Raw genomic sequence first — 576,716 nt, 5'->3', positions numbered from 1 at the left:
CAAATCCAAAATATTTTATATGAAGTATTTAGAGGCCTGATACCACATTACCTTCTTGCATTCTGTAACATCAGACTGTGCCTCACATGGTGGGAAAGTCCTGAGGTACCGGGCATTTTTCAGGAGAATAAATGGTGAACCACAGCAACCTTAGGCAGAGGCAGAATACAGCTTAGCTGACAGGAGAAAATTAAAATCAACTGACCTGTAAATCGCAGCACTGACAGATGTGGACTCAAGGGAGAAGGAGGCAAAGTCAGTAATAGAGACCAAAGTGGTTTTACTGCCCTAGTGGCTTCTGCCTTTGCCCTCTCCTGGTATTGCCCTGATGTCTCATGTTCCACCCTCATGCTGATGGCTCACACTCTTGTTGCACACCATTGCAGCCCCTTCCTGGCTCCTCTGGCTCTGAAGGCAAGTTGAACCCAATGCAACAACTGCAAAACAGAGTTTGTGCCAAGGTGTGCTTGTGCATGCATATGTATGTCTGACATACCTTCCCACCTGGCACACCTCTAACACAAGGCCAATGCCTGTTGCAGAACTCAAGGCAAAGGGCATGTCCCTGCACAGGGGAGCGAGCAAGGCTAAGCCATCCTGGTCCCTTACAACATGAGCAGGGCAGAGTATCTCCACCAAAAATGTTTCCATATTCAAGCATACACTTAGAGAAAACACCATTTTCTATGGGAAGCACACACTCATTGAAAATAATAAAGGGCTACTTTAGCAAAAATCTTTTTTTCCGTAACATGGCAGATTTTCACTCAGACCTACTCAGATCTTACGGACAAATCTCAGAGCAGGCTTTCACTAATTCCTTCAGGTTGCATCTGTTTACCTGTGGAGTCAGAGTGTCACTGCACCCTCACATCAAACAGACTGTCCTTCTCTGGACCTGGCCCAGCTGTGTGCTCTGGCTAATGTAGGGATTCTCAGCAGCTTCCAGAGTTCCCAGGGGAACTTTGATGGGGAAATAAATGTTCTTCAGCTTAGTGGTGACATCCAAAGATATGAAGGGGGGGAAAAGGAGGAAAAGGAGGCACCAAAACCTTCAGCATGTTGGGTTGGCCCAAGGCAAACAGGAGCCTCCCTTTTGATGCAGTCTCTCACCATTCCCTTCCAGACAAAATGTCCAGTACACAGGTGGACAAACACATCATGCAATCATTGAGCAACTGGCTCACCAGTCTGGCACAAAGGGTTGTGAATGGGGTGACATCAGAATGGTGACTTATCACCAGTGAGGCTCCACTCAGCCCTGTGCTCTTCAGCATCTTCACAAACAACTTGAAAACAGGACTGGAACACAGGACGGAGTAAGTTCTCAGATGGTACAAAACTGGGAGGAGCTGTAGACTCCCTCAAGGGCAAGGAGGCCCTGCAGAGAGACCTCAACAAATTGAGGGCTGGGCAGTCACCAACCATATGAAGTTCAACAAGGGAAAGTGCATCTAGGTAGGATAACCCTGGATGTACAGACAGACTGGGAATGAGGGGCTGGAGAGCAGCACTGCAGAAAGGGATCTGAGGGTCCTGGTTGATGGCAAGCTGAACATGAGTCAGCAGTGCCCGGGCAGCCAGGAGGGCCAACCCTGTCATGGGGGCCATCAGGAACAGCATGGCCAGCCAGGCAAGGGAGGGGATTGTCCTGCTCTGCTCTGCACTAGGGCAGGCTCACCTCCAGTGCTGGGGGTAGTTGAGTGCCACAATATAAATAAGAGGGGTATAAAGCTGTTAGAGAACATCCAAAGGAGGGCCAAGAACATGGTGAAGGGCCTTGAAGAGAAGTCATATGAGGAGTGGCTGAGGTCACTTGGTCTGTTCAGCCTGGAGGAGACTGCAGGGAGAAAAGTGGCTTCACAGGAGAGGGGAGGCTTCACTGCAGTCTACAACTTCCTCACAAGGGGAAGAGGAGGGGTGGGCACTGATGTCTCATGAACAGTGACAGGACCCAAGGGAATGTCCTTAAGCTGTATCAGGGGAGGTTTAGGTTGAATATTCGAAAAAGATTCTTCAGCCATGGAGTGGTTGGGCACTGGACCTGTGATCACTTCCCTGGGCATTCCCCAGGGAAATGTTCACAACACCAGTCTTGGTGGAGTTCAAGAAATGTCTGGACAATGCTCTCAGGAGCATGGTGTGACACTTGGGGATGGTCCTGTGCAGGGTCAGGAGCTGGACTGTATGTTCCTTGTGGGTCCTTTGTAATTCAGCATATCTTCTGATTCCTTCAGGAATTACCTCCACAAAAAGTGGCAGCAGATCCCATTTTGTGCAGCATCCATTATCACCATGGGGCAGTCACGTACTCCCTCCTTCTTCTCCTCTACATCCACTCGAGTACTGGGCATTACTTTTTTCTCACTCACCATGGCAATTTGCAGATATTAAATTATACTCAGATGGTTCTATAAAATATGAGCAAAGCCAAATAAGAAACATAACTCAGAAATTTATCTTTAAAAAAGGAAAGGAAACAAACAAACTACTATAAAGGCTATGGAATTAAAACAATGCTTTTTCCCAGGTTCATGCTGAGCTCTAGGTGCATGCAACATTTCATGCAAATCAGATGTAATTTACTGTGTGATTTGTTTCTTCAATAAAAAAGTGAGAATATGGAGAACAATAATTTTCCCACATTTTAGCTACACATTTCTCCATAAATAGAGTAACTATTATAATGACTTCTCACGTGAGCTGTAGAGTGATTGCCCCTGTGTGAAACACAGGCAGATAATTTCTTTATTGTGCTCAGGATGCCTTGGAGTTCAGCCATAAGGGTATGTGTGTATGTGCACAAATACACAAGCACATATAAACTAGAGATAGCACTACAAACAAGTATCTGTACAGCATGTGGAGTATACTGTATGATCTCTATCCATGTTTGCGTGCACGTGTGTGTCAACCATTTTGTTCCCATTGCTCCTCTTGTCCAAAACCAACATATTCCCTCATATAATGTGGCACTGAACCAGCTCCAGGTGACAAACGTAGGGCTACACTACCACAGACTTCCCAAAAGTAAAGACTTTTTCCCTTCAAATGAGAGAGATTCCATGAGTTGCTATGTGGGTACGTAGGAGTAGTCAGATACAAAATTCATCTGTAATTTGAAATATGTGGCAAGTAAATATAATGGTGTCAACATAACATGCAGGGCTGTTGCTAACTTAAGTCACTGCAAGGCATAATTCATTTCCCATTCCTCCTAATATAACACAACATGAGAGGCAACAAAATGGCCATCATGATGAGTCCTTCAGTTAAAAAAGGCCTGATTATCAGTCACTACTTGAGGTATAAAAGAGGTATTGCAGACATGGCACTGTCATAATGTTGCTTCCAAGATGATAAACAAAGCATTAAATTTCTTCTCAAAAGCATTTTATTCAAATTAATGATTTTTATTTAAAAAAAATAATTGGGAAAATTTAAACTGGGCTTGAGATAAGGCAATTTTTGGAGAGAAACACTTGAGTGAATATTTCCAAGAAGAAACCTTACCCACAATGTTGGAAAAAAAGGTACAAAACAGAACAAGATGCAAGGTTCTGAAATGCAGAAGTTGCTTATTCCATTTCTAAAATGGACCTGTAAGTTTACAGAGACATATATACACAAGGTGTATGAGTGACAATGAATTTTTGTAATAAGCCTGCATGGAATATAGAAGTGAGAAAAATAGGTGGATAAATTACAGTGAGCTTTTGATATTATTATATATTAAAGTATTTTATTACAAATACTTCTGTGGCACTTACTTAGAAAACCCAGGTTGGGTGTAAGGTTTGAAAGGGGAAAGTTATTTTGGTAAAGTAGAGCAGCTATTTTCCCAGCTGAATAGTAATGGGAGAATAATAAATTCTTGATTGCATTTTCTTGCTTTTTTGACATTGTGTTTTAGATTTGTCATTTGTATATATTAATACATAATCAGCTTTGCAATAAATTCTGTTTGTGAAACCATTTCCTGATGGTCTTGATAGATTTGTACATAGAAACAGAAAGGCAGGCATCAATAAGACAGGCTTATTCAAGATGTAAAAATGAAAAACTTAATTAAAAATACTGGATTTACTTGTAAGTTTAGCAAAAAAAAATCAGGAAAATTTCAAGTTAAACAAGGGACATGAAACACAAGGCTCCCAACTAACATTTGCTCTGAACCCAGTATTTCAGTTTAATAAAAAAAGAGAACTTGCTCAGACAATAAAGAATGCTAATGATATTTTCCATCTGGGAGAAGGAGGATAATGTCAAAGAGTCACTGTTGTGCCAGGTCTGCTAAAACCTGATGTATCCTACTCAGAGGTATGAGGTACAAGAAGCAGTGCTTGTGTCCTTTCAATGATAAGCATGACTTTTCCATCCCTTCACTCATCATAGTTCCAGCAAGTAATGCAAGTTTGCCCCCTTGCCCAAGAATATCCACTCTAGCTAAAATATTAATGATTTCAGACTTGCAGACATCTGGTCTTCTCCACATCCCCTCAAAATTGTATTTCTTTATTGGAATTGTGAGAAAACCCATCCAGATAAAGTTAAGGCTTCAAGCCAAGGCTTAAAAAAGTGATGTCCGCAAGAAGCCTAAATAAGTAGCTTCAATTAGACATGTAGCTTTTAATTGACTGAAGTAAAAGTGAAACTCATCCTAAATTCTCAGTCCCTCACCAGGAACAATCATGCAGCCCCTGGAGACGTATTAATGTGCTTTGAGGTCCTCGAAGCCTGGCACCTTGGCATCTCCCCCAGGAGCTCATGGCTCTGCAGTTTTCAAGGATGAGAAACCTGTCTGACACTGCCCCGCACCAAGCAGGTCAGCACTCCTCCCCTGCTTTCTTATTCTCCCAAAATGTTTTGAGCTCAAAAGCAGGGGAGAGGATACCCCTCTGGTTTGAGTCTGGGGCCAGTGCACATTTTCCCCTTTGCAGCATTTCTCTGCCAACCTACTTGGCGTGATACCTCTCTGAGCAGGGCAAGCCTTTCAGTGCCAGGAGCTGAGTCAGCTTTTCTATCATTCACGCATTTTGCAAACAGATTAAGATTTTCTTCACTGTCTTTTCCATTTGAAGCTTTTCACAAAATTGTTTTATATATGCAGAGCCTGTGAAAAGATTTTGTTGCATGTGTTAAAAATTTGGAATTCCAGCTCTTGCAATGACATATCCTGCACACTGCATTTGCCTAGCTTGATTGGAGTAGTATGACTGTGAATTGTATTATCCTTGACAAGGGCCAAGTCAGAATCTGTTTCCTGCCAATAACTGACAATGTGAACTGGAAAGTCACTACTTTGTTGGAACATTAATGCCAGCAAATTGGTTTTCAGGTGTATTGCTGGTTTTTAAACCCTCCAGTAATGAGAAACATATTAAACATCTAGACTGATTTATAGGAAACAAACACAGAACAGGTGCTTCTACCTCAGCCCAGGCTTATTTGCTAAGAGAATATGAATAGAAATGTTTTATACCAACTTGAACGTCATATATGACAGGATACCTCAGTCCATCTCTCTCTACACAAATGGTTTTTCTTATGAAGTAATTTCTAGGTTTCAGGCTGAACTCTTTGTTTTCCAGAAAAAAAAAAAATCAATTTGGGGGTTCCAATAGCTAGTAGATATTTTTATGATAGCTACAATGCAAGTATGTATTCAGAGAGATTTTTCAACACTACTGGAGTAGCAGTAAACAACTTCTTTACTGCCTGATAATGCAGAGATGTTTACTTTCATAAAAATAAATCTTGAACAGGTTTCAGTACTCCTCTGAAATGAAGGGTTCAGGGACTGGGACAGGAAGACCTTGGAAGGGAATGATACTTTATTGATTTACTTAGGTAACTGTTTTCTTGGCAGTACTTAGCATGGGTGCAAAACACCTATTATGTGCTTACTGTAATTTCTTATAGCCTTCATTTAAAATGATGAAGTGGTTATTCCATGCTTGGTAGGACTTTGTATGTTTTGCAAGACACAAGCCTGCTTTCCAAAGTCTACACAAGCCCTATGAGCATTCAGCCACAGATTTTCTGCTGTCTTTCAGAATGTCTTGTGTTTGAGGTTTTATCTCTACACACCTCAAAAAGCACCTACCCCATTTGTTTGTCCACATGAAAAGATGCTTCCATTCCACTCACTACATTTACAATTAGGAGTAATCATATATCCTCTGTATTATAGTCGGTACAAAACATATTCCTCCATTTTCCTTTGCACAGTTATACAGGCTCCACTTATTCTCTTTACAGATCACAATAAATCACAAAGAAGGGATTTGAGAAGTGGCCTATTTGGAGCAGACATCCAAAACTCCTCTTCACCTTCTTTTTTTCAAAAAAAAAAAAAAAAACTAGTATATGTACAAGGAGTAAAAAAGTCTTCGAAATCAGTAGTTTTAATTTTGCAGAAGGTCTGTCAAAATTGCTTTAAATAATTAGTTCTTCTGCCCCAAAAACCAGCGTCACTATACCACGTAGACACCTTTCAGACAAGTATCCCTCTCTGTGCTGCTTCCCTGACTCCCTAAGGTTGGAAAGGAACAGGGTCACCAAGGGAGCAAACTGTTAACCTACTGTAAAGTTACCATCCTGACTGATCTACATGACAAGCTGAATCACCCCCTGCAAGTCCTTTGCATTGGTACAAAAGGAGCATCTCTTGTGCAAAAGGAGAACCATGAGTTGTCAGCTCTTGGAGGTGAGAGCAGTCTCAGATTGTGCCACAGGAGCGAGAGGAAACCAGGATGTATTTTTCATTTCCCAGGATTTTGAAATTTTCCCCTGCCTGTATCAGAGGCATGCTGTTGTACAAGTGAAGCAAACAAATCCAAGGGATGTAAAGATCCCTCCTTTGTAAACAAAAGACCCATCACCCCACCTCTGGGGTCTGTCTGAATTCCAGGTTCAACATGCAAAGTTTAAAAGCATTCCTTATTGTCACCAGCTAAAGGAGTAAGACAGGTGTTCATCAGCACAAGGACATCATCTTTGCCCCCTCATCACTGTTGAGAAAGCTACCTAGAATGTACTGGCTGTTTCAGGTAAGGGCTCTTTGTCTGGACCTGACCAAACTTCAGCTAAGGTCAGTCAGGACTGGGATAATTTTGCACTGTTTCTCTGTCTTTGATCACAAATTCTACTGAAGCTGAGAAACCTTTGAAGAAACTTCCTGCATCTCCACTAAAGATTTTGAAGAGGTCATGGTCTATGAGTGAATAATTTTTTTGTTTGCTTTCCTGAAAATAGAAAAACGGGAACAAATGAAGATATCAACATATAGGTTAAACATTTGGCTGGAAAATAGCATCAGGATTAAATTTTTCTGTCTGGTTTGCTGTATAGCTAACTGAAGTCCACTTACAGTGACATCAGGGAAAATACATGACATCTAATAGCAGGTCACATGAGATGTTACTCAGTAAGCATTGTACATTGCAAGTCTTACACAGAAGGATGAAATACTTGATTAACTGATTCTGGCAACCTGGCACACTGCGAAAGAAAAATTAATATATATTCTACAAACCCCAGAAATAACAGTGTACTTAAACCAGACTTTTTTTTAAATTATAACTGTAAAAACTAATTTGAGAGTATAATAATTATGAACAAGATGACAGAATTATTAGCAAGCCAGCAAAAAGAGAATTAGTTGGTAGATACCATCATTACACACTCAGATGCTAGTAGTAGCTTCTTGAAATTACAGCTGACAGTACAAGGTTGAAGCTGGTACTCTAGATAAATGTAAGTACTAATGCACAGAGAAGTTTTCCTACAGACTCACTTCATACTTCTGTTAAAACATGGCAGCCTGCCTAGGAAAAGTGTCCTGCTTTGGGCCACGGGGAACTGCCCGTGAGTCTGCCCAAAATCAGCCAGATGTCCAGCCTCGCTCCCTCAGAACAGGACAGCCTGCATGGATGTATTTTGTGGCACTGCAGAGGTAACAGACAGATTTGTTTTTTTCATCCAAAGCACAGATTTGGGGCTTTCATGTCCTCTGAACCCACCCAGCTATGTAAAGCATCCAAAACCTTTCTCTCCTGCTCATCTGTGAGAGGTGACAGAGAGCCAAAACCCTGCCATTCCCTGGGGTGATGGGACTCAGCATGACACCTCCAGACCTGGAAGTCATCTATTCCTCCTGCAGGGATTATCTGCCCTCATGTAGTTAATGAGTTAATACTAACCATATGGTTGATTACAGCAATTATTGCAAACACAATGTCTAATGAAGGCAAAAGTATGGTAAAATAATTAGACTTAATTATGACATTCACATTCAAAATTATGTGTCACCTACCCTGCATGAAAGATGAAAAATTCCTCCTGAAATGGAGTAAATTTAAGCTTCCTCTGCATTACTCAAAGGCAGAATTCCTGCAGCGCCAGAGGAAACAGAGAGATGTGCTTATGAAGTCCCAAAAGCTGATACTGCATAAGGTACCCAGGTTTTTTTTTTTGCCCATCCACAGCATTTTGGTTTTGTGGGTAACTTTCACTCCTCACCCAGTGCCCTCACAACTGGGCGGGAAGCTTCAGAGGGGTCAGAAAGGCAATAAGGATCCTGGACAAATTCACAAAATCCTCCAGTCTCCATGTTATTTCACACATTTGAACATTCTTCCTCACACCAGCATCGCTCAGGAGGTTTTCCTTGGTCTTCTTTCTAATGGAAAGCATGACCAAGAGTTTTCCAAGGGCAGTCCCATCTTCTACTATTTGAAGATTCTCTTCCTTCTCCTTTGCTTCCCTAAGCAGTGTCCTGTGGCCTGAGTCAATTTTAATTTACAAATAGCAGTCTCATTTTGGAAGTTTGTAACACGTACTTGCACATAAAATATTGGCTGCAGTGGGAGAGGGGAATTTTGGGTTGGTGCATTTGTCACTGTGCTCAAAATTCCAGCTGTATCGATTTGCTCAATTCATTTTACAGTGCTATTTTCATTAGCTAATCCTGGGGAGTTCACTGCCCTGTATCTATTAAGTACACACTCTCACACACACACATTCAGGGTCGGGTAGGACAGATTTCATTAAAAAGCACCACAGACAGGAAGGTATCCAAGTCACTTCCAATACATTATATTAGCTCAACTGGAGGTTTTCCTTAGAGTTCACAGAGTTCATGGTTAAAGCTTTTCTTTTGATGGCCTGAGTCATGCACTCCAGAATGCGCTTCATGATCACTGCCTGCTAGCTGGAAAATATTTATGCTATGTGGCTTAAACTTCAGCATGAAAATTATTTTGACAAAATACACAGTAAGAGCACTTGGTCTGCTTTTCTTCATGTCAATATGAAAGTGCTTTTCATGCAGCCTCTTAGTTTATTCACTGTAACAGCTCAATGGGAACCTGCAAGGTTAATCAAGAACCTGTGTATGAATGGATGCTCTTCACATAATCTGAAGCCATTTTTTCTGCTTATAGTCACCAATTGTAATTTACGAATGGCTGCTGTAGTGTTTTGTCATCCCTGGGAATGCAGGCACACGGCACATTTTAGGAATGAAAATAATCTAATTTGAAACCAAAACTGCTTGGTGCATACCTAGCAGGCTCTGGAGCCCATTTCTGCGGTGCTTACCCACCAATCTCCCCTATCACAAGCAACATGGACAGCCTGCAAAGCACCAGCAGCAGAACTGAGTGGTGGGCAACCACATCCAGGCCCCAGTTTGCTCCCCCCATGCCCTGCCCGTGCTCTGGTTCCCTCCCTGCCTGAGCCCAGCCAGTGAAGCACAGCCACGGCACCTTCCCAGGGCTGCTGGTGCGTCTCGTGCCTGGAAACTCCCATCGGGGAGGAAAAGCAGGCAGGATTGGAAACTCCAGCAACACATATACACCAATAGGAGCCATCCTCCACAGCAAAGTAAATTCCAGGCAGCAGTCAGTGCTGCCAGTGAATCATGTAATGGCAGTGTCCAAAGGAAAATTTGCCGGTGTTCCACGTAACAAATCACACCCCTTAGAAACTCCTTGCATCCCAAAAGGTGAAACAGCTTTTCTCTTTCTAGGTGACCTCAGCTGAAAAAAATCATTAATTCAAGGAAGGCACAAAGACAAACCATGGGATTTTCAAATGCTGCTCAGGCACTTAAAGTACAGGAAGCATCTGCTTATAGGATCTGTGTTACTATGGATGGGGTCAGTGCACATAATTGTCATTGTAAAGGAGCAATAGTTTCCAGCAACTCACAGGTAGGAGTTTCTGGTGCTCTGGGTTGGTTTGGTTTTGTTCTTGTTTATTTGGGTTTTTTTTTTGTTTTTTCTGCTTTTTTTTTGGCTTTTTGTGTTTGGGTTTGGGGTTTGTTTTTGTTTGTTGGTTTGGTTTGGTTTTGTGGGATTTTGGGGGGTTTTTTTGTTTGGTTTGGTTTGGTTTTTGGTTTTTGTGCTCTTTTATGTTTACTACGTATATAGAAAAATAAGGTACAGTCAACTCACAGTACTCACTGGGAAATGCAGACTTTTTTATTCATTCACAGTATTTGGTAAGATTCTTTATTCTTACAAAACCCACATTCACCTAGAGTAGTTTTTAGACCATTCACAGTTATCTGAGGTTGGAGTCTCAGAAAACTGCTACAGGGCAGGGAAGGAATGAAGATGCATAGGCTCCCTAACAGCCAAGATTCTGAATTACATCACTGTTCCATAAATATATTCATTTTTTTTCATGTTCATTCCTGAAAGAATTTACTGCACTGAGGATGTCATCTTGACTATGTATCTTAGAATTGATCATTTCCCCAATTAAGCTGTTCAGGCCTCAGACTTAAAGAGCTGTCACAGCTGCTGGAAGATGATTTATCTCCTGATGACGGGCAGAGCTCCTGACCAAAAATTATTAATGACAGAGCTTCTTTTTTTGAAATAACCTTAACCCAAGCATATATCTTCTTAGTCACATTAATATCTGAACACATACCCCCAGTACTTAGCCAGGTATTAAATGGATGTAAAATCCTAAACCTTAGTCTTTTAACACAGAGCCTTTCAAATGAAGAATAAGAGATTAATCCAGCCCTATTCTGTGCTGGGCTGTACAGCAACTGCTGCTGTTTCATGGGAGGTGCAGGCTCTGACCAGTGCTTTGTTTCACATCACTCTGCTAATTTCCACAGCGGAACTTCCCCCGGCTGGTCTGGCAAAGGATTCCCGTCAACAGAAAAAGGCACAAAGAAGAAATATCACATGTATTTGTTCACCAGTTCAGGTCAATCATTTTTTTGTGTGAGCCTCCTCTAGGCTTAACACCACTCCCACTGAAGTTACTGGAGAGTTCTGCCATTGGCATTCACGCGGCAAGAAACATGCCCTTCATCAGCATGTGCTTGTGATCACTGCTACAGCAGTAGGGGCCTATTGCTGCCCTGGACAAGATGAGTTTATTAATTTAATAGCTTAGCAAATTTTAGCATAGAATAAATTGAAGGGATATTGTTTGTGGGGATTGTTGTATACACTGTATGGCTAAGGTCTGTGCAAAGACTTGAACAGCGGCGTCCTGATATGGTTGAGTTCTCCTGTACTATGAATGCATAAAAGGATACAGGCACTAACTCAACCCAAATTTTCCCTAATTTTAATGGCCATAAAATATTTTGCATCTCAAAAACCACCCTCACAAATGTCAGTGAGCATGAGATAATTCACACCCTCAGCTGAGCAGTTCTTTCATATTCCATATATATGCAAAAACTTCCATTTAAACTTTTGTTTTAATTAGCTCAAGAATTCATTCAAATGTTTAAAAGTTTTAAACAGCTATGTGTCTTTCTTATTATTCAGTTCCATTATTATTCATTTTCAAAGGGCCCTCTGACACCTATCAAATCTGATAGACGGAGCAGTGATTTCTCTCAGGCGAGTGTAAATCTTACACCATTTCCCACATGATATTACTTTCCACATGTCTGATGGCTCTGGAAACAAGTAATCAAATTAATAGGACTATTTAACTTTCATTCATATCTTAGCTGCCACCATAAATTTTCAACCATCAGAAGACAGTAAAATGTTAGTTTTGCTTTATTTGGAGGAGATACTCATTTTCACAACTTCTGCCTTATTAAACCCAGCAGCTTATTTCTTGGGTAAGACAGTATGATTCACACTGACAGCAGTTTCAATAACCACTCCAAACTTTTGCTATTTACATTTAGTTTTTTGAACAGGTCATATTCCCAGCATTAAAAGTTTATGATGATTTAATAGGGAGACTGTAAATATAATCTACCTTGGTCTGAAAACTTCAGTAGTTAAAATACTGCGGGAACAAATTTCCGCTACGGAATTCCTCAGCTGACCCACTGAGCTCCTCTTCAGCAATATTCATTCCTGGGAACGTATCAGAACTGTCCTCAGCTCACTGTGCTGGTTTGTCACTGCCTATTGCAGCAGCTTCAACAGGTCATTACTCTTCTGCAAAATGCCCAGCAGTCTCAGCCCAGGATACGTAACAGATCATGTCACTTTTTGGGAACAGGTTTTGCTCGGCTGTGGCTCAATGGAAATAGCATAGAGACCTGCTGATCCAGGGCCAAGGAACTGAGGGCGTGATGAGGACAATGCAAAAGTCATCAACTATATAAATGTATGAGTTTTCACTACTCAGACAAAGTGTAGTAGCCTGCCTGTGTGCTCTGAGCACATCTCAGTTGCAGGCTGAAATTTCTTAATTTAAATCACCATGAATAATATCACTTTCTCCCCACTGACCATTCCTTGGAAAGGGTAGATTTTCAACCCACCCATTGCCAGTATCAGGTCTTTGCACATTTCAGTAAGAAAATATTATTTTCCCCTTCAGCCTCCACCCACATATGCAAACCTTTCACTTAAGAGGAAGTGCAGAAGAAAGTGTGTGAGAATTGCTATCAGCATTGCTTATCACACCTGAGTGGACAGCAACTGAAGACCACAGTGGTTCTGTGCAGCACACACAGCAGCTTGAACAAAACAGCACCTCACCAGTTTTAAGTAAATATATTGAAAAATGTAAAGCAGGAATTAGTTTTAGTGAGGACACTGCGCAGTGACTAAATAGATCAAAGCTCACCACTCAGAGTTGAAAACTTCTTGAGCTGTTCTGCATTCTGTTGTAATAAACTGCAAAAATATTTTCAGTCTTGTGACACGATAGTTTGGCATTTGTGACTTGAAACTACATTTGGACATTTTGCAGCTTAAAAATTCAAGTTTTGTTGGCTTACCACTATCATCTTACTTATTTCAGAGCTACTGCTTCCCAGGCTTCTTCTTCCTCTAAGAGATACAAGTTTCTGATTATTTTCCCTCAGATTTACTGTCCTGAAGTTTTCCAGGATGAATCTTAGTTTCTATAAAAATGCCTGCCTACCTTTATAATCTCTTCAGGTTTCCTTTTATTATCTCATTTTATCTCTAGTCCTCCTAATTCAATATCCTCCAAATTTTGTAATCATATTCTTCTCACTTTTTTCTTGTAGATCATTAATGATGGTATTTAATACAACCTCTCTTACACCACTCCTAAAGTACTGCATGATGATTCTAATGCTTAGCTTTTAAAAAGCAAAATCTATTCATAACTCAAAAAGCATTTCATATGTCAGGAAATTGCTGTTAACCCATATTACATCTAGAGATGCAAATGATGCAGGTACTCGTAAAAGCTGGTTTCCTTTCTCAATGTTTCATCTACAGGCAAAGGACAAAGTGATACAAAGTCCACTGGAGCCTGTTTTGGAGTGCCTAAATTAACTTTCTTCTTTGAACACCCCTTCAGAGGACCCCAAACCTCTACACATAAAATGAAACAAATAGTAAAATAATATTGCCAATAGCGTTCTTTGAAAAAAAAAAAAAAAGAAAGAAAAAGTTGAGAGATCCAAAAATGCAACAGTCACTGTTACTTGCTGCTGCAGTTTGGCCATAGCCTTTGGATTATCGCTGTTCAATGGTTGGATTATTGACTGTCCAGTGTTAGGGGCAGTCTGATGAGCAGCCATGATCTATTACAGATATTTTTTAAAGGTGGAAGGAGTTTTGTCTCACTTTCTTTGGCCAAATTTCTCTCTGAGTAATTAGATTCTGAATGTCTAAAGTGTCAAAGGTTTTATTTGGGTAGGATATTATCTTCTTGCAATAAAATTACAATGTAATTTGTTTCACCATTAAACAGCTGCCATTATCTATGTGAAAGCTCTATGGTGCTGATTGATGAAATAAATTATTACCTCATATTCCTATCACCATATTTATAAAGATGGAGTCCATGCTACTGACACCAAGACCATAGGATAATTTTGTCGTTTACTTCATTAAACATGACCCATGCCTATAGTCTCCTTGTCAGGAAGTTACTTTGCCACCCCAAGCCTACAAGGAGTTGCAAACATGCAGGAATTCCTGCGCGTTTAGCAGAACACCCTGTGCAAACACATTAAGATTAGATGAAGGAGTTTTCATTCCCTGCTACATTTTAATTAGGTAAAAATCTGCAGGGAACAAAGTTGATCAGAAGCCTCTCATGGCAGAGCTGTGGCTAGACCACAGGCTCCATACACCTCTTTCATTCTGTAAAAATCTAGACAACCAGTTCCCACTTGCAAGAGTACAACATGGGACCAGGGGATTATCGTCACAATTCAAATGCAATTCTCTGATAATGGCAACAGTATTCCACTGTTAGAAGTGATAGACTTACATAATTAGCTGCAAGTGCTATTTCTGTGTGTGTAAAATCTTTTAATTATTTCCTATTTAATTATTTTAAATTACCTAATAACTCTTTGGCAGAGAGGGATGTATGGGAGGGAGGTAGTGCAAGGCCTGCCGTCATTATGAAAGCTTTTCAAGAGCTCCATTATGTGCTGCGAGCATCTGACTCTTTGTAGCATGAGTCACCCACAAAGTCTTGAGCCATCAAGTAATTAAGGTTCTTTAATACAGAGTGGGAGGGGAGGAAGTAATACCATTTGTCGTTATGATCAGTCACATTCCTACAAGTATATATCATAACTGTTTTATAAATGGATTATTAGCAAATCAGATTACAGCACTAATTATTTCTCCCAGCATTTCCTTTGCCCATGTGCTGTGGACTCATCCACTCCCCAGTTATTACTACTCTTCCATCTGCTTTTTTGCCCCCTTTGCTATCTCACACACATACACAATCACTTATGTAAAGTCACCCAGGACAGAAGGAACCTGACAATAGCTGTTATTAGCACTTCAAAGGAAAAAATATTGCTGGTTCTCACTGGAAATCTTTCTGAATGGATACCTGCATGGCAACCTCGGTTGTGCTCAGTTTGGAGCAGAACTGTGAAAGAGGAATTCACAACACAAAGCCATCTCCACGCTGGCAAGCAATCTCAGAAGAAAAGACAAGAATTGGCAGTCCTGAAAAGAAAACCACCTTTCTCACCTTTACTGGAAAAAACAGGGCTGTTAGGTAAGACATGTTAGATAACTTTTTTTTCCTTTTTAATGAAGACTAAGCCCAAGAGAGCTAGATTGTTCCGGGAAAAACTCAAGGACAGGACAAAGTTAAAAAAGAGCTGATGAAAGGAGCAAAGGGGAGGGCTAGGAATTAAACTAAAGGAAAACATAGGTGGAATCATAGGTCATATTTGCTACACACACTCAATGAAATCTACTATAATTTTAAAGAACTCCCACAGGATTTAGCAGACCCAAGGAAGTTTAATCATTGTGCCAGCTGTAAGTTTATACAAAAAGAACAGAGATTCAGATGTTTCTGTTTTGCTGTTTTTCCTACCCTACAAAATTCATTACAATCATCAAGTCAAAGCTTGAAATGTTACACAATATGAAAAGTTAAGGCAAAGCTGCTCCACTATCCAGCAGGGTAAAATACAACTCCTGCCACAGATTTACTAGTCTAAAGGAAAGATTTCAGGGTAAAAAATAATGGCCTGTGAGACCACAAATCTTGTGTCAATTATCCAATCTTGCTTTTTCCATTTCCAGAAGAAAAAACAGTCTTGTGCGCAGTCTTTGCACAAATTACTTCTCCGGTTCATAAGATGGGATTAACATTACTCAAAATATTTGTTAGGAATGGATAAATAGTGTTAAATATGCAGGGTTTAGGTTCAGTGCTAATGATGAATTTGCAATGGATTTTTGCTTAGTATCTGCTTAATCTCTCATGTAATCATGCACAACCAAACCCTTTGTTGAGGCTGTCCCCTGACCAACACAAGTCCTCTCCCCACTGCTACCAAAACATTGCTAGTGTTGGATTTGCTCTCCTACACCTCATACTCAGCTCAGCTATATTATATCTACATCACGACAAAATGCAGCTTTCCACTCTGTGCTGGTTTGGGTTAGGGTAGAGTTAATTTTCATCACAGTACCTAGTGTGGGGCTGTGTTTTGCATTTGTGCTGAGCACAGAGTTGATAACACAGAGATGTTTTTGTTGCTGCTTAGCAGGGCTTGCACAGAGCCAAGGCCTTTTCTGCTTTTCATACAGACATGTTGGCAGAAGGGCTGGAGGTGTGTGGGAAGTTGGGAGAAGACACAACCTGGACAGCTGACACCAAGCAGCCAAAGGGATATTCCATATCACATGACATAATGCTCACTATGTAAAGCAAGGGGAAAAAGGAGAAAGAGTGGGGGGGGATGTTTGGACTTACGACGCTTATCTTCCAAATAACCATTGCACATACTGGAGCCCTGCTTTCCTGGAGTTGACTGAACCTTGTTTTGCTTTGCTTACACGCACAGCTTTTGCTTTACCTGTTAAACTGTCTTTATCACAACCTACAAGATTTCTGGCCTTTAGTCTTTTGATCCTCATCCCAGTTCCACTGGTCAGGGAGTGAGCAAGTGTCTGTGTCAGCCTGGTGTTAGTTCACTGGTTGGGGTTAAACCATGACACACCATCAACTAGAGCTAGCACCTACATTTCAAGGCATGGTGATACAGCATCAACAAACAGAGAGGCACCAAAGGGGGAACATACCCGTATATCCAGAAGAACTATTTGTATGCCTGCATCTCCAGGATGGACAAAGTTATCCCATGTTCAGCTCCACCACCTGCATGGCAGATGAGAGGAATGAAAGCCTGGAATGAAAGTGTGATGCACCAACCCCAGCCACAAAGAAAGACACATAGATTCCACCAAAATTCCTCAACACATATCCCAGCAGCTTTCAGGGCTCTCTGTGAGGCACACACTGCAGGAGGGTGCTTTCATTTGCTTTCATAGATGTTTGGCTTAATTTCTTGATACGAGGGTCTTTGGGCCTCATAGATCCACAAGTATCAGCATCCCACCTTCACCCCCCACCCCCCAGGGGGAATGTGACTCAGAAGTTGTAATTACCTTTCCTTGCCTCCAATCCCAGTTAACCTGAACATGATGGCTGAATTTCTGCTGACTGGGAAGCATGGGTTCATCCAGAAATACTTCCCACAACACTGGCTCTATCCCTCAGTAGGGCTTGATTCTCTTTAAATATTGCTATGGCACCATTTTAATCAGTAATTACAGACAAAGCAGAGTCATAAACTCCCTCTAAAGTGAGTCCCCCTCACAAGTACTGAAACAATAGCATATGCCTATGGTTGGGCAAATGTCTCAACTCTACTCTCTCTAAGGTGCTACTTCACAACATTAAACCTATAAAACTCAATCATACTCTAGCCTGGGAGAAAAATTCAGTGAAAACTCTAGAGGAGTCAATTTATTTGGAAGTTAACCAGACATATTTCAATCTCGATTGGACATCTAGAGACACAACATAAATTTTTATATAGGTTATTTGATTCTCACACCTCATAAATTAAGTAGAATGATCTCTGATATATCTAATGCCTGGTGGTAAAACTGTGGAAGGATGGATTTCTGGTACATTTGTTTCCAGTGCCCTGCAGTAAGGTCCTTCTGGGCATCAGTTAAGGCTAATGTGAAATGAGGGGCAGTGACAGGAGACAGTTTTAAGTCCTGACCAATTTGCAAAGGAAAGTCAGCTTGCTGGGGCCAGCTTAACAGACACTCTGCACAGGACAAAGCTAACAGTGAGTTAGGTATTGCTGCCAGGCTCTGCTCAAAATTGCTGCACAACCATAGAAAGCTGGGACACCAGCTTGGAAAGGTGAAGACAAACACTCCAGAAAAAAATTGTTTTCATGACACAGATGGATGACTAATTTATTAGGTTCATTTATCCCATCCAAAGTCACTCACAACTTTCCCTGTATTTGCCATTTGAGTGAGCCAATAATGAAGTTTGATTTAAGCTGCAATTGGTATGAAAATCCAATTAAATTGCATCTTCCACATGTCTCAATTGAATATAGAGTGGGGTAGACATCTAAATCCCATGGTGGGTTCTTGTGTCTTTGACTAACAAAGCAGAGATGAAGTAACAAATCATGTTACAATTCAGAACTTGACCCACATTAACAAGCGGAGTGATTCATCCAGTTGGGAAGAGAAATAATGCCTCTTGTGGACTTGTGGTCCACAACTAGACACAGCCTGCACGTGTAGCACTAACTGTGCAAATACACTCTTTGTGTCTCCAGTTGTACGGGTAAAGGTTGCTTTCAGTAAAACTCAAAATAAAATGCTACTTTTTTGCAACTCCTCAGGTAAAACTCATGCTCCCAGGAAACAAACACCACCAAATGAATATTTGTTACCTGTTACACAACAGCAGTGACATTACAAGTTACACTATAATCAGAACTGGCATGTGTCTCACATGCAATAACAAGACTCAGAGCTGTCAGCAGGTATTCAAGTTGTACTTATTACCATCAGCAGGGAAATATGCCTCTGAAGTATTTTGGTCACTTGTTCCCGGTTTTGTTTGTTTGTTTGTTTGTTTGTTTGTTTTTTTGGTTGGTTTTTTTTGGGGGGGGTTGGTTTTTTTTTTTTGGTACCCTCTAACTTTCTCCAACTGTTTCACTATCCTTTTATATTTTTTCTTCCCCTTCCCTTTCCCTTGCTTGTTTCTTTCTTCCAGCCCTAACACTTTTTCTTCTGAATTTCCTTCCCATGTCTTCCTTCAGCATTTTCATTTTTTTCTCAAACTAGTCTTGACTGTTCATATTATAGTAACGTTATTACCAGTGACAGTATGTAACTGCATTTGTTGATTTAAAAAGTCTCTTCCAGCCTTATATTTCTTTCTTGTTTCCTAGTTCATTTGACAAAACCTGGCCATTTTGACAGAGATTTGTGTGCAGAGATTAGTATCATTACTAGGCTTCACAGTGAACATCCCACTGTAGTGCAGTGCAAAGGAGGAAAAAAGGTGGAAGGAATTCATTTTTCCCAGAGGTCTCATTTCACATAAGGAAGAGAACTCTTTATCTGTTATGCTTATCTTGCTTTTAAAGGTTAGCTTTGTAGCCAGGTGGGTGAGCAGCATTTTATTACAAAAGTAAGCATGTTTCCAGGCTTCATGTGCCATATGGCCCACAGAGAAATGAAACTCCAGCCTATGGGCAGGGTGTTCAAGACCTCTGCTCTAGGCAGCTGCATGCAGCTCTGAATTCTTCGTATGTTTTCTGGAAATTTTATGCATTCTAATTTGATTAAGTTTCTTCTCTTGGCAACTGGTCATTGTCAAACCCTTTTCTGATCAGCAGGGGACTAATACAACCTGGGAGCTCCAGCCCTGGCAATGGAAACATTATAGGAGCAATGGACAATATATTTGCAAAGAGTATCTCCTGCACCTGGACTCCATTTATTAAGTTTGCAGAAAGGACAGCTCCTGCCAAGAAGCCAGACACTCTGACCTTGTTTGAACCTGCCTGCTGCTAGTGGAGCAGGATCTGTCGCAAGCAGGAGCAAAGGAGGGGCACGGGGCACACTGCTGCTCCTCAGGGACTCGCTCCAATATAGGGGGGTTTATGTTCCAAAGTGTTTTACTTTTAAAGCTGTATTCTTTCATCTCATCACAGGATATAACGTTGCTATTGAGCTATATTGCTGTGTCTAGTCGGGGCATGTGTTTGTGTGCTGGTGTCAGTCATTCCTTTCTGTACCCTTCATCAGCTGCAGCTCACAGAGTTGCAGGTGGTTCTTGCTCTCCAATCTCCTGATGCTGCTTGGGTTTATTATATCATTTTTCCCCCTCCTCAAGCTTTATAGCCTACCAAGATCTAAAGTCTCTAATAAACAGTAAGTTAAAGGGGGAAAAAAAAATCCCAGCATACAAAGTTAATACAGCTTGTATTCAATACTCAGCTCATCTTCAGCAAGGCTCTAGTTTTCCTGCTATGACATGAAATTGAACTTATCCCATAATGCGGCTCTCATTTAGGATTTAAACATGTTAGCATTTCCCTTAATGATCATGCTTGGCTCTCAGACACTGCAGGGATAAGTGTCCTGCAAATAGCTAAGCTGGATAGACACAGATAGATACTGTTTTCCTTAATAAAAGCAAGATCCTTCAAAACAACAGATTACCTAACCAGAGTATTATCTTTCCAAACAAATAAGATATTTACTTACCCCTTTTGCAAGACAGGGAGATAAAAAAAAAACACAAGAACAAACAAAAATCTCTTTCCCTGGATAATTGAGTTGTCTACTTCTTGAAACTGCTCCTCCCAGCCTGAAAGCAGCACAGTACTAAAGAGCAAGCTCCATTTCATGTCTGCTGGGCAACTCTATTGAAAACCCTTGGGCATCGTGCTGACTGGGGACTGCATTCAGTGCATTCACCATCTCATTGTGGTACATTTTGGCCCTCTGCAAAATAATTTCTGGGGTTGAAGCCCACATAGGAAAAGCTTCTCATAAGCTGGGACTCAGGCATGATGGTACAGGGGAGCAATCAGACTGGAGAAGAGAAGGGGAGGTCCCCTTATGGCTGAGGGTGCCAGAGGGGATGGTCAGGGTGTTTGCATCAACACTGTCCATTAGGGGGAATAGGGACAGCCCACTTATTTTACACTCCATCACACTGGCAGGTCACCATCCCAGGCTCTTTGTTACTAATGGTTTAGGCTGCATTTGAGCAGGAATGGAAGTGCTGGATACTACAATTAGTCCAAAGAGGTTCCCACCTCCAAATTTTGTCTACTTTAGCCATATAGTACGATCTCATAAAATTGGTGCACATTTTTCCTTTGTCTGGAAAAGAAAAGGCAAACCTGATGCATGATTCAGACATAAATAGTAAAAGACAATTAATTATGTTTATTTATATTTGACTTGTGGTCAAGGTCATTAAAAGCATTAGTTGAACATTCACACTGTTTATGATCTTGACCTGGAGGTCTGCTGGGGGAAAAGCCTTTGGACTAGAGGAGAGGCTGGCAGAGTTTGAGGAACCCCTGCACTTGTTCACTGGGATGCAGGAGAATTTGGCAAACTGGGAAGAACAGGGCATCCCACAACAAGGTAATGTGAGTTTTGCCACATTTCTATTTTGCTGTGGTGGTTTAGTTATTATGACCAACCCCCCAAAAAATACACTGTTATCTCAACAAGATAAACAATAACAAGATATACCCTCATGTTGTGTTGAAGCCAACTACTGGGTACACATGCATCAACTCAGGGCAAGGAGTTTGTTTCTGGTGGGGTGGTTGTAATTCCACTCCCTACAGTTCCTGTAAGGCAAGAGGTAGAAAGGAAAGATTTTATTGCTAGCCTAGCTTCCCACTGGGCTTGCAAGGGAGACAAGATTGAGCCAGTCTAAACATATTTTTATGCCCCTGAACGCTATTTGGTAAAACTTTAAAAAACCCATCCCAGTCATGTTTACAAAATGCAAATCATGTTTTGGATCATTACTTCAGCAGCCAACAGATAAAGAAGTATGCAAACATACTGCATAGACAAGGTGGAAGGATTATCAGTTAAAACATTCCAGCAGGGCTATTTGCACCTGTTAACTGATCTGCTAATTTCAAAGCATTCATTAACAAAAGGAAGTCGATTTGATTTTATTGGACTTCCTAGATCACTTTAAAAGATTAAAATTTTGCTCTGCTGGTGCACAAATATTGCTTTATTAAATATTAGAACTGAGTTCCACTTATTGGTGGAAGTAAGAAAAGGGTATAATTTGTTCATGATAAGTTAAGGAAGGAACTAAAAAATTAGGGAAATTTGCTTTCCTAAGCAAAGGGGAGAAATTTTGGTAAAATGGAATATTATCAATGCTTGTTTTCTAAGAACAAACAAATAAAGAAGGATCATTTCTTGATGAAAATATATTTTCTGAGAAAAAAAAATTAGCAAAATAATAAGGTTTACTATGTTTTATCTTGGAATAATTAATTCAGTTCTTCCTAATACTCTGTGACTGCCAGCCTCTGGCCAAAGACAACAAAGACCTGCTAGCCCTTTGCAGATGTTTTAAAACAGTAAAGGTCTCCACCCATAAATACTACTTCATACTACTTCTTCCAAGAGCTATAGGGAATACCCAACCCTGCCTTTATTGTCTCTGCTTCTGTGATGACCACTATCTTCTCATAAGTGGGAGGCTTTTGCAAAAAAAACAGAGAATGGAAAAGAAACTTTTTAAAATCCAGTCCAAGTCCAGCATCTTGACTCACTGGTGGCCTCACAGTCTGGCACAATACCGAGAGCTGTGGGATCAATAATGGAAAAAATCTCACAACTATTGGTTAGAACAAGCATCTAGAAGATTATTAGCACTGTAACTGATTAGTTTGTTCCCAAGTAGTAACAGGTATTTCTGAATGCTCTAAAGAGGGCAGAGATCACTCCACATAAACTGCAGGCTGTCCAGTTATGGAGCAGAGACAGTATCCCTGGAGTTCAGAGAGTATTGCTATGCCATAAATACATTGCATTACCTTATCACACCAGTTAATTGTTTCATTAAGAGTTTATTTATACCCATGAAATATTAACAAATCTGAAGAAATCTCAAAGCCATTTGTGGATAAGCTGAAAGCAGAGAAAAGTCAAACAAAACCAGTCTTGGCACATAATTCAGGCACCTCTGCTCAGGGGTCAGATTTATTGAGAACAATGCTGTAGCACACATACCCATCCCAGGTCAGAGGCAGCCTGTATCTGGGAATACCCCAGGCCTGCTCAGGTTTAAATATGTCCTAGCATACTGTTCCCTAAGTGTCATTGGGTCAGCAGCCACCCTACTCCTCTATCAAGTCTTCATTACAGCAGGAATTGGGGATTTTGTCAGACTTCATCATCATGACCAATTACAGCTTTCAGAACTGAGTGAGGTTTGTATACTACTATATCATTTTTGTTAACATTTGTTTTGCTCCATTTATACATATTAGACTGGTATTTGTTTAATTCTGGGTAACTTAAAATTCTGGGTAATTTAAATTCTGTTCAAAAAATCTTAGTGTCAATACTCTAGACAGAGTAGATGATTTTAGAAGAAATAATCTGAGTCCATGTGCATTTTTGTACAGTTTCAGTCTGGCAGCACAGAATCAGTAAAAAAGATTTCCAACCTGACAGGTCAAACAGTTATTAGTCAAAGTCTTTCTCAAAATACGTCTCTGTGTGGTTTTAGAAAGTAAAAACAGCACTGAAAAAAAGGCAGCAGACAGTAGACAGAAAAAAATAGCACCCTTAAATCTAGTAGACAGGTTAAGTTGGTGTATGCTATATTAGAAAATGAGTGTGCTATTGACTAATAATAGACTTCAGTGAAGTCTGGCTAATGTGAATACTAACAAATTATCTGTGCTGATAAAAGCAGAGAGAGTGATACCTGATTTTGAAGGGCAATGTGATATCTATAGACATTTGTTCTAAGTAGTTTTTGTGGCAGAGAATGCTGCTGAATCATATAAATTTGCCTTTCTAGTGTAAAAGAAGAAAGTTTCAAGTAGCAGGTACAGGTAATTAAGCACGCAGCTCATTAATATTGGTCCAAATGCTCTCCTCTGCAAAGATGAAGGAGAACACCACCATAGGTTCAGGCCAATGAGAACAGACAGAAATAATCAGGACCCTAGCAGAGCAGCTTTGCTTCTGCGTGGAAGAAGGGAAGATTTACAATCTCAGAAGCAACAGGATCCTCCCTGCTGCCCCACCATGCAGACCAGGCACAGACGGAGCACATTCCTAAGGCTGGGATGGCTGAAGAAGCTCAGCGTGCATAGGCAAACCACAGTGCAGGCATGTCAAGAAGATTCAGCTCTAAATTTAAAAAAAAGAAACAAAACAAAAACAACAACAACAACAACAACAACAACAACAAAAAGAAAAACCAAACAAAAAAAATCCAAAAACTATATTTAAGAATTTAAGTGTGTATGGGTACATCAGACAAAATCAAATTGCCTAAACATATGTGTCTGGCTACACAAGCTGTCCTAGCATACTTGAGACATGTGTACAGGGCTGCCAGAAATCAAACAGGACTGGCAGAGAGGTCTTGCACATTTCTCAGGCAGAATATCCCACAAAACCTAAAATTACCTGTGACAATCTCTGCAGCAACGGGATCTCATCAGCACTGCCTTGGTTCCCATCACTGCTGATGGTGCAAGCCAGTCAGGGCGTGCAAGGGGACACCAGACCCCGGCACATGGGCCCTGCACAAGATGCCTCAAGCAGCAGGTCAGTCTCCTGCACCCTGTCCCCATGGGTGACACTCAGCTTCTCACACTCCACCTTCATCTTATCACTTGCAACACTGGCGCGCAACTGGCCACTCCTGCAGCAAGCCTTGCTTTCTCCATGCCTGGAGAAAGCCAACCACTTTCCATGGATAAAATACACTAAAACTAATTAAGTGAGTTTGAGACGTATTTCAAAACCTATTAAGCAGAAAGCTGTGCTACTAAAAAATTTAAAGGGCTGACTTAATTCTCCTAAGGCAACACTTTCAGCTTTGAAAGAATATAACTTTTTAGTCAATAGGTTCTGAAATACAGCTCAAAGTTGCTTAATTAGTCAGTTATAGCTGAATTTAGCTTAAAAAGGGGCTATGGGGGCAGTCATTGAACAACTATGATAGGTGTGACTATGCAAAAATGATGCTATAATGTGGATATGGGAGGACCTCTGGCTAGCTTGTGTGTTAATCCTCTGAGCTTGCTGATAAAGAGATATTTTCAAACATCTAAGAAGAGCTCAGGTTATATTTGCACCTGAGAATTTAAATAAAAGCCTTATATTGTGTCTCCTGAAAATCTAAATTCCAAAAACTTGTCAAATGTTCCGTGCCAGATTCTCATGGGGTGTAATCTAAAGCAGCTCCTTAGCTTGCCAACAGCTTTCCCAATTTACATCACCAAAAAGACCTGGCCAAATGCCAAGATGTTTAGAAAAGCAGTTCCTTTTCTTCTTCAGTTTCATTTTCATATACCTCTGCACTTCACACTTCACGCAGCTACAGAGTAGAAACAGAAGCAACAAAGTGCTCAGAATTAAAATGTGCATTTGCCCTATTTTCCCTAGCAAAGGAGCAGAAATTTTGTGAGCTAGCCAGTCCTCTGAGACTTCCAGCCCTGTTTGGCAAATTCTTGAGGTTTGGATAATAAAATTATGAGACAATTCCCACAGGTATATTTTTCACCTTTTTAATATCTTTTATATGATGTATTACTTTTGTGTGATGTTTCCCACAGCTCTGCTCTGATAAAATATAGAAAATTCATTGAGCAACAGTGTCCTTAAAAAAGCCAGTGCTGGCAGTGTACATCTGCTGAGGATGAATCTGAGATCATGTTTCATCTAGTAAAGCAAAGTACAGAAACACAAGGTGTCGTTTTTGGATCCTGTGACCTAAGACTTTGAAAGTCTGCACCTTGCCTGCTGGAAACTACTCTGCTGTGGTCTGTCTTGCAAACAAGCCTTGAAAATTTCCAGACCCCATTCACAAGTATTTACATCAGCATACACCAGGAATGTCTCGGTTGCATTTCCTGACTCTAACACATGTGGGCTCAGCTGAAGGCCACATCTGAAAAGCCTGATGTTTCCAAAAGAGCAGAGATCTGATGACTGATACAAATTTTTCTGCCTCTGTCAGAGGCATGTGATAGACTCTCAGAAAGAAAGTAGACACAAACTTATTTCTGAAACACCCAGGCAGCCTTGCAGCCCACACTCTGCAAGATGCCCCATGCTGGAAGCAGACTCCTGGGTTGACACTGGTGTACTTGCCACATGGGCAACATGGGCAACATAGACAAGAAAGGGAAACACCTCAGCTTGTGTTGTTGCAAAACTAGACAGAATGTGAGAAAAAATGCGGCTGGCTACCTGAAAAGAGAAAAAACATAGCTCTTTCTATCCCTAGCCCTTTAGTGCACTTCAGACAGTTTTCTAGCCAAGTCACCTTCTGGAAAAAAGAGAGTGGCACAAAAAGCTTACTATTACCCTCTATGGAGAGCTTGGAAATCCCAATCCTCCCCTTATCTTCTCCTCTTCCTCCACAAGCAAACCTGGGTGCATCACCCTCCATGTTTGTCAGAGGAGGAACAGAACAGGCAAGACAAGAAAGGTCATTTTGTACATCTTGCAGTGGGGTTACCTAACTGAGAGGCACAACAGAAGCAAGAATAGTCTTGGAGAGTTGCCATGGTTTAACCCCAGCCAGTCACCAAACCCCTCACAGCCACTCGCTCACTAAACCACCAGTGGGATTAGGGAGAGAATCTGAAGGATAAAAGCTGGAAAACCCATGGGTTGAGACAAAGATAGATTAATGGACAAAGCAAAAGTCATGAGCACAAAGCAAAGCAAAACAAGGAATTATTTCACCTCTTCCCATGGGCAGGCAGGTGTCAAACCGTCCTCAGGACAGCAGGGCTCCATCACACATACTAGTTACTTGGGAAAGTTAATGCCATCATTCCAAATGTCCCCTTTTGTTGCTGCATGGTGCTTGGTTGATGGCTGGGGCTAAGCCGTGACTGGGTTACCTAAGGAGGGGATATGTTCATGAGGAGTGGAGGAGCGAAGCATGTCGATGCCTTTGTGCCACAAAGAAAACCAGCGGACTGATAAACAAGCCAAAAGCAAAGGAACTTCAGTCCAGGTTCTCTGGATTTCCTGCATCTGCCTCTAAATAGCATGTCCACATATGTGTAATGTCATATCACAATTCAAGTGACCAATTTATATTCTTCACTTTTTCCCAAACAATTTCATTTCCTTCTTCCTTCTCAAGGTGACCTTAAACAGTTAAGCAAAATGAAGAACATTTTCCAACCTCCCATGAATAAGTAACTTTATGTATTAAATCATACTGCCATCAGTTATTAGATGAAGATTTTCATTAAATATTACAATGAAGAATATTATTAGCATTGCATCTGACACAGATGAAAAAACTACATATATGGGTGGATGTAATCTGTTCTTTGGTTTATGAACTCAGAGTTCCCTAGATTGTGTCACTGATGACACAATATCCCTAAATGGTGGATTTTGTGTGCAATACATCTGAATGATGTGCAAAAACAGATGTAGCCAGACAGCTCCCCTTGGTTACATACATAAGGAAGCTTCACAGAGCAAGTTATTTTAGCTAAGGCTGGCAATAATTTATTCTGAATAAATTGCCTCTATATCTGTTTCAGGCAACAGTGACATAGGAAGAATGTGAACTTTTTTGTTATATCAACTCATTTTGAGCCAAATTATGCTTCTTTTTGAGTATTTGCCATTGCAAACATAGAAGACATGTGGATCTAGATATTAGCACCTTCTAAAAGTTGGCTCAATAAAAGCTGTTTAGCACTTAAACATGGAAGCTGTTGTCAGCTTCACAGATGAGTAACTCATTCCAAATTTTGGAAATGGAAATTGTGATCTGATGTATATTTCAGGCTTATTAAGCAACTGTATTTTCTAGGCCACAATTCAGTTAAAATTAACTCCAGCTCTCACACTGTGACAATCCATACATGATTATGGAAGTCATGAAAAATGAACTTGATGTGGGTTCTTCTACTGTAAGTGAAGGAAAATGCACCCTGGAGCCCAGACTCTTCATTCCAGAGAGCCACAGGACAAAGAAAATACCTAATCACACTGCCTTAGCTTCAAAATATTCTTAAAACAAAGAATGTGATAGACTTTATCCTAAGAAACATGTTTACTTTTCTTTTTCCTGTAATTCCATCAAACACTGAAAGTGAGACCAATAAAAAGATGCCTTTGTATGTTTCTTGATTCCGAATTTTCCTCTGTCCTCTAGACTTCAAAAGGGAAATTGTAAGAAGGAAAAAAATAAACACCCCAGTGGACAAAACTTAAATCAGATTTGAGATGTTTATTTCTGGGATATTAAGCTTAAGAGTCCTTTCAATATATCTGCTTTTTAAATTCTATCTTGCCTCCTGAACATAAGATCTGCTGAAGATCTCATTGTTATGAAAATGTGAGAATGATTTGTGCTCCTCCTCCCTCCACATCTTCTATTGGTCCAAACCTCACTTTTCTGTAACTTCACAGCTGAGGTGTCAGATAAGAGATTTCTTGTCCTCAGCAAGTCCCAGTCTCAAGGTACCAGTCTTTAGACAGGCTACGTGTTTATCACAGCTACAAAAAGATGAGGTGATGACATTTATTTTAGAATACACCTGAGCATCTGTCTGGAAACCCAAGGTGTTTTAGTGACTAAGTGTTAAAAAAAATGTTTTTCATGCTATCAATAATCAATTGAGAGTGTGGGGCTGCCAGTTCCACACCTACTCTGCTAATTTACTCCAGATTTTTGCACATATTGGTGGACCAGGGCCAGGACAGAAAACAAAAAAAGAACAAAACAAATCCCATCCCTCTTGAACCCTCTGTCCTTTCCACTCTAAACATGACCATTCTCCTCTCTTTGCTGGGAACTGATGTTCACAGTGTGACTAAGAAAATTATTCAGTCCTGAAAGCCAGTATGTGATTTAGCAAAACAAGGGGCTGACCTCCCCAGCAGCATCAGCAGCATCAGCAGCAGAGGCACCAGCCGCTCTTGAAATATCTAAAAAGCAAATGCATTAGTATGTTCAGCCATCACGCTAGCTAATGACTAGACATTTTTGAACATATGGGATCATTATTCCAGCATATCATCAGTGAACTTTCCAGAAAAGCTAATTAAGGGGTTCTTTAAATGCTTACCACAAAGTTGGGTTTTACCAGAACTCCTCATTTGCATTTGAAGACTTTGCCATTTTCATCTCCCTCCTCTCACCACTTTTCCATTTCCAGTGATTGCTAAAGATGAGTAAAGCTAATTAAACATTTTAATTTTTTAAATCATAACTTACCTTTACTTTTATTTCCCATGCAGAAAAATTTCATTTCCCGCTGACACAGAAAGTATTTAGAATTGTACTAATGTACAATGTGGCCAATGTTTACTGATAGTTCATCTTCTGAGCTACCTTCCTTCATATCCATCTCTCCTGTTAACTGCTTCTCTACTTTTATGGTTATTGCAAATGACTTTAAAAGGTAATTTATAGATTGCAGGAATGAAAGGTCATTTTCCTGGTCAATAGCTCCTAACAAGGGGTAAATTCTATGGGCAACTCTTCCTGCTGATCAGAATAATTTGCGAGGAAATGTGTAGATGACTAAAACCTCCTGAAGTCTGAATGTAGAAACAAGACTTTTCACTTCCTTGCACGGCAATTTTCCTTTTAGGGTTGTATCCTCTCAAGATAAAAACAACCTGCAAACCTGAGGCAGGTGAAAAGATTATTATCTGCTTTGTGAATCCAAATTTGGGGCATCTTTTAGGAGATAAGCCTCTCAGGATTTTGAAGTGTGAATGCAGCATTGCCAGTGTTGTGACCTCTAGAAAATGCTAATAAAGGAAGTGTGAGCTATTTAAATGAATAAACACATCAGTGATAACTTGAGTCTTCATTGTTAGGTAAACCATTGCTGGTAACTTCAGGAGAAGCACACAGGGGGTTATTAAGCTTGTTGGATGCACTGCAAGGCACTGTGTGGGGATGGCAAATGTGCCTTTAACAGGATGGTCTCAGGGGAAAGGGCTGTCAGGATGACTGATAGAAAAAGACATTTTCCCATCTCTCATTAAATTATTAAAATTCTTCTTTAGAAGTTTCAAACAAAAGCAATATCACAGAATCATAGAATATGCTGAAGGGGCCCATCAGGATCATTGAGTCCAGCTCCTGGACTTAAGCAGGACACCCCAAGAGTCACACCATGTGCCTTAGAGCATTGTCCAAATACTTCTTGAATTCAGGCTTGGTGCTGTGACCACTTCCCTGGGGAGTCTCTTCCAGTGCTCAACAACACTCTGGATGAAGAATATTTTTTTAATATCCAACCTGCATCTCCTCTGACTCAGCTTCAGGAAATTCTGTTGTGTCCTGTCACTGAGGATGAGAGTGAAGGGCTCGACAACTGTCCCTCAGTTTCCCCTCGTGAGGAAGTTGTAGGCAGAGATGAGGTCTCCCCTCAAGTCTCCTCCAGGCCGAACAAGGCAAGTGACCTCAGCCACTCCTCAGGCAGCTTCCCCCAGAGCCCTTCACCATTTTTACATCCCCCCTTTAGATGCTCTCTAATAGCTTAGTATCTTTTTTTATATTGTGGCAACCAAAACTGCCCCCAGTGTTTGAGGTGAGGCTGCTTCAGCTCAAAGCAGAGCAGGACAATCCCATCCTTTGCCTGGCTGGCCATGCTGAGCCCGATGCCCCCAGAACAGGGTTGGCCCTCCTGGCTGCCAGGGCACTGCTGATTTATGTTCAACTTGTCACTTGCCAGGACCCCCAGGTCCCTTTCTGCAGTGCTGCTCTCCAGCCCCTCGTTCCCTGGTCTGTCTGTACATCCAGGGTTGCCCTATCCCAGGGGCAGATTCCAGCACCTGCTCTTGTTAAACTTCATATGATTGGTGATTGCCCAACCCTCTGATTGGTCAAGGTCTTAATTTTGACCAGGCTGCTCACACTACAAAAGTGCCCCTGATGCTGATGGTCAGGGCAAGGTGCAATCAGCCCCATGCCCTGCTGTGGTACAGCACTGGCTGGGCTGCACGTGGAGGGAAAGGGATGTCAGCAGAGCAACACACAGCTCCAAGGATGCTGCCACATAAACCCAAACCATGGCTGCCATCGCCTCTGGAACCGTCCTAATGAGTGAGCAAAGGACCTTCTCCAGCAACAGAAAATGAAATTAACAACAGGAACTCTGTCTCTCAAAACAGCAAGTGTATGTAAAGCTTGTTCTCATTCTCCACCTATTTAGCACAGAAAGAGTTTAAATACTTTGCAGCTGGGTTTCGTTCACATCACATTTTTAAGTGGCAATAACTTTTAATAGATATCTTGGAATAATAAATAGCCATTAAAATATGTAAATCTAAATAATTGAACAAAAAATCACACAGTAATTTATATTAAAAAATCACTAGATTTAATTTTTTTATAAAATAATAGCTTGAGAAATATTGATCCTCCAAACAAATATCTATTTAGAGTCAGAAAAACATCATTTGCTTTTGTAGTAGTGTAATTTATATGAGTAGAAACATGCACACACTGAAGTACTTATGGGACTGGGAACTAAGTCCCAGATAAAAAAGAAGTTAAAAATAATCTGAAATGATTGCAATCGGGCACCAGAAGAGTTCATATGTATTGCATCCTGGGGAATAAACATCCCTATGTCAATCTGCATTGTAGAAAGCTGTGCTGGGCAGATGGCAAGAGGACTGGAACATAATTCCTCCCACCATGACCAACACACATTGCCTGGTAAAACAACAGCGCCAGTCTCCTGGCTGCTTCCACTTCAGATGGATGTGATCGCCCAGTAGAAATGTCAGCAACTTTGCCCCTTAAAAGAACCAGCTACATATGAGTAGATATTTTGACAGGAAGTCAAAATAGGTTTAGTTCCAGTTAGAAAGTAAACACTAGGAAACAAAATCCTCTCTTGTGTTGCTGCTCTGCTGTTCCTGGCTTATTTCTCTTCTGTTCTCAGTACTATCTGCTTTGGCTTGGTCTGTCTCTTCTCAGGGCAGGAGGAATCCAGGAAGTTTTCTCCTCTGGAGCAGGGGAGATTGCTCTGATGTGGCTGCTCATCCAGTGCCCTTCACATTGCCATAACGTCAGGCACTTCTGCATGTTTGTCACTAAACATGTATGAAGGGTCAAAATGTTTTGCAGCTTATGTAAAAAGTCTGAAAATATTACCTATTTGTGACAGGTCATCTAAAAAAAAAATGAGCCAGAGCAACTCTATGCAACATCAATGTCGATTACACAACAAAAATAGTAAAAATATAAAATTTGTCAAATTTGTACCTGAATATAGATAAACAGAATAAACTCTCAGACTCAGCAGCCAGAAGAGACATAATCAAGGGAAATTATTTTCCTTGTGTATTGTCACACATTTCTCTGACCTGTCAAATACCAAATACCTGCTGCTTTCTGATAAGTAGTGAATACACATCCTGATAGGAAGGGATCTTAAAATCTCTATTATTTTGCAACGATTTGTTTATAATGTGACTTTGTCTCTCAGACCAGATTTGCTCCCTTGTCAAAATGGATACATGGTGATTCACAACTACCCAGCCCAATTTGGACATAGATCTTATATGGTTATCTCAGGATTTTGGTAGTATTGAGAGCAGACTTGTATGAACAAGTTAGTAAAATGCAAACTACAGTTAACTTCTCTTCCCAATAACAAGATTCTAAAGTGCAAATAAACATAAATATTAATATAAATAAGTGAATACTGCCAAATAACCTGATAACTTAGCTCACAGGTCAGGCTGGTCCCAGTGTGCCATCCCAGTCTCTGCCTTCATGGAGCTAGCCCTAAGTACCACCCATTGAAAGCTTCCCACATCTGTTTGAGTATTCAGCAGCCAATTAAATATTCATTTGCAAATTAAATGATGGCTTAAAATATTAGAGCTAATCTAATTCACACCACCTGAGTACTGTGCTCACAAACTGCCTGGAAAACCAGGGAGGAATGAAAATGACACAAAACCCAGGTCAGAGACATGAATGTGAGCAGGGGCAGGGGGAGAGACTGGGGTGTCTGCAACCACGCAGAAACCTGAATGTCTTTCCTTTATTTCTTTTTATCTGAGACCTCAAGATTTAGTCTATAGTCCAGTGTTTATATGAATGGTGCTACAGGCATGCTGTGGGCTCAACTGAGTTAACCAGGGATAGGTACTTGGTGCCATCTGGGATGACATGCAGTATGAAGACTACAGCAGGGAGTCCAGGACAGAGATCTCTTACAGGTGAGGCTGTGGCTACCCTCCATGGAGGGATCAAGTACCCACAGCATCTCAGGCCACTTTGAGCTCCAGACTGTAAGAAGAGTAGTTACCTCTCAGCTTGAATCCTCCATACACCTGCCTGCCTGTGTGCCATAAGACCAGGAGCACTTTACTCCTGCCTGCACTTCCATTGGTGACAGGAATACCAAACCATTCACCATAGAACTAATGAATAATGAAAGTCCTATTGCTTTAAGTTGTATGTGTTGGTAAAAAAATATAATTCAGTTAGGAGAACCAGTAAGCTGAGTGTTCTCCTTCCCACTTGGGATTGCATTTGAGGAAGAAATAGACAAGGTGGAATAAAGTTTGAGGTCTTCTACCTTTTGGGAGGTAGGGGTTTGTAACCAGGATACCATTTCTTAAAATATATCTATTTAACTGGGAGAATATGAATAGATGAACTTGCAGGGAAAAAACCTAGTTTAAATCATGTCCTACTTATTTTAAGGATATTAAGGACATGATCTTCTGTCTCTAGTAACCAGATATAATCAATAATTTCTTTTGCTTAGAGATTTCTACATTGTTGAGGACAGTAGAGAGATATAGACCCTCACCAGGATTTCTGTGCTGCTCAAAGCCTGGATATCCAAGACATCCACACAGACCTGGCGGATATGACAGAGTATAAAAGATATGAAAAATGAAGCCAACATTGTTGGTTAAATCCTGGTTGTACTGTTTTCAGTGGCAATTCTCACTGACAGCTGGTTAGAGTTTCACCAAAAAAGCTTTAAATGAACACAATTAGAATGGTTAAGGAGGTCTCTCATTTACTTGACTAGTAGTAATTTCTGTCATCCTTTTCCTTTTAAGAACAAAATTAAAGATCATTCGCCTGATTTTTCCCGAGTCCTTCAGTAAGGATTCCAATCATCTACAGACAGAAATCACAGTTAAAGGATCAAATATTCCCACCACTACCCACTGATTCCCTGGAAATTCTGCAGAGGAGAGAAGGTAACATTATACACAGTCCAGCAAGCATTTTGAGCAGGATGTTTTGCTAAGCAGGGATTCCAACATGCTATAAGCCTGCACTATAAGAAAGAATGGACAATCAGTAAGGAAGAGTTTCTATCAAACACTTTTCTTTATCTAATAACCTCTCTGGATAAATAAAACTCCATTTCTGGATGGGGAAGTGAGAGAGGCAGGAAACTATGTGCTAGAAGCAGATACTGCATAGAGGCTCTCATCAGGTGGCAGGAACAAAGCTACACCATGAGTCACCTGGTGGGGGCTTTTGTTCAGTTTTCATTAGGATTTCTAAGGAGTTTATTCAAAGGGGAAAATGAGGAACAATGATGCTCAGAGTTAAGGACACAAAGAACATAAATGTGTTTTCAAAAGCATAGATAAAGCAATGAATGCGAGCATGTAGAAGGGGTTGTGCCGCTTCAGTGGACCACAGTATCCTAACTCAGTTGTTCCTCACTTCCACAAGGATTTCAGGAGGAAATTATGCTCATAAACAGATCCCAAACAACACAATCTTCTTCTGTCCATCTGCTTCTAGGCTATATTCCCAGTTTCCTACAAGGCTATTTCCCATTTAGCCAACAATTCCCAAGTAGCCAACAATAAAGTCAGATGGAGATGAAACTTACTGTTAATGATGTGGAGGCCAAATTATTATTTTACTTTTAAATATGAACAATACTTGGTTCCAAATCTCATTTAATCTTCATGGATATCAATTATATTTTGTCATTTCTAGACCTGTGAAAATTTCATTTCTCCAAATGAGCTCAGTAACTAACCCTCAGCCACTTTATAAAAATGTTCTGTTCTCAGATTTTTTAAATATGGATTATGAAAACATTAGTTCAATTGAATTTATATGGCCTATTTGACATTCTTTTCCCTTTAGTTGGATTTGAGATGATATTCAAAGCTGAGGCTCTTTCCAACTGCAAAAATATTTGTTATCTGTCTAAATGACCATATGTGTGAAAAGATCAGACATGGGTACTTCTTTTATATAGCAACAGTTCATTTACAATGTAAATGAACATTCTTGCATTATATGATTTTTTTTTTCACAGTGTGCATTTCATTGCTGTGGATGAGACTGCAATATTTCAATGCAAAGATACCCCTAGGAAAAGAACGCAAAGATTTATAAATTTTGTACATTCACCACCAAACACTCAGGAATGGGAACAGTGGACAACAGTTAGCAATGTCTTAGAGAGGGAGCTTACCTCTTGGAGGAGGTGCTCCATAGAAAACTCCTTATCAGCCAGGCTCTATTTTCAAGGTGCATGGAGGAAAAGGCTGCTTTGGGTGACTTTATTCCTGCTTAAAAACTGGCACAAAACCTGATGATGGTCATAGACAAGAAGACCTGCATCATGAGGATTACACTCTACCCTGGTTCAGCCTCTAGCCCCAACAAAAGCACCAGAAGACCTGCAACCCTGACAAACGCAGGGCAGGTCTCAGCTCCCACCACTCCTCCCTGCCTTGCTTTGAGCAGCAAATGAAATTGCCATCAAACGCCGTAGAATAGCACCAGTCTCTGCAGTATCAGTCCTCGCTGGTTCCTGGCCCTGCGTTTGTCTCCTGACATTTGACTGGGATCTGCTTCCCACTGCAACAGTAGAGCTGAATTCCCAGCCTGGAGTCCTGACACACACAGCCTGTTTGTAGGACTTTTCAGTGGCCCCAGCTGGTGCAGAGAAGCGATGACTGGTTTTTTCCATCCATGGTCTGGATGAGCAGCTCTGAGTGAATAGCCTGTGCAGCAGCTGTGCAGCCTGGGCCATCTCACGGGATGGGTTTTAATTTCCCCAGTTCCTCTTCTTTCCACCCTCTTGGGTTTTGTGTGGGCAGAGTTTTAGTTCAACCTAAATGTCTAAATCCGTTGCCTGAGAAAGAGGTGCAATCTGAGCCCCTTCCTGTATTACGTGTTCAAACTGCTGACTGCAAACACAATAGGTTTCATGGTGCTAAGGGCCACCTGTTGAAACTGTTCAAAGACACCCCCACCCATCTGCATTCCCCACGGCCTGTTTTCCTGCCGTGACTCAAGCGCCTCTCTGCGAGCCACTCGCCCAGTGTGTCGGGCTGCAGTCATTGCAGCGCTGAGCCGATTCAACATCTTGAAAAGCTAATTAACTTCATAAAAAATTCATATAGGCATGCAAATACTGTGGCCCAGATAAATAATTAACTGAACTCTTCCACACCAGCGCCAGCATGCTCCAAGGCTGCCCTCTCTTGCCAGGCCTGCTCAACAGTTATTCAAGACATGCGTTTGATTATTTTTTCTTCAAGGTGTAAACCCTGCACGGCAGCTTAATAAACAACATACATTGCACAGTCAACATTGATTTACACATCTTCTGAAGAGATGATGCATGAAATGATCAGAAAAGTCAATAATGCAAGCAAAATGTATGGGCTTGAGATAAGTAACAGAAAACAAAATTAATGCCTTCCAGCTATTATCATCATGAAGTCGAGTTCATAATAGATAACATTAAGTTTGAACAAGTTGCATCATTCTAATACCTGCAATCAGCTGTCACTTCTGACAATAATTGCCAGAACGGTATTCATATACGTATATGCTGGTTCTACCTCTGGTGCTAAATGCATTTAGCTGAACAATCAGGGCAAACAATCTGATGAGCCAGATATTTTATTATTCTGACATTAAAAAAAAAATCACACTGCAGAGCCCATTAATCATGACCTGTGCTGCCACGTACATGCAAATATTCCACTGAAGAAAGCCAAAAGCTTGCTACAGGCCTTTGGAAAAATAACTGGAGGAAGATGCTGTGATGGATGGGATCACCCTATCACTATATCTGAGGGGTAAAATTCAGCAGAAAGAGGCAGCTGACATTATCAGAGCACCTGAGCAACAACTCAATCACACAGCACAGGCAACTATGCACCTCATCTTTTTATCCAGGGCTTTACATTGGACCTATCATATGGTTTTATATCAAGGATTTCTGATAGCCTCAGGTGCAATCAATATGAAAGCAACAAAAGAGAAAGGTCTGACCACTGAGGGTTTGTCAACACAGGAAGATATTGTGACACGTGGGAAGGTGTGAACTCAGAGTGCAATGGTTCTGGTCATTTTGGAAGCTCATAGTCTGGCATGCAGTAAAGTAAACTCACACAAAACTGTCTGGGGTGGAAGACATTTCTACATGGAGAGCTGGAGTTAAACATCTTTGCACAACAGCCCTCAAGCCTCCCTTTGAAAACATTTCTCACAGTATTTCAGTGCATATCACCTGTGCCACTAAGTAAAACCAGGAAGAGTTTCCATCAGCATGCAAGAGAGGGTGCCAAACATGTTTTAGGTTATTTGTGGAAACAATCACCCTGTCTGCTGCACAGAGGGCTGGTAATGACAAACAGCCTCTTCCCTCCAGCCAGGAGCAGGAATTTGACTTCATGCATTCACGATACAGCTTCGACCAATTGATAATTATTCCATGGTAATAAAAAAATACATTGGCAGTCTCAATCCAGCTCCTCACAGAGCCATAAAATGCTCACAAAGCCACAACAAACAGTGATTGTGCCCTTTTGAGAGCAATAGAGACATAGAGGGATACGAGTTCCTCCTCCTTCCTACAAAGCAGGAACAAATGTAGAGCCTCACCAGGAGGTGGTGGTGTGGGGAGTCTGTATCAATGTAACCATGACTATATTTCTGTCTCTAACACTGCGGGGAAAAAAGGAGAATAAGGATGATGGGCTGATGATACAGGAGCTTTGGAGAAACGGTGACCTGAGTTGCAGTGTCACAGCTGAATGACTATCCCAACAAATTAATTTTACAATGTTTTTTATTTGACCCACAGATGAGAAGACTGTTTCAGCTGAGTTCTGTTTTTAGAGCCCCATTCATCTCCTGCAACTAAAAGCCAAGCTCATAAAGCACAAACCCACACAAGCTAAAACCAATCAGTAGCTTCCCCAAATCCCTGCAAAGCCAAACCATTCAGTGCCACACTGCTCTGCCAATAATAGTAACAAGTAACACTACACTTGGGCTATAATTTTTCATATCCACTGTGCTGTTGTCATATGATTTACTGTGCTAGCACTGAGAGCTATTGCCCAAGCCCTGTCTCTGCACTCCTCCTGATTTACTTAAATCTTTTTACTTTTATCAGCCACAGGGAATGGGGACACTTACATGTAACAACTGACAATTTGAACAGAAAATACAGAGAAAAGCTGTGTAAAGCAAGTGGCTGAGATTATAGCTGTTGACTTCTAATATTATTTGACAGATGAGACTGCTGCAATTATCCTCTGCTCATGGGTTCCATTACGAGAACAAGAAGCACACAAAATAAGGGCAATTTCCCAAACAATATATAGGTCCACTTAACTTTGTCAAGAGCCATTTCTGCAAGTGAAGTCCTCCCTGGTTAAAGATATAAGGATAATGTGTTGGCAACTTCACATGAGCATTTAGTGCATTCCACATTAACTGCATTTTCAGTTGTTCTTTTCCTGCTCTGTTTGAACCAAATAGGATTTATTTCTAAAGGTATTTGTTTAAAGAATAACATCGTGCTTACTGCTGTTCCCTGTCTCAAGAGCTCTTTTTTTTTTTTTTTTTTTTTTTTTTTTTTTTTTTTTTTAGTAGGTGTTTCAGAAAGTTTGAAGCTCACAAGATCACTCTGGATTTTTGCAGAGTCTTACATCCTTCCACACCATCCCATTTCTGTGCCCCCTCTATCTCCCTGCACTGGAAGGGAAGGCACCAAGCCCACACAAAGGTTCCTACTTCTTCTTCTTTGAATGCTACGCTCCAGAGAGTCATCCCAAGTCACACACACCACCCTGCAGACCCCACCATCCCTCTGGCCTGCCCCAGACCACTGCCACATTCCCTCTCTGCTCCACCTGGACACACTCCCAGCTGGCATAGCCAGTGAAGAGGAATGCTGGGGGTGGGGGGGAAGCAAACAACATGGCCAAGTGGTTCCTCAAGAGCAAAAATCTGTCATTATGGATGGGGAGTCTCTCATACAGACCACTCTGCATGTCCAAAAGTGAGCTCACAGTACCCAACACAGACACACCAGTGCACAAGCAGATCCCAAAGGAAGGGTGAGATCTCAGGTTCCAGATTTCCCTAAAGTAAATACACAGCACAGGCAGTTATCCTCTGAAGCCTTCCTGTGCCGAGTCCCACCACTGTATCTACAGAGTGGAGTGTGAAAAAAGGAACTTTAGGCCTGCTTTAAGTTCAAACCTTAATACAGCCTTAGCAACAGAGTCACTACTGGTGTATCCATAATATATTTTTAAGGTTGCCCCATTGCTTTGACTTGTGGAGCTATTCATAGATCAAAGGGAGTTTCTTTCTCTATAGGAAAAAAAAAAGCAATGAATTTTCTGAAAGCAAAGGTGAAAAAAAATGAGAATGAAAATAAAGGGAATAATCTGCGGCCTAGGCAGTAGTTATTAACTCTTCCCTGCAGTGCAACCAGTGCTGAACTATAGTAGAGTGAATATTTTTCAGCAGCCTTCCCCAGCCTCTCACATGTACTTCAATATCTTCTCCTAGATGTGCCTAGGACCTAGTGCTGCAGACTTTGGTGGGAGAAACACCACTGGAAATCACTGCAAAAACACTCAGGGCAAACCTCAATTCCTGATTCTCTTCCTTGGAGGCTGAAGGTGTTCATCAGTTTGGGGGAGATTTTTTTTTTGCCCATCCAATTTCATTCAGAAATCTCTTATCCAGGAAATAGGACTTGCTTTTGTTTAAATCTTTCTCGTGCCTTGGCTTCCATGCTAGCTTGTGGCAGTGAGTTTCATGGCTCAGTCAAGAGCAGAGTCACAGATGATGTGAGGAAAAGCTGACCTTGACCACAGACAGTAAGATACAGTTTCTCTCCATGTCCAACAGCATGATCATCCAAGGAGGAGACCTGGTAAAGGGGAAAATGTCATCACCTTCCAAGCCTACTCTGAAGGAAGGCTCTGATCCACCTGCCCTCACTCAAGCAAATACCCTGACCTAAACTAGGACATCCCACTGGGAAGCATCCTTCAGGCTGCGCAAGTGAAATGTCCTTAGGTGTCTGGGAATATGGATAGAGTAAATTTCTACACATTTCTGTAAGGTAAATAAGGTTTATGTCAATATTACAGAAGAGAAAATAATCTCAGGAATCAATAGGAAAGAGAAGACAAGCTGAGAGCATGCAAATGTCAAACTCACAGGATGCCAGCATCCTCCAGATAATACCCTTTTCCTGTTGTTAGAATTACTAACTAATGACATCCAGAAAGCAAGGAACAAAATACATGTTATTTATATTTTTTTTGCCTTTTACTTTCCTCCCTTCACCACACCACCAGGCTTTTCCAAGAGGCGAGCCGGCTCTTTCCTGGAAAATGACCTTTGCTGGAGGGCAGGCAGATGGCAGCAGCCACAGACAAGCCCAGTTCTCCTCCTTGACCATGTGTCACTCAAAAGCCTTGAAGATCTCTGTGCTGGAGACCCCAGGTCTCCTCCTGAATCTGGGTCACTGGCAGCACAAAGCCCTGCTGAAGGCACTCACGTGTGACTTAGACCCATCAAGGACCATTCCTCATCTCAGTGATGGCCAAATCTGCACTGTGCATTTGCAATGATTTGAGCTTCAGGGATTGTTTTTCCTTAATTTTTTAAATTATTATTTCTTGTTCAGCACTTGCAGTCTTGGTCTCTTTAGCACAGATCTTCTCACAAAGGCAATCCTTGTACCAGAAAGCCTCAGATTTGCCCTCAGCTCTTCCATAGGCATTGATTAGGAGTCTTTTTTCTTTTTCCCTTAAAAAAAAAAATCAAAAAAGAAAAGGGACATGATTTTACACTAAAATAGAATGAAGTGCACTGTACAAAGGATTATTTCAAGTAATTCTCCTTGAAACTGTAACAAAGGAATGTTTCCTGGGGATTAAATGGACTGTCAGGTAATCAGAAAAGTTGTTTTAGGTTTGCCTCAAGAAGAAAAGAAGCATTTTGGATGGATTTTGTTTCTGGTGCTTTGTGACACTTTACAGCTTATTCCCTCATGTCACACCAGTTTATTTCATTATTCATAAACATGCTGAATGCCAAAATTATCACAGAAGCTATGGGACTCTTACACACTCAGCCACTAAGCCCTTTTCTCCCATCCCATTGCAAATGCAAGGACCCAACCCTCTCAATATCCTTCCACAGGGATTTTCTTCTAACCACTACTCATCCTACTACCTTTCTTGTTATGTGGGTGGGATTCCTGGTATTTTACACACTGTGCAGGACTCTCAGATGACCTTGAAGGAGAAATCACATGCAAGAGAGAATGAATTTGTCCCTGGGGTTGAAGTCCAGAGAGCCAGCACCCAAGGAACCTTGCATACAGTCTGGGCACAGTCCTTACTCCTCCGTGGAGCACTTGGGGCAGTAACACCAAAGCCTATTCACACCATCAGCCCCAGGACACCTCCCAGACCTGGTCTGGGCTCTGTCACCACACTTCTACCTTGCTTGGCACTGCAAGGGACAGGCTGCCCCTTCTGAGAGCCGGGACACAATTTCAGCATGGAGTCTTTCTTCCATCCCCAACAGCTGCATCTGGCATCTAATGCATAGGGATGCCTTAAAATGGCCCAGGTCTTTCCTCCAGGACCAGCATCAAAAGCCCCTACAAGCTGCTCCAGCCCACATCTATCTACACCTCTTCTGTGTGCTCAGCCCTCTTCTCTCACCCTTCCCAAAGCCTTCAAGGGATCAGCTAAGACAACCAGGAGCACAGACATCCATCACACCACATCCAGCTCCACACGCTTTATATACTAAATGGAAGGAGTTGCCCTCCCTCTGCTTGGCCAGGAGCAGCCAGCAGCAAAGGCAAGCGCAGCAGAGCCCCAGAGGGAGGCAGCCTGGGTGGAGGGGAGGGGGAGTCAGAGATGCTCTCTGCCTCTGCGGGGAGGGAGCCCCTCCAGCTGGCCCCTGTGGCTAGGCTGGCTCGCAGCATCGACGTCCTTTTGGACTGCTAGATGTTACTGGGTGCCCAAGCAGCAAAAGCCACCCACATCCATCTGTGCCTAGGCAGCCAGCTTCTGCTATAGTAGTCAGTCTTTGCTCTCAAAAAGGGTATGGGAAATGGGGGTTTAAACACCACTATAATCGTGTTTGGAATGGTGGCTAGTCCTGCATTGGCTTTTCACGTGGCAGCACCGCCACGAGTGACAAAGCACAGCCTTGTTCTGTGGTGCTGACCCAGGAATCAAGCACTGGACTCTATGCCACAAACAGCCTCCATTTCTCATAGGCTCACAGGGCCTGGCTCCCCTCATCACATGCTGTGCTGAGCCTGCTCCAATCTGGAACAATTGCTCCTTCATGTGTGTGACTTAATTTTATCATCTCTAACTAAGAGAAAGGAAGATTTGAAACTGCTAATTGCCCTGGAAAATGAAGATCTTTTTCTTATTTTATTTTTACTTTTTTAATCCAAGGACTGGGTTTTCTTTTCCGTGAGCTGCTTCTTTCTAAAAGAATTTTTATTCCAATTATTCAGACACCTGCTGGTGTCCCAGCAGCCCCCTGGCAGCAGGGAACCCTCTCGGGCTGAGCAGCCGAAGGAAACAAAGCCCAGAACAATGTTGTACAGGGAAACAGTACACACACCAGCAAGCCAGAGAGCACAGCAGCAAATGTGTTATTAGTCTGACATCACAAGGGCCTGCTTGTTTGTTTGCTTTACGCTTTTAAATCCCGACGCTCTCTCTTGCCGTGCCACATGTTGAATTTTTCTTGATTAAGTTGAGACTTTTATTATGCAGTGTCCCCAGAAGAATTACAGAGGGGAAGGAGAAAACCCAACTGCATATGGCAAAGGCAGTGAAATAGATACTGAATTCCTCCAGCTTGAAATGACAGGCAGTACAAATAAAGCTCCTTTGTAGCTGCTTTAAGATGTAGCATGTACCAGCCCATCTCAACAAATATATCTTGGGAAAAGCCAAAAGCAGGATCAGAAATGCACAGCGAGGGAAATTTTAAAGCTGCCAGTGCAAGTTTCTCCAGAAACAATATGTTTGTACAGTACTGAGCACTGTCAATTTTGATTGTGCAGCAGCAGTAAGAGTAGTAATAATAATAATACAAATTATAAATTTCTTAATTGTTAGTTATTATTGTTATTATTTTAGGCCTCTCCAAGTCTTGAACTGTAAAAACAACATTGACCACTAAAATCATCTAACTCCTCTCAGCTCAGTATGCAATAAATGGGATTGGCCCTCCTGGACAGACAATTTGGGCTACATCTTTCTGCCCCATTTCCCCCCTTACAGTGAGGGTTGTATTTTGCAAGAGATACACCAACATCAAAGCCAGTATGGCAGGACTTCCTCACGTGGAAATAGGCTTCAAGCAGACCTACAAACTCTGTTGAAGTTTGCATTATGGTGCCAGAGCAGCACAAAATAGCTCTAGCATCTGGCCTCAGGGGTTCCATCAGTTCTGTATGAATACTCATATGATGCGGTTATCATCAGCAAAGCCCATAGCTAAGCGCCTTGCTACCAAGACTCATGGCTTTGATTTAGGGAGCTCCCAGTAATCTGGGACACTACAATTAACATATTTAATAGAGCGACTAATGGGAAAGATAAAGGGGGGAAACCTGCAAACCACAGCTTACACTGATGACAGGGTGGAAAAGGAACAAAACCCAGAAGTTTCAAACTACAAAAAAGGCACCCAGAGACTAGTTTGTTTCTCCCTTTTATTCTGTACAGTACAAGGAAAAAAAGAATCACAGAAATTAATTAATAGTAATCTCAGATTGGTTTATCTTTTCTAAGGTAACGTACAAGATTTAAACATTTATTTTGGGACATATTGACAAGCCTGCTCCTCAAAAGGCAGATGATCTGCACTTTATGAACACCAAATCCTTCCAAAATGTCTCACATAGTGGCACACAAAGTATTTTTAAAACATACTTCTGTTCACTACCTGCAGGAGATCACAAACTATGCAGATGGGTTATTAAAAGTGTTAGGCAACAACTAAGAGTTCAATAAAGTCATCTGTAGTTGTTCCAGGTAAGAAAATGGCAATGGAATTAATCTAGTTTATAAACAGGATATTAAAAAAAAAAAGTAGAATCCCTTAGTTAGGAGCAGACAATTATTATATAACAATGTTATTATAATTATGATAAATAAAATATAGCTGGGCACTTAGTGCACTGATCTAGCCTGGGACGCAAGACCAGCTTCATCTGGCTTGGAGAAGGAGCCAGAAGCAGCAGTTCATCTGATCGATGGCCAGGTTATAATAATGTATTACATACCATATTGCTGAGTTATAGTCATGCAGTGCTGTAACAGTTGCCAGACCAAAACTCTAGCAAAATAGCTGGGTGCCTAAATACATATTTATATTTTACACTGTCTTTTACAGGGTTATTTAATTATCTCCAAACCAAGTATTCTAAACTAAAGAAATAGTTCCTAATTATATTCAAATGGGTACCTAAATAACCTTAGTTCTGCCTTGGGTTTACTGTATGCAGTATACCATGTAGCACATTCATTTCATATGGTTATTATAGACAGTAAACATAAAATGATTACAGAGTCACTGTAGCAGCTATGGCACCATATTAGATAAAATGACTCTTTGAGCAAGATCTTCCAGCTTTCCAGCATCATGTCTTCATTGTATCCCTTACTGGAGAGTGAAGGTCAGCTGTCCTTAGAGAAGAGGTTAAGTCACGTTCAAATGACAAAGAAAAGCAGAGGTCTTTATTTTGCTTAAAGCACTCTGGAGTTTTATTCCTTCTAGAAACAATAGAGAAGGGAAGCAATGTTGAGAGATGGCAAGTGTTTAAGGAATTTCCTCCAGCAGAACATGATTTTTAGTGCTTGCAAGAAATTATATTTGGCAAATAATGACACTAAGTGGAAGATGATCACATTTCTTTAACAATGTAACCTACATGCAAGAGGTTTTTCCATCATTAAAATAGGTCTAATCTTAGGTGCTTACAGAATCTGTTTATAATCAAGCTAGTTAATGGATTTACTTGTAAACTTGGACAATATATGAACTATTCACAGAGTATAGGTAGCACTCATCTGAGCTCATTTGAGTGCTCTAAGACTCAGGTATTTGGGTCAGCTGGGCAACTGGACTCTCTCATCAAGGACAGAAAAAGCAGCTCAGCAGTAGGGAGTTGATTTATTAGACCGGTTAGAGCTCTTGCTCTCCAGACATGATCAGTGTCCATATGCACACCTGTTTTTTTAGAAACATTAGATTAATCCCATTCCTATCCTTTGGGAGTAGTGTTGGCTAAAAAATTTTCAGCCCCACCCCCATCACTCCTACTCATCTCTGTCCCCTCCAATCCCCAAAAAGGGTTGGTTATCTCTCTTCTTTGCACCAATTCAGCTGACAAAGAGATAGAAAATTATTTGGTTCTAAGAAGAACTTTTTTTCCTATTATCCACCTGTTTTTGTATTTTTTTCCTGTCATAATCTTTTTTTTTTCCTTAGTCATCTTATTTTCACCAGTCCTGGACACACCAGCAGTAGAACAGCACACAGCAGATATCTCACACAGCAGTGGAGACAGCAGATCCTTGTGTGGGGGCAAAGGATGGCAGAGGGTATATTGGATCCACTGATGAAAGATCCATAACATGGAGCTGTGCCCTAATTTTCAAGAGAACCCTCTGTTTTCATGTTCATTCAGACAACTCAGAGGCTATCTGCAATACTCAACACTGCCTAGGTTAGAGACCAACAGCGTCATCTTCCCAGCAAGAGTAATCTGTTCATCCTCCTTCTTCAGTGTTCCCTTATCCCTCATCTTCAACTATTTTATGCCTGAAAGGCAGAGCACAAAGGCTCCTTGTCCAACTGGCCATCAATGGGATGAGATGTCACAGCACTCTGACATCCCCTGCACCACTCCTCCTTCATTCCTGCTCTTTGACAGGCTCTGTCACAAAGCACACCTTCCCTGGGCCCCTCCTACAATCCTTCATCAAATTGTCTCTAAAAATCTAGGGACCAGGATATCCGCCTTCTTTAGCATTTCTGCATCGCTGCCTTGCTCTATCACATGTTTGGATTTGTGCTGTCCCCCAAGGCCAGAGAAGCAGATCTTCCTCCACCCCCACATCAGTCCCCTGCCTGGATCAGACAGCTCGCCTGCAGTTGTGTGGCCTTGTCCCAGAAGCTTTTATCCTAAAAATGTAGAAGAGCAAAATACCTCCTTGATACCCCACTGTTAACATCAATAGAGTGACTCCAGGAATGAACTGAGTGCACTGGAAGAGGAAAAATTTGAGCAAAGTAGAAAATAAATAAATAATTTCTCTAGAGATATTTAGACACACACATACGCATACGTTGAGATTTTACAACTTAATTTACTTGTGAATGGCACCGAACTGATTCACTGGGGTTGCTACAGTAGATGTGTCCCCTAAACAGTAACTCTGTGCACAGAGAATTACGTTCATTCATGCATCAACATTTTTGAGTTAAGATACTTCTTTATTCCAAAGACTGTTGATTAGCCCCTTTTCAAACTCAGTATCCGCTGTCTGCGCCTTACGTGAATCATGTTCGGCACAGGACATCGCTGATGCTTTGTCACAAACAACCTAGGAATAAAAAGATCGGCATTTCAGTTTATTTTTCCTGCATCTTGTTAAAAAACGTACTAGGAATGTTGAAGAAACCTAATGCATAAATACATATTTTGTCTGATTCAATAGCATATACAATTCAAATGACACTGCATTAGAAAATCAAGGGGCTGCTGTTATTCACCAACACATTAAATACAAGCGATTTCTTTCTTTACCTTGACATTTGCCAGAGGGCCAAATCAGAAAATGATGCAACACCACTTAACTGCCTGCTCCACCTTCCCCCCAACAAACAACCAGAAAGCTACTGACTGCTCTAACACTAAAATGCTATTTCTTTAATCTTATCAACCATCACCTCTTCCGAGCAGTGAGGACAGTAACAGATTGGTATTAGCAATCTCAGCCCTTCTCAGACAGTTGGAGTCTTGCATATCTTAACTGATGTGCCTAATTAGATACAGCAGTGATTCAGCCTTCAGCTGGTTCCGTGGTGCTGCTTCCAGGGTGCATCAGCGTGTTCTGCATCACCCGGTGACTGAGGTGTTTACTCCTCATCACAATCGCTGTTATCTGTCAGAAGCAATACCACACTGCTTTCCAAAGAACACCACTCCTTCCCTTATTTATATGGAAGTACTTTCACAAGAAGGAGCAAGTTATCTTTGACTGAATGTTATTTCAGTGGAAGATAATAGCCTGGAAATCTTGGTGTCTTCCAGCCCTGGACAGAAAAGTCTGCTGAGCTTTCCGGGGGTTACACAGAGGAGCACTTTGGCACATTATTCAGACTCCAGGCCTGCTCACTCTGCTTAGTGACGTGGAAAGCTCTATCTCATGGGTTGCAGGCTTATGAATTCTTACTTGTCATTAAGTGGATGACATATTTTTTCTCTTTTTTCTTTTCTTTTTTTTTTTAAATTTAATTTAATTTTATCTTATTTTAGGTGGAATGACTTTCAGTGTCTAGCAATGTGAACTAGAGATGAACTGCTGCTCTGGAGGGGAAAGGTCTGCATGTCATTAACCTCATCAACCTCTGTTGATTTAACAGAAAATGTAACCAAAGAAACATATCCTAAAGAATGGGGAAAAAAAATCAGTGTTTTTTCAGGCTTTATCCTTAGTAGATTAGAACATCAAGAATATACTTCAACAAACTTCAAAAGTGTGAAAGCCGTGGTGAAAAACACATTGTATTTGCAGATTTAAAATTACAACACTCCATAGCTAAAAATCTAGGTGCCTCAGTCTGGGGAAATTTTTTACCAATCTGGGGCAAAAAGCAGACTTCTGCTAAAATAAGAAGATGGCACCTACTTATGTATGCCAAGGATATTGCTCCTTAATATCAAAGCCTATTATCACTTCTACTTACTTGCCAATTGTTACGTTTAGTGCTCTGTTTTCCATTGCAATAGTAGACCCTTAAGGGAAGCTAGAAAAATCCAGCTCTTTATCAGTGATGTTTTCAACTCTAATAGGAGAAGTACAAGGCCCTGAACTCAGCTCTTTGTGAATAAAAAGGCTTTTAATTCATCTTTAAGGAAACAATTAGAGATCATCCAGAGCATATAAATTAATCTGATTTTTCTTTTCCTCTATCAAGGCTTTTATATATCTCTTTTCTTTTTCTTCCAGGTTGGCTTCTATTTTCTCTCAGGTGCAACTGAAGTTTCCTAAGGCAAGGAATGGAAAAAGAATCACCAACATCTGGAATTATCTACGCTTCTGCCAAATAAAACTAACACGTCTGAAGAGGGCTGTTTCTCAGAATAAAAAGGGAAGTGATGACTAATAAGGAAATGCAATTTACCAAAAATATCTCATTTTGCTTTTTCTTAAATATATCAGTCTTGTAAGTCTCCTTGACCACCTAAATGTCCTACTTGGATCATGCAAGAGTAAGACTTGTTCAGAAAGAACAAATATTTGGCAGTTTTGTTTGGAGGTGAATGCAAGACTAGAGATCATTTTATAGTGACTTATAAACCATAGATTTGACATCTGAGTAAGCATCCCTCAACTCCATTTTCATCAATGGAAACAGGCAAAGTAGGATTCATCACACTTTTAAGCAGACATCTAAAATAGTCAGCTGAACTGCGCTTTAAAAGCAGCAGTTGCTCTCCTTTGACTAAAAAGGGAACTCAGGACAACTAGCTCATCCATGATATCTATACTGTAGATCACTAATGTTGGAAAATATGAGGGTCACCCCCCAAAACTGTCTTGCAGAACCATCCCCCCTTGCATTCCTCCTTATCTTAGCTTCTCCTTGCTGTAACTGGCACCCTCCTGAAAAGAATAGGACCATCATCCAAGACAAGACCATCATTCAAAGGCTTTTGTCTTCTTTCTTAAGAACTTTTCTTAGAGGTCCTTAATGAAGAGGTGATAAGAGCATAAGCATTTATCTGTTACTTAGGTATATTCAGCTTAACTTTCTTGTCCCTGCTTCTAAGCCCTTACTCACAATCCTCCTTCCCATCCTGTTTCTTTTTGCCCCAACTTAAATATTATTCTCTAGGAGCCCTCCTTATTCAAGTCTCTCAAAAAAATCATCCCTACCCACTTGGCTCTATTAATCCTGACCTAATGTGCTAACAGCTCTGCCAAACAATTGCTGGAACCAACCTAGTCTGCACCTTCCTTAAACAGCAGTTATGGGATCTTGTCATGTACAAATTGTTCTGTCCAGAATTTCACTTACAAGCTAACCATGAGTACCCAGATGAGACACCTATGGTAGGTGTGTAGTCAAGGAAACAACAGTCCCCTCCAGAGGAGCACTCAGATCTTGTGCAGTTTTAAATCCTCATGAAGATATTAATTTCTTTCCAGTAGTTAAATGGAAGGAGGCCAGAGTGGAAATATTCCTTATTTTACGTTTTCCATGAAGAGCCAAAAGATCGGTAGGGTCACCCTGAGCTTGTATATTTTCTTTTTATAGAAATACATCTTAACATTTCTTTCAATACTTGGAAATAATAAATACAAACAACTACAGAGGCACTGAACTTTTAGTTGCCTCAGGGCATTCTATCTGCTCTGAAGCCTATTCTCACCTTAAGTTTAGTATTCTTCAGCTGCTACTGAGGTTAAGAGGAATGCTGCATCTGGCAAAATAAGGCCTGTTGACATTACTGATAGACCTCACTGATCAACAATGCGAAGAAAGAAAAAAAAAATGCAGCCATGGAAGGAAAAGGGAAATAAAAACAGGCTTTATACCTTTACTAAAAGCCTCTAATATCCTCTCTCTATTACTACAAAAGCCAAGGGATGTTGCAAATTTGGATACACTGGAGAGCAATCTTCTTCTCTTTGACGTCGCTGATGAAACAACAGGTCTCTCCTCTCTTCATGTTCAATAAAAACAGGAAAGGGACTCAACCCAGCATGAAACTGGGAGCAGTGCCTGAGCAGCCCCTCTCCTGCTAACAGCAGGGGGATGGGTGCTAAAAGCAGGGAAGGACATCCCCAAAGGCACAAGGGGTTCAAAGTGAGGTGGAAGGTCTTGGGGAGCAAGCCAAGGTCACCTTTTGGCAGCGCAGCCCCAGTGAGGGACTGGGAGAGCACATGCCAGGATCTGCCCCATCCCATATCAAGTATTCTAGTCAGAAGAAAGACAAACCTGACAATCTTCCCCTTCAATTTTTTTATAATTTGAGGAATGCATGAGGAAATCACATGAGCCATTCAGCCTAACTCGCATAAACTTAGAGAAACATGTGGCTTGAATTTTACAGCCTTTTCTTATCATTAGTATTTTTCCTTTAAATCTCAGATTTTGTTGGGCTCATAGAACAACAGCAAGGGCTGTCCTGCAGCTAATTTCAGGCCTGACGATTCCCTGTGACTGCAAACAATCTGCAGTTTACTGGATAAAGTGTCTTCTTTGTATTTTGAAAATAGTCAGCACAAATCCAATTAAAAATGTTTCTTTTCTTTCAAATGTTATATTGTTCTGAGTGTTTCTTTGTAAGCAGGGAACCCTGGATTACATTCCTCTCCAGGGGATCCTAAATGTTTATACAAATCACAGTAGGCAGCATTACAACACTTCCAACTTTTGCCACATGCACTTTGTCTAAACTCAAACTCGGTCAGAAATCCGTCACATTGCAAACTGTAAAAAAGAGAAATTAAAGGAAACTGTCTTATTTTTGTTCCTTTTGAGGATGTAATTCTATTAACAGTCTGTATGTCTTTTCCCCATCAATTTGATTATGGATTAATTAATTCTTAGCAGTTTTCTAAAGCCCAGCAAAATATCATCTGACCCAAAACATTTCACAGCAGGGAAAAAAGACAAATTAGATAAAGAGAAAATCCATCCTTTGGGGAAAAAATGGTGTTTAGAAGAACAGGCAAGGGTAGAAAAAAACCAGCTCCCCCTTTTCCTCAGGAAACCCATGCTCATTACATTTCACTCCTTTCCATTTCTGCACATCATGGCCCAGATTAAGTTTAACTACAAATTGGTGATGCAGTATTCAAGGGCTTCTTATTTTATGCCTTTTCTTGAGGATATCAGCATCAAAGTGGTTGAGATACAGTCAGGGCCATGATTTTGCCATTGGTGTTGTTCCACATTCATGGATCTCTTTTCAAACAGGCACACAAAGCCTGAACGTGCTTGGAGGTGCAGCCCAATGATTTAGTTTTTGTCTCATGCTGAGGCAATATGGTAAGAAATAATGGGGTCTACATTACAAATGCCCAGACCCTGACAAAGGTTACATTTATTGTTGTCCTGGTTAATTTCGGGAAGGGCTGGATTTCACACCCTTTTCTGTGAGCTTGTGTGTTGCTCCTTCAAGGCAGGTTGTGACTGCCATCTGCTTACATTTATGTTTTTATAGGGCCTTTTATCACAGGGCTCCCAAAGCACTTTACACACTTACACCTTGATTCTCTGTTGTAACAGGAGGTGAGTTTAAATTAAAATAATGTGCAGGTCGTAATCTTGGAATTGGGCTTTAGAGCCTTCTTTTTCACCGCTCAAGTGGGGCTATTACAAAGCAGGTACAAATAGCCAGAGCCAGGCATTTCAAGCCACAGTAAGAAAATCAGGATATTTCTGCAAATGGAGAAAACAGAAAGACAGAAAAAAGGAAGCTATGCTTCACATTGATCACTGATAAATCTCACAATGTAAAAGAGAAGCGCATCTATGCCTTTGATAACTGTGCAGATGGATAAGATTCCACTTGCCACAAAGAAAAGGAAGCACAACTCAAAAAAGCACTTATCTCCTTGCCCTTATATACAATTATTGGTGGATGACTACTGCATGTCAGGAAAGCCCAAAGAAAGGAGAAGTCTTCTTTCAGCAAAAGAGTTGCCCCACTTCAGGGCGGGGGAGCTAATGTTCTCAGCTGTTGCAGAAGGTCATGGTGGCAGGCCAGGAAAGGCACAAGATGTGACATGTCCCTCCTGTACACACAGTGACATTGCTGTGCTGACCACCTGGGGAAGGGGACAGAAGCCGAAGCAGTGTAGGAAGCTGAATGCAGAAAGCGCGGGAGCAGAGAACAGGAGTTCATTTTTGGAAGTGCTTCCACAGGGTTAGCAAGTTAATTAGTTGCACAGCATGGCCCCAACCACCATGCCATGAAGCTTTCTTTATTAAATTTGCTTATTTTTGGACCCTCTGTTGCTAATTCAACTGCCATTGGCCAGGCCAGTCAAAGAGAGAATGCTGCTCCTCCAGGCACAGGTAGACACCCACAGCCAACACTTGCATCTGAGCCAGCCACCTCAGGCTTCTTCACTGATAATGCAGAGAGGTTTCCCTTGGGGAAACACTTCCTCTCTTCCTGGAACTCATGGAGAAAATAGGACCAATTATTTGTACCCAACAAGTGTTTGTTTCATTCCCCCCTGAAGTCAGGAGAAAGGACATTTCTCAGGCCCTCCACCCTGTGGAATAGGTCAGTGAATCTGCTCTTGCAGAGCACTTTAAAATTGAAAAAAAAATCAACACAAACACAAAAAAAAAAAAAAAATGAAAATAACAACTGTGAAAACTAAAGGTGGTTACCTCAACTCCATCTTCAAGACATACAACCCTACATACCCTAGCTCACCACTAGGAAGGATAAGTTACTAGTTTACACAGTGGCATACTAACTTGACTTCTCAGATCAAAGCACCTGATCCAGAGGGAAATACTGAGAAGGTAAAAAAAGACATGAGAATAGGAGGTGAGCAGGCATGGAGTAAAGAACCAGGAGAGGTAGGGAGAGCAGTAGAAAAAAGTATCAGAGACTGAAAGAAATAAGCAGAAGCTGCAGCATTATAGACCTGCTTCATCCCTTCTCTTTCCTCTCCAGGTCTTTTCCCCATCCACCCTGACCCTCACTTCTCTTCTATGGCTCACCCTGTATATCTATTGCAGCTGAACTCATTCCTTCACCTGCACAGAGTCATTGCCACCCACAAAAATTCGTCCAAACATCAGCCTGCGGTGCATTCTGGAGTAAAGGGGGACCTGAAATAGTTCCTGCTGACACCCTGCTCTTGCAAATAAATAACTCAGCACTCACTGGAGCTGGGACTGCAGTCCAAGTCCTCTGGCAGTTTTATGAAACTCTAGCTGTTTCTCGCCTCTGCTTTTCAAAAAGCACATGAAATGAAATGGCTTGTTCCGGGGCAAATGACACAATGGTGCTAAACGGCATGATTTGTTTGTTTGTTTCATCCCAGGAGGGGAGGAGGAGGGAAGGAATGTATATTTGATCTAATCCAAACCAATTTTTTTGTTGCTGTTGTTTCTGCTAAACTCAAAAAAAAAAAAAAAAAAAAAAAAAAAATCAGTGGTTTGAACTGCCCTGCACAAAAGAAGTTTGTGGGAAAAGGAAATACTAGACTCCATTTTTTCTCCCAAGACTCATTTGACCCTCTGACACCTCAGCCTGGGAGGAACTCACTTACGAAACCCAGTGTTCAGAAATAAATTTTAAAAACAGCCCAAGCTGCCCCACATTCAGGAGAAAAGCTGTTTATTTACTCTGCATTCTCTTGCACTGCCTGTATGCTTGTGTCAGAGCATGCTCTGAATTGCCCACTGACCTACATTCCCTGGGACACGAAGCTGTGCCTCCCTGCTCCAGGGCTCGGCAGCGCCCCTTGCCCTGGCCCTGCACTCCCTCTCCAGCATTGCACCAGCTCTTCCAGCAACTCTGCATAAGTGGATAATGTCTCAGGCCACCGAAGCATGCTTTTAAATGGATAGGCAGCCAAGTGTATATTAATTAAACTTAAAAGTTCTATTTATTGCCAAACACAGGGGGATTACATAGACAACAAGTGGTGGAAAGTACTCCAAAATGTTCTCACCCCTTTAATTACTATGCTATAGTTAGCCCAGTGAGCTGATGTATAATCAGCGCTGCAGTACGCACTGTTTACAGCAAACACTCTGGAGAAACACACACTTACTTCATGGCCTCTCTGAGCAGCTGCCACGTTTGGAGGGGCAGGAGGGACACAGAAGGCACCAAAGGGCCCTTTTCTTTATCTCTTCCCCTCAGGGCTGCTCTTTTCCAGAACCCTGCTGTGCTCCCTCATCCTGGGGGGGTTTTGCCACCAGCCTGTGACCCAGTCCATCACACCAAATCTCCCACAGTGCCCGATGTGTGCCTCTCCCAGAGCTGCCATCATGGAATTTAATTACCATTGCACTTTGCTACTGGCCGGTTTTAGATCTTTGCTGCTGGCCAATTCTTATGCCCTCATGTTTTGTGTGCTTACAACTCATGCCTTTCACAGGTGAGCTGAGCAGCCAAGTGAGGAAACCGGGTAGATTTGGACCCCCAAGAGGCCGATTCTGTTCCCCTAAGTCTGTCACGGGGACCAGCCACTTGAATTCAGAGAGATCAGTGCTAGATCCAGCAATGAGATGCTACTCAGTTCCTCTAAGGGCAGCTTGCAATCCCTCACCAAAAAGGTATCCTCTTTATAAAACTGAAGATGAAAAAAATCAGCAAAATACAGTAAAAAATGAATAGGCCAGTTTGAAAAAGTCTTAATCTCACTCACATGTACCACCACACAGAGTTAATAGCAATGACCTCTGTGCTCCTCTGTTCCCCCATCTCCCAGCAGTGCCTCACAAGCTGTACCATATTGCTGTCTGCTACTCAACTTGGCTGCCTTCAGCACTGGAAGCTCATTTTCCTTCCCTGAATCCTCAAATCTTCAGCTCATTTCCAGGTGTTTTCATTGAAATAGAATTAAAAAGAATACACATGCACCCATTAGCAAGCCAGCAAAAACCTTTCATCCTCTTGCATTTTCACAACTGATTGCAATTGCAACAGCAACATGCATTTTTCACATGACCCTGGGTCTGTGCTTCAAAAGTCATATCTTCTCCCAAATGTACACATTTCCCCATCCAGACAACATGAACAACATGAGGAATAGGTAAATAAAGTCATGGTAAGCATGGGAAACATCTGAGTAAATCACATTATGGCATCACGTCTGCCACTACTACCACCCTTCTTACAAGCAGTCTGAGGCACCTTATACATTTAGCACCTCCACACTCATATAGTTAGCAGCTCTTTGGACAGCAGTCATGTTTAACCTTCACCAAAACAGTCTGACTTCATTTTCCAGGACCTCAGAATCTCCCTCATAAGGTCCAGAAAGCTGCTCTTTCACAAGGCAGAATGAGGCAAAGGTATAAACCCTCCCCAGCTTCAAACCTTGGGCTTCTCTGTAAGATAAGGTCTCTCTGACTGGCTGAATCCTCACCTGGGGAATCACCTGCAAGCCTAGAGCTACCAGGGCAAAGAGCACTTTGGCCATAGTTTCTCATCAGCCATACCACCTGTCATGCTCTACCCCCAAAAGCTCTGATGCTCAGACTGAGACCAGGATGTCTAAGGATTTCAGGATTAATCCAGAAAGGAGGGACTCTGCAGCTTTCCCATTCCACAAACAGAATAACATCAAAGCCTTTTGAAGAGAAGCTGGTCAGAAATTTTCTGATCAGAAAATAGAAATTCATTCCTTCCCAGACTGTTGCTGCTTTCCCAAACACAACAGACATTTCAACTCTCTGGGAACCTCACTAAAGGCTTGGGAGATGAGGCTTGGGATTTGGGACACCTGTTCAGCATTCAGGGTCCCCTTCCCTGCAGAACTGTCCAGGAGCCAGGAGCCTTGGGAACTGCCAGCAAGGGTTTACTGTCAAGGCTGCATTCCACTGTCCTCTTTGTTCCACTGAACAAGTATAGACTCTGCAGAGCTGTTGGAAATTTCTTCAGTCTTTCTTTCTTTTGCTTGCTTTCATATACATCACATTTCAAAACATTTCATTCAAACTGACATCCAAATTTTTAGGCAACTCTCAGTTAGTGCCTATACTAACAATCTCTGGACCAAAATTTGGAAATTTATACATTTCCAAATTACTTTGAGACATATTAAAAATGTCCTAAGATGAATAGCTGGCAAACTGATCAGCAAAATGAGCAACCCCAAATTACATTGAAGTTCACGTGTACGCATGCATGTTCATGTACTGCCCCACAAACCAACAGAAAATGTTCCCTGTCATAAAACAAGCATTGCCTAAGTGGGATTAAGGTGATGAACTATTTTGTGTCTGTATCTGGCACAGCTTTTGCTGGACAGATGACTCACATTCATTCTGCTCTTAATTGCTTTGTCTTTTGAAGACTTATTCTTATGCTGTTCGGTCTTTCTGTAATGGGTAAAAAAATTAATTTCCTGGTATATGGCAGTGTGTTTCCATATATCCCACTGCCAGGTGTTGCTGTGAACCAGTCCATCCTCCTCTGAATCTTGACTGTGTTTCACATGCTTGTTAGGACTGTGTTACGGAGGCATTTTCAAATGCAGGAAGAAAGGCAGCTTGCCCTTTCTTTAGAGAGCAGAAAACACAAGTGCTGCCCAAAGAATTGCTGTACCTGTGAATGGTGATGTATTTGCTTGTCTCAGGGTTATCTGCAATGAGAGTGGTGGTCATGGTGGATGTTATCAGCCTCAGCGTGGGAAGACACAGATTGCTCCAGAATTTCAGATATTTAGAAAGAGGTTTTGCTCCCTGGGAAGTTTGCCTGGCCACAGTATCAAAGACACCAGAGAAGTTCTTTATACCATGTGAAAGCCTTCTCCCAGGCACAGTCCTGCGACCCGCAGACCCCCAGAGCTGAGCTCAGCCCTTCAGTCCATCACTGTGGACTTACTCAGGCACATGGCCTCTAGGTCTGAAACCCTCCTGTTTCCTCAGAAATCACTGCTCCTGGTGGCATCTGGTTCCAACAAAACCCATTCCCTGACCTTTGTGTCACTTTCCACATTACTGCATCAGCAATGGCACTGCAGCCAGGTCCTTGCAGAGCCAGCCCCAGACCCTGGATGTTCCTTCTGTTCCTCAGGCCATTATAGAAGTGTCACCAGATGGACACTGAGTAGGGCAACTCACGAGTCACACGGCACCCAGTGGTGCTCCCAAAGTTCCTGTGTGAGTGATGGGCACTCTGCAATGCAAATAAATAAAATTTCTTGTGTAAATATAACACACAGTGATGCTGCCACTGATTTGCACATAAAATAGCAAACACACAGCTCGGCTTGTTTTGTAAGATTGAGGGGTGGCTTGAGATACAAGTTAAGTAAGGTTTTATTTCTGGCTTCACCCCTAGGACCAATGTTCACTGATATTGATATTTAAAGTGCTTTCTTCAGCATGGCTACAATCCAGGGTGTGGGGACTGGTGGCCTTTTTTTCCTATGCTGGCTTCAAACAAGCTGTGGGTGTCTAGGTGGGTGGGTTGAGTGACATATTAGTGAGGAAGCTTCCTCCCTTTTCAGAGCTACATCGAGAAGTCAGAAAGGCATCGTTTTAGAAAGTGACAGGCAGATCAGGTTGGACTATTGCTGATGAAAAAGGGTTTAAATCCATCAAGAATCTTGAATTTGGAACTGCACTGCTACAGAGAGCAGGGTGAAGTGAACTTCACTAACCTCTATAAATATTATCTGTCGTTTAATTTCAGATTTGCTCCTCGAAAAGCCTTTCAAAATGCACGCTGCCTCCTTTCAGCTCCTGGCATCCAATCAAACTAGCTATCTAACAACAAGGAGAAGAGGAAGTCTGTCCTTTGCCTCCATTTAGAAGTGAAAGATTCTCCCTTCCCTCCTGCCCACCCCCTTCCCCCCCTCCCCTGCTGACTCTGAAGGTCTTCCAATTATCTCCTTTACCTGCCGCATTAAAAAGTAAAACATATGAGTTGCCAGAGATACAGAGTCTGAGGACAAGCCACTGTGGCAAAGCCATGACATTAGAACAGATGGAAAACTTCTCGGGAACAAAATGTGCACAAAAAAATGGGTTCTGGCTTTGAAGTGTATATTCACGTTGGGTGCTTTCATGTCTTTTGAAAAGCCCTAGCTCAAATATGACCTACTTAGGCAACATTCTTATTTATGTCTCCAACTAAGGAGCAGTATATTTAGCAAATGAGAGGAAATCATCCCCCTGTCATGTTTATAGATTGGAGCAAACTTTGCTGTTTAATTCTTCAACAGATTTGTCTCCATAAAAGTGGATGTAATTTAAACACTGTTAAAAAAATCAATAAATTCCACAAACTTGGGATAAATGGAATCATAATTTCAAATATATATATATTATATATGTACAGACATACATACAGAGAAATAAAGAGAGAACATTTATTCAGTAGACTGCGGTTAAACCATATTTATTTAACTGGTTTAAGAATAATGGACAAGGCTGAGCAATGGTGGACAGCAAATCATAAGACTTTGCCATTTGAATTGATGCTAAATGCTAACTATTCTGTAAGATAATAAGGAAAATTCTTAACTCTTCATAGACTAGGTAGGCTTACCTGAACCAAAATGAGAGGAGATTAAAATGTAGTTTACAAGATTCTTAAATTCAAGAAATTGAAGTTGAAAGGCGTTTCAGAAGGACATTTAGTTCATCTCCCAAAGGCAAGATAAATAAGATCTACATTGTTCTGGACTGTAATCTGTCTAACCCCCAAGGATGGACATTTGGTAAGCTTCCAAGCAAGCTATTTCCTCTTTTTGCAATTATCACTAGTAGAAGGATCTTGCTGGCATCTAAGCCATGTCTCTCACTGAGGTTACAGCCCATTACTCCTTGTCCCAGAAGACAAAGAGTACAGATTATTTTTTTCTGCTTTTTAGTAACCTTTCAAGATTTATCATGTTCCTTCTTTCTTCTTTTGATTTGATAATCCCAGTTTGTTCAGTCTTCTCTCACGGATCATGTTCCTCGTCAATCAAAAGTCTGTCACCCTATTGACTCACATCTCACCTATTACCTTCTCTAAGATGATCCACTCCAACCCCCAGCACCTGCTATTAAAGAAGTCACCTACTCTCATTGTATTAATGCTATTCAGTGTTCCTACCTCAACAGAGGAGGGTCTTACAACTGTCCATTTTGTACAGGCCACCCATCCAACTTCTCCAGGTCACTTTACATTCTGAACCCATTCTCCATCTGTCCCACAGCCCAACCCAGACTGCAAAGTAAACAAGAACCTCTGCTTTCCACCATCGCTCTGCATCATCCTCTGTCCCAGCAGAGTGTGCAGAAATGTAAGCAGATCATCAAACCCCTGCAAAACCCAGCACACATTTGCAGTGAGAGCTCCAAACCTTTCTTCTGCAACCCAACAGTTTGGTCTACCTTAAACTCTGCTTAATTCTCACACCTCGCCCTCCCAAGTCATAACATCATATTTATACTTGTCTCTTTAATACTTGTTTAGAGAACACTTAAAAATCCACTGATGAAATTTAAAAACCCAAAAGACATGCTCTCCCTTAAAATGGATTAAAACAGTGTCAGCTCCCTTGAAGATAATGAATGAATACTATTCCTTAGAGCTGTTTTTATTCCTTCTGATATCCTAAATGATGTTGAATCAGAAAGGGTGAAGTAACTGAAATCCAGATATGTTCGTTTCTGCTCCATTAGGAAAAGGAAAAATCAATTTGGCAAAACATAAAAGAAGAAAATCAATAGCAAAAGAAATTTTATTTTCAGTTGAAAACTAAGAATACATTACAAACAATGGTGAGTGAAAATTATTCATTGATTTGTATAACACCTTTTACAAGCCCAAAAAGTGCTCCAAAGAATTATAGATTATTTAAACCTAAGGATCACTTACCACCAAAATGCATCTATCTCTGGAGTGGAATGCAGCTGCTACAAAATTGCAATAGCAAACAAAACACCACAGCTTTAGGGCATAAATGCTTTATCTGGAGATGCATCAAGGGAAGTTGAAAATGCAGAATGGAATTATCCAGGCTGCAATATGACCACACTGCAAGGATATAGATTTCAGTTTAAGCTTAAACTCACAGAAGATAGGCCCATCAGCCCATTAAACAAACTTTGGCTCACAAAGTCCCTAAAATGCTCTGGGGTGATGTGCCAGAGGATGGGTTTGGCCTATTCCTCCTGCTGTTTCCCTGGCCACTGCCAGCAAGTCCATGGCAGTAGGCTGCTGGCCCTTAGGTGTGAACAGTGGCAGGGCAGCCACCTCTGGTGGCCGGGCAGGTGGTGCAGGAGGCAGTCTTGTGTGTTCTCCGGCATGAATCACCACGCTCATCTGGAGGCACTCTAAATCCTCCACTTTAAGCACACATTAAGTTGTTTCAGGATGTGGGCCACATTTATATCACTGTCATTAGTAGAAAGGGCTCACACTGCATAAAATTGCACAAAGTACCTTTTGTACCTCAAGATGTACTTAGCAAGCAAGCTCCTAGGGGCAGAGAATGTTCAGTCTTCTGTTTCTCTAAAGCACCTTAATCAATTATGGCAATATAAAAATGATTTGTAGCAATCTATTAAAAATACAACTCAAATGACTTATCACTCCTGGGGTCCCGGGAATATACTGTAGGATTTGCCACTTAATTGTAAATCAAATCTAGCGGTCAGTACCTTGTGCTTTAGAGAAAGATGAAAACTATTGATACACCTCACCAATTGCAAGTGCAGCATGTCTTGGATAATACAATCTTGGGTCATCACCCAGTATGTGACTGGGGGCAAGCAGAAATGTAGAATAAAGCAGCAGACATTTCTGCTCCCTACAGTCTGTAACCAAATCAGTTCATCCACTGATCAGGAAGCTTCCATGAGCCCAAGGGTTGCTGCAGGGCAGGTGGGCAGGCACACTTAAAACACTTGCCATCAGTGCCATGGCAGTTTCTTTCTCCCTCAGTTTTCTCTGGAAAAGCTTCTTGGGAAGAAGAAAGTCCAAAATAGCAGCAAGACAGAATAAACAGCTTGCCTAAAAGGCCACAAGCTGGGCTGGAAAGAGATTCACAAAGCACCTTGCACCCACATTCCTAGGCAAACTGCATTGCACAGGATGACCCAGAGCCCTGGGGACAGCTGAAGCTATTTGTGAGGTAGAAACATAGGACCTGTTTCATGTCACCCAGTTCAACAATCCAAGTCTACCTGTTCCTGTGCTAAAACCAAGAACATGTAATAAGAAAATTTCAGATGAGAAATCTGACCCCTCTCTTCTCATTTTCAGAATAGCCAAGAGCTAATACAGAAGCCTGCAGCAGTATCAGAATCAAAATAGACATTGGGTGCATCCGAGGCATGCATCATATCTGATAAAATACTCCTAATTCTGACCATCAGCAGACAGGGATGGAAACTATTTGCACCCTGGAACTGCCTGTTTTTGATAAGGCGTGTTGATAAAACTGTTTTCATAGGAACACCCAGGCCAGGAACTGAGCTATTTGGCCAATAAACTCCTTCCTCTGCTCTTATGGACAATGATATCTGGCAGCTTTTTCATAAACTAGTAAAGCTGTACCTTGAAGACAATGTCAGAGCAGATGAGGGAAGTTAACCCATGTGTGAGTGATCCCACAGCACAAGCTAGAAATCCACAACACACAGCTAATCAGAAGTGCCCTGACTAGCCAAGAATACCTTACTTAAGAAAAACATCTTTAATTTTAATGTCATATTGAATAGATAGATAAATCTGCATATGATAAATGGCAGAAGCTGTAGGAATGCTAATTTCTTCTTTGCTTTCACACTTTCTACCAATCCTCAGCTTCATCTCTTCCACTGCTCTGTCCCCCAGTTAATAAGCTTTGTTCCTGTGGTTGAGAGAACTCTTAATGTATTCCATTCTTAAGGAATATTCAAATATAAAGGCCACTACTAGTATAGAATATGTTTTTTGCATCATAAAATCATGGATGCATTGATTCCTATGGGTCTCCCTGCCCAATTCCCTAGGGATTAGCACAACACCAGTGACAGGTGATGCTTTATCTCTACTTCAGTTTCCACAAACGATTCCTTTGTAGATACTCTAGCACCTAATATGGCTTACCCTGTAACTTGTTCACAGTAAGGTCATTCTCTCTTCTAAATAGCTGCTTTTTTTCAGAGAGCTTTGTCTCTTGAGAAAATTTTCTTTGGTTATATTTGACTAAAGCTGGCCAACCAGCTCAAAAGTCACTGAGAAGACAGCTACACACCTCACCTCACCCACAGTGCAACACAAAAGCCTCATTTTCTAAGGAAATGAGGCTAAAAAACAAACAGTGAACTCAGAATCTTCTGGTCTCTCACTGCCTGTGAATCTAATGTTCATCTTAGTTATAACTTCTTCTGACAGGAATTGCCTTTATCTGTATTTTGTAAAGCTTTGAGCATATTGCCAGCACTTTAATAGTAAAATATCATAGAGAACCATATATCTGAATATTATTATGCAGAAAATATGTGCATGTTCACACAGACAGCAGATATATAAAAATACTGAATATGTAATTTAAGGCCGTATTTGTGTTTGAATATGTAGGTCAAACACAGGGCAAAGTTTTTCCTATTACACAGAGAACCTACATGTACACTGGACCAAAAGAAAGCACAAAAAAACTCCTTTAATTCTGGATGCTAAAAGGTGCAAGTTCTAACTGGCGTTTGGAAGGGTGATTTCCCCAGGGAACCCCAGGTGTTCTGGGCAAGCGCCAAGCCATTATTGCTGAGCACTGGGGTTGAGGTTCACCTCACCTAACCTCGGCCATCTGTCTCCCTGTAGAGACTTGGGTACCTCCAGAGGCTGATACCTGGGAGGATGGAATGAATCAACCTGCCTGACTCTCACCACGGACTACAGGGGCGGCCCAGACTGCTCACTCAGATAAACTGTGTAATTTTTGAATAACTATGGTGAGGTGAGATGAATGCCAAACCTGGTGAATATTACCTGCAAAAACCAAGTGAGTGGGAAGATTCCACATCACAGCTGGATGAGAATAAGAAACCATAAACCCTGAATTCTCAGGGTCTACACGGAAGCAAGAAGTGGTTTATAATACCCAGAAACTTCTGCAACTGCATGAAGAGGTCTTTCATAAGAAACAAACAAATATTGCTAAGGTAACTAACATTAGCATTTTGAATATATTAATTGACAATGAAACTTTGACGTATTCCCCCTACAGGTACTGAAAAATGGTGACCATTGCTAGCAAATGGCAGAGAGAGAATTTCTACTTTGGTTCTGATTTGGATAATTTCCCTTTTGTCATCACAAAAATCATAATGAAGATGTAGAGTGAAAAAAACCAAACAAATCCATACTACCTGAGCTGGACTCGGCAGCACCAGGCTCTAATTGCTCTACCTTCCCCACACTTCAGGCGGAAAGGGTAGCACACATGACCCACTGGGCAGTGGGTTTAAAAATGGCTAGTCGCCCACTCATTTCTGCAGCTCAATTTGCTGGCTTGAGAGTAATTCTATTGGTTTAGAAGTTCTACGTCCCATTAGTGCTATCGACCATGAGATATTGTTAGAGGGGGATTTTGTGCTTTTTTTTCCTGCCTTCACTGGCTGGAACATAGCTTATCCCCATGTCCATTAAATATACATTTGAACAGCATTTCCACCTGCACTTTGTCACCTCAGCTTCTCAAGGGGTGTACCTCCACTTGGCTCCGAGCTCAAGGGTGCCCTTGATATCAGTCTGAGAGTGCCAACAGGCATGCTAATGCCCATTTGAAATAGCTTTTCCTTTGCCTCAGATGTTTTCATGCACTCAACAAATAAAAAGTCTCTGCTTCACTCTGTCTGCAGAGCTGTAGAACAACCTCACCTCATTCTGTCAGTGAGCTACAGTTGCTTTCAGGCACCTTCTAGACTTCGCTTTCCTTCCTGCAGTGCATTGTGTGTCCCCCCTGCTTTAGGATACAAGTTAGGAAAGGGCTCTGAGTGTATTGATCTAAGCTTACCTTCTTGGAGATGCTCACCCCACTGCTGTTAATACTGTATTTCTATGTAAAATGTCCACATTCCCTGGAAAAGTAGAAACACCCTGTAATTACGAGCTGCTTCTAAATGTGTAAGAGCAAAAATTGCAAACAGGGAACAAAAACTGAATTTTCTGCAAATAAAACTTTGGCAGTAAAGATAATTTGTTCCTCTGCTGTCAGGAAGAGGTGTCTATATGGGTCACTGAAGAGGCTCTTTACTGGGAATAAGTTAAATTCAGCATCTACCATCTTGTCCTGTGGGTGAAGCATGCTATCTCAAATACGCAATACAGCCCAAACTAGGTGTCATCTTTTTTAAACTTTCTTTTTTTGTGAATCACTTCCAAGTCTTGGGGGTAGGACATCACGACAGCCAGTTCCTCAACAAAGAACTGACATGAGAACAAAAGCTATTCCTGAAGAGCTCTCAAAATAAAAGTGAGACAGATGAGTGAGGAAAAGTTGCATGGGTGTTTCATCAAGCAAGAACATGGTCAGGAAAGAAATATCAGAAAGTATAAATTCATTAAAGATGAACTGGCTCACAGAAGTGTCAGTTCTGCAGAAATATGTTTTAGGAAAAAAAACAGGAAGGCTCCAACAATGTGAATACATCGGGTTTGGACACCCCCAGAGATAACTGTGTCAGTGTTTCATCTGAGAATTATTTTCCATTTTTAATATATTTGTATATTTTATGTTGTAGTATTGTATTGAATAGCAAAACCAGCACAGTTGATTCAGAGTGAATCCTTCCTAGAACCCTCCTCTGTGAGAAGGAATTTCAGACTTTAATTATAAACTGAACCTAACATAAATTTCAAAATCTTGAAATCCTTTAGAAAATGGAATTTTCATTCATTACCCAACACTGTTTTAACCTCAACCATTTGTCAACAGCTAAGTCAAGCTTTGGGAGAAAATGCTACTGTCCTTTTCAAAAACGGCTCCCTTTCCAATGGCATCTGGTGAGAGCTGCTTTGCCATAAATCTAGACCAAAAGCTGCTAAGCAGTTGCCCTAAAAAAACTACAAATAGTTAAGTACCTAGCTGTATTCTGGACCCTGGGCAATATTTTTCCATACAATTATTTCTGCCGTTGTCATTAGCTCCAGCACTCTCACTATTTATTACCATAGGTATTTCGAGACATAAAAATGTGCTCTTACTCAAGGCTTAAGCAACACATGAAATAAATCAGCAGCACTGAACACTGGCTGACACTGGATGAAACCTGGCTGGGAACAGCTGGATTGCTCTCTTGACTAAATATTTACAAAAGCCATGATTATATCACTGAGTGACACTGTGTGAATATAACAATTTATCAATCATCATGTTTAACTGAAATCCCTGCAGGAGGGGATGGCATTCTCACTTAACAATAAAAGTATCTACTGTATGCTAATTAAGCCACTTATTTTGCAGTTAAGCTTACTTCAGGGATATTTGGGCATTTTAGCTACCCATTTCCTAAGCACTGCTTACTTCAGAGGCAGAGAAAACACAGAGTTCAGCAGGGCTGTCACCTACATCAGCACCCATCCAGTAACACCGCTGGAATTGCATGGGGCACACACTGCAGCAGCGGGGAGGACAGACCAATGCACAGAATTTATTTTGCTTTCCACACTCCTGCCATGGCTCCCCTGCCCGCTGCAAGATGCCCAAGGGCAGCAAGTACCACAGCAGTTTCCCTGCCACCACCCTGCCTGCCACAGGACCTGCTTCCACCAGCACCAACTGCTTCAATCTGCTGCCTTTGCACATTCTCTCCCAAGCAGGCGGGAAGTTTCCCTGCCATACCACTGGTATTGCTCACAGCACTGACTACCAGCTTTGCGTCCAAGCTGAAATGACTGTGTCAAATCTTCTCACCCCACATTTACCAGGTTAGGCAAAACTGAGAGTTTGTTCACCCTAAAACTGCCTGAAGTTTCACCTCTCTAACATCAAACCCTGACAGCACCAACACAAGTCTGTCCAAACAGAGCATGCAGGACAACCTGCCTCCCTGCCAGCAGGGACCTGGTGGCTCTGTTTCCATCAAAGCTGGTTAGCACTGACTGGATAACCTCCTGAGAAGGCCTCTGATTATAAAGCTACCTGCTGCAAGGAGAGAAGGGCTGGGGCATGAAGAGCTGTGCCAAAAGTGTGACATTGCCAGGGAACATAAGTCGCAGGTTCATAGAGATGGGAGAAGCTAGTGGACCTGCTCAAAGAGGAGAAGATTCCCATGAAGATAAAGCCAGCATGTCACACTGATATGAAACGTTGTCTTTGGGCACTAGAAACCACTACCACATGGCATGATCTTTTTATGAAATCTTCCACCTTCTGCGTCATGCCAGATGAATTCTCTTGTACCAACAATGGCATGAGCAGTTCAGCTACCTTCCTGTCTCCTTCAGATTACAGGTTTTACTCCAATGCAAGAGAACACACAAACTTCCTATTTACCAGTCCCACTGCACAGACTCTTTAGAAAATTTTTCTTCAGAATGTCACACAAGTACATGAATAGCACAGCCTGTTTGTGTGGACCTCAGGCTAACATTCAAAAGGAACAGGTGGCATCCATGGTTCACCTCTGCAAACTGCTTTTAAACCTTGTCTTTCTTTCCAGGAATCACTGTTCAAAAAGAAGAAAAAAGTTTGGGGTGATGAAGTCTGCTCCCTTGAGAGCCTGAGAAGAAAGTTTCCCTTATATGGATCTTAGACACAGATTTTTATTCCCATTTTCTACATGTTGAGGGTCTGCATAATAATTGTATTTTAGTCTTTAGAGCCCATCAGCCACTAAAGGTAAAATTTCACCTTCTTCTTTCCACCTACAGAGAGGTTTATAAATCAGTAAGCACACAGACATGGGAGCACAGGACTTCGTTGCCCTTCCAGGAGCCCTTAATGGCTCAGACAATCACAGCAAGTGTTCTTTTCAGAAACACAGGGAGGGAGGAGAGAAGTTACGATAAATTTAGTTTTCTTTTGAAGTTAATAATCTCCTACAAAGGCTTTTGGTAAAACACAGACACCTTAACATTTTTTTCCTTTCAAACAATTTCTTCCTCTATTTTTCCCTCAGATGGTAAAATCTGAGGAAACCTATCTCTTCAGAAGTAACTGCTTTGTGTGAATGACATCAGCAGACCACGAGGTTACCACTGGTAAGTTGGCACCCTGAGGGGAATGAAATGAAATCTCTTATCAGCCTACTTGCTCCTCTTCTTTTCTACATTTGATGCCTTTTGTAATATGCAAAGCAAAGGAAATGTTTTGCTCCCCTTGATTTTTTTTTCCCTCAGGAGAAGGAACAATACATTTGACTAGTTTCTCCAAGGTCTCAGCTGTAGCTTCAGGTTTGTTTGGTACCTCAGTCAGAAGTGAATGATTTATACTCCCTCCTCTTTCTGCCTCACATCAGCCTTTCTCTCACCTACCACTGGGTTCTCTTGAGACTTGTTTCAGGCAGTTTGAAAATCCATGATCTTCCCAGGGAAAGAAGACTTCATAAATGTGGATAATGTTAACTTTTACAAACCCCTCCACCACAGCAATGGTTTTGCTGTCTTGACTTCAAAACCATGGCAGATATAACCTATTATCAGTTTCCCAGTGTGGCTATCCTGCTGTAACCTTCCTTCTTCTGTCTTCTCTTAGGTTGGAATGTTTCAGAGGCAGAAAGTGTTGGTGTGGAAGGGAGATGATAAGGGGGAGAAAATGGGTGATTGTATGGGAAAGTGGCTACAGCATGAGAAGATTCCCTTCCCCATAAATAAGATTTTCAACAGGTGGAGCCAGTATGGCAACTACCCACAAAATAGGGAACAAACCTGAAAGGTGAAAGCTCCAAGGGAACTAAAAGTTGAAAGTTCCAAGAGGGAGTGACTAGGGCTTGCTGCAGGAGAATATCTGAAATAATGAACCTATCACAGGGCACAACCATTAGCCCCAGGAGAGGAGATGGGAGCTGGGGTCTTTCTGCATATGTTTTTAATACTCTCATGGATCCAGTAAGCACACATTATGCAAAGAACAGTTTAATCTTTCCTAAACTAAGCTTAGAAACAAGGATGTTAAATCACTGCAGGATCCCAAGTCTGGAATACAGCAGGGGAGCCTGGATGTCATCAGAAGGATTGCTCATATACTGCTACATGCGGCTTCCCAGCAGGTGAGGGAATATGTGGAAGAAGGGAGAGAATGCTAGCCCAGGGTGTGGTGGAGAAGAACTTTGAAAAACCTGCAAAGGGAGATTAAAGGTTAAGGAGCTGAACTGTACACACAGATCTTTACTGTTTTTACAAACAACATGCTTTAACAAATTGTGTCTAAAAAAAAAGTGTATTCTCCTTTTTAAATAAAATAAGAAGAGAAATTATATTTTCTTTTTGGAGAAGCTATTTCTGAGTCACTACACCCACCTGACACGACTTGACACTTGCAGAGCAAGATGCTTGTACCCCCATGCATACTCAGAATATCCAGAGGTTCATACTAGGGAGAGGCACAGAAAGCCAGGTTTAGGAACCATCAGTCAGTGAAGGACAAGAAAAGGTGTCAGCCGCCTTGTAAGTGTGACAAGGGGAGGAAAGTGGGCTGACAGCCGAATGGGTAACCTCAACATATGACAGAGACATGATAGAAAGGCACGAGGGATGAGATAGTGAAGATAGTGTTTTTTGAAGGGTGACACAATTTAAAACAAAGTAAGTTTGGTCAAATGTTTATCATAGTCTCTCCAGGAACCTCCACCATTCCTGTTTATTAATTCTAACAATATGGTATCTGCAGTTCCTAGTCAGAACCAAGGCTCCTCTGACACATGCATCACAAAAGGATGGGGCCCTGCCACATACAGCACACAGAGAAGGAAGATAAATAGTGCACTAAGAGTAGGCCAGCAGGATAAAACTATTCATATGACTTTTGAAGCCTTAGAGAGTCCTTTTTTTTTTTTCTTCTTGCGGGAAATTATTCTGTGCCAAAAATATTGCCTTCATTCCAAACAAAGCTAAATACCACATCTGAAATTTCCCAAGCAGAAAAAACCCCAACAACCACTATAGTGTTGGTTACAAATATAACATCAAACCAAGCACATCTCAAATGGCTTTCTGAAGAGTATAAATTTCAATTAATCCATGCATCCTAGCTTACCTGAGCAGTTCTATGTACACACATAGACACATCTGCAGTTTTTAAAAACATTAATAGGCATCTGCACCTGTCTTTCCGTTTTGTTGCAGCTCTGTCCTCTTTATGTTTCCCCAATAAATCATGTTTTTACACACAAAAAAATACTCCTCTCCCAGCAGCCCACTTTGAGGGTAGGCTGTAAAGAAAGCAATGGATACTACAGGAATGAAGCCAGAAGTGTTCCAGAGAAATGTGAGACAGGGACATTGGACATACTCCTAAAACTTGGAGTGTGCATTGCTCACAAGCACAGGCTGTCAGCTTGCCCTGGCAGGTTTTACCATTTCTGATGGCAACATGAAGGAGAACATACAGGTGTGGGACTGATCTCCCCTGCTTGTAAATCCCTGGAAGTCCAGGCAGCTAGAAGAGAGTGCTAGTCATCCAGGCTCCCTTTGTACTCAGCGGAGAGAGAGAGCCCTTCAGAGAGGGATTCATCCCTTCCTACATGGATGCCTGAGGCAGATAAGATGACTCACCCCTAAAGGGGCTCTCGGGCTCTCTCTCTCTCTCTGCAGAGTCCTCCTGCCACAGCAGAGCGGTCTCAGACCACCACCATCAACTTGCTGCCTGTTACAAGCCAGATGAGAAGAGTCCCTCCTGAAACACTTTCAAAGCAGTGTCAATGTCACCTCAGGATGACCCAGCTCAAACCTCTATTTCACCATGTGTCTTTCTGCCTTGTTAGTTTATATCATCCAGTAAAGAACATAATTAACATCACTGGGAAGTGCAGTGTCCCTAGTGAAAAGCTGTGCCTGTGCCAAAACTCCCCTCCATTTTTAATTTTTGAGATTTTTATTCTGATTACTGTATCACCAAGAAGTCATATTCTACCCCAAAACACACCTCCAATGTTTAAACCTACAAGACAACTTCCTTGTTTTAATGCCAAAGTTGCTCCCAACCTGTGGAGCTTTGAGTGTAGTTTCACCACTTATTACTACATATCAAGTACAAGAAAATGTTCCTGGTAAGAGGAAAAATCATTCCCATTTTTCTCCTATCCTTCACCATAAGTCAGTCACACATAAGGAAATGCTGGCAAGGGAACCTGGATTACTGTATTTCTTCACAGAGATACAAGCTTCTAGGAATACATTGAATAACCCAACTTAATTTTACAAGTGCTGGCTGTATTTTTTTGGTATTTTCCACTTCAGGGACCATCAAGTTTCTCCAAGTCCAGTAAAGTAAATTTTTTAAATCTTTGTGAATGCCAAAGGATTAAAGGATGAATTCAGAGATTTAGAGGCAGGTAACTGTTGTGGGTATGGCACCAGAAAGCCTGTCTTCCACAGTGAGCCCTGCCAGTGAGCTGCTCTGTGGCCTTGAACAAATTACTTCACCTCTCTTGTACTTCTGCTTTCTTGTCAATATTTTTGTCTGCTTAAGTGTGTGGTTTCTGGGGCAGCTCCTATGTGTTTGTAGAGTGCCTGCCAGTATAGGAACTCAGCATCAAACAGAATGACACTGTAGTACAAAAATAAGGACAGCAATTCAGGAAGTAAAGGGATTTGAAAGGAAATGTCTACAATGTTTTCTTAAAATCTCTGATGCTATTGGGGTCTCCAGATCTCCAGGCTTTGAAGGCATAGCAATTTTTTAAAGGACTAAGTGCCTGTCATAGATCATAACCAAGAAAAATGTAGTCATCTATGTTTCTATGACTGGCCTCTATTCTGCTTGGCTTGGTTATGTTTAATACCTGTGGAGCAGGTAATTTTAATAAATAAAAAGAGAGAGAAAAAGAAAAAGTGTCAGCATGAGACTGGGTATGAAGTTATTGAGAACAGGAGTGAAAATGTGTCAAGGAAATCCCCAGTGATCCAAAAGGGAATGCAAGCAGCTTTGCAAGCAGCAGAAGCAAGCTGGAAAAATTGTACAGGGGTCTTAGCTTTGCAGAAAGATTTTCATTTTTCAAACTGTAAATCAAACCAAATTAAATCAAAACTACTTTAAAAACCAAATTAAATCAAAACTACATTTCTATAGCACCTTTCATACTGGGCTCCCAAGGCACTTCACACCAAAGGCCAAGGCACTGAAGTGTTTATGAAGGCAGCAGGTCAGAAGAGCCCTGAGCCAAGTGTAGGGGCTGAGACACAGCAGCACCAGGAGATGGCACTGGCTGAGAGGTCCCTGAACCACAGGGCCAGGAAAGCCAGGAAACATCACAGTGCACAGGCCCATAGGTGAGGTGTGGGGCACTGGTAAGCCATATGAGAGCTCTCAGGGCCTTGTGAAAGGCAGAGACAACACAAGAATTGCCCAACTGCTCCGCAAGCACCAACAGAGAAAGGAAAGGCAATTCGTGCCTCCTCTGTTCTTTATCCAGAGTCCAGCATTAGTGCAAGAAAAGGATTCCCTAAAATTCCACCAGTGTATGCAGCTCAGTGACTGCAGCCAGAGCTCCTGGGTGGCAGCCAGGTTTTGGGGCACAGTCTCCCCAGGCTGCCCATCTCTATAGCTCACTTAGGAGCAGGAGCAAATGACCCAGCCCTACCCTGGCATTGCTGCAGACAGCAGGCTGACCTGTCCTTTCAGCCACGCTCGGACATCTGGCCACCCCCTGGACCAGGCAAGATGGAAATACAGCAGCACCCAGGCAGCAAAACCTTCAGTTGCCACAAAACAGCTTTCTTTGTGCCAAGGTAAGGAACAAAAAAGCTCCTGGGTGCAAAAGCTGCAAAAGCACTGAAATCCTTTCACCAGTAACTCTAGGCAGGCTCACCTTTCTAAGGTAAATTTCATCTCTGCTAATCCTATCAGTTAATATTGAAATCAAATACAATATGGTATTTGATATAACAGTCTCCTTCTTATGAAGTCAGCTGCAGCATTTTTTATTTGCATATGATTTAATTATATTTTCATTCCATTCTGTGCATGGTGGGTAAAAGCACATGAATTCTGTATGACTGTGATGGTAAGAGAGATTATGAAACTCAGAATAATGCTGCAATGTTAGGAAATATGGAAGAGAAGTATTGCTGTTTTAGGAATGAGGCTTCAGGAGGATGGATGAAGTGAATAACCAATACAGTCCCAGACAGATTTCTGGGATTTTCTGACAGATACAGAGCAACACTTCAGCAGTCAGGCTACATAATTTTTAAGACAGGGCATTTTTTTGTAAAATACACTACCTAGTTTACAGGTTTTAGCTAAACCAATACTTGAGGAGAAAAAGCTCAAAAAGTGAAGAACAACAGGTTACCTCAGCTCCAGGCAAAATGCAGCTATGGCATTGCCAGGCTTACTCTCCCTTGTATCCAAGGGGTGGGTGGTGGGTTTGGGGGTACCCCTGCCCTGGGTTCTCCAGCGTCTGTTTGCTCTGTAATGCTTCTGCTCCCAGATGAACAAGGAGCATTGGAAATCACAAACATCTTCCACATAGCCAGCATGGAAAATAAAAATTCACAATAAAAGGAAACAGACAAGCAAATTGTTGGATGCTGTGCATCCATGACCATTATTTATGGTCACTGGTAGTGAAAACCAGTAAGACCACTCAGAACCAAATTATTTCTTATTAGCTAAAGGCACATGCACAACATTCAAGTGCAAATATCCCCAGTCACCTGTAAAACAGTAGCACACAATGCAGAATTACTCCACTCTCTGTCACACCAATTGTAGCCATCAAGTGTGAGCTTGAAGGAGCAGTTGCAAAAAAGTGGTGATAAGGAGAAGCCCCCAGTTGTTTTGCACATATGAGGAAGGATTTGTGCAGACTGGGGATACAAAATAGATTCCCAGTCCTCAAATCCTGACATGAAGAGTTAGTGGTATAATACATTTTTATGTTAAAAAAAAAAAGAAAAAACAATCTGAACTTGTTTTATGACACACATGTTACTCATTTGTCTGTCTACCACATCAGAAAATGTTAAGGGAAGGAAAATGCCACATTCTTATATATCCAGTTGATACAGTGGAAAGGGCAATGGGAAACACTCCTGTCTTTTAAGTGCTGAAGATTTTTTTTTTGTTCCTTGAATTTGTTCCTAGCCAACTTCACCATTTCACACTATTTTCTGCCTTACTTTACCCATCAGTAGGCTGGGTATAGTGATAGTGCTGCTTCTTAATTCAGAATTCACTTTTTCACTGTGAGCTCAGACAAACAGAAAGTACTTTATGTCTGCAAAATATTGATTTTTTTTCTCCCAGTTTGCACAAGGTTTAGAACTTTATACTTTCTAGAATTTTAACATGTTCCTTGGACACAGCAGAAACTTCCTTTTCTGTAGCAAGAGGACATTCAGAAGGAGACTTGGAGACAAAACCAATTCAAACAGGGCTCTTGCCCATGAAGAGCAGTGATAAAAAGCCAATTTGGTTATTTTAGCATTAAAGTGTTTCAGTCATAATAATCCTTGATTTACTGGTTATTGAGCCGTACCTGATAAATGGTATGGCACAACTAAGTTTTCTGTCTTCCCATTAGGTTAAAATCACAAGGAATATTTGCCTCTAATATCTTAGTTGACATGTAAGTAAACTCATGAACACCCAAGTATTTATACTTGAAAACAACTTTTGTTCAGACCAAAGTGTAAAATTATTTGAAGTCAGCACTCCACTGTGCAAAGTTTCCAGTGTTATGTTTTGCTAGTTCTTGGTGCATTTCTTCTAATGCTGAAATTGTGAATACATGGACACAGAAAAGCAGACAATGGTTTTCTCTAGATTAGCCATTTCTGTAATGCATGTGAAGCTCTAAAAAGTTCAGGATCAAATATGGAAAGCTGGAAAAATCTGCTGCTTCTGCAGAGGAGAAGGAAAAAACCGACTAAAAAAGAATTTCAATTAATGATGTAGATAAAATATGTGAATAGAAGATTTGTAAGTGGTAAGTAGTTTTCTTCTTTGGAACAAAACTCACAGACTTGTATTTTTTCAACATCAGATCTGGGGTTTTTTTGTCATTTTGAACACTTCACATTCCTTTCCTGGAGTTATAATTTTAGTCTTCTGTAGAGACAACATCAAGAAACTCCTCTTTTCATGAACACAGGCATTTCAACTGAGATATATTTACCAAGCAGATCTGTGCTAAACATAGGCAAGGCAGCGCAATCTTCTAATGCAAACACACACACACAGGGAGAATTGTTTCAATACAAAGGTGGAAGAAATACTGATTTTACACAGTAAGTTTATAGGCTGAACAGTGCGTGTTCATTAATACTGGCAAGCTGGTTTTGGACCATAACAGGAGGTAGGATGATCATAAAGGGAGAAGTAACTACTTTAAGTATTAGGAGAAGTGACTTTCCAGCAGCACAAGAGGGTCATACAAGTCCACCATCGCCCTTACATGCAGATTTGCATGGTTGAAGCCCATGCTCCAGGAGGCTTCACAGCTCTTGCTACCCAAACCAGCCAGAGAAACCGTACAAATGTTTCAGATAAAAGCAGATAAAGTGTTACATATGTGGACAACAAGATCAGCAAGCTACATACTTAGGCTTCATGAATAAACCACTGCAAATAAAAAAGTGACCACCACTGTGTAATTATCTCAACCACTTTTTCGTGCAAAGGTTTTGCCAGATGAAAGCAAATCAGAGGAAATAGATTTTCCCATAGATACTTTAGTCTTATAGGAAGGAATGATTGGTCCCCTTCCGTGCTTCTCACACCCCAGGACAGCTCTGGTTTTTACTGTACTGTTGTAGAGGGATACAAGTACTTCTTGTAATGCAATCATCAAGCTTTAAGACTGCTTCCCAAGGCTAGAAGGAAGCCAAATCTCAAAGCTGCATGCATCTTATGGCCTACTGGGATCTAAATACAACTAATTTATGCTGGCTGAACTGTAATAATGAAGATTTTGAGTGCTCAGTGATAAAATTGGGGAGGCCGTATTTAAGGCAATGGAAGTTATACCATGTGCAAAATTCTATTCCCCAGACCAAGATGAAAATGCTGTTGTTGAATGTTGCACAGATAAGACAGAAAAAGAGTATAATTTATGCATTATAATTGAAATCAAGGAAGCATTTCCTGCTAATGCTGTCATGCCTGCTTTGCAAGGCTAACCCTAATGACCAACAATTGTACTTTTTAATACAATTTCCGAAGCAAGTGGTGGCTAGGGAATAGTCCCATTGGAACACACACCACACATGCCTCCCCTACATTTCTTCATGTACAATTCACAGATGATTGCTTTGCAAGACTGTGAATACATGACTTACTCATTCTGGAGGAGTGAAGAGTCCCATAAAAGCATTTACTAATAGACTCTCTGGCAGGAAAATCCACCTCTGTGCTGTTCCAAGCCACTCTAAACTTTTCTTAATCACCTAATGAACAGTGATTCCCTTTCACTGTTGGGAATGGACAGGCAGATTCAGAAAAAAAAAAGGGCCAGTCCAAACCACTGTCCACAAATGTGGCTGGATTGTTTTTCAGGACAAAGTAAAAAGCCTGTGTCCTTCTAGTTTAAACAAGAAGCAGAGAAAAACCAACTATTCATTTGTTTTTCTGGCACAGCAAAAAGACATATTAAGAAATGGCCTAAGAAATCCATTACATCAAGATTTTCAGTTAGCTTTACAGGTGCTTTAGCTCAAGGTTGAAGATATTCAGGTGGCATATTTCTTTGGGGATAATCCCAAGAAGCACTAAACCCATCAGTGTTTGCTGAAGGGATAAGAATTGTCACTTCTTACAAGTACTAGGCAGAGTAGCTTTAATGGAACAAAAAATAATGGAGAACAGATTTCCCACTCAGTTCCTATCAGTTTCAGGATCGTTCCAATGAGATCTTTTACCTGCTGCCTGATGTTGGCTGCATTCGCCTGTACGCAAATAAGCTTTCATCTCTGGTATTAGAGTCAATCTAAGGAGGCATATTTAGGCATGAGGACCACCACTGGTAAGAGCCACACCCTCAAATTTCTTTCATGCTTATCATTTCATCTTAGCTCTTCCTTGTTTCTCCAGCATAATTACTTAAATCAAGAGTATTAGCAAATGATGTAGCAAATCAGTGATAAAAGCCACTGGTCATTAAAACGAGAAGGCATCCTGGGTTTAAGAACTAATAAGATGGCATTAACACTATAATTACTGCCACATTAGGCCACATTATTGCCACATCCGTATGTGTGCCAGCAAACTCTTGGAAAACAAAATCTTTTTTGTTAATTGTTTTTCATTATGCCTTTGTCTCCCATGGTTCTCCTGACTGCAAGTCTGGCTAGTCAAGCTCTCCACTTGCTCTCAGATCTTACACAGAGAAGTGTGTTGGCTCCTAGGCTCCCAGCTAAGAGAATGCACTAAACACACATACACATACACATACACATACACATACACACACACGCACATGCACACACATGAACACTCACACACACGTGAAAAAAAAATCCAAAAAACTAGATTTTATTTAGTTCTTATTTGCCTGAAAAACACACGAAAGATTCATGGATGAATCCATGATAGTGTTCCGTACTAGTGTTGACATATCATAGAAAGCAATAAGACAGCTATGAGAAATTAGCTTTTATGTAGCTGCGTCTGCCAAGACTAAAATCTTTTGCACCTTCAGTCACTAAGGGTCTTCCTAGAGTAAAATCCCTCTTGGATCCTAAACTAAACTGCTTTTGATTTTATTCAGTTAAGATCCTCCTTGCTCCTAAATGTAAAGATACAAGATCAATAACTTCATCACAGCAATAATTTCTACTCTGTGTTAGATTGGAATGGTTGACAGATGATGCTCCATCTGTCACAGTATTTTACAGTAACAAGCCAAAATACAGCAAAAAAAAAAAAAAAAAAAATTGTAAACTGCACTGTTAGGAACTGTCGCAACAGAGTATCTTGGCTTTTTGGAAATACAAGTTGTTATAATAAAAAGCTCTAATTCAAAGCCTGAATCCTGGGACAGAGATAGCTATTTAGCACGTTTGCACAATGGGGTTTAAATCTAATACTGCCTGGCAGTGCAGTATTTAAAGAAGATTTACATGGGCAGACAACCACACACCTGCTCTCCTCACACTTGAATCTGGACAGTGCAAGCTAGATCCCATCCAGAAGCTGTGCTAGCATGCTTGCACAACATCAATCCCTAGGTACTACCACCCAAGTTACATATTCATATTCCCCTGATTCAGTGTTCAAACCAAGCAGTCACATAATGGTCTGTGTCTATTCATTCCATCATGCACAGGGCCATGTATGGGGGGTAGGGGTGGCAGATAGTGTGGAAACAGAGTAAACTTGGGGAGAGCCAGGGATGTGTGATCCTTGGGGCTTCCACTAGCACCCACTGGTGAGAAGATCCTATGGCTCTCAACTTACGCCTTTCTCCTTCTTTTCCCATTAGCGTGGTGATAACCAGAACAGATTCAGCATCTGATGCCTCTGCAAGGGCAAACTCTAAAATCTATACTTCTGTCTAACCTCTAAGTGTGTCATTCAATTTTCTAACCCCCATGTGCTTCCCTTTCCTTCCCAGATCGTCAGAAGGGTGAAGGCAGAAAAGACAGATGATTTTGCCCTTGAACTGGCACTCATTTTCCAAGTCAGTTTTCTATCACAGACTCCCTGCTAAAGCTGTTTCCCCATAAAACACGTAGACGTGGACAGAAACAAAACAGAATGCCTGATTCAGTAGAACATACTGGAACATAATGCACAAATCAATGATCACTTCAAATTTAAAACTTCATGCAAGTCACACAAACCAGAACCACTCGGCTTTGCAGTCTCCACACAAAAAAGAAACAGAGCAAGACAGAAAAGAAAAAAAAAAAAACTGCATAAGAAAATTACATCAAACTTGATTTATTTCCTGTCTTTGCCAGTATATTCTGGGCTTAATTCTTCTTGTATCACAGCTGTTTCTCTCCTTTCCACCAAGCCCAGTCCAATGGCACAGCTTCCTCAATGTTTGCTCTGTCTTCGCTGGGTGAGCAAAGCCTTTTCATTTCACACATCATTTACAGCTCGCTGCTGTGATTTCAGAAAGTCAGTGGGCTTTTACCAAGCTAACAAGTGAGATAAACATTTTGTGTGTCTGCTAATTCTAAAACTTGTGCAGATTTTCCGACAGTAGGTACCCTAAGCAGTTAGAGAAATTCAGTGGTTTCAATTCAATTTGCACCACATGGCAAACAAGTTTGCCTGGGAGTCAGTAAATAAATCAGGAAGAAAGAGAGGGAAATAAAGAACAGACTCTTCAAAGTCACATCCTATACCTATAATGAAAACCTAAATTCTCTCAACTTTCAATGTATTTTAAGTGCTTACTAAATTGATTCACTCATTCCTGGTTTGAACCAAGAGAAGAAAGGTAAGGATTTCTTTCTTTCTTTTTTGTCATTGAGATAGATTTAGACACTTTCTCCTGGAGTAAGAGAATGACTGCTCACTCAGGGACAAATACTGGATAATGCATCCAGCTGCTGAAAGTGTCCAAATTGAGTCTGCATTTTCAAGATCACTGGACACAAAGGACACAAGAATCTGGATGTCTAATCTGTACATACAGGATTTTATCTGATGCTCCTCAAACTTAATGGCACAGATCCTGCTTATTTTAAAGGTATAGAACCAGAGCTCTATTTGTGCATATTTGAACAACTATATGTTCAAATAACAATATGATTGACAAAGGTAAATTACAAATGCAAGGCAGGTGTGGTTCTGTTTAAACAAAGAGAAACAGGAAAAACAAAACTAAACAGAAAAAGTGTGAATTTCTCTAGAGAGATTCTTTCAGGCGAGAACACCTGAGTCCGTTCTTCTGTGTAGTCAGGGATACGATCACTTACAGTCAACATACCACCAACAGTAAAAAAAAGCTTCAAAAAAAGGCATAAAAATTTTACTGCCTGGTTTGTTGTGGTATTCTTATTTTCACATCACTAGTAGCACTCTACTATGCACAGTGAGCTTTGGCACCACAAAATGACTAACTCATTCAGGATTCTTAGAATGTCAACACCATCAAACCTCAAGATCAGAAATTAATTAAATGAAAGAATTGCACATCTTATTTATTAACAACAATACAAGAAAGGGGATGGTGAACCATTTCAACCTGCAAGCCAGCAACTGGCAAGCAAAGGGCCTGATTCTCCTACTTCTATTTAACTTCATTTAATAGAATAGTAAGGCATGATCATAGCTAACAGAATTGGCAACAAAATGGCTATTCAAATTTAATCAGTATGGGAGAGTAAGGACTATAAAAAGGATGAGGGGAAAAAAATGGATGGGTGCCTTCTATCTGGCACCACTCCTGAGACTGGAAAGTGATGATTGTCGCATGTTCCTTATTTCACACAGCAATATGTTGTAAAGAGGATGGAACCAGTCACATATGTTCTGGGCCTGGCTGGGATGCATCTGTTTTTTACGAGCTTGAAAAGAATGTTTCTCCACATTAATCAGGACTTAAGGAAATACATAGCTACATCTTCCAAATCAAACAAGAGAAAGCCAGAGTGAAGAGGATTCAACCCTCAGAAGTAAAGTTATGCTTAAGGTAAAACCTCAAGAAACCTCAAGAACCTGGAAGTGAGAGGCTCTCCCCCTAAACTTTAGACTTGAATTCCCTTTGCCCTGATAGTGCTCAGAGAAATACCTTTGTTGCTGAGGGATATCTCTTGTATACACATGCCCAGGAAAACAGAGATCTAATTTAGGAAAATATTAAAAATCTCAGACCTTACATATATGCCCAAATTTAAGCATGTGCTTAAATGTATTCCTGAAAGAGACTCCAGTTGTGTAACTGGTTTATTTCCTATCATCAATCCTGAAAAGCTAAAAATTGAATCATCAGCATTTTAGTTATATCACATCAAAGCTAATTTTTAAGTTTGTCTTTTGAAAGATGCTGAGTGCCATATCTAAAACATCCAAGGTCTTTTTCTTTTGGAGAGAGGAAATGTAGCAGATCAGGAAGAAATGCACAAGGGTCTCTGAATGCTTTTGCTGTAGATTGCTGTGCAAAACCAATTATTTCATAAATTTAAAAAATGCAAAGCAGGATATTTCAAACAGGAAACAACATAAGAAGCACTGGTTTTGAGAGAAATAATCATGTTATTATGGAATACTAATCCAAGCAAGCTTCTTTATATTCCAAAATATTGTTTTATATGTGGCATTTCGTATTCTTTTTGGTGTGTTTTTTAAAAAGGATATAATATTTAGGAATTGAACTACTAGACCTCAGTGAGGCTGTTATCTCAGGAAGAGAAGGACTCATTGCAAGTGCTTGAAAAAAACAACAAAACAGTGAAGGGAAAAATGCCTCCAGTGCTGAAGATATTTTTAAGATATCATTGAACAATGTTAGCAAAATTAACACTTGTAGGAAAGTAGAAAAAGAGCAAGAAGCAGAGCTCAGGCAAATGCTAATTGGGGAGTTCTTCAAATTCCTGTTCAGAGGAGCAAAACAGACTCCTGGGTAGGGATCCTCTGGGATTCAGGAATCAGGAGCTCTCTCCCCAGCCATCACTTCCTGAATTCTGAAGTGACTCTCTGCATTTAAACCTAAGGTGTTGCTTGATCTAAAGAGCAAGAGCCATGAACTTTGTGTAGCACTTTTGAGATCTGACATTGCAAAACTCTGGGTTAGGAAAACAAATTCCAAAATCTACAATTAGTTGTACACAAGGGTAAATGTATAACGCAGATCAGAAGATTCTACCGCCAGACTTTCTTTTGAAATCTGTTTAAAATTGAAGTCCACAATGGTAACATGCCTAAGTCTTCTCTCCATTAAGTACTGAACCAACAGAAAGCCATAGCAGTGAATTCCTGCTCTAATTTTTCATTTTAGTTTATACCAAATTCACTATATTACAGTTGTTCTGAAGGCCAATATAATAACATTTTTAAAATTGCATTTACACTAAACTTTTTCTCTCCCAATACTAACCCAGGTATACACAAGTTATACTTCATTACATCTTTGAGAAGAAAATAACGGCAATGTCCTTTAAAGAGAGCTACACAAACGCAAGGGAAGTAGCTTGCCCATGTTTCCCAAAATGGTGGCCAAGGTCAAAATTGCTTCCAAATTTCAAGTGAAAGTATTTGCACAGTAGTGCATTAAAAAGCTCTGTGTCTTAGGGGGAAAAACTAATTGTGAATAAATTTGGGGTTGCAGCTGTTATTAGGAGGAAAGAAATAAATTCCTCAGGCCTTTATTTGCACCGTGCAGCTGCAGCTCCTATACCTTGAGGACAGACTGTTGCAAAACACACCTTCAAAAGCAGGGGAGCTGTTACAGGGCTTCTGGCATCCCAGCTGGGCACTTGTGAAAATGTTACCCAAACCAGCATTTTTGCTGATGTAATCCCTTCTTGTCTTTTTTTGGTTGTTTAGGTGGGTGGGTTTTTTGGTTTGGTTTGGGTTTTGGGTTTTGGTGGTTTTTTGTAATGTGGGCACTTCAAACTTTGAGCAAAATACACAGGTTACTTTTCCTTCTTCTTAGTGGGGTATTAGTGGAGTAATTTCTGGAAATTCATAGAAGGACAAAGCAAGAGAAGTGGTAACTTTAAATTGCAGAAATAATTCAATGTTTTATTTCTTAATGTAAATGTGGCCTGAATATTGAATCTTAGCTTTAGTGGGAAAGGTATTTTAACCCTTGACCACAAGAATACTCTATCTTCCCTCCCTATGGTAGTCTCTTTGTCCCTCATATCTTTCCAGCTGTATAGAAGTTATGTGTATTAGAACAAAGGTACCACCTACTTCTGGATTGAAAAATTAATGTGGTCCTGCTCTCAGACATTAATTGCCAGGAGAGAGTTCAGAAAGAAATACAGAGGTGAAGTTTAGACATAAAAGCACCAACAATAAATATTCCTCAGCATTTTTGGGACTCAGGCATAAGATTAAATGTCCCTATAACTCTTGGCCTAATATCTCAGCCAAACCTGTAGCACTGTCATAGGTTTACAAGCTTATTTTTCAGTTTCTCTTCTTTATCATCACTCATTAGAGTTTGGGATTGTAAAATGCCCTTTGTTCCTGCCAGAAACATTTTCCCATCATCCAGATTATGGATTCATGCTCTTCCTTTACTGTAATGTAACTTTTTATACCCAGTATAACCTTCTTACAATCATGCATGCTTGATGTAAAGGAGAAGAGATACTTTCCAATGTTTCTGTTCAATTATTAGTGTCATCTGTAATGAACTATTCTGGCTTAATTTCAGAATTTGTCTCTGTTGTACTATGGACAAAATAAAACACAATCAAAGATTAATTTAAATAGGAAAACTAATGTTCACAGCAATTATTGCAAAGCTGAGGGTGCTTTTTCAATTTGCTCCATCTGATGAGGTGATTCTTTTGAGAAGACCACTAGATTCATAAACCTGATGCACAGAGAGCTTAATGCTGGAACACACATGAACACTTGCATGTTCATAAGTGAATAACTCACTTCTGAACTACAACACAGCCAGTAACTCCACATCACAGGACAATCTGTGAGGGAGGGTATTGTATGTTCACCCATGGCTGGATCAATGTTTATATCAAGTGTTTTAACAAAATCAGAAGTGTCTGTCTTGGTGATGCCCTATTTACATTTAGGACAGCAGTGAGAAGAGGCTAAAACTGCTGTATTCTCTTTGACTGCGGTGTACTCATCCCTCACACTGAAGCGATAAGGGTATCATTTATGCTACAATTTTTTTCACCTCAAATGCAGTTGCCACACTTGGGGACTAAATTTATTGTGACTTCAGCCTATTTTTTCTCAGCACTGATCAATTCAAGTCTTCCATGCCTTCAACAGCAGAGTTGAGTAGCTAATTTTAGCTTTTACAGAAAAAGAGGGTTTGGTACACAATACCAATGGCAAACCCCATACTACCCCATGTTGCTGTTGATAGCCTAGACAATATTCTATTTTCACACATACTTATTTTCCAGTCTTATCCAGATAACAAACCATTAATATTAAAGAACATACTAAGCAGAGCACAGAGAAAAGCTTTTGAAAACATTACCTTAACTCTTCAGAGAACCTTCTGTTTCTGAAATGGCCATAACCCTTGCATCATAGTATCTAATTTTACCTAATGCCTCCCTCTACAACATTCTGTAAGACCCATGGATGATGGGTCTAAAACTATATTGTTACCAATTTTTCCGATTAATGGAGCCCCATTTCTCCTGTTTCCCATCAGGAACTTTGCTGAATGATGTCATGTGTAATGCACTTCTATAGCATGTAGCTGCACAGCTCTCTTCCGCTGGCTCAGTCTCACTTTGGAAGGAAAAACTTGCCAGAAACCATTACGACCCTCCATACAAACAACCAGAAATTAAGACTCTGTAGGGGAGCATGCCACTGCCTCACAGCAAGCAAATAAGAAGCAGTGCTATGGCAGCCCACAAACAGATCTTCTTTTATCACAGTTTAGTCAATTAGAATCACAGCAGCTTTTCTGTGTTTTCTATTCTTTAATTTCCAACCAGTAAAAGGGCTCCCATGGCTGAGGTACAAGGTCCTTGACACACACACCCTGTTAACACTGTAACACAAACCAGAAGCACCGCTGAACATCTTGTTCTTCCACCACCACCAAAGCAGTAATGGTGTCATTCTCACATGCATCACCAGCTAAGGTTAAGTGTTATCTCTTTTTAATGGCTCATGCACTTTTTATCCAGGACTCTCCTCTGGTGTCAGGGGATGAACTAACAACTCACTTGTGTCTCCAATGTGTGTAAATTAGCATTTACATGATATAACTCCCCATCTACACACACATTAAAGAGATATGTATTTTAAAGTTGCTCTTCCAGGACATATATTGATTCACCACACGAAGTCATCACCTGTCAGGGCAAAGGATTTGATTTACACATGACCCCATGGCACACAGGGAGAGGTCAAGCCACCATGAGCTATGATGCTGCCTGAAACTTCTGTGGATCTGGAGGAATGGCACTAACCATTTCCTACAAGCCCTGCGCCCATAGCTGGTTGTCAGGGAGCGGTGCACTCAAGGTCACAGCAACACATCCCTTTCAGGGCAATCCTTGACATTGCCTTGAGGGAAATGTCCCTTTGCTCCTCCATCTAAGCAGTCTACCCCTTTTTGAAAGACAAGAAATGTCTTGCACTTTGCCTTTCCAACATTGCAACAAAAGTTTCTGTATAGGTGAGTTCACACGTTCCCCTCCAAGCAGGGGGGTTTAATAGTCCTCTCCTGACATCTTTAATAAGCAGCCTGACAGCTTTTGTAGCTTCCAGTCACTTTTTTGCTACAAGCTGGGTAAAAGTTAGTGGAAGATGATGGGCGTAACAGTTCATCCTTTCATTCAGAATAAATTCAGAGAAGCCATTGAGGCTCTTTATGAAGCCAAATGTTTGAAACAATAATGATCTCCACCCCAAATATAACTACGTGCTATCTCCCAAAACAAAGACACATGTAGACAGCGAGGTTTCGCAGGAAATTATATTGCAAGGGTTTGTGCGTGACAGAAACAGCAAGACCAGAAAAGCTGAGGAAGAAGACAAAAAAAAGAGAGCTTGTCACTATTGTGACAAAACAGGGAAGAATAAGTATCTGGGTGAGCAGGGGCTGGGGCAGAGAGACCTGACCCTGTGTGTAAAGAGATTATCTTCTGTCAGATTCCCCATGGGTTCAAGGGAGCAGTTCCTCATGCATTCTTTGTCATAATACAACATTTCACTCAGACCACCTGATTGCCTCATCCATCTCTTCTAGCAAAAGACCAGCAGTACCCTGAAATTTGGTTAACTTCTCAGGTCAGATATGCAAAACACCTAAACTACAGGACTTTCAGAGTCTGTGCTCACACACATAATCTAATGAGTGAATTTAACTCAGATTGTATTTTGAGCATGGGGGTATATTTTAATGACTAAACAAGCTGTGTGAACTTCCACTGTCTACCCAGCCCTACACACATAGCTTAGTGGAAAAATTACCTGACCCTGGAGGACACTGATGCCCAATATGGAAACCTGTTAAGTGTTTAGTAATACCACTTAATTTGCAGTCACAGTAACGTTTTGCATTTGCTGCTACAAGAACAGTACACACCAAATGGCTCCTCAGGTGGAATGGCCATATTCCCCAGCCAGTAATAAGCCAAGAGTTACCCTTTATTTAACAGGTATCCATAATGATTGCATACATGATTTTTAAGAGGAAAATGTGAAGGAAAGGGAAGAAAGAGGAACTGACCTTTTGTAACCATAAACTGCATACTCTTCATCAATTCGTTGCTATAATTTGCAGTACAGGTTTTTTTTGGCCATTGGATAGATGCATAGCAACTTAAAAGTCTTCATATGACTGGTTTTATTCTTTCTATTCTTACAGCTCAAATGAGTGCATTCTTAAGAAAGCAGAGCTTTGGGTGACTTGTACTGATAAACAAAATGAAGAGTACAATTGAGCTTTTGAATGAGCCATGCACATAAACTGCTGACAACTCTTCCCTCTGTCTCACTGTAGTAGAGCAGCCAGCTTGCAAAACAGCTCATCTTTAGCAGCCTCAAAGCATCATGTCTTTCCCAGCTCCTCTCCTGTTACCAGTGCTTCCTCCCCATGCTGTTTCTCTCTGCATCCCCTTCACTTTCTCCACACAACACCTAAGAAGAGACAGAAGACTGCTCTCCTCCATTGGTCATACAGCAGTGTTCTCAATCTGTGACTCGAACCAGGAATAAACTTATAACCACTTGCTGTTTCCTCAACCCTTAACTAAAGCCTCCTCTTCCCAAACACTGTTTCCTCCTGCACCCTGCAGTTGTCTCTGTGCACCTGCTCATTCCACTCACTGGCTCCCTTCCCCAGCTTCCCCAGATGCAGCAGGTTAAAAAGGAAGTAAAAGGTGTTGCCTGCAATTGATTTTAATTCTCTTCCTTGTGCTGCCCCTGCAGGCACGAGTTGGCCAGCCCAGCAGTGGCACTGAGTGCAGCCAGTTCTCCCTCACACACAGCCTTCCCTCAGCAAGCTGTGACAGATCACAGATGGACAAATGCACACATACATTCATATTTATTTTTTTGCATTCTCTGCAGTTTCCTTACAGTATGAGGTCTAGCAGAAGAAAACATCTGCTTTGTTTGTATTTTAAGGAAATGGCTTCCTCTGCAGACCTGGAAACACAAATATTACAGGAATGGACTTTTGTGGGAGAAACAGAGAGGGGCTCCAAACTGAGAGTTAAATGGCTAAGAGCAGCAGAAGTGTTCAATCACAATGAAAATACAGAATTCTTCAGGAAAAAAAAAAAAATAAAACAGTGAGGGAACTAATGGATTTTAATATTCTTTTTTATTATTATTTTTAATAAGGCCCTAATGTGTTGTTTTAAGGAAGTGAAGGCGAGGAAGATAGATTTAACTAGTAGAACATCTAGCATGATCTGCAAAATTAGTCTGTCACTATGTTTACCATTGGAGCCCCTTCTTTTGTGACAACTTCCTTTGTCATGCCAAATGTTCTTGAAGAACATTTCTTTCACTCTCCAAATGTTCTTGAAGAACCCTTCCTTCACTCTCCATTAGCTGCCTGCAAGGCCCAGCATGAGCGGACAGACTACAGGTTATACATACATCTCAAAGGGGTGAGATATAGTGAACATGACAAAAATGTGCCACTCACTAGATTAGGTTGCTCAAAGCCCCATTCAGCCTGGCCTTGAACACTTCAGTTGTGGATGTGGAGCATCCACAACTTTCCTGAACAACCTGTTCCAGTGCCTCACCAACTCCACAATAAAGTATTTCTTCCTAACATCTAATCTAAACCTTCCCTCTTTCAGTTTAAAGCCATTTCCCCCTTGTCATATCACTACATGCCCTTGTAAAAAAAAAATCTTACCAGCTCTCTTGTTGATCCCCTTTTAGGTACTGAAGGATGAACTTCTGCTGTCCCAGAGTGTAAATGAAGAGCCCTAGAGGACCTATCTATCTGGGACTAATCCATGAAAAAGCAAGAATGAGGAAAGGTGGTCAGGAAAGGTCCTGCAATCCTCTGTGGTGCCAGGAATAAGAGGAATGAACAGCAGGACAAGCCTGCACAACAAAAGCATGTGAGAGCAGCCAAAGAATGTCATCAAAAAGCTGTCGATGGATGAATGGATATCCAGAACACCCTACATATTCTAAAACCTGATGAATGGAGCTAAAGGAAATCAAGTGCCTGATGACTCTGAAGAGATGAGGCCTGAAAAATGGGTGGAATAACATAGAATTGCTTTTCAAAACACTAATTGATAATGGGTAGTGTTGCACCTGCTATGTGAAGACTGTGATATCTCTAACTGTATGGGGCAGTTCTGTAATGAAAGTCTGTACTCTGTAGGAACTGACGTTGCTACCATAAAATGTTAGCATGACAATCCCTCATGTCCCAGAACAGTCCAAGACTGGGTTCTCTGGAAGCAAATCAACTTAAGGATTAATATTGGCTCTTATATTGATATAATACCTAGCTTTACAAGTTCCTAATTGTTCTTATTTATTCCTGAAATAAGGCAAGATCATAGGAATTTGTGATGCTCAATGTGTGGCACAATGGGATTACACATCCTATCAGTTCAAACAGTGACATCTCCAAGTAATAATGAACAAGTAAATTATTTCATGTAGAGATGTCATCTTAAAAAGGAGATCTCATGGAGGGATCCTGGTGGACACACACAGGTCACCATCACGAACGTGATGTACTTTATTCAGCAATTTGCCCAAAGACTCTGAAGAACCTTAAGAGCTTATAAAAGGAAACAGATTTTAAGCCTCGTTATATACCAACTGTAGTCATCTTGGTTTACTCCTTAGATCCTACTATTTTAGAGAAAAAAAATTAGAGACACTTTTGGGGGAGGGACAGCAGAAATAACAATTTGCAAATCTTCTTGTTGAAATGTATTTAAATCACAAATGCTGACATTTTACTGAAATTACACTTTTCCAGTAGAGGGAATGTAGAAGCAAGGAGGGCTGACCCTTCCTGTCTTGAATGATAAATATTAAATCTACTTGAACTCTAATAATTTACATAAGTTGAAGCAACAAACAGAAAAGGGCTGGTTGAACCTAAAAGAACTGGAACATTTCTCAGTGCTCTGGGGGCCCTTTCTCATTTCATTGCGGCTCAGTGTCCCTGGCTATATTTCCTAGCTTTCTGAAGATGAAATACTGCAGCTATTCAGCATTTTGCTACAGTTGCAGAAGAACATGGGAAAGAGGCAAGTGAAATTACAGGAACAGAGACTGCCTTTTGTTATTACACTTAACTTCTACTGTCATACACTTCAATTTTAAAGAGTAGCATTTGTAGCTAAAAGAAAAACTCACTCCAGCACTTACAACCAATCAGAAATAAAGAGGAAAAAAAAAAAAACATCTGGGAGGAAATACACAATTTTTATCAGAAGTGGAATGGCCATCCTTAAATACAAACAAGGAAGACAGATAGCTGACCCCTTAAATAAATGGTCACAAACCTTTCATTTGTTGGGAACAGTAATGACTGCCTGAACATGAATTAACTCTATTGTATGAAACTGATTTTCACATTTACCATTGCCTGAAAATAAAAAGAGAACTTGTCCTTAGAGTGTTTATCTATGAAGAAACTTCTCTATGAATAACCACACAGCAAGATTCTAATTTTTAAGGCAAAAGACCCAGTGACATGTGGAGCCATTGTCATTCCCACAGCAGCAATTTACCACAGGACACGTAAGAGGGTCAGTATGTCCCTCAGGATTGGTCGCTGAATTAGGGCACATAACATCCTGACATCTTCTCCTGAGTGGTTCCCAGGAAACTGGAGCATGGGAATATATAAGTTTGCTGGGGAGGCAGCCAGTATGGGAGTATCAGTTTGGTGTCCTCAGCTATGGACTGGAGGGACTGGAATAGCAGTGGGTTGTTGGCAGGGTGAAGGTCTAAGTGGTTACTCTGTCACTATCCAAACTCTTCATTATCATTCTACATTCACAGCTCCTGCCTTCTATGAACACCAATCTTATTTATGACACATCATACAGCCCCTGCAGTAAGTGAGAAACTCCAGCCCTCAGTGTTTCAAGAAAAACTGCCTCACACTGCATTAGCATGCAAAATGAATGAGGTGGGAGACCAGCTCCAGCAGCTCCCCAAAATAATATGCGACAATCTAATTAAACTTTATTGTAACTATACAAGCAAAGAAACAGAATTAAGGCTGGGTAGGCAAGCTCAATTTTGTCATTTCCTTAGCCTTTGAGTGTTTGCAATTTGATAGTCTTGTCATGTAGAGTTTCTAATAGAATTTTGTGCATTTTTAGAAAATAAATTAAATTATTAACTTTTACATGGTTCAGCTTCTGCTAGGCCAGCAAACTAGACCAAGGCAAAAACTTACACAACCAACTGGGCAAATTCACTGCTTCCTTCTATGATGGCTTTTCAATTGTCACTATATAGCAGAGGAGCTCACCTTTCTTCATCCATGCTTTATTGGTCAAAGAGAGAGGGAGATAGTTCCTCTCTAAAGGAAGAAGCTAGAAATGAGAGCTTGGTAGCAGCATAGATTGGCACCTGGAGAGCAGAGTCCAAATTCACAAAAAAACTGGTGATTACCAGCCAGTAACACTCAAGGGCACAAGAAAAGGCAAAAGATACTGCATAACCAAACACCAATCCATCCCCATATCTATGAGAATTGTCCAAATTACACTGTTGGAAGTATTGTTTTTTAAGAGATCTTTGTTCTTGTACCTATCTCAGCTTACACTTTCCAATTAAAAAATTGCTTCTGGGCTTGATATCAAATGCTTAAAACTGCAGCCAAAAACATAAGCAACTCAAAATAACCCCCTTAGAATGGAAACTCTTGTACAACCTTCATACTGCTATGCCTGGAGTACACTGCCAATAAGATGCCTAAAAAGAGGGAGAGAAACTCAGGGTGGGAGTGAAGGGAAGAGGAATTAGACTGAAAAGGAATAAAGGGAATCCCACGAGGAACCAGCAGAAAAGCTCCAGACATTCTGGCAGTTCTAAGAGTTTGTTCCAGGTGGCAAAATAGACACTCACTCGAGGGGGACTTTTGATGAAAAAGGACTGGGGACTTCAGGGCACGGGTCTTAGGAGACCTGCAGTAACTCTGAGTCTCTGCTGTATTGTCTGCCATGGCATATGATTAGCTTCCTGTGCTGTAGCGCATTGTAAGGCACTTTATAAAGCAATGAATTACACAGCTGAAGTGGAGTAACCACATGCAAGCAAATACGACAACCATTATGCTCTCAGCAACATCCCACACACAGCCACGAACATTTGCATTAGTGCCAATTAATCTGAGGTGGTACAAACTCAGCCAGGCATAGGATTTGTTCTTTGGTGTGAAGGAGGAAGGGAGGGGAGAAAAATATCCTTTTGTCTTCAGAGAGGAAACATCTGTAGGAGTTTTCAAGGGCTCCGGTGACTTTGTTGAGCATGGAGCGGGGGAGCGTGCTATTGAGTGCTTTGATCTCACCAGCAGGTGACACTGCAGCAAGTGGGAGCAGCTATAAAAAGTTTGAAGCATTCTAGGGACAACTCACACAACCGGCGCACAAATGTGTTTAACGTGTGTGACTCACAGTTGCCGAGAAGTGGGAACATGCAGCACGGGCTGGCCTTTTGGTTTCAGCTTCTCGTTGTGTTATTAATGTCTTCCTTTTTCCCTCGCTGCCCCTCACCACTGCTCTCAGACACTGGGGTGAAGCAGAGTCAGGAAGGGCGATGAATCTTTTAACCCTGCCGCATATGGAAATGCATATGACTAAAGCACAGCCAGGGAAAACTGTTCCAACAGCCCTACCTCTCGCTGAAGTCAGCAGGAAAGCCATATCCTTTACTGTCACTGCTAGCAGAGGAGCCTACCAAGCACTAAAGGGGTATTATGCTTTTCCAGGTCCACATTTTAACCAGCCACCCTGGATAAGAAAATTATGACGGCATTTGGGAAACATGGCTTTTCCTATGATGCATTAACACAGAAGAAAGCAGATTAAATACTTGAGAATTAACGACATCTTTTACGTCTTGTACTTCTCTGTTCTGGCTGGAACTACCAGGAGGACTGACCCTACGTAACCCTTGGTTCTAAGACCTATGTAATTAGGTCAGGAAGATCAATCTACTTCTACATGATGCTCCAGTCCCATAAAGTAAAATCTTCCTGCAGCTAGACATCCTAGGCACAAAAATTCACAAGTGCTAACTTACTAAGCAAGGCTTGCACTGCAGATTCTGGTGAGGGCCATGGCAATTGTATCCCGCTAAGGGCAGAGTGAAGGTTGCTTGCTTTGTCACTCAGCAGTTTATCAGGTGCAAAGGGGATATAGGCAGAGCTGCCAAGTTTTGTTCAGCTCCCTGTGTAATGTATTAAATTTGTAAATGGGTTAGTGAACTGATTTACCACTTTCTAGACTATTTGCATGAAGCCGTCAATTGTGTTGCCCAGTGAAAACATCCTGCTCCAAAGAGCAGTAAGAAGTTCCCAAATCCTTGCTGCTGCACAAAGGGAAAGCCAAGAGTCCTTCTGAGAGAGTCTTTGGAGAATCTGCACACTATTTGCAAGGTATGATGTGAGGCTGCAGGGTACTGGCAGGCATAGGCGGGTACCCACGTAGGGTTTAATGCCAGAAGCATTTGTAACAGCTTGCACTGTCAGTCCTGCCAATGCATGGCTGCTCTGCTCCAGGTGTGTTCTGTACAGAGAGAGTGGATACCTGGTGCTGGCACCTGGCACAGTGCAGCTGAAGTGAGTATCTGTTGTCTGCTTGAAGTGCATGTGAATGTGCTAAAAACCAGCTGGAACGTGTCAGCAAGTGACAGAGGTGCCAACACCAGGGTCCTGGGCAAGATGCACAGTCACAGATGATTCCAAACAGCTCCACAAAAGGTTGACAGAAACACAAGAATTCAATGCTCAAAAAGTGTTTCTAAGTGCTTCTACTTCAGCAAACAAACCAAAGGATATTAATAGCCCTTCCATAATATTTTGCACACATGTTTGGGAATGTGGGGGGATTTTTTTTTTTTACTATTATCTGAACTAGAATGCTGTAGAGCATTATAATTGTTTTTGGAGATACAGAAGTAGTTTTAAACCTAATTGTTTAAACAGTATACATTTACAGCACTACACCCCCTCCAGTGTCCACTGCAAGTGCTTTACAATCACACCTTCCCATTGATGCAGTTACAGAGTCAAGGCAAAATGACAAGGATGAAAAACTCAGAGCTGACTTTGCAATGAAAGCAAACACCTAGCACAATCCACTCGAGAACCCACATTTATTTTGACTGGGGGCCCTTGGAGACATTATTTGGGATGACCATAGGTATAAAAAATACATCTGAAGTGTGATTCTTCTATGGTAGGTGTTGACTAGAAGATCACTGGTTAATTCAGACTCCTTAGCTTCCACTGTTCAGATGAACCTTGCAATTTCTAATGTGCACTGAAGTAGACAGATGAGGCTATATTTACATTCATGTACATTAAACTATCAGCATTACAAAACTGCAGTGGAGATTACCTACCTTTCAAGACCAAGAGAGAGGAAGAAAGGGGCAAACTGCAAAAGGGCCAAGCATTTTTTCTCTTCATCACTCCCACTTCCTACATGAAAGATTCACTGGCAAAATTTGCTCTGAAGTTGTGGTTTTTTGAAACAACACTCTCTAGTCACATAAGCAACACTTTATTTTCCAAGTGTAGTTATTTAGTTTCTTCACATTTAAATTTTCATGTCACTTCTCTTCCGCTCTGTAGTTTTTGCTTTTTTAAACAGTGTGAACACATTCTGTAATTATTGCTGACAGCCCAATGTTTAATGGTGTTGAGTGTCTTTTATGGCACAGTCAGACATTCGTTTAGGAGACAGCTGTCTCTGCTTAAAAAGTTGCTGCCCCTTAACTCTTTATCTCTGCCCCCACGACTCAGACACGGCAGCTGCCCGTACCTGCAAACACTTGAAGCAGAGCCTGTTTCCCTCCACCCTGCAGCAGCCTGAGAGCCCACGGATTCGGTTACTGCACCTCAGCAGAGGGGAGCAGGAACAAATAGCTGATCAAGCAGTAACTTGTTAAACCACCACAGCTGTTTCCCAAGCAAACATCCGACCGTACCCTCGGAGCCAGCGCGGCGCACACGGCGCTGGGAGGGAAGGGGTTTCCGAAGCCGGGAGATGCTGTGGGAACCATCCCACTCTCCAGCCCTGCCCCAGCTGAAAGCCAACCGCTGTGCTGTGACCGCGGCTGCTCTGCAGGCTCGCCCGCTCGTCTCCCAGCCTCCTCCCAGCCCTCACTCTTTCTTTCCTGCTAGTGCCAGAAGTACCATCGCGTACTGAAAGCGCGGCTGAACTTTCCTAGCCGCTTTCATCTGCCGTTCCCCGGGAACACGGCTGATATGGCATGATTCCCAGCTGTTTTCATAGAAGACTGGCCCGGGCAAGCACAGCTTTAGATAGCCTGGGTGTGACTGACTACCTGGTACACAAGTCAGGAGGTGATTTGCTTGGCGCCAGTCCCGAGCAATGTGAAGTAACACAAAACTCATCTATCACCATGCAGTACTTACTAGGTGAACCTTCACGAAGAGAACTTGCCTGACCTGATAATACAGTATTACCCCCAATAATTATGTAATTCAATACTAGTGCCGATTACCCACCGGGGAAGGGGAGGGGGGGAGGGCAATTGCAGCCATCTGTGTTTGTTTGCCTGAATGTTCCCATAAAAATGTTCTCAGTGTACATCGTGCTCACAAGCGGCAGCCTTGAAAGGGCGTTGGGACACCATTCTGTGGGGCAGTGCTGTGCCACTCTGTGTGATGTCAAACTACACTGCTGACACTGCCAAATTGCTGTATCTTGAGATTTTTGAACTATAGCAAAAGAAGAAGAATGTGTGAGAAACACAGTCCCCTCTGCTGAACAGAAAAGGCGTAATCCCTTGCTGCAGTCTTTTGTATTGCAACAAAAGCAACTAATACATTTTTGTGTTATCTGTACCCTCGCTCTGCACTGCGGTGAAGTTAGTTTAGAGCAATTAGTGACTTTCCTGTGCCGTCTGAAATAGCAGGCACTTTCTAGTGCTCTTTCAGCTTACTTACCAGCATTACTTATTTTAAATTAATTCCTCCATTGTATCAGCACAGTAGAAGATGGGCCTAGTACTTTCATCATTTCTAAGTCAGCATGATTTTACACAATTTACACAATACCTTAAGAAATGAAAGCATACCTGCTGACACTGTTCTATGCAAATGATTCACAGGATTTTACTGTACCATGAAGGCCAAAAGAGGACCACCTGACCGTCTTATCCAGTTTCACCTACCATACAGGTGTGGTTTGAGTAGAGCAAGTCTTGATCTAAACAACTAATGACACCACATCCACCTCCCTCAACGCTGAAAAGGCATTTCTTCCACCCAGCCTTTGGGAGTGGGAAGAGATCAGGAGACACATTTTCCACCCCAGAAATGCTTTATGCATGATCATGCTTCCTGTCTGTGATACAGCAGAGGAATACACCGTTGCAACAGATTCCCCATATCCTTTCACCTTTCTTTCCTCCAACCTTGATCTGGGAAGTGTTAAACGCAGAAGTATTCTAAATAGGTCTTTTTGACTCAATACTGGTAAAAATTTCACTTTTTTTTTTTATTTAAAAAAAAATTTAAAAATCAGTTTTTAAGAAATCACTCTAAACTACAGAGGTATGAAATTATGCTAGTCTATTCTCATCTGGTTTTGAATCATCCCAGAGGGTTGTGTGGTGGAGATTACATTTTCCTTTTAAATCTGCCAGATTTTTCCATTAAGTTCTATATAAGTTTTTCATCAATTTGCTACAGCTAGACCAAAACTGCACAGCTTTCTCCCTTCCAGAGGAGGAAACTAATACTTTCATTTAATCAAACTGCTGAGGGAGATGCTATGAAGTCCTCTTAAGTATGATAAAATACCCCAGTAACATATGCATTTACAACTGATATTCCATTGTGAGAATTAACGTTTGGAAATAAGATGATTTTAGAAATAAAATCCAGCAAGTAGAACTCTGCAACGAATCATCTTGAAAAACCTGACACCATGAAGTGCTCAGGGCAAGGACCCCATGCTTCCACCATAGCAATTTTGTAGGTAGCATGTGGTGAATATTAGTACTGCTCTCAGCTGTGCCTGAGCATTTAGGAGTATTATCACAATAAAAATCACCAGAACCATCACAGACCTTTCTAAAAGCCATGGGTTTCACAAAGGAGAAGCTAAAAAGCTCCATGGGTATTCAGTTTATTCAGCAGAATAGCTAATAACTGATCCTGCAGTCCTTATTCAGGAAAGAATCTTATTCCTAAGGGGAATTCAAGTGAGCTCCATTAGCTCAAATGCTCTTCACCAAATAACCAGTAGCCCCAGAAGACTGGAGACAGATAAAAATGTTCCTTCATAAACCCAGCTGCCAAGTGGAGTCAGCTGAAAATTTTCAAATGGAATTTCTACAAGGGCTTAAAATCAAAGGTATTTTTGTCTGAGTAGGAAAGCAAAATCAGATCTCTAACAAGGCAAAGAGGCATAGCAACTTTTAAACAGTATTCTCACTACATTTTTGTCTAAAAATCTCAGTATTGTTCAAACCATTGTGCTTTCTGCTGTATGGGATTGACAGAAACTCTTTTGCTGGTCTTGGTGTCTCGTCCACACCAGAAGCAAATAGGTTATAGATTATGTTATATATGCTTCTTACTGTGTTATATACAATATATTCCTGCAGTATATGGAAAGATGACAGCAACAGTGTTGCAGGGCATTTAGGTTCATTTGTGTGGTCAGCAAACAGGGAAAAGGCAGCTGGAGTTCAAACATGAATGAAGTTGGTGTGGTTAAAGCAGCACATTTCCTGCCTTGCTGCTGTACCCACTCCTTCCATTCCCAGTCATGCAAGCACACTGCTGATTTCATTGGCACTGACTGAAAAGGTAAAGCAGTCTTTCCCAGAAAGTTGCAGGGTTTAGCCATAAAGCTGTTTTTCAGAGACTAAATTAACTATATTTTTTTCCCAGTGCATCATCTTCGATGTGCAAATTAGCAGCAAACAGTTATGTAGGCCAGTCAAAGATGGAAAGAATTCTCTAGACCTTACAAGGATGTCAAGTGCAGTTCACAGAGAGCAAAATTAATGCCACTAGAGATGGCCAAAGTTCACCTATGAGCAATTCTCTGAGGGGTGATTACTTCTTCCATTTTGCTTTTACAAGGTATAAGGTGCATAGGTAAAATAAGATCACAGAGCGACTGAGATGTTTTTATAAGTGTGGACAAAAAAGGCAATTTAAAATATTTTCTGAGGCGTGTATAAATACAAGTGCATTTCAGATGTTGTTAATATGCTTAGGTGCTTAGGGAAAGCAATCTTATATGAAAGATAACCTTTTAATAGATTACTTTATTACAGCAGCACTCAGCTTCACCACTACACTCAGGTTGAGTTGGCCTCCTATGTTTTCTACAGGTTTATAACTTAGCTGTAAAAAATCACTTGAATTGAATATTCATGCCAGCTAAGAAAATCTCCATACTAATTTTCAAAAGTAAGAAACTGGTTAATCTTTTACAGATACAAATACCTACTGGCTAAGGAATTAAAGAAGGGGAGTTTTATGTTTGCTTGTTGGGGGTGTTTTGTTCCTTTTTACAGTCACCTAACTTCATAACCATTTCTCTGTAAGAAATATATTTGGCAAATGATTAGCATATATTGATTAGTTATTACACATGAGAATGTTATGGCAGAGAATTTTTTTTAACTTAATTAAAGCTTGCATTAGACAACAGATTGCAAAACCTCCAAAGGAACCATTAATAAAAGCCTTTTAAACAATTAAGTTAATTTAGTGCTTATTAAAACAAGAGATAGGTGAAGTTGGCCAGAGCCAGAGATGCACAGACTTCCTGTAAAGGTTTGCCAATACGTTATGACCCTGAACTAAGACTTTCTTACTATTTCAGCCATGAATTCTCCTTTTGTTCATCACAAACTTCATGGCACTCTCAGGACATAAGACAAAGACTTCCTAGAATTGCATTCCCATGCTGGGCACCAACATGGTGCACCTTAACTGTGCAGTAGTCCTGCATGATGCCAGTGACCAACTCACATGACCACAATTTGGCTCTTAGCTGTTAGCTATGACTTCAGCTAGAGCTCAAGGCCAACTTCCCAGGACAGTCTGGCAAGCATGCATGCACTACATCATGTGGATTCGCAGTGATACTTGATAATTCAGTTCTGCAGAAAATCCTGCTCACTTCCCTCTCCCAAGCAGTCTGTTTAAAATCAAATTGAGCTGCTGGCACAGGTAAAGTAAGCAAAATTTTGTTCTCAAGTTCTCTATTTTCTGATGACATGAATTGTCTTCTGTACTGTATGGAGGAAACAAAACCCTTAGGACTTTTACTGGCGCTTTTTAAAGTGCTTTAGGTTTTTACATTTTCTTTTCTATTTACTCTGTGCATCAAATATTTTTAAAAATTGGTCCCTGATGATGATCTCAATTTTTTGCACCTGTGTTTTGAATAGTTTTGTGAAGACCACCAAAATACTACCACTTAAACTGGCTCCTGAACATACACATGCTTTCACTGAGATAATATCTTAAGTTTCCATAAAGACAGCAGCATTGCTCACCTTAATTCAAGTAAATTGATGGTTTGCTTGATGACAATAGTGCAGGGACCCCTCTGTTGCATATCTATGTCCTGAGTGTTCCACATGGTCTGTCTCTCTGGATTTTCTCCACTTCCAAAGTAAGCATGAGAGTAATGTTTCTCTTCCTTCCAGAGCCATTGCCATCACTGGTGCTGCAGAATACTCTTGTGTGGTGCTCAGACACAACAGATACCTGGCATACATATAAGCACTTTACAAAGATGTTTTTACCCAGCAACATTTTGGCCAAGAAAACATATGGTAGGTTCATCCCTGCAGAGCTTGTCTTCTCAGCTCCTAGCAAGTGTCCAAAAGAATCATTGCTGAGTAACTTCTTGACTTCTTTACTGCAAGAAAAGTATGTGCCCATGTGTCAATATACAGACCTACCATACAGGAGGTCACATTAAGGTTTTTAACATGTATCATTGCTGACACTGTAGAGTTTTCATATGAGTAGTGTAATATGTTACATGGTACTCCAAAAAATCCATTACATTCCACCAGTAGAATTTCACTTTTTACACAAAGGTTTGGCATGATTAATGATCTGTTATGGTCTATTGATTAAATATTACCTGCAACAGAATTGCTTAAATACATATTTACAAGATAAACTAGAACAGCTCACAGTCATTACAGTCTTTGTGGTAATTAATAGGAATGTTATGTAAATACACATTTAAGTGATTTATATAATAGGGCTCCAAATAAGCTGTTATAATCTATCATGCTGTAATGAATTAGCTCCTTTACTGTAGGTAGGTATCTGACCTCTACTGGAGTATGAAAGACCTGCTTATATATCTCACTGCTCTTGCCTACTTTCAAAGAGAACCATGCCTGAAAAAGCTGCTACTGGAGAACAAAAAGAAGAAAAAAAATTGCATTAAATATGGAGGAAATAGTAAAATGAGTCCCAAAATGCTCTATAGTCAGGTTGGCTACAAAATGAATGAACACCCTTTGACTGCCTCACCTGCACCATCAGCAGGTGCAGGAAGGCTGCAGGAAAGACTAAACTGCCAGACAAAGGGTATGCTGCATATGGAGAGGCTGCCTCTCCCTTAGGTGCCTTCCCTCCCCTACACCAGACCATTCACATGGCAGCAGAGACACAAGAATGGACTTGACCTAAAACGTCTGAGAATACCAGGACTGGGCATGGGAACAGACCTAGACCAAAACCCAAGAGGGAAATTCTTAGTGTGTCATGATGCACAGCTGAGCTGCAGTCCTGATGCTCATAATGCTGAAGCAATGGGTAGTCTGCACCCTTCTTCCCTAGTGCCTAATCCATACACAGTTCTTCTCAGGATGGGCAAGAGAGAAACCGTCTTTGGACAGGCACTAAACACAGAGGTTTTCAGACCTGCCCACCAAATAAAGAAACCTGAGGAAATCATTACACATCACAGAATAGATGCTGGAATTAATTTTTAACTATGTGAATTGCCTTCAATTTGTAATTTTACAGCTAACTGTCATGGTCTAGATTTTGTCAGAAAAAAAGTTACTTCTGCTAGTTTTGGAGTGTTCTTTTCAGTTTGGGAACAGCTTAACATGCAATAATTTGATTAAAATGGGCTTTCAGTTACACTCATGGCTTCTTAACAAGCTATTTGGCTTTACTTTGTTCAGAAAAAATAATAAAATTATAGTCTATTCCAAGATTTCATATTGTTAGTTTTAATGCTTTCCCCTTCAAAGTGTTCCCCCCTCCAAGACAAATTTCAGATAAAGCAGTCAAGCTTCCTCTGACCTCACAGAGTGTAGAGAGAGAGAGACTTGATTCAGCTATTACTTACCTTGATGAAGCTATCTTTCATGTTATTCAACTTAACAGGCAGTGACTGGAACAAAATCATGAACATTATTTGCTAATGGAAATTGGGCTTGGAGAGCCCCCAGATGTTCTATGCAGCTACAGGTCTCACAGGCACAGGGGATGTAGCACAAGCATGTTTTGGCATAGGAGAGACACTCCATTCCCCACAAGACAGTGAACTGAGGCAGTTCACCTGCATGGCAGTCTGGAAAGAGACTTGAGAAGACCCATACGTCTTTGGGTGTGCGATGGAGCCCTGGAGACATTTCTGCCTAGTGAGAAGGACACAGGACTACATGCACCCACCAGCCATGGCCCACACTGTGCAGTGGATTTGGGGGCACAGAAGATGCCTGCTCTTGTTTCAGGTGTCCAGATGCAGCTCTGACAGGATGAGGGTGGTCATCCACACAGCCACGTCTGAACTCATCTAAGTTAACCCTGGTGGGGGCAGGTTTGAGCCCTCAGCTGGTAGGCAGCCACTAATGAAATCCATTAAACTGTCAACATTTAGGGAACACTGTTTTACAAAACCACTTAAACATACCATGCAACAGACAGCTGAATTAGGCCTGTCTGCCTGTGTGGAGTCAGAAAGAGCCATGTTGCTCTTCAGGGGATTGAAAACTACTTTGCAGAGTAGAGCCCTGATTTTTTCATTTTATTTTTAGCGATTATTCAAATATACGTAAAACGGAAAAGTGCATCTTTATTTCCTTCAGAGCAAAATAATTAAAATCCTGATATCAAAGACAACCACCACCATTCAAACAAGAACAACAACCCAAGCCACTGATACCAAATGGACTTTGAAGAGGTAATTTGAAAGCAGGGGAAAGACACCAGCAAACAGGGCAAATGTCTGTGTGCCACTGGTGCTCCACAGCAGGGTGTTTAAAGATGCTCAGAAAGAGGTCAGAGCCTATTGCAGGTAACAGACTGCAATGTAGCCAGCCGGTGTGCAGGAGAGCTGAGCTCAAAGAAAAGAGGATCCCAGATCCCTGAGGCCACTGGCAGCTGCTCTGTGTGTGTGTGTGTGTGTGTGTTGTGTGCCACAGACTGACAGAAATGACAAACCGAGTCGTCAGAGAGAGGCCAGAGCAGCTCGAGTCGCTCTGTAAGAAGCCCCGCGGGGCGAGCGGCGGTGCGCTATTACCAGCATGGGCTGCTAAAGGAGCATCCCAGCCACCTCCTGCTTGCTGGAGGTGAGGGATTGCAACTTGACCGCTAGGTCATATTCAGTAAGAGATTGGAGGTGTGGGAGACATAGTGAGCGTGAAGGGGGAAAAAAGTGAAAGAAGTACTCACTGTCTTTCCATTTTCTGCCCAGCAATATAACAGATATAAGAGATCCACTGTCTGAATATATTAGAGGAAGTTGGTTTCACAAGGGCTGCCTCTCTTGTGGTCCACCTACTACTGGAAAAGACATGGGGTGCTTTCAAAGAACTTCCAATAACTCCAGGAACATTTTGGAAAATATGCTGTACTTAGATCTTTTCTTCTTACACTATTCTGTTTCTGTCACTTCTCATTCATATAAACCTATATACACAAGAAAGATGTTTATGATTAATCTCATTACTGCTTATTCCTTGACATGGAGCCATGGTTTTCCTCCCTGCCCAAACTGAACTAGATGAGTTTCTTTTTCCTGGAAGGTTTTGGATTTTAATTAAGAGAGGCAGAGGTGACTATTTAGACAAAGAAAAGATATGATATAGAAAACAGAAGACAAACTCCAGCAGACTCCTCATCCCCAATTAAATCTGTGTCCTGACTAAGAATTACAAGGAAACATGGTCTCCTGTGATCAGGAATGCTTGGTTTTCTGCAGTGAAGTTGTCATGAATGGCCATTTGGTGACACATAGGCAAAAGCACTGGCCATGTCACGATGGTTTTGACTCCACAGGAGAATGACAGCCATCAACTAGCAACAAATGATGGCCCAAGACAAGAAAGGGTTTTATAGTCACTCTCAGTCTCAAGAAGCATTCTGTCCTACAAGCCATCACTTCTGTGACATCACTGTCAGTCCCTTGGCAATGAATTTCTCTAGTTACAACAAATCTAGGAAGGGGAAAGCAGAAAAATAAATTATACATCCACACAATTGGTTCTAAATAGAATATTTTTCAAAGCTCACCCAGAAATCACTGACTATTTAATGTCTGCTTGTCCACTAATTTGTATCCTGTCAATTTACAAGCTATTTCAAACACCAATTCTATTTAATAAAAATAGAAAGTACAATGGGGAATTTATGTAAACAGTGTTGGCAAAATATCTTTATAGAACATTTTGGAAGGAGTCATAAAATTAATAAATTAATAAATTTTACCAACTTTTTAATAGTTGGGTGTAACTGGGATACAGCCTAACAAAAACACTAGGCCTGACACTGTAATAACATATAAATACAGGTAGAAGCGAACTTTACCAGAGTAAAACAGTTTCAAGTCAACTCTCTGGTAGAAGCCTCCTAGACCATTAAAAAAAAAAATCTGTTACAACATTACTAGTAGTTATTATTAATATTATTATTCAACAGTAGTATCATAAACAAAATACTTTTCACTCAAAAATCATTAACATTTAACAAAAAGAATGCATCATTATTCCTAGGGCATGAGTGTAAGATTATGGTCAACTTTTTGAAAAGACTCTACTAATTGAAAATGTCTTATCAAAGTTAATGTTTAAAGCTAAAATGACCTAACTGGTCACAAGGCTTCTTGGAGTACAATAGAGAAAGAAGGAGAATTAGATTTTCCCTATGATGGATGAGTTTAGGAAAGCCCCAGGGGAATTACTGCCTGATGTTTTTCAAAAGATTTGCTTTTTGATTTCATGATGGTGGACAAAGGAAGGCTATTCACAGAACCTACTTCCACTCCCTGCCTGGTTAAGCTGCCCACAAAACTACAGTGCCCCATTCTTTGGGTTCTCAAGCAGAGCTTCTTGTGCTGTATTGAAGTCAGCCCCAGCTGACTTAAGCCAGCAGATATTTCAGCCAAAGAGTACCTTCCACAAATATATCATGACCACACATAATGTTCTAGATATACTAAATTGACAAAAAAACAATACTTTCAGGTTATGAAGGTCAAAGGTACATTAAAATACACAAATAGGCATATTATAAGTATTTTTAGGAGGTGTTAAAATAAACTCCAAACTTGTTGGACATTGTAACCAACTGATCATCACTTTTAGAAAGAATTACTAGTCATTTACCAGACCTTTAGCAACTTTGTATGTGTAGAGTCTTAATTTAAGCTGTAGTTTATGCAGCTTCAAATTTTAAAAAATGAACACCATAAATTATCTTCCCAGCTCCATATTTAATAAGTAATAGGTCTCGTTTTCCAGATTGCTGAGTCCTCTATAATTCTCTTCACTTCACTGGGAGCCATTGTAGATTCAGCATTTCCCAAAGAAGGCTAATTACTTAGTTGCCCAAACATGATACAAAAAAACTATCTCACAGGTCACTACTACAAAAGTAACTGTCTTGCACAAAAGTGGCCAAATCCTGGTTCTTCCCAGGAGAAGGGAAACAAGAATCCTAGATATCCGCAGGCAACGAATATGTTCTAGGGTATCATCAAGACACAGGAGCTGGGTTGCCAAATAAATCACCTGTTTTTACTGAGCTCTGAATTGTCACAACCAGACTACTCCTTGCAACCAAAGTAACAGTCTAAAAGCTACTTAGGGTGTCTCCATCCTGTCATTGCCTGCCAGCTCGGCACACTCAGGAGGAAGTGCAAGCACCCTGAAGGGCTGCTCTTCTCAAAGGGAACAGAAATGGGTCATGACTTCACTCCCTCCCACATCAGCTGGTGCTGCTCACCCCATCACATCTGTAAGATGCCTTTCTCCTTCAGAGACAAAATATTTTCATATATAACCTCTGTTATGCATTTGTATATGTCACTGATATTAAAGAGGAAAAATTTGTATCCTAAGCAGAAAAGAAGGCATTTCCAAGGGAGACTTTTCATAGCGAAATTCTTGAAAACCATGAAAGGACTGAAGAAGTCAAGTCTTAAGAGTCTTTCAGGTTTTACTCTAAAAGAGTACAAATCTCACACACCAAAATTATAGACAGGTTTCCAATAAAGCTCAGTAGGCTGAGCTGATTTTAAAAAATATTCACTTACTTCAGTACCTGAATCAGAGTCCAGCTTATTCTGAGAGATGATACCTATTGTCCAAAGAATTCAGCATGTTAACTGCTTTGCAAGATTTTCCAGGAATCTAGTTTCCCTCCTTTATACTACTATTACATCTGGCTGCTACCATTACTCCAGGTAATTTCTGGAGGAGGGAAATTCCTTAAAAGAACAGAAATACTTCTTTTCCCTCCAGGTCTAGTCCCACTAATAATAGTAGTCATGTCCCATATGGCCCAGCTGCCCAGACAGCGCTGAAAAAAAATACAAAACATGTTTAGTTGGTGAGGGATACCCACTCTGCATTTGCAGGTCGGGAGAGTTGAAACTGAATTAAATAAATGCTCACCTTATATTGTTTTGTCTTACACCTAAAGTGTCTGCTGCCTAAGGAAGTTCTGAAAATTCATATTAAAGCTAAAGAGTGAGTTTTTAAGCACCCTTTAAATTGACAGCCCTCATTAATAGTCTTAATTAAAACTAGGTACAGCAGAGTTCCAGATGCTTTTCACAGACACAGATATTTTGTTTCCTCATTTAGTGTCTATTTTAGCACTGGGAGGACTGATTAAAGAGAAACAGTACACTTCTAGCAACAACTTCCATGATATCCAGTTTCCTTTCAATATCTGAAACAGTGTGGATCGCTTAGTCTGCACTGTTACTCTCTCCCATGATATCTCAGAAGGCACAAAAGGAGTGCACAGAACAGAGCAGCTCAGATAACTGAGATTTTAGGTATCTGTCAAAGTGGAGTACGGCTGACTGAGACTGCTCAGGGTTATCGACAGCTGGCAAACTGCATGGCAGGCTTTTCACAGAGATGCCCAGAAGGTGGGGGAGCCAGCCCTGCACAAACCAAGTTCCACCTGCATTTACCTATTTGCCTGTAAACGTGTAAATTCTGCCTCTATGACCAGGTCTTGGTGCCATTCACAGTTATCCAAAACCAACTATCATGTATAACAAAGACAGATACTCCTCTATAAGCATTGGTTTTCACGTAAGCATTAATTTATTCTCCATTTTGTCAGGTTTTGTCTCTTATTTTTATTAAAGTTAACCATGGTAGCTTTACAACAGTTTAAATTAATGGTTAACCAGACAGATGAAATCTCACTAAATACTATTTTTGGACTGACTCACTGAGACGTGAACTTCAGTGAAAATACAGAGCCTTCAAGAACACAAAGAAATGCCTTTCAGCCTAACCTTCATGATGGGAAGCCTTCCTTCCATGCTTTTCTGCCACTAGACCCACATTTACTTTGTAAAGTTGGCAAGGGATGACTGAGTATTAATATAAAATGTCAGAAATTAGGTCATCTGTGTCCAAAGTAATGAAGTAAACGTTGCCCTTCATATTGAAAAAAACTAGCAGTATTCAGACCCAGACAACTGGATTAGCTAGATGCATTAAGCAGACAAATACAGTGTGATTATGCCTTCATTTGTCTTCCCGTTTTAACTACTTGAAGTTATCCTTTTTTTCTTTCTTTGTGAGAGGTAACTACTCCAAGGACATTTGAAACCTGATTTATTACAGCTGTCCTGGCTTCAGTGTAAATAAGGAGGAAGTCAGATTTTTGGATACTTGAGCATTTACAAAAATTTTGGCTATTTGGAGAAGGCGGCCCATGAATTACTAGAGTAGGACTGCCATAATAAAGCTTCCTCATGACTATAACTTCATATCAGCATAAGATCATTCTGCATTACCTGACCCAACCCATAAACTTTGGTAAGCACCCCTCTGGAATCTGATCCACAGTTAAAACTGTAGCTAACATTTGAAGATAAACTAGACCTAAATCCTAATGCATCAAACCAATATTTCATAAATGTGTCTGAGATCTTCATGAAGTTCTTGGATTGGTCAAGTAAGCACAAGAGAAAGGAAAAACAAGGAAGCCTTAAATGCAGACTAGTTCTCTAGCAATGAAAAAAGAGGGAATGGAGCTCAGCTCATCCTCAGTCACTAACCCATGGCTTGAATAAATGAAAAAAAAAAAAAAAGATGAGAAAGCAGAATATCAACTAACTCAGTTTTAGCTACTCTGCCTTAATTGTATGTTCTGATGTGGAAACTCTCTACCCACACACTTCATTTTGAGCTACATTGTAGCTCATGAGCATTTTAATACATGCTTAATAATCACCCAGAAATCTAACAGAATAGGCTGGACCTTGTAAATCTATACTTTAGCACATAGCAATCAGACTTCAGGAGAGGTGCACAGTATAACCTTGGATAGGTCACTTGGTTTGTAAAACTTAACTTTCCACCAATAAAACTGAGTATTATTTCCTTTATTTGATGAGTGGGTTTTTTTCACTGCAAGCACTTTGAGGCATAAACCATTGCTTTGCAACCTTCTAGCAAAATGTGGGATCAACCAGCTACTGACACACCAACATCCATAGGTACAAGTTCAAGAAAACTCATGTTTGTGATAACAGAATTGTCTAGATTACTTGAGACTAATGTCTTTTGTGTCCATAGCAATCAATTTGCAAAATCTCACCTGTTCAGAAACAAATTCATTATCTTGTTAACCCAAGTTCTTTTGTATCCTCACTGCTCTACAGGATTCTAAATAAATTTTGGATTTTTCACTTAATTTGCCCTTTAGTCTTCATGTTTTCTTTATTTTTTTTTTTTTTTTATTTGCATAGAATCATAGAATGATCGAGGTTGGAAGAGACCTTCAAGTTCTCCCAGTGCAGCCAAACACCCAGCATTTCCACTGCAACTTCTAAACCATATCATCCAGCACCAGATCCAAATGCATCTTGAACACTTCCAGGGATTGTGACTCCATCACCTCCCTGGGCAACCTATTCCAATCCCTGACCACCCTAATGGTGAATAAATTTGTCTAATATCTAATCTGAATCTGCCCCATCCCAATTTAAGGCCATTTCCTCCAGTCCTCTCACTGTAGGCATGGCAGGAGAGAACAGCCTCAGTCTGGCTACAACCTCCTTTCAGGGAGTCATAGAGAGTGATGAGGCATCCCCTGAGCCTCCTCCTCTTGAGACTGAACAAACCTGCCTCTCTAGGATGTTCCTCAAAAGATAAAAATTTTAATGTATTTCACCAGTTTTCCATCACAGTTGCTCCTTTGCTGCTGCTGCTACATAATCACTTGCAACAAATTTGGGTGCCAAGAGAGCTGTTGGGCTCTGCTTGTGTTCCAATCTCCCCTGGGCTCTGAGACAGCAAAGTGTACACTCTGCCTTTCAACTGATATCAAATTGGGACCTTGGCACAAAGGTTTTGAAGAGTTACCTGCCCTTGCTCAAGCCCCATTATCTTTCTAAGTACACAGCATTGTGACAATGAAGACTGTTGCTTTCTTCCCCTGGGAAATCACCCGTACAATCAGAAGGAATATCTGAACTGTTACCATCCAGAATGCTGACACCACCATACAGTACCAGAAGAAAAGAGAAAGAGACAAAGAAAGAGAGAAAGGGAAAGAGAGAGAGAGAGAAAGAGAAAAAGAGAGAAAGAAAAGAGAGAAAGAAAGAAAGAGAGAGAGAGAGAGAGAAAGAAAAAAGAAATTCCACTTTTCAGACAACACAAAAGCTTGATGACGGGATCTCAGTACCCAGAAACTGCTGAGCCATTAATTTCTCTGAAATGTCTCTGCCTTACAAAACCCCTCATACACATACATATGTATAAGCAAAATACTCCCTGTGAGTTTCCTAAAGGAAGGAATCTTTTTCACTCACCTCAACATGGCTGCTTTTGTTAAACCCACATACAACTTGAATTTAAAAAAATCTGTAAAAAAAACAGAGAGAGAAAGAATGGCTTTGTTAGTTCAAAATATACACAATTGTTAGCAAGAGAAAAAATGTTTGCATTCTTGACCTTTACAGAGGTAAGACAAAACTTCTTTTTCATACTAATAGGATTCTGTGCCTGTCCCTTGTATATTTTCTTTTAAACTTGCCATTTTGCTGTTGCAGCTGGGCTTGTCAGTTTTCAGCACTAATGGGTTGTGATATGGTGTCAGGGGAAGTCAACAATCAATGCTGGAAAAAAGGGCTATCACTGCTGACACAGCCAAGGATGGAAACACAATGGCCTTCACTTAGAAAGAAACAGAAGAAAAATCCTGAGTTATATCTTGCTTTGAAGATTAATGGAGATTTACCACTCAGTGACCAAGCTATTACTTTCACCCCTTCCTACCTCAAGCTATCCTCCCGTTGGACTCTAACATTATTCCACATCTCACCCAAAACACAGGTGTTTAGTTTAATGAAAAAAAAGAAAAAAATGCTTTACAACAAATATTTTAAAGGACTATAGTCCACATTTTTGTTTACAGCTTGTACAGTTACTAGCTTTTAAAAAGCTGAGGAGAAAAATTGTTGGACTGTAGCAGAAAAAGCATTTTGGATGCCTTTCCACTGCCTGGTTATGAATTAGATCAGTGCTCAGCCCCTCAGCTCCAGCTGAACTCAACACAAGCAGTGGACATTCAGCAGCTGTTAAATCAGATGCCACTGACAGAATTATGAAAGATAGACAGTGTTCAAAGGCATTCAACAAGAATAATGGCAGTATTATTTATTTCCACAGCTTCATGTCAGAAAATCTGCCTACCTCTAGGTCTTCCATAGTCCTGGAGAGAGACAGAGAGTATGGTTCTCTGTCCAGAAGGGGAAACTGTGACAAGTACATTCTTTAAGATAAGACCAGGATCTTATACATATAGACAAAACTAGAAATCAGCACATATCATATATATGTTACCAGACCGCATAGCTTCCTTCCCTCAAAACTGTAATTGTCCAGTGTCATTATGAATATTTTCATACCAATCAATAACAGATAAGTAACAGATATGCCTCTTCTATTAATGAAGGTGTCTGAGACCAATTTCAGAAAATTCAACATCTCCAAAGCAAACAGGAGTAACCGAATCTTGCCTCTTCCAAGACAAGAAATTATATTCTCCAAGGAATTTAAATATGCCTGACTCCACAGACAGTCCCAGAATAATTTTTCCAAGTATAATTCATTTTTCTATAAAGTTATGGCCTTAACTGTGGACTCATACTTACTCTTCTGTTAATTGAAAATATAATTTTTGAAATCAGAGGTTACCTTCACTAAAAGCCAGTTGGAGAAGGCTTTCTTCTGATATAAGGATACTTCAGGGTCATGGCAATAAAAGCAGAGAGATGAGAAGGAGTGGCTAAGGACAGAAAAGGAAGGAAAAGTAGTGCGAAAGCTGGAAAGATGGTAGAGGAATTTGGAGAAACTTCAGGAGATGCTGGGAATTTTGTGGTGCCTTGTCTCGGTGTGAGGCATTCTTTTCTGTGGCTAATTTCTCCATCACTCCTCAGACAAAAAGCAGATCGAGCGGAAGAAACAAGAGGGAAAACATTTTTCACAGGATTTCTCATTATTCCTGCCTCTTGCACTTCACTCCTGTCCACAATCCTTGCTGCTAAAACCTGTCTGACCATTAAATGTTGTTTACAGGCAATCAGTAAGTGATAAATTCACAATGGCATTACCAAACCATGCAGCTTTTAGAACATTACTACAGCAGCACAGTTTTGACACCAATCCTTAAATAACAGCAAAAAGCTGCTTCTCCAAATCACTTGTTGGTAACACACATCTGTTTTGGCCAGCTGCTCCAATGAAATACAGAGCAGCACCTGGGAACATGGCTGCCCGGGAGATCACACCAGATGCAGTACACATGGAAAACACCTCAGCAGTAGTCCTGTCAGCCCCCTCTCTATCTCAGTGTTGCATTGCACCAGGACAGTGCAGGGGGCTTAAGGAACTGACCCCAAGCTCACTGAAGTGAGTGACTCTATTCCCTCTCCAGTGGGCTTTCAGTCACACTGCTTGAAGGAGACGTGAGGAAAAAGTTACTTTAGAAGCAGTTTTAAGAACACTCTATACTGTGTGATCTTTCATTATAAAACTAATGAAAATAAAATTAACTGATTCATAGGGTTTATTTTATCTACATAATACACATCCAGTTTCTGATGTTCAAAGCTACATGAAGTCTGCAGAGAAAAGAGAAGCACATCATCAGAAAATTAAGTGCACAACAGATGACCAAAGTAAATAAGGCAAATATAAGTGGTTTTTAGCAAACATAAGTGTGAGAAAAGCAACAAAATATCACCCATCAGGATACAACAAAAGGAACATTATGACAACTTTGAAGTGCATAAATAAACAGTAAAATACAAAGACTAGAGACAATTTTGCATTCTAGTTTAATCTGTCAAAGGCAGCCATTCATGCCCACACCCACTCCCACCCTGCTCACCTCCATATCACTGTCTAATTCATTTTTTCATTATTGCTATCTATGGAAACACAGGGAAGGAGAATCAGTCCCACCTGTGCAATGAAGAAAAAGTAGAAAAGGTCATGGGACTAAATCCTATAAACACATTTTTAAAACTGAAATGAATCTCTTAGAATAATCTAATTGAAATTTACTTGAATCTGAGCCCTGTGACCTGGATGGAAAAGGTGGTTGAAGGAGTGTGAGCAGCAGGTAATGATGGGAGGTGAGGTATTGAGTCAGTTTGCTGCAGGGGTGTTTTTGGTATGTTCTTATTTAATATCTCAATTAATGATCTGGAAAAGGAGGTAAATAGCATATTAATGAAATTCACAAATGACAATAAACCAGGAGGCTTGCAAATGTCAGAGAGTATAGCAATAGTATAAATGGAAACTAACAAGGTTAGATATGTAGACAGGCAATAAAATGAGATTCAATGTGGAAAAATGTATATTAATATACTGAGGAAAGATAATCAGAAATATGAAGAGTTCATGAGAAAGCAGAAACTGGAAAGCATCTGCACGGCAAGATACCTATGTGTGACAGGAAACAACAAATTTAATATGAATTCTCACGGAGATATATCATTTTAAAATACTGATGCAATATTGGGCTGCATATTCAGTAGAATAATGTCAGAAGAGGAAACTTATTGTCTACACATCTAGAAGATTTCTGCAGAACACTGCATCCACTTCTAGACACCTCCATGACAGAAGGATGCTTGTATACAGAAAAGGTCTTCAGAGAAGAGCAACAAAACTGATTAGACAAGGAAGGGGCTTGATTTATTAATCTAGGAAACAAGTTATCCTGGTATTATTTGGGATAGAGTTAATTTTCTTACCAGTACCTGGAGTAGTCCTGTGTTTTGGATTTAGGACAATCATGTTGGTAACACACAGGTGTTTCAGGTGTTGCCAAACAGTGATCAAGGACCCTTTCTTCTCCTGTTGCCCTGCCAGCAAGTAAGTAGGGTGGGGTGCACAGGAAGTTGGGAAGGGTTGCAGACAGGACAGCTGACCCCAGCTGGACAAAGGGATATTCCAACCCATATGGTGTCATGCTCAGCACATAAACTAGGGGGAAAGATAGATGGGGGCCACTGCTCCAGAACTGGTTAGTGCACAGTGAACAACTGCATTGTGTGTCACCTGTATATTCTAATTCTATTATTAATATTAATATTATTTTCCCATCCTTTTCTGTCCTATTAAACTGTTTTTATTTAAACCCTAGAATTTGACTTTTTTTTTTTTTTTTTTTTTAATTCTCTCCCCCATCCTGCTGGGAGAGTGGAAGCGAGTGAATGGCTTTCTGGTGTGTACCTGCCTGTCAAGTTAAACCACGACATAGGGGCAAAAGAATCACTGTCTTGAAGTATATGAGTGATGAATAGAGACAATGGAAAGGAATTTCTTGGGAGCTAACATGCAGTGTTACAGCTAAATGTAAAGAAGAACAAAATTTGGACAAAGTATCAGAGAATTTCTCAGAAGCTATGTGATTCAGTCTAGCAGGTAATTTTCAAATGAAGAATGAATGATGAAGTCCCACCAAACAAAGCATTTGAAACTTGAGCAGGTAAAGCACTCAATGGCAAACAGTAGAGAACAATTGTGAACTCAGAGGAAGCTGAACTACCTGGCCTAAGAGTTTATTTCCTACATACAGCAGTATTTTTCAACGAAATGCATATCACATATACTTCTGTCCTAGTCCAAAGTCTAATTGTAGAGTAAAAGAAAAGTGACTGCATACATTGACTATTTAAAGTACTCAGAGACAAACAGATGCATGATCTGTTTTTACACAAAACCCACTTCTTTTTCAGCAGACGTAGTTTTTTTAGTGATGTGATCCTCAGTATATTTTGTACATTCAAAGGAAAATGTGATTGTTACTTATTTGCTTATTCATGTCTACTGCCTCTCTCTTTTCACATTTTCTGTACGCTAATATCTTTATTCATTCTCATGTAACATACTAGAACTTGCCTACTTGCAGTACAAATCTATTCACAGTGAAAAAGGAAGCTTTTAATGCTGAAAGGCATTGCAATGCTCTGAGACCCTGGTGTTAAAAGTAACAGGGGAAACAAAGACTGAAAGTGAGATGTAAGCTAAGAAATACATGGATATAATTTTACTTGAAGAGAAAAAAATGTTAATTTATCAGTTAAGTAATTTGCATATATTTACATGTACCTACTTTTCCAAGTTTCCACTTTATCACTTTTACGACACCCAGGCAAGTCCCCTTTTATGAATGTCTATCTTGGATTTTACAAAAACTCTTCCCACATTCTTCCAAGGAGAATGAAGATGTGAAAGGCTTTTCAAAGTTTCCCTGTCCTCTTCACTCCCCCTATGGATGGTTGGAGAGCTGAGGTAGGAGCAAAGCTTATTGAGTAGAAAACTCCTGTTTTTACTCTAATAAAAGGTGGCAATCTTATCATGTATAGATGCTCAAATGATGTATAGACAAAGGACGTTTGCAGTGAAGACTGCCATAGGCAAAACAGCAGATCTAATCAAAAGCTCTGCACGCATGGATGTAGCCAGCCGGTGGGAAAGGAAAGCATTCACAGCACAGAATCTGGAATTGCTCTTCTGTCTCTCCACGGCTTCCCCATCACAGCTCAGGAGAAACCAGGAGCCTTGACACTCCAGGCAGAGAGGCACTGAGCCAATGCACAAACTTTTTATGACTCTGTCACAGGATGCTATTAATGTAATAGCAGGTTTATTTTTTTCCTTTTTTTTTGCATGGAAGCACATGCTGCTATCATCTATCTCCTATCCACAGTCAGTAGAATGAGGTGGTGCTTGTATGGCAAGTGCTGTAAATATATTTTTGTTGTACAAAGTAAACTACAGATCAAACACATACATTAAAAAAATATTATTAGCATTAAGAACACCTGCATTTTCAAAACTGTCAGACTGATAAATGTCCTCAAAGACTGATACACGTCCTCAGATTCTCAAGATTACTGAAAGTCAGGACACAAACCACAAGAAATAAAAACACTTTCAGCTAAAGCTACTGCAGAGTTCCTCCTTCACCCTGCTGAGAGTAACTGTGCTAACCTAGGTGTCCCAGAATAGAGGTATTACACAATCTGTGTGCTCCATGATCTGAGAACAAAGACTGAGAACAATGAAGCACATAGAAATGTGTTAAGGTACTGTGGCAGACACACCTCGGCACTTTTTCTGTTAATTTTTGTTAATCTGCCTGGGGGAGGAGAGTGTTTTTATCTAGCAACATAGGTATTTTAAATTGTACCCTATTTTGGAACTGTCAAAAAATAGCCTGTAAGACAACATGTGGGAATTTTTTTTTCAGTAGTTGGTTGGGGTTTTTGCCTGTATGCCTCTGTCTCACCTTGTTGGCCTTGACAATTTAGACTGCAAATTCTTCGGGTGGTAGGACACAGTACCACAGTTTACACAGTGCCAAGCACAGTGGGATCCAGTTTTTACTGGGCCATGTGAACTGCCATGAAGCAACAAGTTAATAATAGAGAAAGGGAAGGGAAGGGAAGGGAAGGGAAGGGAAGGGAAGGGAAGGGAAGGGAAGGGAAGGGAAGGGAAGGGAAGGGAAGGGAAGGGAAGGGAAGGGAAGGGAAGGGAAGGGAAGGGAAGGGAAGGGAAGGGAAGGGAAGGGAAGGGAAGGGAAGGGAAGGGAAGGGAAGGGAAGGGAAGGGAAGGGAAGGGAAGGGAAGGGAAGGGGAGAAAGAAAAGAAAAGAAAAAGAAAAAAAAGAAAAGAAAAGAAAAGAAAAGAAAAGAAAAGAAAAGAAAAGAAAAGAAAAGAAAAGAAAAGAAAAGAAAAGAAAAGAAAAGAAAAGAAAAGAAAAGAAAAGAAAAAAGAAAGAAAAGAAAAGATAACTTACCACCAATCACTGCTGTAGAACCCTGCAGAAACCAAGGGCCAGAGACTCTAAGGGGACATGCTGGCAGGAGGAAACCTGCACTGTGCTCCTCTACATGACAGGTGATAGCATTTAACTGCAGACACCTCTCCTCCCAGTGTCCTCATTCTTACGGTGTAGAATGAAATGCATCCCTGGGCACAGAAATCACCAGTAACCCACCAGATATGTCTCAGCTCAACATGGCAGTAACCCCAACTACTCCAACTCCTCCCTTCCTTGCCAGCTCCTCCAGGTGTCAGTGTGAGTTGTGTGGGACAGTGCAAGACAGACAACAGGATGTTTAATGGCCTACTCTGCTGTCCGAGCCAGACACACAAGCTGAAACTCTCTCCACATGCAACTTGAATATCTGGCAAGTCTCAGTGAGACACATTTTCCTCTTGGCCTCCTTTCCTTATTTCTAGGCCCAGTGTTCATATTCAAAGGAGCAGAAGTAGGCGGGGGGGGGGGGGGGAAGGGGGGGGGCAGGGCGGAGAAGAGGGGGGCACACCAAACAGTTTTAGTCTGCAGAGAAACAAGAAAACTGGAGGGAAAATAGGATACATTATCAGAAAATAAAAAACCTGAGGAAATTTGCTTGTCAGCAGCATAAAAACAGATTTGGAAGGGATGTAGGGACTGACTAGCACTCAGTAGCGCATCATCAGAGGCAGGGAAAAGACATCAGGCAGGGGGTTGGGAAGCAGCAACCAGCTGCCCCATATGGTCAGCTCTTGGTAGGCAATTTGATTTTCATTTTCTCTGCTGATTGTGCTCATCCCTCTGGTATCTGGATGGAAAAACAATGGTGGAGATAATAGAACAGGATTGCCTAGGGCATTTTTAAGGGCTTGAAAGCCATTCATTCATAGATCAAATCTAGGCCAGAATGGATGCAGGTAATCTGCTGAATGTTGGCTTATATGAAATGTTCCAGTGGTATTTCACAACTATTCACATAAAAATTGAATAATTCACAACTTTCTTAGCATTCTCAGCAGATAGCTCAGCCTCCACAGCCTCTCAGGTCTCCATAGCCTCTTAGTACTAATGACTTAGCTCTACAAATAAATTTAAAAACACAAGTCTATGCAGGTTCCAGGTGTAATTGTGGTCTATTCCAAAAAATGGTTTGAGGCAGTGACGAGTAGGGTAAGGTGTGGGAAAGATCCCATTATTATACCAGTTTTGAAAATAAAAGAAGCCCTTCATTCTCCTAGGCTGTTAATTTGGTACCTTCCATGAGCACAAACCTAGAAGAGGTATATACCTAATTTAGGTAGTTGACCTTTCATTGTCTTCCGTGTGTTCGCAGGATAGTGAGTGACAATGGCACTTGTCATAGCCCATTTTCTATTGCATTTTGTCCTGCAGCAAATAGAGAAATTATTATCATTGTCATCATAATTTTAAAATAAATTAATTATATCTCATATGAGAAGAAATCCTCATACTATTATAAAATGTATATATGTGGTCATATGGTCATGTTATCTAACACTGCCTTTCTTTTCAAAGAATTGTGAAACAATTTTCTTCAAAGATCACTAAAATAAACATTGACTAGCATATATATATATAAATATATATATAAATTGAAGGCAAATTATGATGAGTATTTGCCAGAATATCCAAAAATGTGCCCCAAAATATTTTAGTTTAAACAAACATTAGGCAAAAATTATAAAGCTAAAACAAGTATTTTCTATTTCTTATTCAGAATGGAAATCATCACTGCAACTACAATTCAGCTGTTGATAAGGATATTCAAACACCACGTGGTGAAACAGCATGGCCTATGTTTACCTGGGAGGCAGGAAACCTCTTTGGCTTTACATCTGGGAGGTCCTTCTTCCTACTCTGTGTCCCCATTTGGAAAGCTGCCTGTTAATGAGTACTTCATAACTTCATGCTCTATATGGGACTTGGACACACCACTGCAATGCCATTAACAGCAACAGTTCTTAATTACGTGGAAATCTTTAGCAGCAGGTAGGGAGAACCAGAACACAAAACCAGAAGAAATGGCAACTCAACAAGAAACTTGAACTGATCAGAAGGTTTCCCATTTGGATAAAACATGACCACCGTGGTGCAGCAATGCCCTGTTTCTATGATGACAGCCAGCATATAATCATGCCAGGGATGTTCAGCCTTTCACCAGCAGCTTCTCCCAGTTCTTCAGTTGCAATCCTCATTCTTGCACGTGCATGTGTACAGGAACACATGAATGGAAGAGAATCTGGATTTTATTGCATTGTGCAGGGTGGGTGATTCAAGCCTTTGTGTAGGAAGTTGACTCACCTCCTCCTGAGTGAAAAAATGCTCAACACAATTGTAATTCCCTCTTTTTCACGTGAAGTCAGGCAACATATACAGAACCTTCCAGCTCAGTATTTCCTAAACAGTGGAAACGTGCCTAGAAAGTTTAGCTTTGAAACCTGGGACTGCAGCTAAACAGGTCTGCACCTTCATGTCGGGTATCTCGAATCCCTGTGGCTCACCAGCAGGCAGGAAACGGGGGGAGGTGAAATGAGAGGGAAAAAAACCAAGCTGGCTTGGGGGGAGAGGGACGAGTGTTTTGGGCTTATTTAATAATGCACTAGTAAACAGCTCAGGCACAGAAATGCAGTGCAGTGAAAACCGGAGCTATCCTTTGGAGCCTACTGCTTTAAATTTGCGCGCTGTAGCTTGAAGCATTGCACAAACTCCCTGTCTGCTGACTGCCTCCCTGGAACACAAACACACGGGTGATTGGGAAAGCTGTTTTCCAGCATGCCTTCCCTCGATTCTGCCGGGCTGCTTTTGGTGTTTATTCATTTTTAAACAAGTCGTGTACATGGAAAAAAGAAAAAAAAATGTAAAAAGAATAAAAACGCGAGCAAAACCCACACATCTTTAATCAACACCTATTTCCTTCCAGGACCCTGTGATCCTCTATTGATTCCCATTAAAATGCTTTTCTTTTTCTTTGCCCCCTCTGCTGATCGAATTTCAGATCAGCCAGGATGTGCAACTAACCTTCCGGCACAACTGAACCCAACTGACTCACCCAGATCAAAGGCTCGGCGCATTCATTAGAGCCCAGCACAGCCCAGGCAGGATCCGTAATGCAACATCTCCCTTTGCATTGCAATTAATGTGGGGGAGAGAAGTTCTTATTATTTTTATTTTTTGCAAATGTTCTGGCTTTTGATTTTTAAGCGGGGGGGGGAGAGGGGGGCTGGGGGGGGAGAAGTGGTGGGAGGGAACGAGAACAAAAGAGAGATCTTTTTACCCGAGGATGACGTCAGTTTGATGTTACTGACAACTATCGATGCACGTGGAGCAACTGCAGACAGATCCCCCTTCCCACCCCCCGCCTCCCGGCACTTCTCAGGGAAACAATACGCGGGAATAGCCCGCGGGACCCGGGAGCGGCCCGGGGTCGCTCCGCCAGGAGGCTGACCGCCCGCGCCCCGCAGCCGCCGCTGCGGAACAGCCCCGGGCCCAGCGCGGGGGCCGGCTCCGGCCCGGGAGTGCTGCTCGCTCCCGGGGGGCCGCGGGCGAGGACACCATCCCTGCTCCCCGGCTCCCGCCGGGCGCTCCCTGCCCCTCCCGCGCCCGGCCCGGCGCTCGCACCGCCGCGCCCCGGCCGCGCTCCGCTCCGCCGCGGGGAGCGCGGCCCCCCGCAAAACCCGGCCTGGAGCTCCGGAGCGGCGGGGGCGGGAGGGCTCGCCTCCGGCTGCCTCCGTGGCGCCAGGAGGAGGCGTAGGTTCAACCGGGACCCTCCGTGGGGCCAAGGGCGGCTCTTAGCGTCCCGTCTCTGGGTTCAGCTTCCGAAAGTCACGGCTGGGTCGGAGATGCGGCCTCTGCAGCCCAGCCCCTCACGGGCCTCCCGCACCCTCCCCGGCACGCCGTGTCCCCTCACTTCACCTGCCTTCAGCATCTCTGAAGTAAAATATTTATGTCGGTTTGGTACGAATGGCCAAGGCTGTGTAAAACAGGAACAGAGAAATCAAATTTTGTGCTGCATAAAGGATCACAGAATCACATAAAAGGTAAGGTTGGGAGGGAGCACAGTGGATCATCTGCTCCAGCCTCCCTGCCTAAGCTGGGTCGTTCTAGAGCACAGGATTGTGTCCCGATGATTCCTGAGTATCTCCAGTAAAAGAGACTCCACAACCTCTCTGGGCGATCTGTTCCAGTGGCCATCACCCACACAGTAATGAAGTTTCCTCACGTTCATTTGGAACTTCTGCGCGTCAGTTTCTGCCCATTGCTCCTCGTGTCCTAATGGTTGTCACCAACAAGAAGCGCCTAGCTCCAGTTTCTTGGACACCTCCCCCCCTCCACCTTTAGATATTTTTACACATGAATGAGGCCCCCTCTCAGTTTTATCCAGATGAACAGGTAGGCCTGGACAAAGGCTGTGCTGCCTCAGGAATGCTGGGTACCCCATGGCCCCCCACTTTAGATATCCCACAGACCCTCACTCGGGAGTGGGAGCTGAGGCAGTGCTCTTCTAGGCAGCCTTGAGCTCCTTTCCTAAAGTGCACACAAATGTTCCCCTAAATGCTACAAAACTCGCCTGAGCATGCTCAGGCTGGGATCCTGCACGAACCAGCCTGTAAGTTCAGCAGAGGTAAGACCTGGGTATGTTCTGCCAACATCATTTCACGTGAGCTAGCCAAAAGCTGTCCATTGATAGTCACCACTATCACTCGCCCTTACCTCTTTGGGGATTTCAGTTAAGTGGGAGATATTATTTTGTGTCTGGATATTACCCCTCCCTGAGTTATCCTCTCCCATGTGCAATATGTTTCTTCCCTTACAGATTAAATTTCATCCACTAATTGACAAGTACACATCTTACTTGGAGTTCTGCCCATTTTTGACACTGAGCATGTGGCTCTTTTTGAACAAGGTGTAGCTGTGATTTACACCAGTGCTCAATTTTTCCTTGTTTCCTAAATGTAGTTTTTGTAATACAGTGTTGTCAGCTGTCATGGTTGTTTGGTGAACTGATGTTCTGTGGTAGAAATTCTGTGAAGTTCCAGTTATGCAAGTCAAGTAAGAATTTTGGCTTTCATCTAAAAGGAAAACATTCATTTCTGGTCCTCTGATTTCAAGAGAAACTTATCTTGTGTGCTGTAGCAGCTCTGAACCAAAAGGAAAGAAACATAAATGTGTTATTATGACCATCATTGGTATTGTTTTATTTTAGCTCTCTTGATACTTGTGTCCCTGATTCTTTATAGTCTGGTAATACTTAACATAAGACACAGATAAAAAGACCTGTGCAGCTTACACAACCACCTGTTTCTCTGCTCTGATCTCTCCACTATATTTTAAGGTGAGACAAACAAGCATTATTACCTACTGCTTACACTATTTACACTTACAGAGTAATGGTGGTTCTCTCTGCAAAACCAAGGTCTGTATTTATTTTTATCCCCTCTTGCTTTGAGGGACTGTAGTTTTGGCAGCTGATTATATGTTTTTGTCTGGATGATTTCTGTAAAAATAAGTCACTTATGATTTTTACGGGCCAGTATCTCAGTAGAAGGCTGTGTTGTAGTACAAGAGAGATGACATTTTCTCTAGATGTGTAGAGCATGCCATAGCTTTTCACAGTTTGCCTTGGGAAAGTTTTTCAGTTTCTTTTTTTTCTCAGACATATTCATACAGAATCTACCAAGAGGAAGAGATGATTGTTTATAGAATGTTTAATTTGTCTTATCTTATATTCCATCATTGGCAAACACCGTCTTGTATCTTTCCATACCAATTAAGCAAATTTTCCCTTACTACATTTTGCCACGAGAACATTCATCTGTCGCTTAACAGTTTTGACTCCTGACTTTGTCATGGTCAGGCTAACACCACCTACACACACACACACACACACACTCATACAAGTACTCTTCACCTATCAGAAAATATTTGCCACACGGTTTGATATGAGAGGTCATCCTTTCTCAAGGGGTTGCATTGCCAGTATCATAGTTTGGGGCACCTGTCCATTGACTTCTGAATCTCTCTGTAGTTATAGTCCTGTTTCCCACACCCTTATGTCCCCTTATTTGGCTGGTTGCACAATTCACCTCTTCAAGGGCTCCAGGTTCTGTGGCAGAACCAGAGGAATAGGTTCTCTCCATTGCAACCATGGCAACACTTTTCAAAGATGCAGCCTACAGTCCTTGTGAGTCTTCCAGTTTTCCATAGCAGCCTCATTTCTCAGAGGCTACATCTACTCCAGGAATAAGTATGTTGTGGAACATGTAATTCAACATTCAATAAAATACATCCTTAGCATGTACAAAACCATCTGAGCTCTAAACAAGAGTGGAGGGCTACATATAGTGCTGTGAACTTAATATAGGGATCAAACAAAAGGGAGAGGGATAATTTTGACTTGTGTTTCAGAAAGGTCCTGTGCCATTAAATCAGCCAAATTTTTATAAATCTAAAATCTCAGTTGTGTTCTCACTTGTTAAAGCAGAACCACAAAAAGCACTTTGGTCTTTAGGTTGCCCATTTCCTGAAGATACGAGATTCCTAAGAGGCCTTACACTTGGATATACTAGGGAGTTTAGAAACTAGGGAGTTTAGAAACAAACATTTTTGTTCGTTGTCCTGCTGTACCAAGCCAAATCCTAAAATTTAGGGAGCTCATGAATTTTTGTAATGTTCAGGACTGAACACTGGAAATTTATCTCTGTATGTTTTGATAGGGCTTATGTTATACATTCACATGTGAAGTATCAAGAGTTTGAAATAATTCACTCAGAAGAGTGGGAGTAAAAACCTCATGAGCCAAAAATTATTTTGTGGGAGAGAGTGAGGTAGAAAGAAAAAAAATTATGGAACTTTATAGGGTATGGTATTAAAATCTATGGAAGAGCTTCCACTGCCTGCAGTGGCAGTGGATGTGGCACTATCTCTAGTCAGCCGGTAGAATGAAATAACACTAGGTTCAACAGTACTGTGTTTTTTACAATGCCTGCATAGAAACGCACTTCCCAAATGTTAGGTCTCCACCCATGTTTGTTTTCTGAGTTTCTTTTGAGTTGAGTATTGGACACTAGACAGCCTCTCTTTCCTCTAATATGCATCACGCCTGGCTTCTGTAGCAGCACCATGCCACAGGTTTGTTTCACAGGTACTACTGAAGTTTATCTGTCTATAATTAGTTTCCACTGGAATATTTCTTAATGGAAACACTTCTATCACAAGTTGGTAAGAAGTTATTTAACACAGAGCTTAAATTTTCAGTTAAACATAACAGGAACCCTTTACACATACTTTATATCACTCACTTGCAGCCCTTCAACAGGATAGATTTCTTTTTTCCTCACTCACAACTTGCAGATCACCAGTTTGTTCAAAAGCAGAAAATGTCTTTCCAACTTGAGAAGCCAATGCTACTGCTGCCAAATTAACTGGGAGGACAGTTGTTCCATGTGCTCATATTGATTGTATGTGGGACATCTCACTGTACTGAGGGCGTTTTTTGGTTGTTTTTTTTTTTTTTTTTTAAGTTATAAAGGAGCTTAATTCTTTTAGAGTGTCCAAAGTGAACTCATTTGTCAATGCATTTCATTATCCCCATCAGCTCATTTGCTTTTCCTGATGGAGAAAAAGGCTGAATCTTCTGAATCTTGTTTTACTTTATGGACATCAGGATTCTTTCTAATTAATGAAGTTTCTGTTTAGCCAGCACCATGAAGGGTGTTCTTCCCACTGTACATGTGTGTGCTGAAGAACACATCTGCTCCTCTGGTAAATTTTTTCAGCAGCACCTTTTTGTCTGAGATGAAAAGGATCTGCTTCTAAGTCCTGGACTGAGAGCTGTACTCCTGAAGGAGAAATTATTCTTTTAAGAGATCCCCAAGAGCTGTAGCCAACCACAGCATACTGTAGATGTTACACTTTTTGTACATTACATCTTTGCCAATATTTGAATACAAGCCACATTTCAGTGGGAGCATAAATAACTTCCATTCAGAGAGATGGATGCTGTGGTATCAGGCCAAATGGTAAGCCTTGTCAGTGCCTGCATTTTCACTTTATTGATCACACAGCATAATATGATGTTCCTTATTTAAATCCTTTATGCAGATGTTGTACTGGGTTAATTGACAAGCAACTGGATTTGATAATACGTATAATGCTGTAGCAGGCATTGATTCTTGGATAGTGTGGATGTGCATGTAGTGATCATGGGGTTATGATTCTCAGTGGTAGGAGATGAATAAGTCTGGGGTTGCAATGTAAATTTATGCTGCTGAGGGGTGAGCATTAACTTACATGCCAGTTTAGATTGATATAATAATTCTTTATAGGGACAGAGCATGATTGGCTGTAAAAGAGTTGTCCTTGTACCTGAATTGTTTCAGCAGCAGAGCTTTATGCTGAGCTAACAGCATGCTGTTAAGAATCAGTACCGATGTAAACATGGAGAATGATGGCTTTATGTTGGCCGTTATGTCATGCAGTATTTCACAGTTGTTGAAATCATTTCATTTTCAAGCAGGTTGCTTTGTCAGTCTTCTATCAGCAAAGACTAAGCAAAGTGCAGCACTGAAAAGGAAATTAAACTCCCAGCTCTCCAGATACATAAGTGATAGCACTTTTGTTGAGCTGTAAGAATATATACTAATTCTGTAAGAATGTATACTAATTCCAGTTAATATAATACAAAGTAATGTGCTGCTTCACTTTTTTGTCTGAGGTTCATCATAGTTATATTGTTATGTTTTGACATGAACTTATGCCACTTTAAGTCGGAGAGAACAAGGAGGTAAATAAGAAGGAGTAAGGAAAGGAGGTAAATAAGGAGAAGAGGACACAGAGAAGGTCTATGAGATGAGAATTAGGAAGGAGAAATAGGTGACATCAGAAGAGCAAAAGATGAAGGAAGAAAAGGAACAGCATATCACAGGAATTGAAAAAGCAAAGGAGATGTTAAAGTGAAAAATAAAATAGGGTAAATTAATAAAGGATATGGAGAAAAAGTAAGAAACATCTTTAATTTCATGCAGGAATATTTAAACTTGTTGGTAGCAATCCTACTTGCTGTAGTTCACCATGTTTGGTTCAAACCTTAGAAACACAGGTCTGTATGAGTCTCCCCATTTCTTTTTGGCACCTGGCTTGCTCATGTATAGGACTAGGCCTCCAGAGGTCAGAGGAGAATGGGTTTCTAATAAAGCTCCATACCACAGTTCAAAAGCTCTCCCACAATGTAATACACAATGAAAACTGACACCACCAAATGGCTTTAGTTTCCCTCTTTTTTTTCCTCTGGATGTTACACACTTTTTCTTGACATCTGCATGTCTGACTTTAGTTTTTCTGCTGAATATTTAGCATGTGTTATGAAGAAGTAAGCTATAACCAAATATATATGTTTATACATAAAAACTACAGTAACATAGGTTTTTGTAAGGTTTTTTTACTTTAATTCTGTGAGAATAAGCAAATGTGAGGCACTTCCTCTATTATGTACATTTATATGGGCTGTGTGGTCAGAGGTGCTTAGCAGTGAATTTGGCTCAGGGCAAGGGAACAACAGCAGTAATTTGAGGGGAGATTTACTCCTGTTAACACTTTTCAAGATTGGCAATAAAACGAGTTCAGTGGTCTTAAGATAGGGAGGGCTGGATTTTAAGCCTTCCTATCTTCCTTTTAATATGGAAGATATATTATCAACCTGAAAAGTGATCCACTGAAAGACTGTTTATTATTAATACCTAAAAAAATTCCATACATATTTCCAACAAATGAATTATAATGAGAGGACTGCTTCCTTTTCCTAGAAATGATTACATTTTCTTTGCCCTTCTGGTTTGGCTGCTTTTAGGTTATTGCTTATGTAAAACAGAACACCTCCTAAGCCGTCGTTTACTAAACAGTCTCTGGCTTCTGATCTCACACTATACAAGAAGGTAAATTGTATTCTGTGTGAGAAGCTTTAAACGTGAGCGTAATGGAAAGGGGATATTCAGTGAAACAAAGACACGCCTCCAGAAACAACAAAGACAGTAAGTTTGAGCTACTTAAATTTGAATTTTCATAGTTGAAAAGTAGGATTCAAACATGGAAAAAAGACATCAACTTTCATTAGCCCCACAGGTATTTATTTTACCAATTTGTATTTTAATTTTCTCTTCTTTTCGCAAACCTGTGTGGCAGAGTTTGTTGAACAGAGGAGGACAATTCTGCTCTGAAACAATGGAATGCTTTTCTGAGAGATCAGCTTCCAAAGGTGACAATCTGGGGTCACAGCAGGGATGCTGACTGCTCAGTCCAGAGTGCTCTTAAACAAGAGGGGATTCTATAGCAATGAGCTGTCAGCAATGAAGTCATGACCACATCCAGCTGTGCTATCAGTAAGGTAGGTTGCTCAGCTTCAGGCTGTACCTCTGATATGTGAGCACATAGGCATAGGCCTTAAGGGGTATTCAGACTTTCAGGCACACTGGTAAATTTGTGCTTCATGACAAGTGTGAGAATCTCATCTTCAGTCTGCAGACCAACTCCATGCAAAAAGCATCTGGTTTATTAGATGGTGGTGTCCATCCACTGATGTGTCATAAAGTAGGCAAATGTCGAAGTGTTTGTGTACTGTATATGGACGGAGAGTCTTCTGTGATAGCCATCAGCTGCGAGGGAGAAACCAGCTCAGTCCCAGGCTCCACAAAGGTGTAAGAGCTATTCTTGCTCCCATAGGCACCGGTAATTAATCTTGTCTGTCATGTTAGAGCTGTTGAGAATAGCTACAGGCAAAGTGTTGCAATACAGGAATCACTCCAAGGAGTTACTGCAATGGAGTTTGACCCACACAAAGCCAGTAGGGTTAGAAGTGTCAGGCCGAATGAGAGAAAATCTTTCGACAGTAGCATATGGGACTGGACATACTGTTGAACAGTTGAACTCTATTATTTGAATTATGGTAAATTATTCTCTGTCATTTACGTGTCCCTAAGAATAAGTGGAGGTAGAGCTAAAATGAAGGCATAAATGGGGCATTTCTCTTTAGATCCTGTGCTTTGGAGGAGCTGTCAGAGATCCCAGCTCGTTCCAGCCTAATACATACAGGATCATCACCAAAACCATGCACCAAGCTGATTCTGAGGCTGTCCACCTGGCATTTGCCTGGCAGCTCTATAGATTGTAGTACTGCGTGTCAAGGCAGAGAAATACCTATTCCAAGATGGAATGTCTTTTCTTATATTAGTCATCGGGATGTGCCAGAAACATGCTTAGCTTACTCAGAAGGACTGGGCAGAAGCAAAGGGAAAATCAGTAACTTTTCTCAGAAATTATGATGTAATTGCCTTTTCTCCCTGCAATCAGGCACAGAAGTCCCTGGCAGAGAGCAATACCTGAGAAAGCTTTACAGTGAAAAAGCATTCATATTCCTGAAAACAAAACAGCTGAAAAAAATAAAAGGATCAGCAAAAGATACTTCTTCTAAGGAACACTTTGTGCAAATTTGCTTCACAATTAGACAGTCAGAAGACCCCTAACATGCTTGCCTAGAACCTGTCTAAGAGAGCGACTGGGGGCAGCCTATTCTGTCTGTGGCAGAAGAGGGAATTTGAGCTCTCTCATGGGTAATTTACAAACATCCAAAAGAGATCCCTTCTTGTACTCTGGGGACTAAAGGCCCGGTTAGTTACGGAATAAACGCGATCTGTATTTTGCATGGTGCTGTGTCACACACAGTGTGTTCTTAGAGAGCCATGCCTGGCACCTGCATTCTTTTCCTCATTCATCATACACCGGGCGTGCATTAGTGACAGCACCATAGGAAATTGTATTCTTCATACTGAAATGCATATATCTACCTGTCAGAAGCCCACATGTTGTCCCAATAAGGGCCAAGGCTTAACTGCTTCTTAGTAGTCTGGTGCAGAAGCGCACATTACACAACTACCCTCTGTGTTCAAACGAGCCAGTACCTCAGACAGGGGCTGTTGCAAACCAGGATGGCAGCTGTCTGTGGATATAATCGCCACCGAAGACATACTGCCAGGGCTTCTGTGTCCTGGTTGCACAGCTAGGGGCAGAGCACTCAAATATTTCTAAAGCTAGATATGCAAATGCCTCTGGAATGAAGCCTTTTACAGTTCTGCTCTCATTAACCTGATTTGCATATGTAAATGACCTCTTGCCACATGATAATGAGGTCTGCTCATGCAGAGATGTTCAGCATATAAGCAGAGGGTTTTCAGTGACAATTGGAGCATTTTGGCTAAAGCAATTGGTACAGAGACAGGACCAAGAAAGAGGTAGACACAGAATCCAGGGATAACAGGCAAGGAAGCAGAAGGAAGCTAAAAAAATCAAATATTGTAGATGCTTCTTCCAAATGCCAAGGGCATCTGCAGTTCTAATGCATACTGAATTGGAGCAATTTCATAGAGGAGCCTGTGAAATGAGAGCAGTTGGAGAACACTGACAACTGGGAAGTGACCTGTGGCATGGAGCTACTCAGAAAACAGTGCATATCTGGCTCTCCTAGAACAGTGAGTGCATGGTCTAGCATTCACTGGCTAGTTTTAAGCAGCCTCTTCCATTTACTTCTGAGCACCATCAGAGAGAACAGAGAGCTGGACATGTGGTGGTGGGTCAATCCTTCTTCAAGGGCAGTCTCCACTAATAATTTCTCTGTGCATACCTCTTTGCCACTGTCACACTTCTCCTGAGGCAACATTTCTCACCACAATACGCTGCTTAGCTTCTTATCAGGGATACTTTATACTTATGCCTTGTTCAGTGTATGTGGAGGCATGACAAAATCCCTCCTAGGTTACCCTCCTTGGATACCATGCCACTTTTAGAGAAGAAATGACTGTTCATCTCCTGAGATATCTGTCTTCCTACCTACTGTGTTTAACTCTTGGCTCCTGGTCCTGCCACAGAACACTCAGCTGCTGAGGATTTGCTGACTCAGAGCTCTGCAAAACCTACCTTATCCATCTCAGAAAAAAAGGAGTGATTAGTTCCACTCAAGACTCACACAAGTTAGGAATACATTCCTCCTTTCAATGGAGGGAATGGCTCTGGAGGTTAGGTCTTCTCAAGGCCAACTGGGAGCCAGTGTGGCTGGCAGCCAGTATCTGCTATTGCCAATGACAAAAAAAAAAAAAAAATTAAAAAAATTAAGTGGGATAACTCAGAATTTGCTTGTGAAAAAGCTTTCCTTGGTCGAATCAGTTGACTCTATCGGTACAGTTTGTATTGGTACTTGGGAAGTCAGGTGTGGTTGGTCTCTTTTTGTCACTGGAAAAATATTAGTAGCCAGGACCAAACATCCATAACAAGTTATATTCATAGCTGGTAAGCAACCAAACTAAGGTTTAAGGAAATAGAATAGCAGTCTATTCTATTCTATTCTATTCTATTCTATTCTATTCTATTCTATTGTCAATTAAAAAGTAGTTGTGTACCTATCTTCTTGAACAAGCCAGAGTTAGCTAAATTAAGTTAAAGTAACAGTGAAAGCAAAGCATCTTGGACATTGGATTAATACAGGAAGTTGAATTCAAGCCTATTGAGGAAATTAGTTAATCTCATTACTACTTTTGCTTCACTCCCACTCACACCAAAGTGGAATAATGCATATGGGAGACAGAGAAAACCAGGACGCTTGTATTTCATTACCTGACCACTGTCGACAGAAATATATGCAGTATGACTACAAGCAATGGTTAACTTCAAAGCACTAAAAACTGTCAAACATGTCCCATCCTTTTTGCACATCAGTAGGCAGTTCCTGGAGCAGCCACTGGCCCAAGCCAAATTCATCTGTGCTCCACCCTTTACAATATGGTCATTACATGAAGAAACTATAGTGTACTCCCTCCCCACCATGTCCATCATGAAGAGATTAAATCAAGAGATTCAATCTTATTGTATTCACACAGTCAGTATTGTATTTCACAGCCAACAATATCATCCAGACTCATGACTGTCCCTTTTTTAAAAGCTTTAAGGTCTGGGCCCTAGTTTTTCTAAAGTTATGTTCCAGAGCCTTCTCAACACTCAATGCTCAGCTTTTAAGAAAAAAACCAGTATTGCATATCTGTCCTAATATTAATTTGTTTAGTGGTTGTAAGAAAAGAATAATGTGCAGAACCACCTACAAATGAGTAGTGTCTAAAGAGCTTAGTCTGGGCCTGGTGGCTTATTCATATAAATAAATCAGAAGGATCTGGCAGAGCATGCAGGGTCTTTTGAGTGTTTCTGTATAGCCTGTCTGAGCAGCAAGCCCTTAACCACACACTCAAACAGCCTCTGGGAGCACTCAGACTATTTGGGCAACTAACAACCTGTCCTAAAACTGAACCTTCAAGCATTTGCCATTTAAAAAAGGCTGTCAGCCCACTAAGCCAAAAGTTCATTGAATTCTCTCACTTATTTGGTGCCATCTTTAAAGCATCTTTTGTTTAAAAGATTTTATTTTTAGCTTTTTAGTAGGCAGGCATTTCTTTCCTTGTTTTTAGAGGCTTTAATCAGACAAGAGTTTTATGAGGCTATTCCAGGAGAAGATATTTAATTAATTCCAGACCTTTTTCTTCCCCCTCTTTTGTTCAACTTAGGTATACCATCTACATACCTGTCTGTAACAACTGAGGTAAAAATCCCATGAGACTTTTAAGAAGCTTGGCTCATCTTTCATTAGATCACAGCAGAACTGAACCATATCCTCTCATTGCTGCACAGTTTTTGAACTAGGCTTTTCCCAGTCTCACTGGGGTATATATGTAAGCTGGAAAGCTTCACAATGCATTAACATTTCATGAGGGCCTAATTCTGTTCTCTGTTGCACTGCCCTGAATCTTCAGTGCGCAGCACTTCTGCTTCAGTGCCACATTACTGGGAATACAGTAAGGCTCTGAGTAGCCAAGCTCCACTGAATGGACCGTCTGAAAACCAGTGTTCTAGCCATGCTATTTTTGTGATTTTTATCTTGAAAAAACAAAAGTTTAGTGTCATTATGTCATTCCTGTTAGATAAGTGTTTGGGACATGGGAACGATGTTTTGGCTTATAGAGAAAACTTTTCTTCCAAATGTGCTCTTTCCTTTGTTTTAGAGAAAAAAAATTTTAAAACCCACAAAAAACAAAACAAAACAAAAGAAAAAAAAAGGCACCAAAAAAAAACCACCACCAAAAAAAAAACAAACCCACCAAAACAAAGACATTTTGACAGAACTTATTTTGTTATGTTAAATGGTCAATGACCTTTCATTATTTTGTCATGGATTTCTCATCTGGTGCTTCTGTATGATGTCATATAAGAAGGCACAGAATTCTTCCTTTCTTGGTCTTCCCTGTGACAGGCTATAATTTCAGACTCTGCTTCTCTTTGAAGAAGTAGCATCTCAGAACAGGACTTGGGCATCTTGTAAACCTGGGACCAGCAAGGACTTTGACTCAACATACCACTATTAGAATCGAAGACAGGACAAAATAATTGTCACAGAAACAGTTCCCAGCTCCCACAAAGAGCTGTGGGCACCTCAGCTTCTCCTGTTCCTGTCTGTAGCATACAATTTAATCACATAAAAAAAAAGAAAGAAAAACTGCTGTGGTTTTAAGTAGTAGCTGATGAGAAACTGAGTAGATGGAGGAGTTCTTAATTAAGTAATTAGACAAATAAGAGGGGAAAGGATAATATGATACAAAGTGATGAATAGAATAAAAAAAGTAGGTCAGGAATTTCTGTTCTCCCTATATCATGATGCAAGAAAAAATGACATGCAATGAAGTTCAAAGGTGAGAAATTCAAAGTCAAGGAGGGAATGGTATCATGTAGCCAGTAATTATCTAGGGGAAGACTTTCACTTCTGGAAGTCCCTGATGCCAAGAATTTATCAGGTTTAGCATTGAGATTAAGTAATCCAGAAATACCATAGAGATAATAACAACTTTGCATAGTGAATTAAATCTTCCTTTTTGTTTTAATCCAGTCCTAAATAGAAAGTTCTTCAGCTTTGACACCTTTCTTTGAGCTATCTGGTAACGGCCACCATCTAAGATAGGTCAGTGGAGCAGCGAGATCTGAGTCGCCTGCTGATTCTTGTACTCTTATGTCCATATAAAAGTTACCTTTATAATTGGTTCAGAGTGCAGAACAAAGTCCCACTCCAGGGATATTTACAGCCTTCTCTTGCCTCTAAAAGATAAAGTCCCCTAAAAACGAATGTAGCAATGAACATAGAAATGCATCTCTACAGCCCTAGGAGATAACTAGTGTGAGGAGGATTTGCCCCCTGCAACAAATATCAGCATTCTCAATTAGATTTTCAGAGGCATCCATGTTACCTGTCTTGGAAAATGGGGCATCCTTCTCCTGATGTCTTAGTCCCCGGGGTGCTTCTGATGGCACCAGGATCTCAAATATCTGAGGCCTCATTATTGCCACTTTCCATCAGAACAGATTTGCTGCACCTTACATATTATTCTAGTCATTCAATACCAACTTTCTCAAGCTGACCCAAGTGTGTTACGGTGCATTTAAATCTGGTGTAAATAATGAATTTGCTGAGGACAAGCTGCTTTACATTTTCAATAAACTTTTGATTCATGTTTTTTAAGTGTACTTTAGAGTTTTACACACTTACATCAAAACCAGATTATTTGATTCTTTTCTGTGTTCATCTACACCACTTCTTTGCCTGCATGTTTACAGCAGCTATTAAAACAGATGAAAGTCATCATGTGCTTCAGACAGATTAGGGTAATCACATCCACCAGTGTAACACATTAATTTTCAGTCTATGCCAGCATAAGATGTAAAAAAGAAATCATCAAGAATGAAAACTATTGGATAGAGTTGTATTACCTGGACCAAAGTGATGCAGGTCTCTTGGAGCCTGGTGCCATTCTGTGTGACCAAGCTTATAACTTCTTGCCATATTTGAACAAGAGCTACCTGATGAAACTGACAGCATCAATATCAGTTCAACTGGCACTTAAGTCCAGAAAATATTTCTGTGTTTCTACATAAATATATTTTCTTTTGTCCTGGAGACAATATTCCAGACTGCAGCTTTGGAATTTACTGACATGCACCTTCCTGACATGGTATGCTGAAATTCAGTAATACAGTAAAGGAATTTGCATTCTGTATTAATTTGAAAACATATAGATCTACTTTAGTAAAAGATAATGCTAAAATCAATTTGAAGGAACACAACTCAAGACAAACCACCCAGCAAAATACTTAAGTGTTGTTAAAAGTTTAAGACAGACAGGGAAACAAACAGCAGCACAAGAACTGAAGGACTGCAGCAGTTTAAAGAGAGACTGCTGCAAGAACAGCAAGTGTTGGAGCTGTACAACCCGGTATCAGGCATATACACATGTTTGTCCAAAAATGTTCATGTAGCCTGAAAGGTGTCAGGCCCTGGTCCTACAGTGAAACAAATGTGTGCACTGATTGATTTTTTCAGACTTCAGCAGCCAATTATCTTCATGAAGTTTCTTCCTTCTGTGAAGCAAAAATGGTAACTTTGGTTACTGTCTTCTGCAATATCACAGATTTTCACAGGAAAGAGCTCCACCTTACAAAGAGTTGGAAAGGTATCCTGGCTAAGCACAACAATGTTAGTGTGAATTCCTCCTGGAAGAACCTAAATCCATGAGGCCATTTTTTATCATGGAACCATTATAGAGACAAGGTTTTAACCACTGCATATGCCAAATAGTTTTCATCCTCACAGGAATTTTTTACAAACTCTTTGACCATGCATTCAGGTTGTGTAAGATATTTTCCAGCAATTCATTTCATTTGCAAAGTAACATATCATTTGTGTAAAGTGACATCCTAAGCAAAATCCAGCCTGTTCTATTAATAAAAAAAAAAAAAAAATTAAAGGAAATCCGCTCTAGAACAATTATCTGGGCTTTCTGAGAGGTTATGGCAACAGACAATACAGTGGTAAATAGAGTGCCATGACCATCTTTTGTAAGTTTAAGGTGAATTTCTGCCTTTCTATATTCTCCTGAGTACTTATTTGGTGATAACAACTCTGTAAAGTATTTGTAATCTCTTTGCTTTGGGCATCGCTGATGTTATGCACATAGACAACCATCTGTACTTCTATTTCACAGAAGGCTGAAAAAATGATAGCTTCAATTTTGAGCTGTGTTATTGGTGAACAGAAGATTTCTCCAGTATTTCCATTTATGATTTCTAGGATTAATTCAAGCTTCCAGTACACCTTGGGATTATGTCTATCCCCAGAAATTACTTCAGATATTCAAAATATAGTTTTACAAAATAGCTGCTTATCTGTGATTTAGTCAAGGAATAGGAAGCAATCAGAATGGTAGAGTGATATGCAAAAGGCACTTTAACCTGCAAATTGTAAGACTTCAAAGATCTCTTTGAAAGAGAATACTTGGCAATGAGGAAAATGTATCTGCATCTCAAAAAACTTGTTAACAGTAAATTGAAAAAATTCACTAAAACATCCTTTTAGAGTAGCTTTCCTATGGCTGTACAAAAATACAGACACCCATGCACATACAGGGGAAGGGAGAAATCACACTGCAATTTGGGGAATTCAATTACTCATTCCAGCACACTGAATTCACAATTTTATCATAAAGTAATATGGTTTTGTAGAATTTCATTCCTCACCAGTGTTTCAATGTCTTCAAATGAGATTAATCTGTAGGAAGATATTTCTAGTTTCTCAGCATGTTTCAGGTAGATTTTTGGAGTGAAGTAAAAAGGTGAAAATATATTTTCCGTCGTACACATGTAAGTGCAAAATCAGCTTTTCTCTCTACAAATAATCATGAACAGCTCAAAATCTCATCAATGGGCATGGGTTGTCCATTTCAAGAAAAGCTGGAATGAAGGAGGAAGAAATGACTGAAATGAAGGGGGAGAAATGGTTTATGTTATTTTGGTATTTATTTTATTGCTAGAAACTGCTGTCTCTTTACATTTTCTTCTCCTGAAAAAGAGGTTGCGCTCAGTGACTAAATCTGTCCTCTCAAGGGAGCATGCATTACTACTGCAGCAGCAGAGGTGGAGGCAGCCTGAGCCCAGTTAGTCTCAGAGACTAATCAGCCCTTTTCTTAATATCAAGAACTCAATTCCAACTTCTTGTTTTATTGCTGCCTTATAACAAGGAAAAGGAAAAATAAATGAAGTTACAAGAACTGAATGATAAATTAAGCATATAAAGTCAAGACAGAGAGAATTAATTACTTATTTAAAGATTTGCTCAGCTCTAAGCAACAGTGTTTATGCTAACTTGTTATGCTGTTTTAACCTTCTTTGCTCTGATTCCAGGCCCGTTGGTTTGGAGTTTCTATAGTATTTTTGTTTTCATTAAGATGTGGTGACAACAGCCATTCTTTCCTAGCACAGAAACTTCCATTGGTCTTAGTCCTTTAGTTTTGATGTATTGTCTTTTTTTTTTTTTTTTGTTCACCTTTCCTGCCACTTTAGGAGCTTGGCAGGGATGTGGGTAGATGATTTATAGACAGCTTTGGATTCTTCTATACTTCCTTTATTAAATGGAGCAAGATATTTAATTAGTTCATCATAACTGGCTTGGATGCAGCCTTCATCATTAAAGTTTGTCAGCTGTCTATATCTGGAGGAGTACTGTAATGGTATTGCTTCCCAGGTCTGCCAGCCCATGTCCCATTATTCAGGGGTCTTATGTCTCTGTGCCATTTCCTCCCCTCTGTTCCATCAAAGCTAGAATGTGAACACATTCATGTTCTTACTTGAATTTCCCTCAAAGGGGTATTTCCCAGTTGAGAAGTAGCCAAGAAACATAATACAGCTAGAACTATATTATCTCCATGGAGCTGAAGTGCACAGAAGAAAAAGGAACTCTGAAAATTGCAGAGTCTGAGGCAGCACCCCAAAATAGAAAATAAAATGTTAAGGTGCATTACAGAGACAGACTCTCCTGGAAAGAGGCATGAAGCCAAATATAAGGGATTGGTAAGTGAACACAGCCCACTTCCCACTCCATAAGCGTTTCATTTAGCTACAAAAGCTGTGGCACCCAAGCAGAGCATGAGTTGATACAAATAAAAGCTAAGTCTTTGACCAGCAATAATCAGATATTTAGCTTAGTGTCATCTGTGCTCAGTGACACATAAGACACATGCATGAACCTAGATCAGAGATCTGAAAATCTAGTCAAGTCTCAGGCTTCTGGTTCAGGCATTTATGTGAATGACTTTGAGAAGTGTTTCAGGCATTTTTGTTTGGTTTGGTTTATTTGTTTTGTTTTGTTTGTCTGTTGCGTTTTTTGGTGGCACTGGAGGGATTATTAATACCTTCCAATTCACTGTTCTTCTTGTGGTTTAGTAGTCAAACTTCCATTATTAGGTAGAACATTTAATTGGAAGAGTTGCTAACGCAACAAAACAAAATCTGGATTTAAAAAAAGCCCTCTAAGGACAGTGGGTAGAATGGGTGGTCAGGCCTAACAAATACTGACATCAGACCTGTGTATGCTGTCTCTTTTACCATCTATATTCATCACTCTCATAAAGTGGGTCTAGATAGCTGTGATGATAGCTGGGCAGCCCATTTCACAAGTGTAGAAGTCACAGCTATTTAACAAGTGCATTTTCTAAGAGTCAGCATGGAGCTTGCATGGGTAAAGTGCAATCTATGTCACACATTCTTGCTAATGATCTAAAGGACTATGCTCTCACAGCAAAAGAAGGGAAAATTAATCTTCACTACAATTGTTCCATTTCTCAAACTTCTTTTTAGCAAAGATATAAATTGTGCCAAATATCTATCAGTTTTATGATGACAAGACCATCAAACTTGTTTCATTAAACACCCTCCCCCCCTCTTACAACTGTCTAAACAAGATTTTTCCATTTAGTGCCCTATCAATCCAGAGTTATGATTATTCAGTAACTGAGGGGATCTCTTGTATTTAAATATTAATGTTTGTGTAGTTATTAAAGTATTTGATGATTTGTCCAGGGGCACTGTAAAATTAAATATAGCATGTCATTTATGGTAATACAGAGGAGAATAATAAAAAATCGTTTTCATTCTAGTTTTGTGTCTGGCTCTACATGTTACTCTTACTAATTTGATAGTTTGGGGTATTGTGTGTTGTTAAACCCTTTTAAATGTAGGATTTCAAAGCATATTTTTAGGAACATGTAAAAGATTATCTCCCAAGTTATGACATGGTGTTTCTGTGTGTGAACTGTTGTCTGACACTTATACTGCTAAAGGGGAAGGCAGTTTTCCAATAAACACTTATCATGTATTGTGTGTAGCAGTACAATAAACCCGTAAATATTTTGGGAAGCTCACTTTTGTCCATGTGGTATTTGCTTTCAGAAATCACCTCAGCCTACTGGAGCAGAGATGTGTATATGTAATTAGTCTTCTCAAGTTATGTTTATTTAAAGAACATTGTTTAGCCACTCCACTCTTGACTTCCTCATGCTATATAGAACAAAAGAGAGAGAAAGCAGGAAGGAGAGAGGCAGAGCATCTTATTTGAGGCAAACGCTTGACTGGCATTTTTATGTGTAGATGTGTAGCTTCTTCGGGGATAGGTTTTTGAGGTGGGATAATGGGAAGAAAGTGCCTATGCTTGACCCATTCTGCCAGGAAACCATTCTGTCCATTTAAAAACAATAGTAGATAAAAATGACTTTCATAAGGTCACTCAGAGCCAGAGCCAGGAATAGAAAGCAGGTCATATGAATCTAAGTCACAGCACTTGCTATGAGACCAGACTGGTATTTCCTGCTGAAAAAAAAATTAAATGAGTTAAAATCTTGAATGACTGCTTTTACTGCACAAGAGAGGGGATATATGATTGAGGCCTGCTTCATTTTTTTCATATAGGTCATTGTAAAATGGTTCTGAGGCTAATGATGGACAGCTGCTACAGGATGTACCTCTTCTTGGTAAAAAGGTATAGCAATCTATTATATTTTTAAAATATGCCTGGCAAACTGAATGAGTATAGAAAGCAGAAACTGAAACAACAGAAGCAGTTGGTATATTTAAGTTTTATTAATTATGTTCATTCTAAGCCTGTTTTTAAAGCCTATCATAACTTTCTGAGAGTATCTATATATATACATATATATATGTATATGTATATATGTATGTGTGTATCTATCCATGTATGTATGTGTGTAATGTAACTAAATTACCATAAAGCAGCTTGTTTATAAATTTCAAAACATATAAGAGTCAGAGCATTCACTTGGTGTTCTCAGTGAACCAATAATTCACCTGTCTCAATACTCAATATAGAGAAGTGCTCTGCTTCATGTTGACTGTGATGGCAAGATACTGAGTGAATTTTTTTTTTCACTGGCTTACTAGAAATGCTTCACAGGAGGTTTGGGATCCTCATTATGTAACAGCAATTTAGAAATTCTTAATTAAGGACGTATATGCATGTAAGGCATCCGGATTATGGTTCCAATCCAAAACTCACTGCAGGCAATGCAAAGACTCAGATCAAGTACATTAATTGCTCTATCAAAACCCAAGTGCTTATACTGGAAATAAAACACAAATTAGGATTAGTGCCTTTTTCAAAGGATAGAATAATCTGCAGAGACCTCAGTGCTACCACAACAAGGCAGTTTCCTGTTTAAAATGAGTTTGTTTATGTTTACAGTACACCTTGGTATGCCGTGGGGATATGTGCAACTACCATGCCAGGCTGTCTGAAAGGGGAGGAATGGCAAAGGATCTGTAGCCTCTAGAGTGATATGTGAAGGAGGTTTTACCATGAGCAGTGAAGAATGGAGATCACAGAGATCAGAGACAGAGACAAATATGGTATGTAAATCTTCACTCCTCTGTGTCTCAACTGAGTCTTCAGGCACATATCAAACACAGGAAGTGTTTTAGCTGAACCCCAAGCAAGAGTGCAAGACACTCTAGCACAGACTGCAAAGCACAGAACCAGTGTCCATGTCATGGAGGCCACACAAAGTAAGGGGTCAGAAGACTTCTCACAGCCTCTTGTAGAACAGAAACACAGGACTTTCATTAAAGTTTGAAAAACAGATGCTCTTACAGTCATTGAACTGCAACAGTTTCTACCAAATAGCTCTATCAAAACACCCCCATCATCTTCTGTCTTGGCACTTCACTCCTGTCACCTCACTTCACTGCCACCACAGGTCTATACCTTGCATTTCACTTCAGACTCAAATTCACTTCAGTATTTATCTTGAGGGCTTATCCCTTTTCATCCTTCATGATTCCCTATAGTGAATCGGAATCCTTAGCTGTCACCTCATTTTTACAAAAGGTGAAACGCTTTCCATGACATTTTCTTATGAAGATATTTTCCCCATGTCTCTATATATGCATGTGAAGGAGACATTACAGAAGTCTGCCTAGTCATTTTGTCATCCTCCTTCAAATAATTCTCTTACTCTCACTGTTGTGATGACTAAAAAATTATCTGAGAATGGTTAAACCACTGGTGTGCTGTGACCACCACTTCTTATAGTAATTGTAATCCTCCCACTGTAACCTCAAAATGTCTCTGTCTCTGTTGTATTCATCTGTTGTCTTAACATATTCTTGGATTGCAAAATATCCAAGATAAGAACCAGCCTTTTTCACTAACCCATAAAAATCAGCATAGTGCCTTGTACCCCAGTACCCCCACAAACATCACTGCTGAGTTCCCTGTTACCTCAAGCACAACTAAATTATAATTTTTTTTGAGAAAATTAATTGGAAGATAATTACAGACACCTGAGTTATATATCTATTCTACTCTGCTTTCATGGAAGAAATCACTTATTTTAGATACATTTTTGTTACTGTGTGATATTCCAGAAATATAGGGACACACATTGTGTATCAGAATTCAGTCTGTTGTTAAAAAGTTAATGGAAATTGGTGTACTGCACATCAATATATATATCTAATATTTGGACAATAATTCTGAACCTCACAAGGATGTTGCAAGGATCACTTAACAAGCTAGTATTTATAAAGTACTTTGAACATTAAAAGAGATACCTAAATGTGCATTATTAATACTACTAGCAATAATAGAAAAACATATTTATTCAAACTTGTCAGAATCATTAAATATGCAAAAATCTCTGTTGGGTGTGTGTGTATGTGCATATTATTATTTTGTAATGTAGCAATCAAGTTCTATGCATGCCAAGAAAGACTGTGTCATGTTTGATTGGCAAAAAATGTTTCCCCGGCAGTATGTGCCCGCCTCCTGCTACTTACATATATCAGAAATTATTGGTAGGTACCTTTTAACTTTACATCTTTTTCCTTGTAGCCTCTAGAAATGTCACCACAACCAAAGGTTAGTTTTCTCTGTTTTCTCTGTAATTAGAGCTGTACTAATCCCAAATTGTGACTCAACAGGTACAGAAAAGATCTGTTGTTTCAAGAACTGTTAGGAACGGACAGGCAAAGACTCGTCAATTCTCACCCCGTGCAGAGCAATCCTGAGCAGCCTGGATCTACAAGGTAACCTCCGCAGTAATTTCAGCTTTAACTATGGCGTTATATCATGGGTAGGTGATATAAAGTTAATCACAATAAATCATTGCTACAGAAGATCAAAGCAAAACAATTAACAGCAAAGCATGTCTCACCTCCAAAAGGAATGGTCCCCGTTTTCAGCACATTCCCACTTCGGCCTCCTGCACCTTCTGCCGTGGCCCTGCAGCTCGACTCCCAGGAAGGTAATAGCAGAGCTGAAATGGATGTGTCCCCAAAGGGCAGTGACCCAAATAAGCTTCCCTTCTGACTTGTGCATTTGGAAGTTCAATGTACAGGCACAGCAAAGTTCTGGGTGAAGGACATTCTTCTGCTCATTAGCTGCATTTAAGCTCTAAACCTAGTACCCAGTTAGGAGTCCTTGGTAGTTCTGAAAAACTGCATTGCATTAGATCACAGAAAGCTACCATGTAGCCAAGTAGCAGTTGGCATAATCAAACCTAAACTCTGTCTAGACTCAAGCTCGGGGATGAAAGAAGCTAATGGATATAAATATATTGATTAAAATGTCACATTTTGCCCTACCACCATATTTTTGTGACAGGAGCATTGTAGTAATCTCCATTCACACGGAGGACACACACAGCCATGGAGGAGGTTACAACAAACATATTGGGTAGGAAGAAATGAGTTGATCAAATGTTGGAGTGAGGACAGATCAAATGATGCCACATGGAAAATTATGGTTTGGAATGAAGAAGTGGTCCATTTAACAGTACATAAAGTCTCTGTAATATGCATAAAATCAGCAGCTAGCAGATGTTTTCTAACACAATGCATCTGTATGAGGCTGAGGCATATTCAATTCCACTGTAGCAGCAATACACAGAGCAGATATAATGGCAGACCCTCCAGACAGATGAAGGCAGCCCTGCCCTTATTTAATAGTAACAGTAAATAATAACTTGCATTAATTAGCAATCAGAAATTTAATCATGGATTTGGATGCAGTTGTGGGAGGTATCATACAGAGGATGAAAGGAAAACCTATCATCCATTGATAACAGATAAGACAAGGAAAAAAATTCATTTCAGCCCTGTTTATGATAAGATCTTGCTGAAAACATCACCTTTGGTTTACAGCTCTCCATTCATACTTCGTGGCCAAAGGCAACTTCTTTTAAATCACAGAAGTGATTTAGAAAAGACCACTTATTTCACAAAAGTGTCTGAGTTTGAGAAAGTAGCTGATCTGAGCAGCATGGTTTATTTAAAGAACTGATACATCAAGGACATTTTCTTTCCTGAAGTTACTTGTTAGCTGGGAGCTAGTGGAAGAAAATATAGTATGGCTCTGTCTCAGGCTTCTCTGTATTCTAAATAGCCATTCATGCCTATCCATGGCAAAATATCGGCGACTCGCAGTAGGCAGTGCAGATGTTCACAATTTGTTCTTTGTTCTTCAGTGGTTTCAAAAAAAAAAATAATACTTAATGACTGAGAGACTTAAAATATCAGAATGAACACTTAATTGGTCATGATTACCATAACTGATAAAAATATGGAAGTTCTCAAACTAGAATTTATTTCAGGTCATCTGAACACTTAGGGCCAGCATGATGGAGGCTATCGAAGAGTCCACCAGCACTTGTGACAAATTAAGTTTTTTTCAAATCAACACACAAAGACTGAAGCAAATTGAACAGTACTGCACTTGACCAAACACAGCTGAAAAGCACCCAGTCTTGAGCACAATGATATCATGTCTTGGACACAGTACAGACATGTGTTTGCAGCTTCCAAGGATCATATTCATCAGAGAAAGAGAGTTTAAAAGCTTCAGTCATGCAAAATACAGTTCTTATACTATAGACTAGAGATCGTCTATCTTCTTAAGCCACTGTGTTTCATGATTTTTAAGATTCTCAGCTGTTTTCAGAGCCTTTTATGGGACAGTTCAGAGAGAGTTAGAAGTCTCTTCAGCCCATGCTAACATGACTTCTCAAAGCATCTCTCTGAAACAGCTGTCTGTGATGAGAATGAGAGATGCCAGTGCAGGAAGCAGAAAGTTGAATATGGAACTATCTCCCTTTTGATAACACCAGAACAATGACAGATCATCCTGCCACAAGATTAGTTTTTGTCCATGAGACACAAGAGCAATACAATACAATAAATAAATGCAGTGCTAACTGTAAGAGATAAAAGATAAAAAATATTTACCTCTATACATAATTGTTCAAGTATATTATCTTGGAGTGTATTACCATGGAGGTAAATTGGATATAGCTGCCTTAACAGATAGCAGGGATTAAGTTTTACCCAACAGTTCCAGAACCACAAAGGGAAGGAAGCTTTAAAATGGGACACAGTCACCCGGAAAAGGTTGTCAGACCTAGCAGTGAAAAATGAGCATATATAGAAAGCTCATCTAAACTGAGCTTCCTACTAACTTTTTCTGTTTTGGACAACAATCTCTCACTTCTCCATCAGTGTCTGTAGTATTGCCATTGTGGCACTGGCTGCCAGTAGCCAAGGGCTTTGTTAATAGAAAATGGAATTATTTTTACTCAGAACTCTTTATTCTTATTGAGTGTGATTTACTGTGTTGTTATTGAGAAAGTCTCATTGTCACCTGATCATATCTTGTCACAATCAATGACATTACTGTCAGGGAGAAAACTGCTCATTCCAAGAAACATTTGGTAATAAATTGATTACTAGTTGAAGCTGATACTTTACAGAAAGAGCAATCAATTACATATCTACCACTGCAGAAAGAGTCTTACATTAGAAAGGCACATAAAATAATCACTAAATAATTGCACATGGTAGCTTGGGCTGGACTGTGTGAAATCAACTTAGACACACACAGGAGTATAAAGTGTTTTTCACACACTTTGAAAGGCACAGTGTAAAAAGCAATGATTGTAGATGACCATGCATAATAACTGGGTTGTGAAGAAGCGTCTTGTTCAACCTCATTCTAAGCATGGCATACTCAATACTGTTTACACTCACAGAGTAATAGTTATTTTTAACAATCACTAATGAGCTGAAATATCCCAGCCCCCACTTCACACTTAATATACATTTTCAGATCTACTATTCCACTGCCTTCAAAAATTCAGGAGGCCCCTGGGAGATCTCTTCCTTGCCTTGTGACCGTGCCTGTGGGACATGCTGCTGTTCCTCCCCTGACACTAATTCCACTGATATCAGGGGACATACACACAGAAATGCACCAGGATACAAGCACCACATCAAGAGAAATAAAGACTATATTAATTATCTCTTTTCTTACCCCTGCCTTCCTGTTTAAGCCATGAAGAGCCTTCCTTCATCAGTGCGTTTCTTCCTGAATGTCAGAACAGGCTGTGGGACTGTCTGCCACCCCCTAGAGCAGGAGACTACAAGAAAGGTTCCCCAGTGAACATCTCAGGCATAGATCCAACTGCTGAATTAGGACAGAAGAGGAAAGACTTGTCTCTACCTGCTGCTGTGAGGATTCACTTGTTCATATTTTTCTTCCCTTCTGGAAAGAAAGACTGCTGAAAAATTCCTCCTCCCTTCTTTTCGGTCTTCCATTTATTCAGAAATTAGATTGAGAATTTGGGTCTGGCTGGTGCAAGATCAGGCTTTCAAGTCCTTTCCTTTGTTGCTCCACAAGCACCAATTACCCAGGAGCAACAAAAATCTCAGTCATCATCTGCTGCCAGAACAGGTGATTGCTGAATGATCCTCTTATATATACATATTCACTATTGCTACCATGGCCACAAAAGAAGTTCTATCCTGTATTCTTATTTCCAATTTATTACAGATAATTTTCTTCCTTTTTTGTTTCCCATGTTGAAAAATTAAGGCTCTTTACTTTTCTTTAAAGTGTCATTGCCCAACACTTGTGAGAAAAGAAGACCATAAAGCCCCTCCTGCCCAGAAATGGTAAAATCCATGTTGACTCTTGTTCATCACTGTTCTATGTTTAATTCCCTGATTTTAATGCAATGGTGTAATTACAATTTTTTTTTAACTATTTGAAAAGCTAACAGCAATTCAGTTGAACTCAGAGGGCTCACCAGTGAAATGAGTAATGCAGAATGCTTTGGAAGTGACACGCAGGAGAGGTGGGGGGGAAGGGGGAGCACCTGCAGATTATAATGGGCTGGAGGACAGGCAGGAAACAGAGAGGAAAGCTGAGAAGGTAGTTGCAGATTTAGGAGGAGAGGATGGATTCAAACTATGATAGAGTTGCGATGAGCACTCAAATACTAGGAAGGGTCCTAGTAAAGAATTTGAAGATAGAGAGTACATTCAATTTGTATACACAGCTGTTCCTAACATGCTTCTGGAAAGAGACAAGAGCAGGGTCAAGAGGTTGATGCGGTTTTTCATACAGTATAACCGTTTATTTTAGGCCCAGTTTCCAGAAGTGATTTAACACTCCATTTAAGTGCTAGTTTTTAAACAGTACATGGAAACACACCATTCTCTGGGAAAAAAAAAAAAAATCAACAAGAAAGGAACTCTAGCATAACCTCTGATTAGCAAAAAAAACAAAGCATGAAGACAGGGACAATAAGTCCAGTTAAAAATTACCTGTAAACACATTAATGGCAGAGCTATACATATTTACAATGAAGAAAAATGGAGAGATGAAGAATGAGGGCTAGCCCAAGAAGTATTCTTGGAGAAATCTAGAACAATCTTTAAGTGAGTGATGTATTATTGATTGCGATTGTGAAAGCACAGCTGCAACTGTAACAGTCAGTGTAGGTAGTAGCAGCGGTATAGTTCCTTTCTTCCAAGTTTTTTTCTTCCAAATGTCCATATTATGCATTAACCTGAAACACTAGGAGAAACAGGCCATAAAGAGGCCAAATGATTAGCCTGGTATCGTGTGCACCACTCAGGGACCCAGACTTTGATCCTTGTGCACAGGATTCCCAGTGACCTCTGTCTGTTTAGGTGTGCTGCCACAACATGTCAAGACTCTGTCCCACAGTCCATTCAAAATACATTGCTAAAAGTTGTACAAGTGAAATTCTGTGAGTTTTAGTTTCTTCTGTTTAGAAGAAGAGACAGCAAGATTCTACTTCTGCCAGTTAAAGATTTCTTAAAGCATCTGCCCTGGATCAAGGGAGTGCTGAAGCAGTATGTGGTATTTTTCTCAGAAGAGTTGCAAGTGCTGCATAACACTCAGTGGCTCCAGCACAGTGATACAAAAACCATGTGGCACTTCTAGCTACTTGATGACAGATATTCTCTTGTGTTTGGCCATACACTTACAATACATTTATTCTTAAGATTATGTCATTGAGCATGATCTGCTTTCAGGCATTAGATCATACACCTGGTCCTTCCTCAAATGATGTTTTAACCATTTGCTGAAAGCACCAGTTGAAAGAATGATTTGACTAAGTAACTAATTTGACTGAATGCCTGTAACACTTACAGACTATTTTTAAGCCATTTAAAGAGCTTCGTCTGATAGATTTGGGCAAAAGCTGCATAAATTGTGGGTCAGCACAAAGCAGCAATTCACAGATGGGCCTCTCCAAAAAAATATCACACTATTTTTGGAGGCATTTGCTCCTGTACCAATTCAGACTAGCACGATATCTTTTCTTTGCTCTCATGGATTAAATGGGCAACACCTTCACAAGTAAATACATACATAAATTAGATGAGAATGGGAGGTTTTCAAAGACATAAAGACACAGAAACAGGTATTAGGTGCCTAAGAGATGACTGAAGGGGCCTCATCAATGTCCATAAATATCTGAAGGAAGGGTGTCAGAGGATGGATCCAGGCTCTTCTTGGTGGTGCCAAGCAATAGAACAAGAGGCAACAGACAGAAACTTTGCACATGAAGTTCCACCTGAACGTGAGGAAGAATTTCTTTACCGTGCAGGTGGGCATGCACTGGTACAGGCTGCCCAAAGAGGTTGTGAAGTCTCCCTCACTGAAGATATGCAAGAACCATCTGGCACAATGCTGTGCCATGTGCTCTAGGATAACCCCAGCTTAAGCAGTGAGGTTGGACCAGGTGACCCACTGTGGTGCCTTCTAACCTGACCCATTCTCTAATTCTGTGAAGTGCCCTTTATCATTAATTCAACACTCGCATTCTCTGCTTTATAACTACTAATGTAAATTGTGGAACCATAGAATGGGCCTTAAAGACTATTAAGTTCCCTAAACTAACCCCCTGCTGTGAACAGAGAGACCTTTCACTAGACCAGGTTGTTCAGTTCCCATACAACCTGGCCTGGAACACTTCCAAGAATGAGGCATCCATATGTCTGGGCAACCTGTTCCAATGCTTTAGCACCTTAACAATAAAGACTTTTTTTCTTAATATTTTATCTAACCCTATCCTTTTTCAGTTTGAATCCATTTCCTATTGTCCTATCACTACATGCCCCTGTAAAAAGTCCCTCTCCAGCTCTTTTGTAGCCCCCTTTTAAGTACTGGAAGGTTGCGCTAAGGTCTCCCTACAGCCTTCTCTTCTCCAGGCTGAACAACCCAAATTCTCTCACTCTTGTTTTCCCAGAAGTGCTCCAGCCCACTTATCGTATTTGTGGCCCTCCTTGGGACTCCATCCAACAGGTCAATGTCATTGCTGTGCTGAGGACCCTGGATGCAGCACTCTGAGTGGGGTCCTACCAGATCAGAGGAGAGGGGCAGAATCACTCTCCTTGACTTGCTGGCCACACTGCATTGGATACAGTGGGCTTTTGGGGCTGTGAGAACATATATGCATAACATACTTAACATACATAATAACCTACACAGGCACCTGGAGTAAAAAAGTTTTAAATGGATCCAAAATTTCACCCCATTTTGAGGCAGGCATATTCTGCTCTGCAAGGGGATATAAAATGCTACTAGTTCAGCATCTGCACTGATTTACATAGATGTTACTATCCAATAGCCATTTTCTGTTGACTCTGGTTTACATAACTGCAGGAGATACAGCATAACAAAGAATCCGGCACCTGGTTTAAAAACAGACACTCCATTTCTGGCAGTGGGTAGGATAACAAGAAAGCCTTTAATTTGAGCCTTTGAGTGTATCCATGCAACATAAAGTACAAGCGTGAGAGGAACATGCTGATAGTTCTGCATTATCACTAACGATGCTGAGATGAAACAAGAAGGAAAATCTAAGTGTGCCTGCTTGTTTTCTCGGAGAACCTCCCCACTAGAGCCAAATGAGGGTGCCCTTATGGGCAACTTGGTCCAGTGTGCCCTCACTGGATGGCCAGTTTCCACAGCAAGTGAGAAACTTTGCTGCTTATATTGCGTATTATTTACACCGTGGTTGTGCACACAAGAATTCAGAAAGGCTCTACATGCTTGTATCTGTAACAATACCAAGTGACAGAAATGCAGAAATTCATTGCACAGAAATATCAGAGAATATTAAAAATATCTATATTTAAGGGCTAGATATGGAACGGGTTACAAGTGGATTTAGACAGTACAAATTGTCAAGAGATTGCAGAAAATTCCTATAAATTTCTTAGTATCATCCGCAGAAAAAATGTCCCTGCCCAAACTGTGCAGAACAAAATAAACAGATTTATTTAGCTGAAAGTAATATTTATTCTTTTCAATGAGTCCTATGTATTCAAAAGGTAGGGATGTATTTTATGCACCACAAAAACAGCTGTGGGGCAACTGCAGCTCTATGGTTTTGTTTAGTTGAATGCAAGCTATGGGGAGCCTTCATTTTTCTATTATTTATCATTTTCAGAAACAATCTAGATTGAAAACAGTAGATTTTGTTCTTTGTGCAAGGGAAACATGGTAAAATCCAGCACTACGCAGACAGCTTAAAGACCAGTGTTAGTTTCTGAAGTGACTGTTCTTCCCAAGCAAGTGACAGGAGAGAAAAAAATTAGGTCTTGACAGTACAGTAAGTAGATTTCTAAAAGGTTTTTCCTTCCAGCCCAAATATTTTATGGAACTCAACAAACATTAGGCTCCACTTGTAAGAATAGAAAAGGAGGATAATGGATAGAACAGGAAGAAAGATCACTTTGAAACAGTGTCAGAAGACTCAAAATATGGAGAAGCATCCCACTTTAACCTATCCACTATTTTCAAGATTCCACAAGCCCATGTATTAGGCAGCTTCCCAGTACCAACAGTAAATAGCAGTATTATTTTATCAGTTTAATTGATCACTCAAATCAATAATCAGTACAAACAGCCCTCAAAAATATGGACAAAGCACAGATATTGTCTGAATGTACAAATGACTGCTTGTTGTTTACCTGGTACCCTAGGTCCTTGTTGTATCAGCTGCCTCACAGAGTAAGTGGGCTTGGATTCTTGATGCAGTTGTACAAATCAGATTTTGTTTTGGTATTTTTTCCAGCTGAAAGCCTTTTCTTTATTCTAATGGTAGGAGACTTTCTTCCTATTAAATGCTTCAATGGTGGATTTAAATATTTAGAGGATCCACATTACAGGAGAACTGTCTGAGAGCATCACAAAGAAACCATTAGTTAAATCCATTAAGGATCTCCTTAAGTGGAATTCCCTGCTGTTATCTACATGATAGCCACATAAAAATGACACTGGAGAAAGAAAATGTTGGGGAAAATATTCCTCCTCACATACTTTATCTGTAAAAAATCCAGTTTTACTGAAGGATCCCTATTCAATTGTCTCAAAAATTTTACCTGAGAATTTATATCTTCTGAAATGAATTGGAGTAGGGGAAGCAACACATCTCAATTTCAGCTGAGCTTTTGCCTCTCTCAAGTAAACCTTTTGTTAGACAAGAAGGAACAGGATCTCTTTTTGTTTTGGACATGGCATAAACCATCAAAGTTGTATTCACACTGCAAGATACAAGAAGTATATACAGTCTTTGTGCTGTCTATTTTTAAATAAACATAAGTGGTAGCAGTACAGCTAAGATGTTCTTTCCTCCAACTCCTAGAGTAAGGCACTTGAGCCATCTGAATTTTAAAACTTACACCTTCTTTCTGGTTGCTCTTGCTTTTACAAAGGAGTTAAGACGTCAACTCTACAAAGTCACTCTTCCATTCTCTACAACCATGGCTTGACACATGTTCGAGAAGGCAGCTACATTCATCCAGAATCTTTCCATTCTTTATAATTTATTTTACATTTATGTAGTATTTTTGAATGCACAAGAATTTCTGATGTAAACTTATGGATAAAATGCAGGTACAAAGACAGTACAAACACAATACATAAATATCCATGTTGGTTGTAATATTGATATCACTAACTTTCTGTAAATCAGTGTATAGTGGCTCCAATCATTGATTTTTTTTTTCCACACCCAGAGAAACTACACTAGGACACAGTTCAGGTATGCTGTCAGGTAGTACTGCAAACCCAAGGAATTACAAAAACATATGTCAGACCCTTTCCCCAGTCAAATATTACCCTAATAATGGGACTGAAAAACAAACAATGCCTGTCTGGATCGTCTAGCATTCCATCCATTCAAGGGTATAATTCAGTAACTTGTCAATATATTTAAAGAAATTTACTTTAATTTTAAAAAAATCAACATAATTAAGTTCTCAAAAGAATGTAGAACACCGGCTTGCTATGACAACATTGCCTGTGAAGGCTGTGACACTTGACAACTTTGTATGACATTGGCAGCACACAATACTGCCCGGTGAAGCAGCGGGATGTTTCTTCCTTGCCTGCTCCCAAAACCTCCATCACAAAACAGACTTAATGCCCACCAAATGGGGAATGGAGCAAAGATACACCACAGCCCTGAGAACTTTTATTACAGATTAGTAAGGGTCTTGCTGTGTACCTATAGAATGAGAATTAAGAGTGTGATAAAACCAGTACTCCTGTTTAATCCCGCTATTGATTTTCCATTGGTATTTGTAACCCTTAAAGAATTTAACTTCTGTGCTCTTTGCACCCTGAATAGAAGTTTTTAGTATTTTCCAGCGTTTTTTCCATTTATGCCCCTTCAAGGTAACCATGATTTATAGTAACTCCTATTACCTGAAGTGTTTTCTCTACAGACAGCAGGTATGCCAAGTTCCAACACGGGGAACTTACATAGCAGTATCTTTTAGCAAAACACTTCTGAGTAGAACAAGAAAGGGATGCACGGGAATGGGGGAAAATGCTGCCCCCCCAAAAAACAACCCTGGCAGGCGGTGTCACCAGCTCAGCAAGCGGCACAGGGCACCGCAGCTCCAGTGGCAGCACTACGCGGATGACCTGGCACAACACAGCCAGAACACCAGAAGAAGGCAGGCGCCCAAAGTCGGATGCCACCCGATTCCAGAGGGGCAGGTCCGTGCGCTCCCGCCATGCCCGCAGCCCGCGGCGCGCGACATGGCGGCCGCTCCCGGCAGGCACCGGGCGCGCGGCGGGCGGGCGGCCGCGAGGTGGCGCCGGCCGGAGCGGGGCCCGGCCCGACCCGGCCCGCCCGCGGCGGCCGCTCCCGGCCCCGGTGCCCGCAGGCCGCTCCCGGATCGTCCTGAGCACCACCAGCGCCGGGCACTCCGCTGCACCGAGCCGGCCCGAATCCATTTAAAGATACACGCTTTATTTACCCACTCAACTTGGGGTCCCATATAAATACTTCTTCACGTATGGTTATTGCAACACACTGGGATCCGTGTTGCTCACACTCCCAAAATCTTAGTGCTGAAATAACATTTGTGGAGCAAATTTGCAAGACATGAGTGTAAGTGATACCTGAACTCACTGTTTCAGCCATTGTGGCTTTTTGTTTGTTTGCTTTCTTTATAAATCTCCCTCTGTGCCAGCAAAAGCAAACACAGCTCTCGCCGAGGAGCGCCTCCATCTCCAAAGGGGACCCTTGTGCATGTCCCCAAACCCCAGCGCTTCAGCAGGGCTGCACAGCGCCCGCGCTCCAAGCCGGAGGCCGCTTGCCCAAGGAGTCGCCCAGCACAGCCCTGCCAGGCCTCTCCCACAGCCGAGCCAAAGTTTTGGTCCTGCCCGAGGCCCGCGGGGCGTTTGATCCTCCCTGGCTCATCCCTGGCTCAGGGCAGCAGTCGGTGCACGCCGAGCTCACCCTGCTCCTGTCCGCAGCAGCAAACCAAGCCGAGCAGCGCGTCCCTTGGCTGGGCTGGGAGCACAGGGCAGCGGCCAGCACGCTGTGCACAGCGAGCTGCAGGGCCCCGCACCCCGTCACGGCTGGCTCCGCACCAGCCCCTCCACAGGAGCCAGCTTGGATCTGCGCTGCTCCCACCTCCACTGGCAGCTGAGCCCTTCTCCCTTGCCTGAGTGAGCCCGAATTCCTTGGAAAGGGCAAGCAAGAACGCGCAGTAACTGCAGAGAGCAGTTCACTAATCCACAGGCTCCAGCTGTGGATTAGTGTTCCCAGCTGCGTTCATCTCCTTGGGCTGCTTACACACCTCATGGAGAGGAATGGGCTACTTCAGTGTTCTCCAGACCTCCTGTGTGCCAGCGCTGTCCTTTCTGAGGCACAAAGCACAGCCTTGAAGAAGAGATTGCAATCTTTTCTCTAGTCCTTTGCTTGTCCTGTCCTCTAGCTGTGCCTGCCCTGAGATGTGCCTACACCTCTCCCAGAGCCCTCACCTTCCAGCCTCACTGCCAGTCCTTCAAGTTTTCCCTGAGAGGAGGAGTGAAACAAAGCACCGCACAGCCCTGCGTGGGATGTCTGCACACATGTGAGGCTGGCAGCTGCTGCAATGGGGGACAGACAACAGGGGTGATGGTGGCTCGAGTGAAGGAAGAGTCAGAACTTCATGCTGGAAATAAGGAGAAAATCCCTGTGGTGGGTGAGCAGTGTGAACAGCACCATGAGGCACAAATGGCACATTTGTGGGAGGGAGAGAGAAGAAGCAGTCAGAGCAGCCATGGAAATTTACTTTGCCAAAACCCTCACCCCTAGTTCACTTTACCTAAAAACACATTCCCACAATCACATTCAAATTGTTTCTGAATGCCCTGTGGTTCAGGCTTTGAGTCCTGTTCCTCAGCGAGGAGAAGGGCTCAGGTGTGAGTGGTGCAGATGCAGTGAAAGCATAACATACAACCAGTGAGTTGTATAAATCTCCTTTGAGCAGGAAAGTCATCACTATAGCTGAAGCTGCAGACCTAGTCACAGAGAAAAAACTGCATCAGAGTACTAAAGGCTTCAAGAAGTTTATACAGGATAAAAAGGGAAAAAAAAAAAAGAAATAAATAAATAAAGGGCGTGGAATGTTGCACAACTTTATGAAGGTGGAGTAAAGGTTGATTAGTGGTCATGCCCTTCCAAATTATAGAGCGCGTAGATTTGAACAGTGAAAAAGAATTGCACCTCTGAGCACCAGCTCAGTAGAGACTGAATATGCCAGACTGGTCCTTAAGCCATGCACACCTACCTCCTAGGAACTCCCTGGAAATGGAGGCTGTGAGCACAGCTAAATAAAGAGTAAAATAGAGTAACACCCACACCTTTCACGGGCAAGGCTTGAGAATTGCTCATAGTCTGATCAGGCTGGTGCATCTGGCCTACACTTACAGACCTAAGCAATGATGTTCCCTCCTCATTCCCTGCTCCTGAATGAAGTGCTAACTGTTATCACCCTTCATCCTTCCCCCTAGAGTCTCTTCTGAGAGCTAGTTTACACCACAAAGAATTTTCCAGTATAGTTGTAATTACAAAAACCACGGGGTCAGAGTAATTTATTCCAGTATCACTTTTGCCAGTATTGTTAAACCTTTGCTTCGAATGACAGAAACTATTTTTGAGAAAGAGCTTTTTTGTTAGTCATTGTTTATTCCGACTTTGATCAGCTTGATCTTTTCACACTCCTCCCTGACATAATTATTTGGCCAACAGATTTAGCCTGGACTTCTTCAGTACTCTCTCTGTACTCTCCCTTTATTAAATGCTGTCATGTATGGCACAAAGCTGATAGTTTCCAGGGCCAGTTGTATGTCCTTTCTTTGGCAGCACCAACAAAATTGATTGGTGTAGGAATCACTGAGGGGAGTATTTTGCTGTGAATACTAAAATCCAAAGTAGTTTAACATGGATACCCTCTGCTAGTAGAATAAAATCATCTCCCAGCACTGGCATAAAATATTATTGGTAAAAATACCATTTTACTGGTACAACTGTGTCTCTACCAGAGGCTTCTGTTGATACAGCTATGCCTGTCAGGGCTGGCAACTCTTTAGAGCTATGCTGGTAGAAATCAGTCCTGTAAATGTGATCTTGGTCATTCAGAACACACTTTCATCTCTTTTTGACACACAGTGACAACTCCATCACAAAACTGCATTCAGTAGTTACTTCTAAGACAGTAAATGCAAATGAAGATGCAAATGCATGTTGTAATTCAAATCAGTGAAACAACATCATATTCTGCCGTTCTTTCCTTACAGCTACTTTATGCAGATTTCATAAAATTTAAGGTCAGAAGATACCTTTAGGTAACATAACCTGAGGTATAGCACAGGTCAAGCAATTTTATGTAATTAAGCTTCATGATTCATAAATGAGCAAGCATCTTCTAGAAACCATTTTTAAGTCAAAGACACCAAGTGGAGAAGTCACCATTTTCTGTTTTAGCTTTCCTTTGTAGCCTCACATTTTTGAGTCCACAGCCCCAGAAGGTATTTTGACCTCTGTGATGCCATCATCTGTGCAGGTGCCTCTACTTGGAGTTTCTCTTCTCTGTGATCTATTCTTTGACTCCTTTTATTTCCATTCCTCCAGGCAGCATTCTAATCCCTTTTCCAACAGCAGACGTACCATCCATTTCCCAGGGCAGCATGAACCACCAGGTTGACACACTAAGACATCCTCTCCCTCTTCTGGTGTCCTCTGCAGGGAGAGGGAGAACACTCTTGTGACAGTGTGTGTTCAGTGGCTGCTATCAGCTCTGTGAGTGGGGCTGAAATCAGCTGGATGGTGCATATTTTTATTTTATATTTTCTGTCTGCCATGCCAAGTTTTACATTGCACTGATCTCCAAGCTCTGTGGAGTTAAAAAGCATGCCTGGGTACTAACAACTCCGCTTTTGTAAGGTCTGGGGATATTTCACATATACAAAACTTGGTAAATTTATTCTAAAATGCAGAAAGTAAGGGGTTTGACTGATATATATTTGTAGGTACAAAGGTATACTTCATATTAAATTCATGTTATTAAAGCCCTTACAAGAGAATCAGCCAAGCAGAAGATGACAAGCTTAAAAAGAGATACCATTGTGATTACAGAAAGACAAGAAAAACAAACAAAATTCTTACTTTCATTCTTTCTAGCCCATAAAGTGTTTATGAGAAGCTGGATTTAAGTATACCTGCCAGCACAAGAGTAATCAATAAAGGAACACCTTGTATAGAAATAATGAATTTTCTGCAGTTATAGCTAAACAGAACAGATTCTAACAAATTCCTAAGGATCCACTTTCATTATTGAAAAAGATTCTGAATTTTTAGCTCTGCAGATAACCAGCTGGATAGCCTGTAACTCAATTTTTATGAACATCCAGTTGTACGTCACATACCTCAAAGTCCAAGTGTCCCTATGTATAGTGTTTCTGAGTACTTGACATCAGACAGCCGGAAATTTTCTCAATATGATGTATAACAAGTGACTTTATTGGGGTAATTTAGGACAGACACTGTAGAACATGTAAAAGAGTTCTTGGCTGGGAGCTGTTTCTCTGAATCTATCTGAGAAATGACTTGCAATCTTACTCATCTTCACAGGTGCTTGATGCCATTGATTTACAATTTTATATTGCAATTCTAACAGGTTAGCTGAAATAGAGCATACACGTATGAAGGACATTATTGAGTCCAATATCTCCAGCTCAGGAGAATGAGATAGTTCCCTTTCCCATTTAATCATAAATGTTTCTTTAGTGGGCAATAAAGAAAAAGCAATGGCTTTATACAATCACCCCACAATGTTCTGAGATTCATTGCTAAGGAATAAGATTTGCTCAGATAAAAAGGGTTCTCTAATATAAGTAGATCTAACATCAGAGTGAATAAAGGAACTCCTGAACTGGAAGTAAAGAAGCAAAAAGGAAAGTCTAGCATGTTCCACCTTTGTTGTATTTCTAAGGGAAATGTGAATTAGTTTTTACTGACGAGTTGAGATAAATATTCCAAATAAATAAAATCGGTTGTTTCTGCAGTCTTCTGAGAAAATAGGAGCAAAATTCACAATATCATTAGAAAAAGAGGCAGATTACTTTTAAAGCTGGTATAGACTCCATCCCAGGACCAGAGAACTTGAGTTCAGGTCTGGTCATAAAACCTGCATTTTCCACACCTTCTGACTCATGATCCCTATGTTTTCAAAACCTGCCTAGAAAGTCAATTCCCCTTTGCTGAGTAATGAGCTGTATTTATACAACTGTAACAGAACCCACCATACTCAAGAGGCTTGCATAGTGATTTTTATGCCCAAGTAAAGTTAGCAACAAGTCTTTTGAACAGGATGGAGCACTGAATGGGGTGAAGTTCACAATAGTGAACTTTGAAACAGACATAAACTAGAGATCACCTAATTCATTCATACTGAACCAACCTAATTAATCAGCAGTGCTCTTCAAATACTTTACTCCATTGAGCTGTGCAAATAAGATCCCTGTATAAAAAAATTATGTATTAAAATTAAATCAGCAAAGTGTTTAGTACTGGCCTTACTTTGCTCTTGCTGAACTTTGATTGTTCTGTCACGAGGCACTTTGAAAATTCCTTCTCAGTAGTACCAGCCCTTCAATGAAGAGCAAAGAAGGCAAGGTGACTGTGATTTTTTATTATGTGGCCTTTCCCAGAATGAGTGCAGTCCCTGATTATCTAGTTGGTGCAAATCACCATGGATAGGGGTTCCCAAATTATGGTCCTTTCTTCTTGGACATATGCATAGTAAGTTTACACCCAGCACAGAACGGTGTGGCAATTTAAATTTAAATGTGGTCAAATGAAAACCACATTTGTCCAATCCTCTGGATGAGAAGAAACCACTTGTAATAAGGCAAAAAGATATAAACACATTTTATTTTGTTATGAACTCTGCTGAATAGATTAGAAAAATCATATTAGTATTTGCATATTACCATTTTAAGAAAGAGAGAAAACTCAGAATTTTTGTCTTTACTTAAAATTTTCCTAAAATCCACCAAGTGAGATAAAATATTAGGGATGGACTGTTTGGAATGAAAAACAAACAGGAAAAAAAAATTAGCATAAAAAGCAAGTCTATTGTCAGTCCCCAAGTCTTTCCTGCCTCTGACTATAGCATCTGCATTTGGTAATGCAGATGACTCACATTGTTAGGTCTTTGTTAAATAACTAGATGATATTTTGGATTAATAAAATGGTCTTTCTAATTTTAATAACATTACTTTTTATATTTAAGCAAGAAGAAACAGATGTTTTAAACAATCCAGTCCTCATCACATGGTAGATTCTCTAGTCTGTCACTACATTTCATGGCTTAACAGGAGCAAGGACTACATGAATTATTAAGCATTTCTAGGATCACACCCTAGACTAGTAGCATTTTTAGATCTTTTAGAACTGCATATCTTGAAGTAGTTTACATCCACGATATTAAAAAGACCCCTCCTCTTAGGTTAGTTGATCTCTTGGCTTATTTGAAGCAGGCAGCCAGCTGTGAGGGATGCTCGTCTAAAGAAATGCTTCACCCTCATAATGAGGATTTGATTGTGGCTTTGGCAATCAGACGTGGCAGAGAGGATGTGAAAGTGAGGTACCCGAGCGGCAGTTGGTGGTGACGTCCTGTTTGCTGAGGACAAGAGCAAGCTCAGCGTGTCCATGGGGACGGCGCGTGTAACCGAGAGCTACTGCGCCCCTCAGGAGAGCAGCCTTCTCCTCCACTGGCTCACAAAGCTCACAAAGCCACAGCTGCCCCATCTCCAGCTGGTGTGTGGAGCAACTTCATCCCAGCTAACCTCTCAGAGTGAATCTAGAGATCGCAGGTATTTCAGCTGCATCCTGTGCAACGAGCATTCCCTTGCAAGAATTGCAAGCTCACTTTCACAGTTTACAGGCTCTATTGAATCACTGTGTAAGCAAGGATGATGGACCAGCAGCTGTAATACAAACCTGGGACTCTGGAGATGTACATATAGTTCAGCATATGCTTCACAAGTGTACATCCTATTGATGCAGAAATAGGAAGAATATAGTAAGAAATTAATAAAGAAATAAAGATGGCAAACCCCACACCCTGAAGTTTTTACTACTCCAGGCCAGACATGTAAAGAATGGATAAATGATCCTTACTGACATATAACTGTCTCTGTATCACCATGACTAACCTTGAGGGCCTAAATGTATGGAGTCCCTCAGTACATCAAAAGTACATTGTATTTATTGAAGAGGTTACTACCACCTGCCAACTCTTTACTGTCCCTCAGCTAGAGTCCACTGTCTCCTCAGATCTGCTGGCTCACTTTATCTTAATCTTATTTAAGCAAATTAATCTCAATTAATACAAATAATTTAAACAGTAGGTCTGGTAATTTGGGTTGTTTAATCTAGAGAGGGTTGGGGAATATACATAGGAGCAACTGTACCAGCAGATGTGAGGATCATTAATACCTGACAGGGTGATGCTGACAAAAAATGGGGACAGTAACTTTTTTTCACTAGCTTAGCTGGATTTTGGAAAAGAGCACCTGTTTATAATCTTATGACATAATTTTCTTCCAGCAGTAGCATTGGCTAAACAGATCCTATTATCTCCCTCTGCCACCAAACCTCCTCTTTGGTCAAACAGAAAGAAGTGGGTAACGGCCTCGTGCGCTCTGCCCCTTCTCTTCCCCCTTCCTGTTATGCCAGCACTACTGTTTGGGCCGTTGGGTGAGTCAGTGCAAGGATCTGGATAAAAATAAGTTTTCTTTCTCCCCTTTTGGGTTGCTGGCACATCATGCATCTGCGCAGACCCTTGCATCAGCACCCTCAAGGTCCACACCAGGTGACTGTGGCAGTCACCTGGAGCTCCTGGAACTGATGCTGCAGACGAAAGAAGTGTTCATGCAGTCATGGCATTCCTCCCTTGTGTCTCTTTTCCTTGCTGGTGAAGTGGGAGCAACTGGAGTTCTCAGTACAGTAGTGCTTTAAGGGTAAATGTATCAAAGCATGGTTCTCAAAACAGGAAGTTGCCCCCTTGAGAAAGCACAAGATGTACAAAACTGGGATGGAGAAGGCTTAGGACAATTTCACTTGGCCTCTTCCACCTCTCATCTCCCTCATCCTCTTTGAGGTTTTGCAGCTCTTCCCTTTCCTCCCCAAGAGCATTCACTTTGTGTCCCTTGTGCAAAGGAGCTGAAGAAAATTGGCACTGAGGTGAACTTTGTTGGGACTTGGAGGGCAGAAGCAGAATTATAGTGTGAGTGATATATATGAGTGATACAGCATGACTATACTTTAGGAGGCTAAGGCAGCTGCAAGTTGGGCTGCAGGAATTTGGGATTATCCAGCAAGCAGATGTGTGTACATGTGTGAAAGGGTGGATAATGAAGATAATGTGAGGGAAAGAGGGAATTACAGACTATTACAGCAAAGGAAAAAGGTGAGTCTCCAGTTAAAAGACTCAGAGATGCTGTATTTGAGATTGTAAAAGGTAAAATACTCCAAAAATTGGTTAGAAATAGAGTGCATCAGGCAAAACCATAACTTGGCACACTTATAAAAATTGAGAATTACATATATTTCTGACACTATAGTCATAGAAAAAAAATCAGTTTGACAAGGAAGAATACTGTGCCATCTTATATTAAAATCCATGCATTTCTGTCTGTACATAAAAATACCCTACCGAAAAATATTTTACTTGGTTAAGCCATGGAGGCTACAGTAATCTGTCTCTAGAAACAGCAATTGATAAATACTGTGATGTACAAAATATAAGACTATAGAGTGAAAAGGGTTTAGGAAAGAAAACTTAAGGCTTTTTATTTTTTTTGGAACATCCAGTGCATTTACAGCTAAGGTACCAATCTCATTTATTTTATGAGAGTGAAAGCTGTGTACTGTCAGTTTGACTGTTCCTTCAACGTATCAGTCAACCTGGCATGCTACAAGTGGCAAAAGGAAGGACCTCCAAACCAGTGTGTAGTGAGCAACAAATATTTCTTTTGGTTTCCCATATATCTCTTGCACATCAGAAAAGATTTGTAAAAGGCAGGAGAATGGGAAAGAAACTTGGCAGAGAACTCTATGATTACTGTTATACTGATTCTTGTTTAACTTTTCTAATTTATAAAAAATGTGATCATAAATTATTAATTCAAAGGAAGGCCAGCCTTTTCCTAAATTTCTCCAAAATGCAATGATGTTCTCAAACATTGGCACAGGATCCAGAAATATTAGAGTAACTCAGTTTAAAGGCTTAGATTTCACTGGTAGGTGAACCCTGAAATCAACAATCCTTCTATTACTGCCAAATGCAAGATTTTGTTTTGGCTTAGACAATTGGTTGGACCCCTATCTCACCAAAACAGAGACACAAGAGCTGTTTTTTCACAGAGGCCTCAGTCCACAGAAGCACAGGACTTAAGCACAGAAGCACAGGGCTTAAGTTTAAGGAAGCAAGTGATCTTACTGACTTCAATGGATGATTCGCATTTGTAAAATTGAGGCATTTAAGCAGTCTATTCAAGTGATCTAACTCTAGCGGGTTGCATCTTCATAATAAAATAATGTATGACATTTTCGAGATGGTGATGGTGATGTTGTAAAGTCCTTTTGTTCACACATTGCCAGAAGAAATGGATTAAATTGCCCAGGATTAGTAGCTGCTAAAGATTGGATTTTAATTAATTGGTACAATGTGTCACTCTCTGCGTGTTTTAGGCCATGATCTGTTGGCATAAACCACATTTTTTTCAAAGTTCACTTTGTCCAGCTAAAATAAAATTTTTACACTTACCTTACAGGCTTTACACCTAACAGAATCTGGCTTATCAGCTGGACATCTATGGCACTAGTTTATTTTTTACATTTGTGACTGAAATGTAAATATTACATAATAAAGAAAACAACCCTGTGTTATATTTATATGTTGACCACATAAGGGATCTTTTAAAGCAAAATTCCATTACTATAGTTCTAAATGCCAGGCTAAAACAACCCTGAGCTGGCTGCCTACTTTTCTGTGATCTGATTTATGCCTTATTGAAATAAATTAAAAGATTTGCACTGACTTCAGAATGATTTTGATTGGATGTTTAACTAGTAATAGAAGTGATAATTTAATAAAAGTCCCCATACTTCTCTCTTTTTTTCTCATTAAATCAAATGCAAATGTAAAAGAAGGAAATTGAGAATTACAGTGAATTTGACAACAGTTTCATTAAATTGTGCAGTGTATTTAACCATAAAGCACAACAAGATCCCAATGAAAAGCTCCTTCTTTTGTACACAGAGATTTTTCAGATTCCTGTGCACACCAATGTCAAATCCAACAGGGTCTTGAAACTCAGATTGGATTTTTACCAAAAAAATTTAACATATTTTTCCCAATACCTCTAACATAACATCTCAGAGATATTACAATATTGGTTTGTTTTCCGTCTCTCTCTTCAGTGTTACTCTTTGTATGACTTGGAAGGCCAAACAGAAGGATGGCTGCTGTACTGAGGGGAAAAGCAGTAACTTTCATGGGCTTGAGATACAGACAGGTGGCCTAGGGTGTCTGTATAAATGCTGTAGCCAATGGTGTAAACAAATTACCAACAGCAAGTTTAGAAAATTATGTTGTTTATTTTGATGAGGGATCCTAGAGCACCACAGTTTATAATTTATCAAGAAAAATAAAGAGAAATAAATTACACTTGGACAACACTGGTTTATAGAAAATAATCAAATGGAAGGAACAATGAAAATAAAACTAAAGTTGAAACTGCGCACTTGCGATATCAAATATCAATGCAATCACTTTGCAGCAGATAATATGCACGGTAATTAAAGCTTTTTTACATTATATTATAATAAATTCATAATTCATGCATACAATGAGAGCTTTTGGAAAGAAGCATTTGAATTTAACAAACACTACCACTCATCATCTGAGCAAAGATGGCAAAAGGAATTTCAACATTATTTGCGCTCTAGAAAATTGAACCATCGTTGTTGCTTTGTGTTGTGCTTCCCTTGCACAGACTGCAGTGCCTTCTGTCTGCTTTAGGGTGTGGCATCTGCCATTGGGGAGGAAAAACTGGCATGTGTTGCCTTTTATAGCAGACTGATTTCATTGTGCTGAGGGCCTCAATTTTATAGCCTCTTAGTTCCAATCTTGTAGCCGAGTTGCTGAAACAAATGGGAGGAAAAGGAGTTAGTGGTACGAACTCTTCAGTTTAAAGCCTCGTGCTTTTTTTGTCCTTTTCCCAGAGAAAACATTTCAAAGTAAATCTGTGTTAAACTTTTGCGGGTTATTTTCCCGATTGGAAAGAGTTGCGGAGTGTGTCAGGAAGTACTGCGATCTGCAGCCCGGGCACTATCAGCACATCTTAGCAGATCATCGATACACGTATTTTTGCTCAAATAGAAATGTCTCAAAGTATAAGTGTTTAATTGATTTTATATTTTATGTTAGAGTACACATGTAAAGAAATACACACAAGGAGAAGTCTATATTTTTATTTGCATATGAAAGACTTTTAAAATCAACTTAGGTGGTTTAATGTGTATAATTAGCGTGCATTTGAATATAGAAAAGAAGAAAATCCAGGAGATAATGTCAAAAAGGCTCACTAACAAAGATGTAGTATTCTCTTGGCAAAAGCAGATGAATGATTTGGCATGAATTCATCTTACGGTTCTGTTATTCTCTCTCCTACAAAGATGATATATCCCTTTCTAGCAGTTTGCATAGAATTGCAATTTGTTGTTGTTACAGACTGTAATGACCCTTGGGTATGCACCTGATTCCCCCCGCTAGAATTACTCACCATTTTTTTTTTTCCCACTCTGTGTTTATATATGTGTAGCCATACAACATTTTTGCACTTGCAAAGGATACAAAAAAATCCAAAAAACCACAAAACCACCAACCAACAAAAAAAAACCAAACCCCACAACTGTAAAACAGAAGTATTAGCAAGATGTACTTCTCGAGCACTGAGACTTTTCAAAACTAACTCCCTAATGCAAATCATAATATTTTTGACTTTTCAGACAGAACTAAAATTAATAGACGCTGGAATCACACTGCTCATACATTTATCAATAATCTTTACATGTAACTCAACATTAGAGCATGAAGCTTCTGCTCCTTTAATATTTTCACAGTGAATTCAAAAAAGCCTACCTACTCATGACAGCATCTTTCTTGATATGCTTTTTTCTCTACCATTATGATTGTATCTCCTATTTATCCATTTTGAAATTTGAAAACGTGCTTAACTTTAACAGACCGTATAAATATATTAATTTAAAACATCGTGGTTTAGACCCTTGCTGTTTTGAAAACGTTCGCTAATATCCCAGTTTGCTGTATTCATAGCCAAGTATTTAATCTCCCAAATGCTTTCATTAGTTCAACGTAATGTGTGACTATTACCTTTTGTTATACTAAGGTATCCCTTGTATTAAGATAGTTATAAAAAAACCTTCAAACCATTCTAGTTCAAAAATGTAGGTCAGCAGCAGCTTTCCATTTGGAGCAAGTTACTCAGATTATATATTTTGGGTTTTGTGTTACTACGTTTACATGAGTGTCTTGTGCATACTGGAAATTATATTGTTTGGGGAATCAATTATGAGACTGAAAATGTCTCTGGCTCTTTGATCATCTCTTGTTGAACTGCAAATAAGTACACAGAACATATTGAAAACGGCCCTATATATAAAAGCATCATCAGTGCAAATGACCGTTAGAATTTGGAGACAGCTGGACAATGTGGACAACTGCAAAGATGCTACCACTGCAGAATTGTAGGTTAAATGTTATAACCGTCTATACATACAAATATAAATCTTCAAGGGGCGGGTGGCTTGTGGGGGGGGAATCCAAAACAAGTCTAATTTCTCCGTCACACGGACAAACGTGTCCCTGCCCTCGGAACAGGAGGCGGCTGCTGAGCACGGAACACGGGGCTGGGGGGCAGCGTGCGGCCCCCCAAAGTTTGACCGATCCATCTTCTCCGGCACAGCTGGAGCGCATGGCGGCTCCTCGCCTCCCTCCCGCCGAACCGGCCCGCGCGGGGCAGCGCCGCCGGCGGCACCCTCGGCCCCGCAGCACCGGGGACAGTCCCGCTCCCCGCCCCGCCCAGCGGCGCCCGTCGGGGCCCGCCTCGACCCCTCGCTCGGAGCAGCTCCCGCGGGTTCGGTGCTCCGCGCAGGCCGCGACCCCCGGCGCGCACACGGGCGGGACCCCGCTGGGAGCGGGGGGACCCGCGAGGGCCGCGCCCCCCATCCCGCCGCGCTGCCGGGAGAGCAGGGAGGGGAGCGGGCGCCCGATCGAGTCCAGCGTGGAGTCCAGTCCGCGTTTTGCGGGTGCGCGGGAGCGATCGGGGCGGAGGGGGCGATGGCTGCCGGCGCTGGCTCGCTCGCTCGCTCATGCCATGCTGGGCCAGCGCGGCTCCGGCAGACGTGTGTTTACCCATATCCGGGTTAGGGAGGAAAGGAGGAGAAAAAAAAAAGTTTCATTTAAACCTGAACAAAAAACTTTCAACGTGAAATCACACAGCGGGAACGGGCACGGACCGTAAGGCGTTCTTACCATTTCTAACCTCAACCACGGACTCGGGGAGGGAAATCGCTGTAACTCGGTGCGTGCGGAGCGGTCCGCAGGGGATACTCTGGGCTCAGTCAAGTCCCTGCCCCGGCCGCTTCCCCTTCTGCCCCTCTCCTCTCCTTCCCCCCACCCCTCTGCTCACCCCCCATTTTTCAGGGTGGGAGTAGATTTTTTTTTTGTTTGTTTAGTTTTTCAGTTTTGGGGTTTTTTAAATTTTTCTGTAGTTACTATTATCTGCACCAATTTCTCCGGACTCGCAATGTTGCGATGATCATGGCCGCGCAAGTCGCAGCGGCTCCGGCGAGTGCGAACAACAGCAAGGGCAAAGCCCCGAGCCTGCCGAGCGGCCTGGGCCCAGAGCGAGGCCCGGGGGGGGCCGGGGCTCCCGGGCCGGGCCCCGCACTGGGGGTCGGCGAGGGGAGTCCGGCCGGCAGCAACAGCGTGAATAATTTAGATCACCATCTCCACCACCACCACCGCGGCGAGCCGCCGAACATGGCCAATAACGCGGCTCCCGCCGCTGCCGCCGGTAACAACAACAACGCCAGCGGCGGCGGTGGCGGCTCCTCCTCGGAGCCGGCTCTGAAGGAAGGTGGAAGCTCCTCGGAGTTATCTTCTTCGTCTTCTTCCTCCTCCTCCTCCTCCTCCTCCAACCCGGGCTCGGCTATGGAGACGGGGCTGCTCCCCAACCACAAGCTGAAGAGCGTCGGAGGCGATCACCCCGCCGCGCCGCCCCACCACCACCATGCCCACCACCCGCATCACCATGCCCACCACCACCATGCCCACCACCCGCACCACCACCACCATGCACTACAGCAGCAGCTAAATCAATTCCCGCCGCCGCCGCCGCAGCAGCCGCCGCCTCAGCACCATCCCGTGCAGAATAACAACAGCAGCCTCGGCGGCGGCGGCGGCGGCAGCGGCAGCAACAACAACGGCGGTGGCGGTGGCGGCGCTGCTCAGCCCAGTGCAGACATGGAGCAGCAGCAACATGGAGGAAAAGACAGTGTTTTGGGCGCTCAGGCCGAGCCCACCCAGCAGCCGCAGCAAATGCTGAATAAAGGCGCCGACGAGGAGGAGATGCCCGGCAAGATGGGCGAGCCCATCGGCGGCCGCTACGACCACCCCGGCTTGGGACCCCTGGGCGGACAGCAGCAGCCCCAGCAGCCGCCCCCGAGCGCTGGGAGCGGCGGCGGCGGCCTCGGCGGCGGCGGCGGGAGCGGGGGAGGCGGCGGCGGCCCCTCCGCGGTGGGTGTCTCGGAGTTCAATAGCTATTATGGCAACCCTGCCCCTGCCCCTGCCAGCAGCGCTACGGCGAGCCGCGCCGGGCCTTGCTTTGATCAACATGGCGGACAACAAAGCCCTGGGATGGGGATAATGCACCCCACGGCGGCCCCCAACAGCATGGACCCCCTGCAGAACTCCCACGAAGGGTACCCCAACAGCCAGTACAACCACTACCCGGGCTACGGCCGCGGCCCCGGCGGCGGCGGCGCGGGCGGCGGCGGCGGCGCGGGAGCCGTGGCGGCGGCGGCGGCGGCCGCTGGGGCAGGCGGCGGCGGCTACGGGGGCTCCGCGGCGGGATACGGGGTGCTGAGCTCCCCGAGGCAGCCCGGCGGCGGCATGATGATGGGCCCCGGCGGCGGAGCCGGCCTCGGCAAGGCTGGTGCCGGCGCGGCGGCGGCGGCCGGCGGCTTTGCGCGGTTCTCCGGGCAGAACCAGCACCCGTCCGGGGCCACCCCTACCCTGAACCAGCTGCTCACGTCCCCCAGCCCCATGATGCGGAGCTACGGCAGCAGCTACCCCGACTACAGCAGCCCCAGCGCCCCGCCGCAACCCCAGCCCCAGGCAGCGGCGGCCGCCCCGGGAAGCCAGCAGGCAGCGGCGGGCATGGGCATGGGCAAGGACATGGGCGCCCAGTACGGAGCGGCGAACCCGGCCTGGGCAGCGGCTCAACAAAGGAACCACCCGGCGATGAGCCCCGGGAACACCGGGCAGGCCATCAGCAGGACCCAGGTAACTCCCCGCGCTCGGTTAATGACGGTTCGTGTCTGTGTCGCTCGTGTCGGGGTCTTAGTTTCTTTATAATTCACTTTCTTTCTCTCCCCCACCCCCTTTTTTTTGTATTTTATTTTTTTTTCTCTTTACCCCCCCCTTCCCCCCTCCCCCCCCCCCCCCCCCCGTTCTCTTCTGGGCCACTTTTGCCCCTCGCTGCCTCCGTAGCGAGGGTGAGCTGTGCACAATGCGTTGGGGCTGGAGGCACCGGAGTGTGGCTTTCGCTGCCGAAATTAGGTTGTTCTCAGACCCAATTAATATTTTCTCCCACCACTTTGAAACAGTGTCGGAGAGACGCAGGGCCCGGAGGACAAACAGCTCGGGACGGACGGGGGCGGGGGATTGGATTTTGTAACCGGAGTGCCGGACCGGGGGGCTCCCGGGGGATAACGTCCATTATCTTTCACGGGGCCTTTTTTTCCTTCTCTCTTTAACCCGTTGCCTTTTTTTTTTTTTTTTTTTTTTTTTTTTTTTTTTTTTCGATCTCCGAGCAGAACGAGTTGCGCCGTTGCGCGCTCTCAGCAAATTAGTTTGTCACTGATTGGAGTTACCGCAGTGAGATCCACGTAACGCGGCCGCGCTCCTTTCCCTGTGGGAAGAGCGCGCGCGCGCGTGTGTGCGCGCGTGTGCGCCCGGTCCGCGCGGGTCGTCCCGGCCCGGTGACCTGCAGGGGACTCGCCCGCCGGCAGGAGCGTGCCCGGTGCGCGGACGCGTAATTGCCTTTCACTTCTCCGCAAACACACGCGGAAATTAAAAAAAAAAAAAAAAAAAAAAAAGAAAAAAGGAGAAAGGGGAAAAAAAAAAAAAAAAGAGGGAAAAGTCCTTGGCGTAAGCGATGGGGCGCGGGCACCGGCGCAGGCCGCCGCCCCCGCTCCCTCCCGCACTCCTCTCCCCCAGCCCCGGTAACTCCGGCGATCGATGGATGGATGGATCCGATCGATAGGCAGGCGCGATGATCGCGGGGCGGCGGGCGCGGCGTAGCGCCTTTCCGGGGCGGCGCGGCGCGGCGCGGCGCGGCAGGAATGCCGGCTGCCGGGCGCGACCCTTGGAGGAGCGTCCGGGTCTCCTCCGCCCGCCAGGTTGGGAATTTGAATTGTGGAGGTAAACTGGCTGCAACCGTCTCCCGACAGCTGCCTCCGAGTTGACATCTAATCTGCCATCTGATTGGCTCCGCGCGCGCCATTGGGCACCTCGCGCCGCTGATGTAAATAGAGGCGCTGGAGCGGCGCAGGCACAGGAGCCCCCGCCGCCAGCGCCGCCGGCTCCGGGGGGCACCGGGGCACCGCCGGCTCCGGGGCACCGCCGGCTCCGGGGCACCGCCGGCTCCGGGGCACCGCCGGCTCCGGGGGGCACCGCCGCCAGCGCAGCGCGGGCACCTTCCCCCGCCCCCGGCCTGCCCGCGCCGCCTGCTTCTCCTGGGCACCGATTGATTTATCTACTTACCTATCTTTGCTTACTTATTTTAGATTTTTAATTCCGCGCTAATTAGAGGCGGTAGGGAAAGTGCCTCGTAATAACAGTGCTTTTGGACGAGAGTTCGGGTTTTCGGCTCGCGCTCGTGCCTTCTTAGGAAAAAAAAAAAAACAACCCAACCCTGACAAACCTAAATATATTGTAATGTTGCGGATTACGGATGTTGTGCAAGGGATTGGATTTTTATTAAAAAAAAGAAACCAAATACTAATTTTGTTGCGTTTCTGTTAGCTCGATGCCTAACGTGTGCATGCCTCTTAAAAAGATCGTGTTTGCATGTGAGCTGCTGTAGGTGGGAAAATGCCGTGTATTGTACAAAGAAGGGAAGAAGGAACCGCTCTGCCAGAGGTTGTGTTTGTTTCAGCTCTGCAACAAATCCAGATATTCGGGAGAAAACGTGCTTTTGGGTTTGGACTGTGGTTAGAATACTTCAAGAAGCATCGGGAGTTGTTGATCTCATTATTTTTCTACACAAGTGTGAGATTAGGCTTGAATTCTCAGTAGGAAAGTGAATTGTGTTAAATGGAGTACTGCATTAGAATTTTATGGGTTTCTTCTCCCTTCAACAAGATCTTTCTATTAAGAACTGTTAAATCTTTTAACAGCTTTTAACAGCAAGGTCTGACAAGAACAAATGCAGGTGTATGCTTTTGGGGTCCTCCAATGGCTGGATCTTTCCATAAAGTAATTAATAGAATCTGGAGAAATCACCGCTTAATATTGTAAATGGTGTGTTAATACTGGAAAAAAAAATAGCCCTTAGATGGGCTGTGTGTGTGTTTGTCTACTTCCAATAGACCATTCCTGTCATGTTTTTAATTTTTATTCCATTTTCCTTTCTTTTTCTTCCAAGGAAATAAGATTTTTGTGTGTGTGTTAATTTTTACCGTTTTTAAAATTTGTGATGGCAAAAGGGTCACTGGAAGCCATAATGTAATGTGACCTTGTATGCATAACGTTTCATAATTACTCTAAAATATTTGCATTGTCTCCTTTTAAACAGGTAGTTCAGAATTTGTAGCTTTAAAAGATAGGAAAACCATTGTCACACATGTACGTGCTAGTTCAGGGTGCTCTTTCTTCGTGGCAGAGATTGTTTAAAGTATTTTATTTTTATTGGAGGAGTGAGAGCAAATTCATTTATGTCCTCAGTATGACCCTTAGAAATACTTCCTTATATTTATGGGTTTACGTCCTCTCTTACAGATTTCTTTTTTCTTTTTTTTTGCACCGTACGGATTGTCATGCAGCTCAGAAAAATAGTCTGTCAAGAGCACAATTTCTTTGATTATTTTTAAAATTATTTTTTCCTCAAAATAATTGTCATAAAGGCAAGACATCATTGTTTTTTGTATTATGATTTTTCCATTTAACCAGTAAGAGATTGAGATAAATTTTTTTGGGGGGGTTTTAAATTAATATTTTTTGATTTATAAAATGGGTTCTGTCAAGAAGTAGTTACCATTAGCTTGCAGAACACAATTGGTCTTGTACACTGTTATTTATTTTTAATTCCCACATGTCAATCTCCCTGTAAGTAGAGAAATTGATTGCTCTTTGAAAGAGAAAATGTATATTTAGTCCATCATCTGAACAGAAGACTTCTCTTCAATTTTATTAATAATCATCTGTGTGTGTACTCTTGATATGTGTATACACACATTAGAATATGCTCACTTGTCATGTGTCTTTGTAAAGCAGATGTTGATTGGCCCCTAAGCCTATAAGGAACTATTGTCCTGTGAACAGAGAAAAAGGACTGACAGTAGGTTACAACATCTGAGATGCTTGTTCAGGAAATTTTTGCCTCGGCATGGGTAATTTTTGTAATATGAAGAACTGTGGCATCCTACTCCGAACTAAGTTTTGTATTTGTCCAGCCGATTAAATTATTTAAGAAAATTTTGTTTCCATTTAATTAAATCACCTTACCCAACTGAGAGATATGATGGAAGCATGCATCAGAGGCTTCCTGCTTCTGAAGAAAAGCACATTTTCGAAGCAGATGGATGTTGCTCACACAGATACATTGATTTCGTCGTGGGGGACTTGTATGATGCTAGTACAGTACCTTGTCATTCAGATCTTTTGATTATTGATTAATCCTTGACAGTGTACAGATATTTGGAGTCCTAAGGCTCCTTTTATTCTTCACTTCTGATTTGCACTGCAGTAGTTTAACACATTAGCTGGCCTGTCAGTGTGCACTTTATACACATCTTTCTCCTTTGTGCACGTGTGTATGATTTACATACACCTACACAGAAGGAGAGAACCTGGGTCTTTTCAGGATTACCTGTATAAGATACAGAGGAAATGTTAGAAGAAAATCTTTTGAGCTGCTGTGAGTTTGTGTATGTATTGTTTGTTTTGTTGCAGAGAAACTCTGAATATGCCTGATTCTGCAGCTCTTTTTATGCCAAATAGATTGCCCGTATTGACAGTTCTGGCTAAGCCAAGGCTACAGAATCATGTCCTGTGCCTGAAGGCCATTAAACAGCTGTTAGTGTGGTGAATAGATTCTTGATGTCTCAATGGGAGAATAAAATATATTTTTCCCTGTGCAGTTTCAAATAAACATTTTAGTATTCACATAGCTTCTATTTAGAAGTAGCAAATAGCAATATTCACAGTTAGTAGCATCTATATATATATTACGACCATATATTTGACACTTTGTGGTTTGGTGTTCAGTTATTGGTTTCTGTAGTAGCGCTTATGCCTACACATGGAACAGCAGAACCCTGTGTATGAGATACAATGAAGAAAGAGAGATGCAAACCTGCCTACTCTATTACTGCTTCCATAATGTAAGGATTCTTCTACTAAGCAGTTGATTACCATCTTTTTGGCATTCTGATCTGAATCTCGGGAGACAAAAACTAAGGAATGTAATCCATTGCTAAATTTTCTAGTTACATATGTAAAATAATGTTTTTGAAATTACTAAGCATGGTCTGCTAGGTGATGTTTATTCATTCTGAAATAGTATCTTAGTTAAAACTAGATTAAATTTGTGCAGTGAAAACAAGTTTGATTAGCTACTGATAGATCTTAGTTTTATTCCTCAGGTATTTTGTTATAGTTATTTTGACATTCTAATTGTTAATGTAAGAATGGCAGTAGTTTATTTACTCTTTGGTCCCTAGGATTGTACCTGTGCCCTACACCAGTTACTTCTTTTAGTACTTCTTCAAAATGTGCCATTTAGCAGGAAGCTTTGAAGATTCTCTGTGGATATGTAAAGCAGTGTTGCCACATTCACTGTGCATGCATGCTCAAGGCTGCAGAATTTCAGTAGCATGTGTTTGTGGTAGGCTAACTTGCTAGAATATATTTTAGAATTGTGATTATTAAGGTACTTGGGAAAAAAACTTTTTTCTTTCAATTTTGGGGCTATTTACATAGTGTTAAATATATGTTTTGGTACGATTGAATGAGGACTTTAATTAAACTTAAATTAAAAGTATACCTTAGTGGTTTTCAAATTTGTTTTGAAAACTAGTAAGAGAAAAGTGCTGCTTAGCAGTGTTGTTTTTGTATCGCTTGGTGCTTATAGACGCAAATAAATGTAATGCCAAAAATCTTGCGGAGCCAATCATATTAGAGTAAAATTTATTTTAAGGAAGTCTTACCTCTTAATAAATTTAAAAATATTTTTAGTAGACCTGAAGGGTTTCTGTATATTTACTGTATGTTTTTCCATTCAGATCATAGTATTACCCTTTTACATTTTCTGTTCCCCAATGGTACCTGTTCATGCTCAGTTTCACACACAAATGCTGATGTGCTGGCAGAGTGCTGCAGTGTTTGTGTTGCAGGTAGGCCAGACAATTTCCATTGTTATACTTCCAGTTCTGAGAGTGTGGCATCCAGTGATCCACCAGGAGCACATCAGCTCCAAAAAAGTCAAACACATCCTTGGTGATGTTCCACTGCTGTCAAGGAATCCTCAAGGATGAATGTATCTTAAAAAACCTGTGTGAATCTGTGAACAGTGGGGACAGTGGCTAATTTGTACAGAATTGATTTTAGCTACCTTTATCTTCTCAGTAACAATATTCCAAGTACATTTGATCTTTACACTATTTTTCTAGAGTGCCTTGGACTGGAGTAAAAAATTATTCTTTCTGTAGTACAGGGTGGGGAAACTGAGGCACATTACATCCACTTTTCTTCAGACAGGCACACACAAGGACAGGTGTTTTGGAAATAATCAGGGTCTTGGTGCCATAAGCTCTAGTTTTTTAATAAATCCAATCTTATTGTGTAAACATTCTGTTGTGGGAGAACGTAAGCTTTACTGGAATCTATTCAGCGAGTAAGAAGACAAATAACTGAGCGAAACAAGAGATTTTCTGCTCTATCAGTACAGTCACGTTAAACTAAAGGCACCGTAATTCAGAATTTCAGTATTCCTTGCACTATTTTATCATTACATACCCAATATCATCTATATAAAGATACTAAATTTCTCATAGAAATTAAACTCTGAGGAAACTTGAGTTGAACAAGTGCCCAGAAGCTTAACAAGTATCACAGAACTTGTCTTTTGATGAGTATTTTGCATAGAGCACCAGTGTGTGCTGGGGTGGGGTCAGCATGAGGGTGCAGGCACAGACTCCCTTACCACCAAGTCCAGTTGTTTTATCTGGCAGATACATTCTCTTCAGTTTTGAAGTGAACAGATTTGATGCAGAAATCATAGTTGTTGTGTCTTATTTAAAGATTGCTTTTCACATGGGAATTGTTCTTACTGCAAATATGAAGTACCTTTTATCAAACTTGGTGTTTACAATCTAGGATGCTTATGTTATCTGAAGGTGCCTGCAGTTGTTTTGGAAATTGGGAAACCTGAGATTATTGTCCTAAAGCTTTCATTTAAATAGTTTATCTATGTTTATTAAAACTAATGTGAAATCTGTGTAAAAGTTTTTGGCAGACATGATTTGAAAGGGTGTTGATACATTGTGCATTTATATTCCATGTACAGTGGAAATGTTAGTTTCCTTGTAAATTAACAAGTTTATGAAGTGGCTGAATTTCTGAATGTGTAGTAGCCAGTTTATGGATGTAAAACAGAGTTTGATGGTTCTGCAGCATGTATAAGGAATTGCTTTCAGTGCAGACCTATCAGTGTGTGATCTACGTTCATATTACTTTTTGTATTTGAGTCATTGTGTGTTAGTAATTACGTCAGGACTAACCATGTGTAGAAGTATGTAATCTATTTATTAGTTTTTCTCTAATTTTAAGATCTATTAATTTGTAAAATTTGTTTTGCAACTAAACATGCACAATTGCCAAATGATGTCCTGCCTTTAATAATTCACTGCTGTGCTCTATCTTTGCCCTATGTTGTAGGCTTCTCAGATTTGAAAAGATACTGAATTCAGGTTTGTGATGTAGTAATTGTTTATTAAGACATCCATCTGAGTGATAGGCCCTCTGACACTCCCATCTGTAAAGCTGTGCCACTGATCTCCCCTGCCACTCACATCAGTCTCTTTCTGACCATTGGAGAGTGGAGAAATAATATTCTTCTAATATTTTTTTACCTTTTTTTTTAATTAAGAAAGTAGATATATGTGGAATTTTAGTTTGTTCCTAAAAAAAGATTGAATATGAGAATGGGAAAAAACCTTGATGTATAAATTCCCTTTTTTTTTTTTTTTTTTTTTTTTTGGTTTTTTTTTTTTTTTTTTTTTTTTTTTTTTTTTTAAGGGATAGTGTTAGTTGTGTTACTATTAGAGTATTGCAAGCTTCCTCTTCAATTTTTTATACTCATGGGGTTTTGGGGGGGTGGTTTGGGGTTTTATGTCTCTTTCGGTTTTTTGTTTTGTTTTATTTGGTATTTGTTTTAGGTATCTTTTTACTCAAAAAAATAAATCTTATGTAGCAAGGCTTTCTCTCGGATGTGATTCTGCCAAGTTACTGCATCAATTTACTTGCCCTTTAAAGACCACATGGCCAGGTTCACTGTGAAGTTCTGTTATTGCAGCTACATAGTTAGATTCAGGGAATTAATTGCATCCTTGACTAATAGCTGTTGTGGCAAACCCCTTTGCATTTAATTTACCATTGGAGTGGTAGCATATCTTCACCGCCAAAATAACAGCCTTTATAAGAAGCCTCTCTTGAAGGGTTTGCAGGTATGGCTATTGAGGTATTTTGCTGAGTTTTTCAGAAGGTTGATAGTTCCACAACAGGTTTTAGTCACTTTTTAAAAGGGCAAAGAGGTCTGTGTTGTGTGGCAAAGAGAGGGCTGTCCTGGCTGTAGCACCACTCCCTGGTACAGCTGTCTTTCACAGGAGGACCTCAAGTTGGAGCATGGTTTTTATTTCTTTATTTGAGTAAAGAAAGAAAATCGGTTCAGAAAATCCCAAAAGGAGGGATCCTGTTTTAAAACATAATTGTAGTCGTGTGTGCTGTTCCCAGTGTGGACATGGCTTAATTCACAGATTGAAGTGGAATAGTGCTTTCTTTACACAAGCACTGAATTCAGCCATGGTAAGTAAATTATGTGACTTCAGGAAAATGATATTAGTAGAGGATTGGTGCAGGAATTCTTAAGATCTCTCAGCTGTCTGCATGAGCTAAGGGTTGCTGGTTTCACTGACTGATACCTCAGTTTCCCCATGTTAAAATAAATAATATTTTTTGCCTTATTTAATCGTTTGAGTTTGATGTGCAGTTTTAATTACCGAATAAGGTGGAATAAATAGGCAGCCTAAATATTTGTTACATGGGAAGGTATCCACTCTGCACTGTGCCTTCCTCTGTTTGGATGGGATCAGAGACTTGGTGTTCTCAGCATTGATGATGTTATTTGGTTAGCTTGTCAGACTTACTTGTTTGTAAGCAAGATACTGGAACATCAACTCTGAAAATTTCTTTTGAAAGCACAAGGACAGGATTTGTAGTTCCTAAATTTTATTCTTTTAAAGTTAAAAATAAAGATAAGGAGGTTTGTTTTGACAGCATCAAAGGAATATGCTGGTTTGTTTGCAGCCTTTGATTTGGATGGAATGTATGGAGTTCTGTATTTTATTTTTTTTTTTTGTGTAGCAATTTATGTTGTGAATATCTTGGATTTTCTGTTTATATGAAACGTTGGTATTGATGTCTTATTTTCAGGCATGATTTATGGAAAATAAATGTGCTTTTGTGATTTTTTTTTTTTTTTTAATTTGGTGTTTCTAATTTGGTTGAAATTCCCAAGCAAAGAAAAGTAATAAGCATGTTCTTCAGAGCTGTTGCTGTTTTAAGTTTATGGTTGGTCATAGATGCTATTTAAAGAAACATTTTTGGAAAAACAGAGGTAGTTACATTTGAGGCTGTTTTAGCTGCGTACCAGCAGTAGCAAAATAATTTTACTTGGCAGTTTTACTTGTATTTGAAAGTTCTCGCTTCCTGTAGGCAGAAAGGTCGACTCCTGTGAGGGAGGTGCGTTCGTGGTGCCCGTGGGACGCGCCGGGATGTGCGGATGCCGTTGGCTGTTTTGCCGAAGCGGCGCCCGGTTGAGGCATTTCCCTGACGGGACGCGGGGCCGGGAAGGGCGGGGGGCGGCGGGGCGCCGGGCCGGTGGCAGCGTCCGTGCAAGTTGCACACGAAGCGAACCACTTCTCTTGTGTGGCGTCACATGATCAAAATATTTTCCCCTTCGCCGCTGCCAGAAGCTATCTATTGCTTTTCGGCGAGCTCGCCGCTCGGGCAGCGGGCCAGGCGCTGCTCCCGGCCGCGGGATGCCGCGGCGCTCGCCGGTGGGAGCGGGAGCGCGGGCAGCGCGCGTGTGCGGCCGGGCCCTGGCGGCCGCGGGGACGCGGCGCGCTCTGCCCGCGCTCCGAGCGGCTCGAGCCTTAACTGACACTTACTTTACATCTTTGCTTGCAAAGAGACACTGCATTTGTTTGTCTTGTGTGTTACATTTTAGTTTACAATATATGTGTTTTTTCTTTTAAATCCCGAAGCTAACACACATCCCTTGTGATAGCCCCCCCCCCCCCCCCCCCCCCCCTTCCAACCTGGCACAGAGCCGGTTTTCCTACTAACAAACTGTAGGAGCTACTAATTCAGCAACATTTCTGAGATTTTTAACTTTCTGCAGAATGCTCTTTTTGTTGTTGAACATGTGGTATGCAAATACAAATGGAAATAGTGCTATGGCGTATTTTGTTGTGGGTTTTTCTAAGTATTAAAAACACATTTTGCTTTTCTAATAAACCCCATAACCAGACCTTCTAATGTTTTGATATAAATAGCAATTACACTAACTGAGATTCAACCACAACTGAAAAAAACCCATTTAAAATAATTCAGAAGAAAAGTTCCCAGTTTAATTGAGCTTTTCCTTTAAAGAGAAGGGACTGATTGGACCAGCAGCATATGAAACAAAGTGTCATTTTAGAGCAGTGTTCTTGCAGTGATCAAGGTGTTGGAGTGGAGGCCAATATTTAAAGATTTTTCCAAGAATTAGCTAGGAATCTAAAGGCTACTTCAGTTTAAGCTGTCGAGAGCTTTATGTGTGATTGCTGATGGCAATCAGAACATTTTCTGGATTAACTGAGAATGAACCTTGAAAAAGACCCTTGAAAAGTTTTAGATTTAGGTACGTGGACTGGTTGTTTCATATATTGGGACATTTAGGGATTTGGTTTTTCACAAGAAACGTGCTAAATGCAGCTGTTTGAACAAGCAGCGGAGGGGGATTCTCTGTCCCAGGAAGACTTTGCATAGCCACACATTCCTCCTTTTAGTTCTTCAGCTCATTTCAATAATAATAGCAACAGTAACAATGCACTTTCTCATTAAGAGGAAGGTTGAGGAGGGCCTGAGTGAGCTGATACTTTGCTGGAATGTGGTTGACAGAATAGTGGATGCAGTCTTCTACTTTTTCTGCAGATCCTAATGTTGTTATGTGTCAGCTCTGTTGTGTGATGTGGTTGCTTAACACTCTTCTTCTGTATTTTCCCCTTCAATGAGTGAAAGATTTATTTGTGGGTTATTTAAATCTCTTTCATTTTTTTCTTCCCAAAGTCATAGTACTTGTTGTATCCAAATGTCATCATCTTTTTCTGCTCCTTTGTTTTGTGATACTTCTTTTTCTTTCTTAAAATGTCTTTCTTACTTTCCAAGTCACTGGAGTGATGGAAACATCATCCTTACTGTCTTCTGCAATTTTAACAGTTGTGCAAGAGTGATTGGTGTAACTGTATAGTCACTGAGAAAATAGCTTTTGAGTGATCCAGGTACCCATCCTGATTTGTATTTGTTCCTCTGTCCTCCAAGTTGACAAAAGTTGTTGGGCAGAGAGTGGCAGCAGGGAAAGTCTTCACTATCCAGCTTCCTGTGCAGGCTCTCCTAGTGACTACAGGTCAAGTTGCATTTAGGAAAAAGGGGGAAAAAAGCCACTAAAAAACCAACCAAGCAAGTCCCCCAAATCTTGGCAAAACTTAGCAGTACAGTAGTAAAAATTGTACAAGTAGTTATCTGTGGGTGATGGTGCTGGTATTTTTGTTTCAAGTTGTTCTATTGCTGATCTTCTAAGCAATAGCAGACTTAAAGGAGGGAAACAAACAAAGGGGGCAAAATCAAGCTGAAATGTAAATGTTGGTGTGCATAGTTTTTTTACCTGGCATGGCAGGTTTGATTAAAAAATATATATATTTGCTAAAAAGATATTTGAAAAGATGTCTGCATGAAAATTCAAATGTGGTGCTGCTGTACATGTGGAAAGTGTAGAAAAGACTGGAACTGAGGAGAGGGAACACTTGGCATATGACTGTCTGTAGTAAGTAGTGATGTGGTGTACTAGATATGTTCTGTGCAATTTTATAGAACTTGATACTTCATTTTATAGATTTCTTTTCCTTTTAATTCTTCTCAGAAGATAGGGGGTATAGAGAGCTGCCAGCGATGGTTGTTTGGTTGTTTGTTGTTCCACAGTACCATATTTTATTTGAGGAAATCTATCTTATGAAGATGGTGAATGAAGCCTGTTTAAAAAGTGAGTTAAGATCCCATTGTTCTAAATACCTTAGTAATTCAAGAGAGAACTGAGGCCAGTTTCCTCCTGTTTGATAGTTTCCAAATTCTGTTGCTTTGCCTCTAAAAAAAACCTAGATGTTTATTTGCAACAGTCTGAAACCTGAAAAAACCCTCTGCAATGTCTGATTTACCCTCTTTGTTTCTTTTCTCTACTCCTACTTTTTAACATTCAGTTTAAATTCTTCATTTGCTTGTGGCTGATATCTTCCTTGATGAGATGGAGGGAAAGTAGGTGCTTTTTCTTAAAGGCTGCAGCGAGTCATGGCATCATAATGGAAGGTTCAAATATTTATGATTTCTGATGACTTTTTTACTTTCTTGAAATTCTTGATCTCACATATGGTTGTCTGTCTTACTTGAGCAAATTGTCTCAGCTAGTGTGCCAGAAGTAGAAAGAAATGCAGTTTACCTCTCCAGTAGTGGGTTTATATATATATCTATATCCAAAGAGACAATTAACGTGACGGGGTTTTTGTTTCCCTTTTTTTTTTCTCCAAATGTTTGATACTGAGCATTCAGTAACATGTTTTTTTTGTTGTTTTTACATTAATACTTGGGAATAAGCAGCGAATATTTTTTAAAATTTAGTTCAGTGCATGTACATCGATCAGAATGTCCATGTGGGTATTCCTCAGAAAGACAGCTTTTTGTCCTTCTTGGCTTTTGAGGATCACAGGCTGAAACAAAGAGCAAATTAGCAAGAGAAAGTTTGTAACACATAAATGCGCAGGAAAATATGTGTTGAACCAAATGGACATCTGCTTTTTGTGTAGATATGAAGCCAGAATTTCTCTTGGGGGAACTGAAGAAAACTTGAAAATCTAATTTGTTTATTTCTGCATTTTTCAGTAGCCTTTTGTTACACTCCTTGAGTACACTTTCATCCAGTTTTGTGTTGCTAAAAGGTCCTGGACCACTATGTGAGTCTGATGGTTGTCTGAAGCTGATCTAAGACTTCAGTTCTGCTGTTAAGACCAGTCCCCACCTTTTTATCAGCTCCCTGCTGCTTCCTTTGTGTCATAAGGTGAGTCGCATCAGCTCGGAAGATTTGTCTGAAAACTAATCCTGCCAAACAAGACCTGTGAATGTTTAGCTTTCAGCCGGATCATTGAGCAGATCTGACTTGCAGCATAATCTTTGCAGCACAGAGGTGGAGCAAAGGAGACAGCTTCTTTGGTGGTGGTACAGGTGGTGGTTCTGTCAGCCTAAACTTCTTCTACTTTGCCTCTTGAGTGTAAAATTAGTCTGTAAATAATGACAGGCAATTTCTTAACATTTCTCTGGAGCAGGAAGCCATTGTTATCCCTCTCTTAAAAGGAGAGAAGCTGAGGCAGAGAGTGATTTTTTTTTTTCCCCCAAGGGTGATAATTACACAGAATGCATTGATTGCAGTGGCCAAATAAGCTGTATCTTTGAAAAACAAGATATGAAGGGTGGAACTCATCTAACCATATGTGCTGTAGGCATTTGTACCTGATCTTTTTGTGTATCTTCAGTGCAAAAAAATAGTCAGATCTTCGTGTGAATCATCTCATCCTAAAGTAGATGTGTAATTCTTGTCTAATGAATCATGCGCGTAAAGTTTCATGCTTTTCCCCTTGCTCTAAAGAAAGTCTAAGCTGATAAACTCAGGTGTTGATGTCAAAGGCCAGGTGAAATTAATTCCTTCCACTATTTACAGTGTTTTCATACAGGCAAATGACTCCAGACTTGTGTTTGAGTTCTGGACTAACTTAGCTTCCTCTTCTTGTCTTGCTAACCTGTTGGAACTAATGGTTTGCATACCCATTTCTGCTTAAGCTCAATACATTTCTGTTTTGTTGTTGTTTGTATAATGCCTATTCAGAGATTTTTTTTGCTGCTGCTTTTCTATTGGTATGCCAAATGTTTGCATGTAAGAAATGTCAGTATAATTTATTTTTACCCAACATATTTGCAGACATACTGGCATACTGGCAAATTTGAAAATACCAGGATGAATTTCCAGATCAGTTGACCTTCATGCTTAGGTATGCAGTTTCCTCTGTACACAGATGCAAGCTTTTGATTTGGAAATCGGGCAGCAGTTTTGTTGTGTAGATGCTGCTTCACAGTCCACTGAAAATCTTTACCTATTGCTGGCACTTCAACTTGCAGAGAAGTGGGCACCTCTGGGAAGGAGCTTCCCTGCTGTGGTAATCCTCCTCACCCAGCACTGGTGCTCCCTGTGCCTCTGCGTTCCCCACCCTGGTTGCTCCAGGGGGTTTCTCTATGGGGCCTCGTGCAGAGTAGCAAACCCAGTGAGCACTTTGTGGGGCTGAGGGGCTGTGCTGGGCATGGGGAGTCAGGAAGGGGCTGCCCTGTCAGGAGATCTCTGCCACCGAGAGGGACAGTGGTTATGAAAGCAAACAAGATTTGTTCTGAATGCTACGGATGTATTCCAAGGTGGCAAAACTTGGTGTTATGCTGAGGGATGAAATTGTTTAGGACAAAAGGAAACGCAGGGATGCCTATCCTGCATAGAGCTCTTCTTGGCAGTATCGTGTTTTCAAAATGGTTAAAGAGGAAAAACCACAGTTTGCTAAAGAGATTTACCTGTGTATCCTGAAAAATGGGTACCATAATCCTTGGCCTTTCTTAGTGAAATATTTAAAATGCCCAAACTGAAGTATTTTTGTGATTAATAATTTCACTGGTATCTTTGTAGCAGCATGCCAGTGCTTTGCACTTTTTGGAGGCTGGCACAACCATATTTTTGTTTACATCCTTTTTAAGGGATCTTTCTCACAAAGGGCATCAGTTTATTTGTTTTAGGAATAGTTTTCAGAGTTAGGTATTCTCAGAAAAGTTGCTTGTTTTCAAAAAATTCTGAAGAGTATTTTGTAGTGTTGAAGATTGTATCTCTTTTTTAGTTCTCTCTTATAATTTGAGGTTGAACTAGAGGCATGATTTTCAGATGTACTGTTTTTCCTCCAGTGTGTACAGGGGGAGGAGGAGGAAGCATGGCTTCCTCAAGGTTGACTGAAATATTTTAACTTCTATAGCAAATGAGGTGAGAATGAAATTGTCAGAAGGATAGAGACTAAATTATTGAAGCACTTGACTGTTTAAAGTGGCTGGGGATGTACTATAACAGGTGCGAGTCTAACAGTCAAATGTGTAAACAGCACCTTATTCCTTCCTTGTACCTGATTTCTCACCACTTGCTTTGTATGAGAGCCTAAATCAGAGTGGGAAATATCGCCAAAGTGTTAGTTTACAATGCCACCACCAGAAGAACATTCTATTACCATACAGAATAGCAGTGAGAAAAACATTTTCAAGGAATACTAATTGAAGTAGTTCATCACTTTAAAATAAAGAAGGTGCATCAAACAAAAATAAAAGCTAAGTATTTTATGGGACTCTATTTGAAATTGATAACCATTTGTTTTGCTAGAAAATATATGTGGACTGGGCATCTAGTTCTTGTCTACACAGTACAACTATGTGCTATAATTATATGCTATAATTATACCAATATAACTCCCTATGGAGACACTCTTATACCAGAATAAGAGTTTTTATGGTTTATCTTACTCTGCTTCCAAACCATGTAAGCTTAATAGGGAAAGGGTACTCTTATGCTGGAGAAAGTTTCCACACTGAGATAGTTATATTGGTATAATTATGCATGTTTTTACTTCAGTGTAGACAAGTCCCTTGTGCCTTTTCAGCTTTGAACTTTAGTTAAGAATTTCTTGGTTGTGATAAGTGTCTAAGCATTTTTATAGTATATTTTTATAATGGGACTTGGGTATTTAAGCCAATTACTTAGTCCAATTAACAGCTTCCTGGGTTGTGGATAACAATGGGATATAAAGAGGGATCAGAATTCATGTTCCTAGCTGCTTGGATATATCTGCATTTTCGCCCTCCCTGTGATTTTACCAGTACTCAGTGTACAGCGCAACAGGTGGAATAGTGTGTGGCTGTCTAATGAGTTCTGTGTTGGACACTTTTTGTCTGCTGTTTCTCATTATTCCTTGAGTTTTGTTGTGCTGTGGCTCTAATTGCATGTATTTCCATGGATCACAGAAAGAAGCTTCCTTGATGAAGTTGAAAAAACTGCTTCCAAAAATGTTAATTGTTTGGAGAATTGCTGAAATTTATTGATCTTTATACAAGACAGGATCGTAATTGACTTGCTAGGCACAAATTGTGCAAGGAGCATCTCAAATTGGATTCAGAGGAAGGAGAAGGTACAGGAACCCTGTTGGTGAGCAGTGTAGTCAGGAGAAGGGTGGTGATGTGTAGAAAGTATATTTGGTAGGGGTGATGTCTCTTGCCTGCTTCAAAGGTGGGTACCTAGAGAGAGGTATTCACATGCATGGTACTTTGAAGTTGGCCATCTTCTTTGGTTCTCTTCTCCCCATGTCACCTTTGCTGTTTAGCACACAACTCATCCTTACATTCACATCTCTCCTAAAACAGGAGTATGTAAACATTTTTTACAGTATTTTCCCAATTTCTGCAAATATCAACATAAAAACATAGAAACAGTTTTTCTTAAGTATCTTTTTTTTTTTTACTCCTTATGAAAAGACTGGTTTGAAAAACATACCTCTTTTTATTCCATTAATTTTCTTTAATCAATGTATCTGATATGTTTGTAGTGTTGTAATGTTCATGTGGTCTAGTTTTGCTAGAAATTGAGGATTATGACTTGAAATGAAAAATTGCAGAAATTGGAGAAACCTTATAATAAAATAGAGGTGATGTAATAACCTCCAAATCATAGAAGAGCAGGGCTTGAAGTGACACTAAGAGGTTATTTAATCTATCTGTCAGCTCTTTGACAGTATAAGGCAGACCTAACATTCATGGCAGTTGTTCATCTGTCCTGTAGTAGTAACAGACCGAGCAAAAAACAATTATTTATACTTACTCTTTCCCCTTATCTTCCCAAAGCTTTGTGCAAGCTGAACTTTACATAGAATTGGTGTGAGAGGATATATGGATTACTTCAGGATTATTTTAAGTTTCTCAGTTACTTCTGTTGTTTGGAAACTGTGTTTTCTGTCAAAATAGTCTAATGATGTTTGTGTATTTTTGAGTGCAATATCCCATTTTAATTTTATTTGGCTGTCAGATGTTCAGGTGTATTTCTTCCTGAAATGATTATTTTTCTGTGTTGGCTTTGTAACCAGCCAAACAATATAAAGAAGAGGAGATATCGCCTCTTCTTTGGCATTGAGCAGTTTGGTTTAAAAATGTGTAGCATTTCATTTTCATACTTGACAGTATTTCTGGTGTGTAATGAGTTTCAGTTTTCCTTTTTTTATTCAATTTCTTTTTGCATGAAAGAGCTTAGCAGAAAAAAGTAAAACAACTGTGGGTAGGAGTGTAGAAGTGAGAAGGGGAAGAATGTGTTCAAGAAATGAGAGTACTCAGCAGAAGAGCTGGGTTTAGATGAAATGTCAGGTTAGATATGAAGTGAACAGTGTGGCCTTAAGTAAAGATTTATATTCTTTGAAGAATAAAGGGAACATATGTTTCAGAATTTTATGTGTGGTATCTGCAGCTCTTTAATCTAAATTGAAGGTTGAAAAATGCATGTCAGATGAATAGCATCTTTCTAAAGGGAGCAATACCTGAAACTGAAATTGCAGATAACTTGTTGCTAAAATGAGTCTTTGGGTTTGTTTGCTTTATTTTCCCTTTTGGTTATGTCAACTGAGAAACATCTGTCTTTGCTGCTAAATGACCTTTTCTGACTAGGCCAAGTGATTTTGACTGAGTGGACTGTCTTGAGCCCTCAACAGCTGCAGGAAGGTGCTGATGTAAGTTGCCGCCTTGGAGAAGGTTTAGCTGTAAATATACTCAAATAGCTGTTGCCCCCAGAAATAGCTTATTCAGACTCAGAGAAAAGATTCCCTGTAGCTGTACTGCTTCAGTGTTTATGAAGGTAGCGATTCCCTTCTCTTTCCTGCCAATCTAATCTGATTGTTAATTTTACTTCCGTTCTAGATTGAGTAATTTTAGGAAGATGGGAATACTCTGTTTTAGGTTGTGCCCAAAGGGGGCTCATTAATCCTGAAGATCCTCTCTGGCAAATAAAGAAGTTGCTTTGAAGTGCGTTTAGATAGCTGTGTTGGTGTTTTTGCATGATGGCTGATGTGGGCTCTCTTAAGGACTGGGAAATACGAGGTGGGCATAGAAGTGGAAAAAAGCCAAGAGTTTTCAGGCAGAGAGAATTTGAAAATATAATGGTTTCTGCTGTGGGAGAGGGAAGGCGGTTCTATGAATATGGTATTATCAGGTTTCCTGTTAAATAATTCTCTTTTTTGGATAGAAATACTGAAGAAGTGGATCATCTTTCCTGCTTTCATATTTCTCAGACCAGATATGTGTCACATGCTGATTTTTAATTTAATTTTAGGTGGTGTGATATTAAAAGAAAATTATGAGCATATATTGAAAACACATCTTCTTTGTATAGAAACTAAAAGTTCTCGATAGTAGTTGCACAAAAACTATGCATTTAATTCTGAACATACTACATGATTTGTTGCAGAGATGTTCATACTCATGGTTAATCCTACTTCTTTATTTCTGCGCTTACCTAGATGTATGTTATATATGTGTTTGAGCTGAGATACTCTGGGATATTTCATAGTCTGCCAGGATTTGTGGAAGAATTTATCCCCTTTGTTGTGATTGCAAGAACAGTAATGAAGACTTAGTGACTTCTGCCAGTTTTGAGAAATAGGTGAAGGCTCTAGGATAAACCAGAATTTGACCTGGTTGAAACCCAGGTCTGACTTTTTTGACCCTGAATGAGCTACATTGAATTTTGTATTAACTTTAGATACATTTTCTAGATGTCATTTCCATAGTGTTCTTCGAAAGTCATTCCCAAATTTCTGCAAAATTTTAAGTTTGTTTAAAACATGTAGGAATTAGAGCTGACAGTGTTTTAAAATCAACATAGCTTTTAAATTATAATAACAGAAAGTTATTTTGCTTTGGAAATGTTTGTATAAATACATATATGTTGATCCATTTTTTAAATTGTAGAAATTAAAATTCAAGGATTAACAGATCCCTTAATACTTGGAGTTTTTGACTTGCTATGTTTGTTTCAGTACAGCTGCTACATGTCAAGTGCACCAGTAGTTCTAGAATTCCTTGAAGGGTGTTAACACCACTACCTTCAAAGTGAAATTTACAACTCATGTAGTTTTTGTCCTTTTAATTCTAAAATCTAGATGAAATGTAATCCCAGGAGTGTCATTTTGCTGTTGCAATGTAGTCTTTTTCAGATGATACATGATTTAGTTGGAAACAAATTAGCAGTTATGAATGCCTAAAGAAAGCAATTTAATAAACAAGATTTTTGTAAGACCTAATCAGAATTGTAAAACGATACTTGGGAATCAGTTACATTATACAATAGAGCGGGTGTGAATTGTAGGCATGTGTGTGGATTCATGGTTTCTAGTCACATTGTTTTCTCAAGTGATACAAGGGCTTCAACCTTCAGTTTACTGTTTCTTCTAATTTGTAACTTACTATTAAATGTTTTCAATCAATAATGGAAATTCCCACTCATAACTGTAATTTGCTCTGGTGATTGATTTTAATTTTTACCTTATCTACTTACAACCTCCCTCCCCCCATTTTCTAGTGCTTTAAATCACCTGTTGCTGGTGACTTTTTGTTTGTTTTGCTCCTGCCCAGGAAGTTAGTTCCATGCTGCTGACAGTGTCTGTGTTGATGAGAAAGGTCATTATAAATAAAAAATAATCACAGGCAGGTACTTACCAAGATTCTATTACTCCAGCTCCACAATATGGGTGTATAGCTCCAGATTCATTATCTGTTTGTAGCGGACTTTTGGGCTGAGCTGACACTGCTGATGTCTCTCTAACTGGGACACTTTATTTTTGCGATGTTCAACCAATGTGATACAGAGATCATAATGGAATGATGGTTAAAAAAAGATGAACTGGTTTGTTTCCAGGTAACTTAATATTTTGCACTATTTGCAACCAAGTTTTTTCAGCCTCTACAGGAAGCAGTTTTAATACAGAAAATATGTTACAAGATAAGTTTCTTGGCAGTTGAAGAAGTGACAGGACTTCTGTTGTAGAGCTAAGTTTGCTTTCCAATTACCCTGATGCTAAATATATGCTTTTAGGAATTCTGCATATATTGGCTCTAGCTAGGGGGTTTCCCCTGTTTTCTTATTTTAATTAAGACCATTTCTTTAGCTATTAAAAAAGAAAAAAGTTGGGCTTGAAAAGAGGAGATGTTTGATTAATCAGTAAGCTACCTGCTATGAAGCTAGAAACCAATAAATACAGAAAATCGGTGCTTTGCACTGCTTTTTAGTGTCCCAGTCTGCTATCCTATGTTGTAAGTAGGGTGACTGATTCTCTCCTTTTTCTGAACTCTTACTGGTGTGGCAGAAGGATATAGTTTAAAACTCTGGCAACTATTTCTCAGTGTGGACAGAACTTTCTGAACCTCCCTTAGTTGAAATTTCACGTTATGGCTATGGAAAACAAAAACATCTAATTGCTTTTGTTTGCTTGGTGGAGTTTTCCATTCTTTTACTTTTTTGTGCTTCTATATTTCAGTAATCTATCAATTTTGTCAATGATACTTGTTTTGGTGTCTTCCTGTTGACGTCTCGCCTCCTCCCCAGTTTTATTCATCATGAACTGAGACACCTGCAAAAAGGGAAGAAAATTGCATAAAGCCACTCAAGTGGCAAAGCACTTTGCAGAGAACATTGGAAGATAATATTTGACAGTAGTTAGGGATGAGAGTAAGAAGTGGGAGGTAGGAAGAGAAAAGGGGCTGTGTTGTCTGGAGTATCTTCTAGGTTCTAGTGTTACCTGGACTCTGATGTACTGTGGAATTGCTCTGGTGAGGTCAATTACAAATACCAGAAGTAAGTATAATTCAGTTTTTGAAGAGTTGTCATTTGCTTTTTTTTTGGTAATAGTGTAATCTCAGAACATGGCCTAGAAATTTTACATTTGCTTCCTTCATGAACACTTGATAAAATCTAGTGTACAAGGCTGAATTTGAGCAGTTCAGCTTATTTTTGACCTTATATTAGAAATAGGTGATTTTTTTCAGAGGCATTAATACTGTTCCAAGTGATCTAGCAGCAGAAATTTAAGGTCATCTTTTTTCTTTCTTTTCACTCCTTTTTAAGATGCTTCTAGTGACCTTTTTTCTTTGGAATGTAGGTTTCTGAAAGTTTAGAGTACCTTGCTGCAGCCTGTGGATGTAATTTCTCCATTTCAACATCTTCTAGAGGTTTGGGGGATTTTCCTCCTTTAGCCTACCCTTCCAAATTCCTAGTCCTGTTTCTTGTTGCCCATTTACTGACATCAGTGTCCCCAAAGTCCTCCTGTGTATTTTCTTGTTAAAAGTGCATATAACACTTGTTGTTGTGAGAGTGAAAACCCAGTCACAGGAAGGTGAAGTGTTGTGCTCATGTTTGCATATCAGGTCAGCTGCTGAGCCAGGAATAGAAGTCCTGTCTCATGACTCAGTGCCCTAACCGCTGGCCTGCGCCGCCTCTCCAGAGCACCGGTCTTTTCCAAGAATATAGTAGCAGTGGATATAGGAGTAACTACAGCAAATACAGGAGCTTTGCTTCCTACTCTGGCAGGGCTCCAGGGCTTATACACAGCTTATAAGACAAGGGGAGAAAAAAAAGCTTTCTAAAAGAGCTCCTAGATAAGTTCTATAAAGTTACGGTTTGCTTTGCTTTGTTTAAAAAGAGCAGGGAAAAAAAAAAGCAGCTTTCCTCACGGTTTAGGATTTGGAAGAAAGTTCCATGTGTTTGAAAGTCAAACTTTGCTCTACAAATAACCTTAAGAGCGGCCTGTGATTAAATCTTTTGTATATTCAACAACAAACTCATTTTATGCAACCGCAACTATGATAAAATTGAATTAAATGAACCTGCCTCTAAGAAAAGATACTGAATAGCTGAGTAGTGCATTATTCAATGAATGGAAAACAGGGAGGCTGGCTGAAACTGCTGGGAAATGGTTTTAACATTCTATCGGGCTAAAGAGCAATTCTGTGAAATCACTGTATTTGTTTCCCCCCTACCTCCCCGCCCTCATTTTTTAAATAGCAGTGCTCTTCATACTGTCAGAATTCAGTGTTGTGACACCCCTACTCAAAAGTTATGACAGCAGTGTAATGACAGCTACTGCCTCTTGAGAATCAATCAGGCAATTAATTTTGTAAATGAAATGCTGATTATACAAAGCTTCACATGAGAGGCCCAGTGATTAAAATCAATTTAACAAATTGTTTCAGGTGGGACTTGATTAATAATTTGCCATAAATGCTGAGGATATATGACCAGCATACCTTTGTGTGTGTGCGTGTGTGTTACTATAGAACTATATATATCTCTGGGAGTGGAAAAAATCTGCAGCTAACTGTATATACTTTTGGCTTGTGACCTAGATGTGATTGGTTATACCTTTTTGTGGGTACTCTGTCATCTCCAGTGTCCACAATGTCACTTTCTCAGATAGTGTTCTCTCCAGCAATTAAATACATCTAACTTTTAATTTTATATCTATGAGTAAAGCCAAGTAATTGAAGAAGTGTATTCAGATCCACATGAATATTAAGTTTAGGAAGTTTTTTCTTTAAAATTTAAAGTGGATGTGGGATTTTTTTTCCATTTACATCCCTCACTCTCATCACTTATATTTAGGACATTGTGCATTTTCCCCCTCTTACTGCAATACTTCTCTGCAGGCAGCCTTCCCGCAGAGCTCCCCTCGTTCCACTCAGGGCAGTGCTCTATTCCTTGGCTGACAGACACTATTTTTAGTACATCCTTTTCTGTCCATCTAACGCCGTGTTTGTGTAAGAGCTGTACAAAGTAGGTAAGGGAATTTTTTCTCTGAGTTCCAGATGGCAGCCATGCACAGTGAGTGAAGGTGTTTACTTGTCTAGGAAGCTGAGAACCTCATTGCCAGACAAAATAGAAGTAACTGGTATTCTGGGTGGGGCTTTGCTTTTTTAAACTTGGTTTTCAGGGTTTATGAATGGATTTTCTCATCCTTATTGAGCCATTTGCCTTGGCTACCGAAGAGGCCTTAAAGCTTTGAGGCATCCAGCGGTAAATCTAGCCTGAGAACTATAGGTTACTATTTTCCCTTGCTATCTGCCTTGCTCTCCTACTGGGGGTTGCTATTTTGACAGTCAAAATGCCAGACTGAGAGCTTTGCCCGTGTCTGACTGTGCTCCAGTGCCAAAGCTGTTGTATGGGTGCAAAACCATCCAACACAGGCAGTTCTAGGTTCAGACTGGACTGTAGATTGGAGTAGCCAAAGCGTGGTCACGATGTGGCAGCACATAGGAGAAGCAGCTGGAATGAGTGACCTGTTGTATAGTTGAAGATAGGTTTGCTAGAAGAACCCCTGAACTCTGCTGCACTGGAAATTGCTGCAAACTTGTTGAGGAGGGGAGTAGAGCTTCTGCATGCTTGAAGAAAAGTAGTCTTTGTAGGGGCATCCAAGTTGGAGAAAACAAATCTAAAGACAGGACTATAATTCCTCAGTATTTCCTGGAAAAGGTTTGATATTAGGAAAGTGGGTTACAGGAGAAAACTGAATGTTCAGGTGTGATGAGGATAGATGACACACATTAAGGTGACTTCAGAGTAACCTATTAGCTGTCAGTAGCTGGCAAGGACAAAGGCAACTTAAGGGGCAGTGGTTCTGGGCTGTATATCCATGTGAATTTGTCAGAAACCTAGGGTTGTTTTGGCCATCAGCTGTATTAATGTGTATGATTGCTTCTTGATGTTGTCTTACCCTTTGCATGCACTTGTAGTGGCAACTGAAGAGGTTAGTTATGTACATGTAATTAAAAAAAGGTTTATTTGTTATGTTTGTTGTGATTTATTCTTTTGGTAGTTGTTTAGTTTTATTTATATGCAAAATTATAAATAGAGAATGGCTGATACACAGGCTTTACAGTTTATGGGTTGTGTGTGTTAAAAAAATACTCAGAAGAAGGCTGAAAAACAGTATATCCTTCTACCTCACCCTGCAGGAACAGTTGCTTGTATAAATTACTTGTAATTGTTCTAGGCAAGTAGTAGTTGATTCTTTGTGGGGCATAGCTTTGATTTTTTTTCTTTTGCCTTGTTAATTACTTATTCTCTGTTTTGAGTGGAAAAGAATCTTTCTGATATCTCCCTGAAGCTGAAATCAGACAGTATGCAGAACCTTTAAGACAAACAAAATGGCTATTTATGTTAAAACTCTGTTAGTGTGTGCTTCTTCATTTACTGGATTGTCTTTCACCATAGGCTTATGTCTTTGCTTATTGTTTGTTGTGTTTGTGCAACCTTTTTAAATTAAAATTTTAGTAAAACAGATAGTAGATTTCCTTTTACAAAAAATAGAAAGCATGTTTACTAGTCACCTCTCAGACTTTATTATTAATGTTAGAATTTAATGCTGTACATTCATACTTTTTAAATAGTTGCTTGCAACTTTCTTAAATGGATATTGAAACACACTAGACTTGTTTTGATACTCCCTCTTTTGTCATGTAAAAATGTTGGCTGAGGTGTCCTTGTACATGTTCATACAAATGATGACATTATCTAGGAGTGGATTATCTTTTCTGCAGTTCCATCCTCAAGCCAGCTGTGTCATTTATTATAGTGAATACTTGTGATTATCTTTAGTGATAAATTTGTGACTTGGTGCCTGACATAGAGTTGAGAGCTCCATGCCTGTCTTCCTTGGAATGTCGGTAACTGATTGTCAACTGTACTTATTATGAGGTTTCAAGGCTCTGGTTTTTATACAGAGGCTTTTTTTTTTTCCTTTTCTTTCTTTTTTTTTTTTTTTTGTTTAATATAGAGACAGAAGCTTTGGCTGCAGATCAATGAATAAACAAAGAGTTATTGTATTCATAGTTCTAGAAGTTTGAGGAGAAGCCTACTTGAAAGTGTTGAGTTCATGTTTTGTTACAGGCACAAATGATGGAGCATTACTTGGGATACTTTGTGGCTTATGGTTGCTTTAAATCGCTGCATTTGCTGTTGTCAGCCAAACTAATACCTCTTTCATTTTTTTTTTGTTTAAACAAAAAAGCACACTTTCACTTGAAAAGTGGTTACATGTCTCATGTAAATACTTGTCTTCTAGTGAATTGCTCTGTCTGCCTTGTAGAAGAGAGCACTAGCTGAATGGGATTCACATCTAAATCCCATTGTGACCTTATTAAAGTGTTTCCCACGCCTCCCTGTATTGAGATTTCAGTGGTGAGGGTCTTTGTGGCATCTTTAAATGGAAATGTTAGTTGTATTTTGGGACAGTGACTGGTGTTGTTCATATTCATAAATATAATTCAAATAAACATTTTGTTGTTAGAAGTGAAGCACTAGTTGATAACTTGATAGTGGACATATGTATGTAATGTGTGCATAACATCAGTAATGCCTTAAAAGTAGGAGCTGGTTTTGATCACGCTGCTTCTCAACTTATTCTCTTGTTCAAGCTGCCTCAGATATGAGTGTAGATGCTGTAACTGGAAAACACTGGCTAAATGACTAAAGAAAATGGTAGTGTATTTTTCTATCATTTAAGAAAAGGCAAAATTGAATCTCCAGGTACTTCAGGGTGAGGTGATTTGATTGTTTTGGATGGGAGGAGAGCAGGATGGTGGTGGTGACACTGAGTTTACAAGTGGGTGCAGAATATTAATTTTTTCACTTTTGCTTGTAGCAGGAATGTCGAGTTTATGTATTCTTTTACACAAAACATTGAAGGAAGGAACAGGTATGAGAAAAAGATTGTCAGTTACTATTTGTAAATAGTGTAGATTTTTCAGTGTCGTACCTTAATAGTTGTATGTCAGTCTAAAGACTGGGAATGAAACCTTGGCCCTGTTGAAATCATAAGCAAACCTTCCACTGGGTATTTTAAGCTGCTCATGAGGCACATGTTAGGCAGGAACTCTTATGAAATGCTCTGTTCTCACAAAGCCTGATAGTACATGTGCAAATGAATCTGATACTGACATGAGAAAGGCGCTATAATAAAGGGGTTATAAATTATGGTATTTCTGTGGACTGAAGCAAAGAACAAGACTGAGGTATTTTGAGGAACTGCAGTTCTACTCAATTTTAATGAAATGCAGCAAGTTGAAGAGGAGGTGTGGAATAAGAAGTAAAAGGCAGAATCCATCTAGGTTTGCCTAGAAGAACATGGCAGTAAAAATTAGCACGAGCAAACACTAGATAAACTGTCAAAATGGTAATGTGTGTATTAGGAGTAAAATGGCACTAGAGAAAAATTGGACTGTTCTGTAAAGGCAGGAAAAAAAACAAATGGATGTCGATTACTACAATGACACTAAAATGAAATTTAATAAGTGATTAAAACTTTGCACTACAGCGTATAATAGAAAGTAAAGGCGTGGCAGATGTGAAAACACACACATCATCCATTCACAGTCAAACATGCATGCTGGGTTTTAGAGGAATGTGATGCAGTTAGAGCAGTACTGTCATTTTTGGTAGGTGTTAGAGAGCATTTGTGGAGGGGTTGGGTTATGATCCCTACAGCATAAAGAGGTTGGTACATCTCATTATCATTCTGTCACTAAAAACTTGTCTCTGAAAACTGTTGGAACTGATGCTAAAGAAAATACCGGAACTTAATAAATGTTAAAGGAAACTTCAAATAAGATTATAAGATTTATGTCTCAATTAGCAACTTCTTCTAGTAAGTTTTCAAAATGTCATGGATGAGAGAAAGTCACTGTAAGAATGAAGTCAGAAAGTCTATAAGAATGATAAAGCTAAAAACTGTGCATTCATTAAAGCTGGAAAAAGTTACATTGAAATTTTTATCTTCACTGTAAGGTGGACAGTACCTGATGAGCAGCTCTATTATCTTTCTGTTAAGTGTATGGCTCCAGGTCTTCCTCGCTATATACTGTTCTTAAGACAAAATTTGTCTTTTTGTTAGAGAGTTTTCAGTGGTATTGATCGTGGACATACTAAACTCCGAAATCAGTTCTGTGTTGAAGAAATGATGGGGCTTTTTTGTTCATTTTTGGGGTTGGAAATTTTTTCCCTTTTTTTTCATTTTTACATAAGGGAAATGGAGGCATTGTTGTAGAAAGTTTGGCCTGGTTTTGATTGCTGTAGGTTAAATTTTTTGAAACACGCAGTTTCTGGAAACACTTTCAGAGAACATCTATCATCAAATTCAAAAATTGTTGCAGTTGTAGATATGCAGCATTTTCTGCAGTTTAAGGCCCAGGATTTCAAGTCAGGATGCATTAAATTGGTAAATTTTATGAAAAGCTGTGGCAGAGGTAGAGTCTGTTTCTGACTGAGCAGCACATAGCTACTTTAGATGGTAGGACAGCTGTCTCCTGCATTCAATGCCTGTATGGTAAGTGAAGCCCTGCTCCAGTAGCTCACACTGGCCCCTTCCCTGCCGTGTGCTGGTGGATACCTGGAGCAGGCACACACACTGCCTGTGAGGATTGAAGTGTGGCTGCAGGTTTAAAGACAGCCATATCCGTGAAGGAGACACTTAATGGTGCAAGGGCAAACTTAATTCCAGGAGCTCTCAACTTCTGCAGTAATAATCTTTCTTAAGCCTGGGGGAGAGCTGGCTCTTTCATTTTGTTTTGACTTGCAGAAATATGTTGACAGCCACTGAGTCACTGGTAGATGTCTTCACCTTTAGCTACACCACATAGAGGGTTGAGATCTAATCTGAAGGGAGTCAGGAACAGCAGTGGTGACTTGCCACCCCTCATAAGGACCGACCACTGCATAGGATGAGAAATGTTTCCTCACCAAGTCTGTTTTCTCCAACTTTAGAGATCATAGAACACTCTACTGCTTGTTCTTTCCCTGAGATCTTTGGAGAGAGGAGGGAACAGGCAGCACTGGTAGCTAGGGTAGGTCCCTGTGGATTGTCTCAGTAATTTATCCAGGCACAGTCACTGCTCTCTCTCGCTTTCTCATATTCAAGTATCTCCAGTCCTTGGTCCAGGTTTCTGACTTCCAGTTCACAATAAGTTCTAAGAATGTCCAAGTCCCCTGCCTCCCAGTGACCACGGCCCCCTCAATTCCAGTGTTGTGTGAGACACTGCAGCCCCTGTTGACTGGATTTATAGCAGTATCTGAGGCTCTTCATCCCTCCCCTCCTTTCTGAATTGGTGGGATATCACCCAAGGGAAAGGGGAATGGCTCACCTGAAGGAAAACCGGAGACGTGTAGTGATGGCAGGCTGGTGAGAAGGAGGGAAGGAAGGATGCACTGGCAGTGAGGCGCACTCTCCCAACACACACACAGAATCTCCTCTGCTTGGAGGTCACTAGTCCAAAGGACAGAGACTCTTTGGCCTGTATCCATGTCGCCTCCTGACCCTGTTTCCTCCTCTCCCCTTCAGCTCTTTCTGCCTCACTTCTGTGTCCATTGCTTTTTTAACTCATTGTCCCTCTTCCTTTGTCTGGCAAATTCAAGGCAGTTTCCATACACTTCATAACTCCTCTGAGAAGCCTTGCCCTGCCCCTCATGCGCTCTTGTTTATTCCTCCTGTCCTCCCAGCCTGGTGACATTCAGGTGATCTCTCTGACACGGGCACATACCTTGCCTTTCATGAATGTCCAGTGTCACCCTGGGAAATTAAAATTCTCTGCCTCAAAGCATGGTATTCAAGAGGTATTTTCAAGTGTTTTATGTGAGAACATAAACCATGTATTTTTCTGTGACCTCATTCTAAGACATAGCTGAACTATTTCTGCTGAATTTTCCAGAGAATTTCAGCCTCAGGCATACATATGCCCTGGAAAATTTCAGCCTAAATGCTTGAAGTTTGGCAAAGTTTATATGCACCTGAAAGTAGTCTTAATAATGGATAATGTTAAATTGTTTTAGCTGTGTAGCTATCTGCATTGTTTATACTTAAGAATTGGATTAAAAAGAAAATATTGCACTCAAAATTAATTAAACTTGAATTTAAGTAAATGTGGTTATTGGAGATGAGACCTAGAAATTATACCATGAAACACAAGATGGTAGCAATGAAAAGTGCTATTCGGCCTCATGGGAATCTATGGAGGAAGCTCAAGATGCTATTTGAATACGGATTTATGTTTGAGAAGAAGACAGGTGATGCACTGAACATTAAAACACAGACATAATCATAAATATAATGTTGTGGTCTATAGGAGGAAATGTAAGTTTTCCCCTGGGACACTGTAAGAAGGAATCTATAGTGCATCTGCTCGCCTTTGTGTTTTTAGTTGAAACTGTGGTGAGAGTGCATGGTGGCCTGAAAAAAAAAACCCAGAATTGAGAATGTTGTTGTGGATCAGGTGATCTGCAGTGGTTGAGGAACCGTTGATTTTGAAAAGTATGAAATATAAATAGTAAATTACCCAGGGACATTTAGTGGCAAAAAATAGAAACTTCTAATCTGGCTATAGAGCAGGCAAGCAATAAAGGGAAAATTGCTGAGTAATACTTACCCAAAATTAGCAGTGAATGTGGAATTTGCTATGGTAGCAAAAACAGGCAGTCCTCTTCTGAAGTGAATGGAGATGTCATCTGAGGAGGAGATTATAATTTCCATCTCCTCAGGTGTAGTGTGCCCATATTCAGAATACTTTATTAGTTTTGGGTGATATTCCTGGAAAATTGGTATTGGTAATGGTGGAGACAGCCAGGGGAAAAAAAAATTAGGTTTGATAGATTTTATTTGCAGTAAGGAAAGAATAATAGTTCATTAAGCAGTGACTGCTTTGGAAAGGGCATATTTTGGACAGGAACAAAAAAAGTAGCATGTTAGTAGTACAAACAGCAGTGATGGGAAGAAACGGGTGGGAGTGGGAAATGTTAGTTATTGTCATAATAACTGTTACATCAGAATATAATAGCCAGAAAGGACATGAAAAAGCCATATTACATAGGAGGTTTTAAATTAAACTGTTCAGCAGTGCGCTATAGGAAAACATGTGCAAAATGTGCTGCAGGAGGGAATCCTGCTCCTGGCTGGGGAGTGGGCTGGCTGGGTGAATTAATAGGTCTTTTAGGGGGGGAGGGGGGGGAGCAGGAGGGGAGTATGTGCCACTTGTGTGAAGATAAGATTGTGATAGGCTTTTGGAAAGGTTAGCCCACATTCTGCCATTAACCTAACCAGAACTCAAGAATTAAAAAATGGATGTCATATTAACAATACAGGGCTGCACTTCACGAAGTATGATATTTTTTCTGGTTCAGTTAGTTCTCAGTAATAAAACATGAGTGTAATACTGCACAATGGTTGACACCTGTCCTGAAACTGTTACAGGGCTTGGTAAGTGCTGCCAAAAAGTCTAAAAATAAAACTTCCCTCCCTTACCTCCCTTCCCCCTCCATCACTGGTTGCAGTTTGGATTTTCTGAGGTCTATTAAGGAAGCAAATAAACTTTCATGTAAAATGTGGGTTATGACTTGCTTTTTGATCTGGAAACTTATTAGTGTGCAGAAAAGCAATAGGAAAATGCTGAAATGCATTGAATGCAGTGTTCTGTATGCATTGCACTTCTTGGAAACTTTATTTTCTTTCCAGTTTCTGTTTTTTTTTTATGTAAGAGAGCAGACATTTTCTCAAGGTTAAGTGGCTTGTCCACTGTTTGTGTCTCTCTTGATATAATATTTATGTTTTTATTTTATTTTTGTTTTAACGTTAAGGTCAGTGATGCTAATCAGTGTGTAGCAGTATATTTAATTATTTCTTAAGCTGAAATTTTTTGGGCATATTTTCTGCTCTCTGTCTGTATAGGTAACAGACAGCCTCAAGTTTTAGTGTCAAATATTTTTTAAAGTTATTTAAAATGGAATGGAAGTCCCAAACTCACTATTCAAAACCTCATCTAATTAGTCAGAGAACCCAGGATATGGTACTTTGCCAGTTTGTACATCAAGTCAATATTTGATGTATAAAGCATTGAGAAAACACATGTATAATTCACCCGCAGCGAGCATGACGATTCTGACCTTTTTCTTTGCATGTCTTAAATATTCCTTTGCTTGTGTTTGCCAACAGGGCAGTCCGATGGATCCGATGGTGATGAAGAGGCCGCAGCTGTACGGCATGGGCAATAACCCTCACTCTCAGGCACAGCAGAGCAGCCCCTACCCCGGGCAGTCCTACGGCCCTCCCGGCCCCCAGCGCTATCCCGTGGGAATGCAGGGCCGAGCCCCGGCAGCCATGGGAGGAATGCAGTATCCACAGCAACAGGTTTGTGGAGGATTTTTCTGGGTTGCTTTGGTTTCCCTCCTCTCTTTCTCTTCCCTTCTGACATTCCAGTAATACAGAGGGTGCAAGAGAAAACCGTCAGAAATAATTATTTCTTGTGCAGAAGGAGGATGAAGGACTGTTTTAAAGAAATTACCTTTACAGTGTGAATGTTTTTTGAAATCCCTTACAGTTAGAACAGGATTTAGTTTGTTGCTGGTATCTTTCTGGAGAGAGAGAAGTATATCAAATGCCATGAGTTTTCTGTTTTTTTCCAGTTGACACCATTTAGTCTTGCATATTTTTTGGTTCTTTTCTTTGCTGCTGTTGCTGTTTTGTTCTTGGTTTGTTAGGGGTTTTTATGTTCTCTATCTCTCCGGCTTACATACACTTAAATGTAAGATGAAAACGTAGAGCTGACATCAGTGCATCAAGGCTAGCGTAGTCCAGTGCATACAAAACTGTTACATATTTATATCAGCTGTTTGTTGTTGTGGTGGTTGGTTTTCTTTTTTCTCCTCATTTTGATAGGAGTCTGTAGCTTATTTTTTTTCTTTTACCAACTCTTTAAAGTCAGGATTTTTTAAAATGTATCAGAGTACATAGAAAGGTAGGGATCTTTTTTTTAATCTGCTTGGATTTCACTGCTTGATAGAGACCTCTTGTGCTTTTTTCCTACCCTTTTTAAGAAGGTCAATCTCAATGTGCATACCATGTACTAAGGAAAATAGAGCAGTTTTCAAGAGGGAGAAATAAACCAAGGTTATCAAGAAGTTAATGTTTTGCTAATTTTTTTTTCTAAATTAGGGATGTGAGTGTAGGCAGTGAGAGCTCTACACTGCCTTGTGAGCACAACAGATTAGTAACTTTATCATTAATGGGAAAGAACATTTGTTTTGTGCAACTGTCTAGTTACAGATTCGCTTCTTTTTATGCTATTTATTGTTAAATATAGAAAATAAAATAAAATTTTGGACCCCTGGCAGATAGATGCCTGGCCAGTTCTTGTTATTACCCATCCAGCAGGACAAGATGTTAATCAGGCAGTTAATTAAATAACGGTTTGAAGTATATTATAGTATCATTATCACAGGTCTCAATTTTTATTCTTTTCTGTTGTTAAATAGATACTTACTGATAATGAAGAGATTATTTAGTTTATAAATGCCAAACTGTATATTTGGTTTGCTAGATTCAGGCAGCAAAGCATTTTGTCAGTTGCAAAAGGGAGTTGAAATTGAATAAAGGAGGCTTTATTTTTCTCTGTGTATCTGTAACCAAAGTGAAGTTATTAAAACAGATTTTTAATTTAAAAATGACTTATTCTGCGTTACGCAGAGATGAGTGTTGAATTTTCAGTGCATTTGCTAATTGCTTGGTAATTGTAAATTACCCGTCAGCAGGCAGTGACCTGGCAGCACCATTGGCTGCCGGCCCCATCCGTCTCCTCGCAGCGCTGCCGTAAGTGGCAGAGCGGCAGTGCCGGCCGAGCACCAGAGCTCTTCGGGGAAAAAGGGACAGGATAATTATGACATTGAATTTTTATTGAACGGACATCACCACCTAGGCATGATTTTGTTTTGGACAGCCTCCAAAGCTTCATGTGTTTGGTTTGTGAACCTCTAATGATCTGAATCCAGTTCTTTTCATATTGCTCATATATTACCACCTTTCTACAAAGGATTAAAATGCAGGAATGCAGGTTTGTAAATTGAATTGCCAACTTACCAGCTGAGTGGTAAGTTGTCTTTGGCACAGGATGCCACAGTTTGATTCCTGGCTGGATTTTTACTCCTGTGACATGAATATTAAATAAGGACAGCCTAGCCACACTTGTTAAAACTGTGTAGCACGTACCTACTTTAGATATCATATATATATATATATATATATATATATATATATATATATAAAATACATAATATTGCCAGAAGTTTCAGAAGATGAATCTCAGCACTTTCTGGAAATTGGACTGCTTTACAGTGTCACATTGAATTTATCAAAAGCGCAAGGCACTTCCAAAAACTTGATTGGTTAAAAAATACTGGGCCTTAAACACATACCGTGCTCAGATTTAAGTATTGTGCAGAGATAGCACTGAGTAGATGGATTATGAGGGTGGAAGTGCCACACTGTAGGAAGGGTGGGAAGCATCAATGGGAAAGATTGTTCTTATTTTAAGTTATATTTTTCTGTTGCTCAAAGACAGCTGAGGGTGTCAGCTCTGTTTCCTTGGATGAAACAAGAAGGCTTTTTTGTTAAACTGTGAAGATTTTTGAATTTTGAAGAAGACCTTGAAATGTTAAGTCTGGCTCTTTGTCAGCAAGTGTTGTGGCTTGAGGTTAGAACTATGGGACTTGACAGATTTTAACTTGCAGGCTCTTCTGCAGAATGCTGCAAATGAAGAAATAAAGATGAAAAACAACACCCTAAAGATTGAGCTAAAATTAATGAAAGTGGTAGAATTGAAGATAATTGCCTAGATGTAGTTAGCTGGTCTATGTCATATTGCAGCAGAGAATAGTGTATTCCAGCCTGCAGCCCAGAGGTGGAAGAACTCTCTCTCAGGAAGGGAGGCCTCTGGCATAAGCAGTAAAAGATTAAAGAGGATAAAAAAGATGAAATGGTATCAGGTGCAGTCAGCCTACGTATCTGCAGCATGGGTGTCAAGCACAGCCTGCTAGCCAGTTTTAAAAGGGGTATCTATGAAATGCTGCAGTCATTCTCTTACAACTGTTGTTTGGTCTAGGCATACTTGGCACCAAACATGAAGGTGCAAATAAGCCCCCAGATTCTCCTAAAATTCCATGTGGAAACTGCAGGATGTCAAAGTGACTATGGAAAGTATGGGGTATGTTCTGCAAAGGACTGAAGAGAGAAAGCAGATCCCCTAAGTGAGTTTTGAACTCATCTCTGATGAGTTATCAATGATGAGCTCCAGCACAACACATTGAGCCTTAAATAAGGGGCACAATTTGAAATCCAGTCAATCTCTTTACACTAATGCAGCTAAAGATAAAGGGGTCTAGATATATAAATGGCCAGATAGGAAAGGCAGGTTGATTGTAAATAAAGCAATGGTAAGCTTTCTTTTCTGACAGTTAACAACAGAGATACAGATTTTCATGTGAAGATGATTGATAGCCTCCAGGGACAAAGTGCTAAGCAGTTTGAAGAATGCTGCAGTATTTTGTAAGATTTTGAGGGCATGTCCAGTGTGAGTCAAATAAATACATAAAGCATTTGGACTGATTTGGCCACCTATATAAAAGGGAAGGTATGAGAAGGGAAGGTGATACAAAGAGTTATATACTTAATTTATAGGATTGTAGACTTGATATATTTCTTGTCAGGATGTATTAATATGGAAAATTAATTACTTAGAAAGAGATTTTTATACTGTTAGGAAACTTGGGATTTTGTTTCTTTCCCATTCACCTTCAGTGGGAGAGGGGGGAAGAAGGCAAGTAGAAGCTGGGAGCAGGATGACCTGTGCCAATGTTGTCCGTCTTCATGAATGGAACACAAGTTGCAACAAGGTTTTAAAATGCTGTTCTTGCCTATAAGTCTTAATACTGCTGTCTCATAATGTCATGAACTTTCTCTCCTGGTTTGTATGGGGTGATTGTAATTTTTTGGTTATTAGCACTCCTTACCCAGGGAATGTATTTAAAACCAGAAAGCAGAAAAATATTCTTTTGGATTTAACTTTCAATTTCTAGTATCTTAGCTACCACTTAGAATTATAAAGAGATTATGTCAAAACTGAAAATCCTAATATGCAGGGATAGCTAACACCTGAAAACTTCAGTCTTGATTTTGCAATACATCTCCCTATGAGTGAAATACTATCTAAGTAATAAGATCTGATTATAAAGACAATAATTTGCTTTTCATGTAACTTCTTTTTTGCCTCACACCCTTTTTGGACCTCAGTCAAGCAAGTGATGATGCCATGATCGGTTCCTTCTGGCTTTAGTTCGATTACCCACTCAAAGTGCCTTAGTGCTGTGTGCTGTAGGAAAACCTGCTGCTTTGTAAATACATGTTCTGGTAAAAATAAAAAGACCTCAGAATACTGATCAAAATAAGGGGCTTTTTTCTCACCAGTAGTGTTGCTTTTTTGTGATAATAGCATGCAGTATTTTATTTTGTGAGGAATTTCATTAAGCTTAAAAATCATATACTTAAAGTATTCACTTACAGGTTTTGAAAGTTTTCATCAAAGTTTGAAGGCTTGGATTTATGAATATGTTTGAAAGAATTGAATGGTGTGATATGCCTGTTTAATCATATGATCATTGCCTAATTGATTTTTCTTAGCATGCATTAAAATTCCTTGTGTACTTGATGGACTGGAACAACAACTTATTGTGTAAATAGGATCGTGTTGCTATAATGCATAGTAAATTCTTTATGGAAGATATTTGCATGGATGCATACAACAGCCATTTCTAATTGCTATTTAAAATGGAACATTTCAGTACCGATCATGCAGTTGCCTTAGTACCTTGAGCCTGCTTGCAGCAAGACAAGTTATGAGGTCTGAGCCTCGATCTATTCTTTCTCCTGTTTTTTTGCTATAGAAATACTATGAGGTGAAAGGGTGCTAATCACTTGACCCTTTAACTTTTTTTTTATATTCTTGATTTGCCAAATCCAAAACCAAATGTTATTAGTGTCCTCACTGTTTTAAGAATGGAACTGTAGATATACAGAGAAGTACTAATTCCATTTCCCTCCTTTTTTGATATACAGATTATATTGAGGTGTAAGGAAAATATGCCTGTTGTCTTTTATGGCAAGTTTCAAGTGGAGTAACTTTCATTTTTTTTAAGGGGAGAAAATGTTGTAAAACCTCTAGGAATATACAGAAAGGATTTATTGTAATGGAAACTGCAAGTAAACCAGAACTATAGGAGCAGCAGCGTGATTACATCATTTAGAAAAGGGTTTCCAGTGCCCATATTGGGTAACGTCCCAGCTTGGAAATGTCGAGTTTGTGCCAAGGAAATCAGTTGGCTGTTGCCTTGGCAGATAGAGTTTTAAAGCTAGCAAACACACATGTTTACTACTGGTTGGCTTGTTGTGTGAGTTACTTTCTGAGGTCATTTTAATTCTAAAAGATTGAAGTATGCCAAGAAAGTGAGGCTTACTGTCATATTTGGCTCTAACCATTAACTTAAACTGCTGTGTATACATACAGCAAGTATTGGTCAAGTGATTACCTTTTTGGTCCTCTGTGTGTATAATTGCCCTCAGCACCTAGATGATACTAAATGCATTGCAGTTTTTTGCTCCTAAGCAGGTGTTAGCACAATTGATGTTAGTCTTGTTAAAGAGAGCAGATATAGAAAATAAGCACCATTTTCAGTTCTCAGTCTATTTATTTTGCAAGAACAGAGCATGAATCAATGTGGTTGAATCTCAAAAATAACCAGCAGAGGACAAAACAGTGAGATGTGTTGCTTTTTCTTAAAGATTGATAGATACATTTGATGCACACACATGAGAAGGGAGTGTAAAGCTTTGATCAGCATGTGCTTCAGAAGTACGTTTTTCCAGAGTTTTGTTTGATTTACCTTTGGGGTTTTGGGGGCATTTGTTTTTCTTTTTGGTTTTGGTATGGCTTTTGTGGTGTGTGTGTTCTGTTTGGGTTTTTGTTTGCTTGTTTCATTTATTTTGGCTTGCTTTTTTCACTGGGCATTTATTTGGAGCTATCAGTAGCAGATTATGAATCTATTTTGTTATTATTTTTTCCAACTTCCTGTTCTAAAAAAAATTACAAATACTTCTAATTAAAATAATTCCTTAGTAACATTTTATTTGAATGATAGATGTGCTATCCTGTTGAACTTCTATAAAACTCTAGGAAAAAAAAATCAGTAAAATAAGTAGAACTGCTGCTTCGTGAATAACGTAAAGTTTGAACCAGAAAAAGGGACAAGAAGTTATAGCTAGTTGCCTTTCATGTAAGGTCATCTTTAAGAATGGGTCTTTTGATAGTCAAGTGTTAATAATTGCAAAGAAAAGTTGTTGCTCTTTGTCATGTAAAGAAATGGGATTTTTAAATTTCAGATTTGGGAAAATGCTAAGTACTGTGCTTGTGCAGACTGTAGGAAAATGTTTAGCGTGGTTCTTTCTTTTGGGTATACTAAGCCTCATTGACTAAATTGAAAAAAAAAGGCTGCTACTTTAGTTCATGGCAGGATAAGGCTTTATGTTGTATTGTCTCCTTTAGAATTATCCCTTCTATTGAGTGTAATTCACTCTATAGAGGGAGGTGAGCACAGATTACGGATAATCACAGAATCAAATTTGAAATAAGTTTGTGGTCCTTATGATAGTTTAGCTCTTCATCTTAATGCTGGTCATCTGAGATTGTTTACTGAAGAAAATCCCTTAAGTAACGGAATTGCATTATTATGGTAAATAGAAACATTTCAGTAGCTTCCATCATTCTTTGAAACAGTGCTGAAAAAAAATGTAGGTTGAAAAGGGAAAAGAACTGATCTTTCAGCTGGTGAGAGATGGTTTGGAAATGAGGCTGGGTCAACATTTTTATCTGTTGAATTACCATGTAATGATGTTCAGTAAATGGTAATTTTTACATCCAAACGGGAGTAAGAGGCAGACAATATTTGTACAGGAAATGTGTAAGAATGATCAATGTATTATGACAAATGAAATGTATTTTTGTTACTGCTAAACGATTGTCATTTAGCTGGAATATTTAATAGCTGTAATCACATTTGTTGTTCTGCTAGGAAGTGGGGACATTAGAGAGGAAAACATGCAAGCCCACTGTGTTGGTGTTCTGAAAAAGGTTGTTGTTTAAAGAAGCAGCAGTTATTTTGTTATTGGGAGCTCGATTTGCTAGCAGAATTAGCTGTCACTCTGCACTGGAGTTAGGCAGGAAATAGATTTGGTGATCAGGAGTGGAGAACAGAGAGTTGTTTGCTGCTTCACTAGGAAGGTACAAAATCACTTACGTATGAACAGCTCATTTTACATGGCAGCAGGAGACATGAGTTTATTTACATTTGAAGCAAAATAAGCATCTTGCTTTAAGGAAAGACTGCTGCATTACACTGTTCAACAGCTGTCATATAGTGATTGTGCCAGGAGGGTTTTAAAGTGTAGGTAAGGACTGTTACTCTTAATATTATAGTCACAGTATTTTTTTGTTAACAATATTAATCAAAGAATAATTGACACTCAAATGGCTGAAATGATGTCCCGACCCATCATGCACATATACAAGATGTATTTTTAAACCATATTGTAACTGTATTTCTCAATATTCCTGAGGGAGCTCAGATATTTGTTTTCTAATTCTTTTAAATCATGGTATGATTTCTCAGAAGATGCTATCATTTGTCTGTAAATTTGGACTTGCTCAAAGGAAGCAAGGGAGGCAATAGAGCATGCTTTTTTAAAAATAGGGAGTGTGTTTCCCACAACTGAAAATAGGGCTGAAGATAAGGAGAAATCAGTAAGAAATTTGCTGTGACTTCACTGGAGCTACAATTTCCCTTTGGGGCCACGTTGCTGGGATTGGGTGACTTGGCTTTAGTTGATATCAGAGTGGGCAGAATTAATCCACTAGGTCAGTTGAAGAGCCTTTCAGAATGAGACCAGTCAGTGCCCTTCACTTTGGTCACCCTGGGACAGAGTCAGGTAGTTTTCTTCTTGAAACAATAGGCTTTTCAAAAAATACCTGATGTTATAGTAGTTCAAGCTTGGACTCGTATTGCTAGCAGCAACTTTTATTTTTTATAGGCTAAGATTCATATTAGATTTAGCTTCAGTGGAACTTGAACAAAAATTACAGTGGGAGAGTTAGTACTGCAAAAAACCAAAAGTATTTTCTATACCTTTTTTATCTAGTCAGTATTAAATGACATGGGTTCCATGCAGTGCAATTCAAGCTTGTTCAGTAACCTGTTGTAGTTTTGCATGTTTTATCATCTAGAACATTATGACGTTTTGTGGGAGTAGATGAATTAAAAAATCTTGAAAAAAGAAAATCTTAATATGTTTGAGGCTATTTTAATTCTCTATAGATAATTTTTTCTAATACTTGTGTTTGTTTATATTTTGCATTGTTCCTTATAATTATTCTAACTGGGCCCATCTAAAAATCCTAATGTAAATACTTTAAGCCTTTGGTGTTTGGTTGTTTTTCAAGACAGATGAAAGAAAGATTTAAGAATTTAAGGAGTAACTCAAATCTACAGCTCATGCAATCTCTGTAGGCTTTTATTCTTCTGCTACCTTGGGTGACCCCGTTTTTGGGTACTTCTGGTACTTGTTCATTGCTTTGCCTGAAATAGAAAAAATGTGTTAAATGCTTGCATCCTTGCTGATAACGTATTTCATCTCTGAATCTTATAAAGTATTTTGGGGGTGTGGAAGAGTACCAAGAAGAAAATCAGTGTCTGTTTTATTTCTTTGTGCACTCCATTTTTTTCCCTCTTCTTCTGAATATTTTTTCTTAGTAATGCTTTTTGCATTTGAGTGTAAGAGCAAGACACATTCAGGTAATAAACAATTCAGTTACTGGACATTATTAGAAATCATATTTGAATCTTATTTCTAAATACACCTTTAGGAAAATAAGTGGATTTAGTTTTGGTATGTACATCAAAGAGACAAATTACACTTGCTTGTTCATTTCTTTCATAGAACAGTGATGAAGAAGTTTCTGCATATTTCTTGGCAAACTGAAATATAACTTGTCTTTTGAGACAAGAGTCCAATCAAAATAAACAAGGTTTATATAGCCACTTAAGGAAGATGTTTTAATTATTTAATTATTTAAGAAGTAACATTAGTTATCTGGAGTCTATATAGCTGTGTGTTTTACAGGCCATATTGGCAAGAATATGCTTTACAGGACAGGTTAGTGGAACCACCTTGTTCTTCTCACAGGATTGTCTCTCTGTTTTGTGCTCAGCAAGTGGTGCTTAATAGAAACAAACACCTAAGAGTCCGTGCAGAGAACAGACTGAGCCTGTGCATGGACAGAGCAAGCAGGGATGCTCAGCAAGGACCTCTGCCTGAAGCTGCTCCTGCCCTTCCTCAGAAACTCTACTGCTTGCCTCTGCTGTCTCTCCTAACTTTCTGAGCTGGCGGCACTGAAAATTGGCATGTGTTTTGACTCTTCTACTATACTGGAGAATGTTTTAAAGGACAGATGCAAATTGACTGGTTTGTGTTTTTCATTGGTTTCATTTTAGTGCTGGTTGGCAAAACTGAGGAAAATCAGAGGCCAAGATATCTCCCTGCAGGTTTGGGAAGTGTGTACTTAATAGATTTATAGCCCTTTTATTCTAGGGAGGAAACTATTATTTCTAAAATGAACCTTAAGTCCTGCAGAAAATTATACTTTAGACCTCATGTTCACAAAAAGTCCTACCTGATGTTGGAGAGCAGGCAGGTGGGTTTTTAGTCTCTGAGGTGATGATGTGAGAAATTCCATGTATCCTTCTCAAACTGAAGGTTGTTTTATGACCTGAGTAAATTTGCAGTCTTGCAGCAAGTTGCGAAGAGTAGATTCAGTAAATGCCAAGATTGTGTGGGGTATTTGGCCTTTTCTATTTTGATTTTATACATCACAAGGAAAATAATGGTTTTTAATATTCCTTTAGGCTTATAATACCAGGGTTACAAGAGGAGCATAACCACAAAAAGCAACTGAAGAATATCCAGGAAAAGATCAGATATACTTTGGGTGTATTAGGTGTAGGCTTTTCTTTCTTCTTTCTCTCTTGTGTTCTGTCATCCCATTTTTGTCTTTCACGTGTAGAACTGACTAAAAATACACTCCTATTCTTGGCATGCATTAAAATCTTGTAAAGCAGAATAGAAACTTGACAAAATACCAGAACCCTGTGTACATGTGAGTTGCTGTGTCTTTAACTGGAGTTGCTTTACACCTGCTTGCAGGAACTTGGAAACTTCAGCTTTCTGCAAATCTGGTTAAAAAAAAAAAAAAGGAAAAAAAAAAGAAAAAGAAAAAAGGAAAAAAAGAGAGTTAAAGAGTTAACCTGGTTGTAAGACTGCTTTTTGCAGGAATGTGGAAAGATCTATATTACATGTAGTGTTGCTTAGTGGAGAAAACATGTTTTTACTTGAGAAGTATTTTTTACACATGGAGCTGATGGTATGTATTGCACTTCAGACACAGGCAGGAATGGCTGTGTCTTGAATTCTTTCAGGTAATAAACTTAAGTGATACTAGTATTTTAATAAATATTTGCTGAAAGAAAGGAGAGCTCACTTTGGCATTTGGTGTAGTTCTTGTAATGAAATGCTGCAAATCATAGGGTTTCTTATTGCGTTGTGGTTTTGTTGGTTTTTTTTTACTGTCTTAGAGATGCAACATTTCTATTTGCAGTACCAAATGGTAATTTCTCTGAAATAGGTGGATGCAAATTCTTAAGTGAGAGTTTGGTGAAGGCATGGAAGGGAGCCTGGGACTGGTAGAAGAGCGGTATTGTCAGCGCTAGCGCTGATTGTACAAGGAATGATCATCTGCTTCCTCCATGTCAATAAAAATGCAGGAGAGCACCTTTCTTGACACAGAGGTTGCTGAAACATCAGTGCTGTCTTTTTTTGTAATACTCCTGTGGATGTTTTTGCACAAAGTGGTATCTGTCAGAGCTTGAAATATTCTTGCACAGTTTCCTTTGAACAGGTAGCACAGGACAAGTTCTAGCACATAGCTGCTTGACATGGGGCCGCCTACCACAGGGAAGGAATGCCTTGCTTACATACGTCTGAGCTGATGTGCTGAGAACTTTGCCAGTCATATTCTGGGCTGTAAATAATTACTGAACTTCCATTTTGAATCGCAGAATTTTTTCCCCCCTTTTTTACCTCCCCCTTTAAAGTAAAACTGTAGCAATGGAAAATACTGGGAATGCCTTAGCCCTTTGTGATTACTCTGGATGTTTTTACAATGGATGTAACATAAATCTGCGCATCTTTATTGCTATGCCATCTTCACTTTTGAAATGCAGTATTTGTTGTCCTTTTGTTGCTTTCACTAGTACTGTTCATCTAATAACCACTTCGTGTGGGGTGTGTGAAATTACAATGGGAAACAAATTTTGTGAATGGTTCACCTAAAAGATGCAATAAAACTACGAAGACTTAATATTTTCCTGAAAAAGAGATGCCTTTTCTTCATTATTTTTATATACTTGACAAGAGATTGCAGGTGAAATTTGAACAGTGGTTGAAAACAGCATAGTCTGGTTTTTGCACCCCTGCTGGAGTTCTTAATTTATGCTGTTAATATCTTGGTTTGCAAATTGAGATCTTCAGATAACAGGTTTTGATATGTTGTGAAAATCCCAGTTGTGTTCAAAAAAGGTAGAATGAATTGGGCAGTAGAACTCCTCGAAAGGATGTGAATTAATTCTTGTCCCATAATTTTTCCTACGGTTGAAGTCAGTGTAAGTGCTTATTGGAGCAAGCAGCATACAGCAGTGTATTTGTGTGCAGCTGCCTTGAGGGATTTTTCTTGTCTTTTTTTTTTTTTTTGTCCTTAAGATTCCCTGTTGTCTTGCGGCAACTTTCTCTCTTTAGCTGAAGGTGAAATGAACCTTGCAAACTTATTCGTCTGCTGAGGCAGAGGTGTACATGTTTGTACATATTGCTACATTAATACTGTTCGTTACACTATATTTACTCGTGGAAAATTAAGGGAGTAATGAAAGCCTGAAACCTCATTCTGGACAGAACTGTTATGGATGCTTGGTCAGTCTTCTGCTTGCTCTCCCTACTGGGTGAGGAAACTGTATTGCTGGGGGGTCTTCCTGTTTGTGTTCAGGAAGGCCACCACTGGTCATTAGCTCTCCCACTGGCTTACATGATTTTTAGTGAAATTTGTGCTATTTGTGCTAAGGTTGCGCTATTCGTGCCAGTTTTGCACTTACCACTGCACTTTCCAACTGGAGGCACAGAAGGCTTCCCATTTGGGTGGGGGAGTGAGGTTACCAGTCCTTCCTGTAGCAGCTTGTCCCTTCACGGAGTTATTTAGCAGGAAACTGCAGTGGCTATGAGCTGATCTGTCTCAAAGGCCTCCCCTTCTGCTTGTGAGACAGTCAAGGTAAATGTAGTGGCAGTAGGGCTCTGGAAAAATCTGGACCTGCATTAACAAATGCATCTTAAAACAGCAGTTATTTGGATGGAAGGATGTTTTGATAACTATTAAGAAAAAAACTTGACATTTGAAAATAAGTGTATGGATGCAAATCTTAAAAAAAAGTTGATAATCTTTCTCGTGAACAAAGCTGATGATAATATGTGGCTGGCTACTGTCTTTAAGTATCTTTGCCTGGTCTTGCCATACTTTTGGACACTCTGCAGTACCACTGATTTAGAACTGAAATCATACTGCATATCAAAGCAGTAGTTTTTTTGGGTTGTTTTGTTTGGTTTTGGTGTGGGGTTTTTTGTGTATATTTTTTGTTTTGTTTTGTTTTGGGTTTTTTGGGGTTTTTTTGGGGGGGGTTTTTTTGGGGTTTTTTTTTTTGAGAACAAAATTACTATGTCATAAATTTCAAGACAGCAGAAATAAGCATGCTACTGTGGGATTGGAGAACTCTGAAGCTGTGAAGCATGAATTGTTTCACTGACCAGAAAATATACCTAGACAGGCCTTTTCTGACATACAGTAGAAAAAAATGGCTCACATACTTGATGCTGTGGAGTCTCTCAGAAGATGATTACCAAGTGATGTTCTGAAGTCTCAGAACATCCCATGAAGTAGGAGAAAACCTACTTTTTCCATTCAGTGCAAGAAACCTAGCACCTCTCCTTTTCCCATTCCCTTTCCCCAGCTGCATTTGGCTATCCTGTCTGTCAGCTGTGGTGGAAGAATTCACATTAGTAAGGTAGGGTTTTGATGCTAGATGCCAGGAGGCAGAAGCTGTTTAAAATCCCCTTTATCCAGTTGGTCTCAAATGGCCTTCCTGATAAGGAGTACAGAAACAATGATCCTGCAAGTGTCCCACTGGTAAGGTGAGTAATTTGGTGTAGTTGTTGGTGTTTTCAAGAAGCTGGTTATTGTCTGCAAAGGGAAGGGAGCCTGTTCCTAGGCTGAGCTCCCCCCCGGTAGGCAGAGAAGATATTTCTTGGGGTCACTTTGGCTTGGGTGAGTAGAAGAGCTCAGAGCTGGGGCAGTGGGGGTGGAGGGTAACATTACAGGAACATGTAAGCACATATTGAGATTGAAATGGGGTTTTTTTTGGATAGTTGTGATCAAGGAACTAAAGATGACAGGAGGGGCATGCGCTCCCCCCTCTCCCCCCCCCCCCCATTTAATTGCCTACATTCGAATGCTGGAAGCCAGGATAATAAACAAGAGAAGCTGAAATTTCTCATTTACAATTACAAATTTTGTCTGCTTGGTATTACTTGAAATCTAGTGTAAATGTTCACAGGATTGGAATTTTAAAATAAATGGTTATAACCTATTTAGAGAGATTTTAATGGATAGAAGGGGAAGGAAAGTGGTACTCTGTATCAAGAATGATATTATGTATTTCTGAGTAAATGAGTACTCAAAAAGCAAATGATATTAAATGCTTATGAGTTATTTTCCTGGCAGAGAAGGCAGAAGATGAGGTACTAACCAGCACCTGCTAGGTACCACTGAAATTAAGTAAAAGCAAGATGACTTGTCCCTCAAGAATGTTACTTGCACTGGGGAGAGAAGGGGGGTACAGAGACTGAACACCACCTGCTGCAAGGATTGATACCCTTAGGAATTTCTGTTAAAAACTGTGCATATTTGTCTGGAAAAACACTGTGGAATTCAAAAGCAGATGAAGAAGAGCTAGTCACAGAAGTAAGTCAGTGGTGTTTTAATTGAAAGGACCATAGCTTGATTTAATTAAGTTGTATGCAGTAAGAATTGAGCTCAAATAAGCAACAGTATCAAATCCACGAGCGTGAATGCATGTATCAATTGATAGATATATTGTGTACATACACACACAATGTTGCTTCCAGAGGGACAGCAGCGCAAAAGACAGGAATGGTCATGAGCTGAATCAGTTGGAGGGATTTTTTTTTTTCTCTGTAGATGATATTTGGAATGGCTTAGAGGTTTTTTTACTGAACAAATAATTGAAGAAAAAGTTAATGCTGTCCTGCTGTTCTGGTTTCCAGCATCCGTTGGAATTTTATAACTAGAAACTTCACTTCTCAAAGCAATTTCTTGTTTTGTTTATAAAGAATATTTTGAATGTGGATCAAGTTTATTTTCAAGTAGTTTCTTTAAGTAATGAAGACTTGTTTTAAAAGGGGAAAATTCCTTCAACTATAAATGAGCACTAATTATGAATTTTAAAAAATGATCTGGTGAGAAAGAAATGTTCTGTTTGCTATTTTTATAATGTAATAAGCATGTTAAACTTAAGCGCTGAATAAATATTTGTTTAAGCACCTAATTGCTTAAATAAGTGTATGAGGACATTAAATACATTTTTCTAGTTAGCAAAAAGACTTGCCAAGCATAGTGTGAAAGCTAGAGCTACTAATAAACTGAAACAGAATAGTTACCAATCATTGAGACGAAACTTTTCTTTAAAATAATAATAAAAAAGCAACACAAGTTGAAAATACATTACTCACACCACATTTTCCTGTTGACAATTTAAATGAAGATAAGACCAGACATATAGAGAATACTTTGATTTTAATAAATACATTGTGGTCTGTGAACTAAAATGCAGTTCTCACTTGTGGGATATCACTTTCTTCTGGAAACATAGCAACAGAGAAAGCTTTGAAGGTCATGGTAGATAATCAGTTTGAGTGCAAGTTCCTTGTGCAGACCTGCAGTTTAAAAGCATTAATATGATATTTGGCTAGGTAAAAGAAAGTGATACTGGCAGACTGAATCTGGGTTTTGGTCCCTGAAAATGGCTAATAGAGATGGTGCTCAGATACAGAGTTAGGATGGCAGCAGTGAACTGGAGAGTGTGGTTGATAGTAAAAATTCCAAAGAACTGAATAACCTTCTAGGTTTAAAGGAAGTGATTCAGGTTTCTTGGCCTGAACTTGTGTATAACTGAATACATGGAACAGAAGCTTTAAAGAATTTTTCACTTCAGCACAGAGGTATAAACGGGCTATACTTTCACAGACAGGGTAGGCCCATTGGCTGGAGAACTGCGGCCATGTGCAAATGTGTAATGCTTGCCCTTCAGGTAACTCAAAATATCAAAATAACCCCAAGAGGTCTGAAAATTAGCATGGTGTTTAAAGTATTGAGTGACACGAATGTGAAATCATTTCTGCCATATTGCAATCAGAGCATTTGTTTTTCTTTCAATAGTGAATCATATGTTCCAACAGTGTGGTCAGTTGTTAAAACTGCACCACATTGTTATGCCTTCAGAAACCAGAAACTTTAATTGCTAAAAAAACTATGTGCTCTGGTTCCTAATTTTGTAAAAGTGAGTGCTTTTTGTGGAGGTGGGTTCTCTGGGTCCAAGATGTTTGCCATCAGGCAAGTAACTTAAAATGCTTGTAGGTGTGAAAACACCTTCTGGAGATGGAAGGTACTCTTACTTCTTCTGAAATACCACATGTAAACTGTAAGAGTTCAGAAGACACAGAAATGGTACTTTTTGTCCTTGAAATCACCTGCATCCTGCAGAAAAGAAACCTTATTTTGAGAGGGCAGCAAGCTGGTAGGCCAGCCTGTGGGCTGCCATGGTCTCCACTGCAGGGGCAAGTTTGGCTGTGAGATGCGCTGACCCACCATAGCTGATGGGGAGGGCTTCTGAGCAGGACACACTAAAGTTTATCTCCCAAATTTGACTTCGTCCAACTCTGTAAAGCCCATTTAAACAGTGGAGTCTTTTTCCTTTTAGCTGTTTTTATACCACTGAAGCTTACGGAGAGTTTCTCCAAGGAAGGGAGGTCAGGCGTGGACTTTCCATGAGACGTTTCTGGAGAATGATAGAATGATTTTTGCATTTTTTTAATGTTGGTTAGCCATCATCTTGATTCTCGGGCTTGTGAAATCAAAAACATACAAATAAAGCAAAGATTACCATACTAGTTTCCTTGTGAAAATGTATATAAGAGTACCCATACTAAGCACTGCTGTGTATCTGTTCTTGTCTGCCTTGGTATGCTTTGGGAGTATGGGTCTTAATATGGATTCATTAACACTTTTCTTTCCAAAATTGATGGCAAGGAAGCAAATTTAACAAATTCATAAAACTATACAGTAGATTAAACTGAGGCTTAATCATATCAGTTTAGTCTGGTTCTATGAATAGCTAATAAATGGCTTTATATTTTTTTAATACCTGTTAAATTACAATACACTCAAGTTACTTTTCAACCTCTCATTCTTCTAGACAATGAACCATTACTAATTTTTATGTAAAATACAAATCTTTAGACATTTTGGGGGTATTTTGGAGAATAAATTAAACTTAAGACACTATTTATTAGAATTTTGCATGTAAGTTTTGCATTTAATAGTCCCGTTTTCTTTCAGATTTTGGTAAACCTAATAAAAACGTAACTGTACTATATATTTATGATCATTTCAGTTGTATGTGCTTTTAGGAATGCATGTATATTACATACTAATGAGCAAACGAGATAACACTTTAGAATAGGAATATAGAGAAAATCAGAGTAATTAGGATGCTTCAGTGCAAATTTTGACTCTGCTGCTGAACTGCTATGCTAATTTATTATAAAATGCATGATATGTGCAAATAAATTATGAAATACCTACCCAGTACTGCATGTTAGTAGTGCTCTATCAAAAATAATGTTTATTGAGCAGAAATGATGTTCTTGAAAAACATGGGAGTGAAATCTGAGTTTTTCAGTGTGCTGGAGTTCTAGCTTGTTTTGAACAAATCTGCTCTTGAATATCAGGTGGAAACACTTCTGCTCTAGATGCAGCAATTAATTGCTTTTATCTCAACACTTAATTTGATTTTGCTTTCCCCCCCTTAATACAGTCTTGTCTTGAAAACTTTTCTATCTCAGTTGATGTCAAATATGCCATATTTCTGTGTGGAAAGACTGCTGCCCTCTGGCACTGAAGCTCTAGATCTGTTCTCAAGAGTAGTGGGGTTTGCTGTGTTGTTTGCCAGTTCAAGCTTAATTGGGTTACATCATATGAGAGGCTCTGGAGATGGGGAAGACCTTTCCAAGTGAGCATGAGTAGGGAAAACAGGTACCAACAGAGATGCACTCAAGCACAACATGGCCAATGCAAAGAGTCAAGTAGGCATCTGCAGGAGTGTTGGACTGGGGTACAAAGCTGGTGGTGATTGCACCAAGTGGAATGTCGCAGTGACTGACCTCAACTGGTGAGAGCGCACATAGGATATGTAGCTGTGCAAGCAGGGGAAACTCTAAATTTTAGGTGCTGTTGCTCTTCATGAAGCATCAGGGCCTTGGAATAATTAACATCAGGATTATTGAGGTAAGAGTGCTCAATAGTTTATTCAGGCACAATTAGTTTTATGTTTTCTTCCATGGTTTACTGATGTTACTGGATCCCTGAAAAAGTAGCATACTGCAATGGGCTGTGTATACGTGTAGTTTGTTAAAATAGTATGTGTAAGAGCAGTTTCAGAAGTTTTATTTAAGTGGGACAACTGGTGTGGTTTTTTCCTTAAAACAACTTAAACATAAAATTTGTAACAGTTTCCATTTAGTTGTCAAGTGCTGGTTGTCACCTCTTACAATAGAACAAAAGAGAAAAGATGTCCACCAGAAAAACATCTTGGCCTAGTGTATCACTGAGGAGAACTGGGAAAGATGTGTGTGGACATACCCTGCCACCAGCCATGCTGGTGAATAGTAGATGCTTGAAAACAATTCACTGTGTGTTTCTGTCCTTTCTCTTTCATCTGGTCCCAGTGGTGTTAAATTTTGTCTTTGAAGTACTATACACATCCATATATATACATAAACATATTCTACATACACATCCATGTATGAGATGGTATGTAGCTCTCCACATGCAGAAACATCCTGATGGCATGGATTCCTGGGCAGTAGTAGACACCACTCTTGGTCACGGCACTGGCTGTTCTTGGCCCTGTCAGCTGTAGTGATGCTTTAAATCTGGGATTTACTATGACAATTAAATACAGAGCATGTATAGCTTACAAATCCCCGTCTGCCATGACCCCAGATATTGATTTATTTGATTGGACAGTTGGAAGACTATTCAGAATTATCTGTGGAGCAAGCAGCATTTTGAAACCAGTCTTTATTAACATTAAAATGATTTATTTCTCCTTATGTTTAAAATAACTTGGAGTTTGAGTCTGACATTGCATAAATCTCTAGGTAGTGGTGGGTGTTTGAACAAATTTTATGCAGTCTGCTTATTCACTTAAAATTTTCACAAGTATTCAAAAGCTGCTTCATTTGAAAGGACAGAGTTTTCACAGCTTACTGGGCTGCAGATTTAATACCAGTGAACTTTGAAAGCTTTTGCCAGGACAAGTGCATGCATCTTTGTATTGCTCCACAAGTTGATGGTTTAGCTTATTTTAAAAAAATAAATCATAAATGTCAGATCTGAAGAAGGGCTTGTGTGACTGTAAATTTGTGTGTGCAGTGGTGGGTTTTTTCCCTCCAGCTACATTGGTTAACCTGGTGAGATGCTGTCTCCCCCTCCACAGGCTTCACTTTATTTATTCCATGTATAGTGCTATTTGTTTATTTATGTATTTATTTTTAAGTATCGTTTGCATTCCGGTCTAAATGTGCCTGAAAATTACCATCTGCTCTCCTGCTATTTAGATAGGGCATGCTACAACTGAGGTGAAGAGCTGTCACATCAAATATTTTCATTCTAGCTTTCGCACCTTTGATATCAAGTTACATAATTGCAGTGCAGGACCATTTCCAGGGATTCCTTATTTTCTTTTTAACCCTACCATTCCTCTTCATAATCTTTACTGGATTTTGCTGTTTTTTGGGAGTGTTTCCAGTGCAGATGCACATTTGTGAGTGCTAGGAGAGGAGGGTTCAGACCCTCAAGAAGGGCTTCTGATAAAATGTTAAAATTAGTGGAATAGGCTGGAATATAAAAGCAGAATTTGCTTATTTGTGGTGAAAAATGTTTATGTGCAGATAAAACACGAAGGAGGAGGGTGATTCTGGGCTTTGTTGTTTTTTTTCCCTTTTGTTTGGTTGTTTCTGTTTTCCACATTTCTTGTCTTTTCTCAAACAAAGTAAAATACAAATGGGCCAGTGACATACATAGAATGTATTTCTCATAATATTGAGATTTAATCTACCTGTGCTTTGGTGGATTTTTTTTTTATTCTATTTTTCCTTAGTTTTTGTTTTTATTTTTATTTGGTTGAGTTTGCTTGGCCTTTTTAAGTTCAAGGAGTAAGGGAGGTGGAAACTGCTCTCAAAATTAGACCATTATAAAAATGAACAGATCATCCGTATTCATGCTGACAGTCACTTTGGTTTGAATGGGAATAAACTGACAGAAGATGGTGTTTGGAAATGAAACATGACGGGAAAGCAGTTAGCACAAACTGCCCAATAATTTCTCATAGTCAGGAAAAGAGCGCCATTATAGAGCAGGGGTTGTGCCAGTAAAATAGCTGTAAGATAAATTAATGGTTTTGCAGTACCAGGCAGTAAATTTGGTGTATGTCATCTGCCTCCTCCCCAGTGGTTAATACGGTAATGGGCTGGGTACTGGAACAGGCACCAAATTCCAAGTGTCTGAATCTTCTGTGAGGTAGAGTTTACTACCCAGCATGTTTTCACACACTGGGGCCCTGGTTGGACAAACTGCTGTTGGCCACCTCCTAGGTGAGACTCCTTGTCCTCTCTGTGGGGTGGCAGTTAGTTCCCCTGCATGCTTCCCTATCCATCTTCTTCACTTTTCTGGAGACTAACAGTGGTCTTCTGTAGAAGGTTTTTTGTTGGTGTTTTTTTGTTTTGTTTTGTGGTTTTTTTAGGTTAGTTTTTGGTTTTTTTTTTTTTTTCCTTCTCCTGCTGCTGAAGCAGTGGATGCAATAAATGTGATTAGTTACTTTTACATGGTGGTTTGTGCATTCCTGTGACATACATTGGAGGGATCTTTGCTTTCACTGACATCTGGGTGGATCTTTTCTAGCACCAGTGGACACTGTGGAGACTTTGGTGGGAATTTGATACTGCCAGAGCCTCTTGTGCTTACGTGGTGTGGGCAACTCTGCTCCATCATTAATGCAATACCTGAGTTACTGGAGCTTGAATAGTGGGATGGTGGAGCCAGGTAGTGGGACATGGCTGAGGTCATGAAGCTCAGCCAAACTATAGGGATATCATGGGGATAAAACATTTCCCCCTAACTACCCCGCTTTTATTTTTCTCATTTAATCTGTAAAACCACATAGGAGAGATGTTTCAGCTGAAGTTGGGCTGTTAGTCATAACCAGAGTGTGTGGGATCAACCCCTGCTCTGGTAGCTGTGACTCCAGGCCTGGAAAGGATGCACCTGTCTTGGATGGCATCATCCTTACTGCAGGCATGTGTTTGCCACGTGCAAGCTTTTTCTTACAGCAGTAGATAGAACTTTCTCCCTTTCCGTAGGAAACTTCTCCAGAGTGCAGGATCACAGGTGCAGTTGTAAACTCAGAGAGGAGAAACAAACAATTGTCCTGGATTGATCCTGTTGTCTGAGCTACACCAGAGGGTTTTGTTCCTGTTTGCCAGTGCCACTTAATTATTTCAGCTTGTGTTTCATTTCTTCTGTTGGTCAACTGAAGCATTTTGAGGACAGTAGAAACCTAGTAACATACTCTTTTGCTCTGAGGTTATTTGATACCATACGGAGTTGTGTAGAGGGCATTGCCAAAATTCATCCCAGAAGCAGTTATGTATTTTCAGTATCACCTTGAGTTTGTTCTTCCACAGGAAACCAGAAATACTCAGCTTCACTCAATTGATTAATTCTTTACCTCTTTTTCTGCAAAAAGAGTAGAGCACTGGAAGAAATACATGTCCAGGCACTAAAAGCTGGAAACTGCACGGCAGAGCTAGGTTTTATGTTTTCTTAAAACTTGCCTGCCTCCTCGTAGCAAGGATTCATTTACTTCAGGTAAGTGAATAGGCTGCAGGGTACATTGGGAATTGTAGTTCTGCACTGATTTATGCTCTGAAGATTAATAATCTTAAAACCCTCAGAGGGTGAAAAAGAGAAGATGTTCTCAGACAAATTGCTATCTTGTATTTCAGAAATGTGCTTTCAGCGCTGAGCATATCTTCAATTCATCCCTTCAGTTTTTACCTTAGTACCCTTAGTAATGGCAATATTTTAAGCATCTAGGCTTGTCTCTCTCACTTCATCCCTCCTTAGTTTTCTGCAAGTTTTTTGGCTTGTTCTAGAGATGTTTCATTTATAAGGCAGTTGTGTTTTTCAGAAAACTGTTTTTGAAATACAAAACTTGAGGAAAAAATATTAAGATGTCATTGGTTTCGTAACCATGCACTGTGCAGATTGAACAAATAAGATACTAGCCTTTTATGTTTGAAGAGTCTTGGCAATACCCTAATAACAGTGTTTTAAAAATAATTATGTAGTCTTTAAATTTCAGATAATTTCAGGCATTTCTCTGCAAGTAGTTCCAGTAGCTTTTGTTATAAATTTGTTGAGTTTCTTACATATTAGTTTTGGTTTAGCCACTGAAGTAAGTTGTTACTCAAGAGCTTAAGTAGGCTGAACACCCTTCTTACTAGTAAGTAGGTGACCATCTTCCTTCTTCTCCCATTACTTCTCTGCATGTACACCAGGGAGCTACAGAGTTTTCATGGCTCACTGAAGAACTACAAATTATTGTTTCTATGCTTTTAACACATACTTAAAAATGGCTAAGAATACGTAGAACTACTTAGAAAAATGTAACTTCAGGCTGGTTGGCTGAACCAAAAACTCTTCCTGCCTTATTTATTTTTCCTAACACCTTTCACATCCCTCAAGGCATGTTATGACTTTGAAAAGAGAATTATATATGTGCATTGACTACCCAAGTGCTTAAAAAACTACAGTATGCTAGACACGTTGCAACATATTTGGAAGAAAGGAATTGGGAAAAAATACTTAGCAAACTAAATTGGTAGGAAATGATAAATATACAAAATGTAATTCCATATAGGGAGAGGTTTTTTCCAAAGAGTTGAGAGTAGGTGGTGGGCTTCATTGCTCTGCCATAGATTTGAACGAAAGGTTTAATATGCAGTCTCTACTGAGGTAATAATATCTGTCAGCTTCACTGATACATTTTAGGCATCACTGTGAATTACTTAAGCATTTTCAGATGAAGGGCTAATTACTAACAAAATTCAGTGAGGATGTCTGTGTTAAGTATGTATGTGTATGTATGTATTTAATGTCTTCAATGTTGGCATGATTTTTTTACGCTTCTGAGATTCTCTTACTCTTTTTCTGCTTTGCATGATGTAAAATACAGTGTGCATCAATCACATTGCTGTTATATGGCACTTAGCTGGTGTTACAAATCTGAGTCAGACTTGGGCAACTGTGGGAAACAGTTTTCTTAGTTCTGGATGGCTTTCTGTTCCTTGCAGCACATTGATTCCAGTTGGCTCTCCTGCTTTCCCTTGGGTCAGTACGTTCCTAATTTTCATGAAACTTAGCAGTGTTTTGCTGAATGAGTGGAAGACTTTTGGGGGTTTTTTTGTTGGGAAGGAAGGGAGAAGCCTTAGTTTTCTGTAGGCTCAGTGTGCTAAAATGGCTCAGCTCATGGCTAGGCTGGTGCTGAAGCCATGAAAAAGAAATTTAGGAGTATGTGCCAGGAGGGTAGAGACGAGGTGAATCTTTGGCAGTTAGATCAGCTTGTTTTGTTCCATTGCCACAGTCAGAATAACTTAAAAATAAGACATAATTGGGTAATTAAAGCTCATGTCATTGAGCAAGGCACCTTGATGGCTGCAACTGGGTCTGCCAAAACTGTGGCATTGCTTTGTGCTCTTCTGCCCAACAATCCCATTGTGGACCTAATAAATGTTTAAAAGGAATTGATAAGTTTACATTATTTTTCCTAGTTTTATAGAACAGAGTTTTGTCAAGAAGCTTTGTCTGACTTCTCAAACTTCTTATTTATTCAGAAGGATGATAAAAAGTGTTCTGGTTGTCACTTCTAATGGGCTAGTAAATTTTTTGTTGTTTTTTGAAAGAAAATGTGCTGTCAATGCAGTCTTACTTTATGAACTTGTTCTCTGTGCCAGAGAGCCACTCACCAAAATGCTGTCTGCTCCATCCAGCTGTTTGAAATAGTTTTTGTTCTCCTTAGTTCTGGTAGAGAAGAACCTGTACAACACTGGTAGCAAAGGTGAATAACAAGATTAAAAGACTGTGATAGTTGGCCCTCTTGCTGCTGTCCTTGTAGATTTGTAGTTGCTTTTGTACATGGAAAAGAAAAATTGCAGAAGTCACTCTAATGACATGGATCTGCTACCAACATGATTGCTCCTCTGTGTATAACAGCAATAGGCAAACACAGAATCTTTTAATTAAATTCATGTATCTATTAATTTTCTTCTAATACGTTACATACGTTGGAATCTAAGTTCCTTAAGACTGTTTGGAAAGCTTACTTTTTTCTTCACATTTCCTAAATAATCTTAACAATCTAAACATCAGGCAGACTGTTATTTGACATGAATTTGTTGTCATATTCCAGATCTGCCTTGGATTTTGGCAGAATTTATTTCATAAAATCTCTTTCTTCTTATTTCTCTTACTTTTTAAATGGCACCACATCAAATGTTGTCCAAAATCTGACTCACTGCTGAAATAAGTCTTTAAAAAAGACAGATGGAGAAAGCAAATGTTGTTAAAAATTTTGTCTGAAGTATTGTAGCTCTGCTAATAGTCACTTTTAAATCATAATTGCTGTACAGAGTTCAATTGGTTTTACATTTATTTTTTGTTCTTTGTGGTTTCTTACTTGTACAAAGCTATTGTTTTGGCTATACTAAAACCATTTTGCTCTCATGCAGTTTTACAATTGAGAAATATAAAGGGAGGTTCTGTCTTGCGGGAGAATAGACTAACTTTCTTCTTCAAATATATTCTCTACTAGAATTGTTCCTTTTTTAATTCACTTTTTTCAAACTGTAAGACTATATAATTGTTTACTGAAATTCATGGATATCTAAAAAGAGATACAAAAATTCTTAAATACAGCATCTTATAGATGTACACAGCATAGTTTCTATTAAATTCACAATACTGTGGGGAAAAATGCGATTGAGTTTTTATGTGTGTGTGTATGAAACTGGTAAGGCTTTTGTTCTTGCAAATTGTTTATTAGTTTCTCCAAATTTGTACATAGCTGTCTTCTTCTATTGATTTTTAAAGGGAAGACAGTAGAATTTTTCTTCTAACTGCTCAGATAGTGTTTTCAATCAGGGATATTTCTCAACTGTGATGTCCTTTTCAATTATAAAATAGTATTTGCCTTTTATAGCTGAGTATTAAATAAATTTTAAAATAGGATCAGCATGACTGAAATAAGATCTTTTTGTCAAGATTAATGTGTGTGCATACAGAAATACTACATTTCTGAGTATGGCAAATAATACGTCAAATCTGAGCCACAAAATAGGAATGTAGATGGATCCTTGCAGTGCATGTATTTTATTGCTACTTTACCAGTGATTTTTCTTTCATGCAGATTGACATAAAGACAAATATGTACTTTCCTTTAGATATTAAACCCACTATCTCACCTGTGAGGGATTGTAAAATTATATCCCTTTAAAAGAGAATACATCAATCTACAAAAAATTGCATCTTCAAGACAAGGTCTTTCTTATTTCTCTATTCCTGTGTGCATTCAGAAAGAAAGAGGAAGCTACAGATTTAAGTAAATCTGAAGATTGCATCAAATACTGTGAGTCCTCTAATTCTGCTTTAAAGTTATGTGGTATATTGACATTTTTTCACACTCTTTCAGCATAGACTAAAGAGGCATTTGTTTTGTGAGTATCTGTTCAACAAGGATTTTAAAGGACCTACATCAAAGGATCTTACCACAAATTTAAAAGGATGTAGAGGTTTCTATGGCACCATAAACAATATAACAAATAATTCATTGTAGAATCAGTTTCTGAAATTGGGTCTTTGGGGTGGGGAGAAATGCTTAATCTGCGGATATACCTGGTAGTTCTTAATGGTAATTAGTAGCTATTGAAGTAAGAGTTTAGGTAGAACATTAATTAAAGTAATCCCATCCAAGCCTTGCAATAATAGGCACTGACTGCCATCTATCCATGTGGGGTTTTTAATAAGGTTTATCAAACCATCATTAGCTTTCTGCCTAGGCTGTATTTTCAGTGCAGTTTTACATCTTAATACCTGAAACCTTCCTCCATGTGGGTGATTGCCTAAGACTTACCTATCTTCCTGCGGGACTTTGGTGTTTTATCTCGCTGGCGCTGTAAGCAGAAATACAGAGTATTTTTCTAAGTGTACCCTGAATCTAGAAACAGCTTTATAGCTGTTTGGAAAAAAATACATTTGAAGGATGGGCAGCATTGCCTTGTTAATGTGATTCTCTCTGTCCATCCTCTGTCCCATCATTGTCTTTATGTTGCTCTATTGAGTACTACTTGGTCATCCATTGAGAAAGCAATGAAGAGGGAATGAATTTAGGCATTTTTTGTGTCTTCCTTCATTTAGGTGAAAGATGAGGACAGCTGTTCATTCTTACAGCTGCTCATAGTGGTGGTAGAGCTCTTACCATTTCCATCCATTACCCAACTTGGGTCGGGGGTAGAATGGGTGCAAACACTTGCATGCGGTCCTTGAAACTTAAAAAGAAAGTCTCCTCTTTCTCCTGTTTGAAGTTTGCACTGGCAAGTGTTTGATGAGCCATATTTATTTACTGTAGTCTTGTTTGGTTGGGAGTTCAGATGATATTTATGCAAGGGCTTTGCTGCACCTGGGTGGGAGAAGTAATAGCTTGTGAGGCTTCATTCCTCTTGGAGCTTGGGATTCAACTGAAATATCATCTTTGAAAAACCCCTGATCTGTTGCAGCCCAAACATTGACCATCAAGCCTATGTTACTTTCTGAGCTGAAAATATTTTCATCAGTGTTTTTCAAGTCTTTGGTGCTTTTGGTTTCAGAGCAATTTTAAAAGAGGATACCAGTAGATTAAGTATAGTAACTGTATTTTCATTAATTTTATGAGAATTATTTGTTCATTTTATTGATGTTAAGTTGCTTATGTTCTAGATAAATGGAGTTAGAAAAGACCTGTTAGTGTCCTGGAGCTCTGTAGATGGGTACAGCATTTTTCATGTTAAAATTACCTTAGCCTCCAATAAAGTCATGTTCCACTGTGACTCAGTTTGTGTCTGCCTGCAGGTTTGCATGAACACTACATTAGCAGACTATAACACAATGTATAAATTTTAACTCAGTATGCTTATCTTTGTTCTAGCTAAGGCAGATGTAAGTCCATATAAATTTCATCTAGATGAAGTGCTTATTAATTTCCATGTTACCAAAGAAGGATGGTGTATTGCAGTGCATTTGTTTGGTTACCTGTAAGCTGTTGGAAAATGTAGTGAGGGTAGTTTTCTACTGGGTGATTAATTTTTGTCGTAGTTAAAGTATCCTCAAAAGAAAAGATATACTTGAGGGGAATTTGAAAAGTTCTGTTTCTCCTCCCTCTCCACCCCAAATACTGTTTTTCTTTTAGGTGACTTTTTTTTTCCAGTTCTAAGTTATAACTTGTATGTTCTTGGCAGTTATAGTCAAATCTGAATATTCAGATTTTGTAACTTACTTTAGTTTTCTGGTTTTACAGACTTTTTTTCTTTTTCTGTGTGTTTATATAATAATGCTTTCATTATTACATTTAAAAAAAATTCTGAGTGGAAAACTTTGAATAGTTTCTGCCATGCTTTAGTGTCCATGCTTAGCTATATGCCATGTTTAGCTGTATATTATTCAAAACAAAACAAGAAAACAAAAACCAAAACAACTCCCTCAGGAGTTTTCACATATCCATATCAGACATTGAAATATTCATCCTTATAACTAAAAATTTCAACTTCTAAGGAAGAAATGGTTTTCACATTTCTTTTATTTTGAAATGTCGTAGACATCAGTTTTGAATTTCTCCTTCTGTCCTGCACTTTGCTGAGCTCTGAAGATCCTATTAATCTTCAGCCTCACTCTCCCCTTTCTTAAGCTTTTTTGAAAGCTCCTGCTTTTTTGAATTGGGAATTCTGTCTCAGTTTGCCAACTTCCCTCAGCATGGTAGGGTGGGGAGAGATAATGGTAAGGGGGGAGATGCTCTGCCTTCGGCTCAGAAGATTTCTCTCCCATTAGCTGTGCTGATTTCTTTTTTCTTGTCTAAGGTAGGGCAGGCTTTGATGGATCTTTTAATATGAGTATCATCTTCCAACACAGAGCATGGGAATGGATTAGCCTAGAGGGTATGAGAGTCGTTCTCTAAGATAGTATTTTAAGGAGGACATCAGTGACAATTCTGCTTCATATCTACTTTTCTTGTGTTTTGCCAGCACTATTTTGTGTATGTATGGGAAGCTTTGAAACAGTTTTCTAGTGTTAGATGTTAAGGAGTACATTTCCTAGTGTTTGATTCATTTTCTCTTCATCTTATGCATTCAAGTGGCATACAGTTTGCCTATATGGAGAACAATTAGGGAGATATTTAACTGAATTTGGGATTTTTCCTGAGTCAGACAGGCCTTCTTTCAATATTTTGTTGCCTATAGTACTGAAATAAGTTCTTAGTAATTAACTTCAGGAAAAAAAAAAAAAAAAGAGGATGTACTTAGTTGAAAGCTACACTAGAATGTGAAGTTCTCAGGCAAAGAAAATTCAGAAGTAAAAAGATAAACTGCTGGGATAAACTTTGGGGCAAAAATTTTTAACCTGTAAACAGTTTTCTGGGATCTACCATGTGAAGCATGTGGAGTTATTGTAGCAGATGGTGATGTGGTACTGGAATTCTTAAGGAAAGAGACAGCTTTGTTGTTGTTTTTCCTAACAATTCACTTGTGTCTAAAAATTTCCTAACTATTCACTAGTGTCTTATTTATTTTTGCCAGTAAAGTGCAAATTAAACCACTTAAAGCATAAAGAGTGTGTGGTTAAATAACTTTTAATAAAGATTATTATGGACTGCTGCTCTTGCAGCAATGGTCTTCCTCTTGGTCAGGAAGAGACTGTCAGTGACTTTTGAGCTGCAGTAATCAATCAGTACTCTTGATCTAAGCAGCTATTTTAAATGTATGCCTGAAGATAATCCTCCCTCCTGGTCCTTTTGGTTTATTGATGGAGAATGTTGCAGAACCTAGTAAAGTCTCCAAAGTCTTTTGCATAGATGATAGCATTTGCACTGAAAGGGTAAAAATGAATGAGAGCCAGAAAAACACAGTACAAACAGAAGAGAATCCTGGTATTATAAAATAACTCTAAAGAGACCACGTCTAGAGAGATCTGCAGAGTGAAAATAGAGCACAGAAAGACTGAGAAGAAAAACTCCCTTAAAGTCAGTGAAAGGCACCATCTCTGCCACTTCCTTGAGTTGTTTTGAGCTGCAGGGAGGCTGCAGCTGACTGGGTGCAGGGTGAGGGGCAGAGGTGAAGGTGCCTACCCCTCTGTACGTGAGAAGCTGCCTGTGTACAAGCTGGGTCTCTTAGAGAGCCTCAGTAAACCTTGTTCTTTGCCTTTGCTTTTGCAAATCCTGCTGTGCAAAGGTGGTATGCCATTGTGGGGAGCTTCTTGACTTGGACTGAAAATTGCTAATGCAATTCCTCCATCAGTTCCTCCTCCATTCAATTCCGTGGAGTCTGAACCTCTCCTGTGGACTGGTGATGTTGTGTGGTTCATGTGTTGCTCCATCACATTGTACAGAGAGGGGACACCTATGTCCTATGCAGTGTTTGGTAATTTATGTGATTTGAGTTTGGTTTTTTTCATAAAAGAAGATTTCAAAGCATGGTGAATTGCTAGTTGAAATCAGCCCCATGATCTCTTTTCGCATGCTCATCTGCAGTTCTTTTGGGGGTTTTATTTGGGTTTGTTGTTTTGTTTATGTCCAAGTTGTTCAATATAATCTCTTTCCCCTTTGACAAGCCCGTCTGAAAGCACTTTTTTTGTTAATATTACTGAAGTGTTTTACTACAGCAGTGGCAGTGATTACAAGACTACTACGTTTTGGCTAACAAATGCAATAAATGTGATGAAAATCCCCCTGTGTTTTACATTTCACTGCATAACATGTTTATATAACATGTTAAACACTTCTGTCTGAAGAACAGCTTTCCACAAAGGTAAAATGTATTTTCCATGGCACTTTTTTAGAAATACTGTGGGAAAGAATAATTCCTGCTCCTTTCTCACTCCCCACATGTCTTAAGTCTACATTTCCCAGTGTTTTAAAAATACACATTTTCTTATTTTCCCGCCACACTTAGAAGTATAATTTTTCAGCGTGTCTTTGAGTTTTATGAGGTGAAAGACTGGTAGGTGGAGGACACGGTTCTCCCGATGCCGGGGACCTGGCAGAGGTGCTGGATTGGAGCAGGCAGGTCCCTGCCTGAGCGCGCCATTGCACAAGCGCTAATTTGGCTTTTTGTATTCTTGTCCTGTCTGTTTGTGGTATTTAATGCTCCAACATCTCTCTGGTTGGGTGAACCCATATGTCATTCAAATGGGAACCTGTGCCTTGCCATTGGCCTGACAGCCGCTCAGCCGTGGAGCACAATGATAAAATTATGAAAACTGTGTCTCTGCTCATTGGACCCTTGGAATTTACAAGCATTTCTCTTCTGTGTGCCTAAATGCTGTGTTGCCATGCCTTGGCTAACACGGCAGATTTTTCTGGATTGTAAGCCTTGTCAATAGTGTGAAACCTCACTTGCGTTTTTTTTTCTTCTACCATGTTGGGGATTTTTTTTCTCTTCCTTTGTTTGTAGATACGTGCTCCTCACAGACAAAATCAAAAGTCAGCTGCTTGCTTTGATGGTTACAAAAAGAAATATTTTGTTTATATCTTTAAAATAAAAGCAGAGAGTTTTACCATAAGCAACATTTTGCTGCTGTTTGGTTCTGTCAATGTATTTTTAACAGTCAATATAAGAAATGTTATTTATATGCAGATAATGTTGACTTCAGCATTATTTATAAAGCAGTACTGTGTGATGGTAGTCATGTCTGTAAAGTCATGTTTTTCTTCATGTCTCCCTTTTTATGGTATGGTGCACATTACAGATACATAAATGTTATTTGACATAAGGGAATAAAACTATTTTCAGCTCATGAAATAACCCTGTTAGTATAAACTTGAAAAGCTCTTTCTGTAAATCACTGCTGCTGAACTGATAGCACATTTCTGCTGTAGTGTCACCTTTCTCTTTAGTGTGTGGTTGAAGTGTCATAGTAATAATCAATTCATCTTACAAAAGTCAGTGAAATACACTTGCTCGTACTTGGTCACGAAACCAAACCCTGCAATTCTAATGTATTAGTAAGATACAATTCTGCTAAAACAGCCTTGTCTTCTATTTCTGTGTGTCTTACTTGCTTTATGTACCTTGTTACTGATGATGTTAAGAAACCCAAGACAAACTTCCCAGTAATTAAAATTATCAAGGTTGTCCTGCACTCTTATGAGAGAATTTACTGCACTTTGTGCACATGAAGGACATATTTGCTATTGAAGAAAGAGTGTTGGATATCTAATGCAGTGTATATGTACTGAAATATCAGAGAAAGACACATTGCTAGGCTAATGATTGCTTGTTTCTCTGATGGTGAATTTGGTAGTACATCTGTGTGTGATTTTCTTCCCCTTTTTTACTTACTGAATAAGCTTAACAGCAGGAAAAATGTAATGGAGGTATAGTTAGTGTAGTTGAAACTGGTTTTGGTTTTGTGTTTGTTTTTTTTAATTAGTAGCATAGTCCTTTGCTTAAGAAAAAACTAAAAAAAGATAACATAGAATGGCAGCAGGAAACATTAGTTCCTGATTAGTTTTCTAGTTAATCACAACTTTATCACATCTTGTATGGAAGGAACCTTTCCTAACTACCATCATGAGACAGAAGATTGTGGAGATCCTTTTAATCTGACATCTTGCAGAGCTTTTTCTGGGCTCTCGGCTCTCCTCTTTGGGCTTGCTGGTAATAGGAAAATTTTAAAATTGAAATTTTTATTTCCTGCTTTTCAGCAAAATTATGTGCTGCTTTGTGAAATGTAGGACAAGCCATATTCCTTGCCCCAAGGATATTGCAGTATAAATCCCTCAGTTCAGTAGGCTGATGTGTGCACCACTGGTTACGTTAGTGGCATTGGCCCTGTTAAGCTCACTGGCACTACTCTTACAATTAAAATTTTAAATTGCATAGTAGTTTGTAACTTTGGAATGTGAATCACACATAATGGAAATGAATAGGATGTGGTTAGGAAAGATGTATAGAAGAGGCTCAAGATTTTGCTGAGTTTGTAGGGTTTCTCTGGAAATGTAAGCATTTCAGCTGGGACTGATTTCATGGTTTTATTTATAATATCAAATTTAATAAACTAGAAGACCCATAGAGCAAGTACTTTGGGTATTCCATGAATTGAGCCATAATGTGCTGTGTAGGGCTATGTAAAGACACACATTGTGTGTCTGCCCTGTTCATGTGCTGAATTTCTTTTCTACTCCTTTTACATTACTACACTTGAGAGAATTTTCACTTGCTCGTTGGAACAGAAGCTGAAAGGGATCTTTAGGAAAGCACAGTTGAGCAGACATAATAAATTTTGAAAGGCATAAAAACCTACCTCCCAATTGAGGGAGGTAAAGATTTACAGTACATCACAGGAATACTTTTTTTTCTGAGAGAGCAAAAATCTTCCTACTTGGCAAAGCTTTTCTTGCTGAAAGGCAATGGAAAAGCCACTTACAGTGTAACACGTTGTTTTCTTTTTGACTTGAAGATGAAATGATATTATTTTCAGATCAGTTGGAGGCAACAGAGGAGGCAGTGTTTTTAAAGAGAGGTGCTTGTCTAGGTTTTTGTTTCTGATGCACAGAATGGTTTCACTGGTTGCTAATTATTTGATTACATGCATTTTCTTCTGCAGAGATGTTGAGATTCACTGCACTGAAGCAGCTTATGTTTCCTCAAGGGAGCAGATCCTCAATGAAGTGCTGCCCAGAAAGAACAAACACTAGTGAAACAAACTAACATTTAGTTAAAGAGAGCATATATTAGGGTATGCCTTATGGTGTGATGGTGTAGCTGTTTTGTTAAGGGTTCTCAGTTGACAGTTTCCCTCAAAAGAAAAGAAAACAAGACTCCCCAAACCCCATCACTAACCCAAAATATGAAGAAATATTTTCTAAAATTCCCAAATATTAGGCTAAACAGGATATATATCTTCAAGTTTGAAGACAGATGATTGATAATTTAATGACATTCACCACATATTGAAGCTGTTGAGAGAATTGGATTATAAAGATTTGTAGTTTTTAACAACATAGGCTATTAATTTATTTTACCTTTCTAACATTGCTGTTACTTTGAAATGTTTCTTTTTAAAGAGCTCTTATATTTTATCATAAAGCATTCCTGCTTTCACTGCAAAAGGATATTTATTACTGCTTCTCTTCGAGGTGAAATGTGATGACATCATCTTTTCTCATCTATTTTAAATGTAGTAAAAGGGATGGGTCTGCAAGCACACTGCTCTATGTGAAGAGCAGAAGAAAACAGGTGGACATCAGAAATGTTTCGTAATGGGGTCCTACCCATAAGAGACTTCCCTGTCTGTAATTTAGTATAGAAATTTACTTGTCTGAGTGCAAATCACTGATTTCACCTTTTTAATCCCAAAGGAAGAGTTGATAATAAATATTTATAGACCTTTGAACGTATTTGTGGCTACTCTGTTTGTGTGGGTTTTTTGGCTGTCCTTACTGTTTTGAATGTTGATCTTAGTTTAGAATCACAAATGTTTTACAGCTTCATTAGCATACTGAATTTCTTCAAACATTCTGATCTCGGTGAGCAAATAGCAGTACTTGCCATAGTTTTTTATCTATTTCCTGTAAAATAAATTTTTTAAAGTTCTGATAATTTGAAGTAAGGAGATTTAGTTTAGTTTTCTCTCAACATGCAAGGAAAGCTGCATAGAAGCTGAAGGACTAGATCAAAAAAGCACCAATTATTTACTTTTTAATAAAATTTATTAATTGTTTGCTTTTAATTGTCAGTGCTCCCATTCTTCTCCCATTCCTATTCCCTGCTCAACTCCTACCCCTCAGTTTCTGTGCTGAACATTTAAACCAGAGGTCAGTGTGGGTCCATGTGTTGTTTAAAATATGCTGCAAGTGACCTGCTAAATGTAACAACAGAATCAGCATAAAATGCAGAGACCATATTAGGGCTGGGAGAAGGGAAGTGCACAGAGGTTATCAATAAATACTCAAATCAAAGTGAGCTTACTCTATAGATGTTTTTTTTCACAGTGAACTAACAGTGTTTTTTAGCTTCAGTCCTCTTCTCATCACAGAGTAATAATCCCAGTCAGTGCTGTTCCTGTTTTCTCCTTTTCTTTCTTCTAACTCCCATAGCACAGCTTTTTCAATCCAGCATTCACTGCACATGTTCCAGTCATGAGGTTACAAAGCTGACATTGCAGTCTCAGCAGAGGTTATCTCTTTAAAATTCCCTAAAATTCCCCTTTGGCACATCCAGTTTGGCAGCTGGGTTTCTGTAGGAAACTGATGGAGCCACCCCCTCCCCTTATGTCCTTTATAAAAATAGAAATCTATTAAACCTCTGGCCAGAAGGGCAGATGGGTAAGTACTCCCTCCAAAACAGACAGTGCTGCTTCCTAAGCTTTTCTCCCTAGTTTTATACTCTCAAATTTTTTTTTGTATATAATTCAGAACCAATTAACTAATGAAAATACCTGGTTTTAAAATTAAAAACGTGAACTCTGTGCTCTGGAAGATATATACAGCTTCTAAAAAATATTGATCTATTGTTTGAAATATTTTAAATAGTTATGCAACTACAAAATCAGAAGCCTAGTTTAATCATAGAAGCTCATACCTGAACAACGCTGTAGCCACTAAAGTACAACTGGAACACAGAGGAAGATTTGCCAAACCAAACAGGAGGCTAAAATACCTAACTACCAATGCAGATAAGTGATCATTGCCCTAACAATATTCAAGAACTAATCTAAATGAGCATTACCCATTATTTTCATGCTAAGAATGTCCCTGAAGTGCATTATATGTTCTTGCTTCTAGAAGGGAGAGAGAATTGTATGTATGTCCCCCTCCCTATATCACTGCTTTCCTTTGGATGTCACTCTAGGTGAGAGCAGAAATGAATTATTTTCTGCTTAAAGTGGATTAAATTTTATGACAGAATTTGAGTGTCTGGAGTTTGAGGACGTGTGAAAAGCTGGTATCCTCCCTGAAAGTCAAGTAGAGGCTTCTTTTGTAGATTCACTTGGTAGTGCATCAGCTTTCTCATGACACCTCTCCCTTAGAAGTGATCTGCATGGAGAGCTAGAAGTTGTTACTTTGCACATGGGATGCTTTTTTGGAAAGTGAGAATTGTGGATTTGGATTAATGAGATGAGGAGAGCCATGGAAAATCAAACACAAACAATCTGCAGTTCAACAGCAGCCAAAGCCAACCGAGCTGGTACCTGCAGTGCCACTTCCCTCTTGTCGCTGCTGGGTTCGTCTGAGCATGCTGAATTGTTTTGGTGTGCTAAGACAGCAGAAGGTTGCCCAGGTTGCCCATTGTCTTTCTGCCATTTAAGTGTGGCAGAACCCGTGGTAGGGAGTCAGGGAGAACTGACAGGTTGGGTGAAGTAGTGGAGCTCCTGTGGCAGCAGACAGATCAGCTTGCAGCTGTAAACCAGTTGTCTTGATGCTTTTGCTCTGGAGCATTATCCAAAACATGATCAACCTGCACTGTGTCTTTCATGGTGCCTGCTGTCAGGAGACCTCTTCTTTCCACAGCTCCTCAGCTCGCAGAGGTGAGCACTGGGCAGCTGTGAGACAGGAACCCACAGTGCATTGGATGAATGGCTTGGGAGCATTTCTGTGTGGCATGCATTTTCCAGAGCAGCTTTTAATGGCATCTTCCTGAAAATGTGTGGTTTTTCCATCACCCTTGGAAGAACTTGGCATTCTCTTAGCCCCACTAAAGAACTGCAACAGCAGCTGGAATTTTGTCTCACTCTGCTTGGTACCTGTGATCACTCTTTGAGCTCACAAATAGGCTTATCTTATCTCTTTGCTGATGGTCAACAAACAGCGACTGCATGCCCCTGACACCTGATGGTAAATCCCATATGAATTGCACAGAGCAGTGCATTTTCTCAGTGTAAGTTACTGTGTCTTGGTTTTACTGAGGAAAACCTTTGCTAACATGGCCTCACCACTTAGCCATCTTTGAGTCAGCCTGAAACCCTTTTCTTATGTTTTTAAATTTAATGAATTGTATGTTTTTTAAATGTAATGAATTGTCTACCTTCTTCTTACGCTGTTTTTACTGCTCATTATTTCCTTACCTATTATTTATTAAGAACTTGGTATGTGTTTGTCATGTGAAACAAGTTTGTCTTCTTTTCTTCTCTTGTGCTTGCTGGGACATCCCCCCACTTACCCCCTGCCACGAACACCACCAGTGGTTCTCATAAACTATAACATGAAGGATATGGCAAGTTTATCACCAGTCTGACTGAAAGACTGTAATGCATTGTATGAGCACCTGTAACCCATTTCAGTGCAAAGTCAGATGGGCTAACATAGATTTCCCTTCTTTACCACATGTGCAGAAAAATTTATTTATGTAACATCAAACTGTTGACAGTCACCTCCTGCACTCCCTTTTTGAACAAACTGCTTCTTGAAAGTATTTTGTAAGAAGAGTGAAGGCAGAGGATGAATGTTCACCAAGTGTGTGTGGGGAATTGCAGTTAATGTGGGGCTGAAGTGAGGAAGGTGTAGGGTCCTCACTTGTCTGTTGCAAACAATCACCTTTCCTTAATCACCTTTTCAAACAATCTGGAGGCTGGGCCAGGTGCTTACCTGGGACATATTACACAACAGAAAAAGAGACTGTTCAGTTTCCTGCTTGTCTCTTAAGTTGTGGCAAAATGCACTGCACCAGATAGGTCCCACCATTCTTTACAGCTGAAGTATCCTAGAGGAAAAAAACCCTGAAGCTGATTGCTTTCTTTGTTTGTAGCTGAAAGATTTCTGTATAATGCAGCTGTCTTGTCAAAAGACACTCCTCAAGACTTTACAGTTTGGAGGTATTGAATGTTCCTCGTGGATCCTTTAAAGTGTTTCAAAGTGCATAATTGGGGCACTTGAGCATAAAACTACAATTATACACTTGTGTGTTAATTTTGTGTACAGATAGATATTACTTCAGTCTGGACATAAACGAGAAGGAAGCATTTTCTTGTGAGTGTAAGAATCTGTTTTGTGAATGTTTAAACAAAATAGGTGTTCAGGATAATAGCTCAAAATAACCAGACTTGGGGAAGGGGGGCTTGAGCTTTCCAGAAAGGAAGGAGGCATGTGTGGATATACTGGAGATGCTTCGATGCTTTGAAAGAGTAGTAGGTATTATGAATATTAACAGATGGAACACAATATTTGAGTTAAATTTAGTTGAAATATTAATTTTTAAAAAATCTAGTAGTTTTGTAGAATGAATGTATGAATTTGATTGTTGATTCTTCATAGGTTTTTAAGTTGGCTATTTTCAATTAAGCAAAATATGTAATTTTTGATAAGTGATGGTAGGACTTCAAAGGTTCTCGTTTGTTTTTCTGTTCCATTTTGAGTGCAATGTTACATGAATTGGATTAACTGTATCCAGATACATATATTTAGCAGATGCTTCTAAAACTTACTTGTGGAAACTGATATGAGGAATAATTTACAATAATCATCTTATTTTGAGTATAATAAAACTGTAATTATTTTTAAAATTATAATGTGCTATATGGTTTCAGCTATGAATTTATAAGATAGATGTCTTTGATGTTTCTGTCAGGGTTCTTTTGATGTATTCCAGTGCTAAGTAATAGGTCAAATTAAATAATAGAAATGGAATAAATCAAATAATCTGAACTCTGCATCTACAAGGAATTATTTGAAAGTTTTCTTTTAAAAATACTTGCAGGAATATTTGAAATCACAGCTGTTATATAAGTACTCCTATTTAAGAGGCTGACTTGGTTTTTATTGGTTCCTGGTAAGAAAAAGGAAAGAAAAATCATCACAGAAAAGGTTTACATCTTCCCTTTTTTAAAGGTTGGTTGGTTGGTTTTGGTTTTATTGGTGGTGCACTTTGTTCAAATTCATCTAAAGAAGAAGGGTTTCTGATAGGAGTAGTTCTCTATTTCTTGTTTTTCTAACCCAGCAGAAATACCCTCAAAAGAATATTGCGGAACTGCCATAGGAATGGGATTCTGATCTTAGAAAGTTAATGCTATGCTGCAGGATAATAAATTATCCTGGATGGGTAGAGATGTAATGAAATTTTCTTACTGTTAGTTCAGCCAGTCATTCTCTTTGCCTCAAGATTCCTTGCTGTGGGGAATTTTTAGTGTCCAGATGAAAAGTATTATTTTGATCCTGCTATAATAGAAGAAACTAGAAGAATTTGTACTGTACAAATTACTAGATTTATCACAGATATTGCTGAACCTAAATGATAGATATTGGAGGTCATCCCTTTTTCTTTGTGTGTGGACCGACCTGTGCTGTGGACGCTACTTGGGGATTCAAATCCATAACGGGAACACAAAGAGCTGTAAATCTGTTCTGTCATTGCAAGTTTTTCTTGATTAAAAGGGTGATATCCCATAACACAGTGAAGGTCCAAAACAGAAGATGATGTGCTGGTCTGCTGTTTGTGGGGGTTTACTCAAAATTGGTGACCTTGTCAAAGGTATCTGGGCCAAAACCAGAGGGGTTCTCTGTTAAAGACCAGGGTACACCCCTTGGCAGAAGACTTTGTACTAAGACACTGCTAAACTGAAGTATAGAGCCATATGATGGTCTGGGTCAGAAGAGACTTTAAAGATCATCAAATTCCAACCACCCTTCTGTGGGCAGGGATGCCTTCCACCAGACCAGGTTCCTCAAAGCCCCATTCAACACTTCCAGGGATGGAGCATCCACAACTTCTCTGGGCAACCTGTTCCAGTGCTTCACCATCCTCACAGTAAAGAATTCCTTCCTCATACCTAATCTAAACCTGCCTTCTTTCAGTTTGAAGCCATGCCCTGTTGTCCTGTCACTACATGCTGTTGTACTAAAGCCCTGTGCTTTTAGAGTCCCTTTACGTACTGGCAGACTGCTATTGGGTCTCCCTGGAGCCTTCTCTTTTCCAAGCTGAACAGTCCCAGCTCTCTTTCCCTTCCTCATAGCACAGTTGCACAAGCCCCTTAATCATCTTTGTGGCCCTTTGTTGAAGTCTCTCCAAAATGTCCATGTCTCCCTTGTACTGGGGAACCCAGAGCTGGACAGAGTCCTACAGAGTAGAGCGGAAGCAGGTTGGTGCCTGGGGTTGTCCCTCCACAAGTGCAGGATAGCAATAAAGGAAGAAAAGCAGCTGTCAGGAAAAGAGGGTGTGCACTGTAAGGGTCTGTGAAGCCCTATGTGGAACCAGATGAGTTTAGATGGAAAGAAGATAATCTTCTTCTGATGTTTTAACAGATACGGTGAAGAGCTCTGAATGATCTCAAATGATTCTTAACGCCATTGAGTTTAGGAATGGTAAAGACAGTATTCATCAAGATTGATATATTTGGAGGAGAACATGAATTAATTAAATAGCACCCTTTTCTCTCAAAAGACTGGAAGAAAGAAAACTCAAGGGTGTGCAAGATGCCAGGGAAGCAGTGATAAACAGGGTGTGTGCACATTCTGCCTTTTCTCACTACTGAGATTAAAGAATGTTTGCAATTTTTCCTCCTACCAAGACTATGTACTGGAAGAAATGTAGAGTGAAAGCTATTTTACTGAGGGATTTTTCAGTCTCCAGTAGTTAAGTATTAGTGGTCTCTCTGTGTATAAAGGCATAAAATTGGAGGATTACTCATGCAGCGGGATTACCTGCTATTCAAACTCAACCCATACGTCTCATTTGTGTTCCCTGCTTTAGAAGACTTGAATGGCATTGCAGAATTTGTCTGAAGAAATAAGTTTCTCTGTATTTTTTCAACCATATTTTATTTTAATCACAATTTAAGAAATAGTGGTCAAAATTGTTACAAATTTCCTGGAAAATAAGCAGCAACTAGAGGATTTGGGGCTCAAATATCACTATTTATTCCATTCATGGATGCTCAAGAAGTGCCCTCTAATAAATTAATTATTATATGATTAAAAATCTGTTAAATATAGGCTTTTGCATTTTTCTGTAATGGCTGGCATTTCATAGGTGAATTTCATGCTACTCACACAGCAAAAGGTGAGGTTTCCTACAAGTTTTTTACTGAAGCCACAATCACTAGACTCACCAGAGATCAGGTTGTGACAGTTGTTATATGCTTTTCCTTATGTTGGTTTGTGAAGTGGAAACCTATTACTTAAGCAGATTACATGATCCCTTTTAATTCTTTTGATCACTTTTTTTAAAAAAAAGGAAGGAAGGCAGAGTATAAGAATAGATATTTTACCTGACTCATCACTTGAGAGTGTGTGTGTGTGGGCACTATGATTTCTCTCTATTTGTAATGCACTGTATCAAAATAGCACTTCTAAAAACAATTCTGTTGCAAATTTTTAGTCTTCTCTATAGTGTCAGTCTGAGAGCATAGATACAGCAGTGTGGAAATCTCTTACTGGAGATTATCATATTTTCATCCCTTAACTTGCAGAATGGACCAAATGTTGCATCAGTTCAAGCTGTAATACACTGTGCGAATCAACACTATTGTAGGAAAAATTTCTTCCTTTTATTTCTAGACTCAGCTGTTTACCTCTCCCTTGAAACTAATTTTAGCTCACCTGAAACATGCAAATTTTAAATTTTTGTTTGTTTGTTGTTTTTAGGGGAAGGTGGGAGTGGGAGTTGGTTGTGATATTGGCATAGATTTAGCATTTACAGCAGAGGTAGTTTTCATCAATTTCTGACAGGGGAATCAAAGTGTTCTTTTTTGGAAGGAGAGATATTGCTTTTCCGTATAAATGATTGACTATTTTGTGGCAGTAGTCTTTATTTATTTGGCTCTCATCATGAAGAATAGCAAACTTACTCAAAATCTCAGTACATCAAAAATATGTCAATACATAAAACATAAGTACTATTCCATACTACAATCTATGCAAAAAACTATGTTAATAAGATGTGAAGGTTGCACAGCTAAGAAGTCAGAAAACATAAATGATAAGATTCTAGCAGCCACAGTAACTAAGCTACATTTCACATCCTCTGTATTTTATGAAATGCCTTTGACAACATAAATCAGAAAGAGAAGGTGCTATATATGTATAACATGGCTCAGTTAATGTTGCATTTGGAGCTTTAACATCTGTATTTTCTGACTGGAGAGTTCCTTAATCATGTAATCTTAGAAGATTTTTTACACTTTTTTTTTTTGGTAGATTGGTTTGGGGCTTTTTTAGGATAGGAAAATTGCCTGTATTAATAATTGGTTAGCTCATGTTGTTTTGATTTAAGCTAGAGTAAAAGGCAGTATGTAGAGAGCACCTTATGACAGGTACGTATGTGATGCCATATACATTGCACGGACAAGTGGTGTAGTTGTGCTGCCATGTACTGCTTGGGGAAAAGGGGATTACAGGCATGTGTGTAAGTCCTGTCCTTTCTGTAGTTCTGGGTATGACTGCATTGCAGACTGCAGCGTCTTGTGAAGACAGTTAAACTACCTTTTTTAATGAACTGGCTTGTGTACAAGAAGCAGTCTGGCTACAAGAGGGTGGATCTCCCTTTGACCTAATTCACCCTTCTGTGGAGCACGGCAAATTAGCTGAGCACAGCTTTTGGTGTAGGTTCCTGCCAGTATCTGAGCTAGTTTGCAGATCTGTGTGCTGCACTGCAGTCTTCAACATAGGCATGCATTTAATGACTCTGCAAAATCCACTAACTTGCAAGTTCTGGAATGGGGATTATTGTTCTGCGACACAGAAACATGCTTTTTATGCTTTTGCTTCCATGCTCTGGGTCACAGGGTGGACCAGTATCAGGCCTAGTGTTAATATTTTAAAGGCTCTTAATAAGATGTTAAAGTTCATACTTCAGTGTAAAGGCAAGCAGTGTAGCAAAGACAGTAACACAGGTGAACATTGTGACCAATGTATTGTCAAAAGATTAAAGCTAAGTGATAAAAAGTAATAGAATTTATAGAATGTATGAATGAAATGCCGTAGCATCAGGATTTCAGATCTACCTCTGATTAATAGCCTTGACATTAACACCCAGATTTCTGCTTGGTTTCCTTTTAGGTTTTTATTTTCTTTTTTGTCATTCAGTGAGAAGGATTTTTAGCCTTCATTAAGATTGTGTGCACAAGCATGCTGGGGTTGAACATGTTGATTTGAGACAGGAGACTATGCTGCCCTAACTGTGACAGAATATTCTACTGAACATGTACCAGAGGATTTCCTTATGCTGTATAAGCGTATTATATTTTTCTTCTTCCTATAATTCAACTAAACGTACAGATGTAGACCTGGGATTATGTGAATTTGAAAGTTTTTGATATGAACCAGACCTTTTTGTTAAGTGTGTGAAAGTTAGGGAGTTAGTTTCCTATTACAGCTTTTTATTGGAAAGTATGGGGAAGTGCATGGTTTGAATGTTTGGAGGAAAATACTTAGGGTTTGGCAGAGGTCTGACTTTGGAAATCTAAAACTGAAGCACAAGTTGTTTCGGAAATCACAAGTGTTTTATTTGAATATTTGATAGGAACTAAGTGACATCTTTCTTTATAGTTACAACTGAATCAATCACTGTAAAATTGAAGTAATTAGAATTAAACACTGTAACCTTTCGTTAACTGAAGGAATGCACTGTTTTACTCCTTGTGTAAAGTACCCAGGGTTTTATTTTTCTGAGCATACCCCTCAGTATACATTTTAAAATTCTAATTTCTATGTAATTACAGTGTTACAGATGCTAAGAAAGTAGAATGTTACTGATGATTATATTACTCAGGATGGTACTTGTTTCAGAATATTCTACCTCACTGTTCCTCAGCAAAGTTGGCCACTGTAGTGCCACTGTAGAACCAGGTAGTGCCATCCTTTCTTCTGAGTGGCACCATTGCCCCTGAAGTTCAGCTTTTTTTCTCTCTGTAAGCCAGGCTTAATGCTGATCAAGCCAGACAGACCTGTTTTCCCTCAGATTTTTATATCACAACACTGTGGTCCACAGCTTCCAGGTTGTGCTCTTGACTTCCACCAGTATCATTCAGGGAAATGGATATCCAATATCATGCCTCACTTTTTGGGCACCCAGTAGATTTCAGGGTGAAGCAAGGATGTAGCCGGGACTCTTCCCCTGTAGTGGGCATGTCAGGGTATCTGATGTGTTCAGGTGGATCTCAGAGCGACTTTGCAGAGCTTTTTGTGATAGGGACTATGAAAAGCTTCCATTATTGACTGGATTTAGCCATCAGGATGGTGTAAAAGGATGGTAGCTGCATATTGCTAGTATTATTAGTGTACCTATGCTAACACACTAATTCTGTTACATTTTAATTTAAAAAATTATTATAATGACTCTAATGCTGTCTAATGATCCTTCTTCTTCGACATCAGTCATGGATTGCACATGCAAAAATTACTTAAAACTTCCATTTCTATCAAGGTATTAACTGGAAAAAGAATGCCTGCCACCAGATCTCTTATTCAAGCAAGAATTAAAGATAATGGGCTAAGTTATATGTTTAATTGGATTTTCCCCATCTCTTCATTTTGGCTGCCAATTTTGTTCCTTCTATTCTCATCCTTTCTTTCTTTGTGTTCAGAGTGGTGTAATCAGTTATGGTCAGTCATACTTTTCCCAAAATAATGCCATTTATGCAGTGCAAGTCAGATAGCAGTCCAAAGGAATTATTACAGTTCCTGTGCTTGCCTAGAAATAGATTCAAACTCAGGTCTGTTCTCTCTTCAGCTGTCCCCAGAACATCTGCACTACCACAGACATGATGAAGTTTGCTAAATTGTGTCCTGCATTGTGTGGCCACAAAAAATATGAGTGTAAGGGAGCAGGGGAGGGAGGGTTTTATTTTATGAAGAAAGAGGATGCTTGGGTCATTCACTCCTAGCATTGTAAGTAATTGGCTTTAGATTTGTTTTGTTCTGGGGAGATTTTCATGAACCTTTTTTTTTTTTTTTGTATGCTGCTTAATAAACATTTGTCCATAAGCAGTATCTTGTGATCCTCATTAGTAAAGCAGGATTAATTTTCATGTTGTTGTCTGTTGTTTATTTAAATAGCCACAGCCATTATATGGAGTGTTCTGCTAAGGCAGTGGTGATGAGTCTCTGCACTGAAGAGAACAGCATCCAAACATATATGTAGCATTATGATTGTTGCTGTATTTAAGTGGTGGTGTTTGGTTGTTTTTCTAAAACAGTTTGAATTGGGCAGATATGGAAGAAAATTCTAACGTACATAACTGGTATATAAGATCAGAAGAATAGCCTGATACCCTCTCTGAAAGCAGTGTCTGAAAGCAGATTGCTTGGGGAAATACTTAAGAAAATGGAGCAGTCTCAGAGCTTTGGAAGTCAAGGTGTTATTGCCTCTTCAGGTTGCTTACATTTGTTACTAAGTATATTGCAGACCAAAGTTTCATTGTCTTCTCCAGAGACTCGACAATCTTTTGAAAAGAGTTGAGAACGTAGTCATGGCTCTATCAGGGCAGATCGAGGGTTCATGCAGTCCTGTATATCCTGCCTCCAGTGGAGGCTTTAATTGGATGCCTGGAGGAGAGTCAGAACAAAGCAAGCACGTGGTGCTTCCCCCAGTACTCTTCAAGCCTCCAGCTATTTTCACTTCAGGGACTTCCTGAGACAGATGTGGCTCTATAAATTTGGTAACCCTCAGAGGATGTCTCTTTTGTGAACTTGTCCAGTCTTTGCTTGAGCCCACATAAACTTTCAGCTTTCAAAACATAATTTGGCAAGGACTTCTAAACATCTGCTACCTCTGTAACTAGAAAACCTGTTTCTCTCTTGTTTTGAAGTTTGCTTCTGCTATTGAATGCATCCTAATTGTTGTTGGACAAGATACTTTTGTAGCTTTCCACCGTGTTCCTACTTCCTGGTGTCTTTTCCATCCTCAAAGGGTTATAGGTGCTTTTTATGGAAACTGTTCTATACCTATGATGATTCTTGTTGTATTTTCCTGAACCTTTTTGTCTGACCCTTCCTAGTTAAGTCCAAGAAGTCAGTAGAGAGGGATTTTCTTTTGCTGTGTTGGTGTTTCCTAAATCTCATCTTCATTCTTCTCTGTCTTGATTTATCCAGAACAGTCATCAGTGTTACATAGTCTTAAATTATTCAAATCTCTGACTTTTCTTTTTAAGCCATACTGCAATTCTCACATACCAAGGTGGCTCCAATTCAGAAGCTGTATGTGGTCATTAGTAATTCAGCTTTTTGAATTTGATTAGACCTCTGGAGTGATACTTTATGGTCCCAAGCCCCTTCTGACTGTTCATTTGTCACTTTGTTCCATGAAAATTCCATCAGATTGAGAGACATTTATCAAGTCACTCATAAAGGACTCCAGCATGGGAACACTCCAAGATTTTTCCACAGTGCACACTAGAGCCAAAGATTTTGTTAAGCTTCTCTGTGATGGCGTTGTGCTCTCTGTATCTCCCCTTATACCTTTATCATCATTTGTCATTTCAGACTCTGGCAGACCTCCTACTTCTGATGTGTTTGAAGAAATGAATCATTACTCATTCGATTCCCTTTTCTAGCTGTTCCAACAGTTCTTTCTGGCCTGTCTTATTATATTTGAAGTGGCAGAGTTTACAGTCTTTTCTGTTTTCCCCATTTGGACCCGGCGCTGGTTTATTGAAGGGGATTGCCTTTTTACCTCTAGAAAGCTGCAGTGAGCCTTGCTGGTGTCCCTTTACTCTTATCAAATCTTTCTGAATGGGTGGTGAATATTGTTTCTGTGCTTTCCATGTGGTTATTGTTAAACAGCTTTGATGCTGCCAGTCAGATTTTATTTCTCATAGCTGTCTGAGATTACTTTTAACAAGCTTTCTCATATTTTTGTGAAGTTACACTTTTTGAAGTTAAGCATGACAGTAGTAGATTCCTTGGGTTTGATTGTTCCTGTAGGGATGCTCAATTTAACTCCTTTATGGTCACTGATGCACAGTGGTTCTGCAGCTGCAGGATGCAGTAGTAGATGATTCTTGCTGCTCTGGACTGAGCCAAAGGCAGTGGCTCCTCATGCAGGTTCCCTAACCAGCACTTCCATGGAGCAACCTTTGAGAGTTATCTGATACTGTGGTCTCTCAGCTTTGTAGTCTGCTTACTCAGGCTGTCTGGGAGGAGTTGAAATCTCCCCCTAATCAATCTTGTGGTGTGCCTTTTGCTGATCTTGCTAGTGTGCTGCTGTCAGTGTTGTAGTCTGGCCATGCATGGTGGTTCCAGCACTCAATCTTCTTTATCTGACCAAGCTCCAGACCTCTGCTGCTTGGTGAGGTGGAGTTTTATTTTGATTAGTTTTTAAATTATATGTAGCATATAATGTTACTTATTGCAGTCTTCTCCCTGAATTTGTAGCTCAGGATGATGCCTACTAGTCACCCCACGAATTTTTTTTCCTTTCTACCGTATTTCTTATATGACTACTATTAGTGCTTTTGTTTGCAATTTGATGTTCCAGTGATCCAGTCCACTCCTCTTCATGTAGAAGTCCATGTGTTGTTAAAATTTCTTATTTCCACTCTATTTACTCTGCAGTCACTGTGTGTCCATTTTTCATTCTTTGAGTCTTCTCAGCATCTTCATTTGACATAGCAATACCATGCTTTTTAACAATGTGTTCTTCTAATCCCTTCTTCATTTTCAAATTTCATTTTCTTGCGCTTAATGTGCCAGTGACCTGGCTCCTATGTTCAGGTGAACTCCAGATCTCCTGTACAAGTATCTTTATTCTAGAAATATTCTGGTTGCTCATGCATCTGATCTTTTGCTTTGTTACCATCTGGTCAATTGGGCATTCAAGTTCTCTCTTTTTTTTTTTTTTTTTTCCTAGCAGCCTATATTTTGCTGTCATGGTATCTTTCCTTTTCTTCCTGGTGTAACGGGAACCCAGATGGACCACAACATGGGTTTCTCCTCAGCCTTTCATAGGAACCAGTCCAGGCTCTGTGACCTTTGCAGATGATGGGCAAATCACCATGTGGTCTTCTGTCATATCCCAGACTCCAGCTGTCTGTTTGCCTGATGATATTCCAACCCACCCTTTTTAGTTTGCATTATAAAGGCCTCATTTATGCATCATCAGGGAGAGGGTATTTGTCAGAAATTGTTGCTTTGGTCACAGAAACATTCAACTGCCTGTGAAATGATGGGAAAGGAAATGGAAGCAAAGGCAAAGAGAGCAAGTGCAGGAGTGTACAGTGCTGACCTTAGGAGTAACCAAGAGGTAGGACTGCCAACTTCTGGCAGAAGTAATAGGAGCAGATCAAGTTGTGATAATAAAAACAGCCTAAGCAGGTGTTTAAATTTAACGTATTATTATTAATATTATTATTGCCTAGCAAATACTGTTGAATGAATGTAGTGAATTAACTTTAGGTAGAACAGGTGTTTGCTTGTTGAATAAACAGACTTATCGTTGTATGAGAAACTCAGTGGGAATAGTTGAGAGATCAAAGTATTTCAGATGTGCTCAGGTATTTGAGACACTTGTGTAGGGCAGGGATGTGCAGGACCAGTGGGAGGTCCATTCTAGAACAGAGAAGTCATGATGCATCTGAAATGATGCTGAATTCCAGAGTTTGGGGAAAAGCATAGGTACCTAAAATCAAGGAAATCTGGGCACGATATCAGGAGTCCATTGAAAGTGTGCTTTTTCAAATACCTCGAGAAAATGTCAGTGGCTATTGATACAAGGCTTACAGACTAAATCAATGCAGAAAATTTCTCTGACACTGTAATTGACTTGGTTTTGGTTCTAACAGATTCTCAATGTGTGCAGGTTCTCAGTACATGATACATGTTCCAACTGGTGTGTAACACATTATTTTGTGTTGTTGTTTTTTAAAAAAGTATATCTTAGTAGTGGGGAGAAAACTAAGAGAGATTGAACTTGACAAAACCAAAATTCAGTCAAACCCCAAGACTTTCGTGTAAGGCTTAAATACAAACAATAAAAACCTAAGGGTTGTGGGCAAAACATTAAGTAAAAATTAGCACCTGATTTCTCAAAAAAAAAAAAAAAAAACCAAAAAACAAAAGGCATTTATCTTTCAATGTCTATTTAAAAGTAGTTGTGCCTTTTTTCCACAATTCAGCTTTTGGGTCAGCGCATTAGAATGATTCCTCTGTTGATTTGCCTCACTAGTGTGCCCATGGAGAGTAAATTTTTCAAATAACCGCTTCTGTGTTTTAAAGGTGGGCATTACAGAATTGTGATGTTCAGAAGCGCAGCATTTTCCGTAGAAGCTCCTCTGGAAAGAGTAACTATGCAGAGCACTTGGCCTTACTCCTCCTGCTAAGGCAAGAGGCTCTAAGGGCTCCCATTAACCGCTGAGTGGAGGGGTCAGACCGCTGGGTCAAGCGTATAGCTGAGAATATCACTTCTGCTGAGGTTGCCATACGGGTGGGACACAGCTTGATTTCATGTCCTTCTGCTTCCACTCATGAATTTGCTTTGCTTGGCTCTTCCAACAGATCCCACCTCAGTATGGTCAGCAAGGTGTAAGTGGCTACTGCCAGCAGGGCCAGCAGCCGTACTACAACCAGCAGCCGCAGCCCCAGCACCTGCCGCCCCAGGCACAGTACCTGTCGCAGGCCCAGCAGAGGTACCAGGCTCAGCAGGTAAGCACTGTCCTCCTCTACTGACAGGCACCCTGGAAGTGTAAAAGGAACCCGTGGGCAATGAGCAAAACCCACCCCTCATCTTTTTGAGGGAACAGTGTTAATTAAGTAACAATAATTAAATAATAAATTGACCAAAATTAAATAAACGTGGAATCAGACCACATGTTTCTGAACAGTCTTCAGGATATATGCACTAATACATCTGCACACATTTTCAGGCTTTATGTTGTACCATGTTTTTAAGGTAAAGCCAATGCGATTCTCCCAGCATCTGTGCTTATAAAAACAGGTAACAATTTCTTGATGAGATGTCAATGGGTGCTGGAGCTCATCAAGAGCTCCAGCATCCTTGCTTTTGTTATGTAGTTTCACCACAAGACAGACATTGTTGAGAGTTCCTGCATCTAGTGTGGTCACTGCTGTTTTGGGATTTTTGTGGAGGAGTTCCAGGCATTTTGGAGTTGCTTTGTCAAGGGAGCTTCTTAAAAGATATTTTAAATTTATATTACAGCTATTAATTTGAATGTTATCAGTTTGCACATCGAGTTAGTGAAACCACACAATCCGTTATCCATTGCTGGTTTTGAATTGTGCTCTTTATGTTAAGCATTAAAATTAATTTCAAGTGATTCTGTTTTTAACCAAGATCAGAAGTGATAATGTATGGGAATTGTTTCCAGAGCTGGAGAAATACTTGGATTTTAGATGCTGAACAAAATGGATGTGCATAGCTGATGCAGCTGAATATGTAGACTTAGTTCTGTCTGCAGTCTCAGCTCTGTTATCATGGAGAGGTGATCTGAAAATGGAAGGATGAAACTAAAGCATATTCACCATCCTGGGAAATCTAACAAAAGTGAGTTGCTCAAGATTGGATATTAGTGGAAGCATCAGCACTTGCTGCAAGTCACTGGGGAATTCTGTCAGGCACGGTTGATTAACATTTTGTGATTATGCTGGTGCAAAGAAATCTTAGCTTGAAATAAAAATAGTGCGTAAAATAAACTAACAAAAGATGCTGGAAGTGGCAATGATACTGGAGACTCCCCTCCTTTGACTTTAAAATAAAGCTATGATAATTTCACTGTGTAATTACATGTTAATTTTTCTTCATCTACATTTTAAAATTCCATTGAGAATTAACTTTTTTCATTAAAATGCTGGATGGTTTATGAAATAGAATTCTTAATTGTATCTATGATATTCTTGTAAATGTCACACATTCTGTCTTTTGGATTATATGTAACTGCAACTTTAAAGATTGCAGTTGTGTTTTTAAATTGAATTTTCTTCCCTTTTTACTTAGCCATTAAATGCTTGATTTCTCTGTGACTTGAAAATACTGTTCATAAGCATCTTGGTGAAGTCTCAGCCAATAAAGACCTAGTAATAGGGCCTATAAGATAGAAGAAACACACCTGCTCTAATGTCTACATATCACAGTATATGAAATTGAAATGGGTTTTTTTCTGCCTTGGACACCTTGTCATGTTATAAATATACTGTCAGTTGAACAGATTTAATATTTTGGGTTAGAAAATATACAAAACATTCCAACTTTATAGGCCTTAAGAGGAACAAGATACTGATTTATCTGTTGATAGGTGTTCCAATTACATCATTTGCTATCATAGCTGGGAAAGAAGTTTGTGCAGTGAAGTGTGAGGGATCATAGAAGGATGAAAGTAAAATTAAAGCTTTCCATATATTTTGAATTTCTGAGAACTGGGATGAAGAGAAAGGCAGGGGCAGATTCACAGTAAAAGATACCAGGCTTGATGTAGCCAAATTCCCTTTTTGAGGATTTGAAATGACACTGAAGGACAGTCAAAATCCAGCTCCAAGGCTGATACAAGTGTCTTAGGAAGGTCAGTAGGCATTTTTTTGCCTCAGTCTGCAAGGTGAGATGATGCATTAGGTCCTCAGCAATACAGCCTTGCAGTTGGTAGTCCTTTCTGTGAGAATTTTATCTGAATTCTTGATGGTTTATGAATGGCTATTCTTCAGTAGTGTTCAGCCTCTTAAGTTTTGGACTCTGACCCAGGTTCTGAATTATATGATAATTTCACTGTGTAATTGGAGTTTTTGTGTGTAGATGGGACTATTTTGTATAAATAATAAGTAGTCCTAAAACACCTTGGGGCTTGCTTCTTTCATGATCTTGAGATCAGTTCTATGGCTTCTCTTCCCCCTTTCTCAAGAAGAATCAGCAGATGAACAGTTCTTCTGTCATGTTTCTCTGTAAAACCTCACCACTGTGCACTTTCCCATTCTTTGAGAACTGCTCATCTAGAAAACAATTCCTAACACAAGAAATTGAAGTCTATATTTCTGACATTTCAGCAGAAGTGTTTTTTCTCTGCTGGTAATGCATAGTAGAATTACCATCAAGTGGTAACCAATGTGAAATACAAAAATTAATACTAAACAAAAACCAAAAAAAAGTTTTGAGCATATGTCAAATTCTGCTGCTGACAGAAAAACATTACAAACTGTGCTTACTTAAGCATACATATCCCTGCTTATATAAGACTTGATTACCTTGAAAAAATGAAGAATTTGATTAAAGTTTTCACAAGAGAATTAGGAGTATGTACTTATTTAGTTTTAGGAGAGGTAGCAGTTTGGGGAATGTGGGTGAGAACAGAGCCAAACTCATCTCAGGGGCACAATGGAAGGACGAGAAGCCATAGGGACACGCTAAGAAAAGGGATGTTGCAACTCTCTAAAAGAAACAAACAAACTCAAAAATTATAAACCCCACAAAATTCCAGAGAGACTGCCATCTCCATCATTGGAGAAATTCAACTAGACAAAGCCCCAAAACACCCTGTTCTTGCTAAGCTTGCTTTGAACTGGAGGTTTGACTATATGACCTCTCTCTGAAGGTCTCTTCGATTATATATGAATGTCTTTACATTTTCTAAACACAATTTTAAAATAAACTGCAGAATCATATATTACCTGTTGCACCAGTTGGTGTATCTTTCTTATTTCTGCTCCTAAAAATATCAGTACATCCTGTTTATATAATCCTGTCAATTAGAAAGCTGAGGTAGTTTCAGTCATACAATCTGTCATCCTTTCTGTCTGTCATCCTTAGTTTTGTTCTTTCTTTTCAGCTTGCAAATTAATTTCCTTTATGTTTTCTATATTCTTCATTAACCTTTTTTTTTTTTTTTTGTCTTTCTATATTGATTTTGTGATGTGAATGTGATTGAATTGGTTTTGCTTCAGGAGGGAAAAGAGAAATGCCAGACTGGGGAAAGAAGGCTTCTCTAATTTGCCTTCTTTTCCTGTCTGTATTTCCTTTATTTCCCTTGTAGATTTATGTCAGGCTACTTGTTTTGGATATTATAAAGCTGAAAATAGTGTTTATTCTGTCTGGATGATGGACTTTTTCTTGCCACTAGTTTCCTTTTATGTAAAACCCCATAGTGTGGTGATCTGGGTATTCTGTTATAGGGAGAAAACTGATGTGAAATTTCTTGCAGATGATGTTTTATTTTTGCTCTTTTAGACATATTGTGAGCGAGCTCCTGAGGTCAGGTATAACTCTGTGTTGTGCCTTCGAATTGGTGCTCGTCTTCATTTCTCACATATTGTGGAAGTGTGAAACCATTGCTGTTTTTCCTTGACTCATTTGAATTCAATATGCAATCTTGTCTTATAAAAGTAAACAGATAAAACAATTTCTGGGACTGTTCCAGTGACTTGTGACTTTCATTCTTCTAATAAGCATAGATGGGAAGGAGGAGAATGAGATTTATTTGAATGTTTGAACTGTTAAGTTGTTTAGATCTTTGTTAAATTGATTGCATGGTAGGCAGAAAGGGAGTTTCATAAGAGGTGATTTGATAGTAATACTGGCACAGTTTACTATAGAACCATATTGTAAGCTAGCATCAGTCATCCCCTCTTCATATCAGGAGCCTGCTGTGTAAAAACCATTAAAGGAAGAGCTTTGTTTTAAGCAAATTTATTGCAGTAGCAGATTCATTGATCATTAGATATTGCCAGTAGATGTAGATACTGCCTTGATTTTTTTTTCTTTAACTTCTTTTTACCTTTACTGCTCTTTGAAAGAAAAAAGAGGAAGAAAGATGTGCTATACTACTATAGTTTGCCCTTGGCAGAGCTTTTCATCTTGAAATGGCATATAAATGAATAAATGCTTCGCTTGTTTTTGTAGTTTTAAATCTTTTGCCATAAGTAGAAGTGATATTTTGCTCAAGAATGTCATGTAATTGCAAACTTAAACTGTCATCATTAAACATTATTTTGTTAAGATAGTGTGATGTATATTTTTGGTTATTATGCTTTCCAACTGGCTTGTAAACAGCCATGTTTATATATTTCCTTGCTTTATGTAGCATGTGTTCATATGTATCAAGATAGAATCGTGCCTTTAAGCTTTATTGTGTTATTTTATGAATTGGGACCATATCAATTTTTGACAGATGAAATGGATCTGCAAAACAGTTATGGTCTCACTCTTAGTTAAACAAAAATAGTGATTTTATTCTACATCTACTGCTGTTACCCTGAATGAGGTCATCTTTTGTTTTACACCTTCCTGGAAGCTCTCTGCTTGCAAGTTTCCAGAATAAAATGCTGATCTTTTTTCTCACATACGGGCAAAAGATTAAATGGGAAAAAAGTCCTCTGTGCACAAAGAGTTTGTGTGTGTGTTTGTACATCATTTGTTGTGGTTACTATGGGTTTTTCTAAGTAGTTCAGGCTCACTCTTTAGTCTGCTTTTACTTAAAAGGAGAAAATGTTTTATAAACAAGCGAATGAACAACACTCTCTCGCTGTCTCACAGGTTTTATTTAGGTGTTCTAAAATCTGGCCAATATTTTGTTTGCCCCTCAGAATAATACACCTTACCTACTGATCTTGGCAAGATTGTTTTCCAATGCAAACTGTATAGGACAAATAAAGAGCAAGACTAACTGGTGGGTTTTTTTTTTCCCTGAGACTGGGCCAGGGGACAAATGCAGTTTAGGCCAGTAGGAATTTGTGAATTGTTTTAGTAGTCCCAGGTAGAAAGGCATCTGAAGCGGGAAGGCTGTATATATGAGAAGGTGGGATGCATCTCTGGTGACACCTTGGTCAGTCTGTCTAGGCAGAGGGTTGGAGACCCTTTGATGCTTCCATAAGGGACTTCTCTATGTTTCCTTGAATTGGGATCAGTGGTTTAATTAATCTTGGTTTTAAGCCTGAGATGTTGATGAGAAAGTTTTCTTGCAGACATCTGTTTCTAGTGTTGAGTCAGTGCAAGGTAGGACAGATAAAACATTTCCTGATTTAAAACAGTCTTTGAAAATGTGAACAAAATGTGAAACTAATTAATCTGTTTTCATGTCCAATCTGTATGGCTGTCATGAAAACAGAACAAATTGTATTGTGGCAAAATGCACCAAATTATTAAAGTGATTTTGGTACAATGAAGATGAAGTATTGTTTTTAAATTCAATGTGAAACTGCTAAAGTTCTTTAAACAGTATAATAAGCAACATGTTAATTAACATTGTCAAGCTGTTTTGGGGTGTAACACTGTACAAAAATAGTATTGTAATAATAGGAATAACTGTCGTACTTGCAAATAGCAAATTCACAAGAAAGTAATACAGACAGTCCTCAGTGAGTCCAAATTGGTGTACCTTGATGCAATCACTCTTTATAGTAAAATTTTCACTCTTAACCTACTCCAAATTGGCACAGAATTAGCAGTCAACTGTACTGTAGTTTAGTTTCAGATCCTTCAGACTTAAATTTAAATTTGTTTTAAGGACTACCATACATCTGCGCATGTCTTAGAAGTTGTAATAAAAATAATTTGTCCTTCTGTCCTTTTGAAACTTTTGTATCTGTAATCATTTTACCACTAGATGAGTGGTTGCATTTAATATTTGTTGGGTTATGAACCACATGAAGTCTGGGAAAGAACAAGCTTGTATGTTAATCTGACATTTGCTGCCAGGCATATAGGAAAGTATTCTTTGGAATATTCTGTGGAATATTCTGAAAGTATTCTGTGGAATTTGGCTATTACAGTTATATAGGAACTCATAATCAAATTTAATGTTTAGAAGAGATAGTTGCCTGCTGTCAGCAGCAGTGGCTGACACCACTGCTTGTTGTGTACCATAAATCCTTTATGGCTTTTGTCACCTCAGCAACAGAGATGCCTAGTGCTCAGTGTACACTCACTCTGTTCTGAAATGCTGGACTTGTTTTTAGCTCAGGAGCAATTATATTCTTTCCAGAGTGAAGACGTAATAGGGGGAAGTAATGTAAAACATTTAATCCCAGGCTTATGACATTAAGAACTCCATATACATATACATATACATATACATATACATATACATATACATATACATATACATATATATATACACACACACACACACACACACACACACACACTTTGCCAGCCATTTCAGCCTCACTTATGGGGGGAGCTGAAATGAGAGACAAGGAACACCAGTCGTATTTCTTTTTATGAAGGCATCAGTTTTGGTACACTGAACCTTCTGTTGCCAACGTGCTTCAGAGATACCAAAAGGCAGAGTGCAGTATTGGCTTCTTGAATCTGTAGCAAAACTTGACTGGCCTTGGGGAGGGCAGGGAAGGGAAGCAGGCTTTCAGCATGTGGTTTCCAAACTCACACACCACAACTTAAATCCTAGCTTCTATTCAAGCCACCAGTGACCAGCACCTGCTGAACACTGATTTAAGAGCTGTTGAAATACTTAGGAACCATATTGAACTTGTGCATAAAACTGATTTATCCTTTTTGAGCCTTTCTTAAGCACATGATACTTTCAGGAAGGACAAGAGGAGTTTGAACCCTTGTAGGTTCAATGAGTACTTAACTGATTGCAATCTTTGCCAGTTAGATCTCTGCTTTTATAAAGTCTTATTTCATAATCGTGATGCTGCTATGATAGCAAATAAGTGTTAAGCATAAGGCTATTTATCTGATGGAGGTTACTTAGCTCAGCTCGGGAGTTCAGTGAAACTGACTCCTGTGCTACATCTTCTCCCAGTAGTGGGAATGGCTGATTGTTGTCCATTGGGGACTGCTGTTTGCTCATCATTGTTTATATCATTCCAGGAAATGTGTCAAACCTCTCTCTTTTTTCCTCAGTGATTTCTCTGTATTTATAAGATCATAATAGGTGCTACCTTGTCAGACTTGGAGAATAATCTTCCAGAGCCAAGTAGCTAGAAGGAATAGAGTCAGGCAGAAGAAGAAAGTATAATTGTCTGTAAACTCACACCTGAGCACAAACACAAAATTGAGGGCATAGCACAGAGCAGCAGTCACAGCAGCGCAGGCTTGTTTTTGCTGAAGGCTTGTTGACCAAACCCAAAAATCTGCATTCAGATTTAGAGAAGATTTTCTTGGCCCTTTTATTTTAAAGAGAGTGTTTACAGAGATTGTGATCAATTTATGCAAATAAAAATCCAACTCCAGTCTGTTAGGCCTTAAGCTGTTAAAGTTAGCATGTGTAGCTACCCCTTGCACATAGCTGTCTTTGTAGTAACTTGGATTTGTTAAGTGGTACTACTGGGAAAAGAGAAGTACTTTATCTTGCAAAGTGGTACTACTGTTCAAGTATAAAATGTAGCAAGTTTGTTTATACTTCTGTTTTATAATCTTACAAAGGACTGTCAGTGAAAGAATTTGTTTACCTCTGAGTTGTCTCAACAACTGAACAGCACCTTCAGTTTCAAGTTCCCTCATTGTAATTAAACATTTTCTCAGTATATACGTTCTTTTGCTGTCTTCATCTCTTAATGGTTTTCTGCTGAAAGCAGGCTTTTCCATTTGAAGGAGAAATTCTGAAGGTCAGCTTTCTTTTGCTGAGAAACCAGCAAGTGCACCTCTTCAGGCATCTGCTGCTGATGGGGGTTTGATGATACCTGGCTGGATAGTCAGAGGAGATAGGTCAGCACACATTGCAAACCTATTTGGCAGGAATGTTTATGACTACCTGTATCCTGCTGGTTTTTAATTTTTATTCCTGTGTTTTTGTATCATTCTGAGCCTGGCAGATAAGATTGCAGCTTTTGTGCTTGAAAGATATGCAATGCTGAAAGGCCTGAGTCTTGATTTTTTTCATGTACTAAAATGAAGTTAGCATACAATATCATAAAGACACTCTGGCTATAAAAGCCTCCCTTCAGCTAAATTGGAAAGAGAGAAAACTTAATCTCCTAGGAACAGGGAAGTCGTGTTTTGCTGCTTTAATTTTAAGTGGTCAGTTACTTACGTGCAATCAGTTTGTAGATTTAGTGCCAGTGTCTTATGTCCATAACAAAAATCTTCACAAAGTATTCTAAGTGCAAAAAAGTAGGGGTGCTGAATCATTTGTTCAAACGAAAAACTTCAGTATTTATAAATCAATCATCTTAAAAGGAAACATTTTTCAGCTCAACTACAAAAACTATGTAAAATGTAGCATGGATTTAGTATTGTATGCTTAGAGAAAGGTCTTTTTAATGAGTTTGGAAACAGAGTAAGATACATGTGTCCAAATGTATTTCCTAAAGTTCTCAAATCGGTGTTTTGGCTTTGATCCACAAAGTGTTGTTGTGATGGTGATATTATTTAAAGTTTCTGAGTTCTGATTTCTCCCAGTATTTAAATCACAGAAGGTTAATTAAAGCAGTTCTTTATTTTGCAATTGCTTTGGAATATTAACCTCAGAAACCCTGCATTAAATCAGTGAAGTGACAGAATTTCATTTGCTTTATAAAATAATTCTATAAGAGCAAGGAAAAGCCATCTATAGTTCAGTGCCATTAATTGCTTGACATTTAGATATTAGCATAGCAGTAAATTAATTAACTTGATAGTAAAACTACTGGAATGCAGGCTAATAAAAACTATTTTGTTGTAGGTGATTAGTGATCATAACTATTGTTGCTACCCTTACCACTCTCCTTACTACTCAAGGAGGGGTTTTTTTATGTTATTCTGAGAGCTAAATTAATATCCCAGAAATACTTCTATCCATACCTTTGAAATATAAGTTAAACAGAATAGTGAATTTATCAGAAGATACCTGATCATGTAATTGTTATTTATTTTATGGCCCACTTATCTGATGTCTGTTAATTGACAAAAGTTATGTAGGCAAATATTTTAGAATATAAAGGTATAAATGCTGTTCTAAGAAAAATTCTAAAATGCAAATAGCATTCTGAATTAAGTGATCATGTTGTAAAGTCTAAAAACTACTAATAAATCTAAGTGATTTTTTTTGTTTCGTTTTGTGAGGTTTTTTTGGTTTTTTGGTTTTTTTTTTTTTTTACTGTTTGTTCTGTTTGGTTGGTTGGTTTGGTTTTTTAGTTCTGTATGAGCAGTATGTATTCCAAATTTCAGTGGTCTTGTAAATTGCACCTCATGGCCAGTTGCAGTATAGCAGTATTCTCTTAGCGTCTTTAAATTAACACAGATTATTTTCCTCAGAGGTAGGGAAAATAAGTTTGTTAATATTCATGACATAAAATCTAACACTGCATTTTTTGGCTGCATGCATTTTCTTTAATAATTGAAGCTGTTCAGTATACATATGTTTAGTTTTATTTTCTGTATTTTGCATTGGGATTTTGTTGTTGAGACAATGAATTATCTTAATATTGACCAGCATATATTTCATATGCATTCATTATCCTTTCCAGTACTGTAGCAGGATTTTGAATAGATTTTAGAGTATGCAGCTGAATTGTTACAGGGTGTTTTAGTTGTTGCAATCAGATATGTACCACAAAGAATGAAATAGCAAATCAAAATAAATAAGATACCAAATAAGATACCACTTAAAAAACAAGTTTACCTTTACATGTTGACAAAACTACCTGGTGTTTATGTTGCAGAAGATAGAGAACAACTGCTGGTCTTGGTGAGCTGTCCCTCAATAAATCAAGCTCTGGAAGAACACAGCCTCTCTCTCTGTGTCTTCCTCATGTTTATCCCTGACTGCCAAGAAGCTATCTTCCACACGCATGTTTGTAGGTAGAAAGCGAAATAACCAGCTGTAACCAGTCTGGGATTTGAGTCTCTGCTTATAGTATTCATGAAGATTGTTCTCCTTCACCCTCACAAAAAAGAGGATCATTGTTGTTTTATTACCTAGTAATCCTTTACCAACTTTTAATGAATGTCACTCTTTTTTCACTGCTGTATTAAAGAGTAGTCAGTGGTCTGGTCTCAGACTTTTAAGTTTTCACCACTTTCATTTGTCCATCACCCTCTTACCCCCTCCTTCTACCACTCCCAGCACCAGCCCTGCTGGGAGTATTTTCTTTTGACAAATTGTGGTTGTGATGATGGTGATGAAGACCTTTCTGTCTCAAAAGAATAAAGAAATAGTTTACTGCTGTTGGTTTAAACTGTTGTATTGTGCAGTCCATTGAATTGCTTCTACTGGTGGGTACTTCCTTTTGGAAATTACTGTTCTTTTCCCACTGCTTGGACTAAGATATTGTTCCATGTGGTGGGCTGGATTTAAAGATTTCTGCACAGATACTCTGTCTTCACAGACTGCTGAGAAAGGAGGATGGTAATGCAACTAATTTTCTGCTTCCAGTAGCCAGCCTCAAATGTAACACTAATGCTTTCACATACTGAAAACCAAAGTTTGAGAATACCTTCTTTACCAAGTTTATTACAGACTTTTTTGCATCTGCGCTTCAGTTCACTCTCCTATGATTGTACTGCTGATAAAATAGTAGGTAAATCTCCTTTTAGTTTTTATTTAAGGGCTCTCTGTGGTGGAGTATTAGAGGGTAAGTTAGCAGGTGTCACTGGACTGTGATATAAATTGTCTGTTATATGATATAGCTTTATATATGAGGGATAGGGGCTAGGAAGCAAACCTCTCTATTCTGTTTTTTTTTTAAATGTAACCTCAGTGATGTTTTGCAGCCCTTCCTCACCGATTTGCAGGTTTTCATGAGCCTTTAGATGAAGTCCTGGCTTCTACCTCAAAGCACAGACACAGACGTGCGCCTAAGAAAACACTGAAGTGATGTTTCCCAGTCTTGAGTGAGGAAGTCTCATCCTTGGGTACCTAGCTCGATTAGCCTAGAGGTAGCAGCTGCTCTCGGTGCAGCTTTTCTCTTTATTCTGTAAGCTGGCTTCAGGCTTTCAGCTCTGCTGTAAGCTGCGGGCAGTGCTCTGACCTCATTTCTGCCAGCGAGCCGTATGCTTGGGAGAGCTTCCTCGGCAGCAGCAGGCAGGCTGGGGCAGGCTGCTGCCCTCTGGGGCACAGAGCCCCCCAGCTCTCTGCTTCTGCAGCAGCTGAGTTGAAAGAGATGGCAGGTTTTAAATCCTGCCTCGCTCCCACCTTTTGCCGGGTTTAGCTGTTTCTTTGGGGTGCAGAGCTGTTCCTCAGCCCGGCTTCACATCGCGGGTCTGCTGAAGCGATGCATTCCTCCTGGAATTTTAGGAAGGACTAGTGTGGCAGGGCGGGATGCTGGATGGCACAAAATCTGTAAGTGATCACATTAACACAGTAGTCTGTCCCAAGTGACTATAAAGAATAGAACATGCAAAACCAGCCAGACCCCTTTTTTAAAAAACTTTTTTATTCTGTTTTGTTTTAAATATAGCTTTGGCAGTGAAAAAATGGCAGGGAGAGGAAGGAGGGGGTGTGGAAAATGAAAGCGTGGTTGGACTGTCAAGCCTTGTGGGTTTTTTAGGAAAAGTCCAAATAACATGGGAAAATGCATGGAAATAAAATGATCATTTTACCCCCTCATTTCCAAGTTATATTTCTCAGATTACTTCTTTGGACTCTCTCTCATCTCTTTGTTTACACTGGAACTTTAGATCTGTAGAACAAAATCCTACCTTTTTTGCCTATAAATGAAGAGCTGACAGCTGTTTATCAGGTTGTGCAGTGTGCAACAGTCACATTTTAATACAAACATCAAACTGGCCTATTTTTCTTGTGGCATCTTACAAGTATGAGAGGAAAACTAGAAGAAATGTCTTGTTTCTGATTAAATCCACTGTTGATATGCTCTGTGATCCATGGAATGCAATAGTGGCGAAAGAGAAAAGCAAGATAAGGCTTTCAGAGAATGATTTCATCTTGGAGCTCTTCCTGCATCACTTGTTTAATGTGGCTCCTGGAGGCCATATAGCAAGACACATGTGAAAATGGACTAGACCATTGAGGAAGAAGGACCCTTCTGGCTTGTTAGTTGGCTCAGGTTACCTAATAGGCGACTAGAAGCTGTGTTGTCCAAACAAAAAATCTTCCTGTAAGATGTGGGGAGTTTTTTTTGACCCTGTCTGTGCTTAAAATGTTTTCAGTGTATTCTACAGCAAAAATCTTTTGACAGTTAGGTAGTCTGACTTGCTAATAACTTGTGGAGAATTCTGATGAGCTGACCCTCAATAATATATTTGCTTACCTACATATCTTTTGCATCAGCTGTTGCATAGTGTATTTTTTTTCTTCCCTCCACAGTGTCTTACGACGTAGATGTCATTTCATGATAACTGGGATCATGAAGCGAGAAAATGATGTTATCATTGTAATTTTTTTAAAAATCAGCCTAACAAAGTACGTCTAGGAAATAGTAAGTTTTAGCAAGAAACTGCAGATCTCTTGGAAGGGATGGTATCAATAACATTTTAAGAGGTGTCTTATGGACAATGACTGGTCTGTACTTGAAGCATGCAATCTGGCAGGTTTTCCAAATGTCTCCATGTACATGGTAGGATTTTTCTCTTACAGATTACTTATGATTTCTGGGTTAATTTCTCCTCTTCAAAAAGGAAAGGGCTATTCTGCTTTGGAACTTTCTGAAGTTGTTGATTCCCTTTAATACCTGTAAAGATGTTCAAGACCAAAGTTAACTTGGTGAAGCAGAGTATCATCTTTGTTTCTGAGGTTATGTTCCAGCCCTGGTTTGACTATGGGCAAATGATAATGACTTGAAAGAGCTGCAGTTGCTGCTTGCTGGTCCCACTGATGTAGCAGGCAGCAAAATAGTGTCAGTGTGTTGCAGGAGGTGCCAACCTTCTGGTTGCCATTGTTCAGAACTGCTTTCCTTGTCTCCATTCAGCTTTCCATGGTGGTGGTAGAGAGTTGGCTTGAAATGATTTACGTAGTCTGGTTGTGAACAGGGTTTATTCAGTTCATCGCGTAAACACGGACTCGTGTGTTTAAGAGGATTACCAGACTGCATTGGTAATCCACCTCCGGTGGTTAGCACACTCTTCTTTTTTGTTGGTGTAATAGGTGCTAGGACTGACAAAACAATTTTTTTCCCCTGCAATCACCTGTTCCTCCTGTGCAGCAAGAGACTTGCTTGCTGGTTTGTGCTGGTTTCTCCAGCTATAGATACCGGTTTTCTTCAAGGCTTTGCAGGCTTCTGTTTCATTTTTTCCTTCCTCATTTCTGATTCATAAAATTCAAGATACATATATATGTATTTCTTCTTGACCCAAGAACTTCTGCAAGAATCTGTCTACTTCCTGTAGGACTTTTGCAGACCCTCTGGCCAGGATTCAAGCAAATGTCTCTGTTCTTTGTCCTTAGTGGATCATTCCCCACAGGGCTGCTTGCATGAGGCTCAGTGTTGCCTGTGCCCTTGGGCATAACATTTTTTTTGACTCCAGCCTTACCTACAATATTCCTCTAACCGGTTGGCTGGCCTTCTTTCTTAGTTTTGTGCTACCAGAGAATATACAACTTGGGAGGTTACATGTTAAGTATTAGGGTTGGACTAGAAGTTGGCTGTTTAGGGATATGTCACCAATCTGGTAAGTAATTTTTTCTTTATTGTAGTCCTAGTACAGAAAGTGGAAATAGGGGAGATGTGTTGATACATACTTCTCTACACAGAGTGAACAGATGCTTGGTTGACTGGTAATAAGGCATGTCCTTCTAGCATAGCCCATAAAATATCACTTGGCTTCTATTTGTTCAGTAGTATTGCTTTGGAGATGAGTAAAATACTCTTGTACTGTAGGACTGTCCACTTCTCTTGGCTGCTCTACTGGGTACTGATTTTCATTTTCAATTGGTCTGAGGCAAAAAAAAAAAGAATTAACATTTGTTTTCAGTTTTGCTGTTGTCACATTGCCATAGAATTTGCTGCTCTCACACTTGAAGTCTTCTTAAGATAAACCCACTGAATCAAGACATGGGCTAAAATAGTTTTTAATGAGTTTTTTTTCAGATTGATTTCTAGCATATTATTTTAAATAAATTATCTTCTTTCTGTTTAGCCATCATGGTACTTATCTTCCTGGGTGGTCATGTTATCGCTCTGAAACTCACTGCAGTAGAAGTGAATGAAGCCTGAATGACATTTCTCACCCAGAGTTCCTTTAAATGTGGTTTTCCCTCAAACATTAATGTTTTCACTATGCTTTCATTTTCCATTAAAAATAATTTAAACTATTCAATAATTAGATCTAGTCTTCTTCAGCAAAACTTATATGTGCATTGTATCTACATGGTTTCAGTAATTTTTGGCACCATATTCAGATTTGCAGAGAACACATCCATGTGGACAGGCTCACTTGTCTTAGGCTAGGTCCAGCTAGGGAATGAAAGCACAACACTACCATTGCACATGAAAAAGGGAAAAAGCTGTCTGGCCATTGCCTGCTCCAAAGTGGTTGTAGTATAATTGACTCCTGCAAGTGTGGAGCCAGGCTCATGGCTGGCTGCTGCCATAGAAGGGAACTTTCCTTCCTCTCTTGCTCACCCAACCCTTCCTAAGGCCAGCTCAACACAGTAAGCCATGATAAAGCTGAAGGGGAACAGGTTACTTACCTGGCAAGTTTTAAGTTGCACCATCTAACAAAGTGGTCTAATAAAGACCAGTAATACAAACTAAGGAATATGTGTCCAGCTGCAAGAATTGTGGGAGGCAGGAACAAGAAACCTTTGATTTTATTGCAGGCCAGTATGTAGGCTCACTCCATCACTTTAAACCTCTGTGGTAGTGAAATCCCACACCAGAATTAGAGACTTTGAAATTCTATAAGATGAATACAGTAACCGAGAACAAGAGGGATGAAAATATCCCATTTCCTCCCTTACTCCTTAGACTACACAAATCCTAAGCTCCATATACCTCAATGTGCAGAAAAAGCTGAAAGTGCACATAAATAGGAGATGAATAACTAATCCAGGCTCTGTGAATTATAAGCAATTGGTTGTTGTTATTATTGTTGCTTCCCAAATATAATAATTGTTTATGGATCAATTTCTGAGCCGCTTAACCAATATATAGGCTTTAGGCTCTGTCTAGTCCTTTATTTTTGTCTACCTACTTTAATCATAAATGTGTTTTTAAAACTCTAAAAAAGTCTAAACCTCAGCTATTTTGAATATATGTTTATGCCTTGTTGATTATTTGTCCTTGTGCTTTTCTAAAATCTGATGGGGGAAACCCTGACTTTAGTTATTTTACAACTTTGTTGACAGTTTGTGCTGTAACAGCTATGATATGATTGGGTTTGTGCCAAGTTGGGAAGTTCTGAGTGGAAACTTGTAGCCTTCTGTTTATAAAAGCCTGGATTTCTGTCTTACACACATGCTCATCTATGGGAGGAAGGATTTTCTGTGATTGATAAAAAGTCATAAGCTTTATTTTGAAAGCTGATGTCAGTGATGGATGGAATACTGGGAGTCAAACAAAAAAAAAGTCAGGAATCCCAGAAGACTGAGCCCCAGTATCAATGGGAATTCCTCAGCCATGACTGTAGCACAACACGTGGTAACATGTTTCTCTTCCCCTTATGTTTCCTCTCTTCAGTCCCCGATAAATCCATTCCTAGATGCTAGGAAGAAAAATGACCTTTCAAAGCTGTGAGAATTGCCAATTCCATGCATTTCCTCTGTGACAGACAATTTACTCTAATACTTCTGTCCTTATTTCTTATTTATCTCTCAAAATCTGTTGTAGCTATTCTGTAATATGCTGTATGTTAACAAAATTTCCAAATGCAGAACTGAAGAAAGGCAGTAGGGATTTTCTCTCTTCTGTTTTTCAGTGAAAATGATACTAAGCACTGCTTTGGTTATGAGGCCAACCTCTTAGTGAAATATGCTATTATTTAATCATTATGTTTAGGATATAAATGGACTGTTTTTATTGGACAATACATGTATATAAACAGATAAAATTATACACACAGTCCCATGCATATTTCATCTGGGAGATTCCCAAGCCTGCAACTTACTGAGAGCAAACTGATCCTTTATTTCTCAAGAGCCGCTTTCCAAGTTTCTAGTGATCCAAGTATCTACATAGCTTTACAGAGAATGTAAGAGTTTGTAATCTCAGTCCCATTTGGAGCGCACAGGTGCCTGCATCATTAACAAACACAAATGTCTCTGTGTTTGCAAACCTCACCTACAATTCAGCAAATGGATTTGATTTTTTACAGACAGAAAGGAAAGCTCTATGAAAACAGTGTATTTAAAAAGACAAAGGGTGTTGTGTTGGGGGTTTTCAATGTGCTCCTCAGTGTGTAGAAAGACATTTCATACACAGTCTTCAAATACACAGGTAAAAGTAAATTCCATTCAACCTGCAGTATTTCTCATGAGAAAGCATGCTGTCTCTTCTCTCCCCTGCTCTGATCTCCCTGGAAATTTCAGCAGGAAGCAAGGTTAAAACCTTGCAAACATGTGGGAAAACCCATGCTTGGTACTTTGTAAGAAAGTAATAGCTCTTGATTTTTCAGAATATAAAAAAACCATGTTTTGCTTCCCAGAAAAATCCTGTAGTGTCTGTTTGGAAAAGGGAACATTTGTGTTTCTACAATGACATCTCCTAAACTTAACATCCCATTTATCCTTTTTCACCACTCTTGGTATAACTGGTGGCTTTTGTTGTTGTTGTTTTGACAAGTGGTTTTTATTTGGTGTAATTTTTTTAAGAATTAGGAAGAACAGCGTTGAACGCTGAATTGGAACTTGAAATCTGGGGTTGCCAGGTTTGTTGGGAGTGCCTGTGTAGTGACAACCCCAGCATGCATGAGCGTGGTGAGTGTGTGTGCATCTGTGTGTGTGCGCGCGTGTGTGTGCGTGCGCATTTTTAAATAAAAAGGAAAGCAGAGGTTTGCTCATTTGTTTGCCTATTGTGAAGCTGTCCTGCACCTTTCTACTCCTTTGTACTGGGGTGAAGGCTGCTGAATGGAGGCCTTGTGCCATTTGTTGATTTTAAACCTCACTGTTAATCCACAGGAACCTGCTGGTGTGCGCAGCAGGAGAGCTGTGTGACAAGTGGAAATCTGGGCGGGAGGGAGTGCGGGGGGTCACAGGGGATAATAATCATTCAGCCATCAGCCTTTGTCACCCTTAAGCCTAATTGTTACCCTCTGCTGGTAACCACATTGAAGTGCTGGCCTTTTAAGTGTTTCTTGATTTTACTTGGCACAGGCTTAGGGATAGGGTCATTTATTGCTGGGTTTATATCGTATCAGGTTTGCTGGGGTTTGTTTAATTAGCCCCATTGAATTTTCTGCATCCCTTAAAATAATCTCTAAGAGTCCAAATGGGTGGAAGGGGCTGAATGGAAATGGTACAGTTGTTAACAAATTTCTCTCTGTCAGAAGCTGGGCTAAAACCAGAGACAGAAAGCTTTCCTGCTCTGCCAGTCAGCTGCCTTCTGGAGTCTGTGCATGAGCCACAGCTGTGGCTGTGGCACTGGGCTGCCTGAGCAGCCCTGCGCAGGCAGCAGAAAGGTGGGGTGGGGCAGAGGGCAGCTTGCCCTGTCCTTCTGTGCCTTGCAACTCCTGCCTGCTTCAGGTATAGCACCAAATCGAAGGCCTTAGGGTGGCTGAAGCAAACTGAACTGGTAGTAAACTAGGAAAGGGGAGAGGAGAGTTAAATAGTTTAAAAACAAAGAAAAAAGGTGAGATAGCTTTTCTAGCAGGAACTGGTTCTTCAACTTTCCCTGCCAGTTATACATTCTGAAGTCAGTATCGAGTTTTCTGTTGTTTTCCCTAAAGAAGCTGATGTAGAAGCTGCTATAGAAGCTAAAATGAAGCCTGAATTTAAGGCTTTGCAATGGGCAAGTATCTCTGCGTGTGAAGTGAGCTTGTGCTGGGGGGTGGCAGATGGGGTGCAGGACAGGAGGTTTTTTATTGATCCCCCCACCTGTGCATGGTGGGTATAGTGTTGGGCCATTAGCTACAACTGGTTGGGCCTGTGTAGGGAGGAAAATCCTGAGGATACTGGAGCTATGTTTGATCAAATACAAGTGCCCTCTAACCCTTCAAACAGAATATGCCTTCAGCAGATGCAGTGACTGTGCTGCGCTATGACCTGATGGCCAGGGTTTGAAATTTGCGCCAGTAGTACTGATGGTAAATCCGGGGTTGTTACAGGAGTCTGATTACACAGTGTGATTGTAATCCTATTTTCAATTCCAGTCTTCCACCTGGCTCAGTATTTTATCAAAACACTTGAGAAGACGTCTTAGAGTAGGATGAATGTTTATGCTTGCTGCTAACTCTTACAGTAAAATGGGGTCATTTAAGTGGTTTGGTTTTGTGTTTTCCCATGTTCCAGTGGTATGATTCCCTGCTGGTTTTCTTTACAAACAGCACATGTCATAGCAGTACCTGTGTGGACTTGGTACTTTTATCAGAAAGGTTTAACCAGTAAAAACTTCGAGTCAAAAAAACCCATCAGCACTCAGATGTTTTATTTTCACCCTTCCATGATGCAGATTTAATTATAATTACTGAGTCAGGTTAATAATTCTTTAACAACTGTTGTTGCAGGACATGTCTCAGGAAGGCTATGGAACCAGATCTCAACCCCCTATGGCCCCAGGAAAGCCTAACCATGAAGACTTGAATCTAATCCAGCAAGAAAGACCATCGAGTTTACCAGTAAGAAAATAATGTTTATTTCAGTATTTTAAAAGTGAAAGCACTTTACATATCAGTTCATTGTATCTGGGATGAGCAGATGAGAAGGAGTGAAAGAAGAAATACTAAATAAGGTTGATGAAAAATTGTTTTTAAAAATACGGAAACAGATAGCTTGTATGTGAGTGGACTTGGCTTAGGCTTGTTCTGGTTCAGAACAGCACATGCATGTTCTGTGCTTCTACACATTTGTACTTTCATAGAGGAAATTGATTGATTTTTTAACTTTAGGAATTCCATACTTGCACAAACCAATCTGGTGAGGAGGAGGCTTTTTTCTGTGTCCTTTTTCAAATGTTTTTGGTAGATACTGGTTTAGAATACTGTTACCAAGAGCTGTCTGTTCCAAACCCTGATTATCAGTAATGAGTTTGACATGTTAATTCTGCTACTGTCTATTACTACACAAGTGTAGAAGCAGGAATAACAGCAATACTTAGGCTAGGTTGATTTTTGATTAGGGAATTATTTTGGACTAATATTTATCAGCTTTTCTGAGCTCTATACATTCTGCTGTGAGGGAAACAGCACAAATGGATATATGTTGTGAAGACATTGCAGCTGCTTGCATTTCTGAAGGTCTTGTAATGGACAAAGTACTTAGCCTTGTCTCTGTGTGTTCCTTTTGGTTTGGGGATTTTCTTGTTTGTTGGTATAAACCAGCATGAATTTAAACCAACTAGAATATGTTCAGCTTAAATGATGAAAACTTTATAAACTATGTGGCCTCTGGCTGGGAATAATGTATCAGAAACATGTTAAGATATTTCCTGTGGTTCACTGGGTATGTATTCATTTGCAGTTGGCAGAGATCTCTCTGAAAAGTTTACTGTATCAAGATATCACATTTATTTGTGAAATCTGGTAGTATGTTGTATATATTACCTCTGGCACACAGCACAATTGTAAATCACTAAAAATAGGGCAATAAACATCTTCATAGCATTTTAAAGTTACATCTTTGGCACCTAGGAGAGTATAGGTGCTACAAATGCTTTACATGATATTTAAGACATGCAAGTCTCAGGAAAAGCTATGGAAACTGGCATGAGAAAAGATACCCATTTGCTTTGAACCTAGTATTAATTTGACAGTTTTCAGGAGCCCTTTTTTTGTCTGAACAGTTCTCAAAAATGGATGCTGGCAGTTACCTTAAAAATAGTAGCTCCTGTGGACATTAAACTGTTTTGGCAATAACTACCTAGTTTAAAAAGCAGGGATACTAAAAAGGACTTTTTATCTACCAGTTTTTTTATGAACAGTGTTTATTAGGGGAGAGAGAAGTAAAGTTATTTATCAGCTAATGTTCTGCTAATTTGCTGTGTTTTTTCTTAAACAATTGTCCTACTTTTAATCCATGCTCTGTCCTATCTCAAGGATCATGATATTTAAGCAGAGTATTGGGTATTATCTGTGTCCCAGAGTGTTTGGTATATTTAGTAGCTCATAATTATTCTAGGTATGAGTAAGCTGGTTGTATTAACAGTGAATGTTAACCATTTTGGCCACAGAGCTTAAACTGTAAGTTGGTCCCAAATGCTGTTACTGAGACGAAAAGCTTTGATGTTGAGAACACTTCATACACTCAAAAAACACTGCTGTTTTCATGTGGAGGGGAATGGAGGATGCTGTAATTCTGTAATTCTGTGTTGTCAGGTTTTTGTTTGTTTTGTTTTTCAAATTTAAAAACAACTTCAATTCTTTGTATGCAGCAACAAGGGTTTTTTTGATGATACATACATTAAAAGCTTTAATATAAGTCCATTTGGGATAATGGTTTGAACATGGTGGTTTTTCCCTGAAGCGGGAGAGTTCTGTATTCTGTTTTAGACTGCTTATGAAAACCCTTGATCACTGTTCCTTGTTCAGTATTCCTAGTTAGCTTCATTTTGGTAATACTCAATATGGCTTCTTAAGGTTATTTTTGGGTAATGTGATTCTTCAGGATAGTAGTCAGTAAGTTGTCTCTGTACAGTGAAGCTTGAAATTATAGCTGTGGTGTTAGGCTTTTAATAAAATTTAGTTATTTCTAGTTTCATGGTATTCTGGTATTTATACAATTTGCCCGTTATCTTTTTATTTCTTAAGGGCATTGTGTAAAATCACAGCAGCTATATAGCAAGCTTATACAAGTGTCAAAAAACAACAAAAGAGATGTAATACTAAATGGTGAATGGTTTTCTCTGATGTGGCTTTAAAAAAAGAATTTCCCTTTGATGGATTCGAAGAGGAGCTGGCCACTTTTTGCAGCACTGAATGCTGGCTTGTGTCACCCTTTGGGGGAGTTTTTTCAGCAGGTTTGTGTCACAGTAAGCACAGCTAAACAGCTCAATAGTTGTTCCGTTTCCTTCACACATTGTATATAAAAGTCCTGGCATGAATGTTCCCATAAAGTTCAAAGCAGACAAATTTGTAATGTGGGTTGGTAACAAATGGCTACAAACAAAATATGGCTTTATTAGCTACTTCTAATGGCCTGTCAGATTCTATACAATGCTTGCTTTCCTTTTCCTAACTGCTCTGATATCTGGAGGGTTTGACCTGTGGGTCTCTGACCATGTGGAGTCACTGAGAGCCCAAATGAAAAGTTGCACAGAATAGTGCTCCAAGCACTTTTGTTGGGGTCACAATTAGAAGGAAATCTCAAGCCTTTGAGAAAACATGGGAGTTAGGAACTCTGTGAAGGAAAGGAAGTCATAAACAGAAACTGTTCCCTATTAGAGTGGAGGAATAAAGGGGGAGAGGCCTGAATGAAATTGTCTGGAGAGCAACTACTACAGAACATATTTATCAAGACTTAAGGGATAATAGCAAAATACACATTTTTTCTATTGTGAGAAAGTTGGAGCAGACTTATAGGAAAAAGCTTCCAAAGGATGTATCTGCAGATTTGTTGTTGCAGTAGAGGAGCTTATGTCAGCAGTAGGCTGTGTGTGTATGAAGACTAATCCTTTATTTTGTCTTTAGTAAGTGCATTTATAAATGTTCACATTGGATTGCGTTGCTAGAATGAGGAACAGAAAACATTAATTAATATAATTTTTTTTAATTGGCATGAGTGTTAAAGTAATTTCAGATAGCTGCTACTGTTTTTGCTGTTACTTTGTTTTAATAAGGTCCTTTTTGCCCAGTGTCAGGTGTGCTTCTTTGAGCTATGAGGTCAAATGGCCCAAGGTTGCCAAGCTTTTGAAAGACAGGTTTCTGCTACGGCTTTTTTGTTGCTACTTACAGGTAAAAGCTCTGTGGCATCTTGAGGTGTTGGAAGCCAGGGCAGCTGCAGTCCTGCTGTGTGTCCCACCATACATTGTGCCTTCCCATCTCCTCCACTGTTGCTTCTGGGATTGGCCATGGATTTGACTTGGGGAACTGAACCAGATGAAAAATAATCTCTCTCTATTTCTGGGTTAGTTTTTGACTGAATCACTGAGTAACTGCATGGGCATCAGAGCCACCTCAGATGAGGAGATGGAAATCAGTAGCCGTGATGGGAAAGGGGACAGACAGTGGGGGCCACGGCAGCTTTGATTTTAGCCACATCCTAAATGACTCTATGATCTTGCTGGAAGGGTTTGAGATGCTGTCATCCTGTCAGCTGAGACATGGTGGCACAGCAGATTCCAGTGTTCACAGTCAGGCCCTATAGCAGTCACAGAGCCCCAGACAGACTGAAGACAGTTCACTTCTTTTTGTAAGGTGACGTTTCTGCCAGCTCCCATCCCTAAGCTGCTAAATGCAAGCCCGTGAGTGCAAGTGTGGAGGCAGAGCATGAGGCTGTGACACCACGGAGGCTGTGGACAAGGTGGGGTTGTGGTGGTCCTCACCTGCATCCATGTAAACTGTAAGGAAATTGTAGATTTAGTGTTTTAACTTAGGTTTATCTTGTGCTTTCTGGAGGTCATACAGTGTTGGAAGGGGAAGATTGTATCTGGAATTGAGGGAATCCACTGCTCTGCTAGATCGTTCAGAATTCAGAGTTTATGGATTCATTCATCATCAGTTATTCACTGGGTGTTTTCATTGAGGCAGAGTAATTCCTATGCAAAACAAAATAGTAGCCAGAAGTGGAGATAGAATGCCACTTGAATCTTGGAGTGCTGTGATCCGACGAAGCTGGTTGTGATTCTACACGTCTATAGTTGCATGAGCTTCAGAGCTCAAAATAATACATACTGTTGCTTGGACAGATAAACTTTTTTAGGATGTCAGTTGTCTTGTTTCATTATGCTTGGTACCATGGAAAAGAGCACATCAGCAATCCCTTCCTGATTTTATTAACTGCTTCACAGTTCTGTTCTACCTCATTTTAATGAGCCTTTGAAAGATGTTTAGAGAGCTGGACAGTTTTTCCTCCAGTTGACGCACCTTTTTTGTTGTAGAAGGCAGGTACTAAATTAGATTTCACAGGACCTCTGTTGGGAATTAATAGTGAATGAAATCCAAAACTAGATACACTTGGCTCATGGAACAGCATAATTTCAGATGGATCTCAGTTGGTTAGACTGTGAGGAAAATACATGGGAGGGTTTGGGAATCCAGATTCTCTGTCCCACTTCTAGAATATGAAGTAGCTTGGAAAGTCATCTCAAGCAACAGCACACCCTGAACAAATGCCTTTAATGGGTGAAGTCTTAATAGACCAGGAAAACACTTCCCAGCACTACTTGAGCAACTGTGATTGGGAGCAGGAGGTAACTCTTCTTTTCTCAGAGATTAAACTATTAGGACGAGGGACTCTGGTGACATTTATATACAGCTTAGCCCAGTAAGCCCTAATCATGATCAGGGCTGTGGGTACTACCATCATGTAAATATTAATTACCACTGTAGCCTTTCTTGTAAGTACAAACCAGTATTAAAGGAGAAGATAGTGCAGTGACCCTCTTTTTTTGTAATCTTTGTTGAATTCTTTGCAGGTAAGCAAATACAAAATTTGATCTAAATTTAAGTACTGTATTAAAAATACAGAGTATTGGTTGTGATTTGAGAAAGAAGAGAAAAAAATCCTATAAATTGATTATTTTTAATTCCTGGGAGGCAAATGCTGTTGCCAGCTGATAGATGTGTGTAGTACATGATAGCAAATCTGTCCTGAATTTGTTCACGTCTCTGCCTGAAAATATGTGTTTGGGAGTATGGTAAACCGTGAAAAAGAAATGTGAGTATGTAATACTTGTGAATTAAATTCTGCACTGTTTTTACATCAAGTAGGATAAAACTGGTGTGCCTCCTTCCCACTTTTCCTTTCTCTTTTTTGCAACATTGTAAAATAACTGAATGATCTTGTTTTCCTTTGTTTGGGTCAAGAAATTTTAGCTGAAAATTGTTACTCTGTGAAAGAAGATTATTGACTCAACAAGCCTTCAATTTTCAGTGAATAACACTCCCACCCTCTAGCTTCAGGAACATGTGGTGCATGCATTCTATTTTAAAGTACAGACTGTAATTTAAAACTGAGGCAGTTTGATGCCCCACTGAACTTTGTTTAAGCCTAGAATAAAAGGAAAAAAGCTTCAAGTTGCAAAGAAGTGACTAAGCTATCTCAAAGGTTTTTCTTAGCCATTACATGCAGAGTTGGAAGAAGTTGCTATTTTTTCCAAGTTATTTTAATTTTGGATCAAGTGCAGTTGCTAGGTTGGTTTTTTTTTCCCCTTAACACTCTTTGTAAACCTGTAGCTAGAACCATTTTCACTCAACACTTATGTATAGAGAGATCAAGTATATGTATTTCTGTGTGTTTCTGAGGTGCAAAACATGCTCTGTAGCTGCTGTATCCAGAGCCTCCCATTGTGGCCTCTCTTTTGTGTCAGTCAGAATAATGGCTCAAAACCAGTGCGAGCCACCGCAGCACCACTGACATTGGTGATTTTATCAGGGGAGGGAATTTTGTGTGCTCACATCCTAGCCCACATTTTACATCTGACTTCAGTTAAACCAGGACGTCATGTAGGGTGCTCAAAGTGATTCATTGTCCTAGAGTCAACTTGTACATTAACTTTTAGTCCCATTTTGGGAAAAAAGTGCGATTAAAGTAGTGCAGAACATCCCTGGGCATGTGTTGTCCATGTAGGATTAAGCTGAAACATTGAAACCAAAATTACAGATTCTTGAATTAGGTATTCTTAATATTTATAACATGAAGAGAAGGACCTGTTGTTATTAATTTGTCTTTAGTGCTTTACAGAAGTACTTGATTTTGCCTGAAAAATTGATCATATTTATTTATAAAAACTGTTTCAGGTTGTTATTGAAGTATAAAAAGTAATTTGACTAAGTATTATTAAAAATATACTTGACTGTTCATCACCTTTTCCAGATTCAAAATACTTTACATTTACAATGTTTACAACATCCATGTAATAACAAAATGGCTAATTTATGATCCAAGAAAATTTACAAATGCAAAAAGAAATACTTAGTTTGACCTCTACATGAAATTTATGTGGGAAACCTGCTAAGGGATTATAGATCCCAGTAGTGGTTAAGGTTGCAAAAACTTGTAGTTAATAGGCCAATGTTGTTCTAAGTGGGATAGTAAAGTATTAGTAGCATTTTTCCTGCAATGTTTTTTGAAGCCATGAGAAGTTGCATCATATACCTCCCAATACTACAATAGTATTGGTGTTGATTCAGAAATTAAGAAACTAGATTTAATTTGGGTGGTTGAAGCATTTTAATTTTTATTTCCTTACCACCCATGACTCATGTTGATCCGTTCCACAGAGGCTGCTGCCCTCCTAGCCAGGGTGACTGAACTGCACTTGTGGTAGCCCCTGAACCACCAAATCTAGCAGCCTGAAATGAGAGCTGGAAGCTCCCAAGGTTACTTGAATGTGCAAGGCTGTAAACTGTAGTAGCACTGGTGCCTCTGCATGCATGGCTCAGACGTACCTGCTGCAGGGACAGTAACTGCACTGGCTGTCTTTTAATCTGCCTCAAATTCAAAGTCAGTGCCTTTAGGTTCTGCATTTGAGAATTTGTCTCTAAAGTGGTAGGGATTTTTTTTTTTTTATTTGGGGATCAATTTTTACTGTTTGAACATTTTACATAATGTGTGTACATACATGTATAGTGTATAAAAGCACAGATATCTTATCTGCTTGGTTGTTTGTAAATTTTGAGTTGATAGCATACTATAAATTCCAAAGCTTAATGTATTCACTGGTGCATGTCTTTGTTCATGCCTGTGTGAACATGGGGATTACACCGCAGAAAGTAAGACAAAGGAGTATTACTCACTTGAATATCATTTCAGGAAGTACCTGAGACACTGTAAATGTTTTTTCTTTATTTTTGCCAAAAGTCTTCCTGTAAGATGGATTTTTTTTTCTTTTGAGTAACTCCTTTGCTTGTCCAACCGTTGTGAAGTATGACCTCAGCTTCATAACCTTGGCTAAACACAGTAACTCACTCTGACCAGCAATATCTGAAGCCTAGCAGTAGATTCCTTCTCTTTTTCTTCCTCCCTCCATTCCTGTTCGCTGGGAACATGTTGGTTTCTGGTGCTATTGTTGCAGCTTTCATGTTTAGAAAAAAAAGTTACCAGTCTTTGATGTGACACTGACTCCTGAGTGCTCCTGGTCAGCTGCTGTTTCTGTGTGAGCAGATGTTTGTGCAGTCACGGTCAATAGTGTTAAGATTAGGCCAGGTTTCACAGTGCTTTTTCTGATTGTTTATGGTGTGTCCATAATTGCTGGGGATTCTAGCTGCCATCACAGTGCAAATGGGAAGTGTTTGTAACATATTGTTTGTTTCATAATACTGTGTTCAAATAATGATAAATTCAGTCCTGTACTGTGAGGCCATTCACACATTTTAGTAGTGTTCTTTTGTTGGTGGCATTTTTTTGAGGTTTGAAATGGGTTTTTAAACGTTCTTTAAATGTGTTTTCTTTAAACCTAATGTCTTGTACTACTCAAACCTCCACAACCTTCCTTTCTTTGCTGAGCCATACATCTCAGATTCACTATTAATCTTCTCTTGAAGACAGTGATATATAGTGACTTTTTACACAAACTGTGCTGTATTGTGCTGTATGTGAGAAGTGCTTTTGAAGTGTGTTTCATGTAGATAAGTTTACATTATCAATTTACCTTTAAAAATACATATACACAGACACACACACAAGCAGAGGGGGTGTCGACATTTGTCTTTGGAAGGCATTTACATTTTAACCTGCTGCTAAGACCACACAGATTATTCTGTGCCAATTCCCACTCAATTTCAAACACAAAACTTTGTAAAGATGATCCTGTTTGAATTGGCAGTGTAATTTTGGAGATGAAGCATCATAGAATGTTGAAATTAAGATAGAAAAGCCGATAATGCCAGGAAAGGGCTACTTTCAGTTCCCAGTTTTTAGGCTTTTGATCTCTTTCCTTCCATGCATACAATTGCAGATGATCCTTTTAATCATCTTAACCTTATTGTGAGATTTACTGTGTTAAATAAGACTTAGGACCTGAATTTTGAGGCACGTTTGAATAATTGCATTAGGATAGGAAAATATACCATCCTGAATCATTTGTTTTACATTATAGCTAAATTGCATGAATTTGTATCAGTGTGTGGTGTTGAGTTTGGTGGTTTTGTTCTGGTTTTTTCCCTTCAAGGTGGAGATTCACATAATGGTTTGTCTTCCACCTTCTGATTGAAGTTATCATTTTGGGAAGTAACATAAAGATAAGCATACATGAGCATTTGTATTTATGTTTGCATGTAGTAATACGTTATGTATCAGTAAGCTTTAGTAAGGTTTGCTGAATATACACTAGTGGACTTAGTGTAGCAGACAAAGCTTGTTTCATGCCATAGAATAAGGTGTAGATTCACATGTATATTTACAGGATCATAGCTGATGAAATTTCCCAATGCATTTCGCACAAAAGGTAATGAAAGTGATCTAAAATGTTACTATTTTTGTTTCTTAAACTGCAAATTATTCAGTATCCAGTTGTTGCTTTTGAAAAGTATGGAAATAAAGGAATGGAAGTGATCTGAGATTTTTTAACTCAATTGTTACAATCAAAATAAGATGAAATAGGTAGATAAGGTGGTGTATGGATTAACTACAGACATTGACCCTAGTGAACTAATTCATTATGGTGTGGGATAAAACTTAATGCACACTGTTATCTTTTAGGTTTAGACTTGAAACTGAAAGCTGTAGCAGCTTTTCATATGATACTCCATTCGAGAGTGGAGATGGAAGAAAAATTCCAGATTATTTATTTCTTTTTTTTTAACTTGCAGTTCATGTCAAGATTTTAATAATATGGCTTAATGAAAGCTTCTTAGAAATGTATTTTTTTCCATCATGTTTGTTGCGTCATTATTATCATGCTTACATGAAAGTGGGGGAAAAAAAGTAAAACTTCAGTGCAATTTTCAGCACAGCTCTTCAGAATTTACTGAAACAAGCTGTAAAACCTTAAAATCTGTGGATTTTATTGCTGTTGTTTGGGAGGGCCTAGCCAAATTGTTTTTGGTTTTTTTTTTAGTAACATCTCATGGCGTCATTTGGATTCTCTCATAATCTATTTTCTCTCAGTCTTCTTTACTTTCCTTTTTTTTGCTTGTACGCTTAAATAAGATTTATGAAGACTGCATATACACATCAATGTTTCTAAATGACTGCTGATTCTTCTTGCAGGACATTTTACCCCACTGGAAATCACAGTAACAGCATTTTTGTTCCTATTCTGAGGTATGATGAAATACAGGGAATTTTTTAGCTCTGGAAGCTTTGGCCATTCCAGCACTGAGACCACAGGTCGGTGTGAGAGGGGCCATTTGGCTACATACAGAGTTGTCTTTCTCCTCTGCAAAGAACCAGAGGTTACATCAAATCCTTTGAATGATGAGAAATGCAACCATGCATGTACTTGCATATACTTACACTTCAGCTCTTTAATTTTTGCTGGTTAGAACTAGTGATTTCTAGTGCTTGTTTTTAATGCTATATTCACAGTAATATAGGTCAGACTCAAGTGTGTCCTTTAAATTCTTTACCTTATTTTTGCTAAAAAAACCCAAACTTTCCCTCCTGTGTGAATTCTGATCACTTGACCTCCATTTCCATGGAGATGTGGTCAGAGGGCAGTAGTCAGCTAGCCAGGCCAACTAAAGACTATCTTCCTTATAGCATGCAATGAAACTCCAGAGTTTAGAAGTAATTAAAGGACTTAGTCTGACACATTTTTTTCTCCACCACCCGCATCCATTAAAGATGAAACTTTGAAACAAAATATGTGATCAGCTATGGTGCAAAGGGTTTTTTAGGAAAGGGTTTTTTTATTTAAAAGAAGATGGAAACATAAAAACCCCTCCAACCTCCTCCTTTTATAAACTTCCTCTTTTTAAAATTATTATTTTTCCCTGCAATCTTAAACATTCTGTACACCTGTCTGAATTTCTTGCATATTCTCAATTTCTGTGTGCTCATTTTGAGTAACATGGGCTCAGGTTTGTCAAAAGCTGAGTTTTGTATTCCGCAGAACTCAAAGATTCATGATTAAACAAGTGCAGATCAGGCAGCTGATGCTTCTCCAAGTTCAGTCTGGGGTTATTGGTCCAGGGCCGTGCAGGATCCAGCTCAAGATTGTGAGCAGTACCTATCTCCAAGCCTTACAGAGTGACAAAACCCAGCAGCAAGTGCTGGCCCCTGCTGTGCCTTGGGCTGGGAGAATGTGGATCAGGGATGGACGGGGTGTGGGGGCTTGTGCTGCTGCTCACCCCGTGGGCTCTCGGGCTGGCATGTCATGCTGGGCTGAGCTGTGTGCACGGGCTGTGTTCGCTGGCTAACCAGGGCGCTCTGCGCTGCTGCCTTTGGGTTTAGTGTGAGAAGAGTCTCTGGACACTTCTGGGCTCCCTCAGGTGGGAAGTGCCTTTCCGGTAAGGGTACAAAACCTCACAGTCATTTTGTACTGAGAGAGAAGCAAAGTGTCCCTATTTCTGCACAACAGGGTTAGATTTCCTTCAGACTAGGCAATAACCAAGTTATGCTTGTAACACCAGTTTGATTATACACACATCTCTGTATGTGTTAACATTAAAAAATATACTTCCCAATTTTGGGTTGTTTAAGGACCTGGCTTTTCTCCACCTGTTCTGCCCCCTCTCCCAGGGGTTTGCAAGGTAACCCAGCGTTACTTTCATCTTGGTTTTGGGGAATGGCTGTGATGCAGTGGAACATGGCACCTCGGAGAAGAGCCGCATTCCCTTCTGGAGACGCGGCACAGCCGCTTTTATAAGTGCATCCATGGATCCGTGGCTTCCCCGGCAGCAGCTGAACTATTGCTAGGCTACAAGGCCAGCTTTACAGATTGATTTCCAAGTGGATATTTTTGTCACGTTTAATAAGAGCACATTGATGAGACAGCACTGTGTAAGCTGAGTTAATGTCTGTTATTTCTGCACTACCATTACTTTTTATTGCCATTATCCACACAGTGGCGAAACTTAAGTGAGCTTTTTCCTTCCTGCTGAGGGTTTTCTCCCCAGAACTGATAATCTCACAAGTATCCCCACTCTTTTCACATAGGATGAAAGAACGAAAACGACTTTTGTTGGTGGTGGCTGGAATGACACCGCAAACCCGAAGGGTGTCGGTGCAGCGAGCTCGGCTCGTGTGTCCTGCGGCCGGGCCGGGCAGCGTGCAGGGCGGCTGTGTAATGGCTGGTGAGGCGGCGGGAGCTCTCCCCGCTGCCTCTGGCTGCTGCGCGTCTGAAATTACAGCTTTGTCTTTGAAGCCGGGCGCCCTGTTAGCGTCGCCATGGCGACGGGCGGGTAATGGCCTCCGCCAGCCCAGCCGGGAGCTGCGCGCCGAGCGCGGCCCGGCCGAGGCCCCGCTCGCCGGAGCGTTCCCTCAGCGCTCCCCTCTTAGAAAATGTTTAAAAACTGCGCTTTTACATGGCCGCACCAGATTAATAGTCATGGTTTATTTCGTTTTAACTGCGGGGATAAAAGCATTATTCCATTAAATGGGTAGCTTTTTTCCCCCCTCCTTTGGTTTATGCATTATTAACACAAGCTTTCCTGTTTTGCTTGTAACATTTTATAGGCCCTTTCAAACATGTAGACAGATTTGCTCTGCTGCTCTTTTATTTTTCAGGACTTAACCCTTTCTCTCCTTGATATTGTCTTCAAAAACTTGGAGCCAAGCCTCCAGGCAGACTTGGTTGCTACCATTTAATGTGTTTAAAACTAGACGAAAAGGTTTCTTTTTATGATTATTTTTAGTTTCTTTCAACAATTCTGCTTTCTTGAAACACTCTAAGAAGCAATGCAGATTGGTCTGTTCTTGTAATTTAATTGAAGCAGATGCTGAAGTCAGCACACACGAGCCTTGATATAATTGTGGAGCGTTTGGATTGAGGACATATTTGGGGTTTGCCTTTTAATTTCTGTGACCATCTTCTCTTCTGGCCATAGTGTTTTCACCCCATACTCTTTACAAGTCGCATTTTTGTTGGCTGCCTTCAAAAGAGATGCACCTCATGGTAGAAGGACTGGGGAACAAAAAATCCAGAACAGTCCTGAGGACACAGTATTTACATCTACCACCTTTCTTGTTAATATGGAGCTGGTGAAATACATCTAGACAAGTAGAAGTATTGCTATAAACACAAGCTGCAGGCTTTGTTTCACTTTTTCAGTGCTCTAAAATATAGCTTTCATTTTAGTCTCTAGTAGGAGGCATATATCCAAGTGCAGTCAAATGCTGTGGATACAGGGATTCAGTCATCCCTGCCGACACAAATGGTCTCTCTGTTACAAACTTGGAGGGTAACAAGCAAACCTGGAATTCATATTTTCTCCCAAGCCCCTCCTTTCCTTTTTTTAACTGTGAATTTGTTGTTATGGGGTGCTTACTGGCACCTTGCTTTGTCCATCTGTATCTATCACAAATCCTTCTGTCCTAAAAACTTCCAAGGACATCTCAGGAGAAGGCAGATATTTCTCATTTTTTTGTCCTTTTTTACTGACGCCATGTGGCAATGGTGATGTAAATGGTATCTCCTGTGGGATGGACTTGCAGCTTTTGGACAGTGGACCGAAATGCTGAGATTTTTTTCACCTACAGAGCTGACTGCAGACTGTGCTCCGGTGTCTGAGCGGGGAGGTTGTTTGTGCAGGCTCCTGCTCTTCCCACCACATCCATCTTCAGCATCCTTGTGATTCCTGTAGACACCTTTGGTGCATCTAAAACTCAAGGGACATATATTTGCTGCCTCAGGGAGTTCCAGGGTGGATGGCAGATGGACAAGCATCTCAGCTCCCTGGCCTCCTAAGATCTGCATGAGGCCCATACATACTCCTGGCCAACAGCAGCTGTGGGCTGTGTTGCAGGCCAGCCTGGAGTTGGTGTGTTGTAGTGTTGATGAATGTGGCAATAACATACATTTTTAAAAGTTTTTTCTTTTATGTGTTTTTTAAATTCTGTTCAAATATTAAACAAAAAAAAAGGCAATGATGGGTAAATCTGCTCCAAGTGTGGATATAGTATTGTACAACTGCATATATTAAATAGGCTGGACTAGAGGCTTACTCTCATCTCTAGGCTTTATGGGTATGAATTTCATCCTTTGAGTTGCATTCCCCTTAAATCTGCAAATTCTGGGAAAATTAGACAAAACAGTTTACATTCCATGAATAAGAAATTACTAATTGCTTCTAAAACAGGCGTATCTTTATCTACACAGCGCTTTTCAAAGTTGCTGCTTAATCTTTTTTTCTTTTTTAATCACTAAATAAACATGTCTCAGCAGTCACTGGATGTGAAACCAAAACCTGGATGTGGACAAAAAGCAAACACACTACCCTAATTTTCATTAGCATATCCTATCTCCTAGAACATTTATTTTTTCATCTCCTTGTAAATTGATTTTTCACGTGCTTGTGACTGATATTTGAACTGTGTGTTTGTAGTAACTGACTTATGTAAAAGCCAGGTCCTGGATCTCCCAACATGAATATATTACGGAGGTGACCTCGTGGGTTCATTGGTAAGGTTGTACTGAATTTTCACTTAAAACGAGGTTTAAATCCCTTAATTAAACATTAAAACTCACATGAATTCTCAAACATGGACTGTTTCAATAAAGAGGATAAACTTTAATTATTTAGGTACTCAATGTTCTTAGTGCTGTATTTGCAGAATTCAGAACAACTTAAAATTTTTCCTTCTGCAGGTTTTTCCAGAGTTCCTGGTATTTTCAGTTGCTCAATTCCTTTTAACATCTTTTGTGTAGGCCTTTTGTTGCTGTAATCATCATATCTCTGTTGGCCTCATCAAAATATGACAATTTTAATAAAATAATTTAAATAAAACTTGTTCAGTTTTAACCGTAATAATGCATGATATGAAAGAACATATAGAAGATCAGAAAGCTCTGCATGTTTTATTACTTTTTTGCCATGGTAGACAAAGAGTATATTGGCTTCTTGTCTGTGATATCAGTCTTTGATCTGGAATGAGAAGAAAAGACTAGAGAGAGCCTGTTTAAAAAAAAAAAACAACCACGTGGAAGAAAAAATCCGAACTCCAACACCAGTAGCATCTCTTCCAAAAGGTGACCTTTCCCAAGTCAGTCAATGAACAACAGCTACAGTAGTCCCAAATGAATGTAAATTTCACTCTACTTTCCCACTTCTCCTTAATCTTAGAGGACTCAGTTAATATTTTTCGGAAGTGAGTTTGTTCACTGGTTTCAGTGAGTTTAGATTAGGCTGAGTAATTCTTAACGTCTGCACTACCCAGCTGCCCTCCTGTTGCTCTCATTCAGTGTCTGTTTGGAGCCCCTTGGACACAGCCTGCAAACCTGTTGTACACAGCAGCCTGTGCTCTACTTGTAGTGACCAGAAAGTACAGCTCTCCTTGATAACATTTGTAGCCTTCTGCTGAGCTATAACAGCATCCTTGAGCACAGGTAGAAGCCTTGATGCAAACAATATATTTGCAAACCATGCATAAGTGAAGAAAGATTGATTTAGAAACCAGTGGTTCATAGGTCAGTAGTGTCTTTATTCAGAACTCTAAGCCTTCAGCCATTCCTCTGACTAGCTGGAAATAGAGACAGACTGGAGGGGAAAAAGAAAAACAAAATTCTCATTAGCTGATGGCCCATGGACTTTTTTTTGTTTAAGTAGTTTTTTAGATCAGGATTTCTGTTTTTCCATTATTTTCATCTGACTGTCACTATGGTCTCGTGTGACTATTAGTTAAGGTCTCCGGTCCATTAAAACACAACAGCTGGTACTTCTGAAGTTATTTTGAAAAAAATTCTTGTCCTTGTTAACATCAGCAGCTAGGGCCTACAAACTTATTTACTGATTGTATGAGAAAACATTGTTTCAGAAGATGTTAGTTCTTAAATTTTTCAAAGCACAAGCACTATAGCCTGAGATTGAATACCAGTTCCATAAAAATTCAAAAATACTTGTTAAGTTGAAGAGTTGCTTATTTCTTAGACATTGAATGAAGAACAAAATTCACAGGAAGTTATTACTGTCACTGACATAAGAGTAGGTTCTCGAGCTCTTTCAAAGTAGGGATTGATATGACGGAAGTGAAAGAGTTTGTTGCACTTGCAGACTGCAAGATTCATGTAGAAAAGCACATGAACAGAAGCTACTGGGCCTGAAATGTTCATTTGTTGATGTTCTTGCATTTCACTGACTCTACTGTGTGTATACTTGAGCAGTCTGAAATAAAATGTAGCAGAGAGGAATACACTAGAGCAACTAGCATTGAAGTAACATGGGAGTCTAATTTGTATGTGTTGCAATCTCTGGGAATAGGACCTTATCAGTGGTATTTCCTATATTTTTGGGGATTAGTAGCCTGTGCAAATTATTTTAATTCTTTTTGGTAGGAGGAGGGGAATATTAAATACCCTAGATCCTAGCACAGTATATATACACTGAGACAGCAAGGGGTTAAAGGGATGTAATTATGCATTCTTCAGTAAGTGTTCTGCAGTCAGCAGTACAGCTAGCTGTGCAGGAAGCAGGGGAAAAAAAAAGATGACAGAGGGAGAATATGGAGAGAAGGTCAGATCCAAGGATTCTGATTCTCTTAGGGTGTTCCTGTGTTTGCCTTTCCTTTGTGACTTACTATACTCTCTCTTGGTAGAAACAGAAGAAAGCGTTATGGCCTATTGGTTCCTCCTACTAATAATGTAAACTTAATCTTTATGCTTTATGGTAGTGGTAGAGGTGAATATATGGATTTAGTTTTTGAAGGAGTTCTGAGTCAATCCCAGTGCTTGCTACAGTCCTTGTTCCCCAGCTCTTAGTTATTACCCAGTTTATTGCAGCCTGCATTTCAACAAATGCCATTTGTCAGAAGTGGTTCACCCATTCTATTTGAGAGGATTTGAATTTCCAGCAAATCCATCAACTAGAAGTAGTTTGGTCTGCACCTTTTCAAGTGGTTTGCATGGATGAATGGAAATTCTTGCACAGTCAGGATTTCAGGCTGACCTGCCTGGTGAAGGTAAGCTTTCATCACTCCTGACTTCAGCTTTCCTCACAGGTGAATCAGGAGTTTGTGGAGTGTTTTGGGACAGTTGCAGTAACAAGGGCTGGATATCTGGGCCGTGCACTACCTCCTTACTTACACCCTGTGAGTTACCTGAGGTCTGACTTTCTAAGTTGCTCAGTATACCAGATCCTTCTTTTTTAATTAAACTTCTGTAATTTGCAGTTGGATTTCAAAATAGCAGCAGAGCATTTCTGGGAGATGTTTGTGTGTTTGGCAATACTGTAGTCTGAAAGTGGTGTTTTGGGATTTTCCCCCCTTTCTTTCACATGATACAGTTTTAAATTTTTTCTTTGGGTACTTTCCTGGTTCAGTTAAAGGGAAAAAACTGAAGACAAATAAATGAATGGGATCTATCCCTTCATCCTTCAAAACAAAACAAAACACAATTAACACAAACACCTCCAACCCCTGGAATAGCTCTTCTTTTGGAATAAAGATCCTTAGCCTTGCCATTGACCTTATGGGGACAGGTACCTCTGTTTGCCCTAAAGAAGGGAGAAGTGTGAGTTGGTCAGTTTACATTCTGGTGTGGCATGCCTTGTGATAAGAACCTTTATGTCAAATTAGTCAGTTGCACAAGTTGACTGAAAATGCAGCATTAGGGAATGGTCTGCCTTTAAGAACAACTGAAGTCATTCCTCCCACCCTTGTAAAACACCATTTTAAAGCTATTGATTAGCTCCTCCTAGAAAAATATAAGTTAACTCCCATCGTGCTTCTCTCCTGCTCTTAACTTTTATTTTTCTCTGTGTCTTTATAATTTTAACACTGCAAAGCTCTAAAATAATTGCTTCAGGGAGGAGGGGCAGTCTGAAAAGTCTATTTCCTAATGCTTTTGGCCTTTCAAGGTTTCTGTTACAGTGGGTTGAGCTGTGTGGACGACTTGGGTTGCGACGACAGGGGAGTAGTGTGCAATACTTTCTGCTTCCGATAGCTCTTTGTTGATCTAAGAGAGAGCACTTAGAGAGTGGTAGGTCATTTATGTGATTATGAAGAGCACTTGGTTCTCTCTTATTTGAGATGGAAAAATAATAGTTTTTGAATAAGAGGTCGCTGTCAAAATGACATTGAATGTGACTTTTCTTCCCTCTTCATTCCGTCCCCCACTAGAAGAAAAGCAGCACTAGACCTACTCAGGATAGGGCTGGATTTTTCCTACTCCATGTGACTTTTTCTTTTCTTCTGTTCTTTGTTCATTTTATTTCTTACCATTTCCTCTCTGTGTAATGTTTATACTTTTTGATGATATTTATGGTAACTAGAAATTTAAAAATAAATGTAATGCATGTAAGACTGTGTGGTTTTTTTCAAGTCTTGTTTTTCCACTTTGTAGAATTAAGCTGCGAATGTGTGATGTGGTATCTGCTTGGGTGACAGATGTCCATTCCTGAATGATGCTGTGTTCCCTTTATGCTTTATTTATGGAGTGATTTGCTTCTAAAATAATCTCTTAATCTTTCTCAAACTACATTTCTGCATGTGCTCTTTTTACATATGCCATCATTTAGGGTAATGGACTAAAAACCGAAATTACTCCTAAAAGCTTTGTTTCTAAAACTAATAATAGTGATATAATACTGTCATTTTTGGTTTGATATGTCCTATCAGAACTAGGTTAAGTGTCTTCTTCAGTTTTGCTCTGGTAGTTTTTTGGTGTGTTTGTTTCCTGTAGCACTGCCATAATGAAATTGTTTTTTAATTTCATTCACTTATCAAATGAAAAGACAACACTAATATGTCCTTTTTTTATGTTAGGTTTGCTTTCATACCTCAGAAGAAGAGCTGTATCCCAAATTAGAATGTGATTGCTCAGAGTACAGAACAAAATAATATATTTTATGAAAATAATTTACAGTTATTACTGTAGGGTTAATTTACTTAAACCAGTGGTGAACATCAGTAAACACTCTAGTTCATCACAAATTTCCTTTTGGTAAATTTTACAAAGCGTGGTATCGGCTTGGGGGAGGGCTGATCAGTGGAATATGTATAATTCCTTACAGCAGGGAAAACCTTTTGAAATTCTTTTATTTGCAGTCTAAAATTAAGTTTGTATAAAGTATGTTAAAATTTTCAGGTGTTTGCCTATTTACACATTGAAAATAACTCAGCTGGTATTTAAAAAATCTGCTTTTTGGAAAAGCAAAACTGGTTTGGAGCCAGTTTGTAGAAAGACATCACTGAAATATTTTGTTTATATTCTTGCTGAAGTGTTGGGTGGAGGGGAGTATTTTTTATTTTGTTTTATTTCATTTTTTTTTCCTAAATGTGAGTGTTCACAATGAACAGCAATTTGGATTATACTAAGATACTTCAAAGTTAAGTAGGAGGCGTTGAGAACTTAGATGGTTTATTAGTCAACCATTCAAAAAATACAGAAAATTATGTGCAGGCCTAAAATAGCATAGTGATGCCATCAATCTTCAATTTCCAGACTGTGGAAAGTTCTGAAAGTTGAACTTGATTTCTCATGGAAAGTAATCTTGCTTACTTTTAGTCCTAGATTTAGAATTTTTTGGACAGTAGTATTTCATTTTTGTAATTATATATGAAAGCACTGGATCCATCATGAGTACAGATGATGAGTATTAAGAAGTCAGCACCGGGCAAAAGCTGTAGTTGTGGCTCTATGCCGTACTCTTCCTGAGGGCACTTGCCATGCTGCAGCCCCTGAAGTCCACAGTTTTTCTGGAGACCTCTTTGATTCCTCTTAGGGACCTTATTTTACAGAAACTCGGCTTTGCTCCTTCAAGCTGTCCCATGCTTCAGTGGGGCTGGATAAGCATTTTGGCTCATATCAGGCAAACGGTTTTGAAGCAGCTCTGGCTTGAGCCCTTTACCATTTGATTCACGTTACCCAGCAGGCAAGGAGCGAGCTGGATTCCTTTTAGATGAAACAAAACTGACAAATGTTCCCCAGGAGCTTGCCTAATGCACTCCAGCTGCTCGTGGGTACTGGGCCCGTGGGCGAGCCGGACAGAGAGCCCTCCAGCAGGGCAGGCACAGCCTGGTGTCGGGTGCTCAGCACGGAGCTGTCCCCCCTGTGCCAGGTCCTGCGGAGCCGCGCCGCTGGCTCAGGCAGGCACTGCCTTCCCTTCAGCGCGAGGTGCTGCTGGGCCGCATCTGGATGTTTTACATAAGGTCTGGATCCAAAAACTTTGAAGTCTTTGAATGACTTCCATTGACTTCAATAGGCTTTGTGGCAGGCCCTAATGATTTGGTTGTGATCTGAAACGGGATGTTCAGAGATTTTCTGTAATGAGAAAATGTTACCTTTTAAAGGACTGGGTTCAAGTAGTCTGATCAGTTCTCAAGTGGAAGTGAGCTTCTTGCTATCTCCTGGAATCCTTTTGTCCCTGTCAAAAAAAAAAAAAATCAGAAATTTATTACTCGTTGCTCAAGTAAGGTCCAAGGTTGAAATTAGCAGAGGAGTTCTGGGTCGCAGATTGAACTACACTGACAAGAAGTGGAGAGATTTGCACAGTGCAGGTGTCTACTTCTCTCAAAATCATGTAGTAAGCTCCTTGTTCTTACCAACAGCCAGTTTCTTCACAGTTTTAAAGTAAAAACCCAGAAGACAGGAAGGAAAAACTCAGTGTTCATTTGTATTAATAGTGTTCTGAGTCATGCCATAGGCCTAAAAATGGTGCCAATGAAAAAAATCTCCAGTTTGTTTTGAAAGGCGAGGACAGAAAAGAATGCATTTCACTGTCCTACTAACTAGAAAAACAAAGCTACCAGTTTTTTACATTTCCCTGTATCTCACATGTTCCCTTGAAATTTTCTCTCTCACCCAGAATTTTCACAAACTATTTTTTTTTTTGCGTGTAATTACATTTTTGTTATCATGTAAGGTGTTGTTTGATCAGTAGCCAGAAAAGCTTTCATTTTCCTGCTTCCTCTGAATCCTTTCTTGTGAGGTAGGAAATCAACTTACTGCTTTAACACATTAACATGGACAGCTTGGAGCTGTTAAACTTCTGCTTCTTAATTTACTGTATTATTTCGTTTACTTAGTCTTCATCTTCGTTAAATTACAAAAAAACTGTGCTCTTTTTTTCTTCCTAAAACAGGTGTATGGTATAATAATGATGTTTAATCAATCTGGGAACAAAATGTAGCTGCATTTCATCATTGGATACTAGATCTAGTAGCATGTGGATTTATAATTACATGTAATCATATGTGTCTTCCTGTGATGGTTTGTCTTAATATTTTTATTTGTACATGTGCATGGAAGAGTTCCTCTAAATTTGCACTGGGACTGATGTAACAGTTATTCTTGTTTTACATCTGTGTAATTACTTTGAAATCATTGATCTTACACTGATAGAAAATTGCAGTAGTGGTGAATTAGGGTCGCACTCTTGATGGTGCTTTTTATTCCAGTTGAAATACTCTACTGATGTGGCAGGTGAGGATGAAATGTTGCACTATTCTGTGAGACGTTTCACTGATTGGGTTCATGCTGCTTATCTGTCAGCACTTCCGTTCCTAGGAGCTCTGTTTAATGCAGTTATTTCTGTGTGCCTTGGAAATGCAAAGGAGTGGGGAGGAAAGGTAAAATCAAAAGTCCTTGGTTTTCTGGTATTTACTTGCCAGCAGTAGCTGAACAAGGTGGTTCTGAGAGTCTTGCACTGTATTTTTGGTGAAGACATTATTCTGTCCTTCCACTTTGAGGGCATTATCTTTAATAAAAGAAAAAAAAAGAAGATAACATCTTTAGACTCTTTTTATTTTTCCCATCTGCTTTGAAGCAATAGATTAGCATGTTAAAAGGAAAGGATAGGCTGGTGTTACCAGGTTGGTGGTTTGTGTTATCAGCATGTGGGGGGTGCTGGTGGCATTCAGAATAAATAAAATGCATAGACAGGACACACCTGCACTTGTGTATCCATCAGCCATTTACAGTCCTGATGTTCCTCTCATCTCAGTTCCAGACCTTGGAAGGGATGGAAGTAGACCAGCTGATAGTCCTCAAATAAGCCAGCCCCGTGTACCATCCTTTTGTTTCATTTTCAAAACCTCCTCTATCGGAGGGAAGCAGTTGGAGCCTGCATGCTGTCATGCAGATCTGGAGGGCGGTTTTTGATGCCGGGGCCTGGTGTTGCCATGGTCTCAGTTGCCTGGCTTATTCACTCATCCCGGGACCTCTGGCTTCCGTGGCTGGAAGTTGTCATGTGCTGCCAGCCTGACACTGGGAGTCTGTGCGGCTGGAAGGATGCTGTGTCACCACCCAACTGTCTTGTTTTCCTCTTCCTTTTATGACTAAGAAAGCAGGTGTTAAGTCTCATTTTGAGAATTTATTGTTATCTGTTGCTGACGCTTTAGAGACCACTCTGCTTACTCTCCTAATAGCCAAATGCAAGCTAATAGTCTGTACAGGCCATTGAAGCCTAAAATCCTTCTAATTCCTTCCTCTAATGAATAATCCCTGATCTCTGTGTGTGCCTTGACTGTGGAAGGGCTAATTATGAAACTCATTGTAAGGAAAATTTCGGACTCATGATTTCTGTGCCTGGGATTTGTAAATAAATAATACGCCTGCATGTATACCATGTATAAAGTATAGCTTTCATATGTAAAGTTAAACATCCCTGAAGAAATATAGTTAAAATAAATGGGATTGTAAAACATTTCTTTTGCTCAGTGGATTAATCCCTCATAGTTTAGGGAATAGGCTGCATATTCTGTATGAAAGGTTGTTCATTTTAACCCTTAGGAGAGACATCACAGGTTGTGCTGGTGAGTGAATTTGTTAATAGCTTTGAAGAAAGAAGCTTCTTCCTGCTGCAGAGTGGGAGGTGGAATTCTGCACTGGGTCCTGGGGGCCCCTATGCTGAGGCCGGGAGAGCCTCCTTCTTCCCCCCACAGGTAATGCACAGAAAGTGTTACCTATTGTTCCTTGTCTGGAGATGTATGGGAATGGTAAATCTGGTTCTTTGGGTTTGAAGCATGCTTGTGAGAAACTAGTTTAGTGATCTTTTTATTTCAAGTTTAAAAAAAAAAAAAAAAACCAAAAAAAAAAAAAAAAGAAAACATCTAAGCAACCGAAGTAGTGGGGTAGAGATGTTGCATATATTATAATGAGCACCAGAGGACACAGGATGTGTTCATTCCCAAGCTGCATGATTATTTCGTGTTGTGAAGGGTTAGCTTTTCAATTGCAAAGCTTAATCACTTTTCAAATGAATATTTCATAACAGTTATTTTTTCATCAAATATACAATGGCATGCTTATTTTGTGCCTCATGTGGTAGACATTAGTTTTCAGCAGCTTTAAATTCCTTTTATTTCTCCTCATCTCCTATTCTTGTTTTCAGCCATGGAAGGGCAAGAAAATACTTGGAAATGTTGCCTGATGAGTGGCTAATCTTGTGGCTGAGAGCTAGGAAGAACCCAGAAGTTTATTAAAATCATTCCCAAATTCTTTAAACATTCTAATTTATTTCGTGCTGAGTACAGTTTTTATGACTGATTTAAAATATTTTAAACTTAATTTAAAATGAAAACACAACTCTTATAGACCCCTGCCACTACAAGGAAGCTCAGTTTAGTGGTACAGCACAGCTGTAGTGCTCTCTTACTACTTTTTGTTACTGGATGATGAAAGTTATCATAAGAAAGCTCAATAGGTTCATTATACTTTAGTACAGCTTCTTTTTGCTGGAAGAGTTTAGCAAGGGGGTCTATATAGCTACATTTCACTTCTATAGCAGCTTCTGTAGGTGTTTGAAAATTGATGCGGCTTAGGGCAAAGGTTGGAGAGCAACAAGGGGGTGCCACTGCCCCTTTATGTAGCTTCCAGACCTTGAGTTGGGGGACTTTCTGTAGCATGCTAAGTTGGCTCATGGCTACTTTATGGATTTCTTGGAGCACTCTGGCAGGTGGATGAAAACCAAACAAACTTGTAGGTTTGGAGTAATATTAACAGGCCAAACTGGCTTGAAAATACGAGATGTGCAAAGCTGACCTTAAGGCATCTCACCACTTTTTTTCAGTTCTTTTATTCAAGAATTCCATTAATACTCATCTGCCCAGTCTGCTCAAAATGATTTTTTTTTTCTTTGAAGTATGCAATAAAAGAAATATTTGTAAAATATCAAGTGTTGTTTTGACTAGACAGACTACCTATTTTACTTGTCTAGCTATTTTGTTCTCATACTTTACACAGAATATAGTATTTGCCTTTTTTTTCCTTCAAAACAATAATCTGTAAAACTCATTTAGTCACATATATAAGGCACAAGACAGTCTGGAATTGAGAGCAGTGCAATGCATTTTGCCTGCACCTGTACATATTGAACCAGTGCTTTGAATGTAAAAGCTGCACACAACCGGTGCTTTTCCTAGAAGGAGTATTTTACAGGATTTTCAAGCTATATACTCCTCTGTATTGGACAGTAATGTTCAAAATTGAAGGACACTGGAATCTTTCATAAATATGTGATAAGGGCTTAGAACTTCCTGACTCTTTCAACTCTTATTAGGTGATTGGTGGTCGTGAGCTGCAAAGTCCATAATATGCCCTTAGTGTACCCTGTCACACAGAGAATTTGAGTGTCTTAAGAATTTCATGGTTTTTAATGCATAAAACAATCTGCAGAAATTGTTGCCTTGCTGTTTGGAATCATATGGTGTTGGGTTGCTGATGTAGTACTCTGATAATACAAACAAAACAGAGTCAATCTATATGACCTAAGAGGGTGTGTGCTGACCTCATGAACATCAGCAAATTTCTTCTCACAACAGTCCTGGGAGGTAGGAAGTTGTATTATTACTCTCCCTGCTGATTATCTATGGCACAGAAAGATGAATTGATATGCCCAAGGTCATGGAGGAAGTGAGAGGCAGAGGTGGAATTGTATTCAGATATTCTGCCTCCTGGTCAAATGCCTTAATCACAGGACCATAACCCCTTAATATTTGTGATTTTGTTTGCTTAACTAGGTGGTCCTCATGCTGTGACTTAAAAGCCTTATTTTGCCTTTTGTCAATCCTCATCCCATATGCCTTTTGTCCTGAATAGAAACTTAGTGAAAAGGATTTTTAGAGACTTCAGGTTTAGGTACCAACAGTTCTTTCATATACATGTATATTAATTCTAAAATTATAGATATTTTCACTTTGGTCATGTAAATCTGACTGTTGAAACTGCAACATAAGCAAAATACATTCCATTATTTTATTTAATTAATATAGTTTCCCCCCAATGTTTTTGTGGCAGAGAATTCATCACAATAAAGGATTAAACTGCCAAAAGAATATTAGCTGTTAGTGGTGTGTTGATTCATTATATGCTTTCCTGTGTTTGGAGCCATTGTGCTCCACAGTGTGCAGGAGATGGGGCTGTCCAAGGGGAGCACCGCAGTGACCATCAGCGGGTGATTAAAAGGGAAGTGTATGCACTGAGGAACTGCTCATAAATTATGTGCTTCCAGCTGGAGTTTATCTGTGTAAAAGGAGCTGCCAGCATCCTTATTTGTTCATTTGGCATCTGAAAACACACGTGTAGTCAAAAAGCATTAGAGAGTGGCCTGTAATAAGTGTGCACACAGTTGCCTTGTACATACTACAGGTACATGGACTACTTGTGGGGGACTTCATCTGGTGGTGAGCCCTGTGAGAGACGAGGATGTGGAACAGCTGCTGGGACCAGCCCAGGCACTGGCCTGCCCTTGAGGTCTGACTGCTCCCAGGAGTGACTGTATGGGAGCTTGCCTCCTTCCTGTCCAGACAGTGAATGATTTGGCTGCGGGGAAATCTGCATTCAGTCTTTGCAGCTCGTGGTCAAAGTGGGTTTTCAATCACTAGCCCGAGGCACACACTTAATATATAGAGTGCCTTGATGTGGTGCCCTGCTTTGCCACTGACACGTTTGAACCTCAAAGACAGCTCCTAGCTCTATAGATGATAGAGAACAATAATGTAGAATGATTTTTTTTCCTTCATTCAGTATTTATATTCGGTTTCTCTTTACACTAAAAAGAAAGTACTGAAAAGTTACATGAAGTGAATTCAAGTCAAAGGTGTTTAACGTATGTGAAGGAAATGAAGCTTAGATTTCAAGCAGTGATCAATGAAGTATAGTATTGTGTGATCATTACCGAGCAATAAAGCAGGAAAAGAATTATCACAAGAATGTATATGCCATTCATCATACCCTTCTAATACCCCTTTTTCTTGCTTGCTTTCTTTTCATTGTCTCCTATGTTTTATGTTCTTTGATCCTGTATATGGGAATAAAGTTCCCTCCTTCTGTCTGACATTTTCACCTACTGTTATACAATGCCAGCTTAGAAGAGTACTTTGGGGGAAGAAAGTCTATATACTCTCTGCTTTAAAACTTTGAATGGGATAAAAATACCTTATGCTTCAGGTTCTGTAAATTTTGTGAGAAATTCTGCTATATTGCATCTATTCTGAGCACTGTCAGAAAGTCAGTGACTTTGCTGAAAAACAAACATTGAAAACAGGAATAAAACATCAGGTCTAGATTTGATGCAATTGAAAATTCTGTAATATCAAAATATAACCTGTACATTACTTGCTGCAGAAGAACAGTGGTGGGGGAGGCATCAGGGTTTCTTCAATTCTGGGTTTCTTTGTGCCCTAATAAGTGACCAAGCCTGCCAAATGTTTATCCCTGTATATTATACAAAAGTAATTAACTAGCCATGAGTTGTTCTGCATGTAAAGAGGCTTGAAAGTCTGAGATGAAAGATGCAGTGCTATAAATGTCCTCTCATGGTTTCTCAGGACAACCTTCCCCAAGTTCTGGCACACTTTGCTCAGATCTGATGATGGCATTGTCCAGTGAATCTGGGTGGACATCAGTCCCCAAAGTAATGCATCACAGCAGATCTTCTGCCGAGGCAATGAGGTTAAAAATAATGAATTCAGGGCTTGAAGCATAATGTTAAGAAGTGCAAACTGAGACGTAAATTATTAAAGTTTTTGTTTGACGATGAGCACAGGCCTGTTCTCAGAAGGAAGGGTGACTCAGCTGTATCCTTGAATTGATGTATCAGGCTTCTGTGACATCCTAAGATTTGATGACAGGTCCATTAAGGAGAACAAAATAGTAATTTATAATTTCTGGAATAAATTAGCATGTACTATTATACCCTAGAAGCTTTTTCTTTGTGGCTTTTTTTTTTTTTTTTTTTTTTTTTTGTGGTGGTAAATAGCATTTAAAAGATATTTACAGCTTCATTCAAAAGAACAGAACTTTGAGAAATCTGCCTTGAAATGCTCTTAATTAAGATGCAAAGAAATTTATCTCAGTGCACTGTGTAGATATTAATCAGCGTAGGTGGAAAATGGGAACATACATGATTAGTGATAGTATTTTACCTTCAAACCTCGAAAACAGCTTAAAATGAAACACTCTTAAATCCCTTGTCACCCCAAACAATATAACACACCATTTTGACTCTCTAATTACCAAGCCTAATTTGTTAATTTCAAAGGGGAGCACAGCAGCCTATGAAGGCTCGCAGGACTCTTTTGAAAAGAGCAATGCAGTATAATTAAAATGATCAAGTGGATCTAATTCCGGTTGGGGGGGGGAGATGTCTTTCCTTGTAAGGTTGCTTCAAATTGAATTGGAGTTGGCATATATAGCCTTTAATGAGGTAACATCCCCAGATAAAACATCTGACTTGCTGTTTATTTTAGCCTACATTTATTTGCAGGCTTTTATAGTAAGAGAGCTCTGTCTAATGGTGCTATGAACCTGAGTGCTGCTTCCAGCGCAGCAACTGGCCTGCTGCATGGCTGTGGGAGAGCATTACGCTCTCGATGCTGAAGTTGGTTTTTGTATGTTTCTGATGCATCCATCACTATGACAATTATGCTTGAGAAAAAGAAAAATGCAGAAGTGATGCTCCTTGTATCTCTTTCCATGGGCAGTGGTGGTGAAAACATTAAAGAGGCCATTTCCTTCCACTGTCTGCCTCCATGGGGTAGCTGTGTCACAGCCAGAGTTGAACTTCAGCTGGCTTTTGGACAGAACTTTCCTGGTAAATACTTTCCAGACATATTTTTCTGGGCTTATACAGATGTGATTTCCCAGTGGATACCCATCTGCCAAAATGTTCCTGTTCATTCAGAGGCTGATAATGTCTGTCTTGTGGGTCTGGGTTTTGGGGATGGGTTGGTTATTTGTTGGTTGTTTGTGGTGGGGCTGTCCATCAGTTTAGTTTAGTTCCCTCCACCCCTTACCTCAGAGCATCAGTGTGCATTGTTCTGGGCTTTAACTCCTGTATTAATATAGTTCTGTCTGTTCCATGTTAAAAAGATAAATACCTAATCTGGATAACTTTCTGATCAAAACACTTCAGATTGACTACAGTAGGCGGTTTCTTGTTTTGTTTTGACTCTTCTGGGTGTTTTATCTTATAATGCCCTGTAATAATAAAGCCATATGAATCCTCAGTGTATTATTCATATTCCTCTGTGTGACACAAAGGAGGAATTATGGAGCCTTGCATTTTAAAATAAATGGTTCTGTGAAGAAGATGAAGCTTCCTCAGCAAAAGGCCTTGGTAGTGAATCCCATGGCAGGAGGACAGCAGGGAGGGAGTAGCTACCCCAGGGATAAAGTTTGAGGGTGTAATGCTGCTCTCTTTTTGTTTCTGGTCAGATCTTTACACTTCACCCCCACCTGTTTGTTTTGACCCGTGTATTGGCAGAGTGGGTAGGCTGCAGTTAACAGATACCTGAGCTCAGAGGATACAGAAGCGGGTGCCTGACCTCGGTGGTGGTTTTGTGTGGAAAGGCAGTGCTAATTCTGTGTCCAGTTGGTATCACCTGGGAGAGCAGAGGTTAATGTTTTAAAGGGGGAGGAAAAGCTGTTTGTATGCAAGTGACATTGAAAGGAGATATGAATATTTTAATACCCATGGTCAAGGCTAGTGGGTTGTACTACACACACATGTTCCATTTTGGCTGGACCCCTTCTGAGCACCATTTGTCTGGACTGTGGAAATAAAGCAGAGGTCTACATCAACAAATACATTATAATCTTCCTCTCCTCCTTTTCTCATGTACATAGTAAAACTTTTATAAAAGAAGGGGCCAGAAAGAATTGGGTAATGATACATGGCTGTTTCTTGCTGTTGTCTTAGCAAGCCAGTATTGTCTGTGATGCCTGATGTGATTGTAAACTAATACTGTATTTTTTGTTCAGATTGGAAAATGCACATCAGCAGAATTATAGCATCTGTGAAGAAGTTTTTTTCTAATATTTTTTTGTTTCTGTTGATCTTGAACAGCGTTAGCAGCACTTGCAACAGAAAACAAATCAAGAGTAAACATGAAAAGGAACTCTCCTGCTTATGTGGCGGGGTTTTTTTCTTGGCTTGCTTTTATTGTATCATGCTCAAAAAAGACAGTTAAAGAAAGAGTGCTTCTGTCTACAGCCTTTTGAGCTAATTACTTCCCCACTACTCAGAAAAAAGCAGGAATAGGTAGCTATGGTAAAACAAAAGTGAGTGTTTGTATGTGTAGAATATTAGTAAACATTTCTAATATGCCAGTCCTGCATTCACTAGCCATTTTTTAGCAGCCTTTGATGTCCAGTATTCTCCAAATTATTAATGTAAAATGTTTGAAAAGAAGCACAGTAGAACAGACATAGAAAGTACAAATTATGAAACAAAAGTATAAAGCAGATCTGTATAATTCAGGAGATAGAATATTCAGTGGATATATAATTTGTCTGTAGATCAATAATTCAGTGCAATGTAATTATTTCGTGCATTCTGTATTTTTTAATTTCTTGTGTGCAATTTGATGTAGGTAATAACAGTAATGTTCATTACTCTGCTTCATAATGGTGTAAAGCTTGTACTTGTTGATAGGGAAAATGCTGTGTAAAACAAGTGGATTACACTAACATTTGAAATCTTTTTGTTTCTTTAACATGTCTAGCAACTACTGAGCCAAGTATGTAGAAGCCTTTACCCTCCTAGGTCAGATTCCAGCAAAGCCGTCTTGCTTTTATAGAATAATGCCATACGGCAAACTGACTCAGCTTTAAGCACCGCATATGGTCCCGAGGGGAGAAATTACCCATCCAAATGACGGGTGGATGGCAGGCAGGCAAGTTAGAATGTAGCTGCAGTGTGCTCATATTCTGTTTCACTAGGGCTGCAAACATTCAAAATAGCTGCTTGGTGTATTTGAATTTGATCCTCATAACAGTAAGGAGCATGAGGGGATTGGAAATAAAATAAGAACAATAGCTATTTCTTTTTACGCTGCTTCTGTAAAGTACTTCTGATACATTGCAGGGAATTAATGTCTTTTGGCATGGTTTATTTCATTTTCCAGAGTGGATCTGGTAAGTGAATGGGAATCAAATACAATTATAATAGCCCATTTCTGCTCCCTAAATAAAGTTTGGTATGCTCATATTAACTCATATGTCAGTAGTTGCTTAGTTCACATGAGTAAAAATCAGTTTATAATAGCTGAGAATTTGACTAATTTTCTCATACTGGAGCTTTTCTTGGGAACCTACAGCAGTAAAGAATCCTAGCTGTGTTTCAGTCAACATTAAATAAGTAGAATAGCATAAAGTGGGTTAAAGTCTGTGCTCTGAAAGAAACAAGAAGTAAATATCAAGCCCTAAATGATGTCTTACAAAACAGAGAAAACATTTTGGGGACAAAATGAGCCATTTTGTTAATTTGACAAGTCTATAACATATACTGTAATCACCATGACATTTGAGTGAACTCAGCCATGTTGTTTGATAAATTCATCAGCTGAAGTGCATTAGTGGTAGCTGTCCTGCAGCCTTGCACTGCTCAAACACTATCACTCATCCTGCGTGTTTGGTTTGTGGCTTTTTAAAATAACTTCTGCTACTCTGTTTTACCTTCTTACTGTACAATTGTAAATTTGTGTGAGCTGGCAAGGTGATTATTAGTCATTGTCTAAAGAAAATTATGCTTCAGTGAGTGGCAGAATCAGTGTAGTCACTGAAGGACTGTGGATGGAGTTGGGGCTGAGATTTTAAGTGAAGAAGGCAATTTAGTTTTTTCAGGAGGGCTGCTCAGGTCTGAGAGGTTCAGGATTGCAATATGCCCTCCTCCAGCTAATCTCAGTGGCTTTTCTATTCCTGACTGGTTGTCTGCTGGGCACAGTGCAGGAAGCCTCCTCCTGCGGACTGGAATTCAGGAGCTGCTGCCTCTCTAGCACCCTGCTGAGGTGCACCTCTACCTGATCCTGGCAGTAAACCTTATAAACCTGTGAGAGAGACTGTGACATGTTTCTTCCTGTCACAGGCATGACCAGGTCTTTCAAGTGATCTTTTCTTTGAGAAGCAGTTTATTGAAGAATTTATATGCTGCTTTACCTTGCTTGCATATATTTTAATTTCTAGGGAATTAATTTCAGGGCATTGATTTTTATAACTAGGCATATTGGCAAGTGAAACCTTGGGTTCAGTTGCGTGTATAGCAATGTTGACTCCTCCCAAATCTTGGAATGTGTAAAAGGTGTAGAGTACACTCTACACTCTTTTAAATTTTTCAGCATTTGTCCGGATGTGCGGGTAGTGTTGAAATGTTAAAGAATTTACATAACCTATTGAGGGGCAGAATGTAACATGCTATTTGTATTGCCTTGCTTTTTGAACTAGAAAACCGTTTTTTGCACTCCTGATGTGGAGTGTCAAATCCTAGAATTAACTGAGTTTGAAAATCCTTCAATTTCTAAAGATTCATACAAAACCAGTAAATTTGTAGGCATTGTAAGGAATAACACCTGTTTCAGTGCAAACTTGAATAATAGTCATTCTCATAGTCTTGAGTAAATAACTGCACCATCCTGGAAACTTTGTGAAGAAATGCAATCTAATTGAAAAAATATTGTGGGTTTGGACCAGCCTTCTTTTTCCCAAGTTTCATATGCTGTGTTTGCAATGAAATGAGCATATTTCTGAAATAACACCATCATATGCAAAATAGATTTTTTTAAAAAATTAATTTATTCAGAGATATGTTATTTATTTTAATAAGCAGACTCTTGTATACACTAAAGTATCAAACCTAGGCTGCAATAATCATTCAATACCTTTTTCCCATCCCCAAGTTACACACTGAGTGATTTTTTGAAGAGTTTATAGCAAATATTACTGTGACTGCAAAGTATGTAGGTTCTTCCCACATCTCTTGTTGTATCAAACTCCTGTATTATCTGTACCTATTCTTCTTTTGGGGGGCGGGGGGGGGGGGGGCGGTGTGGAATCAGTGCTCTGATTTCAGCATAGCACCAGCTGGAAATTATTAAAGTAAAGCTAAAAGCTGATAAGAGAAGCCTTTAAAATTCTGTTTTAGACTGAGTACTAGCTTATATGCTTGAAAATAACTGAATAGGTATCTTTTACTGATGACAACCAGGACAGATGGAATTTGCTTTCTAGGTTAACCTGATTTTTCAGGTTGTTTTCAAAAAAGCACTGCACTAGCAATCATTGAAAGATATTACTGACCAAATCAATGGAAAGGAAATTATTTGTATAAAAGACATAATAAGAAATGACTAAGAAATGGTACTGGGTTTTTATATGTTTTTTTCCTTAATTTGATTTCATTATCTGCTGAAACCCTGCCTTATTGGAACTTAAGAACATCTCTAGACTGAGTGTTTTATTTAAATTTTAGACAGATGGTGGAGGGAAAAGAGCAAGGTTTTTACGTGAATTGCTGAATGAGATGGAGGAATTTGTGCATTCTGATCTAATATCTGCATTGAAAACCTTTATATATTCCAGGCATTTGAAAGTTTCATTAGCTTACTTAATATCCAGTACTGATGACTTCTTGTATTCATAGAGTACATGATGCTTGTACACACTGGTTATTATGAACACTTGGGTGACTCGTAACTCCTTTTTTCTCACCTTACGAGCAGGCTGGTAATTGTCAGAGCTTTTCCTTTGCGTGTTCCTATTTCCAGTGAAGACACAACTAATAAAGATTTTTTTGTGTACTTGATTTACGTACTCCCACATTTCAGAATAGCTGCATATAGTTAGCATTGCACAAAATCCATTGTATTTTTTTAAGAGATATTGCCGTTTCTTTCTGGAAGGAGCTGGGGACTATTTAGACTCTTGAGTTCTACTGAATGTCTTTTCAGGCATTCCTAGTGGGAGCTGGAAAAAGCTGTTAATACTTCTCTACTGTAGATACTTAATCCCTTTGACATCTTCTAAGGCTGGTAATATTGTTTCAAAAATCCAGAAAAACTAGTGTTTTACAGGAAAGCTTAAATTACTAAGCTCATTCCTGAAGCATCTTGCATGACCAATAAAACTACACTATGGTATGTTTCCAGGGAAGGTCCATCCTGGAAAAAAGCTTCTGATTTTCTTCTGCAGTCCTTCATGGTTGGTGGGTCTGTCTGACTTCTACCCTGTTCGGCTGTGTGGTCCTTATCTTCAAGGTGTTCAAGCAAATGCTGGGCAGTTGTGCTGTCAGAGCCTCATCAGATGATTTCTAGTTTTACCTAGAGGATGGGATCTTGAGCAGATAACTTTGATGGATGGTCAAGAGAATTAGGAGCCTGATTGCCAGGGCCTGCTGGTGGATTTCACATGGAAGTTCTCTTGTGTCTGTAGAGAGCTCATTTATCACCCATGTTAGTAATTCCATTCGGGACAGGCCTTACGACTGTGCACTGAAACACAGGTGTGTTTTTCTGCTCTTCTCCTTGTGAGTTTTCCAAGTAGGTGATTCCAGTGAAGACTTGGTACCTTTGTCTCAGTGTCTTCATGGAGGAAGGCAAAAGAGTGACTGACTGACTGACTTGAGTAACTGACTACTTTGCACTGGCCATGATACAGTTCTTGAGAGAGGAATATGCTTTTATGCAGAATGCTCTTCTTGCCATTACACAGACAGGAATCATGCCTTGAAAGATACATTTCTGGTGCATACAATTTATTTACATTTATCTGACCACAGGTTTCAGTTTGGGCAGATGAAGAGCCAATTTGAGCTGGTTTGTCTTTTAAGGGTATCAGGAACCTCTGCCTTGATGTTTGCAACCTTGGTGCTGCTCAAAGGATCTTCCTCACCTTAAAGCCAGGGTTGTGTCAACATCCTTTCTTGCTCAGCAGGATAGAAGTGTGTCTATGCAACTAAACCAAGAAAGGGTCCAAGAACATCTTTCCTGAACTGGGTTGCATCTCCGTATTGAACAAATCTGAACCTTTCTGTTCCAGGAAAAGAATCAATTACATCAAATTAAATGCTCACCTCTTTTAAAAGCTACCTGTTTAGATGATAGCATGTTTAAATGGAAAAGCAAACTCCCAAAACTTCACACCCCAGTGAACAACAGGAAAGGGAAAGGGGAATGCTTACACAGTTGTAAGCAAGATCTGTATTTCCACTGGCAGTTTAAAATAATTTGGCTGTTGAACATGTTTATGAAAATAGAAAGGTGAAAAGACCAGGATTGCTAGAAAAGTCCCTTTCTTTCTACTGACTCTTGGGGAAAAGTTATAGTAGGCACTGTTTTGTTTCAATTAAAAGGCTGTCCTCCCATGCTGTGTCTTAATCCTTGTAAAGAGCTGTGACACAGTCCTATGTGTATGGGGGCCCATAAGGCAAACTTACCTAAGACACTGAAGTAAGAGGAGGACAACACAAACTAGGCAAAAAAACCCATTCACCCCAAACCTTCCTTTTCCATCATCTTTTCAGGATTAGAAAAAATCAGAATGTATTTAAATAGATAGTTCTGTGTCAGTAGCACACAGGCTGCTGGGCCTCGCCTACTATTGTCAGTATAAAATAGCTATCAGCTGTATATGCTTTATGTCCTGTACCCTGAAAAACAGAAGGATTTGTATTAAAAATAAATAAATGAGAATATACTCTAGGAGCACTTCTCAGTGCTGACATTTCTCTCTCTGAATATTTTATGTGGGCACTGTACAGTGGCCAACACTTGACTTTGTTTTCCTGTAGTGGATACATTTTACCTGTTCTCATCAATTCTTTTTCTCCAATATATGAGAGAACTGTACTGTAGATGGGTGCTCCAGCAGTTGGCTTTCCTGTGAAACTACAAACAGTTGTAAGAGCTGCGTATAATCCATGTAGCTGCTTTGCTGTTCTCAGCCTGTGTATTTTTAGACTGTGGCTCTCTGCAAATTCCATTCAAGCAGTATTACTAGGAGGGAGGACATGACAAAAACCTCCTTACCAATTTTTTTCCCCCAGACATCCATTTCCATCCATACAAGGACTTTTTTATGATCAGCAAAACACTGTGAATTTGTGCTAGTGGGTGTTGTGCTTCTGTATTTCAGCATTTTAAGCTGTGGGGGATTTTTAGAGCAAAGAAGTGGACAAGAGCTTTGTCTCCTGTTCAAATAGAGAAGTTCAGCATATGGTTTCACTAGTTACAGATTTACTATTGAAAGGTGTAGGTAGGACTTAGCCAATCAATGCTATTATTCTCCAAAATACTTAGAAAAAATGGCAAAAAGGAGAAAATCAAATTTCTGAATAGTTGTGACAATTTAGACAAGAGAATTTAAACTTTAGAAATGTAAAGAAATGTGTGTGTTCACTAGAGACAATATATACTCTAGGAGAAACAGAAATGAATCTGTGAAGTGCAATTGCAAGGCAGTCTTTTCTCATTTAATTGATATTTAAATATTGGCTAACATGGATCTTTGCCATTGAACTGACATTAACGACCTTGGTTAACTTGGTTTTGAGCTTTTTATTTTATTACACTGGTTTGTTTGTTTTATGTTAATTTCACTTTAGTGCTTGTGTCCTTGTAAAATAGGTTTTTTTTCTTTTTAAAAACAAACATCAAACATCCAGAATATCTGTTTTGTTTTAATATTTAAACATTTACACACATCTTGGGCATAATTATATATGCATTTTATAGCATGAAAAAGCAAACCATATTGATTGTAAATCCTAAACATCTGCACTGCAAACCAAAACCATACATTTTTTGTGCACCTTGCTTTTTTCTAAGTATTTCTTCTCATCATACTTTGAATATTTAATTTTTATTAAGTAATTGCTGGCATTGCTTTTGGTTTACCCCACACCTTTTTTTTTTTTTTTTCTTTTTTTTTTTTTTTTTTTTTGTATTCCTTTAAATGATCTCTCTCTTCTCCCCATCTGTTCTCTGCATTGGTAACTTGTTTGGAATAAACAAACTTTAAGACAGGCTTTTGGACCACAAATTCATTGCTTCTCCAGTCAGGTGGGAGCAGTGAGCGGCAAGCGGCACCTGAGGGGTTCTGCTGGAGCAGTGGCCTGTGCATCATCCGTGTCCTGCCTGCTCCCACGTGCAGGCACATGCCCCACTGTCCCTGAAGGGACGACCTTGTGGTGGGTTTCCAAATGTGTCCTAATGCCCATTGCCATTAGTCCCTGCACTGTTGCTGTAGCCCTCAGCAGAGGAGGGTAAATGACTCCTGGTTCACAGCAACTTGCCCATGTGTCTGTGCTTTGCTTTCCAGGGCTGGGCACATGAATTGGGTTAGGTGGCTTCTTGTTGTCTTTGGAACAGGCAGAGGGATGTGCTTTCTGCTCTGAATGCCATGTACCACCTGGATTACATTAATGCCCATCAGCTCTTAGTGATAGTGGCAGCTGTAGTTTAGATGCATTAAAATACCGTTGACAAAAGGAGCGTGTCCCCCCCAGTCAGTATTCTAGTTTTTCAGTAAAGCAATCCATATGTTTACTTTTCCTGGTTTTAGCAAGCTTTGAGATTGTCACAGTATTTTAATCAGCTGGGAAATTGTTTGCTGCAAGGGAAATGGCTGCACTTGAAGCTTCTTCACATCAGCAGCAACATTCTGCTGCCTCAGGACACCTGGATATGGTGCTGATAGGAAGAAATGCTCCAAAATTTGCCAAGCAGAACAACTAGACACAGCCTCATTTCTTTTCTCTCTGTCCATTCATTGTCTTTTATCCATCAGTAATCTCAACTGTGGCTGAATTTCTGCTTATGTCTTTGCATTTTCATTCAGTTTTTTACCAACTCTACTTAACTCAAGGTTTTGAGGTGGTTGGAGTTGAGGGATTTTTTTGTGATCATATGTGTGGATTCATGCATACATCTGTGGTTACATGGCATAGTGAACTTACAGTGAGAGAGACAACATGCATGCTGCCACTGCTCATTTGTTGTACAGTCTTGGTTGTGATGGAACATCTGATGAAGTTGCCACACAACAGAGCAGCTTTAGAGGTGCCTGAAGAAATTTTATTCTCTGTCATGTCTTTTCCATTACTCCCTGTGATCTTCCACAAGCTTTGTCTATTAAAATGACACAAAAAGTCTGTTTTGTTCCATTTAGACACTCAAGCATGAGGATGTCATGTTTGGACATGTTGAAGTAGCTGTTGTAGCAGAAGAATGATGGAAACCAAGGACCACTGTAGGCAGCTACATCTTGTAGGTCTTTTCATGAATTGATTGAGCTTGGTCTGCAGCTGGTTGCCTTACCTGCACTTGCTCTGCTCTGTTTGGATAGTTGCTCCAGTATTTGCCCAAACTCATCTCTCCTGTGTTTCTGTTTTTATTTCTGTACGTTTGTCTTTGAAGTTGAATATCTGCAGCCTTCACAGTGAAGTGTTGTCTGTCAACACTAATTAGGCTTCTGCAACAAGTGGGAATTAGAGTGCATCTGGACTTTGAGCACTTCAGGTGGTGCAACTGTGTTGGTCAACCCTAGATGTTTGATGTTTCAGTGAGAGCTACTGGAATTTTTGTTGTTCTTCTGTTCTTGTTTCCTCATTGAAGGTGTGTGCTCCTCCTCTGTTGAATTTGTTGGCCGTATATGTTAGTGCTGCCATCAGAATTAAATAGGTCAGCATACTACAAACAAATTTTCATGGCATGAAATGTGGAGATACAGATGCCTCTTGCATTTAATGCCCCCTATCCACTCCCAAATTACTAAAGAAACCCACCAACCCTACCCTTCCATATAAAGTTACTTCCTTGGCAGTATTCATAAGTTCCTTCAATATTCTTTTATGTTGCAAAATTTAAAAAGCAGATTACTGAAATCCACAGATGACACATTTCTTTAGAAATCACTTAATCATGGATCTTCAGCCACATACCAGAAACTACATTTGGAAATGACACACAGGATTTCTAAACGTGTTTATGAAACATGGAGTTAGGGCTTAACTGATGAAGTCCCACAAGTGTGGGACTTTCTAATCACTGTTTACTTTCTCTAACTGGTCTTTATCAGTTTTTTTTTTTTTTTTGGGGGGGGGGAGGGTGTTAAGTAATTAAGTTTTTAAAACAAATTCCCTTACTGATAACAAAGAACAAGAGTATCTTGACAGCACCTGAAACTTTGTATTGCCTGATACAGAAGTGACCATGTTGCAGCAATAAAACGGTGCAAAGCTGAGGAAGAATTCCATCATTCAGCTTTTGTTGGTTGTTTTCGTGATTAACACATTCTTTTGTTGAAAACAGTTTTTGAAAGACTGTTTCTTCTTATAAATAAACTATTTTCAAATGCTGTTTACTTATGCTTTAGATGCCTGGTTTTTTATTTGTTTAAGTGTTGATTTTGATTTTGAGCATAATACGAAAAAATTTTGCTCTTTCTGGTCTAAGACTTGGAGACAGTCAGCTCTTCTTTATCTTGACTTTATGCCTACTGGAGATCATTAATGACAAATAGCTTTTATTTTCCAGGAGATACTTGGTAAGTTTGCTGTATACATTTTGATGTAATTTGCTGAAGCAATGTCAATTTGTCTTTAGAAGTAGGTACTGGCGACTTTTGCTTATGGTATTGGACACTGACTAAATAGATTGGTAGGCTTGTTTTTCATGTATTAAATACAGTTATTTAATTTTTGGAAAATGCATCATAAAAAGGTTGTCCTCAAGATGTACTTATATTAGAGTGCCAAAATCACTGTGTTTAAATGTAAATAAAATAGCCAGTTTTGACCTGGATTTATAAATTTTTTGTAGACTTCTTGACTCAATGAAGGTTTTAATAACTTTCATTTTGCAGTACATGTTATTAGCTTCCTTTTTTCTTAATGCTATATTTTCACTTTTGTGCACTAAATATGTTTTTAAATTAAGGAAGTTGTGAAATTAGTTTGAAGCTGTATTAACTGTTTGGGACTATATTTTTGAGATTAGTATCATAAATCAAGAATAGTGATATAAAAGTTTCTTGCTTGTTACAAAGTTGATTTTGAGTTCTAATAGGAAATTACCTGAAAGAACATAAATTAAGGTTTATACTCTCCACAGTGCACAAGCGTAATGTGTGCAAATAAAATTCTAGATACTTTCTTTGCTCAGAGATAGACAGCTTTTTTGAGCTGCAAAATTTTCTCTTACAACAAAACAGCTTCAGACTTAGAGGTTTATGTGACACCCCTTTCAAAAAGCAAGAGATAGGGAAAATTGAGACTTTTACACATAAGTCTGGCAAACTGTAGCATTCCTTTCTAAATATTGTTCACGTTTGTGCTCACAGAAAATCAAGTGAATTGTCTAGGACCCAAGAATTCACCCCTAGAACCCAAGTACCTAAACTTGAGTGATGTAGTATGAGAGAAACTATGTGTATTGGTAAGTAATGTTTGCTACTAACTCCCTTACAATGTATGCAAAGGCTGCCACTGCATCAACTGAGCTTTTGTCTGGCTGTGTAATGATTGTAAAGAGAGGCTTTTTCTTAAATAGAAGCAATAGGGTTTCCTGTTTTTTTTTTAATACTGCTGTTCATAAGTGTAGCACTTCATACTGCAGTATGGCATGGTCAACAGTATAATGGCTTTTTTCTGGCAGTAATTAGGTAGGTGTTTTCCTTCTTTTCAACAGTTTTCTGGTTTTGTGATTTTAAAAGATTATTGATAGCTACAATAAAAACTGTCAATGTTCTTGATCTTGTTGCAAACGTTTGCATCAGATAATATTTTGAATATTTCTGGAGCAGGTGTGCAAGATTCATGACTTAAAAGTCAAATGGACATTACCTGCCTTGTCTGAATCCAGTTTCTGTGGATTAAGTTGTGGTATGCCTTTTTTCTGATGTCTATGACTTCTATGTGGATACATAGCCCAGAAGAAAGTCAATTAGTTTGAATTCTTCTCTATAGTTACAGTCTCGTCTGTCGTTTGTGTATCTCTTACTACAGTTCAGATGCACGCAGTTTTAATGTCAGCAATTCAGTTCCGGTGGAAACAAACATCATCTGTCAGAAATCCTACTAACTGCAAATCCAAACCAAAATGAAGCATTTTACCACAGAGCAGCTCACTTGTTGTTGCTTAACCTGAGCAGCGCACCAAACGGGCGTGTGTATTTTTAAATGTGATTTTGCCCCTTGTGCATATTCTGTGTCCGCTTTCGTGTCAGCGAGCGCGGGGTGAGCAGAAGGCCGGCGCGAGGGCCACGCGGGCTGCAGCAGGAGGCTTCTCCAGTGGGCTCCCATCTGTCGGGGCTGCGTGCTGATAAAGCTTGCGGCAGCTGGCTCGGCTCGCCGCTAATCCATTCATCCTGGCTGTGGATCAGAAGGTGGCCTGTCCCCTCCCAGAGTCCTGTGGACCTTGGAGAGTTGCCGTAGCCTCTGAGCGGTCCCACTGGAGCTGGCAGCAAGTATAATGACAGAGCACACGCAACTTGAGCAAGGGACATGTGTGGCGGCTGTAGGGTATTGTGCCGGGGACAAAGCCGCTCTCTCTCCTCCCCAACTGACCTGTTGTGCCTTCATCAACAGCAGTGTGTTCGCAGTTGAAGTGCTAACTATGGGTGGAAGATCATTATTAATGTGTTACATGGGGAGGAACTGTGAAGTCCTGGAATATTTTTCTGTGTGTCATGCAACTCGTTGCGCACAGACTGCCGAGCAGAGTTAGCCGCTTGGAGCTCCAGATGGCACCGACAACTGTGAGAGACCACGACTGTATGTGATCTTTCCTACTGCTTTTTGGTGTAGGCGTATTATTGCTGTTACAAATAATTTATGAGTATAGTGGTTATTTAAAACCATGTAGTAGGTTGCACTTTCCTCCCCTATCAAGGGTACATAGCTTGTTAACGCACAAAAGTAGTGAGATAACTCCTGCCCTAAAAATTTACAGCCTTTTGTGCACAAAATCTGTCGTTGAGCCTGGAAGGTCTGAGAGGAGGATTGCTGAGAACAGGAGATGCAGCAGAAAATAAGAGAGAGAACAGGAATAGAAAGATGACGGGGAATCATACGCACAGCAGAGCAGCATAAGACCTGACACCCTATAAAATTGTCCAGCAAGTAAGGCCTTGTAGGTGAGGAATGGAATCTTCAGTCATCTCTTAGGAATGGCAGCTCCTTCTTATATTAAAGAGGACCTGACTATTTTATGAAATACGGGATGGCCATGGGATGGCATCTGGACAGCACCTAGGAAAGATGATTACCTGGCTTGTCCCCTGTCATGGTTCTCCAGCAGAACCAGCACATACTCAGCTACCACATCTCTTACAACAGCATCAGTAGTTATGTAGCATTTCTGTCCATTTGATGACTTCCCTAAAAAAGAACAAAAGCTAAATCTCATAAGTCACAAAGGAATTAAACAGCTCAGACGAAATTGGTTTTATCCCACAGAAGAGGTGCTTGAGAATTCAACTGAATCCCGGTCCAGTGACTGGCATCAATTGCAACAAATGCCTCTGAGGCAGTCTAGAAGCAAAATGGATACATGCTACTGCTTGATTTGACTCCCCAGTCAATGGCCTTCCTTCCGTGCATATGACGTGTTAGAAGATGCAGTACGCAGCAAGTTGAACTGATGTGGAGGATGCAGCATAAAGAGAACAAAACACTGCTCTGTCACAAGCTTTTAACAACAAAGTTTTTTTACAACCAAACTTGCAGAGGCTACCAGAAAAAAAAATGGTATTCACAAATGTCTTCATATGAGCTGAGGGGTGGCTCATCTTCACAGATGAATTGCTTTAAAAGGATATTTAAATGAATACGTATACAATAACAGGATAAATGGATTTTGCTCTCATCTTTTATGATGAGATCCCCTTGTCAGAGATATGTTTTAAATGAATCATTGTGTTGAAACCCTCAGAAAGGAAGACTCATCTGTAGAGAAAGCATAAATACAGCGTGCAGTGCAAAATATCAGGAGCAGAAGCTTGGATAGGAGAATCATATTCACGGCTTGGTGGATTGGGCTCCATGGTTTTGTAGCTCTGCAGTGAACCCAGTTCATTGGTTTGCTTCAAACATGAAAATCTATCTCAAGTAGCTAAACTGCTGTCCAGACTTACATGAAGAGTTAAGCTCTCAATACCCTAAATACAGTGTGGAAATATGGATAGATGAAACGGAACATTGGATAAAATTGGATTTGGCATAGTAAATTTATATAGACTTTTTAGGCTTGTGCTATTTCTGTGGGACACTGTTCTGTTTTGACTCTAATTTTAGTTCAGAGAACTTGTTTAATTTCCTTTTTCACATCCATATGTGCTCATATGGTGAATTTATAGTCTTTTTACTAGGTTTTCATTATGTTAACTCTAATTATTATAGCACTGTGGAAGCAGTGCCATAGTTCATACTGAGATATAAGTTCTTATGTTTATTCAGTAGAAGTGGGGGTTTTTGTTAAACATTTCAATATCAGGACTTAGAAGCTTAAACCAGTAGTATTTTAGAGGTATGTAAATGGATGCAAGGGGAAGGCATGGTGAAATCTGTTGATATGAGATTTTTTTTCTGGATTAGTCAAATAATTCAGAATGTCTTGAAATTTCCTACCACTGAAATAGAATTTATATTAATATACACTGCAGACATTTAAATACTCTATTTAATTAATAAAAATGTTTAAAATCCACTAAAAATAGCCTCCTAAAAGAATGCATTATTTTGTTCCCTTCTAGTGACTTGATGGCTCCCAGTATGTCTTCTCATTTGTGTGCAAGAGGTTTTTCCTGTTGGGGGCTTGTCCATGTGCCTTATTTGTCATTATCTTCTGTCCTTACATTGAGACTGGAATAGGACCAGCAGCTCTAACAGTGGCTTTTACTTGGCTATCAATGCTAAGGATTAAATTTCAAGTGCCCTGTGAAATGCCATGTTCTGCAGAGAGTCTGTTACGAAAAGTGGAGGATTTATACAAATATAATTTGACAGTGACGTGTTTCTCTAAAAATACTGGCTGCCACCTCCTAACCTCAGTTGGCTTCCTGGCTCAGTGGTATTCCTTTCCCCGAGGAATCAATCTTGGGTGTAAACACTCTGTCCAAGACTCACAGATCTCTCTTGGAGAGATGACAGAAGACAAGAAGAAGCTTTTCCAGGAGTACACAGAAGAAGTTACTGCAGGTGGACTTATCACTGAGAGGGGATGGACCATGGGAAACCACAGGAGGAGAAGGGTTGAGGAAGAAAGATGATGGGGTAGATGGGGTAGGATGGAAATAGTTTGAGCTCCAATGAAGCCCAAAGGGCTTTCTGGGGAGAAGAGTCTGAGTTGAGATCTAGCAGCAGAAGTTTATTTGGAAAAAGTGGAGAGTGGAAATGAAGATATGAACATGGAAAGGCACAATATATATATTACAGAAATATATACACTGATCTTGCTGATGAAGGAGAGATAAAAGATGAAGTATTAGTTGATGAAGTTGTCAGGCAGCTTTGTTTCCCATGTTGTGGAGGAATAAATTGTGTGTCTATTGTTGAGGACCTAGGTACAATAGCTTTTTTATATTGGTTAATTCTTTGTCACCATCCCTGGCCTTGCAGATGTTTCTGTGAAACCTCTCCACATTGTGCTAACACCAGCACATGCATCCCAGAGCTTTTATGGAATTTTTTGTGACGTGCCATAAGCTGGCCATGTGTTCTAGCAGTGGTCACATCTGAGCACTCCCTGTCCCGTTTCTTAACAAATATAGCATGATGAAGACAAATTTCAGTAACAAAAATGACTCTGTGTTTGCCGTTTGCATCAAGGCAGAAGGTAGTGTTTGTTACATACTTTATAGTGTCATTTTGGTGTTTCTGTTTGTATGGGTCATTCTTATGATTAAGCTCTGGGATGTGCTACAGATGAGCATTCATGTTTAGTGCACTCCTGAGCCACGACAATAATCTTTTTTTGTGCCCTTACGGTTGCTCCTTCCTCAGCAGGGTATGAAAAAGAAATCTCTGTCATCAGCTTTCTTTTGCGATGAAGAAGTAGGTGCAGGGAAATAAAGCATAATTGCATCATTTGGTGGGAAGGCTTTGACCGAGCTTAAAGGCTTAAATGACTAGAAAAACCTACCTATTGCTGTGTTTGTTTTTTAATTAAAAGCTTGTGAATGGTGGACATATCCTATCCTGCTGCATAATTAACAAAATGTGTTTAGCCTGAAATATAATAAGGTAAATGGATGAACAGAAGCAGAATCATCAAGTCTTGCAAGAAAGCCACCTAGGACTTTGCGATGTTTATTGATATTTAAAAGGAAACTGATACAGTAGAAATAGATTCAGTTTTTAGCCTAAGGCTGAAACATAGATCTTTTCACCATTCACAACTTTTTAAGAGCATCCATTTGTGACTACAGCATGCCTTTGAGGAAGGACAGACAGTTGTATGTATCACTTTAATATTCCTTGAAATAAAAACATTTGTAGACATATAGGGAACCATATTCTATACTGGTACTAATACTTGTAATTTGGGGTTTATGTTTCTGCATTTGCTTAAAATGTCTTCTAGCTTGTCTTTCCTCGTGCCTTTTTTTCTTCATACCCTTCTACTACCCTTCCCACCCCTAACAAAAAGGGAAAAATAAAGAGAAAGAAACCCGTGAAACTCAGTTAATTCGTTATTGCTTGTATATGCACTCTGAAATAAACATGACAAGGTCAACAACACACAGAGACACACTTCCTGGTGGTGGAATAGTTCTGCAGCTGAGACCAATGAGGAACCTTTATGCTGTAATCCCAGATCACCACAAGATCTGTTACTTGGTTCTGTGCATGGTACACTGAGTGCTCTTTCTCCAAACAAGGCCCTTTTCGCATTCAGACTGGAACATCATGCCTTTACTTAGGAATGTTTTCTCTCTTCCAGCTTAAACACAATTACTGGGGGATTTTACCCATTTCTGCTTATGCCAGGTAGACCTTTCTCTTATTTAACTGTCTTTTCTATCATTATTATCTTATGTTCCTTTTCATTTACACAGTTTATTTTACTGACACTTTTTTCATAGGTGTGCTTCACCTGTAACTAATAATGTATGTAAAATATAGCAGTCATAATTTTTCTGCAGATTAACTGTAGCTATCTGTACAGAAATAGATTTGGACACCATTCATAATGCAACATTCAGTATTTCAGAGCTGGTCAACTTCTGACATCCTTTCTGCTGTCCTTGATTATAATGTTATCTATAGCATCTGATTCCCAAACTGTTAAAATTTATTGTACTTTGGGAAGTGATGTGGATTAAATATGAATAAATACATTTTTATATATAATCTCTCTTCCCCTGCAGTGATTCTGTAGAGTAAGTGCAAACTGATTTTATCACTGGAGACCGAGTTTTTCAAGGAGCACATGCAATGTCAGGCTCAGGGTCCAACACACTGCCATCAGAAGTCATTCTCTATGTGATGTCTCCCCAAAACTTTATTTTACCCCTGTTGGGGAATTTCATTAGAGTTACTTCATGTAAGTAAAACATATCTACAGATAATTTTCATACACTACAAAGTGTGTGGATACCAAAACAGGTAGGTTGCCCTACAATTAATTTTCATACACTACAAAGTGTGTAAGATACCTAAACCAGGTATTTCATGAAGAGAAATATCAGATTTAAATATGTTCAGCATTTAGAAAAACTAAGCACCAAAATTTGCAAGTTCAAGTCCAGGATAGTGACCCTGGCTGCTCCGATTCTTGGTTTTTGATGTAAAAGACTGGTGATGCCTTTTGATCTTGAAGTTTCTGGCTTCATACAGCTGTGAGAATAGCCTGCAGATGCTCTCTTTTTCTTGGGAATGGTAGAATGGTTTCTAATTCCAAATTGTCTCCTTTTCTACTACAAGTGAGCACCTTAACAAAGCTGTTCTCACCTCAGGGGAATTCACTATCTTCTTCACTTAGTCTGAACAGCTGTTCGATCAAAGAATCTTAGGGCCTTTCTGTAGGAGCATTTTATGCCTTTAGAGCCGAAGGTGTAATAATAAATGCTAAGAAGCAACAGGTTAGTTTTATCCAGGCTTTAAAGAACATTTTAGAGAACATGGATTCAGTAGCTCAAAGGTTGTGCAGCAGCATAGGTTTTAGACCATGTGTTGTTTGTCTTGTCCCGATTTCATTTTCAATCAATATGGTTCTGTGCAGCCCTTCTTAACCAAGCAGCTCCATAAACAGACATAAAACCTAAAATCCTGCATTTAGACAATTCCCTGATTTGTGAGCAGTAGTTGCTTCTTCTAATATGCAGCAATATCTCAGTTTATGGACACATCCCAGCAAGAAAGTCTGTTCTTCATGGCTGGATAGCCCCAACATTGGAAACCTTTCCTCTGTTTTTGTGACAGATTTTGAACAAGGGATCATATTTTGGCTGTGAGCACACAGGACTGAGGGAGCAGATGACAAGATGATGTGCAAGAGACAGGCATTTCTAGCTTATTTTAAAAGTTATATTGCTATGTCTTGTGCTGATGTCTAAACTTACCTTCAATCCACAAAAAAATTTTCTTATTTCATCTTACTGTAAAGGCGATGTTACTTTTGGAATCACCTTTTCTGGAAGTTGAAAGAAATCCAGACCTTTATTGCTTATGTTTCCCAGGCAGGCTGGACAGGGTGCTCCTGTATCACATTCAGAGTTTCTCTGCAAAGTGGCTTTTTAATTCCTCTTAAACCCAGCTGTCATCAGGTGTGGTTTTAACCTGCTTCCAGTGCCAAGGCCTCTCTTTGCATCTTCAATGTCAACAGGTTTGCTCCTGGACCCCCTACCAGGTTTGTGAGTGTGAATGGGGCTTATTCCTGGACCTCTCTGCATTTGCCCTTTGTGAATGTAACCATGGGGTTTGAAAACAGACCTTACTTACTAGTAACTGATGTTTTTTACCACAGCAGCACACATGAACATTCACGGTGTGCATTCCTTTTCCCCTCACTACACTCTCTCCCCTGAAAGTCCTTTTGGAACTCCTGTCTCTGGGATACTGCAGTGGGCATGATATGGACATGCTCTGGCTTAGACCAAGGGGGAGAAAGCGCGTGGGAGACCCACAGCCATGTGCCAGGCAGGTGCTGGTGCAGGGCACTGCTCCCAAGTGCCAGGGTGTATCCATACCTGCTGTGGGAGTCTGTCTGTGAGCTAGGGGTACCAGGGAAATGGAGTGGCAAACACAGCTTTTCTTTCCCTCTTGAAATCTCTTTTGTCATTGTCTCTCACTATCTTAAGTGACATTTCTCTGCATTCAGATTTTAAATTCAGGCAAATCCATTACTGGTTGTTAAAATGTTCAGTTCACTGTAAAACAAGGCTCTCCTGCTCAGACACACCATCCCATTTACTCCAACATGCCCAGCCATGTTTTTAAGCTTCGCTCATGTTCTTCTAAATGAAAATGTCACACTTCCTTTTTGAGCAAACTTGTGAAACTGGTCAAACTAGACTGACGCAGCAGCATAATCTTACACTCGCTACTTCTTTAGCTTTGTAGACAAAATGCAACCCTGACAATGCCTGTGTATGTATGGCTCAGGGTAGATTAAAGCATGTGCTTTCTTGTAGAATAAATGATGTGGAAGCGTAACTGGCCTTGATGTGTCCTCTGTCTCTTTCCTTCTCTCTTTTCTTCCCTCTCTCTTTTCTTTCTTCTGCTGCCCCTCATCTCCTTGAAAAATAGGGGAGACAAGTTCGAAGAGATTGAGACTCTCTTCCACCATGTGAAGTGAATAAGGAGTGATAGCTGAGGGAAAGAAGAGAGAAAACACAGTTCAAGTATTGATGCTGGAATGGCAGCCTTCTCTTCTTTACTCTTCCCTGGGTTTTTGAGCCTGTGAAAGATGGCTGGAGATAGCCCGTTTGAGGAAAAAACAAATTCCAGTATGGGTCACTGGAAGTCCAGCTTACTCTGGAGTAGTTCGGCATCTTCTTTGGGATTTGTTGCATTCTTACTAAAGGTATTTATATTTGCACAGTTCTCCTTTTAGACTGTTAAACCCAGGAAGGTGAATGTCAGACAAGTGATTGTAATCTGCAGTCTCCCTCATTTCCCATATAGATAGAGCAGAGCAATTCCTGGATTTCAGAAACTGATACAAAGCCATTCTCAACAATGTATACTTAATTTTTTTATCTATTGTCTTTTACTGTCTCCAAGATGTTTAAGATACCCGTATGTTCCCCTTTTCCCTCTCCCATCCAGCAACACATACATTCCATACACATTTGTGCAACACAACAATACATTAGAAATAAGTTTTAGTAATAAAATGATAAAATGAGCTAAGATGGCCCTTTTAATTACAAATGTAGTTTGTAAACTTAAGTATTTGGGAATGTAAAAAAAGCTTACTTAGGTGACATATAGTATAGAGATTAATGTTTATAATATTCCAAAGAATGGTAGAAGGGAAGTAGTAAAAAGCAGTGTGCTGAGGGCAGACTCCAGAATAAGTTTTAAAGTAAAACAGTTACTTCTCACATGTGGTGATCAAAATGGCAATGGCAGTGACACAGCTGACTTCTAATTGCCTGATTCACAAACCAAAGAATGATCATGAAAAATATCTACTGGGATTATTAAGCATACTGTGTATATATTCCTCTTGTAGATTTAAAAAAAAAAAAAAAGACAAAAAAGAGAAAACTAGGTTTTTGCCCAATGTCAGACTGTTTAAAAAACAAAGTAAGTGAAAAAGGATAAGGAGATAGAAAGGGTATTGAATGACAAAAATCGTACATTTATATATTTAAAGTATATGCAAAAAACACACCCCCTCCTTTCCCCTCTATTTTCACTGCAGGGTAATAGTAAATAAAAAAAGATTTCAAGCTTTCAATCCTGTGATTTAGTTTATTAAAATTTATAAAAGTCAAATAGTGTTTCTTGCTGTTTGTTTCATGTTCCCAGGGCTGGCTTGTTTATCCCCAGGAAGAGGTGGGAGTGTCTCTTGGGATGCTAGCCTCATAGTCTGAGTCTGGGAACAAATTCATCTAACACAGCACTCCTAAATTAAAAGAAGAGTTACTGGTTGGTGGTTATGGAAATATGTTTAGGTAAAGATATACAAGAGAATCTAAATTTGATTTGGAAATTATGGGCAGGCGCAATAGCACTAATAGTCAGGGTGTCTGACATTTCCTAGTGTAAAAACCTGCATTAAGTTTTGCTCGTGTATAGTTTTTAAAACATTGAAAATACCACAAAACCAGGTGATTTTTTTTTAAAAATGGGTTTAAAGAATATTTTTTAGACACACAAAAAAAGATAAACCCAAAAACAAACAAACAAACAAACAAAAAACCAAAACAAACCCACCATAGCACAACCTCTTCTCTTCAAACAGACCTCAGAGTCCCATTATTTTTAGCAGAAAGTTAAAAACGAACTGACCGCTGTCGCACTTGGCATTCAGGGTGGGTCACTTGCCATTGCCATAAATGCGCCCCTGTTAGCACCCCTGGCAGATGAGAGCTGGTAACACCAGCAGTCCTGGAGTGCAGCTGAGAGGCTCAAAGAGCCTTTCAGCAGCCGCCCGGGCTGTGCCTGCCAAGGGAGACAGCAGGCAGCTCTGAAAGCAGAGGTGAGGCACAAGACTGAGCTGGGGATGGGGCACAGGAGGGTCCTCAGCAACAGCAGGAAGGGAGCAAAGCTCATTGTGGAGGTGAGAAGAGAGGATGACGGGCTGAAGAAACGCACAGAAGTAGGAGGGAGAAACCAGGGGCCTGTTGAGGAGCCATGGGGAGGCTGGAGCTGCACTGTGACAGGGCAGGAGTGAGGGAGACATCAGCACTAGAGGAGGGGATGCTGGCTTCAGGGGAAGGCAGCGAAGACCGGACAGAAAGAAAGGGGACAGGGACGTTGGCTGAGTGCAGGGGGAGCACAGGGCCTGGGTCCCCAGGGATGGATGGGCAGGGATAGCAGAGGCTAGGAGCTGTAGAGACAGAAATTGTCCTGAGGGGAGGAGAGTGAATGAAGCCTCTTGAGTGAAGCCTTGAGATTAAGGCCAGGAGATCACGTGGGAAAGCTAGCAGGACTAGGTAGGACATGAACAAATGGGAGGTGACAGGAAAAGAAGACCACATCTGAGTTGACATCGGCAACCTCAATATTCGTATCTTTACTTTTGATCCTGTTTTTGTGACCTACTATAATATTTTAACAGATAGGGCTCTGTGCGTAGGGGTGTTAAAAATATCTGACCTTGGAAGAACGTAGAATATCCTCACTGTGTGAGCATTTGCGAAAACAGCCTGTATTTCACAAGTACATACTTCAACATCCATGACCTCCAGTGCTCATATTCTAAAAATCATGACACATCTTGAGGTTTGTGTATGTTTTCTTCTGAGAGGGAAGGCTTCATTAAAATAAGATGACTGCCATCTGAAGCACATATACATTAAATCCTTCCTCACGAGAACTGCACGTCATTTTTATATTGCAAAACTTCAGTTCTGGTTGTCTGTTTCTGTGAAGGTGCTTGTAAACTGACATAGACGCTTAAGTTACAACAAACAAGGTTACCGAAAGATTTTCTGAAAGTGGCAAAGCTAAGTGTTCAACATGATTATTAGACTTATTGGTACTGTTTTCTAAGCTAGCTATGAGTCTCACTTGATACCAGCTTTCAGTATGACTTTGGCACATAAAGAAATCTTTTATAAAAGATGTAGAATTTCATGCAAACTTTTTTCCTTTCCTTGCGAATTTTAATATAGCTCCTTTCAATTCTTAATAAAAATTTTAAATATCTTAAATATTCCACTGATAGGCTATTACTCACAGTGAGAGCTGAATTAATCTCCAGAAATTGCTCCAGCAATTTCACTGAAGTAAATACTTCTGTCAGGAATAAATGTGGCCTTAAGGGTTAACTGCTGTCTCTGTTAACACCTGTTATATAGAGCAAAGGCAGAAAACTTCATCAGTTTTGACTACTTTTTACAGCCTTTTATACTTACAGGAAGAAAGTCTTTGCCTTTTTACAGATTTTTAAAAATTATTATTTTAACCTTTAAAGTACCTGACTTTAAAGGGGGTATCCAAATGTCTCTCTGTGGAGATTTAAACAGCCTCTGTGGATGTATTTTGAGCAATGCTAATAACAATGGTTTCTGGCAGTTGCAAAATGAGATCTGACCAATTTCAGTAAAACACTGGCACTAAACCCACCGAGCTTGCATTTGAAATGGTGTTTCAGTTTGAACTGAGTTAAAGTGATGTTTTCAGAAAAAGTTTTGCACCTCGCTAGAAATGACAGACAGCTGCTAGACGAGATAATGATCTGTCTTCATGTTTGATGCCTTCTTTTATCAGTCTGAGGCTTTTCACTGAGTCAGATCTATTGATTAGCATTAGTTTACTTCTCAGGAACCCTGCTTTGCATGGAAATGTCATGGACTGGGGATGCTAACTGCATGCCAAGCAAGAGCTTGAACTCTCTAATACTGCCGAGTAAATTACATGTTTGCTGAATGTTTAGCAAGGATAATAGCTTTGCAGCCCCCCAAAATATTAAATGGGGTCGGTTTTGTCTCCTGTGAACAAATACTTGGAGAGAAAATAATAGGATCATAATGGAAGATAGCCTGCACTTTGCTTTGCTTTGCTTTATGGAGTACAAGTTTATGGAGTTACAGCTGAGTGAAACTCCAGAAATTTTGGGGAAGAACCACTGCTTCATAGTAACTGGTGCATCTGTATTGAAAAGATTGATAATGGAAGAGTGGGAGGAGAAAGAAGATCTACATCATTACTGTTAATGAAATTACCTTACCTCTTCAAAAATTTTTTTTTAAAGAAAGAGCACACAGAAGCAACTTGGGGAGACAGGAATTTAGTTGAATGCAATATTTTAATCAAAAATACTGTGGGCTTTTGTTTTTCCTATTTTGCTCACAGGGTTCCAGGCGCAACATTCTGCATATATATGGTCATTTTGAAAGCAGAAGCTTAAAAATAACACTGCTCAGTAATTATGCCAACTGCATTGGTGGAGGTTTGCAGCAGGCTAATAACCTTGCAGAGGAAGAAGTCGGTCTAGATATATTGAACAAGATTTTTAACAGTCCATTATTTGAGAGTAATTTTAACGTTTTTCAATGTAATGAAAATCTACAATTTTTCTAAAAGTTCCTGGAAATTGTATTGTTGTAAGAAAGACGAGAATGTAAATATTGATATTCAGGGATTTAATATCATGTTTCATCTTTTAATTTACTACAATGCCTGTGTATTTTCCAGACAAGTCCTACCCTTTATTCATTTTCTGTTTTTTTTCTAGCTCTTTTTCCTGGAGAAGTTTTTATACTTCACCAGGCCATGATAAACATTAACAGATTGGGTCAGTGCCTAATATTTACATTCTGCATTACTTTCTAATATTTTTAGGGGTTTTTTTTGTGCTATAAACACGCAACATTTTCTCTAGTCTTTGTAAGAGACACACTTAAGATACACTGTAGGTGATATTGATTCTTTAAAATTTCTAGTACCATCCATTGTGCCATGGACTCTTCCAATACTCAGGATTACACCTAAAAAAAAAATCAGATAACAAGTTCAGAAAAAAACAAAGAAAATTTATGGTAAAGCAGTTCTTTAAAATAATATGGCATGTGTGCAAGCTTTCCATTACGTGTTTGTTCAACGGTTTAAGCCATTTCCAAGAACAATGCCGCATGCTGCACAAATGTGCAGTAATTGCTTTACAAAGAAATGTTTGCTTCTGTTTAATACCTAATTTTAAAAAATACACGACATAGTGTTCCTTAGCTGAGAGATAACACCATCTGAGAAAGCTGGCCACTAATTTCAAAGAGAAGATGTGTTCAAAATAGGAGCGAAATGGGGAGGGGAAAGCATCTCATGATGATTCTTGAAGGAAGATGCTTCCCATTTTGTATATCTGTAGAAAAAACTGAACTGCAAATGCTGAAATTTCCTAACAGTTTTAAAGTAGACTAATGTGTGGCATGCCTTGGCAAGCTGTATCTTGCCAATTTTTCTTCATCCTCTCAAGCATATGCCTTGCTTGCATAACCAGTTTTTTAGCCACATGGATTCAGTGTTCCACGCTGCACGGAGGCTGTGCAAATTTATTGCTAATACTAAAAGAACATTCATGTTAAGTTGTTTTGAATAGCAAATTAAATCTAAAAAAAAAATCTTGGATATTTAAAAAATAAAGAAATGATCTGGTGAGCAGCATGGATATGCCACAGCGTGTGTCACCCATCTCTGCATTCATCAGCTCTGCACTCTCACAAAGAGATCTTCCCATTGTGATGAAACTCCCTCCACATCTTGAGCTACCCCTAAATGGTCTTTAGCTTGGCCAGATTACTGAAGGCCATATGGCCCTATAACATTGTGTTAATGCTCTTCCAAATCTCAGTAAAAGCCTTTCTTTCCAGCAATGCTAGTATCTTGCTTGAATAAAATTAAATTTTAGTTCCTTGAAAGAAAATGTTATCAGCCTTCCTAGCAGCTGTGAGAATTGTGCTATGCTGATTAGATGTGACACATAGAAGAAAAACTGCTCTAGCAAGTGGTATTTATGATTCAGTAGGTGACACTGTTCTCTCTAAACCCATGCAGAATCAATGCCCCTGCAGTGTATCAGGGGACAATATACCTTTTGCTGGCCCTGTCATTCAGATGAGATGTAAAACCAAAGTCCCGGCCACTTGCAGTCATGACAGGTTCCACAGTAAACTAGAATGGAAGATAGGAGACTGCCCAGGAACCAAGTTTGATTTATTGATAAATAAATGTACTGGAAGATGCAGGATGACAGGTGGGCATGGTTCTCTCTCCCCTGTGCGTGTTGTACACGGCTCCTCTGTGCTGCGAGACTCCGGGAGAGGAGTCATGGCAGCAGCCATGCATCCCGCTGCTTCTGAGCACTGTGGGGATAAACAGGCTCCACAGTGCATCCGAGAGGGAACTGGGACTTTTTCATTGATGGAAGAGCATGAACAGCACCTCTGGGGCTTGGACAGCAGGTGCCATTTTTATGAAATCCAGGATGAAGGCTTTCTGCTCTTAAGCACCGAGAGTTCTAAGTGCTGCAACTAACTTTTTCCTTTGAAGAACATTTCACTTGAAAATTGGTATCTCAGTTTCTTCATCCGTAGAAAACTTGCATAAGAGCCTAGGTTTTTTGCTTCTGTATAATTGTGAAGTATTAATTAATAAAATGGTATTTACAGAAATAGGAATTGTTCTGAAAATCCTTCCTTACATACTTAATTTAAATTTGATAACAGACTGCACAAACTTTAAAATTTTCAGACAATTATATGGAGTGCCATTAAACTGTTTTGGGTTGTGGTAATTTTTTTATGTTTTTTTTTAGTTTTTCTTTTTTTTAATTTTAACTGGAAAATGTGAAGTATGAGTTTAAAGATATTCAGAAATTGTGTACTGTAGTACATTTGGTAGTATTTGCAGAATGGCAGGAGAGAGCTGAATTATGTATTTTGTAGGAATCTATTAATCTTCCTTGGGAATACCATATGCAAACAGGAATATTTTTTAAATTAGGCAAAATGTACATACTGTATAGTCAAGAGGGGGAAGGCAAGTATGAGTACTTCAAAAAGTGTGTAATACCTTCAAAATGTGTATAATAGCAAAAAGATTCTTACAGAAGATTATAGTCTCGCATATTACAACATTTTACTATCACAGAGATTAAAGCTTATTTTGTTACATTTAATAGAGAACATATGTGACTTATAGTAAAACTGTAAGTCTGTAAAAGTCTCTTTAGAAATGCAGTTTAGTCATGTCTCAAAGAACTCATCAGGCTTATATTTGAATTTCCAAGGATATTATTCCTTTTTCTCCCACAATTTGATCCCACTGGACTTTTTCTACCAGTGGAAGATAAGTGGACTCTTTACCCTAAACCCACCATTGTTGGTTTTTTTGGGTTTGGTGGGGTTTTTTGTGGTTTTGTGGTTTTTTTTTTTTTTTTTTTTTTTTTTTTTTTTTTTTTTTTTTAGCTTGGCTTAAGTCTGACAAACAATAGAAAAGGCACTTGCTGAGCTGGAAATTATTTTTTCTTTTTATTTTTTTCTTTTAAATGTATTGTTGCAGAAATGTAACTGTAGTTACAAATGAAATATTGAACATTAAAACAGAGTAAGCCATGGTGAGTGAAATGATCTCCCCCTGAGCCCTGATTCCATAGTCATGGAGTTTTTTCAGAGGTATTTCTTATGCAACTTCTGAAAGATGTTATAATAAATTTTTCACATTTTGTCAAATCTGACTATAAGGAAGGCATGGGAAGAGAGAACAAATGAAGGGGGAGGAGGAATAAAAGGTGAATTACATACAAAACAGACCAGACAATTAAATGGCTCTATACATGCCCAAATTAAAATTATTTTGTTTATTAAAATCTAAAAGGAGAAAATAATCAAAGCCTGTCCTATTGTTTCTTTCACCTGTGCCCACGTGCACCTGAGTTTATTACCATGGCCACAATATTGGTGGCTTCATAGTAAGTCACTGAATAAAAGCATGGTTGCTCATCCCAGATCAATTTGATGTCCTAAATTGCTGTCTAATTCTGAACAACATGCATGCAGTACCCACCCTCTTGTCCATGAGAATTACCATGTATTTCAGATGCAGCCAAGCTTCCCATCAGTTTAGTTAAAGCAGCTTGTGCAAATTTATCTAAACCAAGCGTGTGTAGAAGCGTGTGCATGTGTGAAAATGAAAAATCTTTTCTCTGAGCAGCTAATCCTCAGTGGTGGGGGACTAAGCACGGTTTCTGTTGGTTTTTTTCTATGAAAAATAATCAGTGGTGTTTCCCTACAGGCTATTTTCCAAATGCTGGGGAAGAAAGGAAACATCATATTCCTTTCCCTACTGTCTCTTCTCTTCCAGTATTTTGTTATTGTTGCTGCTGCTGTTGTTAACAAGTACAAATAACAATGTTACAATATTGGGCTGCCTTGGCTTTTTAGGAAATCTGCAAATTATGAATTATCTTTGTTCTTGAGCATCAATAAACAAATGACAATGAAAACAACCCTACCAAAAAAAAGCAAAATGCATCCCCCAAACAAGCAAACAAAATTCAGCTCGTTTATCTGTTAATTGCTCTGTTTTTTTTCAGGGCCTGAGGAAGCCCCAAAGGCTAACATGCCACTTAGGAGCTAACTTTTGTACTTGCAACATGTGTTTTACAAGCCTGTCTTCCTATCCTGTTCTCATTTTCTTGTCTATTTGCTGACACAACAGAGCTGTAGAATTCGCTTTTTTGGGGGCTATTGTATAGGAGATACCATAGAGAGGTTTTTTATTAGATTTCTCTTTTTAAAGTTACTGAAGTAAGTAATTAAGCTTTCAAAAAAAAACAGTCTTAATAAAGGACAAAGAGATTTGGGTTTTCTTTAAATTTTTAACATGGAGGCTCTAGAAGCCAAGGCACAGCAAGATCCTGATTTACATTGGTTTCTTCATGTGGGATAGACTGGACTGCTGTGTTGAGCTGGGAGCTCTCCTGAGCCCTCAGCCCAGCAAACCAGGGCCTTGCCAGAACTGCTGCCATAGAAGTCGGTCTGTAGCAGCTGCAGGTATGAGTCAAGGCAAATACCAGGAGCATTTAGCCCTAAAAAAATGGATTTTATTATTACTGTACAGCAAAAATGTAGAATAGGACAGGTTTGCATGCCTAGAAATTGTCAGATGGTTAAACTATCAGCAAGACATTGTTCTTAAGGACTTCAGGAAGAGTACTTGAAAAAATTCAGAAGAAAGTTCAAGCTTTCATTTATTAATTGCATATATTTACAGCTCAGATACTGTAGTTATACTGTTAATTCCAAACACAAACAGAGCTATATAATTTATATAGTCTATTATTTTGCACCAAAAATAAGTATTTTTGTCCTCTTCTGGTTTTGAGAAAGCATATAATTTTTAGTACATCCTTGTTTGTGAGAATATATTTTCTGACAAATGCTGAAAAAGTGAGTATGAATTAGTTGCAGTCTTCCCTTAACCTTTTCTTTCTGTTTTCTTCCTCTCGTTAACAGACTATCCCAGCTACTGGTCACTTGCGTGCACCAGCTGGGGAGTGGATGGGAAATGAAAATGGACATGTTGATGTTATGACTTTAGAGCGAAGTGAATCATTAGCGGAACCATTCCTACTCATTTTATTCTTCTAGGTGCTTGTGTGAAAGCAGAGGAGGAAAAAATGGAATTTTTTTCAGACTTTTAATCAGTGGAACACTTTAACTGTACAAGTCCCATTAGGAGGAGAAGTAGGTGTGTGTGCATGCATGTGCCTACGCACACACGACTAGAGAAGGAAAATCAGAAAATTCAGATTCATCACATATATCACAAAGTTGTATTCCACTGCTTTAATACATACAAAGGTATAAAGGCAATGCCAGGTATGAAGAGATCCAACAACATTAATGTGTTGCATCCCACTTCAAAAATAGCATTTATTTAAAACATAACACCTTTTGTGAATAATTGCAAAGATTAGTTTCCCTGTCCTCACATCTTAAAGCTGACTAGATTAGATGATGTGGGGTCTTTCAGATGAGTTGGAAATACACTTTTTCCTGTATTATGCAAACAGAAGCTGTTTTTACTTACACTTACGTTAAGGCAATAACATACAAACTCTACAGAAAGCACAGTGTTTACTTGCTGGTGTTTGTAAAATGCAGCAGATCTTGTGCAGCCTTCTGAATTTTCATGCTGCAGAGGTGCGGCGTGGAGGTGCCCTGTGTGCTGGGACATGCACACTTTGCAGGCTACAGCTCGTTACTATAGATGATGCTATCTCCGTGGTAGAACTCCATGGATCTCATTTTGCTTGCTTTTGTGGTTTTGAGATTTTGCTTGGATGTTTTTTCAGTCAAGTAATGTGGACTTGCACAGTTGGTACTGAGATATGCAACACAAGTTTTCTGAAAAGTGAACATTTGTGAATCAGGTTAACTGGGTTCTATTGAGAAGAACTCTGTGTGTGTGTATACATAAACAAAGCTATTTTACCAATAGCCCAACATTTGCTACCATTTCTGTTCTGACTGAGTTCAGAATTTGCATTGACACATGGGTGCAGCAAGGCTAGGAAACAAAATCCAGCCTGGCCAAATGGAGTTAATTCCTGTAATTGAGACTCAGAGCCTTGTATTTGTAATGTTAGTGTCAGCTGGCTTTTGTGAAGACAAGTAAATTATGCACCCTGGAGAACAGAGATGATTTTTCTACTGAAAGGTAGTTTCGTGAAATCCAAAGCCAAATATAATATAAATCTGTCTCACCTTTGTAGTCATCATCCTTCCTGGCTTAAAACACCCTGCAAATCATGACGTTGGTTGAACTGAAGTTTCTGTTAAAGAAACACATTAAGAAATCATTTTTAAGTGCATATATGTATATATAGCTACATACACAAATGTGAAAGCTGTGAAGGTGAGAATACATTTGCTGATAGCACGGAGCTAGTGTAGTTAGATTTGAATTAACATAATTTCTGGAGTAATTTGTTGTGTATTTTACATCTGTTTTGAAGGGCTTGTCCTCATTATTAACCTGAGAAGTCTGGAAGTAAACCCCACTAGTTATTTTTTCCCCTTCAAAATAGGATTAGGTTAAAGTAATTGTCTGTATACTCAGAAAGCCTCCTTAAAGACAAGGAACACAAGAAAGAGCCAGAGGAAATTTTCTTTTCTCCCTGTTTAACTTGACCCATCAGATTCAAAAATTATTGCTGTTACTCTTGATGAAAGTGTAACTGGGATGGGGGGAGTAAAATTAAAATAAAAATAATCTTTGTTAATTGTTTGTAACAACCTCTCCTATGCAGTGTCTCTCAATTGATAGGACTGGTATGCATATTTTTTTCCTTTAGGATTAGGTTAATGAATTCAGTTCATGGGAAGGTTTGTTTTTTCTCTGAAAAATGTATTCTGTAAGGGAATGAAACACTGGCAGTCTTTCTAAAATTTTGCTAATACTTTAAGAAGTATTTACCTTAACTTAAAATAATGCTGAATTCAAATTTTGGGAAATAACATGATTTAAACTGTCAAAGTAAATTGTATTTTGCATATAGTCAATTAGTGCATGTTTAACCAAGGTACTCCAGCAAGTGTTCTTCATCTGGTAAGACGCATATAAATTAGACGTAACCAGTTCTAGTAGGGAGCTGGTTAAGGGAAAAGTTAAGATACTTTATCTCAACTGCCAAAGTGACTTACCCTTTCAAACTTTGGAAGACTGAAAGGTAGGTTTTTCTGTGAGGGGCTTTCTGGATATACAGAGGGTGTTGTTTTCTTACCCCTCCCCCAGATTTTTGGCACGTGTTTTGGTCTCTATTCTTTTATAAAAGCAGCACCACTGTGTTTGCAAGTTTTGGTGTTCACAATTGTTGCAAACAAGTGACAGGTGCAGGAACTGTGCTGCACCTAGAATCTGCTGATTCCCAGCTAACATCTGTAAAGAATCAGCTCCCCTGCTCATAAAAGGTATAATTTTATTTTTATTTCTATGTGTGTGTGTGTGTATGTGTACAATATTGAGCACTCTAGGACTCCCATTCACGTTCTTCCATTCTGGGATCACATGTACATGTGCAGAACTCCTATCTTGGGGTGCCATTTCAGAAACACCTATGAAGTCCAGTCCTAATTCAGTCTCTTTCAAAGCAAGGGAGCATGCTGAAAGTAAACCAAAAGAGTCATGTTAAAGTGTAGATATTTTTGCTGAAAATGTTACAGATGCCAAAAAAAGTACGTGGGCTCAAAATAAAGATCTGATAAATTAGTAGAAGAAAACTCCATCAAATGCTATTTAATACAAAGATGTGTGACCTTTGGTTCAGCAAGTCTTGAATTACAAATCACTGAAGATTGAGAATATATCTTTAATGAATGTATATGGCTAAATAAACCACATTTTTCAGCTTGGTGGGTGGCTGAAATTCTGAGTGAACCCATATGCAAGCACAGAAAGCCAGAAAATTTTATTTCCTCAGCAGTATCTGCAGAGGAACAAAACAAACATGACCCTGTTTCAGGTTGCTCTGCCCAGTATTCTGGATTACTTGCTTGAGCTGAAAAGAAGTGGGCCTCTGTTAAATTTTCTCAGGTTGCACTTGCTCTCCCTCTCTGCCTGGAACTCCCAAGTAGAGATTTTCTCCGTGCTAGTTCACCCCACCCTGATCCATGCAACTCTTCTGTGGCTGTGGAAGAGGTCCTTCAGTGAATCAGCCTTCTGGATTACTCACCTGTTACAGGCAGTGTCCACCTACCCTCTCTGTTACTGTTACAGAGTTGTCTTCATGTCTACATAATCTCGTCCAAAGTGAGAGATCCAGGGCCTTTTGGTGGACTGTTAATTTTTAACTTTTCAGGACAAGATAACTTCTAGGACACCCCCTAAGGTTTTCCCTGAAGCTATGTCAGAACTCCATGTCATTTGAGTCTCCACAGTTCATGTGCTCCTGTTTGCCTCTATGGGCTTTAGGCTTTCTCTTACATCTTATATATTTCTTCATGATCTTCATCATCATCATAAAACAAACAAACAAACAAAAAACAAACAAAAAAAAACCCTGGAGGATTCCCTTGGCTTTCTGGATCTAATTAGAAAGTCATTGTGCCTGATATTCTCAAGACAGAGAGTCAGTTTAAATGATGCTTTGAGGGAAAGTGGAAGGCCTGGGATGGCCCAGGCATACTCTACCATAGCTGGGGCAGTGAGTGCCAGCATGTTTTCTCTCTCAAGTTTTTTTCAACACGTTACCTAGACAGATTTTTCCCACATTTACTAAACTCTTGAACCCAGGCTTCAACAGGGTGATTTTGGGAGAGCATAGCTTCTATCTCCCATGGACTTTGGAATCCCCCTTTAGGAAGATGGTATTTTGTGTGAAGTACAATTAGAAGCTCACACAGGGAAGGATTTAAAGAGATGGAAAGGTTATTTACTGGCAGCTACTCTGCCTCTAAAGTGTGTTATTCTCCTGTATTTTCATAAACCCTCTCCTTAGTGTTCCCTAGGGAAAAAAAAAAAAAAAAAAAAAAAAAAAGGAAAAAAAAATCTCAGGTTAGGAATTGATGGAAGAGCACATGCCATTGATTTCATAGCTGTATGGAGGGCACGGGGAAGGGGTTGTATTTGTCTCCCTCCTCCACAGTTACTGCTGAGAAAATAAAATTCATAGGCTTTCTGTGCTTGCATATGGTTTCACTCACAATGAGAATGTATAAATAGACAATATTTATACAAGAACAGTTACCTGAAACTGTAAAACACAGTTAAAAACAATTATTGATTAATCTTATGCTTGAACATTTTCAAATAAAGTTGTGTTTATGAAGGTTGTGGGGAACCTAATGAAGGTTGTTTCAATCTGATGGAATAAATTAGCTTTGTTACAGGTTTCTTGTTTCAGAAATTGGTCCCATTGTGCTGTGGAGCATGTAGCACTACGTTTGTAAATCTCTTGATGCACGGTAGATGAGAACTTCAGTAGGCTGTTGAATCACTAGGCTGGAACTTCTTTGGCTTTCCTCATATGGATTTGGGTGCTTGGCTTTTGTACAATATTAAAGCAATCCTAATTTTTCAGTCCCTGAAGAAGACTCAGCTTCCTCCACTGGCCATGAATTCTCACTTTTGCCCACGTGTAGTATAATATATTTCTTTTCAGAGAATCCTTGTTAGGGAGTCTGTGTAGTCTTGATAAGGATTTTCCTTGCATACAGTGCATTGGTGTGAGGGTGTGATCAGTAAGTAAGTGCTTTCTGGTTTGGGGTGTTTCCCTCTCCCCATGTGAACAGTGGTAATGACACCAGTTTGAATGGTAGAGGAAAAAGGAAATGTCCAGAAGTATTAGCAATTCATCTCAATGTTAATCTTTTAAAGTGCCCAAGGTTGCATCTGCCTAACCAATCTGTTGCTTGTATGCTGATCATTCATTGCTAAAGTCTTTAGATACTTAAACTATCTCTTGAATAGCTTTTCTGTATCATGTTTCATCCTTACCCATAACTTTCTCAGATATAGCTTTTCAGTGTTCTGTACAGTGTAATGAGTATCTTTGCTCGTTTTCCTTCAAGAATTGTTGTCCAGTCTCTTAGTTACTAGTTTCTCTGCTAGAAGCAACATCATGCCTTTTAAACAGTATTCTTCTGATATGGTTTGCATTTGGAGGACTGCATTAACTGGCTTAGTCTCCTGTTTCAATCTTGCTTTATTAAGTTGATGATATTGGGACTGACACTCTGCTAATGACAATTTCATTTAGTGGTAAAAGGAAGGGAATGGAAAGCAGCACTCATCTAATCATGCACGCATTCGTCTAGGTTGGCTCCTTTCACATGTTCTTATTTTCATACTTTTTAGAGGCTTGGACCAGTATGTCAAATATTTATGCATATATACCTTATTTTCCCTTTCAAGTCTTCCACAGCATGGAAATAGATGTGAATAATTCCTATGAGGCAGTACAGGCTGTCTTAGAACTTTAAAAGCATTTTTCAGAGCTTTGTGATTGTGTGTGTTGAATGTTGCTATTGGATCTTGGAAGATTTGGAAATAGAGATTTAGTTATCAGCAAGGGAATTTTCTTGCTTTTTCTAGAGTTTTTGAAACCTTATTTTAAGGAATTGGGGTCACTTTCTTGTTTAACAGGCACTGAAATGGATGGCATTTGTTTTTTTAGGCTTTGTATCTCTGAATGGTCTTGTTGGCACTTCTAGAATATCATACATACAAAGCATTTGTGTTTCCATTTGAAAAGGTTGTAAGCTAATATAGTCTACATATTAGATGTTTGATTTTTGCAAGTATAAATAGACTATCTGCCTTCTGTATATGAGTTATAGTTGCATCATTTTCCAGTTGCTGTTACTGTCCACGAAGTAGTTCAAGACTGAAAAAAATACCGTCTTGAACCATATTTAAAGCTACATCTGCAGCTTACAGGTCATTCCATCTGAGTTTGTACTTGTCCACATTAAAGTACTGATAAATTGCAGACAGTGGCCATTCATTTGTGGTCCCCCTTAATCAGAGAAGCTCCTAGATTTTCTTTCGCCACGTTTCAGTTCCTCAAACACGCCTCTCCCAGCCCCATTCCCCTGGCCCTCAACACTGACCATTAGTTGAGACAGAAAGCCTGCAGAGCAGCAGCTCGACGTTGCTGCAGGGCCTGCCAAAGCTGCTAAGGGGAAAACAAGTACAGTGGCTGAGATTCTGCACTGTGCCTTTAAAGCACTTGTCATCAAAGAACAGCATTCCTAGCAAGTTAACTACCATCAGATAATACGGTGAGGATGAGATAATTTGGGGGTTTCAAACTATTTCGTATGCCGAGGTTAAGCCATAGGTTCCTCCAAGGATCTCGGTACAAATTCCGCCTTACGCTGGCCATCCCAACCAAACGCAGTGCTCAATTCGCCCTTGCTCGCCGCCTTCCCCGCAGTAGGGCTGGGACGTGAATTCCCTCCTGCAATCTCTATGCCTAGGAGGCCTGCTGACAAGGAGAGCTAGGACTCTGAAAGCCACTGCAGCTGATTTCCCCCTGCATAAAGGATTCAGATCGAGCTAAAGATACTCCCTCGCTGTTCCGGCAGGTCACCTTTTTTGGCGAGCGCGGCAGAAGGAGCCATTGTTGGCGCTGCCCTGCGCGGGGCTGAGGCGGCGGCAGCAGCCGCAGGGAACCTGGCTGCCGGCTCCCCGGGCCTTCCCACTTGGGAAATTTACTCACGGCTTTCATGGGAGGGCAGAGGGGAGGAGGAGATGAGGATGGATCAGAGACTGGATTTCTGGTTTTTGGATAATTTGAGAAAACGAAACAACAATAACAAAACCCTTCAGCCTCGACATTCCAGTGCTTGTAGGGGGCATTTTTTAGCTCTTGTAAAATGGTGGGGGAGGGACATGAGAATAATGATCGAAGCACCTTCTCTACAGGTTCAAAACCTACAAGATGTATAAAACGAATCCAAAGTTGTTTCCTAAAAGTTTCATGTTCTGTGAAGCTTTTTTCCTTCTTTTGAGCCCAGATACAGGATTTTTGAGTGCTTCCGCTTGGTGAAACTGACTCCAATTCTGGCAGAAGGCAAGAAACATGATTATTTTTGGCATTTCTCAAGAATCTCTTTTCCCTCTGTTTCTAATATTCCTCTTTAGAGCCAGCCCTGTGCCTTGCTCAAACTTGCAGAAAAGTTGACTTGAAATTGTGGGAAAAACAGTCTTTGTACAGTTGGAAATAGCAGTTAAATTAGATGCAGTGAGGAATACTTGCACATGCGGTCTTTATCCAGTTTGCCTTTTCCCCTCTTTAAAGCAGAAGTGGGTTTTTTTCGCCCTTTAATTCCTTTGTGGAGAATGTCCATTAAATGTGATTAATATGGCCAAATGTTTGGGGTCAGTCCTGACAATTTGTAAATGTGTGCTTTATTTTCTGTTAGGATAAAAATGGTTTATTTTTTCTTCCACGGCAATAACTGAAGCCAGTCTAAGTATCAGATTCCGATAGAGCTTTGAATGTTTTTAATTCAATTGTCATATAGCTTCTGTAGCACTAGATACCATTGCCCAATGAATGTATTTTCCTTTTCTAGTGTCTCCATATTTAATGCTAAGTAATTATGCCAGAATTCGGTTGTAATCACTGGGTTTTTTCTGTTTCAGAGATAGAACCAGAATTTTCAAACCTAGGTCAAATTTAGATATGTAATGGCCTAATTTTCAGAGATGTGAAATTAATTGAAAATGTGAGTGCTTATCATTTCTGAAAATTAGGCCAATTATTTCAGTGACTAAATATGAACATAGGTACCTAATAGCAGGCAATCAAGTTTGAAAAATTTGTAACGTTAGCTTTTCTATCTCAGAATCAATTCCTTGCTTGTCTACGGTGATCGCAAATGCTAAACATCAGTGAAATTAATTTGTTATGGTGTGTGCACAGGAAGATGTTTGGACATTTTACAAATAAACAGCTACAAGGGATTAAAGTTTCATCTGACATTTCTAATATCAGAACAAAGAGCACAAATGTTTGTCTTCCACCTTTGCCTATTACAGTCAATTACGACTTTATTTACCGAACTCGGCAAAAGTCTTTCTATGTGCATTTCATTCTGGTCTCCTCTTTTTTCTTCCCGTCCTTGTCAGAACACCACCCTCTGTCCTCCCTCCCAGCCTTTAATTTCTAGTCATGAGGAGGGGCTGTTGCGGGCGGCTAGAACGGGGAAGCTGAAGGGCTGCGCTCCTTTTTAACTCGGAACATTTGATCTTTCCCTGGCATGTCCTTGTTGGCTCCGGGTTTGCTCTACAGCCTTTAATTATTTTCCGTGTCTTATCACGACGCGCAGGTAGCAGAGGAAAGCCTCGCGAAATTTCTGTGAGTGCCGCTGTGTGTGCAGGGCCGGTCGGGGGGCGGCGGCCGCCGCCTCCCGTCGCGGGCCCCTCGCTGGCTGCCCCCCATGCCTCCGCTCGCCTCTCCTCCCCCGCTGCCGGCCGGGCTGCGTGTCACGCCGGAGCTCATCGTTCCTGGGCACGGCAATTATCTGTTTGTGCTGGTTGCCAGGCTCGGGCTTTTGAGCGGGGGCTCGGGCAGCGTGAGGGAGGGGGAAGGACGAGCCCCTGCTCGGACGCTATCGCAGCGCAGATCTGCAGCCGCTTTAAAGGGCTAGAGTGGTTCGGGTTAACCCCTTCCCTTGCCGAGGAGCCGGGGAAGTCGAAGCGGAGAGCGTGAAAACCCGCCCCGCAGCACCGAGACTGCGAGCACTTAGTTGAGCAGAGCTTTTTTTTTTTTCCCTTTCCCCCTCCCCCAAGTTGGTAGGATTAAAAGGGATTTTTGGCAAACGGTGCGAAGCGCCCCTTGACGATCCCGAGCCCTCGCGCAACAGCCGCCGACTACAAAGGTTGTAGCCTTAAAGAAAACAAGCCAAGAGCGCGCAGAGAGAAGGAGAGAGCGGGATTGCGACACGGAGAGCCGCCCTGGGAACGCCGAACCGTTCCCAGCACATTCCCGGCAGGCCCCGCGCGGCCCCTCCCCCGGCGGCTCCGCTGCGGCGCGGGCTCGGCTCTCCGCTCCTCTCCTCCCCCCGCCGCTCCCGCTCCCCCTCCCCCGCACGTAGGCGCTTGGAAAGGGGGGGAGCGGGAAAAAGCCCTTCCAGCCTGACTAGAAAATCAGCCTTGTTTCCTCAGAAACCGCAGCTGCTGCGAGCGGAGAACACGTCAGGCCGGCCCTCCGACACGCACAGATGTGCCTTTGTGAACCCACACACACGACGGGGAGGGAGGAGGATGGCGAGTGAGGGCAAGAGCAAAGGGCCGAGGCGAATGGCAGGCGACTGCTCCTTGCCCAAGGCCGCCCTCCTCCCCCGGCCCCCGCCTATTAGTGGCCCTTGTTTAATTCCTCGGAGTGGCTCAAAGAGCAGCGAAAGCTGGAGGCGACCTAAATAGGGAAACTTTGGAACTTGGAGAGACAGAGCGGACCCGCTCCTCACAGGCCGGCCCTGCTCCCGCCCCTGTACATAGGGCCGAGCGTTGTCGGGCGCCCGGGGTGTACTTGGCCCTTGGAGATTTTTTTTTCCTTTTATTTTTTTATTTTTTTTTAGGACTTGTATTAAAGGGATGGGCTCCCAAGATACTGATCTTTTCTCAAGAGAAGTGGGAGAGCGGGAGAACCACAGAGCGGGGGAAGTTTCTGCTGACCCGGGAGAGAGCCCAGATAAAAGGTCGCAGCAGCGGCAGCGCCGAGGCGCGGAGCGCCCCTTGTGCCCTCGCTGGCCGCAACTCTCAGCTGCTCTTCTCTCTTTCCCTCCCCCTCGTCCCTCCCGACCTCGTTCCCCACGCTTCGCCCGCTCTCTTTTTAATATATAACTTTCAGCCTGGATGAGTTGTGACTCGTTCAGCGTAATTGGGACGAGCGGCTGATGGCTGCGAGGGGCCGGGGGATGGGACGGCGGGGGGAGGGGAGCGCGCACACAAACAGGTCCGGGGGAGGGGCGCGCGGGCCGCCATTGGCGCCGCCATCAGCGAGCCCGCCCGGCCCGGCCCGGCCCGGCGGGGGCTCCGCTGCTCTCTCCCCGTTCCAGGCACGCACAAGCGCCTTAGCCCAGCGTTGTTTACTTCCTTCTGCTAACAATGGCTGCAGCAGAGTTGTTGTACGGTATTTTGGTACTTCCCGCAAATCTGCCCCGCAGTGGCTCGCTCGGAAGGATAGGTCTTTCCTTTTAGCAGGGCCCGGCATATCCTGGGCAGAACGAGTTATATACGGAAAGACCTAACCTAGTTCGGTGCATATTTTTAATTTGACAGTTCAGTTATCGGCCTGTCCCGGCTGCCTCTTTATTTTAACTCCTTTTTGTAGGGTCTGGTTCCAGGGGCAGCACTACAGCTACAGCTGTGAGCCACAACTTGGGCTGCTCTTCATTCCGCGTTTAATTTTTCTTGCATTTAAGAAAGGGGATGTGAGCACATAACTCAGAGTTGTCTCCATGGCACAGGAGTGCCAGGTTTATCGTTGGGAAGTGAACAAGGGAAGAAGAGGACGTACCTGCGTAGGCACAGGCACGTACCTTTGTGCTTTGGTGAAGAGAGACTCCGAACTAGGTTATTAATTAATGTAACAGCTTTTGAAAAGACAAAGTTGCACGTTTAAATTTTGAAATGCTGTCTAACTAGGCTTGGAGCTAAGGCAACTGGATTTTTGAATACATGTTTATTTTTAAGGTATGTAAAACGTAAGTGTTTTATCACTTCAGCAGAATAATTTGGTGGACGTTCTAGCAGTTTTTGATTTCAGGAAGCCATTGCTTGCTAGTACGGAAACAAGTTTTAAAGCCTAGCTCTGCTAAATTAACACTTGGTGGGGTTTTTTCCTTTCAGAAAAGACAAGCGGAAACAAACAAAACAAACACACACACAAAACCACACCATGGGGACTGTCCTTTTCTTGCCTCCCCAAGTGCTATACTTGCCCCCCTTCGAGGAGTAGGAGGGACAGAAGTTGTGACAGGGCGGGTACTGATTAGTTGCTGTCAGTCTGCACAGATTAACACCTATTTTTAGGTTTTCAAACCTCTTGAGTAATACTAGTTAAATTGGCACAGGTTAATAAGTTGGGGTCCACAGAGCCTCTTAACTGTTCACTGTGAAATTTGAATTAAAGAGACAGTGTCACTTTGTCAAAATACTGAAAAAAGGTTTATATACCAAACATTTACTGTATATCCATGTTTGTGTGCATGTGTATACGCACACAGAAGATACATAAGTTTGGAAAACAAAAATTGAAATTAATTGCTTTGCACAAAAAAACAGTTGCAGGATCTTTGCAGAATAAATCTGCAGTGAAATCGGTTTTGAAACATTTTCTTTCTTTACTTTTAATATAAATCTAGCATCTAAAAATAAAACTTAAGCGTTGTTTTTTCATGCATTTTCTCCCTGTCCTCCCCCCATTATATCATTACACTGTTACACTGACACCCACTGGTAAAAGTTGATCTGAGATCAGGATAGTAAACTGAGTCTCTTGATGAAGGGACAGCTCTACTCAGGAATAAAAAAATAAAACATGGACCAAAGAATAGCTTCTTCCCCTTCTTCCTCTTGAGGGAAAAGCATTGCAATGGTCTTCATTTTGATTTTTTTTTTTTTTTTTGACAAGTTAGCGTGTGGGTGTTCAAGGGAGACAGTGTTTTTCTCTAAGAAACATAGGAATAGCTGCATTCAAGGCAGCTTATTTCTAGACATTTATATGACTGCAGACAGACAACAGGCTAGCACAGACGAGAACAGGAGAAAGGTACTAGTATGTTAGTAGCTGCTGGGTTTAATGCTGTTTCCCAGGTAAAACAGCTTGAAGAAAACCAGAAATAATAGTCATGCTAGAAATATATTTGTGTGGGCACTGACCTGATTGTATTAAAGCAGAGATGAATGCCAGCGCTGTACAAGTATTACTTAGTCTGTTTACCATTTATTTCAAAGTTGTTAGTGGTCTTGAAAGCCACTTGTGTTGGAGAAACAAGGCTTATTTTATTGAAATGCACCATGGCACCAGAATCTGGTTTGTGAGAGTGTCGTTCCATAGCCCTGCCTAGCACAAGAACAATACCACACAATTATGCTGTTTCAGGCCCTGAAATGGGCTTTCTTCCAAAACACCCTCCCCTTATATTATTAGACGTGTTTCTATTAATGAAATGATTGATTGAAAATCTTCCTGTGTTTATGTTGTTTGGGCAGTAGTAGTTTGGGTTTCCCCTGTCTGGACTAAAATTGTATCCAGCGGAGATGCATGGGACAGCTGTTTGTAAACTCAGAGTGAGACATAACAAATGAGCTACAGCAAAACCTGTCTGTGACCAGCTTCCTTGTAAATACAGTTATACATTCTTTGCTGCAAGGGAAGAGGGGAGCCTTAGTAGGAATGAATGCAGAAATAAAATGGACTCCACGAAACATGAAAGTGTTGAAAACCCCTGACAGGACTGCACAGTTCAGAAATTAAAACTCTAGCCTTTCACCTTTGAAATTGTAGTTCAGGTCTTTACATTCTGAGTAAAATGAAATTAAAATAAGTATAAAAAGTAGTCTCTGGGATTGCCAGCTTAGTGTTAGAATTGGTGCAGATAACTTAATTGGAAAACAGGGTAACTGGTGGGATTTGGTTCTTCAGGAAAAGTTACAAAGAAAATCTTTACTGTAGCACTTGTAAAATACGTATATACATGTATGTTTCTGTATATATAAATGTATGTGTGTAAAGAAGAAATCTTTAGAAAAGTGGTCATTGAAGTTGAAGATTGATACTAAGTTTTCATGCCTGAAGATGTACTCCTACACTGAATATTACCTGGTATGCACACTGGCATACAGAAATGCTAAGTTTGGAAACCTGCACAAGGCTGTTAGCAATTGATTTGTTTTGCTCTTTCACTTTGAATAACAATAAAAGAATGAAGAGGAGGTTTACTTTGAAACTGAGACAGGCTGGGAAAAAAATGCTAGCTTGTATCCTGTAATTATCCAGAAGCACCCTTGTAGACCTAGAATAAAACTCACAGAACAGGCATAAAGCAGAGTGAAGAATCAGAGTTTGTGAGGAGGTGGCGTGTCAATAGCCTGCCACATCCTTTCTCCTCTCCTCTTTCCCTCAATGTCGTTCTTGTTCTATTTGCATGAAGAAACTGCAGCAAACAAATGAGAAGAAAAGTGGGGGAAGGGAGAGAACATTTACAGTTCATATTGCAAATAAAATACTTAAAAATGCTATAAACAGTTTCACAGTCATTGTTTATAGACTCTAGAATTTTTAATATTCTAACATGTAATTGAATTCTGAAGCCAAGATTCTGCAATTAATCAGGCTTTTATAAGTGAGCCACTATTTGCTAGCAGTAACTTTGAGAAGAATTTGGACTTAAATTACGTGTTTGTTTGTTTGTGGCTATAACAAAAAAGTGAAATGCTTAAGTGGTCAGCAAAATTATATGTTGTGCATTTGGCTCGGTTAGAAAAAGTTCTGAGCTATATAAGTAGTTCAAGCATTTGAGAAACCTAATTATTTGATTCCTGTATGCAGATTTGGGCTTTGTGCATGTGAATTATGGAACGTGTTTTTGGAGGACGTGTTTTCAGGGCTTGTGCTCACTGTTCACTTTTCTTCAGTACAATGTCTAGAGAACTCAAGTAAAATAGAAAAAAAAAATGCAAACACTTCGTTGGTTGTTCTAAGCTTTTATTATTATGCACCCTACTTAGGACTGAAGTGATTCCTAGGAATGCTGGTATTTTTGCCTACCCCATTGAAATGTTCAGTGTAAAGCTGGGCTAGATGTGAGAGACAGTTTTTCATTCATTCAGTTCTGAGGAATTGTATTGCTATTGTGAGCTGGAAGAGTGTGGAGGAGTTATGGCACTGACTGGAGCACTTGTTCTTTCCCAGTCAACTCTTAAATCTTGATACCAGAAGGGTCAAAAACTTGCCAGCTGTGACATCTGAATAATTTTTAAAGCAGTTAATCCAGTCAGAGTGTTTATCAGCCTTTGGACCATGTGTGAAGGCAATGGGGACACATCCTCAGATAATTCAAAGGAAAGCTCATGTCATTGGCAAAAATCAAGTAGTTCAGCTGCATCTTGTTCCACAGATTTACCTTCTGAGGTTAAACATGGAAACACAGAACACTGTCCAATGAATTCGTACTGCACCGTTATTTGGCAGGTGTGTGGATGGTTTGTTGTGCAAACCATCCCTTCCAAACCTGTACACTGGATCTGACAATACCCACATGATGCCCACAGGAATTGCCCAGATGTTGTCAGCATTAACCACTCTTTGTATATGGCGTGATATATGGGAGAAGGGGATGTCAGGAAGAGCCTTTGATCTACTTGGGAAATTAGGAGCCAAATTTTGAGAGCGTGCTGGCAATTGCCTTTATCCCTTCTCCACGTAATTTACAGTTTCATGGAGAACCATGGTTCTCTAGTTAATCATACCACACTCCTATGGCCACATTAATTTAGCTGAGCATTCAGTATCAGAGTGTGCATTTAGCATGTTTTAATCGTCTTCAGAAAAATGTGTTTTAGCCTTTTTTGTATAAAAGCATAGGCTTCCCTTGCTTTTAAGTATTGCTTGTCTCCTTTTGGATCTGTTCTGATTTTTTTTCTGTTGAAGATGAAAAGGGTTATTTTTATGTTAACTGATCATTTTTCTCAAAGCCATGCTTTAGAAAGTCACCATTTACTGGTCCTACAAGGAAAGGTGGAGAGAGAAAGCACCGGTATAATAAAGAATCAGTTTCTTCTGACTCAGAATTAGGTTGTGAGCAAGTAGTACCATGCACAATCTAAAAACAAGTATAGAAGTACATAAGATGTATGTAGGGTAGATCGTGCGGTGATAATTTTTGCCTTGGTGTGATCTGGTGTTTTTCAAAAAGCACCAGATTTTTCAGATAAAGCAAGAAGAAAAATGCAACAGTTCTTGTAGGGTGGGAGTTGAAAGTACTGTGGGAAGTGGTGCTAAATTACAAAAAGGTGCTCAAAAAGGTGTTCTTCTTTTCTTTCTTTTCCTGTTATTTTTGAGATTTCACTAGGTTGTGTAAGTTACCCATTCCATTAAAAGTAGGAATAAAGAATGCAATTTATGATTGCAATTGGTTGTGAGACACAGTAAAGGTTTTTAAATTAAAATCCTTTTTCTGTAACAGAGTGCTCCCTACATTGTGTTTAACTCGCCTAAAAATTCTTTTTAACCCACATACTCAAAATAATGTTCTCTAAGGTGCAGGAAGCTTTTTCTCCTGAGCACAATAGGAATATGTTGAATCTCTTGAAAACTGTTTCTGTTTTTCAAACACCTTTTCTTTTTCAGCATAGGTAATTAACGCCTTCTTCAGAGTGCTTGGTGCCCTTGATACATCTGTTACCTTTGACAGATCCTTTCTGTTTGCCACCTCTTCCTAACATGCTTCCAATATTTTCAGCACAAAATAGCTTTGTATCTTTGATGTTGGTTGTATACGGGCTCAATTAAATAAGAAAGCTGCTGACAGAATGGTGTAGAGTTGAAGCTTTGTTTCTGTAAAGATTTTGTCCTTGGTCACTTATCTTTAGTTTTCACTACAGTGTGTTTAACTTCTTTTAGACAAGATTGTTAAGACGTGCAGTTTTATCTGGAACTGTGTTTGTTTTCGCTTTTGCAGGTGCTATGTGCAGTAATTATGTAGAGATGTAGGTAAAGGGGACAGAGGAGTATTCTGCAATTGCAGCCTTAAGCAGTAGAACCTCTTCCCACTGGTGAGGGTGGCTTTGAAACATGCAATTTTGGAAGTTTCTGGAATATTTAGAAGCATTATGGCAATGCAGCTGTTCATTACCACCCCCTAGTTGCTGGTGGATGGCATCTTGTATTTAGGCTGAGGAGCCCAACTTTGTGTGGCTGGGGCTGTTGGGGCTGTTCAAATGCACCCTTGGGTGCTGAGCTGTGGCAGTGGGAAGCTCCAGCCCTGCTGGAGTAGAGGGCAGCAGCATTTAACCCTTCTTTGAGGTTTTCCATAGTGGTTCCTCTGCAGTCCCACAGTGTGATATCCCCCAAAGGCAATAGCTGTAGAGACCCTTTGCAGACAAAGTTTTATGTTGCTCAGTTTTGAAAGCAGAAAGTCAAAATGAAATCAGTGTTGGAACAAGAGAGCAAAAAATACAAACAGATTAGAAAAGATGCAGTCACAATACCTAAATAAAATACTTACTGGTGGCAGTAATTGTTGCTGCTTATGTCACATGGTATAATGACAATTTTTCAGGATTTCCCACATATTAGAATGCATGAGGTTGGAGTTTTGTTTTTATGATACCTACCACTCCTTTCTTAAGGGAAATTAAATAGCAACTGCTCTGAGATTTTGGGTTATGTACAACAGTCATTTTGATCTCTATATTGTCAAACCAATAAATATCAAAAGCATTTTTAGTGCAGTTACTCTGTTTCATGCAGTGTTCTGGTGTGAAAGAACTAATTGCATGTTACACATCTTTTGCATATATATATGAAAAACAGTATGACAGGAAAATATAAAAGAATTTGAATATAAGCTTACAGAGGGAAAACGTGCATGGGTATGTGTGTGTTTATATATATCTTGCCCGTTTCATCTCCTAATGACAAGAGCAGATGAGCCTGTTAGTGCCATGAACTTACTGATGATCCACTATTGATAAAAGGACCTACGGAGCAGTAAGGTGTGGCAGAGTTGTAAGGGATGGGAGGGTGCCCAGAGATAGGTCTCACAGATTCCCCTTCAGTGAGGGTGCACTGAGCAGAAATCTACGCAATCTCAAATGTCCATTTCTCTTAGGAATTGTAATGTTTGTTTCCTGATGCAAACCTAAATATTTTTGTACTTTTCTGTCTTCTTGACTTTACAGAAATTGCCCCATAGCACACAATTTTTTTTTCTCCTGAGGTGCTCCTGATATGTCTAATTCTGTTGTAAGTATTATATCTTACAAGGCTGACTATTACTACTTTTAGTTAACTAATATTTTCTTCTCAGGGATTGACCTTGTTCTCAGGATTTTGCAAAATCTTTGCAAAGGGAGACTAAACTAGGCTTGTCAATAGCAAATCCAGCAACATGTGTTGGACTCAATGCTGAAGATGTGAATGACTTTTTTTTTTTTAATTGTTGTAAATCAGCTTCCCCAAAAGCACTGACATTTAAGAACAGGTTCAAAAATAGGAGCAGGACAGGTCTGTTCCACTAACCAGGTTTTAAGAATATGATGCATCATTGTGTTTTATCTCAAACAATGGCTGACCAAGAACAGAGCTGCTTTAGTCAGCTGCGTCCTTGAGCCACTGTGTTGTCTGTACAGGAGAATGAGGAGAATTAATAAGCAATTTGAACTGCAGAATAGTTTCTTGAAACATCTTTTCAAACCCTTTTAACACAAAGTAGCACACAAAGTTACTCTATCATTTAAAGAGGGATCATTTTGATACTTATTTTGTATTTTTCAACCTAAAAGTTGTGGCCTCAAAAATTAGAACATTGATCTTTATTATTGCTAGACCCAGTGAGCTAAAAGATGAATGACTGATACTACAAAGAAGAAGCAATAAATGAAAGAGAAAGCCTAAGAAAAAGGGGATGCCAGATTTAATGAATAATTACCATGAACTGGGTCACATGGTTTCCAGTTTTTACATAGGTCAAACTGTGAGGCAATAGCATTTGTTTAACTGAAAGGCCTGAGTAAGTAGTCTCAACAGCCTTTGTATAGAAAGTAAGGAAATTTCAGCTGATCTGTCCTTAGTTAATGAGATTTATACTATGTGACTGTCACACCTTTATTTCAGATTCAGGGTCATAACAAAGATGTGTCTTTGGTGTATTTATTCAAGGATTGTCCAGGGAACATGGCCAATACTCACTTGCTATAGTCCTGAAACCTAGTCCTAGTCCTGAAGTACATGTATGATTGCAATTAAAAGTAAATAAAATTGGTGGCAGGTAGCAGAGGAAAAAGGAAAGGAAGGGTTGTTGCAGTTGTCAAAGTTTATTATCATAGTTCAGTGTGCATTTAAAGCTGTGTACACCCTCAGTAAATCCTTGAAAACTGCCAGAAACTAGTGTGGGTCACATAGGTTTGTCCCTGCTCCAATGAGAAGGACAATTATTTGCCACAATTACTGAATCCTAATCACTTGAAGGGATGGGAAAGGGAGGAGATGTTAAAGCTAGTTAAACTGGATTTCATAAAGATATTAATGACTGTAGCCATATTAATCTTTAAAATAAACTAAGAACTTTGAAAAATGAAAACTGGATTAACTTCCTTCTTTTATCACCTTCATTTAAAATATGCTCAGAACTGGCGGTGTGTGGGTGGGTGGGCTGATGGGAAAACTTTAAAAGCTGAAAATCTACGCTAGAAAAGGATTATGAGGGTGTATCTACACCAAGCACTACAGCATCCTCCATGTTCCGTGCTGTCCAGGCTATTTCCTATAGGCAGCTCAGCAAGACTGGTATGTGAAAATAGTAATTGGAGTTACATTTGCATTGTTCCGCACCTGAGCTAATGAGACCCACTGAATTGTTGGAACTACAGAGCCTCTCCCTCCCCATGAGTGGTAAAAGTCACCACCAAGTCCTGCATAAGTCAGAGGGCAAAAACGGATACAAGACCACGCGTTTGAATTGGACACTCTGGTGCAGTTTTGTCTTGGCAGAATTGAGCAAGTAGTGCACCCCAACAGCAGGAAGGTGATTTGGCAGTAGTAATTCAAGAGGATGCACCTGTCTTTCCTCATTCTTTTTAGATTTTGTTATCATGGGGAAAAGAGTTCTTTCTAAACTGATTGATCGTTACCAAACAGGGAAAACAAAAGTATTGCAAAATGCAAGTATTAACTTACACATTTGTTTTGTTTTGAGCATATTTTAGAAGAGCCAGAGGCATGCCTTTTTAGTAAGCAGGCAGTTGGCGAAAACCCTCTAGGTATCAGAGAAGCCCTGTGCTATAATTTTCCTAGAATAATAATGTCAAACAAATGACAATAGAAAGCCTATAAAATTCACAGCCAGCTGGGCAAATTCTCATGTGTGAACCACAGAAACTCTAAGTGCCCGTATAAAATATTTTGTCTTGATCAGAGCTGCTCCAGTCTACTGCATCCCTTGCCAGAATAGCTGTAACCCCCTCACCTGCCAGCTGCAAATAGTGGCTCCATTGGGTGAACTCCGAGGAGCTCCAGCCCAAGTCTCAGAGCAGCGTTAAGTGTGTGCTGTATTGGAAGTTTTTGCCTAGGTAGTTAAATGTAGATCAATGATCCTTCTCAGCATGAATGTTAACAGTCTATTACATGGGAATCGGCATGCATCAGAAATTATTATTAGTGCTTATTTTCAGATTCCCCCAGACAAGATGGAGAGGACTTTTTTAACCCCTGTCTTTTGTGAGTTAGTTATTTTGTCCTTGTGTACTTAGTATTTCATATTCCGTTGTTTGGGTAACAGTCTGGGCATTAAGTGTTTCACCTAATCCTATCTCAAACAATGTCTCAATGAGCCAAGAAAGACTTGGGCTGAGCTGAGGACTGAACCATTGCTGAATATGGCTTTGAAGAAGATTAAATTATGATACTTCTGTGTGTCATGTGATCACTAGGTTGTACAACTTTGTTCCAAAAAGGCTATGTTCAGCACTGCACCTCAAGAGTTCGATCTATGTTTCAACTCCTTTTTTCTTGGACAGGGAGGTAAAAATGACTGTGTGTAATTTACTGTAAGTCTCTTGGTTGAGATGCAATATTCTTTGTTGAACTGGGTCTGTATGAGTCATTTATTGAGAAGCAAAATAGAACTACTGGCAAAGTTTCATTACTTCCGACAAAAAGAGACTCAAGGCTATACCCCGACTTGTTTCAGGGCACTCCACACGTTACTCATTAGGTCCTTCTGGCTGACATGACGTTTATGAATTCTTTCATCTTATAAAAAAATAATAAATGTTGTTCTATTCACCATTTAATTATAGAATACTACATAAGCAGTAGTGGTCTGGGCCATAGCTATCCATTTTTGGAGTCCATGTAAGTTGTGCAGGGAGGTGGGAAGTTCACCTTGTCAGGCACTGGGGAGGTTTCTGGACCCCTTCCTGGGCAGCCCCAGAAGGCTGCACTTGGACTGAGGGCAGCAGTGGGGAGCAGGCTGTAGGAAGGGTCAGCTGCACAGGCAGGACAGGCATGCTTCAGCTGTAGGATACTGCTTAAACCACTAATTGTGTCTCGTGTCATTGATCCACAGTGTATGGTTAATACACACACTCCCTAAAATACTACCCCTTCATTTACTCCTTACCACTTGCAATAGCCTTCTAGCCCAGAATTGCAGGATACTGTGCAATTAGAAAAAAAAAGGCTGTTTGGTTCTTTAGATAATCTGGGAAAAAACCAACCGAAGAACAGTGCCCAAAATTTGCTTTTACATAGAAATTAAATACAGGGCAAACAGCATTCAACTGTAGCACTGTATTTTGAGGAGCAGGAAGTGTGGACTGGAGCAAAGATTCAGAGCAGTGCCTAGGGGAAAGCTGCTGTATCTGATACAGATATAAATATGTACATGAAATCAAACAGTGCTTCATTTAAGAATCAAGTCTGCATTTTTTAGTGATGCAGTGAATTTTTCACTGTAAAAAAAAAACACTCCACCTACCCAAGATATTTACATGTGTACACACAGAAGAGCCAACTAAAATAAAAAATGTTTAGCTGCCACAAATAGCTGTATAATGGGAAGTTCTTAATTAACATCAGATTATCTTAAAGCAGTAATGAAAGTCTTATTTATTTTTTTATGTATTGGAATGGAAAGGATATATTCTGAAGTCGATTAAGAGAAAGATAGTGCTTGCCTGATTCTTAAGGTAATGTTCTCTTTTGCTGGGGTGATGTGGGTGCTGATTGAAGTACACGAGCATTCCCGCTAGAGGGGGGTCCACTCAGCCTAGGTTGTAATGCATTTTGGGGTTTTTTTGTTTTGTTTTGCTTGGGTTTGTTTTGGTGTTTTGGTTTGGTTTGTTGTTGTTGTTGTTTCGTTTTGCTTTTTTTGGTTTTTTTTTTTTTTTTTTTTTGGAAGCTCAGCATTAGGAAAACCTCATGTAGTCTCATATCTTGTTTCAGTCCTTTATGTTGTGTATCTCACTGTGTCAGCAGCTACTTGTCTCTTACTTAGCTTAACTGTCCTTTCTACAAGGAGGTGAGAATCCAAATGAAATGACTAGCGCACTAGTTCACTGTTAAACACAGTAGTAACAAAGAACACAGAGAATGTTTCTTTGTATCTGCAAGGTGAGGACAATTATTTATCACAGAAGTGGTGTGATCATTCTTGGAAAAGTAGAAGCAGCTTTATCAGACCTATTCAGTAACATTTTTAATTAGAATTGTTATCTATCTTCAAGCCATTTTACTGTCTCTGTGAGCATTATGTTTCTAAGCATAAAAGAAAATATTTCTATATGTGGAAGAGACTAAGAGTATGTTAAACTAGCTTAAACGTCTGTTTTACTCTTTCATGTCACAATTTGTTCTTCCTTTCAGTTTCTTGGTGAAATGAAGATTGGGTTTTTGCACATGTGTAATTAATGTGTTTTGAAGCTGTGGCTGTTGTGAGCATTCTCTTGGCCCTGAGCAGGAGCCTCCTGAGCAGAACCCAAGTGCTGACAATATGCCTGTGCTCTTCAGTGGGGGTCCTGGTGTGTGAGGTGGCCTCTGCAGATGAAGTGCAGTGCAGAGCCCGATCTAAAACTCTGCCTGATCAGTGCTAGGTTGGTGCAGGCTTTCCATGCCATCCCATCCATGTTGTGCTTCTGCAGGGAAGGGGACAGGCAGCCCTGAATAGAGGTGTCCTCCCAGCTGAGACCCTTGGGAAAGAGAGGGAGGAGGAATGGGACAGCAGGGCAAGAGAGACATAGTGTACTAAGGCTGGCAAGGCATCAGCCTCTCTGATGGATTCAAAGAGGAAGTCAGAGAAGGACCCTGTGGCACAAGAAAGGCAACAAGTGACAGGACAGAAGGATATAGCCTCAAGCTCTACTAGGAGAAATTCAAGTTGGACATCATGAAGAATTTCTTCACTGAAAGGCTTGTCAGGTATTGGAATGGGCTGTTCAGGGAGGTGGTGGAATCACTGTTCCTGGAAGTCTTCAAGAAACAACTGGACATAGCACTTGGTGCTGTGGTCTGGTTGACATAGTTTTGTTTCATCAAAGGTTGGACTTGAAGATCTTGGAGCTCTTTTCCAACCTTTATGATTCTGTGATTAAGACTGGAGATAGCATCTGGGATATCTGACTCCATAATACTGGACAGAGAAAACAGAGTAAGTTTGAAAAAGCTTTTGGGATCTGTCTAGTGGTGGTAACTGGATGCTGTACCAAAACAGTAAGCCTAGTGAAAATGAGCATTCACACTTCAGATGTGTACCACATTAACCTAACTAAGATGCTTCTGATAGTGGAATTACTTTTTTCAGAAACCACCTGCGTGTCTGAGTAGGGCACTGTATTGTGACAAGCAGTCCTACAGTTATTTCCAATCCAATGGCTGATTATTCTTTTTGGCCCTGGGCAAGTCACTTAACCCTCTGTCTGTTTCTTCATCTGTAAAATATATTATGGATATTTATCAGTCTCACCAGGACTGATTGTTTAATATTTATAAAGTGCCTAAAGGATTAGAAGCTTAATATAAGGAGCTAATATGTATCATATAATTTTAGATTGATTTTATTTACTTGAATTTTTTTCCCTACCTCCTATTGAATGAGATGCTATTTTGTAGCCTCTTACTGTCATTCCTAATTACCTGGACAGGTCACAATTGGGTAACTCCAGGTTCATTTTCTTCATTTATTCCTAGTTCCTATAAACGCTTTATCAACCTTCCACTTTTTTTTTCTCCTCCCTTTTTTAATTTAGAGATGAAGAAATACCATATGTTGCTAGATCGTGACATAAATATATTTAAGTGCTGCCATCATTGTTAGTTTATCAGCCTTTCCATTATAAACCCTCTTGTTCAGCGGTTTATAACTCTAGCATTATAACATGCTTCAGGGTGAAACTTCACGTTCATTTTTTCCCTCTTGATTTGCTTTAAATCCTTCACTCTTCTTAAGTTAAACTGGAGATTAGATACATTAGTTATACTAGTTGTATAAATTATAATGCAGCACTAGGCATTCTAAATAAGATGTAAATCAGAGAAACAGAGAATTTCCTAGTTGTTAAACTGTGAGCTTGAGAGGAGAGATCTGGGATTCTTTCCATGAGTGTGTCCCTGGCTTGGCACATTACTAAAAAATTATTCAGTCTCTTTCTGCCTCACTCTTCTCTCTCTATATTGGGATGATGACATTTCTGACTTCACTGGTGTATTGGGAAGCTTAATTAATTAGAATTCATAAAAGACCGAGATTCTCAGGTGAAAGGTGCCAAAGTGTGAAGTATTTTTAAAGAGTCTAATGAAAAATTGGTGTGCCTGCTTTCCTATGTCTGTTCCTGTTACTGCAGTTTAGTTCATATAAACGCTAGAGCTGTGCAGTGTGTGGCAAGCAGCAAGGGCTTTGATCTGGAGCACCACTCGATGACCTGACAGCTTGCTTTTCTCGGACTTTCAAACATTCACTGTATCTCTCAGCCAGCTGAGAGGTCTCAGCCTTTGCCTGGGGAGTTTGTGTTCCCCGAATTCTAGTTTTCAAACAGTTCTCTAGTGCAAGACAGGACAGGAGCCTGCAACCAAGACCTTGACTGCAGAGTTTCCCCTTGTTGCTGTTCCACTTGGTGCAGGTGCAGAGGTACCCAGCCTGCTTAGAAGGTAACAGGGAGGAGAAGAGGTCAGGGGTTTCCAGCTTTTTATTTTTGCTGGGACTTAGCATGGCAGATCATTCTGGTTGTGCTTAGGCAGCTTTTTGGTGTAGTCAAAACTCTGTATGGAGAAAAATATTCCAGCTGTAGCACAGTAAATTCTGGGACACTGGCAGTTACTCTTTATGTCATTCAGGGCAGAGAAACCTTGTTTGTGTCCTGAAGGATACTCTCTGAGTTTCCTCACTTGAGGGCTTCTATTGTCAGCTGTTAGTTTTGCACATCCTATCATGTGCTATTTTCCTAGGGTTGATCCAGACTGGCACCTTCATTTACAGATCTCTTCTTTGCCTGGACTGTGCTGCTGTGCTCAGGAGAGAGAGGTTCTTGGTGGTGGCTAAATTTGAAATTATCTTTCTCCTTATAATTTCAGGTTGAAGTCTTGGCCTCCGAGGATGCTACATTTGGACACAAGGTGTGTAGTTTGGTGCAGTTTTGTTATATAGGTCCCAACAATATGAATTTTTGGATGTGATGCCACAGAAAATGACAATTTGCAACCTGAGAATCGAGGATTCTGTGACTTGCATCCATCAATTCAGAAGCGTCCCCTTGTGTGTGGTCATTTGAGAATGGCACATGGGCTGTTTTAATCCTTTTCTTGATATAAAACTGTGAGCAAGTTTTACTTGCAGAAACCCATGTGCAAACATGTAATGTCAGCTTAGCAGCAGTTTTTAAGATTGGACTTACCCAAATGCTGAATTTGTTCTTGTTCCATAGATTTGCAACTCAGAAATTGTACTTGTTGTCTGCTTGGCAGTCTACTGAGTAAGCCACTTTGTTCAGGCCCTTTTTCACAGAGCATCTCAAGTAGAAAGTAGTGCATTGAACAGCTGCATCACCCTGTGTTCAACTGTAGATCAGCGTGTGGCGGGCAATAGTGGTGTTGGAAAGATGACTTCAGACCTGCCCAGCTACGTGGGTGGGCTATGTCCTACCTAGTGCTCAAGTTTCTTTGGCCAGTGAGCATTGTGATGTTGACCACCGTTTTAATTGAGCACTAATAACAGATGATTTTAATGAAGGCAGATTATGTGTAGGCTATAACCATTAAGCCAGGAAGAGTGGATGGGGAAGGGAAAAAAGAGATTGTAGGGACAGTAGGCTAAATCGTGGCAGTGGAGTTTCCTGTGGCTGAAGACCCATATGCTGTGATGCTACTGCAGGTGGAAAAATAGCAGTGCTGTTACTATTAAGGTAAAAAGGAAAAGCAAGGAAATATTGAATAAGTTCTCCAGGTTTATGTGGAATACAATAAGCAAAATTAACCAGCAGGGGAGAAAAAAAGCTTTAAAAGTACATAAATATTCATGATGCCAGAATTTACATTGTGTCTATATTGTACATTTTTATGTTGATATGTGATAAAGTGATTTCAATAAATTATTAGAAAACAAACAGAGCTACTCTGGTATTATTTGAAGTATATAATGTATGGTAGTTTGCAGTATTTTCTGATTTTTATTTAATACCCAGCAAGCATACAGAATATTCATTGAATATTTAATAAACCTGGAGGGTCAGCTCTTGTGAGCTCATCTCCATAATCCTTCAGACTAGGTGGGTAAAAAGAAATATTACTGATGATTATTGTTGCCAGTCACTCTCAGAGCTAAAAAAAATCATTGTGGAGGAGGCTTCTGAGTTTTTTTCATGGCTAGATTTACAAGGTGTTTTTGTGTCTTGTCATCCTGATGGACATTCTTTCAAACTCCTTTTTATTACAAAAATTTTTAAGAGTTTTCTGTTGCTAAGCTTCTGTTTTACAAAACTGAATCAGTTTGTTACCAGCTCTGACCATCAATGTCCAGAGTCCCCAGCATCTTTTTTCCTAAGATTCATCTTCAGAACTATGAGGGTCTTTTAAACTCTCTTATAATAGTAGCTTTATTTTGTATAGTGAACTGTCTATGTCTAGGAATGTAATGTACTTTTTATCAATCAAAAAGAAAGCTAAATATATAATCCAAAACTTGTTAATATCAGAATTTATTTTTGCTGTCTATTTAGAGATGCTGCAAAAGCACTTTATTCCCTTCTCTCCCTTAAAAGGTGCTTTCTTTACTGTCTGTCTCAATGATAAATAAATGCCAGTGTCTGTTACATTAACAGATGACTTTGTGTGCCAACAGAGAATGTGTATAAGCAAAAATTTTTAAATGAAAAAAAGTTAATTTTATAAATTAGGAAGTAATTTGATAGGATAACACAGTTGACCAGGTAACACAGTTGAGAAGGATGTAAAGTTAAAAATTTGCACCATGCAGTGCTTTCCTTGGTACCTGCTTTTAGCCTGAATTTTCCTCCAGGGCTATTGTAGACTGTTGAGGGGAGCTATCTTTTTCGGGTTTGGGTGTAGAATATGTCTCAGCTTGAAACATTGTAGGGCCCCTTTGTATGCAGGAGCAGAAGCACAGTTTGCTGCAGGGGATGACTCTTCTTTTGACTGCATCCATTCCACCTATCCTTAGATGCCACTTAGTTTTAGGCTGTTGACAGGCTGCGTTGCCTGTAGATACATACAAAAAATAGTGTCTTTAAAAAAAAAAAGATATTTGTAGGCTACTAAAAGAATGTACAATGTCATTTGTTATTCTTAAATTTTCCGTAATGTCAGTCTCATGGTAAATATGCGTACTGGCAGCAAATGGGTTTGTTTCCCAGGAAAAGGTTCTGAATGAGACATCAGAATGTTGTTCACCTTTGGTGTAGTTACCATTGGCAAAGTGAAGATCTGGCTGATGTAGTGTGCCCCTTGAATGCCTGAGTCTTGGATGGTGATCATCATCCTCATAAGTGTTTGTAGAAATCAGCTACATTATGCTTTTGATACAAGTTATGCATATTGATTTAGACAAAATAATTCTTATTTTAGAAAATAAAATGAAAACAAAAGGAATTGTGTCAAACTGTCAAAATATCCAGGGAAAAGGCACCTTGAAGTACCAAATTCTGTCTTTGCTCCTTAGGCATGGAACAGGTGCAAATTGCGAACCATTAATAGTAGTCCTTAAAAATGTTTCCTCCTTCTCAACTTTTTAATAAGGAATCAGTCTTCCCCAAACAAATGTAGGACATAAGGCATTTAGTAGAGTAAAAATTACATTTTAATGTGAACTTCTTGTTTTCATTTTGTGCATATGTGAGACCAGTAGTGTTTAAAAGACCATAAAAATCTAAGCACATTTTCAATCAGTTTAAAAAAGTTGTCGTTCAATAAGTATAAATATGTACAGATTTGATTGCATTGCTGTCCAAAGATTTATTTTGGTTGAATAGAAGGAAGTAAACCCATTCAGCTTTCTGTGCAACTAATTTTACAGAAGGAGGAAGCTATTGGTGTGCTGCAACAGCTCTTTCAAAGATGGTACACATGGTGGTCAGTTTAATTTACACATTTATTTGTGTGTGTGCTTGGATGCATGTTTGTTTATAAAGAAAAAACCTTCCAGCTTTTGATTGGTTCTTTCATTTCAATATTTAGAGGAGTTGTGATATATGTACGGTTACGCATGGAGAGATATAGAGGGGGAATGACCATGTAGAAAATCATAAACAGCTGATAGGTGATCTGGGACAGGCTTAATAGTTATGCCTGGTTTGTTCAAATTCTGATGAGCATAAACATATAATAAATTTCTTCAAAACCATAATTGTCAAGAAAGTAACTTAGAGTAAGAGTTCACTCTTACTCTATAGATGGAGTGATATCTGCCAAGCCTGTAGTCAACACACAGGAATGTACTTCAAAGTTGGAAACTGTTTGAGTCTCATTAATCTTACTAAAGCCTAATGATGATGTGTAAAATACTAAAAGTACCAATTTAATTTTTGTTTATTTTATTGAGTAGGAAGTTATATTTTAGCAGATGGGACCAGTGTTTGCAGATGGCAGAGGGAATAGGTGGAATACAAAGATATGATAAGAAAGAGAAAAAAAAATAAGGTGCACAGGGCAGAAGTAAAAGGTAAAGTTACCCTTTTTGAATGATGCTCATTTAAAGACCAAGGCAATGAACAAATAAAAATAGGAGTGTAGGAATTTTTAAAATCCTCCTAAGAGATTCAGATGGTCAATTTCCATTAGAACCTTTTTATCCGTGGGGAAGAATTGAAAACCTTAGTCTGAAAGGTTGGTTATTATGTAAAGGTTTAACCCACATTTTATTGTTGTAGGGACTGCATCAGTTGGAATTACAGTGTCAAATGCAGTAGCACACACTTCATACAGGCTGCAAATAGTGTCTGTTATCCCTATCTATAACAGGATGCCTGACTTTTTAAATACCTGTGCTCAGTTTACTCTCCCTCCCTTTCCTTAAGGCTTTTACTGTCAGCATCCACCTGACCCAAATAACATAGGGTAGGGGAGGCTTCATTCAGTTAAGCCTGGTGAGATCACCTCGTGCACGTGTCCCAGCCAGTCTGTGGACCTGCGGAGTGCCATCAGCCGTGTTGGCAGCGCTGGCCACAGAGCCCGCCCTCTGCAGCTAATGCCGAGGTGCAGTGAGCCCAGCTTAGTGCTGCATTAATAGAAATAAGTTTGTTAATGGCAGTCCAGCAGCTACATGTCAGAAGGCTCACAAGTTTGGGCAACAGGAAAAGAGATACTTCTGTTCCCACAGTGGGGGAGCTCCACCAAGAACAGGACTCTCTTATTTGGTAGTGAGCTTTAATCCTTCCATTGTGTGTAGTTTTAAGCTGTGTTGTGATGTAATTGGCTTAATCATTACTATTATGTTGCTTTGCACAAGTTAAGATTGTAATTTGACATATGGAAATAAATGGCAACTGGATTAGTGATTTGCAGGTGTCATTTAAAAATGGGGCAGGGAAGAAATCCTTTCGTATTTTGCAAGTGGCATGTTTGCTAATGTACAGAGGCAGAATTAACCACACAACTGCATCTCACACTGTTTTGAAGTAGGAGTGAGCTTCACTTGTTCTTTTCTGGGACTGTGTGCTGCTGGGGTTGAGGAAAAAGAATCTCATTCCCGATGGAAGTGTTCACTGTAGGAGTGATTTTATGTTTCCTTTGCAGAAAACAAATACAGGAGTAAGGATTTGTCTTTGATCAAGAAATCAGCAAAATGGAGAGACAGCTCTATCAAAGAAATACAGCAAGTGTGGTATCTCTGATGTGGATGTGTCTGTATGGTGGAGCTTCCAGCATTGTTCATGAAACTAGCTGTATTTTTGTTTTATGACACAACATAAAGTGATGACCTTGTCTCCATAATTTAGTAACTCTGGAAGTTGTTTAGAGAGTCTATTCCTAAGTCTTTTAAAGTATGTGCTGCTGGATTGCATTTTTAAAGTGTTCTTTCTCTGATACAGGATACATGTTTTAAGAATCAAATGTGCTCAGGACTAAAATATTTTTCCTCCCAAACATACTCCTTTTACTCCAGTTTATTAAGGTGTTTTTTGGGTTGCTTTGGTGAGGGAGTGCTGGGCAGAGTGGGGAGGTTCATAGTTTTAGGGGAGTGGTTTTGCTTTCCTCCACCTCGTAGATGTTGCAGTATTGAAGCAATCAGCACATCATAGTGCATCTTCCATGGTTTTATTTTCATATCCCAGATAGCAGAAGTTCAAATCCCAAGGGTAAATTGAGCTACACGGTGTAGCTATGTGTCAGCTTCCTGGTTTGAAGCATAGGACATCAAAGGGAATACATTTGGTGGCTGACTGTGAGTTATGACTGTGCAAACCTAGAAAGAAACTGTTGTTCTTGCAATATCTGTAACAGAACCCTTGAGCTATGAGATGGAGATGGCATGAGATAAAATTGAGAGACATGTTCTCATGAGACATTTTTCTTTTTTTTTTCTTTCTTTTTTTTTTTTTATTAGCTTGATTGCAATAAAATAATACTTCTTGGAAAGAAAACGAAAATAACCAATTGAAAGAGAAGAAAAAGTAAACATAAAAATTGTTCTCTTCTAATGCTTGCCTTATTTAAGACAGCTTTCTTTTGTTGAAGACTGTAAGCAGCCTTTGCTCCTGCCATCTGGTGGTTGCTAATAACAGTTGCATCTTCAAAGCCAAATTAAATTGTTTTAAAGCCAATTAATCCCTTTCAGAAGAGAATGTTTTCAAGGGTCAGAATTATCTCTGTCTTGATGTGTTGACACTTGGATTGTCTGTGTATGCTTAGTATATGGGAAAATACAGAGAAATTAGTCCTCATTTTCATCTGTCTTTGCACTGTTGACTTAGATAGGAACCTGGGAGTTGTAAATAAGTTTTTGGGTTTGTTTTAGCTTAGAAAAAAATAGATACTCATATTAACCTCCAGTAAATCCTGTTTTGCTACTCATAGGAGAGTTAGGATTGCATGTTTTCAGAGTTCTGTTTTTCTTTTCTTTGTGGACTGGTTTCTACCTGAGGTGTTCAGATGACCATAAGGATTTTCCAAACTCTTTTCTTTGACTCATTGTTAAAGTTGTGTTTTGGGGTTGCAGAAGTCTCCCGAGTGCCCTCCGTGCTGGGTGTTTTCCAAGAGTAGAGAATACCATTATAGCAGGGACAGGGAATAAGGTGCTCTTTTTATATTCTTAGGGTCCCCTTACAGATGTATCAAAGTGTTTTGAAGCACTTATGACTAAGTAGTAGTAACTTGAACACGTTTCTTTCTGAACAACCTGCGCATATCACTGCTATGCTATTTGTGACAGTCCAAGAAAACATAAAACCGAGAAATTGTGATGATGTTTTACAAATTTAATCTCCATAATCAATAATCCATAATCAATTTTTAATGTCTGGTAAGTTTAGTCTCAATAAATACCTCTATGGTTTGTGGGCTTTTTTCCCCAATTAGTTTTATGCTAATTAAGAGGCACACCAAGAGATTTGTGGCCATAAGTTCCTCTCCATCCATCACACAGTCCTAACTGTGGTCCAGCTTCATCCTGAGTGCTGCAGGCAGTAGAGGAGTATATCTAACCACCTTAAGTATGGAGGGTGGTTCCAAAAAACATCCACTTGTGGTGCTCCACTCCTCATAATTATGTCCCACTTGTCATATGGAGAAGATTTTAAAGCTCTCTGGGAGGATGGAAAAATGTGCAGGCTTCCTGGAGATTGTGAAGCCTCCTTGTGCTGTGGAGGTGGGTCTGGACAATTCCATAACAATCCTGCATAAAGAAGAAAAGACAAAATAATACACAGAATAGGAGAAAATAAGCTATGTTAGCTAAGAAGCCCCACTTGTCAGAAAGTCAAGATCAGCTGGATAAATGACGTAATAAGAGTTGGTTCTCTTCTCCTTGTGCCCTGTGCCCACACTCCTGTAGTCTCAGGAAAGGCAAGGCAAGGTGAGGCTTTTGGGAGAACCTGTCTCCTGTGGCAATGTCCCTGTGTGTGTACAGCATGTCAGGCTTTCTTGGATATTTCCTTTTTTCTGCCAGTGATCCAAGCTAGCCATAAATACATGTTTAATGTTCCTTTTCAGCATGAAGCATCTCATGGTGCTTGCAGAATAAATACTGATGGCCTCAGGGTTAGGCTTAGGCAGTTTACATGGGTATGTGGTAACATTTATTTTACAAAGCTCCCAAGCACTCTGTGGCAAGCTGGAGTGAGCACAGATGGTAAACGTGCCTTCCTCAGCACCCTTCAACATTGTTGGCCTGTGGTTGGCCCCGTGCCCTGCAACCAGCTGGGATTAGTGCTAAGAAAATGTGAACTGCTGTCTTTCTTCCTATATCATCTTTATTTTGGACATACATAAATGTGATGAACAGCCTTCCTCTCCAGCACTGCACGGTTTAGATTATCAGGGTGTGGATGTGGCCACATTTTGAATTTTGATATGAATTTAAAGCTTCCATTGCCTTTCTGAGAGTACCAGTGTGGAGGTTTCAGAACATGTGCATGCAATTCAAAGTAACTGTTAGGTATTTGCTCAAGTGATGCCTGTAAGTAAGAATCATGGAGTGGTTTGGGTTGAAAGGAGCTTTAAAGATCATCTAGTTTCAACCCTTCTGTCATGGACAGGAATACCTTTCAATTGCATGAGGTTGCTCAGAACTCCATCCAAGCTGGCCTTGAACACCTCCAGGAATGGGGTATCCACAGTTTTTCTGGGCAACCTGTTCCAGTGCCTCACAACCCTCACAGTAAAGACTTAGTGGCTAATTTTGCTTTTCTGATTGATGAGTATCCCTCTTTGCGTGGTCCTGTGCCCATTTAGATTGCCACTATATTAAAATGAACTGCTGCATCATTGAACCATCCAGCTTTTGTGGTGGCACCAGCAGCAGCAATCCATATTTCTCATTGCTGCTTTTATGAAGAGGCAGTCTGTAGTATAGTTTTTCCCTTTCCAAACTTTATGGAAATGCCAGAAGAATGCAAAATTTGGTACTGCTTTCGTGGTGGGATTAAGCATCTCCTCAAAGGTTTGAACCCACCAGTCACTACATCGCAGTGACTTAAGTTTCTACCAGAGAAAAAGAATTTATTTTCTCAGTCTTCCTTCTGTTACTCATTAAATTTTAACTGGTGGGTGCACTCAGGCAGCCCGAGTCTGCTGTGCCTGAGCTGCCTGGCTGGGTGTGCTGCTCTGCATCCTCCCTCGCTCAGCTGCCTCCTGTTGACATGTAAACGGGGTGATGCTTGCTGGATCAGGCGGGTCCTTTACAGTTCCCTGTGGCCCCTTTGATTTACACTGCTGGTTTGAACTTGGAGGGAGTATCAGATTTACCAAGTCATCTAAAAATCAGAACACAAAGTTTGCTTGTAAATACCTGTACATTTTAAATAAATGTTGAGGCAGGTGGTCTCTTTGTTTAGGGGTGGGAAGAGAGCAGTTCAGAATATTTGCAAATAGTTTGCTGTTTCTCCTTGGTGAAGTGAGCGAGTCAGACCAGATTTCTTTTTCTTCTGTAAATTCTACCTGATTGTACAACTGGTGGGACCAGAACCATGCCCTCCAGCAACCAACGCCACCTTGCTACAGAAGGTATGCTCCCATTCAGATTGGAACTTAAAACAACAAAACCCCCAAAAGTATTTATATTTTTAATCAAGCTACTGTTAATGTTAGTGTTTGCTTTTTTTTTTTTTTTTTTTTCCTTAAAGGATACTTTTTTAGAAGCATGAAATACAGATATAGAAAAAAATTCAGATTTCTGCTACATGGCTGCTTCCCCTGATTTCAGAATAGGCTTGTTAAAATTAATACTAGGTTTGAGGGATAGGAATTGCAGAGAGGAGCATGAGAAAGTTGTTGGGTTAGACAGATGTGATTTAGGTTTTCATTTCATCTGTTTTTTTATCCTGAAGACAAGGACAGGTGTGTATCATCGTTCAGAGCTGTGTTTTGCCAGGAAAAGTGCTGTTGACATGTTGCAGATTCCAAGAGGAAAAAGCAATTACAATAATGCAGAATCTGCAGCTTTTTACTGAACATATATGTCTTTTACAGAAGACATAATTTTTTAACTTTGAAGATTCAATTATTTCAGTTTTCTTTTTAAGAACTTACTCTTGTGAGATAAGGTTTTCTAGTGAATTGGGATATTGACAGATAATTTTATTAGATTAGGATGACACTGGGAAATCTTGTTTTTCTAGGTCATTCCTTTGATTTTCTTGGTGAGCAGTTTATTATACAGTGTTTTCATATTTTTTATATAGGAGGATCAAGATTACAGATCATATTGGCATGATTTTCATATTGTTGCAATGTTTTACATGGTTTTATACAATACACATGTGACTATTGTGACAGATTTCTAGTGTAACAATCATTCTGTGTGTTTTATGATTTCACTACTAAATCCTTGCTTCTACATGAGATAGACAACAGACAAATTTACAGTCTCTTTACTAAAACTTGCCTTACCATTTTAATCTGAAGCAAAATAAGCATTATTTGTACTGTTCAATTTAATGTGACTGGCTGTTTTCATTCCATCATCCAGTTCCACCCTCCACTTATCAAGATCTGTTTGAATCTCCCTGAGCCTCCTGTGAAACTTCCTCACAGTGCTATTCCTTGTGTCAGAACTGATGGACTGATTACCTTGTACATGCAATCTATATCAAAGGTGGTTTTACAACTTCAGTCCTTGGGCAAGGGCTGTGCTCTGATGGAGAGATGTGCACCTTAAAATCATCTGTGGGAAGAGCAGTTAGAATACATGCTAATTTAAAAATATATAAATGTATTTTAAGAAGTGAGTTAACTACTGTTTATGAAGGAAAGTAATGAAGTGAATCATGTGACACTGGTTTTTGTTGCACCAAATTAACTAAATACCATTATAGCACATAGGATTCTGCAAAAGCTTTACAGTAATGTAGGAATGTAGGCAGTTTATGTGCTTATTAACTTGTAGGTTTGTTTAGCCATGGTGTGTGCAGAATGCTGCCAAGGTCAAAATTGTTAAGATTCCCCAAGTAGTATTGAGGGAAGGAATTATGTTGGGTAAAGCATTGGGGTTTTTAATTTAGGTAACCGCTTTTTTTTTTTTTTTTTTTACTGGCAGTATTGTGGAAAAGGATCCTGAAGGAGAAATTGAGGGGATGCTGGGTTTGGAAACAGCATGGAATTGGAATTCAGGAAATAGGATTAGAATTGCAGTCTTTGGTGGAGCAAATGTTGAAGGTGATCACAGTACTGTTAGGATCCTGTGTGTTGTCTGGCTTAGTTATAGAGAGGTTTGAAAAGTGAGAAGGAGACGTTCAAACTTGATACAGTGAGCAAGGGAAAGCTAATGGAGCACATTAAAAATGCAAGCTGACCCAGATACACTGTTGAATGGTGCCATGTGGTGTGCAGCTTTATATGGCAGGCTGCAGCGCCTTGTTGACCAGAATAAAAGCTAAAAAAGCTGGTGATAATACCACATTGTTTACAGGTTGAAAGAGAAGATGGAACAATCGGACTGTCCTGTTCTAGTTCATAGGTGACCTCAAGAAAAACAACAATTTTTCTACATAAAAGCAGCTATTGATTTCTGTTAAATGTATACAGTATTTATTTTTTTTTTTTAATTACAGAAATCACTCTTGAGGAATGGTGAAGGTATATGCCTCATTTCCACAAGTGTGTCTGCTTTCTACTCTCTTATTAAAGCGGCGTATACACAGAATCCTGGGAGAGGGAAGAAAAGTTAATACTGTTCTAAGAGTTAGTTGATCTGAGCTAAATTCTTTCTCTCTGGAATATGATGACATTCAGAATGGAAAAGGGAGGCAAAATCCAACCATTAATTTTATGGTACTTCACTTTCAGATTAACTTTGAAGAACTGTTTTAAGATTTGTGAAAGTATCAGAAAATGTTGATACTGTATTATTTTTTAGACAATATCTAAAATACTAAAATAACTACTAGCCGCTGTTTGAAACTTGATGGTAAGTTACTCATTTTAGTACTGAGACAATTTCAACTTGGAATTATTATCTTATTTATAAATACCAGCAAAAGCTTACAGAGGAAATGTTGACATCCCTCTCCACCTATCTCCTGCCCTATTCTCCTGCCTTGCATCTGCCTTAGCTCTCCTTGAACTGTGCAAATGCAGGCATATATGATTGGTAAATTATATATTTTTATAGGACTAGGTGGTTTGAAATTGATTTTTTTTTCCTAGGGCTGTATGTTATAATGCATTTTCAGTTGGTAGAATAATAATAAAAAAGGCTTGCATGTACCTGTGATGCATTTGATTCCTCCCTGCAGTGACTCATTGTGGATCTCTTACAGCTAAGTGCTTGTTCCTTGTGATCAGAGGAAAATGCTACACACCTTCTGCTTCGTGCCTATTAAATTCAAGTTTCTATTGTAGGCAGCATTACACAGCTATCTTAGAGAATTAAAGGGAGGAAAAATACGAAGAACAGTACGTGAAGTGAAAATTCAAAAAGCCACTTTGTTCGCCCTCAGCCCTAATTCTGATTTTTAATGCATTCCTGTTCTCATGCTTGCTTCTTCCAAATTTACAGATTTTCCTCTTATTCAGAGCCCTGGCCTTTGGTGCCATGTTGAAATTAATGACCATAATGGTGCTTGCTATTTTCTATCTCCTGGAATCTAAGTGATGGGTACCAACCTTTTTAATCCTGTTATGTTAAATATAGCAGTTCCTTTATCCGGACCAGTATTTTGAGTTGAAGGAGGGATTGTTTTCTCCAATTTTGTTATCATTTTTTCCCCCTCACCTTTTTCATTCCCTGAGGGACTGGTCTGGAGAACAAAGTGCCCGTGTTCCTGGGAACAGAAATAGATCGTTCCATTCATAATTTAGTGATCTATTTCTGTTTGGCAAAGTTAAGCACATGCTTAACTTCAGGTCTGTGATTAAATCTCACTGACTCCACTATGACTTAAATGCTTTGCAAAACTGTGACTTTTATTCCTATTTCACCATCACACCGTTCCTTCTGTCTCATTACTCTTTTTTTTTCCTTTTTTCTTCCCCCCTCCTCTGCCATGCTGCAAGTTGACTGTGCTTAGTGTCAGCAGTTTATGTTCTGCATGTTTAATGAAGGCTACGGCTCAGCTCAGCATAGCCCTTCCCCTTACGCTAACAGAATTTTGATAAATGAGATTTCCTTGTGTGGAGAGCTGAGAAGAGATTTTGATGGGAAAAGGCAGGGCATGAAATCAGCAGGTGTCAGGGTGAGCAAATCATAGGCGTTTTAATCCAAAAACAAAATAAAGTAGTTGTTATGACTAACTGTCTTCAAAATGTGTAGCTTCCTATGAAGCACAAAAAGGATTTAACAATACACCAGCAAAACAAAAGTAGATTTGGAAGGCAGTAATCTGTACCAACCTTCCTTCTTGCTCTGTATTCCCTGTACCTGCCTACCACCTCAATTGCCAAAATATGCTATATATAGGCAATTGGATTACAATAATTATTGCTGAGTTTAGTGCGTGGAAATGTGTTTCAGTTGTGGTTTATATCCTGTGTTGATCCAAACCATGAGAAAAAATCTATTTTATGCCCATTCAGGTTATTGACTGCAATAGAGGGAACTAGTGGCAGATAAAAAGAAAGTGCTAGCAGATATTGAAAGAAATCTTTAGTTGAAAAGGATTCTTCCTCCTTTCCTGTTTATGTGCTCATTTTTCTGATACTGCTCACTGCATTCTACCCTCCCACCTCTATCCCACAATTCCAGTCTTTCTCCTTCATGTAGATTTAGCTTGTTCAGTGATTGATTTCCTATTCTGATTATATTGCTGTGTAATTTTTAAAAAATGGTTTTGTGTGCTAGCATGTGCCAGTGAGGTATTGGATTGTTGAAATAACATCAAATAATTCACTGAAGATTATAATCTGACATAAATGATTCAAGGGCAGTAATGGATCCTCCATACCTAAAACTGGGGCTATTTTATTACCTTAACTAACATTTCATAGAAGTTTCTGCAGCTGCAGTGGATTAGCAGTGAGTTGTATTTATTGGAGAGATGAAGAGAAAGGACAGTTGGTATGGTTATAGTAATTAATAAATAACATAGTTAATTACTCTGCTGGCTTTCCACTATATTCAGAGATTAATTTAAATCAATTTGCGTTTGCTTCTATTAAAATACTCAACACTGTGTTTTTATACATGCACACAGAAATATAAAATATATATAGACAAAGATGTCTATTTAAATATACATGCAAAATTTTATTTCTTATGTATCTATATTTAGTTATGTAGGTTTTTTCCTCCTTTTTTTTGGCAGGATTTTTGCATGGCTTCAAAAGAGATAATTGCTGATCTTGTAATTTTTTGTTAAGTTGGTTCATATCATACCTGGGCACTAAATCTTCCTGTAATGTCTGCAAAAAGTTTCTCACAATTTTCTACTCCCCTCCAATTGCTCTCTTTTACTGCTGTCAGCCAGGTGCTGACAGGGCCTTCCACAGCTGGGAGGAGCTCAGTGTGACTGCAGTACTCCTCCCTGCAGAAAACCAGGGAAGTACCAACCCCAGGTACCCCAGCTCCTTCTGGCTCGTCGTTTTGTGCATTTCATTTTTGTGACAAAATGGAAGTCACAAGTTTAACATCAAAATACATGAACAGAGAATCGTGTGGATTACATTATCATCAGGCATGTGTGCACACACAGACAGACACAGACACACACACACACATTGTGGCACAGACCCAGCTGCTGGTGGTCATGTGCAGACCTATTTGGTTTGTAAATCACTTAGTCCACCACTCTTCCATTGGCTTTACCAGGGAGTCAGCATTATTTGAACTAGTGGGCTCTCAAGATTTGTTTCAGACACCTTTTTCTCACAGCAACTGAAAAATGGGCTAAAAATAATATTGGATAGGACTGTGCAGAGAATTGTGCTAGTACTCCATGGCCCAGAAGGAGAACAGTGTGGGGCAGATCCCTCTCTGATTTCAGAGGGATTGAACTAGGACTTGAAGATACACTAGAATGCATCCTTCCTAGGAAGGAATGTGTGCCCTCATTTGTCTGGTCTGTGCTCATAGTGATTTGTGATTACTGGAGAGAAGCTGTGCACGGGTAATATGTGCTGTGATCATATCGCCAACAGATTTGAAATATAAGGTCTTAGCAAAACAAAGAAAACCAGTGTTAAAAGGTAAAAAGACAACTATGTCCTTTCCATATTTGAAAGTTAAATCCTGTTTATTTTGCCTTAAATTGTAGGGAGCTGGATAAAGACTGGTTACATATTTTTAATCCCTGGTCACTAAATGTCCCAGTAACTGAAGCCAAAGAAGTTTTACTGGTTTTTGGTTTTTTTGGGGTTTTTTTTTGGTTTTTTTGCTCCCTGCCACTTATTTCCTTCAGACTAGACAGAATGAAATCTTCAGTCTAGAATAGAAATATTTCAAACATATGTAATGAAGTCTTTGTGCAGTAATTTCTAAAATATTGGATTATCTTGTGAAATAATTCAAGGTAATTAAAAACAATACCTTAAATGGCGGCACCTAGTTATTTTTTTTCCCCACTGCATCAATTGTCAGTTTCTTCTTGTAGATCTTTATTGTGAATATACATTTTGCCAGAGAGCATTGCTCACTAAGATTTGGAGTTAGTTTATAATGTTTTACAGTGAGTTAAAGTAATTATACTCTATGACAGTGTAATTTAGGGATTGCGTTCCATATATACACCCTTTTCTTGTGTTCTGGCAAAGACCATATCTATGCTAAATCCGATGAAGTATACATTCCAAATCCCAAATGTTCACATGCTTAAAAAACAGCCCTACTGAGAATGCCTGTCACTTCATGGTGTTGGCCAGGACATCGGTGCCTTACCTTTACATCCCCAACGTGCAAATCGTGCTGTGCTAATCTGCAGCAGGAACCTCACCCCTGGCGGAGCTCTGGCCTAGCCCATCACACCTGGTGCTCTGTGGGCTGGCTGCCACAGCTCTGGGAGCCAGTGCCACCCTCGGCAGGATGCTCCTGCTTAACCATAAATATCTCAAGAGCCATCAATTAGAGGGCTTTCCAAGATGCAGAGTTGTGTGGAGCCTAAGATCTACCCAGAACTAGGTGCCATGGTGTGCAAAATCTGAAATGAACTTCCAGTGAGGCCCAGATGATTGCTGTGCTTCAGCAGAGGAGAACAGTTTGCCTTCTCACTTTGCTACTGGTGCATTTTTAAGGTGTGAGGGGAATAAAAAAGGCCTGTCAGGACTGGATAGATTTCCAGATCTTTCTCTGGTTAGAATTGTCTCTTCTTATTTTAGTCTTATACTTCCAATTTTGCTCTGCAAAGTTATTTGAGTTCAGCATGTTCTAATTTAAAAGTGAAAGATGGTTTTCGCTACACTCAGATACATGCGACCATTGCACTGTGGTCTCCTTGCATACTTCAGCAAGCCTGGAATGCCTCACTGCAGGGCTGGCTTCCCTCAAGGCTCATCTCTGTGTTTTGATAAAGAGATGAAAGGTGCAGAAAAGGGCTGGTGTTGAATGGAAGTTCATTGTCTTGATCTTTGATTTATCCCCTTATCTAGATGTAGAATATCTTACACTTAAATATTTCAGTAACTTAGGGGAAAGAACTGTGAAGTAATACGTTTTTCTAAATTTAATTTTCAAAATGCCAACAAGCTCAGTACATTCTGGGACATGTAACCTCAAAGCACAGAGTCTGAGTGAGCCACTCGAATATGTAAATTGATCAAACACGAGTCGGTAGATTGAAGTGTACATATTTGCATATGTACACTTGTATATGACACTTGGTCTAGAAGACAGTGGATTTGCTTTGCTGGAAAGATGTTCAGGAAAAGTGAATATGACCATTTTGACATCTAGGCTAATCAGTTTAAGAGCAGGTTGCCTTGTTTCTGTAATTGGTTTTGCCCCCTTGTCATTTTAGTATTAAAAAAAATAGGCAAGAGGCCCCAAATAACTGGAAATAAGGCTCAAATGCAACGTTATCTGTTATTATTTCAAAGTTACGGCTCCCTACTGCACAGTAAAGTTTGTGCTAGGAGGCGTAAGTGGAAAAGCTAGGTTCAGTTTCTGTCAATTTTGAGATTTCTTAATGCATGCACTCTGAATTTTTGTGTGCTCGTTGAGAACATCTTGCAAAAGGCTTATGTACATATGAAGTTCTGGCTGCGTATCTGTAGAGCTGTACATGCTCAATTGGAAGTAATAAAATCAAAGATTTTCTATACCTTGGGTCCATTTTGTGCATACTAGCAGCATGGATAGCAGTAATACTAAACTCTTTGGTGAAAATAAAATAAGCCTGAGATTGTCATTGTAGATTGCTCTCAGCTCTGCTTCTTGCTTATGTGTCACTGCTGAGCTATAAGAAAGAGCATAATACATTTAGGAGGAGTGTTGTGGGTGCCAGTTCTTCAGTTTCAAAAGGGCTGTGCAAATGTCTGGTGCTCGGCTCCTCCGTCCCAGAGGCGGCATCTGCCATAGCTGAGCAAAGGGGAAATGTTCCCTTTTTCAAGTCATTGTGTAACAATGGAAAGACAGTTTTTTAAAGTGAATTTTGAAAGTTAGTTACACATTAAATTATTCAAAATTGCAGTATAATATTTCTGTATTTCAAAGTGCTTTATAATAATTCATATTTATGTTTCTGTGGTAAAATGATACAAAGGAATTATTTGTAAAGGGATTGCAAATGGTTTCTATTCTTACATACGTATGATCTTGCAAATCAGAAAGGAAGCAATATTTCAAAAAAGAAGTTTTTTTAAAGTGCATATATGTTAGCATTTTTATTCTGTAGTTGGATCTTGTCATTCCAGACTTAAAAAGGCTTTTTAATACTTGGAACCAGTCTGTGAGGAAATTATAAGATTGGTGATGTGATGAGCAGATGTCTAATTCCCAAATACTATTTGGACATTATCCAGGTTTTGGAATATTTTTCAGGGAGAGAGTCATATGCAGTTTTAATAATTAATTTAGAGAAAGCACTTTTTGCAACTATTTTCTGAATGCAGTTACTTTATTAATTTGTCTCATTTCTTTAATATTATTTATAGAAGAAAACCTTGACATTTTACTAACCTGTCTTTAGGATGATATAAGTTATTTAATAATGTGGATTTGAAAGTCCTAGATAACCAAAGATTATATCATTTCCTTGATATCGTACATATACTAAGAAATGTAATAAGCATATGTGCCTGCTTTCATTCATGTACATACAGCGAGGGAATGAGAACAGCCATGCATGGAACTGATTGCTTCCCATATATTTAGACTTAATTTTTGCGATAAGGGAGCTCTAATCCCATTTTTGAGACCATGTATATTTTTCTTACAATCCTCCAAGCAGCAACTAAAATGCAGAATATTATACTCTGTAATAAGAACTCAACTGTATATTCTCTTGAATGGAAAGTGCTGTTCCTTTGGAGACACTTCTGTCCCCATGGCATAGGTGTGGTTATGCTGAAAGATCCATGGAAAAAATAAGGCATCATTCCTGTTAGTGGTAGAATCCAGTTAGCATAGGAAGTCTTTCACATTAAAAGAGGTTCCTAACTTTTGTCTTAGATTTAAGGATTTTGTGTCTGGAACATAATGCATATTTTCCTCACTATGCTTCCACCCCCTGGGAAAGAAGAAGGAAATGGGAAAACAACATTCTAGGGGAGGCAATTATCCTCTCAGCTTTATCTCCATACTCCTGTTTCACCCTGGAAAAGTAGTGACTGAGTGTTGCTACGACATTACATCTGTGCAATTTATCAAAGCTTATGGGATTTTTACTTAGGTTACAGAAGGCTCATTAGTCATCAAGTCAATTGAACATAGGTCATAATTATTACAGTATTAGAGCATTCTTGAAAAAGATAAATAAGTGTTAGGGCTGTGAGATCTATTGGAATAAAAGTATTATAATAAAAATGTCAGTATTTTAACATCCTTCAAGATCCACAAAACAAACTTGAACCTGAGTTTCAAATAAATTACAGTACTGCAACTAATGATGAAAGTTTAGTGATAAAGGGATGCTAATTTTTGAAACATAAGTCAGTGCAATTGTGAAGGAAGGGACTGTATTTTTGTCTGTTTCTCTAGGACTGTCCTTAATGAGAACATAAAGAGTTTGCATCGAGGAGAGAGTTCCTGTGTGACTAAATTTTGCAAATCTATATGGTTTCAACAGTCTTAGGTGCCAGTTTAAAGAGTAGTAACTTATGGCCTACTAACCACTTACTCCAGAGAATATATTTTCCCATCAGTTCTTGGATTTATCTTGCATGCTTTTTCTGCAGACCATTCTTTTGCATCAGACACCATGGTAGTGTCCACTGTGAGCAGACCAATGTTCAGAGAAGCAAAGACTGATTTACTGATTTACTGACTGATTTACTCCATCATCACTGTAGAGTTGAGGTTGGTGTTAAAGCCATGCTTCCCCTGCCCCCTCCTCCTCCGCTTGTCTCTGGCTACCTTGTTGTATAGTTTATGTTTCTCTGTCTTTACAGTTTTGTAGACAGGCATTGTCCAGACTGTGTCTCATAATGTGCAAGGCAGCTGCAGCATGGTGCATTTGCACTTTGTAAACATCAACACAGAAATTCCCTTGCTGGGTAGAAATTTGCATGCAGCTTGGAGGCATTAAAATACTGCATCTATAGGAAATCTTGTTAGAACTTGATCCATTTGTTGGTTACAGAATCTTGATTATTAATGAAAGGAAATAATGTTCCTGAATTTCAGTTCCAAGTAATGTAGATTTAAAAGGGTTTTTTTAAGCTGTTCCAGGTGTTGGTGGAGGAGTTTTTATAGCATGTTCTCCTTCCACCTGAAATTCTGAAACATTTTCTTAAAGGCTGCTTAAAAGTCTTTCTTATTTTCTGAGAAATTACTTATTAGTACATGATTTTGGATGTTGTTATTAGATGAATTGTCCTTTTCTCAAAAATACGAAATCCAGTATGTATCTGGGTGTACCATCAAGCAGTCAATATCCAATATCTAGGCCAAGGTTTTGATGTTACTGTGTGATGAGTGTGCTTTTTGTTTGCTTCCTTGTAACAGCTGGCAGCAGTCCAACATAAAGTTGTAGAATTTTAGTTGTGTGAATATAAGAATAATCTCTGCATTCTTTAGATTAGGTGTCTATCAGGAGGTCCTTTGACAGATGATACTGCAGAAGATGTTAACTACTCCTAGCTACTTACCAGAAGTTTCAACCCTCATAACACATGTATTTTGCACTAGTCCAGACAATCATAGTTAAAACCATGGGACTCAGGTTGAGTTTCAGTATCTGGGTGCAAGTTTACATTCTCATATCATGATTTTTCTGTAAAAAAAAAAGCAGTGAATGTAGACAGATAGAAGACCCCTAACCTTCATCGTTCAACCCTAACGGTTTGTCAGGAATTGTAGTTACAGGACATGGGAGAATGGCTTCAAACTGAAAAATACTAAACTTACGTTTGATTTTAGGAATAAATTTTTTACTGTGGTGTTGCAAGGCACTGGAACAGGTTGCCCAGAGAAGCTGTGAATACTGCATCTCTGGAAGTGTTCAAAGCCAGGTTGAATGGGGTTTCGAGTAACCTGGTTGAGTGGAGGTTGTCCCAGCCCATGGCATGGGGGCTGGAACTTTAAGGTCCCTTCCAGCCCAAACCATTTTATGATTCTAATTTGCCCCAGCAAGGTCTTTTGAAATAGGGCTGTAGAAGCCTTTGCCCCAGAGGTGAAACAAATTGTTAAGGCTGTTTGCACTCCAAAGTATGTCACCAGTTCCTGGGCAGGCTTTGCGTTACAGGCTGCCACATCCTTCAGCTTTTGGCTTTACCAGATGTATCCATTGAGAAATTAAGAAGACTTGTGTACCTCTGCAAAATTGGATTTGGTCTTAGCCTGCCTCTTCACAAAGAAGTTGTTCATTTCATAAAGCTGGATGTTGGTGTTCAGGAAAAAAGGAAGGTAAAAAGGAAGAAGAAAAGCTGAGCAGATGCATTTCTTAGCACAGGGTGATGTTCGTGGGTCCTGTTCAGCGACATGTGCTATGCCTTTAAATTGCCAGAATGAAGAAACCTCAGTAGCTCTTGAACACTTCTTATGAGCAGTAAATGCAGTGCAGAAAGAAAAGCAGTGTCTATTGTAGGGCTTTATAAAGGTTCCTGTAACAGCATTTAACTTAGTGCTTTTTTCACTGTAACCTGTTGCGACCTAGCTGAGTGGCCTTCATTCACTTTGCTGGGTTTTATAGAGAACAGGAGTGAAATCAGCAATCATATGAGGGAAATTAAAAATTTTTTAAGTTTTTCTATCAGTTGATTTAAACCCATTTTTTTTCTTGTCTATTGGCTTTACCCCAAGTTGCATTGTTTTCAGGGAATCTGTTGAGAGTGACACAGTACCTGACATTATAAAAGGTAATAAGCTGGAATTTGGTATGTCTCCTCCATCTATTTGTATGAAGTAAGCAGCTTGGAAGGCCATGCAACAGAGTAACACTGGCATTTTAAAACAGTGAAATTTTTATTTGTATAACTACTCTATGTCATTGTTTCTTTTAAGCAAAGATTCAAATGAGCAATGAGTTAAGATGAAAGGTGTTGGAAGGATACAGGTGGTAGGTCTTTTGTTCTGTGCTCTTAGCAGAAGAAGCAGGCTTTGGCCCTGTGGTGGCACAGAAGAAAGAAGCAGCACAGAAAGCTGAATAGTTAACCACATCTTTGTGAACACTCTTAGTCTGTTCAGGGGACAGAAGCACAGATCCTCCACCAGTATTTCCACTGTGAAACAGTCTCAGGCCTTGCTTTGCCCTTCTCATTTGTTTTGTGGCTGTAGCAGCTTGTGTGTGAAAAACCAGTAGTAAAGATCCATTGGTAGACATGGGGGTAAGGAAGATTTTTCTCTTTGTCCTATGCACAAGCTGTTATTCTTCCCTGCCCAGCTTTGTATAAGGGGTTTAACACCAAATTGTTCCCATAGCTACACTGTATGGAACAATGCTGGTACACAGAACTATATAATGAGAAGTTATAAAAGATTAATTTAATAAATAAAGAAAATCCTCCCTATCTTGTTCAGGTCCATTTTGGAAAGCAAGGATGGGAAGATCATCAGTGATTAACTATATCTGGTGTTAAATCTGCCAATGAAAAAGAAATTATTCTGGGGTAGAAATTTGAAAGTGGTTTTGAGAAAACAAGGGAGCAAAAAGATCAGGAAGAAGATGAAAAATTAAATGCTATTTTAAAATTATGATGTGTTCTAGCTAAAACAATGTGTAAGCTCTCAAGTACTTAGTGCAAGGAATTGAAAGCAACCCCCTCCCTTTAGACTGAAATAGGTACATAGCTTGCCTAGACTTTGCTTCCAGAAAGTCTTGGGTTTTTGTCATTATGTGCTGTTTAACCCTGTACTGGGTAAAATTTGCAGTTATGCACACAGCTAACCAAACAGCAGGAATGCACTGTGCTAATGGTCTGGGTATATGTCTAACTGTTCTTTTTCTTTTGTAGCATTTTCTTCTCTTTTGGGCTGAACTAGAAAATACGCTCAACCTGTGCTACCAGTGATGACAACAGCACAAATTTAGTACATCTCGCTTAGAATTTCAAAGAAGATAATTTGGCTGTTAGATTTCAGAAGACTTTCCATGTTTGTAATACGTTCAAAAATTTCAACTGTGCTGACGTTATACTGTGGAAAATCTTTTGAATTCAATTCCTATCCTGATTTCCCAGGCCACTGTTCATGCCCTCAATGTCCGGCTGTTGAGAGGATCTCAGACTGTAGAGCTGATGCACTCCTGCCCCGTAGGGTGAGCAGATTTCAGGAGCACACCCAGGTCTGGGATGGTCCCACCACCATCCACGGGTAGCTCCTCCATCAGAACATGACTCTGAATCCCAGAGCAGGGAAGTCTCAGAGCAAGTAGCTCACCTGAGATTAGTCCTACAGCACCAGTTTGAGAGCTGTGGGGAGACCGCATATCTAGGAGCCCATTAGCCTTAAGTTGGCATAATGGCCATGGAGGTAGAGAATTTCTGTTGGTACTCTCATTTGCTCAGATTGAACACAGGAGATGGCAGTGTGATGTTAATTTACTTTTGTCTTTTTGTTTAGCTAGTGAAACACTTGTTTTATGTTCAAATAGATATGTAGGATTTTAATCTAGATGTATTAAACAGACAACAAATAAAAACTGTGCTTTGTGGGCACCTCACTAGTGTTGAAAACCAGAAGGCTAATGTCTGCAGTAAGCAGCACCATCTAAAGCAGTACCTAACTGTGTTAGATCTCATAAATCCTTTATACTTAAAGGAAAAGAAATTCTGCTTGCAATAACATGAAATGTAAAACTTTCTACCTCAAGCAACAAACCCATCTGTCAAAGCTAGTCTGTAAAGCAGAGCCCCACTGGATGATCTGAAGGGCAGAAAACAGCTGTGCTGTATTCCAGGCTGGCTTTTGTTAGCAAATAGTCTTTGGGTAATATTTATCAATGCGCTGGTCTTCCTTTAAGAAAATCCAAACGGGTTGCTTGTGTATATGCTGAGAAGTTTAGCCCCAAAGAACAAGTTTGGAAAGGCAGAAGGAAATGGAGACCTGCCAAGCCTGTTGGCTGGAGTCATGGACAAGAGCAAGGCCTGTCTGAACTGCCACTCAGTTTTTATTCTGCGAGTTTGCAGGGTTGGTGATTAGAGTGGCTTTCGCCCAATTATGCTGTGATTATTCCGCTGCACTGTAATTGACTGGGGAGATATGCTAATACCTGTCATTTGGGATGATAAAAGATGAGCGGAGGACGCAATGCATTATTTAGCTGGCTGTGTGATAGATGAGGGATGCGCAGAGTACTTTAATTGCTGAGAAGAGAGGTTAAGCTGAACGAACGGATGAATTAGAAATGAGTTTTTTTATGGCTTGTGGAAAAGTGAAATAAAGGGAAATGTGCTTTAAAACTGTAGCAGCAGATAGAAGCAAACACGACAAGATGCGGTCTTTTAGGCAGCTTACTTTCGTAATTTAAATATATAAGACAAAACACGGTTTAGTGCTCAGTAAATAATAGTAACAATAATGATAAGAAATGCTCGGTGAGTTCATATCCTTGCCAACAAAATTGTTGTAGAAGGAACTGGTTTTGTTTGAGGTAAAATTTGGCTATTTGGATCCCTTGCAATTTCTGTTGCAGTTCAGACCTTTAAAACATTGTTTCAAAGGGCTGTGGTACCACTGGTGAATAATGTTTTGTGTGCACAGGTCAACTATAGATTTACATAAATAATATCATGCATACACATACATATATACACACACACACAAAATCTCTTGAGTATTTGTGTTATACAGTTAATAAGTGCACAGAGAGAGAAGTGAGAGAAAATGAATATTCATAACAGTTGGAGGAGTGTAATGATACAATTAGCAGGAGTATACAAATAACTCACAAGTGACAAAGCTCTTACCCTTTGGGTGGGAAGGTCATTAGAAACTGTATCTTCTTTAAAAAAATAAAATAGCTAATGAGAAACAGTGAAGGTGTCCAGTAATTTTCCTATTGTGTCATTCTTTGCATTTACACACGCCTTAGTCTGTGGTTCAGAAAAATATTTGGAGTCTGTTGCACAAAGACATCGGATAGTTTTTTGGAAAAGACTCCCAGTTCGAAGTTAGCAAAATAAGGTATCTGTCTGGTTGCAACTGAACCTTTATAAAATGGGGGAAATTATCTGTGGCATGGTTGATTGTCCCCAAACCTATCTGCTGGCAGTCTGCTGCTTGTCCATTACAGTAAATTCATTTTTTCCAGAAAATACTGGCTCTTGAGTCATTATTATTGAATGATAATTAATTTGTCTAGAATACCATGCCTGCAGAGCTGGATGCTAGCTTGAGGTGGATGCAGTGTTATATATTCTGCTACTGAAGCAAGGCCTGATCACTCACCCAAATATATTCATCACCTTGTTCTTTCTGCCTTTCGCTAAAAGTCCTTCATGGCTGATTTTCAATTTTCATCATCTTGTCTGGGAACTGGCAACTTACTTTACAGCTGTGTAGTCCATTGTTAACCTTTTTTTTTTTTTTTTCCCCTTAAGTTAGTTTTGAAAGAGCAGTTTATAAGGCAGTTTGCTGCTTTTATACAGCAATTTATATTGCTATGTGCTGGTTAGTATAATTTTTCTAAAGTGACCATTTGGATTTCAAAATATAAGTGCCTCTGGTTGCACCTTGGCTTCTTTCCATTACTTGAATGGATGCAGCTCTAAGAAGGGTGAAAGAAGAAAGAAGCCGTAAAAGGCTCTGTTACTGTTTTATGGAGTGTTATATAGCAAAATCTTAACTTTAAAAAATCCTGTATTAACTGTTTTTAAGGATGTTACAAGAGAAAGTTTATTCTACTTTACTTAGTTTGTGATATAATATTCAGTGTAAAAAAAAAAAACGGATTTTGTGGTCCAGAGAGAAACTCAGGTAGTTTTGTTTCTTGAGATGGGCATATCCCTGACAGCAGTCAGCTTTGGGGAGCATGAGCAGTGCTTGGCACACTGTTGAGGTCTTCAACATTCATGCAGAGCCAATAGAGATAACTTTGTTACAGTGTGGTCCAGTGTAGTGCAAGTTGTGGTCCTAGCCCAACAGCACAAAGATGAGAGGGAGCTACGGAAAGGAGCAGGGGAGCTGCTGCTCGTGGTGGGTCCCAGGTGGGAGTGTGTTCTGAACACCTCCAGCAGCTGCTCAGAAGCAGCAGGATGGACCCACACATGCATCAGGCTTTCTTTTGGTCCTTTTGGTCTAAACTCTTCTGCCATTTTTGTGGTTTGTGGCCTTTTAGAGTTTTCACTCGTTCTCTGGGTTGTGATGTACCCCTGCAATTAAGAAGGAAATGGGGCCCAGCCCTGCTTGCGTGCAGACAAAGTCAGCACCTTGATAAATGATCTTATCCAATTGCATGGACAGAATCAGCTGTTCTTCTGCTTCTGTGAAGATGTGGGTAGATACAAGGACAATAAGGCTCTTAACTTTTTCAGACTTTTCTAGTCTGAATTCCCACAAAGCACTAGTTTCACTTTTATGCCATGTACAAAGTATCCAATGACTTTCAGAATGTTGTAACTACGAAATCAGTGTGCATGGTAGAGGATTTTCATACTCCTTGAACAGTAGATCTTAACTTGCCCAGGAAGATAAAAATCACTTGCAATATAGCAGCAAAGCCTTGCTGAAAGTGAGCCATTTTTCAGTACCAGCTTTACCAATCAAAGATTACATTATATGTATTGTGTGTATACAAATGTGTGTTTGCATAAACATGTAAATATATGTAAATAATTGTGTAACGTATGTAAAATTTATCTGTTACATGAACAAAGAATTCATACAGGTAATTTCTGCATTGAATCATGTTGTAAAGGGGAAGATTACTTCAGTTATAACCCAATATACCTGAACTAAACAACTTGCTTATGATTAACTGAAATGAATTATAGGAAGGAATAGAGTGTTGGTAGGAGTTAATCTTTGTTATTTTTTCTTCAATACATTGTTAGGTCAATTGCAAAATATTAGTCCCCAGTTGTCACTTAGCTTAGTGATATTTCTCTATGTATAAGTATCTATAATTTAGATTCTCAGGCAAAAATAACTTTATTTTGTTACTGATAAAAGATGAAACATATTTGACTGACATCGTTGGAAATAAGCGATAAGAAACTTTAACAGATCTATCAATCAAAACAGCAGTTTTATTTCTTGTATTATTAGCTCCTGAGGCTTTGCTGCAGCGTGTGAGAGGTAATTTCTTACTGTAGGCTTTTCTTGCTGTGCACTTGATGTACTTCTGGGGTGGGTGGTGAAAACTGTACATTTTATTTTGTTTTCAGCATTTCAGTCATGAGGTTTTGATGATCTCAGCTTGTTTCTTTAGTAGTTATGTCTGGCTATGATCTAGGAAATCTTGGAAACCCACTAAGGCAATAGAAAACAGAGGTCAGGAGAGAACGGAGTAATTTTTTAGGCTTAAAAACATTGGGGGCGGGAGGGGAGCAGTACTGCTCTTACAATGCTTTATGAAAGCAAACCAACAACAAAACTTGAAAATTTCAAAGCATTCTTTCCTTTTCATAGTTTTCCATCAGGGCTCTATGCACATTTTGCGTGCTACTCTAGGCTCCATTTGTGAAGTGCACTCTGGATGCTGTGAGTGATGCTTGTGGTGGTTTTTGATCCCCAGATCAATCCCAGTGATGGGATTTTATTGAAGTCTCCAGTGGGTGAAACACGAGACGAGGCAACAGAAGTTTCTTTGATAGTGCCTGAGTAGCACACTAGAAGAGGTAGTGATGTCATCCAAAAGAAGCTATTTGGGAACCACAGAGTTCAGGACTGGAGAGAGCACTTTCCTGTCTCATCTAGCATGAATGTGGACCTGGTATACATTTTTATTCAGAAAGAGCAGGGAATTTCTCCCCCACTCCATTTTTTTAAAATAGTTTTAATAACATTATCCCAGAACCTCCCATCTTTGAATTTCAAATTGCTCAGCTATATAAAAATGAATAGTCACAGCTATGTCTGAAGCCAGGCACGTGATTCCAGAGCTTTTATTTGGACAGAAACGTCTGTGTTCACGTAACTGTGTAAATAAGCACACACACACACATACACAATATACATAAAGGAGGAGTTTTCTTATCCCCAGTAGAAAAAGGCTTTTGTGCTTCTTGAAAGTATTAACCAGAAGAAGCTGAGCCCATGATTTGGGATAGAGATGTTATTCCAAATTGACAAGAACAGCTGTGAGTTAGAAAAAAATGTGTAGGGAGAGTAAAAAATAACCATTCGTTTCCAACTAACAATACCATCAAAATCTTGGAATTTAGAGGACAATGCAGTATCTTTCTGTCCTGTGAGAGCACTAAACTGTGAGTGGCTTTGGTTTATACTTCTTTAAAAATGTATTTGTTCCTCTGTGTTAAACTTATTTCAGCAATTACTAAGTGATTTGTTACTCAGTAATGCCTGTGAGCAGTAATTGCTGAGTCATGATACAAAGTTAGATTTTGGTGGGAGATTGAAGGGGAGTGTGACCAGCATTGTATTTTCAGCTTCAAGAAAGACATTCTAGCAATTCTAAGCAGACATGGGAGCAGAAAATGATGCTGTTTGAAAGCATGGAATTGTGATTTTTTTTAAATTTATTTTAAATGTTTCAAAGGCAATGAAACACTTTCTAAGAGTCTAAATGATTTAGGGGGAAGGGAATGTACTTCTGTGGTTGTTTCTTAATCAACATCTACTCTGCCACTTCACATCAGCTTCTGTCGTTTCCAAGTGAATTAGTTCTTTGGGCAGCACGTTAAGAGGAAGTGTATTGTTCTTGGCAGGGCACTTGAATTTCTAATTACCAGATTCTTGCCTTAATTGCAATTACCTGGACACCCAGGCAGGGTGAACTTTTGGAAAAGAATGTAATTAGTGCAGAAGAAACCTTGCTGCCAACTGCTTGTCTGGATATCTACACTAAGCAGACCTTTGATAAGTTCACATCTCTGCAGACAAGCTATCAATCCATTGAGATGCTGCCCAAATGTTGTGCAAATCTGTTGCAATGTGTATGGTTACTCTATGGTCTGAGACCTGGTGTACAGTTAAAGACAACTATTGGCTTTTCTATTCCTGTCTGAATTTAGGGAGGGAGAGGGACATCTCTGGGAGAAATCTCATCATTTTTTGTAGGTGCTCACCAATAAGGAGTTCATCACATGCAGATTTTGTTTCAATAAGTAGCAATAGTAAATTGTGTTCTGTGTGAGATAAATGAGCTGCACAGAATAATTTAGTTAAAGCAAAAATAAACAAATAAGTTCTTTATTTCTAGTAGTGTTTGTAGTAAACCATTCTTTGCATACAACTACAAAAGCAAAATGTTGCCAGAAATCTTGCAAAACCACACTTTTGAGCAGAGGTGGAGCCATAGTGAGGGTAGTTGTGAATACAAGCATATCCTGATTATAAACCGAAATCATTTGGCTTAAGGGCCTCTGGAAAGGTTTGCTGCATCAGGCTTTTATTGTCAGCTCCCTTGTGTTGGCTCACAGGAAAAATTAAACTTAATTGATGAAAAATGAGGGAAAAGAAATTAAAGAATTACTACTTCAAAAAAAATTATTGAAAACCATCTTTCTGTAATTGCAACCTTTTAGTAATTCAGCTTTCAAATAATATTGCTGATGAGGAAATTGAAAAACTTATGCATTAAAACATTTTATGTACTTTGGGAAGGTTTGTTTCTTTCCTTGATCCCTTTAATAAAAAAACACAAACCTCATAGAAACATTGATGTGATTGATCCCTTTGAGGTCAGGGATGGACACACTTTGTCTCCATGGTGGTAGTCAGTTGTAACATATCGGTGTCACTTATTGATGGACTGAAAATAAGAGAGCCCCTCAGATAAGTGCCTTCTGTTTGTATAGAGAGAGTTATAAAACTGCTTTGTTCTTTCAAAAATGCAGTTAAGAGCTCTTCAAATGAGCTGCTCAAACGCAAAGCTTCCTGAGCGCACATAATGGTGAAAGGGTTGTGGTGGGAAGGGTGGTGGTGGTGTAAAATTCTTCCAGTTGCTTTGAAATAACACAGGGCTAGAGGAGATGAAGGAGGTGGGCTGATGAAGCCCTGGTGAATAGTTAACTGGTTTAAATTCAATTACTGGGCTGTTCAAGTCGTTAACAAGTACATCAATATGGTTTTTATTAACAAAAGTTTTCCTGTCACATATGGTGGGGTTGGCAGCAAGAACTCATTCTCAGCCAGCCTGGTTGCATAGACAAACCCTGCTCACTCAGATACCAGCGGATGTTGCCCATCCCTCACTTTTGCCAAAATAGAAGTGAGGATACAAAAGGCTTTGGGAGGTTATGCAGGAGATTCAAGGTCAGCAAACTTGATGGGCTCAATACAGAGGATTTTATGCAGCTTCTAAGTTTGGCACTTATGAAGAGAAGGGGATGTAAAAAGTTTGTTGCTATGTTTTCTTTATTATTTTACATCTCTGCTACCGATCTAAATTTGGGTGTTCTCAGTCTTAGCAGTCATGTTCTTTTATCAGACAAGTATTGGTGAGGAAAGCACACTTTTCTTTCTCTCTGCTTTAGCAAGAATATGGGTTTCTATGCTTCTTGTACCAGAAAATAATACACACATAGTAATATTGGGCAGAATATTGGAGTGAGTATGTGATACTCATGCACACAGACAAGCAAAAGTTTAAAAGACAACTTGTAGTTTTCAGTTGCTGTGCTGAAACACTATGAAGTCCTTTCTTTCCAGGCTTCTTCAGCTCTTGGAAAATTTAAGTATTTTTACGAGGTCTCAATCACTATTAAATTTGAAAAGCCTTGGCAAGAAGCCAAGGCTTCTTGATAATGAACATATTCTGAATATCAGATAAGCAGTTTCTCCTGTCCTTCAAAAATAAATAGGAAAGCGAAGCCTAGATGTACTAAAAGTATTAAAAAAAAATTACAAAACAAAACAAAAAACCCCACAACAAAACACCACATCTCTTAGGATTTCTTTAATGTTTTAATTTTGGTGGTCTTGTAACTGTAGCATTAAAAGAGTTGCATGTGAGGATATAGCTCCCTAATTGTTATAACTAAGCAGAATTTACTAGATGAGAGTTCAGTGACCACTAGTCGTGACCATGGCTTCTAGCATCAGCAGAATTGTTAACATGTTTCTGCCTGGTCAGTTCACTCAGGAAAGCAGAGAACTCCTTAAAAGTTATTTTTAGCATTCTCATAATTTTTTTAAATTCACACATTTGCTGGCAGGATTTCGTTTTTCCCCTCAATTTTTCACTAGGAACAAGCAAGAGATACCTTTCATTTCCTTCATTGTTCATATTTTTATGCAGTTACTGCATCTCCTTCTGTACTTCTAAATATACTTCCTCATACCTTTCTTTCCAAAAAAACACATAGTGCATTTCAGTATTGAAGAGCACTGGGAGAAAAAGGAAATTTGCAGCTGTTTTAATACATACATGGCAATGAGTGGATGGAAAAGATGTTCTCGTAACTGGTAGTTTCGCAGTTCCCTGTAAAAGTAAATTAAACCACAGATTCCAGAAAGTGCAAATGGACCTTGGTAATATTTTGTTTCATGGTTAGAGCAGGTCTTAATGTTTCTAATTAAAGTCATGGTGCACATATCAAAGTACTAAGTTGTACCAAAAGACGGTGAGGAATTGAATAGTGAATCACTTCAACTTCACTGTTGCTCAGAATGAGCAAAAGGCCATCTCTTCTGAGGATGAATGGGGGGACTGTTTGCCCTAGGATGATTGCTGGTTTTGCACCTAGGCTAAAATGCATCTTTTTCCATGTGTGTCTGCTAAATTGTGTGCTGCTAAAGTGAGCAGAATAGACATTATGATTTGCACTTTGCTTCCTTTTGTTTTGAATTCAAAGGCCATCCCTAATTGATGGAGGTTTCCTTTACGATGCACTTATTTTCAAATCCATCATGCAGTGCTTCTGCTGCCCCTTGCCTTCGTGATGTGCTGGTCTTTGACCCAGAACTGGTAAATGAACCCTGCAGGGAAATCATTAGAGAATTGGAATGGTTGCAGTGGAGGGACCAAGGGTCAAACCATTACCTCCCTGTAGGACCGTCGACTTAAATTGGACTTCTTGCTTTTCGGAAGCAGGTCAAGTGTCAGGGACAGCTGAAGTGGTCAGGTACAAACTGATACAGATCATGGACACAGTTTGGGGGTTTTAGCTTAAAAAATTAGGGCAATGCAGGATGGACTTAGTCTAATGATTCTGTTTCTCTCCTTTCTCCCCTTAAAAAGCAAAATTAAAATCCTGAGGAGTCAATGAGAGCCAACACTCTGACATTAATGTGCTATTTGTGATCTTTTGGCATTCATAATTTTTAGAGTAGATGGTTCAACCTTCTTTGTGTTTTGTTGCAGTTTTCTTTGATTGAGAAATAACAAATGATATCTCGTAACAAGAAAATACCTCCAATAATTCTTTTGAAGAACATAGCTCCTGCTCTATTTCCTCTTTCTCAACTGTTCTTTGCATAATTTTTTATACTCTTAACAAATATAAAATTTCCTTTTTCAGACTGTATAAAATAAATATTTTGGACTCCTAGATGAAAAACTCAACAGTAGTATGTCTGTGGCAGTGAAATATACTGCTGGGTATGAAAAAGTATTTAATTATTTAATTTAGAAATTTCATGTCCTTTAAATATTTCTATAATGTTTTGTTTAGAAAAATCAGTGTGTAAATGTGTAAAATAAGTTTAAGATACCAAAAGTCCCAAAAAAGCCATGGATATGATAATACTGAAATATGACCAAAACTGCTGAAGAACAAAATAGATGCTACTTAAAAAGAAGAAAAAGAGCATGTGAAACCTGAAGTTCTTCTCACTGTGACTTAAAAGTGCCGCAGAGACCACTGAAAAACATCTTTCTTCCTGTCTCTGCCCACTGCCATTCATAGCACACACAGTTTAGGTGACTTTTTAACTTGTGTGAGGAATTCTTCTTTTCTGAAATAATTAATGAGGCGCAAGAATTAATATAAATCTGTGTTTGAGTGAGTGGGCTGAAACCCAGCTCTTCTTTTGAAATGGGTGGCAGAGGCATGTTTCTACAGAAGTAAATGTGTTTTGACCAGGGAAGATAAATTAATTGCAACGTGTCTGCTACGTAAGTGTTTTAAAAATATTAATAAGAAAAAAGTGAGCAAAGGGAAGAGGCTAGAGATAGAGCAGCTTCTCCATGTCTGTGCTTGCAGAAGGGGCTGCAGCTTGCCCTGTGCCCTGGCAGCACCTTGCCTGCTGGTCAGGAGAGACTGAGGAACTGACCAGCTGGAAACTGTTGTCCTTTGCTCCAGCTCCTTCCATTTCCAGCAGCTCTTTCCTCTGCAGGAGTGTAGAGCCAAGAAGCACACCCTTGCTGGTGTGCAGAAAGGAAGCACTTCCCTGGCCCCTCCGGTACTCTGCCTGGCAGAGGCCAGTTTAGGGCCGGCCGTTCGGAGAGCGACTCCTGCGTTCCTGCTGGCAGAAGGAGAGAGGGGCTGCTGCCCTCCTGTCAGGATGGGCTCTGGGCAGAGGGCACACACAGCATGGCCAGCAGCCCCCTGCCCGAGGTACAAACCCTGCCTCAGCACAGAGGCCAAAGCGAGTGGCTGGCAGCCTCTAGAAGTTAAACAGGGAGATTTTTCATTCACAAGGGCTGTTCCAGCAGTTCCTGGTGTTGATAGTGATGAATGGTGTGTAATGAAGGGCTGCACAGCTCAGGGAAACAGCTCTTTGAACATGGCTTTTCTACTGTAGTGCATCAGGACTAGCAACCCGACTTCTGATAGCAGGGTATGGGATAGGAAGCAAACTGGAATGAAAATTGTTTTACCAAGCTTCTCACAGAAAGCATGCAAGGCACCAGGGTTTTTGCTTGTCAGTCATATGGTTTGCTTTAAAAGGTGAGGATCTGAGTTTATAGTAACAATAACATTGGTCAGATTTTAGGCAACTAGAAAGATAGACACAACCATTATCCAGTACCCACCAATGTACTGGTGTATTGGTGTTCAGTACAGTTCACAGGAGGGAGCAGTACTTTGGCAGGTGAGCAATTACATTCTCTATCACCTATTTTGTGCTGGAAGGAATGGTGACCAAGAGATGTTTTTTCCCATTGCTAGGCATCCCCTATATAATATATGATCTGTTATTTTATTTACTTTTTATATACTGGCAGTGCTTCCAAGGTTGTGGACTTTTGAGCTTTATTAACATCTTTACTTTTTTTTATTCCAAGGTAATTATTTTTATTATTTTATTCCAAGGTAATTATTTTTATTCCAAGGTAATTATTTTTATTTTCTAATAAAAACTCTGAAGAGATAGCCTTACTGATATCTTGATTTCCCCTAATATTCTGAAAAGCACCATATCTGGAACTTGAAATCAGCATGCACTACATGATAATGTTAATTTATTTCAAATGTGTCTAGTTTTACACAGAGATTTTTATTCATCTGTATAGGCATAAATATAGGTAGAGGTGGGTGTGTATATGGGAGATACAAGATTTACACTCGGCTGTTTGTTAACCTCTGACAGGTGATGAAGAATCAGCATTTGCACTCTTAAAAACTTTAATTTCCTTTGTTTTTTTCACATTTATACTCCCAGAGTTAGTGGTTCAGAATTCAGTAAGAAAATAAAATTAACACTAAATGTCACTTTATAATTGCAATAATGATCACACAGCTGTGCTTCCCTAGTTGTATAATGCATGTCAGGATCAGTTTAGGAGCTCAGCCTCATTTCCTGCCCAGATGTAATTCTGGTGACCATTATTACAGTAGTAAGTCTCTCCTCATTCATTATGGCTGGGGTCTGAGGGAGGCCTGCATGGCCTCACAGAGGCCAGCATAGAAGGATGTTGCAGCTTTGGGTTAGCCAAGTGTAAGGTTTTGCCAGTGCAGGATGTGAGCGGATGGAGCGGCTGCAGACAGCACAGCTGGCTCAAGCACATGTGCCCCTGTGTGGATGGAAAAAAAAAAAAAAAAAAAAAAAAGGTAATAAAAAATAACTTAGGTATGCCTTTCTTTCTAATGAAATGTTGTCTTTATTTATGAACATGAAATTCTGAGGAGGAGCTCTTACACTTAAATGAACCTATGAGCAGCCCATAGAAAAGCAAGTGCCTGCAGCGCTAATAATGAGAACTGACAAGGCGATCCTGCTGTGTTTATTTATGACCTTCTGCCTTTGTTAGCTCTTGTGAGAAATTCCTCTCTAACCATAACAATATTGCTGGAGCTTGGCACTGCACTGAGGAATCCTACGGTGCCCCAAGGCCGCCCACTGGCACGGGTACAGCTCGCAACAGATTGGCACGGTTGTTGAAATTTTCATATGTTTTCCCTTTATTTATTTTTTTACTTAATTCATGAGGATGTTTCTTCCTTTAGTACGTTTGTTTGTTCTGACAAGCATTCTTCAGAAGTATTTTGAGACTTTGCAAAGAGCTAACTTACTGATTTACTTTTTTTTTCTCTTTTTTGGTGGTCTATCTAATTAATAACTTGAAGATTGAAATGAGCTGTGGCTTGATAGTTCCATCAGGTGAATCTTCTTAGAAGTTGTATCCATAGTGGTCTTTTTAAAGAGAGACAGTAGTGTATAAACAGTGGCCCCATTTGTAGGCTCCAGCATAGAAGACTGTGAACAGGGAACTGGGACAAGAGCTCAGGCAAAACTGCTGCAAGCAGCAATTATGTTAAAAGCCATGCAGCAAAATTTTCATAAGGTTAAGAACAGTTTTCTTCTCAAGCTGTAGCACTTACAAACTGTGCCTTGATACAGATGGCTCTTTTCGATCCTCCTATCAGATGCACTCCCCAAAAACCTTCTTGGCCCAGCTCCCTAAGCTGTGTTGCAAAGCTCAGACAGGCTTGGAGGATGGAGAGTCAGCAATGGTTAAGGCTGCACCTGAAGGTCTGGCAGGGCTGAAGCTTCTGCTTCCTCTTGCAAGGACCAGGAAGCAGACATTGACTAGAGCTGCAGTTCTTTCGACTTCCCATGGGGGAAAAGGAGTGGCCAGACAGCAGAGCAAAGGATCACTGCCTTACAAGATCCTGGGAAACCCTATTGCTAAGATGCTTCCAGCTGCAGTTCTCTCTTTTTCCACCACTGTCATTTTACCTGACATGTTTTTTCACACCATTTATGATACTAAAAAAAAACAGTCCAGCAAAAATACAGATCAATGGGGAAAGGAGTTACCTTTTATTGTACTTAGAGGTATTTAATACAAGTGGCTCCTAAGTGCACTGTGGGCTGTGGCACTACAGTGGTGCTTGCTGAAAAAAGCTGCAGCAGGGACATAGTCTGGCAGGTGTTGGAGAAGGACAATTGGCATCTCAGGTGAAGGTTTGGGTAAAACATCATCATGCAGAAAGGCAGGTGGAGACACCCTGCCCAGCCCAGTAAGGCCCCACCAAGTGATCATCCATTGTGGCAGTCAAATTTTTGAGAACTACAATTGCTGTACATTGCACATCCTATCTGTGCTTTCTTGGAATTTTTTCAGACTACTTTTATTAGCATAGCAAGAAATAGGTAGTTCAGTGCAATACCAACATCCTCTCTTTCATAAGAAAAAGCTGCAAAACTGAAGCATGCTCCGGCACACAAAACCCTCAAAATTCCCCATGGATGTTTTTCCTTTGTATGATATATTAATTAAAGAACAGCAGTAGTTTATCTGTTGGGTTTTTTTTGGTAGATTGTGTAGTACACAGTGTTTAACACTTCTGTAGTGGTGTGTCCATTTGTCTCTTCATTTACTGGATTTCAGGAGTGCACCTGAAATTATGGACATGTTGGATAATGGTTAGTTTAGTTCACTCAGCTATCAAGACAACCATGGCATTATCAACCTTGAGAAACCTTTTCCCATGCCAAAATGGTGCTGAGCAGTAGATGGGGAAAGGTATTGTCTTTAAGAATTCTTTCTTCATGTCCAGTTGAAGTGCTACAAGTTATGCTTCCTACTTGGCTAGTTAAGGCATTATTTCAAAAAGAAAACTGAAGTCAAGACACTTCTCTAGAATTTTAGAAGCCTTTTGAAATTTATAGAGAGGTTTCTGAGACTGGAGTTCTACATAAGTTTGTTAAAGCTGTATCATCTCAAAATACCACATTCCCTGGCCACTTAATTATTCAGCATTCCCAGCAAGCAGTGAATTACTGCAAAGAAATGTAAATTCCAGAACTTGGGGTGTTGTGAGAACCTTGTTCTAGCAGGCATGTGTGAGAAACAATCTGAAAGTTTATTTACTGCTCTTCTACTGTCTTGTATTTAATTTTCCAACCTTTTCTCAGGTTACCAGAGAATGTAAATGTGGGAGGGGTTGAGTAGACAGCTCTTGAAGAGTAATTGTTTGGTTTTGCTGCTGTGGCCCACAGACCTCAGAAAGAAATAAGCAGTTTGAGTGTGTGGCTGGGGGTCAGGAGCAAAGCAGAAGCAGAGTGATCACAGCCCCATGAGTTTGTGCTCTACTGATGGTCAAACGACACTCCACTGAGTTGCATTGGGTTCAGTGAAAATGAAGAGAAAAAGGAACAAGGATGAGAGGTTCTTGCATGAGGATGAGACAATGAATCTGAAGTGGCAAATTAAGCTAAATTTACTGAGGTAAACCTTGTAACACTAATTTCTGCCTGTTACCCCAGTATAATGTTACATATCCAGTATTTTAAATAAGACTTAATTAATTAATTAATATTGTTCTCTGAGGGAAGTCACTTTAGTCAGTTCCTTAAAAAGGTAGTCTTTATAACATTTATCAGTCTTCTTGATGTATACAGTTTTCTCCTCCTTTCTGCTTCTGATTCAAGAGGAAGAGATGGAAAGTTAACAGAGCCACCTGTGTTTTTGAAGTTTAAGATGTGTCTGGGGCTTATTTACCATCTCATTGAATTGTGGTATTTGGTTACAGGGTGTTGTGGGAGAGAGAAGAAAGAGACGCAGTATGATGCACGCACAAGCCCTAAGCTAATGAAAAACTATGTTTTGTAGATGCTTATTCCCACGGTAACCTGCTGGGACAGACTTTTTTATCAAGCCATAACTCTACAAAGGGTATTAATATGAAAAAAAAGAAAAAAGCCAAGCGCTGTAGATCAAGAGTTTTTAAACTTTGGGCATACAGGTGTATTGGTTCAATCCGTTGTTTAAGCCTTTTGTTGTGCTCCATGCATAGGTGTCCTTGGGCTGTCAGAACAGCTCACTTGTTACCAACTTGCCTAATTTACTGTGGCTTTCAGTGATCAGTGGGCAGTTGCTTGTTGGACCAAAGCTTCATTCTCTCAGCTGCAGCCTCCAAATTAGATAGTATTGTAGGTCTAAAGTTGCAAGCACTGTTAATGCCTTCTGGATGCCATGTGGAATGGGATAGTCTGAGAAGCACATCAGAAAGATGTAGAAAGATGTTAATTAACAGTTGCAAAACAGGTGTGTTGTGACTCAGGGTATGTGTGTAGTAGTAAACAGTAAGGTACATGCAGCCACATGAGGTTGTGTGGTCATGTTCAAAGTGCTTCTCCTATGTGAGGTGCCCTGCACAGACCTATTGAGAATTTCTGCACTGCAGTCTCGTGGGTGTGTCCAGGTGAGGCATGGTGTGAATTTTACCACATTACATGTTATGGTATTCCGAAGTTTTTTGTTTGTTCCTTTCTGCTTGAGCCACACCTTCACAATATCAGGTTTTTGAATATATAGTCTCAAAGACAGATGGTCTACGTCTGACTGCATGTGCTGCAAGTTTCCGAAGCATGATGGCCAGAGTAAATGGAATTAAGCAGTACTTTTTAATGCATATTGCTGCTGCTCTTGCTGAAATGTTTGGTCTCTTTCAGATCTACCACCCCGTATGTTCTATTAATAATGTCTAGTTCTTTCTCATATGCCTTTGCTCAAATCTATGTTTGTTTTTCCTATGATTTGGTACTCCTTCTTTACTTAGTCTGATTTCTTTCTACAGCAGCTGTGAAGTAGAGTAAGTAGGTAATGGGAGGAGGACTAGCAGCTAGCTACATGGTGTTTTCCCTGTGGCTTGATGCTGAATTCAGCATGGCCAGAAGCACAGCCAGGAGAGCAGTCTGGGCTGATGAGCAGGGTGGTTGCACAGTGTCCATTCAGGTTAAACATCAGGATGGCATCACTAGGCTTTCTGTATAGAGGGAGAAGGATAGTGATCCCCAAAAGAGCAAATTCCAGAGAGCTTGTAAGATTTTGGATCAGTACATGGTTTGCTTAATTCAGCTTCCTCTCTGTTTTATCCTGCCAGTTTAGTCTGTCTTATCCCTGTGGAGGCAATAAGGGAAGATGTTATGTCTCACATCACTGTTCTTTATACAAAAAACCCTTTAGGTTTAACAGAAGGAATTTCATGTTTGGGAGTGGCTAAATTTGGTACTAGGCATGGGAAGTAGTATAGAATTATATTAGATTACTGTTACAAAAACACAACTTTTCTTTCTTCTTCATAGGGGCCATTTTTGTGGTTTTCATTGATTTGGTTGTTTTAAAGGTTGATGGTTTATTGATGATAAATGACTGATGCTGTAGCTACAAGAGTTGTTAGCTGGGAATTTTTCTTTGCTACAGTACTGAAGAAACAAATGACTCCTAAGGGTTTGGGGCTTTTTGTTTTTAAATTTTATTTCCAGAAATTCTACGTGCTAAGCATTCTGCTTCAGAGATAAACAGGAAAGATTGTATTTTGAGAGATGCGCTGTTACTGTTTTTCTGTTCTGGAGATTTACTCTTTATTTATTATAAAGTATCCTTGTCAGACAGGCTGTGTGTCCTATGCTTTACAGTCCTTGCTAGACTTTGTCAATTTGCTGTGATGGCACATGGGTCATTAGTATTTATCATTTCATACACAGGAGTCAGTGTTTATAAACCAGTGAATTTTTGCTGTTAGGTTACTTGATAGAGCTGTAGGACTCAGGAGCCCCTTCCTGGTAACTTCCCGCAGTGAGTGGCACTTGGCACAGGCAGGGAGAAGCGTGGCTGGTGGGGCCTTCATCTGCTGTCTCATCAGTTTTGAATTCCTAGATGTCATAAGTTGATTTTGGTGTAAAGCCCTTGTCTGGACAAGCAAATACAAAATCCCAGTGTGGATCATTTCAGATATAGAAATGTGATTGTATTCATCCTAGCAACTTCTTCTCATCCCACGTGTGACAGATACGGGCAAGTCATATTCTGTTCTTGGATTCCTGTATCCCTAGGTCAAAAACTTTTATTTTAGGTGAGGTTGTCTTACAACAAAGATCCTTCGCAGTAAAAAATTACTCTTTCTTTGAATGAACAGTCTTTTGCTTAGTAATTGGTTGTAAGCTGTGATTTGAATCTGGTTTTCCAAGTCAGCTTTTTGTAGATAACTTCTTGAAGACTGATCTAATTCCAGGATCTCATAGATTGAAAGGACATCAGGCAGGGCAGTGTCACTGCACTGTTTGATTGCACATCTTCTTGGTTGCTTAAGTGAATATAAGGCTTTTGGGAAAAATATTTTTGCATCTTCAGGGACTTGCCTGTAAAACTTCTCAGAGAAAGTACTTGATACTGATCAGTGTTCTTGCAACACAATTCAGTAACCCAAGTTATTTTGGGAAGCATGTGAGGTCCACCGAATGAAAAGAATATGTTTCCCCAGCAAGTGGTGCTTTGTCACTAAGTTTAGCTCAAGAGCTAGTGTTTTTTTATCATATACTTAGAATTCCCTTCCTTTAAAATGGATAATAATAAACATTTATAGTTTATAACATGGAGGTTAAAGTTAAAAATCTGGTTAAAAATGCTGAAACATATAGTAAGTGGAATTAAATAAGATTTATAGATAACACGAGTATCATAAGAAGTACCTTTGCCTAGCTGTTGTCAAAATTTGTGTTTGTCTCACAAGTGAAACAAGCCCTGTCAATAGAAATCAAGAGTTTTCCTCAGGGAGGTGTTTGTATGAGAAGTGATCTTCTCTGCTTTTCCTGCTCCAGACCTTGATTTAACAAGATTCAGAGAATTAACCTTGTTTTCCCACAGAATTAATTTCTGTAAGGCATGTAAAAGGGATTTTGGCAGAAATGTAATGGCAGCCCTGCTGTCTCCTGTTAAACAATTTTTTAAGGATGTGCATTAGGTACTTTTTTTGTGCTTAGATGAGGGTCATTATGCAGCTGGCGTGGAAAGAAGATATCCATGTTGGGAGTAGCAGCATTTGAAAATAAAAGAATTTTCCATGTGGTCCCACTCGTTGCTGCGCCCATGCGTTTTTCCGGTTGCGTAGGTGCTGGGAGGCTGTTAGCTCGCTCACTGCCTCCACAATGTGACCAGCAGGGCCTTTGGAAGACTTCTTGAAACATGCTATTATCGGCTGCTTTGTGATGAAAAGAGGTCTTACAAATATCTTGAAATTTAAACAGAGCTATTGTGGGTTTTCCTTTTGTGCGCATATGTGTGTTTGTCAGCCAAATCATTTGTTCAAAGTTAATCTCAATTACAGAGCATATTGTTCATAATCCCCCATGGCTCCAAAACAATAGCAGAGTGTATGTCTGTTTGAATATATATTTACATACTTACATGTGAAATATGTTTGCTTGTATATATAATTTTGCTTCTAAAGTGGTGATTCATGTTAAAGAGATGGATATTTCATGCAGGATCCTGTCTTTTGAGCAGCACCATCCTAAGGAAACAGTGCAGGAAGGCCTGAATGGAATGAGCAGGCTTTGATCCTGCAGCCAGTCAGTTGATGCAGTTCCCTGCGTGCAGTGCTGGGATTCATCCTAGCACAATGAATGGTAGGGTAGGCTGGGGGGTTCAACTACTTGGAGACAGAAGGGTTTTGTGTATCTTTAATTTTAATACCTATGTCTTCTATTTTAATATCTCTGCTTTTCTTCTACTCCCTGAGCATAAAGGAACTGGTAGGCAAGAGTTGGAAAATTTAAATAAACCATAGGTTGTATGTGCTCTGCATAATCCCCACAAGAGAGCCCCAGCTGCAGTAACTTCTTACAGAACTTAGGCTGTGATTTAGTGGTGTCAGAACTCCACTAGCAAGGTGCCCCACATTTTCTCCTGCTGCTGATTTCAGAGAAGGTACTCATCCTTTTTCAGCTGTAAGTATTTAGCAAGGAATTTCCTTAAAATCTTGGTTGGTGTCTGCTGAGACATTGCTATGCAAAGCTTGCACCTGCACAAATTTTTGCTCCACAGTGAATGCTGTAGTCCTGTCACACTTGCTGTGTAAAATTGTGGTGGTATTGCTGAGCTACTGTAGTCTCCCTTTTGCTGTTTATAGAATCTAGGTGTGCTCCTTGAGCAAGTAAATGTTGTTATATTATATATGGATATTTGTAGGGGTTTTCTTCGTGTGGTCTCTTTGTAGCTTTGGGTTTTCTGGCTCTGGATAAACACTTTGCTTCCTTCTACCCCTTGCTGCCCACGTTGCAGTAGTAAAATGGTCTGCTGTTTCAAGTGTCTCTCCTGTCACTCTGATAAGATCATGCCACCAGGAAGGCACAACGTTATAATCCCAAGCACAATGTGATCCTGTTCATTTCAGCTCTTGTTCTTGCCAGATGGACAAGAAAAAAGGTCGTGCATAGGTGGAAGTTGAGGCTAGAACTGAAAATAGTTGAAGATAAAACACTACTTAAAGAGATAAATCCTGCATGGGGACATTTCAGTTTGTAATCATGGTGTTTTGTAGAAATTAACTTTGAAAACTAGTAAGGATGTCTGCAATAATACAGGTATAAAACTAACATAGAGAATACAGAATTGTAATACAGATTTGTGATGGGAGGGAGGAAATAATTTGTCCTTCATTTTTTCTAAGATTTTATTGTGAGATTTGAAAATATAGTCATAACAATACCACAGATAGAAATAATAAGATTGCTCTACAAGAAACAGATCTGTAAGGAACACAAGACTACTGGTAATTCTAAACTTGCTAGGTTTTACTGGAAGAAATGAGTGCTTTCCTGAAAAAAACCCTGAAAAGAGGCAAAATTTAAGTCATGCCTTAGGGTAAGGGGACTTCAGGCCCTTAAAAGAATCCCAGCAATTACCTAAGCTGCCAACTTTCGAACAAGATAAATGGAAGCACTGTAGCTTGAAGGTGCCTTGGTTTGAATGAGATGCAGTAAGTAAGGTCTTTCTGTTCTTTACAGGCATCATAGATCTGATACTACTTATAAAAGAAGAATAGACTTGGTGCCCTGCTGCCTAAATTGTCCTCTAGAGGAGTATTAGTTACAGAGCTTCTTTGTTAACTAGGCTGTATGCTTAAACCTCTGTGAATTTCTCCTATTAGCAGGCTTCCTAATAGCTTTACGTAGTAGATATGCTAAGTAAATGCAAGTGTATCCATGTAATTGACATATATTATGCGTATGTGTATGTGTATACTGTTTTACATATAAATGTTTGTCATGTGGAATTTGCACAACTTCACTACTGTTCTGTTAAAATGAGATAAAAGAAAGTCAACTTCTGCTCTTTCTGTCCATATAAAGTGCTTCACATAAAGTCTTTCTTCTCCTTCTCTTTAATTTCCCAATTAGCTCTTTTAGTTGAGAGGTATTTCTAAAGCCTCTGTTTGCTGCAAGTTTCCCAGTTGCTTGTCAGCTCAGGCTTTCCACATTAGAAAACTAGGTAAGGCCTCGAAGTGTATGTTAAAAAAAAGAAAAATAACAAAATCAAAACACACAACTCACATCCCCCCCAAACAAATTCAAAAACCCAAACCATCCTGTACAGAACAGCTAATATTTCTTACTTTAGCCCACTTGAAGACAATGTAGGAAACCGTGTTGCACAGCCCAGACTTATAGATAGGTAACAATCCTTTGTGCCATCCTGAGACCAACCTCTTTCTTGGTTTTCTTTGTGTGTCTGATGAGTGAACACTATTATTGCATCCTGAGCAACATGTTGTTTTGAAGTTCCCCATTCCTAGGAGAAAATCCCACCTGGGGAATGCAAGGCCCTGCGGGTGTGCTGTGCCTGCCAGGCTGCTCCCTCAGCCTATGATGCTTGAGGGTGGTGGCATGGCTTGACAATTTAAATAGGCTGGTGCCATGCAAGCTTTTCTCTTCTTTTTCCACCTTGGTGAAGGAGTTTCATCAGGTGGTTGAAGAAATTCCTGGAAAGCAGGCACTCGAGAAGATGCCTGAGACTCACCAGTTGTTCTGCTCTTGTGGAAGGCTGGAGAAATCACTGTGACCTGATGAGAAAAGTGAATTTCAGTGCCATCCTCAAGTTTTGCCTTAATCTGTGAACAGCAGATAATTTCATCAAAGACAGTGTTAATTTCTTCATGGCTTTTCCATTATCCTGGCAAATTTGTTTTTTTCAAGTACTTTGGTTTGCCAACACAAATGAAAGCTTTACTCCACACACCCTTTAAAAATCTTTATTATTCTAAACGTAAACCCGTGTGCTTTCTATACCTTCTGTCAGTTGTGTGCTTATCTGTTTTTTAGACAGAATTTATATTCCTTTAGAATAGGCTCTATTCTGCAACATTCAGTTTTCAGAGGTTTATTCTATGCTTTTCAACAGCATTTGTTTTATCAGCACTTCCTGCTGCATTTGTTACACGTGACGACAGCAGTGATTTGATTCCATTTAGAAGAATACCATATTATGTATGGAAAAGCAATAATTGCTTACCTGTTTGCCAAATACATTCTACTGTGAAAAATATCTAGTGTTGATCTATGCAGTACCAAACACTGTTATTTCTTGTTTACATTTTCTACAGTTGATAGTTCCAAAAAGCCCCAATGAAAATAGTTTATTGCCCACTTCATAATTAAATTTCCATTTGTACGGATTTGGAAGCCTACTCTTGAGTGAATGCAGTATCTACATGTAGACTGAAGTTTTAGCCTTAATTTTTACTTTTCATGTGCCTAATGGCATTTGGGTACAATTTCATGCTTGTCAGAAAAAGCAGAATTTAACTGTGGTGAGAGTTGTTCTTGAAGTATTTGTGGGAACTCCTTGGAAATAAGCAAGATGCCCTGCAGAAAGGAGGAATAACTTGTAGCATTCTACGTGGCTTCTAGTAAATGTTAGCAGTGCTTAAACTGTTATTCTTCCTCTTCTGTGCCTTGGAAGGCAGGGTCTAAGTACACCATGTGAGTTCAAGTCTGTGACGTCTAAAAATCTTCATTTTTCATTATGAAAATTAGGCAGCACTAAGGCTTCACTTCCTGAGCTCCTTGCTCAGGCAGAACCCAGTTCTTTTTGTGCTGTTCAGACAAGGGGTCCTGCTGTCTGTGCTGCAGCCACTTGCATGAGCCAAAAAATGATGTCAGGACCAGTCAAAGTAATGCACCCTGTCATCCCAGTTATTTCAAGTCTCGGGGTCATTTGATGACCTGATCTATATGTAAGGTAGATCCGTGCCACTTTTTTGAGCTTTAATTTGCTAATAGAAATAGTAACATAGTAACATGCTTCTCATGACCTGAAAATATCTGCCAGCATTTTTTCTGACATTTTGGGAGCGTGTGCTTGCTTTGTCACAGCATTCTTGGTTTTTCATTTCTGATCTTAAAATTATTTAAAACGCCTAATTACTCCCACAGATTCAAAGACCAGTATAACTCCCGTGTTACAGCTTGAGGGAATATGTCCAGCAGTTCATAGTTAGAATTCAAATGTGCTGTGACCTACAGAAGAAATTTCTCATTGAAAATGCAGCAGTTATGAGCTGAAATGGAGTACCTGTTTAGTTTAGCAGTGTAGTCAGATGAAATTGAAGAGAAACTCTGAGCTGTACATTGGTATTTGGTGGGAGTGAAGAAGCAGCAGTCCTTGTTCCTTGGTGGCCAGCAGATCCAGTGCTGCTGCTGAGGGCAGGGCCTCTTCTCATCTCCTTGTTGCAAGGCAAAGGAGCTGCAAGGGAGTGTTAGAGGGCTGCATATTTTACACTCTTCTTCTCTCATTGTACTCCTTTAGAGTGGAATGTATAAGCTGTGATTGTAATGGTAGCAAACCCCAAAATTAAATACTGTGTGAAAGTGAAACTGATGTATCATTTTCATTAGTTTTGGTATGCTCAGGCAGAATTAGTGGGATTAATTTTGAAAGCTTAATCCAGATGGAAAAGGTTAAATTCAATGCTGAATGAATTTGGTTCCAATTCATTTGTTGCCCTTGCTTGCTCTTTTTCTCAAAAGAATTAGATATTAAGCAGAGAATTGTGCATACCATCCTTGTTTTCTGCCATCATTTAACTACGTGTTAAATGTTAAAGACAACCTCTCAGTTATCTGCTGCAGTAAGTAAACAAATGGATCTATTGCCATGCCAGCTCTTGAGTCCTGTGGCCTGAGTATTCATGCAAGCACTTATGTTCATTTTTCCTTTTTCCTCAGGATTTATCTGGATCCATTGACGACTTGCCGACTGGAACTGAAGCTACCCTCAGCTCGGCTGTTAGTGCGTCAGGCTCTACGAGCAGCCAAGGGGAGCAGAGCAACCCCGCACAGTCTCCGTTTTCCCCTCATGCTTCTCCACATCTCTCTGGCATCCCTGGGGGCCCATCACCTTCCCCTGTAGGCTCACCTGTTGGAAGCAACCAGTCAAGATCTGGTCCCATTTCTCCAGCGAGTATTCCAGGTAAGTTTGTTCTAACAAATAAAATTTAATAAATTGGTAGGTTTATTAAATACATAAATAAATACTCCCATATTCTGAACTAATTTATTTTCTGAGAATCCTGTATTTTCAGGGCTTTTCTGAAAAAAATGCATATTTAGAGTAAATTCAATCTGAACGTCAGCTGCCAAGCCTTCAGAATGCTCAAAGTTCTGAACTTGACTCCACATAGGTGTTTGATAAATGTCTTTATCATCAACCAATATGAATACTTAATTGTAGTTTTTGTATTTGGTTTGTGTGTCATTTTTCACATGCTTCTCTCAATTATTTACAGACCTTTTTTGTTCTAACTGTATTTTTGTTGGGTTTGGCTCTTGAGCTTGAATGGTGGTTACAGACCTGCAGGATGAGGCAGTACTGTGGCAATGTAATTTTGGACATGAATACAGAATACTGTATAAGATATTTCTGAATATTTGCAAAGATGAACAAGTTACTAGGGATTCAGCTCCACCAGTAGTAATTGGAATACCAGTGGCAGCCTTGCCACTCACTCTCTTGTTCAGTTCAGAGTATGACACACCGTCATGTATATTCAGAAATTTGTGGAAATCTGTTAAGATACTCAGAAGAAAAAAATGGCATATATTAATTTCAGTTCTTACCTTATCCCCACCCATCTGGCATGTTACTTACTCCAGAGGGTCAGACAGCAAATTGTATTTAGTATTGCAGGTGTGTTTATTCTCTTTCTGATGCTCAAGTTTTTGTATTATCTTCTGACATTTTGAATACTAGGGGAATTCCTAAGAGTAGGAGAGTGCTGACATTACCCTAGGGATAAAATCAGTTGCTGACAAAACCACAAAATAATAAACATGGACCTCAGTTAAAAGAAACAAAAGCAGAAGTGCCTTTTTGTTAGGTGATTTGAGTGTTGCTGTAAACCAAATGCTGGTTAAAATTGAGAGAGTAGAATGTGTTTTGGTATTTGATACAAAGGTATCTGTGTAAAATGTTCCTGCCTGTTTGTCTACAGAGGTTAAACTAGATAAGCAGAGGGAAGTAAGCTCAGTGCACACAGGAATGTTTAGTACTAAATGTGACCTGAGCATGTTGAGTCCTGATGCTGTGTGCATGCCTTGCAGTTATTTCTTCCCTCTCCAGCCACTCTGACTGGCAACACATGCTCAGGTGGAGCAGGAATAGTGGGGACAGAGTATTTGCATTGTATGCAGTGTGGTAGCTTTGTATTTCCAAGGTGTTTCCCAGTATTTGGTGTAAGAAATCCATCTCTGTTGTTGAGTGAAGCCAGATAGTCCACCTGGCTGGAAAGGTAACATTTTGCCACAGTCAGATTCAGGTGAATAAATGGATTGGCATTTTAGCAGCCTGATTGCTGAATAGGGAAAAAATGTTGTGATGCTGAAAATAGGTTTACTGTAGCCATGATATGTAAGGACGAGCATATGTGTGTAGGGGGAGAGTAATAACTTTTATGAAACCACCTGATCCCCAAGGGGTAAAAATAGAAGGGATATGGACTCAGAGGTCAGGGTCAGAGTCACTTCATCGTTTCAGATGAGCCCCAAAAGCTCATTTGATAACTTACCTAGTGGAAAGCATTGTCTCTACATAAAAACTGTGCCACCATTTTGCACGGTGGTTTTCTGGTCTGCTGCAGTAACACAAAAGCAATTCTTTCTCAGGAACGATTTCTATGAATGGTGCTAAATCAAAATCACCCTGCACTGTTTCCCTGTCATAGACAAGCTTCTGGTCTCTGCAGCTCTTGCTAAAGGTGAACTCCCAGGCGTGAGCTAAGGCAGTACTCTCCGTAGGGCAGCCAGGCAGCTGCAGTAGCATCACTGCTGCTTCTGCTGTTTCTCGAGCTACAAAAAGCAGGAGCAAGGCTGCTATTTAAAGCCTTGTGACAGAGGGATGCTGCTGGGTGCTGGGGCTTTCAAGCCGCATGAATTAGACTGTGCTTTCACCTAAGTGTGTTCACACCATTGTTCTTCATTACAAGGACTTAGGTAGCTTTTATCATCAGCTGCATTCATGAGACGCTAAGAAAAAGTAACACAGAGCTTGTTTGCGTTTCTGTGGCTGTTGCAGCAGTCAGGTTGTAGACATTTTTAAACATAAATTGTGTAGTACAGCACATTGCCTTTAGTAATTTTGTTCTCTGCTATTTTCTTCTCTGTTCTCACCCTACCCTTGTTTGTTCTGACCTCATTCCTCTCCTATTACCTCCTGCGATGTTGTGCTACAGTTTCTCAATGTGACATAGATTGGCTCTTTCAATCATTCTCTCTCCAGCAAGTCATTGTAAAATGAGCAGCTGTTGTGTTGCTGATAGCTATGGCTAGGGAAAGCCAAAATGTTGCAGGGGGTTCTTGGTGGGAAGACCATTAAAATAAAGGTGTTGCTTTCCCAGGGTTTACTGGAAGAGAAGCATCCTTTTCCCAATGGCTCCTTCCTTGCAACAAAATTGAAAACTAATTTAACATCAAAAGGGCAGACAAACAAACAGCCCCCATTAAGCCTCCCAAATGGCTGATTCTCTTCCACTGCCTGTTTAAGCTGTCTCCGCACCCCTCTGTAATCCTGCCACCCTGCATTGCTTTCTGCTGCACACCACAAATTTCACAGGAGCAGCCTGGCACAGGCAGCACTGACATTGGCACGTCCCTAGCTCAGTGGGCATTTCCTTCCTGTGCTTTCTGAAATACTGGATGGATATTTTGTGTGGTAAGTGGCACATGCATATACAGCCTTTGTTTCCATTCACATTACCAGAACAGACCAGGGAGATTAACTCCCAAGAGCAGAAAACGCAACTTGGATGGATTTTGTTCAGAAAGGTAGTTTTCTTTCAAAATCAGAAGACTTCTTTTCAGATGTATGTTGATTACAGGGCTGAAATCCTACTCTTCTATGATTTCCACTGATTCAAAATGACATTAAGATTTCCTATTAAGTAGATCATTATTCTGTTTTGCCAGAAATCCTGATCTCTTTATTTTGTAGCCATCTTTATAATTAAGGTACATATTCTTCCAAAGAATGAGATACTGATGCCCCGCACTGCTTTGGGCCTTGAACTGTGCCTTATTCAACCCTAAACCATTAGTGGAAGCTGACACAGCATATATCAAAATGCACTGTTGTTGCAGAAGATTTAGTGGCTGTTAATTTCACTTTTCTCTTTTTTTTTTCCCTTTCCCTCCTGCTCTAACAATTCCAGTTTACTAACAAAGCAAAAATGTAAATAAGCTAAGCTCCCCTTTCTCCCCCCATCCCCAATTTTGATCTCACTGGCCAAAGGCTTTTGTCAGCTCTTTCTCCCTTGCGGTGTAAGCAGCAAAATTTTTTTAATATTAAGAGTTCTGAGAAAGATTGCTGATAGGCCAGGAATCCCTTAACCCATGATGGACAAGCAGATTTTGTACAAGTTAATAGATTCTATTATTTTTAAACCCCTACAGCAATTTTTATACACATAGAAGAGAAGGGTATGCTATGCTAATAATGAGTAGCAAATGCTGCCTTTAGCAATATATGATTTTTTTTTTTCACATGGATCAGTATTTTGACTTTGCTTGTATAGACCAGTATTTTGACTTGTGCTTTTAAGACATTCCATGTACTTTCTGAAGAAACAAGTTTATTTTCACTCTGTTAAGCATCAGCTACATTGTTGTTTTTGTTACAGTTGTCTTCTTTCACTGAGGAACTTGGATACAGATGAAGTTAGAATTTCCAGAAAGAAATCCCTCTGATGCTCTGTTTTAAGAGTGTTATTGCTGGGCTTCTTAATTTTTGTTAACCAGTCAGCCTCTTCCTCTGATTAAAAATACCCCAAATTTTGATAGTGATAATTATATGAATCAATGATATAATCCATTCAGTGTTAAACTCTACTCTCTGCAAACCTGGAGGTCTTTCACACCTGTATTGATCAGCTAGCTGGCTTGAATTCCAGGATCCATCAGAATTACAGCATTACAGCCAGCACTCCAGGCAAAAAAGAGGAGCAAGAGGAAAATGGGATACCCAGATGGAACAGTAAGAGGAATACTTGTCTTGGTGTGCATGTTTAGTCAATGCGTGTGGCTGAAATGATGCAAGAAGAAAAACAAGGGACATTGTGCTACAAGAATCTGAAAAGGAGTGATGCTTTCTTTCATACTTCATGAAAGAGAAGCCTACCAGTTGAACCAGTTTCCAGAAGATAGTACAGTAAAACAATAGTTTTACTGTAGATCTTGTTTTAAAAAATAATTTGGAAAAATATTTTTCTTGGGATTGAGTTATTCTACATATTTAACCTGTGAATCACCACTATTTGTATATTATATGGCATGGTCCTTTTTTAAATATATTTGAGGGAGACAAGACTACAGTATGAAAGTGATAAACACCGTTTAATGTCTTTGTGGGTGACATAGACAGTGGGATTGAATGCACCCCAGTGGCTTTGCCGTGACACAAAGCCATGCAGTGCAGTTGTCACACAGAGGGAAGGGGTGGCATCCAAAGAGACCTGGGCAGGCTTCAGAGGAGGGGCTGTGTGAGCCTCATGAAGCTCAGTGAGGCCAAGTGCAAGGTCCAGCACCTGGGTCAGGTGCAGGATGCAGATGCAGACTGGGCAGAGAATGGATTGAGAGCAGCCCTGAGGAGGAGGACTCGGGGGTGTTGGTGGAGGAGAAGCTCAGCAAGACCCAGCAATGTGCACCTGCAGCCCAGAGAGCCAACCTTCTGCATCAAAACCAGTGTGGCCAGCAGGGTGAGGGGATTCTGCCCCTCTCTGGTGAGACCCAACCTGAAGTTCTGCATCCAGCTCTGGGGTCCCCGACACAAGCAGAAGCTAAGTTGGAGCAGGTCCAGGGAAACACCACAAAGGTGATGAGAGAGCTGGAGCACCTCTTCTAGAAGACAGCTTGAGAGAACTGAGGTTTTTCAGCCTGAAGAAGTGATGGCTCTGGGGAGACCTTGTGGCAGGCATCCTTCTAGCACTTACAGGTCACTTACAGGAAGGCTGGAGAGGAACTGTTTGAAAGGACATGAGCAATAGGTCAAGGGGGAATAGCTTTAAAGTGAAAGGATGTTTAAATTAGATATTGGGGAGAAGTTCTTCACTGTAAGAATAGTGAGGCACTGGAACAGGTTGCCCAGAGAATCTGTCAATGCCCCATCCCTAGAAGTGTTCCAGGCCAGGTTGGATGAGACTTTGAGCAACCTGCTCTAGTGGAAGGTGTCCCTGCCCATGACAGGGGGAGGAGGGTTGGAACCAGACAAACTTTAAGATCCCTTCCAACCCAAACAAATGTGTGACTCTATTAATTTGTAATACTATGTTTTTTGTTGAAGCTTTAAATACCCTAAAGTAATTGTAAAACAAGAGGGGATCATATTCTTGTAAAATGGATTTTTACAAATATTCAGGGGAATACTGTCTAGAAAGATTGTTTTAACACATCTATCAATGTTTCTCCCTTGGCTTCTCCGGAGGCAAAAATCTTGCAACAGCTTGTTGCAAGGAAGATGCATGCTGTTCATTGGCATCCAGACCAGAAAAAAGCCAAAACACAAAATGTCATTGACGTAGCTATGTTCTTAATCACTTCTAGTGCACAGAACATATAATCAGCAGTTTTGCAAATCTAGAATGCTTATAAATGAAATATGTGAATGTTTCACATAGTAGTAGTTTAAAATCCTTTCTTTTGAATGGTTTGTACAACATTTAGAGTGTTTCTGTCTTTTCAAAGGATGAAAAAATAAGCAAATTGTAAAGCACTCTAGCTCAAGGCATTGCTTCTAGCACAGGGAGCATCTAGCCTGTAATACCTATTAGAATTCAGCCCAGGTCACAACTAATGAATAATCTGTTGTCTCAAGGCTTCATGAAATAACTTGTCTCATCAGGTTTTGTGAGGAAAGCCTATGCTACAAAAGGCACTATAAAAACTCCTATTATACTTGCAATGTTGCCAGAGATCAGGGAGGTGTCCTTCTCTGCAGAGGTGGTCTTTCCAGAACAGGTGCAGGAGATGAAAAGAGATGGAGACACGCTGTTCAAGTTCCTCCTGTTCAGTTTTCATGATGACAGAGGGCTTCATTTTCCACAGGCATCAACCTGATGGTTTTTTATTGGCCCAAAGTTAGGTATCAGATAGAAAAATAGTAAGTCACCAAAAAAACCATGCCCTGGGTGGTTATTTTTATAGGTAGTTTATGGGGTTTAGTTTTAAGTGGTTTCACTTGCTTAATATCTGGTAATATCTTCAATATCTTTATATTTCATAGTCACACATTGCAGTTTTAGTGTTTAATTGCTATCTTAAGCCAGTGCCAAACATTTCTGCACTATAAACGGAAAACCTTGAAGGATCCAGCACTGAGATTTGTCCAGCACCGTCCCACAGATGGCCAGATCAGTGGCATTCACATCCCCATAGCTGTGCTGTGCCCCATATCTGGTTTGTCCTCTTTGCTGGTTCCTGCCAGGCCTGTTTCCACCATCCTGGCAATGTCTGAGCAGCCCGCATGGCGGGGCATCTGCTGCTGTGGACGCTGCGGCAGCACACACACACACAGGCCACTTCTTGTAGCTCTGTGAGTCACTGGTAGCACCCTGCTGGTACAAATCCATCTAGAGTACGAAGGCTGTTGAAATCCAATTAACATATTTGCATAATTATGCATGTGCTCTGCTTCACTTAACAAAATTCAAATATACTTAACCACAGCAGCCAAGATTTGACAGGTATGTTTGTTATTAGTTTTAGCTGCATGTTCTAAGGCCATCCTTGGACAGTTATTGTTTACATTTGCTCATTAACCTATGTATTTCTTTGTAACTTTTTTTCTCAGCCCGTTTATGTTTTTGTCAAGAAATTTAAAGTGATGTGTGTTTGGTTTTGTATGTTTGGGTGTTTTTATTCTGTCATTATTTAGCTACACAAATGTAGATTGTCTCTCTTTATTTGTGTTGGCAAATAGGGCATTCATTTGCTTTTTATCATCAATTAAAAGGTTGTTTCTCACTCCCTTGTCCCTTGCAATACTAAGCAGTGATTAATGAGCAAATGGGAAAAGTCTCTCACGTCTCCATCAGTGTGTTTTTGTTGTTGTTGACAGGTGGTTGTTATACCTAGATAAAATAGAGCATAAATGCCATAAGGTATTTGGTTTCTCTGATGGGATAGGCTGCTTCAGTTTTCACTTTTTCAGCAGACTATGTATCACTGCCGTGAGAGATATTTAAAGTGGCCTTCATGCTTCATAGTTAGTGTCAGACTTGACTAGACAGATACGTGGTGTGTCCCTCCTTAGAAGGTTTCTGAGCAATTGCAAATATGGCTTGAATTAATTCTATGCCTCAAAAGAAGAACATTTTCACTACCTCCAGATAATAATTTTTTTAAAAATTAATGAAAAGAGAGATATCCTTTCTCCTCCTTAGAGACAAAATTCATGCAGCTTGAACTGCAACTTGAAAGATTTGAACAGTCCTTTGACAGCATTGCTCTGTAGGTAGATAGGGAAGTCAAATTGCAAAGTGAGTTTTTAGAAAGCAAACACAAAAGAACAATTCACTCCATCGGCAAGCTTTTCTGTTTTTTCCCCATCTTCAGATAACAGTGGACTCAAATTATTGTGATGTGTTGATTGATTACAGCCGTTAAATTTCTTAGTAATCAGTTTCCTCACTTATTCTCAATTCACGCTTGCACCTTTGATTTCTCTTCCACAACAGGGTGATGCAGGTTGTCGTTGACTAATGAAGAACAGAATTGGTTTCGGCGTGAGACAAACGGAATGCCGACACCAATCCCAAAATGCATTAATCTTTAATAATCCACATCTGCATGTTTATAAATGATATAACCAGGAGTTGCTAATGTTAATACTCCCCCTTCCAAACAGAAGCTGACATAGGAGCTGGTGTTTGCAAACTGCATGAGAGGCACGTGGCCGCACGTGGTGCGTGTGACCTTGCGGAGGGAGCTCACCAGATGAAAGTTCTCGGTTGATTAAAAATACATGAAGAATTGTTTCGCTTCCGCACCGGTCTTTGGAGCTTATCGTTGTCGGGCAAGATGAAATATGGCTTGATAGATCTTGTCTTCTAGGGAGATCAGACCCACCAAATGGGTTTTGGAAGCAGGTTTGCCTCAAGGTGCTTTTATCCTTTATGCATTCAACTTGCCCTTTTCTCCCTCATCCCTGAGAATTGCTGAGACCAGGGCTGTGTAATATGCCATATAACACAATAAGAAAAACTAGATTAGCTGAGGGTTTGTTCCTTTTGAGCGTAGTATTAGTGAAAGCACATACATATTGCTACTAAAATGCTCTTTAATCAGAGACAGTGATTTAGTATTAGGAGTAGCAGGCAGGACTAGCTGAATAGTTTGTTGCCACACAGCACTGCTCCAATTTCCCTGCTTGCTAGACTTGAGAGAGCCAGGAGGAGCAGGGAGAACTCAAACTACATTGCTGATGGTTTTCCAAGTTAATGCTGCCTGATTCTGAGACATTCTTAAACTTATCTGGATCAAGGGAAAAGAAATATGGATAGGAAACAGCAATTTCACATCATATTCACCCTTTGTTTTTTATCTTGCTTTTTTCACACTATATCATAAATGCATTTTTTCACACATACCATAAATGAAAATTGATCTGTGGTTTGGTTAAAATTTGGCAATGTTGAAGTTGGGTGTTAAGGTTTTTATTAGGTGGCAAATTTTAGAAATATATGTCTGCTACATCTATTGTGCTTCTTAGGCTCTTGAATGCAGGTGACACAATAAGGAGCAGCTTAGAGAAAAAAATCTCCTCCTAGTTGTAAATGCAGTCTAGAGAATGAGCACTGATAATGAAAAATTCTTCCTTTTGGAACTTGGTTTAAATCCCTAAATAGAATTCTGAGGTTTTAAGTTTCAGGTGTATGGCAGGCTAGGTTTCATTCCTGGAAGGAAGAAATGAGCCAAAAATAAGAAAGAAATATTACCCTCTCCTTTGTTAGGAGCTTTTAGATATTTAGCACTTGCATCAATTGCAGTTTTATATTCTGTTTAATTGACATTTTATAGAAAATTTGAGAATGGTTTTCCTCTAGTATATGCTTTTTGTATTGCACATAATTACTACAAACATGTAATGATGTGTCCTAAGTAATTATAGATTACTAAATCCATGCAACCCTTTACAATCTTCTACTTCAGTCCAAATGCAAGCAAAACTGCCATTTTTATGGAAGGATTAAAAGGACAGAATGAAAAAACACAGTATGCCTATTGGGTCTGGATCATTCCCTAAAGAACATAGGCATGTTTTTAAAAAATTTAAGAAAATACAATTTTCAAAATCTAAAAGCAATTCAGAGGCCCTGTAGAGGTGTGAGAGAAAGTGCTGGCAAGCTGTGGCCACAGCCTCTCCCAACCCCTCTCATCCCAATTCACACCGTCGCTTTGGAGGGCCACAGCGACAGAGTGCAAAACATGTGGAGGGGTGGTTAAACGAGACTTTAGAGGGGGGAAAAAAGAAATTAAATCAGTGGCTGAGCTTTGAAGAGGTCTGTGTAGTGCAGAGCAGCAAGCGAGTGGGGAAGAAAGGAGCAAGCACCTCATCTACTCTTTCTTCTGGGGACCCAGGTGGACAAATTGGCAACCCTGTTCACAGCCTCCCCCCCAACCCCCTTTGTAGCGTAAGAACTGCTAATCGGATCCATGCTGCTGCAACTGTGGTTAGTTATTAACAGAATAAAAGCAGATTTCTTCAAAAGAATGGGTTGGGGAAAACGGCTCTACAAAATTGCAAGGTTGTTAGAATCTTAAATGCACAGCAGTCGGTTTTTCCCTATTCTGAATTAGGCGATGAATACGGCCTTTCATCTGTCACTGTGCCCATTTCTTCAGAAGGCAGCCAAACATTAGGCTTCTCAAACAAAAAAAAAAAAATGTTTTAAAGAGGAAAAATATTGGGGAACAGGAAGAATAGGAAAATGAGAAGGAGAAATCAGGTTTTGTTTTTATTAATTTGGCCTGGTGAGAGAAATATGAGCTTGCCTGCTCTATTCAGTTCCTGCATGCCAGCCACTGTGAGCCACTCTTTCTGAATGTGGGGATTAGAAAAGATTTAACTGGTTGCTATCCTGGGCTGCACCATTCTGGACTGGCCTCCAGCAGAAATATCTTTGGCTGGAAACTCTCCCGAGCTTAATGGAAATAATGCATTAAATAGATGCAGAGTTAGGCAGAGGTGAAAGCAGAAATAATTTGATTCCCCCAAATGAAACTTCTCATAACTGCAAAGTGAAATTACAGGTTTGGGATAGGTGTTACTGAGGATAGAGAAGCAGTGATTCCTAGATTTATACTGACTTATGCCTTCTCTTATACAAGCAATTAAATGATGCATCCTTAATTTTGAGGAGCTCTACTGCCTTCCTGGTTTGCAGCAGAATTTTGGAATTTGTTGGAAAGGAATAGTCCTCAGGCAGACAGGTGCTTGCTGTGACCTCCTGGAAGGCCACTCATTATTTGGGTGAGTCGCATGCTTCTGAAGATTCCAGTTGACAGCTTGTTTTGGGCTTATTTCCAAAATCTCAGGAGAAAGTGCTTCGCTTTGGTCTGAACACAGAGGTGACTTCTGGATGGGGCATGGGTGAAACAGACCTGCTTGGCAGTGTCTGCTGCTGCTCTCCCTTCCCCTCCAGAGCAAAAAGAGCTTTGGCTTTGGAGGGCAATATATTTTCTTTCCTGCCCCTTGCCACCAAGACTGTTGTCAGCTCAGGCAGTACTAACAATTATTTCACTTCATACTCCTGAGTATTTGTTGCAGTCTTTATACCTTACTCAGAGGTTCCACAATCTGGGAATAAATCTTGGATGTCTAATTTGAGAGACCCCAGTTTCAGCTACTTGATTTTATTTTTTTTTTTAAGTCCATAATATAATGAATTATTCTGTAGTAAGGGTGACATTTGGATGGTGTTCCATAAGTAATACCTTGGGACTACATGCTGCATAATGAGGATGAAACAAAATATTGAGTAGTTACCTCATCCCATCAGTGTCAACTTTGCTTTGGATTAAATGTTATATCATGTCAAACAAGTAGCTTCTACTCATGAAATTAAGATGTTTATGCTTTTGCATTTGTGCAGAGGAAAGTCAGAGCTAGGGTTCCCTAGGCCCACAATGAGCAAAGGCTCATTGTTGCATTTTTAATGGAGATTTGAAAGCAATTTAGCATTTAAGTTACGGTGATTTCTTTGAAACTCACCCACAACCCCATTCTTGATACAGTGAATGTGACATAGATAGGAAAAAGAAGGAGAGAGTGTAACTTTCAAGTGTTGGTAGTCTGAGAATTTTACACTTTCATGAAAAGCAAAATGGGGGGTTTTGCTTCTTGTTGATTTTACATGGATTGTGATACTCACATATGTTAGGGAATCTTGTGTCTTCAAAACATGATACAAAGAGGTAATACAGAAAATCAGGGCTAGGCCTGACAGCAGTCTTGATAACACTTTGTGATGTAGAGCATCCATAAATCTGGCATAAGTTGATAAGCTCCTTGTTCAGAAGCTTGTACAGAAGCTTTTTGTTGCTGCAGTGGAACAAATCAGCTTCTTGCAGTCCTGCCTTCAGTGAGCCTCTCAGCCAGACACCAAAAGTATTCCAAGGCAGGAGGGTTTGGTCCCAAGTTCCTGACTCAGGGTGGTGGAAATTGTCTTGGTAAGCAGGCTGCAGTGGATTACCAGCATTGTAAGGGGTTATTAGCTGCAGTATGGTGCTGAGACAGAACGCTTGGTCTGAGTGTGTTTGATTCTGCATATCCCAGCACAGCCACAGCTGCTGTATCTGAAAGGGTCCTCATGTCTCAGGCCTTTTAAAACATCTGCACTCAGATTACTGCATAGATAGAAGGAAGGTTTTACTATTTTGCACACCTTAATTTGAGAGGATATGAAGACAACCCTTGCTTTTTACTTGAATTAATAAGTAATTTAAAATATACTGTTGATACAACAGGAAGCTTAGCTACAATGCATAAATTAAGGAAGAAAATCATATTTTTTCTTAAAGGGTCATAGGCTTCTAAGATGGAAGTTATAACACAAAACACATGACCAGTTTCCCTTTATGCTACCCATAGAAAATTTCTTTCCTTTGAGGTCATTTGCACCTCACTTCCAATTTCCTGGAAAGCTCATTTGAAACACTCCCATATAGAAGCCTACTTATGTTCTTTCAATTCTGATGTAGGTATCGGAGACCAGGCATGTCTCTCCTGGTTTGTGAGCCTTTATTGTAACATTGACAGTGTGATGATTATCCTGTTATTTTATCAGATTTCATCCTAATCACTAGAGTTTCAGGACCTCATTATTCCTAAAACAAAGTTGTTTCAAGTTCCAGTAATGGTTTGTTTATCCTCCTAAACATCATCATGCTCTTTTTCCTCCCTGATATTTAGCCTCAAATATATTATTAGAAAGAAATCACAAAATTCCAGCTCTAGTTAATAATACTCACACATTCAAGACTCCTGTAATTTCATGTTGGTAGCTGATTCCCATTCCAGTTTGTATTAGGCTTTCTGGGTTTGTCCCTGTGAAGGGCCACCAGTGACACATCAGCAGTGATGTTGTGTTGTTGTACCTCTACTGTAAACAATCCCCCTAATTTATCCTAGTGATCAATTTGTTTCTTTGAGTGCTGCATGACATGGTTAGTTATAGCTGTTTGTAGGCTATAACCATTTTAGGTCAACAGATAAGTCATATTTTTCCTTCCTTTTTTTTCTATGTCTACCTGATAACCTACAGCTTTTCAGTTATAAAAGGACTGGTTCTGATCCATGTATATAAACGTTTGCATTTTTAATACTCCAAGCCAAAAGGTTTCTTAGGGTATTTTAATAATCTTTTATATTGACTAATATTACTTACTTTGTCATCAATCAATGTCATTAATCCAGTCGTAGCTCTCAATTCCTAAATTAGATTGGGAATTGCCCTGAAGATGACCCAGAAGATCTGTAACTTCTGCCTTTCCTTCAGCCTAGTGCACCATTTTCAGCACAGGCTGTGATCAGTTCCCCGCCCTCCAGTTCCTCATGCATCTTAAAATTCCTCTGCTTATACCCCTCCTTCCCCCCTTAACTGGTTATTTCCCAGAGGGAACTTGTTAACACCAAAGTGTTTTCTTGACTCAACTGTTCAGGTGTAATTCTGTGAGGTATTGTCCAGCTGTTACAGGGTGTCACAGCTGAACATCCTCCAGTATCATTGGGAGGGAGAGCCCTCAGCATCTTTCAAAAAATTGCTGATGTGAACTGTAAGGACTCCTCAGCAGAATATCAAAGGGCTGCTCTTGTTTGCTATGTTGACTCTAAGGATTTTACTTTTTACAGTTTAATTACATGGCTGTAGCCATAATGCAGTCACTATTTAGTACTTTTCTCAGTCCATCTTTGCCAAACATAGTACATAGTCTCTCCTGACTTCATTTGAAGTGAAGATTTTCAAAGTGAAAAAATTTTAAAGCATCTGACATAATTTAAAAAATAGAAAACCCGCTTACAAATACAGTATTATACATTTTTAAATTCCCTTACCTCTTCAGATGACTTTTTTAGTTTAAATAGCAGATACTATATTAGTTAGACTTCTGGTATCACTAGTTTTAACAAATATTTTTACTAGGTAGTTATATGAATTTGTATAGCATTTTGCTCCTTTGTTACATATAGGGGAAAGAACTATCATGGCAGCTTCTATCCTTTTAACATGCATTATTGCATTTTCTTTGGTTTTGCATAATACTAGTGAAATATCTGTAGTATTCACTTTGCATGCATTTTGGCAGGTGGAGTATCTCACCAGTGTGGCGACAATGGTATGAAAAAGATGGGAAAAGGTCATCCCTGTTTAAGCTTTCTTCTGTGTATCACTGGGTCAAAAGAGGCTGTAGTTTGTTAGTGAAAAAAAAATACTGGATTTTTGGATAGCTGTAGAAGTTATGTTAAAAACAAAAAAAAAGATTGTTTTTCTTTTGTAAAAGTTTTCCTTCCCTAATAAAATAGAAGAGTCTGTTCATGTGTTATTTAAAGTGTCTTCCAAGAACCACAACAGCAATACTGGTTGAAAGAGAAAAGGATTGCTATCATTTAAAAGAAAGAAATGGAAAATCTTTAAGGTCATTTCTTTTCATGACAAAGAAACTTAAAAAGCATGGCAGACAGGTTCTTCAAAGGTTTTAAAGTCCTGTCATCACCTCCCAATCAATAGGAGTTAGATACCCAAATTAAGAGTTCAGTTCAAGTCTTGAAAGGTATTTGGGTGCTTAACCTCCTTTTACCTTTCACAGCACTTCTAAGAATAAAATAACAGCTTGATTGAAAACACTCTGATGCAGTACCTTCATATCCAGCACCTGGATAATCTGTAGCACCCACTGATAATTAGCGTAGTGGATATTTCTCTTGAAAGTTTTTTACTTGTGCAGAGTTGGTCATGTTTATGAAACCATTTTTCTTTGTGAAACAAAAAATTTGCTTGACAGTTTTTTTAATAAGGAAAAAAATCAGACGTACACTGAAAAAATAGCATTAGTGTTTGAGAGACTGATAATTACAGTGAATCTGCAAAACTCCAGAGTCTGTATTTACTGAAGATGTGGATGAAATTGATTCATTCGTAAAAGTTGTACAGGTAGTGCTGTACACCTTGACTTTACTGGTCTGTGATTGAATATTTTCCTGTGCAAGACAAGACTCCAGCCAGATAACTGATGTTACTATCAATGTAAAAAAAAAAACCAGACACATCTATAATATGCAAAATATGTTGCCTATCATAGATATTCTCTGCACTATAGCTTCTCTCAAAGTTGCCAAGCGTCCACCTAAAGGAGGATCCTCTGAGAGCTATGTGGTGCAGTCAGAACCACCTGTGGGTTTTTTTTGTTGGGTTTTTTTTGTTGGGTTTTGTTTTTGTTTTTGTTTTTGTTTTTGTTTTTGTTTTTTGGGGTTTTTTTTGTTTTTTGGGTTTTTTTTTCTTTAAAGTGTTTGTAGTGCTTTCTCTGATAGTGGTGCCTGGGGCATACACAGTGGAAGTGGCAGTGCCCTGTGTTAACATGGAAATGCTGTTTGTTTACAGTCTTGAGTCACTGAATCCTTCCTGTCAAGCTGAAAGCTTTCATTATAATGCAGGCACTTACCATCTCCACAGCCCGCTCTTGAGTGGCATCAAAACATAAGCTGGAATTTGTCATTATTATTGTCATATGCCTCAGAGTTCGTGAATGGGCTGTGGAACCCAAAGCCTTGAGCGCTGAGTGGCATGTTTGGTCTTTTAGAGGAACAATTCTGCCTCTGGTCCAGCATTTGCATCTCTGAGACAGTTGTCACAGCTGCTCCCAGTAATGTTGACTGTCATGTTTTTAGTGCAAAAGCACCTCATCTGAATAGCTGGGCAGTGGATACACTCCACATTTTACAGATTTTCTCTTTGTTCTGTATCAATCTGGCCCTTCTTTATCGTTGCTGCTGAGAGCCAGTGGCTGTGGGACAGGAAGTGGATGGGACAGAGCAGATACATTTGCTTTCCTGCATTTAAGCTGTCCAACTCGGGGCCCTTGGTCACTCTAAAGGGCAGCCCCTGCTGCCCCATTGTCAGCCCAGCTCACAGCACCAGGACCATCAGCAGCCTTCTTGCTCCTGCCACTGCAGAGGGGCAGCTGCTGAGCAGGAGGAAATGAGTCTCAGCAGGCACAAATCTATTGCCTGTGTTTTCATTCTTTCCATTTCCTTCAAATGGAAAACAATCTGAACAGTTTCTGAGGATGAGGGGTATAAATCTGTCTGCTGCTATTTATACCATGCTCGTCACTGCAAGTGTCTAAATGCTTAAAGTATATATTTGCTGTCTAACCTGAGGTGGTCTTCAAGCCACTTGGGCTGTCACGAGCAGGCATATATAAGACCAAGAGCAAAGAAGAGTCCTGGGGGATGTTCAGGTCTCTTTCTTCCTCCTGCTTGGGCTGGGGAGGTTGACTCTTAAGCTAAAGGCTCTTGGGGTATTGGTAGGGTGGTAATATGGACCTCTCTGCTTGACACGGTGTTGAATGGTGACCCAGAGGAGTGACTTGCATCAGTGCAATAAACATCTGCCATATTATCCATTAGCACTGAAAGGGAACGTTTTGTGTTTTGAGCCTCACAGACAGCACGGAGTGTTCTGCTTGTTTGGGTGGGTAGACACCAGTGGATGTCTTTTGAACAAGGTCATAAAAATGCACGTGTCTGTTCTGGCTAGTTATTTTAATAAATAACTTCCCCTTGTTTTTATTTGAATAGTAAGATACTCCTTTTCTGTCTGATCTCTTCTAAATATTCACTTTCACCATGCGTGCCTACATGTTATTCTTTATTCCCATATTCTACATGGACATTCAAGTAATATTAAAACCACTGATTCATTTAAATACTTTTTAAACTGTTGTTGTTAGTCATTTTTGTATTGACCAAATTTTTCATTGGTAATATCGCTGGCAGCAGTCCATGTCTGCCTGGCTGGAGGCCAGTTTAAGCTAGGCAGGATGAGCTCTATTGTTCAGCAGACTTGGATTTTGTTAAACTCCCTAACAGAAATATGTGTCAGGAGATTTGCAGCTATAAATTGGATCATGTTGGTGAGGTTGGGAACTCGCTCAGTGCGAAATTGAACATTTTGCCATGCCTGTTGCTAAATGTGTTTGTGCATGTTTCCTCCATGGGTTTCAAAAAATAAAAGGAAAAAAAAAGAAAACTGTATGAGAAAAGCTAGACCTGTTGAGCTCTGTCTTTACCTTATACAGCTGGTACTTTCTTTGATGTTGAGTGGTTGAAAAATGCAGCAACGCTTGGTTTTGTGCACTGAAATGCTAAAAGCAAGTGTGTTTTCCCTTTTCTCTCTGTGTGTTACAGGCAGTCAGATGCCACCGCAGCCTCCTGGCAGCCAGTCAGAATCCAGCTCCCACCCTGCCTTGAGCCAGTCACCAATGCCACAGGATCGAGGTTTGTTAGGTGTTGGGGCTTTTTCAGTTGGTGCCAAATGCAGCCTTCGTTGTAAGTTGCAGATTAGCAATGTTAGATTTCCTGGAATTTCTTTTCTATTCCCAGGGAAAGTAATGACAGTCTTCATTGTAAAAAGCTTGGGGGGTTTCCGTCTCCGGGGAAAGTGCAACTGAATAGCAGGTTTTACCAAACTATAATTGAAAATAAGGTTTTCTCAAAATACAGTGAATGCCCAGGGTATAAAGGCAGTTTCTGTAAATACTTGAGTCATGTCCTGGAGAATAGAGCTCTTTGTTGTCTTTTTCAGAATTAAGATGTAGAGAAAGAGTGCTAACTAGGAGCAGTTTTGCTACTGTTCTTAAAATTGTCATCTCTAATATATTTGCATGGATACAATAGTCCTCTAGCCAGTTCTAGGTAAAATATCTTTAAATATAAAGGGAAATCAAATATTTAGGTCAAATGGCTCAATCATTTGGAAATCTTGCCATTGAAAACCTTGCAGGCAAGAGCACTGTTCTGAAAGGGTGCTCCCTACCGTGTGCTCACAAAAATAAGCAGAGAATTTTTAAGTTAAATTTACTTTTTATAAACTTTAAGCCCTTTTTCCTTTCACCTCCTTTCTCCCTAGCTCATGGAATACAGTTGTCACAGCTTTGTTGCGTGGCCATATGTGTGATCAACTGCTGTAAACCGGGCGTCCTGTCCATGCAGTGGTTAACATGTGCCACTGACAGGCTTGCAAAACAGACACATGATAACTGTGATAAACATGGAGTTATTTATGAAATGCCCCTCCTAAAATGTCTTGCTTCCAGAAATATCCCAAGTAGCACCATATGGGGATACCATAAATACTAGAAGTTTTCTCACAGTGAAACAAGTTGAACTCACAGAATGACAAATTTCTGGGATAGCATCCAGGAGGAGCTAAGAGGACTCACAAAGAAGAGCAGAGAGTCTTAATTTTTGCTATTTTTCTGGGTTGAATGTCCCCTCCTCCAGGAATGCTGATTAATGAGAACATGAAATACAGAATTCCATGCTGGTTTGTTCTGTTTTCCTTTTCAGTCATTCTTTTTACTCCGTTGTTAAGTGCAGGGACATATTTTCCCATTAAAAAATTCAGAATAGCATGCATGTTTGGTGAAAAAAGAATGCTCGCAGTACCCAACACAAATACATGATACTTTGTGGGATAGAAATGTCACAAGGCAGCAAGAATGGATCAGATGAAGGCTTTGAAAACCCAAACATCTCAGAAAGATGTGTGCATTTCGTGGCACAACTGGGTCTTGGCATAAAATGTTATAGTGCCCAGTAATAATTATCTCTGCAGGGTATGTTCCTCAGCTGGCTTTGGGGGACAAGTTAGGCAGGTCTGACAGAATTGGAAAGGTCGAACCGCTCTGTTCTGCTGTAGAACAAAACTGGGGTTCAGTGTATGATCAGGAGAGGCAGACAGATATTCAGAAGTAAAACAGAACACAGCTGCCATAATTAGGAGGTCAAACAAGTAAGTACAGTGAGAGCAGTAAAATTTACAGATTGATTTAGTTTGGTTTTTGTCTACACAGTGAGAATTGTGGGTATGTTCTTAGAGAAAATGTATTTAGGAATGTTGCAGGTTTTGAACACTGCATATGCAAAATCTGGATCCTTGTGACCGAGCTTGTACAAGAAGTCCATTTGTTTCATGCAGGAGATTCAAAATTTGTAACTAGCTAGGTCCTATTGATTTTGCAGAACATGTTCCCCAAAGCTTCTCTAAAGTCTGTGCTGTATGCGCATAAACATTCGTGCATTCCCTTTTGCGCCCTGTCATTGATTAGAAGCTCCTTTGAAATGGAAAACTTCACCTTTTAAAAAGGCTGTTACATTAGCTGATTCCTTTGCTTGCCTGAACTGGTTTCCACAGAACTTGAAGAAAGGAAGGAGGGGGAATGATGGGGACTCAAAGGGAAGGTGCTTGTCATTTAGTGATAAAAACCTGAGCAGAAAATCGTTGCTGCTAAGGACACCTGATCCTTGGGTATCTGTTACAGTAATTTAAACTCTCGGTTTACTGATACACTTTCTCCAAAAAAAGAGAAAAAAAATTAAAGGAAAATGAAAACAAAAACCCAAGAGGCACTCCATAGGATAAGGTAATGTTGTTTGTTTTCACACTTTATATAGCATTTCTTTCCTTGTTTTGAGAGAGAATTGGGTGAACGAAAGAGTACTAATCATTGCTTGAGCAGAATCCTCTGCTTCCAATACTTGAAAAAAATGTTATTTACCAGCTGACATGAAGATTGATCAGTGGGTGGAGTCTGAATGCTAAAGCACTACTGTGAACCATTAAGTTTACACTTACTTATTTTATTGTTAAAGTGTTTCATTGTATTTTACCATTCTTTCCATGGCTACTCAACACCCTTGTGGGATTTTTATGTTTGCCTACCTAAGACTGTACATCCACTGTCTCACAACGCAGCATGAAGTAATGACAACATTTTTACATGTACATTCTTTGTATGATAGTAGGGGAGTAGTAATGTACTGCACATATAAATAATAAGAGTTTCTTGAGGGATTGGATTTCTTTGTGCTCCTTAGGTTTCTTTTTATATAGCTTATTTAATACTTTTTTGTAATAAGCATTAAAATGTGTACTTCTAAGAAATAATTTTTTAATTTTTCATGACCTGCTCAAGCTGTAGAACATTTGGACCTGCTCAGTGTAAATGTAAATTCTAGGTACTTCTGTTCTTGTCCCACAACCGGTAACCGGCCACTGTTGTTCGATGCCCAGTCAGTGAAATGGTTTTAGTTCTGCCAACACACAATGGCTACCTAAGAAACAAGAAATTGCATTTATTTTATGTACATAACCTATTTCGTAGCTCACGTGACTCGGAAAGCAGTGGGACTTGAAGTCAATCCCACACATCTTAAAGAACTGTTGGAGCCAGACAGCTGTGGGGACAGACTGGTGTCAGAAGTCTCTTGGAGAAGCAAGAATGCGTTTAACTGCTGCTGAATCCCAACAATTACCATTACTTGGGGCTACCATAATGACAGTGTAGTCACGACTAATTGAGGTAGTCATCGAAACTTGCTTCATTTTTGAGAGAAAGGAGGATGCACATCTTGCTCTCCGCTTCTAACAAACCTACTCCAGACTTTCCTTTATGTGATCAAAAGTAAGGGTTCCATATTTTGTGTTTACTGAAGTCAAGGCTCTTTATAAACTTTCTTTGCATCAGCCCCAGAGGTAGGGCAGCTGTCATAATCGTTCAGCAAATACTTGAGGTACACAGCCACTTGAGTTCTGTATGTTCAGCTGTATCTTATTTATTTGTTTGGGTTTTGGAAGCTGTAGTTTGAAGATGTCCTTAGTAGCCAGAACTGCTCAATGAGTTTGAAGTTATTTCTAGGGATCAAATAAAAGCCCAGCACATCCCAATTGACCCTCTAAATTAGTTTTCTGAAGCTGCAGCCTGAAAAAGAAACCTTCGTCCTGGCCATTAGCTTATACTTCCATTCTTACTTTTGTAAACTAACAGAGATTTCTGTCTACTATATAAGCAGAACACTCACCTGTGCAAGCATTGTTAGGAGAATATTTGTCATAATAATGTTGAAATAGGCACTTTTACCCTTGCAGGAATGAATGGTTCTTTATGTAATTCTGAAAAAGCTTAGAAAACTTACCTGCTTTTAAATAGTATTTTCATATTTATGCAGTTGGGTATGTAGATGTCAGATTTCAGTCTTATATTAAAATAGTGAATTGGGAGCTCCTGAAAACCATTGAATTTAATGAAAACAGTTAATGACTTCCCATTATTACTCTAGCAAGCACTCATAATGGGGATACTTAAAGAAGCCTTATTTATTAGTGCAAATGTATATGGGTCAGAATTAATTTTTAAAAAATCTTTAATTGTTTTCCCCTTATAATTTTCACAGCGGTACATAGTTAAATATTCATGATAATGCTGATGATATGCTAAAGGTCTGAAATAGATCTGGAGTCTCAAAATCAACACAGGTTATTTAACCCTTTTCATCTAATGCACCATTGGGGACTTGCAGAGCAAAATCCCAGAGCACTGGAATAATTAGAAGATAGTAATGAGGATTTAATTAGTCCTTGAGATATGCTGAAATAGGACCACTGAGAACTTTTCTTTTTGGACACGGATTGCAAGCAGAATTGATGCCGTTGCAGCTGCTGTGATGTGCTGGAAAATGTATTCCATTGCTGGAGGCAGTTTCATGGCAGCATTCTGTGCCTGTCAGATCTATGTGGACAGTGCCTGGAGTAATCACCTCCAAAATTGTTGAATAGAAGTTGCCGCCTTCTCGATCACCTTCTCCTAGTACCTTTTCATTTTTTTTTCTTTTTTATGTCATTCTTTCTGTTCTGCCTTTATTTCATTCCGCTGTTGGCATCCAGCTTTTGAGGAGTGTTGTACAGTTGTGTGCTCTATTAAAAACATATCACAGTCAGGGACAAGGAGTAAGAAACTGCAGGCTCTTAAGAGTACAGGTGTTAAACTAAGCAAAATTCAGATCTTTTTGACACTGCTGCTTGTAAGGTTTATCCTCAGATCTTGTCCTTATTTAGTATTAGATCTTCACAGAAGTGATATTTATCAGTAGCTGCAATGTAGTAAATTTAAATAGCTTTTTTGGCAGTCAAGATGTTATCCAGTAAGAGGTTGTAACAGATGGGATGTGATCAGGCATTTTGATGTTCTCTTTGTGCTTCCCTACAAACACTAAGTAGCAACTGAATTCCTGTAACTAAAATTCCCTAATTTACCCATTAGATTTCATACAGGTATTTTTCTCCCCTTTAACTGTTTTCTGGGCATGCTTATTTGTACACAGTCTTTACATAAATCCCACTGTCATACATTTTCTTCTAACAAAATATAAATGTTTTCGCTCATGCGGAAGACACAGAATACCAATCAGGTATTTTGCACCTACAATTCCTGATCAGATTTATGGCTTAATACTGATGTTTGATGGTAGAGATTCTTTTTCCTGAAATCTATTTTCTTCTTAAAAAGGGAAACCAGAAGGAAGAAAATAGATCAAAGAATTCTTATTGCAACACGAAAGATACTGTAGTTTGCTTTTAGATCTTAAAAAGACTTTTTCCCTGAGAATACGATTTTTGCTCTCATTTGGGGATTTGGGATCTATTCAGAGCACTGAGGAGCTAGAGAATAAAGTGATTCTTGTCATTAACATTCTTCTGCTTGCCATGTTAAGGATGACACCACTTAAGGTTAAATCAGACTTGGTAATAAGTTTACTTGATGTAGACTGAAGTGTTTCAGGCTCTTAAAGAAAGATGCTTGAGACATGCATAGAGTGCAAAGCCACAGGTATGTTTGAGTACCTCTTCTGCACACAGCGTTCTCCAAGTGGGTCAGTGCAGGGGAGCTGAGCTCTGTCTGGTATTCAGGAGCACTCTGCCAGACTGGGCAGAAATCATGCCCAGAAAACTGGGGTTAGAGGAACTGTGCCCTCAACAAACAGAAGAAGTGCATCACATAAGGAGGAAAAGCAGGTTTTAGTTGAAACTGTGACACTAGCTCAGTAAAGCATCCCTTTTTTATCTCAAGGCATGTGATGAAGTAGGACCATGATGCCAAGGAATACACAGAGCAGGTCTATATATGAAGGCAGAGCCAGGCACTAAGCTTTATTGGTGACTCAAAAAGCTACATTACTTTCTCAACTTAATGAGTGCTAAATTTAATGACAGTTTTTAAAAAGATCAAAGGCTCATTCATTTTTGCTTCTGTATTTTTAATTGGATTGTAAAAGTGGAAGTGCACTGAAATGTAGTGTCAGTGTGATAAGCAGGTTTTTAAAATGTGTGCTTGCTATTTTGATTAGCAATGCACAGCAAAAAAAACTAACAATATGTCTACTTTGATTAGTAATCAGCATCACTGGGAAGAAAAGTTCCTATTCTCCTCTCTGAGCTGTGGAGTGCATAGTTTTGTGTCTGTCTCTCAAGTGTTTCAGGAAAACCTGCTTTTCTTGCCCAGAAGTATTAGAAATAATGTTACTCTGCCAAAACAGGTTAATTCTTAAAGAAGTTGATCACCATTTCAGGATGCTGGTTCCAGACTGTACTTGGATTTCAGACATACACCCACCAGTCTCAGCTTTGGGTTGATCTGATTACTTGTGGCCTATGCTAAATATACAGCAGGCCATCTGCAAGAAAAATCAAAGGACAAATGGGTATGATTTACATATGATAAGCCATGCTGGGAGACAGCAAAACTGCAGAAGTAGGATGTGAAGTAAGTAATAATATCTGTAAAATCAAAACCCAGAGTCAGTTCTCAACAAATAAATTTTGTATACTAGCAGCTGGTCATTGCACTCTTCTTGCTGATGTTAAATCTTGTTAGACTTGGAGATTAATCTTTATTTCATTTTTTTAAACTAAACTGGGGATTCTCTTTTTGAGATTAGGGAGCAGAATTGCCTTATTCTGAGAGAGTTTATATAGTTGCCAGCAGAGAGACTTCTCAATAGAAAAGTTTCCACTGACTTCATTAGGCAGCCATCAAATTCCCTGCCTCTGGGTTCAGGGAGCAAGATAAGCTACAGCAGTTACTGAAGAAGAACTTGACAGAGTGAGTTCATGTTGCTGTCACACCCTTGATGTGAAGTTGCTGGGTATGATCCCTGTCCCTGGGAGAGCTTCCCATCATGGCCTATAAACTGGGAGCTCCCTGTGGTCTGCCTATTTAACAGCACCATTGTTGTCAGGACACTCAATGCCTAAGTTAACCTGTTTATGAAGCTTCTGTAAAGATAAACAATCTTTAATCTAAGACCCTTTATGTCTTTTAAAATTAATATACAGGACAGTGAGTTCAAGTCTATATAATGTATATATTAATAGCTAACACTGGATAATTCCCACCATCCCAAAGGATCCCAAAAGAATAAACACTCATCAGGGAACAGCTGCAAATCAAGGAAAGGAAAAAATCAGTCAAATCATAAATCATGGTAAAAATAAGACTGTGGCAAAGGCATTTTGGGACTGAGGACAACACACTGATTTTGTGTTTTTGAAAGAGGCAATATAATTTATTTTACATGTGCACAACAGAAGACACATCACGTATATTTTATCTTGTCCACAAAGTGTATATATAGTGATATTCAATATATTTACTTCATGAAAAGGAAGATCTGACTTGATTCAGAACCTTTGAACAGCAGTCTCTGAGGAGGGTAAAATTTTCAGACATGAAATTTAGACCACTAAGCCTGCATGTTTTGCACATACACATTGTAAAATGCCATTCCTTGCTCTCCTCCATGATTTTCGTAAGTGTGCACGTTATTAGGGAAACACAGACAAATGTTGATTGTGCAAAGCAGATGGACTCCTCAGGTTTTAATGTTGCTGCTGAGATTTCTTCCAGCAGCCCAAGCTACCTACTGAAATTCAGGATTCCCTTCAGGGGCAGCTGGGAGGGCAGGGTGGGCACTTTTGTACTGCAAGTCATTGTGACCCTGATTTTTCAAGCACCATAGTAAAAGCATCTTATGTAAGGTAGATTACAGTAACAAATTATGTGTAAAATGGTGAATGAGCAATGTGTTTTTTGTTTAGGCTGTGCATGAACATCTCCACAAATATCTTTCCTTCTTTGTCCTCAGTATAGCACTTAAAAATTTGCATCAGAGGGCATTATGCAAGGTTTGCATTAGGAAAGGTTGGATATTTCTTCCCCGGCTACCATCTGGGTAATCTGTCTGATCCTTCCCCAGATTCTAATTTATCAGTGATAGATTATATGAATTTCAAGGCTAGGCAGTAGCAGAGGGAGATTTAGGGGTGGGAAAAATTTAAACATTATTGCATGCTATACATGGACTGGGTTTTGTAATATCAGAGAGAGAAGCAGAGGAGATTCAGCCAGTTAACCTAATAGCACAGCTGGTAAAACACTAGGGGGTCTGGGTTAAAACCTTAGCTAGGTCATTAGTTTCCATCTTCCCCAAAGCTATTCACATTGTGAAGAGAAGCAGTCAGACAAATAAACAGTGAGGAGACTGTAAGATAGATATTAAAGCATAATAAGAAAATAATTTTAAAGAAAAATAAAACCAGTCCAGCACTTTTTCTTAAACAGAACATTGGTCTTTTTGTGGAAACGAGAAATACTGCAGTGATCTTTGCAGGAAATCCTAATTTTGCTATGGCAATGTTTTCCTTTACTGCTGTTTCCCATAAGCAAAGAAGCATTCTTTGTTGAATGGATGTGAAGAAATGTGGTGGTTATACTGCAGATATTAGCAGATGCCATTGTGAAAATAAATTGTCCAGATACCAAAGGGAAATCATGTCACTGTTACTCTAGCCTAGAGAAGTTCAGATGGTTTTTGTGGTGCTCTGATGGACTTGGAGAAGCTGGCAAGGTTTATGTGGGTTTTTTTGTGGGCTGAAAAAAAGAGCTCAGCATAGAAATTTGATTACATTTTTTTCATGGTTAATGGAGAAACATTAGAAGAACTTCTAATTAGAAGAAGAGCAGTTCATTAGAAGAAGAGTTCTCAGAAGAACTGAGAGAGTGAATGTCTGAGGAAGGAAAGTTTGCCAAAAACTGTATCGTGGATGTGCAAGCATTTGCTCTTTTTTCTCAAAGAACTTTCTCCTAAAAACATTTTGGAACTTTTTTTTTTTTAATAGAATGAGATTGGAGAAAGAAACAAGAAATTTAAATACCATTTTTAGCTTTAATAAAATATTATGTCTGAAGATACTGTATTGGTGTAATGCAGATATTTTAATTTTTATTATTTATTTTGTCTGGCTATTAACTGGAGAGGAATATGGAGTATTAGTATTTACATTGTCTAATTGAGATGGACACTTCAAGCTCAGCCACTCATGCTCACCAACCCATCACCATATGATGTGTATTGCTAAGTTAGATGCTCTTTGTATGTCAAACATAGGTCTAGCTGGGCATATGTTAATAAGGTTGCTTTCTGGAAAATGAAAATAGGATCTGAGGTATCTCAAATGTAAAGAAATCTTGTGCCTGCTTGCCCTAGATACCTGGTTTTTATGCCACGTGATTTCACTTGATTTAGTTAGTTTATTTTCTGGTACATGGGTCAAACCTTCACCAGTTTCTTAATTGCTGTTATTTGTTTAGACCTATGTAACATTTTTGTCTGCTTAGATTTTTTCCAGTGCCTAAATCTCTCTCACTGTGTCCTTTTCAGTGTTTATTTTAAGTAGCACCTTAGGGGTAAGTACCATGCCATTCTTTGCCAGTGACAGTAAGTAGTTTATGGCCAGGTAGAGCTGGCCCCCATAAGCGATGGTGCAACAGTATTTTCTCAGCTCCTGCTGTCTGTAAGCCACACATCTCCAGATTTGACTACACCATGTGAAGTGTTTGTTCAAGTACCATTTGCAGACAACCTGGTTGCATATTTAGGGTTTTGGAGTCACAGGCTTACATGAGAATATCCATCTCTTTCAATTACTAGAACACTTAATTAATGTGTGAGTTGTGTTCTGTTGGCTATTTCCTTGCAGTGCTCTGAAGTGCTGACTGTTGACATGTTTAGCTGGGCAAAAACCCAGACATGGTTCACCAGTCTGAAGCCTTCCTGAGCTGTCCTTGCCATCTGAAATGGGTGGGCTAGGCAGAGTTTCAGTGGGACTGTGATGTTCCTGAGCATCCTGCTGTGCTAACAGGGTGCCAAATCACAGAATAATGATTTGTTTAGCTTTTCATTTGTTTAGCTTTACCCTGATATATCTCCGTGTTGTTTACCCACAGATGAACTAGATTTGGGAGTCACTGCTTTAGATCCCTCATACTTCTGTTGTATACTCTGGTGAAAATCCTGAGAGAGTGGATACAACACTAACCACTGTTTGAGGAAGGAAGGTCTGCCAAAAGCTTGTGTCATGGGTGTGCAAACATTTGCTCTTTTTTCTCAAGGGTACTGACCAGTGCCGTGTTAAAATACCAAGCATTGGAAATTTCTGTTTCTCCCCATACACAAGTTTTTCCTTTAGAGGTAGTGGAAAATATCTCTTCACTTAATTTTTTTGAGCTGATTCATAAGTACATGATTTTATGTTGTTTTTACCTAATTAGTTGATCATCAGTGTATGTATCCAGTCTCTTTCTAGTTTTCTTATTCCATGATTTTCAGACTAATAAGCCTGTGTAGCTGGTAATAGCCCTTGCTTCAGCCTCTGCCCTTGAACAAGGGGAGCTTCCTTGTTCCTTACTCAGAAAGGTTCCCGAGTTGTTTTGGTTGCAAGCTCTGTCACTAAGCATGCCCCTCTAGAAAGAGCTGCAGCCTGGTGTACTTGTTTCTTAGGTAAGTTCATTTTTACAATATACTGTTGCACATTGTACCTTTCCTCATTTCTTACTTATCAGATGCATAGGTTAATGATGATCTGCTATCACTGAAAACTCCAAAGTTTTTGTGAGCTGATAATGAGTAAGTGTTGCACGTGTTTTCTGGTTTAATTCATTCATGAAAATCGATGGACTACTCCTGGCTAAATCAAAAGACTTCTCATTGGTTAAAGTGTGTGCCAGTAGACAGTTACTGTCCATCAACTGATGTGCAATAACCTATTCCTTTGCAGTCACTTCCTTTTGTGTTTGAGTTTCTACTTTCCTGTAATGTTTCTTCATATTCAAGCAAAGATTTTAAAATATTGAAAGAATCCATCTGATGTTTTACAGCAGCACCCAGCATGGGTAGTGCTAAAGTGATAGTATTCAAGAAACAGATGGGTTTGTTTTGGTCAATGAACAGATGTAAGACAACCTTAGTGCACAATTTCATGAAGCTTTAGTAATTTACTGTTGTATATCTGTTTTGTGTATACATATGCGTAAGGGAAGGAGAAGGTTTTAAATTATTTTTAAAAGTCATCATAGGTGGTATTAGCTAAATTATGTGTATTACCAGGTGTTAGTGCTCTTTAGAACAACAGAAGTTTCATTTTTGTCTTTTCCTTCATCTGAGGAGCAGAAACACTTCTATCACAAGCATTGCTTTGTTTATTTTTTCTCTGTATTTTGCTAAAAAGAAAGAAGAAAAATAAGATGCTACCTGACCATTTTTAAATGCTCTATGTATGTTCAATTTGAACATGCAAACATATTTTATTATTGTTACAGTGTGATAACTGTTAATATGCTACTCTTCCACTGAGAACAGAAAAAAAAAAAAAGAGAAAAGATGACTCTGCAATGTTAAAATGGTTTTTAATACAGTTCTTCATGTATGTAAATGTAGTATAAAAGCTAACTCAAAAGGAAGAGAATGCTTCTGGGAGGGTCACTTTATCCGGCTACTTCTGAAATAGCTTTGTTTGCCAAAACCCACTCAAGTGTTTTTTCAATAAGTACTCTTTTGTTGTGATGGCAAGTAAAGCATCACCTCTACCTCTTTTTATCATTAATATTAAGGGAAGGGAGTAGATTTGTTCACTGATGAGTGTGTTGCCACTGCAGTTTTAAAAGCTTAATTCATAGCTATTTCCTAGCAGTTTAAAAGACAAAACAACAACCCACCTTGTTGTCACAGGGGTTGACATGTCAGATGCAGTCTGGCTGTTGAATCACTTCACTACCATTACTCTAGTGCACCTCTAATGTAATCCTACTTCCATTCTTTACAGAAGAAAGAAAACTTTATCTTAAATCTAATTTTCTGGAAAGAAAATTTATTTCTTTTTGTATCAGCTATAAAATGAAGTTGAACACTAGGGAAAATGTGTGTAAATAAGGAAAAATGAATGTATACCAGCTGCTCCTTTTCATTTCTGATAAGATTTTTAGAATTGATGTTGTTTTTTTCTTTATGATGCATGAATGTTAATGTATTGACCGGGAACCCTTTTCTCTGTAAGACGTCTGAGCTTTCTGCAAATACTTAAACCACTTCAAACTCATACACTGATCTCTGGATGTTGACTGGGCTGTCAAGGAGGCTGATGAAGATAGGCTCCTCTATGTTATAATGGAATCCAGATTACAGTAAGATCTGTTCTTTGCTACTCCACATCTCATCTATAGCTGAAATGACTCCTCTGCTCCCTGGAAGGAAATTAGAGCATGTCCCGTTTTAATATCATGCTTCAGTGTACCATACAGAGAGTAGCAGAACATAGCATAGATATTCTTCCTGAATTTCAGGATTCCTTTTCCTTAATTCTTTATCTTAATATCTTCCTTCAACAGAAAATAGCAAAGCCAGCCTGTATTTGAGAGGAATCTACACACTCTGAGATTATGAAACTCATGCCTCACATCAAAAACAGTTTAATAGTGTTCCTTTTTTGTTTTGTTAATCAACATCTTTATTAAGCTACGGCTAGAGCATGAGTTTGAGTAGTATCACACAGTTATCTCTGCTCTTGAGTTTCTGGCATGCCCCAGCTTGGTTTTGGCCAATGTTCCCTGAGCCACAGCCCAGAGCATGGATAAGGCAGGACAAGGAACTGTGCCCAGAAGCCATACAGATAAGGTTACCAGGACTGAGTGGGAAGGTTTATCTGGATGGACACCAGTGTCCCACTCTCTTCCTGGCATGTTTTATTTATGACTGTACACATAGCTATACATCATTCCACAGCATCCAGAATGAATGAGGAGGAGTTTACTGAGGAAGAGGTCATTTGAGTAGAAACACTTATTTTTTACTTGTTAGTCTGGTCCCTTTAGAAGCATTTTTGACAGCAGCAGAGCTAGTTAAAACTGATAATCTCCATGTTTTTCATTAGACATTAGTCCATGTTTTTCATTAGACATTAGTCGATGTTTTCCATTAGCTTCAACAACCAGCAGTCCCTCTGCATCACTACTAGAAATTACTATACCAGTAGCTGTTCAGTGTATCACCCTTCCTTGTGGTGTAAAGAAAAGTACTGCTTGCAATAATAATGGGGCTGAAAAACCTTAATCACTAGAGCAATGTTTGGAAAGTTACCTCATATGGATTAAAAGATGAACAGAAAAAACCCCTCACTTCTAGACACAGGAGTAACTTTACTGTCTTTATAATAAACATCTTAGTGTGACCAGTACAAATTTTTTCATTCAAATGGATCCCACAAGAGTGATATATATGGTGTGTGTCAGGAGCATGGGCTTTGATTTTGTACAGACATATGATTGTATTAGGTTTCTAAATTACTTACAGCACTGTTAGCAGAAGACATAGGCCTTGTAGTAAGAGCTCTGCCCAGAGTGGAACTGTTCTAAAAATCAAGGGGTCTGTTTCAAAAGAAAGCTAAATGGAGAAGGTCATGCAAGTTTTCCTTTGCAGAAGTGTGGAGTTTTCCAACCAGTACAGACCAGTTTCCAAGCTGTCATTTTGCACTCAGTTTTTTGCTGCATCATGTGTCAATGTCCTCTCTGCCTCCAGAGCAAGTGCCAGACTCTGACTTTGCAATTCAGGTGTGATCAAGTTCCTTGTCTTGGGCTTGAACAAAGATCAGAAAAAATTGATGCATATTCTGCCAAGTCTTGCAGTTGGAGTTTTAGCACAATATGGATTGAGCTGTTCACATCATGAAAGAACTGTGCCCAAGGGGTACAAAGTCATCTCATCTCCTGGTTTTTCTCCTTACAACCCGCGCCTCAGTGTTTTCAGTTACAGTATGATCATGTCTCTGGTTATGGCTCAGAAAAGATTACCTCTCTTCATTAATCAGGCGTTGAGTGTCCGGGGGTGGGGAGAGGGTGATGTTTGGTGCTAACCAGTGGGAGGACACCCTGGCCCTGTGGGAGAGTCACCCTTTTGTGCCACACCCCGGGGCTCCCTCCTCACTCAGCATGGTGGCAGCACAGCCAGAGCTGGCCTGTGCTATGTGCGGGTTTTTGCCTTGCAGGGAAATGGAAAGATGAAATTTAATATGCAAGCAGAACAGGAAAGAAAGAGGATTTCCTCCAGAAATAAATAAAAAAAAACCCTACTAAATTTTTGCCAGCACATCCTCCTCAACATTCAAAGCAGCACTAAAACCTTTCAGGATATAAAACATATAGAAAACCAGCATCCCTACATAGACATTTCGTGGGCAGGATTGCAGGATTTTTCCCAGTTCATGAAAACTTTAAAACCCCACCTCAAAACCCTCATCTTCCTTCATTTAATAGGCTTAGTTCTGTTCCTCCATGTGAAGCTTCTAAATTTGATACTGTTTCAGTAGGTCTCATGCTGTCACTTTTGAACTTTAAATTAAATTTGGATTCATTAATACATTTACAAAAGGGAAAAAGGAGAAAATGCAATGGAATGTGCAGGAGAAAGACCAGAAGAAGGACCTAGAGAACAAATACATAAGAAAACAACTGTTATTTCTGGCTGGTATGACTAGTCTTCACATAGAGGTAAATCTTAGTTCTGGTGAGCTTCTTGGCCATAGAGGAGTATTTACAGTGGGTTTCTATATGCTGAAGTGAGGCATTTTCAAAGTGATGTATAATTTTGAGGTTGTGATACTCCCACCAAAAGTCATCAGCAAATTCCCTATTACTGCTAATTAACTAATGCATATAATTGCCTTTATTTTTTTCCCCTAAAAGTTGTTTTCATTTTAAAATTGAGACACATTTGTAAATAAGCAGGACTGCCTGTCTTCATTTACAAGTAAAGGTTTTCAAACCTTATGTGCAGGTTTTGGTAGTCGAGACATCATTGCTGACTTGGAGATGTGTGTGGTTTCCTTTGTATGAACAACAGCAGTTTTCTGGGTATCCTTAGTCTGAAATAACTAAAGAGAGTTCGTTTATTTTAATGCGAAAGATCTTTTAGAAATAAAGAACAGTTACCTGAATATTAATTTTTGCTTTGGTGCTTTTCTCCCTATAGGTTTTATGGCAGGCATACAGAGGAACCCTCAAATGTCACAGTATGGACCTCAACAAACTGGACCTTCCATGTCACCACACCCCTCACCTGGAGGTCAAGTGCATCCTGGAATTGGTAGCTTTCAACAGAGTAATTCAAGTGGTACTTATGGGCCTCAGATGAGCCAGTATGGACCACAAGGTAAAATGCTTGCTGGTAATAGATACAATAATTTATATATATATATATATTTTTTTTTTTTTACTATATATATATGTATTGTGTATGTATGTTAAAAACAACAAAAACATACAGACAACACTCTCTCAAAAAAAAAATCCTAAACAAATAAAACTGTATCCAAAGGTGGAGCTGCACCTTGTGGAAGAAGCTGTTTCTGTTTCTGTTATTAGCACCTTTCTCTGTATAAAAATAGCGACATTAAATTAGACAAGGAAATTAAGAATCTGTGGCATTGCCAGGTCTATTGTTTAGGAGCCCAAGCATGTCATCTCTGTGATGAGGCTGCATTTGAGCAAGCATGGAATAAGGGTCACAGCACTGCTCCCAAAATAGGACTTCTTTTTTAGGATAAAATCCCAAGGCCAGCCTGAAATTGCGTGGTGACTTTGAGGGTAAAGTCTTCTAACAAGCATAATAATGCAGTGGCTACTGTGGAAATAGAATATTGAGCTCTAATGCTTATGGTTTGTGAATCTTAACTAACCCTTCAGACTGAGAGAAACAGTTCCTTTTATTTTGCTTGTTTGGCAGAATTGGTGGGGGAGTGAACCAAAATAGAATACAGTTTCTGCTCCTGGACAGCCTTGAACTTATCTGTTGTTTTGCCTTTAATAGATAACCTTTCTAAAGTATGCGTGTTTAGGGGTTTAATGAAGTTGAAGTCAAGCCATGGAATATATAAGGGTCAGTATTTTCTTTAGAGGAACATAAAGAAGCTTTTCTATTTCAGCACTTCCTACTGTTGCTTTCTTATTTAAAAGCCTCAGAAAGGATTTGAGCCAGCAATGGGAATTTCTGTAGGGCTCAGTGACTCTCCCATGCTAGCAAGGATGGTTATTTTAGTCTCCCAAGTTTCTGAGAACTAGTTCTGATGTTTATTTGCAAGGAGCTTTGCTGCCCTATGCAATGCTCCTTTCTGTTTCATCTCTGGGTAGCGTTTGGTTCAGTGTTCTGAACACAGGGCTACAAGCCAAGATTTCCCAGTTTCTAATTTTGGCTCTGCCTTTTACATCATCTTTCAGCTTAGGCAAGTAGATTCATTTCTCTGCTTTGCTTTCCTTAACTATAAAATGGGACTAGTAATGCCTTATAGCCATGTGTGAAGATTAATTACCTAACTCCAGTTGACTGGTGCTTTCCTTTTATTTGGAAAGCATTTTGTGGCCATAAAATGCTGTCCAAGTGCTTATTTTTATCTGCACAGTGAGAAACTAGCTTAACTGGTAAAAAATCCAGTGGATTTATGGTATGCTATCCTGACTTCCAGCTGTACTGCTGCTGCTGAGATTCCGAACCATGGGAATAGTGGGTGTCAAGTGCAGTAAAACATTAGCCATCCACACTGATTGAATGGAAAGGTTTTTGTACTAAATCAATGCATTTAAGTAACACGCCAAATGCTACTTTCTCTTTTTGCTTGAGTTCAGCAGTTCTTTTCCTCCCTCTGTAGATGAAAGTGCCTATGTAATGATTTTATGGGTCATGGTCAAGAAGAAACTGCTATTAAAAAGTGAACTTGAGGGACAGGAAGAAAATGAGCATCATTGTCATTAACAGGCCATTTCAGAAGGGTTTGGTGAATAGTGTGATGGATGAAAACCATGTTCTTCTGCCAGTGCTTGGGAAGTACCAATGATTCTGTGCACTGGTCATCATAAAATAAGGGCCTTGCAGACTGTCAGCTCTATAGGTGACAATTAGACCAGAAGAATACTACATTTTCACCAGGGTGATCTAACCACCAGGGATGAAGATAGTGATATTTCCAAGTTATGTGTTTACCTGGACTTAAGGGTTTTTTAATAGCATTTTTTCATTTTAAATAAAAGTAATTCATAATTGCAACTCTTAACATACCCTATTATAAAGCATAAGCATATGCCAACAATGATGAATATATAATAATGTTATCCCATCTGCCTTTTTCTGCCAAAATAGCAAATATATTAAAAATTACGTGGGTTGAAACCAAGTTCTTAAATTATTAAACTAAAGTAATTCTCATGGATCTGATTTACTTTCCATGTTTTGTTCACATAAACCTTCTTCCAGAATATTGTTAAGCTTAGGCTGGGTTTGACAGGACTACTTGTATTTTCATATATGCATCAAAGCATTCTGGACACTAAGCTTTTGATCCAGCTTTGAATACTGGATTTCACTGTGTGCTGTCCTGAAAACAATTGCTCAAGGCTAGTGTCCTCTGTGCAGTGGAATTGCTCACCATAGTAAAGATTACATCATTAAGTTTGGACTGGAAGTATTAGCCCTCAGTTCATGAGAGCAGAATGATCCATTTCATGCCTATGGTTGATTTATTTGATTTTCATGTGTTTACATGACAATTAGAAGTATAATAAGAGCAGAATATATTTTTCCCAGGAAGCAGTTCTGTACTGGGTCCTAGTCGAATTCTGTGAAACCATTTCCTACAAAAATAATTAATGGCTTTGGCTCCACACTTCTGTGTGTCTGGGATACAACACAGGAACATGCAATACAGAAGATTAATTTTAATTTTTTATTAAATCCCAGCATTTTCCTGTCCCAAATAATTAAATTTTTAAAAAAGCAGAGTGAGGATAGAAGTTGTTACTGAAAGAATCTCTTTGGTTTGTATTTGGGCAACATCTGGCTCAGGGGCTAATGAGGCTCTGGTCTATGACCTGAGCATCAGACTGCTGCCACAGCAAAATGTCCCTTAAATGCACTCTGGAGAGCAGTCAGACGTTGTAGTCAGTTGGATCTTTTAAGACCGGGGCAGAGAAAAGCTTCCTGTGAATCAGTAAAATGTCTCAGAAATGCATCCTGTCTTCCTAACCTTTCCTACTCAATTCAGCAGTAAAGCTGTTCTGTTGGGGTATGACAAAGAGGGGAATCGGTACTGAATTTGTTTGAGCTGCAACCCCAGAGCTTCACTGTAAGTTAAACCCCCTTTTGTTGTGATAAAGTAGTATGAATTGAGTATTTGTGCTTTTAATGTTGGATTCATTTCACAAAAGCACTTTGCTGTCTAGTTCCCATTGGTTTTAATCCTAGCTTTTAATTAAAATGGTAGCATCTTAAGGATGAGATGCCCTGTCTATCATGAGAGTCTGACCTCTGAATCCAGACCCATGTATGCAAGAGTCTGTGGAGCTAAGACTTAAATATCAACTGTATCTTACTGAAGTCCCCTAGGTAAAATAGTTCAGAGGAATTCAGAACAACATATTTAAATTGTCTGTAGAAGAATAGCTTGATGGTTAAGTGCACATGTAAAAAATTCTAGAACTATTCCAATATGCTCTTTTTAATATGGTGAATCTGATCTATGTCTCTAAAGCAGAGAGCAAAGCTAACAGGTAGTTCTCAAATCTCCCTCTTTTTAGTTTGCCTGGAAATGGCAAGATCTCAGAGCACTTTGTTCAGCAAACCTGAACAAAGTGGACCAGAGTTTCAGCAGTAAGTATGAACATCTGTCTTTGGCAGGTTGTTAGTCAGCTTTTTTATACTTTATCTTCATTACATTCTTTTTTTTTTTTCCCTTGATTCCTGTTACAGCATTGTTTTTTCTCATGCATTAGAGATGTTGTCTCTCTTGGTACAGGTCTACTCTGCCAAGGGGGAGTTGGAATCAAAAATCCCTCAGATATGGAAGGGAGGAGTTGTTCACTTGTACTGTGCAGCCGCTGTTGCCAGGCTTGTACCCACTTGAAAAGTGTGGGCTTTTGAACTTGGCTGCCTGACACGTCCAGCTGATGTGGGCTGGCCTAGCATCTGCTGCATTCATTGTGTTTAATGCTGCATCCATCTGTTTTCTGTCAAAGCCACTGCCAACAAATTACTAATCTATTAGAGAAACATGGAAATAAGATTGCACTCCTCATTCCTGGCAATTCCTCTTGTATTTTGTTTGGCTTTTATTTTGCCTTTTTTTTCTTTTTTTTTTTTTTTTCTTTTTTTTTTTTTTTTTTTTTTTTTTTGTGGTCTGGGAAAGGTATAAGAATAGCTAGTACTTGATATATTGAGGAAATGCTTAGGGAAAGAAAAAGATGGAAAAAACCATTGAAACTTGTTTTCCTTACTAAAAAGATACAACTTCCCTATGCATTTTGTATCCCTGAAGATGAATGATTAGGAGCTATTTTAACTGAGCCACATATTTTTATGGAGAAGATTCCACTGTTTTTTCTGTGTTATGTGTATGCTGGAAAAGCCAAAGCACATAAGATTACATTTTTTGCCCCAATTCAAAATAGCGTGAAAACAGCAGTAGTGTTTTAGCATTGCTGTTTGCTCCTCCACGCATGCTGCTGAATGTACTTTGTAGACCCTAAATGACAAAACAAATTGGCTTTATGTAAATTGGACTGACAGTAGCTTCCAGTGATCATGGTTATCAGGTCTGCTAGTCTAGGGAGAGAATTTGCTTCACTTTGGGAAGCAGTGTTACTAATAGCATGTACATAAGATGTGCTAACTGCTGTGAATAATCTTTGAGTGCACATATGCACCATCCTGCTGTATTACATTTTTTTTCTATAAAGCAACTGGAAACCCAGAGCAACATCCCAGTTGTGTGCTGTTGCCTATAACACATTGCAGAGCAGTGTGAAACTAGTCAACCCTTCAGTCTGGAGTCACTTTTGCTGGATCAGATGCATGACTTGAGCCAGTCTCAGCAACTAAAACTCTGGCTGGGGGCAATGGCTCACTGTACAGAGAATAGTCAGCTGCCAGCAGCCAAGCCTAGAAGAGGAGGAGAAGTGACAGGGCAGTCTTAAGGCAGCATAAAGCTGAATCTGGAGCCTTTCATATCTGCTGAACCACATCCTGGGGATCCTTCTGTGAGGACCCCCAGGCAGAAACTTGGATTTTAAAGCAGAAGAGGATGGTTGCTTCTTTTCCTTGGGAAGTGTATGTCTCATATGTTTTCGCTGAGGAGATCTTGTAGTAGAGTGAGTCAGTTACAGACTGAAGAGAAGATTAGCAAAAGCACAGCAGCAGAAGCATATGAATTAATTATGGGTGCATTCAACTGATGGATGAATATGTTTATTTTAAATACAAATGGGCGTTGTTTGCCATCAAGCCCTCTGGATGGAGAGGCATGGCTGATCGGCACAATCACAGGAAGAGTCCAAGGGCTTCTGCCTTCGAATAAGCGTGGGAATATCTGAGAGTAGTCAGGAAACTCTGCTTCGTGGCATCCCACAGGGAGGGAATGGGTCATGTTTCCACTAATCTGGATGAGATGGAAATGAAGACAAGTCAAAACTGATGACTGAAGTAGTGCAATGTGATACGTTTCCTAAAATAGTTTTCTACCATATCTTTAGCTTTCTTTTTTTTTTCCTCTTTCTCATGCTGCCTGGGTTTGTTTCTGTAACACTGCATGCTGTATACTTGATTTTTCTTGAGATTTCAACGTGACAGGAAAATCAGCAGTCAAGGGAGTTAAGCTGCTGTAAGTGGAGCACTTTAGTGACAACACAGATTGGGTTCAGCCAGGTTTTCATGCTGTCCTTCATAAGGCACCTGCTTATATGAGCATCTTTGTACTCCTGCTGCTTACTTGTGTAAGACTAGTTTTCTCAGAGGAGTTGCACTGTAAGCTACCACCCCTTATGCTGACAAAACCAAACTGAACTTACTAGAAAAGCAGGATGGGGTGAGAGAGAGCAGGAATCTTTCTTGGACTTCAGCAGTCATCCTCCCCAGTCCACACCAGCATCATCTCTGTTTTAAATAGGCAGGACAGTTAGGAGCAAGAAGCCTGTTGCTGAAACTGCAGAAAGACAAAGGAATGAGAACATTAAATTACAAAAATGAAATTTCCCCAGAACTCATGTCATGGGCTTCTTAAATGTCACACGTTGTGCTGTGCTGTTAACTCTTTGGAGGCTGTACTTTTCTTTATTTCCTGTTGCCTTGTAACATACATTAGACAGAAAATGTTTGAGGGTATGTGAAAATCAGGTTCACAGGATAATTCAGGTTGGAGGGGTGCTCAAGAGGTGTTCTTAGCTGACCTTGTATTCAAATCAGGGTCAGATAAAGGATCAGACCAGGTTACTCTTGGCTGTATCCAACTGACTTTTGAAAACCTCCATGCTGGGAGTCTGCATAACCTCCTTGGGCAGTTTGTTCCACTGCTTCTCTCATGTAAAAGCGTTGTCCTGACTTTGGGTCACTTTAGTTCACATGTGTAAATTCTGCAGCTGCTAACTTCCTCAACAGAAACATTTGCTCAAAAGTTTTAATGTTCTTCTCTGTGCTTTTTATCATTTTGTTCAGGAAACTACTCCAGACCACCGACGTACAGCGGTGTGCCCAACACAAGTTACAGTGGCCCAGGACCCGGCATGGGTATAAATGCCAACAGTCAGATGCATGGACAGGGGCCAAGCCAGCCTTGTGGTTCCATGCCCCTGGGACGGATGCCATCAGCTGGGATGCAGAGCAGACCATTTCCTGGAAACATGAGCAGTATGACCCCCAATTCTCCTGGCATGTCTCAACAGGGAGGCCCTGGGATGGGCCCACCCATGCCAACTGTGAACCGTAAGGCACAGGAGGCGGCTGCTGCAGTGATGCAGGCTGCTGCGAACTCCGCTCAGAGCAGGTATGCATTCAGGTGAAAGGAGTTTAAATAAGTAGGAACATTTTTTCCTTGTCATTTCAGAAGTAACAGCGCTGTAGAGGTGTGTGAATGTGCATTTATACATGTTCTAGCTATGCCCTTATCTCTGGGAGGAGATGGTGTGTCCGAAGAATACTTTTTCTTAATCATCTCCTTTTCTTAAGGAGAAAGCATGCTGTTACCTGTTTGAATTATCCTCTCAAAAAGCAGTTCCAACAATGGTGATGATGGCCACTTCTAGTCTGATTCTTGACATTACAGTGTTAGGAAAACTCACATGATTGCAGCGACATTCAACAAACTCTCTGCAACTTCAAACTTTTTTAGGTTTTTATACCTTTTTTATCTCTGGTAAAGAGAGGGCCAGCACATCCTCAGCAGCTTACCCCTGCCAGAGAGTAAGGAAGCCTGTGAAGCTGCCCATCGGCACTTGTATCTGCTGCCCATGTTTTGAGCAGCAGTGCTGATGGCAGTTCTCTTCTGCGGGATGTTCTTGCTCCTAAGCAAGCCTGCAGAGGGGGAGATGAGGGCAGGCTGAGGGGAGCAGCTGGGGGGGAGAGACAGAGGGAGATGTAAAAAACAGTCTGTAGTTATCTGGAGTCAATACCTGCCACTTGTGCAGAGAACCTGCAAACATTACCTGCCGAGGCTGGGGCCATCATCTCTCTTGTCTCCCCTCCAAGGCAGCATAGCTACATACTGTCATTAATACTAATGACATATAGATTTTGGTAAAAAACACTTTGCTGTCCATGTCATTTTTAAAATTAGTGAATATTTGCAATTAATTTTTTTTTTATGAAGTTTTTCAGATTAAGTAATATCCACATTTTCCTGGACTCAAATAACTCCTGTCATATTTATTACCTTTCTCTGTTGCAAGAAGGTCCATAATGCTTTGAGAGTTACACAAAATCTAGTTGCACTCTTCTGGTGAACATGTTCATCATGTTTCATATGTGTATGTATTGCTCACTGCACTTATGCATATACATTCATCCAGATATTATCATTCAAGACCAATGTTTGTGGACACTAGAGTTGCTCTTATTCCAAGATGCAATGTTAAACACGAAATAGGAAGCCAGTGTGTCCCTGTATTTGTTACTTTCTTGTGTTGAGAGCTTGAAAGGCAGGTGGCTACTAATGATAAGCAGCAGCAAACTTTTAAAACAGTAACAGTTAATTTAGTGTACTTCATGTTCCTGCTCAGTAAAATAGAAACAGACTCCTTTAAAACAGACCATACTTCAAGAGATATCTATGAACCAGCAGTCCCCTTCTTCTGTTGGTTGTTTTAACAGACCTGTCTAGTAGGATTTATGAAAGTCTGCTTCTGTCTGTCTGGTTTAGGCTATAAGCTGATAGGTCAGGCACGAAGGAATAAATAGGCCATCACTGCAGCTGCAGGAACAGGACTTCTCTATAATCATAGAATGAAAGGAAAAGCTCACGTTTGTTGGTATTGACAGGAAGAAAAGACTTTGTGTTAAGTGGAAAGCATTTGCTTGTGATTCAGCTTGCACGTTGGGCATAGTGTGTGATGTTTGATCAAAAACTGGGTTAAATGATTATCACTTCTATCTCACATTTTCCTCCTAAGTAAATTTTGTAGAACTGCTTTCTCTTTCTAGCTTTGACTGGACAAAACTGCCCCATTTCAGATCATTCCTATCACATACTGCCCATTCCAGTGATCCGGCACCTATGGAAGCGCTGAGCAGTCATTGAATCTCTATCACAAATACTGGCAAAAGGGTAATTTATAAACTTCAAATTGGGAGGAACTTGTCACACCACTCTCATGCCAGGGGGGTTGCAAGCACACTGTTTTCCTCTTTGATCTCAAGTCAGCTGTAGGGGAGAAAGTATAATGGCTTTTGGCTATTCCTGCAAGTCCTCGAGACTCGCATATGGAAAGAAGGTATTTGACAATGACTTGGATTTGTGATACAGATCAAATCCAGAGAGGTTCTGCTTCAGGCCACTACACATTAGGTCACCTGCTTATCCAATCTGGGGCTGGCAGACACAGCATGTTTTCTTCACAGCACCCAAACTGTGGAAACACTCAGGCTCCCTCAGCGCACCAGCCTGACCAGTGCGGGTTGGCAGCAGTGTAAACTGGACTTACTATGGGACCTTGGAATTTTTGAAAATGTTTGTGAATATCCCATTGGCTGCTGAAGGAATATAAAAATCACATAAAAGATACAGAAATACTTGTTTTCTAGAGGGGATTTGAGTTTTTTGTTTTCTTTTTACTAATGCCACTGTGACAGTACAATGAAAATCTGCATGTCTCTCACTCAACACACCTGCATGGCTTTTGGCACAGCTCTATTTCTTTGTGCCTAAAAGGGACATGAAGAACTTCCTCACTGAGAAGGAATGAGATGTCTCCTTCCCTGACCCAGGCACCATTTTACTTTCTTAATTTGTGGTGTTCTTGTCTGCAGCAGTTTGTGCATCCACATTTTCTGGACTTGGTGGTATTGTCACTACTGCCTATGCAGAGAACTGCAACCTCCCGAAGTACAATCCTTTTCTAAGAGATGATGTACTGCAAGAGCAATTACAGGGTTTCTTAACAGGATTTGCAAGGAAGTTTTAGCACACTGTAGTTGAATGTGCATGTATTTGAAAAAATTAGTCTGTAGAAGAATTTTTAGGAGCACTAAGTATCCCTTGCAAAATATTTGCCTGAAGTGCAACTACTGTTTTCTCAGAGTCCTCCACACTGAATTCTGTAACCATATTACAAGTTACAGAGCTGGGAGAAAGTATCTATGTTGCCTCTCAGCTTGTTGCTCCCTCACAAACAAGTCCGTCTTCACCTGAGATTTAACTCTTACAGACTTCCCTGCCATCCTGTTATTCCAGTTGTTGCCTCCATAGGAAATCTTTAATACCCAAATTACTGCTTCTGTCATGGCAGTTAACAAGTTTTAATTACCAGTGTTCCGTAGCTGCTAGTTTGGTTTTCCCCTTAATAACATTGTTCATATATGTGTACAGAGAAGGCAGAAAGAAAAAAGATTAGAACAGAAGTTATGTACTTTGTTATCCAATTCAAAAAACAAAACTTAGTGAAATGGGATAATACTCCGACCACACAACTTTACCTAATTGGGAAGACATCCACTCCTGTATGCCACCATGCATGAGCAATGCTCAGCCTTTTTCTTTGAATGTGTTGAGTTTATAAGATTCAGCTGTGGAGCTCAGAAAGTGTTGGATTTTTATTACTATAAAACACTCTGTGTAGAATTAAGAATAAAATGAAATGGTTGTGTCATAGTCATGGTTACACAGCAGTGTTTCTGTTCAAGTTGGTTGTGATCCACTTCAAGGTCAACTTGTTGACTCAGAAGCCAAGTATCAATAGGGGAGAGAAATTTATCTTCAGCTGTTAATCCACAGGATCTGTCCTTTCCCAGCCCAGGAGTCTCATTTAGACATAGAATGCTGGTTTGCCTCTGCCTTGCCAAGCCACACTAAGCAGCAGCATAAAAAGAATTTAAATGGCATGTATCAGGAAAAAAATCTCTTCCATTGGCGCACAAAATCAATGTTCATTAACCAGGGCAGGATAATCAGGATCTGAGTGTCAGCCAGTTGTACCTAGGTATCATCCTCAGAGCAGACCACCACCCTTTTCATTAGAAAATATTAAAATCATACAAATGAAAGTGGTGGCTGTGGAAGATAGTAGGTTTACACCATTTGAATTAGCCTTTGACCTCATATTGAGGTCTTCTTTATGTTAAGCTTTGATTAATTTATATGGCTACATAATACCTTCCCTGTAACCTAACATCTTATGATGTGCTGGTCTCTCTTGTGCATGCATGCCAGGGTTTTCCAAATGGTAACTACCATGTCAGGCTAGAGAAAAGAAAGGTTTTTAAGATCACTTCATTGAATCTCTTCATTGTTTCAGGCTACCCAGTGTGTTCAAGCTTGCCCTGAGTAAAAGTTCACAGCAGGCAATGTTAAATAAATCTCCAGTACCCTGTGTAGTAATTCACTTTATTTTCAGGAGGAGAGTGTGAAGGAACTACAAAACAGTATTTTCCTTCTTATATTTGTCTTGTCTTGGTCTCTGCATAACCATTGACTGGTGAGGACTCTATGTTGAAGACCTAATATATCCATGGAAGAAAGTTGGCATTGACTGAAACCCCAAGGGCTGGTTCTGCTGCAGGAGACTAGAACCCAGAGGAGACCTTAAAGGACCAGGTGGATCCAAAAGATGTTTTATCACGCTGTGATTCTTAGAACAACACAGAGATTTATAGTGACAGATACATGTTCCAGTATGTACAAAAACTGCATTACAATAAGCCTTTAGTAAAAACAGTTTTAAGAAAATGAGATAATGTTTGTATCTCATTCTTACTGTTTGTAAGAAATGAGATCCATGTTGATATGAAAGGCAGCAAATTTAGCCAATATCTTCTAGTACCAGCCAGTGTTGAACTCCTCAGTTTGTAGATGCCCAGCTTGAACCTTTGCAGGTCTATGTGTGCACTGTCTGTGAGCTTTGGCTTTCTATAGCAAGTTCTCACTTTAAAACTGATTATCAATTTGGCACCCAAAGTCAACTGACATCTTTAGAGCTAGATGCTTTTCTCCATCACTTCCAGCATCTTTCATGCTAGCAGTGAGTGTCATTCTGAGCATGTCTTCTTAGCAGTTGAAAGTGTGACTGTAGTATATGGAAAGGTAAAAACAGTTGTAAAATGGCTGACTTGGATGCTTTTAGTAGTGTGGCCTTAGAAAATGTAATTCAGTGCTACCTGGCTGTAAAATGTGCATCCAACTGGGTGCTAAAATGAGCCTTTTGCTGGTGCAACTACAGTTATCAATACCTGAACTAATTACAACAAAATGAGTTTTGATGTGCCTACATGAGGAGCAATCCTATCTTTGAAGACATCCCCTTTGACCTCAGTATACCTTAATATGATTCTCAGGATTGCATGTTGCAATTTTGTAAATTAAAGCAATTTTTTTTAACAGATTGAGTGAATTTAGAATTAAGTGCCATTGATTTTAGAGGAGATGATTCAGACCTAGTAGTTTATTAAACAGAAATTTGGAATCAGTTTTGCTATTTGCGGCCTCTGATCATTTTAAATCCTGGCCATTGTGTTGCTAAATTGAGGTGGATATTTACATTACCTTCTGCATGTCCCCATGCCACCTGAGAAGTGGTGTTCAGTCTCTACAATCATGTGTGATGTTGCATTGCTTTGACATAATTTTAGGCATTCTAGAATATGGTTCTTATTCTAAATTGCTTAGCAACTGATTGGTTACCACAGCCTCATTGTAGTGTGGTGAGAAGAATTTAGTACATTTTTAATCAGTCATAAAACTGATCAAACAAAACTGCACTGATACTAGAGTAGTTTTGTTGTACAGAGAAACACAGTTAGTGTAAATTAGTTTTAAAAGTGCAGTCTAGATGTCTTCGTCTTAGTCTGTGTGTGTGTGTATACATGCACTTGCACACATACAGGCACACTAACCTTCCATCAGCATTTCTCTCCTGCTGTGTATGTATAATTCATAATCCTATGTTGCTGGTGCCAGCAAAGCACTTTTTCCATATTATTTTCTCCAACAGCAGGGTAATGCAGCACTGCTGATGGACTAGAAGGTACTGGTGAGGAAATATAGTAATGGACATGGTGCATTAAAATGTCAAAAGGCAAAAGAAGGAGGCGGAAATGGGGAATAAATTTTTTAAAAAGAATAATGATATAAATAAAACCAAGAACTGTTTTAGGTGTTTTACATCCTAGTGGCTGTCAGTTTTGTGCAATATTTTCCAGTCTGGCCCTTTTGATCTCAAAACTTGGATTTAAAATTCTAATTGTAATTTTGAAAGCTGCAGTTTTGTAGCAGGAAGTCTTGAAGCGCTCCAGTAAAACCTACCATCTTTAATCCCTGGAGAGAGTATATATTTTCCATTGTTTTCCCTTTTCCCCTTAAGCTTGGAGGTGCTGTTCTTCTCTGCTGGGAAGTTCGGTGGAGTGCAGGAAGGTTAAGTACTCATTCAAGTTTCTTTGCTTATTCAAACCAGGCTACTTCTAGATGAAAGGCTGCCAGCTGTGAAATCCCCAAAGTAAACTAGGCTAAGATAGGACTGGTAGCCATAATTGGAGCCAGTGCCTGCGTTATCTGTTGCCTTTGAAATAAGCCCCTGGCAAGAAAGGCTCTTTCTGCCGGGTCTTTTTATTTAACATTCAGTCACACGGAAGGAGTTGCTCCTGTTCAAATTCAGGCCATTCACAGTTCTCCAGGCTCAAGCTGTCTGGTCATTTCCCCTCTGCTCTGCTCCTCCAAACAATCACAAATTTCCTTTAGAGATCTTGATGGCCACCCTGAAATGACCCCCACTTTGCTTTCAATTAGTGCTGTTCTAATATCCCGGTGGTACTTTCAGTCCATGAAACTAAATTTGGCTTCCAAAATAAAGTCCGTGTATAGTTTCAGCGAGGTGAAGTGGTTTTTCTTCTTGGCTTAACTGGCTGTATTGTCTCTGTGAACCCCAAATACTCTCGTGCTGGCTCCAGCTGAGGCTGGAGGAGATGCAGTAATAGCTGGAATATCTTCTCCCCATGCTAGGCTTCTGTGTTCAGAGGGGTTAAAAGTCCAAATACTAATGCTTACTGTAACTGTAATTTCGAAGGAAGCTATTAACCAGCATTGACATATTTCTCTTCTAAAGGACTCATGCTTCTTCCCTCCTCATGAGAAATATGCATTTGTATCAAAGTGATTTTTTTATTATTTCTTTTTTTCCTCTCCTTATGTTTTGCTTTACAAAGCAGAATCATGTATGGGTTTTTTCGATAATGTATTAGGAGGGAAGAAGTTCAGCTCAGCTTATATGTATTTATTATTGTAAGGGGAGAGCTAGAAATCTTCTGTGATTATTTTATTTAAATGGAGATGCATTTTATGGATCAGCTCAAAATTGCTGATAAAATTGTGTAAGGATTGGAAGAAACTTTACATGCTGAGCTAACCAAAGCCATTTCTTGTGGGAGACCAAGAGAAACACATTTTTATCTGGAATTTTGTTTTACTAAAAGGTAAATCCATCATTTTGGAGCCCTGGTTGTCACCATGCTGCAGAGCTCTTGCAGGCAACCAGTGATTTGGGGAGGCATTTTTTTCTTCTTTGGACTCATCAATCATGTCGACTGCTGTATGCTGTTCATGCCATTAGAGATTAACCACAGACCTCAAGAGTCCTACTCTTTTCCTTCTTCAGAGAGTAACCATTCTTAAATTGTGAAAGAAGGAGTATGTTGGGAAGGAAGCATGATTTTTAGTCATGAATGAGAATTTTCACTTACCTCAGAGACACTTCTAATTTGATTATTATTTTGTCAAGGTTATTTTTGGCTTGATTTGGTTGTTTAGGAGATTCGTTGCCCTCTGTAGAAAGACTTGTTATTTTGGAACAAAATTGCAGTGTAGGACTTTGCATAGCTTATTAACATTCTGCCTCTGGGTTGGATGTTACATAGAAATTCTGTACCTTAAAATATGATCTTTAGGACATTAAGAATGTAGTACTTCATTTATTGATGTTGTATAAAGTTAAAGAATAAGGGAGGACCTTAGATTGAGTACTCTTTCTTGGGTGACAAAAACGATTTCAGATAAGGAAACGGTTTTCACAGTCTGTCAGAAGATCTACTACTTTAAATCACAGAACTGGTTAGGAAAAAAAAAAGCCAAAACAAAGTAGAATAGCCATCTGTTTAATGGGACTCATGAAAAAAGCTGATTCTGTGACTGTGCTGTGTGATTTGGCGCGTTACATTGTGGAAGTCCAATACTGTGATAGAAGAGCCTGAGATTTTTGTGACGGAAAGAGAGGGACATAAAAAATGGTAGGAGGGTTTCAGGTTTTCAAGGCAGTTTAAGGTTTTAGGTTCTTTTACAAGGGTGGTATTTGAGAGAAAAATAATTTTTTTTTTTTTTTGGCAATGGTGCCTGGGGAAATATGAATGGGAAGAGCCCTTCAGTTTGTTGATGAGTTCAGATGGGAGTACCAATTCTAGCTGGACATATAAGTAGTCTTGTAAGAATCATATTAAATAATAACCTAGCAGCAGGAGATTTTGTTAACGATGGCTGGCAATCTTACTAACACGTTAAATATCTGTTGCAGTGGCCACAGTAGGTTTCAGGCATCTGAAACAAAGATGAAGAAAAGAGGCAGCTGAAATCATACTGGCATGTGCACTACATTGCTCTTGTGAAACTGTCCAGTGTGCCAAACAGCCGAGACTGATAGTAGCAGTGCTGGTAATAATATCAATAAACATATAACTGCTCCAGGCCATTGGGCAAAGATAGGTGAGTGAAAACGTGTCTGCTGGAAAATCCCCCTGGAGAACTTCCTTACCATGCTGATGCACATGCACAGTTGCATTCAGCATGCTGCTGTCATCCAGATGACATTTTACTATGAAAAAATACATTGAAGAGCTGGCATGAAATGATAGGTTTTTATTAGATTTTCGGTTGGTTGCTAGCTGCTAGCACAGTGCATTCCAAGGTGCTCAAAAGCAGTGGCTGAACATGGCAAGAAGGTAGTGGGAGACAGCATCCCCAGATGGAAGATGAGGGAGCTCAGGGGTTAAGCCTCTCCCAAGACGGTGTCCCACCAGAGGAATCTGAGTTATTGAAAACCAAAGTGTGTCCTTAGTTTTCTGTAGCTTTTTAGCACCACACCTTGGTGACCTTCTGACTGTTCAAGTGCTGGGAACAGACTCTTACCACTTTCAAGTAATCTTTCTGGGAGAGAGTTCATAGGGCCTTCCGACTTTTTAATACAGCTATTTATAAACATGCACAAAAATAGAAGGTGCATAGTGAGAGTCATATGAGTCATTCGCATTTTGACATCAAGTCACACCAGGCTAAATCGCCCTTCTTGACACATTCTGTTTCAGATTGACAGCATCATGCCATACAGGGCAAATTTCTTTTTTTCCCTATAAACCCAGTTCATGCATGCTCCTGCTTGCTGGACAGATTAAAGCAGCCCTCTTTTGTGCATCACACGCTCCACTTGGGCTAAGAAATGTATCTCCTCAGTGCTCAGATACCACGTGTGAGGTAGATGGTTGTGCAAGCAGTTGCTGTTAGAGCTGCTGTACAAATCCATATGTGGTGAAGGTAGACAGAGGTCACCAAGAGCAGAGCTGTGATGGGTTTCCAAGCCATTTGACTTGGCCCAGTTTTCAGTTGTTCTGTGGATTTTGTCACACAGCATTATAATTGTATTTATCCAGTACAGGTTACATGGAGTACCAAGAGCTTAGTTTGTTCTTACACAAATTCAAATCTGGATGTATTGCTGTACTTGTAAGAATGCTGTGCAATAAAGGCATTTCAGGGGTTCTCTGTGAGTTTGAAGACTGGTAATCAAATGCTGTGATCACCATGAAATTCAGACCAAAACTACTTTAATTAACACAAAGGGAATTTTATAAAAAGAAAATCAAATGGCTGCAACTTAAACAAACAAACAAAACCCTACATATTTCACTATCATTAAATGCTTTTCAGTCACACACCCTTCTGTCATTAGGACCAAATCAAGTTAGGGATTTATTTTCTTTTTAACAGGCTTGTGCTGTGTTTTCCTCAGTGTATTCAACTAACTTTATTATTCTTCTGGCCATATCTTAGACCATTATTAATCTTGGATCTCTTCCTCAGTTTTTATTATCTGTAAAATGGGGTAGAGAGATTTTTTTCTGATCCCAGTATGCATTCAGCTGTGCAAATGTTGGGTAGTTGTGTTCTTATTAGCATTATTACTTATGAATTACATGTGCCTCTTATGTTGCTCTTCCAGAGTTTGATGTGGTGTGACACTTCTGTTCTGTTGGGCTTTAAATGACTACCAAGTAGGTAACCCATTGAGCAGATGTTTTCACTGGAAAAATCGTTAATGTGTTGAAAACAACATGTAAAGTAACAATAGGTTTTTGTGATTTTTTCTGAGTAGCTCAGCATTGAATCAGTGTGGTAGGAACAACTAATTTTTAAGTTCCTCCCACTCCTCAATTAGTTTTTAGCAAAATTCAGCCAATGGAGATGATGCTAAAGGCACAAGTAGTTTTGTAAATCAGAAGAAAGATAAAATATTTAGAAAGACTATTTCTGTTACTCTTTTCAAAAGTATCTTGCACAACAATATTTAGATCAGCCAAATGAAAAATCAGGCAGTGTACTGACTGCAGTGGATTACAAGGCAATTTGCACTATCATATAATCACAGTGTTAAAATTATTTCTCCCTTTTAGCATTACCATTTAGGCCTGGTTGTTGAGAAGAAGAGTTTTGTGTTAGCTCTTTGTACCTCCTGTCAGCAGACACTTACAAACACACACCTCTCAGTACAAATCCAGACGCTTTTTCATTTATGTTTCCCCGTGCTTTGTCAGTGTCGGTGTTTTTCAGAACTTAGTCCTCCCATTTTCACACAAGTAGACATGCACAAGTGTAAAATTTTCTCTTTCTTTCTATTCTCAGAAATGGCAAACAGTCTTCTGGCAGATCTAATACCTCTCATAGCAGCAGCTTTCATGGTTGCTTTTCTGAAACTTTGTTATTACAATTGGTGAACTTCCCCACTGAAGAGAGGGGAACATATAAGAACATATAAGTTCAGGTTAGCATACTTGCAGTAGCAGCTAACAAGAAAAAGATACTTTGCTTTCAGATATAATGATGTTAAATTAATTTGTTTTATTCACATGGGAACTGCTTTCAATGCTATTTTATAGCTGCACAAGACACTATTCAGGCTTCGTTTGTCTTGGCCTTTGCTAAGAGTACTGTGAACCTCCAGACAGAACAAAACAAGCAATATTGGGGTTTATTTTCCCTTGCTCCCTTCTCCCTTCTTCCCATATCCGCTGACAATAGAAATGGTTTCACTTCTCCAAGAAAACCCATAATGTAGCAAGAAAGAAAATCCATAACAAAAGAGCATATGTATCTGCCTGCTCATGTTTATGTGTAAGTTCTCCAGGGAGAAAGCATTCACAGGTCTCACTCCTGAATTACTCTCATTATAATAACCCATTTGGTGTCAAAGTGTGACAGATTATAAGCGCTTAAGGCTAGTCCCAGCTCAAGACAGATTTAAATAAAGTACTTCTGGTTATTGTGCAGGTCAGTGTGTTTAAATAACAACCCCCCAAATCATACTTTGACATTTAAAAGAGAGAGGAAATATTGTCATGCTGCAGACCTGGCACAGATAAGCACAGGGCAATTTGGTCAGTACACTGTGATTTGTGAGTGCAGCCTAACGCAGTCATTTTCACAGTTTGTAATCAAGTAGCCACCTTAGCAGTGTGTCAGCATTAAAAGAAAAAATGTTCCTTTTAAAATGTTTACACAAATTACTCCCCTGAGGTGCTGCAGTGCATTCGCTGCAAAACTGATGTAGGTTAAAGATCTGGAGTAGAAATGGCAAACTTGGGACCTTTTTTTTTTCACCAGCTAACTGCTCAGGTGGCCAGGTCACAGTAGCAAGATAGTTTTTCAGGTCCAGCACCTAGGGCAGCAGAACTGGGAGAAATCCCTACATTAGGTGCACACTGTGTCAAGTGTCAGGAAGTGCAGTACCGAAGCGCCTAACTAACAACTGATAGGAGTTTGTGACTGCCAGGATTTGTGCAGTGTGGCTCAATGCCACCTCTTCCCTGCCTGGGCTGTGTCCCATCTCTGCTCTTGTCCCTGTAGCATTGTCCCTTCAGCATCGCCCCGTTGTGCCACATTTAGACTGGGGCTTCCCCCAGCATTTGGCCAAGGTGGCCACCTCAGAGCCTGGCCCTGCCTCAGGGCAGGGTGCACGAGCTGAGGAGATGAGGGAAGCCATATGTCTTGTAGCACCCTGCTTTGGAAGCTTCCTGTGAATCCCTTCCATTTTTCAGGCATATCTGGCTAAGAGGCTCCACTTGTGCTAGAGTGTAACCTGTGTTTACACTGGGAGTAGCAGCATTCTGTTTCACCCTGCTCCTTCTCCTGCATCTGTTTCATCTGCTTTCTCCTGTGCACCTGTCATCCTCCTTGCCCTAAAAACCTTTGGCACCTAGTGAGGATGCTCCCAATCGTTTTTCCTTCTTAATTTCCTTCTACTGTCTCCTTCATTTCCATTTTCTATGCCCCAGAATCTTCTACCTCCACCATCTCTATACTCTCCACCTCTGAAGCTTTCTTCTGTTCCCTATAGATTTCCATGTTGGACTCACCTCCTGTGCTCAGGCTGCCACAGGGCTCGTTACAGAAGCTGGTTCACTTTTTCTGTCTGTATGAACAGTTTTGCTCTGGAGTTGTAGATTGAGAGGCACCTGTACAAGGCATCAGGTGCCTCTTAGAAGATCCACAGAAAGTTTTAGAATTTGATCTCTATGTACACAAGAGCAACCTGAGCTTTGACATATGAAAAGTCTTCATTTTTTGCCTTGTTGAGAAGCATAATCCACTTCTGTCACTGTCCATAGCTAAACCATATACACATCTGAACTCAACTTCATAGTGAATCTTTTTTCAGTAAGAAGAGAGAAGGAAGATGACAGTATAAGTCTTGCATCAGGTGACAAAACTGAGGAGGTACTAAATCACATATCAGGAAGCGTGAAGTGCAAGGGCTGTAGAGTGACTTCTGTGTCACAGTTGGAGACAACACATAAGCCTACTGAGGATTTCAGGTCCAGTTAAAGGAAGGCATTTCAGTGTTAGAGACTCCTCAGCAGCTGTGATCACTCATGTGCTCCTGTGCATTGTCAGTGCTGTTCTTTCTAACAATTTCTTTGTTGTGCTTTTTAACGATGACCAGATCTTGCGTGTCGACTCCTCTTTTTAAATACACGGACTTCTGCATTAGCTCAGAAGACGCAATTAGATCTGATGCTACTTGTTTTGCAGAGAAAAGAGATTAAGTGCAGATTAAGCTTTGGGTAGATTGCAAATGAAGGAAAACAAAAGATCAGAAGAACTTCTTAAAAGGGAATGGTTTGAATTTGAGCAGTTGTATTTTGGGCCCGATAGTACACCAGACTGTCAACAGCACAGTGGAGCTGACAAGCTAAGAACATAGGATCATTCAAGCTGGAAAGGAACCTCAGGAGGAAGTTTAGTCCAACCTTCTCCTTATCTTGGAGCTTAGGGTGTTATCCTGTTGGGTCTTCAAAATCTCCAAAGGCAGAGATTGTCCTTTGGGCCACCAAATCTAGTCTCACTATTTTTACTGGGAAAATGGTTTCCTTGCATCCAGTCTGAACTTAATATGTTTTCACTCTTACCCAGTGTGTCTTGGTTCCACGCCCCACTCCTCTGTGAAAAGGCCAGTTTTGTCTTCTTGCTGACCTCCTTTTAGGTGCTATGGGGCTGCTGTAGGTTCCTCTTGACAGCTGCCTCTGCCCCAGGCTGAATGAGGCCTCATCCTTCAGCCCTTCCAGGGTGAGTGCTCAAGCCCTGGCCATGTAAGGGGTTCTCTGCTCACTCTAGTTCATCATCATCTTTTCTGGTGATCCAAAACTGAACATGATACTCTAGATGGAGTCCAGTGAGTCCCGAGGAAGGAGGGGATGATCAGTTTCTTCCATCTCCCAACTCTGCACCTTGTCACACAGCCCAGGATGTTGTTTGCCCTCTTTGCTGCCAGGGCAGACTGCTGGCTTGTGCCCAGCTCCATCTGCCAAGATGCCCAGGGACTTGTCAGCAAATCTGCTCCCTCTAGTCAAATCCTAGCTAGCACCACTGCAGGGGGCTCATCCTTCCCAGGTGCAGGACCTTGCACTTGTCCCTGTTGACTTTTACAAGATTCTTGTCAGCACATTCCTCCAGCTTCTCCAAGTCCCCTGAGGTGGCAGCTCTTTCCTCAAGCATAACTGGCTCTGGCATGAGGCATTGCTAAATTGTCAACAGAGTAAATAAACCATAGAAACCAAGCAGATTCCTCTCTTCCACTTTAAATCTCTTAAAATTGCTGAACTCTTGAAGATCTACTTGTAGCTGTAGAGCAGAAGAAAAAATGTAGCCATAGGTATTGTGTTTAAATGGATAGCATAATCCCAAATTTGTATTGGCCTGGCTGCTTGTTCTTTTAAATGGGCAGAAAGACATTATCTGGGATCAAGGTGTTGCAAGAGCAGATACTCTAGTTCATACACAGTGCAGGGTTTCTCTGACCAATACATTTAAATGTATTTGTATATGTTGCCTGCATGCAGAAATGTCGGGTGCTGAGGGTTCCTTCATTCCCTTGGAGGGTAACTGTATCTCACCATGAAGACATATTTTCATTATACTAAAGTATATATTTTCTTAATTTCTTCCTATTATTCCTAATTGCATCATCCCTAAGCAACCCAGCCCTTGGTGTTTATGTGGCAAATACTGTAAAATTGTATACTTAGCTGGGTTTGTAGTGCTATAAAATTCGCAGCTGGCCAGTTGAATTTTTGCCATTAGATGTCACTACGTGTACAGAAACTGTTTTTAAAGGTTTGACTTTTATTTAGCATCCTGGAAAAATGGAGGAGGGAATCGGGAGATGTAGGAGAGAGTCTAGTACTGTAGTATGTTGGATATGCCTTAACTAAAAGCAGCACAGAAGGAAACATAAGATTTTTGACTTAACTCCAACAACCAACAGATGATGCTGTGACCTTAAGCATATATAAATATGTTTAGCAGCTGCTGTGTAACATATTTATAAGTGTTTAGTGACCTGGAGGTTAATCAAAATGAGTTTGGTGATCTCAGCTCAGTTCTTAATGGACTCCACTTCATATTATAGCACTGATGCAGCACAATTTGTCACAGTCGGCAGTCTTTACTCAAAGGAGGCCTACTGTGGAGTGAGAATTAAAGGCTGAAGTAATACCTGATTATTTCTCCCTAAAGAAACTTTCCATTCTGAGCCATCATAGAGCAAAATAATATGTGGAGGAGCTCTGTACTGCTCACTGCACCCAATCTCAGAATAAAATAGCATTTACTCTGACAGGATGTCCTTTCAGTGTTACTGAATTAGCTCATGCATGCTGCAGTCAGGGCTCTGATAGGGGGCTGGGAAAGGACAAAGTCCTGCCAGGGATGGTGCTGAGTCTTCTCTCTTGCTGGGCTCTTTCCAGAAATGGAGAGATGTGTCTGTTCCAAGTACAACATTACATGGGAGGATGAAAGGGAAAGCTATTACCTTGCCTGATGAAATTTCAGAATTAGGTTCTGCCATTCAGGTTCTTCTGGGTGCAGAAGCAATTTTTTTAGATTTCAGTTGTTTTCTTGCTGTCCTAGCCAAAGCCTGTATATTCTTTTTATTTAATTTCCACTCTCTGTCTAAACTGGAAATAGTTTCCTACTTCTTGATTTAAAGCTGTTGTACAGCAGTATGCTTGCATGAGCTGCAATTGAGATTGATGTCCATTGTGGGTAACATGAAATAGGTTATACCTCAATTTGAGACAATGAACAGCCCCACAGCTTAGAAAATACACATGCTAGGAAGTAATACTATTGAAATAATAGTAGGTAAGGAGCAGTTTCAGCTTACCAACAAGGTGTGTGTCTCCTGTGCATTTTTAATGTAAAAGAAGGACATTAAAGAGATAGCTACCTGTAGAGACTTGTCTTTTCCAGGATCCTAGCTTTACTCCATAAAAGAACCTCTGAAAATCCATTACTTCTTTTTTAAAGTATGAAAATACACTTGCACATTTTTGTCATCTTCACTAGTAACTTTACCCAGTAACAGAAAAGATCTTGCTTATCCAGCATAGAAGGCATTTTTCAGTTAACTGCATTTGCTGAAATATAGCAATTTTCAGCTAAAAAAGGAGGGCAGGAGGGGTTTAAGACAAAGTATTTACATAAGAAAAGCTTGGTTGTGTGACTCAAATAATTTAAAGTTGTTGCCAAATGGTTCTGCTCTTCTCTTTTCCCTTTGTAATTTTCCCTTGGAGCATTGCACCACTGTGCATTTTAAATCTTTTCCCTCCACTTCTCATTGCATGCTTCATCTGGGAAATGACATTGTATGGCAGTTATCTCCTTCATATCAAAAGAAAGCCTTTGCGTCTTTGCAAGAGTGAAGAAAAGTTTGTCTTCAGAGAGCAAAGGACAAAACTGATTTGGAAAAATATGCTTTATTTAGATAACACGTTCTCTTTTCCTTTGAAGAAATTCACAGTGTGTCAAGAAAAATTAGGCCAAATACTGCTTTAATGGTCCTCCTCCTGTACCTCCTAAAAAAGAAATCTGCTTCTACCAATTGTGTTAAGAATCTGCCATGAGTTTGGAGAAGACAAGAAGCCATTGAAGTTACTCAGGGTTCTTGATTTAGGAGTTGTCTTTTTTTATTTGAATACTGTAAAATAATTAAAAGTACAATTTCTACCAAAACTCTCATCTTGCTACCCAGACATTCAGCTTTCCCTTCCTATAGGGTGAAATTAAGTGCTTCATTTTTTTGTAAGGAAATAAAAGTTAACAGGTACTAAAGCTGTGTATAAGGGTGTTTGCTTTCTTGTTTTATTTGAAAAAGCAACAGAAATGTACAGGGGACACACTGAAAAAAGATCTGAGTTTGTATTTTCCTATGAATATACAAGTAAGTATTTTTTTCTATGTGTTTTTATTCATATGTATTATTTTATATGTGTGTTACCCATATACGTATGATAATACATGCAGTCTTCAACTGTGCTAAGAGAAGGTAGGTCATTGTTTTTTGTATTAAAAGAATAAAAGGTTATTTTTGAAGTTGAATTCTGCATTACATTGGTTATCATGTGTACTTGAATTAGATTACTTTCTTCCTTGTGCCTCAGTTTGTCTACAGAGTTTGACAAATCAGGTACCAAGCATACTTAGATACTTCTTAGAACTTAAAAATTTTAGTCTTTCAAAATACTTGGTCTGGACATGTGGCGAATTATGCAAGGGCTTCATTTAGGGCAGTTTTTGAGACAAATTTAAGTCTCAGTTATACAAGCATTATACAAATATGCTATTCATTTTCTAAAGCAAAATAGTTCTGCTGCGATTTCTTGTCTCAATGAAGTGGAATATGTATGGAGTTTTTTGAAAGATTTGGCATAGATGACCCATACAGATGAACACGGTTCAACACAATAATTCAACAAATGCCGAAATCAGAAACTGAATCTATGGTACCCATTTTTCTTTTGGTCATTTCACTGTTTATTAAGCTCTGGCAGGTAAGGATTGCTATTGCATGGTCAAAATGGTGAGAATGGTGATGCACTGGGGGGTGTTTTTATGCCAGTGCTAGGTTCTAATTTTTACTCCTGATTTTGTTACTGTCTACTCATAGGATATATAATATGAGCTGTATTTTTCTTCTGATTGATAGTGACATAGAAACACTCTGTATATGTCTCTTGAAATTAGTCTTCAGTCCAATTCTATTTCACATATATGATAATCAGCTCAAAACTAACTCAAAGCTCCCCACGTAGGTAAAATGAACTAATTACCTGCTTTTTCCTTACAAATAGTAGGTGATGTGCTCTGTGACAAACCAGAGCATCTTCAGCAATGAGGTCTGTAGTGAGATATTGTATGTGTGCTCTCCCCTCCTAGGCAAGGCAATTTTCCTGCCATGAATCAGAGTGGCATTATGGGATCCAGCTCTCCCTACACTCAGCCGATGAACAACAGCTCTGGCCTGATGAACCCGCAGGCTCCTCCTTACAGCATGGCACCCAACATGGTGAACAGCTCAGCAGGTAATGGTGAGTAACCTTCCAGCAGTGACCTTCCTCCATAAACCTGCTTAACACTATCAGCCCTGGGCTGGTGGCAGAGGAGCATCCTTCTTCATTTGATTTGTTGGGTAGTTCAGGGTGATTTGAAATTAGGCTAAGGTGCTCGCTGGTTTTTTGTGCAGTAACTGATACATTTTTCATTAAGTCCTTCTGCTCAGCACATAGATGAGTTCAGGGTTTTACACAGTTCCAGCATCTCTGGGACTCAGCTTGATGTACATGTTGACCAGCAAGTATATGTGTATTTGTGTGTATGTGTCTGTAAGAAAGGGAAGGAGAACAGTTTCTTGTTTTAAGAGATTGCTTTTGTTTTTCAGTGTCTTATCACTAAGGTTGCAATTTCAGATATTTAATGTGGTAGTCATTTAAAAAAAGATACGTGCACTTGCTCTGATTTGAAGATGCTTTAAGCTGGGCATTTAACATAATTCTTCTGTTTGGAAAATATAGGCTATATTTACTGTTTCCAGAATTTATATAAGGTTTCCTCATTTATTTATTTAAGTATCAGTATATAAAAATTCACCATAACTTCCTCTTGCAAAAAAAAAACCACATTCAATGTAGCTCCTGGATTTATCCTTCATATCATGACTTATGAGTTCAAATTTGCTTGTAGCTTTGTGTGTGACTCTAAAGACAGGCGAATACAGTTTTGCACAAATGTGCTTCATGGTACATATTCAGCTTGAATTCCTAACAATTATCCTCCTTCAAGATAATACTTCAGCAAAGATCAATTCTTTGATTAGGCTGTGTTTGGATGGAGTTTCAATAACTCTGAAGTGAATCCTCCCAAGTACTTATTCCAGTCATGGAGTTTCTGTGCATGCCTTATTGATTACATTATCCCTTTTAGAAATGTTGGGAGTTTTGAAGTTTTTTCTGGAAGCTGAATAGGTTGTGCTAAGGTAATATGAAGTTGTTTCTTGGTTGGTTTTGTTTCTACTTTTATTTTTTATTAAGAAATGCCTTACTACGTAAATTGTGTCTTACCAAGAACCAGGTTTTTCACATCTTTTGCTTTACCCCTCTGAGCCTGTATAATTCTTTCATCCTTTGCATCTTTCACTGTCTTTTCTCTCTGTCTCACATGTTCCGGTGTCTTTGGAAGAAAGTAGCCACAGTGAGATGCTGGTGTCTAGTATGTCCAGAGTTTCTTTCCTCTGCATAGGAGCTGCTGAGACACTGAACAGTGTCATATATTTCAAGAACATTGTCACCATTTTGGTTAGCAGAGGAAAGGAATCTGCTAATCAGTAAGGTTTTCTTTTTAAACAGAGAGAGAGAAATGAACCAAAAAAACCCAAACAAACCAAAAAAAAAAGGCTTTTTCCAGTTCTAGCCTGGAAGCTTTTGGCTAGCCCAGACAGCACACTGCACCATCTGGATAAAGAGGGACAAGCTATTGAAAAGAGCATTAGATAATAGCTTGCTTTTTCCCCACCAGAGCTGTCCCAGGTAATATTATGTTTTGTTTGTGTAGTTATATGTTTTGTCTGGCTTGCTGAAATAAAATTACTTCTGAGCATTGAAACTGTGCTATAAATTCTATTTTGCTATTAGCAGAAGTAATTTTTCCACCCTTTTCCGTCGGCCCCCAGAGCTGCAAAAATAACCAACAGCAAACAGATGGCAGAGTGCCCTGCCTAAGAAGATTTATGTATTCCTAAGGAATAACCAGTTTAAAGGAAGATTCACAGAGGTTTTTTTGTTCAGATAATTCAGCCATTTGTTATTTCATACAGTGGAAATCTGTTCAATGCAAGACCATTTATCCTAGCAGTCTTTTGTATGGGGTAGTCATACTCTTTTTATTGTGTTATGCATTCTGAAATATTGGATTTTTAATAATTTAAACATTTATCAGGTTTTTTTCTGCCCATGCATTTGTGAGGTTTTCTTTTGTTACAGTTTTATTAATTCAGAGATTACCCAATGGAAAGTAAGTATGAGATGAACTAGAGGAGTTCAGTGCACCTCTTTCAGTCTGTGTGGGAGCACACATGCATCTAGAATTGCTTTACAGACCTCCAAGAGACACTGCTGGGGAGGGCATGGACACACACTACAACAGAAAGAGAAAATTAGGTGTGAATACATTGTTGAGTGCTAATGCTGTGGGAATGCTTAGTTGCCCCCTATCCAGACTCATCCTTCTGCTTCGGTCAAAAAAATGGAAGCTTAAGACAAGTGCAAATATAGTACTTTTAATGATGATTTCTTGAGCTGGGGGTGCATTTTAAGATTAGCTCTGGCCCTGCATTTGATGAGGTGGAGAACCTATAGGTGATACCTTTTTAGGAGCTGGAAAACAGGATTTTCTGTGGCAGGAAGACCAATTCAGCTATGTGGCTTCTTAGCTTCCCCTTCCTCCCTGCCCCATAAAATCACACATCTGTCAGATAAACCAGGGTTCAGTCAATGTGGAGGGCCAAAAACAAGTGCAGCAGAGTGGCTGCTGCTGGAGCGAAGGCATCGGTTAATTTTGCTCACATGCACTGAGCATCCACAGCTGTGACTTCAGTTAGAGGCCAGTGAAAACTTAAGGTGAACAATAAGGAAAAGTTAGGTTCTTCATTGTCTGGGTTTTGAAGGGGGCAGTTTTGTTGCCTGTTGTGAGGGAGGAAGGCGGGTCTTTCATTTCAATAAAATGCACTTTTAGGTTGTACGCTAAAATAGGAGAAGATTGCTGATAACTGATGGAATTGTTTTCATATGGTGTTGGAGCATCAGCACAGCTATGTCTAACACTGGTTTTGTCACCCATTTTTAGTAGTGTTTATAACTCCTCATTACCAGGTGATCCTTTTGTCTTTAGTTTCTTTTAATTAATGTCACAACTGAAAGGAAAATCATGCTGCAGTTATGCATCCTGATACTTCAACAGTGACTGTGGATCAAACAGCAGATCACCAGCTTCTGCTGATGCAGAGTGGTTTTAGGAACACAGAAATTACAAGATCAAAGACGACAGATTCTTCTAATAGAGTATTCCATCCATAACAATAACAAAAGCTTCAGAAAAAAGGTGTCAGAATCCCTTCACAATTATGGAACAAGCTGCCATTCAGAAAAATTGTATAACTGCTGCTGTCCTTTAATTGTATGAGTTCACATTACCCATACATATTTTTAGAATTTCCCCCATTATTTTTCAAATTCCAGCTTTAAAAATGCATATAATAAACAGAAAATTTACAACCCTCAATATAGCTCATGCTGTAAGCTTTGTTAATTCTAGTGAAAATTATCTTTAAAAAGAAGCGATATGAAATTTATGTCTCGCAAGTTTCCATGTTGTTCTTGCATAGAAACTGGCATTCACAATCTGCTATCTCTGGAGATGAACAAACCAATAATAAGGCATTAATCGCCTTACTGCTTAAGGATACTTTCCTTATTTCAGTACCTCTGTCTTACTGAAACCTTTCTTTTTCTGGATATTGTTATTCCAAATTAACTTTCAATCTCATAACACTTTACATAAAATGTGATATTCTAGGAAAATTATTTGCACTAAAGGAGTTAAAGGGACACTTTAAAATAATACCAAAAATCATACATATGCTCTATATTTGACTTGGCATTTATTTGGATGAACCTCTGACAGGAAAAGCAATTATATTTATGTAGGTAAAATATTTTTTTAGAAACTTTATTTGGATTTTTCTAGTTCGCAGCTTGGTTGCATCTTTCTGAAAAACAGTACCTCAATTTATTTCAGGGTTTTTTTTCCTCTAATACATATCTTTGTATGAACTTTTAATACACATTTAGATAAACTTTCTGGAGTTTGTCAGTAGGTGGTAACAGCTGAGATTTCCCATCACCTATATTCCAAACAAATGATGACCATGATCCAGTGGTCACTGTGTGACTGCAAATCAAGCCAGCACCTGGCATAGAGATGCCCACATCCCAAACTGCTTGTACTTGTCATTCCCTGGACAAGACTTATCAGCAGAAAGGCAATGTGGCACTGAGATCCCTGGTGACCCTCTCATCCTTTTGAGATAAGGTCCCCAACCACCTCTGGCTGCACTTGTCCCCAGAGCTGGGGGGATCATTCATGGCAGGACACTGGACAGTGCTGTTGTCCCTCTTCTGTTTTTTCAACAGGCATCAAAGCAGTGGGGATCCTCTCGTCAACTCCACAGTCATTAATTCACTGCTTTTGCTTTTTCTTCTCTTTTTTCCACAGAGGGAGGGTGCTAGGGTTAGAAGGGAGAGAGATTACATTACAAGGGAGAGAGGAGGGAGTATTCTGTTTTGTAGAGCATGATTTGTTATCACACTAGCAATAAAGAGAAAAACAATGTTTGTATATTGCTGCTTCTACAGTATTTCATCATCTTCTGGGACTGGTAGAGCAGCCTTTAGCAAAAAAGAATTCTTTGCTGCAGTTTTACTCATGTCAATATCTGCCTTTGAGTACATTAAATTCAGTGTGGAATAGTTAATTCAGGACCTTGACCTATACTTGCTTTTTGAAATCATTCTAGCTCTTAAATTCTTATAAGCCAGAGGCTAGTACTTGAAACCTATTCACAGTACGCCACAACACTTCTTGAGTCAAGATTTCCCTGTTATCCTCCTCTCTACAATGTTTTCTCCTTTGGTCTGCACTTCACAGGCAGAATTATTAGTACCTGTGTAGTAAGAGTCTGTATCTTATTTTAGCCATTTCGTGACAATAACAGTATTTCACTGCTCAGAAGGGGTCAAAACAATGTTCTTGCTGTACCACTTAGCTAAAAAAAGTGAAAGAATGTCTTCTCACAAATCGCTGGAGAGTATGTTTGCAAGAAGTTACAAAACAGCATTTCAACATCAGGTAGAAAAGTAGCTGTGGAAACATCTTGGGTAAAAGCTATAGGGAAAATAGACAACCTTGCAGTTTGCCAGTAAAATGCTTGCAGTTCTTCTCTTAGAGGTACAAAGAAAGAATGTAGATTAACTAAATAATTTAGAACAAAAAGTGAAACAGAATTTGGGTAATTTTATTATTTGTTTCATCATTGTCTCTAATTCCTCATAGTTATGTTTGTATATGCCAACAAAAGATAGTCAAAAGCCAGAATGATCTTGTATTTCTAAACATGACTAATAGAGTCAGAATGTGTGCTGTAATCTGCAGACTGGAGTTAGTAGCCCTTTATATGAGGCGTTAACTTAAACCCCTCTGAAACAGATCCCATAAGGGAGTTCTAATGGAAACAGGACTACCAGAAGTGGACACAATTTTTAAATTTTCTTTGTAATAGAAGTATGATGTGCCAACTAGATAAAAGTGAGGTACCAGCAGAGAGGACTTAGCTATGCAGAATTCTGGTGAAAAAGCGATATCATTAACTTTGCTTTGTTTGACCTCTCTAAAATTGCTTTACAGGGGAAGGGTCAGCTTTGCTTGCTTTGAAGCTTAAAACCCAAGAGTTCTTTTTTAGCACTTTCGCAGCATGAAATGTGTTAACTGTTAAAGTGGATATTGTATAACAGTTCTGCATACCAGTTTGAAACTACACTGTGGCATATATTTGACCATTTTGTACATATATTTTTTTAAATCTCTGAAAGAAAAGTAACCAATTTTTTAAAATGGAAATTCAAAACTAGAACATGTTAGGCTGCCATCCTTCACTTGAGAATGGTCACAAGCTGCCCCAGCTCCTCAAGCAGAGTTTAAGGGCAAAATGCATACAAATCAAATGCTTAGTGTATGCTGACTTCCCAGTAGCATGTTGACTGGCTGTTTTGTTGAAATTTCACACACATACATAAAAATAACAGCATTTTTAGCTGATCCAAATGGATTTTTCTGTGCAGCTGCATCACTTGTAAAAGGCTTTTTGTTCCAATTCTTGAAGTCTGAAGTATTGCAAGTTGGTTTTTTTTTAAATCTCAATTATGATTTGTGTGTTGTGATGACTTTTAAGGGCTTGATTGGGCTACAAATGTGCTTTGAAAAAACAAGAAAATGTGCCCATGAAAAACACCGGCAGTTCAAAGCTGAATATTGAGCATACAGTTGTAAACTCACATGGCACATGGCTGGGTAGGTTTTTTTGGCAGAGCCAGAGTCTCAACCTGCAGTGATGCTAAAGATATTAGCAAATTAGCACTGCAAAGCTTGCCAGCGTATTCGCTAGAGTCCTGCTCATGCTCTCACTGCTGTAATTAAAACTAATTATTTTCTAAAACATAGTAATACATGAATATGTGCAATAATCATTTTGTAGTGGGCAATCTGTGAAGTATTTTTAAAGCTTCTTTTCCCCTTCCTGTCTTTGGCTTGCTGTGCAGTGTGCCTGCTGCCTGGTGCAAGCCAGCACTGTCATTTTGCAAGAGCCACTTTGGTAAAGACAGTGATGGTTTACTAATTCTTACATTTTTACATGTGGGATATATAATTTTTGTTTTTTATTGTCTTTTAGACTATTCTGTATTTTTCTTACTTCATATTTTTTGAAAGAAGGGCATGAGGAGGATTAAAAAGAGAGAAAGGGAAGGTAATCCAGTCTTTCACAAATGCAGTGCACATGGTTTTCAGCAGGCAAAGAATCACCTTGTGTCTTGCTGCTGTTTTCTGGTTATTTGCATCAATTCAGTGTCATGGCACCTCCTAGCATCTGCACTGCCCAGTAATTTCTTTCTATTTCTCTGAATGTTTCTTCTTGCATCTTTCTAGAAATCCAGGAACCAGGAACCCAGCAGCTCTGCAGCAATAATACTATACTTGGCACTTGCATCTTCAAATAAAAAAAAAAAACCTTAAATTCCTTGCACCCCTGGGAAGCAACTGCATGCCATTATCAGAGAAAGACATTTATGTGTTCGTTATAGTCCCACCTCGTTTTGGCAGGAGGAAGATGCTGAGTGCTGGTTGTCCAACAGAGCACAGTTTACAGCTTGTAATTCTGTACTTAAGGCTCACAGTGGCTGAGCCATTCATATTGAAGTCAGTAGGGGCAGGAATTATCTGCTGGACACCAGCCTTAATGCAGATGTAATTGGAAAATTCCGGTTTTTTCTTAGATTCAACATGGAAAGCAGAATGTGAATTGTTTTCATTTACATTTGTCTATTGCTAAAGGGAGAGTTCAGCAATTAAAATAGACTTGTTTTGTTAAAATGTTGTGGTCAAACGCAGAGACAGTTGAAGAGCACCAGCAGCATGAAGAATGAATTCTACTCTGTTAAGCGATGGTTGTTGTTGCATGGTGCTTGTATTCTCTTCCTGTTCGTTCTCCTTTGTTTCCTCACTTCAACTGAAGAGGTTTCCAGGTTTCTGGATGCTAGAGTAACAGGACAGACGTGGGAAAACCTCTCCTTCACGTGGCACCTCAACCATGCAGCAGGAGGCGTGTTTTTTCCTACAAACCAACCATAGTCATGCTTAACTGTTTCTCCTGTTTTCGATTAGCACCTATGGGTCTTGCAGATATGATGACACCTGGTGAGTCCAAACTTCCCCTTCCTCTCAAAGCAGATGGCAAAGAAGAAGGAGCCCCCCAACCCGAGAGCAAGTCAAAGGTATTTACCAATTTACCACCTTCCGCACGTGGTGTTGGTTCCGCCTGCAGAGGTCTGCTGTGTTGTCCTTCATCTCCTGGTTTTGGCCTACCCACTTCTGTTCTTTCCTGCATGCCTTTCCATTCACGTGCAATCTCTTTGTTTCTTTTTTTGTTTCTTTTTTTTTTTTCCTTTCTTCATTGTGTGGATCTGAAAGTTACTAGTTCTCACGGCATTTTAACTTGTGGGGGCAAAGCATCCCAAGCCAAAAGTTGCGTGGGCATTTGGCTGTGCCAGGTGGGTGGGAAAGAAGGGTCTTGCCTGGTTTCAGTCCTTGCAGCCATTTTTCTCTGCCTGCAGTTATAGCTTCCTGTTTTGGCCGCAGCAGCAGCATACTTTAATATTTTGCTTTCCTGCCTTATTTGATTAAATAAGGTGAACGGCTTGTTTTTGTTTCTTTCTTTCATAACGGGAAACCCATGCTTAGCATTTCATGTGAGCTTGAAGTAAGCATGGTCGCTTAGTGACTTTAGCCAAGCATCCAGCAAACTTTCCAAATTATATTAACTATGTTGTTTTAATACCTTTTATATATATATATAAATATATATGTGTGTGTTTTCTGTATGTGTCTCTCTGTTTATATATATTCTATATATAAAAATGGGTCAGTCTGTTAAACTGGATGTATTTTTTTTTGTTTTTAATAAAGTTTGCCCTGCCTTTGTCATATTTTTTTTTTTTTGTATTCCTCTACCACAGGATAGCTACAGCTCTCAGGGTATTTCTCAGCCCCCAACCCCAGGCAACCTGCCAGTCCCTTCCCCAATGTCCCCAAGCTCTGCTAGCATCTCCTCATTTCATGGAGATGAAAGTGATAGCATTAGCAGCCCAGGCTGGCCAAAGACTCCATCAAGCCCTGTAAGTGGCTCTGGTTATTTTGGTTTTTGTTTATTTTTCTGTAATTAATTATATTTTAATGCTTGCTTGTTTGTTTTGTAAATTCCTTTTCTTAATTACTTATCCACTAAACAGTTTTCTTTCTTTATAACACTGGGTACAAATTCTGCTCTCGGACACATGACTGTAAGTTCCACTGCCTGGCTTCAGTGGGGCCTGAGCATGCTTATCCAAGGGCAAAATTTGTCCCAACAGTACTTTGAAATAAGAAAGAGTAAAGTTGTATGCATCATGCAAGTGTGCTGTCTGGTAAAACAGCAGTTGTTGTGAAGAAAACGTCCTTCCTGTAATGCATCAGCTTCTAAGCATGCCGACTGTGTTGTTAAGAACAATTCCATTTCTGTTCCTGGGCCCAAACTCCTTCACACAACTGACTTCACTCTGGTTGCTGCACTTGTCTTTACTAGCATTATTTAGAGGGGAAAAAAGAACAAAGGAAAAAAAAAAAAACAAAACAAGACATCTTCTCCCCTATTGAAACTAATACCCATCAAAAGTTAAATTATAGACTCAGCACCACAAAAAAGTTGCCATTTCTATTTATGAAACATTTTTAATTTTGAATTGTGTATTTGGAAATGCACTCATTAGGCTGTCAAGGCACAGTCTAAACCATATTTTTTTCTAATTTGCTTCATTTGGTTATTTTGAAATAACCCAGAGTGTGAGCTGAAAAAATTTCTGATGCATGTACATTTTTAGAAAACTATTTTTTAGATGAGTAATGTTTAATCAGTCTCACACAGGTTGCAAAGAAGAACCTGAGACAGATGTGTGGTACTAAAACAAATTTCATCATCTATCTTTCTATCTATATATATATGCACACATATAGAAAATCTGTATACATATATAGAAAAGAGAATGCAGACCTAAGATCTATGTCTAGGTCTACGGGGAGCAAATGTCCATCTGGTCATTTTTGCTTTGTTTTGTTTTGTTTGTTTTTTTTTTTTTAATAATTAGGAATATATATGTTGTTCCTCTCTTACTTCTTTTTATCAAAAGTAGAAATAATAATAATTTCTCTGTAGAAAAATATTGTAACATATTCTTGTACAGAAAGGGGGTTTCCCCAGTGTTAAAGTGCACTTAAATTAGCAATGATTCTTTGATAACAATTTTTACAAAGTGATGTGTTACAGAGTATGTCTCAGGGCAAACAGAGGAAGGCCAGTCAGAGGGGAAGAGATCTAACTATCCAAAACCCAGACATTTACAGACTCCCCTGAGCAAGGGGGCAGCATGGCATGAAATGCACCACTTAAATCTTTGGATGTTGATTTGACAGCAACTTTGAGTCTCAGAAGGCAGATGATGTTACTTGTTCCCACAAGGTCTCATCTTTTTCTTAAAAACATTCGTGAAAGGGTGACATCAAAATTCTGTTACTTTTCTTTGTAGTGATGGTTGGAATATTGGTTGTTTGGGCAGTTTTCTGGAGGAAAGCAAGAGAGTTACTGCACAGGCTGCCTAACACATTGAGTGCTTCCTCTACAACCAAACAAGAATGTATTCCTGAGCTCTTGCATAAACTGCATAGCAAATCCTGGAGTCATTGTGAGCATATGTGGAGATTTTTTTCATGTAAATAAAGTATAGATGATTGACAGAGTATAACATTGGAAAAAATAAATGAGGAAAGTTTATGCTTTCAGTTTCTTCTGAATGTCCTTCTCTCCAAAAGCTTCAGTTAGACATGGATAAATACAGAGCTTTGGAATGATGGAAAAATAAGTGCTGCAAATAAGCTGATCCCTTTTTACCTATGAAGGCCAGTGGGTTGGATAACTTCATCGACTTCAACAGCAGCCTGACATAGACTGGAACGATTGATTGCAGGCATTTCGTTACACTTGAAAACAGCCTGAATTGGTTCATTAAATCCCAAAGCCGTTTCATGTGCTACAACTTGTCCATTCCAGTAGAGAATAAAAGCGGAGGTGAATGGTTTCTGATTCACTTCAAGGTATCCCTGTGATTCTGCTAAGTGGATCCTCTCTTTCAGCTGTGTTTTGTGGAAGTGAGGCATGAGAAAATGGGGAGAAAGAACTGATGAACCTTAGGTTTTGAAGCTTCCTTGGGCACATCAGGAAAAGGATACTTCTGCCAGTTTTGCATATAATGTGCATCCCTGACAGTGGTGAGGTAGTTCTAAGATCCTTGAAAAGAGACATTTCAAGCGTGGGTGTAAACTATGCAGGGTCACTGCAACATGAGTAAAACAGGAGGTTACAAAAAGCCCATGAAATGCTGTTAACTATCCATAGGGACCCATGAACATGACAGTGAATACAGTACCACACCTCCATGGTGGTAGCTGGGAGGAGTCTTCAGAGTCCTTCAGGAGAAAATCTTGACAAAATAATGTGTCCTGCACAAGCATCTACCAGGGATTGGACTTCAGCAGTTTTAGCTGCCTATGTATGCACACTCTGTTCTGTAGTAAAGGAGGTCTGTGTAACAAGTGTAATATTGGCAAATTCCTCACTGAAGTCAGGGAAGGGAACAGTAGATAATTGTATAAATATAGATCCTTAAAGATATGTAAAGAAGCAACTACCCACTGCCTTTCATGTGAAAATAACTCCTACATAAATTTGTGTTGCTCTGAAGGGTTCTGCAGACTCACCATACAAGGGTCTGCATATAATACAGTTTTAATAGTAGGTAGGTGTATTGAAAAGAAAGTATGGGTTTCAACAGATTTAGTATGGGAATTGGCTTTGGCATCCACATACTTGGGTGGAGTTTTTTTAATCACCCATTTAAACACTGCAAGTGTATCATGTGGAAGAGTGCTGGGGACTGCAGGCAGAGTAGGATATAACTAAATCATTAAAGATATCTGCCATAGGCTGGCACTAGCATTCTTCCATCACCAAAATTATCAACATACTTAACAGAAGAAAAAGTCATGATCTGTATTCTTCCAGCATTGCCTGGGATGTGCTCATTTTAGTTTAAAATAGGATCTTTCTCTTTTAAACCCTTGTTTTATAAGGGTTAATATTTAATATTTATAGGTAAATTTCTGCTTCCAGCTGAACCTGCCCATGTAAAACTGAAGTTTGTTTGTGTGTAGACTAGCTTACACACATCTGTCATTTCTATACATTTACTTTTATAAAAATAGAGAAGAGAAGAGAAGAGAAAAAGATCTTTACTCTTGAGGAATAGCATTCTTCCCTCCAGTGCATTCTTCTAAAGTTAACATTTCATTTTAGAAGAAAATTGCACCCATTTTACAAAGCATGACAACCTGAAAGCTCACACAGTAAGAAACACTTCTTACCTTCTGTAAGCTGTGAAAAGTTTTCAGATTATACTGTCATTTTAGAGCTTGCTGCCACAGTGCTGGAAAGCAGCATCATTTGAGATGTATAGTAGAAAAATGCAGAAAGAAAAATTCTTAGCTGTTTCCCTTCTGCTCTGATTCTGATTTGAAAAAGTGAATCTTTACATGCAAAAATGGAACCCTAAAACTTGTAAATCTGAACTTTCTTAATCATGGTTCACCATAAAAGTGAAATAAAAACTATTTTGTTGCCTCATGTGTTAAAACGTAATCACATAGAAAATTTTTTGCATAAAAGCTGAAATTTCCCACATTCGTTTTTGTAGAGTTTTGAGGCATCTTAAGTGTCAGATTAAAATTGATGCTGGTGAGCAGTAGAGTAACTTTGTACTTAGTACAAAGGTGGTGGGGTAGTTCGTGTTCATTCAGCTGTTCAAGCCTGTGTGATCATGTATCTGGTGCTCACCGCATCAACATGACTTCCCTCCTTTCCACCCACTAAAAAAACCCCTCCCAAACTTTGAAAAAGCATATTTGTTGCTAAGAGTTAAACTGATTTTCTTGAGCACCAAGATATATAGCAAATTATGCTTTCAGTAAATTGGTTGCTATTACAAAATCAGTTTGTGCTTTCTTTGCATAATCTGCAGGATTCATATCAGTGTATTTCCTGCCAGCCACTTAGAATTAATAAAACAAATTTAGCCCTGACTCTCACTTCAGTAGGAGTTGTAACGCAACTGGAGTCTGGCTGAAGTAAATGCAGGCGTGCACCTCATTTCTAAGTAAGGTAATCATAGATGTCTGTAGGAAGGATTGCTGTGAAGAAGTTACAGTGTCAGCAAGGCAGAAAACTTTAAAGGAGGCTATTTATTTAATTAAAATTAATATCCATTCACTGGAAAGAACGGCAATGGCTCATGGAACTGCTAGGTCACCCCCTTGGCTTCATGTTTCTTTTCTCCTGACTCTTTTCCAGTTTTGCCAAGTTGTACCTGATAGCTGGAAGGAGATACAGAGTCTGTCATATTTTCCAGGCTAACATGCAAGATAAATGGTGGCAATGCTCTTGAAATCACTGGCAGTGGGGTTCTACTCTGCTGTGTCCCTCTTTCATGGTGTTGAGTGCCAGGCCTCACCACTATGTGGGGACATGGACAAAGTGAGTGGTTCTGTAGCATCTGTGAGGTACAGGGAGGATCTTTTTTAGAGATGTTCAACTAGGAATGAGTTTCTGTTTACTTGACAATAGTCTGTCTTCAGTTCAAAGTAAGGAAAAGGCAAAAGAGGGAAAGAGTGATTGACTATATGAGTTTTAAGAAGTGTCTACTGCAATCAACAACAAAGTTTAGGCTTTTACTATACAGACGTAAAGGATATGTTTCCCTTCACATATTTGGCTCCTTTCCCAAAGCTTTATGGCAGTCTTTTTCGCTTGTGTTTAATTCTGAACCACTCCCATCTTCCACTGCTGAGCAAATCAGTTCACTTTCTGCAAGTAGGAGGGTTGTCCTGCTGTAGCAGCAGCCCCTTCCTGCTGTCAGAGCTTAGGCAGCTTGGGTAGGGTCTGTGACAGGGTCTGTCCACACATGGCACAGAGCCCAGCTCACAGGGTTACACTGCACAGAAAAGATGCAGTGAGAATTTATAGCTTGTGTAGCAGCCTCATCTTTCTGCCATCTCTACATTTAAAAAAAAATAAATTAAAAAAAAAAAAAAAGAGGAGAAAAGAGAGCCAAACATAACGTGAGCTTTCATTAGATGTAAAGCCCAAAGAGCAGCAGAAAAGCAGGTACATTCCTGCCTTTTTGCCACAGAGATGGAATTCTGCTCTTGCCACCTCTTCTGCTTTTTCTGGTGGTGTCTCAGCTCTGATTGCTGTCCATCCTTGGTTTTCCCCGGGTCATAACACACATTCCCTTTGCAAGGACAACAAGAGATGGATATCATTAGTACTCCATCAGGGGAGAAGAGTACTTGCTACTTACAAGCTTTATTGCATCAGGCAGCTAATTGGCAGTTCACAAAGAGTATTGCCACCAATCTCCTTGTACTGTAGGCACTCTTGCTCATCTTGCTTTTTGGCCACCAGTTGTGTGAAGTGGTAATAAAGCATAACCATTTGTGACTCTGAAGAGAGGACTACTTCTCCATTGTACTAGTTTGCTATGATTCACGCTTTAGGCTATTTTTGTGCAATTCCTGCTCTAGAGGATCACTTTCAGGTTTTCTAGCCCATCTTTGAGGGCAAAAAGGAGAGGATTGGTTTGGTTTTAGGATTTTCTAAACTTGTGTGGGACAAACTTGTTTCTAATTTTACCAGAATAGTTGCTTGCAAAGCACTTTGAGATAAGTAGACGAGAAGCACACTGTGACAGCTACCTCCTCTTAAAATTACATGAGGCAACATCAGAAACTTGCCTTCTGGGATCCAAAGTTCAGATCAGTGAAAGAAATATGAGAATGGGGAGTTTGGGCCCTTTATTTGTAAAGCTGACTTTTCTGTATATGGACAGAATGTACTGTTTGTGCCTGAACTAGTAGCCTTCATTCCTGACTGTTGTGTGATAGCTTTAGTTTGTTTGACATCTTCTCTTTTTCAATGTTGTGAGTTTCTTACTTTCTTTTCCCTTCCCCTCCCACCCTTCCCCCAACTCTTTCTTTTCTTCTTACAATTTAGAAATCAAGTTCCTCTACCACAACTGGAGAGAAGATCACTAAAGTCTATGAGCTCGGGAATGAGCCAGAGCGCAAGCTGTGGGTGGATCGGTACCTGACGTTCATGGAGGAGAGGGGCACGCCTGTGGCCAGTCTGCCAGCTGTGGGCAAGAAGCCCTTGGACCTGTTCAGGCTCTATGTCTGTGTCAAGGAGATCGGAGGTTTAGCACAGGTGAGAAGAACTAGTTAAAAGTGAACCTTCAAAAAAATCAATATTCTTTTTTTCTAGAGTATTCCTGCTGGATACATCATTAGGTTTTCATCCCAGACAATATTGTTGAAGAAAATCGTTCCATGCTTTGATAGCTGTCTGGAGTTCATTTTGGGCTTCATAATGGCCCTAAAACTTTGGAGTTTGAATCGAGATTGGCCATTGCTGTAGACAGATGAAATTGTTGCCTTTTCAGGGGAATCTAGTAATGCTGCTGAGAGAAGAAAATAGGAAAAGGCCACTGGATCAAAATTATGAGTAAGAAGATGATAGAGCTAAAAGGAAAATGAGACTTTAAAGTCCATTTTTCCTATATAGAGATACAGCCTGTAGGACAATTCAGTTCATCTCTCCAGAGAAACTGCAGAAATATTCTTAAAATGCACTCTTTCATCCCAAACCTTTAGTTCCGACTGTCTTTATATGGTATATGTGTTTCTTAGACATAGACTATGCTGTATTTGGAAAATGCTTACAGGATATTTTGGGTTGCCTTGCTGACATAATGATTACCAGGAAAAGGTGAATTACCTAAATGAGTTGAAGAAAAATGAAAGCAGGAAGAGCTGAGAATAAAAAAGTCACAGATGGGAGACAGAAGCTTTCATTTGTATTCTCACCAGTTAATTTGAAGTTTTGCATAGGGATGTTGGAAAAATATTCATGAGTTCTATGGGGATGTTCACCACAGAGCAAAATGAAATGCTTCACTGTTTAGCATCTAAAGGGAAAGCAGGAGAAAATGGTAGGTACTTGCAGTCTTAGATTTGGCATTCAAAGTCACCTGTCCTTGTCTGATGCTTCTACAAAGCATCTCTTGCATCTAGGGGATCACTGGCTAGACACTAGACACTATTGTGAAGTGCAGGGATTCATAAGTTCTGTGTTTTTGAGAACATTTGTTAAATGCCTTGCAAAATGAGGTCTTAAACATAGCTAACATGTAGATAAATATGCATGTGTAATATTGTAGAAAACATAATATTAAAACATACAATTCTCCACCAATTACAAAATCTGAACTCAAAAATACGGCAAACAGATTCTCATAAAGAGAACATATTTTCATAATATATGTTGTTAGTTCAAGAAAGGAATGTCCAACATCAATTAGGACCCCTTCCAAAGCTATTTTTAATAGTACACCTCACAACATAGGATTTGAAAACTGAATTTGATCATTGGCCATTCAAATCCAGGGATTATAGCTATTCTTATTATTAAAGGAAGGCAGAGAAACCTAATATAGTTTATTCTGCCAGTTGTTAAATGCTGTAGATTGGTAAGAGATGTTATCGTGACATTTTTAGTGATCATCTCATGCCCCTCAGCGTCATATGGATTTGATTACTTTTAGCTTAGAAACTTTATTACAGGTAAATTGTATCATGCAGCTGCTCTGCCTCATACAGCATGATTGTGCCCACAGTGTGACTCTTAGCATCAAAAATTGAGCAAGATGGGGGGCAGATGGGATATTCTAGAGAGTTATGCATGTTTTCTTATTATGGAAATTTATTTTATTTTGGGACATTCAGTGTTGATTTTCAGTGACAGACATTATACTTTGCCAAAGAATAGATGCTGTTCACTTAGACTGATTTCTGAAAGAGCTTGAGTTACAAATGTGTGTGCTTTAGTACTGGTTAAAATTAACACTTAAAATGAGGGCTCCTGGTTTTGCTGGTGTGCCCACATGAATGGTCACTGTGTTTATCTGTTTAGAGGTGCAAAGCTTTCCTTGCTGAGTTTTATTTAAATGCATCTGTGTGATGCCCTCCTAAAAATCTGTTGCTCCAACTGCTGCACTCCACATCTCATGACTCTGCCCAGAGAGTGGCAGGGAGTGGAGCTGTGCAGCAGTGGTGCATATCCCCTGTCTGAAGAGTTGCTGTTGATGGGGTCCCAACACGAACAGACCAGCTGCTGGGAGTCTTCTTTTAAATGCCAATATACTGAGCATTTAGGCATGAATGTTTCTGTTTGCATTATGCAATGTGTTCATTACGCACCACTTAGCTGTAAGCCAGTAGGCACAAAGAGCTGTGTAACTGGATTTCAGGCCTCAACAAGGGCACTTAATGAAAATCTGGTCTCCTTTAACTCCTGGGTTCTTCTTGCAGGATGTACCAGAGAAATAAATAGCATAGCCATGCCAACCTGCTTGCTGTTAATGCCATCCTCAAAAGATCTTTGCTGACTGGCAGCAGTTACAGTGTTATTAAACACTGAGAGAAACTTAAGAAAATGTTTTCCTTGCTGGCAAACAGACTAAGGAAAAGTATGGCTGATGATAATCTTTCTAGCTGTACAAAGTTAAGGTTATTAAAATACCAGGCCTTAGGGCAAGTAGCAGACAATCATGGAATCAGAATTGCTACCCACAGATGATGAGATTTCTCAGATGTTTAAAGCAAATTTATTTTGGTGCTGACCCTGCTCCTTGGATCATACCTATAAATTGCACAACTGGTTGAATGAACTTAAAGACATCAGGTGTTAGAGCAAAAGCAGTGGCTGCTACGAGTGGTACAGCTGAGTGAGTCAGTGGCATCACCCAGGATGACAAATGAACTTGGCTATTATTACAGATCAGCTGTGTTTGAGCAGAGTCTTTCAATATTCTTAGCCTTACACTGCAAACAAGACTCACAGTGGAGTGGTGCAGTCAGCATTATAATACAGAGTATTGCTGGACTAGCCCTGAGTGTTTGAAGTCTGCCTTAATTAATTAAGGGGCCTGACTTTACTCTGCCTCTCATCTAGCCAGAGGATCATTGATCCATCCCTGCAAGATGCACTAAAGTGAAAGGAATTGAACCAGGAATTACAAGCTGAACTGCTTGACAGCTGGTGACTATTTGGGAGAAAAATTTATTTTTCATATCAATGTTCAAACAAATTGCAGAATAACACTGTTAGTACTCTCTAAATTATATTTTGGAAGCTGCTTTTTAATTAGAATCGGGTGGGTGTGGGTGGGTGTCAGGGAGGGAGTGAGTGAACAGGAATTTGCTTGGAGATGGATTGCTAACTGAAGAGCATAGGCCCTGGAAGGGTGTAAGACATTTAAAGGATGCACCATGCAGAAGACTCCACAAGCAAAGCTTTTTATGTAGCTATCAGCAGGTTCCTTAATGGCTTTATAACTGTAAATGCTGTCTGTGTATTACTGTGTGTGGGAGTAATGAGCATTAGTTAAAAGAGGAAAATAAAAAAAGTAAAGCAAGTAGACATTAAGTGGGTTTTTTTTCCTTTTTTTGTTTCCTGTCTTAAACAAAACACTTTGCTGCAAACCAATGATTCTGCCGTTTACTTTGCTAGGTTAATAAAAACAAGAAGTGGCGTGAGCTGGCAACCACCTTGAACGTTGGCACTTCGAGCAGCGCAGCCAGCTCCCTGAAAAAACAATACATTCAGTACCTGTTTGCCTTCGAGTGCAAGATTGAGCGAGGGGAGGAGCCCCCTCCAGAAGTCTTCAGCACTGGAGATACCAAGAAACAGCCTAAGATTCAGCCGCCATCTCCTGGTAAGTCAAATAAACTGCAGCCCCTTACACAACCAATTATTGAATGCAAGGCATACTAGGTTGTTGCATCCTATAAATGTGTCTGGATAATGCTGGAACAACAAGCATAAACCTGCTGGAATCTTCATTCTCAGTCTTGGAGCCGGTTCCTGAGCCAAATCAGAGTTAACTCTGAAGGGCCACCACAGTTGCATGTCTGGTTTGTGCTTCCTCAGTCCAACATAGAAAGATGTGTGTGCCAGCACACCCTTAACATTCAGTGATACAGGCATAACAAAAAGAACAGAGGTCTGCCCGGATGTGCTTGTGCTGTAAGACAGGGGCATGCATTTGTCTAAAGGTCAAGCTCTGGTACCTGCACTTTCCTTGCTGTGACTGAAGCTGTTTTTCAACACAACTGTTGATCAGCAAGGCTTCAGTTGGAGCAGGATGGCAGATGCTGGACTGATCGGCGTGTCTCACATGGTTGCTCTGATGCAGCTCGTGTTGAATGTGTGGCAGATGGAGAGCTGAGAGTACAGTGTGTCCTCACTGCCAGACATCCCTGTTTGGAGGCACACTCTCTGTTCTTTTGTTGCTAATCCTGTGTGTCAGGTAAGTCATTAGGATCACTGCTTTTATCTTCTCATCTGAAAAATTGGAGCTAAGATTACTTTATTTTGGCTGCTCTTTCTTGCATTTAGAGTGTGGTGTTTGAAACCACAGTATTATTTCTATGTCACTTAAGATACTCAAGATTTAATAGTCGCAGTTGATACTCAGGGCAGGACTATTCTTAAGTAGAAATATTTTAAGTACATAGGAAGAGTCATAGTATTAGTCTAGCTGTTGACTTCTGGACTACCCATGGAAGAGTAAAAAAACCCTTTAATTATTTTGGATTATTACTTTTGTTAATAATTATTTGTAATTTTGTTATTATTTTCTGACCAGCAAAATAATTTGACAAAATCTGTGAACTATTGTCACAGTTACATATTAGGCAGACCACCATCACTTATTGCCAAGAGAATAGAATTTCTGGAATGTTTACAGGAATTTCCTGCAGTAGAACAGTTTCAGGAAAATATTAATTCACTTAGTTTCTACTAGTACAGTTCACTGGCTGAAAATGGGAAGTGGAGAGTCAGAGACACAGCAAGCCCTGCAGACAATTTGCAATTGCATGACTTCAGTACCCTATCATGGACACTAGAAAATTGCAAAGACCTCTATAATCATATAATAAAGTTCTGGCCTTTCCAAGATTATCTCTTACAATAGTGCTTTCTCAGTACAGAAAAAGATAACAGTGATAAGGCTTAAATCTTTCTCAGCCTATTTCATTCAGTGTAAGGATTTGAGGGAGTGTTTAGTTAAAATCTTCCTAAGTACATCTCTTTGTAATAACTTCAATGTTTCCTCCACCTTGTTAAAACCTAGGGTTATAAGGCACCCCAGTGGTGATTGTTTAATAGAGAGGAGATTAGATTACTTTGCAATTCAAGTTTAGAAGATAGAGAAAAACACTTGGTACTAGAAGTAAAGCCCATAGTCCAAATGTTTATCTGTCTCAAATAAGCACAGAGTGTCCTGAGTGTGTACAGCTCCAAAAAATAATATATGTTGGAGGTGCCCATCATCTCCTGAGAAGACTGGTAAGCGAAGCTGAAATGGTTAGACTTGTTAAGGACAATGAAGAATAAATAACTTTGTCTCCAAAAATGAAAGCGTATTACACTTTGTTCTCTCTTCCCTTACCTTCTGTCTCCAGTACTGTTCTCAGTAGTTGATTTGGGGATGATCACCCTAAATCAGCTGAATTTTGAGATGAAGAATTGCTATTTAGATATGTAAACATGAAACAAAGTAATGGAAATATCAGATGTACCACTTTACAGAGTCCTTTTGCATCACGATGCTATGAATGAAAATGGCAAAGTCCAAGTTTAAATTTATCATAACATTCAAGCAAGCTGTCTTTGAGGAGAACTGAAACTATTTTTCTAAAATAAAAACACAGCAGGACATAGAGACTAGAAAAGGGGGAAGCAAGCAAGGATCTCAAGGTTTGTTTTGTTGGAGAGAAAAGAGCTCGTGTCACTGAATGGGACTGCACTTCTGTACAGAGAAAGGCTTTCCCAGTGTGTATCAGCTTTAGTACACGAAATCCCGCTGAGGTATAGATGCCTCAGAGAGTACAAGCCTGTTCTCTTTAATAGTCAGCTTTTTTTCTTGTTCCTTTTCCTTCAGTATATACCAACATTAACATTTTAGAGGCACAAAAGAAGCAGAGTTGTAGACATACTTTAGATAATCTGTCACTCTTTGGCATTCAGAGGGAACAGGAGCCCAATACAACAAGAAACAGTAGCCTCTAAAGGTCCTTACTTTAACCATTAGCCACTCTTGTGCAGTTAGCTCAGTGTAGGCAGAGCCACTTAGAAGCCAAATCCATTTGCAGAGAACTAGTTACAGTATTAGGGCTGAAGTTAATCTGATAGAAAAGCAGAGGAATTTCTCTCAGAGGGGAGGGTGCTGTATTTTGTCCAGTTCTAACAAGCTGATGCTTGAAACAAGTTTTGAGATCTTAGAAGTCAGCTGATCTTCATAAAACTTCTAAAATTAAAAATTTCAATTGCTCCTAAGAATACATCAGGACTGGCAGCCTTTATGGTACAGAGAAGGATTCAGTTCTAATGTCGTTGGAGTTTCCAGGTGGGTGGTTATGCAAGGTGGGAGCAGGCTGAAGTGCAGCTTAGAGCAAATCCGTTCTTGCAGATATCTCACATCCAAGGGGTGCTTATGTGACTGCCTCACAGATGACCTTTAGAGTGCAGGCATAGAGGGAGTGCTGGGGAGCACAGTGCGACAGCCATGGCGAGGAGATTGTATGGAGGAGCATGGTCAAGAAAAGGGTGTAACGTGTAAGTCAAATACATGGGGCTGCAAGACGATGGTCTGGGATCACATGTTTGTCCATTTCCTTGTAGCACTATATTCAGGATTCTCGCATCACTTCTGTTTTTTACAACATCATTAATAAGGTAAATGGTACATAAAGGAGTGAAAAATTTAGTGTTATGTACAGTGAAATTCACGATAGTGTCAGCAATTATAAGAAGTTGAAAAAAGGAGCGAGAGTAGAGCAGCGAAGTGACAGACTGGCTGGCTTTGATTGGCAGAGATTTACACAGTAGCCAAGGTGTTAGGGTTAGGATTAGGTGCTCATTTCAATAGTTCCTACTTCAAATGCCTGTCAGAGCCTCTTCTGCTGTTTCATAAAGCTCCTGGGGAGGGGTGGGGTCCTAAATGTTTTAGTGTGCCTTGCCTTGCACTGCTGTGAGGCTGTGCAAGTTGGTGATATGTTTGTGGTAGGCTGAGGCCTTCGTGTCAGCTTAAATCTGCCTGGGTCAGGTAATACCATCAGCAGTGAAGGCCAGCAGCAAATGCCTAATGACAAACTAACTATTGGAGGATCCCTGGTGGCCTTCTGTCGTCATCACTGGGCCTGTGCCAAGGGCCGTGTCACATGCTGATGACTTTCACTGCATAAAAACTCCCTGAGAGAGAGGGGCTTCCTTCTTTCCAGGAGCAGGTGCAGGTGGAAAGACAAAATGCTTTTCCTGTCGTGCGTTTGATAGTTTTGACCAAAATGGTCACAAATAATGTAGAAAGTTCTAAACTGAGCAGAATTCTGCGCACCATTACTGTAAGCAGTAATGGATGCTGGAGAAAAAATTCCAAAGGAGCATCAGCATGAAGGAGTTATCTTCCGTTGCTGTACTCTGGCACTCTGAATTCTTAGTTGCAGTGTACGGTTGTGTGTGCACAGCTCTCAAAATCACAGGCTCAGAGTTTATCCTGTGTTGAATGAACAGCATGGCCAAAGTGGTCCAGCTGAGGATGCTTGTGAGTAACAGCAGCTGGCCCTGACATCAACAGAGATTTCATTAAAGCAAACCTGGAAAAATCATATGCTTGTGCTGGAAAGAGGGAGCAAGAAGGCGCCAGGAGTGTGTTGCCTGCGTTTCCTTGGCAGCAGAGAAAGGAGACTTGGGGAGGGGGGTGGCGGGGGACACGGCACGGCACCGCAGGACACAGCCGTTCAGTGAGCGCGTCTGTAACCAAACCCATCCGTCTCTGCTGGCGGGTGGCTGACTGAAGTGCTATTATTAGCAGGCAGGTGATGTCATGGAGCGTGTCATGAGGCCAGCCAGGGAATCCCCACTGAAGATGGATGGGCCAGGGGCTGGGAGGGGTGGCTGGGGGACAGGCGGAGGTGGCCCTGTGCCTGCATCACGCCTGCCCGGGGGGCCCTGCAGCAGCAGCGGCCCCAGTCCAGCCTAGCTGGGGCACTGGGTCCGTGCTGTGTAAATTATCTTCCCAGCGTGGTGGCTGGCTGTTCACTCTGAAGTATGTGAATGTACTTAACCTTCAGTAACCTTTCCATTGTTTACTTTAGAGTATACATTTGTAGCTTCTGGCAAAAGGTAGGGATATCCTAGAGAGCATGTCAGGCCTCACATTAATGGAGTTTCAAGAGGTTTCATTCTTCTTTCCTTTTTTTTTTTTTTTTTTTTTTTTTTTCCTTCCTTTTTTTTCAGAAGGGAAAAAAATGCTGGTAAGAGGAAGGTTTAATATCTTTTTTTTAGCTGCATATTTCTTCTCTGGTAAATAAAAGGTCTTTCCTGAAAACAATACTTACTGCCATGCAGGCTTTGCAGAGAATAATGTATGCTATCATGTGTTATTAACACATGTTTCCACAGCAAACTGTGGATGACCTCCCCTTCTCATTGACCAGAATGTCAACTGTATTTAAGTTTTTATGTATTTTGTATTGTGAAAAGCATATTCTTACAAATCTGTTACTATACCTGCAAGACAGTTACTGCTTAGATGTGGATATGAGATGAGGAATTCATTGGCTGTGAACCCCCAGGTTTTTTCCTGGACATCCCCAAGGTAGCTGCAGAATCATGTAAGCAGAGATTACTTTTCCTAAAAGAACACTGTTCTTTGTCTTCCTTCTTAGAATTTGGTTTAATATCAAAGCTTTATGAAGCATTCTAAATTATACTGTTTCTCGTTCACAACATCCACAATCAAAATTAGCATCTACCATAATAAAATCCCTGCAAAAATAGATGTCAAAATTTCAGAGTGCAGCCCAACAAATGTAAAATTTAAGGTGAAATAGGAAATACAGGCTCTTCTTGGTAGACGGAGTCCTAATCCAGAAATTGGAACACTTACAGTTCCTGTTCTCTAGAAGTGTCCCTAGCCCAGTGGAGGTCAGGGCCAAAGTGTATTAACAAAGCAGTACCAGAAACTTTGCCTTCTCATGACAGCATTTGGCTTCCATTTTTTCAGTTGTATATAACTAGTCATTTAGAATTAGGCTTGAGGAAAAATAACCAGCCTTTTAACTGTCACCTTGAAAATAGAAATTGGACTTGTAGCTTCTAAGTTGGGTATCTTTCTTTTTCTTTTAAACCATTCTTTATAGAAGATGATCTAAAAAACATTGTTATTAATAATTTTGCACTCTGGCAGCTTGTAAATACAGAAAAATCTTTTACTTGTTTCCTTTAGGTTTGCTGGAGATACGAATTAAGCTCTTGCTCAGATAGGATAGGGAAAAGCTTAATTGCTTCCTAATAGCCCAGCATAAGAGAAATATGCAGAGTTAGGCAATATCTGAATTACGGTAAGTATATGGGTACACTAAGAAGTTTGCTTACATGTTTCTAATAAAGCAGGATGGTATGTGACAATCTGTGGCATAGCTCAGAAATGCTTTCAAGCTTTTTAGAAGAATCTAGAATTGAGTTTAAAGCTCAAGGGCAGAAGAATGATCCTGACCTTGGAGGTCATATATACAAAGAGCTCATTTTATGTGAATATGGTGGGTTTTTGTTTTATTATACCACTAAAGCCTTCAGCTAACTGTAGACTAATGTGACTAACATTAGTTGTTGCAAATTTTCTTGTTCGTGTATTAATGCAATCAGAGAGCTTTTCCTAAACTTTTTTTTTATGCTTACTTTGTAAGCATAATTCAAAAATGCCTCAAAAAGCTGAGGACAAGAACAATGTGGTCCACACAACGTAGATTTTACATATGCACTTCCTACTGAGACTGATTTCCAGATAGAGGAACATGTGTTACAGATATATATGAAACACATATAAAAAAGGTGTTCTCCAGTTAAAAACAAGCTCTGCCTGTCAGGATGATGAGTGTTCTAGGATTCTGAGTAAATTATAAACTATTCTCTTTCATATACAGAAGAAAAACCCATACTGCTTGTTCCAATTTTTCCTGTAACAGTAATTTATAAAGTTTTGTTAATTGGTTGTTGAACGTAGGTAGGCGGGCACAATAAAATACTTACATGACAGTTCATAAAAAAGAAGGACCTTTCCAGCCAAATCCATGTCTTACTCAGTGTGTTAGATTGCAAATTTTTTCTGTTGGTAATTTTTTTCCCAGTTGCATCTAAAGACTTGAATCCTACAAGTTCTCCTTTGAAAGAATTTCTGCTGCAAGACCTGTCATATCCAAGACTTAGATGCTGTTACTAATTCTCACTTACCACCTTCTAAATCATAAAACTGCTATGTAGAGCTCTGGGCTCAGGGCATGTTTCAGTTCAGTAGTCACATGAAAATAGTAACTTTGGTGTCTGCTCTGAAAGACTGGTGTCTGGGTGTATCTTACCATTAGCTCCACAATTACCTATAGCTGATGTAGTAATTTAATGCCCTTATTGCTGCTCAGTCACATCAGAACACAACAGTAAAATGCTCTTCTACATTTGGTATACCAAGAATATCAAAGTATTTACCTCCATTAAGGAGGACACTAATGCAGATACTATATTGCTTTCTGAGATCTCGACAAACAAGTTTTTGCAGATTAAACAGATTCTTTGCAGAATTGACCTGGTCTTGCTACGTATACTTTCCCATCAACTGACCCAAATTAACACTTTGTTAAGGTGTCCATTTCTATTTTTACAATTCTTTTAGAAGTGTTATCTTTAGCCTTCTGTTCAAATTCTACTTTCAGTTATTGTTTTCTTCTGATCCCAGATTGCCTTGTGCATTTCTTAAATACCATGTTTTGCCATGCTGTCTCAAAGATGACATGGGATTGCAGTGTGCCGCTAAGCATTTGCTATGTTTTACCATGGAAATGTCTGCCTTTTAGTGCTAAATAAAACCATGAATTTATATTAATATAGCAGCTTAAATTTATGATGAAGAGCTTCTAGCTGAAATATTTCTTATAAACGCATGTGTTGTGATAGTGATTATATGAAGAAGCTATGCCAAAGAACAACCTTCATTTACTCTGTTGTAAACTACAGACAATTAACTTTGTATCTCTGACCTCTGATTTAAATGATCCTTCATCTGGATGATTTCTATTCATGTTGCTTCAGGCAGCAGATTAAATTCATAGTTCTAGGAAAGATGATGGCTATTACTACACAGCATATCCTGATCTCAGAGGACTTTGGGGAAGTTATAAAGTACTGAGATGGATTAAGGTATACACAGGCTTCTGGAGGAGAGAACCATTATTTTTCCTTGATGATTATTATTTCCACAGGAATTTGGCTGCTACTTTTTCATAATTGTTTCTTTTTTTTTTTTTTTTTTAATTTTCAGCTAATTCTGGTTCCTTGCAAGGCCCACAGACTCCACAATCCACTGGTAGTAATTCCATGACAGAAGTGCCAGGCGATTTGAAGCCCCCAACACCAGCATCCACACCTCATGGACAGATGACACCTATGCAGGGTGGCAGGTATGAAAAGGGCTTTGCTTCATTTTTTTATTGCTCTAGTTCTACATCACTTTAATCCGGTCTTTCCTAGCTTCTTCAACACTCATAGGATTTTGCAGTAAACCAGTCAGAGCCTGAAAAGTGGCAGAAAATTATTTATTTTTGGAGGAGAGAGAGGGAAAGGGAGGAAGGAGTAGAGAGAGGTCCATTAGCTTTCTAAACACCAGAGAAGAATCAGACAAGCACCAGTGCAAAGAGATGCATGTGAATATGTCAGTAATGGGGAGGATAGTGGAACCCAACAACAGCACCTACTTAGAACTACAACCTTCCTCTCCTCACTTACCCTGTATACCTCTGGTCAGCAGCTCCAGTCATGCTCAGGAAGGAAAAACATGTGGTGTAAAGGTGTAACTTGAATTCAAATTGTGAAAAGCATATGCAATAACAGTAGTTGAGATAGCAGAGGGTTTAATTTGATGGACCAAGAGATCCCTTTCAGTTCTGTGCTCTGTAAGTCTCACAGACCAGCTTAATCGGAAGTGAAGCTGTCTCACCATTCATTAATGGTACACTGTACACATTACTTAGTACACTGAAATCCAGCAAAACGCTTCTTTATGACTTCAGCAGGAACATGACTGATCTCTGAACTGTTTGCACAGCCACTCCAAACTAAATTTTTCTCCATCTGTAATGCTGCAGAAAGGACAGCAAGAACCTTTTTTAATCATCTTAATTCAGATTGAGTTTTCTAGGTAAAAAAGAAAAAAACAGCTTAGTGAAATTTCAGGACGGTTTAGACTTCTATATGAGTAATAGGAATGCACAAACAATAGAATTAGTTTAAAAACCCTGATCTCTAAGGTGAGTAGACAAAAAAGTTTGAGGAAAAAGTGAGCAGATTCTTTTAAATTATTGTCCATTGTGAAAGTCTTTTGCATCTTCCTTGGATGCATCCTGCACTGGTCACTGCCACAGCATGGTGAGCTAGTTGTATTGTAGTCTAGGCTGTTTTCACAGTTCTTATGAATACAGGATGATGTTAATGTTTCTTTTTTCTTAATCTGCTAGAAACAGCGCAGTCAGTGTGCATGATCCCTTTTCTGATGTAAGTGATTCAGCGTTCCCAAAGCGAAACTCCATGACGCCAAATGCACCATACCAGCAGGGAATAAACATGCCAGATATGATGGGAAGGATGCCATATGAGCCGAATAAAGATCCTTTCGGTGGAATGAGAAAAGGTATTTTCTTTGTGGGAGCTTAAGTGTTCTTCCCTGTCTCTTAGGCAATCAAGATGTTGTAGTCAGAATGAGCTTTTTTATTTTGATGATTTTGCCATTGGCATCCTTGTAGCAAAAAAAGGTGCAGTGCAGTTGAGTTTCTGGTCGGGTCATATTTTCCCCTCTCAGAGTCATGCTCATTATTTTGGAATTAATAGAATCCTAAAAACTTGTAGGAATAAATTTTGGGAAATGTCATAAATCATAGGGTTAGAATTTATATTTCTTGAGGTTGGTTAGCTACTCTGCAAATCAAGTGCTGGACTTCACTGTTAGAATATGAAGTGGTGAAGCAACATGCATGATTGTAGTAGGACTGGTGTGGGAATTCACTGTGTGAAACTGAACAAACCTCCTAATGCTCTCTGTCTCAGTTTACTTATTTTTCAGAATAGTAAAGCTAGTATTTTTCTTACTTGGGCAGTCCTTGACAAAAGGTGATAAAGACACTCTGTTTATTTTTAAAAAGCAACATTTAAAATTAATGTCAAAATTTACTCTGGTCCTTTTGGGTACTTAACCTACAGCTGGTTTTGTGGATATTGTAAAAAGATTTTAAAACTAATCAATCTTGCATGCCTCAGATATATGGAAGTAGGAGGAAAGAACACAGTCAGGGCTTACAATGGCTGTAAAGAGAAGAGCAGGTGGAGGAGATGAAGTGTAAGCTAAAACAGAGCAAAAGGGAGACATAGCAAGAAGAGGCCCTGAAACTGAGGAAAAAGAGAGATGTGATGAAGTGGGGAGATGCTTTAAAAGAGGTAGTTAATTTGATGTGATTTTTTTTTTTTAAAGCTTTTCCTTTAAATCCTTTTGCCTGGACTGTGGACACTAACATATAATACAGCTGAAGGAAGGGAAAACTCTCTGCTTTAGATTCACTTTAGGTTTTATATCCATATGAGATTAAGTGGGTGTATTGTACTTTGTCTTACATTTCACTTCATCCTGTCGAAACAAATATCTCTGTTCAGTATCTACTATGAGGGACTGAAGACTAAAATCTCTTTTATTTGCTTGGTGATTTATATCTGATAATAGTGCCTTTTCTTGGACCCATAGAATATGCCCATCCTACTTGAGAAGCTACATTAGGATACAGTATCCTTTCCAAAACAACATTATTGAATATGTGTGTATGAGGGTTTTATGGGGGAAAGAAAAGCTTGATTCTGACAGCTTTGTAGTTCAGACTAGCAGATTTGTTTTCATCTGTTTTGTAAGGCTTATGTTTGCGTTCATTTTTAGCATTGTTTTTGGTGAAGGGAACAAGAGCGAAGTTCATCTTCAGCTGTGAAGACCGGAGGGATACAGCTGCCTGGTGCCTGATAGCTCAGCTCCATAGGAAGAGATTTTTTTCCTCACTTGCAGCTCCTTAATATTATACCCATCATCTTGGTAGTGGTGGTGCATCACATGTTCCCATTAGACCCCAGAGAGCTTGTTAGACACCTGCTAATTCTCCTTGGCAGTGTTAGGGATCTGAACATTCTCCTAAAATACTTCATTGAAAAGAAAGTGATCTTCAAACACCCAGATTAATAAATTTAATTTCCCTGACTGTTGCAGTGCCTGGAAGCAACGAGCCTTTCATGACCCCTGGACAAATGCCTAACAGTGGAATACAAGATATGTATAACCAGAGTCCATCTGGAGCAATGTCCAACATGAGCATGAGCCAGCGACAGCAGTTCTCTTATGGAAGTGGCTATGACAGGAGGTGAGTCAATCTTCAGGGAAAAGCAAAGCCCATTAGTGAAAATGATCCTCTCTCTTCCGTTTTCATTTTCCCATTCCACCTTTCAGAGAACATAGCAGCCTACATTTCCTACAGCATCTTACTAAATTACTGGGAGTCAAACCACTGGTAATGACTGAGTCTAGCTGTTCACAGAAATTAATAAGGAGAAATTGTCACACCTTAGAAATCACTCAGGCTGCAGCAGATCAGCTCGTGGATGTCTTTGACAGCTGCCTTCAGCTGGCAGCTGGGCTGGGCTGTGGTAGCATAAAATAACACTTGAGTTGGTCTCCTGGCCATGTTTTCACCTAAACAGTTGTGGTTAGCTTTTATAGAAAAACAAAATGCACAGTCTAAATTTGTCTGATTTGTGGTCTGTGAGTGAATTGCCTTTGAGAGTCTGGAGTCTGTAGCAGCATCAGTCTTGCAGTGTGTCCAACAAGATTCTCATAAGTTTCTCCTTCAGTGAAGTACATGAAATAAATGTGGTCCTCTTTTGTTTATCTAGGGATAGGCTTTGGGAAAAAAATGGTGAAATCAGCGATGTCTAAGCATTGGTAGAGCCAGCAGAATGTTCTGGGAATGTTTGGATTATATGAAGTATTCTGGCAGATTTTCCTGCTCTGGCCTTATTCCTGCTTTTACTTTCATTAGGCTGTGTACTTAGCCTGATGGTAGACAGAGTGGTGCAGTGTGGATCTTTAAGGGTAAGGGCAAAGTAGTTTTCAGTCAGTAGTTTTAAGTAGTAGATGTGTCAAGGAAAGCAAATACTATCATGCTGTTCAGTAGGTGGGGAGTTCAGTTGCTGAGGAGTTGGTGAGAGTAAGGGCTCCAGTGGAAGGTGTTAAGTCAAGAGAATGTTTCCTTTAAAGGGTGCGATTTGTTTTATTTGGTTGACAATTTTGGAAAATAAGTACTTTTTACAGAATAAGGTTTTGTCATTTTTTAGGTCAGCTCATGGGCTGGCTTCTGAAGGCAGTATGGTACCGCCTGGTCAAAGCACCATGGTGTCTTCAAACAGTGACCCAAGCACATACTCTCCTAATTGTTACCCTGTCCAGCAAAGGTGAACACTGATTTCTGTGTGTAATACCCACAGTAACCAGCTAAGGAGCACTAGCAGCCCCTGTGAGAGCACACAGGCAGAGCATGGGGCCTCCCAGTGTGTTACTTCTGTTTTGCTTTCTTGTTTAGGCTTTTACCATTGGTTCAGTTTCTTGCAGGGGAGCAGAGGCTTGTGTGAGTCAGTTGATTTTCTGTAGTGGTCAAATCAGAGATGTTAGAATAGGTAGGTACATCCTACCTTGTGTATCTGCTGCTCAACACAGGACTAGAACATAGTTTACAGGCCCAAGTTCTCCAGAGCAGCATTAAATGATACCATTTCTGAAGTCTTCCTTTATGTATAACATATGTGTACCTTTGCTGAATTTTATCTCTTGGACAGCTATAGACAACTCCCTTCATTTACATTGTTCTTTTAACTGGCATTGGATAATTTCTCTCCATCCATGTCATAATTTTAGGAGATACTGAATTGCTATTTCTTTCTCTCTGGTCATCTCTTTTAAAAAAATTAGTTTTCTATGTTTGGAAAAAATTATGTCCCATTAGTTCTTTTAACATGTCAAGTTCCCCAGTTCTCTGTTTCTGTACCTCTCCCTGATACATTACTTCTATAATTACCCTCTAATTGTTGATGTGTTCTCACTGATAGTGTACAGAGAGGAATTACTCACATATTAGCCTGCAATACAGTGTTATTTATCAATCTTAATGCTTTCCAAGTACTTGATTTCAGCAACCTATATTTCATTCATATGTTCTAAAAATATTGCACTGTAGTGTTCCTCAGAGGTCTTAAAGGCCACAAATAAGTTTCCAAGTGCAACACAACTTTGTCTCTTACTGTGTATGCTTCATTATGTAGCTTTAATTAAAAATTACACTAACATTACCAAAATTATGAGTAGTGGCTTTACTCACTTTAAATTGATATATTCTTGAATAATCCAGAAAGTAGCTTGCTATTAGGCTGGCATTCTAAAACACAAGAATTTTTACCTGCAACCTCTGAGCTGTATGCTGGATACTTCCCTACCAAGGATGGGCTATTCATGTCTGCAGCTGCCTTTCTTACCTCTTGGCTGACCATATCCTCTTCCCATTCCTGACTGCTCCCTCTTAATCTCTCTGTTGTATCTTCCTTGCTTCCTTTCTTCTATCTACTTGACCTCCTTCCTTCCACAACCAGCTCCAGCAGAGCTTACTACCTCAGGCTCAGGACCGTACCAGACTGTGCCTTCACCTTGTTTCCAGATGGCAGATACCTTCAGGGCACAAGATTTTCAGAGGAAATTATTTTTCCTGGTGGCTTGAAAACTCCAGCAGCCATAAGTATTGATTTGAATGCTTTATTTTAGGCATGAACCATATGGGCAGCAGTATCCAGGACAAGGACCTCCCTCAGGACAGCCACCATATGGAGGACATCAACCTGGAATGTATCCACAGCAGCAGGTAGTAGAGGGGGAAACGGTGATGTTCATAACATTGGTTTTAAAAAATTCACCCCTGGATTCTGTATACATTGAAAATTTTGTTTATGCAGTGTATGTCTTATGATACAGAAGAACACTGTAATTCTGGTCAAAGTCACAGCCGTATAGATAAGCAACGTATGTGCAGCTGTAGGTAAATGTGTTCATTACACTGGAAGAATGTAAATTCTAACAGATGTTCTGTGGCATTGGATGTGCATTGAGTGACTGTCCCAAGTTAATAACCAGACAAAAGCATAGTTAACTGAAGTGACAAAGAAGTGAAGTAACAAGTGAAGGAACAAATAGAAAAGTGGTTTGGATGGCAGGTTCAAGGGCCTTAACATGGCATTTCATGCAGCCAAGTGAACCCAACAGAGGACTGGAACAAAGTAAAATGAGCAGCACTCTCAATTATTTTCAGTTCTGTGGTGGGTCATATGAGATACCTATATTCAATACAGATCAGAGGGCATATTCCCACATGATATCTCTAGTAATAATATGGTACAATTACATAAGAGAGAATGTTATAGGTGTTAAAAATAGTTTAAACATTTATACATTACCATCTCCCCAGCTCTTACAACTCAAAAATACAAATTACATTAATTAATAAGTTTTTTTTTTTTGTTATGCATGATTACTACCTTGTGAGCAAAATCCCACATTAGAAGTCAGTAGCAAAACTCCACTGACTTCAACAGGATCAGTTTCATTCTGTGTGTTATTAATTCAGTTCTAGTCATACAATACGTGAATCTGGCTTCCTGAATATAAAGCATTTCCTTATTATAAAAAACCTGAAATATAAACTAGTTTTGAGCCAATTTCAGATAGTTCTTTTCAGTTTAGGATAGAGTTTTACTAGGAAATTGGGGTCAGGGGTTGGGAGTGCTGTGGGGAGAAACCAAAAGAGATCTTAGCTTGCACTGTACTAAAAACATACATAAATTTAAATTTAAGAATTTCTTGCTTATCTCTTTGGTTCATAACATCTCAGAAATCGAAAAACTGTTTTGTTGTTTTTTATGACGAGCATATGCTAGCAGTCTAGGTGATTTAGTGGGGGAATTGCAAAGATATATAATGGAACAGTTTGTGATATTCCATGCTAACATGTGCAGGGAAAATATTAACTACATGTTCATTTAAGCAAGGAGACAGCTAGAATTGTAAAAATATATTTGTCCCTGTCCTTAGTGCTGTTTATATATTTTGTACAATGACTCTTGAATGCAAAATGCATCAATGCAGAAAAGCAGTGGAGAATGAAGGACAAGGATTCTGATCAGCCTCAGCCACTCTCTCCCATCCCAAGAGGATCTTCTTCATTTAGCTAGAGATTCTGTTGCCAGTAGCTTATTTACAATTTCCTAAATCTTACTCTGTAGTGGTTCAGGGAGAATGTGAAAAATTACCCTTTCAAAGCTTTACCTACAACCCAAAGGCTAGGGAATGACCTGCAAAGGAGGTGATTGGAGCATGAACTGCTGGGGCTAATGAAACACTTGGGGCCAGGTTTTCCAATTTCTGTATGAATGCTTACATCCCAAGAGCTATTACACAGCAGGTAACCTGTGCTGGTGGCTTTTTGTCCTCTGTGAGTTCTCAGAATTCCACATCTCAGTGGAGAAATAGAGAGAGAGAGAGACACACCTTGTGCAGTCTCAGTGTCCTGCTGGGCATGTCCACAGGAGGGAGGAGGTCAGGTGCATCACTGTCCTCTGCACTGGGGACCATTGGGCACGTTGGCACTGCATGAAACAGGGTGCTAGAGTGCTTTTAAAAAGGCACATGCTTCATTCCCAAGTGTCTGCTGTGAGCACTGAGTCACTGTGGCAAAACAAACATGACCTGCTTAGGTGTGGCTGCTGCCAAGTCATTTCTTAATGTATAAATTGGCCCCAAGGGTGGAATTTAGTACAGCACGTAGTTCTTGTAAGGCTGGAGATAGGTATTTCTCAGAGAGCAAGAAAGCTCTATTGCAAGTTTAAAAAAAAATACTTTCATACAATACAGTAGTTGTGGTTTTATGTGCACCGAAGTTGGAAGATGACTTTATGAATCCCAGAGCTGTTTTAACTTTCCCATATTGAATACAGAGAGAATTTTATCTGATCTTAACTCTAGCACATTAGTATACATTGTACAATGCTACTGAGCTACTGAGTTTCCGGGGGAGCTGTAACTTTGAATTTGCCATAGATCATATATTCAAAAATCACCCATTTAATTCACATTTTTTGCTTCAGAGCACTCAATGTGGTTTGAACTGTGGAACAAACTCCCACAGGAACTAAGGACCGCTACAAACCTTACCACCTTCCCCTCAAAGAGCAACATGTCTTTTTTTTTGTTCTGCCATCTTAAACATAAATACATTCAAGCTTGTATGGTTTAAAAACCACTCAGCTCTCCCCTAAGTAAAACAGCTTACCTCACACAACATTCCCCTTTTGAGAGGGTGAGAAACAAAGAGGGAATAAACCATAGGTGGCAGCTGTTAGTTACATTGCCTAATTCATTACAGAACAGCAGGGTAAGAACCTGCATAAACTAGAACAGAACGTTTGGATGTGACCATTTGCTGTAATAATCTCACAGTAAATTAAATGTGATTAGGATGATTTAGGAAGAGAACAGTTGCCCAAATAGGACAATATTCCTGGGAATTACACAGAATATCAAATGCAGCAGATTGTTTTCTCCTATTAATAAATTTATTGTCTGTAGCTGATGTCATATTGTAAGATTTACTGTTTCTGACATGCATGCTTGCAGCATATCTTGTTACTTTAAGAGTTTATTCAGTGCTCATCTCTTGAAAAGATTCACTGGGTGGTTTTGAATTTTTTTAAAGATTTTTCTTTTTAATAGACCAAGCATAAAAAAGAAGTGAAAATATTTTAGTTGGTGAGGACTGTTGCCTTTTCATACATGTTTGAAATGACCAGTGGAATTTAATCTGACAGATGGGGAAGGAAAGGGAAAGGGAAGAAAACAGAGCAAGCATAAGAAAATTTAGCCCAAGGATAAGCTTCCTATTAGCATTCAGTTATAAGCACAGCAAAACAGAGGCTTAAAAAGAAAGCATGGGATCAAGCCTAACAGCATTGTATGCCTGACTCTAGAGTCAGCACGATCCCTCTAGAACTAAGTGCCTTCAGCTTTTTGAATAAGCTTTCATCCAGTATATTTGTATTGTGTGTAGAGTGAAAGTGACACATCTTTCCAAAAATTATCTTTCAGAACTACAAGAGACACATGGATGGCATGTATGGGCCTCCAGCCAAACGCCACGAAGGGGATATGTATAACATGCAGTATGGCAACCAGCAGCAGGAAATGTATAACCAGTATGGCAACGCTTACACAGGGCCTGACAGGAGGCCCATGCAGGGACAGTACCCATACCCATATAACAGGGAGAGGATGCAGGGCCCAGGACAAATGCAGCAGCATGGAATACCTCCCCAGATGATTGGTGGCCCCATGCAGTCATCGTCCTCCAGTGAAGGTCCTCAGCAGAACATGTGGCCAACACGAAATGATATGCCTTACCCTTACCAGAACAGGCAAGGTCCAGGAGGCCCTGCACAGGCCCCCCCGTATCCAGGGATGAATCGCACTGATGATATGATGGTACCTGACCAGAGGATAAACCACGAGAGTCAGTGGCCTTCTCATGTCAACCAACGGCAGCCTTCTTATATGTCATCCTCAGCCTCCATGCAGCCTATCACTAGACCTCCTCAGTCATCCTACCAGACACCACCCTCTATGCCAAACCACATCTCCAGAGCTCCAAGTCCAGCGTCCTTCCAGCGCTCTTTGGAAAACCGTATGTCTCCAAGCAAGTCTCCTTTCTTACCCTCCATGAAGATGCAAAAGGTTATACCCACAGTTCCAGTGTCACAGGTCACAGGACCTCCACCCCAACCACCACCGATTAGGCGAGAGATTACCTTCCCCCCAGGCTCTGTAGAAGCATCCCAACCAGTCTTGAAACCAAGACGAAAGATTACCTCAAAAGATATTGGTAAGCATCAAAACAAAACCTAATATAAATGGTGAGGAAAGGGACTTTGATTCTGGTTTTGGGGTTTTTTTCACATTTTTAAGATACTCTTGACAAATAGTGAACTTTTGTAACTACAATGCAATTGTTTTCCATAAAAATATAATAACATATGCATCAGTGAGGATGATAGGTAAAATTCATCCCAGACAATCTGACATGAAATGAAAGCACTATTTTAAATGGAGACTTGAGGTCTTCACAAATGCATTAAAAATGAAGCTTGCCTCAGATTTCAAAATGAGATATGTTGAAAGGTCCTTTAGAGTGTCTGTTAAATCACCAATACAGCATTTAGTTTAGCAAAGCTCTCCATGTTTTTTGTTCCATGGAAGCTCATGCTGTTCTGCTGTGTAGTTGCAATCTCTGCTTTCTTTGAATGGTCCATTAAATCATTCCATAGTATTTGTCCTGTTTGTTTCTCCCCTACTTCTTAAGAAGATCCCCAAGTATTTTCTTATCTTAAATTTTGCTTACATTTCATCCATTCAAGTTCTCATACTTCAGATTTCCACATTCCTGACAGAGTGTTCTACCTTTGTTTACTGATGAATTGGGTTAGTCAAGTTTTTTAAGTTTGTATGATTATTTCAGGTTCAGTAGTGTCAGGAAGAATGGCCCTGCCAGGATATTCTCCAGCACTAAGGCTTAGCACCAGTTACAGAAAACTGAACACAACTAAGCAGTGAAAATAGGGTCTTAATCAGTAACCATTTAATTCAAATTTGCATCCTCAGAATATCATAGTTTACTCTTTCAGAACTCGCTAACAGTCTCGAAGGATGCACTAATACTGTTTTACTTCTCCCTCTTTCTTTCTCCAGTAACTCCTGAAGCCTGGAGAGTGATGATGTCTCTTAAATCTGGTCTTTTGGCTGAAAGTACCTGGGCGCTAGACACTATTAATATTCTTCTTTATGATGACAGCACTGTTGCTACTTTCAACCTCTCTCAGGTAGGTGGGAAATTATTATACTTATCAACTTTCCAGGGAAAGAAAAGTGTAATAAGACACCTACAAAAATGCTGCTGGCTTTTCCAATTTATTCTAATTAACATAAATTTTAATATTGAAAAACTTCTTTCTGATTGGTAATGGTGAGTAACAAGAGGCAGATATAGGTCAAATAGAGGCAATAAAGAAGCCTGAAAAAAGGATGTTTCTTGTAGAAAGGAGAATGTAGGAATATAAGAATTTTAGCACTGCCAAAAGACTAATGTATAAACTCACACACATGATAGTGTAATCCTTCAAAACAGCAGTATGTTAGTAATCTTTCTTAATCGGTGTTTCTTTAAAGATTTTGCAAGACTATATTAAACTGGTTTTTGGTGACAGCTTGTCCTGTTCCATGCTTCCCTGTGAGACTGTAGGATTTTATTTAATTGCTTCTTTTCTGTTCAGTTTCTTCTTCCAGTGAATTAAGTTTTCAGAGGAATACCAAATTGACAATTTAAAGGCTAAAATCCACTGTCTATCCATAGTATGCAAGCAACACAGGATTTAACAGTGTGTGCTTTTGCCTCACTGCCTCCCAGCATTTTTCAGCTCTGCTCTAATCATTTGCCTGTTAGGTGGTAGTAATAGATGGCATGCTGATAATTCACATCATCTAAAATTTGTACAAATTAAATATTCAGTTTCTCTCCTCCATTCATTCCTTGGATACTAATAGTGTAACTCATCATTTTTTAAATATAATGACTTTTTTTTTAAAATACAGACACAAATGGTACATTACATCCCACCTGACTATAGAACTAGGGATATCTATAGCATGATTTATCTCACCCAGAAAAAGAGATCTAAAATAGGTCAGATGAATCATACCCTAGAAATGGCCTGTAAAAGACCATTGATTACAAAAGGAATCAAGACAATTAGGTTAGGTGTGTGACTAGTGTGGATGTTTGAAATTAAAGGAGGTGAATCTCCTCTGAATTCTGATAGAAATTGTGTTAATACACCCTATGCAAATGGCACAGAATACCAGATATATTGTAAATACATATATTCTTTTGTTATGTTTGCTTTGGACTCTGTTTCCAATGGCAGCCAGGACCAAATGATGCCTGGTAACTCCTGTGGTTTTGATAAGCATCAGTTTGTTCTTAGTTCTTTGAGAAGCTGGCAATCATAAGAGAACATAGAATGGACAAAAGGCTACATTTTACTGAAAATCCATTAGCCCACAATTAAAAAAAAAACACATTAAAAGCCAGACAATTGGGCTGAATGCATCATAACAACAAAGAATTTCTAATAATAAAGCCACTAAGTGTAAATTAATACCAAGTCCAACTACCGCCTTTCCATAAGAAAGTGATTACAAGTTAATTAAGAAGATTAAACCTAAATGAAAACTGTTTCTGAAGGATGACTTACAGCACGAGGCTCCAATAACAGTTTTAAACTACGGCCAGACAAAAAACTGATCTATTCCAATAGAGATGACATATTTATCTAGGATATCAGTACCTAGGCCCTGAACTGCAGGTTCCTATATGACGGTTGGTTTTAGAGACAAAGGAGGAAAGGAAGAATTGCAAACTTTAGATATCTAATAAAAATACAAATCAGAAAAAATAGCCGAGTTAGAAACTTCAGTACTCTGTACAAAAAATGAAGATTAATAGGCATTTCCAAGGGGACAGAACAGCTAAGCCAGCTAAGTCTGCTACGGCTTAAAGGAGACATTAATAAAGTTCTGTACCTCTCATGGCTGTTACAGCTGAAGCAAACAGAGCTGTGATAATTTGACATTATATACTGTTTGGACAGACTCTAGAAGAATTTCTTTTGATTAACTTCTGCCATACAGGACCTAGCCACAAGTCCACAGCAGGATGAGAGAAATATTCACACATGAATGCATCAGTGTTCCTAATAAAATTTCATATAGACAAAAATATTTATGTGATTTTTATATTCTTTCTTTCTTCTTCCCTCAGTTGTCTGGATTTCTTGAGCTTTTAGTAGAATATTTTAGAAAATGCCTGATTGACATTTTTGGAATCCTTATGGAATATGAAGTGGGAGATCCAGGCCACAAAGCACTTGATCACAAAGCAGCCAAGAAAGATGATAGTCAGTCCCTGGCAGAGGATACTGGAAAAGATGAGAATGACGAATGTATTGACTATTTTGATGAAGATGAGGAGGAGGGGGAGGATGAAAAGGTAGAAGGAGAAGAAAAGAGCATTGTTTTTTCTACTCCTGGTGCCATTGCTGATCCAAGTGAGAGGCCAAAACAAGCAAGTAAATTTGACAAGCTGCCAATAAAGATTGTAAAGAAAAATAATCTATTTGTTGTTGACCGATCTGACAAACTTGGACGCGTTCAGGAATTTGATAGTGGACTTCTCCACTGGCAGCTTGGTGGTGGTGACACAACTGAGCATATCCAGACTCACTTTGAAAGCAAGATGGAGATTCCACCACGCAGGAAAGCCCCTCCTCCCTTGAACTCTCCAAGCAAAAAGAAGGACCTTGAGGGGAAAGGTGAATCTGAGGAGCAACAAGAAAAGAGTATAACAGCAACCATTGATGATGTCCTCTCAGCTCGGCCAGGAGCACTACCTGAAGACTCAAACTCTGGTTCCCAAACAGAGAGCAGTAAATTTCCCTTCGGGATCCATCAAGCCAAAAGCCACCGGAATATTAAGTTGCTAGAGGATGAGCCAAGGAGCCGGGATGAGACTCCTCTATGCACCATAACTCACTGGCAAGACTCCTTGGCCAAACGCTGCATCTGTGTGTCAAATATTGTCCGTAGCTTGTCTTTTGTGCCTGGCAATGACACCGAAATGTCCAAACATCCAGGCTTGGTGCTGATCCTGGGAAAGTTGATCCTTCTTCACCATGAGCATCCAGAAAGAAAGCGAGCACCGCAGACTTATGAGAAAGAGGAAGAGGAGGACAAAGGGGTGGCCTGCAGCAAGGATGAGTGGTGGTGGGACTGCCTCGAGGTCTTGAGGGATAATACATTGGTCACATTAGCCAACATTTCTGGGCAGCTAGACTTGTCTGCTTACACAGAAAGCATCTGTTTGCCAATTTTGGATGGCTTGCTGCACTGGATGGTGTGCCCGTCTGCAGAGGCACAGGATCCTTTTCCAACCGTGGGGCCCAACTCAGTTCTTTCGCCTCAGAGACTTGTGCTGGAGACCCTGTGTAAGCTCAGTATCCAGGACAATAATGTGGACCTTATCTTGGCCACCCCCCCATTCAGCCGTCAGGAGAAACTCTACGCTACTTTAGTTAGGTACGTTGGGGACCGCAAAAACCCGGTCTGCCGAGAAATGTCCATGGCGCTCCTATCGAACCTTGCCCAGGGGGACACATTAGCAGCAAGGGCAATAGCTGTGCAGAAGGGAAGCATTGGAAACTTGATAAGCTTCCTGGAGGATGGGGTCACTATGGCCCAGTACCAGCAGAGCCAGCATAACCTCATGCACATGCAGCCTCCGCCTCTGGAGCCGCCTAGCGTAGACATGATGTGCAGGGCAGCCAAGGCCTTGCTGGCCATGGCGAGAGTGGACGAGAACCGCTCCGAGTTCCTTTTGCACGAGGGCCGTTTGCTGGATATCTCAATATCTGCTGTCCTGAACTCTCTGGTTGCATCTGTCATCTGTGATGTACTTTTTCAGATTGGGCAGTTATGACATAAGTGAGAAGCCAAGCATGTGTGAGTGGAGATTAGAGGGTCACATATAACTGGCTGTTTTCTGTTCTTGTTTATCCAATGTAGGAAGAAGGAAAAAAAACGAATCTTTGCTCCTCTGCCCCATTCACTATTTACCAATTGGGAATTAAAGAAATTATTAATTTGAACAGTTATAAAATTAATATTTGCTGTCTATGTGTATAAGTACATCTTTTTATTTTATTTTTTTTAACCAAAGTTGCTGTCTAGTACATTCAAAGGTCACACTTTTTTTTTCCATAGATTATCCTTTTCAATGTTCTTTTCCATGTTTGTATTGCATATTTTTTGGGAAGCGAACTAGTGACTTTTTAAAAAAAATGTTATGGCAAACCATTGTCTGATGGGAAAAAATTCTCACCACTTTGAAACAAAAAGGTGAAAAATAACCAACATACCAAGTTCCTGTGTGTTTTATTTTTTCAGATAAGGAAAAAATAAAAAAAAAACTTGTATACCATCACCCAAAGCTCTGTGCAATAGAAGATTCTAGTGATGTAGGTATAGGGGATCAAGGAGGGTGTCAGTCAGTAGTCAAAATCCAAAACAATACTGATTTCTCCTCAGGAGAAATGGTTATATTAGGCTAGGAGCAAAACAAAACAAAACAAGTCAAGTTAAAAGATTTTTAAACAAAACCTGAAGTTAAACATCAATTGCTTCCTCACCAGAACTGTCTTGTCTACATCTTCTTTTTTTTTTTGACCTTCCACAATGACAGTTCTTCACAATTCCTTTAATCATTTTTTAAAATATTTTTTTATTGCCTAAGGGCCGTGATGTATATAGAAGTTGTACATGAAACATACCCTCATTTTTTTTTTAGTACAAAGTTTTTAGTTTCTTTTTCATGATGTGGTATCTACAAAGTGATAGTAGAATTATTTTTTCTTTCATTTGGGCCATATCTCCAAAAAATAATAAAAAAAAAAAAGAAAAAAGAAAAAACCCAACACAGAAAACCAACAACTGAGGGTAATGTACAAGTTTCTGTATGTATAAAGTCATGCTCTATTTCGGGAGAGCAGCCGATCACAATTTGCTTTATAAATCAAGGTGTGGAAATGGTTACGTATGGATTGATTTAAGAAAATGGTTACCAGTCTACAGACAAAAAATATATACAGGAAAAAAAAAAAGGAAGAAACACAACTTCAAAGATTTTTCAGTGACAAGAATCTGCATTTGTATTTCAAGATAATGTAGTTAAAAAAGAAAAAACTTGATGTAAATTCCTCCTTTTCCTCTGGCTTAATGAATTTCATTTATTCAGTATAAAATCTTTATATGTTCCACATGTTAAGAATAAATGTACATTAAATCTTGTTAAGCACTGTGATGGGTGTTCTTGAATAGTGTTCTAGTTACAGTATGAGATATCTGAAAGCAAAATAATTACAAGAAAGAGCAATAATGATTATTCTCTTTCCCCTACTTTATTATTATAACCTTCAAAAATATTACACTATTGTATTGCAGCAACTTCTAGAAAAGCCTTCTCACATCTCAGAGAAGCATTTTTAATTATTATATATAAAACCACGAAGCCTCAAAGGGGAAGACATGGCTGACAAGAGATAGTTCTGACTATGCAGGTACTCAGTCTCCGTGCTGTGTTTGGGGGACTGAAGGCAGATGTTAGAAGAAGTGACAAAAGATTTTGTTAAAGCAATAACCAACTGGAAGAAATGGATCTGTATTCACTACCTGTAATTCTCTCTGTTGGTTAAAGGTGCAAATACCCCAGTGATGTGGGTATTTAGAATAAACACCCACCCACTTCTCGATACTGTATGTGTCATTGCATACTTACGTGGCCTCTTATGCTGGGAGTCCCCCATTAAAGTGGATCAGGCTTTAATAGAGCACATCCATCGTTATAATTGGTGGGAGATGGCCATTTCCCTTTCAGGAATTATCTGGTTTCAGATACATCCACTCTCACCTGGTGATATGTTGTTGCTGAATATTGTTCAAGCACTAATTTTTGCTATTTTATCTTGGATCATTGACTTTGTTAGTGTGATCATAAAAAGCTAATAATAATCAATTTCCCAGGAATTGCCACATAATTACACTGTTAGTGGATATCCTCCTCCCCTCTCCAATAACAATACAGAGGTACTTGAAAATTACAACCCCCTTTGGCATACTGCCCATTTTGTTCATATAGATTGCTATAACATTAATATAGGTAAGAGAATTTCAGAGACGGGTAAAGTACATACAATTATAAGCCAAGTTTGAAACGTGCTTCCCTAGTGCCACAAGAAGTAATTTCTCTTTCTAGCTTCTCTTACTCAGTAATCTCTGTACGGCTACATCATCTGCTGCAGTGGTCTGTCTTCCTCCTGGGTATCACTGCTTTTAGAAATGTCTGGTGAATTATAACCTACTTGCAACTGTTCATCACAGAAAGAGGCATATTTCAGGGATGATTTTTACAGCTTATTGCTGGGCAGTGTGAAAGTAGAACGCCCTGCTAAACTTGTTTCTTACTAATATTTTAATGCTTGATACCCACCCCATGGATACAAGCAAGCTTTTAAATAAACCCTCTGCTGAGTGCTACACACCCCTTTCTGATCAAGGACAGCAAAGGACATTTCTTCCCTCTTCAGCTTTCAGACCCAAAGTCCTCTGGGGAAAACTACACCTGTGGCAAAACACTCTCAGCTGTCAGAGGCAGCATGTTAATGCTCCTCAGGACTGCTTCGAGCCTGCTTAAAGAACATCGGGGGAAAAACACCCAGCCAGCCACATAATGTCCATATGTATGTGACATTTCCTGCCACTTTTCCAGCTGGGCCAAGAACTAGCCAAGGAAACACAGCAGTGGAAGGAAAAGGTTAACAGTGAGGACTCTGCCTGAACATGATTTTATTCTGTTACAGTAAGAGTAAACAGTCTAAATCACTGGTTAGTATTGCATCACATTTATCAGAAGAAAGGTAACACATAAGAGCTCCAATTCCCCCTCTGGTCTTGGTATGATTTCATCTTTGCCACAATGTTCTCTTAAGCCTTTGGAGACAACTTGCTGATGAGACTTGTGCACTTAGCATGTTTTGATTGAGTCCTGACCAAGCTTGAACTGCTGTTGGTATTGTTCTTACCAGAGGAATTTATTTAGGAAGCAAATTCTACATTTTTATGCAGATGCGATCACTGTGATGAAGCTCAGAGTAGCACTAACAGGATGGACTATTTCAGTTATTTAAAGGAAAGCAGCCAGTTAGTATTTTAGGCACTAATAAACCACAAACACTTGACTAACTAACTGCATATATGTATATAAATCTACCTGATTCTTTGGCAGACCTAAGCAACTAATTATTTGCAGGTTGAAAGAACATCCATATATCTTTACTGACTTCTAGAATCACTTCAGGATTTAAATGCCTGTCCCCTTTGACATGAGAAATTGGTTTTGTTTCTTGTTAACATAACTTCCTACACTACTCTTTCAGAAAACCCACAAAACAGAAACCAACACATTCAAATATCCTGCTCAGAAACTCCATGTTTTCAACTACACAAAATGAAAGATGGAAAGGAAAAATTCCTGTGTTCAAAAGCCTGTGCACTTTTGCTGTTTCACACCACAATCTGTGCCATCACCACCACAAGACCATTACCTTTTGGCATGGATACATTTAAAAGAAAAATTTATCTAATTAGAGGAATACTGTAGGAAAAGCATATACACGCATTACATATTAATGGTTCCTATACAACACTTTAACAGTGCAATGCAGGCTACACCTCTTATTTTATGAATAATATGAAAATATCTCTTACTGATAAAGAGGTGAAACTGAAAAAAAAATTGCCATCATCTCCACTGTTCTCTTCCATAGTAGAGACAAAGCATTCATATAGTGCAGGAGCTCAAGCCAATTTGAAACTAAACCAAGGTGGCGCACAATGAGTTCAGCTTTCAAGAAGCTGTGAGTAGTGGTGATGTATCTAAGAAATAACAGACACCTCTTGCCCAAACAATAATAAAACTACCACAGAATCCAATGTTTTTGGACTTTTCAACTAAGAACAGTCTGAAATTTTGTCTGAGTACTCCAGAGAAAGGTTACTTTCATCACCTTTGCCCTAGAATTATCAAATATGTTGAAAACATGCTCACAGAAAAACCACAAAGCCACAAAGCAGTCCCTGCTGGAAAAAGTTTATTTTCCAAGTCATGAACAAGTAACTGCAGGTGGGGAAAGAGGAGAAAATAGAAACAAAAGCAACAGTAAACTTAGAAAGGCAGGTCCTACTCTTGTAGTGAAGTGGAATTCAGAGATCTAGAACATGGCCCCATGCCACTTTAGTTTTCCCCAGGATAATTTGTGAAATTTCAGGGTGCTCCCTACTCGTTTTCTCATGAAATCTTCCAGTTCCCCATGGCAAATTCCTTTCCATCCATGCCTCAGAAAAATGATTTTAAAGATTATCGACTATGAAGAGAGAGGAAAATTAAGAGGGGGGAAAAAGGGGTGAAAAGGCATGGTCATTTGGAGAAACAGAACACAAAGCTGAAACAAAAGCTTCCTATGTCCCTTATTCTATTTTTATGTTTATGTCATTCCAAACAAACAATTAAACCAAGCTAGGGGAATTTGGCGTTTCATTGGTGGCTGGTATAAATACAACAGAAGTAAAAAAAAATCTTTTCAGTGGGAGCAAGGGAAGGAAAGTATGAGTTTCCAAGTGTAGACCGGTAAATTCAAGTTTTTTTTAATTGCATTTGCCTTTCAAAACCTCACGACAGCAGGAATGGGGAAGGATTAATACTGTCTGCATTATTAAATCCACCCTCAGTTGTTTATTTGTGCACTGTCAGAAACGGGTTTGCAAAGTCTGGCCATCCTTTCTGTGAGTGTCAGTAGCTCCAGATAAAGGAGGCAGCTGTTCTGGACTGCATACCAAATACAGCCTGTCACATGCCTAAACTACTCATTTTGTACTTCTAATTACTAATTCTAACACAAGCTAAAATGCATTTCAGTGCAATGCTGTTGTACAGTATAAAAAATGTAGTTTTATACTTCACATTTGTTTTAACAGGCATAAACTAATGAAGTAGCAAGATCTTCATCTGATGCCCTCAACAGAGCTACATCTTCCTCTGCATTTGTTAATTTACTTGTTCTGTCATTACTTAGTACATATTGCATTTCCATTAATTAAGCATAGTTATTTACATTGAAAGGGTGATGCAGTGGAATTGCCTAGCTAGCAGAGCAAATCCCTAATGACTTGGGCCTCTACACCTCTACAGTGTTTATTCAGGTCTGCAAAGAGACTCCTGAAGGACAAACATTCTGGCTTTTGCTCCACTAATAGGGCATTTTTAAAAGGCAAGTTGATGTATTATCATGCCAGGAGAAATATATGTTTGCCTAACATGAAAAATATATGCTAGATAAAGCTTAAAGTACTCCATGATGCAATTCTACTTTACATGTAGCAATTTGCTTACATATGCATCTGCAACAGAGAAGAAGAAAAACTACTAAATCATGTTTTACCATCAAATTATAACCCCAAATTGCAAAATCAACTATTAAACGTCTTTCTCTCTAAGAGAATTTGGAAATAGACAATGTTCACTGGGTATAACATCACCAGTGAAGCTTACAGTGGACTCCTTCAAGAAGAATTCTTTTTTGGTTTTTCAATATAAAATATGAAGGTCTGTAAATAGTGAAAGACAAAACCTGAGAAATACTGCAATTTAAGCATAAAGCTTCATCTGCAGAACTACCACTATGCATGTTATATGCACTTAGGGAAGACAGACAAGTTATTTGTTATCAATATCCTGAGTCCACCTAAAAAATCAAAATGTATTTCCACCTATTTTGTATAGTCATGCATGTTTCATTGGCATGTGTTTCACAGGGCAGGAGAAGTTGTTCTTCTCTTTTGTTCCTTTTTTTTCCTAATATTTACTCCCTCAATCTCTTACGTTGCTTACTTCCTTTCCCCTATGAATTAGTACCAAATAGAGAGTGCTGGTTTTTCAATTGAACAGCCTAGGATTTGTCTGTTACTGATACCTTATAGTATACAGAGGGACTTCTTCATTGTGCAGGATTAAGTCACCAGTTCTTGAGACAGTAGCACCTCCCAAAGGTTCTTATCCTGTAGGGAAAAGTGACTATGCTGGCTCCCAGTCTTAATAGTGCAGAAGTCGTCATGATCTGCCAAGGACAGGTAAAAAAGAGAAAAGAGCCTTGAGTTACACATTTGACATCCTACACCTTCAAAAGATGGGCAAGTTACTTAGAGTAACCATAAATAACCAACCTTTCCAATCAGCTGCTATAGTTTCCTCAGCTTTTCTATTACAGAGGGTCTTTTGAGTAAAGAGATTTTGCTTTAAATATCAATAAAACTGCTTGTTCAAAAGCACTTAGATGTATGACCAATGTACCCTGCGAAAATAATACTGTGGCCTCCACAAAATAAGCTTATTCAGTACCTCAAGTGGCTCGTGCATTTTTATCAGCGTAGAACATGCCAACATTCCACAATATGTATATCTTGTATAGGAAAGCATGACTAGTATAGTATAAGGAAGAAAATAAAGCCGTATGTAGAGATCGTATCCATTAAACAGCTTATTTTAAGCAGGAGACTTTTAATCTAACTTCATTAGCTTGTCTTCAGCTGGAGCTGTGTACATTCTTCTGGCTGTGGCCTTACCTGAGGAGATTACCATTCCCCACCCGCGCCTCCTAGAAGTTATTAACTCCCTGCAAACACAGCAGCTCTAGGGTACTGTTTCTAACCTAGTCCAGGCTGAGTTAAGCACTTAATACTTTGAGGTGTTTGGTTTGCTTGGTTTTCCACCCAGAACATTTTGACAGCTGCTATGACCATACACTTAAGGAGTTGTTCACCCATTATAGTACGGACAGGGATTTGTTGCTGGCTTCAAACTCTCCAGGAGCCAGTAGATGTGATTTACCTCCAGAGCATCTCAAAACATCATGTAAGGGAGAACTACATGCACCGGGCCTTCAGCCTGATCTCACAAGAAGTGGCACATTTTCTTGACCCAGGTACAGGCAGAGAATGTAATGCTGGAGTGATAAACACATGCTGAAAGGGGACTACAAAATATACTGATAAATCATTATCCAAGGACATTTACATGCTCTTGAATTTCTCTAATAGGCAGTCTAATCTCCACTTTTGCTTAGTTTTTAATGTCTGGAGATGTTATTTATGAAATAATACATTCTACTACAACACAAAAAAGGCTTCTCATTTCCCTTCTGTCTTGTATAGGGGGACAGCCAACCAGAGGGCAACAAATAGGGGTTGTATAGGGGGCAACAAATCCATCACAAAGGTGTTGCAGCACCCAAAGGGCATGAATACAGTTTTGGGCAGCAGTGCCATCACTTATCAGGCATGAAAAGAAGCCAATAAAGTCCTCATTTGTATGAATTTGACATTTCCATCAGCACCACTCATATTTGCCTTGGAACAGAAAGTGGTTGTGGGAGAGAGGATTGTTCTGACAATTTTTGTTTCAATTTTTAAATATTTACTAGTCAGTTCTATAGGCAATTATGATACATGGAGGATAAAACCCAGAACTCCTCCCAGTCTGATACACTGATACAGAGAAACTCATTCTCTGTGGGACCAAGATCTTTTTGGCTCTGCTCTCATAGAATGGTTTGGGTTCAAAGGAACCTTAAAGATCATCCATCTAGTTCCAATCCACTGCCATGATCAGCGATACCTCTAACTAAAACAAATGGATGCTCGAAGTCCCATCCAACCTGACCTGGAATTCTTTCAGTCATGGCGCACTCACAGCTTCTCTGGGCAACCTAGAAATGTTCTAGTGCCTCACCACCATCACAGTAAAGAACTTCTTCCTTGAAACCTGTTCTCTTTCAGCTTAAAGTCATTATGCCCCATCCTATCACTAAATACCTTCATAAGAGTCTCTCTCCAGCTCTCTTGCACCAGAAGGCTTCTATAAGGTCTCCCCAGAGCTCAGGCTAAACAGCGCCAACTCTCTCCTCAGGAAAGATGCTCCAGCCCTCTGATCATCTTGATGTCCATCCTCTGAACTCGCTCCAACAGGTCCATGTTGGGAGCCACAGAGCCACACGCAGTCCGCCAGGCAGGTCTCAGCACAGGGGAGAGGGACAATCATCTCTCTGGCCTTGCTGGCCATTGCACCCCTCCTCCATGGCCACAGCAGCCTCTCGTGTCCCGCTGCTTTCCCTCCTGCCCTGCCCGTCCCCCCGGCAGCAGCTGTGGCCTCGCACTCCCGCACGCAGCCCCTCTGCCACCAGGACAGCATTTCACTCCAGAACGCTTCCCCTGCTTCCAGCAGCTCACGGTGCACTTCCCTCCGGCCTGCCCTTCCAGCTGCAAACACATCATTCAATCACCGTGAGCTCAAATTTATTGTTTAAAATGACGCTTAGGCTTAATGCTTTTCCAATACTTCTTTGTCATTTGAAATCAATTAATAAAACTCTTTACACGTACAATTTAAATTAACTTTAATTCCAAGCCTTAGCAGAATCAATATGTAACAGGTCGCTGCAATCCATCCCAGTCCATTGATGCAGGGGAGGCAGGAGCAGCCCTCCTCTGTGGGCCACCCGTGCCCCCCGAGGTGGCAGCTGGCTCCCGGGGACCCTCCGGCACCCACCCTGCCACCAAGTGCCTCTGTGTCCCCTCGCACACAAGCACCACGCAGCCCTTGTCCACCCTCTGCAACAGGGGCCACCCGCCGATTCCCAAAATGTCAATCTGACTTCACGTTTTTTTCCCGGCTCTGTGAACAGAATTGAGGTAATTTTTGTCTGATGCACTCAAAATCACAGAATCAGAGAATTGTATGATTTGGAAGGGACCTTAAAGGTCATCTAGTTCTAAATGCCCTGCCAGGGACACCTTCTGCTAGACCAAATTGTTCAAAGCCTTATCCAACCTGGCCTGGAACATTTCCATTAATGGATCATCTACATCTTCTTGGGTAGTCTGTCCCAGTGCCTCAGCACCTTCATAGCAAAGAATTTCTCCCTAATATCTAATCTCAACCTGCCCTTTTTCAGTTTGAAGCCATTCCCCCCATTCTGTACCTACATGCCCTTGTAAAAATCCTCTCTCCATATTTCTTGTAGACTGGGGAAAGGATATAAAAGCACACACACACACACACACACACACACACACACACATATATATATATAATTTTTTTTTTTCTAATTTCACCAGTGTTTGCACAAGCTCTATTTATGAGCACAGCTTTTGTCATCACTTTTTGGGAACCAAGCAATTAGCATTCTATATCAAACTTAAGCACATACAGATCAGCTTCTTTTAATTAAAAAAAAAAAAAAGATCTTTCAGCTCATATTGAAAGAAATATGAGTAGTAGTCATTCACTGAAAGGATCACTTTATCATTGTTAAGCTATTAAAAAAATGCAATCCTGGCCTCATGTTTACAAGCATCCAGTAATATGCAGTATTTTAAGACCCTTCAGTGCCATGGTAATACATTAAAGACATACCTCTTCATTTTAACAGAAAAATAAGTTGAAAAAATGTCTTTGGTCCAAAATTTGTTGGCTGATAAAGTAGCTGGTACCATTTATTATGCAATACTCAAGATCAAACAATGATTTTGTTATAGTCAATTATGAAAAATGCAAGCAGAGCAATCATTTAAGCATAAATTTTCATTTTCTAATTAGTTTTTAGGCAGTGGTGCTTACTAGGGTTGGTATCAGCATTATCAGCTGTAGATAAGTAAAAGTTAAAAACACATGGTATTATATCTTCACATTTTTTGAAGAATCTTTCTTCAAGTTCTGTGCTGGCTTGAAAACAAACAAATAAATAGTAACCCATTTTTCCATTAACTATATAGCAACAGACAAAGTGTTGCAATATTTTGATATTTCTGTGGTTTCAGGCATCTGGTGGCTGCAGACTAAGATATCAAGCACATTTTGAGTGTTATTTTTTTATTAGGAAGAAAAAAACATAATTGTAGCAACATATAACAGGTAAAATAATAGAAATATTCTTGGTAAATAGGTAAAATCTCCCTAATATAACAAAGGTCTCTATAAGGCTTAGATCATTCAGACTTTCCATCCAGATTTCTTCCTCAACAACTTATGTGAGAGATCATGAAGTAGTTTGGGTCTGTCTTCATATCTCTCTCACTGTGATTCTGCTTAGGTATTCCTTCCAACCAGTAAATCAGTCAGTACATTCAAGTGGTTTGTTCTGAATATTTCCCATAATAAAAATACATTTGAAAGTAGTATTTTCTTTAAAACTTCTCAATTGAAGTGGAAGTTCAGTCCTCAGTCGAGAAAACACAAATTTTAATCCAAATAAAGAAGGAATAACAGAAGGAGATGAAGGACAGCATACTGGAGAAGCTTTCCAAATCTCCCTGCCACTGCTACTCTCTAAACAATAAGGAATGTTATTTAAAACAAAGGCAAACAATCCTTGCAATGCTCTCAGTATCACGCTATTGCCAAGGCATCCACATTTTTCAAGGAGTTTCTCAGGAGCTGTGTGAGCAGTACAAGTCACAGTAGCATGACAGTAGGTAACCAGCCATACCTTTGCTTCACCTGGTTACAGCCTCAGGGAACTCAGAGCTTTAGATTTCCCTGCTGGCTAAAGCTCTTTGTCTCACTGGCACATTAATTCCATTCTGGCCTGCCATGTATTTTAGTCGAGCTGGCAACATTCATACAGCCTTGAAACCAATCCGTAGCCTCTGATTCAACCAAAGTGATGCTAAAAATCATAACATGCCATTACAATGCTTCTGATTCGCTGCTGCCTTTTTGGTATTCCGAAGGAACTCACCTGGACAGCCAGAAGTTGCACAGAAACCTCTGTTTCCCTGCTGCCCACACTGGCCTGGGTGCTGGGAGAGCTGGCTCTCTCCAGTGCTGCCCCAAGGCTGTAAGGTGGGGCAGGGTCCAGCACAGCTGTGAGGCTGAGTGCAGGCAGGTGACCATTGGCATAAAGAAATGCTCCTGAAGGACCTGGGAGTGTCAGGCAGAACCTCTGGCAGCACAGAAGAGCAGGGAAAACAGATGGAACGAGAGCAATGCTGCCCATGCTTTTTCTGCACTGCTTACCTCATCAAAGGAATTGTCCCACAAAAACCATGGGGACACAGGAAAGATGCTTGCTAACAATTTTATAAAATCCTTCACCTGGCTTTCAAAATCAGGTTTTTGAAAGGTTAACCTGGCTAGTCTGAATTAAACTTCTTCCTCAGAAAATGTGTGATGCTTAAGAAATACGAATTATTTGGAGGTACAGAGCGGGGCCTGGAAATTATGAAGATTATAGAAGTTACATTGTGATAGGTTGTTGCTGATTTTAAAGCCATGGCCACTCCATGCCTCTAAATACCTCAGCTTTAAAAAGTACTTTCCTATTTTCTAAAGCTCATTTTAAATGATGCAACATAACGAAACAGCGAAGTTATGTCAGTATGGGGGTTTTCTACATACTTGGTTGTTTCTACCCTTTCTGCAGACTCTTTAAAGAAGTTGTATCAAAAGTGTAGAAAGCAGCGCTTAGTGTGAAATACTTGCTGCTGGCTTCTTAATTCTGTCTTATTTTTCATTGAAATTCAAGCAAACAGAGCATTCATTTGATAGGATACTTACCATACAAAATAACACTAAAATGAAGGGAATACTTTGAACCTCAACAGAGAGGTGAGAACTTGACATTATTTTTATCTTTGGTTTGGAAAAAAGTCTCCTTAAAAAAAGAAAGAAATGTCAAAGGGAACTTCAGTCCAATAGGCTTTATATTTTTTACAACATAAAAATTAATTTTCAAACTCTTTTTGTTCTCATCTGAGTAATACATTACATTTGTTTAAATAACTAAATGTATAAATAATAAACATTTTGTAAATCTTCATCTGAAATAGGGATATTGAGGGAAACACTTTGAAGTGCAGATAATTCCCCTCATGGTCTCCTCCCCCCTTATCTTCTTCAGATCTTGCAGAACGCTTTGCTGATTCCCCAGAGGCACTTTTGGTCCATTGAAGATTCTAGTTAAAGTAAAGAAAGATGTTTAAATCTTTTAACCGAGTTTTTGGGTAGCACTAAATTAGAAGTGTACATCTTTCAGTTTCCCAGACTTTTACTGCTCTGTTATTTAAGCTTCAAAGTTCAGTTCACAGAAGAACTATTCATATTTCATATCTCAACTGAGGATCTCTTTCCCTTATTTGGTTTTTAGTTCTCAGGCAAGTGGGAGACACAGATGCTATGAGCAGAGTGTGTCTGTATTGTTTGTGAAAAACACCCTGAGGCAAGGCATTCAAGCCTGCCTGTTAGGTTAGCGGCTTCTGCTTTGGAAAGCTCACCTGGAGACATATAAAAGGTGTTCAACCCTTTGGAAGGTCAATGGATTTAAAACAGTATGTATTTGGCATCTAAAACGCTTTATGAAAATCTTCCCTTCATAGGGATGTAGGATCTCCTCAGCCACCCATGCTGAATGGCCTGTGCTTTCTCACACTCATGCAAATATTAAGCAAGATGAGCTTAATTATTTATTGGATTAGAAATAACTAAGAAGAGAAAGAAAGTAATTTTTATTTTAAAGTGTCAATTTAGGAAGGCTTTTAAAAATAGTGTTTATAGAAAATAGCAAATGCATAGCATATTAGGATTACTGATTAGTTTAAAACAGTGAGTACAATAATCCATTATTTTAATTAGTTTTCCAAATTGCTGGCAAAAATAACAGAGAGATGTTGTCTATGGAGAGGTAAATGCTTCCTTATAATTGTTTTAGATTTCGCACTAACCTTTAATGAATTTATTCTTGTGGTGACAAGTACATTCTTTTTATTCCTGCACGTATGTTAGGGAAGTTCACATGAAAGAATGAGGCATCTGGGAACTCAGCAGAGTTTTGTTTTGACAGATGACCTCATTGACCACATGAGGAACACCAACTGTACTGGTAAATGACCGAGCCACAGATGTTCATGTTTCATACAGCTGTTTCTGTTCCATACAGCTCTGACTCAAGCCTTCACTGCCTCCCAGTCGCCTGTTGCTGCCCCTTTCCTGCTGCTCTGCTGGGCACCGGTTTTGTGTGAGCTTTTGAAACAAAACGAGCCAGGGGAACTCACAGAGGGTGTTTCAATGGGTTACATCACCTTAGCTGATTTTGCCTGAATCCGATGGCCCGAGCTCTCGTACAAACTGCAGCAGTGGAGCAGCAGTGACACTGCCAGAGCAGGCTGCTGACCATACACTGCCAGCCTTGGTGACCATGGTGTGTCGTGAAAGAGAAATTCATTCCCACCAGCCTTCCCCTCCCCTTTCCAGTAACATTTAAATACCACGCACAGTGCCTGCTTCCCGAGGCAGAAATTCTCAGAATTGGAGACTGTGCAGCCCCTTTGCAAAGCAGTTGTGATTTGCTCCCTCCTCTTTATTTCCAGTGAGTGCATTCAATGTGAAGACAACACCAAGTTAAATACTGTCCCAAGGATTCCTTTAGGCATTTGCTAGTGGTTGCCCTGCTGAGAGCTAGGTGTAAGAGCAGGTTGCCTCATGCCTTCCCACAGCTTTTGTGTGTGTGTGTGTGTGTGTGTGTGTGTGTGTGTGTGTGCGCGTGTGTGCGTGTGTGCACTGTGCATCCCACAGCTGCTTGTCATCAGGAGGGGAGGCAGGATTTTTCAGACAGGGACACAGGGGTTCCAGGTAGCAGAGAGGGAGGAGCCCTGGGTGAGAGAAGTTTCTTCATCACCTGTAGAAGGAGAAAGATGAATAATGAAAGGGGCACTGGGTCAGGGAAGTGGAAACAGCAGTGAAGGTGTGCCTGTATTTTGGTCTTAGAAGACAGATATTCCACTTCCTAGAAGACTTGACTTAGAGAATGCTAACACATCACATGCATTGATGGAGCACCACACAGCACTCACTCTTCCTTGGAATGTTGATCCTTTGATCCACCAAGCAGACTTACTCAATGTCTCAGGTAAGAGATAAGGACAGAGATTCTGGCATTGTGCAACCTTGTGCTCTCCAGAACTGGTGCACCACTTGCTTTCCTGTTCTGTGGCTGCAGGCACCACAGGCATCATCCTTCTAAACCTTCACACACATCTTGCAAGATGTGAGAAAAGAGGCAGAACGTGAAAGTGAATGACAGAGGGCAGTCCTTCCCCAAGACTCCCTTTTTGTAAAAATATGGGCTTCAATTTGAAAGAGTCCATGAGCAAGGAACATTTTGCTCTGAAAATAAACAGATTCTCAAATTGTCTTGTGCAGTGCCAAATGATAGTGTAACCAACATTAGTCTTAAGGCAAATTCACTGAAATCATAATGAAGTTTCCCAATAGCTGCTTTGCAATAAAGCAAATGGTACAGGGAAAGGTCTTCTGATAGTCATTTGTACATTCACATAAGCACCAAATGAAAACCAGCTATTCCATGGGCTTTCCTGGTTTAAATACACTGTTGTAAGTTTAGGGTTTGGTTTTATTCTTTTTAAATGTGTTCTGAAAAATCACAAATTTTCATCAGTAAGTAGTCCTCTCATACCAAAGAAAATGTGGGTTTGTGTATAAATGTTACCCTGCAAGTTTCAGAGTTTTGGTGGCTGGGGGAGAGAGAACTGCTCCCTGTGGGGAGAGGAGTAGATATGATACTGGAGAAAGGACACAGCTAATGTGGCTAGGGAGAAATGGGTAGGGAAATAACATGTACATGAGAAAGAAATCAGTTTAATGTTGGTCCTTTCGAGTTTGTCCTGTGTTAAATTTCTGGAGCACTGACTTTTTCCTGTGCTATTTAGTGCATGGTCAATGGTTACTAAAGCACTGTGTCTATCATTTGCCAGCAAATCCCCCATTCTCAACTCAGTCACTGCTCTCTGATCTATGTTCTCCTCCAGCCTCCTGCTCATCTTGTTTATTCAGCTCATGTTTTAGTGCCTCTAGGTGATTCCTGCCCTTCACAGATGGCATGGAGACTAAAATTTTTCATTTCCATTCTTGCTTATTCATGACTTTGTTCTGACAATGCTTCAGAACAAACAGTAATAGTACAGTTCATTGTAAGTCTTAAAAACAAAGCATGTCAGAAATTAAATCAATGCAAATAGTCTTTCTGTGGGAATGACTACTCACCTCAAAGCAATTTTCAGCCTTTTTTAATATTTATTGATTTTTTTTCCTTCCACCATTACTTTGCCCTGTCATAATGTCCTATATTCTTGTACTGTGTTTTGACCTAATTTAAGACACTATTCTGGGAGTCAGAATAGAGACATTAAGGTGTGGTACCAGAAAGTAGTGCTTATTCCTGACTACTTATTGCAATTGGTTGCACCACATGAAAATAAATCTTACTTTGCTGCTTACAAACTGTGTCAGTATCAAGGGTTTGTAATACTGCAATTACTCCAGTGCAGTGCCATTTCTCTTCTATTCCAGGATCTACAGAATCAAGGGGCAAGGATTCATCTCTTGATACTGGCTAGTAAAACACCATGCTCATAGTGGGGAGGTACAAATAGTAGATGACAATATTTCCATTACTTTTTCCCCACACTAACTAGCACAGGTCTGGACTCATGTGTGTTTCTCCTCTGGTCTCCTTATGGTGGCAGAACGACTCATCATTTTTGTTCACAAACTTTTATAATATGCAAGGAGATACTTGGGAACATAAATGCCTTTCTAAGCATGTATAGCTAATCATTACTCTGAAACTGATTTCACAGATCACCCATGATGTGTGGTATCAGAAATGCTTCACTGAGACAGTCTCAGAAGAGATAGTTTTGCATTGACAAAAATTTGAGGAGAAATTGGATTCACAGAAATGGAAGAGCAATAAGTAAACAAGAGGTTGAGCTCAGAGACTGCAAATAGATAACCCCTGTGAAAGGCTGGAGGGAGAATATAGTCCTTTTTTCTCATGTGAAGGAATAATCTGAGAGCAGCCTGTGGACCTTTAGAGATCATCAAATGTACAGACAGTAACCAGTAGGAAAATGGAATTTAATATTACACAAACCTGATATTTTCCATTTGAAGAAGCTCCAGAAAAGCTCTGATGGCAACCACTGTCTGTCCTGAGGCATTTAGTAACTGAGGGACACATCAGCTCCAAATAGTTCCTGATTTAGCACCCTCTGAGAATGAAGAAATGAAACACTGTCTGTAAGAATGTGTGGCTCCTATTCCTTCATTTACACACTGCTCAGGTCTCAAACCTATTAACACAGCTCCAGGAAATCTTGAATTTCAAATGTCTGACTGCATTGAGCTTTGCACTTGACTAATCAAGTCAAACATTGTCTGCTAATCAGATTTACAGGTGTGAACCTGTCAGCATATGGGGATAGGCCACGTAAACATGCAAAGAGATTCAGATAGCTGCCCAGCAGTATCTGAAATTACAACCTGACCAAGAGAGCTGAGTATTGGATTCCTCAGCTTCACGCACACTGATAGAGGGATTGATGAATTACCATATTTCCTTCCACATGCCAACTGCTATTTGAATATTCTATTCCTTGCAGAAAAAAAAAAAAATCTTCAAGTAATCCATATTCTTGGATAATCTGTATTTCCAAGTAAAATGCCCAAAATGAGAGGCCAAAGGAGGAGGATGACATTATGTGGGATCAAAAACTGAGATTCTAGTAAAGAAGAAGCACTTTGGGATAAAATCCCCCTTGTACTCTTTGCACACAGATATACTGCATACACAGATTCTGACTAGTGTCCAGTATTGTTTAATTTGTTCATCAAGGACCTAGATGAAGGAACAGAGCACCTCCTTGTTGGGAGGCACAGCCAACAACCCAGAGCTCTTTGTGGCTCTTCAGAAGTGTCTCAACAGGCTGAAGTGGAACTTCTTGAAATTCAGCAAAGACCAATGCAGGGTCCTGCCCCTGGGGAAGCATAACCCCAGGCTCCAGCTCAGGCTGGGGGCTGATCTGCAGGGAAGCAGCTCTGCAGAGAAGGAGCTGGTGGACACAGAGCTGTCCTTGGGCCAGCAGTGACCTTGTGGCCAAGAAAGCCAGTGGCATCCTGGGGGGAATAGGAAAATCATTGCCAGCAGGTTGGGGCTGGTGATTGATTCTGCTCATCTGCTCAGCCCTGGTGAGGTCTCATCTGGACTGCTATGTCCAGTTCTGGGCTCCTCAGGTCAGGAAAGAAAAAGAGCTCCTGGATATTTTTCAGTGGAAGGCTACAAAAATGATTAAGAGTCTGGCACGTCTCTCTTCTTAGGAAAGACTGAGGGAGCTGGGCCTGTTTAGCTCAGAGAAGAGACAGATGAGAGGGGATCTTACCAATGCACACAAATACAAATATCTTAAATGTGGATGTCAAGAGGATGGGGCCTGGCTTTCTACAGTAGAGCCAAGTGACACAACAAGGGCAAGGGGCACAAATGAGATGTGATTGCAATGATGTTTTTCATATAATTGCAAAGTTCCTATAAAATTTTTGAAAGGAAATCAAGGCATATTTACCTTAAAATACTTTAAAAGTCATCTATAAATGATGTCTATCATAGTACCACAATTCAGACTCCATCTATAGTTGCCTTTGACCGTATTGTACAGTTAAACATGCATGTTTTAAACTGGACATTATTAAATGTCTTGTACATCATCTGGAGGACAATGTTATGTTCCTGCTCCACATGTCAATGCTTTAGGATGCTGAACTAAGAGAAGTAACAGACAAGTAATTTAGTCTGTAATACTCCTAGAAGTGCCCCATCTGTAAACAAAGTGATTAGGTATGATTCTGGGTAAAATGCATTTCTAGAATATGTTCCTGGGATTTGGTTAGGTGGGCAAACCTTACAGATGAAATACGATAAAAGACACATCCCCCAAATTTATTGAAGCTGCACAGGTTTTAACTCTTCTATGCCTTTGTAAAACAGCATGGCCAATAGTCCAGTATGGTTTACTTTATTTTTTAATTCACTATGCTTTTCCTGTAGGAAAAATGAGTTCTTCTTCTTAGAACTGATGGCAATATATAAAGAGTGAATTCTTCCAGCATGGACTACCAGCAGTCCAGTAAGCCAACTACATGTAGAATCAAGTGCCCACCAGCACAGAGATCAAGGGGTAGAAATGGATTTTGGTCAAAATATTCCTTTTGCACTCCCTCTTCAGATCTTGTTTATCACTGGCAGAGACCGCAGGAGACCCTTTGCACAAGATCTCCAGGAAAGTTATTCTACTGCAAACCACAAAACCTGAACATTACTGTAGTTATTGCTATGACTATTACTCTGTTTAAACAGAGCCCATGCTTTGATGTGTGACAACATTTTATGGAGCTTTTTTATCCACAGAACTGAGCCTGCTGAGATCTGAGACATTTCAGTATCTCCTCCAGGAAAATTATAGATTACAAGTTTAATTGAGAAAGACTGACTATAAAGTGATCCCAAGAATTATTATTGCTAATGATATTTCTCCCTCAGTAATTAACAAACTCAGAAGTATTTTATGCATTGTTTGCTCTCAGTTCCAGTGAAAAATATTATAATTTTTCTATAGACCAGAATAAATACTCTATTTAAAGGCAGTAATACAGTTTGGTGGTACCATGGTTAATATTATTTATCGTATCATGATTTTATACACTTTTGCAATGTTTGGGGAAATTTGAGAAAAATGGTGGTAGAGATTTCTCAGTTTGTATTTCTTCATAGCATTGGCAAAGGTAGGAATTAAGCAAACCTTATGTCTCCTCCATATATAAATAGTATAGAGTGCAGATTGACTGCTCTTTCCAGTTTCAGACATAATGGAGGAGAAACATATACAAATTTTTGGGTAATATTGAGCTCTTATTTTAAAGCAAATATAATGTTTTCTAATAGGGAAAAGGTGTGACTCATTTTGAATATTCGTGATGAATCACACCCTGTCTTCTAGGTTGTGCATATATATTAATTTAGAAATGTTACAGAAGTGGCAAGTAAGGACTTGCTTTAACCTGTGATGGCCAAGGAATTCCCACTAAAATATCTTAGCAACCAGACATGGTTAATTAATGTGGACTAATGACTATGAAATAATAATAATGACTATGAAAACTGTTAAAGTAATGAAGAAGTGTAACTTGAGTGTATTAACTAACTGCAGCTGGCTAAAATTCTTTGAGGGCTGATTTCTTTATAATGCCTTTTTTTCATGTGATTTTTTGGTTGGTTGGTTGGCTGGCTGGTTGATATTTTGGGGTTTATTTTTTTGTTTTGCTTTTTTTTTTTGGTTGGTTGGTTAGGGTTTTTCTGTTTATTCTCAGTAGTGAAATTGTCTTATACATTTTTTTGCAGCAATCTGTTCACATTTCTTTTTCTGAAAAGATCATTTACTACATACAAATTCCCCAGCAACTCCAATTGCCTCTTGAGGCTGTAAAGATGAAGGCACAGTCATTCCCAGAATGAGTGTTGCCAGTCTCAAAAAGTATTTTCTACTTTTTTGGCAGGGGATATAGAAAAGAAGACACATTAAATATATTGAAGGTGAGTATAAAATTCAGAGTATCTGTTACCTGAACTAATAAAATACACTGAACAACTGTCCTTGCTTCAGTAGTTTACAGTAAAGAGCTGATTCTGTGAGTTTTAACTGCACAAACTGAAAATGCTAAGCCAACTGAAATCCCATGTGACTTGGATCTTGGCTGGAAGCATGGTGTCATTACCTAGAATTTCTTCACTGGTTTTACAATTTTTTAATGGTTTCTTTTCAGTCTGTGGCTTTTGGCATCAGATGGGCAGCTTTATTTGTAAAAGTAACATTTTTCATCTTAAAATTGCTGAAAGAACATGACAACAGAATACCTACTTTACTAAAATATTTATCCCAGATTATTCAGTTTTTTTTAACCTCATAATCTGTAAGGAAGTTTCATTTTTTCTTGGAACACAGCCTAGTACTCCTGGATGTTATTGTGGTTGCTGTTTGCTCTTCTGCTTTGCTTTTTCGTTTGTTTGCATTTGTTTGCTGTTTGATAGTTCAATTGAGTGGAAATAATCTTGTTAATTTAGTGAATTTAACCATATGGGCCAAGCAGCAGAAGAGCAGAATAAGTACTTACAGACTTGCTTTTAGAATTTTTCTAACTATTGATAAATCTGATATCAGCACACATTTACAATTTAGTTTGAGCGGTGTTATTTACTGAGAGTCTTCATCTCTGCAAGGGTCTTTCATGTCTTTACAAAAAGGAAAAGGTGGAGAGGCCTGAGAGGGGTAAAAAATCTTTAAGGAACCCAGAGTCTGGAGCATATGATTGCAATGGGAAACATGGAGGTGCACGTCACAAGTGGATGTGCACATTATCCTTGGGGATGCTCAGCTGGTGGCCATCCCCAGTGCTGGGCAGTTAACTCTGATTTAGCTGTTCTCACATCTGCCACTCTGTCTCCTGTGACACAAAGATGACAGTGTGCTACCTGCACCTAACTAGCAGAGTAAGAAAGATGGAAAAAATGGCAAGAGTGAAAGAAGTTAAGGAATGTCTTCCAGATGAGAAACAATGACACTAGCATGGTTCTTTCTGGGGAAACAATGACCAACAATTTTGACAATCCAAATCTATGAGACAGATGGGGAAGTGAACAAGGAATTATTGCTTTTTTCAGCCCAAAACATAGGTGCTTCCACTGGAACTAGGAAATGGCTGATTGAAAGCAGCAAGGAGAAATGCTTTTTAAGGAAACGTACTTTGGATCTCCTCAAGTAGAAGTCAGAAGTTTTTATGAGTTCCAAAAGCAATTAGCTAGATTTGTACACAAGAAATTTGTGATGCAACCTCTGGTTTTAAAAGTACTTGTGTTCTTACATTGTGCTCCAGGCATTTGCTGTTAAGAGATAGCATTGCATGCTAGACAGATTTCTGCTGTGTTCTCTCAGTGCTGCTCCTCTCAAGGTGCAATTGCAGCCCACAGTTCAGATCCATGATTGCAGCGTGATAGCAACTACAACCTCACAGGGTTTGACATAGGCTGAGGAGCCCATCAGGGATCCTGCATAATATTTGGCAGCTGAAAGCTCTTATCTGCAGGGGTTGCAGTTAAGCCTCTGAATTGCAGTGTGCCCCAGCGAATTCAACAGCTCCCCTCTGCAGCGCAGACCTCCAGTAACAAAGCTGAGATGGGCTGAAGCAGCTGCATGCATTGTGTTCTGTGGTAGTCCATGGTGGAGAGATGAATCCAGGCAACGCTGGGAATTGCATCCCAAATTGCTGCAGCTAGGTTTGTCAGATTTCATCTGTCAGCTTCCTTAAATGCATGACCTTGGAAGAGCACTTGTTATAGAAAAAGATTACTACTGATGCAGAGTTTCTCTGTTGTTTCTCCTGTGGCTTAGAAAATTTTCACTGCTCCAAGAATAGGGCTAAGTCTTCATATTGTGCAGTCTCATTTTCGTTGTTTCTCATAGGATGCTGACTTCCCTTTGTTTTGTGCATTCCTATCCTCCCCAGAGAAGAATGTGGAATGGCTTTTTTAAAAAACTGGGTGCTTTTAAACTACCCTGTGACCCACTTGTCCTTACAGATCAGCCATGACACCACACAATACCTGGGAACAGGTTATTAATTACTAGATTGTACTGTAAGTAGCAGGTGTAATTTCAGTTCTCTTGCACATCACCAGTTTTCATCTGATTCTTGTGAGAGTCTATAATGTAAAAATTCACTTGGTTGATTTTTAACCTCATGAGCTGATAATCTCATTTGAGAGATAAACAGTGCCAGAGCTTCACTACAGAAACTACTGTGTATCTTTCTCTCCAGAATGATATCAGTTTGTTGTGAGAGAGATTTCTGAGGAGTCTCAAAGTTAATAAACCTTTTAAATACATTTTGGTAGCTATATTATAGGCTAGGCATCTGTGAGAAGACAGGTTATTAAGGGAAGACTTACCTGGCTGAGCACCAGAACATTGTTAGACATGTACAATGCAGAGAACGCTTTGTGTATTTTTTTTCCAAGAAAGGTAGCAATTGCTCAGCTGATTATATTTGTGATTCCTAATTTTTTCTGTAGTGGGTGGCAGGTTAGCTCTGGTCGTCTCTGACATTTCCTGAACTGTCGGTTCCCCCACTTCAGATCCCAAACCATCAGTTGAAAGCATCACCCTGGGTAACTCTTTCAATCTCATCTTCCTGTATCCCAAATGAGTACAATAGTAACCTGCCCACAGGATACTCAGTTGATCCATACAAATGTGTTATTACCTGCTCAGTATGTTTTTTTTATTGTAAAAGAGATGACATTAAATTTATGGTGCTCAGTGATAATTTGTGCAACTAATTAAATCTGTGGTGGGTTGTGCTGCTTTTTTAAGTGCTTAATCAGTCACACAAGTGCTACCTCCATTCATGAAAGCAAATGCTAAAATAAATAGCTTCTGATAATTTATGCCTTAAAATAATAAAAAGCCCAAGGAAGTTAAGTGTCAACCTAATGTTAACTTTGAATATAAAACCGTTTGCTGAAACCAGGAAGCAATTAAAACATACTGTTTTATAGAGTCCTTTATAGCAAGATAGTTTTTATAGGTCTGTGTCTGCTGGGATTTTTTTTGGAGGGTGAGCCACAGTTCAGTTTTGCCCAGGAAATAATAAATGATATTCAGAACACATCAAAAATGCAACCATTTTCAGTAGGTGAGTGGTGGTGTTTTTCTTATGCAGAGGAGGGAGTAAATAAATCCAGCATGCAAAGCTTGCCTCTACTAATTCTTTAAGAAAAGAATTGCTCTCCATTTAGGGTGTGAAATGTTATGCAGTATATACATATTTTCATGGACACTGAGTGTGCTTCTCATACCAAGGTTCTCCTGTCCCTGTCTCCTGTCACCTGGCGCTTAAGAGATGTGCTCTTCTTCACTACTAAGAAATTAAATAGTTGGCAACTCTGCTTCTCAAGAGATACATAAAAATAATGATAAGTCTGACTATGGCAATAAACATGAAAATCACACAGAAGCAGCAGGCCAGATAGGATTATTTTTTATTTTTCCCCTTTACCGTGTATCTCTTATCCACATAGGGAGCCAGTGTTTTCTATGAGTTTATACTTTGAATGTATGCTTTGTTTGATGGGACCCCTGCAGGAACAAAAAGGATTTGAAATTAAATCATACCTAGCTTTGATATTTCTGTGTTGGAAAGTGTTAGAAGGCTGCTGTCAAGTAAGCCTGCGATCTCCAGGCCACTGCAGCTCTAGCTAGGGGTGCTGAATACCCCCAAATCTGGCTAAAGGAAGGCTTGATTAAGGCCCTTTGTACAAATGAAACAGCTGGGAAGATTAGGAGTTCCCTTCACTAGCAAAAGGCTTCATGTAAGGGAATGCTACAGCTACAGCTACAGGTAGAGATATAAGGTGCTTGTTTGGCTTTAATAGGGAACAGAAGAAAGGAAAAGACCCTGGGGCACAGAACAGACTAGGAAGGCAACCTTGGCAATTGTGAATGTGAATATCACCTAGGTTCTGTGTTTGGAGACATGGGATTGCTCTGTATTTAGTAACTCAGTAAAACCGCATCAGAGAGCAGACCTGATTGCATCATTCCTTATCATTTTAACAAAAGTGCTTTTTGGTTTCCTTTCACTGCCAGCACTAACATGTCCCTTGGGCCAAAGAGGATATGTAAATAGCAGAGCTTCCTCATGAATTCTTAGACAATGAAAGAGAGTATCTGAATAATTTGTGTTATAATTAATTAGAAATGTGTCTGCTGCTAGCAATTAGTCACTCAACAGGAGATTTTTGGGGAACACCTAATAATCTTCACATGAAGTATGATGTTGAAGGCTGTCAACACTTTCTGGGCAATTAAAGTTTACTGAGTACAGTAAGTATTGCTCATATCTGAGACCCTTAGGACATATAGACGGAAAGGTGTCTTATTTGTTGGTATACACTTCTGAAGTTTCCTCCTACAGAAGCTGGCACATCCTATCCATCAAAAGAATGGATCCTCTCTCAAAATCATTGCCATGTCCTGGCTTTTCTGTGTGACTGTGACACTTGACCAAACATTCAGAATGTCTTTTCCAAAGTCATCAGCCACTTCCCTCCATGGGATGTGGATAGCAGTCATGAATAGCAAAGACTAGTCACTGCCCCCATTTGCTTTTTCTTGACTTTTTTCTCAGGCATGCAGTGTCAAATGCTTCTGTTATTCTTCCTGGAGGTAACCTTACTGTGTTCCCATTGTTTTGAAAAAAAATCTAATAGGGTGACCAGAAAGGGAAATATGATGCACTAGTCATTTTAAAAACTTCTTTTGAAAAGAAAGTAATTCTACTTGAGCTTTCTTGTGTAGAAAAACTTAAAGAGATTAAACCCCAAAACTAGAGTAGCAAAATTACACCCTGTTTTCTTCCTCAGTAACAGCCTAAATAAGGAATAAAATAAAGAACTTTAAAAAAAAAATTTTCTTAAAAAAATACCATACTCTCATTTAATTCTACATCTTTGATAAATATACCATTTTATCAGCTGTATGTACTGTCAGGTTTGATTTTTTTTTTTACTACGCTGATTGGGAATTATTTTATATTTTTAGTATAAAAGTCTTTTATTAGGCCATGTAGCCCTCTGCTATTAGATATTGCTATTTTCTTTTGTTCTGGGGGTCCATTAAATCAGCAAGATGCCTCATTTTTTGTTATGCGACCATTTCTTCCTACTCTCTTTCTTAGCAGATTGTTGTCATACCCAGACCTCCAAAGAACAGGATCATGTATGGACCTCAATCAAGGCTGCTATGAAAATCTTTAGAGACATTCAGATTAAATTAGTAACAATAGAGCAAAATATGTAGTAAAATTAAGTGAGCAACTGAACCTGCTTCCTATATTTATTCTCAATTGTCCAATTGTTATAGAACAGGATACATAAAAAACTCTACATAGTAAATATTCTTTTCCATTACTTTGTTTCACACTTGAGGTAACTAGATCTAACCTAAACCATTTTATGGTGACATACATTTTCACTTCAGTTCCCAGACTGAAGCACAGGCTCCATCCATTATTGCCATGACTTCTTTTTCAAGTAATTCCAATTTCAAAATTCCATACATCCATTATTTAAAATTATAAGCATGGAAAAATGTCAATTTCCGTTTCTTGACTTTCTGGAATACACTTTTTGCAGTGAATTCAGGTAAGTTAAAGCAGAATCTAAATGTGTGTTTTTAACATGCTACCCCAAATAAATTCCCAAAGCAGCAGTCAGTGAGGTGGTCAAAATTTGTCAGAAGGCTTGTTCCTTCTAATTTCCATACTTCAAAATCTATGGTAACCTAATATTACCAAGATAACAATGCCAACTAAATGTTGCCAACTGAATTGTAAATGAAAGGGGTGCTGCTATTGCCAGCTTGCTCCCATGGACTAACTCCTTTTAGCCCACAAGCAGCAGGAGGGCAAAGGACAATAAGCAAACCAGAGTCTGGCTGTTTGCAATGAATCAGCATAGGACATGATTCCTTTCAATTTCTTATTTAAAAAATCATTTTATCAAATAAGAATGAAGGGCAAAAATCAAAGAAAAATGAAAATTCTGAATGACTGAAAGGATCAAAAAGAGTATTAGAAAGAAAAGGGCTATAATGGAAAAGTCAAAGTGTATGGATTAAAGCAGGTGTAGAAAATTCCTTGCTAACAGTGTAAAGTATTAAGAGCTAGTTAGGTGCAACCAATTACAGTTTCTCTACTATTAAATATAAGGACTGGTTCTTAATATTACAATTTTTACACTTCTAGGTGGATGGAAGGCATTTTTCAAACATGAAGGAAAGGTATGACCTTTTACAGCCTACTGGAATAACATTGCTGAGGACTGGCTTGTCCTAAGAATGTGTCCCATCGATTTTAATGCCACTGCTCAGATGACCAGATTTATATAAATGAATGCAAGTTTGCATATCTGAGTTTGAGTTAGAAAAGAGAGAAAATATTAGTTAAGTTAATGAGCATTATGAAATATTTCAAGTAAATATTTTTTCCCTAATCTCATATTGTAATAGTAAGAAAGGAATCATCTGCTCTGCTAGAAATTTCAAACATCATTTTCTTGAAACAACAAATAGGCTATTTAGATTAAAGACTTTTCATACAAGCCAGAAGAATCAATGATTCATTCATCTTAAGAATTTTGGAAAATATTTATTTCTTACATTTTGTATTCCAACTTTTCTTTAAATTGTCATTCTGTTTTTGTTCCCTAGATAAATAAAATAATTACAACATGTTTGTATATATTTATTAACAGATAGAAACATTTTTTTTTCTTGCAAGTAAATATTGTTCCTGGCGTTCTTCATATGGGAACAAAAAGCAAAGGAGAAATTACAGCAGCTATAAATCAGCTTTGTGGGCTTGATAATTTAATACATTTTCCCGGTTGCTTTCTCTGTCTGGCATCCTCATAACAACTCAGTTGAAATGCAGCTTTGCCATCTCATCTTTTTCCTCCACTCTTTTCCTTCCCAGCAAAATATACTTCAAAGGAGTTTAGATTCTAAGTAGTGTTTTGCCAGGTGTACAAGCCAAAGACTCATCTTTTAATCCCTTCCTTTCGCATGATCCAATTCTGCAGATTAAAAATTATTTCATTCTTTTATTGTATGGGCAGAGCAATGAATATTATTGTAGAGTTAGTAAGTCTAAGTGGCTATGCTGATGAGCTAACTTAATCCTTTGGAAAGGGATAATGGGGTAATAAAGCACGAAGGAATAATCTTAGTCATGTCTCTCTGGTATTCTGACAATTGCACCCTGTTCTAAAGCAGTCTCATGTAAAGCCACCAAAGGAAAAAATGACTGTAGTTGTCAACTGCACAGATGAGGGAAACGTCCGCGCCTGTGTCAGTCATTTTAATGAGTCACAGGAGGAGGGAAAGTGCAGGAACAAATTAAACACAACAGCATTTTTCTCCCTTCCCCCCAACAAAAGAAAGTGAGAATAGTTACAATTTCATTTGCTTCTAAAGCACAGCACTTGGGTAATAAACGTCCCCTGCAAATGTGCTGAGCAAACACCTCCGCATTCATCAATATGCGGGAGCTGTTTATTGCCTCATAAACTTGGAAGCAAGTGATATTGTCTCCTAAATCAATGGCTGCGTGGACATCCTAGGCACTGTAGGAGAACAGTACATCCAGACAATGCTGATACTTAAATTAATGGTTCTAGTAATGACTGAAAGGCGCTTTGTCACTATTAAAAAAGTTAGATATAGATTAAAAGTATGTCTAGGACACAATGTATATATGTTGTGACAGAGATGTGTGTATGCGTGTGTCTCATTACAGTTTTTACTACTTTTGCATAAAAACTTACTACTCCATGCAGTTTTGATTTAAATGTGGGTTGAACTGCCAATACAGGGTCAAACATGGTTTAAGCTTAGTTTATGTACAAACCCAGTTTTTAAGTCTATGGGGAGTATGGCTTGGATTGTGATGCTGTTTTAGCTTTATCAATTTCAAACCAGATTAAAGAACTAAGAATAATATGAATCCCACAGTATCCATTATCTGAAAATTACTTATAAACACTATGGCATTAGCTAACATTGTACTGTAGGTTTCTGATCTTCAGTGTCTCAAACTGTTCCTATCTTCTTTATCTGAAAGGAGAGAATGCACAGCTGGACGACATTGCTCCTGCCTTCATGTTCAAGGTACAAAGTCAGTATAGAAGAAGGTGTGACAAGAATCAAGGAGGGACTGATTAAGTGATGTGTTTTGCTTTCTACGCCTTGCAGTGTCCACATTGCAACAAGAAGGACTAATTGCTTCCTGAGCAACTGTAACTTTACTAACAGCAAGGAAATGCAGCAGAATGTGAATTACACTTCCACATAAACCAGCCATCTCACAATATGCCATGAGTCCCAGGCAAACCTGAGTAGCTCATGTTTTTCATGATGTTGAGGAAAACTAATTTAGCAGTAATCTAGGTACTCTTACCCTTGCTGCTGTCTCATCTTTCCAAGGCAATCAACCCCACTGCTAGACCATCCCCTATCTTGTACAGAAACAGCACAAAGGCACTGAAAAAATACTCCTTCTCCTTCCCTCCTCATCTTTTACCTCAGAATGATTTACAATTACTAATGAAATACTAACGCTACACTATAGCGGAGGTTTCCTATCTTCAGATTGTTCCGGGCAGATCCTACTGTGTAAGGGAACAACAGTACTCTATTTGAAATAATTTCTACTTATTTATTTATGGAGCATTTTCTCTTGATGAATTGCATTTCTGCAGATCTTATGTAGGCAATTAGTACCACAAGTTTCACTTTTGCAAGCAATGATGCACTACTTCTGATGTCCCAGGAGGGTGCAGTATAAACTCCTTACCAAGCCAATATACTATTCTGATTTTAATTTTTTACTTCAAGTACTCTTGGAATTAGTCACGTCCATTGGAGCATTAGAATTGTTTTCTGATTAGCAAAATTGTTTTTTGGGTAAGTAAAGTTATAAATGGGCTTTCTTCAAACTTTGCAAAGCAAAAACCTGTTTTTTTTATGTGAAAGTGTTACCTGCAAAAGGCAAATATTTTGCTAAACATCAGACCTCTCATAATACAACAGCTTAAAATGAAAATGAAATAAAATTTTAATTTCTGGATAAAGTTGACAGGAGCCCAATTCAGATTTCAGATTTTTTTTTATTACAACATTAATAGCATTCAAGCAGTGCTGAGAAAGAGTAAACCAGCTGAATAGCTTTATGCCACTGTCTTACATATTCTAAAAGGGGTAATAGTGAACAGAAAATTAAGCATGCACATGTAATGTGACACAGTTGCAATGAAGCGTAGCAAAATTTCAGGCTGCCTGTGCAAAAGCTGTGCACCACTGAGTCCTGACTTAATAGCCCTCTCTGTGCAGTTCTGTTGTAGCCTGGATAGAATACTAGGTATATTTTTGATTTATCATGTCACTAGAATGCAGCTGATGAACTACAGAAAATCCAGAGAATGGGAACAGGAAGATGAACTTGCATGAAAAAAAAAACCAACCAGTCAAGTACAGGCAACTTAGTGAAAGAGTAACTGAGATGAAATATAAAAATATTTAAATTTTTATAGGGTATGAATGCTAAGGAGAAAGAAAAATTATCTTACTGCAAAGCAAAGAAAAAATCCAGAAAGCTTCTTTAGTTTTGGATTATGATGGAATACAATCCCCAAAGGAGTAGCAGAAGACCTATCCACTGGGAATTTAAATGAGTTTTGACAAGAATAGAAAATTAATATCAAATACTGTTCTCTGTTATCAGGCTTTAGTTTTGGTGATGTAACAGCATCTCCCCCTTGCTTCCTTTCAGGAAATTAAATAAGTGGTTCATTAGTATTTTCTTACCACAGAGAGGAAAAAAATTCTATTGCCTAGTGAAGCAGCAGTCCAATATTTGTATTTCTGCTTGGAGAAGCATTGCAAGATTTTTAACAGGTGAAATGCATCTTTTCATGTGGAAGAGCTGCCCCTGGTGTTGTCTTCTCATTCTGGAGAAGGCAATCTCCAGGCAGAGTTCAGGGTGTGGTACCGCTGAAATATGGAAGAGGAGTGCTGTAAATCCTGAATATTTAAGTACATGTATTTGGTACTTTCTTGAAAAAAAACCTATGTCATAGCTACAAAATAAACAGGTGCAAAGCTACAGTGTATTGTGCTGGGCTCCCAAGCACAGCTGCAGGATAATTCTCTCTTTCCATAAACACATCCTGAGCCTCATGCAGAAAATTGTTGCTACCACTTGGTAGCAACAACTTCTGCTTTCCCTATAATGGCTCTGAGTTCTCATTGCCTCTGTCCTTCTTTTCACTTCATTTGCAGTCCCTGACAATTTTGATCCTGTTTAAGGAACAGAGGCTCTCTCCTCCAACTTTTCAGCCCTATTCCTTTCATGATCTTTCTCTACCTGTAGTTTCTCTATCCCTCCTACCCTAATACTCATCAGCTTTCTGCGTTTTCTCCTCTGATGCTTTTTTAAACCATCTAAATTAGGTACATTCACACAGGCAACATTCCATAATCACCCTTTTAGTTGAAAAGCAGCTGTACTACTAGAACTTAAGTAGATATATTGCCTTTGACTTCAGTGGGGCCAGGATTTCAATCTTAAAATGCTCACATTTCTCTACTGTCTCAAAAGCAGGAAATTACTAAGTCCCTAGGCAATACAAATACAGTTATTTGTGCCATACAAAATGTAGCCTGGTTACAAGACTGTTACTTGCTTGGCTTTTCAGTCCTACCAGAATACTTTGGCAGGCTTTCTGCAAAGGTTAACAAAAGTTAGATAAATAAGGGCTTGGTGCACTTAAATGCTTTATCATTCCATAATGTGTCTCGCTCTATCTGTGCATTCAGCCAGAAGAATGTTGGCCATGTTCCTCTCTTATTTCTAAATGCTGGCAGCCTAACTGTAATCAAGGTATTCCTTTTAACAGGATTGATTTAGGGCTAAATGGAGCTCTCTACTCCTTGCAGCTTTGGGTCCTTCAAAAATCAGGGAACATTCAACCTGTGAATAAAAGTAATAGCCCTGCAGTTTTTCCCTCACTACCTTTGTTTTCAATCCTTTTCCCATGTTCTTGATGGAAACTTTCCCTTCACTCCTTTTCTTTTAATATTTGTTATTCTGTCTCCTCCTTCCTCATACTTGAAGGCTCTGTGACATTCAGCCCTTTTCATTCTTGATGCCTGATTTCTCCTTCCTCTGGTCATTGTCTTATCTCTTTCTCTAACCCTAAAAGACATATTATGGGAGAGGAATTGAAGCAGTAGATGCTCAGGGTAGTTTAGTCAGAGAAAGAGAAGAATGAGAGACAATTAAACAAAAATGGTTGATAACACCCAAAGAAAGAAGAATTAAAATAACACCTAAAAGAAGAAAACAAAGAGAAAAACAAATGAATGAGGGGGGAAAAAAGTGTTTCAAGTGGGGACTGTGATCAAAGTTTATATAGGAGACTTGGCCAAACTTCATGCAGAAGACAAACAAACAGAAAATGTAGAAAAATCATGGAGAAAATGTAACGAAGTCATGGAGATTTCTTATTGTGCAAAAGAAATGTGGCAGGAGGAAAGAAAATAAGGTAAGGAAATTAAAGTTCAAAGATGTCCCATTGCAAAATGTTTCAGATTTTAATAGAACTGTTACATTCAAAAGCTCCATATAAGATAATAGGCATGTATAAAATAATAACATATTTAATTATTATTTAGGCAAGACACATATAATTTTTTCCCTGATTCAACACAGCACTCAAGCACTGGGTTAATTCCCATGAAGTCAAGCAAAACTAAGTATTTTACTAAAATGAGTCTAAGCTCCCTCTAGATTACTCAAAATGTATTGGTTGAATATTCTGCACTGAGAGTTTGGGATTTGTGTTCAAACACAAGAGCTATCTCACAGCTTCTCAGTGATTTTAGCAAAGTAAGTGAATAGGAAAGGGCTTGAAGGAAAAGATGGAGCTTGGCTGGATAGTCAAGGGTACAACTTCATGCTCATGTAGCCCCAGGGGGAAAACGTTACTCTTTCCTTCCTCCCAGCAGCAGCTTTTACTCCAATGTCTCCCTGGTGTCCAATCTCGTTGCCCAAAGCTCTGACATAGTCAAAGCAGACGGCACTTTACTGGTGTATGGCATCCCCAGCCCCCTGCTGCTACAGCCAGCCCTGTGCAATGCTACTGCCTTGTCTTCCTGTGTGGTCCCACCCAGATTTTGTTCTAGAGAAAAGCTGTGCAGCAGGTCTGACAGACTCAGGAAACACTTAACTGCACTAACACAATTGAAGTTCACAGGATCCTTATCCAGCTGAGCACCAACGCAGCACTGAGTTTCATTTTCCATGTTAGAGCAGCTTTAGTCCCTTCTTCACCCACCAGCCTACTGGAGATGTCACTGCTGACATTCTGTCTCTGCACATGCTCTGGGTCTATCATACAGAGACCAACCAATAAACCATTCAATATCCACAGTCATTCTGTGCATGAAGTCACATTCCATATTTCAGGGATTGGTCTGATACTTTCTTTACTCTTGTATGATTTGGTTTTTCAGGCTGGGCTGAGCAGAGCTAGGAGCATTTTTTGGCAGAGATAAAATTGCAATTGAATTATTATAGAAGTGAATAAATAAAATTCTATCAGTGTGTTTCCACCTCAAAAAATAATAAGGGATTCTACAGAAGAGTTGATGCACAAAACCTCACTTACACCTCAGCACAATTCTAAAAAATTTGTAAATTAATCACATAGAATAATGTTCTGGTTACCACCTTGTCACACAGTGTTCACATCAACTCCCATGAGGAGCTGAGTCTCTCCTCTGAATATGGAATCAGTATTTTCGTCCTATTCCCTAGGGAAATGACATTGTGAACACCTATGGATCAGGAGCTTTTAGGAGCTTTCACTTTCAGCTGAACAGAAAGGAAGTTTTTCAGTGGGCAGCAAGGGAGATAAGAAATCTTCTAATAAAGATTTCACTTCTCAGTGAAATAGGCATCTGTGCAGGCAGGAAGCAGGTTGGAGGCATACTGGCAGCAGATAAATCCTCCAGCTCCACTTTCCTTATCCCATCTCCACATCACAATACATTGAGTTGTCATCTGCCATTTGTGTATTCATTCTAATTCTTTCTGCCTTGTTATTCTGTCAATTTCTTAATCTATTTACACTGACTTTATTTTCAGTGTGTCTATTGTGACAGCAAATCCTAGAATTGCCTTGGGTGTTGTCTGAATATGGCCATTATCAAATCATAATGTCTACCCAGATGAGGAACTGTAAGGGCCCTAGGCATCAGTAGGAGTCCTTAACAGCTGCCTGCAGTTTAGACCTGCATATCAATTTCCACCTTGGAAGATCTGCTGCAGTATTATAAGGTGAATAGGCACTGTGTGTATTAAAATTTGGATTAGTGGCTCAACCAAAATGTTCACTTTCCCTCCCTCGCTCTCTTTGTCTCTCTTTTTTCACATTAATAAACTTCCTATCTCCATCTTTTGTTGGTAAACTATATAAAAATGCAAATGATCCAGAATCCAATTAATTTCTGGAAGGTTGCAGCTGTTTTGGGCCCTATTCACAAAGACATGTGGTGTGCGTGCGTGCGTGTGTGTGTGTACGCGTGTGTATGCATCTGATTGCTAAGAAAATCAGGCCTTATTATTGAAGCCTTGACTCTCAAAATTTGAGCTATTGTTCTTTGCCACTGCTGATGCAAACAGATAATTTCCAAATTGTATTCCACGTTTATTAAAGTGGTAGAAAATGTGGCTAATTTCAGACAAAGCTGAGAAAAGGTGGAGCTTGAGAGCTGAAATAGGAGATCTGGGAAATCTGTTTCTATTACAACAAAGAAAAGTTTATCTAATATCTCAAAAAGCATTAATTACTGTGAGGCCCAGGCGAGCACATTGTGGATTTCTTCATCTGTTTTGTCATTCTTCATTGCTTTATTCTACTATTGTGAGTTGTTTGGCTTCATTTGGTGTTTTGGTTTTTTTGTTTTGTTTTTTTTGCTTATGGCTAATGTGTAGTTATGAAATGGAGACCATCTTGGGAATATTTTTCATTACCCCAGTGCAGGCTTTGAACAGAAATTTATGAGGGCCAGACAGTTTGAAGCAACATAGATAATTGTTCCCATTACTGGTTGAATTTGGGCAAGACACTCACGACTGATTTTTCAATCCATATTTCTATATCAAAGGGCTCCATTTATGGCTGCCCAGTTTGCACCTGAAGCTGAAGCAACAGACATCAAAACACACATTGACAAAACTGTAAGCACATAAGTCTTGATCTCCCTCACATTAATATGTTATCCATAAGCATCTGAATCAACAGCATCTAATTTTCTGTTATCTTTGTCTGCTCCTGTTTTGTCTTCTCTACTGTCTAATACAGGTTCAGTATATTTCTGTCACTTGGATATTAGTACTCTCTCTCCTCTACCTAATGAAGCCCAAAGAGTTTCATATCCATGAGACCTCTTCCCCTCTGCTCTTCTATCTATTTGTTTAAGTTGGCCAACAGTTCAAAATTTATGCAAGTGAAGGGAGACTGGGATGACTATAGAATGATCATAGACCAGGCTGAAAAGGCAATTTTTCCTTAGCTGTAAAAAATATGAGAATCCTATTTAATTTATTCTTGAAACAAAGGTTTGGTATTTTTCTATAACAGTCAATAAAGAAGTACAGACACTGCTGATAAGGAAAGGTGAACTTAGAAACACATCTGTCATCTTTATTGTTACAAGCATTTGGTGAAATTAAAGCCATCATGGAAGTCCTACATTTCAGGTACATGGGAGTCTATTAGACATATGTAGAGCAAGCCCTTCTCAGTTTATTATAGTCAGCAGTTTCAGCAGCGAGTGCACGCAAGCCTAAATTTAGCCTTGTGCAACGAGCTCATGTTAGGTTGGAGTACCATATAAATCTCACTTGAGCTCTAAAAATAGAATTCCAAAGTGGAATTTAAAGCCCTGTGGTAGCATCTGGTATAGGCAAGAATTTAACAAAGAGGAGGCAATTTTTGCCAAGGTTGTGCTAGCCTCTCTAAATACAGTCTTCCTCACATCTACCCACAGAGGCAGCAATCAGGCCAGTTTCACCAAGCATGGCTTTTCACTGAATAAGATGCTGAAGTGCCTTGATTAATAAGAATAGGCTCCTTTATGGGCAATAAACTGAAGGTTGCTCTCTTCCCTGGGACAGAGCTAAAGGTTTTATCAGATAACTGGGGGTATGAGTTAAATATTTCACAGGGAAAGCTTTTCTTCTTTTGGCTTTGTTGTGGCTGATAACGTACAGAGATAACACATATTGGGAGCACTGATAACAGAAGGAATAAGCAGATCCACAGCAAGAAAAATGGCAGAGAGGCTCCCATCACAAGCACAGTTCTGGAAAGCCTGGGAAAGGAGAGCTACAATCGATAAGGTTATGTGTGGATCAGCTGTAACTGCTTGTCTTTCTGCCAAAGCAACCTTTAGTGTTAGAGAACTGCTTACCATTGCAGGGCAAAATTAGGGTGCAGTCCTCGTGCAGGATACTTTATTTCCACTGTCATGTAATAGTAGCTGAATAAAGAGCAGTAAGGGTTCAGGTGATGTCTTCATTCAGAAGTCCAGAGAAAGCACCAAAGGGTTCCCAGGATTGCGGCTCTGGTAGAGGCAATAGGACAGAGAGCAAACTCTCCTGCTACTTTCTGTAGTCTGGACCACATAAATTGTTTCACAAAATTATGTGATATATAAAGTCTTAAAACTGAGAGGGTCCTTGCATGCAAAGGAGAAGAATTTAAAAGAGTGTAAGTAACAGCTCAATCTGCTGATGCCATCTTCATAGCAATTTATTTAATTCTCTTTTATATAGCTCCCCTGCCTTCCCAGCCTTCTTTCAAATTTAGATACTTTTCTTCTTTCCCTGTTGGCATCATTATCTGAAATAATTCAGATTTCATTGTAGTGAACAAAGTATAGATATTTCTTTAAGGTAGTAACTACACTGGAAGATTATTTGAGATCCTGGCAAATAGTCCCAGATCACTAGAGAAGGTGATCTCTGTCATAATTCATTTGAAAGTAGAAGGAGGAAAAGTCTGTCCCTCTCAAATAAGAAATGTCCTGTTAAAGTAATCAAAGGAAATAAATTGATTCATGTGAGTCAAGAAGAAATATCTGAAACTATATAATTTTCTTACAGGGCCTACCTCTGTAATGTGTGCATTGCCTTCTACCAGGGCTACTTATCCCTAATGTGTATTGACAGGAAGTTCAAGATACCTACCATTTGTCTGAATTGTACAACACGTGCGTAATTCATTCCCTCATCTTAGTTAATCAACCGCATTTTGAATATCCCAGACGCAGCGATATTTTAGAAGAATGTAAGATCATATTAAGAGCCATTACTAGTAAGGCCAAAGGCACAGCACCTAGTTCTGCATAATACTTGCCCTTGGTGCTTTCCAGACTTCAGCTAGAAATGTTCATCCTGAATTATGTGGTCACTGCATTTTCATAACTCTCAGTGCATGACCAATCTACTTGCTTAGTTTCCCCTTTTAGTCTATGCATCCACAGTATCAGGAAATTATTTTTACACATCTACCACTGTGTTTGTTTTAAATATGGTTCTTAATATCTTCATTTGATGTTCCCTAGTTTTCATGCAGGGAAGGATCAAGATCCATCCTTCTCTGTGTGTTCATGATTTCTCAGATTTCTGTCATATTCTTACAGGTCATCATTCTTTCCAGGATAACGTGTACCAGCAGCTCCTGTTGTAGTTGCTGAGTGGCTTTCCTTAATATGATGGCTGCTTTACTGCTTTGATCATTTTTGTTGCTCTTCTCTGAGATTTTCGGTTTTACTTATATCATTTTTTGAAAAAAGGGGACCTGACAGTATTCAGCACACACTATTCAGTGTGGGGTTGAGTGATGGTTTTCTGTAGCAGCACAGTGATGTTCTCTGTTTTGTTCTTCATTTATTTCCTAATGTTTTCTAACATTTGACTTGCCTTTGTGACTGCTATTAAGCATCAGGTTGACATTTTCGTAGGACTATCTGTCATAACCCCAGATCTATCTCCTAAGTAGTAATGATCAACTCCATCATATTAATATGTGGAGTTAGAATTGGTTTTCCCATGTGCATTGCTTTTCATTTATCTAGAGTGAATTTCATTTGTCACTTAATTGCCCAGTCACTCAGACTCATAAGGTTCCTCTGTAGGTTTATTTGGTTGCTGCTTGCCCTTGCTATCTTGAACAGCTCTGTACCCTCATCAAATTTCCTGAATTCCCTATTCACCCACTTTCCCAAATCGCTTATGAATACAGTGACTATCCCAGTTGCCAGCTCAGATCCCACTGGAACTGCAGGAGTGAAACACACTCTATTGCAAAAATTTTTCATTCACTTTTCCTCTGTTTCCTCTCCATTAAACAGTTTCTTATCAATGTGGGAGCCTTTCCCTTTATCCCATCACTGCTCAGCTTTCTTATAAACTTTTTACAAAGGATTTTTAGGAGACCTTTGGAAATCCAAGTAAGTTGTGCCAACTGAATTAAGACCATCCATACACATTGATCTCTTTAGAGAATTCTAGTAAATTTGGAAGACAAGATTGTCCATTATAAAAGCCATGTTGACTTCCCCAGGTTTGTCAAAGTTATTACCTGCTCTTTATTAGGCTATTAATAATTTTATCAGATGAAAAATATTATATCTTCAGAATTATTCCAACAAGTATTTATTGGAATAAATCTGGGAAGTGGTTTTGATGGCTACACAGGAAGGTTAGTAATGATTTCCCTGGTATATGTGCTTTGTCCATGTTGAACCCAGTCCTCTTCTATCCGACGGGCACCACAAAAATGGGTGTTCTACTCAGTATGAAAGGACTACAGGTATCTGCTACAGCACTCACTGCATTGGTGCTCCCCTGTCAGATCTGCATGCATGTTTACACAGCAAGAAGATCCAGTTATCACAAATGCCTTCTGTCACTCACATTAGCAACAGGACAGGGGTGAGAAAGGTGATGTAAAAATCTCCCTAAAAAGATCTCTCGTAATCCATGAACCTAAAGTGTAATGCTAAATATTTATGAATGTTAAGCACTGTCACTTTACCTATTTACTTTTTCTATTTTGCATAATGTAGCAATAACCTGTTGATTTGTCATGATATAAATATACACTAGGAATAAGTCCTTTCTGTTAAATCTACCATCATTTTATTCACCCTGGTAGAAAAGACATAGGAAACAGTGATGAAAAGTACCAAGGAAAAAAATACATTTTTAAGGCTTTTTTGTGTGCATGTGTCTGTACTCTATTAATGTGCCATCTGCTGCTAGGATGTAGATTCATTTACCATTACAGTGTTCTAACATGATTATCCTTTTACCCCCCTCAAAAGCCACAAAGGGGCTAAATATAGATTTACTTGAAATTCTAGGAAAAAAAGACAGTCCTTGCCCTAGACACAATGGTTCTCTTGATTTTGAGAGCATTACCACTGGCATTAAATGTAATTTACTTTATCTGATGACAGTTTGCTGAACAAGATCTTAAGTTTTAATAGGATCAGGATATAGATGGTAAGTAGAGAGAAGCATTGTGGGTGGAATTCATCCCATCCCATTACCCCTTCTTTAAGTGAGAACAAATTGAGCACGAAGAAGATATTATGCTGTATTCAGGAGATGGGTGGAGTTAGAAGGCATTGGCACATCCAGTCTCCAGGCTGGAACAGAGTCTGACGCCCTCCTGCATTTCCCCTGGTGGGTTGTTGCCCTCCTGTAGTACAGTTGTGAGCTCATTACTCAGATATATGCTCTTCTCCTCTGTGTTCACCACTGCACTTCTAATTACCCTCTAGTTTATGATAGCTACTACGGGCTCATGCAGCAGCTCAGGGTACCTGTTCTGTCAGCCATCCACCATTTACACAGCAGAACCTTTTTTTTTTATGTCTCATACTATCACGGGTAAATTTCATAGAATGATAAATCCCTTCACCAATCAAAGCACCAAGTGTTAGAGGAGAAATTGGTTTCTCATTCAGAGTTATGGGACTATTATGACCTCCTACATTACTGCTGGTTCATTTGCAATCAGCTTTTTCATTATCTTTCAGCTACACCGGACCAGAATTATGTTAATTGCCCATTAACTACAGTTGGGTGATTCATTTATTCTTTTAATTTAGAGTATCGAAAATGGATCTAACCTCTATTTTGCTTTTAAAACTTTCTGATACAATCTCTGCCATTACTGAGGTGAAAGTGAAAACAAGATATCAATAAGACCATGTCCTTCAAAGGGTATGGAGCATCTGTGGGCAGCACAACATCCAGTATTTCTTGCAAAGTATTCTTCTAAGAATGACAAGTAGGTTTACCAGAAGAGTTCCTTTATTTTTCTCTCCTTTTCAGCTGATGTAGATTTTTCTGCATGTATACTGAAGTGTCTCAATTTTGCTTCTCACTATGTTCTTTCTGCCTCTTTTAAAGAAATTGGCCTTTCAAAACTATCCCCTACCTAGCAAAAATTTGGATACACCTTCCACATGGCAAGCTTGTCAAACATCTGTGGAGTTTTCTGCTGTTGGGATGTGTAGCCAGTCTTACCCACGTTGAGAGTAGATGAGAGGGAAGTCAAGTGTCAGTGAGGAATGGAGTCACTGGGGCAGCTGAAAGGTCTGGGGAAAGTATAAGAGACTTTGAAATGCCAAGGGAGGAAAAAGGAAGGTCATGTTGGATCACACAGGTATTTTGGTGCAGCCAATTTCAATTATAGTTTTTAATGGACCAAGTCAGATGAGCACTTGGGGGTATGCTTTTCTGTGACATTCAAAGCAGAAGCAGCTTTGAAAAATCTGACATTTGACATGACAGCTTTTCTGGTTTTTTTACTGGAGTTTTTGCACAGGAAAAGTAAGGTACATGGAAGGAACACCAAAGAATGAAAAAAGCAAATAGGCAGTGTTTTACTTTTATCATTCCTGAGGGATTTAAAATTACTTAGAATAGATTGCAAATACTACACACTTAAACCATAATAATTTTCTACTGAAAAATGCAATGAAATGGATGTAGTTTTTTGAGTTACATAGATAGATATAAGTATTTATGATAAATGTCTACTTTTTCACAATGTATGAAGTCAAAATTTGTCTCTTTCTTTATTCCATCCTTTTTTTCTCTCTGCTTTTTAGTACTTTGCTTTGTTCTTTCCTTTTCTTTCTGCCAGTTTTTGCTGTCCATCTTTCTATAGGATCTGTTTTCAATTAACTTCTAATTTTCCCTTTTCTATACATCCTTGGACCCTGACTTTTTAAGGCTTGTACAAAACTGTTCACATTAAAATCAAATTTATTTTTATCACATGAACTCAGTGTTGCAGAACTATGAATGAAGTATCACTGGTTTACTATTAAACTCTTGTTTTTCAACAGAATTAATTGAGTGGGTATTACTGTTTTCTTCTTTTTGGGGAGGGGGTTTGTGTTGGTTTTTTTTAATGGGGAGTTTAATTTGTTTTTGTGGGGGGTTGAGGGGGTTTTTTGTTTGTTTGTTTTATGGAGTTGTGGGTTTGGGGTTTTCGGTTTGTTTTTTTGCTTATGTTTGGTTGGTTTGGGGTTTTTTTTCTCATCTCAGAGAAGGATTTGTAAATTAATGAGAAGTGTGCAGATCTTTATTTTTCAGAATGCTGAAGGGTTACCTGCACAGGTAATTTAATTTTTGATGGTTTTTCATGTCAATTTCTTTTTTTTTTTTTTTTTGTATAAAAACACAAAGCAGAAATATGTCTTAAGCCATATTCTCCTTTCCATGTTACATGGTTTATCATTTTGCAGCATGGCAAAATTCACAAGATCAGTCTGATAGTCAGTGTCACAACAAGCCATGCACGAAATTCACTAATTTGTTTTCTGCTAAGGCATTTTCTACTCATTACTGAGAATTACATCTACAAAGAGCAGGTGTGTCTCCCACAGTTGCTGGTATGCTTTAGAAGTTCAGAGGTTAATTCAGCATCTTCAAACATGGTCATTGCTTCCAACAGTCTCTTGGACTTCTGTTTATGTAGCATCACTTCCCAGGCTCACTTTGGTTCTCCTGATCACAGTTGTCATCTTTTTGGAAAGGTTTGGAAGGGCCTTGTAAGTTAATTACATCTGAATTATGATTGAAACATCCAAGCTACTCACTGGTCTTTCAGAATCTTTATAGTGAATCCTACCACCCTGCTCATGAAGCTACACATGTTGTAAAGACATAAGTTCAGACAAAAGGACAGCCTGAAGGAAGGAACAGCACAGATAAGCAGAGCAGCCCCAGTGCAGCTCAACATGGGCAAATTTCTTCTAGTAGCTTACATTAATGCAACAAAATTACTGAGATAATGAAACTGCAAAGATTACAAAAATAATGTAAAATATTAGGCTCCAGGAACCACTAATTTAGCTGCTTTTGCATGGGCAGACTGTTTTTCCACCCCATGTTTTAAAACCCAAGAGCCTAGAAATGCTTAACAAAGCTGCTGAGGTGTGTGTCTGCTGAAACTTGTTGATTTTATTTGCACACAGGCACACACACACTGGGATTAGCTCAGCTGGTCTGAGCATGTTTGATTCTTGTATGGGCCATTCACTTACAGAGCTGGACTCGATGATCCTTGGCAGTCCCTCCCAAATCAGAATATTCTGTGATTCTGCATTCAGCATCTTCTGAAGTGAGGTTCTGCTCTCTGATTGGGATTGAATTATTTATCTATTCCTAAATTATCTATATTTAATCATCATGATAATCAATGTTGTAATACTGTCTGTGTCATAAAACATGCAGAATGTAAGACATCGAGAGAGTTCAACTTTGCTTCTGGAATCTGAATTATTTCATGCTGATAATTTCCATTTTTAAACCGCAAACTTTAATCTTGACTTAACGTTTTTAATATCATATCACTCCATGTTTTCAAGCGTTCAGGTTCGGATGGTGAGTTCATTTACCTATGAGCTCGGGAGGGGGGAAAGGGTGATGTTGCCGGGCTCTGCGGGAGAGGGAGCAGCACTTTTCCACATACGGATGCTGCTCTCTGCTGGAACGCTGCCTCGCTGCAGCTTCATGCTCCCCAGCGCTGCTCCTCGGCTCACTCGTCCCGGGCTCGCTGGAGGTAACACAGGCAAAATCAAGTTGATCCATAGGCTTGCTTGCTCTAAATACCAGCTACAGTGTTTCCCTGGCTGCCTTCCCCCTGGAAATTATGGCAGCTGAGAGGTATCCCCGAGTCCTCTGCAAGGTTCTAAGAACAAAGCAAGGCACGATTACCTCTGGTGATGCTCGCAGAGCCCTTCTGGCCTTCATCTCCGCCCTGAATCCGCGGCAGGAGCTGGGCCAACCCCTAACTTCCCTGCATCTTTCTTTATTGCATGGATACGATCTGCTTGGGTCTAATTTCACATCTAGCTTTCTTTTTTTTTTCTCTGAGATCTATCCCCTGTCTTCTTGGCAACCTATCCCTTTCAGAATGGCTGTCCAGTGCAGGAGGGAAATGAGGGGACTGGACTTTTCTGTAAGATTAGTGCCAGCCATCAGGGCTTGTAGTTCTGACATTCATAGATTTTGCTCTTCCCGAATTTGTTTTATACAAGATGACTTTTTAGTCATAGTTTAGAGGGTAAGTACAGAGATGTGAAAGAATGTAATGCAATGCAATCAACATGCCAAAAAGTCAAAAGAAAGTGTAATTTTTGCCAATTTGTACTACCTTGATGGCTAAGCCCAGCAGAATATATTAACAAATTATACTTATAAATTATACCATCTGCTATAATTTAATGTATAATCATGCTTTTAGTACAGAATACTAAAGAATGGTTTAAAACTTGTAGAATATATCTCAGAATTACAGTAATTTCTATCGATCCCAATTATGTCTCATAAAGCTTTGTTGATTTGTTTTTTCTTCCCTAAAGTGTAGGCTGTTGTCATAAAGGAGCATTTGACTCTGGTTTGCAGACTGCACAAGCAGAAGGTCTCATAGGATAATCAGCCATATTTATCCACGTGCTGCAATACCTAGTCCTCCTATTGGGCAGCAATAAAGCAGGATATTTACTGTATGAAGAGTTATTACAGGTAAAAGTACAAAATTCAGTTTCCCATTTTGTGATAAGCACAGAACAGCCAGCTTTCACATGGAACTCAGATCTGATTTTGAACCAGCCTTTGCTATTTTAGAGCTTGCCTCGGAGCCCATATGAAGCCTGTCATTTTAAACCAGAGGAAAATGTGGAGCTTTTTTATTATTTGAGTTCTAAATACAGCTTGATGGGGTTTAAATCACAGGAAAATGTGTTCTTTCCTCATTAGAAACAGAATTGTTGCTACTTTCCTGTGCAGTCTCATGATATTGGTTTTAAGGGTTCTTGTTATCTTTATCAAAATTTTTGTTTACTGTCAATTTAGAAAACTATTGTAAAACAAGTTCTTGAACCTTTCCAAAATAATCATCTCATGTAAAGGATCAGTACATTCAAATATTCTAAGTGATTGTTTTTAAGATATAAAACAAGTTTATACCTTTCAGCTGTAACTGAAACAAATAATTGTGAACACTTTATTGTAGTTTGAGCTGTGGTAAATTTTGATCTTTATTGTTTATCTCCAAAACAAGGAAATAAAGCAATGTATTATAATGTTTTGCTGCCATCTGCATAAAGACATTCTGGAACCTCAAGTATGTGTGGGACAATTTCTTCCAAATCAAGAAGTTGATTGATGCAAAAATAAACAGAAATAGACATGCTACATTAAGATATGGGGATATTATATGACCAAGGAATCACAATAAGAGAACTTCTTGCTTGTTTGTTTCTTTCAGTATTCTGTATTTCTTTTAAAAGAATTCTTAGGGGAAAAAAAAGACAAATATATTGCCCAAAAGTGTGGTTGCTATGCATGTATTCCCAGCATTTTACCACAGATATTTTTTATCTGAAAAAAAACCCACAAGGTTGTTTTTTTTTTTTTAAAGTTTATTTTAAATTCCTAGGCCATACATATTAGCATGAAAGTTAAACCAGTTTATACCAGTAGAGGATATTATATGTTTTATAAGTATCTCCTTTTCATTATTTTCTTGTTAAAATAGTTTTTCGAATAGCATTCCAAGAACAAGAAAATAAAGATATTGATACACAGACCTTAGGAAGTACTTTAACAAAGTCAGTTTTCTGAAAAAAATTAGTGAACGGTAGCTACAAATACATTTAGCTTGAAAAAACAGAAAGAAATTCTCAGTTATAAGGGAAGCTCATTCTGGAACAGATTTTCAGTGGGTTGAGTCAGAATAGCAGCAACTAAATCCCATCAACTTATAAAGAATTTGACATGGTCCTTGCAATCAGTCTTCAGAGCCAAGGAGGTCTCTTCCAGTGCTGTGTCCCTAGAAATAAGCTGTGTATTTGTAGAGGGAGCAGCTCTCTGTAAATGGCCACTATTTCTTAACCACTTTTTCCAGTGGTTTTCCCTCCTGTTAGAAATACGAGCTTAGAACATCTGTGGATCTTGATACCCAGCCTTAAAATCACAGCCCAGGTTGTGCTTTTGAACTGTGCTGTGTGCAGCATAGCACCTGACAATGATAATGGAATATCTTCTCATTACACAAGTTCTCTTTAATTAAAGGGAATTGAAGGTTTTGCTCCTAGTGTTCACCTCCTAATCACCAACTGGTGGAAACAGCAGATTCCTGAGAGTTGACCCTCCTGTTACCTTAGATATGTTAGGAGATATGTCTCCTACTTGCCCTGGATCTCCTCTTCCTCCCTGAATTTTTATGCCACTGTTGGGACACAGATTTGGTTCCTTATTTATCAGCTTTCCTCTTTTTTTTTAAAGTACTAAACCTGCAGGATTATGACCAAACCCACTGTTGAGCTAACTTTGGTTTTGGAAGGTGCTGGAAGAAACATCCCCATGTATGATGCAGAGTAATCTCTTGCCCCATAACCAGATCAATTGTAAAACAATGATCTGGATATTATTTTCCTCCTGTGGCACATTTCCTGGTGAGTGCAAGTTCTACTGTATTTATAATGTCTTTCTTTTTCCTCATCTGCATTCCAGCAGATCTGAGCAGGCCTAAAGGTCACTCTGCATGTAGCCAGAGTAGCTTTTTAAAAAGCTTTGAATGCTAATCCAGTTCCGAACTGCTTTGCATTTGCATATTTGCTTAATCAGAGGTGTGTAAGGTCAGCACAGGAGCTTCATTAGGATATTCATGGCTAAAATTGCTCTCCTCATCACTTCTCTTAGAATGTTCAGCCCAGCTCTGCACAGGTTGCACACCTCCCTCATGCCCCTCCTGGAAGTGACAGCAGAGATAAAAACAGATCCAGAAACAAGTGGGAAGGCTGAAACCCTCTAGCAAGTAAGGGGGCAGAGAGAACTTGTATATGCCAACTGTGTTTTAGGCTGTGCTATTTTAGCTACTGAGACAATCAAAAAGAAGTCTGTTTGGGAAAGCAGAAGCATAAAGCAAATATAAAGAAGCTAAGAGCTCCAGATGGCTGGAAGCAAGCTGTTTTAAAGAAAACTTAATTGTTAGTCAGCAATGATGGAAGACTGCAATGCTTCTGGGGATGGGTTCAAATTTACCCCACAGAATATTCCTTCCAAGGAGGCAGTATTCTGCAGAAATCTGCAGCACTGCCTAATAATTGACTCCCACTCGTGCAGCTGTTCTATGGAACATATCAGTTTCAGGCAGCTTGGTATGAAATAGCAACCTTTGCACACCTTTCCTTTAAGTATGTCAGTGAGTCTTCAGCGTCCCTATTCTCATCATCTTTCATATTCACCTGCTGCCCTGCTAAGAATTTTCATCTTATCGAGGTCATCATTTAATCCACATTCCTCACCCACTGCAAACATCCCTTTCTTCCTTCCTCAGCTGCTTCTACCCTGATTTCTTCTACTAGTCACTGGCACGAAGCCTAACTGTACAAATAGTTCACAAAATAAGAGAGAATTTAGAAATGGGGAAGAGAAAATGCTAACAGATTTATTAAAGGAGGCAGGTACATGACTCTTTTTAGAACATGAAAAACGTATGAATGTCAGGAAGTTGCACTGCAATATATGCCATACAAATGCTTGACCTTCTGTAGCTCTGCCTACCAAACGGGAGGCAAACATCCCTCATGTTCATTTGGCTGGAAGGACACAAAATGGCCTTGTGTGATATTTCCCTTACCTCTTTTACTATTAACCACACACATTGACTTCTATATGGAATGCAAAATAGTGGGAAAACTCTGTTTCAGTCCAAGTGCAAGTAGTATCAGACAGATATTCTGTGCTGAAATTTTCACAGCCTTGTGAACAGACAACCATTTCTTTTTGTGACAGCTTAGAGCAATAGAAGAGATAGTTAAGGCTTTCAATTTTATATTTCAGAATGAATAGGAACTTCAGCATTTACAGCTACTGTCCATTAGGGATAACTGCAAAGGCTATTTTGTGAAGATGTTTGAATACTATTTCCTCAAAGAAGGGAGATGTTAATAGAAGATTTCTATTCAAATTTTAAGAGGATTTTACAGTGTCTGTGGAGGCAATATAAGAAAACTTGTAGTTCTGAGAGTACAAAGACCATTAGTAGAGTTGAGAGGAATTAGAAAACATACATGTAGACAAACTGAACATCTGCTAAAGATGAGATGGCTTTTTAAGTGGAAAGTGGAATAATGCTAACAGATGGCCAGTAGGACAATTAAAAAAAAATAGGAGTTGATTCCAAACATTGTCTTACAAAAATAGATTCTGCTGTTCATTACATAATATTTTGGTCAGATTTATTTTTCAACATTTTCTAAAAATTAATTATCGTATCTCTGCCATATCTTTCCCTCTTTCTTGCTATTTACCCTTCCTCTAAACTTTCATATTTCACAGGTTCAAGCTTCACCTGTGTTTTGGTGAGATTCCACTGACTGCAGAATTTTTAGTAAAAAGTGATTAAAGCCTGAAGAATCTAGCTCAATATAAAAGTAACTGTAATGAGTTTTCCTGTTTGTTAAGGTCATGATTTTTACAATAAAAGGTCACAGATCTGTCTTCACCAAGATCATGGCTTGCTTTTCCCAAACTGGTCCCCATCCTCTCCCTTGTACACTGTGTCAGCCCAAGCTGAGGAATTGTGATGCACTAGGTCGGGGAACCAGAAGAGCAGAGGGGAAATAATCCTTTTGGGAGAAATTCTCTTTTGGCTTGAACTGTCACTCAGCTGCACTACTGATACTGCTAGCTGAGCTGAGGGGATGGCAAAGGATGTGACTGCAGGAAAAAGAGACTTACAGGCTACTTTTTCATGCAACAACATCCTCTTAAATAAATGTCCCATTAAAGCCTCAAATGAAGCTAGAAGCAGTTGTAATAGGAATAAGCAAATGTTCAAGGTTGGCACATCACTAGAGACAGGTCATAAGTAGAACAAATACATCTCCACTCTAGCCCAAACTGTCTCTTTTGTCAGAGCCTAAACCTAGAAACAATCTATTTTCTTAACAACATTTGAAACGACACATAGTAGGAAAAAGCCCATCATTCTTGAGAGATATTTGCCCTTGAAAATATTTGGGCTGAAGCTTTTGCAGTTTGTGTGATTTTTACCATTATTGTATTCAGATTGCTTTTGTCATTTAGCCTTGAATTTGAAGAGCCAAATATAAACTGTGTACACTCCCTCCTCACTTCTGCTTCCCTCACCTGTAGGTAGGGGCATCTCATCAATGGAACAGACTGGATGAATTGTTTTTCATACAACAGAGTCTAGATTTATGAACCTTCAGCTTGTGATAGAAGGTTATATGTTAGTTTATAATGATGAATAAGCAAAGAACAACTTCAGAAAACCTTCAGTATCATTTTCCCCTTTGCTTCCCTGACTATAGAGACATATTCTTGCCATGTATCTCAGGGATCTGTGCTGACCAGAGACATGATAAAGGAGACATGAATCGGACACGATAAAACATTGCATAAAACCCTGCACACATCCATTTTTAAGTAAGCAAACAGAAAAAAACCCCACAAATTTCTACTGTTAGTTCAAAACTTTTAATAGTTTTCTTTAGATGAAAAACACTCTGGTTCCACTAACACAAGATAGTCCCTAGATTATTTCAAAGGGAATGTGGGCTTCTCCATTAAAGAAGCGTGGGCAGTACTGCAATAAGCTGCTTGTGTAATAAAAGATTTTTCAGGAACATTTCTTGAGTTTAATGGCAATAGAGCTTACAAGAGCTAAAGATCTGGCAACTCACGAACTAGTCTGTCTGTCTAGAGCTCAGCAAGGAAAAGAGTTCTGAAATAGAAATCTTTTGATCTTAAAATGACAAGATCTGAATAGTAAAACCCCCTCTCATAAGAAACACAGGCTGTAATTATGGCACATCTATTATTTAAAATGTTCTTGAAAATTCACATAAAAGCTGTTCAAAATAAAGTAAAGCATTAGGTCAGGGAGTGGTCTGTAATACCAGGAAAAAAATAAAATACATTTCTGCCTTCTTTGTTCAAGTATTTCCTTGACATAACTGCCATACAATATATAAAATATTTGGTACAAATTAGTTTATTCTTTCCCTGTAAAAAAGGATTTTAATTTATTCTATTTTGTTTCAAATAAGACCCCGTGCATGCGTCTGCAAAATCTTTGCTGAGGCTCAAGTCTTTCCCTTCCTATACAGCCTCCACCCTGGCCAGCTGAGCTGTATTTGTGTCTGATGGTTGGCAAATCTGACAGAGTCACTGTTAATATGTTAGCCACAGCTATTATAAACAAAATTCTGCAGTGTAACTGTCTCACAGCAGACATCAATTAACCTAGGGAAACGAGTGAGCTGGAGCTTAGTCATATTTGATAATTAATGTGTGATGGTTTCTAACCAAAATTAATATAGTGATGGAGTAAAACATATGGAATAATGCTTAAGCTTACATCAAAGGCAAATATTGAATACATTAGGATACATTATCTCTACTCTTTCTGGAGTATGCATTATGTTCTGTTAAGATGTGATGTTCTGAGTTTCTGCCTGGGCTTCTTAGAGAATTTGTGTGAGGGATCACAAATGTGTTCCCCAGTGCCCTCCTCCCCAGCACTCTTCCAATTCAGCTATCATTTTTTTTGTTGTTGTTTCAGATGAAGCATTAACACTCATTATCTGTCAGTGGAATAAAAAAAGAAAACAAAACAAAACCTTTAAGACACAACAGCCTTTTTTTTTTTCAGATGAAATTTGATTTGATCTTTCCTGGGTGACACTTCTGATGTTATCAGTAGGAAAAGCCTTCAAAGAAAATGGGTATCAAGCCTGAAACATTACATAATGCTGAGTTGAAAGACAAAGTGTTTTTTGGAATTTTAATTTTTTTTAAGCAGCTGGCTTTAAGTGAACACAGCCATCACTGTTATAAAATATTCAGAGCCTCATACATATCAAACAGAGACAGAGTTACTAGGGCAAACAAGCTCACACATCCGTTAAACAAATACTTCAAATTTTTCCTGAGCCTACTCTAGGTCCTTACAATAGCACTAGTTTTAATTGATTTTTACCCAGTCCCCATTTTTTCTCTTTTTATGGTAATTTTCAACTTTCCAGGACCCTGCTGGCTTCGTGAGGGAGCAGACTGGCATGCAGTCATGGGACCCAGAGATTAAAAGACTTCTCCATGATAGGTCATTAGCCATTCCACTTGCTGCACTGTAGCTCATTTTCCCATTCCTAATTGATCACTCCATTGATCAGACATTATGAAGATGGCTTAGTAACCTAAGCCTTAGCTTTGAAATGCAGTCGACACTGCAATTACCTGAAAGTCTTCAAGGGTGCCTGCAATTTTCAGACAGAGGCTCAGTTAATCAAAGATTCTGGCTAATGGAAAGGAGGGAGAAGAGCTGTTTCAGCTGGGTTCCCTAAGGCCAGGACACTCAAGAGAGACGGGAATGAATGAGAGAGAGGAGAAATGTGCCTGCAAAAATTTCTGTGCAAAAGTCTTGTGGGGTACCAATGCATGCTGAGAGGAGACACAGAAGCCCCTGTGCTGAAGATGGGCTGGCATAACTTGCACCTCCTGACAGGTGCAACAAAAACCCTTGCTGAGCCATCCCCAGAAGTAGGGGTTGTTGCACCCAGGAGTTTGAAATGCTTCACGACGTCTGTTCCATAAAGATGAGTATGACATTAAAATGTGAGGTCTCTACTATTTTCTCTGGCATTGCAGATCCTGCCAAATAATGTTTTTCCTTTGTATTTGCTAATTATTGTCCTACTGCCAGTTAATATGCATCATGCTCCAGGTGAGCACGTTGTGGTATAGGTCATCTGCTCCGAAGACTGTGCACATTGTGGTGCAGAGGATATTTCCCTTTGAAGGCAGTTTATAAATCTTACTGGGCTTCTTCATGATGAAAGGCACTATAGATACATAAGAGATCAAAGCTGTGTAAAGATCAGTGGTATTTGTTTGCATGAGGCTTCTCTTTCTGTTCCTTCTGAGGATTTTGAGCTTCAAAGTTTCAGCTTTAAAGAAACTCAAAACCCAAAAGAAAACCCTAGCCAAACCCACCATGTTATAGCTGGTTTGAGGTCGGGCCAGCCAAGGGCCATAGGATTCCAACATGAACTCAAAAAGCTCTTCTCCAACATTCTCTATCTGGTAGCAAAAGCTGACAACCAGAAAATTGTTGGTCTTTCTTAATGACAGTAGAGTCCAGAGCAGTAAGTTTTGGAGGGAAAGAATATGCTGCTTAACAACAAAGAGGGAAAAACCAGCTTAACTCAAACCAAGTGTTTCAATTTTGACTTGTCAGCCTGCTAGCAAAGTTATTATCATTTGTGACTATACAGTAGCAATTGGCCTAAAAATTCAGATGAATGTATTATACAATTTCTGGTATAGTTTTTAAGGTGCACTTTATTTTTCACTTAAACATTTTAACACTGAGAATTTTGAAATGCTTCTGCAGACATCTGTAGGAATTGGGAATAGAAATCCAGCACATGAATTTAAAAGAACTGACTGCAAAGCATTGTTTTTGACTGCTATGTACTTTGATATCACATTAGTGTTTGGCATCAAGTAAGTCATCCCTGATATGTGAACTTCTGTTTTTCAACAGGATCACTGCAGTAAATTTTCTTTAATTCATAGTGTGTTCTAATAATGACATAAAATAAGCTTGTGACCCATAACAACAGATTTCTATAACAGAGTCACACTATGGTCCAAGACATTACAAATACAAATACATAATGTAGAAAGGCAATTTTTTTAAAAAGGCAGATAACCCTGTGTGCCCAATCTGAAAATCCTTCTCCTCTAAAGGGCTGCAAAAAAAGTATTTGTCAGTATTGTCTGTTTACCTATTATCAATAAAGCTCTTACTGCGAGTATCTAAAATCCACATATCTAAAACCATTTCTCTTTTTTCTTCATTCCTTTTAAAGAAATAAAAAGGACCTAAATAAAAGGAGAAGCAAAAGTAATAAAGAACTGGTATGGATCTACATATGTCTCTGTAGAACAACAGAGTATGAAAGCAATGAACCAGACCCAGATATACGAGTGAATCCCAGACTTTCTGCAAATCATCTCCACAGTACTCTTGAGATAAGTTGTACCAAATAATAAATAAGCTGTGTAGCCAAGCAGAGTAGAGAACAATAACCTGTCCAGTACATTTTATCAATTTTAAGTCATAGTCCAACAGCCAAGGGGAAGGATAGGAATCAGGAATAAAGTTTAATCAGTTGCTATTGCTTGCAAGAACTCCAGAGGCCTTACGGAAAAGACAAATGCAAATCAAGTCCAGTGGTGCACGATAAAAGTAAGTTCAGGCTTGTGGTGAAAATGTTTCTTCTAGGGAAGAATTCAGAAAATGTTTCTCTACTGGAAAAATCCAACCAACCATGAAAGTAAATGTTCTCATTCTGAGTTGGTTTTTTTGGGTCTTTTTAAAGGAAGAGCAAAGCAGAAAGCATTGAATTTGAAATAGGTCTTCATGTCCCAGGAGACTATTCTGGGGCATATCTGGCACAGGAGGCATCTCTCTCCACTGTCAAAACTCTTCCCCCTTTATGTTAGGTATTCTTGAACTTTACCCTTTCCTATCCCAAGTCAATAGCTTGACCACAAAATTGCCAGTCAGCTCCTAAGGTTTTTCCTCTTCCTCTCCAATAACCATTGTGTTATTTACATTCAATGAAACAGATTCAGCAGGGGCTAATGAGGCAGATGCTGTCCCTGTGTATTCCTAAGCCATACATACGGCAACAGAGGTTTGGTGTGGGAAACTTTCCTGTGGCTGAGTGGGCTGTGCTGCAGAGCAATTGACAACTGCTCAAAATCTTTGGAGTGAGTGAGTGAGTGAGTGAGTGAGTGAGTGAGTGAGTGAGGAGTGAGCAGTGAGTGAGTGAGTGAGTGAGTGAGTGAGTGAGGAGTGAGCAGTGAGTGAGTGAGTGAGTGAGTGAGTGAGCAGTGAGTGAGTGAGTGAGTGAGTGAGTGAGTGACAGCTGCACCTCCATCCTCGGGAGAGGAAAGCCTTGCACTGGCAGGTGAGTGTGGCAGAGAACTGTACCAAATTGCTCATTGTCAGCTACCTGCTTGCTCCTCTGCTGATGATCAGAGTAAAACCTCAGATTGGAAGGAGAGCAGGATCCAGTTGTCAGGCTGATGAATAACTGAACTGATTCTCCTGAAGCTCCAGTTAATAGCAAAAAGTCTTTCACAGAAACACGTGTCCAATTAAATAAAATTGATGATTTTACAACATGGAGGATTAGAAATTTCTTAAACTATCTGCATAACAGACTACAAAATCTGATTTGTTCCCTTCCAGAACCTCAGGATTAGGCCTCAAATATGCCTGAATAAAGTCTCTGCATATAGCTTTATTTAAATGTGAAAGGGAAAATAACTTGTCTGTTCATTCCATTCTAAATTTGTAGTGCTCAGCACCCATGAAAAGGATTTCTTATGGTGAGATGATGTCTTTTTTGTGCCTTCCAAAGTCTGTGAAGAATGTTTTCCTGGTTAATAGGTTGATTTAAATTGTATATGCTCCAGAACATAAATATGATTACTTATCATACTTGCCCAAGATAATGACAGTAAAGAAGACAAGGCTGAAATTCTTTATGATTTCCTCTCTCTCACAGCCAGTGACATTCAGCACACAATAGACAGATGGCATGCCACATAAAGGATCACATTAGCTGTTAAACATTTTTTCTTCCCATTAACTAATTTAACAATATGTCCACACTATGAAAGAAATAGACAAATTACAGAAAACTTCTGTCAGCTTAATCCCGATTGCTAAAACAGGCCATTTGCCCAGATGGGATTGTTTTCTGGCCTATCAGGTTTGAAACATCTAGAAATTCTTCAACCACCAGCCCAGATTCCCACAGTGTTGATTCAGCTCTTCATCCTTAATTGCATTTCAGGCATGTAACTCTCCAGAGAGTTTTGACTGACAGCCTAAATATTGAAGGCTACTCCGTTCTGCGTGCATGTTAGGTGACCTGAATTTTCTGAAAATATGAGCTCTTAGGAGCCTAGTTTAAGTCAGCAAATGCCATAGGTGACAAAAATCACAGCAAAAGCCCCTGAGATTTTTTTGCCAGAGTGGGCAGTGGACCAATTTAAACAAACATTCCCAGTTTGTTTTAATTTGCTACCTTCTAGAGCAAATACACCGTTAGTGACTTTGGGGCTATTGGTACTGTGGGAGCTCCCTCTGTAATCATGAGCATGGCAGAGCTGGGCAGGCTCCTGATGTTTTCTCATCACCTTTTGTTTTCCTATTTTTCTTCTGGCTTCTAAGCAACACAGGAGTATGGAGGAAGCTCATGGATTATTAAGCATTAGCCTACAGGCTAATTTTAAGAACATACATGCTCTCTGTTATTCCTATAACTAAATGTGACCAGAAAGTTGAGAAAAATCAGCAGAAATAAAACACAGACCAGCTGAAGAGTAGCTTGAAACAATTTAAACTCACCTGTGGCCTATTCTACATTATCCACTCTGAGTATCAGTGTTGCAAACATCACCTTACTTCAATGTAACTTTCCATACAGGAAAAGTTGATGAAAATAAACTTCTGTTTTGTTCTTACACTTCCTTGAAACAGAAGGAGAGTAAGCAGCCATTTTTAAATAAAAGAAAGCAGTTAGGGGGTCACTGATCCACTAACTTTTTTTGCACCAGTATCTACTTTAATTTGAAAAATTGTTAGGTTTTTTTTAATGTCTATTTTCTATTGTCGTTTTTAATCTAAATTTTATTTGCTCAGTTTCAGTAACTACATACACTATGTTATCTAGCAGCCATAAGTATACCAAGTACTTTTCCCATTATTTGTTCAACCTTTTGTTGTGGTTTCCAGTAACTCTTTGACAATTAGTTTCATAGAAAGAAAAAATGACCCATCACAAAACCAGCAGAATATTCACGGAGTGAAGAGAGCTGCACACTGCAGTAACAAATATCCAAGATCTCCCGTGTTTTTCATGTCAACTGAGACTTGATTTATGCTTGCACTCTTCTACACAAACCCTTATCTAGAGAAAATCCATTTCCAGCCAAAAGCACAGAATAAAGTTTGGAATATGATGAGCTATGAATTCCTCTCTCTTTGAAACATGTTTAATGTTCAGACTTATACCTCAACATGGATTTATGTCATCACTCTGTACTTGCCCTGTAAGTGTGATTCTATTTTAAAGATTTGTCTGTATATGTCACTGTCAGCATTTTTTTAGGAGGATCATCTGGTATGTCCTTGTTACTGGGCACCCCCAGACTTAATTACTCTGATCTGTCATAATGATTTTTTTTTTTTAATAATACAGTTACACTAATCCAATGGCTAACCATTTCCAGAAAGGACAGTTCTCTTGTGCCAAGACTCACACCTACCTATCCCTCAGAGCTCTAAAGTGCTAGAAGAACACTCATTTTCCTTCCGAGTTTCTCCTGAACTGTGTCCATGTGCAGTCACTGTGCCAATGGGGGTAAGCAAGGGTAGGACAGCTCTCTCCAAAGGCAGGACAGATCCCACGCTTTGTACAATTTCAGGGACAGCCATTCACTTCAGTACAGGGCAAGCCACCCTCTGGCCAGCCTTTCTCCATTGAACGCACAGGGCACTTTGAATGACTGATTTAGGTGAGCTATTTAACCCAGATAAAGATGACCCAAATCCTACCTTAGAAACTAAAAGTAATCCTAAGGACATTATGCAATTTGCATTTATTTAGTCCGCTTCAGTATCTGACCAGCTATAATGACACAGCTACTTGTTAAACTTGGCAAGTCAGCACTACTATGCTTAACTGTAAGCAAAACAGGTATCACCACTCACATGAAACTAACAAAAATACAAAAACTCTACTATTTTTCATGTGTGTATGATGGCAGTATTCACAATATATTTAATATTGAATTACAAGCATGGAAAAGCTCTGGAAAAGACATCAATTATTACACTTTAATTGTTTTAAAGGTAGTATTTTAGTGTCATGTTTCATAGAAAAACTATACTTCTCTATTCTTTATCTGTCATTTAAAGCTTTTTTACATTCTTTTCTAGGAATATAAAGACTTAAATCACAAAAAGCAAGTTTTATAAGGACTTTATTGAATCTGACAACTGACTAACTGGACTTTGTCCAATTAATAAGAAAATCTCAGAGCAACAAAGGACAGTTCACTGATAGACTTTTTTTTATTTCTGCAGTTTTATGTATCTTCAGTTCTGCAAATACAACATTTGAGTAAGACATTACTCTTTGTAGTTCACACCCACACTTCATGAGATTACTGCAGTGTGGAAAATGTCACATTGCTTCTCCTGGTAGAAGAGCCACAGAAATGACTGGGACACACAAAATTAGTCCTGCCCATACACTTTCTTAGCTGAAAACATTTGTGTAGGACTGACTGGGTGTCTCACTGTTTTCTACCTTTTTTACTTATTATTTCAATTGATATACAATATAGCAGAGACTTTTATACACACAATCCAATTCATTACTGTGGGATCCAATTTTAAAAAGTTAATACTGAGAAAACGGTGAACTTTGTGGAGCTCTCTTCTGATGCTCTGCAGAGGAGCTCATAGGTCACAACTTGCATACTGGGTTTTAAACTAACTCTTCGGACATATAAAAATTATTTAGATACTATCTCTGTTGTAAATTCAAATCTGTCCTTTAGTTTTGAAGAGAATACTATATGCTTTACCCTCAGGCTCAGCAAGAGATCTGTTATGATTGATTTGATGCTTATATTCCTAATAGGACAAGTCACTAAAAGTACTGTTCTTGTTTCCTAGAGAAATTTCATCAAATTCTTCTTGAAACGCGGGATGGAACAGGAGTTTACTGGGATTATATTAATATATTTACCAATCAAAATTAGTTTCTTCTTTAACTCTTCTTTCCAGATGAATGCAACTTATCTTGGAGGGTTCATTTTCTCATGAATCAACTATACCAAACATGCTGAAAAAGTACAGTATAAATTGGTTTGGTTTGGTTTGGTTTGGTTTGGTTTGGTTTGGTTTGGTTTGAAATCCCTTCCTCCTCGACATTAACTGGCATTCCCAGGTTCAATGCACTCAGTCAGTAACTTGCTCAGTCTGAGTCTTCTTTGTTTTTCCAGAGGGGACACTTCTGCTACTTCCACTCCTGTTCTTGCTGGAAGATATCTCCAAATGGCTCTCTGGGTCTTTCACTTGGACTTAAGTAAGTTTTCCCATTCAACACTGGACTCACTATTTTTAGGAATTGCTGGAAAGATTGATTGCATCTTACTTTGGAATTCCTTCATCTATAAAAGAGATTTAAAAATAAAATCAGTTAATTGCTACTAGGGAACAAATCAAGTAGCGCCATGAAGCCCACGCTTATCCCACAAAACAATCTGTGTGAGGTAAAGAATAAATAAAAAGCTTTTAAAGTAATAGAAAACTAGGATTTTCCCTCTGATTATGTTAGTTCAATTAACAATGTGAGAAAAAGCATTAAGGGACCCACAACAATCACCCCTTCTAATGCACCACACTAGGGTGCCTGATTTAGAGTGCTTGCCTGAATGATCCACTGCTGTTACATGAATTATTATACACACACACACTTAAAATATTTTTGTTTGGAAGAAAATTACCTCCATGGAACATGCCCCTATTTTGACTGCAGTACCATTTTCTACACTTGTAATGGATTAAAGGTCCAGTAGTCTCTTCAAGGATTTTAAAACAAGGGCTAAAGAAAAATGCTGTTCAGCTCTGACACCTTAGGTTTATCCCACCATGTGGATACAGGTGACAAAACAAAGTCTCATTCAAATGTATATAGCACTAGGAAAGAAAACAAGATTCATAACAATATATGGGACTAAGCTTTTCTTTCACTGCTGTTAAAATGCTGTGGAAGGGGAAATATTTCCGTATTATATAGATATAAATATAGATATATGATATTTATATTTTATATTTATGCTAAGAATTTTATCACCAATACATGATTCAACAGTGCTGGAATGCCAGAACCAAACATTCATTTAAATAAAAATCACTTCTATCATAACATTTAGACTTAGTGACCTTCTTTCTTCCAGGAGTTTTACATATAATATATTTTTAAAGGATAGGCATGGAAAAACCAGATCACTGAAAATCCTGTTACACAAACAGCAGGATGTACAGGGGAAGTTTTGGACTGCTATTTTTAGGAAGTTCTATGACAGAATCAATGACATTCACACAGAGAAGACAGGATGTGGTATTCAAGCACTGGATGCAATGACCTCTTGAAGAGCAAATGAAGTCTCAGGCAATATGTCCCACAGAGAGGTTCCAGGAAATCCATATATTCCAAACAGCCACATAACCATCTACTCTCATATGCCTACATTTTGTGTGTTATAGGTCATCCGTATTTATACAAATACCTCTGGGTTGTTTTCTCTGCAAGTCCTTTTGTGTATGAATAATTCTGACAAAGAATTGGTACTTCTTTACAGACATGCTACCAGAATGTAATTATTCAAGTTACAGCTGATACAAAGAATAAAATCATTTACAAATAAATTACCAGTCCTTTATTAAGACAGTAGCTAACTATGATGGATGAAACCATTTCAGAACCCTAGTTTTTGTGTAATAATGCCTGGATACTGCTAATCAAATAAAAATATATGTTATATAAAGTAGGAGGAAAATTCAGGGCCAAATTATCCTTTTTGCTTTTTCCTGATTTTGTTCCTAAGTAAAATAAATTCACTCTCTTTTTTATATTTCATTCTGATCAGATAATTGTTTTGATTAATTATTCCTTCTTGGTTTTTCAAAATCTTGGCCATCACCCACAATTGTTCCTAAACTAGTATTTTTGCTTCTCATTTAAAACTGAGAAGCTGTCAGAGACAGCTAATGTTTCCAAGAATAATAAACACCAGTATCAGAGCTGATGTAGAGGAACAGCCCAAATTACATTAAACAATTGCTGCCAATTCGATACAAGTATTTATAGAAGGAAATGTTTTAGGAGCTTTGGCTTAGCTGTTTTTTCCAGTCCTATGTAATTAAGTTATCCCAGCTCACTGATGGGCAGAAAGAATTCAATTTACTTAACATTTTTTGCTTCCTAAAGAGTGATTCAACTCTTCTACTCTTTCATCTCACTCTAAGTTTTATCTGGGTGTTTGGAACACAGGAATGGTGAAATACTAACCTGATGTAAAATACTGTAGCTCTATTGATATAACCAAAGATAAAACATTCAGCACTAGCCAATGATCTGGTGCAATGTGGGTTTTCTGGCTGCTTCTAAACTCAGACTTAAATTTCTTAGTGATAAATTTAAATGATGCAGTCATAAGCTCTAGAAGACACCTCTGTTACTCCACTGAAGATGCACAAAACCAAAGGAAAACTAAAAGCAATTGTAAAAAGCCTCCAAAAAGAAGATGATGGGTGGAGCAACTCAGAAATAGCAGTGATTCCACTCCGACAACTACCTCATAATTGTTAACATGCCAAACCCTAACTCTTGAACACCAAATGCAGTCTTGACTGGGAAATAAAACACTACAACTCAGTTCTGAAAGAAAAAAAAGTATTTATTTAGAAAGTACTGAAACACTGCTAGCAGCTGCAGATTTAGGAATATTAGATAGATTCCTGTCCCCTCAGAACATTAATTTATGTTCTGCAGGTAAAAGCAACTAGCTTCCTGGGAAAGCAATTTCTCCTTAACATGTGGTTCAGATTTGAAATAATCAATGTCTTTCTTTTGCTTTTAAGACTCCCTGAGAAATTTCCTCAGCCTTGTCTTCTCACACTTTGATGCTTATTTGTAAAACCACTTTGAAAGTTATGCTAGACTCAGTGTTTCATTTGCCACTTCCTCTCCCACCTGCCCTTTTCCACAAGCCCGCTCTGCACAAAAATAGTTTTTCATTGCAATTGACAATTTTGAACATGCCTATGTTTTTCCACAGATTTTCTTTCTTTGTGATTCCTGCACATTGATCTATTTCAATAAATTATAATGCCAAGCTGATCACTACTGTGTATTGTATGCTCAGTGTAAGACTTTAGGCTGTCAGCTCTTAGTGTTACACTTCAGGCTGTCAGCTCTTTAAGGACATTATCTGCAGTGACTGGCATGGGCCTCATTAATACATGACTTCACTGTATGTCTAAAACGGGGCCAATTTCTTCCCAGTACAAATGTCACAGCTACTAACTCTTACTAGAAGTTTTCATTTCTATAGCCCTTAAAAAATACTGCACCTGATTATTTCTCTCCACAACAGTTTTTGAGTTCTCACTAGGTAAGACATTAAACAACTTAATTAGTACCAGTCACGGTCTCCTATTTACCCTCTCTCATCCCTGTCAGAAAGTGCAGTCCAATGTTTCATTAGGGCTTTGATCTGGACCTCTAAGGTACCTTCCCCTTTTTCTCCTGTTCCACTAATAACATCAGCTTCTGAGTTTCTTCCTTCATTTACACATTTGTGCGTGGTGCTCTCCCAAATGCACTTCCAAATCCCATTCACTGTCTTTCCTGAACTCAGCATTCCTCTAAAACTCACTTATCTTAAACCATGGAGAAAGCTTTCAAAGAGAACTACTCTCTGATGTCACAGAACTGGTGGATACCCACATATATAACCATGAAAATCACATCCCTAAATTCCTGTCCCTTCTCTCCCACTGACAATATGTGCCTGCTTACAAACCATTCTAACAACCCATTTTAGGCTGTAACTTCTTAATGGACAGACTTTATTTAGAGGTATTTTCCAGCCTAAATTACTCTTCAGAGACATGGAATTCAGTCTTCTGGGCCTTGACTGATCAAACTCTATTTAATATATTTTTACAACTAGGACTAAATTTGGCCTCCAAAGTACCTCCCACTGGCTTCCAGGTTGTTCTTGCTTGCATTTAGCTTACACTGTCATAATAGGCCCATTGCAACTTCAAAGTATCCTTGCACTGAAAGTAGAATTTGTCCACTAAACATTTAAGTTAGTCCTTCAACAAACTGGGCTTACCAGTGTCCAGTCCTCTGGCAGTGTGGTGAGCTTCTTGTGAAGATAGTTAATCAGCTTTATGTTCTATTAATACTGAACACTTGAGGTGTGAGAATTGAGACCATGCCTTTACTTGCTTTAACTCTTGGGACAACAAACACACTTCTAAATGAGGGAAATGCTGCGATTAGGAATCTCTGTCTTGCCCTGCCTTTTCTTTTCAGCAGACATGCAACATGAGAGGTCTCTTCTCCTCTCTCCTCCCTTTGCGGAAATCTCCTCCTGTATTTCCTTCAGATTCCACAATACTCACACCAGTGGTCTCAAATCAAAAGGCTTTAATTTAATCACAAGAGCTAATGTGCTATGTATTAAGCACTGGAATATTTTGCATAACTCACTGCAATGACTGCCTCTTTATTACTGGCAGCCACACTGGCACTGGGGTACTCAGTTCAACTGTGATAATGTCTTCAATTAATAGTGCAGTAAACCAAGCACTAAAAGCTGAATGTATTTTACCTCTTCCTGCTGCCTTCAGTACCATAGGCCACTCTCAACTGCCACTCCTGAACCTAGTGATACATGAACAATTTGTAAAACATTTCTTAACATTCCAGCATGCTCCATTCCTGCAGGCGACTCTCTGAAGTGAATTTCACTCAAGTGAATTTTATTTTTTTTATCACAGATATTACAGAGCTTTACGCTGTTTTTTCTTGCCAAATAAATTACAGTGACTGTTCTACCTCTGTCAGGCTTCTTTCTAAAAGGGTATCATCTACCTTACTGCATTAAATAATCTGTAATAGCTACAGATCACTGTTATTTTCTTATCTTAACCTAATGATCCTGCCTCAGATGGCAAAAATATGGGGACCTAAAAGCATCTTCCATTTAATAATCTCTTTTTAATGTACATCGTTGACAGAATGTCACACAAAAATTGGGATAGCACTATTACTGAGAGCACTTACATGGCCGTTCATATTAAAATGAATGGAAGAGGGGCTAAAAGAGTCTATTTGATTCCTAGAATGAAAGTTTCACGAAGAAATGTTCTCTTTAATGTCTGACATTCATAATAGGACAACGCAGATTCCAGGAATTATTGGTTTCCTATTTTAGTACTCGTATCAGTAAGAACTGCTTACATTAGCTTCCAAGTGAAATGAGGTTAGATGCCCTGAACTGGAATATCAAGTGGCAGCAGAACACAGTCTGTTCATGCCCCCAGTTCTCCTCAGCCACCATCCATTTCACAAAGCATGAAGATGAGGCAGGCTGCCCTGGATTTAAAAGCATCACTGAGGATTGCTCTTGCTACCTTTTCCCAAATCTTAAAATGACTGCTGTTGCCCTTGTTAGCAAATGATTACCAAGGGCCACATACAGAAATAGCCAGTTATTTGTAGAAAATGACAAGTGCTGAGCCCTTGCAGGACTGGAGAAGCAGAGCAGCCAGCCTGGCAGCTCAAGGTGATTGTCCTTCTCTCAGTGTAAAATGGGGCATTCACTGAGGGCCTCTCTGTGCCAGCTCTGGAATAACATGGAAAATAGAGTTCTGGTTCACATTCTTACATCTTGCACTTCACTGGAAAAGGCATCGTGAACGTATGGATTATGCAGAACTACAAGTCTATGAAAATGGCCCTGAGAGAGTCAATCCTGGCAGTAAACAACCTAATATTTTCTATGTACTCTCACAGTACCCCATTCAGCACCTATTTGCTAATTCCAGCATTTCAGGCTTACACAGAGAAAAGCAGCAGCAGAATTGTTTAAACCATCTAGAGAAGTCAGGAGTTCATACTGGCGCTGTCTCATGGAGGCTTACACACATGCCTAACCTTGTGCAGTGTCAAGCACCCTCTGTGAAATCAGAGGGCTATTTACAGTGCCCAAAATTAAACAAACACATAAATACATTTTCTCACAAATTCTTCTCTATAAATCCTGTGTAAGTGGGTAAAATATGCCCTGTGCTTTTAAAAATAAAAACAACATGAAAATAACCTATGTGAACTTTACAGGGAGAGGGGGAGAAGACCATCATTTACAGCAAATCTACCACAATTCCCAAACAATTATAAGTCTGTAGTAGCTTCCCACAACTACTCCATATTCTGCCTTGAATTACTAAAGAACTATAGTCAGCTGTCAAGTCTCAGGGGTCAGGCTGCCTCTTTTCCAATTATTGGGTCACATGAAGAGGTAAAACACATGAAATACTTTCCTCACGTTACTCTTCCATGAGTGCAGAAGACATGGTGCTCATTCATAAATCGCAAGAGAGCTGATCTACATCGCAAACATGTTTTACTAGCCCCACTTAGTAAAAAGCCTAAAGAAAGTAAAACTGTTCTGAGTTAAGGCTAGATTATTTTGAATTTAAGGAACAAAAAAAAAAGGACATGGTTAGCTAATTATGGTCAATTTCTTTATTCACAGAGAGAAATTTTGTAAACTGGATTCTGAAAAAAAAAGTAATTCCCTTAGGTTCATAAATACAGGGGTGTTCTTTTCACTTTTATACATTCCTATGTTGATATTTCTGAAATAAATGTGAAATACTTATATTTTTGTAGTATATAGTATCTTAAAGTAAAGACGTTTTTGCCATGCAGAAAAATGGAGTGTGGATATCACAGAAAAATGTGCCATTTATTTCTGAAAAATCTTACTTTCAAATCTGGGTGCCTGGAAAGGACATCCACGTGATTAGTCTATTATGATGTATTAGTCATTGCCCCTTAGTCACCCTCGGCAATTTGAAAAATTAGTCTTGAAATAATTTTAAATTTAAAGTAGTTAAATATCCAAATTTATAAAGCTAGGTGGTTAATGGACCCAAAATCTCAGGATTGAGTGTCCCAACCCTATAGACACTTCTGTGCTGTAATCTGGATTTCTGAATTAAATTCAAAAATATGGATTGTCTGTGTGAGCAACCTGAGTAATTTTTTTTCCCCTTGGTATGTCCAGGAATGATATTATAATTATAATATCATTATAATTATATACCATCTGCAAGTGAGATTACATATACCATCCACAAGTGAGTTTTAAGGCAGGGGAAAGTGCCAGCAAAAACCCAAAACTCTTTGGTGAGGCTTCAGCTTCATCACCTTGACAGGGGCTGAATTCCATGCAGGAAGCTGTCAGAGCCAGTGTGATACCCAGAGGCAGGCAGGGACAGCCAGATGCCCCCAGGCAAGCATGGCCACGCACCACACTTCACACTGGATGATGCCATGGGAACAAGATGTAGCACAAGGAACTTGCACCCATCAGAGATGCCTGGATTCAGATTCTACATGTACATGCACAGCTTGCAGCTGCACGTGGCCAAGATGGGATCAACCCACTCACACATGCAGGGTGGCACAGAGGCATTTCAGACCACAGGCTTCCCAATGGGCTGGTTGCAGCCAACAGCTGCAAGTCTCTACCCCGACAGAAGAGTGAAACTCCTCAAGACAGCCACAGTTGCAGCCTTTCTATTTCTTGAAATTCTCTCTTACAGCTGGCCCTATTCATAAAGCAGAGTGTAGCAGCTTTCCAGTACAAAAATTATGATCTTAATCCTTGAATAAGCATTCTGCCTTATCAAGTAAACAGTGAAGTTGATTGGTTTCACTTTTGTTTCCTTCTTGAATAAAGTACTAGCAGTACATGTGTGTGGAGGCAAGTCTTCTCCAAACCAATTAAGCAATATAAGCAGCAGAGAAAAATGTAGTACAAACAGGAGGAGGAAGTGCTAACTTGTACTAGTACTCCATCTTCTAAGATCTTGAGTTTAAATTAGCACTGAGGAAATAAAAGAGCATTAAATAATGGCAGATTTGATTTATATAGAAACACAAGACCATAAAATAGCAAGGAAAAGGTAAGTTTCTATTATGCTATCAGATACAAGCACAATAAAGAATAGAAATTTCATAAATAATATTTTTGTCAGGATTAAGTACTACAATAAGTATAAACTAATAGAAATATTTAGGAATTACTCTAGGATGACTCTATTTTAGGAGATATGGTGCTTTTATAGCAATATTTACTCATTTATGAAATAGAATAAACATTTCAGCCACTACAATATGCCTACTCTGGGATTTATAAATCTTAGTATAATTTACAGATGCCATATTTGAAGACTATGTCTCCATGCTCTCATCTTCTGTTTTAAATTAATCCATCCTTAAACCCAATACTACTTTGTATTTATACTGTGCCTATGACTAGATCTTCAAAAATTATAATAAATACCTCTCAACATAAGAAGGGGGATGTTATTTTTATGCTTAAAATGGTGATTCAGAGGTTAGCTTTTTTAATGGAGAAAAGCAGTTCACTTAGGAAATGTTCTTACCATCAAAGCTACAACAAGCATATATTCCTGCACTGTTTTTAATTGTTTTAGATGTTTCTTTATGGCCATGCAATTGTTTTAGACTCTTAATATTTTAAAGGTTAAGATCAATGAAAAATGGGATATTTCATTAGAAGACACCATAAAAGTGATAAACTAATATTTTATAAGTCTATTAGTCACAAATTGCTAAGCAATTCTTCTATTTTTCCAGCCTTCCACAGAATAGCAACAATCAGAATCTCACAAACCTACATATGAATCATCCCGGCCCTTTTCCTATGGGACAGAGAATGCTTTTATTTTTGAGGAAATGAAACCTAATTTATTGACGACATGAAGAACAAGAGGGCTTTTAAAGCATAATTTATCTTGTTTGTCAATTGTTGTACACTTTAGTCTACAAAGGCTGAGGGTATTGTTCTGCTTTTAAAAGAAGGTTCATAATTGCTGGCAGCTTAAAAAAAAAGAAAGAAAAAAGAGCATCAGATGTTAGTAGGTCTACTCTATAGTACTCTATAGCTGTGAGTATAATTTAAAAGAAAGGTTTACAACTCCAAAGTTAACGTCTAAAAAATTATAGAAAACTTATAGAAAATTGTCACCTGTTGTAGGTGACCCTGCCTCGGCAGGGGGATTGGACTACATGATCTCTAGTGGTCCCTTCCAACCCTGGTTATTCTATGATTCTATGGCACTAAAATTTTTCCCAGTTTGGTATGGATGTTGCAAGCTCAAAACCAGTAAGCTAATGCACTGGAATATAATACTATGATGTGGAAGTTGTTAAATAGCAAATAAACTTGCTGAAAACAATGGTGCCATTTTAACATGACACGTGTGTTTTCACATTGTAAGATGCCTCAGAGAGGAAGGCTGCAGGTACGTCTGGATGAATCCCAGATTCAGATGGGAGTGCTCTTTGGAAGCAAATCTCCCAGTTGTCCATGCTCCCTGGGCATGAGTCTGTGTAACTACTGCACAGTCTCAAACTGCATGACCAGCAGTTTCTTTGGGTAACACAAATCTGAAGAAGCATTCTAGCAGTGCACATAACATAGTCCAACTGCCAACAGGCATTCAAGCCATGGGGCAAGGTCAGTGTCAGTCCAAATTTTGAAAATTCCTGGAATAGTTGTAGATATCAGGTCCTCAGCCTGCTGATGTTTCACTGCCCATTGCTGCTGGTCGATGATATTCACTAATATAGAAAGAGTTTCTATGTTGAGAGATAATCAAAGGTGCTACAAACTTAAATATTTTCCCAAGCGATTGCAGGAACCAAGTTTAAAAAGTCTAGTTATCACTGACACCTGATTATTTTCTGCAAGAATTACAATATAAAAGTATATAAGCACCATCACCTAGGTTCTAAAGAAAGATTTTTTTTAATACTACTGAAAAATATAACTTAAACCATTATCAAACTAAGTCCTCATTGAACCATCACTTCTTCAGTTCATAATAAGAGTTGAGTGGGATTTAGTAGCATTTATTACTTATCAGCCTGGCACCAGATTACAACAGTGGCAACTGCAATCAGGGAATGTTAACAACCTAACCTGAGACAGCATAAAATCTTTTATATTCCTTACTAAGACATAAAGATCGGTTACTTACTCTCACTCCTGGGTTTTGATGCTGGCATAAAAGCAGCAGACTGTAAAGCTATAGGAAACCACCTTTAACAATAAAGCCATTTAAGAGCTGGAAGCAGGCATTGTCACAGCACTGTTTTAAGAACTAACGAACCACAAAGATTAAATAAAAATCTAGAATCACCAAATCTGGTGCATCACCTCAGTGCCTGGAAGGAATCTTTTAACAACAACTTGCTTCTAGGGCAAACACAGGCTGTCTCAGAAGGCGTGAGAATGAGACATCCTGAACTGTGGCTTCAGTTTCCTTCCACGACACAAACTGCTGAGCAATCACGCCACTAACACAGATTAATTACAACTCATCACGGAAATATCACTCCACTTTGCTCTTGTCATTTCATCTCCGACTTTGCAAGCGATGACAAGATAATCTAAACAGCCACCAAGCTTAGGGTAATACACACTTTATCAATGACTCGCTGGCATCAATAATTCACAGGAAACGCGTATCCCACCAGAAGAATGTTGGCAGCGATGGGCAGTGAGGCCGCCCTGCCGGGGCAGCCGGGCTCGGCAGTGCCGGACTGCCCACAGCCCGGCTGGCCCCGGACACGGCCGCAGCCATCACCGGCCGTGAGCCGCGCCGCGCCCGCCGCGGCTCCGGCCGCCGCCACCGGGGGTCGCTGCGGGGCAGCGGCGGCGCCGCGCCGCGCCCGGCGCGGGGGAGCGGCGGGGAACGGGGCAGGGACACAGACAGACCCCAGAGGGCAGGGACAGACCCACAGGGCAGGGACACAGACCCGAGAGGGCAGGGACAGACCCCAGAGGGCAGGGACAGACCCCAGAGGGCAGGGACACAGACAGACCCCAGAGGGCAGGGACACAGACAGACCCCAGAGGGCAGGGACAGACCCACAGGGCAGGGACACAGACCCCAGAGGGCAGGGACACAGACCCCAGAGGGCAGGGACACAGACCCCGAGAGGGCAAGGGACACAGACACCGAGAGGGCAGGGACAGACCCCAGAGTGCAGGGACACAGACCCCGAGAGGGCAGGGACACAGACCCCAGAGGGCAGGGACACACTCCCCAGAGGGCAGGAACACAGACCCCAGAGGGCAGGAACAGACCCCAGAGGGCAGGGACACAGACCCCGAGAGGGCAGGGACAGACCCCGAGAGGGCAGGGACAGACCCCGAGAGGGCAGGAACACAGACCCCAGAGGGCAGGGACACACTCCCCAGAGGGCAGGAACACAGACCCCAGAGGGCAGGAACAGACCCCAGAGGGCAGGGACACAGACCCCGAGAGGGCAGGGACACAGACCCCGAGAGGGCAGGGACACAGACCCCGAGAGGGCAGGGACAGACCCCAGAGGGCAGGGACACAGACCCCAGAGGGCAGGGACACAGACCCCGAGAGGGCAGGGACAGACCCCGAGAGGGCAGGGACACAGACCCCGAGAGGGCAAGGGACACAGACCCCAGAGGGCAGGGACACAGACCCCGAGAGGGCAAGGGACACAGACACCGAGAGGGCAGGGACACAGACCCCAGAGGGCAGGAACAGACCCCAGAGGGCAGGGACACAGACCCCGAGAGGGCAGGGACACAGACCCCGAGAGGGCAGGGACACAGACCCCGAGAGGGCAGGGACAGACCCCAGAGGGCAGGGACACAGACCCCAGAGGGCAGGGACACAGACCCCAGAGGGCAGGGACAGACCCCAGAGGGCAGGGACACAGACCCCGAGAGGGCAAGGGACACAGACCCCAGAGGGCAGGGACACAGACCCCGAGAGGGCAAGGGACACAGACACCGAGAGGGCAGGGACAGACCCCAGAGTGCAGGGACACAGACCCCGAGAGGGCAGGGACACAGACCCCAGAGGGCAGGGACACAGACCCCAGAGGGCAGGGACACAGACCCCAGAGGGCAGGGACAGACCCCGAGAGGGCAGGGACACAGACCCCGTGAGGGCAGGGACACAGACCCCGTGAGGGCAGGGACACAGACCCCGAGAGGGCAGGGAGAGACCCCAGAAGCCAACCGGGACCGGGTGGCAGAGCGCCCGCCTGGCTCAGTTCTGCCCTCCAGGTGTGCGGGAGAGGCTCGCCATCGCTTCCTGCCGGGCCGGGCGGCTCACAAAGCATTCCCGGCCATGGCACAAGGATCAGGGCTGCTCAGTGACACCGACTGCACATCCCACTGCCTTCAGTGTGCCGTGGGCAGCGCTCAAAGCACAAGAAGCACTGAGCATATCTTGCACTGCACTGCTCCAACCTCAATGACCAGCTCTACTCTTCTCCAGCCCAGCCAGCCTTGCCCCGCTGTGCTGCGGGCCAGCCAGGACAGGAACTGCCCCATGGCCTCCCCAGCCACACCAGTCCCACGTCAAGATCTGCTGACTCTGTTACTCCTTTTGATATAGCTTCTGTCAACCCACCGTATCTCATTTTCCATTGAGGCTTCTTGTACTTTAAGATTACTCGAGACATTAAACACTTAATTCAGTCTTACTTGGAACTCTCCTTCAAACCATGCAAGTGAAAGTCAAGTCCTTTATTCACCAAGATCCCACCTAGAAAGTCACAGGGACTGAGCTGGCAAAGAATTTGAGTGAGTGCTGGAACGGAGGGGCTCCTACATGCAAATGAAGCATCCGTTTTGTTTGCTAAATTGAACACCTGCAACTGCTTACAATCAGAATTTTACTATCCTTCACAATTAATACTGAGAAACAATAATAGTACCATCTTTCTCCTTTATATATGCTTTGCTGAATATATAAATAATTGCCACGTAAGGTAAAAGTATTCATTCCTAGTCATAAAGAGGATGCAAACGTCTCTCCCAAGCTTAGAGATGATTAGGACTTTTTAAGTCATAGCTCATTACTAGGGGCAAACAAAAATGTTCACATGAAATTTAGTGTTCACACTCAACAGTGCGAACTACTGAAATATTATCAATTTACTGAAGATTGCTGTAGCTGGTATCCTGGGACATGCAAACACTTCCCAAGCTTCTTTGCCTTGACATGACATGTCAAGGACCACCATTCTAATGCACAGGATACTCAGTCTTCTGTCCCCTTTCTGCTTCTAGAAAGCAAGCTGGTTTCCTTTCAGTTTTTCTTACATCCTCTGTGTCCTGATGCAAAAAATAGAACTTGGACAAATAACTGTACTGCTCTAAAAACAGGATTCAGGGGGGTAGCCTTCAGTTCGACAAGCAAAGTTAGCAGCTACTATTTCAGTCTCTAAAATAGAGCACTGTCTCTTTTGTGAAGTATCTAAAACATCTGTGCAAATAAACAGAAAGGAGGACAAAACTGTTCCTTCCTCCTAAACTGCCTCCTCCCACAGCATGCCATTTTTTTCAGGTATGAGAACACCTTCCCTGTTTGCACATTCTGGTTAGTCATTCTACAGGTGGTGAATGAAGTTGCAATTCTTAGGCTGAAGTAATACAGAGATGCCATCCCAAGATGTATTACCCAAGGAAAAATTTGAGGGGATCATACTTGCTACTCACACTGTGCACACCCAGAGCCTTCCAGATGGCAAAACTCAGCAATCCAACTCCGCACCATGCATAGAGTGAGCCCCACCCTAGGGCTCGTAAGGCCAGTGATGAACCACTCTCTGGTAGTGCAGCTGTGGCAGTAATCCCCTAGAACCAAAGGTAAAAAGTTTATGACAAAGTGAACAATAATTGGGAAAAAAAAAAAAAAAACTAAGAAAGTTGGTGATTTAGATTTTTTCCTGACCTGTCAGTTGCACTAGCGTGGCCACAGAAAATCTTATGGCTCCCAGCATACCTCAAGAGCCAAGAAAGGGGCTTGGTGAAGTGCCTTCCTACCAGGAACAGATTTCATACTTGTCAGTGCCACTTGGGGATGACTTTCACTGCCCAGAAATACTAGAGTAAGTTGTTCCATGGGCACAAGAAGCCAACACTCAGTTGTATCACCAGTCAAAATGAAAACTGAATCTAAACCAGTCACAAGCCTTTAGGCCAGTGATATCTGAACATAATCACTGCATGTCAATGATTTTGGTCCTTTTTCATGGGGGGCAACAGATAGACTATAGGTCTTTATCTGCACTTCTGGAACCTGCAAGAACACAAGCAGCTTTCATCTGGACACAGAAAGGTTATTGCAGTGACCCAGGGACTAATTTAAGAGGACTACAACTCTGAAGAAGCTCTGGAAGCTATTAGGGAAAATTCTGTAAAAGCAAACAACACTGAACCCATTCCCCTGCAGAGTTCACCAAGCAACAACACTGAAAATGCTGTGTGGTCTCCACACTTCTCATTTTTGTCAGAAAACACCTACAAGAGTAGGTGGTTTTAACATGCTGCTGCCACAGAAGTTTGCCATGAGACATGTCCTGAAAACACAAGTACCTTGAAAATGCTATCACTTGGAAAAGCCACCTCAGGCCAAGAATGCAGCCTTGGCTATGATGGGGTCCCAACCATAAGGAAACCCCTCTGCCACAGCACATTAATGGACATTGCAGCTTCCAGGGGGACCAGGCACCTGCTGGGTGGCATCAATCCATGTGCACCCCACACTCCCTGCTAGCCAGCCATTCTCGGCTCACAACACCCATGGTACTGCACCTATTTGGTACAGCAAAACTTCACTGCACCCACAGCGGCAGTGACACAGACAGAATTCTCTTGCTCACAGTGGCAACTGCCATTCAGAGGATTTTTTTCCTCTTCAAAGGATCACTGTTCAGTTGTTCACATGCAAACACAGATTTCAGATGCTAATTGTTATAGATTGGCATTTATAGTCCTTACACAACTCAACAGTTCTACTTAACTGGATATCTTGGAAAAAAAACAACTAAGTATTGCTCAGGGGCAACATAAATGAGATTGCACATAAAATTACAAAAAATTACTTCATTGATAGCCTAAAATACTGAAAAGCAAAATTAATCCTTGTGGAAGGATCAAAAATACTTTTCTCTAAAACATGCCAAATAGCTGGTGGGTTTTTCTTCTCATCACTAAATGTGAGGGAAAATCTTTTGTATTTTTGCTTTATATTTTTAACTTCTTTTAAAATATTTTCTTCTAAACATACTTAATGCCTACCACTATGGTCATTCAAGCAGCATGAGTAGTTTTTCTCCTCTTGGCTTTGTATTTATTGAAATGTTAAAATGATCCTTAGACAGTCCTCAGTACTGACACTCTCCCTTGGGATTCAGCTGTAGGCTCAGCTACCCAAGGACAAATATGCACTAGGAAAGGGCACAAGCAAAATGTATCTTGATCCTTATTTATTCAAATTTGTACATCCCAAAGTGGAAGCTGTTAACAAAAACAACACTGTAAGCAAACACACACAAACGGCAGAGATCTCTAGTCACACTATAATATCAGGTCCTATTATCTCCTTACCACAGATAACGAACTATTATAACTCCTTCAGCAGAGACTGCTCGGAGTATTGAAATGCTGATTACTTTTGACATTTTTCCTGCTTCCATAGTCTAACCATGTATAACAACACTGAGAAAAAATGGTCCCATTTGGAAGATGGGAAATGAATGGACAAAAATATCCTCTACACAGAATCTTTAAATAGGAGTCATTATCTGTGAAAATTGCTGGAAAAAACCCAACCAACTACTATTTAAATGCTTGATTGTCCCAAAAAAATAGTGTTAAGTGGAAACAACTGATCTGGTTTTACTGACTGCAGTCAAACAGGGTTCAGTCCCAGGCTGATTCCTCAAGGAACTTAAGTAGACAGATAAGGGTTTCTGAAAACAAGACAGTTGGTTAAATGATTATCAGATACGGTGTTCAGAGCATCAAGAAAGCTGATTAATGAAATGCTAAAAAATTAAAAAAGGACAATGGTAGCATGGAAGAAAAAGATGACACCAACAAAAAAAAAATTTAAGATAATTGAATTTTATTCGCTAACTTGTTATTCTATGTTCAAATTATTTTCTTATCACTACTCTTATGTATTTTTGGAAAAAAAAATTCTTCAATTTAAAAAATGAGCTTTTAAACAATATTGAGTCTTTCCAGAATTAACAGGTTTGTTTTCCAAATATATGCTGGTTTTTTCCTTTGGTTGATTGTTGTTGTTTTGTTTTCCTCTGGAAGATATAAACAGGAAGTGGGAGAAGGAAAAAAAATCATTGCTTTTTTTATTCAGACACAGGCCTTGATTGTGTAACTGCCCCTTTGTGTGCAGAGCATGTCTAAAAGGAAGCAGTGCCTAAAATAAAGTGCGTTCAACTGTTTTGGTTGATTGTATACAGTGTGTTCGCTCTTTTGTGTGACCTAATCCATTGTGAAATTAAACACCTGGATAAATGCTGGTAAAACTGGACACTTTTCAAATGGCGGCTGCTGCAGCTGAGCTTATAAGTTTAACAAAAAAATCCCATAAATTAACCAGGAGTATATCACCAACCCAATAGCATACATATTGGTGGTTTCACTGGAACAGGAATAAAATGCCAGAAAACTGGCATTTCAACACCAGTGCTGGCTGATATAGGCTTAAAGTACCTGTCAAAATATGGCCTCACCTTAACATGGATAAAAATAATATTTAGCCATTGAACATCTAAAAAAGGTGACATCTCCTATAGTTATTATTATACATGATGTATTATTAAGAGTTACTAGCTACAAATTTAAGAATGCTAATGCAAAACCTCATTGGTACCTTGGAGAGCTTCTATAGAGAGTTAAGCCATTCTCAAAGTCTAGTCTTTCATTTTTTAAACTGCTCACTGACAAGTACCTTAAAAAAAAAGTATCTTTCTACACTCTGCAGTATTGAAGTCGAGGGGCCCATGAAATCAGATTTTTGCTAGCAAACAGTTATAATTCTTTTGCACAAATAGCAGCAGATACAGTTTTCAGTAAAGATCAAAATTATATATATCACTTGATGACATCTCTAACATACATATTCTCAGATGTCAATGCAATGTCACTCTTGATAAATTTCACACTGACACCAGGACAGCTCAAACACCCAGGAATATATGCAAGCTGGAAAAAAATGCAGTGCTCAAGAGAAAAGAAGTTAAAAAAAAAAAAAATTGTAAAAAAGCAGACAATTTCCTTATTGCAATGTAGTTCCACAGCTTGTGAAATAACTTCTCGTGAAGTTTTCTATTTTGTCTATTTCAAAAAAGAAATTCATGCTTATTGTTTCTGTAAAGGCAATGGATAAGTTATGACACAGCAGCCTACAGAGGAAAAGGAAAGCAAATGAAGGATCTCATGCTCTTTGACCAAAAAGGGAGATTATGAGTGATCAGAAATGAAGGGTCTGATATAAAGTACAATGGAAGAATTTTTTTTTCAATATGCACTGAATTGACAGTAACATTGATATGTTATTGAATCATCATTTTTTAAATAAACAAAATTGATCAGTTCTTAAATCCCTAAAAATACATGTTGCATTTTAAGAGCTTGGTGGAGATGAGACTGATCAATTTTAAGGGCCTAATTTTTATGCTTTTGGCAATCACAAAGCATTAGTGAGGAAAAAAGCATCCTTCAATTAAACGTACTGTGTTTCAAACTAATATACCAACACAGTATAATGCTAGTTCTGCTTTGCAGTTCTTCAACAATGCACAGGTGGATCCAGTCAGTAATTGCATGAGCTCAGATTCATTCTGGCCATGGGGTTTCACAGTCCCCTAGTACTCATTCTCATCCTTCCCCTTACACAGTGGGATGGGAGTGGAGAGCTTTAATTTTGACTAAATGATTCCACTTACATATTCCACAACTTACAGCCTTGTACCTCCTCATTCCCATCCTTACTGCAGTCACCTAGCTTTGAGACTCACTGCAGCACTATGAGACAGCACGGTGAAGTGGATCCCTGAGGTGATGCAGGCTCATGTCCGAAGTGTGCTCACATCACAGAATTAAAAGATATCGGTAACTGTATTTCACTAACCAGAAGTATGATTCCAGCAAACAGCGTAAGCATGATGTATTTCAGCTATTCTCAAGTACTAAAGTATTCAGAGTATACAACTCTTAATAAATTTTTAAACTAGTCCTACACCCATACTGAATTCAATTAAATCTAATGCTCTTATCATCAACACTGCCAAGTTCCACGTATATCAGCATGTCTATAAAGCATTCAATGTGTTCTTATTTCCTGTGTATGACTATTAGAAAATGGCTTAAAAGAACAAACCTTACTGAACCAGTCTGGGTTCTTCTTTTTTGTCATTGCAAGTGTAGTGCCAAAACCTGCTATCATTCCTGCTGTAGCAACAGTACCTAGAAAAATTCCACCTGCCAAGAAAAGTTGAAGAAATAAAAATCAAGACCTTGTTACTTAAAGGGAAGAAAAAAACCAATCTACCTATTTAGAAAATAAAATCTGAAAATATAAGAACTGTTAACACATGCTAAAGGGAAAGGCACAGTTGTCTACATTTTTTATGCTGACTCAGTATGACAAAATAGCAAAACAAAGAATAGTTCTATGAAACAGGTAATTTTGAAAATAACAGCACGTGTATGTATTTTCAAGCCACACACAAAAATTCAAATCCCAGGATTTTGGATTTTTGCAGTACTTTTTTTGCAGTACTTTGACATTCCACAGTCAGCCTACTAAAATCAACTTGTTCTATGGCGACATCTCACCTTTCCCTAAATGGGAAATGTAATTGGTTTTGTTGCACCACTTGGTGATTTCAAATGGCAAATACCAATTCCTCTGAAGACCATTACATAAGCAACACTTGTTCTCAAGCTTTATATTTTACTGCTCTATTTAAAAATAAAAAAAAAATAAATAACTGAATTATTTTTATTAAAAAAGAAAGAAAATTACACTAGTGAAAGCTACCCCAAGAAAGAAAGCATCCCTTGCTTTTCAGTCCTTTCAGTGTTTCCAAAGTCACTTGAGGTACCTTGATCCTTTCTAGCTCTTGTACCAAAGGCACATTAGCCATACCTGCCCACTTTTAAGAAAAAGGCTTGTTATTAAGACTTACTGCACTGTAGAAACCAACCTGATTCATACTAGAATTTAAAAATTCCAGGGGGTTACATGTTCTTCCTTTGCAGGTATTGATACTCAGCCTGTTTCCCCTTTCCTAACACCAGTTAGGTAATTTTAAAAAGGTCTGAACAGGAAGTAAGCATAAATACAGTTAAGTTAGGTCTCACTTTTTAGAAAGTTATTGATCTGATTAGTGTGGTGAGGAAGTTTCCTGTACTCTTGTCAGCAAAATCTGTAAGGGAGCAAAAAGACTTTGCCCGGGAGCAAAAAGACTTCGCACCATAGCCGAATTATGTAGCCCACTAAGTTTTACATTTCCAGGTCTGTAACCAACATTTCCGCAGTTTCAGACACAGTAACTATTAATACCGGCGGTACGTGCATCCTCCGGACGGGGCTGCCCGGGATGTCCCGGCCGGCGGCGCTGGGACGGGGCCGCCGAGCCCCGGCCTCCGCTCCGCCGGGGGGCGCGGGGAGACCGAGCAACACCGGGAGCAGCCCGGAGTTAGGGATACAAACTACAATATTATATAAACATAACGCCGCACAGCGCCGCCAGCCCGCTGCCCTGCAGCTGTGTGCGGCTGCGGACACCGGCTCTGCCCTGGCCGCGGTTCTCGCGGCTCGGACCCAGCCCGGGACGCCGGCTCCTTCCCTTAGGGAACCCGCGGCGCTGCCTGGAGCCCGCAGGAGCCGCCTCTTCCCGAGGCTCCCGTCCCCGGGGCCGGGCGGTGCCGAGCGCGGACCCCCGAGGGCAGGCGGCGGCTCCGCGCCGCGCCCGTGCCGCCCGGGGCAGCGCGGCTGCAGGGCGAGCGCCGCGCTGCCAAGGGCGAGCGCAAGGGCGGCCGCCCTTGCTGGTCCAGAAGCCTCAGCGAGGCCACTCCCAAACGTCTCGCCTTATCTCCAGGAGCCGGAGAGAGGGACGAGACCTGGGGCCAGTCTCGGGCCTGCCGCACACGCTGCTGCTCGTCCCCGACCCGTGCAGGGGAGGAGAGGAAGGAAGGCTGTCTGCACCTTTGATTAAGAAGAGCTTGTCCTGGGATGCCGCAGAGCTCCCAGCCCCCCGGGGCAGGGACAGCCCGCGCCCGGGCTCCAGCGGCGCTGCGGCCACGGCCCCGCCATGGGCGGCCCCGCCGGCAGCCGCCCCCATGGCCCAGGGCATGCAGGAGCAGCAGCAGCAGCAGGAGGAGGAGGAGGAGGAGGAGGCTGCAACCCGGAAGGAAAGCGAGCTGGGCTGGCACACGCAGCCGCCTTTCCTCCTCCTTCCCCTCCGCGGCCGCGCAGCCGGGCGGCATCGCCCTTCGGAGGCGTTCAGCGTGCCGACAGCCCAAACCGCGCAGAGGGACAATCGGAAGAACTTGTCAAAGCCTCTTTTGAATCGAGTCTTTTTTAGCAGGCTCATAAGGGTTTTGGTTTGGGTTGGGACAGATCGCGTAGTGGACTTCAGCAAATAAAACTGCAAGGCACTCTTAATTCCCAGGAATTTTAGTAAGCTGTATCTTGATGAAGAGTGTTGCTTTAAAGTACATATTTTCGTTCCAAAATGTCATTATTTTAAATTATGTAAATAGTTTTTCACACTACAAAAACATACAATTAGGTTTTTTTCATCTCTGCGCCACCTTAATTCTCAGCTGCTGATGATTATGAATTGATGTGATATATAATTTCATCACTTTATCAAACGCTGTACTAATTTAAGATTCAGTATAGACAGGTAAAGTGTATTTTTAGTTGTAACAACCAGTATTTCAACAGCAAACAATGAATGTAAATAAGTGTTTCTTCCCCAGCTTCCTTCTTTCTATCTTTTAACATATTTCATAGCATGTATCTAAGGGTCTAATTATAGGGACTGGGTTGCTAGGCAAAAAATTAGTATTTTGGGAAACTTCCTGTTCATGATACTTCTAAAAACCTATTCAAAGCTGTTTCCTAATAGTCCATGTGCTGTATAAATTAAACAATATTTTACACAGAGCACCCATCACTAACTCATTTTTTTCTAATCTAGACGGCAGGCAGATGACTCCTCCTCTCCTCTAGTCTTTTTCCCATGAAAAATGCCCCAAAATCCCGTGGGTGCTTTGGAATAGAATTGGACTTTGCCACAAGTAATAAAATAATCTCCTGGAAAAGCTTAGAGAAGGACATCTTAGAAAAACTGCAGTGTGATAAATGTGAAAAGAAGAAATTGCTTTTTATAAAAAGTGTTTAAATTTATTAGAATGCATGAAACTAAAACTGGAGCATGCATGTCATTTTGACTGTGGTGTCAAGATCATCACTGCATCTGATAGAGGAATCCTTGAACTGTGAGAGAATTAGGTTATTTGGTCTGTTGTATTATTTTGTGTCTTTGATGATAACAATCCTATATTTTCTTCTCAGAATAGTTTTTTGAGCTTACATCAATCAAGACATCACTTTCTTTCAATTTTTTCCAGAACCAAGAAGAAAGAGAAGAGAAGAGAAAGGTATAATGGTATTATTTAATCCTGGTTTGAACAATTCCAAGAATCTATATTTAAGAGAGTCAGATCAGATCTGTCTCTATTAATCAGAGAGACTGCAAGTAGAGCATAAAGACCATGAAATCCACTCTGAATAACTTAAAATTCTTAGTGTTGTAAATTGTACTTGCTTTAAAAAATCCAAGATATACTCAGCAGAACTGTGTTCATTTAGGTTACAATATTAATCTCTTCTTGTTGTATGATTGAATATAGTATAATGCTTTTTTTCCTTTTTATTGCAAAAAACTTAGTAAGCCAAAAGCAGACAGTGAGAGGGAACCAATGACTTATATAGTCAAAAGTCTTGAGTGCCACTGCAAAATATGTTGGCACCTGAGAAACAGAATCCTATTAGGAGTTTGAAAATCCAATTCAATACACAGAGGAGGTTGATTTGAATAACTGGCTAAACTGACATGTTCAGTAACTGAACTGGATTATGTAAAAGAACTCGGGAAAGAGCCGAACACTGGTTTTGGAAAGAGAAAAATGCAGCAGTTGAGCTGCCCTTTGGCTCTCAGGAGAGCTGAGCTTTATTCTCTGCCCGACTCACTGAGGTTATTTCCTCTATTTATGGCAGCTTTGATATTCCTGAAAGCACCATGCAGGATCAGCACTGTGTACAGGCAAGGGCATGAAGAAACCAGTTACATATTTTCAAACAATTTTCTAGTCGATTGGACAAGAAATTAAAGTGTTCTGCACCTCTGATTTGGTTTCTGCAGAAATCTCTGGTTTTATAATGAGCTGGTTACTGATGTGCATCTCCTAAGGATCTGGTGGCTGAAATTCCCATGCTGAGAGTCTGTCCTCAGATCTCGTCTCACTGCGGCAAAAATCTGGTCACTGAATAGAGATGTGTAGACTTTAATTACAGAAATACTGATGATTCTCATAAAGGCAGTGCTCAGTTGTCAAATGTACTCACAGTTGTAAGAAGAGCCTTGCACTTAAAAGAAGAGAATCAAAAAACACATAAAAAATACTGGTTGAGGTTGCTTCATCCACTTGTGGAGGGGTACTTTTTGTTTTGGAGGTGATGAGGAGATTATTTATTTTGTGCAAAGTTTTGCTGTGGTTCTCCAGCAAAGGCAGGAGCTGAGAGGCTGGATCTCCAGATTTCCAGCCACCTACCCGAGCCCCAGAGATGCTTTTCTAAACTGCAGCTTGCTTCTACAGAATATGCAACACCCTTCCTTAATTCAACTTCTACATTTGGGTATTCAGGAGCGCATGTGAGGCATAACTTAGGACAACACTGGGTGTGCAGGCATCTGCAGAGACACCACAGCAGCATTGTTTGTTATGGCCACAGCCTGGCCACGTTTCAGTAAATGGCAAAAGTGCTGTTGGCAATCTGGCCAGAGTTCCAGTTTTAAATCCCAAATTAGCATCTGGGGATGATGTCATTGTGGCTGGCCAGAGGCGCACTACAGATTTCAGAGCTGTTGATAACATGTCACATGCCTTGGACAGAATTCAGGTGGGGCTTCAGAGATGAGAACATTTAAGGAGGGTCTTTCATATGCCTGTATCTACTTGTTTTCTGTTCTTATCCTTTAATAAATTATATGTTTTATTACCTGCTCGGTGTTTATAATACTCTCTCTTGGCAAGTGAAATATACCTATATCTGTTTGGCTTTGCCCACATTTACTAGAGAGGAAAATCACAGATCCCTTTCCAGTTCCTGTGGTATTCCTACTGTCTTTAGTGACCTAGCAAATATATTTACAAGTTATTTTTTAATTTCACTGGATACCAAGTCTTTAGTGGTTTTAGTATGTGTTTCATCATAGAACTTTCAATAGTTACTTTGCTGTACCATATTAGAAAAACCCCTACTATTGTCCAGGGGGAAAAAAAAGTATTTCTGACTGAATTAAAAAATAAAAGGAAACAGCAAAAATTAATTATTATTTCCATGGTGTCACTAGAGCATGGCCTGGTACTTAGGTCTCAGCCACTCTTACTGGAATGCTGTAACCTGAGGTAGCAGCAGGAATCCTGAACCACCAGACCATCTGACCAGGTTCTGCTGGGTGATGGCCTGGGAACAGGATTTCTACAGAGAAAATTTACTCCTGGCCCACGTGGCCAGAACTAGAAACTTCCAAAATTATGGTTGCCAAGACAAAGAAGGCCTATCTCAGTGACAGGCCAATAGATAGTTGTCCATCCTGTGTGTTACCTGCTGTGTCTCTAGATTACTTTTTTGGTAACAGAAAGAGGTTCCCACAAAGACAGGCTGAGATCAGACTGCCTGGAGAAATTGTAGAGTTTCTTTTCAGGGAAGATTTCATGAGGATAGAGCCATGAGTGAGCTGCTCTGAGCACACAACTTGACCCTGCTTTGGGAAGAAGGTTGCACCAAGATCTGGTTTGACTCCCGCACATGTTCATGGGCAAGGGTAACTTCAAGCTTGGCTCTGATGTAAGATCTCACACCATGGTGGCTGCAGGGTGGAAGGGGTGTGCTGCTGGCACGCACTACTGGGCAGCAGAGGGTTCCTCAGAAGCTGCTGCATGCCAGGTACCTGTGGGAACGCTGCTGTGCCCAGCCCATGCCACTGGCCATGCTCATATGGCCAGTGACACCAGTTTGGAGACCATCAACAGTGGTGTGTGCTGCAGAGGAAGAAATTGGACTGGCATTTAATTTATTGTGGGGAGGTGTTCACTATAAATTTGACTTGTAAATTTGCTCTGGATAAAGCACTTCTGAATTCACATCTAAAATATTTTTAAGAGCACCAAGTTTGTGCCAGAGTTTTACTTGGCAGGTCAAATTGTCTTTTAAAATTATTTGACTTCTCAGTAACATCTTATGCTAGGTTTCTGCATTGAAGATGTTTGGCAATGACAGAATGATTCAAGGGTTGGACAGCAAATAAAGTAAAATAAAATAAAACTATGCAACTAGCATAATTTCCTAGTTCTATGAGCATGGGGGATTCACAGTTTGAATGACAGGAATTCATAGCATGACTGTCACACATTTTCTTCCTGTATTAATTTCATCTCCATCTGAGGGTGTTTGCGAGACATGAACCACTAATCTAATACTTTGAAAACAGGAAAGCTCATTAGCAGCTCTAGGGAAGGGAGTGAGATGGGTGAGGAAGGTGCAGGTTATTAAAGGTTTAAAAGTAAAGGAAGTGTGACAGTTTTAAGGATTACTCCACATGCAATCTGTTTGTGCTCTGTAAAAACCCAAAGATTTTTGTATATCTCACATTTCTTTCTCATTAACGAGACCTGCAGTGAATAAAGTAAACAGGCAAATGGAAAGGTGTCAGCTGAAGATGTCCGGCTGAATTTCAAGGAGTGGATTATAGAGTGGATTACAGACAGTCACTCCCCGATGACCGGCAGCTTCATGGCCTAGGACATGCAGCCAACATGTCAGGTGTTGAACGCGGCCCTTTCCAACAGGCCTCTTCAGACATTCAGTTTAAGTTTCCAGAGCAACTGACGTCTGTGACTCCAACAGGGTAGGTATTTTTCAAGAGCATAAAGTGGGAATAGATGGCCACTTTCTGGCAGAAGATAGTGGGAATATTGTGTCAAGACACTCTGTGCATATGGAAGACCACTTCTGAATTTTTCTGCATGCATGCCCTCTTGTGTATGCAGTACATTACAGCTTACCATATATATCAAAATTTGGCAGTACTGTATCTCCCTAAACATTGCATTAATCCATCTGTCTGTCACCATGGTAACAAGGCTCCCTATTGATGACTGAAGAAGAGCCAAACCATTAAACCTAAATGTAGACTGTTAAAAAAATATCAGTAAGTTCACTTGGAATAGCACTACAGAGACACAAATGGTCAAAAATAGGCTAAATAATATTTTTCATGCATTATTTTTATAGATTATGTGTATTATGGATCTGAAATAAAGCCTGTTATTAAAATGATCCTTAAATCTGATATTTGCTTCTTCATATCTTTTTTTTATATAATCTGCTGAGATCAATATTAAAAATTGTGCACTTTTTCAGAAATTTACATGCTCCATAGTCATTCATCCCAGAGGGTGGAAAGATGAAATTAATATCTTAAAAACACCACATACAAAGCAGATTAGAAATATTGCTGAATATTTTACTGTACTTTTTCTTTCTCTTTCGCTTCCGTACTTGTAACTTTGCCAAAATAAAATCAGTAAAGTGCACACATTCATTAAAGGATCAATGTCTAACTGAGCACTCTTAGTTAGTTGGATCTGAGATTTTTTGAGAATCACAATGTTGTGGAAACTCTGACATGAATTACTAGACTTCATAAATCATTCTTGGGCAATGTAGTTCCATTTCTTACTACACTGGCGCCATGCATGCTGTTAATGGTAGACTTGAGTCTATAATTCTAATAGGCTTTAAAGAGGCCTTTGATTATAGAGTCAAAATAGAACTTCAAGCTGACTTCTCATCTCCTTTTGTGTTCATTGGATGGTGCTTTTGGTTCTCTAGAAATGAAAGGACTAGAGAAAGAAATGGGAATACTGCCTTTAAGAACACTCTGTCACATTCACTGAACTGAAAGTATGAGTATTCTTGCTTATGTTAGGATTGATACCTGGTTTAAACTACGGCTCTGATCCTATAATAAACCCTTGGGTCAGGACATAGCTCACAAGGGTGCTTTATCAGCCCATGAAAGGTGACATATTGGAAGGTCAGATGGGATCATTGCTCTATCTGTCTGTGCATGGGGATACAGTTTGTACACGTGCACGTATGTTACATTGATGTATATCATGCAGATATTATTAAATCTAATATCCCAATAGGCAAACATGGATGGTTTGCCCTGTTACAGGGTATATGAGCCCCTGGAGGACATAAAAGATCAACTGAACCTGGAAGATCAATTTGGTAGAACCAGGAGGCACAGATGCTACTAAGTAGCCTAAATTTTGTGATTATCATCTGACATTTAAAATGCTTTCAGCTCAGAAGAAGCCACAGAAACTTACAGGTGTGGAGGAAAGTTCCCTCGCTCTCTCTTTCCTTTCCTCACTTCCTCTTCAGGTGGGTGAAGAATTGTGATCTATTGAACTGACAAGAAAGGGTATTCCTGTCTGATATGAAGCAGACAATAAAGCAGCATCTGAAGAGAGTCTTCCTAGTTTCATCTTTGACAGAAAATAAAAGTATAATTCTGAACTTTATAAATGCCAGGGTTGTGACAAAGGCATGACAAAATTATCTGACAGCAAATGCTTTTGGAGGGCATAAAAGTGGCATTTGGCCATGCAGATGATGGGCCCCTGTGACATATGTTGTGATCTAATTTGTGTTCGTTCCAAGCAGTACATCACTACCACTGGATCCAGCAGGCCTTCCAAAACAGCAGCAGCTACAAGTACAATTTCTCAGTGTTCTTCCAGTGAGCTAAGCTATCTCAGTTTTTAAGGAGATCAATTTATTTTGCTTTCCCAAATGTTAAAACAACAATGTATAATGTTCTGCTGATACAATTAATTTCAAATAGTTTATTTTATAAAGAATAATACAGAGAAATATCATTCCTAAGGATGGAAGGAACTTTGCTTTTTCACTTACAAAATTATGAATTGTAGCAACTTTTCAATTAAAGGTCAAAAGAGTGTTTTAGCATTCAAAATTCAAAAGCTTTACCATTCTAATTATTACTGAAAAAAGAGTATGCTCTCTCAAAGAGACCAATTTTAAAAAGAGTATTCTTATTTTAATGATTTTTAGAAATCACAACATTTCTCTTTGATTTTTTTTTATTTTAATTGCATTTTTCAAGATCTGGACAACATATTTTGTCACTCCAGTGAATTCCTTCCTCTCTTGAAGGAAATGTGAAAATATCCTTTTCTTCAAAACAGGAAATTATATGCCATTGTAATAAAAACTTGGTTTGAATCCTCACCTAGCATAAGAGTTCCCCCCCCCGCCCCCGCCGCTGTATTTCTGTCTTCAAGCCATGCAGTAGTGATGTCCTCTCACTCCTGGAGTAAGAAATTTGAGTATCTATAGAGGACATGCTTCTGCACTGCTGGTGCCTTTGGCTGCTGGTCATATATGATGGAGTTTCTTCAAAACCTGTTTTGGCACCTTCCCCTTTTAACAGTGACTTTCACCCTGTTAAACCCCACCCAAGAAGGAGCCATGTGGATTCTGTCAACCCATCAGGCAACAGAACTAGCCCAAGCAGCTTCCAGCCTGAGCATCCCTTATCCGTGGTGGCCAAATCCAGTCCTTTTCTGAAGTGGTCTCTGCATAGCAACACTAGATTGAGACTTAACACAAAAGCACATGGGTTTATTTAAAAAGGGGGTTAATTATGGTGAACTCTTCTACTTGTAAGAAGTACTTAGATCTACATGTATTGTACAACATGTTTTTATTTAAAGTTTTCTGCTTGCTATCCATTTTGAGCGAGGTGTTTGAAGGCAGGTGTTTTCTTCCTTCATCTCAACTCCATGGCTGGTCTCCTGGAGAGAGATAGTAGGGAATGTGGGCTGCCTCCATCTGGTGGGGATATGGAGCAGTAACAAAGCAGTGAGATACAGTTGATCTGCCCCATAGAGTTTGGGCTTTGTTTTTGTGTGAGCTTTTCAAGATAGAGGCCTGATCACTGGCCTTCAAAAAGAGCATTCCAACTCCTCAGAGGCAGGGGAGGAGCTAATCTTACAAAGTCTAAGAAGATGGAGAGCTGTATCCTTCCAGTAGGTTGGTGGAGAGAAGAGATAAAACTGGTGATTTTCATGAGTTTGGAAGGAGGTGGGAAAAGGAAGTGGGAGGATTGATTTTTTTTTTTTTTTGCCTTTTTGTATAGAGAGGAAACTTGCATTTGTCTTCTTGAGGAGGTGCAGAGGAAGGAAATAAATTAGTACCTTTTTTTTGGATATGTATGAACAGAACAATTATGCCCTATAAGCACTGGTTGGAATGAACATTCATTAAAGTAATGCCTTTCTTGCCCTACAGACCCAGGTGGTGCTTGTGAGGCTGTGTCGTTGCTAGCACATATTTGCCTACAATCCCAGGGCTCAGAATTGCGTAGAGGCAGCAGCACTGCTGAGATAGACATAGACAGACTGAAAGACATCATTTTACCAGGCTATTCCACACAGAAGGACTCACCAAACCCTGCATACAGAGATGGTGTGGGATGTATCCAGTCATAGGAATTCTTATAGAATCTGGAAAATTGACATTCCATGAATCTTGGCAGTCCATGAGGTCAACAAGCTGAGTGCACAGTCCCTCACAACACAGCACATGTGCAGGTTGGCTGGGTACGGACACTTCATCCAAGATTAAAAAACAGCATGCCTGAAATAAACACAAGTTCTCCAGCTTTGCTGAAGCTGAGGTTCTGCAGTGGAGGAGAGAGTGCCAGCTACCCACTCTGGAAGAGTAGAGAGTTGACAATGACTGATATTTTTTCTGTTCAGTGTAGTTGTAAGAACCGTAGAGACACATCCTGTGCAAATGTGAATCCTGTCTTTTGTTCCCAGCAATGGGGGAGTCTATACTGGGCAAGAGTTATTAATATTTTCAGTGTTGCTGAAGATTATGTAGGGATATAAGCTGTGGAGAGTGGCTTTGAAGATCTTGACTGAAAACAGACCCTTGGATTTGCTGAAGCTCATCTGTACTAGATGTCTCCTGAATATGCATGGCTGCACAGAATGCCAGTTCCTGCTGAATGGCAGGTGCTAACTCTGAGACAGGCATCTGGCATGCAGAGAGCTTTTGGTTATCTGCTGCTTGTTCCAAATACAGACCATAACATGGTGGGAAAGTTAGTCTTCAAGATGCAAAACCTCATATGTTATGAAGTTATTGAAAAAAAAAATGTATTTAATGTAAGTCTAGAAGCTCTTGCAAGATAATGAGATGTGATATCTAGAGTTGGCTTATCTGGCTCCGGCAGGCCCAGGAGAGGCCTGAGATGCTGTCATGATTTCTTGAGTTGTTGCACAAGGAGTAGGTAGACTGGCAGCCAGCAAGCAAAGCAAAATAACAGGAGGTGGGGTGTGTTTGTAGTGTAGGCTGTACAAAGGTGACGGGTGTGTGCTAGGCTTATTGTGAGCAACACGCTGTGGTTAGGGACTGCAGCTAGAGCAGACAATTGCTGAGTGTTGTGCATAATGCATGACAGGCAGGGCTGTGGCATGCAGATAAAAACAGTGTGGGATGGATTTTGCACTAAAATAAGCACTGTGAGTGTGAAGAAAGCCAACCCAGCTAGGGTTCTCCTAGTGGAACCAGTCCGCTAGGAAAGCCCTAGCTTTGACCTGTGTGCCAAAAGCTACTCTGCGCCAGATGGCTCGGGTGAAGAGAATCGCAAAAAAAAAAGGGGAAGTTAAATTGAGTTCTCAAAATCCCTGTGAGCTGTCCCTTCACGCCACCAGTAATTTGCTCATTTCCTGCAGAACAAATCTTTCTAATTGCTGTAATCTTCATAAATTGAAAAAAAAAAAAAATTTTTTTTAAGGTGTTCCTTCTGAGTATGGTATCCCTAAAAATGCAGTTTCTCCCAGGGGCAGTGAATGCCAGGCTTTTCCCCTGTTGATGTCCTCTGTTCCTAGTCCTCAGCTCTGAAGTAGCCACCTGAAGATTCAGCCATCAACTTTACCAGGTATTCACCATCTCTGAGGCATCAAGGGCTGATGTTGTTTGCATGAAGGACTCTCAGTCCTCATGGAAGAAGACTTCATTCTTCTATATGAAACCCCACTTAATACATTTTTGCATATAAAAATTTATGTTTGTATCACAGTGTTAAATTTTTATCCTGTTTTATTCCTTCTGGTATTCTGTACCTACACTCCTCTTAATCAAATAAAACATACCAATTCAGAATGCCTCCAAGACTAATCTTTGTATATTATTTATTGCAAGAATAATTTTATTTAGAATTCTGAATAGTTTTCCTGGATTTGCTGGTTACAGTCTTATCGGTTTAAAATGTGCTTATACTCCAGACTGCCATTTGTTCATCAGAATTAATTTAGATGAATGCTAATAGATTAGCACTAGAGTTAGATTAAATTAACTCTACAAAAAGTCAGATTTATAAACTCATTTTCCTATTATGGTATAAAAAGCATATGTTCTAAATTATTTACAATTGTTCTTAGGGCCTTGGCCAAAACATTATCTTGACCATGTGAATAATCCCCTAGCTTTTCTTATAAGAAGTTATTGCATTTTTTAAAGAATAATTATTGGTTAAAATAATTTATATTAAAATTAATAATTTCTTATTAATTAATGATTAATAATAAATATTACAGGAAAAAAAAGAAATAGGTCTAATGACACCCACATGGACATAATTGAAGAAGTCAAACTTCTGAGAACACTTAAAAGTGAGCCATTATGTTGATTTCAATGTGGAATATGCATTTCTTAAGTGAAAATCAGGTTTCCATCAGGTGTTGTACTAGTAGCAGAATTGCTAGAACTCTGCTTCCATAAACACATGCCTAGTCAGGCACACACTTCTGAGCAAAGTCCATCCATTTAAGTGTTCACAGAAATATCAGAATGATCACTATAGTAAATACATGAACAAAAATAGAAGAAAAAATGTTTTTATGCCTCTGACCACATTTATGTATGATCAGTATCACATTTCTGTTAATTGTCAGACTTCCTTTCTCTACTGCAGTGTTGTCAGCCATATGATTCATGAGTCATAGCTAGTCTTTTGTATACAGAGCTCATTGAATATTCAGATTCCACAGAGTATAAATTACCACGTAAATGAACTAATTTTTTTATCGTGTTTGGTGAGGGGGATGGGAAGGAACTCAGGCTTTCCAAATTTGAAATTAATTCAGTCATTGCAGTGCTGCACCCCTGAGCAGCAGTCCTGGCTTATTCTTCTGAAAACAATAGCTCTGAGAGGTGTAAAATGACCTGTTCTCCCTTATTCTTTTTACTCACTGTTTTATGTTAGGAAGGTGGGAAAGAGGAGTTGGTATGAAGCCCAAGACCAACATTGCTATTTACTGAGATAAAGTATATGCACTGAGGGAGGGCAGAACTTGAATAGACACAAAACCAAGTGGAAGGCAGAGAAGGGAAAGAAAACAAAGGCTCAAGATAAAAGTAATGGTATAATACTAAATCTTCATTAATGATGCTGAATGTGACAATGGAGAGATTTTCACAAGCAGTTAGTTCCATTTTGAGATGGCCTAGATAAGGCCAATGATGCAGGTAGTCCCACTCTGGGATTCACAGAAGTCTCTAATCGCCTGATTCCTCCAGGAAAACTTCAATTTATTTTATGTTAATCCGCATAAGCACATATCATGGATGTGTTCCACTGACAGTAATGGATTGTTCTTCTGTAAATGCTCTAAATGTGTAGTCCAAAATAGTGAAACAGCCCACAACTATATTATAAAGAAGGCTTTTCTCAAAATGAGTGCCATGCTCCCACATAAGTTGGATGGAGTCACTTTCTTGCACTCCACAGCAAAGCATAAGTTCCTACTTTTCAACAGTATTGTGAGTGGGTGTTTACTGAGGCAGCAGAGAAGAGAAGGAAGAGGCACAAGGAAATATAAACAGAGGGGGGGCAAAAAAGATTTTATATGAGCTAAACCGGAGCATATTTGCAATTGTTTTGTCAACCAGAAATACAGTTCCTTCTATAGCCTCAAGCAGGAAAGAGGAGGGAAAAGAAAAGCTGTAAAAGGGGTATTTTTTTGAAGAGAAGATACTAGTTAAAGAACAGTTTCAAAACATTTTTACTACGTTAATTGGTTAATTAAAGTAATTGTAGTTGACAGCATCCCTTTAACTGCATGACCCTTTGTAGGTGTGTTCTTTGTTTTGTTTCCTATGGGAACAGATTTAGACAATTGATTTAAGTGTCAGCTGGAGTTCTCACAGAAAATAAGTTAAAACTTGCTCAGCTGAATGGAAAAGAGGGAAGAGGCTTCAGGTTTAACTATATTTTTTTGATGTTTCTAGGAAATCAATGAAAGAAAGACAAATTGATGCTAACACTTTTTAAAGTACTTGGTTGTGAGGTACTACCACATAGGGCAAGTAATGATGAGCTGGCTTATCTAACAGCCCATCACTACGGGATGCAAGGTCCTGCTTTCCCTTCCTTTCTGTCTTTAAGCTGAATAGTAGTTTGAATGAATAGTATCTCATGTCCTCATGTTTTGCCAGTTCTTGCATCCTATGGAACGCCTCCATGAGTACATCTGGTTGAGCCTGAAGTTCAGTGGCAGCCTAGACCAATCCAGCTGCTGCCTACAATCCTACTCTCTGCCCCTTTATATATATTCAAGTTTATATAATAGATATTTTTAAAAGAGGAAAGGTCTTTTCTCTTTCACTTCCCTTTCCCTGGGCATTCTGTTCCTGCCCCTCCCTTGTTGCAGTCCTTTGTCATGCTTTGTCATGTCCTTTGCCAAGTCATTTCAGCACCGTAAAGCAACAGAAAATTAACTTGCTGAAAAAGGAAAAAAGTGAATAGTTGTTGTTGTGTTTTTTTGTTGTTGTTGTTGGGTTTTGTTTGGGGTTTTTTTTGTTTTTGTTTTTTTTTTTTTTAATTCTGCTGATATTCTTGTACCAAGACAGCTCTGCAAAACATCCGGTAAGCTGTGGTGAGACTGCAAGGGACAGGCTGGGAGGATCTGAGGAGAGAACAGGGCAACAGCCACTGTGGGTTCAGGCGCAAGGAAATGTGGAGCGAGAGAGGCTTTCCTCGCTTGGTGCTGGTGAGCTGCGAGCTCTGCTCAGCATTTGCCCATCTTTTGTCACTTCACTTTTGGTCATGTGGTGGCAGCCAGCTGGCCCCTGGTCAGTCTGTGGGCAGGCTCTCCTTAGCCACAGTGCGTGGTGCTGGCGTCACACACAGAGCATCCTGCACATCGTGGGGCACAGAGGGGTGCCTCTGATGGGAAGAGGAAATACAGCTTGCTTCATCCACCGCCCACACTGACACTTGTCTTTACATTAATTGTGCAGAATGCAAAGAATGAGACCTGGCTCAACAGTAGGGAGTTGAAAACAGCCAGAAAACACCCAGAAACTGAAAAGCAGGTGTGTGGTAAAGAGTACAGATAGGTGTGACCCATCATAATTTATTTATTTCTCAGAAGTGCTACATTCATTTCCCATACATATTCCTAAAAAAAATATATCTCTATATTTTAAAGAGGAAGCCCACTGGAAAAAAAAAAAAAACTGGTTTGACGAAGTAGGATTAAGATATTGGAAATTTCTGTACAGTATGACTTAATGATGCTGTCTGTATCTACAAGGCACTTCACAGGGAAGCAAAGCAACAAAGAAATTCACAACAATGTAATTCACTCCACGCTTTGTACAGTGTACTCTACTAACACATTATGGAAGACTGAGGAAAATTATTTCCTGGCTCTAGTGAGGGAACTTCCAATGTGACTGGTAACACTGGAAAATGTGGGGGTTTTCCTCATGTAACTGTACTTTCTTGGCCCTTTCTTTTGGCTGGCTCATGTTCTGTATCAGCGTCACAGAATGAAATATGTTTTTTTACCCTTCAGTCAGTTTAGAGGAAGACAAAATGTTCAATAGACTTAAAATACCACACTGACAACTTCATGCAATGCTAATCTTTATTTTTTCAGTTGAAATTGTAAGATTTTGAGACAATCTGCCTTTATCTTTGGAAACGG

The 576,716-nt window shown here is 39.7% G+C and overlaps 2 protein-coding genes across 9 annotated transcripts; one reads left to right on the top strand and one right to left on the bottom strand.

The window, feature by feature from the left end:
• Nucleotides 1–162,508: 162,508 nt before the first annotated feature.
• Nucleotides 162,509–487,998, top strand: ARID1B (AT-rich interaction domain 1B). Of its 8 annotated transcripts, none has more exons than XM_077782157.1 (22): nucleotides 162,937–164,762; nucleotides 195,413–195,607; nucleotides 243,586–243,732; nucleotides 262,526–262,636; nucleotides 343,842–343,883; nucleotides 388,921–389,164; nucleotides 406,145–406,234; nucleotides 421,151–421,330; nucleotides 427,652–427,979; nucleotides 445,665–445,810; nucleotides 453,273–453,382; nucleotides 454,124–454,282; nucleotides 460,300–460,509; nucleotides 463,873–464,077; nucleotides 471,740–471,878; nucleotides 472,932–473,104; nucleotides 474,713–474,863; nucleotides 475,834–475,950; nucleotides 477,308–477,404; nucleotides 480,677–481,466; nucleotides 482,330–482,460; nucleotides 484,458–487,998. In XM_077782157.1, the coding sequence occupies exons 1-22, from the start codon at nucleotides 163,011–163,013 to the stop codon at nucleotides 486,168–486,170; spliced, it is 7,230 nt and encodes a 2,409-aa protein (XP_077638283.1). In that variant the 5' UTR covers nucleotides 162,937–163,010; the 3' UTR covers nucleotides 486,171–487,998. The 8 variants fall into 8 exon arrangements, with proteins under 8 accessions (XP_077638282.1, XP_077638283.1, XP_077638284.1 ...); XM_077782158.1 differs by having other exon boundaries at nucleotides 162,938–164,762; nucleotides 445,665–445,816; XM_077782156.1 differs by lacking the exons at nucleotides 162,937–164,762; nucleotides 475,834–475,950 and adding an exon at nucleotides 162,509–162,777 and having other exon boundaries at nucleotides 445,665–445,816.
• Nucleotides 487,999–541,560: 53,562 nt separating this feature from the next.
• Nucleotides 541,561–562,847, bottom strand: TMEM242 (transmembrane protein 242). The gene is given in 6 exon segments (XM_021532091.3): nucleotides 541,561–542,774; nucleotides 556,002–556,139; nucleotides 560,695–560,795; nucleotides 562,528–562,690; nucleotides 562,693–562,721; nucleotides 562,724–562,847. Coding segments are annotated over 6 exon segments (615 nt in total). The 5' UTR covers nucleotides 562,809–562,847; the 3' UTR covers nucleotides 541,561–542,675.
• Nucleotides 562,848–576,716: the final 13,869 nt, after the last annotated feature.

Source organism: Lonchura striata, chromosome 3 (genome assembly GCF_046129695.1).
Source record: "Lonchura striata isolate bLonStr1 chromosome 3, bLonStr1.mat, whole genome shotgun sequence".
NCBI lineage: Eukaryota > Metazoa > Chordata > Aves > Passeriformes > Estrildidae > Lonchura > Lonchura striata.
Note: the sequence above shows the minus strand (reverse complement) of the source record. Positions and strands in the feature narration are given on the sequence as shown.

Bases quoted from the DNA above. Each gene is read 5' to 3' on its own strand.
- ARID1B (XM_077782158.1), top strand. From the start codon at position 163,011: ATGATCATGGCCGCGCAAGTCGCAGCGGCTCCGGCGAGTGCGAACAAC. The intron at 421,331-427,651 runs GTAAAATGCTTG...CATTTTGTTCAG, and splicing joins GAGCCAGTATGGACCACAAG to GAAACTACTCCAGACCACCG. The intron at 460,510-463,872 runs GTGAGAAGAACT...TTACTTTGCTAG, and splicing joins AGATCGGAGGTTTAGCACAG to GTTAATAAAAACAAGAAGTG.